At 41.1% G+C, this 553612-nt stretch overlaps 15 protein-coding genes and 1 long non-coding RNA gene across 25 annotated transcripts in view; 8 read left to right on the top strand and 8 right to left on the bottom strand.

Moving 5' to 3' along the window:
• Positions 1 to 32294: 32294 nt before the first annotated feature.
• LOC137867365 (Golgi-associated plant pathogenesis-related protein 1-like) lies at positions 32295 to 34330 on the top strand. The gene is made up of 6 exons (XM_068703926.1): positions 32295 to 32409; positions 32581 to 32607; positions 32791 to 33000; positions 33187 to 33264; positions 33551 to 33700; positions 34145 to 34330. Exons 2-6 carry the CDS (start codon positions 32601 to 32603, stop codon positions 34147 to 34149), a joined length of 450 nt encoding a protein of 149 aa, XP_068560027.1. The 5' UTR covers positions 32295 to 32409; positions 32581 to 32600; the 3' UTR covers positions 34150 to 34330.
• A 13564-nt stretch (positions 34331 to 47894) lies between these two features.
• Positions 47895 to 50481, top strand: tubb2b (tubulin, beta 2b). The gene is made up of 4 exons (XM_068703277.1): positions 47895 to 48018; positions 48810 to 48918; positions 49082 to 49192; positions 49295 to 50481. Exons 1-4 carry the CDS (start codon positions 47962 to 47964, stop codon positions 50353 to 50355), a joined length of 1338 nt encoding a protein of 445 aa, XP_068559378.1. The 5' UTR covers positions 47895 to 47961; the 3' UTR covers positions 50356 to 50481.
• Positions 50482 to 50956: 475 nt separating this feature from the next.
• On the bottom strand, positions 50957 to 52844 carry bcl2l16 (BCL2 like 16). The gene is made up of 3 exons (XM_068703908.1): positions 52762 to 52844; positions 52081 to 52666; positions 50957 to 51216 (listed from the first exon to the last, which is right to left on the bottom strand). Exons 2-3 carry the CDS (start codon positions 52561 to 52563, stop codon positions 51088 to 51090), a joined length of 612 nt encoding a protein of 203 aa, XP_068560009.1. The 5' UTR covers positions 52564 to 52666; positions 52762 to 52844; the 3' UTR covers positions 50957 to 51087.
• Positions 52845 to 85773: 32929 nt separating this feature from the next.
• On the bottom strand, positions 85774 to 89117 carry si:dkey-90l8.3 (LIM domain transcription factor LMO4-B). Of its 2 annotated transcripts, none has more exons than XM_068704175.1 (5): positions 88787 to 89117; positions 87952 to 88190; positions 87770 to 87866; positions 87265 to 87423; positions 85774 to 86902 (listed from the first exon to the last, which is right to left on the bottom strand). In XM_068704175.1, exons 2-5 carry the CDS (start codon positions 88164 to 88166, stop codon positions 86894 to 86896), a joined length of 480 nt encoding a protein of 159 aa, XP_068560276.1. In that variant the 5' UTR covers positions 88167 to 88190; positions 88787 to 89117; the 3' UTR covers positions 85774 to 86893. The 2 variants fall into 2 exon arrangements, with proteins under 2 accessions (XP_068560276.1, XP_068560277.1); XM_068704176.1 differs by having other exon boundaries at positions 88990 to 89117.
• Positions 89118 to 106319: 17202 nt separating this feature from the next.
• Positions 106320 to 111014, bottom strand: ccn1l2 (cellular communication network factor 1, like 2). The gene is made up of 5 exons (XM_068704015.1): positions 110281 to 111014; positions 109917 to 110130; positions 109059 to 109388; positions 107840 to 108042; positions 106320 to 107531 (listed from the first exon to the last, which is right to left on the bottom strand). Exons 1-5 carry the CDS (start codon positions 110350 to 110352, stop codon positions 107229 to 107231), a joined length of 1122 nt encoding a protein of 373 aa, XP_068560116.1. The 5' UTR covers positions 110353 to 111014; the 3' UTR covers positions 106320 to 107228.
• A 10257-nt stretch (positions 111015 to 121271) lies between these two features.
• Positions 121272 to 140835, bottom strand: fkbp15b (FKBP prolyl isomerase family member 15b). 2 transcript variants are annotated; one of them, XM_068703211.1, is made up of 30 exons: positions 140687 to 140835; positions 138914 to 139017; positions 138746 to 138824; positions 138476 to 138545; positions 138312 to 138386; positions 137138 to 137236; positions 136864 to 137013; positions 136687 to 136755; positions 134793 to 134936; positions 134477 to 134631; positions 134343 to 134391; positions 134118 to 134234; positions 132305 to 132389; positions 132135 to 132208; positions 131955 to 132042; positions 131649 to 131758; positions 131389 to 131487; positions 131157 to 131251; positions 130617 to 130719; positions 129471 to 129503; positions 128706 to 128877; positions 128244 to 128380; positions 127097 to 127252; positions 126142 to 126285; positions 125864 to 125956; positions 125522 to 125635; positions 124609 to 124716; positions 123466 to 124025; positions 121859 to 121967; positions 121272 to 121729 (listed from the first exon to the last, which is right to left on the bottom strand). In XM_068703211.1, exons 1-30 carry the CDS (start codon positions 140734 to 140736, stop codon positions 121652 to 121654), a joined length of 3519 nt encoding a protein of 1172 aa, XP_068559312.1. In that variant the 5' UTR covers positions 140737 to 140835; the 3' UTR covers positions 121272 to 121651. The 2 variants fall into 2 exon arrangements, with proteins under 2 accessions (XP_068559312.1, XP_068559313.1); XM_068703212.1 differs by lacking the exon at positions 129471 to 129503.
• Positions 140836 to 141901: 1066 nt separating this feature from the next.
• fgf17 (fibroblast growth factor 17) lies at positions 141902 to 148949 on the bottom strand. 2 transcript variants are annotated; one of them, XM_068703462.1, is made up of 5 exons: positions 148573 to 148949; positions 148452 to 148488; positions 148057 to 148234; positions 146495 to 146601; positions 141902 to 143145 (listed from the first exon to the last, which is right to left on the bottom strand). In XM_068703462.1, exons 1-5 carry the CDS (start codon positions 148602 to 148604, stop codon positions 142855 to 142857), a joined length of 645 nt encoding a protein of 214 aa, XP_068559563.1. In that variant the 5' UTR covers positions 148605 to 148949; the 3' UTR covers positions 141902 to 142854. The 2 variants fall into 2 exon arrangements, with proteins under 2 accessions (XP_068559563.1, XP_068559564.1); XM_068703463.1 differs by having other exon boundaries at positions 148057 to 148201.
• A 26146-nt stretch (positions 148950 to 175095) lies between these two features.
• Positions 175096 to 182469, top strand: LOC137867440 (ectonucleoside triphosphate diphosphohydrolase 2-like). Its single transcript, XM_068704036.1, has 9 exons — positions 175096 to 175262; positions 176264 to 176381; positions 177058 to 177208; positions 177361 to 177520; positions 178457 to 178684; positions 179776 to 180048; positions 181399 to 181518; positions 181717 to 181851; positions 182016 to 182469. The coding sequence occupies exons 1-9, from the start codon at positions 175146 to 175148 to the stop codon at positions 182220 to 182222; spliced, it is 1509 nt and encodes a 502-aa protein (XP_068560137.1). The 5' UTR covers positions 175096 to 175145; the 3' UTR covers positions 182223 to 182469.
• Positions 182470 to 183265: 796 nt separating this feature from the next.
• On the top strand, positions 183266 to 191913 carry nelfb (negative elongation factor complex member B). The gene is made up of 13 exons (XM_068704151.1): positions 183266 to 183503; positions 184993 to 185153; positions 185231 to 185330; positions 186087 to 186317; positions 186424 to 186609; positions 186719 to 186831; positions 186912 to 187014; positions 187340 to 187435; positions 187521 to 187663; positions 188217 to 188323; positions 188482 to 188623; positions 188721 to 188829; positions 191485 to 191913. The coding sequence occupies exons 1-13, from the start codon at positions 183402 to 183404 to the stop codon at positions 191641 to 191643; spliced, it is 1752 nt and encodes a 583-aa protein (XP_068560252.1). The 5' UTR covers positions 183266 to 183401; the 3' UTR covers positions 191644 to 191913.
• A 5671-nt stretch (positions 191914 to 197584) lies between these two features.
• Positions 197585 to 213139, top strand: arrdc1a (arrestin domain containing 1a). 3 transcript variants are annotated; one of them, XR_011102179.1, is made up of 9 exons: positions 197585 to 197752; positions 200354 to 200464; positions 200900 to 200950; positions 205219 to 205373; positions 207415 to 207597; positions 207932 to 208108; positions 209853 to 210375; positions 211531 to 211651; positions 212066 to 213139. XR_011102179.1 is itself a non-coding variant. In XM_068704125.1 (8 exons), the coding sequence occupies exons 1-8, from the start codon at positions 197635 to 197637 to the stop codon at positions 212101 to 212103; spliced, it is 1356 nt and encodes a 451-aa protein (XP_068560226.1). In that variant the 5' UTR covers positions 197586 to 197634; the 3' UTR covers positions 212104 to 213139. The 3 variants fall into 3 exon arrangements, 1 of the variants encoding a protein (XP_068560226.1); XR_011102178.1 differs by having other exon boundaries at positions 211531 to 211655; XM_068704125.1 differs by lacking the exon at positions 211531 to 211651 and having other exon boundaries at positions 197586 to 197752.
• Positions 213140 to 221274: 8135 nt separating this feature from the next.
• On the top strand, positions 221275 to 248242 carry ehmt1a (euchromatic histone-lysine N-methyltransferase 1a). 2 transcript variants are annotated; one of them, XM_068703082.1, is made up of 23 exons: positions 221275 to 221357; positions 221664 to 222084; positions 222234 to 222312; positions 222715 to 222797; positions 225340 to 225562; positions 225661 to 225806; positions 226089 to 226232; positions 228927 to 229234; positions 231221 to 231304; positions 231390 to 231478; positions 231595 to 231701; positions 232436 to 232558; positions 236471 to 236572; positions 236674 to 236778; positions 239344 to 239498; positions 240155 to 240322; positions 241502 to 241646; positions 243539 to 243616; positions 244128 to 244243; positions 245002 to 245088; positions 245196 to 245274; positions 247464 to 247639; positions 247714 to 248242. In XM_068703082.1, exons 2-23 carry the CDS (start codon positions 221731 to 221733, stop codon positions 247808 to 247810), a joined length of 3048 nt encoding a protein of 1015 aa, XP_068559183.1. In that variant the 5' UTR covers positions 221275 to 221357; positions 221664 to 221730; the 3' UTR covers positions 247811 to 248242. The 2 variants fall into 2 exon arrangements, with proteins under 2 accessions (XP_068559183.1, XP_068559184.1); XM_068703083.1 differs by lacking the exon at positions 221275 to 221357 and adding an exon at positions 221412 to 221529.
• A 1541-nt stretch (positions 248243 to 249783) lies between these two features.
• Positions 249784 to 441418, top strand: cacna1ba (calcium channel, voltage-dependent, N type, alpha 1B subunit, a). Its single transcript, XM_068703672.1, has 49 exons — positions 249784 to 250681; positions 254015 to 254120; positions 255778 to 255917; positions 308180 to 308271; positions 310961 to 311113; positions 311674 to 311861; positions 322535 to 322638; positions 334511 to 334626; positions 334736 to 334822; positions 342972 to 343055; positions 344830 to 345036; positions 346921 to 347033; positions 347194 to 347306; positions 347391 to 347522; positions 348778 to 348850; positions 348937 to 349054; positions 349195 to 349262; positions 351067 to 351173; positions 352430 to 352495; positions 353633 to 353668; positions 354493 to 355281; positions 356136 to 356329; positions 359279 to 359375; positions 361203 to 361332; positions 364205 to 364264; positions 364803 to 364909; positions 380239 to 380335; positions 381505 to 381665; positions 381793 to 381930; positions 382481 to 382682; positions 384280 to 384444; positions 384821 to 384931; positions 385011 to 385094; positions 389989 to 390105; positions 391420 to 391485; positions 391636 to 391727; positions 394144 to 394294; positions 396912 to 397039; positions 398282 to 398378; positions 401336 to 401441; positions 404100 to 404207; positions 410802 to 410917; positions 411456 to 411637; positions 421027 to 421162; positions 422959 to 423078; positions 427810 to 427848; positions 428457 to 428700; positions 434529 to 434743; positions 436428 to 441418. The coding sequence occupies exons 1-49, from the start codon at positions 250422 to 250424 to the stop codon at positions 436977 to 436979; spliced, it is 7167 nt and encodes a 2388-aa protein (XP_068559773.1). The 5' UTR covers positions 249784 to 250421; the 3' UTR covers positions 436980 to 441418.
• Positions 441419 to 447647: 6229 nt separating this feature from the next.
• On the bottom strand, positions 447648 to 449064 carry LOC137867563 (uncharacterized). Its single transcript, XR_011102181.1, has 4 exons — positions 449005 to 449064; positions 448046 to 448111; positions 447901 to 447934; positions 447648 to 447811 (listed from the first exon to the last, which is right to left on the bottom strand). It is a non-coding gene; the product is annotated as an uncharacterized lncRNA (long non-coding RNA).
• Positions 449065 to 454548: 5484 nt separating this feature from the next.
• Positions 454549 to 462738, top strand: fam219ab (family with sequence similarity 219 member Ab). Its single transcript, XM_068703184.1, has 6 exons — positions 454549 to 454792; positions 455987 to 456086; positions 457500 to 457608; positions 458294 to 458374; positions 458475 to 458529; positions 460904 to 462738. The coding sequence occupies exons 1-6, from the start codon at positions 454715 to 454717 to the stop codon at positions 461060 to 461062; spliced, it is 582 nt and encodes a 193-aa protein (XP_068559285.1). The 5' UTR covers positions 454549 to 454714; the 3' UTR covers positions 461063 to 462738.
• A 139-nt stretch (positions 462739 to 462877) lies between these two features.
• klf9 (Kruppel like factor 9) lies at positions 462878 to 467361 on the bottom strand. The gene is made up of 2 exons (XM_068703183.1): positions 466293 to 467361; positions 462878 to 464918 (listed from the first exon to the last, which is right to left on the bottom strand). The coding sequence occupies exons 1-2, from the start codon at positions 466669 to 466671 to the stop codon at positions 464638 to 464640; spliced, it is 660 nt and encodes a 219-aa protein (XP_068559284.1). The 5' UTR covers positions 466672 to 467361; the 3' UTR covers positions 462878 to 464637.
• Positions 467362 to 471292: 3931 nt separating this feature from the next.
• Positions 471293 to 553612, bottom strand: part of trpm3 (transient receptor potential cation channel, subfamily M, member 3) — a 132260-nt gene continuing 49940 nt past the window's right edge. For 2 of the 4 annotated variants that reach the window (XM_068703380.1, XM_068703379.1), the window contains exons 2-25: positions 537740 to 537819; positions 534472 to 534673; positions 533048 to 533268; positions 531089 to 531212; positions 529881 to 530052; positions 517913 to 518087; positions 517215 to 517338; positions 507631 to 507703; positions 501161 to 501261; positions 500381 to 500515; positions 500081 to 500131; positions 496547 to 496687; positions 494814 to 494843; positions 492976 to 493268; positions 491133 to 491361; positions 488530 to 488697; positions 485218 to 485358; positions 483490 to 483618; positions 482610 to 482861; positions 481453 to 481627; positions 479044 to 479194; positions 478076 to 478269; positions 477776 to 477908; positions 471293 to 477459 (exon numbers count right to left, since the gene is read on the bottom strand). In XM_068703380.1, coding sequence (XP_068559481.1) covers positions 475845 to 477459; positions 477776 to 477908; positions 478076 to 478269; positions 479044 to 479194; positions 481453 to 481627; positions 482610 to 482861; positions 483490 to 483618; positions 485218 to 485358; positions 488530 to 488697; positions 491133 to 491361; positions 492976 to 493268; positions 494814 to 494843; positions 496547 to 496687; positions 500081 to 500131; positions 500381 to 500515; positions 501161 to 501261; positions 507631 to 507703; positions 517215 to 517338; positions 517913 to 518087; positions 529881 to 530052; positions 531089 to 531212; positions 533048 to 533268; positions 534472 to 534673; positions 537740 to 537819 — 5109 coding nt within the window. In that variant the 3' untranslated portion in view covers positions 471293 to 475844. Of the gene's footprint in view, positions 477460 to 477775; positions 477909 to 478075; positions 478270 to 479043; positions 479195 to 480795; positions 480925 to 481452; positions 481628 to 482609; positions 482862 to 483489; positions 483619 to 485217; positions 485359 to 488493; positions 488698 to 491132; positions 491362 to 492975; positions 493269 to 494813; positions 494844 to 496546; positions 496688 to 500080; positions 500132 to 500380; positions 500516 to 501160; positions 501262 to 507630; positions 507704 to 517214; positions 517339 to 517912; positions 518088 to 529880; positions 530053 to 531088; positions 531213 to 533047; positions 533269 to 534471; positions 534674 to 537739; positions 537820 to 553612 lie in introns of all 4 variants that reach the window. The other 2 variants (XM_068703377.1, XM_068703378.1) reach the window with 2 other exon arrangements.

Below are 553612 nucleotides of genomic sequence, written 5' to 3'. Positions count from 1 at the left end.
GATTACATATGAATTGACTTCGTGGGATATCTACAAATTACAGCGCATTCATTTTTGTGGGTATAGCTAACGCTGAGTGAGAACAGACTGATTTTGCTATATTTGCAACGTCTTTTTTAAAGCTGTGTATGAATTGTCAAATTGGTGAAGATCTTTTCTTAATTTGCAAGGGTCTATTTGCACGTGTGAGCTTTTCAGGGCTACGGTATAAAGCCTTGGTTAAACTCTCAAACACAGGCATGGACAGCCGCAGACATCTGCAGACATCGCGGACATGTTTTATGTTGAACTCGTTCAACTTCTTGATAGACAACAAATTTGATTGCTAAATATTCTGCTGCTGTCAGGTGGTTGTTGTTTCAAAATGTTGACAATTTCTGATTCCCCACTGTTCAGAAGAAAATATTACAGAAACTGGAAAATGAATCAATGGACCTGCAACAGCGATAATGTTCCAGAGCATTTCACATGGAAATAACGTAAAATAACCAAACAATGCATCAACAACCAGAGGACGAGCACGTGAAATATTTTTCAGATCCTCATAAAACAGGGTGTGTCCACAGCAAAAATAAAATATCGCAGCATCTTAGTGCAGCTAAGTACTAAATACCAAATGCAAAATAAATAAACAAATAAAACGTACAGTTATCCTTCTGGCCTGGTCAAGTTTCTGCTCCAGTCTGCTGAAATTGTGTATGAAAAATATGTGTGATCGCTCTCTTCTGATCAGAGACGGACAGCTCAGCAGGTTGATGGTGCACATACTTGCTCCTTGGATGGCCCCGTTTCCAGAGTTGGGATGTCGTTTTGACTTCGATGAAATTATGAGCTTAAAATCTGTTTCTAGGATTCAAAGAAAGGGGGGGCTTAGCCCCAAGGGGAGGGGCATGTTTGTGCGCACAACGCATGGCAATTGGTTCAATCAGAAAGAGTGATTTTGCTCTGTAGTTTTGCTTGCATTCAGTATATGATAACACATGAGACAGAATTTCAGGGTCATAGTGAAATTTGACAACACAAATATAAACTTTTCTCAAATAGAGAGGGAGAAATAATTGTCCTGCTTTTAAAGGAAAGACAGATAAACTAGCTTTCATATCCGCGTCACTCCCAAATCCGAATTCTTAAAGGGACCGCACACAATGGATGGAGAATGGACCTGACAGGGTCAACTTTTGAGTTGTTTACTTGTTTTATTATGAGCAGAAGGGAATACGATTTTGATCAACATTTACATCTATTTTGTTGTCCATGTAGTTTTTACATACCAGTGATATTTTATGCTCATTTGGACACTATCACTGAGATAAAGATGAACTAGTTCAGTGTCAAATATACCATTAACTGATTATAAACAACAACATTATATAGGGACTGATATTATTGTTTCGAAATACTAGAGAGATATATTAATGCAAAGAATAGAGAGACGTCGATAGTTAGTTCTTGTATTTTGAATTTGTTCATTCACTCTTGTTCACTGGAGAGTTTCTAACAAAATAGCTAGCTAGCTAGCTTAGTGTTAACATAGCCCACTACAATATTCCCTTTCATTTGCCTCAAGTAAACCTAAATTTAAGCAGGTAACAATCGTTAACAACTACAGATAGCCACATTCTGTAACTACCTGTACTTAGAATTTCACTCTGTGCATCATTTACTTTGAGCTAAACTCTTTGGCTATAATCCTGGCTGTCGTTGACGAGAGACGTTACTTGACAGAGTGAGAAAGCCAGCGCAGCAGCCTCCCCAAGGTCCTAGTGCCCGGGATTAATAGTTCAGTATGATGATAGGCTATTGGATTGTACTTTGAAGAGAAAACATACAAACCAGAAGCACGCACATATGTAGCATGTTAGAGTTATAAATAACTTGTCCATGTGAGAAACAATAGTTTAATTTATTGACATCACCAATATATATATTTATATATATATATTTATATATACATATATATTTATATATGTATATATATCTATATATATATATATATATATATATATATATATATTTATTTTTTTTTTTTTTATTTTTTTTTTTTTTTTAAAGCCAATAATGCCAAATTATTTGGGGGGGCTGAAGAACATTTTAGGGGGGCTTCAGCCTAAAATAGGCCTAACGACGCCCCTGTCAAGAACTGTGTATCAGAAGTAGACCTAGTTGTCACAACGTCACCCATTTTTTCATACACTTCCATGCAATAAGACATCTTTTACAACCAGAGGAGTCGTCTCCTGTGGCCAGTAGATATATTTCAAGTTAAAGACACTTCAGCATTGGTTTCACTTTACGGAACTGAAGGTTGTCGCCAGGTTAACATGCATCAACTCAAAGGAATGTATTCTGTGAAAGAAACTGTCTTTGAGATTCTGAAATAGTCTTTTGTCCAGTTGCTACGCTGGCTGTCTTCCACCATGCACAGTACATGAGATACAGTAAAACAAGTAATTGTCACATTTTCATTCCACACTTCCCATATCTGCTGAGTCAGCCCATTATCAGGCTGATATTATGTAGTCTGATTCCAACATAATTAACGGTAACAGAGAAATAAAATCTTTTTTACTTTGGAGGAATTAAAAAATGTGGTATATATAGATGCCTTATACTAGAAGAATCCAGAAAATGTTTTGCTTCTCTGCCTTCCAATTTAAGAATTGTCGACTCTAGAAATTGCACATAACTACAGTATATATAAAGCATGGTCAGCTAGCATATCAGCAAGTAGAAGGCTTGATTCTCCACCAAATTCACTTTCTTAGTGTTTTTTCAAATCAGATAAATAAATGACATTGCTCAGTGGTAACATCACTGATGAGAATACAGTGAATGTGGGGGTGGTGTGGATTAGGCTTGCTTTCATCTTAGCAGGGCACAACTAATAATGCGGCCTGTGGATGACACCTGCCTAGAGTGATCTAGCCTTGATTTAAACTGCACTAGGCTGATTGATAATATACGTTTTTCATCCAATAAATTTAAAAGAAGAACAGAACACCGTAATGGATATATCTGCTGTACTTGCTTTACAAAAGTAGTTCCGAAATGATTCTGGGTTCATCGGTTGTATTGAAAAACTTTAACATTGCCTATAGATTTGTAAATGTCAAAAATGACTTAAATAAGCCATATCCAGAGTAGCTCATTTATATTCAGTACTATTTTAGACGAATATGCTGAAAAGGTAATTCCAGTTTAAACCAATCCGGGTTTTATTGTCTTTGTTTTGTCCACCTATTTAGTTGTGATAATATTGTACTTACCAAAGTAATGACATTGTATTTATTTAGGTACACAGTGACATTAAAGGGATTGTTCTGGTGTTGTGATGTGGCCTACTTTAGTCAGTTTTTTACCTATAGTAGCAGGAACACCAGCGCAGAAGAAAAGCAATGTACAGTGCTGGTACGGACAGGGGCAGCGGAAACATTTATTTTAGCCACCTAAAACGAAGGCTCCCCTAACATCCGTTGATGCTCATAATGTAATGATGCTGGTCGTGAAACTTTAGTGGAACTAAGAACTGTGTTACATGAATTTTCAAAGGAAGGTGCTGCCTTGTATACTGAAGACAAATCTTGGGTATGGCTGCCATTTTTGCCAAAGACGAGATGGCTATGCAGAAATTCACACACATATCCAAATATGTGTGCTTGAACTTCTGCCATCAACGTCCACATGTCCAAATAGCCTTCGCATGTTAACTACTGATGGTGTTATAAAATATGAATAAAGCTCATCTTGGTTTAATGTCGTCTGCCATCAGTGTTGTTGACGAAGTACGTAACCTATGGTAACAGTAATAACCAACAGCCAGAACCTGCTGTGCATTGCAAACGTAGAGAAGAAGTTCTTATACCCCACGAGCTAATCAAAGCAGATGACGTTCCTGTTCTCATTTTGCAACATGATACATCAATGATAAACTCAAATGGATATTTAAATCAGACAGTTTGTATAATACTATTATTATGTCAGCTGATTGAATTGGTGCTATCAGCCTCATAGTTAGGGGTTTGAAAGGGCCTGCTACACCAACACACTCTCATTCCCAACTTGTTGAATACCAATGTTTGGTCAGTGGCCCTAAGCTTTAAACTACGACACTGTAGGTTCCCCTCAAGTCAGTTTTGGACGTGGTATGGAAGGTGTGTCAGTTTCCACTTTTTACATTCATAGTGTCTTTTCAAAATAATTTTCCATCTTCACAAGAAGGTTTAGGAAATGTTTTCCGAAAAAAGCCAGCAGCAAGTGTCTGGTGTGATGCATACAGTTGCTAAAGGGTCCACGGGACAATTTCCGATGCCGAGGGGCACTGACCAAGTTGACCAACAAATCAGTGTCAGTAAAACATGAGGCATTCCTTTAATTATTTATAGGTGATTATAATGGACTTACAATACTACCCGTATATCATTATACAGAAAAGTGATCGTACATCGTCTTGTTTCTTTCAGGATCAAGTGAAATCTTCACCCTTTCTCGCCTTCTAAAAGCCCTCAAAGATTGAAGAAAGAGACCATCAGACCAGTTAAGACGTTCCAGAGCTCCTTCCTCAACCCTCAGCACTAACAACTCTCTAGAACTTCTCCATTCCTCCCCATGGCACGACACATCAAATATATGCTTGTTAACTCATAAACCAAACTATGTTTTGAGTGTATTGATGTTGATACAATGTTATTGGACGAGATTGGATTTGTGTTGAATGTTGTCTATTGTGGGATATTTATTTCTTTGGAAAAGTAATGTGAATTAGTTTAGTTGATTGAATGAGATTCTGAGATTGTGGGCTATAAATAGACTGGAACAATTATTACACTGCTTCAGTTATAACAGAACAAAATGTGTTTTCATGGAGACTCGTGGATTAGACATATTATCTGTGTATTATCTTTGTAACTTGTACTTATACACAACCTTCTGTTATTGAGTTAGAGCATGTCATAGTGCTTTCCTTACAGTAGCAGTCATCAGATTATTCTGACCCTGGAAATGCCAATGTAACAACTCTGGTAGTATATTTAGCTTCAAATTCAGCGTTTGAAAGATAAATATACAGTCGAGTTGTATTGTCTTTCGCTTTTTTTGTCTCAGTACACAGCTGTTTTTTGGCACTTTTTTTTTCCTGTAGAGATCAATTTTCCTTTTGGTTCCCTGTGTTTGACTATAATGGTGTCATTAGTTATTGTTGTGTAGTGATACTCTGTAACTAGTAATCTGCTCTTTATGAGGAGAACAATCAGTATTATGATAAGTATGTGCTTGTACATCCACATCCAGGAACACTTCTGCTGCGGGATGTGTGATAGCTAATAAAATTGCTTCCATTCAACTATTCATTTCGTGGTTTTTAAACTCTGCTCTCTCCCTTATAAGGACCTTTTAATCTTTACAACATACAACCTTTCTGTCGTTAGACCACATATGTATCAAAAGGAAAAATTGATAATTGTGGAGTATTCAGGTCAGTGCTTTTAACAAGCAAAAACCTTGTCAAATAAATGACATGATACAATGTGATCATCACATTTATTTATCCTGTGTATGTAAACCTGCATACAAATACAACAAGACGCCCAACTAGGCTAACAATTCATGGAACAAATCAAGGTAATACAAGATCAAATTTAAAGGCTCAAGTCAGGCTTATTAAAACAAAAATAACTAATAATTAGGTTTTACTACAGAAAAAAAGGAGGGACTCTCAAAAAAACTGAGAAAAAAAATGGAAATTTGATAAATATGTGGTAATAAAATACATTAAAAATAAAAAGTTTCAAATTAAATAAACTGTAAATACAATTGAAATAAAGTGCAAATGAAAATATAGCCTTATAATATGCGAATTATATGCTTCAGCAGTCTTCATTTTTGCATGGCGGAACCAGAAGTTGTTCTTCATATCTGTGACAAATGAACAATAACAACAGTCACAACAGTCCACACACTGGGCTCTCGGCTCTGCCTCGTTACCTCCGTTCACAAAGCCGTACTTAATGAAGTCAGGATTGTAAATTTAGGCTTTTCGGGGGGTTTGGCACCACTTTCGTCTTAATTTTTTTGTTTCAAATTAGTGCTGGGCAACGATTCCCATTTTTAATCGGGATTAATCACATGACTTTCTGCGACTAAACGCATTGTTATGCGCAATGTTCAATAATGAATTCAAAAGTAGTGTATTGTCCACTTTTATTTAAAAATACTGCTATATGAATAAAAGTGCAATAACATTTGGTTTGCAAACACTTTAAACAAATCAGGTTATTTTTAACAGCAGTATTCCTTTACACAGTAGCAGTTAAAATTATTCTGATCATAGATATTCAGCCGGTGTTCACAACTTTATTTTCATGTGTGTAATAGATGTAATTTGAAATACACACCTTGAAAACTGCAAACCTATCTGTCATGTTTTTTATGTGTGTTAAATTCTCAGTAGGATAACTATACATTATATGCTTATTATACATATTCCAAACAAAACAACTTTAAAAAATCAAAAAAAATAATTTAAATGAATCATTTCTTTCTTGCTTTTTTTGGTCAGACACATATGCAACGCTGAGTACCGTGTAATATGTGTGGTATTTGTTATTGGAATGCTGATTCAGCATTCCAAGTATTGTTATCCTATTCTTTATTCCGACTATTTCTTCCGTACGAATTTTGGCCCTTAATACCTTCCACATTTCTTAAGCTACAGAAACTGTACTGGCAAAACTGTTAAATGTGGTGGTTCCTTTTACCCCTATATGTTTGGACCTATGGTTTTGCCACTATGTGGAGTTCGGGTTCCTGACGTTCGACTCGCAGCCTTTCCTGAAATAAACTCCAGAGCATCTGATGGTTCAGTATTGCTTGTATTTATTGCAACGTAAAAGAAAAAGGGGAACATAAGATGCTATTATTTGTTTGTCTTTTGGGTCTTGTTCTTCAGCGTTTCTGATTGCCTTTAATCAGCTGCTTGCCGTCACAAGCTGAGGCCGAGGTCAAAAATGATATTTGCCAACCCGCTTTCTCCACCTCCCTATGCGCCATGGCTCCCCTCTTATAGGGTGCCCTCCTCTGACCGTTGTTGTTGCTAAATGAATCTATTTTGACTTCGTCCGTTGGCTTGTTCTGCTCTGCAGATTCTGCTTTCTTGATTTCCTTCTCTGGCTTATTCTGACTGTATTTATTTTTACATTTCCTCTTGTTCTTCATTTTGGTTTTCCTCTGTTGTCTGCTCAGTCTCTCCGTGTCCTCTGGTTTGGATTTGATCATGTGGTTATCCGTTGTTTTCGCCCATTGTTGTGGTTTTTAACTTCAGGGCTGCTTAAGGGAGAAAAACATTTGGATATAATCTCATATTTAAGTACTGTGAACATCAACATTGCTGTTTATCAATCCAATGAATACTTCTCCACACTAAAATGTTTTTAAATTGATGAAATGTAAGCCTTTAACCAGTTAATTACTCACCAAATTTGTTGTCTTTCTTCCTCTTTTTTGTTGCAAGTGTCTCCTCATTAACCGTCTGATCCAAGTCTCCATTGTCTTGCTGCTCTCCTGTTGTCTCCGCTTGCTTTCGCTTCTTCCTCCTCTTCTTCTTTTTCTTGCCAGGTGATGGGACCACGTCTGCCTCACTGTCGCTGTCCTGCTGATGGTCGTTGTTCTGCAGGGTCCGCAGCAGGTTCTACTTTCCAACCAGCTTGGGCTGATCTGGGGATACATTCAGATAATGTAATTAGTCTGTGGACTGAAACGTGCAGCCTGATGTTGAAAACTGTCCAATGCAGAAAGTGCAAATTCTCGCTCTCTCGCTCTCTTTCTGTGTGCGTGTGTGTGCTTATTTTTTATTCAATTATTGATCTATTTCTTAAAATCCAATTCAACATCAGCAAATGTTTCCCTGCTTGACTGTCTCCCAGAACAGGAAACATTAAAAACTAAAACAAAACAACCTACAGAAAACCAGCTGTTACATTTCCTGTCATCTGTCCTTTTTAAAGGTTTCACCATCTTCTGCTATGTATGTTGGACTTGCACAACTCAGAATACTTAATAAAGCCATACATAATACTGGTTACCCCTTATTGTAGTACAGCTTGCACATTTACCTCGACATCCGTGCTGCTGGTTGCCTTCTGGGTGTTCCTGAGGACCGTTTTGCTCAGGACCTGAGCAAAACGGTCGTCACTCCAGTCTTCATCTTCATTAAACATGTTTCCTGGAGGACTGTAAGAAACACTCATACGAATGTAAAGCACTGCTGAAGAGGAGAAAACAACTGTGGTTCTTAGATAGAGCTTACATTCTCTGCTGTTATTCAGGATTTGTAGAGTTCAAAATGTAACTAGGCTATTTGTATCACTAATAATATTTATCATAAGCACTCTGAACTTGAATACATGTTTATAAAGTCTTGTTTCACATTTATGCTCTTTACTGTACTATATGTATTTTACTTAAACATGCTTAGATCTGTTACTGACAGGTTTGTTGACATGTTTACACATGCAAGAACTTTGTATTAGTAATTTAGTGCATAACGGTCATAATAAATATAGTAATATATAGTGTATATATATATATATATATATATATATATATATATATTATATACATATATAATGGCTGTTCCACAAACACATTGATGTTCTGCTTGTTGGTTACATGTTGTGATAAACTGCTGCTGCTTCCTCTTACTTGTGAAGTTTTTATTGTGAAAACAGATTCATGAAAAACATGCAGACCTTATAACATGTCCTGTGATGTGAAGGGATCCTTTTTATTCTACTTATCAACACCATCTGTCAGCTTCTAGTAAAATAAATATCTTCAAAAACACAAATATATAGTTTCATTCTTTTAAAAAAGGCTCAGTAGTTGCTTAAAAAAAGCTGGTGGATTTAGTTTTTATCAAACACACTTTATGTTTCATACTGATGAGTTTCATACAGATCCAAATGTTAAAGTGCTTCAACATTGTCTATGAGATCCTGTAGCTGCCAACTCATACATGTAGCCACAGGTGTCCTCAGTGTTAGCCAATTCATAAAGAAACAAACCAAAACACCACATAAACAGCAACATCATTACACTAAACAAATAACGGAAAAAAAGCTATCTAGGTGTATCATAAATCTAAACTGTAGCCAGGAAGCCTCTGTCTCTGATACTGACTGATGGGCCAGTAAATATATACTTATGCTGAGTATCATCTCCTGTGACACTAACTAGACAGCCTTCAGTCAGATGAGGTCCAACAATGTAGATTACAGTTGGAGGTTGCCGAGAAAACACTCACACAGGTGATTTAAATGACTTTTTAAATCCCTGGATCGGCCTCTTCTCAGGCTTGTGTCTGTGTGCACAAACCGGTAGTTTGAAACTGAGCTTGATTAACAGCTCTAGTGCATCTGTTAAGGTAGGACAAATTACACTTTGATCATTCTTATTAGTACATGGAGGCACATTATTTTACATCGTAGCTCTGCCCATTTTTAACCTGAGCAGAGGTCTAATCAGAACAACTGTGTGAAAAGCAAGAGAACATAAAACACATGACATGATTTTAAAGGAATCAGAGTATTTATAAAATCAAATTACTTTGATATATCTACATATAATCTGCTCTTTTTTTGGACAAAATGTGCCTGGTCGTTTCAGAGGGCACTTTCAGCATGTTATGAAAAGCTGGTAAAAAAACAAACAAAACAATTGTTAACGTTTGTCGGTGATTATGTAGAATTGCAGCAATTGCAATAAGGGTAAAATATATATCTGTCCCTATGGTCCCCTGTAATTTGAACTTTACCCAAAATGTGCAATTTGACTTGATGTACCTCATGTCAAACATGACCTTTTGAGTTCATTATTCACAAGCCTAAGTTTTATTTTGACGGCAAGTCCTTTTTAAAAAAGATTCATAGTGTAGCAACAAGTGAGTGCAGGTGCACTATAAACATATATCCCTTAATGTGAAAGGTTTGTGACTTCCCTGTTTAATTGAAATGACAAGTATGGCCGATTTTTGTATCTAGGCCTCTGTAATTACCCTAATGTATTTAAAATAATTGAAGAAAAAAAATTTATATCATCAAAGGCATCTTGACTGAGGACTTGAATTTGAAACAAATATGGGCAACAGGAGGACAACATTCTCCAACAGGCATGTTGACTCTTCATACTTCAGCTTTTATTTGGTTACACAAACAATCATAACGTCATCAAAGCCTTTACCTGGGAAGAAAAAAACAAACTGGATCACGTCGCGTACATACTTCAAAATGTATTTGAAGCATGCACGCGACATGATCCATTTCTTTTACCCAGGCAAAGTTGCCTAGAGACCCTGATTTCACTGCTGTTTATCAAGGTCCAAGTCGTAGTGGAATAGGCAATGTGGGGAAGGTCAGACATTCCTCTCATCAGCTATGTCCTCATGACCAGATGCATAGAATCTCTCCAGTGTGTTCTGGGTCTACCGTGCAGGTTGATCATGCCTCCAGAGGGATGCATCCTAATCACATGCCAAAACCACCTCAAATGGCTTCTTTCATTGAGAAGGGGTTCAACACCAAACTCTCTCCAGATATCTAGGCTCCACACGTTGTCCCTTAGAATTGCGTACCAGAAATCTGTGTGGGAAAATGCAGCACTAAAGCACAACATCAATTTAAACTGATAAGGTCTTCAAGGTAGGTCCTGAATTTGTCGCCCTGGCTTGTGTCAAAATCTAGTTTTATAACCCTTATCATTTCAATACATAAGCTTACATGGTATGCATTCTGTAATAAATGTTTGTTTAGTTAGATTGTTCCAAGTATAGATCTAAATTATAAGGAGATATGGCCTTCGCAGTTAGGGCTCCTCGACTTTGGGATGAGATCAGGCCTGCAAACTCAGTTTCTTCATACAACTCACATCTATCTATCTATCTATCTATCTATCTATCTATCTATCTATCTATCTATCTATCTATCTATCTATCTATCTATCTATCTATCTATCTGTCTGTCTGTCTGTCTGTCTGTCTAAAAACATGCTTTTCAGATTGTTATTTCAGGGTGTTTTATTTACTTTGAATTTGTGTTTTGCCAATGAAGTTAATTATTATTATTATTATTATTATTATAAACTAAATTAAGGAGCAACAGGATACGCACTCAATGCCCCCCTGACTGATTAATGAGGCTCTGACAGCAAGTAGTAACTATGTCATTAAGTGCAGTACAGGATTGTTCTATGATATGTAGTCGAGTACAAGTATGAAGTAGTTGAAAATAGACACGCTCAAGTAAAGTACTAGTACCTCAAACCTGAACTGAACTTGTTTACTCTTCACCTCTGGTGTCTTTTGAATATCTATCTGCTTCTGCATAATAATGTAGTCACTTGTGCTTTGCTTTATTTTCATTTGTTTATTTTGCTGACACATGATCAGACTTCCCTTGAGTTTTAACGGGATTAAAAATACATTCCTACCGTACAGCTGTAATTACTCATGAAGCCACTAGGTGGAGCCTGTGCCAAACGCTGATTAAAGCTGTTGAAATCGTGGGACAGATGAAGCTCTTTCATTATGAAAACTTTTGAAGCATGTGAACTCAGCCATGATGGAAAGACCATTTCTCGAGTCATTGTTTTGAACAACATTTTTCTGGTACATGGAAAAAGTAAGAGAGAGAAGTCAGTGTTCATCAGAATCCTGTATACCAGCCCAGTGAACACTATCCTGCCTGAAGATTAAGCAGACATTTCCTTTCAGAAATCTTGTGGGGAAAATACTCTGCAATATATCTGGAACAAAGCTCTATTTATGCAATGCTGTAGTCCACTCAAAACCACAAGCAAAGAGGCAGTATACAATGTTGTGAGTCATTTTAACTCAATTGAAACCAGTATTTTCTAGAGACAACGCTGAGAACAGCTGAACACATGTCCACCTCTGCTAAGGGAGCACAAGCGTATACAACCAGAACATCTTGTCAAGTATATACAGAAGAAATTCCACAATGCTTGAGTTTCAATCTTGCTCCTTAAATTAGTGACCATGAAAATACGTATCTGGACGCTGCTGTCCTTCTTCTGGGGGATTTCCATCATTGTAATCTCAAGAAAACAATGCCTCGACCAGTTTTAGAATTTTCAAGGTTGCCTGGGGGCAAGAGACATGAACATCTTTAAAGAGACCACTGAAAACATCCATGTGTACATAGAGACTGTTAACTCTACGTTGAATGGTGATCCTCCATCAGACCACAGGTGGTGAGGATGGGAGATAAGACCTCTGCCAAACTCACAGTCAGCACAGGAACTCCTCAGGACTGTTGCCTCAACTCTAAACTGTATGCAGTGTACAGCCATGACTGTGTTTCCACTGAAAATTACAACATCATTTTTAAGTATGCAGATGACACGACCGTCCTTGACCTGATCAAGGGTGGGGATGAACCAGCATACAGGGAACAAGTTGACAAAATCATCACCTATGGAGAAGACAATGACGTTGTTCTAAACATAGACACAAAAAGGGAATTTATTCTGGACTTCAAAAAGTGACTCTTTTGAGGTAACAAATGGACCAACTTGATGCATCACTTGTGCTGTGAATGTACTTATTTGACACACGGTCAACTCCACATATTGAATGAGTGTGGCTGTTGTTTGCTCCATTGAACTTCTAACTCAAGTGATCACGAGATGAGACGCGTCAGGACCGGGGCGGCTCACCACCTCAGCCAAACTATTTCCTGGTGACCTTGCTAGAGCCTAGATCTTCAGGCCTTTGCTGACAGCGATAAGCGGAAATCAGACTCGTTGCTCTCCAGCACACACTTCCTCTCCACACTTCTCATCACGCAACCGCTCCCACGGGTCTCCGAGCTCAGCGGCGACACATCAAACTTACAATCACAATATTAGTTACTTTGCAAAGTAACTAATACATTTAGTGGAGTAAAATGTACAATATTTGCCTCTGAATTGTAGCAGAAGTATAAAGGGGCAGAAAATGGAAATACTAAAGTAAAGTTGAAGTACCTCAACATAGCGAAGGGGACATATCACGACCAACTGACTCTCCTCTCCTCTCTTTTCCAGGTGTGTGGTGAACGTGTGAGTGGTGGATAAGAGAGTGGCGCGGAGTTTTGATTGTATTTTTGCTGCTTTGGGGTTTTTCCTCTGTTCTTCTGTCTATGCACATAATCAGGTAAGATACAAAGCAGTTTATTTATCGGGAGAAGAACGTGTGATTAGTGGTTTTGTTTGCCGTTGTTCAGGAGGATGGCGTCCTCTGAGACTCCACCCCTGTCAATCCGGCAGGGAATCTGGTTAGTTCCACCGAATAGCAGCGTTTCAGTAGAGGAGGTCCTGCTGGCTGTCGGAGAACAGGTGGGACATGACAAACTTTTCTTTGCATCTCGGATGAATAAAGCTGTGGTTGTGTTCGTGACGAGCGAGGCTTATGTCCACAACCTGATAGAGAGTGGCGTATTTATCAGGGACTGGTAGGAAGAACGTGGGCAGACTTGAGCTGCAGAGAAGTTAGCAGGCAAACGAGCAGGCAGACATGCTGACGAGGGATAAACCTGAGCACAAGGAAAAAACAGTTGGTACAATCCAGGAATGAAACAGGAAGGATAAATGACTACCAGAGAGGCCTGAAGCGCGTCTCTACCTCAGTGACAGAAGCAACCATCTGAACGTGATGAGTGAAGAGCTGGGGCTGAAAACAAGCGAGGCTGATGAACTGATGAGGAAAGTGAACAGGAGAGGGAGCTGTAGGAAAGAATCAATACACACACTCACACTCTCACACAAACAAATAGAGAGGGAGAGAGAGAGGAACACAAGGGCACAATATTACGAAACGGCCGTGACGGGGACACGTGGAGCTTAATACATGTTTTACTTTCTGTTTAAAAGCTCCTTTACTGCTGCTGTTGTTTATGCAACTACCACAGTATTATTAAAGCTGATACAAATACTACTATTACTGCTAATCATGAATGAATGGAACGTACCATCTTTTGTTGTGGTTGTCATAAGTTTGTCTGTGTTGAACTCTTTAAAAAAAGGAAAGGTCTTTAAGAGGGTCTAACCCTCCATAACTCTAACAATGTTCCATTATAGAGAATAGTTTTTAGTCTCCTAAAGTGTGTGACGTCTGCACTACAGCAACAAAACTAAACTATTTAAATGGAACATTGTCTATAGACCCTCGTAAAGCTCTTTCCTTCTTCCACTAGGTCAAAATCAAGAAAAACAGAGAAATCAAGTAAGAAAAGGTACGAAAGTATTAAAAATGTGAAATTAAAAATATTAAACATTTAAAACTTATCTATAAACTAAACAAAAAATTAACGTATTAACGTGCTATAAAATGAAAGAAATAAAACTTATCAGCCTACGAGAAGAAGAAGTAAATGTTTTGTTTTGTCTTTTGTTTATTGTGAAGAAGGAAGTGGAATAGGAAAGTTGGAAGGAAAAGTTGTGTGTGTGTGTGTGTGTGTGTGTGTGTGTGTGTGTGTGTGTGTGTGTGTGTGTGTGTGCGTGCGTGCGTGTGTGTGTGTGTGTGCGTGTGCGTGTGTGTGTGTGTGTGTGTGTGTGTGTGTGTGTGTGTGTGTGCGTGCATCACTAAATTGTAAAGAAAATGACCTGACGACAAAACAAATAAGACAATTGACAGTTTATCCGCTCCTCTTCTTCAAAGGACTTTTTGAGGGTTCAGACTAAAGATGCAGGTCACAGTTAAGTTCAGGTTCAATGAGTAGTTTGAACAACAGTAATGGGAAGTAACAAAGTACATTTACTCAAGTACTGTATTATGAGTACAATCTTGATAGCCCACTTTACTTGAGTATTTGCATTTTCTGCTACTGTATACTTCTACTCTACATCTCAGAAGGAAATATTGTATATTTCTTAACAGCCTTACATGTATGTGATCATTTTATTTACTTTGCAAATTCAACAAATAAATAGATTAACATCAAATTCACAAGTACAGTATAAAATCAATACATTTAAATGAGCTCCGCCTTGACAAGCTGCACACAATGTATCAATAATTATAATACAATAATATAGCATATTCTGAAATGTGCCATTCTGCATAAAGAGTTATTTTATTTTTTGGCATTTTAGATAGATAGATAGGTACTTTATTAATCCCGCAAGGGGACTTTTTTTTTTTGCTACAGCTGCATTTATAGGTACAGGGAAAATTTAAAATAACAGAGTAAAAATATTAAATATAAAAATGCACAATATATACAATGAAATGGAATAATATTAAAATTAACTAACTAAACAATAGTGCAAAGATTTAACAAAACAAACAAACAACAACAACAGTGTAACAGTGTTATAGTCTTGTGATTTGTCATAGAGTCTTATTGCAGGAATGTTCTCCTGTATCTGTCCTTGTGACAGTGGAGCTGGATCAGTCTGTCCCTGCAGTAGGTGGTGGAGAGGGTGGTCCGGGTTATCCAATATGGATAATAGTTTCTTCAGTGTCCTCCTCTCCACCACCTGTTGTCTTGTTTGTAGCCGATGATGGAGCCGGCCTTCTTAACCAGTTTGTTGAGTCTGTTGGTGTCTCCGGGCACAGCATTGAGTCCAGTTCAGTCTGTTGTTGATGGAGACACCCAGGAGCTTGTACTCCTCCACCATGTCCACATCCTCTCCCAGAACTCTCAGCGGTTGTGGAGCCGTCGTCTTCCTCCTGAAGTCGACCACCATCTCTCTGGTCTTGGCCACGTTCAGAAGCAGGTGATTTCTACCGGCCCACTCCACAAAGTCCTTCACTACTGCCCTGTACTCCTCCTCCCGTCCATCCCTTATACACCCGACCACTGCAGTGCAAAGTCATCAGAGAACTTCTGCAGATGGCATGACCCCGAGTTGTACTGGAAGTCAGTGGTGTACAAGGTGAACAGGAAGGGAGACAGAACAGTTCCCTGTGGAGCTCCAGTATCACTGACCACCATATCAGACAGCACACGGCCCAGTCGGACAAACTGTGGTCTGCCTGTGAGGTAGTCAGTGATCCAGGAGACGGTGGACGCGTTAACCCCCACCACCCGCAGCTTCTCACTGTTGTATTCTATGAAGAACTTCCGGAGGAACAAAGGACGTCTTGGTTCAAAAGTTATAATAAAGCGTATTTAATAAAGTAAAAAACGTTGTGAATACAGAGTACAAATCTCAGCTGAGGATTTGCAGTTAGCTGTCTCTTGCTCCATCCACGAATCCCGAGCAGAGAATGAACAAAGGTATATATGCAAACAGAAAAGGGGTGATTTCATCCCATTGGCCTAAAAAATAAGCAATATCTATTGGCGCGTTGTTTTTCCATAAGCGGAGCTCTTCTTGATGATAGGATTATAGTTGGTGCGAAAGGCAGTGTCCATGCCCCTAGGCACGTGAAGTCTTCGGTGCATTCAATGCAACTGGATATTTTGAGTTTTCCCTTAAACCATATGGCGGTGCCATGAGGTATTACACTGAATGGTGCGTTCAACGTAACTCATCATTTTGAATGTCTCTTCGGCAATGAACGTTGCGGTACCATCAAGTATTACTTGAAGTATAACTGCGTGCATTTCTTTATTAATAACAGTTTCAAAATCATAGCGGTACACTGGTATAACACTGAATGCATTTTATTAATAGTGAGATTAATGAGCTGGGTTATAAGTTTGTTTATAATATTCTTCATCACTCAGCAGCAGTGGTTGGGTGGTGTTGAATGCACTGGAGAAATCAAAGAAAGTGATTCTCACAGAGCCACTGGTTCCATCCAGGTGAGACTGAGCTCACTGCAGCAGGTAGATGATGGCGTCGTCCACTCCCACATGAGACTGGTATGCAAATTGCAGAGGGTCAGTGAGGTGGGCCAAGACCAGCACCTTCATCACATGAGATGTGAGGTCAACTGGTCGGTAGTTGTTGAGGCCAGATGGAGTCGTCTTCTTTGGTACAGGGACCAGGCACGACATCTTCCACAGCACCGGGACTTCCTCCTGCTTCAGGCTCAGGTTGTAGAGGTGTTGCAGGACATCTGACAGCTGGATGGCGCAGGTCTTCAGGACCCTGGGGCTGATGCTGTCAGGTCCTGCAGCCATGCATTGGTGGAGTCTCTCCAGCTGTCTCCTAACCTGGCCAGTCGTCACAGAGCGGGGGGAGGGGTCATGGCATCAGTGGTGGAAGAACCCTTTGATGTTGAGGGCGCTGTGTCCATGCAGCTCACCAGGGGGGGCAGAGGGGGGAGGCAGCAGAGGTGTTTGTGAGGTGTGACAGACAAACTATACAAAGCACCAAACTGAGGATAAATGTACAGCCAGAGTTGCCACTTAACACATGATACCCATGTTGTCTGAAGGTCTCGCTGTCGTTCAGGGGAGAAACAACAGGTGGCCCTGTATACCAGCTCTACTCCAGGACATGATTACTGGTCTTTGTCATGCATCTGCTGCTGCATCTTATTAGGCATATCCTGCATCCTCTTCAGCTGCTTCAACTCCTGAAAACATCCTGAATCTGATGCTGTTGTGTGTTTAATCCTAAAATAGATTAAAGATCATAAAGACTCTGACTTAAAGGGTAAAAATCACTGCTGTGGATGTAAATATGTGGAGGGAAAACATATATTATATGGAACTGACTAATAATTCAGAAATACTGGAACTAAATACACAAATTATTATTGTATATATTATTGATGAAAAGTTGGAAATGGGGAAAGTTGTGTGTAAATGAACTGTATACAAATGTGTACATATACATGCAGGTTGTAGTAAGAAACTGACATGATGACTTAGTGTATTTCTTTCATTCTTGTTGAACAATAAATCTTTGATTTGATCATATTTAGAGCCCGAGCAACTGACGTTGGGCCGTGAAGGCCCTATTGAAATTTGAAAACACATAGTACATCGGGCGCATATTTGGGGAACTTGCCATACTCGAAAAACTCACCAAATTTTGCACACTTGTCAGGTCTGGTGAATATAGCAATCTGATGTAGGTTGCATATTTGTGTGTAAAAAAATTGCTCTCTATCGCCCCCTAGAAGTTGGACTGGCGACGCCCCTCAGCCAGTATGTCCGATTTACTTGAAAATTGACACACATGTCCAGCTCCCAACCGTTAGTCCTAAAATCACTAAATTTGCAGCATATGTGCACATCGCATCCTGTAACATACCCTGACATTTTCATTTCATTCAACCACTAGGGGGCGCTACAGTAAACCCGCCATGTTGTGCTTTTTTATCACTTTTCGCAGTTTTCAGCCTTTGTACTTGAACAAACTCCTCCTACAGAATTAATGGGATCAACCTCAAATTTGGACAGGATGGTCTTCAGACCTTTGTGATCAAAAGTTATCAAATTCTTGAGTTTTCATGGAAGAACCTTGACGTGGTGTGGCGGCCATTTTGCCTCATTCGGCATGAATAATAAAGTTGTTATAACTCCAAGGTACTTTATTCAATCTGCAAAAAAATTACATATGATGCTATTTCAAGTCTGAGCATATATCAATGCCAACATTTTCAATAACTCATAGCGTCACCTATTGGCAAAAGGAAATGTCAGATTTTATACTTGTATTTACTCCTCCCAGCCAGTTGACCAGATCAGTCTCAAATTTAGTAAGGAAAGCCTTAAGACATTGAAGATGTTTCATCATGAATATTGTGAGTTTTTGTTGAACGCTGTTGCAGAGGCAATGCATCATTCGCCATGAAAAAGAAGCTGATGGTTCAGTTCACTTTGTACATTTGTCATGGGAAGACATATTTTATATAGGAATTTGGCTTAGCCGTTTTAAATTGCCTCCATAGCGCCCCCTACAAATTTTCAAAAGAGCAGGCTCATCGCTACGTTTCACCTACATGTTTGTAATTTGGTATACACATGTATCCCATAAAGACTTAAAAGAAAGTCTCCTGGGACCATGTTCTAAACCATACCGGGAGTCGGACATTTTGATTTTTGTGTCATTTTTTGATAGATTTTTGCACATTTGTTGTCGCTATACTTTAACGAACTCCTCCTAGGGAATTTGTCTGATCCCCTTCAAATTTGGACAGTATAATCTCAAGACCTTTGTGATTAGAAAATATTAAAAGCTTTACGTTTGGTTCAATGGCGTAGCGGTAACGGGCGTCTACTTTACGTGATTCCCCATCAAAAAAGCTGATGTAACTCAGCTGGACTTGTTTCAAACGGTCCCAAACTTCACATGGTTGATAACATTCATGGCCTGAGGATGTCTACAAGCTAATTTTCACTAATACTCACAGCGCCACCTGCTGGTGAAAGGAAATCTGCATTTTCTGACAAACAGCATCCAATTTACATGACTTATGCACAATGTGGTTTACACTTGATATAGAGCAACATAATGCATGTATGCGCATGTTCTGTAGCGCCACACAGCGGATACAGGTAAAAAAGAGGTAAAAAATAAACAAACTACACCAAGCAAAACCCTAAAAATGTCATAATTTCTTCCATATCTTTCAATTTGAACTCTGACTACTCCAACTAACTTCTGCCAGCTTCCTTAAATTTCACATTAGTCACAATCACAGCACACGCTACACCTTACTGCAGAGCTGACCTTAATGCTGAGCTGCACGTTAATGATGAGATACTTGTAGACCAGCTAGAAGGCTCTGGCACGTCAAAGAATATGCCCAACATGTCAAACTAAAGATCTGATTGGTTGAAGATGATGACATTCAACAATATCGTCCCCATTTACTTAAACTGCAAAGGGATTCACTTGTGAGTCTGAAGGCCTCGGGCCTCTCTTCTTACCTAGAGACATAGAGGTGAAATCTGATTGGATAAAAGCTCTCCTTAAAACAAGCTGCGCTGGAAGTAGAGCAACAGAGGAAGACAGTAGCTGTGCAATGAGAAAATAAGATAATGGGAAAAATATTTTGATAAATTATAATACATGTAGTGTATTTATGAAAAATTATTAAATTATAAAATAGCTATAACTTTGTGATTCTGTTTAGGCCAGCAGACGGCCTACCACTGGTTAAATGGGTACTTGTAGGGTATCTGTGAGTCTATAAGTGAACTGTGACTTCATCATTATAATTATTGGCATTCATATAACATTTTATTCTAGAGAATGTGTTAATGCATTAAACAAAAAACATACTAATATACTTTGGGATACATGTAAAATCCAGTCCAAAAGCCATAACTCCGGATACTCTTTCAGTAAAAGCTCATATTGATCCCTGAGAAAAAGAAAGTAGCATTCTATCAGTCGTAGTGGTGTTTCATTGTTTGAGTACAGCAGACACACATCTCCTTTGGTCCCAGTAACACGGATGAATTTGAGTTTGTCCAGTTGACCCCGTAAGAAATGTACAATTAACAATTAGAAGTAGAAACGGTGAAAACATGTCCTGTCTGTTCTTATTATATGGCTTGTATTTTTTAAAAACAGCCCTTGTGTTTTGCCCCATTGTTGCTCATCCTTATCACTGCATTATTGCAAATGAGGTTACGAGATTATGGTTTTTCATTTTGTAGACAGAGCTGGTCTGGAGAAATAATCTCAAAAACTGATGGTCTCTTTGACACTGAAGCCCAGTGAAATGATGAAAGCCACAAGGAGGATGAAGATGCCCACTGTGAATCACTGGTTTGCAGGTGTTTCAGGTTACTCTATTCTTCACTATGTTTCAGAGGGAGATATTGTACTTTTTATTCCATAACATTATATCATTTCACAGCTAATGTCTGTTTATTTGAATCCCCACAGATACTGTATTGCAACAGTAGCTATTGGGGACAACAGCAACCAACACCAACTCAAAGCCTTGTCTATATACTTAACATAGCTATATTTAATAATGTTGTCTTTTACATAATTGAGTGAAGAAATCACTTATCAATTTATCCACTAACCCATTTAATCCCAATTTTTCCCAGACATGAAATTATCCAAATCATGTGTCATTAGTAATTCTTTGAAATACACATCACTATTCTTTTTAATTTTACCGGAAAGGTAGGAACAACACTGTTCCTGTAAAGCCGGGTAGGTCTTTATTTACCGTTACAATCATTAAAAAGCTAAAGTGTGAAGACAACATTCAGTATACCTAATGTATGTGGCGTACCAAACAAGTGCTAACACTAGTTGATAATGGGCTAACGCACAAAAACGTAAATCTCCTCCAACCTCTCTGGTTAACAAGTATCACTAAAACAGGGTCAATTCAACAGACTGCCCCCAAATGTTATTACAAACAAAGATTACGGTAGGTGCACAATTTCCAACATATATTGCTATAAATTTTCCTTTCTGATCCCACTCCAAGTCATTGCCAACTCTACTCAAGAACTCCTAACTGAATGAGATGCGAGCATCAACAACAAAATAAGTTTGATTGCATTGTTTTCTATTGAAACGTCCTAACTTGCAGTGAGGGATGTAGCACTGTGCATCGTCTTTTAGAGCTAAACTTTTGTCAGATCTGTTTCTATTTATTCCTGGTACTTGCTTTGAAAGCGCCGCAATGGATGAAGGCTACACAATACACCTGGACCCGTACTCTCAGATTTGTCTCCTCTACTCCATCTGCTGTAACTTGTGTCACTCCATCAGACCATCCGATCCCCCCGCTCACACACACACACACACACACACACACACACACACACACACACACACACACACACACACACTGACCTGCATTTATTTTGACAGGCTTATGTGACAGATATACTATGACACATTCACACATATTAAGCTTTTTGTCGAGCTTCACATTAAAAAGTGACCAGTCAGACAAAAAACAGACAGTTGTGTTGGCCAAAAGGCATGGGGTAAATGGTCAGTGCGCCAGATGGCCAGTCCACCCCTGTACGTGGTTGCATGACATAACAGAAGTGCATAGAAATGGATTCAGTGTGGACAGAGAGCGTCCGATGTTACAGCCGGATGTTGTTATTTTTGGGGCCCTCACAGCTTCTGGGTTCCTGTCAGGGACATGCTGTCAGGGGAGGCAGGGGAGGCAGAGCCTCACCTGTCATCATGAAAAGTAAAAAATAATGCTAAAATAAAATAAATATTAATATTTCTCTACTGATCTGTGCTATAAATGTAATTTCTGTATGATTCCAATCATTTCAAGCATTTGTATAATCAAAATCTCTGGATTAGTGCTTATGCTTGTTCTGTCATTGCTCTTCTTCTACACTTCTCTTCTTCTTCTTATATTTTGCTTTGACTACAAAAATGTAAGATTATATATCCAAGCTTAAAAATGTCTCAAAAAACAAGGAAATATGACCAAATCAACAGCAATTCAACATCGGACAGGTAAAGTAACCTTGTATGTGTTTGTTGTTCTCTTTATACATCCGTGGTTGTTACACAGATTATCGCGGAATCTCACGATTTTCGCGGGTGGTGCCCGCGAGCGCTCCGCTTCTGAAACGCTCCCGGTGGGACAGATCGTGGGGCAGATCGCGGCACACACACTCCTGGTGCAATCAAATATGTATCTTACCTATGTGTGTGTAAATAATGCTGATATGAAAAACAACCAGTAGTCAATGTGCAAGCTGCCAATTGAATGGTGATTTAAGCTACTCTATGGGGTTCATATATTTGTAAATCTGACTTATGTAGTGTCAGTGCCTAACCAGCCACGAACCTCACCGCACGTCACTGATCCCTGTGCAGCTGCAGTGGTTGCACCTTCGATATTTAGATTACTTTTTGACTTCATAGTATGTGTCTGTTGATGCTAAAGAAAATCTAATGCTCCTGAACATTACAACTAAATTACAGAGTAGCCTCTATCTTGTAAATAGCAGGGTGTCTTTACTAGAGTCTGAGAATGCTTTTAAGTGTCTGAACGGAGAGCTGAGGCACTCTGCCAAAAGCTGCAAACTAGTATTTATTTTTTCCTCACATGTAGAGCATGTGATATTCAACAGGTCCAGCTATTTCTGTTTCCTGTTTTCAACAGTTTATCATGCAATTTCAGCTTTGATCATTGAAATGTGATTTATCAGGTCAGCTGTATTCTACTAATGTCAAAGGTATAATGTATTCACTGCATTCGATCCAATCTAAGACACAAACAGAGGCCAGCGCTTTGCTCCAGGGCAACAGCAGCAGTACTCCTAATTTCAGATAGCACATTTTAAAGATGAAAAGGAGCAACAGAGCTCAATGATTTTAGATTGATGGGGGTCATAGTGAATCATCTCTCAGTGAATCCTTTGACCCACTTCAGTTTGCATACATGTTCAGGATACATTTTTGAAAAAGCAATGCAGCCCTTGTCCAGAAATTGGATTTGTACGCTATAAGCAATAACATTTTAGAGACTGTTTACGGAGTCTTATTGAAAGTCTTTTAACTTTTAATATGTGTATGGTATGGACACACGGGGGCTAAGGAAATAAACAGACCCTCCAGAACGGCTGTGGTAGAGGTAGAGCGGGTCATCCTCTAATCAGAAGATTGGTAATCGAGAAAATGTCATTTTTGGTCTCCTGAACGAAAGTCCCGTGTTTGTTGTTCAAGCCATACGCGTCCCTCCTGTCTGCACTGCCTCTTCATACTACATCAGTTACTCTGCCTGTAACGTTGCAGGTGAACGTCTCAGAGGGTCACTAATCAATCGTTACTTGAAGCGTCAGGAATGAGAACAGGTTGGATCAATGTGCATTGCTCCCTATAAATAAGCAATTAAATAAACATGAATTCTTTGTATGATACCTTACGAAAAGTGACTACTCATTTTTCGTTTGTTGTTGAACGAAAGCCAGCAACACAAGTCAATTCCCACTTGTTACATGCATACAGTCTTTTTTTCAAAATAAACTTCCATAGAAAAAAAAAATCTTCAAAAATAAACTACTGTTACAACACTTACGACACTGAGCCTCTTTTAATATTTGTATTATTTTTATAAGTAACTGGGCTTGAGGCTGAGAGCCACAGACACAATAGAAAAGTAAGAAGGTTTTGAACTATACCCATTGTTGGTTTTGGTGTTTTTGTGAGATTTATTGATATAGAGATTAAATATGGGAACATCACATAAATTAAGAATTTAGACTTTAGTTGGGTTGGGCTGGTGTAAACCTGTCAACCAAACCCTGCTCCGGATCAAACAATCGAATGGACCACCTGAAAAGGTGGGTCTCTGATCCTCTTCCAAGTGGACTCTGGTGCGGGTCGTTTGAGGTGTGAAGCAAACAAACTAACCACAGGATTTGATGAGAGCAGATATGTGATTTTACTTTCATTAAATAATGTGTGGCAGCGATCTACAACAATAAGCCGTAAACTGTACAAGACTACTCATGCACGTGCCTGTGCACTCCCCGGTGTTATCACCAGTCAACTGGGAGCTTTTGTTCACTCCTGTCTCTAGTTATCAACATGCGATTGATTTGCAGTCTAACATTACTAATAATGCTTATTATCAGTTTCCTGTCAGTCTGTATAATGTCATGTTCAAAAGTCAGTGTGACCAGGGAACCGGACCAGAACTTGAATGCAGCGATACATCACAACTTCTTAGAGTCATTTTCACTCAACTACAGGCGTGAAAGCACCCCAAGAAGAAGCTAGGAGTGCCTGAGAGCTCTTTTGTGATACAGCGTTTTTCTCAGCTCAGACATTTTGGTTGTGTCTGGTTGCTATATGATAAGAAATATATAATTTACCACGGAAGTAAAAATGTCAACACAAGGAAAAGTAGGCTACTTGTTCTGGGTGAAGCACGTAGGGAGAGCCTGCCGGTCTATGTGGCTACCATCGTTTTGTTTAGATTCTGATCAACTTTATTTTCTCACACAAGAAACTAATTTTGTCCAGTGCTCCAGACATGAGGACACCATAAAGTCCACAGTAAAATCAATAAAAACAATAGCACACACGGTACACTACATGCTCACAAAATAAACGTCTTTGTGGTAGGCTTTCCGTCCCGCCCCTCCTCCACTGGGATTGGACGGCTGGGTGAAAGGTGACAGTGACGAGCACAGCGTTTTAACCAAAGTTGAAAATGTTTTGACTCAAGATGACCTGAAAAAAATACTGAACGTGCAGCGCTCAGTGCAGATAGAGCGCCTCATTGGGCTGCTGGTGTTTGAAGCATCATGTAAACACACAGCGCTCCCATTGGCAATAATTTTCAAAATACCTCTGGAAAATACGATTTGGGGGTTAACAGCCCCTTGGTCTCAAACTTGTGATATCATCAAGTCTAAAGTCTGGAGCTGCTCCACAGAAAATGACTGGCAGAGTGATTTTGTGGACCCACAGAATGTTTGCTGTTTTATTTTACTGAATATGTTTCACTGGGAAGATGCAAGTCCAGACTGCTCCCTGTCTCCTGTGGTGTTCCGCAAGGGTCGGTCCTCGGCCCCATCCTCTTCATTACTTACATGCTCCCCCTCGGTCGTGTCATCAGTAGACATAGTATGTCTTTCCACTGTTATGCTGACAACACACAACTCTACATCAAAGCTGCCCCAAGCCCCTCTGCAGCCATGTCATGTCTCACCGCCTGTCTTGGGGAGATAAAGGCATGGATGAGCAACAACTTTCTCCAGTTAAACAGTAGCAAAACCAAAGCCCTCCTTGTTGGCACTCCACACCAGGTTCAGTCATCCTCCATAACTCATCTCACCTTCGACGGTCAGGTCATCCCCCTCTCCTCCACAGTCACTAATCTGGGAGTTAGGTTTGACCCTCACCTGACCTTTAATCACCATATAAAACACCTGTGCAAAACCTCCTTTTATCATCTCAAAAACATCTCCAAACTCTGCCCCACTTTAACCCTGTCAGATGCAGAGAAGCTCGTCCACGCCTTTATCTCTTCAAGACTGGACTACTGTAACTCACTCTTCACTGGGATCACTGGCAAGAATACATTCAAAACAGTGCTGCCAGGATCCTGATGAGAGTCGGGAAATATGAGCACATAACACCCATTCTACACTCAATACACTGACTCCCTGTCTCATTCCAGATTGACTACAAAGTCCTACAACTCACACATAAATGCATAAATGGACATGCACCTCCCTACCTACAAGAACTCATTACTCCCCAAACCTCCACCCGCACCCTCAGATCTTCAAACAGCTCATCCTCCAGGTCCCCAACACCAAGCTCCACACCATGGGCGAACGGGCCTTTGGCTCGGCAGCGCTGCGCATATGGAACAGTCTCCCTGACCACCTAAGGGCAACGCAGACACTGGACTCTTTTAAGACTGGCCTAAAAACCTTTTTATTCAGGAAGGCGTTTCTGACCTTGTGCTAAATCACTGTCAGCTATTTATTTTGTGTTTCTGTTCGTTCACTGTTTTCTATTATGTCTACTAGTTTTTTATTATAGTTTGTTTTAACCATGTTTTAACTCTGTCTTTACTACAGTACTGTCTGTACTGGGTCTGTGGCACTCTGAGACTCTGAGTCTGTGGCACTTCATGAGACTATGAAAAGTGCGTTACAAATAAAATACATTATTATTATTATTATTATTATTATTTATCCTTTTGTAGTGTTGTCAGTTGTGAAACAGAAAATGTACCATAAACCCAGAACAGTCCGCTGGTGATTTCAGCGTCATCTCTCTTTCCATTTCCAGTTCATTGTCTGTGGAGCAGTTCCACACTTTATACTTGAGTTTGAGCACTCTACTTTTTGGATTTGGGAGAGGGTTGTTCATGTTTAGTAATATTTTTGGACTATTGTTGACCATTTTTAAAATTAAATGAATTTTCAAAATTGCCGTAGTTCCTCTTTAATGTCAATCTTATCCTTTGAGAACGAGTAAACTGCCAAAAGAAACTGTAGGTGATGTCAGTTCAGTTGGTAATTGATAAAACTAAGTGGGTTTTTTTCTTCTCATCAGTTTTAATTGTTGCAATAGCATTAATTGCCAAATCTCCAAATAAGTGGTGACTACATCAACATGTTTATTGATGGCAGCTTCCTCCCTCCCAGGCTCTGTTATTCTTGCTTTCTATAGTTACTACAGCATTACAGCCTTATGCTGCAACATGCACAACATAAGTCTTTGAAGTGGCTGTAACCTCAGGCTTCATTTCAGAGTCCTGCAAAGGTTTGTAGGCCCCTCTAATCTATACAGCAAAGGTTAGCTAGCAAGGGGTTATTAACTCTATCTCAACAAAGTTAGAAGATGCAAACACACAAGTCAAATATGGACCAGATGTTTGACTGCTTTTCAGGTTCGTCTTTAAATACGCCTCCAACTCCTCAACACGGTTAACACCTCCTTTCCCTGTTTCCTCGCTCAGTGTGCAGCATGGAATCAGATTGGGGTTGCTCATCGCATGATGTAAAGCTAACTTTTGCACAGCTGTAGGTCAACAGGTTCCCATGGTCCACAATATAGAACAAAATACTCCCACACACTGTCTCACTCACTTGCATTCAGAGCTGTTTATTTCTTTAAGTAACCCGATGAAGGTGTATGGGCCAAGACTTAGTTAACATATATCTCTGAATGCAAGTGAAGATGTGGGAACAGACACAGCTGAATTCTGGGACCTGTAGTATTTACCACTGATAACCGCTGTGGCCAAATCCACATAGGACTGATACAAAGGTCCTTTCATTGTCAGCGAGAAATTCTGGTGGGCTGGTCCCCGCTTGAGCAGCCCAGTATACAAAAACAACAGACTCTGCTGAGTATTTGACAGAATGCTTTTATGAGGCTGTAAACTGTTCGAGATACTGTGCAAATAAAAAAATGACTGGAACCTGATCACACCAATTCCATCAATATCTCTTAAGCTCAGTCGGTTATGGTGTTTATTAAAAATGGTAAATGGACTTGTGCTTGTATAGTGCATTTTTAGTCTTCCGAGCACCCAAAGCGCTTTAACTACATGTTCAATTATCCATTCACACCCATTCAAACATGGCCCATCAGGACTAACTAATCATTTCACCCATTCATAGCAACATAGAAATGGAATGGAGGAGCCGGGGATCGGGATGCCGATCTTTTGATTGAACCGCTCTAACTCTGAGTCACAGCCTTATATAGATAATCTAGTTTAATGGCAGTTGGTAACACAAACTTTTTGTGAGTCTCAAGTAGGTTTGAGATGCCAGAAGAGCTGCCGTAAAGTTAAAAGAATAAAGAACGGACTAAGAAGATCAGGCCAAAGAACACAGAGCATAAAATAAAACGTATAATCTTGCAGTCGATTTATGCATTTATGTATTGTGTATTAATATGAAGTGATTTAGAACTCAGCCATTGAGACTTCAACACCGGGGGAAGCGTTAGCCCCAGGCTCCCGGGTCCATCCCTCTTCAATTCTGAAATTAAACTTGTGGTACTTGTATTTGCAGCAGATGGATCTGCATAAAGCCACAGATATGATGCAGTTTGAAGTTGTAAATTTCAATTCCACGCAGTCCAAACGATGCTAAAAGACAATACTCACCCCAACAACAACCTGTTAACCCTGTTTCCAATGTGCTAGCGGTAGCACCGGACTACAAAGCTGTTTCTTTCCTTTTGTCCCTCTCCCAGGGTGGACAAAGTTCATCCTCATCCTCCACACTCCATCATATATGACATGAACGGGGCTACAGCATCTTAAAACAAGCTAAAGGCACTCTGAGCCATTGTTTTGTTTGTCCGTTCTGAGCTACTATAGAAACATGGTGGACTCTGTGATATGAAAGGTTCTCAACTAACCCTATCCAACAATAGTCTCAGGTCAATATACACAAACGAATACATAGTAAATATTATATTCTAGTTCTGCAAATAAATTCCCCTTAATCCTACTAATTGATACATATTGTCCCAAATCATGAGCCTCAATCACTTACACAAACATCAGTATCAGCTTTTAAAAATGTATAACATTCTGAATATTCTAAATCCAGGCTGTATATGTGTCCAACTTCAGATGTTTGTTTGAGGGCAGTGTCTAAACTGTTTCAAATGTGATGTCTTAGAAATACATATCAGTGTGACAAGACTGGGTTTGGGAAACTTTGAACAAAGGCTGATAGGCACACAGTTATTTAGGACATTTTTTACAGAATTAGGGCAAAACTCTTTGATTCTCTGTGGCGGTGGCGGTGACACTGGCTGGATGTATTGGTTCTCACATGGTGGCAGTGTACATATTACTTTGTATCAACTCTAAACATTGTGATTGAGAGTGGAAGAGTAGAGAAGTGGTAGTGACACGTCAGACACAGGAGAGTCTCCAGTCACTCCTACACAACCAATCAAGAACCATAATAAGAGTAAAGCAGACCTGTTCAATCAGTAATTAATGTAATTACCCTACTGCCACAACAAGCATCAGAACAAGCAGTGACATTATGTTGCCCTGTCTTGAAGAAATTCTGTTTATGCATGTTTGTCTGACACTTATCCAAAGAAAACATATTTGCTGGTGGGATTATGTTGCTATGCTATGTTTATGTTTCTTAAGGGAAGGATATGCTATATTTTGGGATTGGGGTGGTTATGTTAAAACAATGAAAGCACTTTGGTGAAAGTGGATATAATGAAAATTTTTGCCGGTATGGCAATATTAGATTGGATCAACATGGAATGTTTTACAGACATTCATATTTCCCAGAGGATGAAACCTAATGACTTTGGTGACCCCGAAAATGTGTCCAATAAATTAGTGATCAAATACTTACATTTATGACCAAATGCCTGCAAACTAATAGCTTTCAGCCTCGTCTGTATTTTGTGTTTATTGCTAATCTTAGTGTTAGCATGCTAACAATAAGACTGCAAACATGGCATTAACATTATACCTGCTTGACATCAGCTTGTTAACGTTGTCTTTTGACTGCAAACTTTTAGTCTTGTTATTTCAACATTTTTCACAAGCATTTTTTTACCACCAATGAAAAATGACAGGTTAACTTCTTACCCTTGATTTTTTTGGGAAAAATACTCGTGACACTAATTTCTCCTCTTCTCTGCCTGCTGTAATGTAGTGTTGTGTCACTCAGGGCTCATCAGACTCTGTCTGCTCAGCACTAAACAGACAAAGAGACAAAGAGACTAGCTGAGACTCAACATCAAGTTGTTTGTATGATTGTTGGCAATGAGATCAAGATGAGTCAAATAGATCAGCTCTCTACATTACATTTGGCATTATAGTAAAACATGCAAACCACAACAATGGATCTGTTTCACGGCCTACTGTATGAGTGTGTATGTTGGTGTGCTCCTATGTGTATCTTTGTGAGAATCTGAATCTCAAAAAGATCAGTGTTCAGATTCTGGCTCAGGAACTGAGTTAAGCATGTAGCACTAGAGGCGCCAAAGTTAGGGTCTGATGAAGAGAGAGAGAGAGACAGTATTGCACAATGCCACTCACACAGCTATCATTACAACAGACATAAAGGAACATTTTACTGCTCCCTCAGGGCAGCTGCCTTCAAGGTCTTTACAACTTGTTACATCCCTTAAGATGAATGGTTCCATCTTTGCACAACAGAGACATGTATACATGCTATACTTAGGTATGTGTGACATTTAAAGTAATCTCTCTTAGACACATCAGAACAGGTTCCTGTCAGTCGTCTATATGCAAATAAAGTCTTCCAACTAGTTGACTAGCAAATCAGATCCAAGACAAAACTGAATTTTGAGTACAGATTGTGTAGTGTCCTTGTTAGGCATGTGTTTGCACATGTATCATATGGTTAACAGAAACGTCCAAGTTTAAAGTACTCCAATAGAGTGCTGTAGGAACGAGTCCTAAATCCCATTAAGAGTCGGTCTTTGTGCACTTCCGGCTCCCTTGTCTCAAAGTCAATGTGTAATTTGAATGTGTTTGTGGTGAGACGTCTGAAATAAGGTCTGTGGCTAACACAAGCAAAGATTTTTTAACATTTGGTTCTATAGAACACAAAACTCCAGCACACTGTTCTTCACTTGCGTTCAGAGATATTTAGTGACAACATTTCAGGGCATAGACCTTCATCAGGTAGCATCCTGATGTCATCACCAACACACTAGTCCATCTTTAGCTTTGTGGTGAAGTCACGTCATGACTGTTGTTATTTCTGCCGATTGTAGACACGTTTCAAAAATCATGTCGTGGTGTTCATTTGTGAAGATTATTTTGCTGAACAAGACACATACGTAATATGAACATTTGGTCACCACAGAGCTTATTTTCTGCAACAACCCAAAATCCAATGGTTGTCGAGTGAACCAGGGAGATGCTAACTTCCTGTTAAAGAGGGGTTTTTTTTAAATTGTTTACACACATTTTCTGAAAGCATACCTCATATTCTCAGAACTCTATACACAAATCCCTAAACACAGTTAACAATGATCATCGTGCAAAATTTACTCAATAAATATGTTTGTAATGCTAGTATCCACAATTATAAGGAGCTCATATAAACTGTTAACATGTTTCTAACAAGGTTCGGTTGGTGAACTGTATAGTTCTTTTCTAGTCTCCCGACCACTCAAACTACATGGCATCATTCACCCATATCAGGATACCATATGTGCCACCTGCCCGTCTTAACTATCCAACATTCATACCCATTCAAACAGCAGAGCCGGGGATCGAACTGCCCATTCTCTGATTGAAGGACGACCCGCTCTAACACTGAGCCACAGTCACAAAGCTTATAACTTATGATCTAAGAATAAACGTTATGGTGTTTGCATTTGTTGGATTTGTCTTAAACATAACCATGGAGTCTATAGGAGTATGTTTTTAATAGTGAACTAATGAATCCATGTGTGTTTGAAGTCCTCCGTTTGTCTGTGTTTAATTCAGGCCTCGACCTGTTAACTGTAGACAACAGGAAGCAATCCGTGCTTTACTAGAGGACGGCTTACCACAACCTGTTTGACAGCAGCTTAACAAGCCTTCACTCATCTGCACTCTGTTTACTTCTTCGGCAAAACAAATACCTGCTGCTCTTTTATTGCCTTATTAATTGCTTGTTAAAAGACAGCTACCTATAGGTCCAGGATGATAACCCAGACTGAGCAATGCATCTGGTTATTATCTGTGGATTAAGACGAAAACTTCTACTTATTATCACATTGTATATCTGGAAAACCCTTGATTAGGGAGAAAACACAGACAAAAAACGTTCTGTATCTTATCAAGTATCTTGGAATTTAGATCTGCATGTAGAGAATGTGGACTATCCTGCAAAACGACACGGCCATCTAAAGTCATTTTCAACAAGGATAAGTGGCACAGTGAAATAAGTCCAGCAAGGGCTGTGTGTCTGTCTCCTCCTACATAGAAGAGGAGGGAGAAGACCGGCTCACATAAATACCGACTTCAAGACAGCAGAAGGACTTTGCAGGACATCCCTCCAGACCCTGAACCAGGTGAGTGCCAGAGACCACTGCTTTTACACAAGGTTATTTACTGTTGGTAGGTAATACCTGCTTTATAAAATATTTGTAACTAAATTTGTAATCATTTAATAGAATGTATTGATTATTTTAGTGTGTTGAGTGTATTTAATCATGTATAACTGTGTTCTTATGTCATTTCAGAATTCATAACCCCAGACACAATGGCAGGTTAGTGCATGGTTTGCTCAGGAATTATTTTCCTCAACAAGAACACACAAGACATGACCATTGAGGAATCATCCCGTCTACACCCACAATGTTGAGAAATGCCAGCCTCAGCGATTGCACAAGACGCGTTTCCTCTAAGCACTTAAAGCTCATCAATTAATAATGTATTGTTTTTATTTATAGATAAAAGCTTTCAGAGGGAATTCCTGGAAACCCACAACGTCTACAGGGCAAAACACAACACGCCACAGATGACCCTCAGCGGTGAGCTGACTGCTTCAGCTCAGAAATGGGCCGATCACCTGCTGGCAATCAGCGCCCTGCAGCACAGCGTCACTAATGACGGAGAGAACATCTTCAATATGAGCAGCTCAGCACCCATTAATCTGACAGGTGGATATAGACCCATCCTTTTACCATGTCATTTATTCAATCTAAATGTGCAAATTATTGCTGATTGATATATTTGTTCCCCTGCTATGGTAAGACTGTAACTTAAAAAAAGAACCATTCTCCACTTGTAAATAAAAGATGAATTATTATGAGGAACTCAAATGTTTTCTATTTCTCACATTTTAGGGAAAGAAGCTGTAGATTTGTGGTATGGTGAGATTAAGGACTACAATTGGAGCATCCCTGGATTCAGTGGTGTTACTGGTAAATTCATAAACAGAGATAACTGAAATGTCATGTTCATGTTACATGCCTATCTGCATCCCTAAAATATGTATCATGTAAAAATCAAGCCATAGGAATAGGAAAAAATGAAGTTACTACTTAGTGATGTTGCTCTGTTATAGTTTGTTAAGTTAAATGGGGAAACAGTCAAGGCCTATCAACCTTATGTTGTAGTTTCTATGAATTATGCATTTAATACAACATTGACAGACAGCATCTAGCACCACGCTTTGACCTCACTGCTCTGCTGTGGTTCCTCCTGCAGGTCATTTTACTCAGGTGGTGTGGAAAGACAGCACCGAACTGGGCGTTGGTATGGCCACCGATGGCAAGAAGGTCTTCGTGGTTGGGCAGTACCGGCCAGCTGGCAACATGAACATGGCGGGATATTTTGACAAAAACGTCCTCCCACTAGGTAACATATTACCACTAATTTGTATGTAATATTGTCTGAATAGGTTAAGCCCATTACCTCACAAGGCAGCTCCATCTGGTTAGGACTACACTAAAGACCACTGGTGGAAAGTAACAGTATTTACTCCAGCACTGTTCTTTTGAGGTAATTGTATCTTACTTAAGAACAAAACATGAGGAGCTTTTTTGAATAAAGCTAAAGCCACAACAAAGTCAAATGTGTTCTGCTAACTGTGTGTAAAGCGTGAGCTTTGGTCTCAATCACCAGCAACAGACAATTTCTTCTCATGCAGCCTATTTTCAGTCAGCTAGCAGCGGCTACTCTTTGTTTATGGTGCAGGTGTTAAGAATATTCACATTTTCCTGCAGCAATGGCTCGTTAAGCTTTAGCTTTGTCAGTGGAACACTTGCATGCCTCATCACCAGTATTTGTTGTCATTTCCAGCATAAAGGCTGTGCATTTTACAGCTGGCAGAGAGGTGGGTGGAGCAGAAAACTCCTCCAGTAAGGGAGGTGGAGTGAGCCCAAGGACATCTTGCACACTCCTGTAGATGACCATGACCATCCCTGCAGCCCCCAACACACTGTAGCTAAAGGTTCCATGTTGTAAATAAAGTCAAATAAAACATGATGTTGTATGAAATTGTCTTGATTCATTTAATGATTCTAGAGGTTCCATGTAAAGTAAATTCATTCTAAGGATGATGAAATGTTACCGTTATTCGTAGAATTAGGAACAAGTGCCATGCCCTCTTGAGACTTGGTCTCAGCTCCAAAACGATTTCATGATGTCAGCTGGAGATGTTGTAGACAGCTTGCTTCAGTGGGCTGTGATGAGTGTGTGGGTGCAGGTAAAGAAGGGGGGTGTGATGTTCACGGTAAAACCACGCCACCTGGCAGCGGTACAATAGATATACATTCAGCCAGCAAGACCGCGTTAACTGTGTGTGTGCGAGCCTCAGAATAAACTACACTACAGGAAACATGACAGGTCCTGATGCACAAACTCACAGCCTTCTCTGTGTTGTGAGCCAGAGGGGCTGCTAACTGGTGGCTTTTTGTGAGGTTAACGGAGCTAAATGAGCAGGGATGACAGCTGGACTATTGAGTGGGCTGTGGCAATCAGATACCACTGCCTATCAAGCCGGAGGGGCGAGTCAGTGCGCAGACGAGCAGATAAAATGTGGACATAAGTCGGGCCACGTTATCTGCTCTTTGCTTGGATTCAAAGGCAGCTTAAAGGTCGCCTGTCAAATGGCTCAGTACTGAGCAACATCTAGTGGCTGAATGTCAGCATAGCACCTTTAGGGGTCCAGTGTGTCGGATTCGATGGTGTCTAATAATGAGGAGAATTATGGTGACCAACGCAAAGGCATGAATGGTCCTCTCTAGAGCCAGTGTTTGGTTTGTCCGTGCTGGAGCTACTGTAGAAACATGGCGGTGCAACATGGTGGACTCCAGGAAGAGGACCTGCTCCCTATGGAGATATCAAAGGCTCATTCTAAAGGCCTTTATGCCCAGGTTTTTTTTTTCGTGCAAATCATTTGCATTTCACTATATTTTTTCAAACTGATGTTTTTTGTCATGAGTACTTTCACACAGAACACAATTTAATGCAGCAAAAAGGTTGTTTTTTTATCAGAAGAAGCACGATTTTTCTGAATTTTTGCACCGCAAATAACGGCATTTAAAAACAATCACGTTCTGAGGAATGAACATATTCAATATGTATACAGTATAGTGTACTAACCCTAGACTGTATATAAGAAGTGGACGTCACCCATTGGTTTGTGGACTGCTGTTATGAAGCCTATAGTTTCTTTTCGCAACCGGAGGAGAGAATGCACATTTTAACATTGGCTTCACTCGGCAGAACTGGAGGTTGCCACCTGTTACAAGCACACAGACGCTCTGTGGCCCAAAACCAAGACAGCTAACTTTATTACTCCTGTCAACCTTGACAAAGGGAGCACAGATTAGATCCATTCCTTCCCTGACCTTTACAATAAAAGCCCTAGACATATACACTGTGTGTCTGTTTACCAGAGGGAACAGAAAATCAAAATAAAATCAAAAACTCAATCAAATATACAATGAATGCTGGGTAGTCTTACTCTTTACAAGGTGTGCATGAAGCTGTGATGATGACTTATGATGCAGCTCTGACAACCCTGATAACACTTCAAGGCATTGTCGGTTGACATGGTTTAAATCTTTAGTTTGCAACTCTTAGGAGTCACTGCAGTCAGCACTTAAGAATTAGACTTTGATAAAAGTTGCTTTGAGTTCAGCTCAAAACCCAAAGAGCTTTTTTGAATTATCAGTAATAGTCAAATGTAATTCGATCAATAGCTCACAAGTCTGTAAATTGGAGCAGTAAAGCATTTCTACTCTTATTTTTCACTTACCTCAAAGAATTCACTTTTGGCAGTTTGGAAACTACAGAGTCTTGTTGGTGTATAATCCCTCCGAGACGTTTGATATGAGATGGAGCAGTTAGATGTTTCATTCCTCAGGGGTGTAAATAACAAGAATAAAGCCACACTGATGACTTCACATGGAGCATTTGCTGCACTTGTGATTATGGTGATGAATATTCCTTACAATGAGTTTGCTCTGATCTTACCTCGTCTAATAGCAGCAGAATGTGGTTTTGGTTTTGTTTCCATTAGTCTGTTTCATGTGTGCTAGTGGACATTTACAAGATTTCACAAATATAAAGTAAACGTTGTCTAAACTGTCATTTGCAGAAGAATGGAACCGGGTCAGGTGTCAGGTAGTTCCTTGTGTCTGATTGGCTGCTCCTTTTCTGAGTATACTTAATTAAACATGTGATCAGATGAGAGCTGCTCTGAAAGTCACTTGATGAATGTAACTAAAACAAGTTGTCTCTGAAGAGTATTCTTCTGTGATGTATTCTTGGTAGTTTGATAAATACAAGCCCAGATCTCAAGTGAACACCTGTGGTAGATGTGTTAGACAGTGCTCCCATCCACCATCATCTTATGTTCTCAACACAGTCTCACTGACGTTCGTGAAATATTTACAAAAAGCAATCTATTGTTTTGTGAATGTGCTAGTGATTGTAAATCACTAGCTCTGACCGTTGCATAGTCACATGGATGCGTTTAGTTTGTGTGTCCACCATGAAGAAGGAATCTACTTGACTTTTCATTGACTTTGTTTTCCTTCCTGAACAACACACAAACAACACAAATACACAGACAATTCATGTCCATGTACACCAAACCAACAGATGGCACGATTTCCCGACCTGCTATGATACTGGGCTGATTTCTACACTCCTGAAGACTATATGAAAAGCTGTTCTGGTGGCTCATGTTGGAACAACTTACTAACAAACTTTGACTTGGATAGTCCTTTCATGTGTTCTTCTTTAAAACTGATGTGGAGGATGCTAAATTGCTTATCACCTCTCCACGATGTGAAACCACTCATCCTTTAGTCCGTGAGCCAGTAGGGTCGGTTGGTGCCATCAGAGGGGAATAATGCTCGTAGGGATTTTTGGTATACATCCCTTGAGTTAAAAATTAGTCATTAGACTTTAGTGCTAGCTTTATGTGCTGTCATGTATTTTATAACACTACCCTAAAATAAACTTCTCTGAAAAGTGGACAAAATGAAGTACAACATATTCAACCTAGTGGTATTTTGTCATCAGTGATCACTCAACATTGAATTTTGTCACAATAATAGTTGAGTTTAAGCACTTTTCATCGAATGTAATAAAAGTCTACATTGGAAACTGCATCATATGTGGCTCTCGCAGTACAGTGAACGAATCATTGCACTTGTAGATCCAATATGCTCCATAACTCCAGCAGATACCATGAAAGATTCAAGTTTTTGTTGGGTATACAGAAATACGTAGGCCTGTGCTGTCCATGTGAAAAGAATTCCAAAAGGTACCACTAAGTGGCAGCATCATACAACAGAACACGCTTCTTTGCTTCACATGTTGCTTTTTTAAAACAGGACCTGCACAAACACTAGAAATGTAAGGCTTACAAACTTTAGTGTCCATTAATCTTTGTTATCTGTGATTGTAAAATATTTGAAAACATTTACTTGTTGATTTCATATTAGAACAGGAACAAATTCTGTGTTTAACATTAGATATGAAATACTGAACTGTACACATGTGTGAGCGCTGACTAATTAACAACTTTCTATGGTGCATGCTGTGGAGCCGTAGCCCATCATCATCACTCTTTCTATCATAAGGGCTGCAGTGGTGCTGGTAGTGAACTGGCAGTAATGCAGACAGAGAATCAGGAGGAAGTCGTATGAATACCTGTTTAATAATATCTGTTGTATTGTTTTCCGAGTCAAGGCTCTAAATATAACTTCTGCATGTCCTTCTTGTTGGGAGTTTTTTTTAAATATATAAATACACAGTTGATAATATTAGATCATTCTTATAATATTGCCTGGTTCCTGTACCTAAGAAGACGACTCTATCTGGCTTCAACAACTACCGACCAGTTGCTCTCACATTTCATGTGATGAAGGTGCTGAAGAGGCTGGTCTTGTCGGGTGTATAAGGGACGGACGGGAGGAGGAGTACAGGGCAGTAGTGGAGGACTTTGTGGAGTGGGCCGGTAGAAATCACCTGCTTCTGAACGTGGCCAAGACCAGAGAGACGGTGGTCGACTTCAGAAGGAAGACGACGGCTCCACAACCGCTGAGAGTTAGGGTTAGGGTTAGGGTTACTGGGTGTCTCCATCGACAACAGACTGAACTGGAAGACCAACATCAACGCTGTGTACAAGGGGGGGATGAGTCAACTCTTTTTCTTGAGGAAACTTCGATCCTTCAATGTGTGCAGCAAGATGTTGGAGATGTTCTATCAGTCTGTTGTGGCCAGTGCACTTTACTTCTCTGTAGTCTGCTGGGGGAGCAGCATTGGAGCCGGAGACACCAACAGACTTAACAAACTGGTTAAGAAGGCCGGCTCCATCATTGGCTGCAAACAAGACAACAGGTGGTGGAGAGGAGGACACTGAAGAAACTATTATCCATATTGGATAACCCGGACCACCCTCTCCACCACCTACTGCAGGGACAGACTGATCCAGCTCCGCTGTCACAAGGACAGATACAGGAGAACATTCCTGCAAAAAGACTCTATAACAAATCACCTCTGGCCAAATCTTCATCCTTAAAATGACTACAACAGCGCTACATGGTTGTTGCTTGTTGTTGGTGATCCTTGCACTACTGTTTAGTTTAGTTTAGTTTATCTAGTTGTTAATTTAATGCCATTCTAAATCATTGTATATACATGCATTCTTTGCATTTCTTTTTTAATTCTATCTTATCTTCTTTTTTATTATTCTATTTTTTCAAATTCAATATCTGCTCTGTTATATTATTGTACTGTATATATTGTGCATTTCCATACCTAATATTTTATATTTTATTTACTTTGTAAATTGCTGCTGCTACAAACTAATTTCCCCCTGGGGATGAATAAAGTTTATATCTATCTATCTATATCTATATTGGAGATTATATGTTAATATGTCTAATTAGGCAGGATTGTGGTGCAGCTGTAGAATGTAATTTGAAAGTGAGTCATTTAAAAAGGCTGCATATAGTGAACGTGTTTTAACAGCGTTTCAGAGACTCCTGGTGTTTAACTTCACTACAAATAAAACCACTGAATGCTGTTTAGTAAAGATCCAAATAGAATGCATAACGTTTAAAATCCACTGTATTTGAACCTTTAAATCACCCAAAGCGTTATTACTTTGTCAGATTGTGAGCTTACAGTCATGTCCCTTATCTCTATTGCTCTATGTATTCTTCATTTTCAGTTGGCCCCTGTGTTTTTTAAACTCTTAGGGTTATTAATAAAAATAATACATTTTATTTGTATTAAAGTGTACTCAAAGGCACTTTACATGGTAAAAACAGAAACAATAAAAGCAATTACAATATAACAAAAAAGATGACATAACAATATGGACAACACAAAAACATACATTACTAACTTCACAGGTCAAAAGCAGATTTAAATAGGTGAGTTTTAAGTGACGGAGAATGTCTGAGGTGTTGGGGGAGGGAGTTCCAGATGGAGGGGGCAGCAATAGAGAAGGCCCTGTCCCCCCTGGTCTGATGCTTGGACAGAGTAGGGGGGGTAAGGAGATTGGTGTCTGTGGATCTGAGGTTACAGGTGGGAGCGTGTCGATGCAGGAGGTCTGAAGGGGTTTAGGGTTATGAAGGGCTTTGAGTGTGATGAGAAGAATCCTGAACTGGATTCTTTGCTGTATGGGGAGCCAGTGGAGGTTTTGAAGGACTGGGGTGATGTGGTCTCTGGTGGAGTGGGAGAGGAGACGGGCAGCTGAGTTCTGGATGTGTTGTAGTTTGTTGATGATTTTGGTGGATGAGCCATACAGGATGCTGTTGCAGTAGTCCATTCGAGAGGTGATGAAGGTGGAGGAGAGGGAGGGACGGAGACGGGCGATGAAAGAGTAATACAGGTGGTTCCTCTGCACCAGCTCAGGATTTTGGACGTATGCATTCCTTGGCAGAACGAATGTGTCGGTAAAATACAACCTCTATCTCACACCAGATGTAAATTATAAATGGACTTGTACTTGCGTAGCGCCTTTCTAGTCTTCCGAACACTACGTGTCATTCATCCGTTCACACCCATTCATACACTGATGGTTCTACTTGAGCAGTTTGGGGTTAAGTGGTTTGCCCATTGACTTGAGGATCCGGGGATCGATCCACCGATCCTCTGACTGGAAGACGACCCGCTTAAAGAACATATCGTAACATTAAATAATAAATGTAACTAATACAATACAAGAAAATTCATCTGTTACATTTTAGTTCATTAGTTTTGCTGATATTTGGTCATAAGCCAGTGTATTAAGTGTTCTTTAATCAATTCACATTTTCACCAGGTGATGGCGCTACACAGAAAGTCAAGGGATCACCAAATTCATCAACTAGCTGATGAGATATTTCAGTCCGGACTGACCAACCAACCAACTGACAAACATTGCCGTCTCTAGACAACAACCAAAAGACAAGCCTGAGGGCATTTGACTCAAAGTATGAATTCATTTCCTCTCTCTGACTCTTCTGTCTAATTAAAACCACATTTCCCATAAACCCTGTTACTTCCTCATCCCGCCCCCTTTTGCTGGCATTTTATAATGACGGAAGCCACCGCCTGCCGGGAACTGCAATGCAGTTTTAAGGCCATTAGAGGCAGCGGTGTCTATGCTGTGAACATTTTGGGTGATGAACATGTTATGATAATGTCATCATGCTATGCAGCACACGTTAGTTCCACACAACATGTTATGTTAGTACCTGTAAAAGCCCCAGAGATGTAGACACAACAGTATATGCCTGCAGCATTGTGACACTGCTGTATTTCTGTAACACGATATCCTGTGTGTTATCCTGGGAGGGTGGACTTCCCCTGGACCACGCTGACCATCATGCCCTACACTGCGGGGCTGTGGCTGTGCATAGCCTGCTGGTGACTGTCTGGCTGAATTAGCATCAAATGGACTTCCTGGCTCAACTCTCTAGAGAGGAGCCCATCAGACACAGCTCTCTTAAAGACACAGAACACATAAAATGATAGGGAGCAATCAATGCAGGGATGCATTTCTCCTTCTGTATTATTCAAAAGCAGGGCACATATGCATTATATTAACACTCCAAATATGTATTTATCTGATGTGGCCTTATAGAAATATGGCATATGCTCTTGGTCCAGGAGTCCAGTGCAGTTAGTTTGACCCAGGTTTGTCATATTCACCTACATCTCCTGTCGTCAGTGTGAGGCTCTCATTTCTCATTCATATATTCCACCCTACAAAGATGTATGTCTACAGAAAACAGTGACGTTCAAGGGCGGAAAAAAACCACCCAATCACCCAGCTGCATGAAAAAGGGGTTAAAAGTGTTTTGTAACAGATAGACTGTTGCCACGCCTTAATCTTGTTATTTTAGTCTGATCATTTCACCCAAGGCCTGCATGATATCAATGCAGATACCCACTGTGCCTTTGGATTCCCTTTAGGAAACGGGGAAGTTCAGTAACTACACATAAAATATATTATTTCTGTTTTCTCTTCCATATTAGCTTGTTTGATTAAGATAATTGAATTCATATTGACAGCCAGGAAGTAGCTGGTTTTCTGTGTGTGTCTAGTAGTATTTATTTGCAGAACTCAAATCAATATGATAAATAATCTACATTATAATGTATTAAGCATTTTAAGTTTACATTTTTACGTTGACTTGGTTTATTTTTATTTTTTCATCTTTATTAAAAAAGTAAGTACAAAGATAGACTTCACATATTGTCAAGAAAAGCAAAAGACAAACTAAAATAAACTGAATTGATAATGCTTTTGAAATAAACAATAACATCGTTAAGACTCATTTTAGTTCACCAGTTTTCCTTAAAATGTACATTTCCATATCCGTCCATATCTGAACAGAATGTGAACAACTATAAAACAAACATGTCAGCATTCCCGGTTCACTAATGCAAAATAACATTGTCCATCAGTGAAACTTGACACCAATATATTAGAGAGAAACAAATTGTGTTTTGTTTTCAAATGAACCTCTATGGTTTCATGTATGTCTAAATGTTCCTTTAAAAAAATCCAGTTCCAATTCAAGCTTCTGCTTCAATTATAAAAACCTTTTCAAGCGGCTGCTTCCTCAGCTGAGCCATTGTATTTTCCAGCATCTGTGACAAAGCCTGCTCAGGGTGTAACCTGCAGTCAAACAATCCCAGTTTTCCCTGACACACTTTGATCCAGCCTAATGTGTCTATGGCCTGAACATGTTGTGGTTTGCAGCAGAATGTGAGACTGGCCGAATGCTGCGGCAGTGAGGAGTCAGTAACCTGATCTGAGAGTGAATCAGTGGTTCTCTCAGCAGACATGCTGTACATGAGCCCAGCTGTTCCTGTCTAACACCTGTCCACCCCGATAACCCATTCCCCACAATATCTATAGAACAGGACCAGCCGCACACTGGAGGACCATTCACCCAGCTGGTGCATTATTGTCCTCAAAATGCATTGAAGTGTTTGGGTGTGATTTTCTGCATAGTTCGGAACATTTGGAAACCACTGGTTTACAATTTCACAATTATTGTAGTGCATACCATTGTTTTGTTAAACTGTATATTGCACCATCTTTTTTTTTTATAAAACCAGAAGTGACAGGAGAGGGTGGAGCTAAGCAAAACCAAATGTTACAATTAACTACCATGAAGTGAAAACACACTGTGAAAGGTTAAAGTTGTACGATGAAAACACGAACATCTCCAAGACCAGACCACGCTCTGGTAGCAACCTATCAATCACAGGGTAGCCCCGCCCTAAAGCATACCCTGCTTGATGGTGTATTTGACTCTAAACAGGAGCAAAACGTACTAAATGAACATCATGCTGTATTGAAGAAGACTGAATCTCTGAACCCATCTGCTCTCTGTGTGATGACAGATAAGCCTCTGAGACAAGGGGCTTTGTGGGTTCCAGTGTAGCCAACAGAACAGGGCCAAGACTTCATTTTCTGTGTGCTGCTCGTGGTTTACAGTCCAATGAGCAACTAGAGACGCTAGACTGGAGTGGAGAGGCAACATGTACGACCGGATTATCGTAGTAGCCAGTTTACAAGCTCATTTCAAACCAATAAAAAGCGAAATCATCATCAGAAGATGATGATTTGGGTACCCAGATTGTATTTGCTCCATCGTGATTGGTCATTACTATTCTGACTGCAAACCAGAATGCAAAAAATCAGAATCAGAATCTAGTTAAAGCATTATAACCTCTGACATGGTGTCTATCAGCAGCATCTGTTTCCATTTGTAACATTGATCTAGCTGCTGGAGGCTGAGTGCTGAATGCTGCAGTGTTCTGAGAGATGCTGAGTCATGGGACTCAGCTCTGATTCAACGGGGCTTCACAGAGACACACTGCATGCTAGCGTATTGTGAGCACACTGTAGGAAGTGCTTCATCAGGAGGTACTGTACTCATACAACGCATCAAACAGCAAAATCTCCTTCCAGTGCACTGAAAGGTTTTTCATGCATTAAGCGCTGAGCTGTCACCACAAACCACTCAATGCATTGCATGGTCCCAGAGAAAGAGATGAATGAATAATAGATTGTTAAAAGCTCAAAAGCAACAGACTGAAGGGAAACCCAACTGACTGAGATCAAAGACAGTATCCACATTGTCCCGAGGCTGTCTGTAACACATTGTCTGCAGTATTAGTATCTAATATGCTAACATGTTACACAGCATAGTCAAGTCATCTATGCACAGCTGCAACTAGGACTTCATGAGTACAGCATTAATTCCCCCAACAGAAACCTCACCCAAAAATGTTTTAAACCTAAATTCTGTTAAATCACAAAATGTTCCATTTGATTTATACATTTAGCATTTAGCTTACTTTTTTATCTCAAGAAAAAGACTGCTAACCTAATTTCATTTATTTAGCTCTTTGCCTAAAACAGTCAAATGTATTCTCAACAAGACTAAGAGTCATGCAGTCATAAGCCACACAAGCAGCTCTGTGAGGCTCTGCGCTTTGAGCTAAATGCTAACAGCATGCTAATATCAAGCCCCCAGGAAGTGCACTGGGCTCTGAAGCAGAAGAATTTGACATTGAAACCCCAAAAATACGTTTTCCCATAGACTTACATTGGGATAGGTAAGTCTGTAAATAAGCATATTTTTTTAGGTAAATCACCTTAGGGACACCTATACAGCCTTTGCTTAAATCATTAGGCCCTGAAAGTTGTAAAATGCACTTAATAACCAAATTCCGAGTTGGCTACTTGGCTAATACGCCCACAGTGACAATGCTTATGTTTAGCGGCCATAGTGTTCACCATGTTCACCATCTTAGCTGTTTAACATACAAACATTTGCTTAAATTTGCAGTAGGCCTATACACAAAAAGCACAGCTTATGCTGGTGATATTTTGTTTGTTTTGCAGGTATTCAGTCATAAAACAAACTAGACAAATTGCATTTTTGACTTGATGATGATACTCAGTGGACCAACCAACAGACTGACACTTCGTAGAGCATCCTTAGAGCAACCTTGTAGTTAAAATGATCAGAATCAGGTTTGAAAGTCCAAAATGTGTATTGTGTGTTTAATTTTAGAACGTATTGTTGAGGTGTCCACCAAGAATGTCCAAGACACACTACACCCTAAAAACATATCTCTCTATTTTGCTGTTAAAATAATTGATACACAAATTGATTAATCGATTTATTGAAATTATGGATTAAAAAAAATACGTGCAACAAGGTGAAACTGTAGTTTTGGCATACTGCAGATGAACTTTGATGCTATTTAACGCCTCTACGCCTGAGGAGACCCTAAAAAGTGTTAAGGCATCATCTTGTGGTTTGAGCATCTGGCTGACTCTCAGGTCATGTCCACACTACTCCATTTCCATTTTAAAACTCATATGTTTTGCTATGTTTACACTGAGCATCCACACTACGCCAGAGTTTTCGAGCACTGAAAACGGAGGAGTTTAAAAACGCTCCCGAGGACGGAAAAGTTTGAAAACTCCGGGGTTGCGTCTTCATGTAGACGGTCGAAAACGGATAAGTTTGGAAACGATGACGCCCTCACCTCTGTTCACTACATGATTGCTTCTTAGCAGTCATGACGTGTCCTTCCCTGATTCGTCACGCCCATATCACGTGACCCTTTCCCGGAAGATCAAAAGCAAGAACATTGATTATCGATCGACTACCAGGTTAATTCAACATGGACAACTGATTACAGGAGTTGCTGACCTTGTTGTCTTTAGTAGCAGCTGTTGTTCAGTTAAAGTGCACAACTTTTGTGAAATCCACACACATAAACTATAATGGAAGAAAACATGAACTGCTCTCCAGTAAGAGAGAGACTTCAGTCACCAGTAGGGTGGGTGGGTGGGGGGCTTTTGACATTGTTTAGATATGAGCAGATCTTCCAAGAAAAGAAGAAAAACAAGAATTTTGTACCTAACAAATATAAACAGGAACAGTTTTAACCAATGTGCTAATAATGTGCTAACATTATCTAACAACATTGATAATGCTGATAGCGGATGTTCCCTTTCAGCCTTTGTTTAAGGCCTCCATGGCTACATTACAAGGAAACGGTTCTATCGAATGGATATGCAAAATATTCACTGAACTTGTATTTCTTTTTGTTTAAAGCTGCGATGATTTAAGGAATTACTTGGTAGAGGATCGTTGCACTGTGTGAACTCCAGTGGCAGAGCAGCACCCTTTGAGCCTGTGGGCAATGTAGTTTGGGGCTGTGAGCATCCTGACCCACGACATCTCAGTACATCTCAGGGTTCTAACTTGTAACCCTACTGTTGCACCGTAGTTTTGTCAAATTGCCCAAAGGCACGAGGATGAGCACCTCGAAGTCAGTCTGCCCAAATGTCTGCATGTTTCCAAAAGCAAGCACTTGAGAACACTATGGCCCGGTAGAGAGGGGCACAGCGCTATACAGCACAAAGTAGCTGGTAGCTGCTTGTATCCTGACTCATCCTCTCTGTGACACAGCACTGTCATGGAGCAAACAGAGGAGGCCTTTGTGTCTCAGATTACAATGCACGCACAGAAGAGACTATGAGCGCGACCTACATACTGTATGATATGATAAGCACAGCAGTGTTTCTGTAAAAACATCTAGGCCCACGCTTCAATTCATAATAATACTATTTGTATTTAATGAGACCCACTCAATGAAGTACTATTAATACGCCTCCAGAAAGTCTTAAATATTCTGCAGTCTGCGCTAAACTGTACAATAAATTGCACAATAATTCAACTGTGCAATTCTCTGTCATTAAAACTGCATCTACACTGTTCCTTTTTGTTATTTAATAGTCATTATTTATATTTTCTTATGCTTCTATGTAAGAACAATGATGTACCAACTTCCCCTGTGGATCAATAAAGTATTTCTGATTCTTAAGAACTAATCTACATAACAATGTATGGTATGCATACTGTGCTAGGCTGGGTAGGTCCATGAAAAGCTTATATAAAGCCTGTACTAAGGCACAGAGGTCCATAATACTTGGGGGGAAAGCTTTGTCTGAGCTGCAGCCTATAACGGGGAGTCTGACAGGTTAAAAGACTGCATTGAGACGGGAGGAGAGCTCTTCTGGTCTATAGAGGTGTGGTGTAAAGCACATCCACAGTAAAATAATTCATCAGTTCATCAAATCCGTCTACTGCATTGGCACGTCATTATCACACCAGATCAATACCATTATATCTATCAGGGCACTGCAGGGCTCTTTTTGGGCGCCCGCCTTGGAAATCGTCTTAAAGACATCGGCCTACTATTCGCTGTGTTCAATGTTCCTCAGTGTGTCTATGATTTTCTTGACTTTGACATACCTCCACAGAAATTTGTAACCGTCTCTATAAAAAAATGTTACCGCCCGGGGGATTCAATCATGCACAATCGAGGCCAAGAATGCAGCCTTTCATTCCAAACAAACTGTACATCACCTCATTACCACAAATCCAGGCAGAGAGAGGTGAACGAACACGTGAAGTGAGCTGCTGTTGTGCTTAGCTAGAATGAGAAACTGTAGACTCGTTGGCTTAGAGGCACATGACAGAAAATCATGGTCGTAGCCACGCCAGTCACGTCCAGCTGTGTTGCGACAGTTTCCGTTAGCGAAGCGTCTGCTATACTGGACCATTGTATTCACTTAGTCAGCCACGTGGACTGTGGCTAACTAGCAGTCAGATTATAGTAACGCTACTGTTTTAGAATTGATCACATCTAAATATGTTCCGTTTATTGACAGAAGTAAATGTTTCACTCTGCTCCTCAGACGCCACCGCTAGGCTGTGAATCGCGGAATAAAATCTGTCGTCAGTGCCGCATTTCTCTTCCGCCATCATGAGGGAAGTAGGCCAACGTCTACAGATTAGACGATAGTCACACGTTCCAGATGAATGTGATTGACAGGCAGATTAGACCAATGGTGGACAAGTATTTGACTATTTGATTGGTTTAAATTTGTGTCTGTAAATGACGCTTGTGCAAACCAGCCAATAGACGTTCGAGTTGAGACGTAATGGGCGGGTCTTGCGTTTCTATAAAGACGAGAGTCGAGCCGTTGAGCACGCACATAAAGAAAGGCGAAGTCGTTCATTGAAAGAGCCAGAACTCTACCTCCGGAAAGAAAAATGAGGGAAATTGTACATCTTCAAGCCGGCCAATGCGGAAACCAGATTGGTGCAAAGGTTAGTAAAACCGTATTTACCGTGTGAGTTCAGAATTGAGTGGTTTTGTTTAAAAACGCCGTGTTCCTTGTTCTAGGAGCCCTTGCTTTGTGTTTATCGCGTCCCAGAAACCACACCCTGGGAATATCGATGTGTCCTACTCCTGAAGATTGCCATTGAAAGTTAATTTTAAACCAATTTCTCGCTGGGTCTTCTTTAGGGCCGCAATCTGTCGAAGTATATACGAATAAAAACAATTTGAACTCATTTTTGGCTTTTCTAAACAATTTCCTGTTATGCCATTTTTAGTAGCAAATACGTAAACCATCGAGCTAAATTCAGATAATACTAACGTGATTTACGTTGACGAATTAACTTAAGCGTAAAATCACAATTTTTCGGTCGGTTAAGGTAATCTACTGCAGTGCGAAAAAAGGAAGCGAGCTTTTCCGATGAAAAGAGAACTGCATCGAACCGTAAAGTTTTATTACAGAAATGTACAATTGTGTAAATGAAACGTCGGGTCCCACCTTTTGTTCGAGGATGATTTAGTAACGGTTGCCGGCTCATTGAGGCCTTCTTGGCGATGTCGTTTTGACTGCGCCCGGCTTTTTTGCCTCAAGTAGGCGGTCTTGGCGGTTAGTGACGTAGTAGGCATTTTCAAATTCATAAACGTTGAGTCGCAGCCAATAGGGGGCCGGGCTGCGCGCGCCGAAGCCAGCACGGCGGGAAATGCAGCTTTCACTTAAAATGGCTGTACGTCGCTCAGTGACGGGTTAACGGCTAACAAAGGTTTACGTTCTTTCTTACAGTTTTGGGAGGTGATCAGTGATGAGCACGGCATTGACCCAACTGGAACATACCATGGTGACAGTGACCTGCAGCTGGACAGGATCAATGTCTACTACAATGAAGCATCAGGTATGTTTTAAAGCTGCCCTCATTTTGAATAGCATTATCTAGACTTTTTGTGTGTATTCCCTTACCTCTGACTGCTTTTCTTTTAAAGCTGCCCTCATTTTGAATAGCATTATCTAGACTTTTTGTGTGTATTCCCTCACCTCTGACTGCTTTTCTTTTTAAGGTGGTAAATATGTGCCCCGTGCTGTGCTGGTTGATCTGGAGCCAGGCACCATGGACTCCGTGAGGTCTGGACCGTTCGGCCAGATCTTTAGACCAGACAACTTTGTCTTCGGTAAAAAAAAAAAAATTGTCTTAAAAGTTTAATGCTTATGACCCAGAGTGTTTGGTGCTTAACCTTTTTCTTTTTCTCTTTTTTTTTTAAATTATCTTACAGGCCAGAGTGGTGCTGGCAACAACTGGGCCAAGGGTCACTACACAGAGGGTGCAGAGCTGGTGGACTCTGTCCTGGATGTGGTGAGGAAGGAGGCAGAGAGCTGTGACTGCCTTCAGGGCTTCCAGCTCACGCACTCCTTGGGTGGCGGTACTGGCTCTGGTATGGGCACCCTGCTCATCAGCAAAATCCGCGAAGAGTACCCCGACCGCATCATGAACACCTTCAGCGTGGTGCCTTCCCCCAAAGTATCAGACACAGTTGTTGAGCCCTACAACGCAACATTATCAGTCCACCAGCTTGTAGAAAACACAGACGAGACCTATTGCATTGACAACGAGGCCCTGTATGACATCTGTTTCCGTACCCTCAAACTTACAACCCCCTCATATGGAGACCTCAACCACTTGGTCTCTGCCACCATGAGCGGCGTCACCACCTGCCTCCGGTTCCCTGGGCAGCTCAACGCTGACCTGCGAAAGCTCGCTGTCAACATGGTGCCATTCCCCCGCCTGCACTTCTTCATGCCAGGCTTTGCTCCCCTCACAAGCCGAGGTAGCCAGCAGTACAGGTCTCTCACCGTGCCAGAGCTCACCCAGCAGATGTTTGACGCCAAGAACATGATGGCTGCCTGCGATCCACGTCACGGCCGCTACCTGACAGTGGCTGCCATCTTCCGTGGCCGAATGTCCATGAAGGAGGTTGATGAGCAGATGCTGAATGTGCAGAACAAGAACAGCAGCTACTTTGTTGAATGGATCCCCAACAACGTCAAGACTGCAGTCTGTGACATTCCTCCCCGTGGCCTCAAGATGGCTGCCACCTTCATCGGCAACAGCACAGCCATCCAGGAGCTGTTCAAGCGCATCTCTGAGCAGTTCACAGCCATGTTCAGGCGCAAGGCTTTCCTCCACTGGTACACCGGCGAGGGCATGGATGAGATGGAGTTCACCGAGGCAGAGAGCAACATGAACGACCTGGTGTCTGAATACCAGCAGTACCAGGACGCCACTGCTGAGGAGGAGGGAGAGTTTGATGAGGAGGGTGAGGAGGAGCTGGCCTAAATGTATCTCTTCCAAAGCTCTGCTGTCAGAACATTACATCTCACTGCAATGATCTGACAAGTTCTTTCCAGTTTTCAGTGTTCTGTCTGCTGTCAATGTTAATAAAAGTTCTTCTGCTTATTTGAATCTGCCTTCCTGGTTATTAATGACTTGGTGTATGATCTTTACTGACTGGATGGTAAACCGGTTTAGATGATGGTAGTTGAGGGTTAGTCTTAGCAGATGCACCACAGTGTAGCTATTTTAAATTTTTCATAAAACAAATGAGTGCAAATTAATCATTTGACCCATACAATAAATCAGCCTAACATGTCAATGAGGATCATCTATTCTAAATGTTTTTGCCATGAATGGTCTGGAGTTAAAGCTGGCCAAATAAATATGTTAAGTGGCTCTCAAGTGTATTGCTTCATACATGCAGTATGTTCCAGTCTGCTCTGTAAATGAACTGACTTCATGTGTACTTGGTCCTGAACAGATTAGTTCATAACACCAGATCAAAGTTCATATACTGCATCACAAACATTCAGTGTGTGCCATAACATGCTGTTGATCAGCAGCCACCACAGGTTTGTACATGAACATAAGTATGCTGTCAATGTGAATTATACAGATTTTAATCATCTGTCATTTACTGATACATTTCTACAGAATTCAGATGCACTGCAGACATTTTCATGTCAGAAAGCTCTCTGAGGTGTTCTGATTGTGGTCCCTAGGTGGCAGTGTTGGCTAAGCCATTCTTTTCCACAGGCAGTAGGTGAGGATGCTTATGGCCAAAGCCAGCAGTGTCCAACAGCACACCTTCTTCACCTGGCCTTCCAAGCCCTGCTTCTCTCCAAAGCGTAACACAAAACCACTCTGTTGAGAACAAATGAGATGATTAGATGACACGTTTCAGTTCAAAGGACACACCAGTAGATTTTGGGGAGGTCGGTTCCTCACTACAGCTAGAGAGTTCTCATATCCTTTAGGGAAGAAAAGTCTAACCCTACTTTTATTGCATGCGTTGTCCCTGATGGATACTCTGGGGATCAAAGGTAATCCAGCTCTGGCAACGTTACAAACTACTAATGTCCAAATGTGGGGGGATGTGACCAGAACAAACCTGCTATAACCACTGATCCTAAGAGGGCCGTGGACAAATATGGAAAGAGGAATTGTTTGTGTGCAATCCTGAACTTCACAAACTGGATTTGTCAAAATGAACAGAGCGGAAATGGTGTTTAAGGAAGCACGAGGAGGTGAATTTACTAGTCAGCAGAAATACACACAGCGCAGCCTGTGGAAACAGTTGTATCATGTCCTTTGACACGTTGGTGGAGTTTTGCCAATTCTGATAAAATGTCTTCAGTGAGACTTGAGTTTCCTCTGCTTGGCATGCAGACAACAATTAGCAGATGGTCTGCTTTACAACTAGGGCCATGGGAAGCACAAAGAAGTGGGCTTTCACCAGGCTCTGATGAAAGATGCTACCAAGTTGCATTATGGGAAGTGTAGGAGACAAAATGAAAAAAAAAAAAAAAAAGTATTCTGTCACATGCCTCTGACATTTTTGGCAGTGCAACCTAAATCTCTGCCCCCTTAAAAGAACTGTGTTTCACTGTTTGACATGATGGAGCAGGGTTGCAGGGTTTTCGGTTACTTACCTAAAAATCTATAAAGTAAAATGGCATAATGGTTGCACATGGTTAAGTTCTGTGGGTGCTATATGAAGTATCTCACCCATCCTCCCTTGTCTCGTATCTCAGGGCAGATGACGCTCTCCACATAGGCCCCCACGCGGTCCTTCAGCTGTGGCAGGACCACCAACATGTCCCTCTCATGGCAATGCAGAGCCATCTGGCCGGCAAGCACATACACCGATAACACCGCGCTCCAGGCCAGGTCCCTGCGCCGCCCCCCAGGGACAGGGGCGAAGAAGTGCTCGTCCAGGATGCTCACGAGCGTGGGGCAGGCCGTGTCCTCCGTCACGTCCTGGAAGACACGCGGCCAGCGCCTGAAGAAGATGGGGAAGCGGGTGAGGAGCTCGTCTCCGGCGTGGCGCAGGGCTGCGGTGCAGGCTGTAGGGGCGGGACCCATGGAGCCATCCGCCCCCCCCGAGGTTACATAGTCTATGTAGTCATGGGCCATCAGAAAAGCCTCTCTCACCAGCAGGTCAGGACTGTTCAGGCCCAGTCTGGCCCCCGGATCCTCTGACTGACACATGGTCGCTTCAATAGCCACCGAGATGGATTGTCAGTAGGACACAGACAACAGCACCATTGCCAAGCAGCATAACTCTTCAGCCTCTGACGCTGGTGTGGGGATGCTGTAAATGTGAAATAAATACAAACAATCACAGTATAGAGAAGAGGGGAATAAACATGCATACTGCAACAAGGAAATCAATTATTCATAACTCACCTCGTCCTCAACATACACCGGTAAAAAAGAAGGTGAAAGAGTGTTGAGGTCCAGAGAAGTGTGTCTGTATGTGTTGCAGTCAGAGTGGTCACCCAGTCCCCTGGCTAAATATAGAGCCTCGTTGGAAACTGACACTGATCTCCAACCTCGTATGCACAATCATGGCCACCCTGACACACAGCCCCATTCCAGCACAAGAGGAATGGCTGAACAGCACACAGAAGAAACAGGTTAGCTCCATTACACTCCAGTGTATGATGTTGATCTGTTACAGCTTCCTGTGAGGTATTAATATCATGTACGTGAAGAATGCACAGGAATATGACTGTGACTTCTTTTCTGTTTCATTTGATTCATTGTGTTTGTTTTTTCATCATTCAGCTGATGCCGCACTTCTAATCTGATCTTGTGAGCTGGAAACAAAAATCATCATTTTGCTGACACGGCACCTGATGAGTTTATTCTCTGGAATAATTTCACTGGGAGTCTTTTAAACAACTTGGGATGTAAATGAGGTTTTAAAGGAGCAGCCCACCCGTAGTAAAAACTTTCTCTCACTTCCTGTTAGGCAGAAATGTTTGGGTTTTATTTGTCCTGCTAGAGATGTCTGTTTAAGTTTTTGTTGGACATTTTTTTGTGTATTTAAGGGCTGTAGTCAACTACCACCTCTATTTATACTAGTGGAAATGATCATACAGACAATTTACAGCAATATGAATCATAGAATAATAAGACAATATTACAAAAATGAAATTAGGAGGCCAAGTCAGCAGAGTAATTACAACTTAGTTGCGCACAGGACATAAAGCTTTGCGTGCTTTCCCTGGTAATGACATTTTGGGGTAGCCCAACCGGAGAGAGGGCAACAATAACTACTGGTAAATAAGTCACGGCATCACACGCATGCATGCTTGCATGCATGTGTGTGATGGTTATTTACTGTTAGCTATTGTCAGGAATGTCACACTGACATGACTTATATTGCGCTCCAGACAACTCGGAACTGGAACATTTCCGACCTACTAGGAAAATCCATTTCCCCATCACACAGCAATGGATGCTCCAAGTAAACGGTAGTCTATGCCTTTTCTACTTACACTGAACTTCCCTTCAATCCTGTACATTTTCAAATAAAATATCATTTTTCAATGCTGTGTGTGCTACAAACAAAATCCCCTTGTATGTGTGTGGAGGCAGGAATCTAGAGACAGGTCTTCAAAGAGTGAACAAAAAAAAAAATACGTTCTTTCTCTTATTAACCGATCCTTTAAAAGTGCAGCCAGACTTGTCTTTCACCACAAGGGAGCAGTAATGTATTACTGGAGACACACTACCTCTGTGTGTGTGTGTGTGTGTGTGTGTGTGTGTGTGTGTGTGTGTGTGTGTGTGTGTGTGTGTGTGTGTCTCATAACCACTTGTTTACAATGAACCACATGCTCACCAGTAATCTTACCTCTATAAACTATAGATGAGGAACCGTTGTAATCTACTAAAACTGTGAGAACTGTGCCATGGACTGACACTCAGGCACACATGACCAAACCTTCACTGTCCTTTAAGTGTTTACTCTCCCTTTATGAAATGGCTTCATGCGTCATATAGGGATTAATCAGCTGCTCTGCGTATGGCATTTATGTACGTTGTTAATATATTGATTTATAGCGGAGCGAAGACATGATCAAGTGGTACCATTAGCAGCTCTGTGTTCTCTGGCCATCTGGTGCAGCATACATTGTGAATGTGCATGGGAGGGAAGATAACCCTAACCATCCAGAGAGATCCCTACCCACCCATCCCTGCACACACACACACACACACACACACACACACCTTTCCATGTACTATCAGTGTGTGTGTGTATGTGCGTGTGCGTGTGTGTGTGTGTGTGTGTGTGTGTGTGTGTGTGTGTGTGTGCGTGTAAGATGGCTACCTACTTGTGTGTCATTGCTGAGCCAGGGAGCAGGGGAAGTGACATGTTGATCGAGGCTCCTATCAGGCCTCTCACATGTTCATGTGGCAACATCTGCAATCGGGGGGGACTTCCTGTCTCCTGCAGAGAGGTTCTTGATGTGTAGATGGTTGCATCGCAGAGCAAGGTGCAAGAATAATAGGAAACATGTTGTAATGCATGTTTGCCTCTACAATCCATGGAGAATTTTCATGATTTAACTTTGAATAATGTCGCACCAAACTTAAAACTAGCTTAAAATGAAGAAAGTTTTCATTTTTAAAGCTCTCGTTGAACTTCCGTTTAGTTGTTACTCTAAATAAATTTAGTTCTGTTGTTCCAAAACTTTAAACTCCAATTTGAAATGTGTCCCAGAAATTCAACTTTAAACTTACCATTGAGGAGGTTGACCTTTTAAAATGGTTGCCTTTTTGAGATGGATTGAGCAAAAGTGTAAAGTTCCTTGAAGAAAGTTGATAGACAAACTCATGAAACCAAACAGGGTTTTATGATGCTGCTGGATTTCTCTCTATATATCTCTTCAGAACAGGAACATTGGACCAACAGGCAGTCTCCTTTGTCCGTGCTGTGAAAAAGTTCTTTGTCCATCTTGCTTCATTTGGCCAACAAGGAGGACAAATTAGAGCTTCCTCGCTGACTTCTTCTGCTAACATGGTGATGTTTAGCAGGTGCAATGTTTACCATGTTCATCATGTTCTTAGTTTGGCATGTTAGCATGAAGATAAATATTTTGGAATTTTGGAAGGATTGTAATTTTGACCTAATGATTATTTGGGAGACATACATGTGTGTCCCTAATTTAATGACAACCTATTCAATGGTCGTTAAGGCATTTGAATAAAACCCCAAAATGTCCACCTCGTGGATGCCCTAGAGGACAATTCAGGGTGTCTACAAATTCAGTAGGATTAATCATCTGGGGACCATGAATGTCTGCACAAAGCCGACTGAACGCTTGCTGTGCCCATGTTGACCCCCATGGCAGCGCCATTATTTCTGATTACTGATTAATCATTGAAATGCTTTTAAAAACAAAAAGGCTCAGCTTTAAGCTTCTCACTATGAATATTATCATTTTATTTTTCTCATATAACTAAACTAAAGAAAAAGCTTTGTGTTGTGGACCATTGGCTGGACAAGCTGTTTGAATGTTTCAAAAACTGACATTGTATTAAATGATTCATGGATTAATAAAGTACGATTAGTCAACGAACATAGCTGTATTTCTATTCTGGAATAATGATAGCTTGTCCAAACAACAACTTTACAATTATTTCATTTGGGGTGTTGTCTGGTTGGTCATCCAGCACTGCCTGACATGGTCCTGAGTTGATTCAAGTACTTCAGGTCAGGATGTTTCTCACAACAAAGAATGAGTTGAGGGCCAGACAGGACGCTATCATTACGGTTCACACCCACTCCCTTCTAATGAACACAGTGGTTCCTTTTCTGTCATTTTCATGCCTGCTGAGGTGTTTTAGGCAGACACCACACACACACACACATACACACACACACACACACACACACACACACACGCACACACAAGTATCTGCAATAATCAAAAAATCTACATCACTACATCACTTTGCATCACTACAGAGCAAACTCAACTACAGTACAGCACGGTCTTATTCTGAATGGAACAATGCAGTGAGTGTGTGTGAGTGAGTGAGTGTGTGTGTGTGTGTTTGTCTGTTATCTTTAAGCAGCACAAGAGTATCTCTCGCTCTAAGGAAGTGGCTTATCAACATTTACACAAAAGTTGAAATGCACTTTGAAGTTCCTACCCTTTGCAAAAAAAAGAAGGCTCCAATAAAAGCTGCAAGGTGACAGAGAAAGGTTGAACAAAGCAGACGGATGAAAACCGACCTCCTACTGCTCCTCCCCACCAACGCGCAGTCAAACAATCGCGATCTCCACGCCTCTTGTTCAGGGCTCCCATCAGCCTCGCAGTGGGAGGTGTGGTCAGAAAGAGGAGGAAATTGCTCTGAATTTGTGGGTAATTGAAAACAGCTATATCCCCCTGTGTGTCCATCTCTACCTGCTCTAAAACCTCCACACCCCTTCTTGTCCGGCGCCCACCTTCTATACCAATACACTCCTAATGGCACCCCTTCCCCACCCTGTCCTCCATCTCCCACTGGACTGAATTGATGCAAACGATTGCGCACCCATTTGCTGTCTGGAGGAGAGGTGACCCGCTTGTATGGTTTGCTCGCTGTCTCCTGCCCCACCTTCTCCCAATTGCAGGTATTGATGCCCTGCCGTTGTTTCCGCCTGCCCAGGGGGTGGAGTGGTTTGTGGGAAAATTGGGGGACCCCTCAGGTGTTTGATGGCTTTTATTGATTCACACCAGACTCTCCAGCTCCCATTTACCCTCTGCTATGGCATACAAGCTTTTTAGATTGCGCCTCTGCAGAGACATCTATTGTTGAGAGGTATTATTCTGTTCTACCAAAGCATACGCACACATTTTCTTCTCATGAATGGATGATCAATGCAGACAGAAGGAAATGTTCTTTCTGCGTCTCAGATCAAAGCTGCTCTACTCAAATGTCTCTCATTAATTGCAGCGTCTGTTATAATAAGAGATAAACAGCCTCCATCTTTCTTTATAACACAACAATGTTCACAACCATCCAGCAATTACAGGAACATTTTAAAGAAACCAAAACTTTTACCCTCGACTTCCTTCATTTTGTTTGTGTGCAAAGTAATGTTAAAAATATCATTTAAAAGCTTTCAATACTTGAGTTCGTATCATAATCATTGTTACAGTTCAGCCCAGGCTATACTACAACTAACCCGACCTATGAGGTCGGCTTAGTAATAAATTTCTGCTTGTTACATACATGCAGTCTTTTCAAAATAAACTTCCGTTTACTAGGTGTAGACAACAAAACTGCTTTGTTAGGTTTTGTCTTAAAATAATTATAGAAGTGCTGTTACTGAAGTACTCAAGTTAAATCAACATGGACTTCTTGTTTAACATGAGGAACGAACCATGGCTGAACAATTGCTGGTTGTTCTTGTTGTTGTTAAAAGAGTTTTAAAATAGAGACAGAAATGTCAAAACTGTTCTAACCATCAGTCTCCCTACTGAGTAATGTAAATGAATATAATTCTGAATAGATGCATGACAGATAAATCCTTGGTTTCTGTTATATAATATTATTCTGCAATTCAAGGTGAGTTACTGGACAGTTTAAAATGGTATTTAATTGTCCACGGCTTGAGAGGCTGCTTCGTGAGGACGAACCCACACTCCCAATGTTCCCTGAGTGAAGGAAAACCACAGAAGTTATGCCCAAAGCTTTTGGCAATGACAGCAGATGTGGGGCTGATGTGGGTTGGCCCACTGCAGCTTGAGGGGATGGTACCTGGTCAAGAACAGGCTTTCAGGATCTCAAGTTTCTGAGCAGATTACAAAACACGAAAGCAGCAGAGCACACCGTAGCAGAGCAAACCGACAGCTCATTCAAACAGGGAATGGAGCAGTATAACAGCAGATTGAGGATAACATGTGTGGATTATCACCTGTTTGATACCACCTGTGTGAAATAGCATTATGTCAAATTGTGAAATTGTATAATTTTCTGGTTCTGCATTTGCCCAAAGTAGTTGCCCCACACTTTGCCACTGGTTGTAATTCTGCCAGGAAGCCAACTCAGAAATTAAAAGTCATAAAGAATATGACTAAACTGTTTGTTTGAGACATACAAAAAAAAGATGTCGCTGATAATTTCAGGTTACCTAAAGATTTGATGAGAACTGAAAATGAAAGGTGCAATAAGTAATGTTTTACTTGTTTTTTGCTCAAATTGATCAGGAGGGTGCTCACTTCTTTTTTCATCACATTGGTAGTAGAGATTCCAAGCTTTCCTAAAAGCCTTTACATGTTACAACACTGATCCAAATCCAAAGACGGGTGTGGTCCAATCAAGGGAGTAGGAAGTGAGGAATTTGGCATCGCGGATGGTGTGAACTCATCGCAAGATGGTCTAGTTTTGCTTTTTACTTTATTCAAAAGTGGTATTTAGAGGGAAATGCTGGCTGGCCTCCGGAGCTTTTTGACATCAGTGCAGAATTTGCGTGTTGAAGTTTCTGAAAAATGCTTCAGTTGAGCAGAAAGAATCCTGTTTGGATTACGTAGTAATTAGCATTGAATGTTTTTAGAGCACCTCTGCATTTAGACATTTATGTTTTATCTTATGAAACAGCTAGCTTACCACACAGTTAAAATATGTAATGATAAAAGTACTACTGTTTAGCATTTAAATATATTTCAACAAAATATTTCAACTGCGAGCATGACTGGCTGCCGTTGCTAACAATTTGGGAGTGTTGGGCTTAACACCCCCACCCCACCGCCTCAGACTGACATGCTGGACCGTAGCCAAAATGAATAATCTGATTCAGGGAGTTGCAACAGCCGTGGGCCATTGTAGGTTCTCGCCATGTGTGGCTGGGACTCCCATGAAAGGACCGGCATGATCTCCCAGGAGCCCCCATCGCAAAGGAAAGGCTCTTTGGATTTAATTTGTCACTCAGCGCTTTAAACGTCTAGATGAGGAGAAATCACAGTTAAGCCGCCATTTGCTGCTCGCTCACGCTCAGAGGGAAGAGACAAAGCATAACAACGCAACGGGGAGAAGAAAGGAGCGCTGGCAGGGTAGGACACCCATGCCTCCGGCCATATCCACTTCTCAAGCCACCTCAGCAGGGGCACGGGAGCATCGCCCACCTTGAGTTTGAGGTGAACAGGTGCAACTGAGCAGATAGAGAGCTCTGTGTCAACAGAAGGTTCCTGCTTGAAACGGATCGACATCGCAGAAATGACTCTGGGTATCGATGGGAGGGAGCGTCCCGATGGATCAGTTACAGAATAAGGCTGTGTATATTGTCTCCACTCCTGACAGACAGAAAGGGTTTTACGATAATTCAATTTATTTTACTGTGCTTACTTAATAAAGACAGGAAAGTTCAGATCCATTTTTGATCCCCTCGACAGGGACAGGCTGAGGAAGGCTTGGCTGTCTGTACAGGTTCTCCAGGCCATCCAGGCAGAAAGAGCAGGATCCACCATTGCCTGTTACTGGGCAAAGTGATCAGGGTTCCAACACTGGTGCGAGGAAAAGAGGCTAAATCACTTGTCCTATGTAGTTATGTCTATACTTCCTAGTATACACTGAGCTCCTCTCTCCTCTTCTCTCTCTCCTTCTGTATGAATTCATGTTCCATTAATGCACATTACTAACTTTGCTTCTTCCCCGGAGTCTTTGTGCTTTCTCTCCTCACAGGTTTCATGGATCATAGTTACATCTGGACCATGGTCCCGCATCCTGCCATGGCCCTGACACTCACATAATTTTTATTATTAGTCACATTACTATTCTTATTACCGATACCATTAACGCACATTACTGACTTTGCTTCTTCACTGGAGTCTTTGTGCTTTCTTCTTTTTTTTCTCCCTGTTAAAGGTTTCTTTGGGGGAGTTGTTCCTGTTCCAATGTGAGGGTCCTGGGACAGAGGATGTCACATGTGTACAGAAATTAAAGCGCTCTGATACAAATTTGTGATTTGTGATTTTGGCCTATACAAAATTAATTGAATTGAATTCTCTAATTTTTCCAGTGCTTGGTGGACTGTCTCATGCCACTGTTTAACTGTATGCAGCATCCATTTCTTCCTGCTGCAGGGGTTTAGGCGACAGACCAGTGTTTGGCCACCTCTTGCATGGGCAAAAACCGCTTCATGCGTGATGCGTGTCATTATAGCACACTGTCTCAGCTAAGAGAGTGTGAACTTACTGCCATGCTATTGCACCCCAGATGCTTGCTGCTCTGTTGTGGCTTTGTGGCTACCCTCAGACCAAATAGCAGGTAGCATTTGTTGTCCTCCATCCGCAGTGCCCACAGAGTCCAGTAGAAAGCAAAGCCTGTATGAGTTAAAACAAAGATTACAATTATGTAACCATAGTTCTTTATGCACAGCCCTTTACCAGCTCTTACGCCGCTTGCTGAAGAGGGTGTGGGATGGCTGACGGCAGTGTGTGCTGCTTTGTATATGGTGGGGTCCGCAAATATTTGGGTAGGCGTGTCTTGATTGGCCAGCTACGCTAATGCATATTGTTTTGTGATTGGTGGAGAGTATTATACATAGAGTCCAGAGGAGAGCTCCGTCTGTGCTCAGAGAACTAGTGTTACAATATGGTGGGCCGTGTATTTTATACCTGGGCCTTCAGTGCTGTCCTGCTACAGTTGAGTCACCTCACCAGAGAACATTGTTCTCTGGTGAGGCGTGTGTGTTCTGGGAGGTGCACTATGCTAAACTAGCATAGCGCAAAAAAATGCTCAACACCTACAAATACACTAACTGCAGAGTGCAGATACATGATTACATGACGGGATGCTTCGTCATTAACGGACAATGCAAAATCAACGTAAATAACACAATGACAAGAACCAGTCACATATTTTATATGACAACAAAGCATGACAAATCAATCCAGCAACACTGCAGCACTAAAACACTGAAGAGCACGAGCTATTCAAATATGATTCACATCAGAGGAACAATATTAACCATATCATAAAAATGACACCATAGACAAATTAACACAGTAATAACGCTACTGCAGATGTAAAAACACAAAAGCAGTTCACTTACCAAAGCTGCTGTTCACTTAAAGACAAAGTCCATCCTCCTTTCTTTGTTAACAAAGAGCTCAATGACGCGGTTGTACAGAACATCGGTGCGGTTCAGTTCCAGTAAGAGGTCCTCCTGCGAACGTGTTCGTTGAGTTGTAGAAGTTTTCAAAAGTACCGTAGCTTGTAAGTGTCCTGTCGTGCTATGGTGTCTTGTTGCTGCCATGGTTAGCCACCTCACGTTAGCAAATCCAGCGTAGCTCCAAACAGCAATATGCTCAGTCACAAATAAAACGCATTCCCAGCCATAAAATGTACAACACTTCTCCGACGCTGTCAGCCAGGAATACCGTTCGTAGTTGCTGGACTGAAAGTGGTGCACAAGGGCTGATGTGCAGCTTTTCTTGAAATCTGTTTCTCCTCCTTCAGCCATTGAGTGTTAAAAAAACAAAGCTAGGTAAAAAAAAGAATCTACACCAAGCAAAACACTAAACATGTCATAACTTCTTACATATCTTTCAACTTGAACTCTTACTACTAATACTAATTAGTTCTGCTAGCTGCTTCAGTTTCACAACAGTGACGCTGGCCCACTGACCAATCACGCTGCACCTTAATGCTGAGCCAGCTGTATGTTAATGCTGACGTACTTGTTGGCTACCTAGAACGCTCTGACACGTCAAAGAATACGGCCAACATGTCAAACTGAAGATCTCATTGGTTGAACACTATGACAATCAACAATATCGTCCCCATTTACTTTAATCTGCAAAGGCTTCCTAGCAGGCCTCGGGCCTCTCTTCTTACCTAGAGACATAGAGGTGAAATCTGATTGGATAAAAGGGCATCGTCGCTGCATTCTGTGCACCGCCAAAGACGATTGTGATTGGTTTAATTAAGCCCGAGGGCCCCCCAATTGGGGGACGTAGTACATAAAAACTTAGAGTTTTGTGTTAAAAGTAACTGGCAGAGAACCCACGAAGAACGAATATAATGATGTTATAGTTCTGCCAAAACCTCAGCGTCCTGGGAACAACATGAACTCGGTCACTTCTACATGAGACAAACACATCTCCCATCAGCCAAGCAAACAAATAACAAAATATCATAAATCATACTCGATATGACTGGAAAAGACCGGAGAAAACAGCTGCTACACTCCGTTAGCAACGTGCTACTTACAAACATGCAGCATGAAAAAGCATGTCCGCTTGACGGAGATTACGGACATATCTTCCATTTCTCTCTCCGGTAAACCATCGCAGAGATATTCAGCTTCGAACACAAAAAGTCACACAGCTTTCATCGAATATTGTACTCACTTTTGGTCGAATCTCAGCGAAAAAATGAAATATCTCCGTACTTCCACTGCTTGGTATGTCCAGCTGCATGTGCTCCGTGTGAATCCGTTCGATTCGTGTCTCTCCGACACTCCTCGGCTTCTTGGGAGGGTTGGAAGCTCAGCAAATTAGATTTCAGATCTGCCATCAGATGGGACGTTTATCATTCCCATTGGCTAATAGTCAATCATCTAGCTTTTAATTCCAGGCAATTCTATTGGCTTCTACGGTTCGAAGGAGGTCTCAATGGTGAAAATTGGAGAAAGGGGGGCTGAGATACAGCCCTAAACAGAGAGAGCGGGCTGAATCTGAAGCGGTATGTGACCATTAAATTACCATAAAAAGGGCTTAGAAAGAGCTTAAAACACTCAAAAAAAGCCCAATCTTCTGTCTTTTGATTCATTGAACATCAGGAGTGATAAACAGAAGTGATATAGAGTGTTTTTTAATTTAAAAAATATTTTTTTATTCAAATATTGGAATATTTCATCAGTTTTACAATTTTATATGCTCTATATTTTATGAATGTTTCACTGTATCTATGTATAAATGTGTATAGAGAGCCTTTATCAGTTGTTATAAGAGCTGGGAATATTTTAAATCTTGGATTTCCATAATTTCCAAAAAACAATATCCTGAAATTGCTGTTTTTCCAGGGCGAGCTTTAGAATTTTCCAAGTTGTGCTGTGTTCTATCTTAATCTTATGTTAACCTGTAACATATATACTGATATTTCCATGACTTTTCACATCTCAAATATATATATATTTATTTTATTTTTTTTATTTAACGTTACACTCACTTAGGTATTTCTTATCTTTTTTCGAGCTGAGGCCTGAAAATAGGCCTCGTTTTTAAAAGGGGTTTAAAGTAGTTCTCAACACTGAGACTTTAACAGTACATTTGTAATATGGTCTTGCATTCATATAGCATTTTTCCTTTTGACTTCCGATCACTCAAAGCTCTTTACACTACGTCATCATTACATCATCATACATTATTGGCAGAGCCCCAGCAAATGTTTTTCAGTTTGGTCCCATTATGATGAGGATTTACTGCAATGATCCAGAAACACTGCTTATTAATGTTTTAATCTCCATCTTTGAGCAAAACACAAGAAGTGGCCATCAACTTCGTAGCGCTCACAAAGGTCAGTGCAGCTGACAATAACAGTCCCAATGAAACATCTCATTTTGTGTGACACATCAAACCAACTTTTTAAGAGCTTTCAGCCACATCTGTCAAAATTCATCACCAAATTGAACTGGCTCAGGCGTTATTATTGACCTGAGATAGCGAGAGAGAGCTATACTGCCAAACAAACTACTAAGGTCTAGATTGAACCTCCATGCTCAAATCTCATTTTAGGGTATATTTAAATCATTTATTTTAAAGCCTGATAGAGGGAAAGTTTCAGCATTATATAATCTTACCTTTACAATTTAGTTTGCTCATCCTCACTACTTTGAATTCTGACTTGTTGCACTTTCCATTACATGAAGTCAGACTCTTTCAGCTGCCATCTCTGAAACACAAATTAGCATGAGCAGCAATAGCCAAGACACAAAAGTGTGCTACTTACAGAAACTCAAACTTCAAAAATCCAAGACACGCTGATTGATCTCTGGGGTATGCAGAGCAAAACTGCAGTAATGAGCGCTTAGCACCAAACATGGAGACAAAGGAAAAAAGAAAAATGACAAGGTTACCACTTTAACAGCCTATTGAGATGCAGAACAATCATCAGCAGCAGAAATAGAGCTATGTTGTGTTCATTGTTGTGAAGAAGAGGCGAGGTGACAATTGATTCTATAGTGCAGGGAGCAGGCTCTCCGTGCCAATAACCACCTCTCATCAGCTCCCCTTTGACACCAGTGTTCACCCACTGAAATATATATCACTTTCAAAAGCATGACGCCTGCTCTCCAAATATTTAATTTTCAACTTGAGGTGTACCTCTTGTTTATATAACAAAGGCCTCCTCTCAATTAGAGCACCTGGGTGGGAGGAAGCGAGGGTGCATATCTGTACACCCATACCCCCTTCAGGCTCTCCCTCTCAAACACACTCATTTATAAAGAGTCACACTCTGTCTCTCTCTCTCTCTCTCTCTCTCTCTCTCTCTCTCTCTCTCTCTCTCTCTCTCTCTCTCTGGCTCTCTGTGACTCTCTCTCTCTTTTCCCTTTCTCTCTTTGTCTCTCTGTCTCTCTCTCTCTCTCTCTCTCTCTCTCTCTGTCTGTCTCTCTCTCTCTCTCTCTCTCTCTCTCTCTCTCTCTCTCTCTCTCTGTCTCTCTCTCTCTCTCTCTTTTCCCTTTCTCTCTCTCTCTCTCTCTCTCTCTCTCTCTCTCTCTCTCTCTCTCTCTCTCTCTCTCTCTGCATAGCTGTTTTGGAGATAATGAGATTAAAAATCTATTTTTGTCAGTCAGTAACCTGCAAGTGATGCATTAGGGGAAACATTCCACAATACTTCAGCTATTACTAAAATGAATGGGAATGAAACGCCGGTTGTTAGCGGAGGGTTGTCTCACTCACCTGGCCTTCTTTGTTTTTACATTATTCCAGCATGAGTCTCAAACTCGGGACTTGGAGGGTAATGGTGTGTCACTCGTGGTTGGGTTACATAAATTAGAGTTATTGTAACATTACAATTCTGCAACGTTCACAAGTATGTATTTAGACATAAAGAAGGGAAACAACACACTACTGTGGTGTACACTCATTCCATGCATCCACATTGGTAGATTGCTACTGAACCCAGTCTCTTTTTGTACAAACATAACATTAGTTGGACTGGAACGCTAAAAGAATATATGTATTTAAATAATACAATAACTGGCAGCAAAACAGTATATTGCAGTTAAACATATTTGTCAGTTATGTAGTTTTGTTATTTATTGCGTCCCACTGATGCAGAATTACAGTGGTAAAATCGACAAGAATCATCAGACAGAAACAGTACAGTAAACACAACTATTTCATAATCCGACCAGATGAAGTCATCAGAAATCAACGTCAGTGAATTTTACAAAAAGTAAAGTATTGATATATCATACAAAGTCTTTCCTCTTTAGGCAAATGATTAAACCTGTTTCTATAACTGATGGCAGTGGACTTGACTGTAACTATGCACACAGGTTATATTGTGCTTCACATATGGCTCTTTGCTGTGTTTGTGTTTATCAACTGACCACTTTTCCTTATACACATGGAACAATCAGTGCTGAGCATCATGAATATTACACTGTAATCTGGTCAGAAGAGGGAAAACACAGGAAAGGGCCATTTTAGGCAAAGTCTCCTGCTGGCATCAAACTGAGGCCATTGTAATCACAATATATGGTGTGCGTCTTAACTACAGGACACCGAACGTCTCATACACTAACAAAATAAAGACTTCACCTCACTAGCTCATGCAAATAGTCCCAGTTAAAGATTTCACTAGTGAGCTCTTCATCATACACTTATATTGTATTGACTATTGGTAACACTTTTGGGCTGTTTGTATTGGTGTAGCTCTCCAGAAGTCCTGTCCTCAGAGTATAGTGGTAGGGTTCACACACCCTCCAACTTTGAAGACAATTAAGTTGGTTCCTGGATATTCACGTACCAGTGGTTAGCTAGCTGTCTGAAAAGACACAAATGTAAGCCCCTGTGTCAGGCTAACATGGACTGAACCAGTGGAGATTGATAACCAGGTATTCAAGGTGAAGGGGCCCTGAGAGCTTCAGACTAGCTGAAGTACAACTGGGCCCTGCTTTAACACCTGATATTGAGATCTTGTCTTAAAGTGATTCATTTGGCCTAAATCTAGTTTCAGAACCTCCCTTATTTCAGTATTGTTGGGTGCATTTCGCATTATCATGAATTAATTTGTTTTCAATCATTTTGATCTCTCAGCCAACCTTGACTTGGATAGTATACCAACATAAAAAACCTGTACAGACTGCAGAGACTGGGAGGAACGGGTTATTAAAAACAGACTGTTTTCAAGTCAATGTGGCCATGCTCAACAGACTGATATCAATAGAACCCAAATAAATATTTGTAGTGCTGATAACGTAATGATGGCAGGTACACAACTATACTGTAGACTTTTAGCATTCATTAGTCAGTTAACTTTACTAACATCAGACTTCAAAGTCGCTTCAAATCCAGTCATGAGCATCACAGAGCCAGCAGGTTCACCTATTTGATGATCCAGCTGCAGCCGCTTCACATTATGACAGGTTGTGATAGTTTGTTCTGCTTTGAGGTGATGTATTGTATTAGTATGAGCACTGAGCAGCAAGCTGTGCAAACAGAGCAGGCAGGATGTGCAGGGATTGATCTGAGGCTAAAGGTGGGGAAGTGGTGCCAACAGGTCTGGACCCCACAGAGTGGAACCAGTCAAATTTGCCAGTATTTGAGTTTAAACTAAACAAAGGTTAATGGAGTTTATGACTTTGGAGATGTAACTTTATTGTTGTTATGTCAGATGGTAAAATGATAATCTATTGCAGTAATTGCTGCATTCTGCCTGTAGCAACTGTAGCTGTTTTTAAGCCATAATGCTGCATTCACATGGACATTCAAGCAGACGGACGCCTACTGGTCAACACAAGAAAAACAAAGGAACCGTCCAAAGAAGTGTCAGGATGGCAAAGCAAAAACACCCATGACAATAAGCTTTGGTTATAGAAAAAAATATATAACTTTTTTGTACTTTTTTTGATTTTGTATCATCTATTTTATGTAATTATTTTAGTAATGCTTGTAGCTATAAAATGCAGTTTTCTCTTAATATTCTACTGCAAATCTTTCCGGTTAAAACATTTTAACTTTGGACAGCAAATCATTGTCAATATTCCCAGTCCCTTCTCAGTGTTCTAATTTCATTTGACGTTTGGAAGTTTGTTGGCCAGTTAGTACCATCATCATGTATCATTTATGTCCAAACCAACAACTAAGTTAGTCTACTTTAGCATCTGTAACTGTCACTATATCACTGCATACCAAACTGATAGTAACAATGGCATTTTTTAGACAAGAGATGATAACAAAACCTATGTATCTAGTTCCTGGCTCAAGCAAAGACTACAACCATAGACCCCTTTTCTGTCTTTTCTGCAAACATGATGACAGATTGAGGCAGAATAATTCTCTGAACACCGTACGCTGGCTAGCAAATCCTGTTGGCTTGTTGTTTACAATGGCTGAAGATAACTTGTGGTTCTCTCGGTGTACAGTCACTCACTCTCCGGGACCGCGGGTGTTTTTTGAGAAAGTTAACATTAACCAACAGGACCATAGACATTTTCACAGTCGACGGCAAGGTTACATCACAGTGTTAGCTGGAGGCAAAACAAAGGAAATAACACAAATCACCTCAGTGTGTGGATGAATTAGTAAATTGTTGTTAAATTCTACTTATTTAGCAGCTGGCTAGATAGCTAGCTACCGTGCTAATTCCACCATGCTTTTATGCTACACTGGTTACAGAAAATGAACCCGCTGGTAGCCAGCGGCACACTGGGTCTAACTTTCCCTCTGCCCTACTCCTTGATACTAGGAGACTACCTACTGTACTTCTAGGAGAGAAGGCGAAGACTAAAATGGTAGAATTGGAAAGGTAGCCAGCTAACTAGGCAGTCGCTAAATGAGTAAAATATAAAATGTTATTGCTTGATACACACAATGTTGTTCCAGAGAAGGAAAGTACATTGCTATCACCAGATAAGTGACAACTTTGTTCGGATCATTATCTGTAACATGTTGCATGAAAGCGTGGCAGAATCAGCAAACAAGCTAAGTAGCCAGCCACCTCTTAAATGCATCACATTGTGGCTCGCTAGAGCCTAGAGTTATCTAGCTTATCATCTCAAATGTATGGCAGAAAATATTGCAGCTGGTGGAAGAACATTTTGCATTCAGCGAAGACTACAAAAATATGAAAAACTATCACTGATAAAAATGCAGTGTTAACCGTTCTTGGGGATGGTTATTAGCATATATTAAATATAATTATTGAGCATTACAAATCAACAAAATGTATATTAATACAATTATCAATAAATATGGATAATAATGAGAACTGTCAAAAGTAATCAAGTTTGTCTGTCGAGTGTGTGCTGTAAAGGGTGTGTGTATGTTCTCTCATGCGTTCAGTGGACGCAGCAGGTTTTGTTGAACTGCTGAAGATGATGTCAAAGTTCACAGAATCCTGTAGTAACTGTAAATGTTGAGTGCATGAGCGGGGTTTAAGGCTCAAGCATCCTTGGAAACTGAAAGTCCCAACAGCTTGTTAGCCGCGCTAAAGTTTTAAGCTTAAAATAAGTCAGCCTTCATTTTTTGTGAAACTGTCAAACATACATTTAACTATCTTAGAGTAAAATTAAGACTGGCCTAAAACTACAGACCAATCGAATTACCCAATGGCTAATGAATCAATTAAATTTTTTTTATTTTTTTTTATATAGCCCAAAATCATAAATCACAAATTTGTTTCAGAAGGCTTTACAGTCTGGACACATGCGACATCATCTGTCCCAGGACCCCCACATCGGAACAAGAAGAACTCCAAACCCCCAGAATGAACAACATCACAGAGTTACAACACATTCAATGCATATGACATAAATGATTCATGAGAGTAGTAAGTACACTAATGATGGAAGCATTGTGATTACTAATAATAACAGCAGCAGTGGATATACTAGAATAATAAAGATAATAAAAGACATAATGGTATCAGTAATAGTAATGTGATTAATAATAATAATAAAGATAGTAGCAGTAGGTGTCAGCAGGACTAGGGTCCAGATAAAACCACGATCCATGAAACCTGTGAGGAGAGAAAGCACAAAGACTCCGGGGAAGAAGCAAAGTTAGTAATGTGTATTAATGGGACATGAATTCATACAGAAGGAGAGAGAGAAGAGGAGAGAGGAGCTCAGTGTATCCTAGGAAGTCCCCCAACAGTCTAGGCCTATAGCAGCTTCTCTAGGGGCTGGTCCAAGAAGAACCTGAGCCAGCCCTAACTATAAACCTGAGCCGGCCCTAACTATAAACCTGAGTCGGCCCTAACTATAAACCTGAACCATCCCTAACTATAAACCTGAGCCAGCTCTAACTAGAAATCTGAGCCAGTCATAACAATAAACCTGAGCCAGCCCTAACTATAAACCTGAGCGGCCCCAACTATAAACCTGAGCCAGCCCTAACTATAAACCTGAGCCAGCCCTAACTATAAACCTGAGTGGCCCTAACTATAAACCTGAGCCAGCCCTAACTATAAACCTGAGCTAGCCCTAAGTATAAACCTGAGCCAGCCCTAACTATAAGCTTTATCAAAGAGGAAAGTCTTAAGCCTACTCTTAAATGTGGTGAGTGTCTCTGCCCCCCGGACTGAAACTGGAAGCTGGTTCCACAGAAGAGGATCTTGATAACTGAAGGCTATGACTCCCATCATATTTTTTAAGACTCTAGAAACCACAAGTCACCCTGAATTCTGGGAGTGCAGCTCTCTAGTAATATGGTACTATAAGCTCCTTAAGCTATGATGGTGTCTGACCAATCAGGGCTTTATAGGTGAGGAAAAGAATTTTAAATTCTATTCTAGATTGTACAGGGAGCCAGTGCAGAGAAGCTAATACAGGAGTATGTTCTGTAGCATTCTGAATCAACTGGAGAGATTTATGAGACTTATTAGAGCAGCCTGATAATAAGGAATTGCACTAATCTAGTCTAGAAGTAACAAATGCATGAACTATTAACTCTTCTGAATCGCTTTGAGACAGGATGTGCCTGATTTTTAAAATGTTAATGAATCATTTTGCGTGCTATCACAATTCCATTCTTGCTGTTGGGGAGTCATTTCAGGCCACGTAGTCATTACATTACATTATGGTCATTTAGCAGACGCTTTTATCCAAAGCGACTTACAATTCAATATCTATCTACACACCATGGATGCAGCTACGGGAGCAATTTTGGGGTTAAGTGTCTTGCTCAAGGACACATTGACATGAGCAGGAGCCGGGGATCAAACCTCCAACCCTCTGATTGAAAGGCAGCCCTACTCTCCACTTATCCACGGCCACCAGTCGGTACTGACTGCAAAGTAAACGGCCAAAGCAAGTTACGTAGAATAATGAGTGATGCTCAGAACGAGAGAAGAAGAGCAAATTATGTAATATCAAAAGTGGGACAAGGGGGAGGGTCAAACAGATACAGGACTTTCAGCCAGGAGACCGCCGTTCATGTCCTGTGTGAAACAAAAAATGTTGATGATGTTCATCACACGAAATGTCCTTAAAAGTGATGTGTTATTTATACACCTTCCTATGAGATCACTTTAGTCTTTCAGTTGATTGTTTCGGCTTTACAGCCTGCAACTTTACTGCATTTATTTACTGATTCCAGCAGCAGCTGGTTTTAGTGAAAAAGCTCTGATAAACAGCATGCAGGCAGACAAAGTTAGTAGCTGGTGAACATAGTGAAGCTTTCAGCAGCTAAAGAACCAGATATTTAGAGTTTAGTAGTAAGTTAACGCACGTGATGCTGGTTTAAATGTAATTTTTCAACACTGTGAGTACCTAAAACTAAATTCTGTTCACTTAAAAATGTATTGGAGTGGGAACTAAAATGTCAGACGGATATCTTGAGACCTGAACAATTAAAACCCAAACTATATCCGCATGGCTAGACTCCACAAAAGGAAATGATTTGGGTAATATTGGCCTTTAATTGCCATGTATCAGTACTTAATAGTTACAATACAGTTCTAACTTGTCCTGTATGAGTCTCTGATTCAGCCTCCACCCACAATGTTCAGCTACAAGCCAAGGTTCAACACCCGGCTGAGAGTCTTTCATACTGATCAACAACCCCGTCATCCTCTTCCCATCAAGTTTCACCTCACTATTTCATTTCCCTAAGCTCAGGCATGAGTGTTGCATACAACTTCTCAAATTAGAGTTTAACTAAAATGCAGCCATTATGGGAAGGCTTAGGAATAAGCCATACCCACAGTTTTATATGTGTTGGTGTAGAGAGGTGTAGTTTAGGTTTGAAGTTATGAGTTCAGCTTAGGTGGTCTCGGGTGTCAGTGGGGCCGTGGGCTGAGCAGGCAGCTAGGGGAGCTTAGCTGGGAGGGAACTGCTCTCCTGCTGCCTCACCGGACAGCAAATCAAACCAGATGGGCTCATTTATAGCCAATTAGCAGTGTGCTGTGAATGGAGTGCCACTGACTCACCTAGTGTTGTTATTATTACAGCTTTTATCTGAGCTCAAGAAAAACCTGGCGGCTACTAAGTTGGGGTTTTGATGCGTGTTTGACCCCAGATGCGTGAGGAAATTGGAGACTTGGTCTCGAGAATTGGAAGAGAGGCAGATCGTGATAAATAGCTCCAGGAATGTTGACGATTATCTGTGCTTTGCTGTAGGACTGAATCTTTAGAAAGGGATTGAAAACTACACACACTTGTAACAAATGTGAAAACTCAGCATTTCCAGCTTTACCACTGAGCAGGAAAACATAGGAGAAGAGGAAGCAGGGCTGCTTCGACTTGCTCTGGACTGTTCTCATACGACGCCCCCACTGCAGAGACAAGAGTGTCCTGTTACTGAAAGGGGGGGTCAAGTCCTATGCAGGAATGTTGCTCTCGCCTCCCCCCCTTTCATTCCAACTCTCACTCTCCTCTAATCGTTGCCTCCATCACTTATTTGGCCTTTGCTTGACTCCCTCTGTGATGGTCCACTTCACTTAGCTCATAAACAATGCCCCAGCCCCTTCCACACCTTCATATTTCTGCCTGCCTACCAGCTCCAGCCTCTCACTGCCTTCCTACCTCCGAGTCATATCAGACCTTTTAACAGTAATTAGTTGAGGGACTGCAGCGCAGCAAGATATTTCCCTAAATTATCACCATCTCTGCAGGAGACAGGTAAGGTAAAGCCTGCTGAGATAATGACAGGCTCATCATACACATCCAAACAAAGACAAAGCTTTTTGCTGTCTTTATTGTGTGCAACCTGCGTCACAAGTGAACAACGCGAAAAGGAACAAAAAGGAATAAAACCAGCTGCTGCACACATCTATTGTCTGTGTATATACTGAGGGGGAACGCTGTTCAGATCAATGCAATTACAAGATGTTTCTTTGAGAAGGTTGTGGCTGCACCCGAACACTGGACTTTAACTCTGAGCAGGGGTGTTCCCTCTCTGAGGAGGAGGTCGTGTTCAGCGCATTGGTAGGTCCCCAGGGATATCAGCCGCCAATGACAGCTCAGCGTTGTTTGAAAGCCTCTCAATGAAAACTCAGACATCTAATTGTCCCTGCAATGCTTATCAACGCTGCCAATCCCAACTAGAGCGGAAAGACAGAGCAATTTTCCCATTACAGCGGGAGCAGAAAATGGAGGAGAGACGAGGAGACGAGGGAGCGGGGTGTCTCCAGAGTGCAGTGCAGATGGCTTCATCTCCAAGTTCAAAAACACAGACAGGAGGGATGGGGGCGAGGGACGGCGTGCATGCACTCTCACAGGCACTTGTTATGTCCTTGTGCACAGAGTACGTTCACACACACGCAGGGACGCGATTCATGCACTCTGACAACATGCAATCAATTATCTTTTAACCTATTTTGTGCAGCCATGTTCTTTCAAGGCCACAGTGGCACAGAGTGAGGATTCATTTCAATGAGCACTGAGATCATAGCTGTTTTAAGCTTGCTGACCCCCTGCCACAGTGGTTAGATAAGCCCACTTCAACCTCGCCAGTCCCGTGCTTTGATCTCCCACAACCAGAGCAGAGGCTCCGCAGACCTGCACGTGTTTGGATTTCCTCTCCCAATATGGAGAGTTACATTCAACTTGAAGGAAGAGCCAGAGTTCCTCTTCAGACTGCTGTCGTTGGAGCACAAGAATGCAGCGCCACTGTGCTCAGATGGTTATGATAACGTCACACAGGCCGGGATTCATCCTGAGCTCTAACAGTGAAGAGATCAATCTGTGTACCTGCTTTCTTGAAGGAATGTTTACTCAGGCACGTGCAACTGTGTATACAGTTCACCACCGGAGCCCAGGTTCAAAATGATACAGTGAGTGTTGTGTGTGTGTGTGTGTGTGTGTGTGTGTGTGTGTGTGTGTGTGTGTGTGTGTGTGCGCGTGTGTGATTGGAGGAGAGGTTGCCTTTACTAAACTCTCTGTTCATTATCAGCGCAGACATCTTTAAGTGTCTGCCGTCTGGCTCCACTAGGCTTATCAGTTCCTCATTGGCTTACACAATTAAAGAAAACACACACAGTGTAGCCATGCATACACTCAAAGCTATGCCTGTGTGTGTGCATACACACATATGCAAAGAGGCATTTAGCAGCCCACCTAAATCTAAAATAGATCAGCTTAACCTCCTCGAGGCAGCAGAGTGGTTGCACAGACAGCAACAACGATACGCTTGTTTTTTTAGTTCCATCAGAGCGTTGACCTTCCATCCCAGAAGGCAGACGTTGTAAACATTCTAGGCTTGGCCCAAAACTCAGCTATATGCAATATCTGCAATATAAGTCATGAAAGTTGCCAATAAAACCAGTCATCCTCTATGCCTCCATCCTTTTTTGTATCTGAGTGTTCTCCACATGTCTTCATCGTTCTGAAACCATAACACAACAAATGTTGACGATGACTCATTTTCACTTCTGACACCAAAAAGGAGGCAAAAATAATGTGATACTATCGTATCTCTCTTTATGCTACTATTTTTAAGTTACATAACATAGGAAGGAATTTGGAATGAATGGTATTACCAATCTTGAAACCTATTTTTGTTTAACAGTGCCGGAGTAGAGTTTACACAATGAATGTTTAGCTGACAAATGTGGGCCAACAGAAGAAAATGTACTCAATTATATTAGCTTTAGGGAGTAGTAGTAGTGGTAGTAGTAATAGTTGTAGTAGTGGTAGTAGTAGTAGTGGCAGTAGTAGTAGGGTAGTAGTAGTAGTCGTAGTAGTAGTAGTAGTAGTAGTAGTGGTAGTGGTAGTAGTGGTAGTAGTAGTGGTGGCAGTGGTAGTAGTGGTAGTAATAGTAATTGTAGTGGTAGTGGTAGTAGTGGTAGTGGTAGAAGTAGTAGTAGGAGTGGTAGTAGTAGTAGTAGTAGTAGTAGTAGTAGTAGCAGTGGTTGTTGGAGCTATTTATTTGATATTAGTATTTTGTTATTTAATTAATAAGTTATTAAGTAATATTGTTTAATTATTTTATTAAATTGATTGTTTGATATATTAAGATTGCTTTTTCTCTTCAATAGTAATTTGTTTAGTTATATTATGTTTTGTTGTTTAAGTATACTTAGTTTGGGGTTATTTAGTTTGTTAGTTCTTTGGGTAAACACTGTGGGCACCTTTGGCTATATATAGGAGTAGGTAGATAGGACCAGCACAGCACAGCACAGCACAGGAGAGATGTGTTTGTTTGCTTGTTTTGTTTGCTTTACCAAATAAATAAGAAAATCGGAATCCTGCATGGACAACCTACTCTTACCAACCGCGGTTCATCAGTGGCGTTTGATTATTATTTGTTTTATTTTTGTTTTATACGACAAATGGCCACTACATAAAGTAAAAAACTATAGACCCACCTTGGTGCATGCTGTGAAGGTCACAGCAAAAGTATTGGATTATTAATGCAAACTCTGCTGCCAGGAAAGTCATATCTGACTGTGTTGTTTGTAGACGTAACAGAGGAAAGCTTGGTGAACAGAAGATGGCAGACTTGCCGGAGGAGAGAGTGTTGCCTGATAAAGCTCCTTTTACAAATGTTGGAGTTGACTATTTTGGGCCCATCAATGCTAAAAGAGGAAGAAGTCTTCTTAAGAGATATGGAGTGCTTTTCACCTGTCTTACCAGTCGTGCTGTGCACTTGGAAGTGGCATATACACTGGACACAGACTCCTGTATAAATGCAGTAAGGAGGTTCATTTGTAGAAGAGGTGCAGTTTCCACTATCAGGTCTGATAATGGCGCAAACTTTGTTGGAGCTAACCGAGAGCTGAAGGAAAGTCTGGTTCTTCTGAATCATGGCAAAATTCAAAGGGCTTTGGTCCAGGATGGCATAAAATGGAACTTTAACACACCAGCAGCTTCTCATCAAGGCGGCATCTGGGAGCGCCTGATTCGTTCAGTGAAAGGTGTTCTCATCTCAGTTTTTCAACAGCAAATTCTGGATGATGAAGGGCTCCAGATCATTTTCTGTGAGGTTGAAGCAATTCTGAATGACAGACCCATCACAAAAGTCTCAGATGACCCAGATGACCTCGAAGCTCTCACACCAAACCACATTCTAATGTTAAAGTGCAAACCAATCATGCCACCAGGACTATTTGATCAAAGTGATCTATACATCAGGAACAGGTGGAAGCAAATACAGGACATGGGTGAACTCTTCTGGAAGAGATGGATCTCTGAATACCTACCTCTGATACAAGAGAGACAAAAATGGACAAGGCCAAGAAGAAGCCTCGCTATTGGAGACATTGTCCTTGTTGCAGACGCCACAGCTACAAGAGGATCTTGGATGATGGGCAAAGTTTTGGATGCAAGACCAGATGAAAAGGGGCTGGTGCGCTCTGTGTGACTTCAAACCAGGACCAGCATTCTGGAGAGGCCGGTGATGAAGCTCTGTCTGCTATTGGAAGCAGCAGTCTAGCATCATGGACTGATGTTTTCTCCACCTCTATCTTTCCCTACGACAAATGGCCACTACAGTGGTAGAAGTGGCAGTGGTAGCATCGAACTTTTGGTCCATTCATTTGAAGGTCCAGTCAGAGAGTGATGGGAGATAACACAAAGATTCTGGACTTTTTGAGAAAGTAAATGCCAGAAATGGTGTTGTTTCACTCTCTCATATTTCTGAAAAAAATATGGAGAAAAGATGGAGCCAGAGATTGGTGGAGGGCTGTTGATCTCTTATCTAACTGCACCATTACTAACCTTCACTGTGAAAAGAAAGCTCAACAGCAGTTACAGTCAGAGACACAGTGACTAGTTTTTTGTGTTAAAGATGTGTTCCTTCAGACATCCAAGAGTTCAACAGACCAGTAAGAGGCCTCCTTGTCTTCCAGGCTTTTCTCTGTCTGTCCATCTGTAGCACCACATATCCATGGCCCCCTATTGTAGTAGCTGTGCAGGTGTGTGGGTGCTGATAAGAAGTAGAGGTGCCCCATGGTTCATCACGGTGAGGTTGCGTTGGGCGAACTCTGCCCTCGGCCCTGTGCTGGCATTTCCAAATGGGGGAGAATCTACCGAGGAGGGCAGAAGCGATGCTGCTTATCAAGCCAGCTGACTGAGGACCAGGTGCCCGGCAGAGCCACGGGGACATGAACCCCCAGCCTGCAACACAGCATCTCACCTAACGTCTGGCAGCAGGGCCCTGCTTGACTGAGGAATACCACAATCCGCCATTCTCAGGGTGAGACTGATTTCTGAATCAGGGCTGACACCTCTCACCCTGTTCTGCAATGATATCTCTGACTAAAATGCCAAACCTCTACACACACACATACACACACATACATGCACACACACTGACATTTCAGCTGCACCTCTTCGCACTTGGCTCTTCAGAATTGTTTAGGTGGTTGAGTGTTAAGTCATCCCTCCATCAAATGTAATCAAACGAATGGGGCCGTCAACAAAGGGACATTTTCTAAGCTGTATTTATTTTATAAAGGCTGAACAGTGTCTACTGATTCCTCATAATCACACTTCTATTTTTAGCCCATACACTATCAAACTGATTTGTAATATAATGAAGCACATTTCTAAACATGATACCCTGCTTGTCAATCATACAACACCAGCGAGAGTCAGCTTACTAACTGTACCCCAGTTGATGAAATGGTGTAAAGTTATGAAATTCATTGTGAACTTTAAAGCTGCTGGGTTACACTTTCATCTGCATGCTCATTGTCTGAGAATTCATGTCCAGATTTCAAAATGACTGCCTAATCATAACAAGGAAGTAATTTCCAAGGCTGAACTTGCTCTAGTGTTTTCAGGCTGAATAGGGAATATGTAATCAAGGTTGATTCTATGCAGAGGAAGGTTGTTTTATTCAAAATGACTCATCTGTGAACGCATTAGCTTGGATAATAATATGAACTGGTCTAATAAAGCAGGTGCGTAGTCTCTGACACAAATTCATTTTTCTGATACGGGTTCTGCATGTTTTAAAGTTTGCAATGCTTGCATCTCATACATTATTTTTCCTGTGTTGATGCTTCAGCTTGCTTAGCTCAGGGGGTGCTGAGTCTAAACCCAACGTGGCAGTCTGAACCCCACCTGCTCCCCCAGTTCAGAGGCCTCAATTAGGGAACAAGGCTTGGGATGTTGTGAGTTAACTTTAATGGGCAATAAGGGGATTGTGGCTTTAAAGCCTGGCCCTCTGGTAGAAAGCAGTCAGGGTTGGAAAACTCACGAGGCGGGGATTCTAGACAAAACAACTGACTAGTTTAGAAAACAGATGTGTTTAAAGAAGGTTCATGTTCGTAACAGTGTGGTGACTGCATCTTGCCGTGTATTAGTACTGATTTCCATGTACACAAGCTGATCTATGAGATACCTGTCTGCCATGAACCTCTTTCTGAAGTTGAGCGGTTGGATAACCTCTGAAATGCATTAGCATTTGGAGATGGAAGACTTTCACTGGAGAGAGAATAGCTAAATAAAATAAATATAAATATAATATTGACTTAGAAGTCAAATCTATAGTTCAGGACCAGTGTTACCTTCAAAGAAATAATTCAGCATTTGAGAAGTGTGATTATTTGCTTTAGGAGTGAAGGAGAAGATTCATTTCACAGCTGGAGCCAGGACATGGTTAGCCTAGTTTATCATAAAGATTGGAAACAGAAAAAGCTCACAAATGAACATGCATCTCATTGGATTCAAGTATTTCAGGATAATTTTCTGTCATCATGCAAGGTTTGCATCAGTAGGAATGTATTTCTATGACCAACAACAGTTCATCTATCCACCCAGTACGTCTGTGCAGCATCTTTGACTTCAGCGATGGTTGCCAGATATATATTTGGTTTTGGATTTGGTCTTGTGACAATCTCACTGAAACAACAAGTAAAGTATTAAAGTATCATTATCTTAATCAACGAGCGTCCACCTAGTTATGTCTAATAATAAATCAGATTATAATAATTATAATTTAGAGATTGCATGAATTTACCCTTGATGAAAAGATGCTGCTCTTACGCAAAGTGGAAACAAGAACTGCCATTATGTCCATCAGCATTTTTTGTGCGTGTTTCCATCCCATCTGCTTCTGTTGTCAATGGTGAGAAGTTCAGCCTCTAAAAGCTCAACCCAGATCCACAGATGGGGCATTTTTCTGACTTCCTCCAAGATAAAAATAGTCTGACATAAGGGGAATGATATATGATCTCAGTCATTCATCTAAATTGGACAAATGAGGCCCACACGTCTGAGCTGTGAAAGAGCCACCCCCACCTCAATAGAACTGAATGAATGGGCCAATGTATGGGAGGTGGTGTGTGTGGTGTACATGCACACACATATTTAATATGGATTTTCATTTGTGAGAATCTTTCTTTGTGAATACCTACCAGTGTGTGTGCATGAATATAAATACACATTATCATTGCTTCCATGACCTTCCATAGCATTAACAGGAGTATCTGTATTTTCAGGATGTGTGTGTTATGCACAGCTCTTTGTGTGTGAGAGCGAGGGAGTGAGAGGCAGCATTGTTGCATCTGCTCCTCATTAAAGGGCGCTAATGAACGCACGTGTGTTCCACCTGGTTTGTGGAGTGGGGGGGTTGATGAGGGCCTGGCCTTTCCCAGCGCTGCTATCGTAAAAACTGTCTCAAGACAAACAGGCGAGCTCGATCCCCAGACGCTCATCTGACAACAGTTTGGCAGTTCCTCCTCTAATGATGAAGGTGATGCTCGGCGGCGGCCCTGCTAGGCAGGGCTGTGACTCTACCTGGAAAAAAACAAGACTCCCCTTCCACAGGAGGACCTGAAGAGAGCCAGGGAAAGGTCTACGGGAACTACACTTCACATTTCTTTCTGGCTTCTACTGGCATATGAGCTTTTCACACTAACACTGATGTTTCTGCACAGACTGTTAGAATCAATAGCTAACCTTTGCCACACATTATCGGATGAACAAGCTTTTTTTTTAAAGGGTGATTGCATGCAAATTAAAAAAGAAATGATCTTTTCTCACTTGTGGTCTCTAGACATGTGGATAGTTCTGTTTTTACAATAGAGGTTTGAGTAAGTGAACAATCGTGGCCATGGTTAAAAGAAACTAAGTGAATATAGATAGGAAATAGGAAACAAACAGCAGTCTTGTGACAAAGTCCGACTTTGTCGACACATCTACTCACCTCAACAACCGTCCTACTAACATTTCATAATGACAGACAAAGAATCATAAATAACACAGCTGCTAGAAGTCATTGACAGGAAACTTTAAAATATTTATTTTATTTAACTAATGACCTATGTTTGTTCTGTTTGTTTTTTTGTCAAAATGCTAACCAAAGTTCTGTGATAGGTGGCTCATCTGGTTGTCAATGGATGCTTCTCAGACTTTAATCTCATGGCATGTTTACAATGTGTTTTTTGGATGTGGAAAGTCCAGAACCCTGTCAGTCTGATCAATCAGACTACTTCCTGTCTCTTTCCTCCTGAAGAACAATCTGTTCATTAGAATTTTTAACACGTCCTGCATTTCAATTCTTCTCTTTTCTTTGACTGTCCCGACTCTAAAACGGTTAGGTTTCTCAACCGGCTCCTTGAGATGAATGTGTGTCTTCTTGAAGAAAGAAACAGCAGGAATACAACACTTAATGGTGGAAATGTGTTCTGTAGGTTCAGCTTCCCACCACATCAGAGTGAAAAATAAAACACTGTTTGACACAAAGTTACAATATGCCATGAGAGTAAAAGCAATAAACCAAAAATGAAAAAGTGATACAACTGCATGATAACATGACCAGTTTATAAATCACAGAGAACAGCAATAAAATGAACACACAATAGAATGACAAACAGAAAGAGGATGGCAATCAATCAAAACAAAGTAGAGGCAAGCTTCTATAAATTTCTAAAAGGAGCGATTTGCAGGAAGTGACTGAGGAAGTTTGGCAGCTTCTTCACAAAACCGGTGCCCTGCTGAGGAGGCCCGCTCTATTAAGCTCTTGTTTCCATCATAAACAAAGTTGTTGCAAGTTTTTTTTTTCTAATTAAGTTACGATGGTCTGCTTTATTGCAATATTCATCTGCTCTGTTTCAAGAAAAGTCTCAAAACAGCTGACATTGAAATGAAAACACATAATGAACCCAACTCTTTCCATTGCTGTAAATCCTCAGGAGGATGAAGCTAATGTGCCCTGCATAGAGGCTGAGCTAACGGTGTTTGTTCAGGGTAAAGGATGTGAACTGGTGTTTCAATCACATCAAACAGCCTTCTACTGTCTGAGTCTCCGTAAGGCTGCTATGGACACCTGCTAGGTGGAGGTGTAACCTTCTTCTGACAGAAATGGTTTTGTGATGACCAAAATAAAGATATATATTTGTATGCTATTGATACTGAGCATGTTTAAAGTGGTGATTCTTCAGATTGCTGCTATGTGGTCATCACTGTCACATCCAAAGAAAGAGCTACACACCAGGACCCTGATTGATCAGCACGGCCTTCAAGGCTCCAGGAAGTGGTTTCTGACTTTTAGAGACTGGATTGAGCGTAATTCTTGCAGCCCTTTAAAGGACCAGTGTACTGTAAGTGTAAGTTTGAGTTCTTTCTACACTTAACATTGTTGCTTTCTATTTTTGAACACTTGCCATATCGTTTTAGATTTTCTTGTTTGCATTTCCTACTGTTTCAGGTTTTCATTCACTTAGTGCATTTCTTTGTGATTAGACTTGAAGTGAACATCAAGACTGTATTATTTGTTGCCAATGATACCATTATTGGGATGTGATAATGCAGTTTAATCACAGATCGATTTGATAGGTCTTCCCTGCATTATTATACAATCATAAAGTCATATTGACAATTATGAATGCAAATCTGATCTGGTTCATTATTTATACAATTCAAGTTTAAGTTTCAAGTTATTTGTTGGCATATGCACAACCATTACAGAGAAGCAGTCACTGGCAATGAAAATCTTAGGTCTCTCTTAGAATTTGCTGTGCTGGTTTTAAAGTGATCATTTTATCTTTCAAGGCAGTTGATTTTCAATTGTGCTTGATGCTATTGTCCTATCTAATTACATATCTCTTGGACTTAAACATAAACATTAAAAATTGTATTTGTAGATCAGGGCTCAGGTGTTTAGAACAGCAACATCAACTTCAAGAGATGACTACTACTACCAGTATCAGCTGCTAATAGAACACCCTCATCCAGACATGATCTAAATGGCTCATTATAGGGTCTTTCCACAGACTACCAGTGAAGCACCGATCATTTTATAATAACTCCATCATATGGACGACACTGACTGATTGTAATGAAAAACCAGTATCAGCCTTATTATCATCAAACCGATGCATCATTCTGACCATAGTTGGGACAGTGGAGGTGATCTGTCTGTGTGTCTCTCTATCTCTGTATACACCATTCCTCAACCGTGTCCACCGGTGACAGCCGTTGGTAATGACAGTCGAACGCTTGCTCGCTTCTCATTTACTCCGAGCTGGCGGTGTAACTGTTCACTCAGAACTCTTAAGTGCTTGTTAATTTAATATGCAAATAAGTCTCTTGACAATCTGAATGCATTTTAATGAAAAGGCTGCTGCCTCCACGGGCTGGGCTCCTGCAGGTCGACTCTGGCTGTGAGTGGTGGGGGGGTGCAGAAGAAGGCCAAGGGCAGGTTGAACAGACAGCACGGGGGACGTGTGGCTGAAGGATAGCAGTAAGACACTGAGGTACGCAGTATTAGGGGCAGAGAATGGAAGCCCAGATGGCACCTATTGAACATGCATGGCGGCCGGTTGCAGCCTGAACATGTGTAACACATGGAGGTGATGCCGCCGTCACCTCGGCTTTGGCTTCCTCTGATCTGTGTCAGCCAGTGTTCCCAGCAGATAGAGCTTCAGAACAAAATGCGGGGTTATGAAAGGGAGCAAACACAAGCATCAACCTGCACAAACATGATAGAGTAAAACACACAGAGACACACACACACACACACACACACACACACACACATCCCTCTGTTAATGACAGCCCTTAGCTCAACCTTTGCCTACATATGGGTGGCGCAGCGTGCTGAAAGTAAGGTGAGCGTGTTATTGGGAAGGTGGGGGGTGGATTGCAGGCGGTGTTAAGTCAAGCAGGAACCCTCAATGTTGCTAATTTATTTACAGATTTAATTAGATGGATAGAGCCCTCACAGATATAAGAAAGAGAGGAGAGATGTTGCCAGCGTTACAGCACTTTAATTATGGTAGCAGGCTCCTGATCCCTGCGCTCCACTGTCTGGGGAGCCAGTTAATTAAAATCCTCATTATTTTACTTTTAATTAGTTCCCCCCTCTTTTGTTTCCTTTCACCATATGGCCGTGTTCCGTGGTCAAATTAACGTAATTGAGCTAATTAAGCCGATCACTTTAATTATTCAAAGCGTTGCGATTGGCCAGGAGAACTTTTCTCCCTCTCCCCTCCCTGACATTCCTGTATGAGGTTCAGAGCTGTAAAGTCGCTCTCGTTGTCATTATGCTCTACTCCCATGCTGAAGGCGGAGAGTTATGTCTGCAACATGCCTCACTTCCTACATGTTCCAGCAGTGTCTCATGTTTCACTCCCATACCATGCAGGGAATGTAGCGCAGCACTGGAGACCTCAGTGGATTCAAAGAGGATTCAGAACCCGTCAGAACATTTAACACACTATGGTTAAGACAAATTCGGTGCATGCTAGTAGTTGTAGTAGCTGCATGTGGTGCTCAGGGATTGGAGCTACCGTGAATAGCTTTGGCAGGCAGAGCAGGTTTCAGAAGGATTGTCAGCCAAGCTAAATGCCACAGACTTCTTTCAACACTATCACTGCATTGAAATGCGTGAATTTTGAAAAACAACCAGATGTCAGTTTTACAGCAAACGTATACTTATATTGAGCGCAATGCCTATGGGTGGACAAGACCTGTCTATCAGCATTCACCTGCAGCACACACTGCCTCTCTGGCATCCTTCACTGTCAGTCATTTACATCAATCATCTATTTAAAAACTAGGAAAGTGATGATGTTTTTATATTCATTATTTGATGATGTTTATTACACTACTACACTACTATTACATTAAGGGTTGCCAGGATGCCGTTACATACTCTCATTGTTCATACATATCTGCTATGTAATGTATTCATGTATTGTGTTGTATTGTGTTGTACTGTGCAGTACAGTGTTGTACTTTAGTGTTTGCTTTAGCATTATACTGATAATATTAGGGCACTAAATTGGAATAACCTGCCCAGGGACTACAGATGACAATTAGCTCTCCAGCTAACTCTGGCACATTCACATTGAGCTGGAAACTGAAATGTTGATTGATTGCACTGTCCCTGGTAAAGAAATAAAGTAAGGATATTTAAATATTGGTGCCAGAACCAAACAACGCTACATGTGCATTGTTGCGTTTACTCATGTGCGCACAGGTATCTGCTTTAGAGGCAATGACCAACCAAATAAAGTGTCTGACTAAAGTTGTACTAAACCGTCAACATTGCAAACAAATGTGCAAATTGATTCAACTGACAAAGAAGTAGATGAACCTGAACAACAACAAAAAGGAACATTGTGAAGTCTTTGGAGAAGTATCCTGCCCTGTTATAAAAGTGGCAACCATATTTTCAGTTTCAGCAGCCATAAATGGATGCCTGGTTGAGCCGTGCCCAGTGTGAGCCTTTCCTGGAAAACAGACAGGAAGTAAGCGATGTACTTTACGTTTCTAGTTTGTTTGGAGCATGAGTAATAGTGGGCAACATAGCTTAACAGACAGAAAGTCAAACTTGATCAACACAATACAGAACCAAGATCCACTACAGTAACAGTAATTCACCAATATGAGACCTGTGTTCTCCTGCTGCTCAGACTTTACTAGTTTACATTTGGTGACGCAGAGCAGACTGGACCACCACAGACGCGTAAGCTAACGCCAACATGTCGTCCCATTCCAACAATTCAAAAGCTCTTCTGGCTGTCAGACCGGCGGATCAGCATCAGGAGGGAACCGGGCTAAAGGAGGGCAGCCATCTTGGATCAATATTGCAGGAGTGTCTGGAAGAAGGAGGTTTCATCGGTCCTCTTCATCATGAGCATGTAAAAATACCCTGGCATCATCTTGTGTCTTCACACAGTGTGAGGTGAAGGCGCTTGGGCAATTACACCCATCTGCATGTGTTAATATGATTAATTAGCAGGAATAAACACTTTCCTATGTCACAGGCTACACGGTGAGCAACACACCTGCAGAAGCTCTGATAAAAGACAACGCCTCATGGCAAAGAGCCTTTTCATGAGACCTGCTAATTGGCATCTGAGAACGTTCCGGCTAATTAGGAAAAGGCAGATGAGGCTTGATTAGTTTGAATGCAAAGTGTAACTTGTGGTGCAGTGGGACTCGGGAATGTGCCGAGGTTTTATTTCTTCACCATCACGATACAAAGATAATTGTAATTGTGATCATTTGCATACGTTAATGAATTTGCGTGACGCTTCTTGATCAGACGTGGAATAAATAATTGATGCAGTATCAGCACCTACCATGACAAGTGGGATGTTTTGAAATAGCTAAGCGCATTAAGGTGTGAGTTTGATGGCTGCGTTGCTCTGAGGAAAGGTGTGAAAGTGGAGCAGATCCTATCTTCTGCTTCCTACCGCTGCTATCACACTAAGATGGAATCACAACTTCCAATGCTACATGAGACTAGGAGTTTTTACCTATAGCATTAACAAGGCACACAGAGTTGGAGCGAATTAGATGCAGCTCAGGAACCATGCAGAGAGGCAGAGAACAAAGAGCCAAACCAGTCTGTGTTTGGAGCTTTAATTGGAACATGGTAAACAGTAAATACATCAGATTGTTTCAAATGCCCTGGATGTAGAGGGGGGCCACTCCCCTTTAATTAGGCTGCTTTCAGATTAGCCTTTATTAGAGGCAGGCAGCCATGGAGCCAGGCAGCCACGGGATATGCCCCGAGTTCAGCCTCCCAGGAGTTCCAGCAGCACAGATACAGGGCTCATGTTTAATTGCTTCTGTAAATGGTCAGAGCTCAAGCCCCCTAATTCCATTCCTCGGGGTAATCAGGCATGTTTTCACCATACAGGGCTAAAGAGAGTGAGAGAGACCGTCACATCCACCATGCAACACAACGCCACTCTAAAGCCTCTGAGGGGCTTCAAAATGACCGCAGCCCGCTTCGTGACATGTTACAGGAAAATCATTTTAATAGGATTTTTGATTTGAACGCCACAATTTGTTTTTCCACACATTGAAAAGGTATGTGATAAAGGAACAAAACCTTCACTTGATCATTTTAGTTCTGAAAAAGCAGCAATCATACAGCAAACATTACATTTTGTTTAAAAAGTCTCTGCTCTGGGTTTGAAGCTCACTTTAAGGTTTCCCAAGACTGAACATTTTCAGACACCAAACCATTTTAAAACTCTTCCTCAGTGTGAAGATCTCAGATTAACATATACAAGAGAGAGATCCAGAGTTCATTAACAACACTGACGCTCGGGGGAAATAATGCTGCACGGGATAAGAGCTCTGTCCATCAAACGCTCATTCAAGCATCTTTTATTCCCTCTTCCAGTCGGCGCAGGCTTTCATCCTCATTGTTCAACCACAGCTTCCTCTTGGTCCCGAAGAAGCCTTTTGCCAGTGAAGTCCACACATGCTGCAAATCTTTGATGATGCACAGACCACTTTAACATTGAACACAACATGAATGTGAATTTGTATATTGCATATAGTCTCTGATATGCTGACGGACGGGGATCTTGGTGAGAAACTGCAGAGAGGCCGGGCGGTGATGAGAATCCACGACAACAAGGACAGAAGCTGGAGAAGAAGAGTTCACCGAGGAGAAGTGAAGCTCGGGGGGGGGGGGGGGGGGGGGGGAGTAAGGCGCAGGGCTTCTGCCGCTCAGCATACCTGCAGACGACAGAGAGGGAGAAGGGTCAGCATGGTCTCTATGTGGGAATACACAAGCCCACAGCTGGTGTCTGCTCCTCAGTGCACCCACATGAACAAAGAGAATGAAAGCTACTATCATCAATATAGTATCTCAATGTAGCTGGTTAAGGTGGCTGTTTTTAGACTCCTACAATAGTCATATACAGTGTGTTTTTCATTCATGAAAATATCACCTCTGATATTATGTATTTCACTGGTTTCATCCACAGAGTGGATCAACATGTTCTGCTCTTCATGTTACAGTGACGTGAAGGATAATGTGTGCTGCACTGTAAATACAGATGCTTCTGCAGCATCACACCAACAACCCCTGTATTCACCTTCTGGTCCGTCAGCACTGAGTTGCTCTGAAGTGGAGGCAGGTGGCCGTTGAGCAAGACAGCGCCGGGTCTGTCGTGCTCACAGAAGATTGTACCGTTGATGTAATGGAAGCGATCGCCTGGCATCAGTCTGTTTCTACAGGTGGCACAGCTGAAACACTGCAGAGGACAGAAAAAACACAGAAATGGATCAAATTCAGGCCACTACAGCACATTTATATATATTATGAGCATGATATCAAGAGCTGAAATGAAATCTTGTGAGCACTTGATGTGAGAAACTGAAAGTGAATGGATAAATATTAATTCAAATACGAAACAATCAAATATGTCGTAAAAACACCTTTAAACAGTGTCTTCACCAGAGTCTAAAAGTGAGTGCATGAGGTAAGAAGATGGAGGACTCCTTCTTCCCGTCTCATTGTCTGTCTCCACCCAATCCCAGATGTTTCTGTCAAAAGAGCAGTGGGAGACAAAGTGCGGTGATGTGAGAGCTGGGATTTACCTTGAGGTGGTAAACATTTCCCTGCGCCCTCATCACCATTTCGTTGGCTGGGATCGACTGTCCGCAGGCGCTGCACGCCCCGCTGTGCCCGAACAGCCTGCAAACACAGAAACACAGATTGCTCCGTCTGCACAGGCTCCAAAATCTCAAACCAGCAGCTTCCTCTCCTTCTTTACTCTCACCTGATGTAGTCGCTCCGACACAGAATCATGCCCCCTTTGCTGTAGCAGGTGGTGCCAATGTCCCCCAGCTGGGCTTGGCAGCAGGAGCACTTGAGGCAACGAGTGTGCCAGTAGCGTTCCATGGAGAAGAGAAGGAAGCGGTCGGCGATCTTGCCTCCGCACCCTGCACACGACCTGGGGGCCGGCGTCCCGCCTGACGCCTGGCTGTTCACCATGCTGATGTGGGCCCTCACAGGCTCCTGGACGCACAGAATAAAGGTTCCACGATTGAGACTGGAGTAACGATGGGTACGGTTCACCTTCTTAACGTGACATAAATACTCAGATTCCTTGTAAAATGTCTGAAATAATAAACTGGATTTATTACTGTTTCCATTGGGGGATATTTACGTTGCAATAATTACAAGCAGGAGCTTTTAGTAAAGCTCTGTTTGTATTTCCACTACTCTGACGAAGCTAGACAAAGGTAGACAGGTTAACATAGGTACCACACAAGAGAGATCACATTATTATTATTCATATGTCCTTCTGTGCACACATCGAGCAGCACATGACACGTAATTCTTATTTATGAACTATATTACAGATGTGTTTACTGTAGCTCTATAACGTCAGTATAGCACAAGTAATATCTTATTTTTGATTTTGAAGTATTTGCAGGATTAACATATCAACGTGTAACACTAGAAGTACTGTAGACGTGCTTCATCCTGCATTACTAGTTGTAACTTTGTGAAGTATCTCCATCATTTCAGCTCCATTGACATGTTAACAACAAGGAGAAGCTGAGCTCATGAGAAAGCGCTCAGAGAGAACGAGAGAACACACACGTTACCTTCACGAGCTTTCCTGCCGCGGTGAACTTTGACAAGGTGGACTCAAAAGAAGATCGTCACACACCGCTTTACAATACTCAGACGTGACATATTCTGCTTTTCAACGAGTTCCGCGTGACAATAAAAAGGCAAAAACAGTACAAAATTGAGCGCTGTGACGGACGGCACGGTGACGGTAAGAGTTGGACAAAAACTCTCTCACCGACAATCCAAGCTCCAAAGATGAAGAAGCAGCGTTACACGTAACCGTGAGGAGGACACATGACGCAGCTCCTCTTCCTCAGCCGACCATCGATCAACATTCCTTCATCTGTTTCCAACGCTTTTGACAGCGGCTCTATTCATCAAATTGCGCAAAGGAGCTATTTAAATTACCGAGAGGGGACGTAACCGACGAGAAGCGCGCAGCAGCCAATAGGAGAGCAGGGGGCGTGTCCGCAGTCAGAATGATTTATGAGTTTATAGTGTCTTATTAGTACGTACAGTCACTGTCTAAAGGATGGCACTGAGTGTGTATGCAGTGTTGACATGAGCTATAAAACAAATAATTGTGCAATATTAATAGTTTATAGTTTGCATGGATGTAAATCATACCTTCTCTTTGATACTCTAATAACAGTTTGAGAAGGCAATGTGTTCAAAAAACATTGTTTTATCAAGAAATCTGAAAATTTTGATTCATTTATGATTAATTTGAAGAGGCACAATTTAAAAAGTCAATACTTCCATTTACCATGTTTCAGTAGATGAATGTAAAAATAATTCCTCAGTCACAGGTTGTGCTCATGACGTGAAGGAATTATTTGATGAAAAATGATACGCAAAAAAAAATAAATTTATGGTTATCGACAACCTGCCACACATTCTTAGAGTAGTAAATGTTGTGTGTTTGCAACTGCAACTTCCTGATGTTGAACTCAGACAAAACTGAAGTTATTCGATTTGGCCCTGAACACCTCAGAAATCATTTATCTAACGATATAGTTTCTCTAGATGGCATTGCGCTGGCATCCAGTAAATAAAACAGTAAATAAATGCAGTAAAGTTGCAGGCTGTAAAGCCGAAACAATCAACTGAAAGACTAAAGTGATCTCATAGGAAGGTGTATAACACTCCACTTTTAAGGACATTTCGTGTGATGAACGTCATCAACATTTTTTGTTTCACACAGGACATGAACGGCGGTCTCCTGGCTGAAAGTCCTGTGTCTGTTTGACCCTGCCCCTCATCCCACTTTTGATATTACATCATTTACTCTTCTTCTCTCGTTCTGAGCATCACTCATTATTCTACGTAACTTGCTTTGGACGTTTACTTTGCAGTCAGTACCGACTACGTGGCCTGAAATGACTCGGCAAAAAAAAATGGAGTTGTGATAGCAAATGACTTAAGAAATTCATTCATTAACATTTCAAAAATCAAACATCCTCTTTTAAAGCAATGCAGAAGAATTAGTTCATACATTTGTTACCTCTAGACTAAATTAGTGCAATTCCTTATTATCAGGCTGCTTTAATAAGTCTCTTAAATCTCTCCAGTTGATTCAGAATGCTGCAGAACGTTTACAAAAACTAAGAAAAGAGATCATATTACTCCAATATTAGCTTCTCTGCACTGGCTCCCTGTAAAATCTAGAATATGATTTAAAATCATTCTCCTCACCTACAAAGCCTTAAATGGTCAAGCACCATCATATCTTAAAGAGCTTATAGTACCATATCACTAGAGAGCTGCACTCCCTAAATTCAGGTTTACTTGTGGTTCCTAGAGTCTTAAAAAGTATGATGGGAGTCATAGCCTTCAGTTATCAAGATCCTCTTCTGTGGAACCAGCTTCCAGTTTCAGTCCGGGGGGCAGAGACACTCACCACATTTAAGAGTAGGCTTAAGACTTTCCTCTTTGATGACGCTTTAAGGTTTATAGTTAGGGCTGGTTCAGGTTTATAGTTAGGGCTGGTTCAGGTTTATAGTTAGGGCCGGCTCAGGTTTATAGTTAGGGCCGGTTCAGGTTTATAGTTAGGGCCGGTTCAGGTTTATAGTTAGGGCCGGCTCAGGTTTATAGTTAGGGCCGGCTCAGGTTTATAGTTGTCGTGTTTCGAAATAAATGTGAGAACAAACTGCTCTTAACGCAACTCTTTATTTGCATACCTCCCAATGTACGTTACACTCACGATACAGAACTCCCTTCCAGGTTGCCCTGCTTCCCCCACATTCTCCTGGGTCCTAAGTCCCTACCTGTACGGCTTCCCATAACATCCATGTATCAACATACATTTATAATAAATACCACATCTCCTCTTTCTAGAGAGCAAAGGGTAGACTGCCTTTGTCGCCTCAGACCTTAGAGGATTATTCTGCCTCTTTTGTTGGACGGTCTGTTCCTATCTAATTCCTGAAAGAAGAACATTGTTAACATAGCCTCCGTGATTATTCAAACAAACATACTTAGGCATTTACAATACTTTATATTTAAAATATCCTCAACACTACACTTTTAGAAAATTAACATACGCTGGATCTCTTTTCTTTAAACAGTAACCCGTAACAACCACATAACTTTTCTTTTTCATTTACAAGTTCACAGGTTAAGCCTACTAGGTTTAACTGGCTCTCCCAGACCTAGATCTGAGTGTAGGAGTCTCCACAGGTGTGACTTGGGGTATCACAGCAGGTGACACAGGAGTCTGCTCAGGAGTAGTCTCTAGAGTTCGTTGCTGTGATGGAGAACCTCTGTCTCGTACAGATGTGTGTAGCGGTATCAGATGCTGGCGGTTGCGTCTCACCACCCCCAGGGGTAGATCCACCAAGTAGGACCTTGGAGTGGAGTGGTTCTGAAGCATAGTTCCAGCTAACTTTGCATCAGTTACCCAAACCTGTTCTCCTGGTGACAAAACACTGAGAGTTTTGACACGGTGACGCCTATTGTAGTTCTCAGCATCTGATATCCCCTATCTGATATACGCTGTGAGGCAGTGCAGGGCCCAGCTGAGAAGGAAGGGTTGGCACTGTGGTGCGTAGACGTCTCCCCATGAGTAGCTGAGCTGGGCTATAACCATTCTGAAGTGGTGTGTCTCTATAGGCCAGCAGTGCCAGGTAGGGGTCTCCTGCCTTTTTCAGTAGATTCTTTACGGTCTGAACTGCTCGTTCCGCCTCCCTGTTACTCTGCGGAAAACTTTGGCTGCTGTAACATGCCTAAACCCATACAAAGCTGCAAAGGTAGTGAAGGCTTGTCCAGAAAACTGTGGTCCATTATCCGACATCAGGACCTCTGGAATGCCATGGCGGGCAAAGACTGATTTTAAAGGGTCAACGACGTCGGTGGACCTGGTGTGAGACAATGGTGCAATCTCTACAAACCTTGAGAAATAATCAACGACAAGGAGATGAGATTTGCCTCCCAGAACAAACAGGTCCGCCCCCAACTTTTGCCATGGTCTTTCAGGGCGTTCTGATGACATGAGTGGCTCTTTGTGATTTTGTCGCTCCTTTATGCATGTCCTGCAGTTGAGCACCATTTCATTCACTTGCTGGCTAAGTCTAGGCCACCACACAGACTGACGAGCACGCTCCTTGCACTCCACCACTCCTTGGTGTCCTTCGTGTATTTTGGCTAGCACATCGTTCCGCATCACTGAAGGTATTACGAGCAGTGTGTCCTTTAGCAGTAAGCCATCTTTCACTGTGAGTGTAGCTCGCTCTTGCCAGTAGCTTTTTAGCACAGATTCCTGTCTTGCGTGTACGGGTCATACTTCTGTGCACAGCGTCATGACAAGTGAGCAGACACTGTCAGCTTTTAGCTGGTCTCTCAGATTTTCCATGTATGTGGAACTGACAGGTAAACTTTGCATGACACAGTCCACGTAAATGTTGGTGCTCTTCATTAGCTCCTGTTCTTCTGTGGACATATATGATTTCACAGGTGAGCGTGACAGTTTGTCCGCTGTCCAAAGTGACTTTCCAGGCACATGCTCGAAGGAGTATGTGTAGCGCATCAGCCTCATCCTGAAACGCTGGATTCTCGGCGGGAGAAGATCCAGTGCTTGTGATCCCAGTGGGTTGACAAGGGGTTTATGGTCAGTCTCCAGGCAGAAATGTTTCCCTATCAGGAAATCCCAGAACCATTCACAAGCTCATGTGAGACCCAGAGCCTCCTTTTCCACCTGCGCATATCGCTGTTCTGTTTGAGTAAGCGACCGCGATGCATATACAATAGGCTTCCATTCCTCCTCCCACCTCTGGAGAAGAACACCTCCCAAGCCATACGATGATGCGTCCGCTGATACTTTAGTGTCTCTGTTTGGGTCATACATGCCCTGCACAGGAGGAGAAGCGTTTCAAATGCCGTGGCCTGGTCCACATCCCAGACCCAGCAATTTTTCTTTGAAAGAAGGTCGCGAAGTGCCTTGTCTTTATCCGCCAAGTGAGGAATGAACTTTCCCAGCTGATTGACCATCCCGAGAAAACTCCTCAACTCACTGATATTTGCGGGCGCCTTCATCTCCATGATGGCCTGTTTTCCTTGGATCAGGGCAGATGCCTGTGGCTGTGATGATGTGACCCAAGAAGACCACCTTGCTCTTTGAGAGTTCGCACTTGTCCACATTCAGGGTGATGCCTGCCTTTTCCAGTCTTTGTAGCACAGCATGGAGCCAAGCGTCATGCTCTTCTTGATCCCGCCCCCACACCAATATATCATCGATGTGGCAGACCAAGCCTTCTAGCCCCTTTGTGACCTCAGCCATCATACACTGGAAATGCTCAGGTGCTGAGGCAATGCCAAATGGAAGACGGTTAAAGTGAAACCGCCCAAAGGGTGTAATAAATGTTGTGTACTTGGCTGATTCCTCAGTGGCATACAGTTTGCTGAATATTGTTGCTCCGGCAAGCGTACCAAGGCTCTGTTCCACTGACGGCAGAATGTACTTTTCCCGACACACATACTCATTCAAACCGGTCAGGTCTACACACAAACTCACCTTTTCACCATCTTTCTTGGGCATGACCACTATGCCAGCGCACCAATCAGTAGGCCCCTCCACACGGCTGATGACGCCCAGACTTTCCATGCACTGGAGCTCCTCTTTGACGTTCCTCACCAATGGCAGCGGAATTCTCCTGGGTGTTTTCAAAGAAAATGGCATGGCCCCCTGTTTAAGCTTGATGGCATATGGTTGTTGTACCTCACCTAGGCCACTGCATAGCTTGGGGTAGCTTGACTTGAGGGTCGCCATGTCTATGCTGTCGACACAAATGAGTAACCCAAAGGCCACAATGGCTGGCAACCCGAGCAACGGCATGCTCAAGTTTTTGACCACATAGTCCTTTACCATGGTTTGCTTGGCTCCTACCCTCAGCAGCAGTCTGATGAATCCCAACACATCTAGAGGAATCCGTCCTGGACCAAGCAAAGGCTTCTCTGCCTTCTGGAGGACAAGCTGCTGTGCATTGGAAAAAATGCTGTTAAAAACAGACTGTGACACAACAGTGACATCCGCTCCGGTGTCAAGTTTGAAAGTGAAAATTTTGTCCATAACATCTATATCAACTGTCCATGGATCAGCATCAGATGTCACAGAGGTAAGAAAGAAACTCTCCTCCTCTTCCTCAATACCAAACACGGCTTTACCAGCAAGGCACACACGCTGGTAGTGACCTTTTTTTCCGCAGGACCGGCACTCTGCATCCTTAGCAGGGCACTCATGCTTAGGGTGGGGCATACCACCACACCTGTAACACCGGGAGCTATTTGGACTTGCACTCTGAGAGCTGTATGGCTTTACAACATTACTTTTGAATTTACCGAATTTAAGCTTTTCCTTTAGTTGTCTGCCTTTAAACACTCTGTCTACCGAGCAGATATCCATCTGTTTTACACCACTGGCATCACTCCTCAGTGTGTTTTGCTGCTTTTTGATCTCTTCTGATTGTATTGCCATGTTAATGGCTTTTTCCAGGTCAAGATCTTTTTCCATTTGTATGTGTTCTGAGAGCCACGTGTCCGCCAGCCCTACTACAATCCAGTCTCTGTTAAGCTCGTCATGCAACGTCCCATAATTGCAGTGCTCAGCTAATGCATACAGGGCAGTGACAAATGTATCGACAATCTCGTTTGCACATATTAAAACGTGTACATTCGTAAACGATAATCTTTTTCACCACAAAGAACGACTGAAAACCATCCCTTACGTTAGCGTAATGTAATGGTGCTGGTCTGCATCACTGAGCTTCAAGCCTCTCAGGACATCATCAACTTCGTCTCCCATACAAGATACCAAAGTATTCACCTGGTTCTCTTCAGAGCTTGCTGTTAGGTTGCTTGCTTGGCGGAACCTTTCGAATCTACGGATCCATTTTGTCCACTCATGCGGCTTGGAAAAGTCAAAGGGCTCCGGCGGCTGTATGCTAAACCTAGCGCCGCATGTGTTAGCCATTCTGCTAGCGCTAGCTCCGCCCCCGCTCTGCTCGTCGTCAATGTCACTCATTGAACCTGCTCACCGATCTTTGTCCTTCCCTTCGAACCGTCTTTCCTTCCTGAGTTAGTTTAACAGCACTTCTGACATCATTTCGTGTTTCGAAATAAACGTGAGAACAAACTGCTCTTAACTCAACTCTTTATTCGCATACCTCCCCATGTACGTTACACTCACGATACAGAAGTCCCTGCCAGGTTGCCCTGCTTCCCCCACATTCTCCTGGGTCCTAAGTCCCTACCTGTACGGCTTCCCATAACATCCATGTATCAACATACATTTATAATAAATACCACAATAGTTAGGGCTGGTTTAGGTTCTCCTTGGACCAGCCCCTGGATAAGCTGCTATAGGCCTAGACCAGGGTCGGCAACCCAGGTTCTGGAGCCGCATGCGGCTCTTCAGCCCCTCTATTGCGGCTCCCGGAGGTTACATCCACACTAACGAAAACAATCGCCATCCACACAGCGTCTCAGCATCGTTTTCAAAATGATCTTCATCCAGACTAAAACGCCTGAAAATGAACATCACGTGATTATTCACGTACACTGGGCATGCGGGTGGGTGCCGGTGTAAACAGGAAGTCTATTCGGTAGGGCTGGTAACGCCGCTGGACACGCCGCCAAAATAAACAATGTTTTAATAGTTTGTCAACTAAAATGTGCGTCACATCATTATGTCGCTGTTAAGCTAATTATGATTTGCAGACCTCCGCTCTCGGTAAACTATTGTAAGCTATTATGTTGAGCACGTTAAGAGCTCTCCAGGAAGCAGTGTTCCTGTGGATGTGTTTGGTGCTTTTATTGTGGAGGATGAGACGGAAAAAGAAAAAGAGGTTCTGGTGAAGTGTGGGAAAAGTGAATAAAGTTGCTGCCGTCTTGGCGCAGATTACGGAGCCCCGTGTTTATTATTTTATTATTATCATAAAGTATCGGCAACATTAACCCTCAGTAAACTATCAATGGATAAATCCCCAAAAATAAAAGTTACGGAGGAAAATAGAGAGTTTAATTCTGCGTGGACGTATTCATTTGCTTTCACTGCCAACGATGCTGGCTTACCTGTATGCTTGAAACGTGTCGAGAAATTAACAAACAACAAAGAATGTAATGTAGAAAGACACTTCCAGAACAAGCACACAGTATTTGCTGAACAGTATCACGCTAGAGATGAGCGAACAAGAGCGATTTCTCAACTGCTGCAGCAAACTGAGCAAGTTTTTTTCTCCTCTTCATAAAAGTTTGTTATAACAGGTGAAATAGCAATAAAATGTCAAGAATTGTCTATATTCTTGTTCTATAATTTCATAAATACAACAAACTATAGTTTTTGTATACATAATATAAAACTTTATAAGCTGTGATATCAAATAGCTTTTGCGGCTCCAGACAAATTTTATTTGGTGAAAAATAGGGCAAAATGACTCTTTGGATAGTAAAGGTTGCAGACCCCTGGCCTAGACTGTCGGGGGACTTCCTAGGATACACTGAGCTCCTCTCTCCTCTTCTCTCTCTCCTTCTGTATGAATTCATGTCCCGTTAATGCACATTACTAACTTTGCTTCTTCCCCGGAGTCTTTGTGCTTTCTCTCCTCACAGGTTTCATGGATCGTGGTTTTATCTGGACCCTGGTCTCGCCTCCTGCCGTGGCCCTGCCTGACACCCACTGCTAGTAGAGTTTTTTGGGGGGAGTTTTTCCCTGTTCCGATGTGAGGGTCCCGGGACAGAGAATGTTGCATGTTTATAGATTGTAAAGCCCTCTATGGCAAATTTGTGATTTTGGGCTATACAAAATAAATTTAATTGAACTGAATCCTTAGGGGTGTTGCGATAAACCGGTATTGATGATTTTCTATAGACATTGCAATAATTAAGAAAATTAATTTGTTTTGGCCACGATGATCGTATAGTGAAAATCTGATTTTGTGACAGCTTTACTTCCTTCCATCCATCATTCTTTAGATTGATGAAATATTAGGTATCTATGGCAAAATAAAGCAATAAAGCCCTGCATTGTTAAAAGTATAATGTATTGAATATGATAAGGATACATTGTTTTCGAATCACTTCCACCCATCTCACAGGAAGGTCAAAATAGCACCGCTGATGTTGATGAGATAGCGATTCATTGTTGCTCAAGGACACTACAGCAGCCAGGTTAGATCTCAGTAGGTCCTCGGTCTTAGTTCGGAGCAAGCCTGACACCCTGCTGTACTTCCAGCTGAGAGCCAGTAGAGGACAGCATCTTATAATGTTGCAACAAGCAGACATTGGCAGGTTTGTACATTGTACGTCCTGATATTTGAGATTAGATATGATGGAATGACATATGGAAGGAGTGACTGTCACTGTGAATAGTTTGTCTCAAATGATTAGGAATCCACTTTATTTTCATGATCTAAACTGGGCTTTCCAACTCTGTTACATATTAGACTCAAACTTATTATATTATATATTATATTATATTGGTGTTAATGTAAAAGACACGGACAAATGTTTTCAATAAATTAATATATGTTTACTCTCTATTGAAGTTGCTCACTCAATTACTTACACTTTGTAATGAACTGACAGGTCAGACTGGTCTGCAGACACATAACATATTCAAATGACTGTTATTGTCGCAGTAGCACTACACTGCAGCCAGACGTTAAACGTAGAGGTGCACTTCCCCAATGGGACCACTGGAGGGAAGTGAACACTCATGATTCTAAATACACTCATGTTAACCATAAACTCCGCCAGCAGGCAACACTGTACTAACATTTTTTGTGTCAAGATAAAACAAAAAGACATTTTACAATAACAAGAATTTGTAGAAAATAATTCTATGAAAATCAGAGTCATCCATGGGTTGCTCAAAGCTCATTTATGCCCTTTCACTACAGGGCAGTGAGCCCACAGATTTGATTTAGTTGTAGGAACAGCAGTGCCAGTACTACAGTACTAGTGGTAGTAATAGTATCTTTTAAAGCAGTTACAGTTACAAATTGCTTTTCAAAAGAGACACATACAGATACATATGCTTAAAATATAAAACTGTTATTTTAGAAATATGATAATGAAAACAAGTTTTTACAGTTTGGTTTGAGGATGGTTATTCAAAAGTAAATGCAGAGAGACCTGACGAGATAAAGACTGCAGGGAGCAGATGAAGAGAAGAACCCGTTTGATGTGTGAACCGTGTCAGACCTTAAGAGGTTTATGCTCTTTGAGCCCCATGTGTTTCCAGCCACCACTGTGTCAGTGTCTCCACTAACCTGTGGAAGTCAAGCAGTGACAGGCTCAAGACCTTTGCTGGCTCGAAAACAGGGGTTGTCTATGTCTGACTATATTGATCCAATTATGTTTCCTTTAGTGCCACTGTGAGATTGGCATTTGTGGATTTGAGTGAAATGTCTCCATAACTATTGGCTGGCAGGCATTTATAGTGCCTGGATGATCTAGTAGAATTTTAATGTGTCCAATACTTTAGTTTATGACCTAATATCTGCAAAATTAACATAATTCCCATCACCTTTAACTGTGTTTAGTACTAATTATCAAATGTTACCACGTTAATACACTAAATTATATCTGCACCAGCATATCAGCATTGTCAATGAGCTGCTATAGCATGGCTATAGACTTACTTTTTAACACAGTGTGGCAGAACTGTATAGTCTACTTTTCTAAATTGAGTGTTGTCAAAGGCATACCATTAGTAAGGCATATCACGATGCCATATTATGTGGAGCAGTGGAGCAAGGTTGAAAACTGATCCCATAGTTGCAGTAGTAGTAGTATCAGAAGCAGCAACAGTAGTAATAGTAGCAGTAACACAATGACAGTAGTCCTTTCAATCAGTGTTGATGTCACAGTGTTTGCTCTACTCAGCCTAAACTGGACCCTTTGTGGAAATGTTGACCTGAGTTCCATAAAAGATGTTAGCTGTGACACTCTTAAAATGAAATGAGTCATGTTCCACACATTTGTTTTCAGCACAACAAGCCAATAACAATTCATGTGTGTGACGTGTGTTATTGTCCCACATTGTGTTGAAAAGGAACCACTTCGATACATTCTTCTTCAGAGGGCATGCCGGGGGTGGGTGGTTTCCTCTGCTGTGGTCAGTGTGGCAGCCGACTTCCACCGCTCCCTGAGGCCCCACTGATTTCCGTCACATTTCCTGTTCCTCTGTCAAGGCCGTGCTGAAAGTCACACCTCTCTGTGAGGCTGGACAACACTTGTAACTTCCAGTCGGGGTTCCCAGCCAATACAAACCGCTGTAGGGTATCACAGACACATTTATGAAGTTCCTTCACTGTCATGTGGAGAGATCCTTCCATCTGAGGCTCTATTCTCTCTCTCTTGAAGGAAGCACCTCAGTGTCATCTGAGTTTTGTGGTATTAACTTAGAAATTAGTCATCCTAAATGCTAACTCCTAAGTCCACAGGTAATGGATTGTTATCTCTCTATGGAAATCAATGAATATCATTCAGATTCTTTAAAGTAATGGTAGTTAAAGAATATTTTTTTCATTTGACTGCATCAAATAATCAGTTAAGGAATGTGCAACTTCAGTCTTTATTAAAACAAAAATGTTCTACTGCTGAGCGGACTCCATCCCTTTATTATAGCACCTGTCTGCTGTGACCCTCCAGCCACACATCCGCTTACCAGCACCTCTAAAGCTAATTACGTTGTCTCATGCTCGCTTAATGTGTTCAAAAACCAAAGTATAATTGAAAAAAAAAAATACATCATTATTTTGTGGAAGGCTGGGAGAAACAGAAACCTCCTGGAATCCTGCAGCTTGCCTTGGTCATGTGCTGGTGCTGGTAAGTAGGTGTTTTACCTTTGGACCGAGCCAGGCTAACCGTTTCCAGTCTTTATGCGAAGGTAAAGTTATTTGGATGCTGGCAGTAGCTTGATATTTAGCAGACAAACATTAGAGCAGCATATCAGCATATCCCAAAATGTCAAACTTTTCCTAAGATAGCGAGAATCAGAGGGTTGATGTCGACGTATGACCACACTTAATATTGAAAGAAAACATCCACAGAGCTTTTAGAAACGTGCCGAATAAAAGCAGCGTATTGCTCTTCCTAAAAAACATGATTGTAAATGAATCTTTTAAAACATTTTCATGGCTCTAAAATGAATGTTTGATTATCTGACATTTGGTTGCCACTTCTTAACAAGGGCGGTGAGCCAATAGTATAATGACGTTGGTATCACTTGGTATCTCGGTGTCGTCATTGATCATGTGGCCAGTTAGTGTGGAGCAAACGGATAATGGGCTCAGTCTGACGGTAACGTTACCAATCAAGTGCTCAGCTGCCTGTGCCTCCCCTGGCCTGACTGACACTGTCTGACTCTCTGTTGTGACTCGCCTCTTCTTGATGGAGAAAGGGCAAGCTCAAATCGTGGCAGCGGCAGCTAGTAGAGGCACTTCCTGTGGCAAGCTCAGCTGCCGCAGCAAGTTGCAGCAGCTGCCACGACTTTGTGGCATCAGCCACTGTTTGCCACTGTTCGTGGCAGCTGCCACAACTTTTGCGACAGTTTCCACTGTTTGTTGGAGCTGCCACAACTTGCCGCGGCAGCTGAGCTTGCCACAGGAAGTGCCTCTACTAGCTGCCACTGCCATGATTTGAGCCAGCTCCTACTGTCTTGATGTGTACACCCTGTACGTCACTTAAGCTTTCACAGTTCTTATGCTTGAACACCTCACTCGCAGACTTGATAGCGAATGGGAGTCTTGGCCTGTGTCCACAAAGCGCCTTTTTCTTAGCGCCAGCGTCTTTGTTCAACTGTTCCCAATGAGGAGAGAGCGTATGTAGACAAAGTGCTGCATCCAGTGTCTTTTTTCTCAGCGCTCCACCTTTTTTGTGTGGCTGCTTCAAAGCGCTTCTAGTTGAAAAGCTCTCAACTTCTCCAAAAAGCGCTTGTGACGTCACTATAGTAAATGGAGAAGCTTGTTTTGACGCTGTCGCTCTGTCCTGAACTTTATATTTCGGACAGAGCTGTCATAACGTCCTTTTTTTAAGGTCCTGTTGTGTGTCTTTAAGTTTGTCAATGACAGAGAGAGAATTGCACAGCGGTTGGATCAAAATGTATGTGATGGACACCTGGGAAATCACCTAGCCCTGTGAAGACTGCTGGATGCATCTCGACCAGCTCCTCTTTGGTGGCTGGAGACGTTGTGGTCAGTGCCTCGAACCCTCTTTACCAACTGCAGGTCTTATAATGCTTCTCTGCCCGTGATCAGCTTGTTTGCCTGATTTACATCATAAAACACTGTGGATGTATACAGGCTGTAGCTGAACGGGACCTGCCATTTGCTGGACAATGCACAGAGGTAGCTCATTTGCCTCAGCAAATGTGTCAAGCTTGAATTCCACTGTTAGACCTCTTATACTGGCTGTTGCACTCCACGTTTGTCTGTAGTTTGGCCTACTGCACTCTCTTCAGCACTGTCAAGTGTATATGGACTCCACTTCACTGTCTATGTTGTTTATAATCGTTTTATAATTACTGTTGGTATTGCTGGCTGCCTGATACAGCTTGAAAAAATGGTTGCTTTTCACAGGTGTGAAACACTGCTCCATAAGCTGGAAACTAGCACAGCTCATGTCCCCTTCCGCACTGTTGCCGTCAGCCGTTGCTATGATTAGATAATGAATGATTAGATAATCCTGATGGGCAGGTGGCACCTTGCATGGTAGCTCCTGACATCAGTGTATGAATGGGTGTGAATGGATGAATGATGACATGTAGTGTTGAAGTGCTTTGAGTGGTCGGAAGACTAGAAAAGCATTATACAAGCACAGTTCACTTACCATTTACTGTTTAAAATAACTATGGTGCCATTACTGAAGTAACCAAATCTACGTGACAAATAAATCAACATTGACTTCTGGTTTCATGCAGGGAATGAACAGCGGCCTTCTGGGTGGAAGATCGTTTTTTTGTTTGAAAACAAAAAACGATCCATCCACAGCTTTTGCGCTCTGGTTCATGATTACATGGATTGCGTTCAAATTGATCTTGTGGGATATCCACAAATACAACAAATAATTTTTAGTAGGTATCTCTCTATGCTGGATGAGAACAGCATGAGCATCCTAATCTTTGTCACAGGCTTCCAAAAGGACTGTGTACAGCTGAAAAATGCTATTCCCATATGCACCAGTTTTCTGCTAGGCTGCCAGTAAGATGATGAACTGCTCCATCATCCGCTAGCTGTAAAGTTGACCGTTAGCTACACCGTCCTCACTTCAAAATCCCAACTTTGACACCATGGTAAGACTTGCTTGTTGTTGTTATAATAATGCAGTATAATATAACACCAGAGTGAAGGGTAAGTATTGAAATAACTTATAGTACTATTGACAGTAATGGCACTGATTCAAGGCTGAAGATAGCTGTGTACTCTTTTACTTAGACTATCACAGAATAGCCAGGCATGAGCAAGAGTCACATAAACAGTCAAACTTAATGGAACACCGAGTGCTTATTCTAATACACCACACTCTCCATCAGGCTGCAGAATACGTGAATATTTACCAAGGTAACAAGCGACAACTTACGTTGGCACATATTAGCTATCTGAGCTTAATCGTCCTAACAACAAATACCATAAATTTAGAATTTGGCATATTTAAACAAAACCAATAACTACTACCAACAGCCATAGTCCTACAACCTTAAATAATGTGTTGTCAACGCTTAGATTGTCAAAATGAGAAAAATAACAACTTCAGTCCTTGAGGAGCAACGTAATTTTATAGTTCCCTCAAACAATCACAACGAAGATTTGCATTATGGGGGATTCAGAAGTGTATACACAATGCCAACTGAGAGATAAGCAGTTATATGCTGTATACCTGCGTATACCCTGCAATACAACACTGCTTAGATGACAAGCTAAACGTTAGCCTAAAATTAGCGAGCCATATCCTAAGAATACTATAGATTACGTTACATGAATCTTGAACAAATCTTTTTTTAGATGGAACGAAAACACACAGTTTTGCGAAAAAAGCTTGACGAAAAAAGTTAAGATCAGCTCAATTTTGATTCGTAACAAGTCACGCCCTATACACCACGACAAGTTGTAGCTTCTTGTCAACGGCTTCCATCACAAATGACTTGTAGAATGTTGCACATGAACACGGCATACTAGTCTCTTTTCAGGTCTCCCCATAAACGTTTTCAGAGATGCTGCTGCTGATGTCCTAACTACGCTGAGAAACCTGAACACACAAATCTTAGGTTTCAGGATCAAAATACTGTAAATCTCTGACTGTCTTTAAACAAATGAACCCTCACTGCCTCGTAGGTCATCTGGTACATTATTCCTAATTACACTTCATGCTTACTTCTCCTGATCTTCACCTCCTAACAAGGTCGAGGGGCATCTCAATAAATAAAATAAATAATCATGTTCTATTATATGTGTGTGTGTGTGTGTGTGTGTGTGTGTGTGTGTGTGTGTGTGTGTATATTATACTGAATATTATTATATGATATATATATATATATATATATATATATATATATATATATATATATATATATATTATTATATTATACTGAATTGCCTGGGAGAGTGACACAAAAAAGATGTCCTGATGTGTTTGTCAAAGTGTTATTTACTGCTTTTTTTCATTTTGAAATAAATGTTAAATATTTAACTGCAAAGTAGTAATGCGTGTTTGATACCTTAATTTGTTGCATTAAATCATACTGGGATGTTTGCTGAAATTGATTGGATGTGGCACAGCCCTACCTAGAATATGTTCCACCACTGTCCAAAAGATAAACTCCAGAAGATATAAGCATTGTCCAAACTTTGGTAAACTTCCTGGAAAAGGCTGATGTCTTGTTTGAGCTTAAGAAAGCTTTACTCATTGCACTTTGAGTAAAGCTTAGACAGACGGACATATGACAATATCTGTCCTAAGTGCTTTTACTTTCACTGAAATGCCACGATGACTCCTAAACAAATGAGCAGTCAAGCGTTGTCATGGGACACCAGGTTTTGTGGACAACAACTCTGTTGGAGGGATCATTTCCTTGAACTTACACCAACCAAACAATTGAAACAGACAAACATCGTCATCGAGGGTATTGTTGACCGGTCTGAGTAAAATGGGAACCCTTGGCACCCTCGGTGACGACAGCAGATGGTAAGGAAGTCTCCATGGTGAGATGGTATGCCATGTGTGCTTTTTGGTTCCTGCCTGTCGGACGGCCGGTGAAAGAATTTAGCCTTGTTTGAAGTATGAGGAAGCAGAAAGGGCTGCTAATACTTGATCAGATGAATTTATGATAGGTGTTAATATTACCAACATACTATTCAGCCCAAGTTAGAACACCCATGATGAAAGGTAATCAAAGCACTGGACGTGTGGGAGATGTACTGACAAACGCCTTTGTATAAACCGAATCATCTGAAAACTGCTCTCCTTCTGGAAATATGTCGTTGTGCTATTGGATAGAGAGACCAGTTGATCTAGACAGCTGATATCATGATTGACAGCCCCAAACAATAACAGCAAGGAAATAATGAGGGTGCATGCGTGAGGAGTGAATGGCAGATGTATGAGAAATAAACTACTGGCTTAGGCATGCAAGAGAATAGTCTTCCTATCTGAACTTCATTTCTAGTGCCCCATACTGAAAAAGTGACACTTGAATACTAAGTATCAATGGGTACGTTGACTTTACATCTACTGAACACCTTCACACTTCCTGAAGAATGAACCCTTTCTGTATGTAGTAGCCATCAAGCAGTTAAGATACTGCCTCAAGTATCGTCCCACCAAACTTAATATCTCAGGTCCAGTAACTGGAGCCTGGAGAGTTGGTAGAGATGAGGTCCACTGCATTAATAGTACTGACTGGGGCAGTCAGGAGTGTTCCTCCCTCCTTTCAGAAGGAGGCAGAGGCCAGGGTGAGGAATTTAGTAGTCCACCGTCATGTTTGTGCTCCAAAGCCAACTCAATGCAGCTGAGTTCGAAGCTGCATTGTGTAAGGCCACGATGCCTCAAGAAGGCAGAGCTGAAAAGGTTTGTGGAGGTCTGAGAAGCTCTATGGTAAAAGCAAGATGCTAATGAATAAAGGGTTAAGAGTTCCAGAGATCATTGAGTCAAAAAGATGAATCACTGCTGAATGGTTCCTCTCCTTGGTACATGCTGGCTTTTGCAGTCTGATGAAATCCCTGCCTGTGTGTGGATGGTTTTACTCTTGTGAGTCTGTGTGTGTGTCATCATGACAACATGTGGTCCTGGAGACACCGACTGAAGCAGAACTACCACAGTGGAGTTTACACTTCTGTCTGTCTGTGGACAGATTTTCAGATCAACCTAAAAGCTGCATCCACGAAACTTCACAGGTGTGTAGTTGAGCTCAAAATGAAGGATGAGTTCGAAGCTGGGTTGATATGAGCAAGGTGCTGATAGTAAGGGGGTAGGAAGCGGGAAGGGGCTTTACGTCCCTGGTATGATTTTGTGTCGGGACTGGTTTCCTCCCATCCCAAGATGGTCATAGTTTAAGTAACTTTTGGGTAGAGAAGCAGGTTTTGTAAACAAGTATCATATCTTATAGCTTAGAGTTGTTGTTTAACCTGACTTACTAGATGGTTTGTGAACAGAATCTGAGAAGCCATCCTTGGAAACTAGAAAAGGGCAGGTACTTTCTTACCAAAGCGAGTCAGGAGAAGAGCGAACATGGAGAAAAGCCTTCAGTGTCATCTTGATCTTCTTTCAATGAAGAAATCCTCTTTAGATCTGATAGAACTTACTTCTATTGCAGCATCTAAGCTAAGCTGTTCAAGAGCCGCCATTGTAGTTTAGAATGAACAGCCGCCTCTCTGTGCCGTTGCACACACACCTAAACCAGTGGCTCCTCACAGGATGCTGATTGGTTCAGACACACTATGAAGCCTGACGACATGGTTTTTCATGAGAATCAAGTGAGTTACCCACAACACTAAAACAGATACAGTAGTTAAAGTGCAACATCTGCAATGCCTCTCGATAGATTTATTCAAACATTAACCAAAAAAATAAGATGGATTACAGGTTGATACATTTTTATTTGATGTGCAGGAAATTACAGACAAAATATTCGATGAACATGCGTAACATGTCTTAAATACATAGTATCATTTCACTTCTTAAAATAAAACATTGTATTTACACAGTGAAGGACACACACACAAAAATAAAATATAAAATCACACCCCGAAAAATGAGGTGATCCTAGTATTTGCCACTCCACAACTAAGAGTGAAGTCCATATACATTATATTATTTGATCAATATACTGTAGGAGCATAATGAGCACATTCTCTGTAAACTCTCACTTGTGAAAGTTTCTCATCCTTCAAACAAACACTTTCAACTACACACACCCACACACACATACACACACACACACACACACACACACACACACACACACACACACACACACACACACACACACACTCAATGCCACAATCAGTACAGGTGTATCACAAAAGACAGGTAATAAAGAACCCCTATAGTCACTAATGAATATGTCATCTAGTTCTTCCTCATTATTTAAAATGCATGTCCATAAGTTTCATCACTTGTCATAAATGTTCCCTTTTACTGGTTTAACAAACTTCTTTCTGTATGACAGACTGTCACATGGCTGTCTGTGGAGAGGACACAACATTACAATTAAATAAAAGAAGTCTCAGGAAAAGCTTCTGCCGACAGTCTAACACAGCATGCTGCTGTGTGTTGTCCTCAGTCTTGCCTTGCACAAGAGAAGTAACACTAGTGTGGACAGACTGATGTCACTGCAGCAGGACGCTTAAAGTGCAAGCGAGTGTATGGAGGGGGATAGGCAGGGGCTCACCCAGCTGACAGACAGGGGGGTGGTGGGCTTAGGCAGGGGGAGGTGCAGGTCTTTGCCCAGTGTGTCAGGCCGCGGCTGGGCGTGAAGAGTCAGCCTCAGTGACTGAAGGTGTGGATGTCATTGTGGAGGCTGACTGAGGGGCTGGAGGGCCTGCTGTGAATACGACAGCTTGTATTGCAGCTGCAGCGCTGGATCCACATGACTTTCCTGTAGAAGCCCTCTCCATCGGGGCAGTGGAAGCGGAGCATCACAGTGCGTGAGAGGGAGGGTGTGCAGCAGCGGTCGTCGGTGCAAGTCCCACAGGTACGAGGGCGGTACCGCTGTGAAGTCGAGCATCCGGCGAAGGTGATTCTGAGCGGTTCCTGGGGGCGGATGGTTCGCTGACACTTCTTCCACTTCTGGATGACAGAGACAGAGCCACCGCCAAATTGTTATTACATTTTATCAAGGAAAAATGCAGTAGTTATTGATTAAATATTTTGTTTTGCTAACTATTTGAAAATCACATTTACTCAGAGGATTTTTACTGACAAATAGGCTACAGTAGGCAATAATCATCTCAGAGCCAGCTCACTACCAGTATTGGACCTTTCAAAGAAATTGAGATGAGTTTGTAATATCGCCTAATATCCCTTCCATCCCACTAATACATTATGTTTATCTTCAATAGTCTTTAATTTCCTAGCAGGTGTGTATGTTAGCGTACCTTGCCAGCTACAGGAAGCTGCAGCTCACATTGGCGGATCTGGCACAGTCTGGTTTCTCTGAGCAGCCGACAGTCTGGGTTGTCATTGCTCACTCGACTTGAAATGCCCATCCCACACGTAGTGGAACACTCGGTCCACTCTGTGGTTTGTGGGAAACAGCTGGATTTGAGTAACACCTCAGACATGGGGAAGGACACCATCTCTGTGAGAAAGCCAAAAAACAAAGGCAATAAGTCATAATCAAACAATGTATTCCAGCAAACACTCAAGTAAAATACATCCATCCATATAATCATGATCTTTGGATTAAATTCTAATGTGATGCTATCTCTTACCCAGAATGGAAGAACCTGAGCGTACAGTCAGCCATTTGAGCACAATGTCTCAATAACAGGACACATTTTCATGACATTAGCTGTGGACATATGGTCCCCAAAGACACATCATAACCTGAACTGTAGTATCAATGTCAGGTCAAAATCTTTACTTTAACAAAAGAGATATCCAAGTCTGATGTGAAAGTTGTCATTATATTAACTGAGCACATCCATGCTCCCCTGAGGATAAACCCTTTCCTTTTTTTCTTTTTCATTTTCCATCCTCAGGATAAAATATCAGCTTTGCTCGCAAGACATAATGGTTTAGGACCAGATCTCAAAATAACAAACATATTTAGGTTAAATATATATTCATATATTCATAAAATCTCTGACTGGAATATGAAATGTATACATTTCTAATGAAAAATTGTGGCCAGCTTTATCACAGAATTACACCAAAAGTCAAGTTATTGTTTTGTTAAGTCAGAATTATCTGAAACCAGTTCAATATGGATTCCAAAGCAGTTTTTCACATGATTTGTTTAATCATTAATGCAACAGTATATTGTGGAAAATGTTGTCTTTAGTGATTCTGACGCTGAGCTTGGCTCAACTCCTGCACACCAACAATAATACATCTCCTTCAGACCACATGTACATTACGGTCATTTAGCAGACACTTTTATCCAAAGCGACTTACAATTCAGTAAGTACCAGTAGACGCAGCTACGGGAGCAATTTTGGGGTTAAGTGTCTTGCTCAAGGACACATTGACATGAGACTAGCGGAGCAGGAGCTGGGGACCGAACCGCTGACCCTCTGATTGAAAGGCGGCCCTGCTCTCCACTTAGCCACGGTCACCATGTAGTGCTGGTGGTGGGCCTCAGGAGAAGCTCACCTCTGAGTGTGGCCCCGGCCTGCAGCAGGGCACTGATGTGGTTGGGAAGGGCCCGGCTGTCTGGCAGGGAAGTGTGTGACAGCTTGTCTGGCTCCTCACTGATGTGGTTGTTGTCGTCACACACCCATTCCTCGCAGCAGCCGCCCTCGGGCCTCGCCAGCCGGGGCCGCGAGCAGCGCCAGTCGGGCAGTGGCACTTGGCGAGGACAAAGGGGCATGCAGCCCACCACCCTGTCCATACAGGTGCACTGGTGCTGGCAGTTGGGCTGGAAGTCCTCGCCGTGCTGGTACACCCGTCCGCTGAACTCACAGGGCAAACCCTGGGCCTCAGCTGTCAACAACACACACACACGCAGACACACAGCTGTGAAGGGAAACCTTTGAACTTCATAGGACGCAGTGGAAAACCTGCGTTTATACACAAACACAATCACAAATAAAGTATAGTCAGGATCAAACTGCATAAAGAATTGTATTGTCTACAAAGGAATATTTCATGATTTTTGAACAATTAAGTTTCTATAGTAAAAAAGAATGTGAACATTTGTGCAATAGAGGCAGAAATATATATTTCTGTCACCCCAATCTCCAAAAACTCTGGATCCTAAAGTTCCCATGATGCAAATTCATTCCTACATTTCCTGTTATTAGACCCAAACACACACATCCTTAAAACTAAACACCTCCAGTCCATGACACAGATTTTCTGGTTAAGCTTTGTATTCTCCAAAACCGAGGTGGGGAAAAAAAGTCAGAAAAGGATAAATAAAATGTTTGCTGTTGTGTCATAACATCTATATGTGGACATAAAGTTAATAGCTGTTTTTTTATTCAAGTTTAACAATGTGCCTTCACTCACCTCGACACAGTCCTCTCTCAGGGTCTCCTCCGGCCCCCAGATGGCAGCGTAGCCCCTTAATGTGATCGCAGGGCTCAGTGGCACCGCAGTCCTCATTAAACTGCCTGGCACAAAGTTTACAGCAGCCACAGCGGTCCGTCACCCAGCTGACGCCCGGCGGGCACGGTTGGGGTGAAGGGGGGCAGGAGCACTCAGCCGGGCACTCGCTGTCTGCCTGAGGACCAGGGTCAGAGGTCAGGGCAGGATGGGTGTGAGTGTACAGATGAAAAATCAAAAGAATAAGATGACGGTTCATCTAATGTTACATATAATGACGAGATAATGGGACATTTCAGAAACAGAAAGTAACAGAGAAGCAACTCACCATCGCTGCAGCGCTGCCGAGCACAAACAGGGTGGAAATAATCTGCTGCATAGTAACAGGGGTAAGCATCATGGTTACAGCACATGAACAAAAAGATCAAATGGATAGAAAAAATGTATTCCAAAGGAATAAAGATTGCAGAAGTAAGAAGTTTTAGATCGACCCTCAGAAGTCCCTAGAGGAAAGAAGTCTGGTTTGTTGGTTCCAGGGTAAAAATGTATCCACAGTTCAAAGTCTGTGCACAGAGAGGTGCACCCGTCCACTCTCCTACAGTAACTTGTTGTTAGCACAGCTCAGCTCCACTTCATAGAGAGGTGTCCCGGTGCGGGGCCTGTTCTTATAGACACACATGGCCCCGCCCCCTCCGCCATATATCATTACCTCTCCTCTTAAGACGGCTGGACAGCGTCCAGAGGGAGGTGGTGTGAAATACTGACAGAGACAGCTTCAAATCACTGTGTTATTGTGGACACGTGACCTCAGGGAGAAACGTCAAAGTGTCCGAATGCATGCAAATGTTTTTTTAAACATTTTTTAAGAGTGCCCAAGGCAACCAAATAATGATTCAAATATATTGAGCTTTCGGGCTCAAGAGTAATCTTAAGCCTTACACATACCGGCAGGAAAAAGAAAGGAAATGATTAGGGGACAGGTATAATGGAAAGCCTGAGTGGGGAATCCCACACCATCACGGCTGTGTCCTCGACAGGGGAAGCAGGGATGTGGAGAAAATCCCTGTTCTGGTTGGCCAGAACTCTTCCAACAGCTCTAGCCAACCAGCTGGGCTCAGTCCTCTCCACTGCAGAGTGCTGTGGGACACTGTGCTCAGGACATCCTGTGTTTCCTCCATCTCTTTCCGATTGGGCCGCATTCCAGGAAATACAGGCCTGTCCTCAGGTTCCCATGATTGGTAGGAAAAACTCTGCATTCCCATTGTCATCCCTGAGCACGTAAAAAGTGTTTTGTTGGAGAGCAGGAAGGTCCTCACATTAAGCGCTGGCTCACGCTGTCATGAAACACGGGATCATTTGATAACACTGCTGAAGGTCTCTCCTTCCTCCCTGAAAAACTTGGGAGTAATTATTTATTACATAATTTCAGAAGAACTGACCAGCTGTGGGACTAGGATGAACTGTAGTAAAACAGTGTGTAGCAGGGGTTCCCAGCCCAGGCTTAGAGACATCTAGAAGGGGACCAGTTGATTAAAAAATTAAGAAGATTTATTACACAAAATTGTGCTTTTCTCAAAAAGTTCTGACGTCCACACAGTGGCTGTTGTGGAGCTTTTGATCATATCACATGGTCTTCCTCAGCAGATGGAGTTGCCCTGTTGTCAAGGGAATGTCAATGATTTAAGGACGTCTTGTCCATGTTGGATCAGCAGCTGTTCTGGAGATGGACAGCTGAGACATTTGAAAAGAAGTCCTTCAAATTTCCAGAAGAAAATGGAGATTTAAAACTACATTATCGTGACACCTGTGGCATTGAGGAAGAACATGTGATGAGATGGAAAAAAAGGTCCTACAGGGTGAACTTTGTGGCAAGATGGTCAAGGTCAAGAATGAATTTTCAATTGCAAAATTATATAGATTATTGTGTGACTGGATACTCCCTAAAGTCTGTAATAACCCATCGAATGAAACAAGCCCAAGCAAGGGTAATTTCCTCCTTGGTTGAACTGCTCACAACTCTGAGGTAGCCATGAAGTAGCTAAACAATCAAACTGAATTCACAATATATTTTAGTTCACCAAGTGACATGTCTGTCCCACCAATTCCATTTCCAGTCATCATAGAAGCTGCAACATAGAACATGCAGATGCAGAACCTGTACAGCTGCATCAATCATTTGTCATTTGTCCCTGTTTATTGTGGATGTAGCCCACTAGCTGTTTAGGAAGATGACCTTACATATTCACATGTTGGCATGTGTATCTTTATTAGCCTACATTCTGAATTTCTATAGTAGAACATTGTTCACAAATAATAAGTTGGGACAAACAGTATAATAATTATTTCACAAAAAGGACGCAAACACATTTTTTATGTTCATATGGCTTGTGAGGCCCTGCGCAAAAATACTGGCGCTGCACGTATGATTATAAATCACCCACAGAACCTGATATGGAGAGACAGAAAGGACTAGCACTGATGCAGTCTACAAAGCTCTGATCGGTCAGTTGCTCCTCTGACGTGGAGGTCTGAAACCAGCCTATGAGGAGTCACACAGAGACATCATGAAATTAGCACCAGGCTGTTCTTAAAGCTCCAAGTCATCCATGCTGGGTGAGGTCAAAGTGTGCTCTGATGTACCAGTGACCACACCCAACAGTGATGTCACAGTGTACTGACACACCTTTGAGTACACATCTACATCAGTGCAGCTTTCATTTGCTGTTAAGTTGCTCTTTAAACCTGAAATCAGTTTTTTTTGGGCTGCTTCGTGGCAGCGAAAGACTGACATATTATCACTTTTTAAGTTGCAGGTAGTAATATCTTTGAGTATTTCAATAAAGAATTTGAATGCCCTATATGTCACAAGCATTGCCACACTCTCTGGCATTAAAGAGGTCACATTTAGAGATGAAGGAGGACTGGCCTCAGACCCCAAGGCACACCCTGAAAACTTCATCAAAGCTGTGTATGGCCTTGAGGTTGACAGTTGGTACAACTACACACAGCTCACTTCCTGAGAGCAGGTGTTGTAGCTCCAGACTGTAACTCTGATGTTACTGTGTGCAGCAAAAACACAACATCAAACCACATGCAGGCAGCCAGACACCAGGCCGGCTCGGCTGTAAAACCACTGGGACGCTGGGGTGAGATGGGGGATGAGAGGGAGGTGAGGGGAGAGCACCTTGTTGGGCAGCAGTCTGGATTCTTAGAATTCCTGGCCCACAAAGGCAGGATGTGTGTACTGGCCACGCTGCGTCGGACACTGATGGAGGAGCGGGAGGAGGAGGGAGTCGCAGAGGGGTTGCCAGTTAGGCAGCCTCCTGCCTGGCCATGTGCCAACCATTGTTTGTCAGCCGGGCAAACATTTCCAAAACACATGGAGGTCAGGAGTCGGCGGCGATTCATCACGCAGCTCTCAGCTATCTGACACCATCCACCAGTCGGTCTGATAAACATTTTTCAGACAAAACACTAACAAGGAAACTTGTTTTTGCAGGAACCAATCTGCATTGAATTTGTACCCACAGACGTGACGAGACTCCTTTCACTGTCAGGTTTCCTTGAAATGTAAGAACGGAAATGTCAAATCCTGCTGAACTACTCGGATTCAAACTTTCATAGCACTCCAAAAGATAAACAACAAGTGTTTGCAGCATGCAGGAAGAGGTGCTAACGCTATAAAGAGCTCACAGAAGTCCAGGCCAGTGTTTTATCAGTTTAACACTGAACACTTCATTTTGTTAAAGGATTTTAAAAGTTTAAGGAAGTTTAGATCTTTTTTCACATCCCCTATTTACTATATAAATATATAAATATAAATATTTACCTATATACTTTTTAATTAAATCATGGATCGTTCACTGATTATTGAGTGACTGCAGTTTCAAGATAGTGTCATAATCAATATTGCATGATCAGTAGCAGATAAACACTATCTTTCTACTGTATTGCTTTCCGGAAAAAAAAGAAATGTCTTAAAAAGCCTGGCATCAAGTCTTATTTAGTTAATTATTTATACTGAACCCTAACTAGTTGTCTGAACATGGGTCAGTTTGTAATCTTACTTCCGTTTTAGAGTGGAAGTGCCATTACTCTGCTCCTCATACAGCCTGAGTCCGCCACTGTGCAATTAGGTAAATGTACATGTGTTCAGTGTGGAATCAGCTGTGTGAGAGCATGTGTGTGTGTGTGAGTGTGTGCCTGTGTGCCTGTGCATGTGTGTGTGTGTGCATGTGTGTGTGTGTGTGTGTGTGTGTGTGTGTGTGTGTGTGTGTGTGTGTGTGTGTGTGTGTGTGTGCCTGTGCCTCCACCCGTTACATATCCGCCACATTCCTCATGCTGGTGTCCTTAAAAAGCTCCTGGTACACTGCAGTCATCACTCATCCCACTTATCCCGAATGGGTTCCATTTTCCTTCAAACACATACTGACCACAGTGTACACACTGATCACCAGCTGAGTATGAGAATTCATAGATGAGTGTGAGCAGATTTTGTCATGAGCTGTGGTGCGTTTGGATGCCCGTGACTGTCAGCAGCCCTCTGATATAAAGCTCTAAGATTGCTGATATTCATTTCTTTTCTTTTTTCACATGACAGTTTCACACTAAATTTTCTTTTGATTGCATTTTCCACTATCTTCTGTAAATCAGTGCAATCTCTCCTTAAGCATCACTTTGCATTTGTCATTTTTACAACAAATACAGTAACCAGTAACCAGTGGACGCACTGAGACTGCTCTGGGCAAGTTCAGCAATGAATGTACATTTTGATTCTCCATGACCTCAGCCCAGCAACCTTTGACACAGTGGAGCACAATGTCTCAAAAAACCATGTTGGCATCAAACATGTGGCTCTGAACTGAACACCTTTCCTCTCCCAGCTCATCTAATCAAATGGTCAGTGGCCCTACGCTCCGTGTCAGTTTCAACTCGTCACATGCATAGTGTCTTTTCAAGATAAACTTCCATCTTCACAGGAAGTTAGATCTTGGCAACCCATCCACCTGCCCTGTGTGGACTATCGCCTTCTTTCTACCACATCAGCTGTTCTGATCGTTTAATAATGATGCGGGTGGGTTTACATTGGAGTTAGACGAAAGCCAGGCGCATCAGACGCTGAAAGAGACTGACCAGCCAAGGTATTCGACAAGATGGAAGTGAGAGCGGGTTGGACTGGTTCATCTCCTATCTGACCGACAGGATCTTCTCTGTCATACTTGGAGATCTCTCCTCCTCTTGTGATTTTTCTCTATTGTGGTGTCCCCCAAGGTCTATTCTGGGCTCCCTCTTATTTACATGCTACCCCAGGGTAAATCGTGGTGTCCCCCAAGGTCTATTCTGGGCTCCCTCTTATTTACATGCTACCCCAGGGTAAATCGTGCGTGGACATAACATTGTTTTTATCCTTCATAACAAACAGCAGTAGTTAATCTACAGCAATGCATCATATTCTATAAGATCATCGTATGTTTGTAGGGTCAGTGCAGTACATTATTTACCTCGGAGATGTAGTGGATTGTAACCAATAAAATGTAGAGATACAATGGTGACTGGGTACGCCCACTTATTGCAAAAAGAAAAACAACTTGCTAGTGAGCAGGTTAAAGTTTCACGAGCAGAAGAGCAGTGATAGTAGTCGCGCTAGGGGACGCCCCTCACGCTCAAAGCATGCTTTTCTCCTCGCAGGCTTCAATTTTGCCGCCTGAGCAGAGATACTCTGCGCGGAGTGATGTAAAAGCGCTCGCAAAAGTAATTTACGTGCTGTTTGATTTGCACGTGCGGGACCTCTTTATACGTGCCCACGTGGATCTCATTTGTGCTATCTCATAGGGTATATCCACAATGTTTGCTAAGGTACCATGCAGTGGAAATGTAGTGGCATTAGAACCAGTTCAAAGCCTGGCAGCAGCGTCTTAAACCGGTCTTTGGATGTTTGGCTCCGCTGATAACACGATAGAGTGTTAAGTTTCTTTATCTGCGGATGAAAGGAATGATCTGGTCTTGGATAGATGTCTCTTAATTCTAGTCTCATTAGCATTAATCAACAACTCAAAAAGTACACAGAGGTTAGATTTTAGAGTCATTTAAACTAACAGTATGTAAAGGAGTACATTATTTACCTCTGAGACTTTCTTGCTTACCACCAACTCCCAGTTTAGAACTCAATCCTTCGCAGAATGTGTGGCAGGACTGTAGCTCTTCATTCAGCATCCCTGCTTGATATGAGGTATTATTGTAGCAATATTACTATATAATATAATGTATTTATAATATGATTTAATTTATTTTTCACAACTCAAGCATTAGGGACCACGCTTTTATTAAACAATTGCAGTAGTAGTTGAATATTTGAGCTTCTGTCCTTCCTGTTTGTTGAGAACGCTCTTTAGATAACATGTTAGTATTAGTTTGTGCATCTCTTAGGATGTAGAAGCTGTTTGACCAGAATAATATTCTACAACTGTAATGTGTAAGATACTTGCTCAAATATAAAAGCACCCATTTGGATGAATTTGTTCCAAAGAACTATTCCATTGATCTTGAACAAGGGCTTGGTTGGCTGGGTTTTCATTAGCAGGATAAGACAGCCCCACAAACGTCTGGTGAATAAAAGCAAACGATGAAGTAGGCTGGTCTTGCGTGTGGTGGCCGCAGGTGTGGCCGTCCTGCAGCCGCATACAAAAGGGAGCCGTGATGTGAGCTGGCAGCAGGCAGAGGGAAGCTGTGGCCTGCACATTCCTCCGCAGCAGCTAATAGGAGCGATGACAGCAGGGAGCACCGAGCAGCAATAACCTGGCCATTGCGTGTCTGGCATGAGCAGGTGTGCTGCAGCTACTGATGGACACATCCCTTCCACAGAGACACTGAGCTGTGCGTCAAGTGGGTTTAAAAGGTGCCCTGTTGAGCTTTCTAGTAAACAAACTAACCAAAACCCATCGTGTGTATCCTTGAGGTCCTTCCTTAGTAGTATAGTAGTAGAAAATTATGAGGCCAGCATTATGCTGTCAGCTCACAACCTAAATAATCAACTAATGGATCCTCCACAGGTGTGCTCTCAGCAGGAGTCCACTGACGACATATCACACAGGTGTGCAACTGAAGCTGTCACCTAAAGAGAGAGAGAGAGAGAGAGAGAGAGAGAGAGAGAGAGAGAGAAAGAAACCAGGCACACAGTATTCATTCTATAAGGAGACTTAAAAAGTGAATAAAACACAGTGACGTAGGGCTATCGGGGGTTGGGGAACCGTGACTGATACATTGAATGTGGAATGTTTCTGAACTCAGAATAGGTTTCATGAATACATTTCATATCAGCCTCGTATCAAGTATTTCACAAGGTTACCGTTGTGAATCGATTGGTTAGGTTTAGGCAACACGACACAAAAGAAGAGCATCGTTTGCGTTCAAATAACAACGTAAAAATGGAACAGCTTAACTATAGTGTAGATAACCAAAAACGCCCGACAAGACTAACAACGTTAAAGCGTGAACTCAACGTGTATTTTTGGTCCTGTGTGTGTTTGACCCATCCACTGAAGCTTTGGGACATAAAGTGGAATCTGTGTTAAGACTTTCACACTCATTGTACAACAATACATGTCATCATTTCATCACTATATTGTACAGACAACTGAGGACTGTATGGTCACGTACACCTTACATAGACCACAGTGGAATGCAGACCATGTGGACTTTGACAGTTGGGCAGAAATTGTAAAAGCTCTTCTAGTTGAGTAGGATAGTTTGTTACTGAGGTCATCTGAGTTAAAAAGGTGGCCAATGAGTGGAGTCACCCTCCATAATAACATCCCACTGGATGGAAATGAAGAAACAGAAAGACTAAAAAGAGAATGGAAAACAGTGTTAGGAGATACAGAACCAATGTATGAAAATACAACAGAAAGCACAGCAAGAATGAGCTGGAAGTGACAGAGGCCAGAGCCATCAACACAGACGCCGCCTGTCCCTCCAGTCAATCTGAGGTTTCTTAAACGGCACACTGCATATTTAGTACACAAAAATAAACAAACTGCTATTTCAAAGAGACTTTAGTGTGGGAGCTGGCGGTGTAGCCGCCTGACAGAGAGTGTCCTGTTAGTGGACAGGGGAGAGGTGGCACCGCTACACAGCGCTGCCTGTGATTCAGAGGGGGAAATGTTATCGCAGCGAGGCCGTAAACAGAAAACGTTCCAGGGCTCCCCGACGGGAACGGGGACACAAACACATAAAGCTCACTGAGTCTGAGTCTGCTGGAAAAGCAATATACAGTAAATGGAAATGAAGTCACTCTTGAAATGACAGCACAGAAGGGATTGTATGTGTGAGTAAGAAACTCAACCTTGATGTTGCTCACTGCTAAATTTGGCGCCTTCAGCAAACTAGCAAAATCATTAGTTTGCTCAGCAGCTAGCGGCCTGCGCTAACACCCAACAGCAACTATCCTGTGTTACTGGAGTCTAAAAGTAGTGTTTGTGCTAATATTCAGCTGGGAATGAGGTCATTGATTCAAAGAGCTCTTTCTTGAATCATCTTCAGGTGAACAAAACAAACCAACCTGGGCAGACAACATGCTTCAATGCTACTTTTGAACTCTCAACTTCTCCAGCATCTAAATACCACAAATAATATATATATTTATATACCACTTGTTCTGATTAGTGAGAAGTCCCAGGCATTTAAACCTGTTGGTCCTTCGCCTCTTGATGTAACATGACTTGTTAAGATGGTATAAGTCATTGCAGCTACCTTATTACCACACAGGACATTGCTTTTTAACAACAAAAACCCAAATGACACTCTCTGACAACGTTGTAATGTATTACTATGGTATATATATATAAACACACTATGGCAGATTTTCCAAAGTTTTCAATGCCAGCGCCCCACAAATAGCATTAGTTTATGGCTGCCCCCCCCCCTTACAAACCCATTGAGCTGATACTTACTGGTAAATTCAACAATATCACTGACTAAAATAACTACAGAAGTGTCGTTATTGAAGTACGCAAGTCACATGAGGAATAAATCAAAGTTGACTTCTTTCACACAGGGAACAGCGAACAGCGGCCTCCTGGCTGAGAGGACCGAACCAGACAGGATTGGACTACAATGGACAGCCAGGACTGCAGAGAACATCATTGGTGCCAGCCTGCCCTCCATCCAGGACTTAAACATCACTGCAGACCTTCACACCCTGAACAACCTGTTTCAGTTCCTCCCCTCTGGGAGACAATGTACGCCAAAACTACCAGACCCAAGATCAGTGTGTTCCTGCCGGACGTCCCTCTGATCAACACTAACATCAGTCAAACACTGTCAATAACCCTCGAACACCAAAACATCCACTGCTGCCATGACAGATTATGATTGTTCAGTCTTTAAAGTGTTTTTTTATATGAACATATACAGTTTGTTTGTTTTTCTTTACAGCTTACAGAACACTTACTTGTTTTTAGACCTTTTATTCTGAGTTAATGTTGATCATTGGTGATTTTCATATATACTGTATATTTATATATTATTTGTTCACATACTTGTGTAAATAAGAATGCTGTCTGTTCTGTACCTGTATCTGTCCAGCTCTATGTTGTTATTTTATTTCTACGTCCGTGTCAGAATATCAAAAGAGTTAAATTAAAGTTGATTCTGATGTCATGAGTGCACAGAACTTGTCACTCTTTGTCAATCGGTCAAGGATGAACTCCTTACTGTCTTTGTTCATGGACTTACAGTCTGCCTTCTTCACAAATATCAGAGGTGAGACTGGATGGACTTAAAGGCCAAACATCTCTGATGTTTCACAAAAAAAGAGATACATCACAGAAATATGTTGTATTTTAAAAGAAAAAAACAATTATGAGAATGCTCTTGGCACACAAAGTGATTTGATTTAGTTATGTGCATTCCATTTAGGATTGATTTAGTCAGCCGTACTTTCTGAACTGTCTCTTAACCCATCCTAAAGAGTTTCACATTCATTTTTCAGCAGTGTCTGTTCTAAAGAGGAACGTTTTTGAATGCAGTTTCTACTGTCAGCTAAATCCACTAGCTCAGTGATTCTCAACTGGTTGGTTCACGGACCTTTGCCTTTGCCTTTATTTTGAAGGGGATTTTTTATGCAGCGGAGTTATTCACACTCCTTAACAGTATTTGGCGTCAATGCCTTGTAATGCTAATAGACACCCAGTTCACAGTATAGAAGAACACCCACAAAGTTTGTTTTCATATGCTAATTGGGCGAAACGCAAGTACGACACCGACTACATGAGATATGGATTTACTTACATTGAGGACAAAAACCTCAGTGTGTTTTGTGCAGCGAGGTTCTGGCACAAGAAAGCATGAAGCCGTCAAAACTGAAGTGGCGTTTGTTGGATCAATCCGCAGCGGATAAACTGAAAACTATACCTCTGTCAAATGACACTATGAGTAGGAGTACTGAAGACATGTCGGGTGATATCAAACAACAGACCACAGCTCGAATTAATGCAAGTGGCCATTTTGCATTACAAATGGTCGAATCTACAGACGTAACGAACAAATCAGTTTTACTTGTTTACGTGAAACATGTGGGACGAGGACTGACAGGAACAATTCCTCTGCACAAGAGAGCTCCCTACTACTACGACTGCAGAGGACATTTTCAGCTCAGGTTCAGACTGCACCATCTTTTCATTAAATACATTTGGGAAGTTGAACATTTGGGTCACAGCTTGTCATTAAGGGGTCATGGTGGGTCCCGCAGCCAAACCAGTTGAGAACCACTGCACTAGCTAATAGAAAACCCTTCCCTTATGTCTGTAGTTAAACATGCCCCTTTAGGCTGTCAGTCAGCTTTATGCAAACTGGTACAGTTCATGGTTGGCGCTTCTGTTGCTTAGCAACAGTGGTTTCATTAGGATTTGGAACACCCCCTGCTGGTCTGTGGCTGTCATCCCCAACATAAAAAAACTAATTAATAACTAACGAACGAACACATTTAACTTGATAATAAGAAGACCCTCATCAAATTATATCCTGTATTTAATGATACTTTAATAATATATATTATATTAATAGTATATTATAATATAGGATTTCAGGTTTCTGAAATGCTAACCTTGATACAAATTTAAAATTACTGCAGACAAAAAAAAAAAAAAATCACACACACACACACACACACACACACACACACACACACACACACACACACACACACACACACACACACACACACACACACACACACACACACACACACACACACACACACACACACACACACACACACACACACACACACACACACACACACACACACACACACCAAAGAGAAACGAGCACAATTTCATTTATTTTATGGAAGGAATTTCAGGTTAGCAAAATTGTGTAAAAGTTCTATTCTTAAAGCAGCAAGCTAATAATTAAAATAAGAGGATTCCTGCTGATTCAACAGACTAATCTGCTACAGTGCAATGTAAAAAATTGGGATTGAAGTACATCACCAAGAGATATGACATAATTAATGAAACAATTGTTCTGATTCCTCTGTGAATTACAGGCTTGTCATTTCAAAGTAAATCAGAGTGTGGACTGTCAGTCAGCAGGGCAGCACACACAGTCTCTCTGCTCCGTCCAATCAGGTTCCTCCTCTCATCTGGTCCTGACTGCTCCACCACACACAGACCTCGTGTTGGAGGCAGACTTGTATTATGTCAGTTTAGCCAGTCCAGGTCATTATCCTCCTCATCATCACCAAAGAGAGGGGCAGGGGGGGGGCGCCCCTTCAAGCTCTAGACACAAACAAAAGAGACGATGACATTAATGCTGTCATACAGAACAGGATGATGTTGTGATGAAACATCCCTGACTGACTTAACACTGAAACTAAACACGAGGAAAGGGAGGAGATCCTTCCTCACCATCTCATCCTCCTCTTCCTCCTCGCTGGGTGCTGCAGGGGGTTTGGCAGGAGTTGTGATCTGGAAAAATGTCTCCTCTCCATTTTCCTCACCCATTCTCCCAGTCAGACTGAGAGAATAGCCGAAAAAGGGAAAAAGGGAAAAAGGGTGGGTTGTACAAAAAGACAGCAAAGAGGAAAATGGGGATGAAGCAAGCAAGAAAGAAGAGTAGAGACAGGCAGTTAGTTTGCAGGAACCCCTGTATGCTTTAGTAGAGATGGGCGGCACAGACATGTCACAATGAAACCTGGTCACATAAAATTAACTTCTATTTTTAACTTTTTCTGACTGTTTGTGGTTTGCTGTCTCTATCTGTATGCCTGTGGACTGGTGATGGCCGTGGCCTCTTTGTTTTCACGTTGTCTGTCCATCCAATCATTCATTCATTCTTGTGAACGTCCACAACAACCACTTCAACTCAAGGATTAACTGAGTAGAGTTTGATGGTCAAAGGTCAAAAATCAGGGTCACTGTGACCTCACAAAACTCAAGAATTGATATGCTAATTATGTCCATTTTTACACAAATGTATAATATGATAGAATATGTTATAGGTTAGAAGTGGTTGGTAGCAACCGTTACCGTCGAGCCCTGGGCCTTAACCTTTCTGATGCTGCTGCTGCTGCTTCTGATCATTCCTTTGAGGTGTTTTCTCTGTGGAGCCTCAGTCAATGATCATGATGATTGTTTCAGTTGTAACAAATGTTGAGGACATTGCCCCCAGAGGTAAAGTTAGTCTTTAGTAAGAAACAAGCATCACTGGTACAACATTAAAGAAAGAGAACACATCTCCAGGTGCATTTTGACATTTAGAACTAGGACCGGAGTAATGCAAGGCAGCGCTTCTTCTCAGTATTAATGCACGTGCCTTATTTCCTACTGTTGACTGTTGATCACACAAAAATCCATCTTGTAAAGCTTCAAGTAATGCATGTGTGTCTGGACCAATCAGCTTCCTGTGAGGAGCTACTGGCAGCTAGGGGCGTGGCTTAGGTGTGAGACCGCAGAGAGGCGGCTGTTCATTGAAGAGGTTACCGTAGATGCTGCAATAGAAGTAAGTTCTATCACATCTAGAGAGGATTTCTTCATTGAAAGAAGAGCAAGACGACACTAAAGGCTTTTCTCCATGTTCGCTCTTCTCCTGACTCGCTTTGGTAAGAGTTTGATTGACAGATGTTTTATCAAATCACCTGCAAAGTATTCTTTAAAAGCACCTGTTGTTTTCCAAACAGTTTCAAATGACAGCTTCTCAGATGGTTCTGTGAAACAAACCATCTAGCGGGTCAGGCTAGCCATTTCCCACAAGCCCTAAAAACTGCTGCTATTCAGCCACTCTTTAAAAAGAATATAGACCCCTCCTCAATGAACAACTTCAAACCTCCTATGTCGAAGTGGGGCCATTAATACGGCCGTAGACTGTAGGAGATGGAGCACACTGCAGCACTGAGACTGCTCCTGTTGGTCAGGAGGCCAGACGTTGGTCAGACTGAGCCTTTATAAGACTTCACCGACAGACCCTTTTGTTGGCCAGGTATAATGACATCGTAACCGGTGATGCCAGGACTCACCTCGTGTCCTCTCTTGAGCTGCTTGGTGGTGGAGGTGGGTTGGCTGGGGGTCCGAAGGCTTTCTGAGAAGCCCCATGCATTTCTTCTTCATGCGCTCCACTTCTTTCTGACACAGCTCCCTGTCCGTCCTCAGGTGGTGGACTCTCACCAGGTTCCTCATGGAGATCCACAGACTGATCGCTGTGTTTCTCCTCTGGAGAGATCTCAGGAACAGAGGGTCCTGCCGTCTCCTGCTGTACTTCACAATCTGCCGTCTCTGGCGGTTTCGGTTCAGTGGCCTCTACTGCTTCTGTCTGACTTTGTGTCTTTGACTCCGTTACTGTCTCCGTCTCCTCATCCGCTGCTACTTCCTGATCCATCTGGGTCTCACTGACTTTGTGAGAGTCTGAATCAGCCTCATAAGCTTTTTCCTCTCTGACTTCTCCGTCACCATTCACATGTACATTCTGTACAGGCTCCTGTCTTTGTTTCACATCGTCACTTCCTTCCTCCTCCTCTTCATCCTTACTCGGTCTCAGTGAAGCTCTGTCTGTGCCCCCCAGAAGCTGCAGGGTTACATTCTGGAATAGAAACATCCAGGTGATTGAGGAAAGGTCTAAAACACATATGAATGGCACTAGTTTTTTATATAAATATCGGACAGTGAGTATTAGCCACCTCCATTATAGTGAATACAATGACGCGTGTGTGTGTGTGTGTGTGTGTGTGTGTGTGTGTGTGTGTGTGTGTGTGTGTGTGTGTGTGTGTGTGTGTGTGTGTGTGTGTGTATACAGTAGCTGGGTATTACTGCTGCCAGGCTTCTACACATTGTGAGAAGTGACCACAGCATCTCTTCACTGGTTACCTGTGCCCTTTAGGTAGGTAGGTGGTTGTTAAAGCTTGGAGGAGTCAGGTCCTGCCTGTATCAGTGATCCTCTCAGGACAACTCTTCTATGTCTCTCCCTAAAACTCACTTGTCCTATGTCTTTTTCTTAATGTAATCATCTGGAAGATTTTCATTGAAATCAATAAGTCACTATGTGGTGATGGTCCACTGATGAAAGCCCTTGAGATGGATAGATAAGAGTATTATGAGCTACATTCCCTGTTTGGATCTGTGGGAAGTGCGATCCAAAAACGTGTTTCTGTGTAAAAGACACTTACCTTAATAGTCGTGACAATCACCCCAAGCACAGCCTGGCCGCTGTAAGAGTCCCCGAGGTCAAACTCCCCTCGCAGGGAGTGAAACACTCCGTTCATCACACGCTTCACCTGCAGGTACACACACACACGATGAGTAATATCACACGCTTCACCTGCAGGTACACACACACATGATGAGTAATATCACACGCATGCACAGACCTTGAACTTTAGACAGCAACACACTAGATTTATTACATTATCACATCCGTAACATTATAATCCTATTCAGATTTAGTTCTGATTGTATAAAAAAGGTGCTGGTCCAACTTGTACTGGTTTATGTGTGTGTGTGTGTGTGTGTGTGTGTGTGTGTGTGTGTGTGTGTGTGTGTCATTTGAACCCTAAATACCGTTTTGAGAAGACATTGTTTTGAATGCAGACTTTCATTTTGCTCAAATAATTTTTGAGATTTGTGAGTATAGAGTATGAGAATATGAGGTATGCTGTCAGAACACATTTCAAGTTTGCCCTTTATACTGTACATACTCCCAAGCAAAGATCAAAGTCCTGCCCGCTACTGACCACGTGAGATATTCTACGCTGTAATGTAAGTGTAGCGAGAGAGTTATCAGGAAAAAACGTAATTCTATACAACAACAACAACTCAAATTACCAATGAGTTTAGTCAGAATCCAAAAAGGCAGACTTTTCTGCAGGACAGTAAGAACTAGAATGTCGTGTAGCTTGTACTTCCTGTTTGTGGGCAAGGCTATAGCAGACAGCTGGGGTGGAGCTATGGGTTGTGACATAGGGTTACAGGGTGTGTGTGTGTGTGTGTGTGTGTGTGTGTGTGTGTGTGTGTGTGTGTGTGTGTGTGTGTGTGTGTGTGTGTGTGTGTGTGTGTGTGTGTGTGTCATGGATGACTCCTCACCTCTGCTGAAGTGTCTCCTGAGCTCTCCTCCTCTGCCAGCTTCTTCTCCAGTTCAGCCACTCTTCTTTCCAGTTTCTCCCTTACAGATAGTCCTTGCTGCTCCAAGGCTGTGTACTTAAAGAGAACAACATGCAAAGACGGTGTGTGTGTGTGTGTGTGTGTGTGTGTGTGTGTGTGTGTGTGTGTGTGTGTGTGTGTGTGTGTGTGTGTGTGTGGAGGGAGGTGATAGTAATGAACAAATAGCAGTTAGTTGTGGACGTCAACGAATGCATTCCCTCCCAATGACGACCATTTGATGTAATTAGAAGCACAGGCTGACTGATGACTAGTCATCCATCTTACTTGTTCCTGAAGGACTTGCAGCTCTTCAGTCTCCCCACGGTGTTGTAGCAAAGTCTGTTCTTCTAAATCTCTTGACTGCTTCAGAACCGTAAACTGTTGAGAGTGAGAGAGAGATTTTAGTACGGGGCTATATTTCCCAAAATTTCATCTGTAGTCTAATAAAGTGACCATAATGTGCAAAATTGGACTTCCTCATTAAGTCAACAGTCAATGAGACAAACGCTCTGATATTGCTCATGTTTGTGTTTTAACATGGCTAGCTTGTCCTTCCTCTTTACCTTGTCCTGTAGCTGTGTTAGCTTGTCCTGCAGAGCATCTCTGTGCTCCGTTAGCTCAGCCAGCTCTCGACTGTGCTGCTCTTTAGCAGAGGCCAACATCTGCTCACACTTCCCCTTCCACTCCTCCTCCAGCTCCGCCTGCAGCTGAGACAACCGTGACACATACATGGTATACGTTAGTAAAGCCATGTCCACAATGTAGCCACTTGAGGTAAACACTTCCATAAAACGGGTTTTATTAAAGCTTTTAGAAAGAACTTTTATTTTGTGTTGATTTTGGCGGTCCCTGTGTACGAAAGTCAAAGTGTTTCCTAACACAGTCCCTTTAGAAAACCTCTCATTTTACTGCAGCAGGGTCTGAGTCTGCTGCTCTCAGTCCTGGTTCTGGTTCTTCCGTGACTTCCTCCCTCCAGCAGCCTGGGTCTTCAGCAGCGTGGAGTCGGTTTTGGTTCTCAGCGGGGACCGGAAGAGCAGAGAGGAGAAGCTCTGCTCCTGGAGGAGGCGACGCTGCTGATGGCAGCTGAGCTCTCCTCCTCCCTCCGGAGCTCAGACTGCAGGTCGAATGCTGCAGACAAACCGGATCTGGGTCTGTCCACGGTGGACCTGTCTCTGCTAGAGGATCTGGGTCTGTCCGCGGTGGACCGGTCTCTGCTGGAGTCTGAGCTGAAGGAGCTTCTGGTTAACCTGCATGATTTCATCTGGTTTCACCAGAATCCGACCCGGTGGCCCCGATGACATCATTAAGAATAACTCTATAGAAACAGACCATCTTCTCTCTGATGGTCTCTGTACTGACGGAGGTCTGATAGAGGCATTGGTTTTATACTGAGACTGTTAAAAGTTCCTCACTATAACTTTACCTGATCCAGAACTAATTGAGGGGATTCAGAGAGATGTTATTAAACCCTCCCGTTATCCTTCATGATACTACAGTAGAGCCGTCATTGGACGCAACCTGTTCAGATGCAGCGTTGTCAGTGCTGGTCCTGGCGTTGCGGAGTTGAGCTCGAAGGTTGTCCACCTCCTGCTGGCTGCTCTTACGGAGCTCCTCCACCTCCTCATCCCGACGCTGACGCTCAGCCTGCCACTTGTTCTTCCTCTCTGAAAATGTCTTAAAAAGGAAGGGGAACCATCTATTACATAACAAGTCTTTCACATTTCAAAAACTCCTGCATGAATTCTTTCTCAATCTGAACAGTTGTTAAACGTACTATCCTTGTCACCATGTGGTCTTCTGTGCACTGATATGAAGTGGCTACCTTCTGTGGCAGGGGTCAGCAACCTTTACTATCCAAAGAGCCATTTTGCCCTATTTTCCACCAAATCAATTTTGTCTGGAGCTGCAAAAGCTATTTGATATTACAGCTTATAAAGTTTTAAATATAGTTATATTATATATACAAAAATTATAGTTAGTTGTATTTATGAAAATAGACAAAAAAGACAATTCTTAACATTTTATTGCTATTTTACCTGTTATAACAATATCAAACTCTCATGAAGAGGAGAGTTTTTTCGCTCATCTCCAGCGTGAAACTTTTCAGCAAATGCGGTGTGTTTGTTCTGAAAGTGTCTTTCTACATTACATTTTTTGCACATATCAAGCATCCAGGTAAGCCGGCATCGTTGGCAGTGAAAGCAAATGAATACGCCCACGCAGAATTAAACTCTCTATTTTCCTTGATGACTTTTCTTTTTTTGGATTTATCCATTGATAGTTTACCGAGGGGGGGGGTCTGCAAATCATGATTCTGAAGTCAGGTTAGCTGCTTTGAGCAACCAATCTACTTCCTGTTTACACCGGCCCCACCCGCGTGCCCAGTGTACTTGAATAGTCACGTGATATTCGTTTTCAGGCGTTGTAGTCTGGACGGAGATCATCTCGAAAACGATGCTGAAACGCCGCGTGGACGGAGATTGTTTTTGTTTGTTAAAACTTTTTTTTGTTGTATTAGTGTGGATGTAGACTCAGGGAGCCGCAACAGAGGAGCTGAAGAGCCGCATGCGGCTCTGGAGCCGCGGGTTGCCGACCCGTGCTCTGTGGAGAACCAAATTCAGCCCCTTTTCACTGACAGAAGGACCAAAATATGAAGCACACTCACTCGTTCTAGGCTCTCTTTATCAGTCTTTAGGTCCTGCAGTTCCTCCTCCATGTTGTTGACTCTCAGCTCCATCTCTTTGCGTCTTTGCTTCTCTGAGCGGTACTGAGCCTGAGTCCTTTCTGCTGCCTCCTTCAGCTCTGGAACACATAAAGCAGCATTCTTTAAAGCTATCATGGACCAACATGGCCTCTGCTCAGTTAGTGAGTAACTGTATTTTCAGCATTTCTTTTGTCTTTTATGGATTTGTTAGTTCTTCAAAATGTATCTGGAGCTGCTAACAAAGCAACATGAATGACGACATCTAGTGTTATAGAGCTGCGAGTGGTCGGAAGACTAGAAAAGAACTATACAAGTACATTCCATTTAACGTGTGTTGTTATGACCAAACAAATTAGAACTTTCATGAAGACAAGACATGCTGCAGGACTCTTGTATTAAACTAATAACACCATCAACACTGACCTCCCAGCTGGGTGTCCAGGGCAGTGATGTGTTGGCAGTGCCTCTCGCCGTCATGCAGCGCTGAGCTCAGTTTACTCTGCAGCACCGAGGCCTTCTGCTGGTGAGCTGTAGCTTCTAGCTGCAGCTGAGACAGCTGGGCCGTGGACGAAGCCAAATCCTCCGTCAGACGAACCTGATGGAGAAGCAGGAGGACAGGGGGAGGGGTGATGTACCAGTGGCTGTCTGCAGTAAAGGAAAACCTCGGCCACACAGAGACAGTGGAACAACATAACGACGGCCTAGATGAATGGCTACTGGTGCTAGTGGTGTGAGCAGCGTGATCCTGTGGGAGAAGAATGGTGAGTGATGGCCGATGGAAAAAGAAGAAAGAAAGTTAGTTCAAATGTCTTTGAAGTATGACATGAGACGATGTCAGATCTGGGTCAAACAGTAGATCCACATGATGCGTCATATTTTGAGCATGTTTGGAAGAGGACTGTCAGATATGTTGCAGTATTGCATCCAGAGTGAATTTGAAATAATTTTCAGAGATTGTGTAACGTCACTACTGTCCTGTGCCGTGGACACGTTTCTGTTGTGCTCTCTACATGGAATCATTGCAGGCCAAAACAGAAGGTCAATGACAAACTGAGGAGACGGCTTTGCTTTCTTAAAACAACCGCTGATTTGGAGCACTTACGCAACTGAACTTTGTTGTTTCTTTCTTCTCTTGCAGATACTGTTTGACCCCAGTCTGGTAGCGGTACACAGAGAAAACAGGCTCACCTGGCCGGAGCCCAGGTCCTGAGGCAGAGCATGCTGAGAAGAGAGAGCAGTAAATGCTGGATTGTTCTCAGAGCAGCACTGCAGCGCAAACAAGCAGGCAGAGAGCAGCTGGCAAAGAGTGAACACCTTCTATTTAGCATCAGATGTGTAACAGGAAACAGATTTAATACATATTAAGTGTATTACTCAAGTGAAATTCACATGGCGTAGAACAAACGATGTATGTACTCTTTAAGTTACTATTCAAAATGTACCACTTGTCTCTACAACAGTACAAAGCACATTACTGATCACAAATGTCACTGTCCTGAAAGAACCATGTAATGTTGTATGAGCTGAGGAAACCATCTGCTTTCAGCTTTGAGACGATATCGGTTTATGATTGTCCAATGGGTATGAAGAGTTTACTCAAGAGAATGGTCTCAATCCAGAGGAGCTTCTGATCCTTCAGTCTATCTGACAAATTCACACACACATTTGAGAGTCACAGTTTTCACCAAGAACATGTGAAAATGAAATTTAAAAGCAGTTATAGACATATGTAGTGTAAAGATTGTAGCACCTTTTCCTGTTTGATTTGCTTCTTTTTTTTGTCATTTGAGTCCCGTATATGCAATAGTGAATAAATGTGGTTTCTGTTACAAGACAATATACACCTTTAAAAAAGCTCTATATAAATAAATCTATAGAGATTTTTTTCCATAAATGTGTATCAAACCTTTTTGTCTTTATAAATGTAGTTATTCAAGAGGAAAAGTACTGAGCAGGACATTTTACACTTTTACACTTCAGTGCTCTCTGGTGGACAAATGTCACACTACAGACTAACAGACTGAGGGGTTTCTCTACATTTCTTGTCTCTCATCATCCCACATATACATCTGGTCCCACCAATGCATCAGTTGGGCTCTCACTGACAGTCTGAGGGTACGTTCACACATTGCTACTTGGTTAATGTGACACTGTATCCAGGCCAGCTGTGCTGCATTTCAGGCTCAGATCACAAAGGTATGTCATTGTGATGGTTTAGCTCCATAATAAACCACCATCTACTGACTAACAGTGTAGTCTGTCAGCATAGCACGAGAGTAAACTGTGAGCAGTGTGAGCGCACAGTCTACAGTCTCAGATGTTCCACGTCCTCACCTTGTCCTGCTCAGCCTGCAGTAATCTGGCCTGGTGCTGTTCACTGGATGAATTGAGGGAGTCGTTCCTCTGTTCCAGTAGCAGGTTACTCTGCTCCACGTACCTAGACCACCACAGTACAGTCACATTACATGCACCTCAAATACAGGAACAACACTTTCCTGATACTTCCTTTAGGCTACATCAGTCAGACTGGAGGAGATATGGACAACTCAGGCATTAGAGATCAGATAGAGGCCCATACAAATCTACAAGTTCATGCATTTTTTATTATTCTTACCAGTTACATTTTAATTCACTAATTTTACTTTCACACTGAAGTATGACATTGTATGAGACACTGTCTCAAAAAGATCATATAAAACTTGATCCGTATTCTATCCTTACAGCTATGTGAAACAAAACTAAATAATAACCCAAGTCACACAACTGAGCTTTAAACAGAAGAGCTCCACGTGATGGTACGTACATCTCTAGATGAACTAGTGGGAGGACATGATCGTCTGTCAGACGGACACTATTGGACACTTTCTGACTCACCTCTGGTTCTGGTTGATGAGCTCCCCAATCTTATGGTTTTGCTCCTCAATGCGAGAGCTTTTCTCAAAGACTTCCTTTTTTAAACATTCATTTTCCTAAAAATAAAATGAGAGTTTTCAGAACACAATATATGATCCCAGGACACCGACAGATGTACTAGGAGAAAAAGTATTTGTGTTATAAATGGAGCTGAGGAAAAAACACAAAGAGGCTCCAAAAACATGCCCCGTACCTGGATGATTCTTTGGATGTTGTGCATGATCATGGAGGTTTCCATTGACATACTAGGAACACCCATGGAAAGACTCCCCTGCCTCTGAAGGTCCTCTATCTGTTCAAGTAAAACAAAAGACAAGAACCACATGTTTCTCCCTTCCATTAAAGGACCAGTTTGGAGGATCTATTAGCAAGCGGAGGTTGATGCCACTAAATCCTACACACTGGTCCTTTAAAGCCTCTCAGTCAACACATTCTCGTACAGAGAGTTTGTACCTTTGAGGCTAGTTGATCAACTTTATCTGCTGCTTTTCCGACAGCTAACCGAATCTCTGTGTTGTGTTGTCGGGCCTCGGTCATCAAGAAGGACGTCACATCACTGGAGCCTGAGAGCAACACAATCAAAGTGTTTGTTGATTGTAACACTTTCAGCATTTAAATTACAGCTGAATCATGTATTGCTTAAGTGCACAGGTTTACTAACAAACTGCACTACATTTTAAATTTCACTCCGTACAGCCCTCTACATCAACTCCACTGATCATAATGGCTTCTTGTAACCGAGTTGGACATTGTTCTTACCCATGTATGGGATCGTTTGTGCAGGGTAGACCTGGCCAACAGGCTGCAGCTGAGATGGAGCCACAGAGCTCTGTGTGTACGAGTAAGGCTGTGAAACAACACCATGCACTGCTGTTAACACATTCGTCCATGATGTACTTACTGATGATGAGTCAGCACAAAATGTGGATATAATCTCACCTGAAAGGCATGGCTGCTGGTGGTCATAACAGGAAGTAAGGCAGCAGGCGGAGCAGTGTGAGGGTGAGGATGTACTGCAGGAAAAAAGAACTAATAAAACATACTGTGTTCTTTGTAATCTAGAGCTGCTGGAGGAGCAATGCACATACGAACGAGTGGAAGAAGTTTACCGTGTGCTGAAGCTGGAGCAGCAGTGGAGATCTGCACTGGAGATGGAGCTGCAGGCCGGTCCTTTGCTCTGCTGCCACTGGTGTCCTGGAGATCAACCCAACAGTGGCCCGGAGTCAGTAATGACACCAGATCTGGCATCTTATATCTTAGATACTTTGTATTGCATTCCCATGAAATTAGGGGATTTGCGAGACAGATTGAAAAAAAGAACAGGCTTGATGTAATTTTACACCTGACAGGTCTGTACCGCATATCATTTCAAAAGCTTCTATTAAGGGTTTTTAATCAAACTTTATTTGATTAATTTAATTAATTATCAAATAATAGGAAAACTAAATAAAAATATGATATCAAACATTTACTAGTTAAAGCTTAACAAGCTGCTATCATTGTAAGTTGAACACCTAACTTGTGAAGCGCATTCATCATTCTAATATTGTATTATACATCATAGCTAACTGAGTCATTGAGAAATAATCAACACATCTTAGTTGCCCTATTATACGCAGGTTTTGCTTTTCTGGTTTTCATTTCAGACAATTTAAACTCTTCTTTGGCCCTGAATTAACTAAAATTCAAACAAAAGACCTTAATTGGCTATATTCAGACATTCTGTTGGTCAAGGGCCAAATGTGATTGGATGATTTATGGATATAGATTTGTGACAAGTGATGCAAATGTCTCAGGGCCAAGATGATTGTACTCCATACTGAATGATTAAATATTGTAATATTATTTTTTGTGCAGATGGATGCAGCTGGCTTTCATATTTCTATTTATTATATTTCTTATCATCAAAGCGGTAATGTTCCCTTTAGAAAACCTCTTATTTTACTACAGCAGGTGTCTTGACAGTCTGCTCCAGTCAGTCCTGGTTCTCCCGTGCCTCCCTTCCCCCTCCAGCGAGCTCACCAACACGGCCCGGGTCTCCAGCAGCGTGGTGCCAGCGTGGAGGCACCGATGACGAGCATTAAGAAGAACTAGATGTAGAAATAGACCATCTTCTCTCTGATGCTCTCGTTAACTGATGACGGTCATATAGAGGCATTAGTATTCATTTGAGACCGTTTCATAACCGGTTAAAAGTTCCTCAAAACCAACAACGTTAGTCTCTTAGTCTTTGTGACTTCTCTACCCTGCCTGAGGTCCTTCATTTTCTAACAGATTTATAACTTATTTTTCAAAAACAGGTTACAATAATCCTAAAACAGCTGCTCACTGTAGTTTTTAATCAAATGTTACTCAAAGACCAGGAAAGAGTGCATTTGTTCGGGACTATTTTCAGCGACAGATTAATCCACAAATGGTGCTTTAGTGAGTATTTGAGGCAGCAGGACGGTGTGTGTGGGACTGAGTCAAAATAAACTAGTGTGTGTGTTCATGGTGATGAAGGAACATGTCAACCAGTGAGGCTCACTGAGGAAGAAGAGATATCAGGCTGTCTTGGTCTATTTATGGAATCTGTTGACAATAACAACTAGAAGTACCACCTTGAGGTTGTGGTGGTTCCTCCACCAACCAGTTTACATCCATGTCTTTCCAAAATGCCATCACCTGATAATGTTATCCTATTAGTCATTTGTGTAAAACTGTTATAATTAGCATATGAATGCTTGAGTTACGGCCAAAAGCATTTTGTGAGGTCACAGAAACCTTAAAATTTGACCACCAATATCTAATCACTTAATCCTTGAGTCCAAGGAGACATTTGTGCCAAATCTGAAGATAATCCCTCAGGGCGTTCCTCAATTCACAAGAATAAGACAGACAACCCGAAAACATAATATAGAATAGTAAAACCTGCAGACCCACCTCGAGCTCAGAATCACTGGATTCGGGCTGGCTGGACCCTCCTGTCAGAAAGGGCAACATGGGCTGGCCCATCTTTGCCATGCGAGAGATCAGCTTGGCCTTTGTGGCGTCTGGATTCTGAAGTTTGAAAGAAAAAAGCTTCCATTAATACAGCTGCAAAATCATTGAACAGAATGAATATCATATTACGTTGTTAATAAGAAAAGGAGCCGTGCGGGTGCTTACTGCCAACTGTTCACTGAGCGAGTTTGACTTTGCACGAAGTGGTGGTTCGCTGCAAGAAACACAAAAGGATCATCTTAAGTGACAAAAGAGTTCAAGATGATGCTGTCAACCGTTTGCTGAGGTTTAAATCTCACCCTGGTCTGCCGGGACCAGAGGCGGTTGTCTGTACTGGGGGCTCCAAGGCCAGATTCTCCACACTGGGGGCTGGGGAAGGAATGGGGGAGGGAGCGGCAGAGTCTCTGGAGCCAGCACTGCCACTGACAGAGCCGTTGTCTTTGGAAAATTTCACCTAAGGCACAAAAAGAAAAATCAGAAAAGGCTTCAGCTTACTTCACAAACATTACATGTAACTAAAGAGGTCCTACCAGAAGTTGCAATGACATATTTGTGTGACATTAGAAGGAGCAGGTATATTAGAAAAGGCCAAATACGAGAGCAGATGGATGTTACCCGTCGAAGCTCCGTTTCAAAAACTAGAGTGCTGTTAGCGGGGACGCGGTTGGGGACTCCCTTGGACCCGTAGGCTTGGTTGGGCGGGATGACGATGAGACGACGGCCGGCCTTCTTCAACCCAAGCATCCCGTCCTCCCAGCCCTGCTCACACAGAGACAATGTAATAGTAATGTATGGACAGTAAAATAGATTGACAATATGATGATGATGATGATGATGATGATGAACGTGATGCAGTCAGTTTAGCTAGTTCTTGTTACAATAACTACTAATCTTATAAAGACAGCCTTCAGATATTTTTGTTGATAATTTGTCTGGAATACTTTACAGAGTAGACACACTCGAGCAATGCAAAAACTCAGTAGAGCTTCTATTCATTTTAGGTGAGACTGTTTTTCATAATTGCATTTATTTATCATTTGTCATGCTGTTGTCTATATGCATGTATATTTAAATCTCAATGGGACTTCCTGATTCAATAAAGTAAATATCAAAACATCAATCATTAGTAGAAGAGCACTAGATGCACTACAGACCCAATAAGAAAGCAAATAGACTGCAAATGAAGTCAGGAAGGAAAAAGTTAAAGAACAGATAAATAAAAAAGGCCAAAAGAAAAGAAAGAAATGTCCGATAAGGCCCGTTAAAACCAGGAGTGGACACACAGCTGTGCACGATGATCACGGTAAAGAGACCGCTCATCTATAAGAACTAGAGGTGGAACGGACCACGGTTGATCCGCACGCATGTGAACCTCGGATCAATTACACAGTTTAACGTTAATCATGTTAACCACATGACGATCGCTATCCGCCAATATTCAGTAAAATATCAATCAGGAGTCAGCATTCATGCTTTTTCTAGTCGCTGATCTCTGATAATGTTACATTGTAAACTTATAAAAACAACATAAATAGATATTAGAGATGAATTATGAGCTCTAACAATACATCATTAAAACTACTAATGACTAGAGTTATTTTAATCAAACATACAATCTTTTGTTCCTTATTTGAATTGTGTTTCTATGAAGAAAAGAACATTATAAATGACTATAACAAAGTGAAAGGATAATATTTAGAATGATAGTCTGGAGCCTTGAAGATCAGCTGCTATAATGAAATAAATAAAAGTTAGATTTGCTCTCTTGTTCTTGTGCTGATCCGATCCGTGATGCAATCCCAACCGTGACTTTTATGATCCGTTGCATCACTAATAAAAAGTCTCTAATACTTTATGTTGACTCTATACTTTTGCAGTGATCTGATTGGTCAGTAGGCCGTTTGTTCTGGTCCTCTAAAGTGAACCTGCTCGGGGCAGGTTAGCTGTGCAGCATAGGCTACCATGGTGATCTAATCAGTGAGCTTTATGACAGTAAAAATAGAGAGCTGGCTGGACCACCAATGTGGCTTTGTGACGATGGGTCCATATAATGTTCATATCCTAAAATGAGACCGTCATGTACCGAGCTCAAATGGTTTTCAGATGAACTACAGTTTATGTTCTGATCAATCATCATATCTACATTATCAATCATTTATCAAATTGTCTTTCTTGCTTGCACACACACAGACTGATGAACATGTGATATCCAAACATCTTGACAGTGTTAGACTTCAGCATCACTCAGTCCCAATGAAGCATGTGGGATACTGTACCAGATGATGTTCGGATGGGAAACATCTAAAAATAATCTGTACAAATAGTTTCATATACAAACATCATATAAAGGAATCCACACTAAACCAAGAGCATATCACTAGATACAAAGATCAAATAGACTGAAATACAGTAATAACAAGGAGCAGAAGAAGATGAAGGAGTCATTAAGAACATGTGACAGCAGGAGAAGGTTCTGTATCATGGGGACTGAAAGTACATTTGGACTCACTTTAATCACTTTTCCAGCTCCAACCTTCAGTCGTAGAAACTTGTCCTTGTTCTGGTTGGAGTCAAACATCTGCAATGATTTTAGTACTAATGAGTCATGTGCCATCAAAGGAGTCAAACCCACAGGAATTGGAGACAAAATGACTAAAGGCATTCAATGACGGGGAAAGTGTGCGACCTGGCCGATGGCGTGGTTCTGCAGGAGCCAGCCCGTGTACACCACCTCCAATGAGTCTCCATTCTCCACTGCCTGGCCCTCACCGAGACTCAGATCCTGAACCAGCACAGCATCTAAGGAGACTTCGCTGTTCACTTTCGCCAGACACACCTGATGCACATAAAAGAAGTCAATATCTAATAAACAACATGACTCGTGGGGTTAGGCCAAAGCATGTATGTAAGAATAATAGAAGGGTGTTGAAGCTCCATCCTCATCAACACACCCGACTCACCTCTCTGCAGAAGTCCCATAAAGCCTTGTCTGATTCAAACATCAGGGACCAGTTCTGTCTCTGCTCATCATAGAAGGTGCAGTAATTGTTTGGCTGTACCTGCAGGAGACAAACAACATGGGATCATTGTTCATTTCTCATCAGCAATCTGCTCCTTTAAGCAGCAACTTGCTCCATCGTCTCCTCGTGACACTCTGGATGAGCTGAGATACTTTGTTCTTGTTTGCAGATATTCATCTCCACAGTGACAGACGGAGAGTGTGCTGCCCAACTTTGTAAACGTTTGTCAGTTGATATATTTCGGAAGAGAGTTATAAATTTGACTCAAAACTATTTTCACATTTAATGCAGAAGATTTCATTCATATTTGTATAATAGCTTGCAGAGCTGTACTCAACATAATATTGAAATACTTTTCAAGCAATGGGAAGAGGACCTTCATAATGTTTACATATATACATAAAGAACATCATATCATGAGCACAATTGATGCCAGTAATCTCCTCAGAAGCTTCGGCTCATGTCTACCCAAAGATATTAGAACAATTTAAAGCACAATATTTGCAAAGATGCAGACCAGTTTGTACTGGTCAAATGGATAAAAAAAAGATTTATTAACCAAAGATTGTATGTTCAGCACACCGTTGGGTCAATGATCATTTCCATTCACACAACACAAAACTGCATTCGTTTGCATTCATAAATGTGAAAAAAATTGAAGCAGACATCTAAAATATACAAAACAATCAAAAATACAAGAATGTCTATGTAGACGTCTGTAATTTATCTTTATAAATTATTGTTCTGGTGGTCAAAAATGCAGTTTATTAATACATTTCTGATGTCTGAGACGTTTCTGCTTGGAGGACTGAAGATGCAGTGCAGCAAGTTTGAAATTAATTGAGCAAAAGATGTGATTAGGTTTAATAAGATTTACAGTTTTTGAGAAAAACAGAGTGATGCATTACATAATTCCTGCCAACTGTACATACGACTGTTTTATTATGAATTTTCATAGTTTTTAACTTTTGACACTGTGCCAGCTTTGGACTTTTTATCAGTGAGGAAACATTTTCAAAAGTTTTTCCACACGTTGTTGGAAGTGTGATATTGCTCTAATGCATCACATCATCCGTCCACACATGTATTCAACGTTCTTTACGTCTCCACTCACCGTGAAAACAAAGCCCACGTGAATCTTGGCGGCGGTCACTGGTTTCTGTTGGCTCAAGTACAGAAGCAGCTTGTACTGTAGAAAAAAAAAGAGCTGCATTATTCATACGAATCAAAAGTCACACCAATAATCTCAAACAAGTGACCAATTAGCAAACCTCCGACCTCTTTTGTGGTGTGGTTGCCCAGTACGGCTGCTCCCAGCTTCCCCTGCTTCACATACTGTCCGTTAATACTGCACATGGGACAAAGGTGGCAGAAAGGCTTACGAGATGATCTAGAGAGTTGTCATTAATTACGCAGTTTATATGGAACGTTTTTAAGTTTTGCAAATTAATTCTTGTAGGGATTGAACATTTTTACATTTACAAAACACATGAAAAGCTTTCAAGCTACATTGAAATGCTTCAACAATAAGAACATGAGGCTCCTCACTATCTGAAGGCTTGGACTGCTGTGGCAAACAGCACTGCAGGAGCTGCAGGTGGTGCAGCTGGTTTCTGGGTGGCCAGTGCTGCAACCAAACAAAAGACACGTTTCAGTTGAGCCTCCACGTCACGGCTGAATCTGGAGTCACCGACGTCTCCGCTCTGATGCTCTCACCTGAATTGGAGCTCTTTCTGGGCTGTTTGGGTGCCGTGTACTGGAAGGACTCGTTCCCCTGACTGCCTTCCTGGTCTAGTCCAAACAGGGAGGCCAACTTGGCCCTGCAAGGAGAACAAGTGTGAAAATCATCTTTATATGGTTATTGCCAGGAAATGACCGACCCGCTCTATGGTTACAGACGGCCTCAGATACAACATACGGCGTGTGACGCAGCCCTGCAAGCCTCTCATCTCCACCTCACCTCAACAGCTCTGAACATCGAGTCATTAAAGCTCCATTCGCTGTGGACAATAGTGTGAACGTTCGTTCTTGGCCTGAACCCAATGTCCACATGCTGTCTTTTTCCCTCAGCAAATGAAGTTTGCTCTGCATTGTGGAGCTATATTTATGGTCAAACTACGGATTCCCACGTCCTCCTCAATGCTTTCAGTTTGCTCCAACATAAAACAGAGAGAAGCAGTTAATCCTTACGTCTGACCAACCGGAACCAGTAAACATTTGACATTTGAGGTTTAAAAGTGTCAAACACTTGATGAAACATTAAAAAAAACAAAAAAACACTGTAGTAAGGAAACCACTATACCTGGACTACATAATTACATACTGCAACATAGATATCGCTACTACCTCAATCATAGGCATAGATCTCAGTATTTGCAACAGTCGGGACCGAACCGGGGAGCCTGGATCAAAACCTCTGCAAAATTTCTGTGCTATTGCACCAAGACAAACGTTGGAAAACTGCCCAGCTGACTTGTACTGACCCCTGGAACTCCTTCCACTGGTAATCACTGGTATCTTCCAAAGCCGACATCTCATCTTCCACGGTAAGAACTGGGATGAGAGGAGGCCAGTCCGTTTGCATGGGAGTCAAACTCCTTCTAGTGTATGCTCCAACCCTCCCGGGTCCCGGGCTACCCCTGATCTCTCACCCCCCCTGGCACTCACACCTTTGTGGTAGATTCAACAGCACAGCAGAGGAAGACAGCGAGGAGCAGACTCAGTGCTGGGTCCCCGCTGAGCAGAGCCGGGCTTCGCCTCGCTCCTCTAACAGGCAGCATGTGATAGGAATTAGCCGCCATAAGCACTCCTCCCCCTGGAGCATGCCCTACACTGTGCTGCTTGTTCCACCGGCTAATGCACGCCGTGCTGCTGTCACACAACGCTGCTGTCAGCAAAGCTGGAACTGAATGTGTCATAATTGAGAGGAAAGGTATATTTATAGGAAGTTGGTACAAATACATAACCTGCAGACATAAACACATTATCTTCATTCTTTCTCATCGACTATGGTGTATGCGTACTTTGAGCGAGATCTAAAACAACAAGGTTAGATTCATCAGACCCGGATGTAAAGCCTTCACAGACCACAGAGAGAACATCCAGTCACAGCAGGAGAAGCTTCTGTCTACACACCAGAGCACAGTGGCCATGTGGAGGCATCAGGTCATCAGCAGACAAGGTGCATGTGTCCAAAATAACTCGCCACTGTATGAGTGTTTGTTACAGATGTCATCTTTACAATTCTCCGTATTATTGAAATGTGTGCTTCCTGGTGCAACATGCAAACCGAATAAAGTAACAACTTTTTTTATTAATCGCCTGGGCTTCCGGTTATTCTCTCAAAACTAATACTATGTCACAACAATTTGCCAGATGTCAAATTGAGATTTGGCTCATACACGAGAACAGCTAGCCATGGCTAAGTGGTGCTAAGCTAGTTAGCTCACCGGCTAAGAGCGTTAGCTTGCTGGAAACAAACAAACTCACCCTCCTGTGGGAGACAAGAAGTCCCCCTCTTCATCGTCTCCACCGAACATCTTTAGAGTCGGGAGCCTTTTCTTGATAAGTAAACCCAGGGCACAAATGAGTTAGCTATTTTCACATGACTAGTTTGTTGAAATATCACTTCCTCTTCCTGTTTGTGCTGGAGTCAGCTGACTTTCCACCTGACCCGAATTCAGTTAGGTCCAGCTACCACTGGAGGGCGCCAGAGACCACTACAGAATGACCAATGACATTCTGTGGTATAAATGACACGAAAAAAGTAATAAATATTAACTGAACGAATAACTAACAAGCAGATTCTATTGAAACTTACATGTGGAAGAAGAGCCTGGATTGTGCCTCATAAGCTGTGAATTAATAAGGTGAGAGAGGTGGAATCCACTTCTGCTCGTTTAGTGGAAATGTTGCTAAAACATAATTTATTGTTTTCAGGGTAGAATAATTAAAACGTGTTTAATGCCACTATATGTTGTGGCATATAGAATACTTTAGAAGATGTTATTATTGTATTGATTAATCCTTTTAAAAAATGCTTTCATGTGGTGGTGAAAATCTTATCAGCTCATATACCTACTGTATGTGATAAGTGCAGTTTATTTTCTGAAGTTCTAAAAGAAGCCAATCAAAAGCCAAATGAAAGTATTTCCCAGTGAGTGTGTGGAATGTAATACTTTGTATAACTGTGGAATAAAGAACAGAAAGTGTTGGTGTACTCCCATCAACCTGCTATAAAATTTCTGATCATCATCACTGTAACAACAGATCTCATTACGTCCATAAACACAGCCACATTTCCTACTCGGTGTTAACTCAGTCTAAGGCTCAGGCCTTCCCTCTTTGCCGAGTTCATTAAAAGAGCCTCATTGTTTGGCTGAACTCCAGATAGCATTTAGATGTGTCAGAACATTGTGTGGGTCCTGGCACCTCGTAGATCTAGTGCTTTAATCTGATGTGTGATGGGAGCGCTGTCGTTGGACCTTGGACTCGGACTCACCCCTCCTGCCCTCATTCTTCTCATTCTATCTTCTGATTTTCAAGTCGCTCCTCTAGCACCACCATGAGGTTCACGTGAGTCCCAAAATCCCAAGTTCTCCATCCAATTTTCTGGTGATATTTTGACACTGAAGTAAATAAAATAGAAAATAAAAGAATAAAATCCATATTTGCCTTTTGCAACTTCCTTAAGGTCCCTTTTAGAAGATTTTATGCCTTTTTAACATTGGACAAATATCACATTTCATTCATAAAATATAAGGTGAACACTTAACTTGATAATCATGAACATATTAGAGCACTCAAAGTTGATCATTGTAATCAGTGCTGTACTGTACAGGGGATAGACACATTAACATCATTATGAAAACAACTGATGATCAAAGGTGGGCTTATTACAACAAGTTGTGTGTGTGTGTGTGTGTGTGTGTGTGTGTGTGTGTGTGTGTGTGTGTGTGTGTGTGTGTGTGTGTGTGTGTGTGTGTGTGTGTGTGTTGGACATAACATTATTTTCTTAACTGTTGCCTTTCACAAATTCACTAATGTAGACTTCTTTGACGTATGCTGAGCTGTTCCATGTTATAAATCACACATTGAAGAACCGATTGGCAGGTTGCAGTTATGGCTGTAGACCAACCAGCTTCTAAGCAAACCTTGCAACTGCTTTTAATTCACTTCTTAGATTTTCCAAAAGGGTTGAGCATCGCTTTGTCCCCCGTTGCATTCAACAGTGTGAAATAATAACGGAGTAATGGGAACCCTGTGCAGCACATTGCATGATGTGAAGCTCAACGTTGAAAAGGCTTCTTACTTGTGTCTTCAGTGTATTTTGGTTCACTGTTAGTGCAGCATGTTAAATCCGTTGAGCAGTTTTTTAACCTCAGCACAGAAAGGATGCGATAGTTAAGTCTCACTAACCACTCGAGTCCTAATGTCCCTCGAGCCTGTCCCCCAGTCAACACAGAGACACTGGACGATTAAATATAATCCATCTTCTTTACGCTCTTTCAGTATTTACACATCATCATTTTACAGCAATATTACTTTAGATTTATGGAACTGTAACCATCTTTTGCCTATCAAAAATATACAAAAATAAAATGGCATCTGGTTCTTCCTATATCACAACTGTCGTCAGTCCATTTTTTTGCTGCATGTTAGGAAGAGGTACGTGATTTCCTGTTCCGCTTTGCTCGACGTGTGGCCGGAAATCGGATGAACTCAAAGTGTTTGCTTTGGTCGGTGTTGGGGAAGGGGGGCGGGCCCGTGTGTAGCCTCTTGATGAAATGGACCTCCCTCTGGTTCTCCCTCGTCCTGGAGGCTTTGATGGGCCTCCCTTTCCTGGTAAAAGCCACATACCAGCCCTCATACTTGGCATTCTGGAAGGCCGTGTAATTGTTCTCCAGTACGATCTCTGTGAAGATACAATCCCTGCTCCGGCCGTTGGGCTGCGTGAGAAGACAGGAAAAGTTTCTTTTATTAAAACTGGACAGACTGCTTAACGCACCGATAGAACCATTCATACAGTCTTCATGTCATAACCCATCTTGAAGTGAGACTATGTAAAATGACACATCCTTTCTGTTACAAATGACAAGTGGAAGTTGAAGGCAATGCACACGGGTTTTTGGAGGAAGTTCTCATGGGAAATATCCAAAAGATTCTTTATCACACCAAAAACACAATCAATATGTACAATATCCATTAAACAAGAGAATAATGTAAATCATTCACATGTATTCTTGTTCTGCCCGTCACTAAAAACGAATGAATGAATTAAAATCACTACCGTGAATATTTTCTAAATTGCACAGACACTGGAACCATAATGTAGTATTCTAGGTGTATCACAGCCTGAACTCACAATAAAAATAGACATCTATGCTGGACAGGAAGTGGTTGAAACCTCCTCCACCTCCATTTAACACCCGAAGGAAAATTCTAGAAACCGATTTGTTTTTGGTGGAATAAATGGATTAAACACAAAGTACCATAATTAAACAAACAACAATATATATATATATATATATATATATATATATATAAAGTGTAGTACTAATTATGAACATCTAATGTGTGTAAATGTAGTTTGTGATAACTCTGCATAAGGTGCTACAGTCTAAAGGTCTGGGCTCTGTGTAAGCGCAGGTCTCAGGTCCTTTTAGCTGCGACTTAAAGCGTTAATTTAGGTTTAGATTTTATCGACAATACATGTGTAAATGTGAAGTTGATGATGCAGACGCAGAGCAGAGCAGAGCAGACGCAGATGCAGAGCGACGGATCTTCAGTCAGCTATGTGGGAAGTTCTGTTAGCTGTTAGCACTTTCAAGTGTTGAAATGTTTTTTGAGAAAGTGAGTCACCCAACCACCAGAGGTCCTTGAGCATGCAGCCGAACTGGACACCGAAAATACGATGCAGTTTTCTGCAGTAGAATTTGAGATTTGCCGAGGACAGACACAGAGGTGCACACTCACTTCACACACTTGCATGATTCACCTGGCTGAGATAAAAATTAAAGGTTTGAATAGATTAGTGCAGGTAGAGGAACAACTACGAGGATCCTACTGACCCAGAGCAGCATCTGACAGGCACAGGACTGACTACCAGGTTCCTTCTGACCCAGAGCAGCGTCTGACAGGCACAGGACTGACTACCAGGATCCTTCTGACCCAGAGCAGCGTCTGACAGGCACAGGACTGACTACCAGGATCCGTCTGACCCAGACCAGCGTCTGACAGGCACAGGACTGACTACCAGGATCCTTCTGACCCAGAGCAGCGTCTGACAGGCACAGGACTGACTACCAGGATCCTTCTGACCCAGAGCAGCATCTGACAGGTAGAGGGCCAACTACCAGGATCCTACTGAATTAGAAAGCGTCTGACAGTCACAGGACTGACTACCAGGATCCCGTGAACAAGAGCAGCGTCTGATAGTAGAGGGCCAACCACCAGGTTCCTTCTGACTCAGAGCAGCGTCTGACAGGTATCGGACATTCTACCAGGATCCTTCTGACCCAGAGCAGCATCTGACATGCACAGGACTGACTGCCAGGATCCTACTGACCCAGTGCAGCGTCTTAAAGGTACATGATCAACTACAGGATCCAAATGACCCAGAGTAGCATCTGACAGAGGACAGGCAGAGGACTTTTTGTGAGATATCATATGAATCGTTGAATGAGGATACATTTAATGACCAGTAGCTCATAGTAGCTAATGTTAGCTAATGTTAGCAAACTTTAAATAGATATTGCAGCGTAACGGACTCTTTAAGTTATTGTTCTTTATTTGTGTCTGGACATTTTTATTGCAACGCAAACAAAAAAAAATGTCTGTTTCTTGAGTTAGATTCTGTTTAAGAAATAGTTTGACATATTTGGAGTCACTTATTTGCTTTGTAGAAGATACGATAACACTATTATTTTGGTCCATGAAATATGAAGCTACAGCTAGCTAGCAGTCGGTTGACTTGGTAGCCTGGCTCTGTCCAAAGGTAACAACATATGTCGACGAGCATCTCTAAAACTCACGAGCTAACACATTCTATCTCAATTTTGAAATTATTTTCATGTAGCTGACATTGTTTTTCCAAAGCGACTTACAAAGACTTACAAATATGCTGAACTGCTTCAAATGCTACGTTTAGAATCATTAATTTAACATAAAGAGTTTGACTTATAATTTTCCTGTAAAACCACAAGCTGTGCTGTTTTTTAACACAATTTGTTAGATGAATATTGTTACATTCTGACAGAACCAGGCTAGTTGTTTCCCCCCATTAAAAATGATTTATGCTAAGCTAACCACCTGCTGATGGTAGCTTATTATTTCCCCTACACTATATAGTGGTATCTATCGATCTTCTCATCCAGCTCTTGGCAAAACGCAAATAAGGCCCAAAAAATACATGCATAAATGAATCATATCATTATAAACATATCACAGAGACGTAAAAAGCTATCGCAGGCTCATCTCTCTTCTTGAAATCTCTTATCTGCTGTACATGATATCTGGTGTGTGATTGGCAGCTCAAACCTGAATCTAAAGGAAACTATCACAGACAATGTCACAGCTACAAAATTCAGCATTGTGAAGTTGTCAACTTTGAAGTGAACTTTAATAGGCTCGTCAGTTCTTGTAAAAAATAAATGTTTTTCTGTTCATATGAACTCATGTACTGTCCCTCAGGAGTGTGTACTTGTTATATTTATTAACAGACATTACAGCAGCCAGTTTCTACAACTCTGAACCATGATGAGACTAGTATGACAAGACATTTCAGCCAAATATGTGAATCCATCGTTCCCATTTCCATGAAGGAAGTGGAGAGTTTAAGACCAAACAAGACTGAGCAACTTTCACTCAGCCCTCTGACAATTCCTTTTTCCCAGCACACCATGACCCAGGGTGACTGACACGTTATGAGGCTATGACAGTGGATTGAAGCTTCAGTAGAAGCTACATTGTGGGCTTCTATGTGAGATCTGATATGCTCAAACATGGATTCAGATCTTAGATGTTTACACCCTAAAAGTACATTTTATCTGTTGGGCAAATAGTGCAATTTTAAATTAAATGCTACCTTGTGAATTACATGTTTGCCATACCATGCAAAGATTACTTGATATAAATCCTGCTTCAAACTAGCATTTGGCAGCATAATAGTGCCATACTATAAGTTCAATTAGCTTTTTATTTTATTTTGTCCTAGCACTGATTCCATGCCATCTAAAATCAATACAAGGCCAATAGTCATCTTTAAAAATAGAAGGAATCCAGAAATGTATATCGTACCTTTCCAACAAGTTTACCCTTCCGGTTCATGCAGAGGAAGCGCCCACTTTCTGCACCTCTGATTCTCACTCGACTGCCGAAGGTATCCGTCTCAACAAAAAGACGAGCTGACAGAAAAAAGAGAGGAAAAAGTCAAAGAGCTGAGGGGAAAAAAACAACCGCTGACTCATTTCTTTGTCTTCATTTTTAATGATGTTTTTGTGTTTTCAAAGCTTCTTTGTAACATCCCATACAAAACATACAGCCAGACAGGCAGGCCCCTTGATAATAGCAAATATCCTTCTGACCAGGCATTACCTGAAATATAGACAATGCAGTCGGTGTTACATGCATGTCAACTGGGTTATTATGTTACCAGTTACTAGAAGAATTTGATTTCACATTGTAATAGTCATAATTTAGTAAGTGAATTGTCTTTTTTCAGTGGATGATATCTCTGTTGAGTTGAAACTAGACTGACCAGAGACTGTTGAGTCAATAAGAGCTCAGGTAGCCTCTTACAAACTATTGAACAAATGTTATCACGGAACAGTAAAGGGCAGAATATACATTGTCAATTGAATTTGTCCTGCAGTCAATTATGGCTATTGGGCGTTGCAACAGCCTTGTGTATTGGGGCTGTAGAGACAAAGGACTTGTCCTAATCAGCCACTTATTCGCCAGACGACAGCTTCATGGATACAGCAGGGAGGCTGAATTAACATAGAAGCCTGAACACAGCTCACAGAGGGAGGGACGAGCAGGCCGGAGAAACTGTTGCTTGTGCCTGAGGACGTGGTTCCCAGCAGGGGCTCTCGAGGCTCTACTGTCAGGGGCCATATACTGTCTTCCATCCAAGATTTTCCTGTGATTCCTCTAAAGAATCTCTTAAATATGTTGCCATTTATAGCAGGACAATCTCTGTTCTCCAAGAGCTAGTGTTTGTGTGAAAAGCACATCAACATAAACAGGAAAGAATGACAACAGGTTGTCCTACAGATGTTACATACTGACAGTGAGATTTGTCGTACTGGGGGTGCTGACTGCCAGGTTAGAAAACAATGTTTGGACCTCTACCGTTACATACACATCGAAGCGCTAAGCAACGCATTTTCTGAAAAATGATTACCCAGCGATATTGGTCAGTAGTCCAACTATCAGGATGAAATAACAGTATGTCCACTGCATGATAAACTTGTCATTTATATTGGTACATGTTGATTTTACTGGCCAATATGTTGTACTTTCATGAAAGTAATGAGTTATGTGATTGGGAGATTGCGTTGTGTCATTTCCAGCTCACTGGATTATGATCAGTTGAAACAGGTTAAACATCTATAATATCTTTTTGAGGTGTTTTGAGCTCTCTGGGTTTTTCAAAGATCAAGGGTAGGCCTTTTCATTTTTCACAAAGTATGACACTTGGCAGTGTGACTGCAGTTCAATGAGGCACAATCTGGGGTCATAGTCCCAAATAGAAATAAAATAAAATAAGGAAACCCTTCTCTGGATGTACAACTCATAGAAGAAGACAAAGCCAAACGTGTTACATGGTGAACAGCGGGTCTCGGGTCAGCACTTACCGAACATATTTCCATCCTCAGCTGTGGCGGTGACCCTTTTGCCCTGAATCTGGACGTGTTTCCCGCTGGTGCGGCTGTAGAGCTGGTAAACCCTGACCTGCCTGCGGCTGAGCTGGTCCGTCACTGCGCCCTGCGTCCTCACATACTGGTTAAAATTAGGAGACGGGTGATTCTCCCCCTTTTTTATGTAAAGGGAAAAATGAAATACATAATGTTTTTCTTTCTAATCTGATAATCTGGGATAAAGAAAAGTATAGCCAATCTTATAACCACCATAATTTGGAGAAACCCAATGTTCTCTATAATTAGATTTGAGTCATATCCGTAATATTCAAAATTTAGTTATTACTTTTATTAACTTTTTTCTGATATTGGAAAGTCTGAAGTGCGCTTACCTGAGCATGGCACCACAGCACGAAGAAATGAAATGATCTGTAACAGTAATGAAGAGTTGTTATTATGAAGAAGTCACGATGTGGCAATCATACAAACACACTAGCTATTCGATCGTCTTACATGTAAATACAGCGCTGGTTTATTCCATACATTCTCCTTTTTATTTCATCCGATGGAGAAACGGGTTCTTGAGGACCATAAATCCCAGGAGGATGCGGTGAATAGATCCCACGGAGCTCCCACAGTGTTGCATACGCACTCCTGACCTGTCCATCCACACCAACAGAGGCTCGGAAACAACCACCTCGGACTTATTTCACCTCACATCTAACAAAAACCTGACCCGGCGGTCTGAGTGGTGAAGAGCTCTCCAGAAGATCCGCGCAACGCACCACGAGCAGATCCATCCATCACACGAAACTCGTCGGAGTGTTCATCAATGCGGTGGCGGAGCGATCCTCGGCTCGGTGCAGGTCTGCTTGGGTTTCTTCTGGGTTTTGAAAAGCCCTCTGTCTCACCGGGATCAGACTGCTCACTGGTTAAACGTTGAAAGGCAAAGTCCCTCCCTGAAGTCTTTCTATTGTGGGTGGGCACAGCAACAGGACCCTACGAGGACTTACTGTAACGGGGAGACGCAGATGTGCAGAAAAGGATATCTGAACATATCTGTAGGACGAGCACAAGAAACTCCACATCCAAAGCATAAAGTTACAAAAACAACGACACTGAGACTGAAAGAGTTTGATCTCATTTTCCATCCCAAACTATCCCTCTGTCTGCTTGCTTTCATGTAGAGCGTTACTATAGCATTGTATTTAAAAGTGAGTAGCCTGATGGCACCTTATGGGTGTGGCAATTACGTGTTAAAGAGACCCCCCCCCCCCCCCACACACACACACACACACACACACACACACAAACACACCACCACCACACTTTCCTTTTATCTTATGTTAACTGGTCACACTTTCAGCTCATGTTAAAGGGGGCCACAACAAATCATGTAGACAAAAGGCCTGTTTCATCTCTACATAATACACAACCAACATCCAAAGATGAGCAGGATACTGTCCTTCAGAACATTCTATTCACAGAGAAGAGAGGAAAGGAAGAGGAACAAAAGACAAGCAAACAGAGAAAAGAAGAACATAGAAGTAGGGAGGAGAAATAGTCCATATGATAACACAAATCTGTCTACATTGTGGGAGCTTCTGAGTCCAGGTGAGACTTAGTTTGTATCCATGAACAGCAGTGTAACCTGAAGCTTCAAGCGCCTCCTTATCATCCCCTTCTCACGTTCTCTTGACCCGTCGCCCCCGTCCGGGCAGTAAAGTGGTGAATGCAGCAGTTAGGCATCTCTGACATGTTGATTTGCTTTAGACTGGCTCAGGCAGCAGCTACTGACTCCACGTGTTGACGTCACTTACTGTAAGATACAGTCAGCTCATCATCAAGAGGTTCTCCTCTTCTTCTGTACAGAGGAAGCCAGGCACGCTTCGAGAGCATGACGGTGCATACGGCTGACCGCCACATGTCATAATATGATGCAGCAGATAGGCTTCACATCTTCTGGATAACATCAGGTACCTGCTGACCAAAGAGAATGTGACAGGCATGGTCATATCCGATTGAGTGTGATCTATCAGTACTGTTAAAGATACATTGACAAAACACTTTGCAATAGTTAATGTAACAACTTAATGTTCTTCTAATGTGTCTTTATGCTCAGTTAAGAAATAATGAAAATGGAGAAATTAAAAGGAAATATAGCAATGCTGAAATTCAAAGATATAGTTATAATTTCCAAATTGTAAAATTTGGCTATTTTGACAACCTGCCAAGAGCACATTATTTCTATATTTTTGTATATTATATATATAGTACAGGAAGTGCTGAAAGCTGTGCAGTAATGTATATCATACTGAGTTGCATCTTCAGAACGCCGCCACCAACAGGACTTTTTCACAGCAGACAACACAGACACAGTCCCAGCACAGTTAGTCATCATTACAGTGAACCAGAATGCACAACAGGTCTTGGAACAGGCTCACCCAAAAAGAGTACAGTTATGACTGATGTTATTAATTACACCTGCACTTTTCCTGCTCTGAAATCTAACATTAGAACATCATGATTAGTTTCACGTCCTCAGTTTATAGAAGTGTTTTAGTCTGCTCCTTGTTTCTTTTAAAATAAAGCTTCTTCGTACTTGGGACTGCAGTTTTTGAGAGGGAATTATGGTAATTATGAAATTACTAAAATTACAATACAATAACATATCAACTGGAAATAAACTTCCATTGCTTCTGCCATTTCTAAAAACGTCATGTCGCAACTCAGAGACTTGGAGCTTTCTGAAAATTTTCACTGCTGAGGTCAAGAATACCACACAAAGGGGGTATTAATATGCTAAAAACGGCCCCATTGAAGGCAGCATTACTATGTTGTGATTAGCAGCAGACGTGCTAGACTTCATGCTATCACCTAGATCCTTTGTTGCAACCAGCCTTTTCACTGGGGTTGAGGCCAACATGTGTTGGAAAGCTGTAAAGATCGATAGTCTTCCCTCTGGATGACATGTGTTACCATCAATTTGTTCTGGATTTCAACAAGTGGGAAACTTGGCTGTGCTTTTTCAGCTAATAATCAGTGATGTGACATCTAATTAACATGGTGACAACATTCTAAAAGGATTAAGCAGGATTTATAGTCTTCCTTGGATAGGTAGGCCTACCTACAGCCTAGCTTTTGATTTATATCTGAGGGTCTTGTGTTGTATTTGATCAGGCCATTTCGTGCTTTGTATTCAGCCTTGGCTGACGTTACTTCTGATAGTGACTTGTAACGTTAGGCCTACAGCGTTACCTACTGAGAAAAAGCTTGTAAGAATACTTTTGCGTGACAAAAAATTAAAACCTCTATGAGATTCCTTATGCATATTGGTGATATTGCTCGGAGGGTGCGTAGCCTATACTGTACATCAACTTTATTGACCCTCCCGTCTTTGGATGGCCTCGTCTACGGCATCCGTACGGCCCTATGATTTCTGTGAGGCGGAAAACACAGACGGAAACGAAGAATTTGATGCTTTAAATCTCTGCAGACAGAAATGACGGTCGCAATATCCCCTTAACAGCTCTGTGTTATATCAAGGTAGCAAATGTTTTTTTCCTGTCATGTTGTGCGTCAGAGGGATTTTATTAATGACATCATAGAAAGGTTGATATTTTGGCATCTCCTACAGCATGTAACCAGCTACAAGCTCGTTCATTTTCCTCAGTGTGACAGTCGAAAGCTGTTACGGACCTCAACACGCTCCAGTGTTGTGGAGCTGTGTGTTTCCACAGTTTGCATTTCATTGTGATGTTCTTGTAATGGACTGCTTATTTGAAAACGTGACTAAGCAACTGATTGTTGCAAATGCAAACTAACACGTTACGTTACTCGTTACAATTAAAAAGTAATCTGAGTTGCTCGCTTTAGCCCAAACACTCTTTGTATTCCCCACAGTAACTGTGCTTAGTGACGATGAGCTTCACACAGAGCTTAAATAGAACTGGACTTAAATTAAATCAACTTAAGTTAGTTGTCGTTGTATGTCGCTGTGTCTCGTTACTGAACAGGAGACTACTGCCATGTATCTGCTCCATTTAAAAGAGAACACTACAGAGTCTTTCTTTATCTTCCTGTCTTCACTCCCAACCAATTTAACCAGCATAAGAATCCCTAGTGCAGGGCCCGTTCTGATTGGGCCGATAGCCGGGCTTCTGGTATTGCTGCTTGCAACATTGTTAAGAACCGCACATCATTTGTGGCCTCCAGTATAGTGAAGATGAGTTTGGTTGAAATGTAAGTATATTTAGCATCCAGCAACAAAAGTGAACTGAGCAGGTCTCCACAAAGCCTTGAAGCCCCGCCTCCACTGCTGCACAGAGCGCTGCCGCTGGTCACCAGCCTGCTGTTCTGCTCATGCTAACGTTAACCAGTGTAACGTTAGCATGAAAACTTGGTGCGATTAACAAACTAACATTAGCTAGGTAACTAGCCAGCCGGTTGAGTTGTGCTGTGGTTGTAATGCTACACTTTGGTTACTGAAACAGTAAAAGCGATAGATACTGTGAGGAGGGAGTCTGATTACAGGGTGCTGACATTCTTTTATTTCATGACGCAGATTAGCCCCAAACTAGACTAGAATCTAGACTCTATCTCAGAATTGTCCTTGAAGATTAGAGCAGTTTTAAAAGAGCAGATTGCATTTTGAGTCAATTGCAATTTTTATAAATTTGTTGAGAAATGCCAATATTAACACTAAAGTTGATGTAAATGGTAAATTAACTTGTATACCTTTCTAGTCTTCCGACCACTCAAAGTAAGTAACTAACTTATTCACACAGTAGGCACATACTGGAGCAATTTGCGGTTAAGTGTTTTGCCCAAGAACAAATCGACATGGACTAGAGGACCTCCGATTGATGGACAATCTGCTCTGTCTCTGAGCCACAGTCGTCCCGACTGCTTGATGTGTTGCATCAAAGTACAGTCATATCTATTAGTTTATAGATTAAATACAGATTTAAGTGTGCAGTTACTCTTCATTTAGGATGTGTCACATATCCAAATTGCACCAAATCGGACACTGAGCGTCCTTGGGTCCCCAGTAATGCACCAATCAAGTAGATCAGCTAAATGGCTCCTAAGATGTGATACCCACAGACAGACAGAGATCTCTCGCTTAATTGATGTAGGGGAAACATAAGCAGCCGGTCACAGTTCCTTCAGTCCCCACATGGGATCCATTGACGATGTCGACATGTCGTTACAAACATCAGCTACGCTGTGGCCTACTGCACAACCTCAGACCCTGTAGACAAATAACTATGAATACAGCGTTACTTTCAACATTTTTATAATATTCCAACACCAGTATGACATGTACATAATATGATATGCATAGTATGATGGATATATTTGATCCAATTAACTGATGAAGCTGCTAGCATTAGCCGATACACAGTGAACATAGTTGTATGTTGAGCAAAGAAAATGTGAGTGCTGTCATTGCTTCTAACTGATATGAAATCTATAGTTTTCTACGGAGACGAGCTGTGGCACAGTGTCATATTCTGCTAGATGTAGAAACATAGCCAGGCAAGATGACATCTTCAGCCTGCTGTCACAGGAGCTATCAGTATATTTTTTGATTTCAGGGTAGGGTTGGCTGTGTCGAGTACTTTTTGCAGTGGCTGTGATCACCGTGGAGTTCACAGATCTCTGGCTGTGCTGTGTTGTCAGCAAGATGTTTAGGCAATGCAATATAGAAAGAAGAAAAACACGAGACAGGGCCTCGAGAAATGTTGCATATCTAGACCCCTACTGCCAACTTCAAGTATATAAATACACTGTGATCAGACACCTGTTAATAAGTACAAGAACAAAATACTGTTCCTCTACTGTGAGCAAACAAATCAAATCTCCTTCTGTAACATGTGAATATTTTTCTGTGGACCTTTAATGGTTGTCAAACAACTGCATTATGGTTCAAATGTAACTACATAAAAGACATACAATGCTAACAAGACATGTCTGATTGAACTCCCTGTTGGTACTTGTTGTCCAACATTAGAATATGGCTATCTTTTAACTAAACCCTACATGTACAGGGACCTAGACAAGTGCAGGTGGAAGCCACCCAACAGCGCAGGCCACTGAGGTCAGGCCAAGACATCCCAGCTGCAGAGGTTGGGCATGGGAACAGGGTTCAAACTCAGACCTGCAGGCCTGTCTTTCGGGTAAAGCCAAAAGCAGAAACATTAGGAGGGAACATGGGTTTGCTTACTGTGGGTTTTCTCCAAATGCTCCTGTTTTTTGACCACATTCCAAGGAGTCAGGTGAATTGGAAACTCTAAGTAGCCCCTTTATTGTTTTGCTTCCATCCATTTTCCAGTGAGAAGGTATCGGGCCAGATGAAATATGTAATCCCTCCAGTATATTCTCAGTCTTTCTCAGGGTGTCCTCCATGTGATCTCATCAAGGCATTGAGCATCCTGGTCAGATGCTTCTACGCTGCCAGATATGAAGATAGCTCATGTCAGCCACTTGTATCCATGATTGTGATGTCCGCAAAAGGTGTGCGAAAAAATATCAATGCACTTGAGTATTGCGATATTATGTTTTGTGATACTGTATTGATTCTCAAAAACAGTTTACATGCAAAGGTTGGTGGCAGACAGACTCAGATTGCACAAATGATGTTGGATGTTACGGGGACAGTGATAAATGTGTTGTTATTGCATAAAAAAGGCTTTTAATCAACTATGTGCAATTTATTTTTCTTCATAACAATGATCATTTTGGGGGCCATCCCAAGTTGTGATGGAAACAAATAGTTCAATACAGTAATTCCAAACTAATCATCACAATATATATAACTGTTTATGAAATTTAATAAATTAAATACATTACAGTTGTGTTAATAAATGCAGGAAAAAGCACGTTACAGACTTTTGAGCAATTGCCAATTTCCCAGAGAGCTAGGGCCTTCCTCGGGGCTACTTGAGCTCCAGTGACAAGTGAAAGGAGAACTGGTGGTCTCCAAACAGCTCTGACCACATCGTAAAAATCTCCGCCATAAAGACCAACTGGCCACTCTTTCTGACCCTGCAAAAATAGAGGCAAGGGTTCAGAAAGTGGGTGGTCCCCTTTATGAATGATCAAAAGAACAGAAAAGTAGAAAAAAGAAAAAAAGACTGAAGGATTCCCTTGGACGAGCAGCCTGCTCTTCATCAGCAGCAGCGGGGCTCTTCTTGTCCTGCATGCCACCCGAACCTCAAATCAGGTCAGTCTTCACCGCTCTCAGTTGACTGATTCAGCAGCCTGGGAATGTTACGCTCACAATGTGAACACAACAGTCATCTTTGAATGTACTTTTTTATGTAGATGAACACTCAACTCACACACTGAGAGGTGAAAATGGACAACTCTGTCTACAAAGTCTTATTACAAAGGCTGCTGACCCTTAGGTATCGGCCGGCCATTTGCAAGCTGACCATTTGAGCTTGCCAAATTTGACACAGCTGACGCAGGCAATAAATTTGAACTAGTTTCCCCACCCCCTTTATCCATAATGAGTGCTGCCCTGGAAAGCCTTTGAACAGACACACATGAACACACTCATGCACACATACCAGCAATGATGTGATAATCATGGGATAGAGTTGAATTATATGATGAAAGACTCAAACAATCTCCAAAATCATAAATCTGCAGAAGTGTGAAAATGCGTAGTGATGTCTAAAAGTGAACATTGCCAGTCAGACTGATGTGTGTATAACTAACAAGGATATGTAAGAGCGATTGGGTGACAGACAACACTGTCAGGGTGAGCAGACTGTGCAAATCCTCGAGTCCCTGAGCGCTGGGATGTCCAACAGGTGAAACCCAAGTTGCTGATCCGTGATTAACGCTCGCCAGTCGCAGACAGGCTCTGACGGCTTCATCTACGGGCCAAGAAGCTGAGAACATGTCAGACTTCAAAACTAATAAAGCGACTCACACAACTGCCCTTCTCAGAGCCGCAGACACCGAGGGAGAGAGGGAGGGGTAGTGGTAATGAAAATAGCCGGACATACAGATACACCGAGGCTACGGGGACAGAGTCAGACAGGGCCTAGCATCTGTGTTATTTTTAAGGAGCAAAATGTCACTGAGCAATGAACATGCTCAAGGCGCATATCTAACAGGGTTAGATGCAAGGTCACGCAAAGCCAGATCGCTTTCTGAAGACAGACGCTGTTGTAAATGGTAGTGACACACATGCTACTGCTTTGAAGGGGTAACCGAAGCTTTTGAAAAATTCATTGTTAGCTTTTAATCAATTGTACTGGTATGTGCCCTCTCTCAGTTGTTTGCAGAATAAAGGAGTTGTAATTATCATTCAGAGCATTAATATAGCAGTAAACAACTACTGTATGTAAAGATATAGAGGAGTAATGTCTACCTGAGCAGAGATTGAAGTCTCTCTCCTTCTGTGTGTGTTTATATTACAGCTTCTCCTCTCTTTGTTCACATAGCCGGCAGTCCGCATGCCTTCAGTGCATGTTAGCGTGCCCCCCTGGTTAGCTTACGGCTGCCGCTCTGCATTGCTCTCATATGACAGTAACAGCTGATAACGCCGTCCTGATCGTCAGCTTTGTCTGGGAAGCGTAGCACCCATCCTCCAGTTCCCCCTCAGGTAAAGAGCTCTGTGTAGTTTGCACTGTTAGCACTGTTAGCACTGTTAGCACCGTTAGCTGCCTTGCCGTCGCCATGTTGAGAGCCGTTGAGAAGCAATTGAAATGCTCCCAATGTCAGATCTTGCACCTTTATAGATCAATTGTGGTATTTGTCAACCTGAACGTTCATGAGAGAACATTCTAGGCTACAGTAGGATGTAGTGTACAACAGAGGATGATGATGATGATGAATAAAGACCTGCATAAAGATCCAGAGGCAGTTGCTAGAGTGAGATAATTTTCCAACTACTGCTCAACTGTATAAAAATAATAATAATAAAGTATAAAAACCTCTCAATAAACTGACAAGCCATGATTATTATCTGCTGAACAGATTACTAATTCTGATCATTTCAAGTCAGAGTGAGAGAGGCAGATTGTCTGTGTGATTCATACGACATGTGAATTTGGTTCAAATCTAGGTGATTTGAGGATGTACAGGTAGCTGGTTCTTTAGCTACAGTTATGAAACTGGAGGCTAGCTTTTAGGCTATTCCCATCATTTTGAAACCAACTCTTTGTGCTAAGATAGGTAAACAATACCAGGACCAATCTCCATCATCTCATCTAAGTACTCGGTAGAAAGTAAACAAGTGTATTTCTCAAATGGATCAGATACATTTATCATGATACATTTTGAGGAGCTGACTATGAAGTGTCTTGAAGGAGATCATTTTGTTCCACCTTTTATTTGGTTAAACAACGTTTCTACAATAAAATCAAAGTTCATTTTGAACAAATTACATGATGTTATAACCTATTTTAAAGGTGAATGTATCTTTGAATGGCTTTCTGTGTAATTAAATTGTTAATATGTTCTTATGTTATAGAGCACTAATGTAATATTTGCTGCATAAATAAACAATAATATATCAGAGTAACCGTATACATGTCAAATATCTAAACATGTTTTTACTCTGTTGAATATGACATACTAGTTACAACCTAAAACATCCTCCCACAGCCAAAAAGTACTCTTGAGAATCTGTGGCCAGCAAAAAAGCATGCAAACAATTTGACCTCTGAACACTAGCATTGGAAAACCGGCCATCTATTAGAAATTAGTTATGGATGGAAAAACACGTGACCTCCCACTCCCAAAGGACACATCAGCCCATTATACTTGACTGGTTTGGGATTTCAAGGACTCATTGATGGCCATTTTCAAGATATATTCTGTCATCAGTTGACGGCAGGACAACAGACATATGTTGATGATGTCACTGGGTCTTGCAGTCAAAAACGGCAAAACAATTCTTCAGAGAAATCCTTTCAAGTAAGAAAAAGTTACAATCCAACTCAAGCTTTAGTTTAGGAGTAAACAGCACGGTAATATATAGAGTCCTATAGAGTTAGACATAAAAGGGCACCAAACAGACATTTTAACAGTTGTGAAAGATCAGAAATGTGCAGATCTTTTATCAACCTTGTGTGGCTTTACCTCGCCCTATAGGCTAACATTCATGCCTTGGGGTTGAAGTTACCATTTACAATCTCTTTTTGACTATTACTGTGGTGAAAACTTTTTCTTACCTAATATTATTCTTGTCATTGTGGAAATCTCACTAATAGTAAAATTGCAAAAATAATTTAGAAATAATCTGATCAAAATGTGTCACATTCAATTTATGTCCCAGTCATTTCGTAGCGTAATTTTGCTCAATCACCCCTAAACTAAGCTTAGTTTAGGGGCGAATACATACTAATCTGTGATTTATCTACCAACCAGTACATACAGTTACTACAAGAAACCACGGACACATTGGGGTTAAAGTCAACAGTTAACATGGACACTGGTTAAACTGAAACACCTGTTGCTCTGAAACGGTCATGATCCTGTCAGCATTCTGTAGCAACATTGAGACATGTTGGTGCTGGTAACAGTTTTAATTCAGTATTTAAAGCCTCCAACTTGCCTGCATGGCTGGGGCAAAACACCACTTCCACTGCCAAACATGCGCTCCCATATTTCTGAGGATGTTGGCTGTATAAGAGTCTATGAGAATGGTAATTGATTTCCAACATCAATGCAATGTCTGCAGAATGACAAGTAGAGCCATCGACACTTGTGTGATGTGTGTCTGAGCAAAAAGAAGATGTATTCCTCTTATCACAGCCTGGCATGGGGTGAGGTGTCAAGTATTCCACTGCTGGGTGCAGATTAACACACTGTCAGTCATCTTGTTAGAGGTTGTATACGACTTTATACCAGTGTTAGACATACTGCACATTTACATATACATGTGTTTTTATTTTCATCTGATATACCACATTTCGGGGTGGATTTAAAGTTGCTGACAGTGTTTTTTGGATTGACATCCTCTGAATACAAAAGCCCCCTAAGCTTCAAAGCTACTTTGATATTAGTATTTATTGTCCCCATAACTGGTTTTCATGCAAAGATATCAATCATTTTGTACAGTATAATGCTTACAATTGCCATCATGGATATTCCTCTCTGCACGTGTGTAACTAAGTGTTACATTCACAGAATGTGGAATTCAATTTTCGCACTGTTTGGTTGCTTTATGCTATTACAGAGCTGCAATACAACAATAATGATTGTCATTATCTTTTAATGTGCAGATTATTCTGACGAATCATTGCTCGGGTCAAATATGATGCATGTTTCTTTGACCGACAGTCCAAAACCCACAGATACTTTATTACAGTTTACTTTCACTTAACTGCACATTCTTCCAATTTAGAGGCTTGAAATAGCAAAAGAATCAAAATAGTTGATAAGGGTCTTCTGTGGAGTGACGAATGAATTAATGAGCCATTACTTTCAGCTCCAATTACAATACAATCAGATGGATCTGTAATGAGATCTGTGTAACAGCACTATTGCAGGAGCAAACAGAAATACAACATAGCAAAGACAAATATGATAAAAAAGTATTCAAGAATACAAATTACTGCATGCCATCTAATATCATGAAAATGTGTGATTTAACAGCATATATAATATGATTTTGTATGACATACGTCCAAGTGGAGGAGAATTGCCGTAGTTCCCCTGCCTTGCATTTCTCCCCTCCCCCCCAGCGCGGCTGCCCTGGCTGGTGTGGTGAGAGCCGGGGCCTCAGTCCCAGCTGGTGTGCTGTAGTGGAAGGGCTTGATGTGGGGCTGCAGCAGCTGTCTGCTCCCTCCGCCCCTTCCCGCTCTGATCTCTGCTCTGCAGTTCACACCTGATCAACAATGACTGCACTTCACACAGGAATTTTCCATTTTCTATTTTCTGTTGCCCTCCACGGCTCACCCCCGCCACACAACGGCCCCAGACCAACGGCAAGACAAGTGGTGCCCTACAACTTGGTGGCGACAGGGACGCCCACACCGGCCAGTGACACAACAGCACGCCCGGTATTTAAGGACCGCTTCCATGACTCGGTTGCTGTGGTGGGAATGGAGAGTGACAGGTCCTCTATCTGCTTCTACAGCCACCAATGTTAAGATTTGACATGAAATCTACTGGAAACAACCAAGATTCAATTGCACGTTAACTTAGCTGTTAGCAAGGGCTTTTCTTTGCTAAAACAAACACTAGATTAAAATGTAAAGATGTTAGAATAACCTTAACCTTTCTAACTTTTAGGTAAAGAGAATACTGTTATGTCCAAATGTTTCCTTACTCAGTGTTCTATGACACCAGAAAACAACAGCATTGATCATTTGTTTGAAAGCCTAAAATGACCTATGTTTATGTTTTCCTGACAAGCAACCTGTTGTAGTTGCACAAATAAAGACGCCCTTATTCTGACATAAAGGTGGCTGTAGTGTGATGTTGGATGGTGGATGGCTGGACTCCTGAGGCATCTCACACAAGCCTGTTTAAAACATGCACTGCAACCCTGAACTTATCTAGACATTATCTTATCAAGGAATTGTATGTGAGAACGCAAATGTCTGAATGATTCAGACAGGACATTAAACAGACTTTACAGTCAGCTGACTAGTGTCATGTCCAATTGAGCCCATGTGTGAATAGTGCCACTCATTGTCTGAAGAATTCAAAGCGAGCCAGTGGGCATGTTGATGACGTTTCTATCAAGACACCGGAAGACAACAAACTACCGAGGGTGAAGAAGAGGGGTCATTTACACTGACACAAAAACTGTCTAACTGGAGAGAGACGAGATTTGGTAAGTGTGCCCACGCCGCAATCATCTGACATTCAAGGAACAGCACGAGACTCTATAACAAAGATGATAGATTACAGACTCCACCACTGGTTTGAAATGATACTTCCTGTCTCCTAAGTGGGCGTGGTCATGATGTGTGCACCCACCTCGTTTAGAAGTGTTATGAACGTTTTGTGGATGGATGGGAGCAGATTGAGCAATTTTTGCATAATGTTTTCATATTTTCTGTTGCTAACATTAGCAAATTATAATATTTAGCATTAGGACAATTTTTTAGATAGTGTGTTTGGAAACGTTAGTTGTCAGATCTTGCAAGAGTGTGTTTCTGAGACAAGGAAAGGCTCATTTTGTCTGGATTTCTCGATCTAAAAAAATATTTTCAGTGGCAGAATGTTGAAAGATTAGTGGTTTGTGAAAAATGGGTCCAATATTTAATTTGGTGACTATGAAGCAAAAGAATCAGTCATAATCTTTGTTCACTTTCACTTCTCCCATTAGAGTTAATAGACTCAGGACCTGCCCTTGGTCTCCTAAAGTGGCAGGGCAGGGGTGAAACCCATGTGACACAGAAACAGTTTGTTTATGACACAATTACGAATCGACTACAAGGCTGATCAGTACAATATGTACAAAACACAATGCAGCGACTGTTGCATTGTGTTTTGTGCGTATTGTTTACAATATGATGAGGAATTAGCTTACAGTTGTTGCTCGGTGAGTCAAGTGTTGTAGATGAACACAAGGCTGCCCTCTTACCTGGCTGTGACCTCAGCAAGGGCTGCCATCAACCCCTGTCAATCTCTCCTCGCTTCTTGTCTCTACCGGCCCCTTGTTCCTCTAAAAGGCCCCTTCACAGCTAATGGGGGCCTGGGCTCAGTGGCCCAGCTAACTCTGGTTCTGGGCACAAATGCATAGAGCCTCTCAGAAAGCCATCAGTCACATGTTCCACAGACATAATGACATAAACAAACAGGGCCTGGTGTTACTTCAACAAAGAGGAGGGAAAACTGCCATCACATGGTGGTAGCGGTGATGTGGGGATCAAGACCAGCAAATGTCTATTGTCATTGTGCTCCCTGTCTGTCTGTAGTCTTTAGAATAAAAGCAGAATTCTGAGCTACATGAGACGCTTACATTTAGATAACTTTTGGTGAAAAATATTGATTTATTGTTGCAATACTGCAACCTATAGAACTACTATTACATAGAGTAAAGGGAATAGGTTTCTTACCTGTGCAGGAGGGGGGGTCGGGTCAGGTGGTCATGGAGGGAGCAACGTAACAGGACACTTTCATTGACAGCACTTAAACACTTAAAAAAACACAAGTGCGTCTCCTGTTTCTGCTCACCTGCAAAGCCGGCATCAGACCGAGCAAGTCGCTACAGAGCCCATCACCGCGGCTGCAAGCACAGAAGTGGCTTAAACGCACCAGCGTTGGCCTCCCATATCATCCCTGATGGTCTCCATTAGGCCTTAACAGGACGGCATTAATGCTCTTAGAAGGTTGGATCTCACTTCTGCAGTTTGTGGCGGTCGAGTGCCCTCTATCTATGGGTGCTCTGATAACGGCATTTGATCTTGTTTGGTTGAGTAGAAAGCAAACACTGGTGGGGGTCAAAGGCGTTTCATTAATGCCATTAGCCCATTCTGGTGGGTCACAAGTGCATGAACTAATGCGGTGATGACAGTGGAACTTCAAACAGGCTTTAGCACACTATTATGCAGCGAATAATTGCTATTTAATTATACTCTAATTGGGTAAAGCTGTTTTTCATGATAAACATGTCGCCTATAGGGGGATGATTAAGTACCATGTATCTGCCAAGAGAAAAGAGGCAGTTAAGGTGACATGCTTTGTCAGAAGAGAACAAAGGTTTCATTTTAGATTTTAAGTGCTGACACAACTAGTCCATTGACATAAATTGTATCAACAGTTTTGATGATTAAGTGCTAATGTGTTAGCAATGTGTTAGCATGCCGTTAACACATCATAATTTATTCATAAACCAAACTAAAATGTTGACCTGATGATCCTATACATCCTCTGGGAAGCAAGAAGGTCTGTACAGGATTTCATGTCAATCCATGTCGAGATATTATAGTCTGGTGCTGGTGGCATAGCCATTTTTATTTACTTTCATATTAAAGACCCATTTTTTCCATCTCTGATATTTTTTAAGACCAAAAAATTGGAAGATAGTTGACAGATTAATTGATAATGAAAATAAATATGAATTTAGAAACATTTCTGTTTTTTAATGGGACCCCCTGAAAGCCTCTAATAGCCGGTTCACACTACACAACTTTGAAAGTGATCAGATTCCTGTACTGTTCACACTCCACAACTTGCTGTCTTGTTATCAGGAGTGTTGAAGTCGTGGTTTTCACACGACATGACGAAACAGAGACCCTCAATTACGTCTAACTTTAAGCCTTAATATCATTTAAATAGGATATTAACTTTAGAGACCAAACCCGTTTTTTGTACCAGGCTGTAAACATGTTGGTTTCTGCTGTAAAGCATTTTAACATAGAGGTCTACGGGGATTGACTCGCTTTTGGAGCCAGCCTCAAGTGGCCACGTGATGAACTGCAGTTTTGGGCACTTCTATGTTGGCCACTTGGTTTTAAAGAAGTCGTCGGCACATGTGTTCACATTGTAGGCTGTTTCCTCACGTTCCCCTACTCAGATCAGTCACTGTGTTATGTGTTGCGTTTGTTCATGCATACATCCAACATCCTACAAGCAACAACAACAACTGCAAATGCAACACATAGCACACACAGGTAGGCTACAGGCGATGCAACCCCTCTGCCACGTTTCCCTTCAACCCTTGTCTAGCGCTCTCATTGGCTGTAGCTCCACAACAGTTCCAGATATTTAGCACGCTAGATATCTGGAATACGTCTGTGTGAGGCACTGGAGAGACACTAGGCTCGCATCTTTGGACAATCCACACATCACAGAGCCAGCGCGGAAATGGCTCTGATCTGGGGATTTTGTTGGGTAGTTTCAAGACTGTCAGGGAACAGAAAATCAGGTCTAAAGTTGTGTGAAGAAGCCATAAAGTAGCCCTGAATATCCCCAGACCCTTAAGAGCTGCTGGAGCAGTCAATTGTACTGAAGCCACAGGGGTTCTTACAAATGTTTATTCATCCAAATGTCCTTATCAAAATGTTCCTAAAGAGGATGAGCTCCAGGCAAGGCTCTCAGGTTCAGACAGGCGGCATCAGCAGACTGAGGGAGCAGTCAACAGCGGAGCAGAGATAAAGCCTGAGATCTGACAGCGGATACGGTTACATGTCACTCTGATAGCTCCCAGCATTCCTGAGAAAATGTCTGCCTATACCTCACTTCAGCACTCCAGCCCCCTCTCCCTCCTTCTCTCTCAGGTTGACAGGCTGAGCAGCAGACACAGGGGTCCACAGCAGGGTGTGTATGCGTGTGTGTGTGTGTGTGTGTGTGTGTGTGTGTGTGTGGGAGGGGGGTGATGGACAAGCATCACCCCCCTCCCCATAACTCCCAGTATAGATCCAGTCACACTCCAGTTGAAACAGAAGCAGCTCCCTGCTCTCAGAGCTGGCTGGGTGCAGACAGCAGGTCAGTCACTGACACCCAGCCCAACAGTGTTTGTCTTTTACACCAAAGAAGAAGAAGATGTACGAGGAGAATCTCCAATGCATCATGGCTGTCTGAGGTTGCTGGAGGAAAGATGTTTCAAAATAGAGAATGGCTATTCTGGCAGCAATCATAGAACTTAAAAAAAATATTTTATTGTATGATTACAGGTTTACCTGTGCTGCAGATTGTTTTATTTCATGAAATATGTATTGTTTATGATAATAGAAGAGGTGGTCTCTATTTCAGAAGAGAAAACTACAAGACACTACAAAAGGATTGACATTTCCAATTCCATCAAGATGGATAAGTGATCATATTTGCATCAACACCCACAGAAATCTTAAATAGTGACTATGTGGTCTTAATGCATCAACAGTGGTGAGCTCCGGAAAGCTTAACGACCGCTGTGTTTATCCTGCAGAGCAGCGTGGGAGCACAGGTTATGGCTGAATGGCATCTTTGGCAGCAGTAGGTTTGATCATTTTAATATCTTAGCTCTGACGACATTTTTTCTACTGATGTTTGATTTATAATTATAACCAAAACTACCAGACCCAAGTTCAGTGTGTTCCTGCAGGACGTCCCTCTGATCAACACTAACATCAGTCAAACACCAACACATCCACTGCTGTCTTTAATGCATTATCTTTTTTAAATGTACATATACAGTTTATATATGTGTTTTTCTTTACAACTTGTTTATAGACCTTTTATTCTTATCTTAATGTTGATCATTGGTGATTTTTATATATAATTATATAGTATTTTTTCACTCACTTTATCTGTCCAGCTTTGTTTCCTTGTTTCTGTTATTTCTATGTTCTACTTCTCCCCTGAAATCCTGATGAAATATTTTCAGAATCACAAAGTCTTCAAAGAGTAAGACAGACCCATCCATTGTCTTCCACTCAGTTAACAGCACTAAGGCCAACATGCAAGCTTCGCCCTCCACTGCTGCTCGTATGTCAGTGCAACAGGTCCTGTTGCAGAGGGCGGAAGCTAAACTCACAGTCTGGACATCTGGACACTTGCTGCACTCTCCGATAAGAATTCTTGCATTCCAGATGGAGCACCTGGTGGCAGGTATTGTACCAAAGATACTCAGTTTGGGGAGCTGTTGAATTGGTTTAGTTTAGCTCTATTTATTTTGTCCACCCCATTTATATCAATGAGGGTAGGCTAAAAAAGAGAAACACCTCTCAATACAGTTCAACAGCACCACAAACTACATCTTCCAAAATGATCAGATATGCTTGAAGCAACACCTCTCTAAAGCAGCTTTCCTGAAGACATTTACATATCACAATCAATGGATGATGTCATAGCCTTTGAGTGAAAAAGAAACAGTTGCAATGACCAAACAACAATATATTTTATATTATGGAGGAATCTTCATAATATTGGCAGTTAGCGTTGTCTGGCTTGCTTTAATCTAGTGTTTACTAAATGGTTAACACCACCTGCAAAACCAGAAAACTGTTTCGGTTCAGCCCTAGACCAGAAGACCAGAATATTTGCGAGAATAAAACGAAAGTGAATGTTGCCGCTCCGTCATTACACACATCTGACAGGCACACCGTCTTTAGAAAAGTCATGCATTTCATGTCTTGACAGAGCCCCCAAAAGAGTGCAGAGAAGGAGAAAAATGCAGGACAGTGGTGAAATCCCCACACATGCATACACACCCTTTTTAACACATTCCGGAAGCCTCCGATGAATGACATCCTGTGAGGTACTGTATCCGTCAGGCCAACCCACCCACTGGAAATTCTGACCGCCTCAATACACAAGCGCACCTGAACCGTGAAAGGAAGGTGAAAATTAAGTCTACTTTGGGGCATTAAAAAAAAAGCCTGTGGCTTATCTCCCGGCTGGAACGATGCCTTCCCCTATCTGACACACAAGGAGGCAGGGAAGCTGCCCTGAATGGGAAACAACATGGCCCTTTACAAAGGCCTGTTAGAAACAATTAGTCCTGAGTGCCAGGGTTTTGATTTGACCGTCTAATTGCCGGTTCAGGGTTGAGAGAGTGTGTGAGGTGGCTGGGAAGGCCGGGGAGCTGTGAGGGCCCTGGGGGAGAGCCGCTGTCACACAATAGCAGCCTTTATTTCACATTCAGCTTCCACAAAGTGGGTGTGCTCAAAAGATTTAATCCCACATTCAGCTCTGACAAGAAAAGTCATTCATATTGAAAAGGTGGGTACAACACAGTTTCAGGTACCTCCCGTCTACTTCCTACTCTTACCCCACCCTCCATAAAAAGGGGAAAAAAATAACTCTAGTGTAATATTCATGAGTTCTTTCTTCTGAAATGAACAAGGTGGAGAGGGAACCTGATCCTTGTCAGGATCACCTCCGAATCCTTCACTGGCACTCCTCTCAATGGGCTTGCTTTTTCACAGAGGCCAAATTGACCAGGATACCATTCCTGACTGCAGTATGTGTGAGTGATGAGTGGCTGACACAAATAACAGTAGGCCATGCATGTAAAAGGATGGCACTGTGCTACAGGATTACAGGAGCCCCATCCACAGCGATGTGAGCCTCATACTTTCACCTCTTAACACGGCTGGGACCCCCCCCCCCCCCCCCGTTTCAAGAAGTCCGTCCTCACATACCAAATCCCCCCTACTCTTAAATATCACCTGCCTTCTGCTCCTTTAATCACCTCAACAGGCATTCCTTCATGCACTTTACAGCAGTCTGTGGTGCAGGTAAAAGGGAAAAACAAAGGTGAAGCCATCATGCAAGCTGTAACTGCAACCACTTCTGGACTGGAAGAACACTTTACTTTGAAAACATGCATGATATAGATGCATTAGTATGGAAACCAAACTGATTCACTGATCTTGATGTAAAATGCATGCTTTCATATTCAGACAAGTTAAAGTTTTGTACAATTTGGGTCTTATTTTTGTAATTTTGTCCAATAATAATAATAATACAATTTTACTCACCAGACAGTTGCCAAGGTCTGTGATGGGGCAAGAAATGATTAGTCTGGTCTTAAACAAGAATCTTCTTTAGAAGAGAAAAACAACAACGGTAGAATTATAACCACACTGTTACAAACAGACTTCCTTCTTTAAATTGGACCCAGATGTCCCTGTGAGGGATTTTAATCCACATTTTGAGTGCTTACTGTTTTACCATTACCGAAAAACAACCGAAAAAGTTGTTTAAAACCAAAAGTGCCCCAGCACCCACCTTTTAAGACCAGGACAAAATTCCCCAAAATGAGTTCATTTAAAGGAGTTCCCTTGTAAACAAACTCTGTTATGTGATTACATTCAGTTGTGTGTATCCTTGAGGATTTAATTAATTAATTAATTAATTAATAATTTCTTTTTAATTGTCACAGTGACATCACACATTGGTTTGTGGACTGCCATTCTGTAGCCTTTAGGTTGGGAATTTTAGCTGTCGCCATCTTGTTTTTTGGGAATCAGAAGTGACACAAGTGAATTGAGCTTGTACAACAAACACTTAATAAGACATTTTTAGATGACCAAAATGTTACAATTAACTTCCATTAAGTGAAAACACACTGTGAAGGGTTAAAGTTGTAAGAAGTTGCTGGATGTCCGTTAGTTTGCAATAAAACACAATTTTGTTTACAAAATATGCAAAATGTAACACATAATATCAACTGAAATGTTAAAGCTTATAAAGGGGCAATCCTGATATTTTGTATTGACATAAAATAGAATAGGAACTTCTGAGTGACCGATGAAAAAAAAAAACTTGTACAGGTCCAGCTCCAAAAACAATGCATCCTACATTTCCCACAATGCAACTCAATAGCATCTACAGTTAGACCCTCCCTCCTGATAAACATCCATGTTCTCAGACAAGTTTTCTCTTAACTTTTCAAAACTGGAGGTTGCTGCCTGCTTCCAAGTCTGCTAGCTGGAAACCTTCTCTCCTTGTCTTTTCTCCAGCACATTGCTACGCTTCTCTGCACCTGTACATGAAACAAACAAATCATAAGGGCCAAACTTATAAAAACATTGTTCCATAGGTCAAAGACTCCACAGGGTACCTTCAATTTCATCTCTCACCACATAAAAAACATGAGGCAACATATACATCAACCTACCCTGTTATTGAGGTGCTCAGTACAAACAAATTGTTGTAACTGACTATACTGAATCACCATTGTCATTGACTGAATCAGTAACTTCTACCAGCGGAGCTCCTCACAGCTCAGCTGTAGATTACTTCCTTGTTTAAAGCTTATTAAAAGACAGATAAAGCCTATCATAGTCTGACGTAATAGGATGCTGACCTTATGTACATTGCTTGTATAGGCTCGTTGTGTAAATCACCGTGCCATGAAAAACAATCCCTTTAATCCATATGAAGTGGTGTCATAGTTACAAAAGGTTTGGGAATCACTGCATTAGTTTGTTTATAACCCACCTAATCTGATTGCTCATGCTTCTTGTCCCATCTGACCATGTTCCCAGATATCATCAATTACTGTAGTGTTACCACTGATAGAAATAATGAAATAATATGACCCGTGAATTATCCTTTAATTTACAGTCCAATAACAAGCTCCTTACTAATTACGAGACCTGTTATTTGACTGTTCATTAATGTAATCAAATGAATATCACATTAACCCTTACCTCTCTTTAGATAATTTCATTTAGGTTTACACTCTGTTTCCTTGCAGGCCATATGTAGCCCAAGGTGTGCTGCATTCACATTCACAGAGAAATCCTGACATTTCTTCATCACCTCAATGGACAGAAAAGGTCACTTCAAAGCAGGGCATGAGTCACAGGAGCAATAGAAGCCTGGGACGACAAATGCACCAGCTGTAAAACTTAACAAGGTGTGAATGCCCTCTGTGTGCCCTGATTCTTCAGTATGCAGGGCAGTCTGTGGAAGTTCTTAGGCCTTGTGGTACACTGCAAAAAATGTTGATTCTGACTAGATGTCGTGTTTTCAGTCGTAATGAACTACTTGATGCACTCCAATTCACATTTGGATTCACACAATTTACATCCATCAAGCCAAGCTTTTGATCAACTCATATGCTCTGATGAAGGTCTTGTATTTTGAAAGCTTGGCTAAATGGATGTTTCCTGATCAGATGGAATGCTCAAAGGATGTCAACTAATCACATTTAATCATCAATTCACACCTTGAGCAACACAATTAACAAGTGCTTGAGGTCAATTGTTATCTTACCGGGATGATCGACTGGTGAAAACCATAAATGTGTGAAAACCATGAATGTGTGAACCAAATTGTTTTCAACAGCTGTCGAGATATTTCAACTACAATTATCAACCTCATGGTGGCACTAGAGGAAACGTCAAGGGAACACCAAAGTAAGTGGGGTTCATCCTCTGGGGAACCTGAATATCTGTACAAACTTTAATGGCATCCACCTCATAATTGTTGAGATATTTCAGTTTGGACCACGGTGTTTACCACACTGACTAACATTGTCATCCCTGGAAAGTAAATATAAAAAGAAGTATGAATTGGTGCATGGTAAGTGTCATCAATAAAAACAGGTTCAGGGTTGGTGTCATAAATACAAAATGGTTAATAGTAAGTGTCATAAATACAAACTGGTTAACGGTGAGTGTCATCAATATAAACTGGTTAACGGTGAATGTCATAAATACAAACTGGCTAATAGTGTCATAAATAAAAACTGGTTAACGGTGAGTGTCATAAATACAAACTGGTTAACAGTGAGTGTCATGAATATAAACTGGTTAACGGTGAGTGTCATAAATACAAACTGGTTAACGGTGAGTGTCATAAATACAAACTGGTTAACAGTGAGTGTCATGAATATAAACTGGTTAACGGTGAGTGTCATAAATACAAACTGGTTAACGGTGAGTGTCATAAATACAAACTGGTTAATGGTGAGTGTCATAAATACAAACTGGTTAACGGTGAGTATCATAAATAAAAACTGGTTAACGGTGGGTGTCTTAAATAAAAACTGGTTAACGGTGAGTGTCATAAATACGAACTGGCTAATAGTAAGTGTCATAAATATAAACTGGTTAACAATGAGTGTCATAGATACAAACTGGTTAACGGTGAGTGTCATAAATATAAACTGGTTAACGATGAGTGTCATAGATACAAACTGGTTAACGATGAGTGTCATAGATATAAACTGGTTAACGATGAGTGTCATAGATACAAACTGGTTAACGATGAGTGTCATAGATACAAACTGGTTAACAATGAGTGTCATAGATACAAACTGGTTAATGGTGAGTGTCATAAATATAAACTGGTGAACGATGAGTGTCATAGATACAAACTGGTTAATGGTGAGTGTCATAAATAAAAACTGGTTAATGGTGAGTGTCATAAATATAAACTGGTTAACGATGAGTGTCATAAATAAAAACTGGTTAATGGTGAGTGTCATAAATATAAACTGGTTAACGATGAGTGTCATAAATAAAAACTGGTTAATGGTGAGTGTCATAAATATAAACTGGTTAACGGTGAGTGTCATAAATATAAACTGGTTAACGATGAGTGTCATAAATACAAAATGGTTAACGGTGAGTGTCATAAATAAAAACTGGTTAACGGTGAGTGTCATAAATAAAAACTGATTAACGGCGAGTGTCATAAATACAAAATGGTTAACGGTGAGTGTCATAAATAAAAACTGGTTAACGGTGAGTGTCATAAATAAAAACTGGTTAATAGTAAGTGTCATAAATATAAACTGATTAATGGTGAGTGTCATAAATACAAACTGGTTGACATGAACTGCCATGAACTATAAACTGGCCAACGGTATTGTCATAAATGTAAACACGTTAAGAGCAAGTGTCAGAAATGTAAACTGAATGATGGTAAGTGTAACATAATACAAATTGGTTAAACGGTAAGTACCATAAATATAAACAGTCTAACGGTAATTGTCATGAATATAATCTAGTTAATGTTAAGTGTCACAAATATAAACTGATTTATATTAAGTAAATAAATATAAACAGATTAACGGTGTCATGAATACTGCTTAACTGTAAGTGTCATGAATATAAATTGGGGGCGCCCCGGTAGCTCAACTCATAGAGAGGGTGCCCGAAGTACCAAGGCGGCGTCCCGTAGTGTAGCAATATCTACATTATGTCACTAATAGCTAACATTAACCACCTTAAGCTACTCGGCATCAAGACAGGTTGTGTCAATAAATAAATAAATAAAATAACTCCTCATTGAGCAAATGCTTGTTTTATTGTTCATGTATACAATTTCTTCATTTGTAAGAGGATGCATGTGTTATTTCCTCTTTCAAAAGTCTTCTAGCTTTAACAAAAGTAGCTTGATATGTAATGTCACAATAGTTGAGGTGGAGCTTTTTTTTTTTACAGTGTAGCAGCTCCTGGGGGGAGGAGCGAGTGTTTGGAGAGGAAACATCAGGTGGCTGGTTGGACCACTGGGCCTGGACACTTCTGATTTATCTGTGTATTTCAGAATTATGTTGCTGACCTCTTCACCTCACTGCCATTTGTGTCACCCCCCAAGTTCTGTTCAGGCAATCACCCCCACCCCCCAAACCCTACCGACCACAGAGAATACCGCCCACTACAAGCAGCAGTGTCATCTACAATTCAGTAAACACAAACACACACACACACACACACACACACACACACACACACACACACACTTGGTCAAAGATAAATACTAGTCATGCTAATTCTAGTCACACAGAGAGTCAGGCTTTGATTCACCTCCATTCACATCTTAGCCAGCTGAGGAAAGTGCAACACGTTTTCTCTCTTTTGTATTGTCTTGGGCTGTATAACGCCAACCATTGAAACACAAAACTCAGCAAAAAATGTTACTGAAACAGCTTCCAGCATATGTATTATATATGATGATGAAATGCCTTTCAATCACAGATTCAGTATAATTTCTCCTTTTCAGTCTTCAGTGTAGTGGGAGTGTGTGTTCTTCTGTTATGTTATGTTGAATAAAGGAACAGTTGTGACATTCTTTAATATGGAGTTTATGGAGTTATATATCAGTAAACTCATGCCAAAATATTTTAGGAGAACTAGAAATCAATTCTATCTCCTATTGTAACAGCTTTTCAGAAATGAGACTATAGCACTCTCTAGTGGATGTAAATGGTTAGGACCACAAGGTCTCAGAAAGGAGATACTACCAATGACATTATAAACCGCCACCAATACTTGTTTTCATCTTAGAAAGAATGTAATCATACTGTAATTAATTTGCATATATGTTGCTTTGCAAAGTTGCAGAGCTGCATCACATGGTGTGAGCCGGTGGTAAGAGAGAAGAGCAGAAAGACACCAGCCACATCCTGTTTACCCTGCTGCAGTCTGAAAACCGATAGAGAAGCATGAGCTGATGAACCATCACACTTCAGAGACTCCTTAATTCATCCTCCACCTCCACATATAATGTAGCTTTTTTTTGTTGTTTGTTGTTTGTGGCAAAATGGGACTGTAATCTGCATTTTGTTGTGAAACCCTGTTGTACAATGACAATAATATGATTTTTTAACCATATAGAAAGAAAGCCACGTTTGGTTGGAGTAAAGAAAAGGGGAAGAAATAGAAGACATGATTAAATAAAAGGGATACAAATAGTGGAAGTTGTAGCCGACTAATCACTTAACTATCAATTTTGGAGGCAGCTAGGAATCGACCTCAGCACACCATCATCAAACAAACAAAAATCTAGAAGGAAAATAACTCAAGATCATCAAGACACAAGACAGATCCTCACAATGGATTTCTGGCAATATTTCTCCAAAAAATGGCAAATAAATAATGAAGAAACAAAAAAAGCCCCTGGCATTTACAGCATAAACATACATGTACACATGCAGGTAAAAATCTTTTTTTCAAAATATAGGTAAAAGTAAAAATGTATTAGCATCAAAATGTACTTAAGTAGGTAAGTAAAATAACTCATTATGCAGAATGGCCCATTTCAGAATAATATGTATTACGTGACTGAATTCATTATTATTGATGTCACCATGGGAAGGTTTGAAAAGTGGAAAATAAATAAGGTTTGAAAACAAAAATGAAAAGCGTAATAGAGTTCTGGGACTGAAATTTGAAACGTGTTTTCTCGTTCTCGGTTCTTTGGTGAACATTATTATTCTGTCTGAAATTATGTGATTTCTCTTGTACTGGTGTGTCCTTTACCACTTTCTTGTGACTAAAATGACCTGGAGTCAAACAAGACCTTTGTAACCAGCTGATCTGCTGCCATGCTTATACCTCTATACTGCAGACAACGGCGCGTGACACTGAGCTGGTTTAGGAGGGATCGCTTTAAACTACAACAGAAAAGTAGACAGTGAAAGAGATACCAATAATCCTTGAGTAAAAGATTTACTTCAAGCTGTTCATTTTTTGTAGTGGAGACTGTATATAAGAGCACAGCGAAAGAAAGTGAGTGGGAAATATGTGGACAGGATGAAATGTGGTCTTTATTACAGTGAACTAAATGTTTAATGCAACATAAAGAACAACCACTTTGACTTAACCTATCCTCTGTTTTTCTCTGAAACTACAGTATGTCGACAACAGCCTCTTGAGTGATCGAAGCAGTCAGTTTAAGAACAAAGAAACAGCACATATCAGTTCTGTTATTGTTACAGTCGCAAAGTACATGTTAGCTTGAAACAGGGAGGTATACAACCAGAGGAAATATTGAGCTGTTCTAATAAGTCTCTAAATGTCAATAAGACAAAATAAATCATTGTTGACTTCAGGAAGATCAGACTCACACTGTCATCAGTGGGTCATCTGTTGAAATTGTCAATATCCTTACATTTCTTGGTGTACATATCTCAGACATCTACAGATGGTCTGACAGCACCAACTCCATCCATCCTCAAGGGAGATGAACATTATTGGGTGTTGCAGGAACACCGACACTATGAACATCAGCATTAAATCTAGTGGTTGCCAGCTGTTTAATGAGCTATTGTTCTCTTTTATATTTCTGTAGCAACTACATACAATCGACAAATGTTTGCTGAAGTATTGTTTGTCCAGCAGCTGAAACATGAAATATGATGTTGGTGGCACAAATCAGTCTTAAGTCTATGTGAGGTGGTCTGAAGAGTTACACTGTGACTTTAACATGGCTGCAAAGAGTCAATGAGCTGTTATTATGAAACGTCATATTATTATCCGTAATGTATGTTGTATTGGATATCTCATTGATTTTAGTATAGAAATACTGAATAATACTGAAAGTTTAGAGAGGATTGAATATGTCATTAGCAAATATTATATGCCATTATGAATTACAAAAAGACTTAAAAAAATGTTTGAAAACTGAAAATGATAATTATTATAGATTATAAATAAATGAAGAAAGTATTGTTTCATTCACAGAATGTATTCATGTGGTTATTCATGTATAAATCACTGGTTGAATTTCAAACATATCCATTAGACTCTCGTATGTGCATGCAAGAGGGTGCGTGCAGGGGTGACAGGAAGTGGTACATCTTACCAAACAATTTGAAACAACTAGCCGTCAATTTGTCAGTGCCCGCCCTTTATTTCTGTGGGTTGCCTTACTGGCATTAAGCACTCACGCACTTTTACACAGAGCTGTCAGGGGCATCTGAGGAAACGGTCTCCAGTATGGCTCTCCGCTGCTGCCAAACCCTCCCTGCCCTGGGGCTGCTTATACTGGCAATAGTTGGGATTCTGCTGGTGGTCCTTCCAGCTAGAGAGATGGAGACACCAGCTGAAAACACGGTAATGAAAGAATGATTAAAGTTATTCACTCATATCATAATCTCTACTGAATTATGGACTGAACAAAAATTGTAATTTTCTTTGGCTGAAGGAGACTTTCTGACATCCTATATTTATTTTCAAGCCTTCCTTTGCAGTATACTCACCATGATTTACACCCGTGGTTCATAAAAGTGTGCTTTGTCATATGCAGAGGTTCTGTCTCTGTATCTGGCTTTTTATTCATGTATACACAGAGTTATTCACAAGTTACAGTAAGATAAGAAAGTATAGATTGGGGTCCACGGTTTAAAAAGTTCCAATATAATAGTGTTATACTATACTATTTTAAAATGGTGTGTGTGTGTGTGTGTGTGTGTGTGAGTATGTGTGTGTGTGTGTGTGTGTGTGTGTGTGTGCGTGTGCGTGGGAGGGGGGGGGGGATTCTTTCTGAGAACATTATTCATGTGCTCTTCCTTTTGTTCATAGACTCATTTATGCTGCTTTTATCCTTTGCCTGCAGAACAATGCTTGAATAGAACTTGATGCTTTGAAGTTGACATTCAAAAAGAGCAGACAAAGGAAGACAAAAATGCTGAATGAATTAAGACACCACAATACATAACATCACCCATTTCATCACAGCAAATCAGTAAACCTGTACTCTTTAGTCTCATGACAGGAAATGTGTTTGCAAAAGGAATGACTGGATGTCTAGACTAGAGTCACATCCTCTCAATCCCACAGTTACTGAAGGTTGAAACTTAATAGAACACATTGGTTACAACTGCAAATACAAATACCTTAATAAATAAAATGCACACAGAAAATTTAACATTTCACACATTTCTACTTGTGAAGTAGAGATGCTTCACAAGAGATGCACTGAGATATTCCAGATGTCATATCAATATGACACATGAGCAAAGCAATGGTTACTTTTGAGCAGCATTGCCAATAGCTAAAATGAGATATGGAGGCATGCTGTACTTTTCTGACATGTAATGCTTTATCTGTTTCAGTATGGAATTGTTCTGGATGCCGGCTCATCCCGCACCACCATGTACATCTACAAATGGCCGAATGACAAGCAAAATGGCACTGGTATCGTCACCCAGCACAGCGAGTGTCCTGTAAAAGGTGAGCTCCTCCCAGTGGGTGTGAGAAGGCCGGCATCACTGACTCTGCATCGCTGCTTTGAATCAAGGTTTGCCTGCAGGCTTTAACCTGTTAAACACGAATTTGGGTCTGTCGGGTTTAACAGGTCAAAGGCTGACACTGACAACAAGATGTTGGTGGTCAAAGCAGCATTTGATTGGCAGGGCTAGCTGTGGTTAGCTCGTCTTGTTCAGGGCAAAAATAAGTATGCCGTATTGCAGGGAAACTTGTAGTGTTCACAACGTTTACATTTTCAAATTAAATAATCAAAAATTACATTCACCTCCAAAACAAATCTCAGGACATCTTGTATTTATTGGAAGGTGTTCAAAAACCTGGTCCAGTTAAGTGAAAATTATCTGCTTAGCTTGAGGTACCTGAACAGACTGTCCTGGTGGTGAAGTCAGTCCCACTTTCACTTCCACATAATTCTACAGAAACTCGTCCAATGACCTTTTCGTGCTCCCCTTCCTCACCATAGCGTTTGAGCCTTCTTAGTTACTTCCTCAGTTGTTTTTGTTTGTTTTCAGAGTTTCCTTAGAAACACCATCCAGAGCCTGTATCTCAGAAGCTCACTCATCCTTTAAGACAGGGAAGTTCAGTTTTTGAGGTCAGGCTGAGTTCTTTGTAAGCCAAACTAACTTCTCTTTCTGTCAAGGTCGAGGCATATCCAGCTATGCAGGTCTTCCTGGTGGTGCAGCCAAAAGTCTGGAGTTCTGCCTGGAACGAGCTGTGAAGGATATCCCCAAATCCAAGCACCAGCAAACTTCACTCTGTCTGGGAGCTACTGCAGGCATGAGACTCTTGAAGTAAGTAGAAATTTCTATTAAGACTTTGAAGATATTGCACTTATATTTCTACCACACTCCTCATTAATGATGCATGAATGCATTGAAATGGATCTTGGTTGGAATAATTTGATATACATTTCATTCCCCATTCAACTCACTACTTCGTAAAGAAAAGTCAATGCCACAGAGTCTCAGCGGCTACTGCAGGAAGTGGAGAACAAACTGCGGTCTTACCCTTTCAAATTCATGAATGCAACCATCCTGAGTGGACAGGAGGAGGGGGCATATGGCTGGGTCACAGTCAACTACTTACTTGAAAACTTTGTGAAGGTGAGCTTTGACTTTTCAGTTCAACACATAGAATGTCACAAACACTGTTACATTAAAACCTCATTGTGGAGGAAGTAAAAGTGTTTGACTTGTGCGACACACGCGTCACAACAACAGAAGAAGTTGCCACGGTACATTAAGCCAGATCTGCTGATCAGGGGAGCAAAGGGGTACACAATTTCTGTCAAGGCTTTTGAGTTCCAACAGGGCCCCAATTCAGAACACCAGGCTGGCAGGTTGAATCAAACAAAAAGTGAGCTTTAACAGCAAAAGTTAGTTCCAAAAACAAAACTGACAGGCAACAAACTGAGGGAGCAGACTGAGGCATAGAAAGTACAAAGGAAAAAACACCAAAAAAACAGAAGAACAAACCAGTATGGCAGGAGGAACTCAGGCAGGAAATCCGACAAAGAACACAAGCAGCAAATGCAGATAGCCTGCCAACTGAAAGAGGGAACGCACACAGACGAAATACACAATAACAACACAAGTAGAGTTGCTCTTAAAACTGGTGATATGCTCAGTGAATAGTTCAAATGACTTGTCGTCCAATCTCATCAAAAGTTATTATAGCTGTCCCAAACACCAACGCTAAGCCTCGGATATACTCCCAAGCAGATGTGTACCCGGGCAGCGGCGGACACCATGGACGCGTATAGTTCTGTTTATACTGTCACTTGGTTCAACGCATGCGGAATAGATCAAGACAACTGGTAGCCTTGCGTGGCTGCAGACAATTGCAAACAGTCTGTCAATTGACATTGCCATAGATTCAAGTTGGTTGTGCGGTTAAAGGGCTCCACACACAGGGGCTTTAGAAGTTGTTTTTGGCTGTATGTTCTCCTCGGATTGAACTCTTTTCAGTAATGAAATATTTCTATTTTCCTACATTGATTCAAATTGTTATGCCTTGACCTTCCTTTTCTTGCCATTCAGTACGGCTTTGTAGGGCGATGGCTGAATCCAGGCAGAGAAAGAGTTGGAGCTTTGGATTTAGGGGGAGCTTCCACACAGATTGCTTTTGAAACCTCGGAAAAGGTGGAGAACAAGGATAACGTGATGGAGCTGAAGCTTTACGGACAAACCTACAGACTATACACCCAGAGCTTCCTGTGCTACGGCCAAGACCAGTTCCTGAAAAAACTGCTGGCTCATCTTATCACGGTACTGTTAAAAAAGTCTAACGCCTAACAGTTACATATGGCTGTTGTTTCTGCCTTAAGGATTGTGTTTCCTCTTAGACAACTGTGAGGTCAGAGGTCAAGATCAGCTCAATACAATTATTTCTGGATAATTCATAAAAAATTCACTGTCTGTCTGTCAGTACACTTGCCAACAAGGGTGTTTGATACAGAGTGCGCAGGGTGTGTACTCTACACTGACTCCACCAACCTGCCGCCTCAAACTTGCTCAAAGGAGTGGTATGAGATTGTGTTGCTTTCTTTCAGAGAGGCAGATGAGAGGATCAATACAACTCTCTAATGTCTGTCCTTTGAATATGAAGCTGGAGCTAGCAGCCGTTTAGCTTAGCATAAAGACAGGACACAGGGCAACGGTTAGCCTGGCCCTGAAGGAAAACAAATACACCTACCAACCCCTGTGCCTTTCTGGAGTCTCACAGTGATGACTTAACTCCAGGAAGTAGTAGAAATAGTCTGGTAACACACATTCTTATATTACACTTTGGGTTGTGTATGAATTAGGCAAACAATTAATAATGTGTCAATTAGTGAGCTTTACTTTTGCCGGTTGGCAGATTTTGCCACAGTGGGGCAAAGACAGACGAGCCCGTGTTCAGTCTTTATGGTAAGGTAAGCTAACCCGATGCTGGCAGCTTCATACTCTATACAAAAAGATTAAAAATAATAATAATTATACATATACTAATTATAAAACAACAACCTGATACTGTATAAGTTGACATGTTGAAAAAATCTGTATTGTTATATGTTAAGTGGACTTCATTATTTGGAACTGGTTGGTGGTCAATCCAAAGGTAACCCTGTTTATTAGTAATTCTCAAAAAGGTTGTAGATAAGGCTGGCAATGTAAACAAAAGAAATGCATAATAGAAATACATAATTTTTGATTGCACATAGGGAGTATAAATACTGCCGGGCACTCTGAAGTGCTGGTACATTGTGAATATTTATCTATTCTATCAGTTTACTTGGAATTATACTTGTCATATGCTGCACTTGCCCATCATATTTAGCAGAAACATGTTTAACTTTTATCTATTTTGGCTCTTTCAGACTGCAGGTGTGACGCCCCAGGTGGCTCATCCCTGCTATCCACAGCAGTTCAACATATCTATCCAGCTGGGGAAGAATGTCTTTGATTCTCCATGTACGGAGGGCTACAGACCAGCCAAGTTTGACCGTCAGATGAATGTATCAGTCGTGGGCACAGGAGATTACCAGAGCTGCCTGGACAACATCAAAAAGTTGTTCTCCTTCGACAACTGCACTTACTCAAAGTGCTCCTTTGACGGAGTCTTCCAACCCAACGTGAGCGGAAGCTTTATGGTGAGGCAGACTTTTAAACAGTAGTTTTTACTCTTAGACTAAACATTTGACGTCTACCTTTGTGGTATTCTTTGCTTTTTGGATTTCTCAGTTTTACATCATTGAACATTTTTGCTGATCTGAGTGTTGTTAAAGTGTCAATGTTTGTTCATTCTCCCTAGCATACTGTATACCTATTTAACAGTACATTTCAGTATGTAACATGTATCATAACACACTACAAAAAAAAGTTTCAAAATGAAATACAAGTAGGCTGTTGAAGATCATATACAATATAACATGCAACAATAACTGTCCTGTCACAAACTCTATTTTAATAGTCAGTGGTGTAGTGGCGGGTACGCCGTGGCTTCCATCCATACCCCACCACCAGACCTGTGGGTCATGGAATGAAAGGAATGGAGGGGACTGTTCTCTGAGATTATCTGTTATTAGGACAGTGCTCTCCACAGGCATGGTGTCTGGGAGGAGGCACAGCCTTATGGGATACGGTCAGGGAGCAGAAGTCTGTACACTGGAAATGCTGGGCAAAATGTTATCAGTTATATATTGCTATAGCCATGCTTGTTAGCCATGCTAGAAGCGTGACTGTAGGGATGTCAATCTGAATGCCCTCCATTTTGGTCCAAACTGAAATATTTCAACAATTATTGGATGTATTGCCATCAACTTTGGTGCAGACGTCCACATTTCCCTCATGAGAATTACCATAACTTTGGTGACCCAAACTTGTAATTTAACCCAATTAAAAGGTTACAATTATTAGTTGTTCAATACATTTATTTATGACCAAATGTGTACAAAACTACTGAGGATTTTAGCATTGCATTTACCTCTGAAATATCAGCATGGTTGCATTGTCTTTGTGAGTATATTAGCATGCTGACAGTAGCATTTAGCTCGAAGCACCGATGTGCAAATGTACAGCCTCTCAGAGTTGCTAGCTTAGTCTCGGTAGGTAGCTCTACTGTGAACCCTGCCATTGACCGTACTCGAACATGAACCTGGGAGTGACCCTGGATGGTGAATTATCTTTCTCACCAAACACAGCAGTATCTCCTGTAGAGTCCGACTGTCATCTCCCACCTGGACTACTGCAACCCCCTCCTCTCTGGAGCCCCTGGAAGCAGAATTCTAAGGGATTTTATAAATGTGCCCTTTATAGATGGCAGTATTTTGTACCCCATCCAGTAGTTGCGGTCAATTATTTTGTTATTATATTATATGGTTCATTATTTGAATGACTTTCAATCCGAACGGGATGTTTTCCAAGATGCTTGTATGAAAACTAATCTTCCCTCAGGAATAATGGGAGTCTCTGATTGACTCAGTTTCCCATCATCTCCACAGGCATTCTCTGCCTTCTTCCTCAATCATAACTACATCAACCTCCTCACCAAAATCCCCATGACGTCCCCTAGTCGACTGAACGAGGCAATTCGACTCATCTGCAACATGACCATGTCTGAGGTACTCATGAGAGCACAGAATGAAGAATTCTCAAACATGTTCATGTTTAAAACCACCTAATAGGCCAGTAGACTCATTTCAAAGGGAAAAAAAACATAATGTATCCACAATGTATCATTCTAGAAATGTCTACAGTGATGGGAGTTAAGATCTCACTAACTAAATACAAATCCTAACCCAATGTATTTCCACTCATAGCTGACTCAAAAGACAAAGCAGGAGGTGAAACACATGAAGAATACCTGTGCCGTCTCCAATTTCGTCCAGGTCCTCTTACTGCAGGGCTACAGTTTCGATGAGCACTCCCTTCCCTCCATCTCTTTCCAGAAAACGGTCAGGAGTAAAGGAAATCAATTAAACATTTGTATTCATCATTTGCTGGGATTCTGGGTTCTAACTATGGACTACTGTCAACACCACTGTCTGTTGGACCTAAATCAGAAGGCTTGTCCATGGTGGGTTGTGGTTTCAGTGGGTCCCCTTGTGTGTTTTTGCAGGCAGGAGGAGCAGCTGTAGGCTGGGCTTTGGGGTACATGCTGACTCTGAGCGGTATGGTACCAGCAGAGAGACTCGGACTGATGAAGGCTCTGCCCCCGGGGCCCTGGGCTGGCATTCTCTTCCTATTCATCACCCTCCTCCTCGTTGCAATGGTATACCTACTGATGATCTACCGAAACACAAGAACTCAAGAAGGCATGGTGTAAGAGCAAGGGTGACACACTTCCATATTCCTCTTAGAGAATGCATATGTCCGTCCAAAACTTTCAATATGTTTTGGAAAAATTTAAATATCTGCACCACAGTATGTATGTATGCAAGTGAAATCAGCAAAGCAGTAACATATGGCCTCCACTCTTTCCTTTGCAAATCCACTAAACCGTCTGCTTGTTTGTGGACACTCACGTCAAAGTGTGTAACTTGAAACTACAGAATAAACCAAGTTTTTTGTAATTGTTTTGGATTAATTGAGTAATATTATGCCCACTCACAACATCCACATTAGGGCAGTGCTTTTTTGTGTTCTCTGGGGGGACGGCTGTGACTCAGGGGTGATCTTTCAACGGGAAGATCGGCGGTTCGATGCCCCGTGTGTTAAAAAAGTGTCCATGGGCAAGGCACTGAACCCCAAATTGCTTTCAATATGTATGGGTGTGAATGTGAATTAGTTTAGTCCTGATGGGTCCCATGGTCCCCTGTCATCAGTGTGTGAATGGGTAGATGGTGACGTGATGTAGTGTAACAGTGCTTCTTGGTCTTCTAATGAGTTCTCAGCTGTGGTCATAGCAAGCTAAAAATATGTTTTAGTTAAGTTATTGAAATAAATCGGTCACATTTGTTTCATGTATGGCTCGTGGTATAAGTTATAACTAGGACTAGTTAGCCGCAGATACATGTTTCTGGGCTCTCACTGTATTATATCTCTATCCACTGGGGCTGTGTGGTGATTTTTGTTCCTCTGCGACAAATGGCTTATTGGTCACCAATTAGGCTACTATAATGTCCTTAAAGTCATTTGAAGCCGCCAAAGAACAATTAAAACATTTCTGTGGATTCCCGTTTGTGATCATTATTATTTCTCAGCGTGTTAATAATTATCATTGATAAACACAAATACTCCTAATAAGGGACACATTCAATGTTCAGCATTCAGCCAATACAACAAACTCAGTGAATTATGTCCTTTTTTCCGCAGAGCATGAATGAAGTACGGAACCATATCCGTCGCTGGTGTTTCTGACGGACTGTTTATACAGTTACAACACCGGAAGTTTCCTATGCCCGCATAGAGAGCGTGATGTGTTGGAGTGTTGTGTAGCTAATAGTCAACAGGGTAGAACATTTGAGTTCCACGTAACGCGTGAAGTGGATGACAAAGGAGCAGAATGTTCGCGGGGCTTCCTGAGTTGGGGATCTCCAACGGAGAGGACCTGAAAGAGACGCTCACCAACTGCACGGAGCCGCTGAAAGCCATCGACCAGTTCCAGGTAACGGTCACAGGGTTCTCGGGGACCACGGTCATGTCGTAACGTTACATTTCGAATAACGTTACCAGTTAGATGTCTGAGAGGACTAACGCTAACTCTATATCTTGAAATAGTCGTGCTTTTATCTTGTAGAAAGCCTCTTCATTCACAGGTGTTCTTTAGTTTAGAGGATGGAGAACAAACTGCTGCACAACGGTTCAACCAGACTGACAGAGACAGAGATCCTCTGAGCAACAGTCGATTAAGAAGAAAAGAAGTCATTGGTTAAAGAAACGAGATGCTTAGATTTAAACAGGAACTGCTTTCTGTTTCCTTGTTAAGAGTTTCACAATAAAAGCAGGCTGGATTTAATTTGAGAAAAGCTCTTCTTCAGACTTAATACAAACAGAAGGTTAGTCTAGGGTTAGCACTGTTGGAACCAATCCCAGTTTAAACCTCAATCAAGACTCACTCGATATTTACATATGCAGTGCAGAGCTGTATCAGTAGTAGAGATGGCGCAGTGGCCGATGGGACGGATATGCAAATGATCGTTTCACGATCAGTGTGTATTGTCTTTATTGACACGGCGTATTAAATAAAGGCATGCATCTATCTTCTCTTCCGTTCCCTTGTTAGGATACATAGCAAGGCTTTAGCAATGGCGATTATGTGATTTCCTATTTGTTGATGGTCCCTGAAACTGATATTAGAGCTAACATTAGCCTAAACTGAAAAGGCGTTTGTTAGCTTAGCCACCATAGCCAGTCTGACTAATCGATAACCAACCAACCCATACACAGATGTGCACACGTGACTGAACACAGGTGGAGATCAGACACTATAATAACCTTCTCCTACACACAGGTGTGTCATCACTTTTGTCTTCTCTTCCTCTTTGCGTATTAAATATGCTAATATGACACCACGTGAAGACATACAACCACCAATAATTCACTCTGCACAGAACACGTAGTCTCTGGACAGGCTTCTGATAGTTAATAAAAAGGATTGACATGTTACCAAAGAGAGTGTATTATTCATGAGAAGTGGTTTCATGATCCTGTACTACTGATGTATACCATCACTGTTGTATACACTATCAGTGGTAGAGCAGGGTGCTCCTTCAGTCAGAGGATCAGTGGTTCGATCCCCGGCTCCGCTCGTCCATGTAGACGTGTCTGCAGGCTGTTCCTGCTGTGTATGAATAGTTAGATAGTTCTGATGGGACCTTGCATGGTAGCCCCTGTCATCAGTGTGTGAATGGGTGAATGATGACATGTAGTGCTAAAGCGGTTTGAGTGGTCAGAAGACTAGAAGCCATATGGTACCTTTTTCATATGCCAAATTATTGTAAGCCATTTCCACGGTGTGTCAAATGTCTTAAGTTGTGTTGTCTAGTTGATATCAGCCATTGCAAATAAGCAAGGAAACATGTATTCAGCTGGCTCTGACCAGCCACAGTTACAACTGATCCCTGATGAGTCTGTGATGCGTTACATGACTGCAGATGGAAAATGGCATCCTGCTGCCGACCCTCCAGTCTGCTCTTCCCTTCCTCGATCTACATGGAACCCCTCGGCTGGAGTTCCACCAGTCCGTCTTTGATGAGCTTCGAGAAAAGCTGATGGAGCGAGTCGCCACCATCGCAGAGGGCAAGGAGGAGGACAGGTGTGTCACTGAACTCTGGACTCTGAGTAATGTTTTGAGTTTCAGCTTAGATGCTATTATGCTCTGTTTTCCTACAGATATGGGAAGCTTGAGGAGCTGCTGGAGAAGAGCTTTCCTCTTGTCAAAATGCCGTCCATTCAGCCAGTGGTAATGCAGGTGCTGAAGCATCTACCCAAGGTAAGTTTCTTCAGGGCCGTTGCTTTTCTGTTAAAGACTAAAAACAGCAATATATCACACGATGTGAGCAGTATTGACATTTCATCAGCAGTGCTGGGGCCACGCACTCTGTGTATTGAAGCATGGTAACGTGTATTACAGTCACAGAGTACAGTACGTTTAGAATATATGATACCCTATTCAGACCCACATCGGGATCAGGTCTAACCTGGAGCGGGTTGCACCAACTGGTCTTCACTAAGCCTGGTCCTAACTGCTTGTTTACAACGTCGGTTGCACTAGCCTCACTACTCCCGGTTTTAGCCGTACACTTTCATGTGAATGCCCACGAAGCGATGGCTGTTGCCTAGCTTGTTGAATATTTGATTATTGCACATTTTGTAGCTGTCGTCAATTCAATATAAAGCAAAATCTCTAAAGTTTTAGTCCTCATCTCTCATTAGACAACAATAGTAAAGTACAGTTTAAGTAAATAATGAGCACAAGTTTGAGTCATTGTGATACAGTGCTCTTCACCACATCACCAAACAACATGAGTGCTGTCCGTCCCTCCAGTAGAGCTCCACACACCTGGAGAATGTGGAGCTGTTTTAGAGGCCCGTCATGGAACAGCACACGTACATTGATTTGTAACCCATCTGTATCTTATCATGACCATCCAATTTGATTAGGTATAAAACAAATTGTTGAGCCAAAATCTTCAAATTGGCTTTGCAGAAGTGCCTCTTAATCTTCATCACATGCTCCCTCCTGCAGGTGCCAGAGAAGAAACTGAAGATGGTGATGGCTGACAAGGAGCTGTACAAGGTGTGTGCGGTGGAGGTGAAGAGGCAGATCTGGCAGGACAACCAGGCTCTGTTTGGGGATGAAGTGTCACCTCTCCTAAAGCAGTACATTGTGGAGAAGGAAGCCGCTCTGTTCAGCAGCGACCTCTCCATCCTGCACAATTTCTTCAGCCCCTCTCCCAAAACGCGGCGCCAAGGCGAGGTGAGTCGGTCATCAGATGAGATGTCTCTTAAACCTGAACCAAAGTCTTTGAGACATGAATCTCTGTGTGAAGAGACGGTGCTGTTAAGCTTTTCCGATGTTCTAGGTGGTCCTAAAACTGACACAGATGATCGGAAAGAACGTGAAGCTGTACGACATGGTGCTGCAGTTTTTAAGGACGCTCTTCCTGCGAACGCGAAATGTCCACTACTGCACGCTGAGAGCAGAGCTGCTGATGTCTCTTCACGACCTGGACATCAGTGAGATCTGCTCTGTGGACCCCTGCCATAAGGTGAGGATCACTTTAGGACACCATCGGACCACTGCAGAGCCCCAAACCCTGTGTTTTCTGTGTTCTAGCATCTCTTTCTCCTCTGTGTCTCTGTTGTGTGCCGTGACAGTTCACTTGGTGTTTAGACGCCTGCATCCGTGAGAAGTTTGTGGACGGCAAGCGAGCCAGAGAGCTGCAAGGTTTCCTGGATGGAGTGAAGAAGGGACAAGAGCAAGTCCTCGGGTAACGGATGAGGGGAAGGGTTATAAACAGAGCTGTTCATCTCTGATGAATGGGTGAATTTATCTTTCCGTGTGTTCCAGGGACCTGTCCATGATCCTGTGTGACCCGTTTGCGTGCAACACCCTGGTTCTGAGTATCATGAGGAACCTGCAAGAACTGCTGAGTCAGGACGCTTTACCCAGGGTGAGCATACTGCGCACGAGGACACAGGCGACATGATGCACAACCATGCCGATGGTGTCATGGTCTTCTACTGACTGACTGGTGACAGGGATGCAGCTAGAAACGCAACCTAGCCCCTGTCTTCCTTTAGCTTCATCCAGCCTGATAGTTATTGCCCCTGTCCCTCCCTCTCTAATATGCATGTTTCTGGAGTATTAGTTCTTTAAATGACAGCCACTGTGAATTCTAAAAGGAAGAGTTTCTCCACCAGTTATTTGTGTTTTCACTGTCGAGTTCCCTCACACAGCCCATTGTAAGTTGTTCTGTTGTATCTGTTTTTGAACAGGACAGTCCAGACCTGATGCTGCTGCTGAGGATGCTGTCTCTGGGTCAAGGGGCGTGGGACATGATTGACAGCCAGGTCTTTAAAGAGCCTCGTTTGGTACGTAGAGTGTTCACCTCCAGCGTACGTGTGCTGCATCGCTTCATACGCTCATAAATGGATCTTCCTGTGTGCCTGCTGTTAGGACTTGGAGGTGGTGACCCGCTTCCTGCCTGCCATGATGTCAGTGGTTGTTGATGATCACACCTTCACTGCAGAACACAAGCTCCCCAGTGAGGAGAAGAGCTCGTTGTCATACCCCACCACCCTGCCGGATGCCTTCAGCAGGTAAAGAGCTGGACCATAGTGTGCAACCTGTGATGTGCTTCAGTACATGTTTGTCTATTATCATTACTGCTATACAGCTATACCATAGGACACTATGTCATGTGTGCAGCGTTTGAGTCCAAGACAAATGTCCCAACTGGGACAATAAAGTACATTGTCTCATATTATAAGTATCAGTATGTGATCTAAGTATCACAGGTGGAAATTGAAAAAAGGGAGCAACAACAGATGACTTTTATTCATCTGTAACTCAAGTCCAACAAAGTCACTCATCTGTCTGACTTGACGGGGTTCAAGTTCTTTATGAAAGCATCCTAACCAAGCAAAGACTGTTCCGGGGATCAGCTGTAACGTGAACATGCTCACAGCCAGAGTGGACCAGTGTAGAACAGCAGGTTTCATGGGACGACTTATCTGTATCATAGCATGACACTGAGACAACACAAGAATAAAACTACCACAAACTGGAAAGTCAAGGCACTCTTTGTAGTAATTTCATTCTGTTTTCCCTGTTCTTTTGTGATGAATGATGAGAAGTGTTGCTGTCCCTCAGGTACCTGCAGGAGAACAGAGTGGCCTGTGAAATGGGTCTCTACTACATCCTCCACATTGCCAAGCTGAGGAACAAGAACGCCTTACAGAGGTTACTACCTGCCCTTGGTGAGTGTTGCGCATCACCTGAAAGGCTCTGACACTGTTAGCAGTTTGACCCTTTGAGCAGGCAGTAAATGACACGACTACGGTCAGTCGTAAAAAGACTGTGTAGGATCTACATGACTTGTCAGAATAAGAGTTGTGCGTCTGCTGTTCCCCCACAGTGGAGACCTACAATGACATGGCCTTTGGTGACATCTTTCTGCACCTGCTGACTGGACACCTCACCCTGCTGTCTGATGAGTTTGGATCAGAAGACTTTTGTTCAGTAGTTTTCGACGGCTTCCTTCTTACTTCTTTTTCCAGGTGAGCTGATTCGAGCAGAGCCGATAGTGTGACTGACTGTGGGCGTGCAGTCCGCCGTGTCTCGTGACCGATTTTGTTTGTCTTAAATATTTTCCAGTAAAGAGAACGTCCACAGACACGCCCTCCGGATGATGCTGCATCTACATCACAAAGTGCTGCCGTCGTGCATGGAAACCTTGATGAAAACTCTGGAACCCCCGAAACAGGTTGGCTTCATCTCTACATTCAGCTTGTGCTTGAATCATGATGTGATGGGGAGAGTGTTTTAACATAGCTCAAATACAGCAAACAACCGTGAGTCCTGATAGAGCCTACAATGAAGGAAAAAGTTCAAGTAGTTTGAAATGGTGTGTATAATAATTTGATGACAGCTAAATATGTAGTGGTAAATGATACTAATATTAAAAGTCATACTAAGCCAGCGTTTTCCACAGCATATTCTTGTCCATAACAGAACTTCCCAGCGGCTCAAATAACCGCCACTAAACGAGCGTCATTGTAACGTTCCGTCCAGTAGAAACGCTTGTTGTTGCCACTGACAGGTTCTGAGTGTCAATATTAGTCCCTCCCCCTCTCTCTGTCTCTCTCCCTCCCCCCTCAATAGCAGACACTGATAACACTCTGAGCATGGCAGTGGTAAAAGCAAAGCTTTTTACTGGACCTAACCGTACGATGACGGTGGACTATTGCCGCTGCAGCGCTCTCGATCAATGCTGGAACAATTTAAAAAGCTGTTGTCCCCACTAGTCCCAAAAACATTGAAGTAGGATTCAGGTTGAGAAATACCAAAGTTCCCTTTTAAGTAAGAGTGCCCACAACTGAACCTGTCCATCAACATCAGAGATGGAGAATCACAGCCATCAGCATCATTATTGAACTGAACTTATCGCAGATTATGTTTCTACTCTTTCATTTTTCTCTATATGATGAAGGTTTCTACGCTTTCATTCTTCTCTATATGAAGGTTTCTACTCTTTCATTCCTCTCGATATGATGAAGGTTTCTACTCTTTCATTCTTCTCTATATGAAGATTTCTACTCTTTCATTCCTCTCTATACTCTGAAGGTTTCTACTCTTTCATTCTTCTCTATATGAAGGTTTCTACTCTTTCATTCCTCTCTATACTCTGAAGGTTTCTACTCTTTCATTCTTCTCTATATTCTGAAGGTTTCTACTCTTTCTTTCTTCTCTATATGAAGGTTTCTACTCTTTCATTTTTCTCTATATGATGAAGGTTTCTACTCTTTCATTCCTCTCTATATGATGAAGGTTTCTACTCTTTCATTCTTCTCTATATGATGAAGGTTTCTACTCTTTCATTCTTCTCTATATTCTGAAGGTTTCTACTTTTTCATTCTTCTCTATATGATGGTTTCTACTCTTTCATTCTTCTCTATATGATGAAGGTTTCTACTCTTTCATTCTTCTCTGTATTCTGAAGGTTTCTACTCTTTCATTCCTCTCTATATGATGAAGGTTTCTACTCTTTCATTCTTCTCTGTATTCTGAAGGTTTCTACTCTTTCATTCTTCTCTATATGATGAAGGTTTCTACTCTTTCATTCTTCTCTATATTCTGAAGGTTTCTGCTCTTTCATTCTTCTCTATATGAAGGTTTCTACTCTTTCATTCTTCTATATTCTGAAGGTTTCTACTCTTTCATTCTTCTCTATATTCTGAAGGTTTCTACTCTTTCATTCTTCTCTATATGATGAAGGTTTCTACTCTTTCATTCTTCTATATTCTGAAGGTTTCTACTCTTTCATTCTTCTATATTCTGAAGGTTTCTACTCTTTCATTCTTTTATATTCTGAAGGTTTCTACTCTTTCATTCTTCTCTATATGATGAAGGTTTCTACTCTTTCATTCTTCTCTGTATTCTGAAGGTTTCTACTCTTTCATTCTTCTCTATATTCTGAAGGTTTCTGCTCTTTCATTCTTCTCTATATGAAGGTTTCTACTCTTTCATTCTTCTCTACATAATGAAGGTTTCTACTCTTTCATTCTTCTATATTCTGAAGGTTTCTACTCTTTCATTCTTCTATATTCTGAAGGTTTCTACTCTTTCATTCTTCTCTATATTCTGAAGGTTTCTACTCTTTCATTCTTCTCTATATGATGAAGGTTTCTACTCTTTCATTCTTCTCTATATGATGAAGGTTTCTACTCTTTCATTCTTCTCTATATTCTGAAGATTTCTGCTCTTTCATTCTTCTATATTCTGAAGGTTTCTACTCTTTCATTCTTCTATATTCTGAAGGTTTCTACTCTTTCATTCTTCTATATTCTGAAGGTTTCTACTCTTTCATTCTTCTCTATATGATGAAGGTTTCTACTCTTTCATTCTTTATATTCTGAAGGTTTCTGCTCTTTCATTCTTCTATATTCTGAAGGTTTCTACTCTTTCATTCTTCTATATTCTGAAGGTTCTCTAAGGTTTCTACAGAGAGGTTTGTTCACGCATCATTCAAAGACTCATTTATACAACATTTTATTACTAAAAACATGTCATTGTTTTTCTGTTTATGGAGTGACACAAAGACATAAACTCCCTCTGTAAAAACCTTTGACTCTACTGTCCACAGAAGGAAACAAGAATTTTGAACTTGGCAATGTTCACATGTCTGTTATGTATACAAATACGTACACATTGAATAAGATCTCATCTATATATTCAAACATAAAATCTCAGAAAACTTAAAAATATATATCTCATTCTCTATTACTTTACATTTTTACCAGCTCTCTTTTGCAGCTCTAAAACAGTTGTGTGAATGAGAGCAAGCCCTTGGGACACATGTCAGCATTTAATGTATTGTATGAACTGACACTTTGTGTGATGCTGTGTCTGGTGACCACAGGTCAGCGAGCCAGTGAAGGAGCTTTACACTCAGCTAACGGAGAAGCTGGACGCCCAGAAGAAGAGTCCTCCACCACCAGATGAAGCTCCATCCCTGGACCTGGGGCTGAACCCAGTGACTGTCCCCACTACTGCCTCCACCCCAACCACGCCTCTCTGAGGCTCAGTGACTGACTGTAAATACAGCCACCAGTTGGCTCATATTTTTCAAAAAGACGAGACATTTTACATTATGCTTTGATCTGTGATTTTTCATGGAGGTTTATTATCTTTAGATGTTTGTCTCTGAGAGGCTCTTCCAGCTCTGACATGTGTTTTTCTAAACTTTGTTCTTGCATTATTGGCAGAATATACATTCTCTTCATATGTAAATCAGTGTGTGAATTGTCAGTTGTGCAACAAACCTGTAAATAAATGATTTAGAAATAAAGTGGTGTCATTGTGTTCCAGCCAAAGTGACAAGATGCATTACATGTTACTGCAACACCTCTGTACACATTTAGTCACTTGATGAGAAACACTTGACTATAATGTCCGGTGTCTATGGACCTCAATGAGCAACTCCCCCGTGTGCGTGCGTGCGTGCGTGTGTGCGTGCGTGCGTGCGTGCGACTGGGTTCTACATACTAAAGACAACTAACACTGCTAAGTTCTCATATTTAAGTGAATATAATACAACCATAGATGAGGTTTTAAAACCTGCCACATTAAGTTCTGGTCTGTATAAACAGTATATATAGAAAATAAATGGTAATAAATAATCAAAACATGGAACAAGTCAACAGGATGAACATTTATTTTTAATGAAAACTGCTCATTTGAACCAGAACTCTGTAGTTGCAGAAGACTCCTCAAACTACACACAGACTCCCTCTTACTGAAATGTCCGTCTACTGCAGTCTTCTGACCATTCAAAGCACTTCAACACTAGATGTTCAGAGAGAGAGGTCAGTGCTTAAGACATTTATTGGAGCTGGGCCAAACTGAAAAGGTTTACTGCTTATTTTGCAACACCTGCGTTTAAATCCAGTGACTTAAACCTTAAAGTCCGGTGTCTGTAGTCCATTAGGTAATATATGGCAGCTATAGTGTGAACAAGAAACAGTTACTGGCTCTCCACCATCATGAAATAACAATTGAGGACATCTTTTGGAAGAATCCTGCTCATCCTCCACACTTCTAGAATCTATGACAATCACTCAATAAAATATTTGAATTACACCTTTCATGTAGTTCATTGCTTTACAGATGACTGACTGACTGACTCTTAATTGACTGAAGTTTTACTTATTTTTTGTTGATTTTTAAGGACATTCCCATTCATATTAATGTAGCAGGATAGTCAGAGCAGGGGCCATTTTTATGTGTATATTGGGGCCGTTGCAGCGGTCTAACTTTCATATAAACGACAAGTAGCAGCAAAAAATTGCAGTAACGACCAAGCAACATGGGTCGTTATGGCCGGCACAGGACACACACATCCAAAGAGATGGGGACCAAGGATGATGGGGTACAGGCAGAGGTTGCAGGAGGCCAGCAGGAGCCTAGGGGGATGGCTTGTGCTGGTTGCAGACGGGACAGGTGTTCTCAAACTTCCAGCTGTCTCCCTACAGGGCAGCCCACCAGAACCTCTGCTGCAGGACCTCCTTGGTATGCTGGATCCCGAGGTGGCAAGTGAGCCTGGAGCCCACAGGAGAACAACCAACTCAAAGTCGAAGGGAATCAACGCCAGTAGCTGGGACTGGGCTGGTCCCCCAGGTAGGCCTTGACTCTCTCGTCAACCTCCCAGGTGAGCGAGGAAACCAGGTGGGAAATATTTAATTTTGACATGTCCTTGTTGTATTCACTTAAAACTTAAATTAAAAGTTGACATTGGCTTTTGTCTGCTCCTTCGTGCGGTAAGGAGCAGACAGGAGATGTGGTCAAGAAAGCAGCAGGTCTGGAACCAGGGAAGCAATTAGTAGAAGCAGACAGACCAGTAGGGAGAAGGTGGAAACTAAGTCAGGGCCAGGCAAAGGTTCAAGAAGCAGATAAATGTTCTCAGGACACACAGACACAGTAAGGATTGTGGCGAAATGGTGAAAGTCTCTGAGCCACAGAAACCACAGGTAAGTAGCCTGGAAAACTGACACTGTGGCGACATTGCAGCGAAAGGGGAGAAGCAGACAGAAACCAGGAACGCTGAGGTGGAAATCATGATCGGGGACAGAAGTCTGAGGCGAATTCCACGATCACTACGAAGCAGGAAGGTCGGAGGCAGGTGGGGTTACCAACAGGAAATCAGTCCAAGGATGACTGTTGGAGAGAGATGGCAAATAACAATCTGGCAACGAGTGACTGAGCAGGAGAGGCTTAAGTACTGGCTTGATTGGAGATGGGTTGCAGTTGTGAGCACAGGTGAGTGGGGTGAACTGATGAGGTGGGATTGGCTGGCAGGCAGAGTGAAGTAGAGGTTAGAAAACTAGTGGTAAGCAGTGGAGCAGACTGTGAGAATCAGAGCATCAGCTTGAAATAAAGATCATATTGTGGCTTTCTGTAATGAATATGAACTCATGCATGCTCATACACCTGATACACTTCTAAATTTAGTTATAAGAATGTACAATTAATCTACCATACATCTCATGCTTGTCATTGAATTAGTTGCTCAAACCCAAGTCCTCCAGAAAATATATTGTACTGGTTTCCTTTTAGAGAACAGGTCCTCTTTCATGGACAGTCCAGAAGGTATGACAGGGTTAGTTTTGAGTAGAAGCAGATGATAAGGTGTTAAAGGTTCCACATCATTCAAGTCATTTGTTTTTGTTGTGATAGGTCTATCATTTATTAGAGCTTCCAACTCACATAAGGCTGTTTCCCAGGCATCATCATTCAGAACTTGTTCTCTTTCCACAGAGTTCAGAGTCTCTCCTATATGGTTCTGTGGTGAGCGCCTGCTCCCGGGTTAAATAGCCACCCAAATTCTTATTGGATAAGATTCCTTTTGATTTTATCATCAATAATCGTTTCATCTCCTTTTGTGCAGCAATATAATTTTTGCCTTGATCAGATGTGATGGTTTTTACAGTACCTCTACGACATAGAAATATGCGTATTGCATTGATGCAGGAGTTAGTGTCCAAACTACTAGCCACCTAACGATGGATTTGGGGTTAGTAAGGCATGTGGAAATTTGACCCTTCTTACATTGGTCCAACCTTGCTTTATTTCAAAAGGTACAAAATAGTCAAATCTGGCATCACACAGTCCTGTTGAAGATTCTTGCTCTCCTACTTTAGACTGCATTCGTCTGCAGAAAACAGTTTCTGATGTTCTTTAGTGCTAAAGAGTTTACATCTTTCATGAAAACGAAAGTAAAGCCGCACTTTACACCAGCTGCATGAAATCCCGTTCTTCAGCTGACATTTGTGGTTTTCCTTCATAGTCTCTTTCTGGGAAATCGTGATGGTGGTTTACAATATGGCTTTCCAGTTAATTAATTCAATTGTGGTTTACTTATGCCACTGGCTTTTTTGTGGTTTACTTATGTATGCCACATTTAATAACCACAGCTGAAGATGGGTTGAGTGGTCCATTTACCATCATCCTAAGAGGGTTCTTACAGGGTAGAGCCATTGCCTTGGCTCCATTGCCAGTAAGGCCACCTGCTGAGGTCATTTTGAGAGAAAATGTTTCCCTTTGTCATCGGTATCTTTGTTTGAATGTATGTTTTTTGTAGATCAATATAGATATTGCCATCCAAATCACCCACTTGTAGTCCAAGTACTCACTGGTTTCTTTGGACTCATTGTTTGCAGGAGAACTATAGCACAGGTTAGTACTGTTTTGCTGCCTTTGTAAGCTTTTATTTGTACTGGTACTATTGACTGCTTGCATTTTCTTCCAGCCCCGATATCCTCCTCTTTTTCCACTGACCGATCTTATTGTCTGATTGGTCATTTTATCGTATGCATACATGGCCAATGAAGCTGATTCTGATTCTGATTCTGAAAGAGTGAAAAAAGAGTAAAAATTAAAACACACAGGGAGCTGCTGCAACGGGCTGCCGCTGGCACAGCTCCATCTTAAGCTGTGAGCCATATCACCCCACTAGAGAGCTGCGCTCCCTATGCGCTCCCTATTCAGGGTGGTTCCAGTCTCCAAAAGTAAAACGTAAGCCAGAGCCTTCAGTTATCAAGATCCTCTTCTGTGGAACCAGCTTCCACTTTCAGTCCGTGGGGCAGACACACTCACCACATTTAAGAGCAGGCTGAAGACTTTCCTCTTTGATAATATATATATATATATATATATATATATATATATATATATATATATATATATATATATATATATATATATATATATATATATATAGTTAAGGCCGGCTCAGGTTTATAGTTAGGGCTGGCTCAGGTTTGCCTTGGATCAGCCCCTGGATGTGAGGGGGAAAAAATCAATACAGCATAGTATTGGATTATTATGCGTTTAAATTTTGTATGTATAAATGAATGCCAAGTATCAGTTTTTAATTATATAAGCTATTCATATTGCACAGTGGTACAAGTCAAGGTTTCATAACCATAAGAACTAAAGAAAGAACGATATCTATGGTGTGAGGATTCCCTGTGAAAACAAGTCTTGCGAGACGTGTGTGTGTGTGTGTGTGTGTGTGTGTGTGTGTGTGTATGTGTGTGTGTGTGTGTGTGTGTGTGTGTGTGTGTGTGTGTGTGTGTGTGTGTGCAGGGAAGTCTCCTCTCATGTGTGTGTGTGTGGAAATCAGCAGGAGGAGAGCTGACGTTGGGAGCAGCACGTATGGAGCAGAGCTGTACTGGTACGGAGGTTCCATTTAGTTCCATCATGGTAATGAGTATTGGACGATGGTAAATAATAACGTTATCATGATGTGTTCAAATGTTATCCTGTAAAAAGTAGTTTTTGTTGAGAAACTTGAATCCAGTTTAAGGAAATGTTTTCACAGCAACATTAAATAGATATTAGGGAATTATGACGTGTTTAACTTCCTAACACTAGCTCTAAGCAGCTTACAATACATGGTCACATGTCACAATTATTAATGTGACATGTGACCAATACAAATATTATCTTTTATTTCCTAATCATTTGAATTTAATTTGAATTTGTTGGCTATACGCCATAATCGTGAATACCATGAAACAGTGATGTTCCCTCTGACAATAATGGTGATTTCATATTGTGACATTGCTAATTGCAAATACAAATGAAACCTTTTGGTAACAATCATGTTTTGGTCCACTAGAGGGTGCTGAGTTAAAGTCAGCAGGATTGGACTGGAGACTGTAGTCTGTCAGGTGCATGATGCAACAAGAAGAAGGTTTTATGACAGTATTGGTCAGTCTGTGTGCTTGACTGACAATAAAAATGACTGAAGTGAGATGACTGTAGTGAAAACTTTATCTTAGAGAAAGCAGGTGTTAATATACGGCATCATTTGCAGTTGAAGGTAATACAACGCAATATGTTATTTCAGATATATCCCAAGATGTTTTAAATCATAATAAGATCATATTGTGACTTAGGTATTGTGAAAATATTTTATGGTGGGGACTCTGGTGATTCCCACCCCTACTATAAATCCAGACTAGGGCACTTCTCAGGATACACTGAGCTCCTCTTCCTCTCCCTCTCTATATATTCATGTCCCATTAATGCTCGTTAATAACTTTGCTTCTTTCAGTCTTGTGCTTCCTCTCCTCACAGGTTTCATGGATCGTGGTTCAACCTGGACTGTGGTTGTGCCTGCTGCCTGACACCCACTACTACTATCATTATCATTAGTATTAGACACACTTCTATTACTACTATTCTATTGAATACACTGTTGTTATTAGTAGTAATCATTTTTCTGTTTGTATTCTGTTGTGTGATTATGTGTGCAATTATTAAAATATTAAAGATTGTGAAATTTGCCACCTAGTTTGTCATGTAACTCAAAGGCTTATTATTACATTTGTATGTATGTCCAGTGTTGTTCTAAACAAGCGTCATGTCTCTTCATAACAATAATAACAATCGTCTTGGACACGTCAGTGACGTCAGGTGAGAGGGCGGGGTCACAGAGTGGTAAATGCGCAGGTTGTTTGTGCGCTCAGGTGTTCTTCAGTGACTTTTTGCGGTGACCAGGGAAGACATGGGGAAGGTTCAGGAGTTTGAGATCACGTTCAACAAAAACAAAACGGTGTACACTCCGGGCCACTCGATCTCTGGAACCGTGACGTTCAAGCTGAGCCAGCCGCTGCAGTGTAAAGGTGAGAGAGTCCGCTAACGTTGCTGTTATGCACACATTTGCGCACCTGGTGGGAAAACGCTGCTGTCGCTAAACAAGGAAGTAAATGTGTTGAACCACAATGGGGTGTAACTCAGGCCTCCCGCACTAACTCCATTGTGTTAATAGCCTTTCCTGTTTGAAAGTCCCATTGGTGTTGAAATGAACGTGTGTGGTGGTCTGTACCTGCAGTAGTGATGGGTGGAAAAGTGTGCTTTTTATGGCATTGTGAGTCATTTCCTCCAGCACTCCTCCACTATAACGTCCGTGTGATGGTAGACTGGTTCTGGGTTGCAATGAGAGGTCAGTGAGACCTGCTGGGCTACTGGTTGGTATTTCCCTCCTAATACTAGAGACGGGACTTAGACTGTGAATCACAGGTCTCACTCCCACACAAATATCTGACCACACATCAAAAATACATTTCTATTTTTTTCGGAATTTGATTTTTTAAATGCTATAGGCATTCAATAAACTAGTTAGTCTGTTAGAAAAACAAGTCCCGACATGAAAACATACCTCTTCAGAACATAATGCTGTCATGTCTTTGTCTTTTATCTTTCAGATAATTCAATGTGTTTTTAAATGGTTATTATTATTATTATTATAATTATGAACTAAAATGTTAGACATTTCTCAGCCCAAAACACTTAATCTTAAAGTAAAAAATGAATAAATAATTGGATACACATCCTGTCCGAAATTAAAACATTTTGAGCCCATTTTGCCCTAATTATTAAGTGACACTTTCTTCTTCAGATCATTCTCTCTTGTTGTCATTTGTTGACTTGCTGAGAGCAGCTTTTGTGTGTGTGTGTGTGTGTGTGTGTGTGTGTGTGTGTGTGTGTGTGTGTGTGTGTGTGTGTGTGTGTGTGTGTGTGTGTGTGTGTGTGAGTTTCTGTGAGTTTCTGTGAGTTTCTGTTTGACTGGTTACATTCCTCTTCAGGTAGAGCTAGTCTGACTGTTGTCACAAATGAAACACACTCACTCCCCAAACAAGACTTTGAATAACCAATGGTTATGAATTGGGTTGGGCCCCGAGACATAACTGGGCAAATATTGACATTGCATTACAAATCAAATACGTTTCAGTCATCGTGGTTCATTTCAAATACAATGGATATGATGAGGTTACTAGAGGACTGTTTCAGCATTCGTTTTAATATTGTTTTTAGACTTAATAGAGTTACCTTTTAATTAGGGCTGTGCAAAAATATCGATATAGCTTACTCTCAAACATTTCTTTCAACAATGATGTATCGATACTTTCGCAAATAGTATCCATATATATATTTGTGTGTATATATATATATATATATATATATATATATATATATATATATATATACATTACATATATATATATATATACATTACATATATATATTTACATTACATATACATTTTTGGGTCAGTGCGTTCTCTGCTGAGTGACTAGTGCAATGCAAATACCTTTTGAAGTAGTTTTGATGGAATTATCAATATGTGATATTAGACTATAATATACAGCAAGTTGTATTTTCAGCTCTATTTTTTGCTCTAGTATTGCAATATATTGCAATATGTATTATATCGTATCATATTGTACCGTATAGCAGTAATTTCTGTTTTTAAACTCCATGCACAAAGCCACCTCTAGATAGAAAGGGTTTTCTGTCTGGGAACCGGAGGGTTGATGGTTCGATCCTTGGCTGGGACGTGTTCTGAGTCGAAGTGTCCTTGAACAAGACACTGTCCCCCTAGCGGCTCCCCGGGCGCCTGTCATGGGCAGCCCACTGCTCCCTGATACAGGAATGGGTCAAATACAGAGACAAATGTCCCCCTTAACAGGATAAATATAATATAGTTAATAAAAATTAAATAAAATATGGAGCCAGAGTGTGAAACACTTTCCTGCTTTCAAGTCAGCTCCCAGTGATCAGCACCTGATCACAACCCTTTATGTGCGATACTTATCAAGTATTTTATATTCTTGTATGTCATTTTGCCTATATGGCAGAGACGACACTGTAGGCACTATAGAGGCCCAACGCTCTTGTTACACAGTTTCAGGGGAAAAAGTAGAGAAAAATAAATACAAAGAACATTGAAATGCATGGTGGATCAAAGTAGCGTACACATTTTGGCCATATTTAAAAGACTATGCAGAGTTATGTATTGAGTCATGATCACATTGCAGTGTCTTGTTGATAAACCTGATCCAAAATCCAAAGGTGAATTAAGTCAAGTTGCTGGATTTATGCAATAAGTTCTTCCTCCTCCCCTAAGACCAGCACTAGTGGGGCTGCAACAGACTTTGAAGCTCAAAGACGATTGGATGCTTCATAATGCAATGCTCTCTGGGACAGGAAGTGTATGTCTGTCTTTAAACATAACATTGTACGTGATAATTTTTTCCACTGATGATAGTGTCTTCTCTTCTCTTCCCTCCCTCTTGCTCTGGGCTTTGGGTTAACACACTGCCCAGAGAGGAGTTGACTGTCTGCCTCATGACACTGTTTGCTTTTGAGAAGTGTTTCATGGTGCAGCTGCTTAGAAATGGCTCTGTGGCTAACATAAAAAATCTGTGTATTCTTGTTTGCAGCCATCAAAGTGAATTGCAACGGTTTCTGTGGCATCACCAGTAAGGTAAATGACACTGCATGGACTGTGGAGGAACAGTACTTCAACAGTACCGTCTCTGTTGCAGATCAAGGTACGTTGCCGAACAATTTAAATGCTTGCTACAAAACTGATCCATCTATCCATCCAAGATTTTGATCCATCCTGCTGTTAGTATTCGATAAGTGCAATGTACCACATCATAACTGTTCATATAGAGGCAAGTGTCCAGTCACAGATTAGATCTCAGTTGGCCTTAAATATTTGCTCGTGAGTTGGTTAACTACAGGAAAAACTATCCACTCAAAGATTTTAGACACATTTTATGGCAACGAAACAATAGTTTAAAGGTTAAAAAGTAAGTGTGGGGAAAATATGTGAAGTATGAGGACTATAGTAGGGAAGGTTCCCATTTCCCACTGTGTACGCTGCATGCAGCCCGGAGGCATATTTGCCTGGTGGGAAACAGCAGGGTGATTGTTACTGCTTCAACTGACGGATCTATCTGTGCTCTCTTTGTCTCGTACAGGAACCATGAAACAGGGAGAACACACGTTTCCCTTCAAGTTTCTCATACCAGGTAGGAGCGTGGAGTGATGGGATGAACACTTGTGTGTGTGTGTGTGTGTGTGTGTGTGTGTGTGTGTGTGTGTGTGTGTGTGTGTGTGTGTGTGTGTGTGTGTGTGTGTGTGTGTGTGTGTGTGTGTGTGTGTGTGTGTGTGTGTGGACAGACAGACAGACAGACAGACAGACAGACAGACATGTCCTGGCATGTTGATATTTACTCTACTTCTCTTGTGGTTCAGCAGCCGTGTGAGGATGGGGCTCTTATTGTATCATTCACTGGGGATTATGAGTGTTGAGCTGCTCTAATCAATATAACAGTGGATCCAATGACCATGTGTAATATAAATGAAGTCACTTATTTTAAATAACCGACTCTGCAGTTGCTCTCAGCTGTGCGGAACATTTGGGTCTTTTTTAGCTCATTGTTTTGGTTTAAGGAGCCACAATTGAATGGTTTTGTTTCACTCTACCTGCTCTCATTAGCAGCAGTAGGCAGCTGTATTCAGGGAAAAAGCTTTGATCAACCCATTGTACACTACGTGTTCCACATCAAACTGCAGACAGACAAAGTTAGATACTAGCTGGGGAAACATAGTGGAGTATCTTGTAGCTAAAAAGTATTTTTTTTTCTCAGGAGTTGGAGACCAAAACGGCTCCTAATGAATGCTTATGTTAATCTGTGTCTGCTGGATGTAAATGGATTGTACACGTATAGTGCATTTTTAGTCCTACAACCACTCAAGTGCTGGGTCATTCACCCATTCACACCATTTATACACTGATGACAGGAGCTACCATGCAAGGTGCCACCTGCCCATCAGGACTATATAACATTCACACACCGCAGGCTCAGCCTACGGGAGCTATTTTGGGTTAAGTGTCTTGCCCAAAGACACATTGACAAAGCCATCCCTCTGGGTGTTTTTTGGATGCCATCCCTGAAGTACACAAACGTCTGTTCAGCGTGGCTGATGGGGGCCGTACGTTCAACATAACATGCTAACGCACAAACTGGGAATAGCAGATTTATCTTTGCCTCCCTGTACCCCACATGGGGTGGAAGACAAAAAGCATCCAGCTGTAGAACCTTCAGCCTGAAAGGACTCCTCAAGTTCTTGGGTAGAAAGTAGGGATTTAATCTGAGGGTAGCCCTACAAGCAGCAAGCAATTGGCCGACTAAACCAACTCCAGTAACTTCATGGTTGATGGTTAACAATCAGAATGTCTTGCGGACAATGCCAGTTCAGGATGCAGCCATCCTACACAGGTAAAACCCTCTCTTTCTGTCGTGAATGGGGATGAAAGATACAGCTTTCTTCTGTAACAGGTCCTGGATTTCTGCTGGATAAGTGGAGGATGAATACTGTAGAACAGGAGAAAATAAACCAGTCTCAGTGGCCTATCCATCCGCTCTGTTAACACGCAGTTGCATTGCCACTACTCGTAAAACTGTATTAGAGGACGAGCGACTATCTGTGGGACGTCCCGCCTTAGTTTTCATCACTAGTGGGAAGTCCTCACGGAGAGATATTGGCAGTGGACTTGAGATGCTGGGATGCTGATGTTGTGGATACTGATGAAATGGTGTCGTCATCATTATCTGCAGACGAAGCCGATGTCTTGGCAGGGATGAGCAGAGGCAGTGGCCAAGCGTTGTGGTTGAGGTGAGGATCTCTACCTCTCGGGCTCTGGCTCGCTCTCATCACAGCATAGCGTCTGAATTGATCCTTCTGCTTCTGGTATCGAATCTTGGGCAACGCTCTTCAGACTTGGCAGGTTGGTGGCTGCTGAACACTCGGTGTGGTCTATGCTATGGCACCTGAAGCAGGCATGAAGATCTGTCTAGAGATGAGGCCGCGACATGACGGGCACTGATGAGGTTTTGGCGGTGACTCCATTTGCAGAGATGAGCAGTCAGTGGGCAAATTGCCTTTCACTGAAGAGAAAAATAGAGTTAAGCGGAGGGGTGTGTTGATTTATATACTGTGGAGTCCGCATGTGATCACGTAGACGCGTCCTGATTGGCCGGTTTGGCTTATGCAGATTTTCAGTGGGCAAATGCATGCTTGTGATTGGAGGAGAGTAACATAGAGGTGCCGACGACTTTGCCTCCTGTGCGTCTGTGGTTATAGTTCTCATGTGTTTTTATTGTTTTCGATGCCTTCTGATTCATGATCATCAGCGTGATCAAACTTTGACAACGAGACCAGGGCTGCACTTAACAATCGCACTTTTGCCTTCTGTGGCTTTGTTTTATCATTGTTTTGAGCCGCTCAAACACTTCAAGTCGGGAGCGAACCAGCTCCACTTTTTATTACCTTGGCAAGACCTTCTTCAGCTGCGGCCTCCTGCATCAGGTGGACAGGATCTCGACTTTGATTTGTCGGATACCAAGCCCAGGACCAGAAAGAGAGGCCGTAGAGCTGGGGTCCAGGTCAGGAACAGTCGGCGGGGGTACAAACCTGTGCTACACTCCACTATAATGGGGAATGTCCGCTCCTTGGCTAATAAGGAGTGTTCAGCCTACTTGAGGTACGATTGCCAGTTCCCACAGAGCAGCCTACTGTGTTTTACGGAGACCTGGCTGTCTGACAGGATACCAGAGTCCCATGTGACAATAGAGAAGTTTCATTCCCTGTAAACAAATAAAAATGTCCCCTAATAATATAGCTTGGGTGACAAGGGAGGTTATAAAGCTGCTATTAACAGGGGAAAAAAACTGCTTTTTTGTAACAGACTTGACCTTTACTATTTTAGAGACACAAAATAGGATAAATTATTAAAAATTATTTGAATAAAAGGTGAGGGGTGTGTCCCTTATGCCAACATTTCTCCTCAAGATTTCCATCAACCACCACGACCTGTCACCTGATGCCTATGTGTGATGTCAGCAACAGTTTGTGTGAGAGCACTCCCTGTTGACATCAGCAAACGTTTGACTCTTAAACAACAGTGAGATCATTTTGATTGTGGTGAAACAAACGATGTCATTAATGATAATGACATCGTTAAATGGGATCATGAGAAAGCATTTCTGTGTCTTTCGGTAATACGATTTGTACCTTGTGATGTCTAACTTCCATAAATATGCTTGTACAAATCTATCCACTTTGAGTTTCTTATCATAAACCATTTCAGAATTTTATTATTTTGTATAAATTTTGTGTCATTTTTTGTCACATCATGATCATTGGTGAACATCATGATTCTTGCATAACGGTACACCGTGTCCCTCACTTCCTGTCTACACATTGTTGCCGTGGTTAACTCTGTGTGTTTGGACTTCGTTAGGTCACTCGTCTGCTGGAGTTAATTTTTCCAGGTAAAGCCTTGTTAGTGTGACAAGTAACACAACAGAAACTCAAAAGCAACCTGACCGGTTATTCCACTGTTGTGAATCTGAATGTGTGCTTTCACTATGCAGCTGTATCCGGACACTCTCTACACTCGTGTTTTTTTTAAAGATTATTTGTTTGACAGTGTGGATACAGAGACTGGAGAGAGAGGGGTACGTCATAAAACAATGGCCACAAGGCTGGAACTGATCCATGGGTGTTGGGCTTATATGACATGTGCTGTTCATGTTCACATGAAATAACTGGTCATTTGTCAGGTTTTGAAAGTGTATGTGTTACAGGGGAGTCTGGAAAAAGTACCTGTATAGTATTTTGTCATCTACTTGTGTGTGTGTGTGTGTGTGTGTGTGTGTGTGTGTGTGTGAGAGAGAAGAAAACGTAATGTTTCTGTAAGTTGTCAATAAGATCTTTGTGATTAACACACACACACACACACACACACACACACACACACACACACCGTGAGTGTGAAAATTCCCATCATGTTTTTATGAACAAAATATTCACCTTCATTCCATATTTGTTGGCCTTTAGCTTTTCAAAAACTGTCTAACCTCACACACCCACCTGTATTAACAGGGCGCTTTACAAGCAATCTAACAGCACCACAAATTACATTTATATAACCACAATAAGACATATATTTCTGATATTCTTTAGAGTGATCGTGTCATAAAATATGAAGACATTAAAAGCGTCATTCAAAGATCTCAATAGAGCTTTCAAATGTAAAAAAATGTCTGCATGCTGTGCATTGAGAATGTGTGTCTCCTGAGTTTGCACCCAAAATGCTTATGATTAAGAAAACGCTGCCTCTCGACTGTGAAAGAGGCAGAATAAACCTTGCAAATATACTCCAAAACATGCCAAATCTCTGAGACAGTGATGTGACAACACTAATACATATTTGACTTCTTTCCCACAGAATCTGCTCCAACATCTTTTGAAGGCAACTATGGTAGGATCATTTACAGAGTGAGAGCTTTTATTGAAACACCGCGATTTGCCAAGGACTACAACACAGAGAAAGCTTTCTACCTTCTGAGCCTTCTCAACCTGAATGAAGTGCCAGACATATGGGTGAGACCAGCTTAGGTGTGTGTGTGTGTGTGTGTGTGTGTGTGTGTGTGTGTGTGTGTGTGTGTGTGTGTGTGTGTGTGTGTGTGTGTGTGTGTGTGTGTGTGTGTGTGTGTGTGTGTGTGTGTGTGTGGTCAATATGTGACTGGTTAGACTGATGCACAAGACTGATCTTGGTCTTCAGAGTTCAACAACACGCCACCAACATTGTTTCTTCTTGTTCATTTAGTCCCTACATCGAGACGAATGTAAAACGACAATTCATGGTTTTAGGGGTAGTTTTGAGTTGGAACTATTTCTACACAAAAGACCGTTTATCAGCCAGAACTTCTGTGGGCCTCTGCCTGGAGTCTGGGTTGTTGGATACGTTTGAGCCCTGACAATGTGGGATGGATTTTAGGTTTTCTGGTGAAGAGAACCCAGTGTGTTACTGGGACAGATGCACATCTGACAGATCTGTGTGTTGATAATACACCGACATTCATTGACAACTCAGTGGAAATTTTATAAAACTGCACTTCCTCTGGATTGGTTTCGGGTGTGTAGTCAAGGCAATATTAATATCACGAATTTCAAATTTACCTCAAAGAGCTTCATAATGTGTCTTCTACAGCTCCATTGTCCATTGTCAGTCTTCAGCTTCTGCATTAAAGCCTAGTTAGGTAATCACCAAATTACAAGAACAGATTCTAACGTATAGCTAAAGTGGCCAGTAAAATCACATTAACCTTAAGAGAGCAATTTTAAGTCTCAAGCTATTTTACACTTTTAGCTTCCACCCTGTGGACACAGGTTAGATTACCAAACGCTGAATAAGTATTTCATCTCTCAGGCCACCAAAGTGTTAAAAACTTACGATGACTCAGCTGATAAATAGATTCCCATATAAATACTGGGGGCTGATGATGTTTTTGAGATTTAGTTTTCTGTACGGATACAATAGTACCCAACTTGGCAAAGAAACTCCCGACTCAACTCCCAAGTCAAGACCAACCAACAAGTCTCAAGTCAAGTCCTAGATTCTGTTTTCCGAGTCCTAAATAAGCATTTATGCACTCTTTATCAAATTGAATACATATTAAACAGAGCAACAGTTACTAGTCAGTAGATTTACACAAAATAATAAATGGTTTTAAAGTGAGTATTCATCAATTTTAAATAGATGTTAAAGCATTTAATATCAAAATCATCAGGTGTGTCTTGATATGTTATTGTATAATATAAATGTTTTTTATGCAATCTGAATCTAGTTTTCAATCCATCTGTCGTCAATTTTGAATATATGAACAAATGTTAACCAAAAACAAAGGTTTAATTGAGGACTTTTTGTTGGCAAAGAAGGCATAATGAAATAACAGTACTGATTTGAAATGCTTCTTTTTCTTTTTCATAACTATTATGTTGCTCAGCTTGTTGTATTGATTTGACATGAATGAGAGTTAAACTGGTAGTTCTTGTTTTTTGGAGAGGAGTCATGACTCTGTTGGTCTTGTTGAACTATAAACACACAGTTCAGTGATGTTTGTGCTTTGGCCGAGTACAAACAGCAGCTCATTAACCAGATAGCCAAAAGTTTCATTCTGGCCCTTTGGGCAAGTAAAGTGTGCCATTATATCATTTAGCTACAGCTGTTGAGATGTGTTGCCTAAGAATTTCGCTATTTAAACTGGTGAAGGATAAAAAATTATAACTCTGCATAGTTGAATGTTTTAATGTCCAGTTGTGGTGTGCACTGTCAAACGCACCTTTCTCCACATGCACAGCTGCTACTGTCAGTGATTCAAAAATCATCCATTGACACGAGTGTCACTGCAAAATAACATAAAAATTATAGTTTTTATTCTAAGCTATAACCAGCTCTCGTCTCCAGCTCTGTACTTAACACACACTCATGAGACTGATCTCTATCTATCTTGTCATCCACCTCGTAATATTTCTAGCAAAGAAAACAACTAAGCCAACGTGAATGTTCCTTTAGCAGACGTGTATCGATGTCGGTCTCGTTAAAAGGCGTGGCGTTGTTTCGCTGCCCTTCTCCATGCAGGGAACCTGTTCATCTGAAGTGAAGCAGCAGTTCACCTACATGCTGGTGAAAACTGGCACAGTGGTCCTGAAGGCCCAGTCCAACATGAAGGGTTACACACCAGGCCAGGTCATCCAGGTGTTGGTCAACATCCACAACCAGTCTGGGAAGACCACAGGCAACATGGCAGCCAGCCTCATGCAGGTAAACCCTTTTGTTCTTGAAACGTATACAAGCTACTGTGAGATATCGAGATTAAAGCTGCACTAATCAATATTTTTATATTACCAATGGATCAATAGACCATGTTTAATATGAATGAAACCCAGAGAGAATTAATGCCAACTTTATAAGGTGATTATATTCCAAATCTTTTAATAGATTGAAATGAAAAGTTTTAGTACAAATGCAGAAACCGTTGAATAATTGAGGCTTCAGATAGCAGCTGGTACCCTGTCTGTACCTTGTGTTTCTTTTCTTTGTATTCAGTCACCATGTACTCCAGTTTAGGAATCTTCATGTCCACCTGTGCTTTCAGAGAGTTGCCTATGAGATGAAGAGGCCCACCTATGATGTGAGGACTATAGCAGAGGTGGAGGGCGGTGTGGTAAAGGCTGGCAAGGAGTTGGAGTGGAAGGAGCAGATCATCGTTCCTCCTCTTCCTCAGTCCTCCCTGGCTGGCTGTGATCTTATAAAGATTGAATATTATGTCAAAGTAAGATATGTTCAACCTCTGTTACACTTTCAGCACTATTTTCTTGAGAAGTGGTCACAGTTAGCATATTTCAGCCTGATACTGACGCACAAAGCACCCTTTAGTGCCTGTATGAGACACACCAGACTTTCAAATAACTACAATGTGAACCCATTTGTGTCATTATTAGACATTCAGAGAAAATACTCCGGGAGTTTAGTGACATAGTAAATGTAGTTTACTGCAACCGTGTGCTGGGCTACCCAATGCGTTAGAAATTGACGTAAAAAAATCTGACAAATCATCAAAATGGGACGAGTTGGGATGAGAAGGTGTTGCAGGTTTTTTTTGACTGTTAGACAAACAGTAGATCATTTGAATACAACTTTTGAGGGACACCTATCATTGTCACATGGAAAAACAAAAAAACTACTGCAAAAATAGTCAAACAACGAAACTGAAAAGGGACTCCAGAATTGCAGAAACGCAGATGGCGAAAAACTAAATTAGTAATCCATCAACATTTAATTTTTTTTTAACTACAACAAGGCAATTTGAACTTCACGGAAGCATGTTTTATAAACACCAACACTCACAATCCCAGACGGACGTTTAGTACAATAGATTCTCTCGTAAACCCTAATGAACCACAGTATCAAGCGTCCAGGTTCTAAATTGTTAAACTGCTGTGAAAGAAAGGAAACTTTAAACACCCATCCATTTAGACAGATTTCAAATCTCCCATTTTTAAGCAACATTTTAGAGAAACTGTTTTTTAATTAGCATAGTACTTAAACAGAAAATTTGAAATGTTGAAACCAGGCTTGAGGACTCATCACAGCACAGAGATGGCCTTACTAAAAGTAGTGAATGATATCAAGTCTGGATCGAAACAAGCCTTCAGATTGGTGCTTCTTGACCCGAGTGCTACATCTGATACGGTGGACCACCAAATTCTTTTAAATTGATTATGTGAGCGTGTTGGCCTGTCCCACTTGTTTTTAGTTTGTTAACCACATAACTTAGTCAATCCCTTTTTTTTTATATAGTCACAATGGAAATCTGACTATTCCAGGCCTATATTATTTCTGTAATACTTCCAACAGTCTGAAGTGAATGCATTACATTTCATAACCGCAGCACAAGATTATCTATACCTAGACCGATTGATTTCACTTATTGTTTTCTCTTAATTAAAGTAAGTAATACATTTGTACTTGTAAGTATTTGTTCTACATGTATGTGAGGATTCATTTACATGAGGGCTAATGAAGCCTGTGACAGAACAGAAAACAACCTTCTTCCTTGATGTCATTAACTTTTCAACCGCTCTATCTAAGCTGCCAAATATCAGCAACAGTTGTGGTTCTCTTTGAAACAATCAAGTCTGAATCAGAAAAAGAAAGCTGATGGAAGACGCCAGCAATGAGTCCATGTCTGAGAAGGGCTTAAGTTTGACATTCTATCTACAGAATCTATAGAATATAGGACGAGTATCAAGTCAATACAATATTTGTTAGATATCTGTTGCCGCTCCTTGGTGAAACATTCATATTGCTTTTTTGGTGATGAACATACAATAAACAAAGGGAACATTAGTTTTCACAAACTCCGTGAAACTGGTCCAGGAGAATTTCTTGTAGATATTTGTGCATTTTGAGTTTTGGTTTCTAAAAAATGAGAATCAAACACAAGAGTATGTTGTGGGTACACATTCTGTATTCCTCCAGGAAATGTAACATTCTCTTATCCTGTCATTAATCAGGTCAGTCTGAAGTCTCCAGACGTCATGTTGACGTTACCCATCCACATCGGGAACGTCTCACTAGATAAAAAACTGCACCCGTCCAAAAGAGCAGCTCCTCCCTCCTCTGCTGCAGCTGAAGATGCACTAGCATCTGCCTCTACCCCGAGCACCTCCACCGCCTCCCGCACTCTGCCCCCTCGCCATGCCCCAAAACCTGCTCCTCGTCCCGTCCCTCGCTCCAGGACGTCCTCCCATCATTCCCCCAGCGCTCCTCCAGCTGACTACCTCCAGGGAGCAGAGGGCGGGAATCAAACGGACGACGGCCTCCCCAACAAGCGCCAGTCTCAGCTGGTGTCACCCAATGCTTTCAGCTATGCTCCCGGCCTCTTTTTCTCCCAGAACCAGCAGCACAATGGGCCCGGCCCTGCACCCAGTGGGCCGCCAGGAGCCACACCACCTTACCCCACTGAGAACAGTGCTAACTCAATGCCAACACCACTCATCCTGCCTCCAGACTACGGCACCTCTGCTTACCCACAAGGTCAGTTGGCAGCTGTCGCTCTGCACCGTCCAGGCTGCTCAGTGTACACTGGATATGGTTGTTTGTAAAGAAAAACAACGCTGTAACTTAGGACTGATTTTAACACTTACTCATCATCTTTAAGGCACATGGTGCTACTGGTAAACAGCTTTGTAGCAGCTTCAGTTCAGCTGTGTAAAAGAAAACATAAAAAGCCAAAAAACAAATTCAGTTATTGGGGAAAAAAGTGTGTCATTGTTCCTACAAGATTCAACTAGTACAAGTTCTACATTTACGGTAAAATGACAAGTAATATGGAACACAGAGTGACGTGTTTACAGATCATTATGTCCCAGGCCAGACTCAGTGGCCGATTTCTACATTAAAACCTGGACCGTCTATACGATCCACTACAGCAGCTTTGCCATAAACCCAACCTCAACGAAGCTACAATGTCCAGTCAATGGGGTTGACAAAACAATACACCTGTCGACATAATGTAGAGGTAGAATTTAAGTACGGTTGTATTGGATTCCATTAGGTTCTTTGGCTTACCTTATAAAGTGTAACTCTTTGTCCACCACTGCAGTTCTAAGGAATATGTGGCAGCTTTGCTGTTATAGATTCAATGGTATTATGATATAATGATTGGAGAGGCCCGTTGTGAAGTGCTTTGGATAAAAGCACTACAGTATATAAATGCAGTGGCCATGGCTCATGAGGTAGGGGGAGTGGTCCGGTAACCACAAGATTGGCGGTTTGATCTCCGGCCGCTATTCAGTCCCACTGCGCCTAATATGCTTAGGATGGGTAAAGTGCAGAGGTACTGTAAAATGACGATTGGAATAAAGTCAAAGTTGAATCCATTTCATTCTCAGCTGCAGTAGACTACTGAAGCCAAATAGTCTTAAGGCCATATAGTTTTCACTGGGGATGGCAGTCCAGATATAAGTAAAGAGTTGATCAAAATGCTGACATATGAGGAATTAATTTGCTCTGGGTTTCGCGTCTCAGGCTACATACAGGTTGCCCTTCCAGATTGATGAAGTCATACATCAAGTGCTGAACATAATGAGTAAAACATTTAAATGAGTAATAAAAAGTGTAATATAACTCGTCCCTAGATAACAGCCAGACTAAAAGGGTGTTTTTAAGTTGTCTCTCTGCTCCCCTCAGGTCCTCCAGCAGATCGTTGTACAGGCTGGGGCCATAGTGGCTAAAAGCGGCCTTGCTGTGGGTCTTAGACCAGACCCTAGGAACAACTAAGAGGCAACTACCAGAGGACCTGAGGGATCTAGTGGGTACATATCTTAAAACCATGTCAGACAAGTAGTCGAGGTCCAGACCATTTAGTGATTTGTAGACCAATAAAAAAATCTTAAAATCTATTCTAAGACTAACATTAATATTACTCGGTGTTGGGGGGGAACAAATGGCAATTTAGTTTTTTTGGAGAAAGGAAAAAAAACATTTAATATTTCTATTTCCAATTAATGTTCTCCTAAAAGCATTCTACAAATGACCATCAGCTAAAGACAGGATAGTAAAGCACAGAGGTAGGTGCTTGTAGTAAAGACACATATAACATCATCAGTCGGTCGCTCATACGGCTGTGCTCATCTGGTGTACTTCTTGATTACATCACATGTGGAAAATGTGATATGTAACGGTGTTTGTGTAATAACCAGCTGATGACGACTGTCTGTTACAGAGGCTCCTCCTACTTATGATGAGAGCTGCAACACATGAAGTGGATGAAGAACCAGCAACCCCCCACCAGGATGACATCACGTCACTCTGATATCCAACAAAGTGCTGTCCTGACATTTTAAGAGGTTGTAACTTACTTTGACAAAACTATTGCAATACATGAATGTTAATGTAACCTGGTATGATGAGGTTAATTTAGGTTTCAGTGTGTTGACCTGGACCTCTGCTGCCCTGTGAACAATTCCTTCACTTATCTACAGAGGTTACTCTCTCCTTCAAACCTGCCGCAGCCAATCAACTGTCTGTCTATTGTTGGTATACTTTTAGCACTTTGAGTGAAAGGAAATACAAGGGGAATATGCTGATTATAATTCTTAATTTAATTCAGTTCTTTGTACAGCAACAGGACTCGTGTTTTTAGCTGTGGGTTATTTAGTAATCACTTAGATGGCATCTGTGATGTCAAGTTTGAATGTTTTATGTATGAAAACTTGTGTAAGACAAACCGGTCTCGTCTTAAGTCTAATATACTTTTTTTTTTAGAAGCCAAATAACAAATGAAGCCATATTGCTTTCTGGAAGCAGGTGAAATCATCTCTATTCTTCTGGCATATTTTTCATTTATTTTAAGTTTGAATGAGTTTGAATATAAAGACTGGATTAAAGGGTTTGTTTTGGAAATACCTTTTTGATATGGCTTTGATCCAGAGTTCTTAATGTTATGGTGATAATGAACAATTCAGATGTTGTGACATATATTTTTTTGTAAGGATATAGTAAAGACTGTTGTCGTGTGTTCTTCTTCCCCTGCTGAATGTATGTTGGCTCTGTATATACCACACATTCCCTCTCTGTCTGCTTTCTTTTTAATAGTCAACAGAAGTGCTACATCACTGATTTGAGGTTTTCTTTGGCAATTCTTGATGTCATTTGCATCATGTATTTTATGTTTTAATATTTCTTGATCAAGTTAAATCCATCAAACAGGCAGAAAGACAACATTTTAATTATTTATTATTGTTTTGAGTGTTTTCCAACTGCTATCTTGAATACAATAAATTAAATAACTTGTCAACCAGTGTGTTGTATTTCTGACTCTGGCAGTAAGAGGTTGTTTCATTAACACACAATTCTGCCTTCTGATGCCATTTCAGTTGACACTTGTGTTTTTAAAGGGATGTAACTTAAGTAATTACAACTGTGCATATTAGTAGCATATCTGTACATGTTAAAGTACTTGTTTGCAATAATAGTGGTTGTGTTGTGCCTGGAATGTGTTCAAAAATGGACATGCTAGTCCTAGTCTAAACATCTGAGTTTATAAAGGTTGGGCATAGTTCGGGATAACAAACTGTCTGCCTACAACTGTGATAGAATCCACATCTCTGACCAACAGACGGGAGTCTTAATTCTGTAAAGTAAGGTTAAATGAAATAATCAAGATGGGAGTGGTTTGGCTGTTCCCGTCATAAAACTGCACCCCCTTTCTCAAGAAGAGGAAGCAAGAAGACGTCAGCTCTCCGCTCTCTTCTACTCTGGACTTCAACGCCGGTCTTTGATGCTGAAGGGTGATCTCTGAACCCCCTCGTCATCAGGCCCAGGAGGAGGGGGGAAGGCCCACTGTGAGCAGAAACATCTCCACTGGCTGAGAAGTCCACCTGAAGAAGTATCTTCTGTGTCTAAAATACTGCAAATATGATTAATAACTTTGAATCATGCACGCCAGATCTTTCCCTCGTGGCTCTGCCAGATCCGCCTCTTCTCTGGTCTTGGGTTTCTGAACCGTCCATATTGGAAAACTATGCTATGCAGCTCTGACCTGCGATGCACCAACCTGCTGAAGATTTATTCCAGCATCTATTTAGAGCAAGAGACTCTAAAAGAAAAGACTCTGAGGTGAAAGACTCTTTAAACTCATGTAATCATTTCCCCTGTGTTGTATTGTTATTCATTGTACTCTTCATCCTATTCATTTATTCTTGACTTTGTTCATTTTATCATTTTTTTTTCTGTTTAGTAGTTTAGTTATGTAGTTGGTCAAATAAATATTTAATTTATAAAGAACTTGATCATTTGATTTGTATGTGTATGAAATTATAGCAACCCTGAGATTAAAAAAAATCCTAAATTGGGTGGCATCCAAAATGTAATCTTCTGTTAAATCCTGTTAGTTAAACTAATGGTGGCTTATGGTGTATCATCCTTTTGTAGTGATTTATGGGTTCATAAGTCATAATTGAATTAGTTATAATCGTTACATATCTTGGTATTAATTCATTGTTATTTATTAAATCTGCTACCAGCAACAACGCTACAGTAGCCTACAGTGTTCCACACATTATACTTAAAGGGAATTCCCAAATCTGCATTTTGCTTTCTAGTTTTGGGATTTGGTAGAGAGTGTTTTTTTTTTTCTCCAATCAGTTGATTCAATCCACAGATCTGTAAAACTGAGTTCCTCCACAAAGAATCACACAAAAGCACCACTTTAAATAACAATTTAATAAGCTGTGCTAATGCGTTTTTTTGATTAAAAGGCATTAAAACATGACTAACGACGAAAGAACTCCTAGTTGAGTATGATCGAAACGACCAATTACCGTATTTTCCGCACTATAAGGCGCACCAGATTATAAGGCGCACCTTCAATGAATAGCCTATTTTAGAACTGTTTTTATATATAGGGCGCACCGGATTATAAGGCGCATAGAATAGAGTAGGAGTAAGCACAGTACCGGTGTTTACCGCTATTACTTCGGCGACGCCCCTGACTACGGTAGCCGTAATGCTGCAAGCGGCTTTGTAGTTTACCAGTCGTACTGAAACATTTTGACAGAGCGCCGTGTACAACCAGTATGGATCAACCAATTAACCAATTGATCCATATATAAGGCGCTCCGGATTACAAGGCGCACTGTCGTTTTTTGAGAAAATTAAAGGCTTTTAAGTGCGCCTTATAGTGCGGAAAATACGGTAGTTGACTAAGAGGAGACAGCCCTAACAGGGACAACAGTAAATGAGAGAAGTTGATCTACAGGAGAATACATATTTAAAAGCATTACAGAATGCCTGAGAGCCTTTCTGCATTATGTTGCTGTTATATTTTTAGATTTTGAAATGTTTTTCTCCTCATCTGGTCCAGTGGTCCTCCATCCTCCTCATCTGGTCCTGTGGTCCTCCATCCTTCTCATCTGTTCCTGTGGTCCTCCATCCTTCTCATCTGGTCCTGTGCCTGTGGTCCTCCATCCTCTCCATCTGGTCTTGTGGTCCTCCATCCTCCTCATCTGGTCCTGTGGTCCTCCATCCTCCTCATCTGGTCCTGTGGTCCTCCATCCTTCTCATCTGGTCCTGTGGTCCTCCATCCTTCTCATCTGGTCCTGTGGTCCTCCATCCTTCTCATCTGGTCCTGTGGTCCTCCATCTTTCTCATCTGGTCCTGTGGTAAACACTTCTCCATTGACACCTGAGTAAAAGAGACTTGAAGACTTTTTCTTAATGTTAGTAATTATTACTTTTCCTCCGTCTGGTTCAGCCACCTTTACCCAACTATAAAAAATAGATCGAGAGAGTAAAATGAACAATCTTTGAATAACTGTTAAGTGAGACTTTCAGGGGACATGTGTTCATGTTGTTAAGTGTTGACATACCTTTGTCTGGTAAATACATCTAGACTTTATAAAAAAAACACACACAACAGAATATCAACCATTCACTGTTAACTTACCTCTGGTTTCTGCATCTAGCATCATCAACTATTACTCAAAAAGGAAAATCCATAAAAAAGACATATTTGCTGCAAGATGCTACCTATCGCCAACCTGAGCGTCAGTCTCATTCCAGTCCGGAGCGTCAGTCTCATTCCGAGTCGCCGTCTTCAGCCGACTGCCGGTATCTTCTGTCTGTGTGTGGGGAAGCTGAAGCCTGATGTGGAGGATGGAGACCATCTGTAGTCCTCTTCTCTGGTCCTCTTCATGGAGGATCCGAGGCCTGAAGTGGAGGGCGCTGCATCCTTATGGTCGTCCTCACCGTTCCTCTGCCTCTTCACACTGACCTCCTCCGTGCGGTCCTCTTCCCTGCTCCTCTTGGTGGACTCTTCTGACCTCTGGGGGACTGGGGGCGGAGCAGAAGAGAAGGCCAGTGTGAACGCGAGTAGAATATCTTTCTGTCTTTTGTCTCATCTCAAGGCAGGCACTCAGAAGTCGGCCATGTTCATCTTCATCATATTCATGTACTTCCTCCTCTTCGTTGTAGAACATGGAGTCGTACCCGGAATCTTCGCTCTCCCAGTCGGACTTGTCCTCTTCGTCGTCAGAGAAGAGCCAGGGAGGCAACTCACCTGACATCCACCCACAACAGCAATCTCAACCTCACCTTCCTCTTCCTCATCAGAAGAGATGTAGATCGGGAGATTACCTTCGTCGTCGTCGAGGATCCCGATGACTTCTGGGAGGCCGTCTTGTGCAGGACGTTCACCAGCTGAGAGGAAACATTTAAACTATCAGGATTCCTCATGACATCAAATATTTCTGGATTACATGAAGCAATAATCAAAGTTTAAATTATTAAAGATGACAGCAGATCCATAAAGTAACTAGGACTGTACCACACGACTCACAAAGTCCCCAACACACAGGAGGGTTCACCTTAAAACATTTATATCAAACATAGTGCAGCTCTGCCTGTTAGTTTGAACAGAGACCACATAACAAAACAACAATAATGATGATACAAATCAATAGGTATTATTATTGTCTTTATATATATTATCTTTATTACTGTTATTATTATTATTATATGTCCGAAACAACAGAGTAGGGTTCATAATAAGAAAAAAGGTTTTAATCATGAGGTGCATACTTGACTAGAAAGGTTCTGCAAAAGGAGACTGACCATCAACAGTTAAGTGTAAGCATGAAGCCAAATTGGTGTTTTAGCCAATTATTAATATTACCGATTAAAAAAAATTAACTCACACACTCATTAAAAGCCTTCGTTGCCCTTTGCCACCCCAGTTAAAGATTACTTGAGACACACTGCCACAGGTGTCGCCTGCATCTATTAAAAGTATGTTTTTCTTTAGATGTGTATTTCAGGTACAGCCCCCCCCCCTTCAATTTACAGGACAACTTTTTTTCTTAATTTGATTGAATTCATGCCTGTTCCAACTTTAGTATACAGTAAAGGAAGCACATCAAAAGATAAAAAACAGGGTTCATACACATTTTGACCAATGGATTTCCATGACTTTTCAATAACTTTAAACCAAATTTCCATGACCAAACATTTTGTGAAATCTCGGTGTATACATGAAAAAGTGAGAAAATGTAGTATTTAAACTAACAATGAGAATTCCAAAGCATACAGTATACCTTAAATGACACAAATGAATGCGAGACAATAGTTTGAGTAAAAGAATAAACATTTATAAATATACTCTGGTTGACAGGCATTCATAACACTGACACATCAATAAGAGCTTTAGTAGGTAGTAGCATCCAGCTAGTGCACACATTGCTTTCCCTTTTGTAGTGCAAATTTTAACAAAACGTTGAGTTGGCAACTAACTCTTTAACCATAAATCAACAAAAACAATTTCACATTTAAACAGGTTTATAAAACATTCACATAACAAGTGCTTTCTTTTTGTGTCACATGCACGCACAGGACCTTACCTGAACAGTCACCTGCCAGATTAGCGTTTAATTTCTGCAAGCTTCGCATCTATCTGCTTTTCAATCTCCAGCAGAGATTCCTTCTTCTCTTTTGCAGTTCGGCGGAAGCTGTTAGATTTGGTGATGAAGGTCAGTTTGCTTGTGGCTTCTGCTTTGTCAGCATATTCATCTGCTGATTTCTGAAGTGCGCTAATATCAGTCTCCATTCTTGCCCTCTTCTTTTTCCAAGTCATCCAGCTCATCTGTGAGGGCCTTTCTCTTCAGGTCAATGCCTTGCCTCTCCTTCTTTCTCTTCTCTTCATCCAAGTACCCATGGTACTTCTGCCTGGCTCTTGCAGCTGAAAGCAACAGCTCTTTGGTGATCTCTACCTTGTTTACGCCCCCAACAGACCTGACATGGTCGACGATGAGCCTCTGAGCCACCAGGGACTTCTCCTTCTGATTCTCTACGATCATTTCCTCGTTAATTGAGGAAATCGCTCAACACTGGCCTGTCCATGAGACAGGACAAGCAGTACCTTCACCACATCCCACACTCTGGAAAATGATGGTCTCAACCCCATTGTCTCATACAGGAGGGTGTCCACCCGGTCTGTCTTGGAGTCAACCTCCCTGAAGTTGGCTTGAAGAGCAGCTGAGTCACAAAACTCACTGAACTCTCGGAGGATGTCATCGCACACTGACTCGTCTACATGTTTGGCCTCAACAAGTGTGTGCAAAATTCTTCTCATTTGAGGCACGCACAGCTCTTTGGACACGGCCATGCGTCTTGGGTCAAGGCACTGCATGCTTCTCACCAGTTGGTGATGCACTGGACCCTTTTTCAGCAGCTTTTCAGTCAGGGTGATCAAGAGTTTCTTACAGTCCATCTTGATCTCCAACACCTGCCTCTCTGAAATCTTCTTGGAAGACTTGAGTTGGTTTAGGGTGGTTTCTGCTGCAAATCCAATGTGCAGACTGCTGTCCTGAAAAGCTTCAGTGTTGAGGTGGCCTCCCTCAGGGGTTTTTCCTTCAGAAATCGTCCCATGGGCCCTGAAAATATTGATATGAAAATAATAATTAATTTCAAATATTTCACATTTTCATTTTGATCACTCTTAATTAGCAAATTCAAAAAATAGGTCATGTGTGAGTATGATACACTATCTGATCAGACACGCCAAACAAGTGAATAGTACCCAGTTCATAAATTAATTTTCTAGATGCAGATTAACTAAAATTAACCCTGATTACACTAGAAGAGGGAGGGTCCCTCCCAACCCACCTTCTACATTTGAATAGGTACAGTACAGAGACAGTTTTAAAGTTGTTCAAATGCTCTACAAAGAAATATATTTTTATCATCATTTTTTATCATCAAGTTATGCGGCAGTGTTCTATTAACCTATTACATTTATCCAACATATTACTCCAAGACTAATTGAAATTGTCAAAATGTTACAAGACATATTTAAAAGCCAAAATTGAATGCTGTTTTAATGCAATGCTTAAAACAAATATGAAGATGTATGCCTTCAAAATATGTTTATGCTTACCTTTTATCAGTTTGAACATGTCCTCACTGAGGAAGGGAAGCATAAATGCTGGAGAGTGCGTGTTCAACTTCCCAACCTGTAGATTTGCATCCATCTCTGAATGCGTTGTGGAGTATATGCAACCCACACGAACCAATGTTGACAAGCGACTTTCCCACATCCTTTTGCACACTCTTCTGGAGTATTTCGAACACTTTCCAGTCCACATTCGGGCCGTCCATAGAGATTTGGATAAGGTTGTTGACTCCAATCTCTGACAGCAGGTTGGTCATTTTCCCAACGACATCAAGGGCAGATGAATGGCCCATGAACTCAGAGCCGATGTATTTGGTCTTCACATCGGCGCCATCCCATAGCCTTACGTGCAAATCCATCTGTTTGGACTGTAAATAGTGGTTCAGGCTTTCGTCAAATAGCATTACATAGGCCCTTTGCTTCAACACGTTGGACAACGTGAGGCTCTTGAAGTGGGGAGCGAGCCCGAACGAGCAGAGATATGCGCATTTGCTTTCGCCACATGCAAATTGTGTTGCAATCTGGCTATCGGGAAACATTCGTCGAAAGAGCAGGCTGGCATCTTCGGATGATTAAAAAGAATAATGCGAATTGGCCACCTTCAGTGCCCACATTACCTCCGCAGTTAGGACTTCATTTTTCGTTACAGCATCGGTTATCGACGCCTGCTGGGTAGCCGAAGAGAGAGACGTGCTGCTCGGCGTAGCAGTTGCCCTCGCTGTGGTGAGAAAGCCGGTGATGGAGGTTGCTGTAGCTTCGCAAGCAACAGCTGTTTGCTTCCTTTGGCATGGCTCGTTAATGCCGCCTCTCCCATGTTTGAAATGTCGAATGTTTTGCCACCACGCAACCTACATTTTGCTCGTGCCGGATCTTTGTCTGTTGTAACCCATGACATGTACTTTTCCATTTGTAGCCAAGCATGGTTAAATCTACACTTCCCTGGCATAGTGCATTATCCCGCCCGCTTCCCTGAGTTACTGATGCGATGGCCACCGAACTTTTCAGTTAGTATGAGAGCGTATGCCTGCTTACATTTTGAGCGTATTTATTTTAAAAGCATATGAAATTATTTAAAACTCAGCGTAAATGAACGACATGAAAATATGAAGATAACAAATTTCCATGAGTTCTCCAAAACTTTTGGGATTTTATTTTTTTCAAGCACTTTTCCAGGCCTGGAAATAACCATTTTAAAATTCCATGACTTTTCCAGGTTTTTCATGACAGTAAGAACCCTGAAAAAAGGATACATCACAAGTATATATGCACCACTGCTTTATTCAAGACGTTTACAAGTTTATAGTTTTTTAAAAGCAATATATTTATTTTAGATTCCAATGATTGTATAACAATATTGTACAGTCTACTATAACTTGCTAGCAAAGAGTGGAAGATGGAGACCTCAAACATATACATTTTCAATGTTAATTTAATGTTTTGATAGTAGTCTTTTCATGTATGCCCAAAATGAATACTGTGGCCGAGGGTTTGTGTTGCGCCTGTACTTTAGGATAATAATAAAATAATAAACAACTTTATTCACTTCTCACACACTTCACCAGAACCTTTTTCCTCTTCAACTTTTTCCGTCTCATCCTCCACAATAAAAGCACCATATACATACACAGGAACACTGCTACATAGAGCTCTTAACGTACTCAAAATAGCTTACAATACCATAGACTTTAAATTAAGTTGTGCCAAATAATCAACTGGCGACTAGAGCTCTCACTTTTCCTACTCAGTTTCCTACTTCCGGGTTCGCTTTGATCCCATTTTTTTAACCCGCGAAAAAAACTTTGATCATATCGTCCATCACAATAAGTTCAAGATATTAAAAACGAAGCTGGTCAGCGGTGTCCTTATTGTAGACAGTGGCGTTTGCAACAGGCAGCTTTCTGGTGAAGTCTTTCAGAATCCACGAGGAACATGAACGCGGAGCACACGGCGCGTCACGTGCTTGAGCGGGTATGCGGGCGGAAGTGAAAGCTGGTGTCTTCCTGTCCCGTCCCACGGTCCCGTCCCTCGCTCTCTACACCTTCGCTCGGATATTGCTGCACCGACCGGAGCTGGTAGGATGAAACTGCTGCTTTAACGTTTTTTCACTGCGGCCTCGTTGAAGCTCTCGGTGATGTTTGTCAGCTGTTTACGCCTCACACGAGTCCCCGCTTCCGCTGGTCCACCGGGCTGAGCTCTTCCATAGTTAAGCCAGTGCCGTGCAGATATGTGATAACTTTGTTCTTGGTGCGCTTTTCATTGCTACATGTTGAATGTTTCAAAGATACACGTACTGTGTACACTTCATGGTAACGACAGAGCTTTTAACTGTGAGCGTGTTTGTTTTAGAGAATGTCGTGAAACTTGTTGAAACTTCTCAGGTGCTGCTGTGCAGAGGCCCCCGCAGTCTGACCCGGCTTCAACAAGCAGCCCCCCCCCAGAACGGCGATGGATCCCAGTGGAGCCGGTGAGCCGCCTGGACGAGGCAGAAGACCCTCCAGTCACTCATCCGGGACACCCGTTGCTGCCAAGGCGCAGGCAGTGCAGAGTGGCCAGAGGCCCCAAGTAAAGATCACCCCCTTCCACAGCTCAGCCATACTCCACAGGGACGATGCTCTCAGCAGCAGACGACCAGGAGCCGCTTCTGGGAGGCTGATGGCGACTCCTGGCAGCCGCTTTCTAGACGCACTCGGACGGATGACTGGCCCACATGTCAGAGGGAGACTCTCTGCTGCTGGGAGCTCAGAGGAACCAGCTCCCAGTCCAGGCTCTGTACTGGCCTCAACAGGGGAAAAAGCACAAGTAAATGGTCAAGGCTTTCCTTCTGTTTTCTCATCTATTAAATAGATGATAAGTATACACAAAAATCACAATTCTGATCAATAAACATGCCTTTATTGTCGTGGCATAGTCATGTTAGTGACTATGTTGTCTTCATTTTGCCTCCAAAGCTTCCTGCCAGGAAGGCACCAAAGTCAAGTACAGAGCTCCGTCACCGAGCCGTCTCCACCTCCATCAAGCCTCAGTCCGGTCAGTCGCTCATTTCTTTGCAAACTTTATTGATTTGAATCTAACTGGAAGGTAGACTACTTGATCCAAATGTGATGTTTTTTACAATGTTCATATGATATTTCATCAGTGAAGGGCTGCAGTTATCAAAACATCTCAGCGTCATCAATAATTACCAATGTTTCAATACATCATCCTCCCATTTGATAATGTAAGAGGAGTAAAAAAAGTGCTCTTCTTTAAACGTCCATTGTTTTTATTATAATGATGATGATAATAATAATAATAATAATAATAATAATAATAATAATAATAATAATACTACTACTACTACTACAGGGGATTGTTTTTTTTCTATTAGGCATTTTTTCCCAATGATGACTTCTGGTCACCACCTAACCCCAGTCTGTATGCTTTTCCCAGCTGTGAAGAGAAGGAAGCGGAAGATGGGAATGTACAACCTGGTCCCCAAGAAGAAGGCCAGGGCCCTGAAACATCAGGAGAAGGTCCTTTTCTTTATTCCTTCCTGTTCATCACACCTCCCACAACCCCCCCCTCCTCAATAGTCTATTAAAATGTGGTCGACACCATACAGACACCACTACACCTCACAGGTACATATAGTACTTTTACTACACCTCACAGGTACATATAGTACTTTTACTCCACTACACCTCACAGGTACATATAATACTTTTACTCCACTACACCTCACAGGTAAATATAGTACTTTTACTACACTTCACATGTAAATATAGGACTTTTACTATACTTCACCTCACAGGTAAATATAGTACTTTTACTCCAGTACATCTCACAGGTAAATATAGTACTTTCACTCCACTTCAATATAGTACTTTTACTACACTTCACCTCACAGGTAAATATAGTACTTTTACTCCACTTCAATATAGTACTTTTACTACACTTCACCTCACAGGTAAATATAGTACTTTTACTACACTTCAATATAGTACTTTTACTACACTTCACATGTAAATATAGTACTTTTACTATACTTCACCTCACAGGTAAATATAGTACTTTTACTCCACTTCAATATAGTACTTTTACTACACTTCACATCACAGGTAAATATAGTACTTTTATTACACTTCACATGTAAATATAGTACTTTTACTCCACTTCAATATAGTACTTTTACTACACTTCACCTCACAGGTAAATATAGTACTTTTACTACACTTCACATGTAAATATAGTACTTTTACTCCAGTACATCTCACATGTAAATATAGTACTTTTACTACACTTCACATGTAAATATAGTACTTTTACTACACCTCACAGGTAAATAAAGTACTTTTACTACACTTCACATGTAAATATAGTACTTTTACCCCAGTACATCTCACAGGTAAATATAGTACTTTTACTACACTTCACATGTAAATATAGTACTTTTACTACACTTCACATGTAAATATAGTACTTTTACTCCAGTACATCTCACATGTAAATATAGTACTTTTACTACACTTCACATGTAAATATAGTACTTTTACTACACTTCACATGTAAATATAGTAATTTTACTCCAGTACATCTCACATGTAAATATAGTACTTTTACTACACTTCACATGTAAATATAGTACTTTTACTCCAGTACATCTCACATGTAAATATAGTACTTTTACTACACCTCACATGTAAATATAGTACTTTTACTACACTTCACATGTAAATATAGTACTTTTACTACACTTCACATGTAAATATAGTACTTTTACTACACTTCACATTTAAATATAGTACTTTTACTACACTTCACAGGTAAATATAGTACTTTTACTACACTTTACATGTAAATATAGTACTTTTACTACACTTCACATGTAAATATAGTACTTTTACTACACCTCACATGTAAATATAGTACTTTTACTACACTTTACATGTAAACATAGTACTTTTACTCCAGTACATCTCGCAGGTAAATATAGTACTTTTACTCCAGTACACCTCAGAGTTAAAGATAGTACTTTTACTCCAGTACATCTCAGAGTTAAACCTAGTACTTTTACTCTACTACACCTCATAGATAAATATAGTACTTTTACTCCACTACACCTCACATGTAAATATAGTACTTTTACTCCACTACACCTCACATGTAAATATAGTACTTTTACTCTACTACACCTCACAGGTAAATACTTTTACTCCACTACATTTCACATGTAAATATAGTACTTTTACTGCAGTACACCTCACAGGTAAATAGTTTTACTCCACTACATTTACACCACGTCTCAGAGGTAAATATAGTACTTTTACTCCACTACACCTCAGAGGTAAATAGATTTACTTGAATACCTCTGAGATGTAGTGGAGTAGAAGTACATTATTTAACCCTGAGATGTTTAGTGGTGGATAAAAACACCTTCATACTACCACCTAGTGTCTGTGTCAGGAGTGACATCCGGCCAATCCAAAGACAAGGATTTTAACCAATAACGTTTAGTTATACAATGGTGACGGGCTCCGCCCACTTACTGTCAAATAGAAAACCCACTGGCGAGCGAGCAGAAGGGCAATGATAGAACGCTCCTCGCACTCAAATCATAGTTTTCTCCTCGCAAGCTTCAGTTAGTTTGGATCTCATTTGTTCTTGTGGATATTGACAGTAATTTGAGCCCATGCTAATACAGGAGTAATAACATCTGTTTTTATTAGTTTTTGTTGGTACAATCCACATGTTTACATAAAAGTATGAATGTGAGGTTAAGCTATAGGAAGAGAGTGACTGCGTTTATTTCTGATCACAAACACATATAAGGGAAACAATGAGTTAACGAGCAACATCAGTGAAAATGTAATTCATTTTAAATAATTACTTCTGTGTTTAGAGGTTGGCTCATAGTGAGTGTGGGATGAAACACTGCTTCATATTTTGGAACATGAGAGCGCTTATATCAAGTAGTACTGAGTCTATACATGGACTGGAGTCTTAAAATATGACAAATAGCTGAATAAATATCACCAGCTGTCACTGATACAAATGTTTTTTCCTTTTCTTGATCAGAAAGAGGAACCGGGACCCAGTGTGGAGAAGAACGGCGCTGCAGCAGACGAGAAAGCAGGCATTCTACCAGAGACTCAGAAGAACAGAGAACCGACAGCCATCAAGACTGAATCGTTGATGGAGGTGGAACCTGGAGAAGGCTGCCATGTTGAATACACAGAGCTGGCCTTGGACTGTCTAGATCTGAAGGCCCAGGAAGAGCTGCTCTCACCTCCCTCGTCAGGTGACAACAGCATTTTCTCCTAAATAATCCATTTTTATAGGTCACATGTGAATTTCCTGGTGTGATTTGTGGTGGAATGATGGGATGTATGTGTGCAGGAGTAGCAGCAGATGCTGAGGTGACAGAAACAGACCTGGCTGAGGAGTTACCGCTGTGCTGCTGTCGCATGGAGACTCCTCACAGCGGAGGCAACGTGTCCACACTGGATCAGAGCTGCATGGCCATGGAGAGCACGGATGGAATGGTAAAATCATCTGAAGTAATGGTGTGTGTGTGTGTGTGTGTGTGTGTGTGTGTGTGTGTGTGTGTGTGTGTGTGTGTGTGTGTGTGTGTGTGTGTGTGTGTGTGTGTGTGGATATCTATCTATCTATCTATCTATCTATCTATCTATCTATATATATATATATATATATATATATATATATATATATATATATATATATATATAGGGTCCAAATACGCCAACAGTACTGGAACCCTATTGGTTTTAATGTTGTACAGTATGATGATTATCTCCTCTCCTCAGCTGATCCGGTGCCAGAAGCGAGTAATGAAGCAGGAAATGATGCGACCCTCTAACACGGTCCATCTGCTGGTTCTGTGCGAGGACCACCGGGCCGGTATGGTCAAGCACCACTGCTGCCCCGGCTGTGGACTCTTCTGCCGAGCGGTGAGTGGAACGGAGCACACTGATACTGTAAACGCGTGGATGTCTGACAGCAGTGCCATACTGTTTGTTATTGCTGTTTGTTTGCCACGGCTCAAAGGTTACTAGCCTGGTATGAATCAGTGGTGGAAAGTAACTCAGTAAATGTACTCAAGTACTGTACTTAAGTACAATTTTGATGCTACTTTCTACTCCACTACATTTCAGAGGGAAATATTCTTTTTACATCACTACATTTATTCATGAGGAAATGAAATAGAATGCATTGTCTTACTGTAAATGAAACCACCCAACAGTATTAACGAATGAATATAATTTGCTCCATTGCAGATGCAAAATGTATCTTACATGTTAGTGCATCAATAATAATATTCTAATATATAATAACGGCTAAAGAGCACATGTGGCTGCACAGTGACTCAGTGACTCTGTCCATTTTCTTGATTATATACTTACTAGGAATTATGACATGTAGTGTTAAAGTGCTTTGACTGTCGGAATACTAGAAAAGCGTTGTACAAGTTCAATCCACTTTGTAGTCCCACTGTCGGTCCAGCCTGGACAGCTAAAGCAGCGTCGAGCTCCCCGCCGCTGTTCTGCCTCTACTATTCCACTGGTTAATTGATTGCGGATGGGCCCGTCAAAGTATAGTCTATGTGGGAAACACTGCTTATGTTTCCAATGGCTTTTACATTACATTTGATTAATGTCACAAAAAACAAATATTTCTGCTGTGCTGTGTACTGAATGTATGAGCAGGTAGTTGTAGAGACCATAAAAGGACTTTCGAAGCATTTTTTAAAAGCAGAATCTTATTCATGTGACGGGTTATATCAAAAGTTGTGACTCACATATGTATTTTTGAATTTGTTCCCGTACAAAGACAAAGTGTATGACTCTGAAACAGCTGTTCTTTTTTTATTTGTTTCCCTAACACAAAAGGGGAATAAATATCAGCACAAACACCGCCCACATTTTTATTTGAACATTGGTGTCAGCATGGACCCCAAATTTTGAATTGTGGTATTAGTACTTTTACTTAAGTAAAGATCTTAGTTCTTAATTTTCCTGGTATTCATCTGTGACACTGGCTCAGTCTCTGTCTTGAGTGGTCTCACAGTATCAGTCAGAGCAGAGTAACGGTTAAATGGATGTTTTTGTTAAGTTTTCCCCTGCTGCGTTTGAGTATGAGGCGTGAAAGCATTCAGCACACCAACATCAAACACCTCGCTAGCGCCTTCTGAAGACGTGTGATATCCACCAAACCGCTTAACGCACGCAACATGTTACAGACACTCACAATGGAGACTCACACGTGACGTAGGCGTAGCTCTGGCGAGGGTTGTATCCTTTAGATGTGGCGTTCACATGAATTGACAAATCGCATTTGCGTAATGTACGCTACACCTGATTTAGTGCGACATACGCCTCACCTGCCTGTACGTGCAATACACTGCAGCGGACGCTCTGATGCTAGGCCTGTGTGTAGGTAGGAGTGCTGCAGCAAACGACTACACGCCTAAGTGAAGAAGCCGCTTTTGAAAAGCTAAACGACAACAAATATGTATCGAAGCTGAATATTTCGTTAGATAAAATGACGTCGTGAATTTTGGAAGTTATTATAAATCTATCTTTGTTCACTAAATGTTGACTTTTGAGACGAGTACAGAGAGGACTGAGTGTGTTTGAGAGAGGGGGGAAGAGAAGGTGGACTGTTGAGCGTAATGTGTCTGTTGATTATTAATGATACTAATTCTAATATCAATGTTATGAATGAATCTTCCAAATATTCAGTGCAGCCCTACAAGAAGCCACACAACGCTATTTTAAATGAGACAAACACGGAATTCAGACCAATAACCTTATTTTATTTTTCAGGCCACTTCCTCATCTAACTTATCTATACTTCATCATGTATTTACATACACACACACACATATATATACATATGCACGCATCGGCTACATAGTCATGCGCGAAACAGTTTCCAGCTGTAGCTCCTAGCAGCAGTTTCAGCACCTTGGAGAGCACCGCTCACTACTACACTAACATACTCCGACTCGCAGTAAAGCCAGATCTACACAATACAACGCGACCATCGACACTGCTATTTATATCTAATAGCAAGCACACACAAACGTATAACAGCAGCTCTTGTAGATGAAATAAAGACATTAACCAACATTAAATGTAGACTAATAGTCAATTTCTTTATTTAATTAACAATAGCAAGGCTATTTGTCTTACTGTTGTACAGTAGCTTACATACTTAGTTCATTCTGCTGACTTTTAATAAAATACATTTATGGAACTTGGATCTAGCTTGTTGTTCTTTGGCTATTTAAAACATATGTTCTATATGGCTCCAGAATTATTATTATTATTATTATTATTATTATTATTATTAAAAAGAACAGTTTAGCATAAACCCTGCTGTAGCAGGCCAAGTGGAGGTAGTGCCAATGCAAAGTTGACAAAAAACCTGACTTTGATAAATGATGGCGTTGAATAACATCAGGGGTGACATCAATTCAAATGGACACATTTGGAACCTGACAAGTGGTGTAGGGGCGCTCGGCTCTAAATGTTTCTGATGTTGTTTTCACTTTTGATTACTACAGATTCATTATATGGTGTATATATTGAGGTACTGCACTTCTAAACTTTAATACAGTGTTCTCCTGGTCCGTCCCACAGGGCACCTTCATGGAGTGCAGGCCGTACGGCAGCATCTCCCACCGCTTTCACCGCGACTGTGCTTCCATCTTGAGGGATCTCAGGTTTTGCCCTCACTGCGGAGAGGACGCCAGCGGTGCGAAGGAGGTCACGGTGTCCAAGGCTGATCCGTCTCCCTCTGTACCCAGATCAAACCCTGGGCCGGTCCTCCCAGTCGCAGCCCCTGTGGCCACCCTGCCTTCAGTACCAACCACGCCTGCTGTTCCACAGATCCTCAGAGCTAAGAAGACCAGCGAGCCCCAGAGGAGAAGGAATGAAAGCCCGGCCAGGTAACATGTTGTCACAGAGAAAACATCACTGATGTCACAAACACAGTTTTACAGACTGGCTTTTATGGGATGTCGCCGCTTTCCTGTTCTAATTCAGTTTTATTTTTAGTTGATCATTTTACTAAATTATTTTAATAGATGCAGTTGCACTCGATTGTTCTCTATTGTGGGCGGGTTGGATTGTTGACGGGAGCAGTTTGAGTGGCTGGGCACGGCTGGTGTTGCAGGTGGTTTCTGCGGGTTCGGCGCAGAAACCAAAAACGCCCTTTCGCTGTTGTGGCCTGGTGTGGGCGTGGTCGGGCGCCGGGTTCTAGCAGCGTTCCTGGGGGATCTTAGCCCATTAGCCCCGGGGTGGGCTGAGATTCCTCGGGGGCGGTGTTCATTGGTGGTGGCACTTTGTGTTGGATTTAGGGAGACCGCTTGTGGCATTGGTTGTGTTGAGCTATTTGGGTTGTCCTTGTTTGGGTTGTTTATTGGGAGCGGCTGGGGGTTTGTAGATTTTGCGGATGGACCTGATATGTGGTGGGGGTTGAAGCATTTTGAGTGTACAGTGATGTGAAAAAATATTAGCCCCCTTCCTGATTTTTTTATTGTTTTGATTACTACCAGACCTGTTGATTCAAGAAATCACTTAAATAGAACCTGTCTGACAAAGTGAAGTCTGCTAAAGTCTCTCAAAAAGCAACACATCATGCCGCGATCTAAAGAAATTCAAGAACAGATGAGAAACAAAGTAATTGACATGTATCAGTCTGGAAAGGGTTTCAAAACCATTTCTAAGGCTTTGGGACTTCAACGAACCACGGTGAGAGCCATTATCCACAGATGGAGAATACTTGGAACAGTGGTGAACCTTCCCAGGAGGGGCTAGCCGACCAAAATGACTCCAAGAGCGCATCGACGACTCATCCAGGAGGTCATAAAAGACCCCAGAACAACATCTAAAGAACTGCAGGCCTCACTTGCCTCAGTTAAGGTCAGTGTTCATGGTTCAACAATAAGAAAGAGACTAGGCAGAAATAGTATCCATGGGAGAGTTCCAAGGCAGAAGCCACTGCTGAGCAAAAAGAACACAAAGGCTTGTCTGATCCCCGAGACTTTTAGGCAAATATTCTGTGGACTGATGAGACAAAAGTTGAACTTTTTGGAAGGTGTGCGTCCTGTCACATCTGGCGTAAAACTGACACATAATATAAAAACAACATCATACCAACAGTCAAACATGGTGGTGGTAGTGTGATGGACCTGGACGACTTGCCATAATTGATGGAACCATGAATTCTGCTCTCTACCAGAACATCCTGAAAGAGAATGTCGAGCCATCAGTTCATGACCTCAAGCTCAAGCGCACTTGTGTTGTGCAGCAGGACAATGATCCGAAACACACCAGCAAGTCCATCTCTGAATGGCTCAAAAAAAGCAAAATGAAGTTTCTGGAGTGGTCTAGTCAAAGTCTGGACTTAAATCTGATTGAGATGCTGTGGCTTGACCTCAAACAAGCTGTTTTATGCTCAAAAACCATCCAATGTGGCTGAATTAGAACAATACTGCAGAGAAGAGTGGGCCAAAATTCCTCCACAGCGACATGAAAGACTCATTGAGAGTTATCACAAACGCTTAATTGCAATTGTTGCTGCCCAAGGGGGGCAAAACCAGTTATTGGGTTTAGGGGGCAATTACTGCTTCACAGGACCAGGTAGGTTTGGACAGCTTTCGTCCTTAATAAATGAAATCATCATTTAAAAACTGCATTTTGTATTTACTCGGATTATCTTTGTCTAATATCAAAATTAGTTTGATGATCTGAAACATTTAATACTTTTTCACATATGTACATATTTTAATGTATGTTCTGTTGTTATTACTATTGTCTTGTTTTAGCTGCTTTGTGAACTCTTGTTTTTAAAGGTGCTATATAATAAAGTTATTATTATTATCATCACAGCTATTGAAAGGATAATTTCAGTTGGCATTCTCTCTCTCCAGTGTAAATAGCGAGGCTGTGTGTGTTGCGGACCGACAACCTAAAGAGTCACTAGAGAGCATCCTGATGGCACTGGATGATGACAAGTAAGGTTCACAATGGACTGTTTTGCTTCGGTTTTCTAGAAAGTACAGTGTGGGACCACAGTTTGCATCTTTTTATCCTTTGTAGCCTGAAACCAAAGAAGTTGAAGTACCCCCCCCGACAGCTGTACGTCTCTGCAAAAGAAGGAGAGCTCCAGAAGGTGGTTCATCTCCTGGGTAACTCAAGATGTTCCTGGACACAAAGCACTTGATGTAGTGACTTACAATCACTCAATGTGTATTTTCTAGCATTGTTGTTATCACACTGATAGACCAAACTTTGTACATTGAAGTTGATGGGAAGGACCCCAACTTTTTGATGGAGGGCCCAAACAAAGGCACCCCTCTTCATGCAGCAGCTGCTGAGGGCCACCAGGAGATCTGCCACATGCTGGTCCAGGTGAGGAGACCCACTTGAGTGCAGGCTGCACCTCAGGGCCTGTATGTATTTATCACGTGTGTCATAGTAGGAAGTCATGTCTTCACTGGCCAGAACATCTCAGAGACACATTTTAGTTTTGTCATTCAACATGTTGCCAGTGTTTATTTACAGCTGAATACAAAATAGCTTCTTGGTCAATATTATTATGAGACTTAAGTCATTTTTATTTTGCATAAGTAACCTAGACAGGGTAGTCAGTAATTGCCTATACACATGCAGTGTATATCTGTGTCTATCTCTACTAGTAATCCAACAGGAACTGCAATGCTTCATCATTATTTCTCCTTTGCTAGTGAGAAGGGTGCAGAACATGTATGCACTTTCTTTATTAAGTTATTTTTAAAGTTACCCCATTAATAACATAACGATGTTTCCTGTTGAAAAATAAATACATTTGTAAATGGAGCAGGCCGGGCGAGTCCCACAAAAACCACATGACTGCAGTGAAGTTCACACACGAAAAGCAGGTTCAGCAATTTGTATATAAATGTAACAAAATCCATTATGTTTCAAATCCTTTAAAACACATTCATTTGTGGATTTCTATTACAACAAGAAAATTAGTTGTGTGAATCTGTGGGTTTTGTTTACACTCTTGTGTGTGTGTGTGTGTGTGTGTGTGTGTGTGTGTGTGTGTGTGTGTGTGTGTGTGTGTGTGTGTGTGTGTGTGTGTGTGTGTGTGTATCCTGTAGGCTGGAGCCAACCTGGACATGTTTGATGAGCAGCAGAGGACACCGCTGATGGCGGCCTGTGAAAACGGCCATCTGGACACAGTGAAGTACCTGCTGAGAGCCGGAGCAGCCGTCGGCCACAAGGTGGGTCACGTGTCTTCACTCTCATTCACTCTATCAACCTGCTGTACTACTCAACATCAATAGTGTTGTTTTTACCTCCTGAAAAACACATTGTTTGTGTTGATGCTGATGTAGCAGCACATACTAAAAGAACCAAAACCAGTTTACATCACCAGTTTTACTCAGAAGAGTAAAAAAGTTTTATTTGTGATATCTGAAATTGAAAAAAGAAACAAATGATATAATCAAGCTATGCACAAATTGAAAAGAAACAACATATAAAGCAAAGCTTGTATGACATTCAGGACCATAAATGAAGACAAATCAACTGAAAATAGACAATAAGACATTCATCTTTTGGATGTGTGGTTCTCACATGTTCCTCATTTGGTGAGACTCCTGCAGCAGAAGGCAGTGTCTCTGAGGTAATACGGTCGTTGACTGTGGCTTGTAGGTTGTTGTCCCGATGCTGTTCAATGGCTGCGCAAAGTTGTTGGAGTTGTTTGGAACGAGCTTTGTGCAGCACGACTTTGGAGGCAGGTTATAGTGGAGACATCTTATACTCGGCCAACAGCTCTAGTGGGCATTCCTGCAATGAGCGTGATAAATGCAAGACATCCCAAAATGCGTTTCCTCTGGGGCATGATGTACGGCTGCTAGCGGCTTCACTTTGTATCAAGTCAAAGTCGTCTGGTCACCATATAAAGTACTACAACGACAGTAAACGGTTGCTCTCACTCATCGAGGTAGATCACATCTACTTCTGGGTCGTTTAGCAGAAGTTGAACTATAAATAAATGAACAGATTGGTTCTGAAGTGATTCTACAACAGCATCCGATGAAAAAAAAAATCAAGTCTGTAAAAATGCATCTCATAGTGTGCAGAAAGAACAATATGCTAATTGAATAGAAACAAAAGTGTTTCTTTAAAAGTTTATTGAACTTTAATGCACATCACACTCTTCTTTCTATCTCGCCATGTTGCCTGGTTTTCTACCCTGATGATTAGAGGAACAGTATGGTAACGTATTATGGGAGAGCAACAGAAATCTAACCAGTGTGTCCACAGAAACCAGTGCAGCAACTACAGCCACTTCAGCTCAGCTTGGTTCCACACGCACCTGACGCACACATTTACCAACCATTCAGTTCCACTTTGGTTTAGACTGGTCTGTAAAAGCGTCTCCGGTTTGATTTGCTAAGTGTTAAAGGGACCTTCTAAACAAATACGACCCCCTCCTGTAGGTGTGTGTATCAAACATTGAGACATGCTACATTCCATTTTTAGCTGAAATCATATGGTTGAACTATAAATAAATGAACAGACTGGTTCTGAAGTGGCTCATAGAAGTGATTCTAGTAAGTGTGTGCAGTTGTAGTCATGTCATGTACAGACGGGGTGCCCTTTGACCTGAAGTCATGGTGCCTTAATCTGAACCAGTTAAATGACAATAACTCAAATAAAATCTATAACTAAGTCTGTTAACCAGATCCTCTACATGGCATTAGATTGTATTATTTGTATTGGTACATTTCTTCATACAGCTCAGGGTCTTTATGCAGGTCTGAAGAGTCCCGACAGTGTGACGTCACCTATTGCAGGCTAGAATACTCTATTGTCAAATATCTCTGAGACCGCCTCACATCCAAGTCGTGGACCACTTTGCTTTAGAAAGATGTTTTGTGCTGACGTGGCGCTCTCGTCTCTCTTCAGTGGGGAGTCACAGTCCAACGCTGCTCTGACGATACTTCACCCTCTCTCAGCGCAATGCTATGTGGTACAAATATATTTAATGAAATCACCAGGGACTTGGACAATGATTATAATGTATTAACATACAATTAATATGCTGTCCTTTTAAAGTCACAGACTCCATTCAGACAACACTCCTTTGAGCTCGCCAATCATTGTAAAACACTTCATTCAAAATGGAACTCATCAAAACCTTTGTTAGTCTTTACTCCATCAATCACCAACTCTGAGTTGAGACTTCATTTTAATTCATTAAGTCAACAAATATTTGATTGGATGTGGTTCAGTTATTATAGTCATTATGGAAGCGTCTAGGTTATTCTGTTTTGATTGGGGCGTTATAGCGGCTTTCTACAGGGACTTATTAAGGAATGTATGAAAACACAATTACAAATGTGAGCATGGAAGAGAAACTAGGATGCAGTTAACAGTCATTGTTTACAGTACAAAGTTGGCTATGAATATAATGTAGTGGGGGAATAAACTAACGCTTCACTCTGATCGTCTTCTGAAATGTACAACAGCCTGACCTGGGCTCTAGAGGGCTGGAGGTGATCAGGTATCTCTTGAACTCATGGACTGTAGCACAGTGTTGTGGAGTGAACGTCGAGGGAGAGATCATGAAAACTGAAATGAGATGACAAAATCTTAACTAATAAACTGCTGTCAGGACCCCTAGGTCATTAAGTGGTTGGACCCTCAATTTACCAGACCCAACAAGTGGGAAGTGATTTAGGAACTGTAAGGACTGAGCCGACAAGGCTTTGTGACACCGCCTTTCCTGTTTAACAAGCTTCTACTTTCCTGAGGAGACAGACAGACACACATGCAGTTGTGAATACACAACTTAAAGAAACTGAGTTGATGCAATGAACATCAATTGATATGTGCTGCTGAGCTAACGTAGACTGCTTTGACATGTTGGTTTTGGACCTTCTGTTGACCCCTCTCAAATACTGATTCCTTGAGATCTAATCCCCATCTGTGAGTAGGTTAGTGTCTATTTATTCAACTTAAATCATATTAATCATTTGCTAAGATCCTGCCTCATAGGTATGTTCATATAAGCATCTTCTAACCCTAATTCTGTAGTCATGCAACACTCTCACATTACTGACTCACTCTATATAGTGTGTCTTTATACATTAATAGTGCAAGCTTGAAGTTTACCGACTGTGGAACAGTGAAAACATCAGAGTTTATAAATGCTATGTGTAGTACAGTACAGTGCAGTTATAGTTATTTTGGTTTATAAACTGCATGGTTACTCTCAACCAAAGCTCAGACCACCAGCCTGATTGTCACTGAATTTGTGCTAAAATGTTGAGTTAAATCTTATCCATGTATTATGCATGTAGGTACACAAGATACATATACACACATAAGGTGATCCAAACCAAGAGGAACAGCCGCCGCTTCATACAGCGTCACCTTCTTCTGCCCATCAGAACAATATGAAATACCGGATGTGAATGAGTTTGATGTTTCTAGGCCAAACAATAATCTTAGTTAATAAGATAACCTCAGATAGAGATGATAAGCTTTAGACCTAAAGTAGGATATATCTAAAACTTGAACTAATATGAAATTGCTTCACAAACTTCCAGGTGCTTCTCAAACTCACATCTTTTGAACCAAATTCATTATTTATATTTATATTTTTTGATGACATTATGAACGTCAAACAAATTGAATAGATAGACATCAAAGATGTGAGTCATATTCTTTATTCAGTTCATTCATTTTATTGTTCTTTATCATCTATTTTCTGTTTAGTAGTGTAGTTATGTAGTTAGTCTAATAAATATTCCATTTATAAAGAACTTGATCATTTGATTTGTGTATATATATGAAATAATAGGTCCCTGTACACCTTGAGAAGAACTCCGTAGCTACCCTGAGATTAAGATTTAATTGATGAATATTAAATTTTTAAATTTTCCCTATTTTCCAAAATTGGGTGGTCTCCTGAATTTAATCTAGTGTTAAAATCTAGTGTTAGTGAATTGTATGGTGTCTTATAGCAGAAGCTGCATGCCATCATATTTTTTGTACTACTTGATGGGTTGATGATTCATAATGGAGTTATTGATAATGTTACATATTTTGATATTATTGAATAAATCTGCTACGAGCGATACTGCTTCAGTTGTTGAATGTCAATCGTGTTGTCATCCCAGGATATCATTGGGTTCACCTGTCTGCATCTGGCAGCTAAACTGGGACATTGTGATATTGTTCATCATCTGCTCTCCAAAGCATCCAAACACATCAACTGTCAGGTAGAGTCACACACCGCTAACAGCTCATGTTGTGCTATGTCATTAATATTCATACGTTAGTGTACGTCTTTGCATGGGAGTAACGGCCTGTGTCTGTGCAGGACGACGGGGGGTGGACTCCCATCACATGGGCCATTGAGTACAAGCACAAGGAGCTGGTCCACCTGCTGCTGTCCAGAGGGGCCGACGTGAACATCAGGGACAAGGTCAGTGCCCACGGTACGCTGTTCACTGTAACACATGTACCACACACACACAACATAGTACTGTTCCCATACAGCGTCGCAGCTCGGTGTGATCTCATGGAGGCATGATGTTTCATACCTGTTGCCGGCTGTCACTCGGAGGTAGAGCGGGTTGTCCTCCGAATCGGCTCCTTCAGTCCACATGTCAAAGCGCCGTTGGGCAAGATACTCAACCCCAAATGTCTCCGGAAGGCTGTGCCATCGGAGTGTGAGTGTGTGAATGATTGGATTAGATCCTGATGGGCTCCTTGTATGGCAGCCTCTGTCATCAGTGTGTGAATGGGTGAATGATGACATGTAGTGTTAAAGAGCTTTGAGTGGTCAGAAGAGAAATAAATAAATTCAGTCCATTTACTAATGTAGTCAAAGGTCACTGTCACCTGGCCTTAACTCATATGGTTATTATGACAATTTCATACAAATGTCTAATGTGATAAAACAAAATGGATGTAAAGTGCAACATGACTAAACTGAGTGACATTACAGTGCACTGGGTCAGCTTCTGTGTCGGCTTCTTTTATGTGATAAAAAGATTTCTACTTTAGTCAGGAAGGTATCACAGCATTCATAACCCGATCATTGTGCTGTATACCTATATATCATTACACTACATTTGATTTAAGTAAATGCTACTCTAAGTGATCAAATAAAAGATTGTGTCTCATCCAAGCATCACTGATACAGACCACAGAGCGTTGTTTTTCGCGACAGTCACGGCTATAGACCATAGGGACAGCTACTGTGAACGACTAGGGGTGCATCCCAAGTCTCTTAATTGCATCCCCGTTTCCCGAGGAAAGGACACAGGAAATGATGCAAGGAAACGAGGAAATATGTTTTAAGAGACATGAGACGTCCTTTCCTGTGAAGCGACGTTTGTTTCTGATGACGGAGGATCAGCTAATCCAGCTGTGATCAGCTGTCAGTCGCTTTAACAGCTGGAGAGACTTTTGAGAAGTTTGTCTAAACACATGATCACTGTACTTAATAATAGTAACTAATACTAATAAAGACACACAGTAATCATCACTGCCAGATGTTTTCTCTCTGTAGCCAGTTACCTCTTTAACAAACTGCTTTGAGTATTTATACACAGTCTTTGGTAGTTATACTGTGTTCTGTGGTAGTTGTACTGTGTTCTGTGTCCTCCATATAAGTACAAGACTGATGGAATGCATTTGTCTTATTTATGAATTATTTGAGTCTGTACGTTTTGAAATGCATATTGTGACGTCATTATTAATTAACCCAGAATATGATTATGGTTTCTCTTGAACACTGAATTAATTTATTAGGCTCAATGTTTCAGGTTAAATTTAAATGATAAAACTCATCAAACCCTCAGGAATGATCAGCCTCACGTGACTGAATGAAATGATGATCAATGATGTAAAAAGCTCTCTCTCACTTTAATTGTTTCCATAATAAAAGTTATTGAGAGAAATATCAGATCATGAAAAGACAAATCTTTCTAATAAATGAAGAAAGTTGTTTGTGGTCCTTTTGTTGTTAAGTCTACAATGAACATATTTAAACCAGATGGTGAATCATAAAACATATCAAGTATAAACTAGAGTTTAATCTGATCTGTCTTCACTCTGGTGTTTAAGTCAGTCAGTCAGTCTGATCAACTGCAGCGCTGTTCTTGTGCATTCTCTCTTTTCTCTCCTCAGAGCTAAATAAGAGCTTTGGGACGGCCGTCAATATGGCGGAGCAGAACAACTTCCGGTTCAATCGAGGAGCGAGGAAATGACAAATAAGAGACTTAGGATGTACCCTCTCTCTCCATTCAAGCCAAGATTCAAACTATTGGCTTGACAGTCACATGACTATTTCTCTCTCTAGGACAGGAAGTAGAAAACAAGTTAAAAACATAAAATACATAAAGAGAAATAAAAGGGAATGCTCAGAGCCCTGACATACTATTTATTTATTTATTTATTTATTTCAGAAGATGCTGTCCTGTACTTGTCGGACAGCATCTTCATTGTTCTGGGACTCATTTCATTCATGGTTAAGATAGTTGTTCTAAAAGTGTCATACAAGTATCCCACAGTACAGTACTTTAAACATTGAAGATTACTGTTATTGAAATGATATGGATATATACATTGTCGATTGTATTTGATAGATGGACATTCAGACATGATGAGGTTCGGACCCTTACTTTCAACACATTTTAATGACTGGACCTCTTCATTTTAATTGAAAACCTATTTTACACCAATATTGAGATTAAGTGTGCAATTTCTATCTTCTGGATTATTATGTTCAAAACGTTCTGCACATTCAAAGCGTTTCCCCCATATCTTGAAGAAGTATGTTTTACAGTTACAAGGTTACCAAAGTTTAGAGAAGCTGCTAACCACCTATCAAAGTAACATGATATCCAGGGCAGTGGATAGCAGCTATTGTCGCGGTCATTTTGGAAGCTTTGAACGTGTGGATCCTACGCACTGTTGTATAAATGAGACTCCTGGCCTGTTGTCAGACCCTGTGCTGACCTCTTCTCTGCTCCCTGTTCAGGAGGAGAACGTCTGCCTGCACTGGGCGGCGCTTTCGGGCTGTGATGACATCGCCCTGGCTCTGCTGGAGGCTCGATGTGACCTCAACGCCGTCAACGTTCACGGTGACTCGGTGCTTCATGTTGCTGCCAGAGAGAACCACCTGGAGTGTGTGATGTGAGTGTGGGATCTGGGATCTCAAATTCAGATCAGTTACTGTTAATAAGGGATAAATACTATGTATTCATTTGAAATACTTGTTAGTCACATTCAATTAGTCATGTGCACATGAATATGCTTTCTCCTGCACTGTTAATGATTGCATGTAAGCAGCAAAGCTGAAAACATTGTGTGACAAAAAGAGTGAACAGTCCTGAAAGTTTAGAAAATGTTTCGAAGTGTAGGAATATGCTTGAATTCAAATATACTCTGAATTGACACGAGTCATGTAAACCAGATATAGAAATGAAACGTTCAGGTATTCATATACGTTTTTCTTCTGGCGTCCCATACCTGATGCAGACCGGACAGACCCGGGTCTAGATATACTGACAGGCAATGAAAGGGGCCGACAGTTCTCCCAGAATGCACAGGCGTCTGACTTTTGACATTGCGTGTACATGCACAATAAAGACATTACCTTTAGTCCCGCCATACTGTGCTACATTTGCCTAGTGCTGGTGATATTGGTATAGCTTCAATGCCCCCATGTTGGTGGATCCATTCAAGATTTGAAAACAGTTTTTCCTACTGTGTTATACTGTTGTTGAGTTACGTTACACAAAAAGCTCTTGTGACCCGAATCACCAGACTTTGAACTGTTCCATCTGCAGGTTGTTACTGTCTCGTGGAGCTGACATCACTCAGAAGAACAAGGAGGGAGAGAATGCTTTGGACTGCTGCGTCTACGGCTCCAAGGTGTGGACGGCCCTGAACACCAACAAGAAGCTGACTGATGCCCGGCGAGGCAGGGACAGTCATGGAGACAGAGTGCTCAGCAGGTGTGTGTGTGTGTCATACATATTGCTGCTGTTTGCTCTCATCTCTGTTCGGGTGTCTTCCTGTCTTGCTTATGAAACACTTTCATAACCCACAGGTACAAACAAAAACAAGCTAAAGAAAGAAAGCTGGTTTTAGGTTCCTATTATGGAATGTGTTATTATAAAGTGTGGCATTGTAAAAGATGTATTCTAGACAGGGATTGCCAGAGAGTGTGAGGAGGCAACGAAAGATCAAAGTGAAAGTCAATGGTGGCGGTACCGGACTAGGGCAGTTGATATAAAACGCATAAAATAGAGCTTAAAGCATAAACATTGTTGCCACGTTGTGGCCTCTTACGGGTTCATATGCATTTCCAGTCATACATATTCATATCTATGTTTGTATCTATCATTTTTGGATGTTTTTCTTACAGCAACGTTGTAAGTTGGGGAATGTCGATATCGCCCAATCCTGGTTAATATGGCTGAGGTGTTTGCAAATGATTGCCTGTGTACAGATCCAGCACACACAGAGCACCTTTCATTTGGGGTCCTGATTGTGTCCATCTACTGGATTCAAGTCCAACGTTCACTATCCTTCTGGTTCTGGTTTTGTCTCCACCAACTCCTGAGGAAGATATCTGCTAACATGCTCACAATGACAATGCTAACGTGTGGTTCAAAGCAGGTATACTGTTTACAATGGTCACCCTCTATGTTCAGCTCACTTTCAGTTTCAAATCTGATCTAATGATGGCGCTAGATTAAGACTTAAGGGATCACCAATGTGATTACAATTCATCCTCTGGGAACATGAATGTGGACCAGATATTCCAGTCTGGACCAAAGTGGTGGACAGACTGTCCAACAGACTGAGGACAGTCAGTTAGTGGAAATGAGGCTGATGAGAGATGTGGGAGTGAGCTGGAAAGTGAAATGGAGACTAACGAGCTGCGTAGCACTGAGGGAACTGCTGACTTGATAATGATGTGTGATAATTCTCTGAGTGATCCCTGTCACATTATACATAATCATTTAATTGATTGCTCACATACAAATATTATAGGTGCTGCTTTAAGTTATAGTTGTCTAGTTTTAGTTCAACACACATTTGTCCTTGATACAGAACTATTATGCATTTATTCGTTTGTTCTGTTCATATTTGAATCAGATTTTTAAAACAAATGTTCCTTCTCCTAGGGACATTTCTCGGGGGTACGAGGCAGTTCCTATTACCTGTGTTAATGGTGTCGACAGCGAGCCGAGCCCTGAAAACTTTAAATACATTCCTGACAGCTGTGTCACCTCCCCGCTGCACATGGACCGGGACATCACTCATTTACAGGTGAGTCTCTACGTGTGTCACAGTGCTCTAAAGAAAGCAAAGGTGTGTGTGTGTGTGTGTGTGTGTGTGTGTGTGTGTGTGTGTGTGTGTGTGTGTGTGTGTGTGTGTGTGTGTGTGTGTGTGTGTGTGTGTGTGTGTGTGTGTGTGTGTTAAGAAGAAGTCTGGTGATGAAGTGAGGACTGAAGTCTATTCAGTCCTCAACCAACAATGAATGTATCTACTAACACGTGTTGCACTATGCCCTCCTGTTTGAGTAACACATGATGAAACTACAGTGACCAGCTGTTTTAGGAAACTACTGAACTAATGAAAGTTAATATTGAGCAGCAGTTTTTAAAGATGAATGTCTTCAGTAGGAACCGATGGTTGGCGTGCTACACGCAAGGTAAGAAAGTATTGAAAGAAAGACCGAGGCCGTGGGTACACTTGTCTTTTCAATGCCAGGACGCATGAACTGTCAAGTCTGTTCCTTCCACACAACGCTGAGTTCCGATGTCTCACATTGAAAAGACAAGTGCACTTGCAGCCTAAGACACAGCTCTGTGCTTTAGCCTGCTGCAAGCTTCACGTTACCGTGAGACATTCACATCAGACCTGTGCTGTGTAACAGAAGGCTCACCATAATACCAGGTCTATAATACCAGGTCTATAATACCAGGTCTATAATACCAGGTCTATAATACCTGGTCTATAATACCTGGCCTATAATACCAGGTCTATAATACCAGGTCTATAATACCAGGTCTATAATACCTGGTCTATAATACCTGGCCTATAATACCTGGCCTATAATACCTGGCCTATAATACCTGGTCTATAATACCTGGTCTATAATACCAGGTCTATAATACCAGGTCTATAATACCTGGTCTATAATACCAGGTCTATAATACCTGGCCTGTAATACCAGGTCTATAATACCTGGTCTTTAATACCTGGTCTATAATACCTGGCCTATAATACCTGGCCTGTAATACCAGGTCTGTAATACCAGGTCTGTAATACCTGGCCTGTAATACCTGGCCTGTAATACCTGGCCTGTAATACCTGGTCTGTAATACCTGGTCTATAATACCTGGTCTGTAATACCAGGTCTGTAATACCTGGCCTGTAATACCTGGCCTATAATACCTGGTCTATAATACCAGGCCTATAATACCTGGCCTATAATACCTGGTCTATAATACCAGCTCTATAATACCAGCTCTATAATACCTGGCCTATAATACCAGGTCTATAATACCAGGTCTATAATACCTGGTCTATAATACCAGGTCTATAATACCTGGCCTATATTACCAGGTCTATAATACCAGGGCTATAATACCAGGGCTATAATACCTGGCCTATAATACCTGGCCTATAATACCAGGTCTATAATACCAGGTCTATAATACCTGGCCTATAATACCTGGTCTATAATACCTGATCTATAATACCTGGCCTATAATACCTGGTCTGTAATACCAGGTCTGTAATACCTGGACTATAATACCAGGTCTATAATACCAGGCCTATAATACCTGGCCTATAATACCAGGTCTATAATACCAGGTATATAACACCTAGTCTATAATACCAGGTCTATAATACCAGGTATATAACACCTAGTCTATAATACCAGGTCTATAATACCTGGCCTATAATACCTGGCCTATAATACCTGGACTATAATACCAGGTCTATAAAGCTGGTCTATAATACCTGGACTATACTACCTGGTCTATAATACCAGGTTTATAATACCAGGTTTATAATACCTGGTCTATAATACCTGGACTATAATACCTGGTCTATAATACCAGGTTTATAATACCAGGTCTATAATACCTGGCCTATAATACCTGGTCTATAATACCTGACTCATATCAGCCCCTCATTGTGTCACTCAGCACTGCAGCTGTAAAGACGACTGCTCATCCAGTACATGCATATGTGGTCAGCTCAGCCTGAGATGTTGGTATGACGGTGTAAGTACACACACACACACACACACACACACACACACACACACACACACACACACACACACACACACACACACACACACACACACAGGTTTAGACTCAGCTATAGCTCTGTGGGGTTATTTCAATGTCCATTGCTTTTACCAATAATAAAATAACTTATTCAGAGTCTTTTTAACTATCATGTATTTTTTTTGTTTTACTGTCACATACTTAGTCACATGAGTGTTTACTTTTGAATAACATACTACAGTTATTCCAAATGGAAACAAGGTTTTCATTAGTTTAACACATTTTATTGGAGCTAGTTGTGGATATTAAAACATTTAGTTTTGTGTGCAGTGCTGGTCTCACAGAGCAGAGGTCCAGGTCTACCTGCTTCATTATGTTGTCCGTATATGAAAATATGTTTCCAGCTCTGAATACAAAATCAAACAGCTGGTTTTGTGAAAGCACAGATAACTAGTCTCAACAGTAATCAGTGTTTGTAACATGTCTCTTGGTGTGTATGTAGGAGGGTCGCCTACCTCTGGACTTCTGTCAGAGGGAGCCCCCAGTGCTGTTTGAGTGTAACCACGCCTGCTCCTGTTGGAGGACCTGCAGGAACCGAGTGGTCCAGAACGGACTGAGGTGACCTGTTCCTGCAGCTCTTCATCCAACAGCTCACCGTGGCTGTTTCTTTTTCCACCTCTCCTTCCTTGCGAATACTTCATTCAAACATTCAAAAGCCTTCTGGTTTCCTGGGGGAAGGTTTTATATGAAGCAGCAGCAGTGTAAACTAGCAGCGACTTAAATCAGCAAATATATAGCTCCAATGTGGCTACACTGGAAGTCAGCAGGGTTTCCTTTCAGTCATGGAAAATGAGAGAAAAGGTCTGATGTCCTATTTTCCTTTAGCTGAGAATGAACTACTATCAGAGCTCCTAACACGGATTACATCTGACAGGACTAAGCTTGGTCCAGGATCATAATAACACTATCTGATCAGTTCTATGGTTGAAACACTGTGACAATAATATCTTAAAAAGCAATCATTTATTCATGAAAAAGAAACAATAAAGATATTGATAAAGACCAGAACAGTAGTATGGATAGAATCCTGACGACACCCATCCCTACACACAGTAACACAAACCGTGGGCTCAGGACTGGTTGGTGTGCACTGTGCTCGATGAGATCACAGTGTGCATGCTAACAACATGGCTGGCAGGCCTTTACACCAGGCCAGAGGAAACGGGAGTCAGCTTCCTCTTCCAGTAAAGAATAGGCTCTCTGAGTAGTTTTTCTTTCTTGAAACTGTTTTCTTGAATCAAATCATTGTTTGTCTTGATGTTCCTGTGCTGCTGCTGCTGCTGCAGAGATAATTGCCTTGTTGATGTTTGCTTCAGAGCCCGGCTGCAGCTCTTCAGGACTCAGAAGATGGGCTGGGGAGTGAGGGCCATGCAGGATATCCCTCAGGGAACATTCATATGCGAGTAAGGAGAGACTGTCACAAGAGAAACGACTGAATTCAGTGTTTTACAGCATGAAATATTGAAGAGAAGCTGCACTCTGAGCTCCTTTCCCTTTAATGTTTCCACAGGTATGTTGGGGAGATCATCACTGATGCAGAGGCCGATAAAAGGGAGAACGACTCTTTCCTCTTCACCCTCGACAATAAGGTGTTTCAATTGGTTTACATGAATCTGGAAAGGTGTGCTCGGTGAAGGTGCATGTTGGTTCTGAGGTGAGAGGACAAAATGACGGCTTGCTGCAGGTTGGATGCTCAGTTAGGACTCTGATGACTTCTACAACTAGTAACCTTTCTGATGCATCAGTAGAAATAATCAGAACAAATATGATCACGTGTGTCAATCGGCCCGCCACGTCACTTTATGTGGCCTGCAAATCCAACAGCAAAAAAAAAAGTTAGACTTGAAAAAAAAATATCCCCATGGTCTAAATTATGAGATAGAAAGTCTAAAATATGAGATAGAAAGTCTAAAATATGAGAGAGAAAGTCTAAAATATGAGAGAGAAAGTCTGAAATATGAGATAGAAAGTCTAAAATATGAGAGAGAAAGTCTGAAATATGAGATAGAAAGTCTGAAATATGAGATAGAAAGTCTAAATCATAAGATACTTTAACACAACAGTCATAGAAGCAGCTCTTCTTAGGTTACTCTACATGTGACATAGAAATGTATTGTGAGTACACTGAAGACTACTTTAAATGTTAAACACATGAAATACTTCACGTGGATTGTACTGAGCAAACGCACCCTTGAAAGGATTTTAAGCAAGAAGCAGCTCTGGTGTAGAAAGAATAAAACCGATGTGGCTGAGGTTATATAACTGCATGTACAATATTGTTACACTTGAATAAACAATAATCAAATGCAGAGACCGTTATTTAACAATATGTTATAGAGTAGTTACATTTATACAGTCTTACAGTTGCAACCTTTGAGGGCAGCCATGATGCTGATGTGGCCCAGAGTGAAGAGGAGTTTGACACCCCTGAATTAGATGTTCTCACAGTTGCAGTTTGTAGAATTAGACGAGTGAAAATGGATCCCTGTTGGGGATTTAAATGTGGCTCAGTTAGTAGCCAGTCAAACCATATGATGGTGTAATGTCAGTGCTGACGTATGTGTTCTTTTATTCAGGTGTCACACACCTAAAGGGGGCCAGCCCACTTGGTCTCACCTCGTCTTCAGAGACGAGAAGACACGAGCCACTGCATGCTTCTGTATACATGTGTCCACTACATTACATCAAGTCACACTTAAGACCATCAACATACAACACTCTCACATGTTGACACAACCTGAGCTATGTCAAACGTGTGTAGATGTGTCCGCAGTCTCCATTCTACTGTCGGATCAGACACGCATGTGCTCTGATAGTTGGTCAGGAGGGGGCACTGCAGACCCGCTCATCCATACACCGTGTTGATGTTAGCAGGGTGGACTAGTCTCTTTGTTCTTTTAAAGTATCTTAAAGAAACCCAACCTGTTTGATTTATTCGTGTGGCCTCTGTGAGGCTACATGCATTAATTAGTGCAGTGATCCTCAAACACTGGAGGTTTTATCAGAGTCAACAAATACATTAGCAGAATTTGAATCGTCTTTTGTTAAACATTTCTATCTGCAGTACACTTTTGAGCCACATGGTGGAGCCTGAATGTTCGTATTGTTGTAATGACCATAGCCTACTAACCCCACACTCGTTTGTTTTACTGATGAGAGGAGATGAAAAGAATGAGTCTGTTAGCCTCAAAGGTATTTGGTCTCATAAAGTATACAACATGTATTTTCAGTAACGCATACATAAAACAAATAGTGATTTATCAAATGTATGTATTTTCTAAATGGCTGCTTTACCTATTCAGGATAGTATACGGCTCAAGTTCCCTCTCATGATTTATAGATGAGGGTTATTGTGAATTGGGTTGGTTTGTCATTTTTTAAAAGTGTGTCCCCGGAAAAACAAAGTTGGGTGAACACTGTATTAGTGCTGTGGTTCCTAAACTGTGGGAGCCAGAGCAGGAGGAAGCAATCAGGAGTAGATTCAGGACAGAAGCTGGGAACGCGGTGACATGGACCAGAACAGAACACACGTAGTCACATGATCAGAGAGGTTGGAAACAAACCAACAGGTTAACAAAACGTATTGGAAGAGAAAGTGAAGGTGAGCTGTCTCTTACAGACAGTTCACAGACCCACTTCCTGCACAACAGTAAGTTCAGCAGGTGAAGGTTTTGCTGTTCTCGTGGATTATTAATGACGTTTCTGGTGCTCTCACTCTGTTGGACCTCCAGATGAAGAACATGTGACCGTGACTCTTGTTGTTCATCGTCTTGTGCAGGTGGGAGACGTACATTGTATTGATGCGAGACTCTTTGGCAACATCGGCCGCTTCATCAACCACCTGTGTGAGCCCAACCTGTTGGCTGTGAGGGTGTTCACCATGCACCAGGATCTACGCTTCCCAAGGATAGCCTTCTTCTCCAGCAGGCCTGTCAAAGCTGGAGACCAGATAGGGTGAGTGGTGGAAAATGTCAAGTAAATAGTTGAAGCAAAGATAATATGATGGACGGGTGCCTCTTCCTCACCAGGTTTGACTATGGCGATCACTACTGGAGGGTGAAGAGCAAGTACTTCAGCTGCCAGTGTGGCTCTCTCAAGTGTCGCCAATCCTCCGGTAGCCGATAGAAGCTCACTGATCCTCTCTCTGCCTGGACACGTTCTTCACCGTCACAAACACTGTCTTCTGAAGCGGATGCCACGTAACAGTGATGCTTTGGTTACGTGAACACCATTGGGATTTTTTTTAATTCACAGTTTTAAAGCAACTTTCACAAACATTGTGAAACTCCCTAACCTCAGAGCACAGGATCAAACTTATTTATACACCTGATGAGGTCACTTTTCTATATGAAGGACCCTGTAGCTCGCCACCAGCCCCAAATACTGTATGTCAGAGTGGTACAATCATATCTACATTCATGCACTCTTGCTTTAATACTGCAAATTGTAATATTTGTGTATTAATGAAGTGAAGTAATGTTCTTGTAGTCTGATATCTTCTATGAACACACTTTTTACTACATGTCTAATTAGCCATTAAACACATTTTAAAGCTTTTTTCATCTTGTTTTTTTATTAATGAACTTTAGTTGTCATGAGACAGTAGAGACGCAGCTTCAGGAGTGTCTGTGAGGTCCAACACCATGCTGGGTCTATATCAGGTCTTGCTCACGGTTGGTGTTCCAGTTCAGCCCAAAGGTGTTGGATGGGCTTGAGGTTGGTCCTTCCACACCAGACTGGGAGATGATTTCTGTATGGAGCTGACGTTGTCATGTTGAAACAGAACGGGGACAAACATACTGTTGACACAAAATATTTTTGTATTCTGGAGCATTAACATTTATTTTTATTGGAACTAAAGGACTCAAACCAGGCAAAAGTGGCGTAGACCGAAGGTACACAGCAGTATACTGTATGTTCACATACATTTAGCCATATAGTATAACTACATGTAACTATATTACTCTATTCTAGACCAGGACTTGACCAAAGCAGGAAAAACTAACCCAGACCACAAGTACACAAAAGTATGTGGACAGGTGGCGTCCACTTACTTTTGACCATATTGTGCGGTTGGCACATTGAAGTGAAGATGTCAGAACGACAGACTGTCGAATAACAGACGAGTCAAATGTGAAATGAGTCATTCCTCAAGGGTTTCCATCAGTAATCATTTCTAGTGAAATATAATGATTTGTGATTTTACTGGGAACTGCTGGAATCCTCTGAAGGTTCCTGAGCTCTGCCTGGGCGTCAGTGGACAGCAGAGTACTGGTCACGATTGCTGCCAAATTGTTAGCTTAGCAAATCCAAATGCAGGTCTGTATTTGTTTGAAATTATAGTGACGTAGACGAAAACTTCCAGATCATTTCATGTCAAGTGAATTCACAGATTCACTTCAACTCATCCACACGCTTGTCTAATCATCATCATCATCATCATCATCATCATCATCATCATCATCATCAACAACAAGACAAAGCTCTGAACTAATGGAACTGTAATTTGAACCAATTTCTCTTGTAGTTAAAATTACATTTTTGCTTTGAGTCCTACAGCGGTTTTTAATAAAGTACTTTCATTCTTGTTTTATAATTGTTTTTTTTAATGTCATAACATAGGATATGTAGTCTGTTAGTTTGAAATTATTTCCATTGTTATTTAGCTACATGCCATTTGTTTGATTTTAACCTGTGCAAAGTAATGCATAACTTGAACATGTCAAATGGTTCCCCGTCAGTTATAATTGTATGTTCATTATAGTCATCTTGAAGCATAAATTGACTTATTTTCATCAATAAATCCTTTTTATAAATTTGAATGTCTTTTTTTACTTTGAAAAGCGTGATATACACTAGTATTACACTAGGCAGGTATTGTACATTATCATGTATTAGTAAACGTTAGTCGATTGTGTTCACTCTCGTGCTCTTATTTTGAAGGTTATCACGGAAGTCCTTTCTGCTCCGTGTAACTTGACCGCGGTGTGGCTCGCTCTCCTCCCTGTTGCTGTGGAAACAGGGCCGGTCCAGGTGGAGCCACTGACTGGCGTCCTGTCGGTCACGTGGGGTCTGGATCGGGAGCAGTGGAGAAAAGTAGTCTGCGTTCTCATCGGCGGGGAGTTGACGTAAAACAAGTTGCTCCGCCGGGGTTAGTGCTCCGGTACCGACACAAAGAGAGTGACGGCGGCGTGTCGTTGACCTGGACCGAGCAGCAAGGCGGTTCTAAGAAGACTCGTCCAGTTTGTGTGGGAATAGAGACGAGTCTTTAGGGAACAGAGATGTTGGTGGACGCTTTCTAGAGGACAACATCTCGACTCGGTTCGCGGTATTTCCTCCGCTGTAGTCTTTACTGTGAAACTGACATTTTCTTTCCTGGATATCGTGGACTTTGAACCGTCGACGCCCTCAGAGGACCGGGGCCGCCGCGCGGTGGAGGAACACCCGTGAAAAACGATGCATCATGGGACCTGATAGTGTAAACTTTGGTGTGGGGGCCAGTGACAGCATGGGGAGCAGCAGAGACGGAGAGATGAGAGACTGACGTTGAGGAAAAAGAGCCTCCTCTCCGTGTTTCCTCGTGGATGTTTGACTCTTCTGCTCGTGGACGTTGCACGCGCCTCAAGGACCTAAAGGACCTGGGGGACCTGGGGGACGGGGCGGCGTGTGCTGGGATGCTCCCTCTCTTTTCAGCTGTCACTTTTGGTTTCTCCAGCAAGACCTGTGCTCTCCCACAATGGCCCGCTTTGAAGACGAACCGTCCGGCCGCTATGGAGGCAGCTGTCCCGCGGGCCCGCCCAGAGGGGCCGTCCGGCCGCCGGGGCCTCCGGGGGTCCAGAGGGTGTACAAGCAGACGATGGCCCAGAGAGCCCGGACCATGGCCATCTACAACCCCATCCCGGTCAAACAGAACTGCCTCACCGTCAACCGCTCTCTGTTCAGCTTCAGTGAGGATAATGTCATCCGGAAATATGCCAAACGGATCACCGAATGGCCATATCCTTCAAGTCCTGTGTCCCCGTCCCGCAGAACGCGAGGTCATTACGCAGAACTGCGCGACAGAATATGTCCATTTAAGGTCCGTGCTAACTGGCAGAATAGTTATGTGTCTCGGTCATGATACACTATCTTAACTTACCTGTTCATTTGGCATAAATACAATATGAACAGAAGTGTGTGTGTGTGTGTGTGTGTGTGTGTGTCACTATGATGTCACACTTCTACAGTTGGTCCTCCTGTTGTTCCTTCATTCTAGACAATATAAATGCTTCCAATTCATTCAGTTTATGTCGACTTTAACAAGAGAAACATTGTGTTCTTATTTTCAGCTTCTGTTGATGAGTGCTCTTTGTTTATAGCTACGTGTCAAGTTCATAAATGAGTTTCTTGTGAAGGTATCTCATATTGTTTAGACTGAGGTCTGCTGATGGAGTGAAAGCTTTGGTCAGAACGTTGCTCATGCTAAGTTCATGAACTGGGTTATAGAGCACATCCAGGGTTAACGGAGGTCTACTTGGTCGACCGTGTCTGTGACACATGGCCGCTGTGGTGTGCAGCTGGTGCTGTCCGTGGTGCTGAACTCCCAGCAGACTGCATGGGTGTGACAGCACACACGGGGCACAGCAGCACGATGCTGCAGGAGGCAGGCTTCAGATGAGCACACACCGTCTCTCAGTGGTGCAGATGTGGGTACTTTGTGAGGACACAGTAAGTTGTGTAATGAGCTCCATTACTTAAGTCACTGGTTGGTTACCCCTGTTGCTTAGCACACATTCATCACTGAATGATGGTGCAGTGGATTACTGAGCCCTCTATCCTGATGCAGAGCATCGGGGATCTGACTGGAGTCCATTGGCCAGCTTCCTCTCCTGAGGGTGTCCTTCTCCTGGCAGACCTGAGCCGTCCTGATGGGGGGCAGAAATACCCAACATCTGCTCAAATCACTGTTTAATATCTTGAAATAAGAAACTGCAGAAATGTGTTTCTATCTCAAAAGAGAAGATGTGAGTGTTTCTATGGAGGACTGTGTCGGAGTATAGGTACAACTAGTTAGCGGCCATTGAGATAAAACACTCCACATTTACACATCCAATTCAGTTTACTTGCACTAGTACTAGTCAGCTGGTGACAGCTGTTTTGTGATGTCTTCTGTGGAGCTTTCTAAAGTCTGAAGAATTAACCCTGGTGACATCATCAGGGTTGTCTCAGCCTGGGCTCAGGACTTGGAGGAGCTGCATTTACCATTCTGAACATCAATATATCATCAAACAACTCTCATCTATGTAAACATGTGGAGCAGTAATGTCTACCTGAGCAGAGGATGCAGTGTGTGTTCTCACAGCTTCACCTCAGGTTAGTGCACGTGAGCGTGCCCCTCTGCTCTGCTCTCATACGGCGGTTACAGCCCATAACGCCATCCAGACAGACAGCCACACAGCGTTGTCATGGAAGCGTAGCACCCACCCTGTAGTTCCCCCTTTAGCTCCGTCAGCACTTGTGATGTAGTTAGCGCTGTTAGCACCGTTAGCTGAGAGCTGCTTGCCGTCAACATACTGAGAGCCGTTGAGAGGCAATAGATATGCTCCCTCTCTCGTATCAGGATGGGGCCTGATGGGATATGTAGCACCCAGTGTTTTGGAGTCAGGATATCTGCTGGTGCATTACTCCATTCTTTTAAAAACCTGTCTCTTTGTGAATGGAAGTAAATGATCTGCTGCTTTCAGTATCAAACTGTATACCACAATTACTATATACTAATCTTTACTGTCTGCTGTTTAAGCAGTTATTATACAAGAAATGAACATACTTTACCATTTAATACTAAGTTGTACAATATGTGTTCTATTGGATGTCAATCAAACTAAGACTTTAGATTGCTAAAGCCAATTGCAGTTAACAATCTTAACAATGAAAAATAATAATAATAATAATAATGAATCTAAGGTGTTCCTCGCTGTGAGCAGCCATAGCTATTTATAATGTGAACACTGAATACTACAGAGCTGCTATGAACTGCTATGTGCAGTATGAACTGTGTGTAGTATGAACTGTGTGTAGTATGAACTGTATGTAGTATGAACTGTGTAGTATGAACTGTGTGTAGTATGAACTGTGTAGTATGAACTGGTGTGTAGTATGAACTGTGTAGTATGAACTGGTGTGTAGTATGAACTGTGTAGTATGAACTGTGTAGTATGAACTGATGTGTAGTATGAACTGTGTAGTATGAACTGATGTGTAGTATGAACTGTGTAGTATGAACTGGTGTGTAGTATGAACTGTGTAGTATGAACTGATGTGTAGTATGAACTGTGTAGTATGAACTGTGTAGTATGAACTGATGTGTAGTATGAACTGTGTAGTATGAACTGGTGTGTAGTATGAACTGTGTAGTATGAACTGTGTAGTATGAACTGATGAGTAGTATGAACTGTGTAGTATGAACTGGTGTGTAGTATGAACTGTGTAGTATGAACTGGTGTGTAGTATGAACTGTGTAGTATGAACTGTGTAGTATGAACTGGTGTGTAGTATGAACTGTGTAGTATGAACTGTGTAGTATGAACTGGTGTGTAGTATGAACTGGTGTGTAGTATGAACTGTATGTAGTATGAACTGTGTGTAGTATGAACTGGTGTGTAGTATGAACTGTGTAGTATGAACTGATGTGTAGTATGAACTGTGTAGTATGAACTGGTGTGTAGTATGAACTGTGTAGTATGAACTGTGTAGTATGAACTGGTGTGTAGTATGAACTGGTGTGTAGTATGAACTGTATGTAGTATGAACTGTGTGTAGTATGAACTGGTGTGTAGTATGAACTGGTGTGTAGTATGAACTGGTGTGTAGTATGAACTGTATGTAGTATGAACTGTGTGTAGTATGAACTGGTGTGTAGTATGAACTGTATGTAGTATGAACTGTGTGTAGTATGAACTGGTGTGTAGTATGAACTGTATGTAGTATGAACTGTGTGTAGTATGAACTTTATATAGTATGAACTGGGAGCTACAGTATGTTGAGGGATTCTCCTGTTTGACAGACAGTCACTCTTCTCTTCTCCTTTGATTTCATCTGACAGTAAAGCTGACATTTATCATTGATGCATGAGCTAGCCAAAGCGTATCTGGTGTACAGTTGAATTGTAGCTGCTTTAAAAATGTGTGTATGTTATAGTGTATGTTGGAAACAGTGTACGTCCAAGAAGTGTGTTCCTGTAGTGGAGAGGACCTTTCTTTGGACATCAGTATGTATATGTATTGTTTTAATGTTGTGCTTTGTGTTTGCATGTGTAGCAACCTGTGGATGTATTGTCCTTAACACTTTCACTCCATTCGAGTATATGATCCTGGCCACCATCATAGCCAACTGCATAGTGCTGGCCCTGGAGCAGCACCTACCGGCCTCAGACAAAACACCCATGTCAGAGCGTTTGGTGAGTAGCCACTGACTGCTTTCTATGTCCTACTGTGCAGCTCTTCATGTGATACAGAAGAACAGATAGAACACTGTGATGCTGCACCCCTGCTTCTCCTGTGTTCATGAGCTACAACATGCTGCTGCCTAAATACATTGAGTGCTTTCATGAATCCCTCAGCATTAGATTTCTTCACAGATAGTTTTGACTACACCTGATCTTGTTCTCTCACTACATTCACTCTTGGACCACAGGACTGTCATCATTCTGGATACTAATGAGTATTTCTTGACCCGTCAGGGAGCTGTGGCCTTCTGTGTGGTCAGGCTGCAACTAACAATTATTTTCATCAATTCATTCTTTAATCTCGTAAATGTCCCAAAACTTGGCAATTTCTCCAAACCCAAGGTCATTGTTCACATTGCAACAGTCCAGACCCCATAGGTACCGGGATCACTACTGCAGCTCACATGACAAAGAAGAGCCGCACGTCCTCTTCTTGGAGAAGCTGGAACCAACACATGTTTGGCCCTCTTGCTTGAAAATTGACATCAAATTGACATCAAAATAGTTGCCGATTTGCTGAGTACCATCTACTGGGCCAGCGATCAAGATTCAAGACGTATTGAGTGACAATCATGACAAATAGTAAATATATAGAGACATACAGAATATAATACCATAAAATAGAATAACATATAAGAAGCAATGAAATGATCCATTGAATAAAAAAGATAAAGAGGTTGCATACAGAGGGTTAGTACCGATCCTTGAGTCTGAAGGCTTATCGGTTCCACAACACTTCCAGAGGTTTACAATGGTCGGAGGAAGGATTTTACAAATGTGGAAAGTACACTTAGTACACAAGTACATATCATCTTATCCTTCATCAGAAGGACCGCAATGTGAACGGTTGAATTAGCCTGTTCTTGTTACATGGTAGCCAGGAATATATGCTCGCATGGATCTGATTGGCCAACACAGAGTCTTGCCAGAAGACGTTGCATTGCATTGTGGTAAAAGTAGATCCAGGTCCAACAGTTTGCTTTGCCTTAGCCCTCTGCATCAGTAGAGCCACTGCAGTGGAGTCTGAACACATTAACACCCTCATCTTCATTTAGCTAGTGAAATAGTTCCTCAACAAGACATTTGCGTAGAGCAGTCTAACATTGTCAAATGATTTAAATCAGAGAGAATGTGATCAAAGAATCCGAGGGAGGAAGTGAACAATCTGATTCAAAGTCAGCTTTCACATCTAAAAGCCAAACATGATCAAATCACAAATTCTCACCAAAAAGAAAGTTTATTTCTGTAATGCCTTATCTATCCATGTTGTTGGTTTATAAAGGATACAAACTGAAATATGCCCGTTTAAATACGCAGCATGTCATATTTTTAACTTGAGGAGACCTTCAGGTCAGCGTTCATGACTTCAGTGTCTTTGAAAGTTGTTCCTGAGAGATCTTCAGGGTGTTGAGCATTAGATAGAGCACTGGAGAGGCTCATGGGACAGTGACTGTGATGGACGTGAAGCTGCTGAAGAAAATCCTATGGACCTTCATTGTATTGGAGTGCAGTGACATTGACTGGCCAATATCAGATTTCATTGACTCGGCCAGATGGAAGAGTGTATTTTCATGAAACCTCCTCACTCTACTCTGCTTTTTCTTGACAGGACGACACAGAGCCCTACTTTATTGGAATATTTTGTTTTGAGGCTGGCATCAAGATCATCGCCCTGGGCTTTGCCTTTCACAAAGGCTCCTACCTGCGTAATGGCTGGAATGTAATGGACTTTGTGGTGGTCCTAACAGGGTAAGTAGCACTGGCCTAATGGCTTCCACAGCTGCTAACTGACAGAGCTGATGGGCAGCAGCGATTAATGAGGGGAGGGGAGAGCTCTGATGTGTGTGTGTGTGTGTGTGTGTGTGTGTGTGTTGCATTTCTAATGATCAGTAGAGCCGAGCCATTCCAGATGTCTGCGTGTTTCCTTCCTGTCTGCATAAACGGATTCTTGAGAAGGGGGTACTGTAAACCACAGAGAACTAGTATGAGGGCAGAAATTACTGCAACATCAAATTCTAGCAACATATTGTTTGTGGTGTCCCATCACACATTTACAAATGATGAAAACCATAGACATTTTCCAACTTTAAGTCATTATGATTTGCTGTCTCATCAGTGCTCCATTAGTGTGACAGTGTGCAGCTGAACTCCATGCTCAGCTGATACTACAACACTGCAGGACTACAAATATGTTGGTGTTCTCTAGAACGGCATTATCAGATACATGCAGACATTTGAACCTGATACAAAGTATGAGTCATATTTTAATGTATGGAAAGTGCATGAGCTCACTGGTTCCCAGCCTGCTTCTGTCAGATGCAGCGCTACAATCCTGCCAGATTAATTCAAGTACAACAAAAAAGTATACATTTTCATACAATGTTCACTTAGGTTAAGTTTACGTTTGTACTTCTACCTCTCAAAAACTATTTACAAATGACTTTCAGCTTCTTACATGTTTCCATTACTTTTATTCAGAGAATTAATGTAACTAAGTACACTAATGTACTTAAGTACAGATTCAAGGTACTTGAATACCGCAATTTATGTTTTTCCATTTTATGCAACTTTGTACTTCTACTCAAGTACATCTTAGAGCTAAATAAAGTGTTTGAAAAACTTCTTGGACCATCTGGAAAATGCATCGTCACAAAGCTGAAAACAGGCTGCTGTTGTTTTTAGAGATACAAGGTTCTAACGGGAAAGAGAGCTACAAATATTATGATGATCTTATAGATTATGATGCATTGCTGTAGATCGAAGTAGCCAACAGGATACAGACGTTGTACTGCACTAGCAATACGTTTTCTGTAAGTACTTTAACTACATTTAGCTGATGACACTCACATACTTTTACTTTAGTAAGGTTTTGAATGCACCACCACTATACTATACCACATTATACTATACTGAGTCCAAACCTTTAAATCCGCCCACTCCACCGAATTAGAGTGTAAAGAGTTGACAATTTAGTCTGATTTCACAACTACTATTCTTCCACCACTGCTCTTAGCTATTTCAGCCACTAATGCATTACATGAAGCTATCGTTGTCTTTTGTTCATTATTGTCTATATACATATATATATACATACACATATACAGTATGTATATATATATATGTATACACCATAGATGAGTTCTCTGTACAACTTATTTTAGGGGGTTCTGAGTGGACCCTTTCACAGATGGTTCTTGATAGAACCCTTTACGTTGGGTTCGAGGTAGAACCCTCTGAATGGGTTCCAAGTGGAACCTTTATAAAAACTAATTGTTTAGTCTATGAAATGGTAGATGTAATATAAAATACAAGTGGCCAAAGTAATATTTTCTAATTGATTATTTTGTCAAACCAACAGTCAAGATCATTGACATTTCTAACAAATCCCAATTTTTGCATAACCATAATCAGCAAAAGTTTAGTAATTGAAATGATAGACCCTTCAGGCTGTTATCACAGTTATTGTAGGTTTAACAAACTGATGAAGTGAACTATTGTTTCAGCACTTTGTAAAGCTGACACGGCTCGTTTATGATGGGTGTGGACTAATGGAACCGGGGTATTGTTGACTGTGATACTCAGCAGCTGGTTGTACTGTCTACAGCCTACACCTCCTGAACAATACTGCCACATGGGGACTGATGTTTGCTGTATGCCAAGCAGACTTTTAAATAGAACTACACCAGTTGTAAGCTCTTCTTTCATTGGTCCATCTCAGACTGTCTGTTGAGTAAACAGACAGAGGATCCCTTGGTATTGGTATTGAGAAAGCTGGTATGGGAATTGGGCTGTTGGTGTGTGTGTGTGTTGTGTGCATGGGGGGGTGGGGTCTCTTGGTGCTTGCTGGTTCCTTCAGGAGACGGCCTGGCCCCTCTTACATAAAGATACAGAGATTTATTTGGAGCTTGTATCAGGAACCTCTTTGCAATATATAGCTCCTCCACCAATTCCCAAACCACTCATCATCGTGTCGGCCCTCCCACTGGGATTCACTGGGATTCACTGGGAGTCACTGGGATTCACTGGGATTCACTGGGAGTCACTGGGATTCACTGGGAGTCACTGGGATTCACTGGGATTCACTGGGAGTCACTGGGATTCACTGGGAGCCACTGGGAGTCACTGGGATTCACTGGGAGTCACTGGGAGTCACTGGGATTCACTGGGATTCACTGGGAGTCACTGGGAGTCACTGGGATTCACTGGGAGTCACTGGGATTCACTGAGCCTTTGTTCTTGTTGGCTGAAATAAAGGGGAAGCAGTCAGTGGAAAGCATGATGTTCTCTTTTCTCATAAATGTTTTATCACGGGTGTTTCAGAAGTCTTTTTTTCAAAATGTTAAGACTGGACAATTTGGAACTAACTCATAAACTCTTTGAATTAGCATAACACACGCCCCTCCCTGCAACGTCAACCCGTCTGTGGTCAGAGAGCGTCTTCCCTGAAAGCCTTCTGACAGAAGACAGTGAGAAGAGGTTGTACAGTTGACGTTGCGACCGTGACCGAGTGTGTGAAGTGAGTGTGCACCTCTGTGTCCGTCCACGGCAAATCTCACATTCTCCTGTAACAAACGGCATCATATGTTTGGTGTCCAGTTCTGGCTGCATGCTCAAGGACCTCTGGTGGTTGCAGTGACTCTTTTGTGTGTTTGATACTACCACTGCCTGCCTGCTGACTCCTCACTCACTCCTGCAGACGCTTCTCTGTGGCCATCAGCAGCAGGAGGAAAACAGTTACACACTCTTATTGTTTTTTGACAGGTGTTTGACTCACGGCTAACAGAGCTACACACATAGCTGACTGCATCCCCGCTGCTCTAGTGGCTGCTCTGCTTTAAGGTTTCTCCTTTTCTTCTTCAATGTTTGTGCAAGTATGTATGAGCTGTGTGAGTGCACGTGTGTGTGTGTGTATGTGAATATGAGCACGTATGCAACGTGTTCATGCTGCTGAGTTTAGAGATGAGGGCTAGTGAGAGTTCTCCTGTGGGTAGACGGAGCCTCCGTCTGTCTGTCTGTCTGTCTGTGTGTGTGTGTGTGTGTGTGTGTGTGTGTGTGTGTGTGTGTGTGTGTGTGTGTGTGTGTCTGTCTGTCTGTCTGTCTGTCTGTGGGGATGGGAGTGGCCCAAGCAGGCCTGATTGAATTGGAGCTGAGCAGGCTGACTTGATAACTGTAATTGAGGCCATTACAGCAGGAGTCTGGACTTCCTATCAGTGCCTCGCTACACTGCCTGCTGCAGCCACATTTTCAGGGCTGATACTCATACTCATATGAAGTGTATGCAGCTGAATGCACTTAAACACACATGCACACACATGCACACATATATCAACAAATCACTTCTTTGTGATGATGTCCATTTCCTGCAGGATGTGCTGTGTAGAAACCCATAGCTATTAGGCATCAGCAATGACTCACTGCATTCAGCTCATTGACAGGATTTAGAAAATGTCAGCTCAGCTACTTGTTTGTAATATCAGTGTGACGTTTTCTTTGATGTTAATGAAAAGATCGGGCGGTTCTGCAACCACTGCGGCGAGTACAAGAGAGTCCAACATTACACTGGGTGGGTTTCTTCTAGCAGCCACTGGGTATGGGGATTCAACCCTACAGGGAATTTCCAAAAACAGTGAGCCCCATGAAGCTGCAGAGATGAAAGCATCCCCTTTTAAAATAATAGTCCAATATCTTTCTGACAGAGTGAAGAGCTGGAGGCAAGAAGTGGTTAACCATTGTTTCATTCATACACAAACAGAGTTACTTTAGCTAGCTGTTTCTTGGTGTACAACAACACTACCAGAGACAGTTTATTCTCAGAAAAGAGCAAATAAGTGTATTTCACCAAATATCAAATTGTTTTATATACAAGGCTCTATCTGTGTTTTATCAGCCATATTCTTATTTGATTCATTATACTCTACAGGAGTGATTCTGCTAGGTGTGGTCACTGGGCCTTTACAGTAGCCCACTAATGCCTCACTGATACCTCTGTTGGTCACATGACTCTCACTGTCCACTCTGTAGGGCTCCTTTAGGAGCCTTCTGGGACTTGTTACATCATGTATTGCTGGTATGTAATGATATATTCCTTATTAGGGCCCGAGCCACCGACAACGTCGGGCCAGCGAATGCCCTATTGAAATTCTATGGGGTATTATTATTATTATTAGGGCCCGAGCACCGACGAAGTTGGGCGAAGGCCCTATTGTAATTCAAAGAATTATTATTATTATTTCTCCTCTAAAATCGCATTTTTCAGGGCTTTATCATACTCAAAAACTCCCCAAATTTGGCAGGCGGATCAGGACTGCGTGAAAATTTGACATTTTATGGGTCGCATGCTCATGTATGACAAAATGGCTCACTAGCGCCCCCTACAGTTTCACAGGCCACGGCCTTCACCCAACATGTCTGATTAACATGAACTTTGACACACATATTCAGCTCCATCTGCTCTACAATCATTACACTCAAATTTTTTAGCTCCGCCCATTCAGATTTCCACCATTTTCATTTTTGTGAAAAACACATTTTTGCAAACTGCTGCTAAACGCTGTGTCAGATTGCTACCAAATTTGCTGTGGATCATTATTCATTCAATTTCATCAAAACCCCCCCAAAAGTTTTTTGATAACTTATCGCGTTATCAAGTTATGGGCCAATGAATTTATCAGGGGCTTTGTATTTTCACGAACTCCTCCTACAGTATTTATGCGATCGGCTTCAAATTTGGTCAGCACGATCTTAAGACTTTTATAATGAAAAGTTATCAAAATCATGAGTTTTCATGCAACAACCTTGGCGTGGCGTGGCATCCATTTTGGTCAATTTTTCATGAAAATTGAAGTTGTTGTAACTCCAAGGTACATTGTCAAATCTGCCCAAAATTTCTTATGCAGGATGCTAGTCCAGGCCTAAAAACATTCCCATGCCTCAATTTTCACATAATCATAGCGCCACCTACTGGCAAAGGGAAATGACAAGTTTTACACTTTGATGTACTCTGCCTAGCCATTTCACCAGATCAACCTCACATTCTAGAAAGAAAGCCTTTAGACATTGACGATAGTTCATCATGAATATTGTGAGGTTTCGTATAACTCTGTTGCCGTGGCAACGCTTTGTTCGCCATGAAAAAGCAAGCTGATTTTTCTGTGATTTGGGATACTCAAAAACTCATGAAACTTTGTACATATGTCGTAGGTGATGAAATTAAAGATCTCATGTGGATTTTTGGCTTGGTCGTTATAAATTGTCTCGATAGCGCCCCCTGCAGATTTTCAACAAAGCAGCCCCAGCGCCTCGTTTAACCTACATGTATGAAATTTGGTTGGCACATGTATCCTATGGAGACTTACAAAAAAGTCTCTTGGGACCATGCTCTAAAATCAACCAAAAGTCGTCCATTTAGATTTTTATGTGAATTTTCCCTCGATTTCTAGTTGCTATACTTTAACAAACTCCTCCTAGGGACTTTGTCAGACCCACTTCACATTTGGACTGTACAATCCAAAGACCTTTGTGATTAAAAGTTATCAAAAGCTTTATGTTTGATGGAATGGCGTAGCTGTGGCGTGGCGTTCATTTTATGCGACTCCCATTAAACTACGTTTTCAGGCTTTGTATTTTGACAAACTCCTCCTACAGAGTTTATGCGATCAACATCAAATTTGGTCAGGACAATTTAAAGACCTTTGTGATGAAAATGTATCAAAATGGTGAGTTTTCATTGAACGACCTTGACATGGCGTGCGCCCACTTCGCTCACATTTTGTGCCATTCGCTATGAAAGAGGGAGTTGTTGTAACTCAGAGGTACAATGTCCAATCTGCCCAAAATTTGTTATGCATAATGCTATTTCAGGCTTGAGCACATTTCCATGCCAAAATGTTCTCAAAGTCATAGCGCCACCTACTGGCAAAAGGAAATGACACGTTTTATACTTTGATGTACTCCTCCTAGCCAGTTGATCTGATGGACCTCACATTTTCTGAGGAAAGCCTTGAGACATTGATGATACTTCATCATGAATTTTGTGAGTTTTCATTAAAATATGTTGCTATGGCAACGCATTATTCATCGTGAAATGGAAGCTCAGTTTTCTGTGGCTTAGGATGAACAAATAGTCATGGAACTTTGCACATGTGTCAAAGGTGATGAACATAAATAACTAATATGGGGTTTTGCCTTTTCTTTTAGAAATTGCCTTGACAGTGCCCCCTACCAATATTCAAAAGAGCAGCCCCAGCGGTACATTTCACCTAGCTGTATGAAATTTAGTAGACACATGTAACACATTGAGACTTTAAAAAAAGTCTCTTGAGACTATGCTCTAAATTATACTGGAAGTCTGCTATTTTGATTTTTGTTTGAATTTTCCATTCATTTTTGACCATTTCTAGGCGCTATACTTTAACGAACTCCTCCTAGGGAATTTTGCGGATCCAATTCAAATTTGGTCAGTACTATCTAAAGACCTTTGTGATTAAAAGTTATCAAATTATTTACGTTTGATTGAATGGTGTAGCCGTGGCGTGGCGGCCATTTTATGTGACTCCCCATGAAACAGCAAGCTGATGTATCTCCACTGGACTTGTTCAAATCTGTCCCAAACTTGCCATGCTTGATACCAGTTATGGCCTGAGGATGTCTACAAGCCAATTTTCCATATAAGTCAAAGCGCCACCTAATGGCGAAAGGAAATCAGCGTTATTTGACAAACAATATCCGATTCACATGTAATTTACATAGATAGATAGATAGATAGATAGATACTAACTTTATTGATCCCGCGAGGGGAAATTATTTTGTTACAAGCAGCAATAGGTTACAGAGCAGCAATAGGTCACAGGTAAAAAAATCTTAATATTATATAAAAAGAAAAATACAAGAAAGATACACGTCACACTATATACAGATATAATATAGTAAAGATGTTATATAAAAAATGCACACTATATACACAGTGAATAGAACAGAATAATATTAAATCAACTAAATAAACAGTAGTGCAGAGGTTTAATGATTTGATTTGGCCCGAGGTGATTTATTGTACAGTCTTATAGCAGTAGGCAGGAATGTTCTCCCGTACCTGTCCTTATGACAGCGGAGCTGGATCATTCTGTTGGAGAAAGTGCTCCGCTGTCCCTGCAGTAGGTGGTGGAGAGGGTGGTCCTGGTTATCCAATATGGATGATAGTTTCTTCAGTGTCCTCCTCTCCACCACCTGTTCCAGACTGTCCAGTTTACAGCCGATGATGGAGCCGGCCTTCTTAACCAGTTTGTTAAGTCTGTTGGTGTCTCCGGCTCCAATGCTGCTCCCCCAGCAGACTACGGCGAAGTACAGTGCACTGGCCACAACAGACTGGTAGAACATCTCCAACATCTTGCTGCACACGTTGAAGGATCGAAGTTTCCTCAAGAAAAAGAGTCGACTCATCCCCTTCTTGTACACAGCGTTGATGTTGGCCTTCCAGCTCAGTCTGCTGTCGATGGAGACACCCAGGTACTTGTACTCCATCACCATGTCCACGTCCTCTCCCAGAACTCTCAGTGGCTGTGGAGCCGTCGTCCTCCTCCTGAAGTCGACCACCATCTCTCTGGTCTTGGCCACGTTCAGAAGCAGGTGATTTCTACCGGCCCACTCCACAAAGTCATCCACTACTGCCCTGTACTCCTCCTCCCATCCGTCCCTTATACACCCGACCACTGCAGAGTCATCAGAGAACTTCTGCAGATGGCATGACCCTGAGTTGTACTGGAAGTCAGTGGTGTACAGGGTGAACAGGAAGGGAGACAGAACAGTTCCCTGTGGGGCTCCAGTATCACTGACCACCGTATCAGACAGCACACGGCCCAGTCGGACAAACTGTGGTCTGCCTGTGAGGTAGTCAGTGATCCAGGAGACAGTGGACGCGTTAACCCCCACCTCCCGCAGCTTCTCACTCAGTAGCACTGGTTGGATGGTGTTAAATGCACTGGAGAAGTCAAAGAAAGTGATTCTCACAGAGCCACCGGTTCCATCCAGGTGCGACTGAGCTCGTTGCAGCAGGTAGATGATGGCGTCGTCCACTCCCACATGAGGCTGGTATGCAAATTGCAGAGGGTCCAGTGATGATTTCACCTGCGGTCGGAGGTGGGCCAAGACCAGCCTCTCCAGCACCTTCATCACATGAGATGTGAGGGCAACTGGTCGGTAGTCATTGAGGCCAGATGGTGTCGTCTTCTTAGGAACAGGAACCAGGCACGACGTCTTCCACAGCACCGGGACTTCCTCCTGCTTCAGGCTCAGGTTGTAGAGGTGTTGTAGGACATCAGACAGCTGGATGGCGCAGGTCTTCAGGACCCTGGGGCTGATGCCATCAGGTCCCTCAGCCATGCATTGGTGGAGTCTCTCCAGCTGTCTTCTAACCTGGCCAGTCGTCACAGAGAGGGGGGGGAGGGTGGTCATGGTGTCGGTGGTGGAAGAGCCCTTTGAAGTAGAGGGCTCATTGTCCGTGCCGCTCACCAGGGGGGACAGAGGGGGGAGGGGAGGAGGCAGCCGAGGTGTTTGTGAGGTGAGGTGTGTTGAGGAGACAGATGAGGGCTGTGAGCTAAATCTATTGAAGAAAGAGTTTAGCTCGTTGGCCCTCTCCAGGGAGCCCCCTGGTTGTCTCCCTCCCACCTTGAAGCCAGTAATCAGCTTCATCCCGGTCCACACCTCCCTCACATTGTTCTGCTGGAGTTTGGCCTCCAGCTTCCTCCTGTAGGTGTCCTTGCACTCCCTGATCTTCAGCTTCAGGTCACGCTGGACTCTCCTGAGCTCGTCCCTGTCCCCAGACCTGAAAGCAGCTTTCTTCTTATTAAGAAGTGCTTTCAGGTCGCTGGTGATCCATGGCTTGTTGTTAGGGAAGCAGTGTACAGTCCGGGATGGAATGGTAGTGTGTTCACAGAATTTTATGTATTCTGTGATACAGTCCGTCATGCTGTTGATGTCCTCCCCATGTGGTCCACACAGCATACATGATGTTGTCTACACTTGATATAGACCCTAAAAGAGCACTTGTTGTAGAGCAACATAATGCATGTTTGCATGTGTTCTCTAGCGCCACATAGTGGATTCAGGAACTAGTAGAATATTGGTGTAGCCCTTGTTAAAAATTAATTCAGACATCAGGATATAAATAGTTTTCTAAAACCAAGTTAAAACTGTACAAGTATGGGTAAAAATAGATATGGGTGGATAAAATGTATTTCAATAAGAGACTCATAAGCTTTACAGTTCAAAAGTTGCAGTTCATGCAAATGAGCATAGTTTGTTTGTTCGTGTGTTCTCCCTAACAGCCTAACTTGTGTAGCAGTATATGTCAATCTTTGTTTTGATTTTGTTTAATTGGCTTGTCCTGAAACTAACAGCCAATCCAAGCCCATTCTCATGTAGAGGGGTGGGGCTTAGTCGTATGCGGCCAGGTTCAGTGTGTTGGAGAAATGGAGAAGCGAATTATCACTATCAAGTGAATAGTGACTATTGTGAGAGTGCAATAATGTTCATAACTTAATGGCTGACGACCAGTTATCCTATGGTTGGACTGTTGTGATGTACAAGAGGTAAATACGAGTTTGTGAATTGTTTTCTATACTGTGACTAAATGTTATAGTGTAAAACAAGTTGTGTTACTAATCGCGATTAGCCGTTAGCATTATCATAATAACCGTTAGCTTTGCTTTCATACTGTTAGCTGTGCTTTTATACTGTTAGCTGTGCATTTGAAACCAGTTGTTAAGCCCCAGCCTATTTTTAGGCCTCAGCTCGAAAATAGCATACCCATACTACAATGAGTGTAGTGTTGCAACTGTAAGGGCTATTTTAATACGTTTGGTAATAAAATAACCCTAACACTTGTGAGATGTGTTTATATGTGTAAATATTAGTAGATATGTTACTGGTTAAGAGTAAATTAAGATGGCACACAGCACAAATTGAAAATTCTAACTTTCGCCTGAAAAAAAAAGCTATTTCAGGATTTTTTTTTTTAGAAATCATGTAGATCCAAGCTTTCAAGCTGTCCCAGATCATAGAACTATATGTCTCTATTCACATTTTCACTTAGATAAAATGAAGCATTCATAAGCTAGAGAGGATACAGTACAGAAATTTCAGGCGAGGATTCCAATATTTACACATGTTGCACAATGTGTGTTATTTTAACTTTATGATGTACCAAACTATATATTTCACTTGTATATATCACTAATGGTGTTCACTACATCTAAATAGAGCAGTTTGGGCTTTATTTGAAGGCCCTAAGCACTTTCTAAGCTCTTTCTAAGTCTCTGTGTTCATTCAACTTTTTTCAGATCCAGCCCTCTCTCTCTGTTCAGGGCTGCAGCTCAGCCCCCCTTTCTCCGATTTTCGCCATTGAGCCCTCCTATAAGCCAATAGAATTGCAGGGAATTGAAAGTTAGATGATTGACAGCATTAATAGCCAATCAGAATAAAAAACGTCCCATCTGATGTCAGATCTGAAATCCAATTTGCTGAGACTACATCCCTCCCCAGAAGCCGACCAGTATCGGAGAGACACGAATCGAACGGATTCACACGGAGCACATGCAGCTGGGCATACAGAGACGTGGAAGTACGGAAATATTTATTTTTTTCGCTGTGATTCGACCAAAAGTGAGTACAATATTCGATAAAGCTGTGTGACTTTTTTTGTGCTTGATGCTGAATATCTCTGCGATGGTTTACCGGGGAGAGAAATGGAGGATATCTCCGTAATCTGCGTCAAGCGGACATGCTTTTTCATGCAGCATTTTCGTAGCTAGCACGTAGCAGCTGTTTTCTCTGGTCAGGTCCAGTGATATTGAGTTATGATTTATGATATTTTGTTATTTGTTTGCTTGGCTGATGGGAGTTGTGGCTTGGTTCATGTTGTTCCCAAGTTTCTGATGTTTTTCCAGAACTATAACATCATTATATTCGTTCTTCGTGGGTTCTTTGGCAGTCACTTTGTACACTAAACTCTGTACGTTTTATGTACACTTGCGTCCAAATGGGGGACCTCGGGGCTTAAGCTATTGATAGATCACCATGAAGTAGTGTATGGACTTGTTGCTTAGATGATTTATTTGATTCAGGAGACGGACGTTGGACTGTGACTAAATGTTACAGTGTAAAACAAGTTGTGTTGCTAATCGCGATTAGCCGTTAGCATTAGCATACTAACCGTTAGCTTTGCTTTCATACTGTTAGCTGTGCATTTGAAACCAGTTGTTAAGACAAGCTATTGCTAGATCACCATGAAGTAGTGTATGGACTTGTTGCTTAGATGATTTATTTGATTCAGGAGACGGACGTTTGACTGTACGAGAGAATCGGGAATGCTCATTTGGATAGATTTATTTGTAACTTGGGATACTCAACTCATGGAACTTTGTACATATGTCATAGGTGATGCAAATACAGATTTCATGTGGATTTTTGGCTTGGCCGTTATAAATTGCCTCGATAGTGCCCCCTGCAAATTTTCAACAAAGCAGCCCCAGCCCCATATATGAAATTTAGTAGGCACATGTACCACATGTAGATTTAAAAAAAGTCTCTTAAGACTATGCTGTAAACCATACTGGAAGTCTGGTCTGATCTTTGTGTGCATTTTCCATTCATTTTTGACCATTTCTAGGTGCTATACTTTAACAAACTCCTCCTAGGGAGTTTTTCAGATCCACTACAATCTAAAGACCTTTGTGATTAAAAGTTATCAAAAGCTTTACGTTTGATTGAATGGTGTAGCCGTGGCGTGGCGGCCATTTTACGTGACTCCCCATGAAACAGCAAGCTGATGTATCTTCACTGGACTTGTTCAAATCTGTCCCAAACTTGCCATGCTTCATAACAGTCATGGTTTGAGGATGTCTACAAGCCAATTTTCCATCTAAGTCAAAGCGCCACCTAATGGCGAAAGGAAATCAGCGTTATTTGACAAACAATATCCGATTCACATGAAAGTTACATGATGTTGTCTACACTTGATATAGAGCAACATAAATTATGTTGACGCACGTTGTTTAGCGCCACACAGTGGTTGCAGGAAGTGGTGGACTATTTGCAAAGCACAATTTCCAGGGTCAAATACTCCAAGCAGGAAAAAAACGTCTAACTCGTGGTCGCGTTATCTGATGGTCGCAGACATTCTTGGCCGCGTAAGCTGAGGTCTCGTAAGTACCCTCGACATACGCAAAGATGCGAGGGCCCGCTCATCACTGCTTGCAGCTTTAATTATTATTATTATTATTATTAGGGCCCGAGCCACCGACAACGTCGGGCCAGCGAAGGCCCTATTGAAATTCTATGGGGTATTATTATTATTATTATTATTATGATTTTTATTTTTGTACTTTGGGCGCATATTTGGGATACTTGCCATACATGAAAACTCACCAAATTTTGCAGACTTGTCAGGCCTGGTGAAAATAGAGGTATGATATAGGTTTCATATATGTGTGAAAAGAAATGTCTCTCTAGCGCCCCCTACAAGTTGGACCGGCGACGCCCCTCGGCCAGTATGTCCGATTTACTCGAAATTCGACACACATGTCCAGATCCACTAGCTCTACAAAAAAGCCTCTCAGACCCCTAATCTCCGCCTGGAAAAATTTTCCGCCATCTTGAATATTGTGAAAAACACATTTTTGAGAACTCCTCCTACACACTTGGTCCAATTGCTACCAAATTTTCTGTGGATCATTATTGGATCAAGACCACATGAAGTTATCAAAAGCTTGTTGATATCTTAAAGCGTTAAGAAGATACGGACCAATGAACTTCTTGGGGCGTGGCTTGTTTTTCAATACACATAACTTCTCAACCGTTTATCCTAAAATCACCAAATTTGCAGTATTTGTGCATATTGCATGGTGGAACATACGCTGCAATTTTCATTCCATTCAACCCATAGGGGGCGCTACAGTAATTCACTCAATTTCAGTTTTTTGGTGATTTTTCGCGTTTTCAGTATCTCAGAGAGACTTACAAATAAGTCTTTTGGGACCATGCTCTAAACCGTACCGGAAGTCGGCCATTTTGATTTTTGTGTCATTTCTCAATGGATTTAGGCTCATTTCTAGTCGCTATACTTTAACGAACTCCTCCTAGGCACTTTGTCGGATCCACTTCAAATTTGGTCGGTACAGTCTCAAGACCTTTGTGATTAAAAGTTATCAAAAGCTTTACGTTTGACGGAATGGCTTAGCCGTAGCGGGCGGCTACTTTACGTGACTCCCCATGAAAAAGGCTGATGTAACTCAGCCGGACTTGTTCCAAACGCTCCTAAACTTCCCCTGCTTGATAACACTCATGGCCTGAGGATGTCTACAAGCTCATTTTCACAAATACTCACAGCGCCACCTGCTGGCCAAAGTAATTCTGCGTTTTCCGATTTACATGACTTTTACACAATGTCGTCTACAGTTGTTATAGAGCAACATAAAACATGTTTTTGCATGCTCTGTAGCACCACACAGCGGATACAGGATGCTGTGGACTATTTGCATAGCATCATTTCCTGCGTCACGCGGTCCAAGCAGAAAAACATCATCGGACTCCGACGCGCGTTGTCCGACTGTCGCAGACGATCTCGGCTGCATACGTTGGAGTCCCGCCGGCACCCCCGACGTGCGGGAGGAGGCGAGGGCCCGTTCATCGCTGCTTGCAGCTTTAATTGCATTTGATTTCAGTCAATGTTTCCATGGGTTTCCCCACAATGCCTTTTCATAAACACCAAGAAAGGGAGGTGAACTCTTCTGGGCATTCAACTGTTATTTGTACACATCAGGAGTCATGGCACTGTACCAGGAGGACCAGAGAGAGTCAAGCTGGACAAACTGGTGCTCTGCCTTTTCTATGTCACTAAATCTGTCCCTGGATGTACATGACTCTGCCTGCAGTCAATTAGCAATGGGCAACAAAGGGGAAAAACAACTCAGTAGTCCATAAATGCAAGGAGTGTTGTCATTATCTGTCATCTGCAGTATTTCAGGGTGGGGGTTCCTTTAAGTGGTAATTCAGTTTCATTACAACTTGGCTCTTAGCTGGGCTCTCATATTATTAATAATAACATTGTACTTTGTATCACCATTGTATCAAGTCATCAGCTGAGATCTGGGCACATGGCAACTTTGATTAGACAATAATGTGAATTGTGATTCTTTTCTGTAAATGAAACGACAGGCCTGTGTAAGTTTTCTCCATAATATTAAACAAGATATAAAAGTGGGGTCATATTTGTTGATTACCTCTGATTAGTGTGGTGGGCTGCATGAACACAAGAGCCTTGATTCAGGTCCCAGAGGCCAGGCTGGAGCTCTCCTATGTTCCAATTAGATGTGCCCCCACCCAGATCAATAGTGTATTGAGCTTCACGCACAGGGAATAGATTCACTTCAGCACTTCTCTGTATAGCTGGCTGGATCAAAGCTACTGCTGTTGGGTCTCTGCAGTGGTTCGTTCCTACAGTGCAGCCAGGCCTCCATACTGCCACACACAGCTTAGCATAGCACTGCTCGGTTATACGTCTCACGACAGGAATGAGGTGGCTCCGTTAAGACATTTCAATCTTCTTGTGTGTTTTTACATGCAGTATGAAAGATGCCTGAGGTCTGGGGAGGAAGTGAAACATACAACTATCACATTTTAAAAAATCCTACCCTTTTTAATGGAAATAGTTTCATATAAATCCAATTAATAGGCTGTTGTGACTGGCTTGCCCCCATAATCTCTTCATAAAATTCACTCCATTCAGGTCACGTTTGAACCTAAAGCCACAAGTCAACATATTGGCCTCATTTGAATTTGTTCTGCTTGTGAAGCCCTAAGACCCTCTGAGTCATAGTGGTGCAGACTTTGCACCGATGAGGTGGTAATCTAATTGGGTGTTAGTGGATATTTTACGGCTCGCTATGACATAACTTAAAAATGACATTTTAATACATGCTTGGTATTCTTTCAAACAAGGCAGATCTACTTGGATTGATTCAAGTTTGACTCGTGCTAACATGTTTCTTCCATAAGTGCTTGAAGGATGTGTAGTAGTAGTCGTCGTCGTAGTAGTAGTAGTAGTAGTAGTAGTAGTAGTAGTAGTAGTGCAGTATTCCTATTTAAGCTTTTTAAATGCTCATAACATCTGGAGGCAGTGTTCCTCCTGCAGTGTCTAACTTCAGCTGGAGTTGGTGTTTCATGTGTGCATGTGGAGTCATTGTCCGCTCACCTTCCACACAGAGTAGACCACCACGAGTACAGCAGAGAGACCATCATGTCTTGGTATCCACTGGATCCAGTCAGTAATTCAACTTATCCAAATAAAGCCTATTGGAAATGCTTTTGGAGACAAGAGGTCCTACAGTGTGGTGTGAAGAGGTGGGCTAGTCCCCAGGATGAGCAGCTGGTCAGCATCCGTGGTCATTGTGGTGAGAAGACTTCTGGTCACTAGTGACACCAACATGTTTTTATCATATGGTTCCTTTTGGATGATAATTGATCTTATTATTCAACTTTTATTTCTAGATGCATGAGTCCATATAGCAACAAAAAACAACAACTAAATACAATACGCCAAAGTCACTCGTGGTTAAAAAACATACAGACATTTTTTCCAATGTTTCCAGAAACAAGAAGGATACCGTGTGTCACTCTGTTAAGGCCTTTATGATTACAGTTTCTGAGTTATTCAATCAACATTTAAATTTGTAGATAAAATTCCTCAACACAGTATGGAAGGTGGGAATATTACTTATTCATCTCTTGAGTCAAAATTTGATATTTCTTATTGGGCAGCAAATACAAAAGTAGAATTGTACTGCCTCTGTGTACTTTTGGCTCTTTGTACAGATCTTGCCACACAATAATAAAAAAATGGTCTCCATAAATAAAAAGATCAAAGGCAGTGAGGTTTAGTTTCATTGTAGATACACAGTCGATTGCAGTGAGGATAAGAATGCTGCAGTCTGTGCTGTGTATTCAACTTACCAACTTTGAACTGCTGGAACATAAGTTTGAACTTGTTATCATTTCTATTGATGAAGGCCTTGGTTTTGCTTTGACTAGGAGCTTCTGGAGACTGATGGCTGCTTCAGACAGATACTGCTGTGTATGCAACATGAATCTGCTAGTGTGTGACTGTACGCTATAAGTTACATGTTACAGTGGTTTTATAGTTGTAGTAATGGCACTGTAACATGTTACATGTCAGCTGAGCTCTCATGTAGCATTCAGTTCAGTGGATATGGTTTGTTGAACATGTGAGTATTCTAGATCTGCTGCTGTTTGAATCTCTTCTCTTCTACATACTTTCTGTTCTAATAGCCTCGCTCTACTCTTCTGACAAAAAGAACCAAGGCCCGATATTCATGTTCTGCTGGTATTTCTTCTAGCTTGTTGTCCTTCTTTTATTTTCTACACCTGAGCAAGACGTCTTATTTTAGCTGCACCCGCTTTACATGGCTGCTAGTTCTAGTTCTGTGGTTGGAGTAGTTCCATCAGTGAGATGTTAGAAGTAATTCCAGCTACGCCTCAGATTCCACAGCCATGCTTTCTAATATCTGGTAAAAAAACAAATAGTGTTAAAAGAAATGGTGTCTGTACTCCTGTAAGCCCCTCGTCTGTTTCCTTTGATCACCGTAGCCTCAGCACAGTCACTCAGTCACTGGCACAGCCTTAGCAACAGGCATATTGATATGATTATGATAAGAGCCAGTTTCTGTATTTGCTGTGTGAAAGCCTTGTGATCAACAGAGGATCCTGGCTCTCTCTCAGCAGCATCCACAGCTCCCCCTGAACCAACACAGTGCCAATGGTAGTAACAGTGTGACACGCACAGCTTTGTAAATACGCACCGAGAGGAAAACATGATCCTAATGGAAGCACAGTAAAACACGAGGGATGGATACTGTAGATGAAATCAATATGTTTTCTTCCTTTTCTTGAAAATAGAGATCTAGAGTGACCAAATCTTAATCTGGGATTTTAGGAAATGAGACATTGATTGCGATGTGCTCATATTTAGTTTGAAATCATCATGTGTCTATCTCCTGCACCCTTTGAAGGTGCTGGTACGTCGTGTGTGATCCTGATCTGCATTTTAACCTCGAAGATTCCAACCTGAGGTCTGAATGCGTGCTGACTTGAATATGAGGCTATACTTTGCTCCCGTAATTAATGCTATGCTGCTTGACACACAAAAAGAAACATTTCATTTATTTTGAGCTTTATTCATACAGATTATCTCATTGAGACACTAGGCCTCATTCTCAAGAGAGTCTTAGTTACAGACAGACAGGACATTCATACGACACATAATTAAGCTGTGGAATGGAGTTATTAATGATGTTTGTATTGAACCCGATAATAACTGATATTCTCCACTGAGACAGTTTCAAATTTAGTTAATAAAGTTTGTGTCAAATTATACTTTCACCACAAAAATCATAAATTACTAATAGATAAATTATTGTAACCTACAAGAGAAATCAAAGTAAAGACAAGTTGAATAGTCCATCGTGCCCTTTTTCATCTTAATTGAATTGTGCTCACTTGGGGGCAGCGCAACAAGCTGTAAACATACATTGATAACTTTTAACACTGATATAGATAACTTGTTGCCAAAAGTTGCCTGTGTACAGTCACTGTCCACCAATATTCACTCTGCTTTTAGCTCTGGTTTGGTCTCCACCAACCCTTAAAGAAGACATATCTGGCTCTTTAGCTGCTAAATGCTCAAGTAAGTAGAGTTCAACATGTATGAGTTGTTTCACTCGCCTGGTGGGTCAGAAATCTAGTTGCCCAAAGTACATTTTTACTTTTAAAAATTTACTTTTTTTAACTGTTTTATTTTGTTGTTGTTATCAAATATAAACAGACTATAGTTATTTGTCCTGTTTAATCTTTATTTAAGTCAATGATTGTGGAGAACAGAGATGACGATGATGTCGCTACTTGAGTTGCTAGATCTAGTAGCCCGAAGTTGCATTTCAATTGCCCGGGCAAGCAGGCAATCTTTATTGTTGATAAAGATCCACTAAACCAGCCTGAACATGAAGAACATCTGAAACCATTGATGAGAGTCTGTGGAGCAGAGCTGGCCGATGCTATGCTGTGATTGGCCAGGGCGGGACTTAGCAAAGGGTCAATTGTTGATTTAAAATATTGATTTGTGCAGCTTTGAGTATTTCTGTGTTCCCATATATTTCAATTATGTAATTAGCAACACATTAAAAAAAACTTCCATCAGTTTGACCATCATGGAACACTGACATGTTGCTGCAGCCTATGCAATGATTGAGGAAGACGTTGAAACCTTTAGACCTGCAATAAGAGATGTTTTGCTTGCGAGCAGTAGAAACTGACAAATGATCACCTTTAAAGTGAACTTGTTAGCACATTTGACACATCCAGCAGATGTGCAGTCCAATATTCGCTCTCTTTTTGAGAAGAAACCTGGCTCTTTAGCTGCTTAATGCTCCAGAATCACTGACTGTGACTGTCTGCTGCTTGGTGCGGAGCAGGTAGTGCACAGGGGCTTCATCAGAGCTTCTACTGAGAGCTGCTGCTGCTGGAACTGAGGCTGAGGAAAATGAAAACAATGAGCTTAAAGATGTTGAAAAGCCCCGCGCACTGATGAGGAACAGCACTATGGCTGATAGTTGTCTGTGGGTTTGTTAAATGAACACAGTGAAAAGCAACAACATTTAGATGCCCATATTAAAATTATTTGATGGTAGAGGAAATATTGCCATACATTTTACTTTTATATGAAAAATGTATTAATTTCAAACATCATTGATTTATCAAATAAAAAGCAGGAATGTGCTTGTTGAACCTTCTTTGTATTAGCAGCAAATGCCATGGACCGGCAGACAGTCAGCGAGTCCAGTGTATTTTCAGATCACCTGTGAATGAAACAGTGTTATTCATGGTCTCATCTTTCTTGTATCGTCAGTTGGGTGAACTCCGAACGCTGATATCAGCTAATCAGGTGTTGTGGCTCCAGAGAGATACAGAGGCTCATCAGAATCTACTACTGTCCTCTGTGACGATGGCTCAGTGGTCAGAGCTAATGCACACAGCCCACCACAAACCTCTGGAGAACAGCAGAGAGAGCTCCTCTCTGAGCAGAGAGACTGGAGCAAATAAATAAATATTTGATTAGGTTTCACTGTGGATGAATTAGCCCAGAGTGCATTTCACCCTCTTCACTAAGCGCTGTGCACAGTATGACTGCAGAATATTATACATTCAGCTTTACAGTCTTGTGATATGTCCAGTCTTATCCCACGTCATGTACCGGAATGCTAAAAATAAATGGATGTCCTCTCTGATCTGTCTCTGGATGTCCACTCTGATCTGTCTCTGGATGTTTTCTCTGATCTGTCTCTGGATGTCCTTTCTGATCTGTCTCTGAATGTCCTCTCTGATCTGTCTCTGAATGTCCTCTCTGATCTGTCCTTTCTGATCTGTCTCTGAATGTCCTCTCTGATCTGTCTCTGGATGCCCTCTCTGATCTGTCTCTGAATGTCCTCTCTGATCTGTCTCTGGATGCCCTCTCTGATCTGTCTCTGAATGTCTTCTCTGATCTGTCTCTGGATGTCCTCTCTGATCTGTCTCTGAATGTCTTCTCTGATCTGTCTCTGGATGTCTTCTCTGATCTGTCTCTGGATGTCCTCTCTGATCTGTCCTTTCTGATCTGTCTCTGGATGTCCTCTCTGATCTTCTCTGGATGTCTTCTTTGATCTGTCTCTGGATGTCCTCTTTGATCTGTCTCTAGATGTCCTCTCTGATCTGTCTCTGGATGTCTTCTTTGATCTGTCTCTGGATGTCCTCTCTGATCTGTCTCTGGATGTCCTCTTTGATCTGTCTCTAGATGTCCTCTCTGATCTGTCTCTGGATGTCTTCTCTGATCTGTCTCTGGATGTCTTCTCTGATCTGTCTCTGGATGTCCTATTTGATCTGTCTCTGGATGTCCTCTCTGATCTGTCTCTGATCTGTCCTCTTTGATCTGTTTGTGGATGTCCTCTCTGATCTGTCTCTGAATGTCTTCTCTGATCTGTCTCTGGATGTCCTCTCTGATCTGTCTCTGGATGTCCTCTCTGATCTGTCTCTGGGTGTCCTCTTTGATCTGTCTCTGGATGTCCTCTTTACATGTACTTTTAAATGTTAGATGAGTTTGTTGCACAGTTTTCTTGCTGTAGTGTCCCCTGGAGAAAGATCAAGGAGGACATTACCATCCTTTAACAGAGACAGGAGTTACAATGTCTCCCACATATAAAACCACTTCTTATTATGTGATCTGAGTTCACCACTTAAGTGATGGGATAGCAGCTGAGCCAGGTCCATTCACTAAAGAAGTCCTAGTGCTCAAATATCAAGCCAACGTGTAGTGTGGAGACAATCTCACAGTGACGAGCCTCAGGGCTTCAGTATGCTTCAAACAAACAGCTATTTTCTCCTTTTTGACAAAGCTCCAGAGCCACAGAAGGTATCGTACAGCTGTTTTTACAAATAGTACTTCCCCTGACGGTCAATCTGTGGAGTACCCTTTAAATATGACCCTGGGTTACAACCAGATAGAAACCTCCAGGTCTGAAAAGTGAAGCCAATCCTGAAGTCCTGAAATTCTGTATATAGGTTTTCACACTGCATGCTGGACTAGCCTGGTCAAGGAGCATTTGAATATTTATTGAGAAAATGAATGAAACATTCACAAATTCACGGTAATGTTCTCACCTTAATGAATGAATGAAGCCCATCATGAACAGGGCTTATGTAGAAATAGTGATGACGCTTTTTGTGAGGTTTCAGAAGGACAATCGCTGAACTTTGTCATTTGTTTTGGAATTTTGGTGTATGTATGTATGTATGGAAAAGGTCAAAGGACATGGAGGTGACTGTGGCTAAGTGGAGAGCAGGGCTGCCTTTGGAGAGCAGGGCCGCCTTTCAATCAGAGGGTTGGTGGTTCGATCCCTGGCTCCTGCTCTGCTAGTCTCATGTCAATGTGTCCTTGAGCAAGACACTTAACCCCAAAATTGCTCCCGTAGCTGCAACTTACTGAATTGTAAGTCGCTTTGGATAAAAGCGTCTGCTAAATGACTGTAATGTAATGTAATGTAAAACATCAAAGTAACTGTCAGCTGTTTGAGGGCTCAATAATAAATACTGGTAACCACTTCCTAAAACCTAGATCAGTCAAATTCTAGTGTACTTAAACTCTGATGGGAGTCAAGGTGCTTGACTGCCATCGACGTACGTGACTTTCCAGGCCATTTGTTTAATTGGACTTAATTCTCGGGAAGTGGAGGATCGTGCTGGGAAGCGTGAGCCGTGCCTCTCACTCCCTTCATCCCCATCTACCAATACAGATCAGCTGTGGGGAGAGATGTGACTGCAACAGAACAGAAACCACCTCAGGACATTTCCCTTTAGTGCCAGCTCTAGTTTCTGTTCTCTGAAAATGAGGCTTATTTTGAGAATAATTGTAGAATCTCTCAGTTGTTTTTATTTGTGAGTCAAATCAACAGAAAGAGAAAGCTGCCAGCAACAGCACAGGTATGACCATGTTCATATTATTTCTTCTACTATCCACTGTGCATGGGAGCTACTGTGTTGACACAAAATGATGACACTGAAGTATATCCAAAAGAAATAACTTTAGATATGTTTGTATTGTTGGTAAATGGACTTTATACTATGTCAACATTCATCCGTTCACACACGCTGATGCGCTGATGTGTTTCTTCTTCAGACGAATGTGTCTGAGGTTGCCCCCCCCCATCAGCACCCTCTCCAGGGAGCTGATGGATCTGATAGTTGGTTGTCAGGCAGGGCCAGGACAGCAGGCAGCCAGGCACCGCTCAGCTACTAGCCGGGTTTCTCTGCATGCTGCCTTGCTTACACTTTCGTCTGCAAGGGAGGCAGCCAGAGAGCATGCTGGGAGAATCAGCTTGTGGCTACAAAGCTTGAATGAGTGTTTGTGTGTCTACAGAATGATCAAATGAACCCATGCAGCTCATGTATTCTGGCTGTATTTCAGTGGCACACCTTTCCAGAATTGGTTAGTTTGCCCATTCAGCCATGTTCTGTTTTTGTCTAGATGCCAGACAGTGATGAGTGTATTTTATTGAGTGTTGTCGGTCATTATGTTAAGCTGATGTCCATTACATACTGGCTTTGGCTCCAACCTCAGACTGAACTCAAAACATTGATTACTGTCATTCAAAGAGATGGCCCAGTCTCAGTGTTCTGCACCAGCACAAAATGAATAGTATGACATGTTTGAGGTAAGAAGTACTGTGTTCCTGTGTGCCTTAAGGGTTCGAGGGTTGCTCTGGAGACACCCATTGATAACTGAATTGTGCACATGATGAATGAAGAAGCATTTGAAACATCCCACCAAACATTTTATTAAATAGGATTAAATAAAATGAGGTTGTTAAAATGTATTGGCCAAGATAGTACAATCTTGTACTGAGCAGTATATTTTACAACAAAAAATAAACTAATCCACCAGATTTGTGCCCTTGCATGTATGGGATTGGTGACACCAGATTACTTAGCATTGCGTTTTGGAAAAAAGATGATCTAGGTTCAACTTTTTTGAACCATGCTGCACATTCACTGGAGAGAGAGGGCTATGCTTTTTTGTATTGTCCTCACAATACACAATTCCTCTCCAGGTCCACCCCTCTACAGTAATGCTATGTCAGTGTCAGTTAGTTTTCACAAGCATTTTGTCTCAGTTGAGCTTCTCTTAAAACACCTCATCTTTCAGTTTAGCTCATGATTTAGATTAGTTGTTATTTTTTCTCAGAACAAGTGAGCACAGTATTCTTCAGTATGTCCCATGTGATCTATCCACTGTTGAGCTACCAAGCATAAAAAGAAGCTGTTCTGTTGTTGAAAAACCTCACAAACCTCTCAATCAGAGAGTTTAACTCTCCTATTAAAGCAGCTTTAGGGTGCAACACTGCCGGCAGTTTAGTCTTACACCAGAAGCAATTTGCGCTTGCAATTGCTAACTGTTAGCTGACACTAGCAGCCAGAAAACCAACCAGGAGCTACGAGGAAGCAAGGACCAGCCAGAAACAAACATCTATGATTCATTGTCTGTTTGATGAACAACGCTAGCTAACGCTAACAATATTATGTTCTGTTATATCCGCACCAACAATAATACCACTTGGAGACTTTAAGGGGGGAGAGCTTTGTGTGGTGCCACTTAAAAACCTTTGCTGAAGCAGCTGAGGTGCAGGAACATGTGCAGACTTCTAGCTGCTAGCAAAGAGATCGATGGTTTGACACAAATAGCTCACTATAGTCCAACCTATCCAACCACAGTGACCTGGGTTACATTTAGTTTTATAAAGATCAAAACTGGGGAATTAGAAGAATATTACTTTAACTACAAGACCGTCTGCTGTTATATTTTATTAAATGGGACGTTATTTTCATCATCTGTGAAACAGTGTGTCGCTCGGCACCATTTCTGATTCATTTGTTGCCATGGAGATGGGCAGGAAAGTTATGTTCTCAATTATTGTACATTTTACATCTTCTGTGTGCGTAAATACACATTTTCACCGTTATGTCGACTGCTCTTCCCACGTGGAATAGTGTTTCCCTCCTTAAATTGAGTGTGCTCCCCTCTGTGGCTCGGGTTAGGGTAGGGGGAAACACATATCAACCGGGAAATAGTGGGAACTTTCCTTTTCCTACAGAAGGAGCACAATCTGGCGAGAAGTGATGATGAGTGGCAAGAGAGGAGCATATCTCTTAAATGGAGCAGAGTTGCCAGCAGGAGAAAAACCTCTAACAAAGCAATGATCTGTCAGATCAGGGTTTATTGTCATTAATGGTTGACGAGATAGCGATGCCAAAGAGAACATGTTACCAGTATCCCTTGCTGACTCCACTGTCTGTTAAGTATATTTTATTGTACTTGCTCTTTCAGTTGCAATAGCACAATGTATTGTACTTCGCTATTGAGGGATAAGACTTAACCTCTTCCACTCCCCCCCTATTTTGGAGCAAAAACGCCTAAAATGACATACCCAAATTAAAATGGCTGTAGCTTCTGAACCACTCTGACTATATCCATCAATTAGGCCTTGCCAGAAAGAAAACCCCCTAAAGTTCCTTGTGAAAGTGTCAGAAAACCTGTAGGTCATACAGAAACAGAGCAGTGGGCCTTTGAAGTCAGTAAAAATGTAAGATTTTTGTCCGCCTAAAATAAAAAAGTATCTTTCAGTATAAATAACTGCCTGTGGCTGTATCTGTATCTGTACAGGTAAAGGACAGTATAGGGCTGTAACTACACTATCAGTGAACAACTGCCTCAAATTTGAAGAAGATAGGACAAAGTATGACCATTCTATAGTGTTTTTTTTCAAGATCCAGGCGGAGCTCTAAAAAGGACATTTGGAGACACAAATGGACACATGGTAACCAAATGATATTCTGACACACTAAAGGTGTTTTGTCCTTTACATTTTGACATTATATTATTTTCCTTTAATTTTTAGCCATTGCAAATTGCAAAAACTAAGTATATACGGTCAAAGACATGGTATCTGTAATAGCAGACTTGCCGTGCGTAATAGCCACGACCGAGTATGCGGGTAGCTCAGTTACGCATGACTTTATATGCCCCCAGGAAAGCTCAATTTGCACATGCAATACATCGTTAGAAAGTCTGAAGTCTCCTCTAGACGAGGGGCTTGACAAGCCTAAACGTATCGCTAGCTGTTACTAATGAAATGCAGTCAAACAATAACTGAGAAAATCCACGTTTTCAGGGCACGGTAAAGATAGCTCGGTCTCCTGGCTTCAATACATTACTGCCAGTGAACACACAAGGCTTAGCCAGATGCTAACATTGTACAATATTGAAAACCGGTGTCATTATGATTGCCAAAGTCATTTTTAGACACAAACGCACCATAATGAATCATCAGAAAAAAAACGCACGTGAAAAGTGAAAATTATGACCACGTTGGTTGACGGCTTATAAAAGAGCACAATTAGGTTTGTACTATAAGTACTTGCCTTTTCTGAAGCCGCTAGCTCCATGGTAACATCTGCTAGCACATTCACTAGTAAAGTCGGGTCTGTCCTGTATCTTTTGCCGTCAAAATGCTGCAAGACCCGACTTGCAGCGGTTATGGCGACTTTGGACAGTGTGTGTTTGGGCTCCTCTTGTAAAAAATCCATAAGAAATAAAAGAAAATCAATGTTTTCTTTGCAAAGATGAGGATTTCATGCATGCTGGGATACCTAACATGGTCATGTTTATTGACGTAGTTTGTGTGAGCAAGCGGTCAGAACGGAAGGGGACATCGCGTCCTCGAGGAGTTGAAGAGGTTTTAAGTCCTATTACACCAAAATCCCCTGTTGTGTTTGTCTCACCCTTGTGGTTGAGGTAGACGTGCACGCCACTGTGGCTCAGTGATAGATTAGGGTCATCCTTCAATCAGAGGATCGGTGGTTCGAACCCCGGCTCCACTAGTCCATGTCGATGTGTCCTTGAGGACTAGTGGCAGCGGTGTATGAATGTTGTATGAATGTTAGTTAGTCCTGATGAGCAGGTGGCACCTTACATGGTAGCCCCAGTCATCAGTGTGTGAATGGGTGAATGATGACATGTAGTGTTAAAGCTCTTTGAGTGATCGGAAGACTAGAAAATAACTATACAAGTACTGTCTACTTACCATTTAATTTCACTGCTTGAGTTGAGTGGTGAATGCCGTGTATGGGCCGGCTGAGACGCCTTTAAAATAATAATCAGACTCTGCTGACTCAGCGCACCACAGGCGTACGACGGTGTGCTAATGGTGCAGACCCACTATTCAACACAACACCAACTTGGTTTTTGACTTTTCCAGCTCTTCAGTTTCTCCCTCAGTAATTTCAGTGTCTCTCCTTTCTTTTTTATCTTCCTCTCATCTCCTCCAACCACTTATCCACACTTAGTCCACTTAGTAAATCAAAATTCACAACGAAATCTTGACATTTTAAAACAATTATATTATTGTAATAACGTCAAAGTATTTTACAACAGGTTTGAACTCAAGGTTTGGCTCAACCAATCATAATCACAGAACACCCATTACATGATGAGATTAAAAAGCAGTTTTCCTCTCCACTCAGGTCGGCTGAGTTTGACAAAGCTCAATAATAAGACTTCAGATTGACTGCAGTCATTCCAGTTCCACCATTTCTTTTTGCTTGACTGTTTCTGGGACAATCGCAGCCAAAGCTGCCTCAAGGTAAATTAATACATTCATCATAGTCTTCTCTCAAACCACATTTGGGATCAATTTGAGTTTTCTTTATGAAATTTCATGATTTCATTTAGTCATCTCCCATTTGGGCTGGCTTTATTTTGTATTTTATCCATGGAATGTGTCACAATATCTGTCAATTTATTCAATTTTGCAATACAATATTTTGTACAAGAATCCATTTCATGTTGAGGAGACCTAAGAGAATATGAAACATATCCAGTAGGCTATCCAAAGATTTTGGATGCCTTCCACTGGCCTATCACTCATGCTAAGAGAAATAATATTATAATAATATATTAAGTCGTATTCAAACGAAAGAGAATTTAGCAGTCTAATGTGCAGTTTTGCTGAAAGAGACTAGGCCTAAACAAGGATAAATAAACAAGTATGCTAATCGGTCACACTCCTGTTCTTAAAGAAATACCTTGGCATCGCATTTCATTATTCTTTTGTCATTGACTTGAAGTATTAAATATCTTTACTGTCTGTTACGGTGCATTGTGTCTCGAGATGTCTGCAGCATTAAACAGTTTTTCCATTACGCTGTGGAGAAGGCTAGCTTCTCCTCTCTACCAAATCTTGTTTCTAAAACAGTACAACGAGTATATCTAATAATAGTCCAGATCATTTTCCAAGTATTAACAGAGATATTTTATTACATAGCACAAGAACACGGCACTCTCTCAGTGGCTGGATAGTTTAGTTTGATCCTAATCTGCTCCCTGACCGTACTGTAGTACAGTAAATGTATAGATATGGATATGTGTGTGTAAGGAATCACACAGCCTGTTACCTTTCTGAGCCAGTGTTGGTCTCTCAGCTGTTTGTCTCTAATGAGATCAGTGGAGCCTCCTTTGTTTCTATGGCGACACCTTCATTCGTCTCCACTGTGGCTTCTTCATCCCTCTCTCCCTCCTCCTCTGTTTGTGTCTCATCATCTGCCGGCTATGCATCCTTCTTATCCCGTTCTTCTTATCTCTGATCCACAGTGCTTCATCAGCCTCATCAGGCTACTGTTCTATATATATATCTATAACTTTATATAAATGTGTGACGATCAGCCTGTGTTACAGTAGTAAAGACAAAGCCAGAGAGGTCCCAGTGTAGTAAACAGTGTTGTGGGACCATCATGTGGTAAGAACCACAGTAATGAACAAATATCAGTTGTATGTTTAGATTGGAATAAAAAAGGTTTTACTGCCACCCAAAGGACAAAATAGCCATAGTGTGGGTAATTGATACATTTATTAAACTGTAGTTCTGTAGTTACTTTTAGATTAAGATTTTGTATACAAAATATACTGTATAATAAACATTAAGAACGTTACGTTAAGAAAAATGATGCAAGATGCACAGGTTAATATAGATTATCTCCACTTTTAATATCTTCACCATTGATATGATGTTTACACATTCATCTTTATAGTATCACAATGGTATAATATGTAATATAATAAGGAGCCATACTTTATTCTGACTACTTTTACTTTTAATACTTTTGGTTAGGAATAGTGGATTATCCAACCATTGGCTCGAAGGAGCCTGATTTGACTGACAATCTCACAGTGGAATCATCTCAGTGGTTGAATAATGTGGCTCTGAAACAAAGACATTCTGGATATATGTGGTTACTGAATATCTGACTTTATTGAGTGGTTTCTCCCAATAAATTATGATATTTAGCTTATTTTGGTATACATATTAGCCTTTTAGTAATACTGCTAATAAAGAATTGAAAAATAACTCTTCTGATTATATTTTGAAATGACGAACAATTCTCTGATGAGTTAGCAGAGAGAATCTCATAAAACCAGCTCTCTGTCTCTGGTTGACTGTTCCTTCTCTGTCATTCGTCCCCTCGTGGCAAAGAGAAAATAGATAGAACGTGATATTAAAGGCTAAATTAAATTCAGAAGCCACGTCAAGACACATTGTTTATTTGGATGTTTCGGCTCTTTTGTCTGGTGTGAAAAACGATGGAAACCAATGTCACAAGTGAAAAAATTATTGGCCGATCAGACGACGATAGTCCAGACCTGACCAATGGGATGGTTTAACTATGTAACTACATTGTACACCCCAACTTTTTGAGAACATTTTAGATTGTATGAGTCCCATTCTCCTGGTTTGACAAAATGGCTCACTAGAGCCTCCTACTGCTTGATGGGCCAGATCCTCCACCCGACATGTCCGATCGACTTGAAATTTGACGCACATACAGTGGAGGAAATAAGTATTTGATCCCTTCCCTCGATTTTGTAAGTTTGCCCACTTACAAAGAAATGAACGGTCTATAATTGTAATGGTAGATTCATTATAACAGTGAGAAACAGAATATCAAAAAAAAATCCAGAAAATCACATCATATAAAAGTTATAACTTGATTTGCATTTGATTGTGTGAAATAAGTATTTGATCCCCTAGCAAAACATGACTCAGTGTTTGGTGGAGAAACCGTTGTTGGCAAGCAAATAGGTCAGATGTTTCTTGTAGTTGGTCACCAGGTTTGCGCACATCTCAGGAGGGATTTTGGTCCACTCCTCTTTGCAGATTCTCTCCAAATCCTTAAGGTTTCAAGGCTGTCGCTTGGGCAACACCAAAGAGCTGCCTAAGGATGTCAGGGACCAGATTGTAGACCTGCACAAGGCTGGAATGGGCTACAAGACCATCGGCAAGCAGCTTGGTGAGAAGGAGACAACTGTTGGTGCGATTATTCGGAAATGGATGAAACACAAAATGACCATCAATTGCTCTCGGCCTGAGGCCCCAAGCAAGATCTCACCTCGTGGGGTATCGATGATCAAGAGAAAGGTGAGGGATCAGCCCAGAACTACACGGGAGGAACTTGTTTATGATCTCAAGACAGCTGGGACCACAGTCACCAAGAAAACCATTGGTAACACACTACGCCGTAATGGATTAAAATCCTGCAGCGCTCGTAAGGTCCCCCTGCTCAAGAAGGCACATGTACAGGCCCAATGAACACCTGAATGATTCAGAGAAGGCTTGGGAGAAGGTTATGTGATCAGATGAGAACCAAAATCAAGCTCTTTGGCATCAACTCGACTCGCTGTGTTTAGAGGAAGAGAAATGTTGACTATAACCCCAAGAACACCATCCCCACGGTCAAGCATGGAGGTGGAAACTTTATGCTTTGAGGGTGTTTCTCTGCTCAGGGGACAGGACGACTACACCGCATCGAGGGCAGGATGGACGGGGCCATGTACCGTGAAATCTTGGGCGACAACCTCCTTCCCTCAGCCAGGAAAGTGAAAATGGGTCGTGGATGGGTTCTCCAGCACGACAATGACCCAAAACATATGGCCAAGGCAACAAAGGAGTGGCTCAAGAAGAAGCACATTAAGGTCATGGAGTGGCCTGGCTCGTTTCTGAACCTTAATACCAGAGAAAATCTGTGGAGGGAGCTGAAGCTTAGAGTTGCCAAGCGACAGCCTTGAAACCTTTAGGATTTGGAGAGAATCTGCAAAGAGGAGTGGACCAAAATCCCTCCTGAGATGTGCGCAAACCTGGTGACCAACTACAAGAAACATCTGACCTTCTTGCTTGCCAACAACGGTTTCTCCACCAAGTACTGAGTCATGTTTTGCTAGGGGATCAAATACTTATTTCACACAATCAAATGCAAATCAATTTATAACTTGTATATGATGTGATTTTTCTGGATTTGTTTTTGATATTCTGTCTCTCATGGTTATAATAAATCTACCATTACAATTATAGACCGTTCATTTCTTTGTAAGTGGGCAAACTTACAAAATCAGCAAGGGATCAAATACTTATTTCCTCCACTGTATTCAGTTCCATCTGCTCTACATGTCACGATAAGGCTTTGCCTCATGTGTCTGCCTGTGTGTGTCTCCTGATTGCTTTCATTGACTTCACCTGTGCTCAATCACCTGCCCCTGGCTTTTCCCTCTGCCAACCCCACACATATATACTCCCCAGCTTTCCCTGTTCTGGTTGTCAGATTGTATTTGTCCTACCCCGTGTATCTTCGCCTTTCAGCAACATTCTCTCTGGTTAGTTTCTTTGGTTTGTGACTTTGCCTTGTTTTCGAACGATTCCTCGTTCCCCTGTACCCGGCCGCTGCCACCTCCGAGCCGCCGTGACTTGGGATACTAAAAGGCTCATGGAACTTTGTACATATGTCATAGGTGATGAAAATACAGATTTTATGTGGATTTTTGTCTTGGCTGTTATAAATTGCCTCAATAGTCCTCCCTACAAATATAAAAAAATGCAGCCCCAGCGCTACGTTTGACCTACATGTTTGAAATTTAGTAGCCACATGTATCACATAGAAACTTAAAAAAAAGTATTGAGACTATGCTCTAAAATTAACATGAAGTCGGACATTTTGATTTTTGTGTTGATTTTCTCTTGATTTCTATTCGCTATACTTTAACAAACTCCTCCTAGGGACTTTGTCAGATCCACTTTAAATTTGGTTGGTACAATCTAAAGACCTTTGCAACTAAAAGTTCCTAAAAGCTTTACGTTTGATGGAATGGCGTAGCCGTGCCGTGGCGGACATTTTACGTGTTTCATCATTAAACAACAAGCTGATGTAACTCCACTGGACTTGCTCAAATCTGTCCTAAACTTACCATACTTGATAACAGTCATGGCCTGAGGCTGTCTACAAGCCACTTTTCACTCATAGTCACAGCGCCACCTACTGGCTATACTTGATATAGAGCAACATAATGCATGTTTGTGCGTGTTATTTAGCGCCACATACTGGTGGAATATTTGCACTACATAATTTTCAGCGTCACACTATTCACGTGGGAAAAATATGTTGAACTCCGGGATGCGTTGTCTGATGGTCGAAGACATTCGCTCCCACCAGTACCACCGAGACGCGGGATGGTGCGAGGGCCCGTACATTGCTGCTTGCAGCTTTAATTCATATTATTATTCATTATAAATATCATCCGATCCAGTTCTTGTTTTGGGATTCTGTCTGTCCCTCCTAACCTTCATCATTTCTCGTATCCACCTTGTCCCTTCTTATCTCCTCTCTGGGGATAAAAGACAAGTGCAGTCAGAGCAAAGCAACTAATGCACTTTTACTCTGATTTGTCACCAAGTCTGCACCCTAGAAACCCCCCCTCTTCTCCTCCATGCAGCTCCGGGATGATATCTCCTTGGCACCAGGCCAAATCCACGTATGGTGCTGTTATGAATATTCAATTGAATATGACATTTTGGGGTCAGTCAGAACACGGCGTGCAGCATTGAGCGTTTAGCTCTGCTGGAATCACAACACTACATCCGGTTTCAGCTGAAAGGGGATCTGTTTGACTATAAAACTCAGGGTTCAGTGATGGAACCTAAAGGTCAAACTGTTCAGTCCACAGCTAGACACCATTCTTTATGCTGTGACAATGAGGAACATGACCTGAGTGTTATCACAGAGCTATACATCTAGTCAATGAATATATTCATGTTTATCACTTAAGAACTGCATTTCCTGTAATTATCCTACAGGTCGTCTGCTGTTGAATTGATTTGAAACCAACATCTTAGTTTGGACTCCAGGGGTCAGAATGTATTCTGAGGACAAAACACTCCTCTCTGCATTCACACTGCACTGCAATCACACTGCACTGCAATCATATGCAGGAAAATAACAGTGATTCACTGTGTTATTCTCTTTGTTTACAGATGATATATCTACCAAACATATGCACATTCAAGTTGGCGGTCACATACCCCACCAGGGTTTTGATATCTGGATTGTTTATATTTAGATTTTATTCCATATTTTATTTTATGTCTATCATTTTCTATGATCATTTTAATTGATGAGTCCAAAGTATTCTTCTAATTATGTCATACCCTGTAAAAAGCCACCCCTCAATGCCTCGCTAACTAGTCGTGACTAGCACAGTATCTTATTTAGTATTGGTAAAGGAGAGCTGAGTGAATCGTATCTCACTGAGCTGATGTTGAAATTGGAAAGATGAGTGTGGTGGCAGACTGGAATGTGGATCAGAGAGAGAGGTATGACATGCAACATAGGTTCCACTGGTGGAATCGAACCGAGGACGTGGCAGAATAACCTGTCAGCCACCAAGGTGCTCTAGAGCTCATTTCTTTTTTGGAGTTTGGAGGAAAAAAGCTTACTCTTGCTCAATGTGAGCTTTAATTGGCTATGAAGCAGACACACCTATGTGACGTCAGCACGGTCCCATCTGTACTCGTGTACGCTGCTAGAATACAGTTATTTCCATGTTGGCAGCTTGCTTTCATCGATGGCTTTATTACCTCCATCAAGGAGGTTATCTTTTCACTTTGTCAGCAGGACTGGTTTGTCAGATTACACAAAAACTACTGGCCCGGTTCTGATGAAACTTGGTGGAAGGGTGCAGTATGGACCAAGGAAGAACTCAATACATTTCTGAATCATGGACAAATCATACATTTATTTTCACTTATGGAAATGGTCTTGGCAGAGGTCTGCGCCTTCTGAGTCATCTTCTTGTTCTCTATTTTCTTGTTGGGTGAAGCAGACAACATATAGCTCTTTTCTAGAAAAGTGGCTGCAGCCTAGAAGATAGTGTAGAAGTGTGTGAATAAGTGAGTATCCTTTTCAATGATATAGATAGACAGTATTTACCTTAATATACTGTAAAGTGGGAGATTACTTAGAGTGAAGTTTTAAAATAATCACCCCAAAGTCTTTGAAAATGGTGTCATATTTTTTTCAGTTTTGGCACACTGAACAGGATAGTATTGTAAGCAGGTGATAAGTGGCGTCTCAGACCTCACAGATGGTCCACTTTGACATGTGGAGATGGTCTTCCCTGTGTCTCTTTCAAACATCCGTCTCATCTGTGTAATGCATTGCTCTTTCCTGTATGTCCCTTGTACTTTAGATGGAGGCAGATCACAGAGTCTTGACCTGAAGTCTTTCCTTTTATATGTGGAGCTATTTGCCTAATCAGCAGTTTTTTCTTGACCACCATTTATAGGACTGTTCACTCCCAGTTGCATTAGGCTGCTATTGTGTATATCAGATTGCGCTGCTTGTGCCTGGGTGTTTTAGGGCAATGATTTTCAACCGGTGTGCCGTGAGAGATCGTCAGGTGTGCCGTGGGAAAATGTCCAATTTCACTTAATCAGTCAAAATTTAGTTGCTGCAAATAATTTGCCATTGTTGAGCGTCGGAGCCCGCAATGTAGTGGCTGGCTAAGTAATAAATACTCCATGACAGTGGGTGGCAGTAGGTAGCGCAATAATGACCGTGTTCATTATTCACAGTAGAATTAAATGACGCGCGGGAGAGGTAGCGGTGACAAGACGAACAGCGATGAGCCCTGGACAACATTGTAACCCAGATGAAAACTATCAATAAATTGAGAGACTTGTCAAATTGTCAGCATATATCAGACATGTCAAACTTGAATATTCCGACCCTCGGTACAATTATATCCGGCCCGCGAGAATCATATGTCTATCATAACTGGCCCGCCACACCACAGAGCTCCGGGACGAAACGTGGCGATGTGAGCTGGCCTTTTTGTGTGACATAACGAAGCATCTCACTGCGCTAAACCTCCAGCTTCAGGGAAGGGGACGTGTGATCACAGACATGTATGATGCACTGAGAGCTTTCCAAGCCAAGCTGCTCCTGTGGGAGACTCGGATGCAGCAAGGAAACTTGGGTCACTTTCCGTGTTGCCAAACCGTGTCTCCACCGCTCCCGACTGCGCATTTTGCTGATAAACTGGTCTCACACTTGGCACAGAGTTCAGTCTGCGATTTGCTGACTTTGCAGCTCAGAAATTTAAATTTGAACTGCTCAGTGATCCGTTTGCAGTTGATGTGGAAAGACCACCTGTGCACATCCAAATGGAGCCAATAGACCTCCAGTGTAATGACACTCTCAAGGCAAAGTTTGACTCTGTGGGCGCTGCACAGTCTCCAAGCTTCATCCCCAAAACGATGCTTCAACTCCGCCTACATGCTGCTCAAATGCTCTGCATGTTTGGAAGCACATACCTGTGTGAGCAACTTTTCTCTTTGATAAAGATGAACAAAAACCCACATGGGAGTCGTCTCACTGATGCACACCTTCACTCCATCTTGAGGGTTTCCACAACACAGAACTTAACCCCAGATATTAATGAACTGGCAGCCAAGAGAAGATGCCAGACATCTGGCTCTGGTAGTATGCATAAAAGAATGTAGCGTACCTAAACATGTATTCTTCTTGCACTTATTGTCTTAAGTATTTCATGTACATCTTCTTGTTCAATATCCCTTCTATCCTGTTTATTAAATGTTGACCCTATTTGGCCCTCAACGTAGTCCCAATTTTTAATTTTGGCCCTCTCTGTGATTGAGTTTGACACGCCTGGCATACGCCTGCTGTATTATGCTTAAAGGTGTCATTTTACAATTGTTTTGGTTGTTGGTGTGCCGCGGGATCTTTTTTATGTAAAAAATGTGCTGCGGCGCAGAAGAGGTTGAAAAACACTGTCTTAGGGTGAATAGGTTTCTGTAAGCCTTTCACACTAAATGAACATACAGTAGGTAGTACAATGTGAAGGACAGGATGAAGCACATCCCATCAAGCATTGCCCCTACATCGCAAACTGCTACATCCAAATGTACACTAACAATATTGATTTTTAAACTTGGTGCCTTTATCTTCTGTAATATTTTGTGCGGTGCTTGAGAGTTTTTTAGATTGTAGAAGAGTAGATTTACTTAAGTCCAGGAACTCCAAGACTTCTAAAATCCCATCACCTTTTGGCAATGCTTTAGGCCATTGGTCATGGGGGTCAGCATATTTGAAGTCAAAGTTCAGTTTAGTATACTTGAGTTTCACTGATTTGCTTTTTGTCTGAGAATGAGATGAAAATTGAGATGAAGTACAGAGCTGGAGTCAGACTGACAGTGGGGGAAAACAGTTAGCCTGGTTCTTTACAAAGAGAAAACAAACACCTCTAAAGCTCATTCATTAACATGTAGCAGCCTGTGTTTTGTATGCAGAACATTTAAAACAACTGACGTTCTTTATACTACAAATTTTTGGAGTTTTGACCTCTTCAAGTGTCTTCAGACTTGTGATCTTCTCCATGCACCTTGGAAGCAGATGAAGTTTTGCTAAAAAACCCTACTCTGCCTCTACCCTTGTGCCTGAACGGAGACCTTAACCTGTGCTCACCAACCGTGTGTTGGCAACCCACACTGTAGCTGGAGATTCTGTACTAAGGTGGTGCCAGGTGGATCAACTGTCCCAGAATGTAATCTGTGTTTGACGATTCACGGAGAATGTTTAAGGACACCTTCATACAATCATACTACAATGATGAACGAGTAGCCAAGCCTGCAGGGCCAGCACCACAACATGCCACCATGCACAGGAGGACAGGGGTTTGGATGGTGTTGTGAAGTGTGTGTGTGTGTCTGAATAATGAGTAACAAATAAAGATAATTATTAATAATAATAATAATAATATATCAAAATACTGATGTGTGAAAGAAATAAGATACTACCATATGAAACAAGTTAAAGGAAGAAAAGAAAAAAGAAAAAGAAGGTTCAACAGTTTTGTTTAAAAGTGGTTAATATCTGGGTTCATGACGACAATGTTTTTACTACTAATAATGGTAATGATAACAGCAATGGAGATAATAGGGACATTACAATAGTAGTGAGGTTTTAAACAAAAGATAAATAACAGTAATAAACTGTAGTAGTGGGAATGACTATTATTATTGTAGTAATAGTAACAATAATCATAACTAAAACAATAGCATTAAATATAATTTTGAAAAAAGAAAAGGAAAATAAACATCTTGAAAGAAAAATGGTTAGAAAATAATAATAATAATGACAACCAAAACAGTTAAAGGCAATATTTGATAAGTAATAAATATATAGTATGTACCAGTGGCGGGCGGTGTATTTTATACCTGGGCCTTCAGTGCTGTCCTTCTACAGTTGAACCATCTCCTAATAACCTCATTATGATGCCACAGCTACGGTTATTATTTGTTTCTAGGGGTGTAACAATACACGTATTCATTACATTACATTACAGTCATTTAGCAGACGCTTTTATCCAAAGCGACTTACAATAAGTGCATTCAACATAGGTATTCAAAAGAACTATTAGTCACCAGAAGTCATAAGTACATTTCCTTTTCCAAACAAGCATCTAAGAGCATGAAGCAGAGCATAACTCAGAGCCAAAATACAGTGCAGAAACAAGAAAAACAGTTAGTGCTATAAGTAATACGAGTACAATAAGTTCAACAAGCTAGTATGAATACAATAAGTGCTAAGTAGAAGGCTCAGGGTAGCACTTCCTGAAGAGGTGGGTTTTCAGCCTGCACCGAAAGATGGGCAGCGACTCTGCTGTCCTGACGTCAGTGGGAAGTTCATTCCACCACTGTGGGGCCAGGACAGAAAACAGCCGTGACCGGGTCGATCGGCCGCAGGGACCTCTGAGCGACGAGGCAACCAATCGCCTCGAGGCAGCAGAGCGAAGTGGTCGGGCGGGGGTGTAGACCTTGACCATGGCCTGGAGATACGAAGGAGCTGTTCCTTTCACTGCCCTGTAGGCTAGCACCAGAGTCTTAAACTGGATGTGAGCTCTTACAGGTAGCCAGTGTAGAGAACGGAGAAAGGAAGTTATGTGGGAGAACTTGGGGCGATTGAACACCAGGCGAGCTGTGGCTTTCTGGACAAGCTCCAGAGGTCTGATGGCCGGGGCTCCGGCGAGTAGAGAGTTGCAGTAGTCCAGGCGGGAGATGACAAGAGCCTGGATGAGAACCTGCGCCGTCTCGTCAGTGAGGAAAGGGCGAATCCTCCTGATGTTGTAGAGCAGGAATCTGCAGGAGCGTGTAACGGATGAAATGTTTGCTGAAAATCACAGTTGGTCATCCAGGGTCACACCCAGGTTCCTCGCAGTCCGAGTCGGCGTCACCACGGTATCATCAATGGTGATGGACAGGTCCTGGTGCGGGCAACCCTTCCCCGGGAGGAACAGTAGCTCGATTTAATTTGTAATTAACACTGTTTTGTCGTATTAAACCGTTCAGTACGAGGCTAACGAACTGAACAATACGTTTGAATAATACTAGTGCATTTGGAAAATGCAGAAGCTTAAATTGTGGGAAATATAATGTTTTCGGTGGAGCCACTGCGCTCAAACTGGCAACCCACACGACGTCACCGACAGCTGTCTGACACTCCGACACCAGAAGAAAAACATTCTACCCGCAATGCTAAACTAGCTTAGCAGGAAAACAACAGCAGCACACAAGCTACAAACTCTCCCCGCAGCGTTTAGCTGTTCCCTACTGATTCAAACACCACACAATACCTATTTCTCTAGACCATAATTCATGATGTGTAAAAGAAAACAAAAACCCAAACAGAGAATCAAATGTCCAACCCTAACCCTGCGCATGACGGGATCATTCGTCATTAACGGACAATGCAGTCAAAATCAATGTAATTAACACAATGACAAGAACCAGTCACATATTTTATATGACAACAAAGCATGACAAATCAATCCAGCAACACTGCAGCACTAAAACACGTATTCATCCACACACTGAAGAGCACGAGCCATTCAAATATGATTCACATCAGAGGAACAATATTAACCGCATCATAAAAACGACAACATAGACAAATTAACACAGTAGTAACACTACTGCAGATGTAAAAACACAAAAGCAGTTCACTTACCAAAGCTGCTGTTCACTTAAAGACAAAGTCTATCCTCCTTTCTTTGTTAACAAAGAGTTCAATGACGCGGTTGTACAGAACATCGGTGCGGTTCAGTTCCAGTAAGAGGTCCTCCTGCGAACGTGTTTGTTGAGTTGTAGATCCACTTGGGTGTCAGCAAAAGTTTTCAAAAGCATCGTAGCTTGTAAGTGTCCTGCCGTGTTATGGTGTTGTTTTGCTGCCTTGCTTAGCCACCTCAGGTTAGGGTAGCGCCAAACAGCTCCAAACACCAAGACGCTCAGTTGCAAATGAAACGCATTCCCAGCCATAAAATGTGCAACGCTTCTCTGACGCTGTTAGCTGTTCAAACAAATCCTTTTCCATGCTGGGTCAGGGCTGCTAGCTGTGGGGTTGGCTGACCATAATGTCCATTTTTTCCTGAACTGTCCTTCTCCAGAAAGGCGTTGTCAGTAACTCCGCCACCAAATCCGTTTCTCCTCCTTCAGCCATTGAGTGTTAAAAAAACAAAGCTAGTTAAAAAAAAAGAATCTACACCAAGCAAAACACTAAACATGTCATAACGTCTTACATATCTTTCAACTTGAACTCTTACTACTAATACTAATAAGTTCTGCTAGCTGCTTCAGTTTCACAACAGTGACGCTGGCCCACTGACCAATCACGCTGCACGTTAATGCTGACGTAGTTGTAGGCTACCTAGAAGGCTCTGACACTTCAAAGAATACGCCCAACATGTCAAACTAAAGATCTAATTGGTTGAACACTATGACAATCAACAATATCGTCTCCATATACTTTAATCTGCAAAGGCTTCCTAGCAGGCCTCGGGCCTCTCTTCTTACCTAGAGACATAGAGGTGAAATCTGATTGGATAAAAGCTCTACTTAAAAGAAGCTGTGCTGGAAGCAGAGCATCTGAGGAAGACAGTAGATGTGCAATGAGAAAATAAACTAATGGTAAAAATAATTATAATACATGTAGTATATTTATGAAAAAATATTAAATTATAAAATAGCTATAACTTTGTGATTCTGTTTAGGCCAGCAGAGAAGGCTTTGCTAGCTCTGACATATAACTCCAAAGCAGTATAGAGGGAGAGAAAGTAAATAAATAAAACAATAACAATGATAATACTAGTCATCATTATAATACAAATTACTCTAATCATGATAGAAAAAAGAGATGAAAAGAATCATACTTAGAAATAAATTAATAAAATAAAAAGACAGGAGTTAGGGATAGATTAGAGAGGGGGGGTCTGAATGTGTGTATGTTTGTTGGTTATATGTTTGTTAAATCACAGACAGCAGTTTTTTTTTTAATGGAGACAGATCATTTTTTCATTGATATGTATTCAATAAGTAGATTTTTCCAGTGTAAGGCTGATTCTGTGTCTCTATTTTCAGTTCATGAGGATAGTTTTCTTGGCCGATGAGGGATATTGGTAGATTCATCTAACGTTGAAGGTTGTCCTCTACTGTTTTGAGAAGTGGATTCAAGTTCAGATGGACTAACTCTGACAGCCTGGGGGAAATGTTGATTCCTAAATATGTGATATTACCAGTGTGCAGAGTAATGGGTGGTGTTTGGACTGCCACATCCCAGCTAGAGTTGTGTGGGAGAATGGTGGAGTTAGACCAGTTGATTGTGTAGTGTGAGATTTTGGTGAAGGTGTTTATGAGGGTTAGCGTTTCGGTAATGAAGAGGAAGGATTTTGTTGGTATAGTAGAATATCATCTGCATAAAGGCTAATCTTGTAGTGCATATATTTTTTGTTTGCATTCCTGTGATATTTGTTGTTTGATGGATGGCTGCTGCAAGGGGTTCAATGAATATGGCAAATAAAGATGGAGAGAGTGGGCATCCTTGCCTAGTGCCCCTGTGCAAAGTGAAGCGTTGAGATATCAATCTATTGGTGGTGATCGTGGCCATTGGTGATGTGTACAAAATCCTCCCCCAGTGGATAAATGATTCACCGAAACTAAATGTTTTTAGTGTGGAAAATAAAAATTCCCAGTTTCCCTTATGAAATGTCTTTTCTGCATCTAATGAGACCATGGCTGTTGACGAGTTAGTATGAGATGTGTAATGGATTAAGTTAAATAGTCTGTGTAGGTTATTAGATCAGTGTCTTCCTTTAATAAAGCCAGTTTGATCTGAGTGGATGATGGACTGAGTTACTGTTTCTATACGTGATGCGAGGGCTTTGCTAATTTTTAATCCATTATGTGGTTGGTTCGTTCTGTCAGGATTTAAAGACCAAAACGGTAATAGGGGATGGACCCAAATGCAGGGAGACACAGTGGAACAGAGGATTGCATTATAATGGCTTTAATTACCATAAAAAACTGTTCAACACCAAAAACTGTAGAGCAGAGAAGTCCAAAAAGTGTATAACAAAAAAAAGTCCAAGAAAACCCAGACAGGAACTACCAAACAGGAAACATGGCAGAGAAGGGCAGGGATCAAAACAGGGACATACCAGGAATCATTGTAAAATGTAGTGTTGGTGAGATACTCAAATAAATCCAGTTGTTTGAAGGACATGTTTTCACAACAACATAAATAGATATTAGAGATGAATTATGAGCTGTTTGCACTAGCTCTAATAATACATCAGTAAAACTACTAATGCCAAGATTTATTTTAATCAATTCAAATACAAACGTTTATTTCCTAATCATTTGAATTGTGTGCCTTTATGAAAATACACTATAAATGACTATAACATAGTAAAAGGATAACATTTAGAATTTTTGATGGTTTACACTGACTTCAGAGGGAAATGATGTTTAGGACGGTGGCAAAAAAGCCTGGAGTCCTGTAGACCAGCTGTATAATCAAACAACAACAAAGGGATCTGTATCTGCCAATATGGATCATCAATGATCTGCAATTAGTATCGGCAGCAAAAAAAAACATGATCAGAGGATCACTAAAGGTTATATTTGCTCCCTTTTTCCTTTTGTGCTGATCCGATCTGTGATACAATCCGAACCGTGAGTTTTTTGATCTGGTGCACCACCGATGTGTTTCCTGATTCACACCAGACCTGTAGAGGAGTCACAAAGAAGCTGTATGCCCACGCTGGGTGTCTTTGTTCTGTGAGATCATGAATTAAACAAATGAAGATCTTTGCTCAGTTGCACTCATCCTTCACATCGCTCGACTGACTTCATGACACAGGACGTTTCCATGGGTGCTGCTGCCTTGCCTAGTCATCTTTCCCAGATCTTGATCTCTGGTGAAGCTTTTAGGGAAATTTGAAGGACTGAGATGCTTTGCTAGGACTCAGGGGGAGATAGGGGAGTAGTACAGATTAATATGTAAGGTGCCTTGGTGCATCATTGCTACCCAAATCTACTTACACCAAAGTATCCTTGAATGGCTGTTGATTCAGGCCTTTCAAAGGAAATGACTATGTAAAACAAAAACCTGCAGAGTGTAGCATATGTAAACATGTGTCATGTGTTTGTGCAGAAGTGCATGCCTGTATATGCTTCGTCTGCCTATTAATGTGTCAGACTGTGAGTTTTATCTGGCTGAACTTAATGTCTCATCTCGACATAACTGGCTGTTTTCCACTTCACCTGCTGCAGCCTGCTGCTAATGGAGCTCCCAGGTTGGGTTTGTGCAGGAGGACGCCGGCAGAGTGTGTGATGTTCTTTAGCACAGGCAGAGTGAAGCAGTTATCTAAATCAGCCTGACTGCGTCACAGGGTCGGTGAGGTGTTTGTGTTAACCGTCCATGGAGGGTTTTCCCTCACAGCAGTATATTATAAAGTCTGTGAACCTCTGGAATGCAAATCAACAATGAGCCGCATATTAGACGCTTGTATGCCAGGACAACACTGTTACATGTATAAAATGATTCAGCAGGTAAGGCCCACTAAAAAACATCTTTAATTGAATGTGAAGGTTGCACTTGTTTACTATAAGTGGTGTAATAAACGGTAAACAGTGTTGGTGATGAAGCAGCTCAGCATCCCATAAAAAGCAACTAAAGTCTCTTAACCCTTTGTAATGAAGATCCTCTCCATTACAACACCTGGTTGGTTTGCACATAATCTCTGTGTCAGTCCCCCTGCTTCTAAAGTCCAACAAGTGGTGTCAGAAGTGGGATTTGCATCGCAGTGGGGAGTTTGGAATGACTAGTGGTACGAAGAAGAATGACCAGAAGGAAGAGCCTGATGAGGGCGCATGTGCATCAGCTGACCAGGAGGCCGTGGCAGCCAGCAACCAAGAAGGCAAGATGGAGGAACTGTCAAGTCTGATCAAAAATCTCACCCGGTCTCAAGCAGCCAGAGACCAGCAGATGTAAAAAGACTTTTCCCGTCAAGAACAAAGATGGAAGAGTATGCAGTATCAGTTTCAGCAGATACAGTTGCAGGTGAATGAAATGAAGGAAGATGATAAACGTGAGCGGGTGGAGCTGGAAGAGCAGCAATCTCTGAGCGGAAGTGATGACGTTGATGAGGGAACAGGTCAGACGAACAACGCACAGACTTCAGAGGGAACCACCAGTCCGCAGAGGACCGAAGCTGCTCCCACTGTCGTCAGACGATGACATTGAACACTTTTTGACTACATTTGAAAGAATGGCACAAGTATGTCGATGGCCAAAAGATGAGTGGGCTGTTCCCCTGGTCCCTTTGCTGACAGGGAAGACAAGGAGTGCCTATGTGTTCATGGACATTGCAGACGCTGAAGATTATGAAAAAGTTAAAGCAGCAATATTGGCAAAATATGAAATCACAGCAGATACGTACCGCCGAAGGTTTCGGTCTATGAATATTTTTCAAGGAGAGAACCCCCGTGAGCTATATGTTCGCCTTAAAGACTTGTTTTCGAAATGGGTCAAACCATAAAAGTCAACAGTGAAAAAGATATCTGAGATGTTGATTCTTGAACAGTCCCTGAGGACCCAAGAGGTGAGGGTCCATGAGGAGGACCCTCGTACTGCTGAGGAAGCACCTCAGCTGGCTGAAGTATTCACAGCAGCCAGAAGAGGGACCAGACATACCATCTTCGGCAGAGACACCAATTATGCCCAGAGAAGCACGTCCACTAGGGGTGAATAGGGCTCTGGTCAGGCTCAAAGTATTTTTTCCAGCGGTAGGCAGTTTCCATCTAGTAACACCAGCAAGTCAGACCCTGATAAAAATACTCCTTTCAGAGCCTCTAAACGAGATGTGCGATGTTACCTGTTTAATGGGGTAGGACATACTCAGTACTCTTGTCCACTTACAAACCACACAAAACCATCTCTTTTTTGTTCACTCCCTAGGCCTACTACACAACAGGTAGTTAAAGAGACAGCCCGTACTGCACCAGTTCTTGTGAATGGTCAAAGAGAGATAGCTCTTTTAGACACAGGGGGTTTCAGACAGTGGTACTATCCAGCCTGGTGCCAAGGGACAAGTGGAGGGAGGATAAGACCTGCATTAGTTGTATTCATGGGGATGAGCATGGGTATCCTACTGCTGAGGTATATCTGACAGTGGGTGGGCAGACCATTCTTTTGCCAGTAGCTTTGGCTCCCAAGTTACCATATGCTGTCATTGTTGGCAATGATGTCCCCACCCTCTTTGATCTTGTGCAACAGGCAGTAACTACGAAGGTTCAGAGCACAGAGCAAGAATGCAGGGAAGCCCCATTGGTAGAAGCTACTGTGGTTCCAGTTACAGGGATATCTAAAGCTTGTGTTACGGTGACCACAAGAGCTCAGAGTTCAAAGGAAGTTCTCAAGGAGTTGCCATTATTTGGGGTAGAGTGGGAGACAAGTAAAGTGAGGCCTTCTAAGACTAAAGCAGAAAGGAGCAGAGAGAAATGGAAGGGTACAGCTAAAGTGACGGAAGAGATTTCTAAACCAAGTCATCCGTTAGATGTAGACCTTCCACTAGATGTAGGTGCACTACAGAAGGAAGACCCTACTTTAAAACTTTGGTTTGACAAGGTGACAGAGGTTGAGGGGATCAAGCAGGGTCGCCCAAACTGTCTGGAGGAAGTTACCTATGTTGTAAAACAGGGGATTCCCTAGGCTTTAGCATTACCACAGCAGTTCAGACAAAGGGTGATGGATCTTGGGCACACAGTACCATGGGCAGGACATATGGCATTTCAAAAAACTTTGCGTAGGATTGCCAGTCGTTTTGTGTTGCCAGGTATGTACAGTCAGGTTTTGCAGTTCTGTAGTTCTTGTGAGAAGTGTCAGCTGACTTCACAGAGTAAGGGTGCACGGGCCCAGCTACAGCCATTGCCAATTATTGAGACACCTTTTGAAAGAATAGGCATGGATTTAGTGGGACCGTTAGAGAGGAGGAGTTCTTCTGGTAACAGGTACATTTTGGTAATCTGTGATTATGCAACCCGCTATCCTGAAGCTTTCCCCCTAAAGTCTGTGAAAGCCAGACATGTTGCTAATTGCCTTTTACAGCTGTTTTCCAGGGTCCATTCACATGAAGGGGACACAATACAATCCCCTCCTCTTTCATTTGATACAAATAACTTGAACTTTCTTTTCCTTGCCAACCAGTTTACCAATCATTTGAATAACAAGCATATATGATTTGCAGTGAACACAGTATAAACATATGTGTGCTATGTAGGTCTGTCAACATTGGCTAACAATGAAAATTCTAAAATAAATACACAAAAATATTGGAATTTCTGTTTGATGTTCAATGAACATGTGGCGGAGATAAGTCATCGCTAGGTAATTGCTGAAGTAGCAAACACTATTACTGTTTGCCACCTAAGAAACTAGTTTAGTTCAGCTAATCAAATCATAACAGAATATGTAGCATAGTAAAACCCCACACCATCTAGGTATGAAACACCTGCTATGTAAATGACGATTGAAATAACGTTTGAGTTTAAGTTATCAGTGGTTATCAGCCTCATAGACATGGGTTAGAAGGGGATTTCTACACCCACGAGTAGGTTAAGAAGACTCTTATCATTTATTCATGTTTAATCACCGAACAAGAGCAAAGGTGGAAGTCAGGTGATGTTGTATAAAGAGCGTCAACGTCTGTATGGGATGGTGTTCGGTGCCGATGGATGAGTCAAACATACACAGGACTTTAACCCAGGAGACCGCTGCTGTGTACGGTGTGAAATCAAAAGTGGTCCTTGCCTTATTTTACCAAACTTTTGTTGTGAAACTTGCCTACTTATTTAAATGCAAAGCATGATAATTTCCTAAACTTCAATGTAATAGCTAGGTCTTAAGATTGGCAGATAAGCCTTCATTGCCGTCAACTGTGCATTTGAATAACCTATAACAGACTGTTAGACTATAGAAAGTGGAGATAGCAAGGTTTATGGTCTTCTGGGAATGCAGAAGTCACCACTGGACTTTAGCATTTAATCAGATCCAGCATGTCACCCAACATCATGGGTGTGATTAACATTGGTCACTTAGCATGCTCACCTGTTGGTGCATTAAATCAGTAATTGATTAACTGGGGAACTTTTGTATTTGTCAACCTGGATCCTATTTGGTCCATAACCCAATGTAACCAGTAGGCTCTAAACGAGCTGTCAATTGTGCAGCGTCATTGTAACATTTCACTCACTAAAAGTGCTTGTTTTTGCCACTGACAGACTCAGATTGTTGTTGTCTGACAACATGATGGAAAGAACCCTACAAAAAAAACTAGAAAATGCTTTTCCTGCAGAAGATGTGTGTGAATGCTGACATGAATGACAAAGCAATGCTAAAAATACAGAAATCTTAAAGTTCTGTCACGGGGTGTAAGCCGAACAGAGGTGGACTCAATTGTATGAAAATAAGATTTATTTTTCTCTTTTAGAGAAGTGGAACGAGATAGGAACACTGGATCATGAATCGGTGAAACCAGGAGAACGCAGGGGTCCGAACGGCAGGTGCAATTGGATATAGAGAGATTGGTTAGTGTGGGCGTCCAAGTAGAGGAATGTTCCAAAGAGGGGAAACTGAGATTGCCTTACTGTGAGCTGGTGAAAACACAGCTGGAGGGTGAGGCAGAGACTGACTGGCTGGAGGGTGTTTTCCAGTGTGGCGGCGGGTGAGCAGGCAGGTCCAGGTAATGCAGAGATGTGGGAGAGATGCGAAAGGAAGCCAGGGAATCCGTGAGACTTGGGAGGAATGAGACTGGAACGAGGAGACGGGTTAAGCGCACAACAACTTCTTTAGTCAAAGAAAACTCGAGAGACAAGAGCTGGCTTGATTACCACGGGAATGGTAAAAAGATCTGGCGAAGACTGGTGCTCCTGCTGCTCCTTAAGTAGGGTTCTTGATGATGGTGGATGAAGAACAGGTGTGACAGCAGGCAGCAACCAGACTCCGCCCTGGTCTCCATGGAAACCTGCTCACCCAGCCTGAAAGTCAGAAAACACACCTCCCAGCCAAGTCAGATCATGACACTACCCCCCCCTCAACGGCTGCCCCCAGGCAAGCCGGAAGACTCACCCTGCCGAGAACGGAGAAAGTCGGTGATCAGCGAGGGATCCAGGATCTGCGACCGAGGGACCCAGGAACGTTCCTCCGGGCCATATCCCTCCCAGTCAACCAGGTATTGCTGGCCCCTCCCACGACGACGGACATCGAGGATCCGGCGGACTGTGTAAGCCGGGAAGTTGTCAACCAGCCGGGGGGGTGGAGGGGGTTGAGCCGGAGGGCACAGAGGACTGGTGGAAACGGGTTTGATTTGGGAGACATGGAAAGTGGGATGGATCCGGAGGGAAGCAGGTAAGTTCAATCGAACGGCCGTAGGACTGATGATGGACTGGATCTCAAACGGACCGATGAAGCAAGGTGAGAGTTTTCTGGTGGAAGCCTTTAATAGCACGTCCTTGGTATTGAGCCAAACCCTCTGGCCAGGAATGTATTGAGGGGCTGGTGACCTATGACGATCTGCCTGGCGGCGGTTCCGATCAGCGGTACGTAGAAGGGCTTCCCGGACAGTAACCCATGTCTGCTGTGCCCGTTGTAGATGATGTTGGACCGAAGGTACATCCAAATCTCTTTCCAACTCGGGGAACAAGGGGGGTTAGTAACCAAGGGAACACTCGAAAGGAGAAAGACCGGTAGCTGCAGGTTGCGTATTCCACCCAGGGTAACTGTTGGCTCCAAGTAGAGGGGTCCTTGGTGGTGACGCACCTGATGGTTGCTTCTAGCTCCTGATTGAGGCGCTCAGTCTGCCCGTTGGTTTGTGGATGGTAACCTGAGCTCAAAGAGACCTTGGCCCCAAGGGAAGAGCAGAACGTCTTCCAGACGCTGGAAATGAATTGAGGCCCATGATCTGAGACCACTTCGGTGGGAATACCATGGAGTCTGAAGACATGTTTAATTAAGAGGTCAACAGTCTCCAACGCAGAGGGAAGCTTCATCAAAGGGACGAAATGAGCTGCTTTGGAAAAACGATCGACAATGGAGAGAACAGTTGTGTGACCTTGGGATGGTGGAAGTCCCGTAACGAAATCCAGGGCGATGTGAGACCAGGGTCTCATGGGGATGGCTAATGGTTGGAGTAAGCCAGCGGTGGGACGGTTACCACTCTTGCTGCGTGCACAAATGGAACAGGCGGAAACGTATTCCCGAACGTCGCTATCCATGGACGGCCACCAGAAGTACCTCTTAAGGAAAGACAGGGTGCGTTGGACGACAGGTGAATTTGGCCGTGTGAGCCCAGTGGATAACAGATGACCTCGCAGGGGACGGAACGTATCGACGATTAAGAGGCCCGGTACCGGGATCAGGATCGTTGTTAAGACCACGTTGGATTTGGTCTTCCACGGCCCAGGTAACACCTAAAACACAGGTACGTGGCAGGATATTGTCGAGGGTATCCGGAGAGCTAGCGGAGAACTGACGAGAGAGGGCATCAGGTTTCACGTTGCGGGTGCCTGGTCGGTAAGTGATGGAAAAGTTAAACCGTCCGAAAAATAGCGCCCAGCGTGCCTGCCTGGAGTTTAACCTCTTGGCATCTCGGAGGTAAATGAGGTTCTTGTGGTCGGTTCAGACCACAAACGGATGTTTGGCACCCTCCAGCCAGTGTCTCCATTCCTCTAGAGCTAGTTTGACAGCCAGGAGCTCTCTGTTGCCCACATCGTAGTTACACTCGGCTGGTGACAGTTTGCGTGAGAAATAGGCACATGGGTGCATCTTCCCTTCTGTCTCTGATCTTTGAGATAAGACGGCCCCAACTCCAGAATCGGATGCATCCACTTCAACAACAAACTGTCGCTCGGGGTCCGGCTAGATAAGGATAGGTGCTGAAGTAAAACGGTCTTTAAGGGTAGCAAACGCCGCTTCAGCCTTGGGAGACCACTGGAATGGCAGTTTTGTGGAAGTCAAGCGGGTAAGAGATGCAGCAACCTGACTGTAGTTGTGAATAAATCGGCGATAGAAATTAGCGAACCCTAAAAACCGTTGCAGGTCTTTGCGAGAGGATGGAACCGGCCACTCAGCTACCGCTGCGATCTTGTGCAGATCTGTCCTGACCTGCCCACCCTCAAAAATATATCCCAAGAAAGACACGGAAGTGGTATGAAATTCACATTTCTCAGCCTTAACGTAAAGGCGATTCTCAAGTAATCTCTGCAGCACAGCACGCACGTGACGCTTGTGATCCTCCAGGGAACGAGAAAAATAAGAATGTCGTCCAGATAAACGAAAACAAACTTATGGAGAAAATCCCTCAGAACGTCGTTGACCAAGGCTTGAAAGACTGCTGGGGTGTTGGTTAGGCCGAAAAGCATCACCAGGTACTCAAAGTGACCTAATGGAGTGTTGAAGGCGGTCTTCCATTCATCGCCCTGATGAATACGATTTATTTTTCTCTTTTAGAGAAGTGGAACGAGATAGGAACGCTGGATCATGAATCGGAGAAACGTTAGTGAAACCAGGAGAACGCAGGGGTCCGAACGGCAGGTGCAACTGGATATAGAGAGATTGGTTAGTGTGGGCGTCCAAGTAGAGGAATGTTCCAAAGAGGGGAAACTGAGATTGCCTTACTGTGAGCTGGTGAAAACACAACTGGAGGGTGAGGCAGAGACTGACTGGCTGGAGGGTGTTTTTCAGTGTGGCGGCGGGTGAGCAGGCAGGTGAGCAGGCAGGTCCAGGTAATGCAGAGATGTGGGAGAGATACGAAAGGAAGCCAGGGAATCCGTGAGACTTGGGAGGAATGAGACTGGAACGAGGAGACGGGTTAAGCGCACAACAACTTCTTTAGTCAAAGAAAACTCGAGAGACAAGAGCTGGCCTGATTACCACGGGAATGGTAAAATGATCTGGCGAAGACTGGTGCTCCTGCTGCTCCTTAAGTAGGGTTCTTGATGATGGTGGATGAAGAACAGGTGTGACAGCAGGCAGCAACCAGACTCCGCCCTGGTCTCCACGGAAACCTGCTCACCCAGCCTGAAAGTCAGAAAACACACCTCCCAGCCAAGTCAGATCATGACAAGTTCATGCATTGCATGGCACACCTGAAAAGCTGAATTGTAAAAATGTCAGAGTTGAAAGCTGACCCTGACCTGTACTGAACTGTCAAAAGTGGAAGTTGAATTGAATCAACTTGTTAGATAAAAAAAAAAAAATTCCTACTTATTCCAAGTAGGAATTAGGGGTGAGGGAAAAAATCAATACATCATAGTATGGCAATATTTTGCCTGGCAATATTGTATCGATACATGAATCCCAAGTATCGATCTATTATTATATAAACTACTAATATTACAATTAGGGATGTCAGGGTTTAACCTTTTCGCCATAACTGCACTTATATAAATCATGGTTTCATAACAATAACAATTGAAAAAGCTACGATATCTATGATGTCTCGTACAACGTGTGTGTGCGTTTGTTTTGTGTGTTCCAGAGAGTCGTGCCTCTCACCTGAAGCGTTGCTGCAAAATGTTCAGAGGGAACCGGCATGACGAGAGCTTGTAACATTATTCAGGTTAACAGCAACAACTGTTCTCATAATGGACAAGAGCCATACAGCGCTGGTATGGAGGTTCCATTTAGTCACATTATGGTGCGTTCAAGCTCCATTTAGCAAAAATTAGTATTACACGAAAGTAAATTATATTGTTATCATGATGTGTTCAAATATAAACTTGTAAAATCTAGTTTTGGTGAGAAACTTAAATTATTCCAGTTGTTTGAAGGATATGATTTATAATAAGCATAAAGCTTATAATTTATAATTAAAATTACTAAGTCGTCAGAGACAAGGTAGTATTTGGGGGGAATGAACCTTTAAAACTGTAAGTCCTTTAGATCCAGGTCCAGGTTTTGATCATTTGAAAAAATTATTTAAACCTGACAGTTCAAGTTATGGTCTTGAACATTGAAAAATACAGCAATGTATTTAAAATAAAAATAAGTGAATGAAAAGTTTTTTTGGGTTGAATATAATTTTGATTCAGTTCTGGAATTTTTTTGAATACATTTATTTTTTTTCATTTTTCACTTTCATATATATTTTGATATTTGAGGTCTTGTGGTCAGTGGCAAATGATCAAAACTTTTGACCTGGATTTAGCTCCATACTATGACAGGGCACAGATACTTGTTGAGACAACATGATCCTCTTTAACATTAGTTTTACACTGACTAAATCTAATACTCTCTCTAAATTGTTTAAGGATAGCCTTCCACTGTTTTGTTGGTTATTGCAAATAGTTTTTTTAGTTAAGACCCTCTAATTCTGCTTTATGCTCCTCTGGGAAGTGAGGCAAAAAGTTGAATAAATAGATCAATAAGTAAGTAAATAGTTATATACTATGCAAATGTATAATATTGTAAATTGTCAAACATAGACCATTTCTATAGAGACATTGAATATTTTACAATAGAAAAGAATGTTTTTAGTTTTACCTCTGTATGGCATGTTGTAGGCAGATGTTTTACTTTCAGTTCTAAATGGCGTCAGCTGCTGCGCTCTGCTGCTGCGCTCTGATGATGCCGTGAATTGACAAATCAGCTTTCACTGCTTTCACTTATCGATATAAGTTCTTTGATAGTACGTCTGTGACCAAGATTTCCCACTGCATCTAACATGGATGTTAACTCTTTCTTCCACTCTTCCTGCTAAAAAACTGGAAAAATTAGATTTTTGGATGCTGTGGTTGTATAGGATGCTAGACCACCCTGTGTGCAACAGTTTCATAACCGCAGTGAAAATGTTGTTTTTGAAAGTCTAATTGTTGGATAAAAATATGATGTGAATCTGTCTTTTTTCAATACATTTTTGACTTTTGGAGGACTGAGCACGGCGTTGCTCGCTGTATGTTTGCATAGGATCATGCCACCAGGAAGAGAGCCAGGTTTCGAAGCAGGTAGAGGCCAAACAGTGATTACAACTTCCGGGTCCGTCATGTGATGCCATCGGGCCAAAAATACTCATGGACTTACATTGGGAAAGAGACATGTGTAACTCAGACGCAGATCTTTTCTTTCCCATTATGAACACTTAGCTCTGATTTATCAATAGGTTGTAAAATACACTGGTAGCTGAGTCCAGAGGTATTTCCTTCCTCTGTTCATGTGAATGAGCCTGAGAGAGGAAGCTCTATTGTGTTTGCTCTTTGGGCCCACTGATATGGAAAATTGCTGGAAATTTGGGGTAATTTTTTATTTGGAAGTCAAATTTGTTTGCTTCATGCACCACTGAGAGACTTTCACGTAGGAGTGAATGGGGCGACCGCTTCCAGCGCTGTATCTTCATACATACCTGCATAGTACCAGTTAGTTATGTCGGGTTCTAACGGTGAGCATCACTGGTACATCAGATTATCAACTGTCACTACCATTGTCTCATGTGTTTGTTTACCAAGCTCATGAATGATCTGATCACTGATGTTTAAAACGAAGCCCCTACAATGATCTTTCTCTGCACATATGTTTCAGTCAAACAGCTGCTGACTATGAACCCTTCCTGTATTCTTGATCCTACTCTGTTGTTGTGTGTGCAGGATGCTGGCCACTGTGGGGGCTGACTTTGATCTGACAACACTGAGGGCGGTGAGAGTGTTGCGGCCGCTCAAACTGGTCTCCGGCATTCCAAGTAAGTTAGCTTCACATTGTAACACATTTTTATTGCAATGAGTGAAACTGCTAGCAGTGTAACGGGTTGTATATGGACCCAAATACAGCACACAAGATTCCAGGAACCATTGACTTTATTATAAACTTAGCAGGTACAGAATGATACACAAAGTCCTTGGCAGAGCAGCAGATACAGAATTAATCCAAGTCAGGAACAGAAAGCTGGTGGGTTTACCGGGAGTCAGGCGAGATGGGTAGATCTGGGGTAGTTGACAACAAGAATTCAGTCCGTGATAGAGCACTGGAAAGTCTGGCATTGAAGAGCGAAGAACAATCTGGCAATGTGTGTCTGAGAGGCAGGAGTCTATATAGTGGTTTGATTAGTGATCAAAGACAGGTGAAGGGAGTTTAGACTGATGAGGAAGGAGTGGCTGACAAGTAGAGTGAGGAGACTGTGGAGCTGAACTTTGACAAGCAGAGCTCATTCCAGAGAGGGACATCGGACTCCTGCAGGGCTGGACTGGCCATATGGCATACCGGGCATTATCCTGGTGGGCTGTGGAATTTTGGGCCGAAACAATGGCCCATTATTTTTTTGTTCTCAATTGGTACTGGCCTGGCCTAGCTTCAATGACTGCTATTCACTTGATGATTCAGCAAAAAGGAAGCCCTCTGATTGCAAAGTGGATAGACCAAACTAGGCCCACTCAAAGCTACGCGGCGCGGCACAACACAACCGACACACTCCCACCCTCTTCACCAGTCCCCTGTCTCCAGTGAGCACAGACCCTGAGAAGGAGCCTGACATGTCCAAGAAAACAAAACGCATGAACAGAAGAAGCATCTACCACGACAACTCATTTCTGCATTCCACGGTGCTGATATTTTTGCACAGCCCGAGGGAGCATTGAAACGCTTTGGCTCTGCCTGTGTTCATAGAACTTTAATTATAATATGTAACCTCTGTTTTAATTGTGCAGTTGATATTTTTAGAAGTGAACAATTGTTGCTGCTATATTAGCTATGAAAACAGATGTAAGCAGCTATGGTAAATCCATCCATCCATCCATCCATCCATTCAGGATTGCAGGGGGGCTGGAGCTGATCCCAGCTGACATTGGGCAAAGGCAGGGAAAACCCTATACAGGACGCCAGGCTATCACAGGGCATGGTAAACACAAAACAACAATTTTACAACCAGGTACTGCAATAGGTCAAAATCCACCCCCCCACAGCCTTTCCTGCAACAGCTGACAGGCACACAGACAAACCTGGTAGAACCAAATGTGTTAAACGCTCAGGAACATGTGGACTGTCCTCCTGCATGTGGTGTCATTTGTCACAGGTGATGCAGATACGAGCAGCAAGCCTTCTAGTCTGAGTAAGAGAGCCATGTTTCTATGTACGGCGTACTGTAGATATATCAGTGGTGTTGAATAGAGCAAAGATCTCACATCCCACATTCCTCTATATTGCAGATGAACATGCCATCGCAATATGTTTTTGACAAGTCAGCCCCATAATAAACTGAAATCTCAGTGTTGGACAGCCTCTGCCACAGTCGTAATCAAGGTCCACTTCATTGCATTGACACCTCAGCAGATTAGATGAAGAAGGCTGTGGGATATGGTAAAAAGCTGCCTGTGATATAGTGAACCAAAATCTTGTTTACAGATAACTAATCTGCAAATAAAAACATTTTGATTAAAGGCTTGGTTTGAAATATTGTCCAGTTACTATGTATTTACAGGCCTCTCACTAATTTCCAAAAGTATTTACAAGAAAACAGTTAAAATTCCTTTAGTTTGTATGCAATTTGAAATACAATTAAGTATATCCAGTTAATCTGACATTCTATTGTTATGTTCAGAAGTTTCTCAAACAGAGGGGAAGAAGGCCATAGAGGAGAAGAAGGCCACGGAGGAGAAGAAGCTTTTAAACTTAAATTCCTCACACTATGTTTTTAATTAGTGTTGTGTTGCGCACATTGATGGACAACAACGATAGCTTTGTAGGCGGGATTGAGAATGGAAACCATACTTGACTTGCTGTCATGAAAACATTAAGTCAACAGCTCCAAGACCCTCCGCTTCTATGTTGACTAAAAAGGACGTTGGCAGGATACATCATATGCTACCGATTATTTAGAACAAAAGAAAATAACACCGCTATTGAAATGAAAAAGTAGTTCAGTTTGGACATATTACCTGACTTGTGGTGCTTTGATCCCCAGCTCCTCCAGTCCATATCGATGTGCCCATCCCTCCCTGGGGTTCCCTACCTTCGGTGTGTGTGTGTGTATACCTTGCATGTCAGCAACCTGCCATCAGTGTGTGAATGTGGCGTTAAAGCGCTTTGAGTGGTCCGAACACTGGAAAGGCACTCTACAAGTCTTTTACAGAGGTGCAAGTAGTGACAGAAGTATATTTACCTGTACTTCTGTCATTTATATTTGTGAGAAGTAAATTGGGCTTTTGAGGTATTGTGATTTATAAATGACTTACGGTTAAGAATTGTCAAAGAGCTCCTTTAAAAATCTCTGCCTGTGTGATTAGACAATACTTCGAGGTAGATGACCATGTCTACCCTTCTCACTCTCTCCCCATGTTTGACTGTCTGTTCTCACACTGCCATTCTCCGATAAAGACAAGCAACAAAACAATAATAATAAAATAACATTTTTAAAATTCATGTTTCTCTCGTTTCAGGTCTTCAGGTGGTATTGAAGTCCATTATGAAAGCCATGGTGCCTCTGCTGCAGATCGGCTTGCTGCTCTTCTTCGCCATCCTCATGTTCGCCATCATCGGCCTCGACTTCTACATGGGCAAGTTCCATCGCACCTGCTTCAGAATCGACACAGGTATGCAAGAGGAAAGCGAGGGATGATGGTGTTACTTGATGTTAACATAGGCATAAGTTGATAGAACCTTAATCATATTTATCTTATAAAGGCATACAACTGATTGAGGTCTGCTTTAATGAAATGTATGGCACAAGGTACATACACACTTTGAAAAGGCTCCAACTCCTATTCCTGACAGATTTTCAGACTAACCCCACTTCTATGATATGTTCCAATTATTTCCCCTAAATATTATATAATCAAAAACAGCTTCACAGCTTGTTTGTTTCTTCATTAGAAAGCTCATAAGCCATTTCAATTTCATATATAGCATCTGTGAAAGTCACTCTGGATAAAAACTTGAAATTATGTCAGATGTACTTGCTTAAATGTTGCCATTCTGGGTATCATTGTAGTAGAACCCATATATTATGCATCTGATATTTAGCATGTTTTCTTCTTTTTCATCTAAGAAAGAGTACTTTTACATAATACATCCACAGTCTTCTCTAGAAATATCTCGGCGTAATGTATTTTTGAGTATGTGATGGTGTGTGGATGTGTGTTTGTGGCTGTAGATGAGCAAGCAGCAGATTTCCCCTGTGGGCTGGAGGCTCCGGCGAGGACTTGCGCCAACGGCACCGCCTGCAAGGAGTACTGGACCGGACCCAACTTTGGCATCACCAACTTTGACAATATCCTCTTCGCGGTTCTCACTGTTTTCCAGTGCATCACAATGGAGGGATGGGTGGACATTCTCTATAATGTGAGTCCACTTCTGAATGCTGTTTCTTAAGCATCATGGGGGCACAGCCAAGGTTTGTGGGCAGGATCAACTGGAGTCCGTCTTCCTATATAGGCAAGCTAGCTACATTCCTCATCCTACGTGCAGATTGTAGGCTGCTCACAAAGGTTGACTTAACTTCCAGAAATAACAACTCAACCTGTTAAGCCCAACGGCCCCAAATTCAGGGGCACTCGGGCTCAGATTAGTAGCATATACCGTCGAAAAAAGTCCATTTATGCATGTGTACAATTAATGAATGTGTACATGTTATATACCAAAACAAATAAAGAATTCTGGGCAATACAAACAATCTAAGCCATTTTTACAAACTCCAAACACAATTCTACACAACTAATATAAGCAACTAGAAGATTTACCACAATTTCACATATTTTTAGCCATGACTCGGCAAGCTACGCACTCCTCTCCGAGATACCATCACAAAGCTAACGGTTAGCACGGACAACCGAGATAGCAAAAAGCAAGAGAATTCGACACAGATTCCAGAGATACCTTCAGAATTTCTCTCCATGAAACCATTACAAAGCTGTGAGCAAACAACCACCAGAAGCACAAACCGCAATATCCATCATAATCATAAAAGCTCCTTACTTTTTCGTTGTTCTCCGGTAAATCCCCGCTTAATTCCTTCAAACATATTTTCTACGTGTATCCGGGGCGTCTCTGAAATGTTCCCGTGTAGAAACAAGGGTCTGTCTAACTGTGCTATGATCTGGGAGAGGTTTAAAGCTTGCAGCTACAACATTCAAAAAAAATATTATATATATATTTTTATAGGCAAAAATTTAAATTTTCAATTTGTGCTGTGTTCCATCTTAATTTACTCTTAACCAGTAACATATATACTGATATTTACAAATCTGAACAAATTTCACAAGTGTTACCTTTATTATAACACCAAAACTATTTTAAATGCACCTTATAGTTAGAGAAATACACTCTTTTTAGTATGGGTATGCAATTTTCGAGCAGAGGCCTAAAAATAGGGCTAGGGCTTAACAGGTTTTAATCAGCATATTATTTGAACATCATGAAAAACAATGTCAGCTGCTCCTATCAATCACAGCTTCCGTATCAACAGAAACTCAGCACTGGCGCCTGCAAGACAAATTCGTTACTCGCTGCTTATTGGTTAGGACAAAACAAAATTATCCTAATTATATCATCTAACATGAACAGTCAGGCCACGATATACCTTCTGCTATTAATGATAGCTACGATTGAGCAGGTAATCAAACACACAGGGACAGGAAGTGGAGACGTGAGTAACAAAATAAAGCATTAAACCAAAAAGGACAAAATGCAAAAACAAGACAGACTTAATCTGTGAAGCTTGACGAGATGTGACAATTCACAATACATTCCATTACTGTTGTGCTTTAACTGCACAGTCTAGTAGCTATTGCCAGGAAACACATTTTTGACACACAGGCAGTAAATTAGTTCATAGATCATTAAGGTGACTGGTGAGGGAGCGTTATTCAGTACAATGTAAATTATGTATTGGCTCTTGTGCTAGCATTGGGTTGAATTATTTTCCTCACAGTGACTGTAGTTTTATATCTGTAGAGGTCTGATAACATTTAGTGTGCTTCCCAGCAAAATAAGTTAAAAACCAGTCTAGAAAGTGTGTCAGTGAGCATGAACTAGTATGCCTCCTTTCCCTCTCAGCCTTCCTCTGGGATGATTAGAGGCAGACATAAGGAGGAGGACTCACACACAGCCACAGCTCCCATCAGGAGCACAGCGCAGCAGCGTTACTGCTAGCATGACACAAATCACAGCTCTCTGCCATTTGCATAAAGTCAAGATTATATCATGCCAAGGAAACAATTATGCAATAGGTACAATTATTAAACAGCTGTAGTGGGAAATGAATGTGTGTTTAGCAGTGTGAGTTTGTCCTAGTGGGGTTGAAAGAGGGCAACAGAAACACAGAGAGAGAGAGGAGGGAGGTAGAAAGCAAACAATGGTAGATAGAGGAGGCTGCTCGGATGTCTAACACTTACACATATATTGGACAGCAGGACAGAGCTACAAATGAACTCTTTGAAGCTCAGCAGTGACCTGAGGATTAGCAATGCAATGGATCTGACACCATCAGATACATGATGTACATGACGTTACTTACAGAATACAATGATTGTGAGCAATTACAGAAGCAATGACAATGTAGCAGATGACGACATTTATGAGAATACAAGAATATGAACCACTTATCAAAAATAGAATGGATAGGACTACCATACTGACCAGATACTGTACAATGATATAACACCACCTACCCAAAATTATTGATATGACATCACATATCAGAAAACAATTAATAAGGCCAATTAGTAGAATATGATGAGAATGGAACAATTGCAGAATGCACAAAAGTAGTTATTAGAAAATACAATGGATTTAAGTAATTGGCAAAATAAATGAATATAATATTAGAATACTTGGAAGTGAAGAATTAGCTGAATACATGAATATTAGTAATTAGCTGAATTATATATTAATCAGATCTGATGAGTTATCTATGAATGCAATAACAGATAAAAAGGAAACAGTGAACAGCAAAATAGACATTAAGTCAACATGCCACCACCAGTTTTATGCATTTATCAAGAATGAAAGCAGTAGCAGTAGCAAAAGCTCCAACACCAGTTATAACATGAGTTACGAGGGATTTAGGGAGAACTTAAAGAGTTATGGGCAGAGCCTGAACAATCAATTCATCTATACTTATTGTATAGAGCAGGTCAAGACAGGACTCTATATGAACCAACATGAGATTTCTCCACAATGCTGCTGCTACAATAAATGCAATTCCACTTAACAGATCACCTAATGCTGCTCTGCTGCAATAAATGTAATACCACATGACCAGCATGTGAGGTCATGAAGACTATAATACAATAAATGGGGTTACAATACATCAAAATCCAATATATGTTAATAACCTTTATTTAACCAGGAAGACACACACTGAGATTAAACCTCTTTTTCGGTTGGACCTAGCCAAGACAGGGTCAAATAGCAGCATCCAACACATCATGAGGACACATTGGACCATGATACATCGACAGTGACCCACTGAACAGAGGAATTGGAGGGCTGGGCTGATGACCCATTCCCCACTTCTTACAGACCTACTCCTGACAGCCGTGCTCGGACTGCACACATCTTTGAATTCTGCCTTTTTTTGTGATCCTACTAAACACATTACATTACATTACAGTCATTTAGCAGGCGCTTTTATCCAAAGCGACTTACAATAAGTGCATTCAACATTGGTAATCAAAAGAACTACTAGTCACCAGAAGTCATAAGTACATCTCCTTTTCCAAACAAGCATCTAAGAGCGTGAAGCAGAGCCAAAGTACAGTGCAGAAACAAAGAAAAACTCTAAGTGCAGAAAAGTAATATGGGTGTGGTGGTGTTTTCTGGTGTGATCCAGGTCTCAGTTAGAGCAAGAAAGTTAAGGGAGAGCAAGGAAGCATAACCTGAGATGAACTCAGCTTTCAGCACTGCCGACTGGCAATTCCAGAGCCACCCTGCCACCACTTGCTCGCCCCGAGCTGAGAGACTAGGATAGATGAGGTTAGTGGGGTCACGGCTCCTGAAAGCGGCCCAATGTCTACGTGACCACCGGGCAGAGGAACGGACAGAAATAGGATGCAAACACATGGTAGTACACGTTCGAGAAGTCTTAGCTTGACGAAGTCGGGCTTGAAAAAGTCGCCCTGTTGCCTTCGTTTGTCAGACGCTTGAAAGCTGACGCTTCCAGCAGTGGTTAAGTACAGCTATCTACTGATTGCTCATTGTCTGCCAGGAGTGGAAGCTCCGCCCTTGCAATCAGCAATCAGGGCTTGCTCAAACAACACCTCAAAATATTTGTGACTGTATGGTGACACTATTACTGTGACAGATCTGACCACAGACAGACATCCAGACAGACAACCAACTGGGAAAGTAATCGTAACTGCTTCTGTGGTAGTTCTGCTACAGAAGTTGCCTTCCATGATGACGCACAAGGTGAAAACAATACAAGCCACACACTAAGGCGGCTGGTAAGGAGTACTTAGCCAAAATATAACAGAATATAATATATTTTTTTAAAAGCTTTCGATGATCTGAATGATTATTGTTAACAGAAAGACGTGAATATAATGTTGAGGTCCACTATGACCAGATAAAAAAGGTCATAAAGTAGCTGTGAAGCAAAAACACCCCAGAGTTAGTTGTATATGTACATAGAATCTAAGCAAGGAACATTTGCAGAGCAAGCATTTCCGGCTAACTGTGTGAAGCTATCGCATGAATCTTGAAGAGGAATGCTTACATTTAGGCGTTTGTGTTTCTGTTGCTGGCCCCAGACATGAGAGCTTCAGCGGTCAGATGTCTCACATGATGCAGATTACATCAAATCTGGAGTAGAGGGAGACTAAAGTCTGAGAACCACTGACCGTGATATCCTTCACAAACCCACGGATAGTCATATCGTCACAACTTCATTGACAGAAGAAAAACAATGGTACACAATGGAAGAGAGTTGCTTTCATGCCATCTGAGCATGCTTATTGTGGTTTGTGAGGAGGTCAGCAATGACCAGGGCACTGTGCTTGAATGAGGCCGACGTGATCTTTCTTACAGACTTTATGATCTGCACTGATGTGGATGTGGATAACTTCTGAGCATGTCATGAATGACCGTGTCTTTTGGCATCAAGCACTGCCCTTTGCTTGATTGGAAATTAAAACATAAAACGTCACAGTGTAGATGATAGGCTAACCATGTAATTGTGTCGCTGTGCTATTGGACAAAGGAGACCAGCTGATCAGAACAGCTGATATCATGATCAACAGCCCCAAACAATAACAGCAAATGTATGAGAAATAAACTACGGGCTTAGGCATGCAAGAGTATAGTCTTCCTGACTGAACTTACGCTAGAGCTTCATTTGTCACTTCGATGTCCATTAGATTTCATTATGAGTTACAAACACAGACCATATTAGCTGAAAATAGAGGCACAATATTACAGTCACTTGTTGCTGAACAACAATAACAATAACATTTCAGCGTGTTCCTGGCTGGGAGAGTGAAGTCATGAAAAGCTGTCTAACCAAAATGAAATACTCTGCACTACGCTTTGTACTTCACACAGGAGAGGACTCATAGGAACACTGTCATGTTTCTTTTTTCCTTGCTTCGCTCTCTGGCTGTTGGAATGAAAGTGGCCCTCAAAGGTTTCTACCCCTGAGTTGCAACATCGCAGACACATTATAAGCAGTAATGCCATTAAAACAAAATGAGGTATGGTTCACAGAGTTATTTCCTTGAAACTTTACCAAAAAAACACACAACATATGTAAAGAATGTCGGTATGTCGAAATGAAAGAGAATGGCCCCACGTTTGTATCAAGGTAACCACTTAATACATATTTGAAAATGAATTAAGTTTTCTGATCTGTTTGGCAGCTTTTTCATTATGAGACTCTATTATATATTAAATGTATTGTTTATTTATATTTACTTAAACTTTTATTTAAAGTTATGAGCTGCCAGTTTGATGCAGAGTAACTTAAACTGAGCCATGTCTGTTCAGACAGTACAGAGGATGGATGTGTTTCAGTCTGCTGTTTGCTGATTTGGCTAACATGATGAGTAATCCCCACTAGACAGAGGTGTTCATCCAGAATTAGTCCATATGAGGTGTTAGGGTTGTGTGGTTAAGATCACTCCTTCATCCATCCTTAGCTCCTCTCCTGTCTTCTGGGTGCCTGACAGACAGGTAATGCTCTCTGACCACTCGGGCCTGTTTTGGCTGAATATGATTGGTGGATTCTCTGATTCAATTGTCAAGGGAGGAGTGACGGCTGTCTCATTTCCTGCCGCCGTGGGACTGGGCTGTGTCCTCTTCATCAGAGTGTCCATCCATCATAGCTGGACGGGCCCTCGTCTGTCTCCCAAAGCTGAGACTCTCTAATGGGGATGGAGGGCAAAACTCAGACTTAGTTTCTCATGAGCCCTTATAGCCCTTTATGGCCCTTTTACACTTTTTCACATCTGTGTGTAGACAACCTTTAAAATAACACTTAGACACGAGATAGACCTACTATGGTAAATGGACTGTACTTGTATAGTTCTTTTCTAGTCTCCCGACCACTCAAAGAGCTTTAACACTACATGTCATCATTCATACACTAATGGCAGAGACTACCATGCAAGGGGACACCTGCCCATTAGGGCTCTAACTAACCATTCATACACCGCAGGCACTGCGGGAGCAATTTGGGGTTAAGTGTCAAGGACACAACGACATGGACTAGAGGAGCCGGGGATAGAACCGCCGATCCTCTGATTGAAGGACGACCCTGCAGTGTTCATTCATCCAAATTATATGATTTTCACATTCATAATAACCAACAGTTAACTGTAGTTTTGATTTAGCCATCACACCTGATTTCTTTGCTTCTCTGTGGTGATTGTACCCATGATTTCATAGATTTACGTTAACAAGGAATCTGTATCTGGGTTAAAAGATGGATCATTTTTTTCAAGTCTGTCTTTAAACAATACTTACTCTCCAATTATTTGTTCTTTTAATTGGTCTTCTCTCCATACTGACCTTGGAAAAATCCTTTTCTAATGCAAATTCAATGTAGATGATGGGGGCAATATCCACATTCTGTGTAGAATCATTCAACCAAAGTTAATATGAGGATTAGGCAGTCTGCATTTCAAATCAAGTGGATAGTCAGTACACGTGACGTTCCAGCAGTCGGGGTAAGACAAGTGAACATCTTGTGTTACTATCTCTCTGAAGCAGCCTTCTTACAGTGTGGTTACACTGGGAAGGGATCATCACTTGCATGTGAATATTATATGAAAACTAAGGCTACATCCACACTACTACGTTTCCATTTTAAAACGCATATGCTTTGCTACGTTTATGTCCCTATGACTACACCCACTTCTTATATACAGTCTATGGTCAGGGCTAGTTAGAGTCACACACAGATACAGTGTAGAGCATACACTCCCACTTGTACCGCTACAACCCCTGTCTCACCCTGTTTCCTCAGCGTGCTTACTCATTGAGTCGAGGAAATCTCCATTTCTTGCAATACCGTAATTCCTTAAAATGAAAAAGATCAAAGATATAGTTTATTCCAAGTATCAGCAGTCTCAGATCAAGTCCAAACACAGCTGCTTCAGAGTGTGATTTCCTGCTCTGTGTCTAGTCTCCCAGGGAGTATGGGTGTGTTATTACAGCTGAATTGATGGCTGTTGTTGGGCTTACACTTTTAGGGGCAGAACAGGGCTACTAATGGCTTTTCTATTGCCTTGTGTGCTCTCTGCAGCCTCACCCCGACACCAGATAATGCGCTACCATGCCCAGCCCTCTGCAGCCACTTCCAGCTCAGAGCTACATTATGACAGATGATTCCACCTTTCTAATACAGCGCCTTCTTCACTATCAGCAGGTCAACATAGAGCACACAACCCCTTGCCCTGTTACTGCCTGTGCCATTATCTCTTTGTAGTGAAGTAGACTGATGACCCTTAACCCCAAATTGCTCACGCAGGCTGTTCCGGCAGTGAATGAATGTTAGTTAGAGTCCTGACCAGCAGGTGGCACCTTGCATGATAGCCCCTGTCATCAGTGTATGAATGGGAGAATGATGACATGTAGTGTTAAAGAGCTTTGAGTGGTCGGAAGACTAGAAAAGAGAAATACAAGTATAGTCCACTTACCATTTTAGACCCAACACCTGTCTCTGATCTGATCTGTCTCCACGTTCATTTTTTTATGTTTAGTGTTAACAAACAAGCCTAATGCCGTGTTCACACCAAACGCGGCGCTAATTATTCGCGCGGGTAGATTACATACAAAATCTATGCACAGACACAATGAGATTGGAGTAACGCAAATTGGCGATGATGGCACGGTGCGATTGGCGCGGATGGCGCGGCGCAATTTTGTGAGTTGAAATCTTTCAACTTAGCCCAAAAAATTGCGTGACGCTGTGGCGTGACAGCCTGTCAACGTTGAGATGCTCCTCCTGTCACCAGTGATGTCCTGCCGTTGTTGAATCAGGAAACAAATACTGTAGCCATCTGTGTTCACCCAGAGCTATACGATACCTCATATTAGTAGAGACCGGACCAAACTGTGTATATGTACAAACAATGAATAGACGCTGCCGTATTTACGCCGAGATGACGTTATTTTGAGTGTTGATGGAGGTGCTACAATGTTAGCATAGGATAGCACCAATCGATTTGAGCTCCATTGGGAAAACAAGTTTTTTTTAAGTTATTCATCTTGCGGAGAGAACAAACAAAACATTAACTCAAACTTTTTACAAATTGGCATCATTACGTAGTTATTTCGGCATCCCTTTTTGTCCATTTATTGCAGTTAAATCACAGCAAAATCTGTTTATTTGGGGTTCATACAGCTGTAGTAAACCAGCCGACGTGTGGCTTGCTAGACACAGTGAATACAGCTCGGTAAAATCCACGGAGCTCCTCCGGACTATGTTATGAACCCAGACATGACGACGTTTAGTTTCCTGGGATATCTGGGACTTCCACAACAAATACTAAGCAAAAATAGAGGTTATTTCTTCCATGGTAGGATGGCGGAAATAAATGGCTTACGTTAATAACGGCTTCCAGGGTGATGAGCCACGCCCCCTCACCGCTGCGTCTAGCACGAATGGTGCGATTCACGTGAATGACCACAAATGGTCCCCGGCAATTAACGCTGCGTGAATGGCGCGATTAACGCTGCATTTGGTGTGAATGCACCTTAAGAGTCTACAGCTTTTAGCTAAACGCTAACGTCAGCATGCTAACATGCATGCAAACAACAATGACAATGCAGATTTTTTTTTTACCTTGTTTAACATCTTACTTTATTGTGTTAGCATACTAACATTTGCTAATTCAATGAAATTGTATTTGTATAGCCCAAAATTACGAATTACAAATTTGGTCATAAACTTAAGTACTGGACAAACTGAAATGTTTACCTGATGATGGCGCCAGACAAAACATGAAGGGAAAACCAAAGCCTATCACCCGGCCCTAGTTTGCAAAACACGGTAGGTCCATCCACCAAAACCAACCAGCATCAACATCACCAGCACTCAATCAGTAGCGTGGGAATGACCATTTTCCAGAATTATTAATCAGATTGTCCGGTTACAAAGAATAGTAGGTGGCGGAGTGGGCAGACCAGTAATCATGTCCATGTGTCAAAGTGTCTATAAGTTACTCCCAATGTGTGTGGGTGTGAGTTTACTACACACCCACACACACAAGTTCCTGTAATTTAATATAGCTTATCCAGTTCAAGCTGTTCCTGGTACTCGAAACATCTTCACATTCTTTTTGTAGACGCTGAGCCAGCACACACAATCGAATGTACCTATTGTTTGGCTATTGAACAACATTTGCAGAAGTCTGGTTTAAATGTGTTGATGTAAATGTGTGTTACTTACTTTAATGATCCCGGTTGACTGCACGGTGGTTTTTGCAGTGACGTCTTAAAACACTGTCAGCCTGAGATGAGCTCCAGTGGTCTCATTGCACTAGTGACAGGAGAGGTTCAGTGTTTAAAAATAGCTCTTTAAGGAGCAGAGACGGATGATGAGGCTTCATGGGAATTTATATGAACTGTGTTTGTGTGAAAAACTAGCAATGTGTTAGTTTGGGAAAACATGGATTTCACCTTTCCAACAAGAAAATAACAGTAATCTATAGATGTGAAATAGCACATGCATGAATGATGGGAAGGCATCACAATGGAAGTAATAACCAAATGTGAGTGACCGTTGTAAACAGTTATGTAAACATTAGTAGAGTAGAAGGCCCTCAGGCTGGGTGGACGTCACAAAGAGCCTCAGACTGTGACTGCTGCTTCTCTCATTACTGCCTCAACAGCAAACAAGCTCATCTCTCCTCCACACCAACGCCAAAACCTTTTTCATACCCACCGTCAACCTATTTTACAGGATATGGCCAATGTGGCCCCTCCTGTCTACATGTCTGTTCTTGTACAGGGACTGCTTCATGGGCTGTATTCACTCCAGTTAAGGGTAATCTCAATAATACAGTGCTATCACATTTAAATTAACAGTGTTCTCTCCAACAATAGAAGAGTATAGGCTACTCATAAAGCAGCATATCACTGCCCATGGTTTGGAATCACATATAGGGATAATGTTGGCTTTCAGCTATCTAGCATATATTGTCTTACTCTTACTCTCTGGATGACAATACCAACTGTGTATTAATTAACTGTGTATTAATACGCCACCCATGCACTATTTCCTCCTGTTTGAGACACGGAGTAACTGTGTAAAGTACAGTGTCCAGCGGTTTTAGGAAATGACTGAGCCCATATTTGTGAGCCGTTTTTATGGTACATTGGATTTACGTCTGCAGCAGGAACCAGTGTGTTTGGGGCTGAGAGCCACAGGCAGAATAAGAATCTCAGAGAGTACTGAGAGAATGAACAACACATTGTTGTCTTTTGTCTAAGAAGAATATAGAAATGCACCAGTCCTTTAATTGCAAAAACACAACACTGTTAACAGTCTTATTCTTTGTCTCTGTGTTGTTTAGGCCAACGATGCTGCAGGGAACACGTGGAACTGGCTGTACTTCATCCCCCTCATCATCATCGGTTCCTTCTTCATGCTTAACCTGGTGTTAGGTGTGCTGTCAGGGTGAGTACAGATGTGAGGATGACCTTAGCGGAGCATTTCAAGAGATGTTCTTTACATTTGACCAACATTTACCCTTCTCTTAACCGGACCTTTTGGGCCATGTGATGGCTACATTTGCTCAAGAAAAACAAAATGAGAATGTGAATAAATGAGAATGTGCTACACTACCACAACGATGCTGTCTGTCTAGACAGCGTTATTAGATGTAACCGCCCATATGAGAGCAGAGCAGAGCAGTGTGAATTAACCAGTGTGGGCACGCTCACATGCACTAACATGGCACTAACATGCACTAAAAGAACATGGCCATCCGGCTATGTGAACACAGGAAGGAGAAGCTCTGATATCAACACTCACAGAGGGAGAGAGACTGCATCCTCTGCTCAGGTAGACATTACTCCTCTAAGTCTTTACATAGATGATAGTTGTTTGATGATATATTCATGTTCAGAATGTTAAATACAGCTCCTTCAAAAATGGTAAGAGGACACAGACTCCATCATTTTGGACCACAAGTGTTGTGTTTGAATTCATATTCGTAAATCAGCATCGAGACTAACAAAGGTTTAGTGAGTGTTTGTGCAAATATAATGTTAATAAGCTTTTCTTTCGATATCAAGCTAATGTGCTGCTGCATCACACAGTAAGCTAGCTGTAACACACTTTAAAAATCTGATACCTGCATTGGAAGTGGCAGTGTCATGTCATATGAGCTCTTCAGAAATGTGGAAATTTATAGCAGGCTGTGTGAACCGATCAGGACCAAATTGGCTAAAGCTGGCAATAGCGACTGGACATTAAACAACAAAATCCAAAACAGGTCATTAAGCCTCATTTTTATAGTTACCATTGTTGTGCCTTTTTGTATAGAGATCTTTGGCATATTTGAGTATCATTAGGACTTAATATAGAGTTGAGTCTGCTAAAGAAATGTTGCCTTATGAATAAAGAATTTTGTGAAAATTAGTAAAACATTCATCATTAGGTCAACTTTTTTTGTCTTTAAATAAAACAACAAAAATGATATCATTGTGATCAATAGTAAGCATTGCTGTGTACCTGCTACTTAACCACTGGTATGGGAGCAGGAACCACTGTTATACCTGTCAAGCTTTCCATCCTCACACGGCACAAACAGTATGCTGTTTGCAGTAATGGTGGCAGCAACATTACAACATTTTATTTAAACTGGCTGTAAGAGACTTATTCGACTTAATAAGATGTGTTAAGTGATTTAGTAACAAACATGTTGAAATGCTCCTTTAGTTACGCTACTGACTACGTCATAGCCAATAGCCCTCAGTTGAGGTTAATCAGTCTGAAGAGCAAATCGTTTTTTGACTGTTGTGCCAAGTTGAGCACAGAATGAATCTTGTAACTTTATTTTTCATTGAGTAAACTTTTTAAATGGAGTTACTGCCTCTGAAGACTTATTTTGCGTCAAGCTTATTGCCAATATACAGACTGTAACAGTAGTGGTAATGTGGATTACAAAACAGAGAGAAGATTGCCGCTACACTGGCCCTCGATTTCTCCCCAAAAATGATCATTAGGAACGTAAACAACCAACATGGCTACTGTGCAGTAGTAACATGCAGTAGAGAGACAGGTAGACAGGCAGGTAGGTAAACATGCAGTAGAGAGACAGGTAGACAGACAGTTACAGGCAAACACTTATCATAGATCAAGACTCGAAGGAAATCCCTCAGCACCTTCAACATACCTTCCTTTAAATTCTTCTTCCTTAACCATGTGAGTTGCTTTTGGTCAAAACACAAAGTACTTTGTGTTTGTCTTGTAAAGAAACACACTTCTGTTTATACATGTCTCATACAAAAGCACTGAGGGCTCTGACATAACTGTTGTTCCAGTATTACAGTGTTCCCATCAGCGGGTAGTCCTCTTCTCTTGTTTCTTTGGTGTATTGCTCCCTTTATGGTGAACTGCTGCCATCAACTGATATGTGGAATTGCATTAAGACAAGGACGTGATGCTCTTGTCCGTACAAGACACGCCTCTGTATGTATGAGTGAATTTTTACAAACCCATAGAGGTTGATGGTTTAGGTTTTACGTTATTATCAGGCTTTTGTCAAGTCACAAAGACGTACTCTGATGGAGTCTATTTCTTCCACTGCTTCATCACCTTTGTGTTTGACTCAACACGGGGGTGTTTTTGAACCACTTTTAAATCAATCAGTTGTCTACGGTGGAACAACCGGAGTAACTGTGGAAAACAAAATGCAGTGTTGACAACTCTTTTCCAATGAAACTAGCTACCACTAGCTCCAAAAGTCACTAATATTCACCAGATGACATCATCCACTGGTTTGTGACGTTACCACACATCATTTGAATAAAGCTAGTGGTTGTGTTGTGGCAGTGAGGGAGACTGCCAAGAGGAGAAGGAGAGACCGCATGCTATTGACTGAGATCTCTCCATGTACTTTTGGGAATGAATTACAAGTCAGATATTTGAAAATATATCTTTCTTTTTCCCTGACGGTCAGATTAAGTCGTTAAATTGGTTGCTAGTAGGGCTACATTTAGACATAGAGGATATGGACTTTGCTGTACCGTCTGCACCACTCGTGTTGAAACTGTCTCGTCTCTCACCTGAACATTCCTCTGCCGTGTTACTCCTATGGCCTTTCTGTGAGACTGCTGTTATCCCTGCATTTTCTTCATCTATCTGAGCGGATTCAAATGGATCAAAGTAATTCATTTTTGAAAGAAGAATGCTCCTGCAGATATAGTAATGTTTCTCCTTGCTGGTATTTGAGAGACTGACTGTCTCTCAAAGATTGAGTCATTTTTGGAACATCTTTTTTTCTTCTTTTCTCCTTAGTTTCTGCAGCTACTTGCCGGATGGCAATCAATTTATGCCGTCTTGAGAGGAGTTTAATGACTAGAGTGAACAAACTACAAACTGCCTGCTTCACAGAGCCATCAATAATTTTCTTTCACCTTGCAGTCAATTTTACTCCCATCATTAATGGGTAGTAAATGTATGCTCCTATCAGCTTGTCAAAAGCTAAACCAAGAGAGCAGTTTGACTTATATGGATCATTAAAGGCAGCCATGTACAGATGTTACCTTCAAGCTTTGTCATTAAATGTGATTATTTAAGTACAAAAATGACATTTTAGTTTTTAATGCCAGATTCAACCCTTCACGTTTTCTGTGTCCTGTCATTGGTCCAAATCTTGACCATCTGTTTCGTTGCCATGAGGTTGATCATTTTGGTATTAAATGACATTAACCACATTTTAGTACATTTTGTACAACTTGGATATTACATTATTTATCTTTAAAGAGATACATAAATAATGTGCATTATAAATTAACTATGAAAGAAGACAAGAATGAAATGCAGTGCATAGCCACAGCAAAACACAGCACAGAACTGAAGTGAAAAATATTTGTTACAAAGACCAGCTAGTTTTACTTGTCACTCTGTCTGTTACAACACTCAACTGATTCTGTCTCAAAATTACGTCTTCAGCATGTTTTTGTCTTTTTTATTTTACACTTGTCAGTGCCACTAGAAGCTGGGTTTTCATGGTGAAATTGTGTTGGACGCTTCTTTGCCTATGCTGCAAGGTGACAATAACAACAGGGATTTCAAGATCATTTCATTGGACAAGATACAACTTTATTTATCCTGAGGGGAACTGCTGTGCAGCAGTTGTAATACGAAGCCTGAAGCCCACCACCCATGAGTGACTTACGCCTAGCAACAACCTGAATGAGTTGTACTGTCAAGCTCCAAACCACCAGCTCCCCCTCCCCCACCCAAGCAGGGGTCTGTGCCTCACAACCATCCAAACCAAGAGAATGGGTGAATGATGACAGGTAGTGTGAAAGCGCTTTGAGTGGTCGCAAAGACTGGAAAAGCGCTATACAAGTACAGTCCATTTACCATGTACTCTGCTGAGAAGGTTATTGGTTGCAATCTGCCATCCCTCCAGGACCTTTAGTCATCCAGGACCGTGAGGCGGGCAGGAAAGATTATGGCTGACCCCTCTCAACCTGGATACAGACTGTTTGAGCCACTTCCCTCTGGCAGGAGCCTGGAACCTTACACCACATACAGTTTCTTCACAAATACAGCCGGCCTCATCAACAAGGCCTGGGACCCCCCACTGACTCAGACTCTTACATCACATCAACAGGACAATGATTTAACTGTACACTTTAAATACAGACAGCAGAAATATTTGATCATGTCTTGTATATTTGTTTGTTTTGTATTCTATTTGAAACGTTCATATTTGTATCTTTAATTATGACTTCATACTATTATACTGTGTTTATTGTTTGTTGTCACCAAGTCCAATTCCTCGTTTGTGGAAACTACTGTTTGTGATTCTGAAGTGGGAGGAGTGCAGATATATATGTCTAATATAGTAACAATAAGGTGCAAATTCAAAATATACACAATAATACAATGCCAGAAACAGGTTAACAGAATGGATCATAAGAATATATGCAAGTTTTCAAAATCAATGCTTTCCTCCAGATTAAGTCACAGTGAAGCCTGCGGATCAGGAGAAAAAAAGACCCTGTAATCAGATTGACTTTTATATTTATAAGCTCATTTTCCTGCCTAGGCCGTGAAATGGCCCACAATGCAGCACCACAGATCTTTCAAGGAAGCATGACCTTATCACCCCTATCTACTGATTTATTATTATCAATTTTGAAATGCAAGTCATCACATTCAGTGAAACATGAATGTGAACAATGTACATGTCTGAATTGCTGAGCCCTTATTAACAAGTTAACAACCTGAGGTCCTGCCAACGGTCTCCTGGCTGTTCCTCTCAGCTGTGTTCGAGCCTTTGTGGTCGCGGCTCTAGAGCTGTACAATGAATGAGCCATTCTGCTTCCCTGTCAACTTTAAAGTCCCTTTTTTAAACATGTTTCTATGGGCAGGTGTCTTCATTTCAATGTTTACTCGCTCCAGCTGGCCATTAGCCACTGTCACACATGTATATACTGTAGATCCACACGGAGAGAAAGACATGACCAACGTTTAAAGGGCAGGTAGCATTTAGCCAGCCCCTCTGTGGTTTTCTTGTCCTCTCTGTTTACTGCTCTCTTCACAGGAGTTGTCCGATGGCTTTACAGTTATTGGAGAGGTGTAAGGTCACTGATGCTGTCTGGCAGGGGTGTGCTGGGGCCATGTCTTTGTTTAAAGGCCATGATCTGAGCTTCAGCACAGGCAGGAGAGCAGATACATGCAGGGTTGAGAGGCTGCAGATCTCCATGGGAGGTCAGGGCCATTCACTCAGCTTTCGTCCCATCAGTGTGGGCAGGCCGGGAGAAGATGTGGCATCATTGTAAGGTGGCTACTTTAGCATTATCTTGTTGGTTTATTTTATGTTTTTAGTTTTTGTAAGCACATCACAATATATAATACATCATTATCCAGCTCCATGCAGAGGAAGAAAATAAGATACAATAAAACTGTATTTACCCCGAGGGAAGAGTTGGAACGAGTGCAAATAACAAAATATAAACAATAAAGATTATCAATTAAATGCAAAAAAATCCACATATTGTCAGAAATGCCAACAGCTTAACAGTAAGTATAATCAATATAAACTGGGACTTGAATATATTTCCAATAAATGGCACTTACATCGCAATTCTTGTCATTACATTCGATGTCATTTCAAACAACTACTTGACCTCCATTGATAAGTCGACGACAGCATTTGCTTCAGTCGACTAGGTAATCATGGCAAAACCCAAATGACGGGAGATAGAGGGGCAGTGCTGAAAATGTCAGAAATGTTGGTAAAATTACTACTTTTTGTGTTTGTAACTGTATAATGTTAGAAGACACTATGGACCTAAACATCAGTCCTACACTTTGTACACTGTGTGTTTTCTGTAGTGTAACTGGTAGAAAAGGTTGATCAACCTCCAGATTGACAGTAAGGACCACAGATATAAATAACAAGTTGCATATGTATAATATTCAATTTAGTACAGGTATATTAATACAAGTGTATATTGGTAATTCCAAATGTTCAGTGATGTTCAATTTTTTTTTTCATCACTTTACTACTTAAGTGTTAAAAAGCCCACACCATCTGCCTCTGGCTACAAATGTGGTGCTGTGTGTTCCCACATGCCACTCAGCTCCATCCAGACAGCATCATTTCCTGATTCTACATTTGTTGAGCTGTGATTGTTTCAGCGGTTTCATCTCATCTATATTCACCTTCACCCAGACCTTTTGCACTTTGTCCTGATGCACATGCATAAACCAAAATAGCTGGTGAGCTTGTAGATGCACGCAATGTCCGTGCTCCCAAAACCCTCACTGTGTGTTTGCCATTGCACAGTTGAAACAGGACCCATAGTATACATATAGTTTAAATATGCTGTCTACACAGTATAAATATACACTGTGTTGTACGTATGCAATTCAGTTTGGTTTGATGATGATAATGTGTCATCCAACAGGAATGCAGTAAAGCAGCTTTTTGAGGAGAATTGGGGTGTTTCTGTACACGTGCACATCTGGATTGGTGTGACTGTGCTTCAATTATCTCATTTAGTGTTGATCTGAGTCCGTGCAATGTTTGTTTGTGCTCAAGGTAGCTGATGTATCAGTATGTATGTGTGTGACGCAGTGTGAAAGTGTGGCTGTAAGCTGCTACAACGCTGGGAAATCACACTCACACCACACACAAACACAAACACACACACACACACACGCCACACACATCACACGCCATATACACACACACACACACACACACACACACAAACACACATCACACCCCACACACACACAAAAACAAACACACACACACACGCCACACACACAAACGCCACACACATCACATGCCACACACGCACACACACACTCACATTACACATACACATACACACACTACACACACACACGCACGTACCACACACAAACACACACGTACCACACACACACACACACACACACACACACACACACACACCACACACATGCCTACAACACATGCACTTCATACACCACACACCACACACATGCACAAGACACACACAACACACACCACACGCACGCACACACACACACACACACACACACACACACACACACACACACACACACACACACACACTGTACACCAATCCAGCAAACACATGGATGCACTGCACACACATTAAAGTGAGAAAGATATGTAGATATCTATGAAATGAGATTTAGATACACTGGCACTTCTACAAAAACACACACACACACACACACCCTCAGGAAGGCAGACAGCCACTGCAATGCAGAAAAGAGCTTCCCCCTCCGCTGTGTGGGAGACACAGCCATCACTGTTCACTGCTCTGTTGTTTCAGTCTGTCTTCCTCTCTCTGTCTCTTTGGCTTCATTTCTTACATGTCTTATTTCCCATCTCATTTAAATTGACAACTGTCTTATTTGCATGACATAACCGTAACCCATATGTTATCAAAGCAACACAGTGGCAATGGAGATTATTTTATCAGCTTTAACAATTGAGAAACAGAAATAATGTGTTGGGAACGAAAACAAGCGTGTTTGAGTTATCAGCATATAAGAAAACTAAATTATTGACATCAATAGAATTATTAATGTCAGTAAAATGATTAACGATTATTAATAATAACGGGGCACCACCCTGTGAAACAGGGACCAATAACCAAACTATAATTTAAGTCTCATAATTAGTGTTCACTCATAATGTCAATAATCAAAGTACTGTTACACATTCAGAGTGAACAGTGAAGGTTTAAGTTCGAGCAACAGACCACATATCAGCTATCATCACAATACACATGCAGAAAGTAATCACAGACAGCTGATCTTTAAAGTATAATAGAGTTCATTAAGTTCCACTAATAATGATTTAATCAACTAATATCTAAAACTAACAACAACTATACATTTATGAGCACGCTATCGAAACAACAAACTATAGTAAGGGGTGTGTGTGTGTGTGTGTGTGTGTGTGTGTGTGTGTGTGTGTGTGTGTGTGTGTGTGTGTGTGTGTGTGTGTGTGTGTGTGTGTGTGTGTAGGGGGAACGGGCGAGAGAACAGCTCAGACAATGTATGACGTAATCTGAAATGTGGCGACGTCTCTCGCGTGTAATACTCACAATCAGTGTGTCATTTAAATAATATTTTTTTATCTCTTAGTGTATCATTAGCTGTTGGGTTCCGTATACTCTGTAGCTGTGTGACTTAAACAGGGGACATTAAAAACACAGCCAGGCCTCGGGTTTCTCTACAACACACAGACACTGCAGTTAGAAGATGATCCATGCACCTCTGTCAAACCTCGGCCCGTTGAAAGGATCATTATGGTTATTTACAACTTGGCTTTTATTTTCATGCTTTGGTCCCAAAGCTCATCAGTAATAAAATATTCATATTTACATTGATTTAAAGTTTCTACCAGAACTGATAGAAATTATTGCAGAAACTAGAATCAGACTCTCATCTTGAGTCACAAGTAAATCTCAAGTCACAAAATAGCTTAAAAATGTTATTGATGCCATTGCACCCACTAAAGTGAAGGTTGTCTCGGGTAACCAAAGATCTCCTTGGAGAAATGCTACGCTGGTCTGAATAGAGAAAAGAGAGTGTCAGAAAGCTAAGCGCAGGTGGCGAGAAACAAATCTCCAGGTTCACTGTGACATCTATAAAGACAGACTTCGCAATTATAATTTGGAACTTAGAAATGCAAGGCAGTCCTTCTTCTCTGACATCATAACCAAAAATAATAACAATACACATGCCTTATTTGCTACCGTCGACAGGCTAACAAACCTTCCAGTGTCAGTAGCTGCTGAACTCCAATCCACCTGGGCATGCAATCAATTTGCCTCCTTTTTAATTCAGAAAATTAGACAAGTAGTCAACCACAGAATATGTGTTGTCCCCATCTCTAAATAACATCAATTCAAATATCACGACACAATTGCATTCAATCGACCTTAGAAGCCTAGAAGACATTATTCAACATCTGATGTCATCCTCCTGCTGCTTGGATATTCTACCAATACACTTTTTCAAAAATATTTCAAACTGCATGACCACTGATCTTTTACAAAATGTAAACACATCCCTTCTTTCAGGTGTCTTCCCACAAGCCCTAAAAACTGCAGTTATTAAACCACTCCTAAAGAAGTTTAACTTAGACTCCGCAACAATGAAAAATTATAGGCCAACAAACCTCCCATTTTTAAGTAAAATAATTGAAAAAGCGTTTTTTCAACAGCTGAACAACTTCTTGGCCGTAAATAACGACATAATGATGTCTTCCAGTCAGGCTTTCGACAGCACCACAGTACTGAAACTGCTCTTGTTAAGGTTTTCAACAACATCTACTTGAACACAGACAATGGCAGAATTTCAGTCTTAGTATTACTGGATCTCAGTGCTGCCTTCAACACGGTCGACCATGACATACTACTAGAAAGACTAAAAATCTAGGTGGGACTCTCTGGCACAGCACTTAACTGGTTAAAATCCTACCTGAAGGACCAAGAATACTTTGTGTCTGTAGCTAATTACACATCAGAGCTGACTAAAATGACGTGGTGTTCCCCAAGGTTCAATACTGGGGCCTCTTCTGTTCAACATCTACATGCTTCCACTAGCTCAGATTATGGAAAACACGGGGTGTGGAGGGGCTGTCTTGGATGACACGTCTCTTCAACATTGTGTGGAGGTCTGGGACGGTGCCTAGGGAGTGGCAGACCAGGGTGGTGGTTCCCCTGTTCAAAAAGGGGGACCAAAGGGTGTGTGCCAATTACCACGGTATCACACTACTCAGCCTTCCTGGTGCTGGAAAGGAGGGTTCGGCCGATAGTCGAACCTCGGATTGAAGAGGAACAATGCGGATTCCGTCCTGGCCGTGGAACAACGGACCAGCTCTTCACTCTCGCAAGGATCCTGGAGGGGGCTTGGGAATACGCCCATCCGGTCTACATGTGTTTTGTGGACCTGGAGAAGGTGTATGACTGGGTCCCCCGGGAGATGCTGTGGGAGGTGCTGCGGGAGTATGGGGTGAGGGGGCCACTTCTGGGGGCCATCCAATCCCTGTACGCCCAAAGCGAGAGCTGTGTCCGGGTTCTCGGCAGTAAGTCGGACTCATTTCCGGTGAGGGTTGGCCTCCGCCAGGGCTGCGCTTTGTCATCAATCCTGTTTGTGGTATTCATGGACAGGATATCGAGGCATAGTCTTGGGGAGGAGTGTTTACAGTTCGGTGGGCTGAGGATTGCATTGCTGCTGATTGCAGATGATGTGGTCCTGATGTCTTCATCGGGCTGTGACCTCCAGCACTCACTGGATCGGTTCGCAGCCGAGTGTGAAGCGGTTGGGATGAGCACCTCTAAATCTGAGGCCATGGTTCTCAGCAGGAAACCGGTGGATTGCCCACTCCGGGTAGGGAATGAGTCCTTACCCCAAGTGAAGGAGTTCAAATACCTTGGGGTCTTGTTCTTGTGAGGGAACAATGGAACGTGAGATTGGCCGGAGAATCGGAGCAGCTGGGGCGGTATTGCAGTCGCTCTACCGCACCGTTGTGACGAAAAGAGAGCTGAGCCACAAGGCAAAGCTCTCTATCTACCAGGCAATTTTCGTTCCTACCCTCACCTATGGTCGTGTGGACTGGGTCATGACCGAAAGAATTAGATCGCGGGTACAAGCGGCCGAAATGGGTTTCCTCAGGAGGGTGGCTGGCATCTCCCTTAGAGATAGGGTGAGAAGTTCGGTCAACCGTGAGGGACTCGGAGTAGAGCCGCTGCTCCTTTGCGTGGAAAGGAGCCAGTTTAGGTGGTTCGGGCATCTGGTGAGGATGCCACCTGGGCGCCTCCAGGCACGACCAGCTGGGAGGAGACCCCGAGGGAGGCCCAGGACCAGGTGGAGGGACTATATCTCCAAACTGGCCTGGGAGCGCCTCGGGATCCCCCAGTCAGAGCTGGCTGATGTGGCCCGGGAAAGGGAAGTTTGGGGTCCCCTGCTGGAGCTGTTGCCCCGCGACCCGATCCCAGATAAGTGGTCAAAGATGAGATGAGTGAGATGATTTAGAGCATTTAGAGATGCTAACTTAGCAGCTTTCTCATAGATTCTATTAAAAAGACCATGGCGACTGATTGTTGCCTTCATCAGTAATAGTAGAAAGAGGACAGAAAATGAAGGAAGACACACCCTGGTGGTATAAGCTCCACCTCTTGGGGGTTGTAGTTTTTATGTACTAAATGGAGTGCTGTGGTGAAATCCATACTAGCTATGAAATACAAAAATGACAGTGAATATAAAAAGACGTACAAAATGAGAATGTTTCCTCACATAGCAAATGGGGCTTTGAGAAGCTTGAGCCATAATAATCAGAGATCTCTAGACCTATCAGAAAAACCACCAGCTCACAACAAAAATAGAACAAAGGGCTCAAAATAAAGTGTGCTAATACCTCTTTAATCAATAATTGTTCAGTTTAATTGTTCAGAAAATCTCGTCAATTTATTGTTGACTTATAAATATATGCAAAAAAGCATGTGACGATATTAGCGTTTCTGAAAGGCTTTTTTATGGGGAAGAATTGATGTTATACAGTTGCAATTATGTATGATTCCTGAGCCAAATGTTTTACATGTTGCTGTAGTTTTTTTGTTGAGTCGTAACATCTGACAGCATCCTGCTGTTGATTTATATTCCACAATAACGTTGATGAGGACATTGACTCTGTCTTACCTGCCAGACTGCTCCAGGGTCTGTGTTGGCTTGTCAGATCCAATAAACATTTCTGTGTGTGTGTGTGTGTGTGTGTGTGTGTGTGTGTGTGTGTGTGTGTGTGTGTGTGTGTGTTCGTGTTCTACAGGGAGTTTGCCAAGGAGAGAGAGCGGGTGGAGAAGAGGCAAGAATTCCTGAAGCTCCGCAGACAACAGCAGATAGAAAGAGAGTTAACTGGGTACCTGGAATGGATCTGCAAAGCAGGTCAGAAATAAAAACACACATTTGAATCAAAAGTCTTTGCTTTAATTGATATTGACACAAATATGATCAGATTATGACTGTGAATTCAGGTGCGGTATTTGTGTTGCAGAGGAGGTGATGCTGGCTGAGGAAGACAAGAACGCAGAGGAGAAATCTCTGGATGGAGCATGGTACAAGAAGAAACACAATAACTCTGGTGAGAACTGCCATCTTCAGAATCAATCGTTGCGATAGAAAACAATGTGCCAGGTTAAGTGCCATGTTAGAAGTCAGGCATTCATCCTAAATACACCAGAACTAAACCGACATACGTCTATAGAAGGCAAGACCAATAATGTAAGACTAACAGGGTTTGTGTCACTTTGCTTTGAGCTGATAATGTGACGGATAGATGCTCTGTTAAGGTACTTTTGTTTTCTACTGCGTCACATGTTCTATGGTACATTACTGCCACAAGCTGCTTATGCTTTACTGTTGTCTTTAGTCAGCAGACGTTTTCACTCTACAGTACCAGTAGTGGGTACTTTTAGGGGGCTTTCAGAACTTATACATACATGGAATTTGGCTAGGTGAATGGTGCATAACAATAAACACAGTGCAATAGTATGAGACATAATTGAATAATAGAAAAATATGAAATAAATGTACATTCAAATATTGTTAACAAACAAATAACAGTACGTTAAATATAATATAATATCAAATATAATATGGATGTGTCAAGTGTATATTAATAGAGAAAAAATGTGCAAGGGTGTGTAAGAAGTTGTCCTGGGGATGTACTGTAAGTGTCTGAGTCAGTGGGGGTCCCGGGCTTTATTGATGAACCCAAGTACAGATAGGAAGAAAGATAGGATTTTGTGGCATGAGGTCTTGGTCCTGATGGATCTAAGCCTTCTGCCAGATGGAAGGGACTCAAAGAGTTTGTGTCCAGGGTGAGAGGGGTTGGCTAGAATCTTTCTTGCGTGCCTCAGGGTCCTGGAGGCGAACAAGTCATGGAGGTGGATTGCAGCCAATCACCCTCTCAGCAGAGCGAATGATGCGCTGCAGTCTGCCCTTGTCCTTGGCAGTGTCTGCAGCGTACCAGACAGTGATGGAAGAGCAGAGGATGGACTCAATGATGGTTGTGTAGAAGTACACCATCATTGTCTTTGGCAGGTTGAACTTGTTCCTGCCTCATGAAATAAAGCCTCTGCTGAGCCTTCTCAGTGATGGAGCTGATGTTCAGCTCCCACTTGAGGTCCTGAGTTTTGGTGGAGCCCAGGAAGAGGAAGGACTCCACAGCGTCGACGGGGGAGTCACACAGGGTGATGGGGGCAGGTGGGGTTACGTTCTTCCTGAAATCCACAACCATCTCCACTCTCTTTAGAGCGTTGAGCTCTAAGTTGTTCAGACCGCACCAGGTCACCAGATGGTCAGTCTCCCACCTGTAGGCGGACTCATCCCCACCAGAGAGTCCAATGAGGGTGGTGTCATCCGCAAACTTCAGGAGCTTGACGGACTGGTGACTGGTGGTGCAGCCGTTTGTGTACAGGGAGAAGAGCAGAGGGGAAAGAACTTGGGGGGGGAACCGGTGCTTATGGTTCGGGAGACTGAGGCTACATCCACACTACTCCGTTTCTATTTGAAAACGCATATGTTTTGCTACGTTTACACTGAGCGTCTACACTATGCCAGCGTTTTCGAGCACCGAAAACGGAGGACTTTAGAAACGCTCCCGAAGACGGATACATTTGGAAACTCCGGGTAGCGTATTCGTCTGGACGGACGTAAACACATAAGTTTGGAAACGATGACTTAGACACCCGCGATCGACTACCAGGTTAAATTAACGTGGACAACTGATTACAGGCGTTGCTGACCTTATTGTCTTCACCAGCAGCTGCATGTCTGCGGAGGAAACAGCTGTTATTGAAGCGATCAGTGAGCGGCGTGAGAGAGAGAGACCCGCAGCGCTGTAACTAACATTAAGTCTGAAAAATAAAACTTATAAAACTCTCCACGAACTGTGTCTGTTTAAGTTCATAGAGGAAGATTTTAGAGAAAATCTTAAGTATCAAACATGTACTTAAGATCATTAAAGACTACTTTATTACTCTGGTTGCTCAGTTACAAAATACGACAATCTACTTCCTGTTTACATTGGCGCATGCCCAGTGTACGTGAAGAGTCACGTGATATTCGTTTTCAGGCGTGTAGTATGGACGGAGATCATTTCGAAAACGATGGCTGAAACGCTGTGTGGATATAAAAAACGGAGTAGTATGGATGTAGCCTGAGCCATGTTTTTCCAGCTTCATGTTCTGCTTCCCACTGGGATGGGTGGTTGAAAGGTATGGGCCCCTGCTGGGCTGGGGGAAGGGGACCGGTGGTCTGGAGCTGGTGAATGGGGTCATGGGGGATGGGGTCAGGACTGCTTCATTGTCTTTCAAAGCGACAGTAAAACTCTTTCAGCTTGTTTGCCATGCAGAGGTCATTCATGGAGTGGGGACCTTTAGGCTTGTAGTTGGTTATCTGTCTGAGACCTCTCCAGACAGAAGCAGAGTCACTTGCTGAGAGCTGTGTTGCAGTTTCTGAGTACAGTTGTTTAGCATCTCTCACCGCCTTACTAAACCTGTATTTTGCCTCTTTGTACAAGTCCTTGTCCCCACTGCTAAATGCCTGATGCTTGTGCAGCCTTAGCTGTCTGAGTTCTGCTGTAAACCAAGATTTGTTGTTGTTGTAACTCACCTTGGTGCTTATTGGAAAACAGCTGATGTATGAAGTTACAGCCTCTGTGTACTCATCCAGACTGTTGGTAGCAGTCCTGAAAACATCCCAGTCTGTAGAGTCTAAACACGCCCATAGATCCTCCATAGCTTCAATGGTCCACTGCTTCGATTTCTCATCATTTGTGCCTGTATGCATGAATCAGATGAACCATGACGTGGTCAGAGAGTCCCAGTGCAGCACGAGGGACGGTGTGATAGGCCTCACTGATTGTGCTGTAACAGTGATCTAAAGTGTTCTCTTCTCTGGTTGAGCATTTAATAAATTGTCTGAATTTGGGGAGTTGCTGGCTAAAAGATTGCTGGTTGTTGGACTCATCCATAATCCTCCCTCCCGCCCTGTCTGTTTTTTTTTTCTTTATGTGTCCTCGTTCATGTTTACATGGATAACATACAAAATGATTTTTGTGATATCTACCAATAACTGCACAGTATAGCTACTGGATGCTGGATGAGACCAGTCTCCACAAAGTGCTCACAGATATACATATATATATCATTATTAGTATCATTAGTATTACAAGACTGCAGATGAACAACATGTTATGAATCATGACAAACAGTTAGAGACAGGACAGTAGAGGTGTCCTTACTGCAGCAGTATTACTGTGGGCTCACTGTGTCTCACACTTTCTAATAGACTTAATAAACGGCCAAAAACCAGGGAGAAGGATACAAACACAATGCACTGCAGATTTTGAAACCATGGACGTTATTATTGACAAGCCCTCATGCAACTCTGCTTCTTGGTCCTCTCAAGTTGGACTGAGGACAGACTGGAAGCTACAGTGACTCACTATCGCCTCTCCAGGTACAAGTGGTATTACAGGACAGGACGGGCCGGGGCTAGCTGATTAGTATGCTCATTTAACTAGATATCTCTGTCTTTGATGTAACGTTAATTAACACTGTCACCTCTTCACATTCTGGGGATGATGTCAGTTCATTTTTTAAATGTTTAAACTAAAACTTGGCTACATCTTACACATTGCAGCCTTACGTGTCCCAGTAATGTGTGTGTCCATGTCACATGAACAATACTCAAACCCTGGAACTGCACTTCCTAAATGAATCGCAGCCATCACTATTGTTGATAATTCCATCTGCGATTATCCTGCTTTGACAAGAAAAAATGTCTGCTGTGAATCATTTAGCTCCCACTAGTCTAGTCACTCCAGTGCTCGTCCAGGGGTGGCCAAAACTCTTTGATCGTGGGCTATATACACAAAAATGTAAGGAGTCAAATATTCAACCAGTTAACACAGCAGAAAATCTGCTGAAAACACCACTAAACAGTTTGACGTTATAGTCATTTATTGGTGTTCCCACAAAGGTAATTTTGTATTTGCTGCTGTAACATTGGATTTAAATTTATTCAATACAATACTCAAACTCTAATACAGTGCATGGCCTAAGCACCCAGTTCAAATATTACAAGATACATGTAAATGTAAGATGTAAATCTGAAATTAAGATTTAACAAACAGAACAGGGAAGATGGTAAGCTATTGCCTTCTGTGCCAATACGTTAAGTCAGTAAAGTCAGTTTCAACCATGTGTATTGAACATACAGTGCAATGTTATTCAAAATATGTTCAAGCTACTTTCTAGATTATTAAAACGGGCAGCAGGCCGCAGTTGCCTCATGGACCGTAGTTTGGCCACCCACAGTCCTTTTACAGTTTTTCTTGATTGCTTTGACCTGCTTAAAGAAACTGGGATCCACTCGGTTTTCATCGTCACTGTCTCAGCAGAGCTCAAGACACCTCTTGCAAATGTGTTAACCCTTTCTCATTGGATTGACACATTTTCCCCACCCTTTTGCAGAACAGTTAACACGGATGTCATTCAAGCAGTCCAAACTCCATTGTTTTAGCTATGGTAACCAAAAAGAAACCATCTGTTCCTAACTATTAGAAACTACCTACATCAGTATGAAATCATTGAAGCACCTGTTTAACACTCCTTCACACAAATCTTCAATTAGCAATCAGTCTGCAGGCCTTAAAAGGTGCAGCGTCTGGGTTGTTCTTTGCCAACATGGATGGAAGAGGTTTAAGGCAGATGAGAGTGAGAGTAAGAGGTAGAGGGGTCCGAGGAAGAGGAGTCCGAGTGCGAGGTGGAGGTATCGTTGGAAGGGCTCAGGTTTCTGATAAAATTTGGGCAACTGTTATTGATCACGTTATCAATCATGGTCTTTCACTGAGAGAGGCTGGACAAAGAGTCCAACCTGTGCTAAACAGAAACACTGTTGCATCCATTGTCAGAATTTTTCGACAGGAAAACAGGTAATGTTGCTGTACAGTATATACAGAAATATCCTCAGTGATATACTTTATGTAATTGTTTCCTCACTCCCATTACATGTATTCTTTGTAGAATCCAAAGGCTACCATTCTCTGGTGGTAGAGGGAGAACTTTTAGTGCTGAGCAGGAGGCAGCTGTTGTGAACATGGTTGTGGCAAACAATGCCATAAGGCTGCGTGAAATCAGGGCAGCAGTGATCGCAGATCAGGGCATGTTTAGGAACATCAACAACGTGAGTGTGACCACCATTGACCGCATCCTAAGAAGGAACCATATGGCCATGAAGCAGCTCTATACAGTTCCATTTCAAAGGAACTCTGCCGTTGTGAAGGAGGCCAGATGCCAATATGTGGAGGTAAGGAAACATTACTACAGTATACTGTAATGCCTTGTCATATCATGCAGTTAGAGTCAACTGGAGTCACTTTTCATTGTCATTTTGCCTTTTTTTACTTAGAGAATAATGGAGCTTGAAGCTGAGGGGCCACATCATGTCTTCATTTATGTTGATGAAGCCGGCTTCAATCTCTGTAAAGTGAGGAGACATGGAAGGAACCTCATTGGGTACAGGGCCACTATCACAGTTCCAGGACAGAGGGGCGCCAACATAACCATGTGTGCTGCCATCTCCAATGATGGTGTCCTATGCCATATCCCCACTATTGGCCCATGCAACACCGAGCGCCTCATAATATTCCTGAATGCACTTCATGACAGGCTGATCCCACCTGAGGAGAGAGGGCTGTTGAGGCCTGGCATGCCACTCTTCGTCATTATCTGGGACAATGTGGCGTTCCACCACTCTCGCCTTGTCAATGAGTGGTTTGCAGTACACCCTCGAATGATGATGCGGTTCCTTCCAGCATATTCCCCATTTTTGAATCCCATGGAGGAGTTCTTCAGTGCTTGGAGGTGGAAGGTTTATGATCACCGCCCCTATGAGCAGATGCCCTTGCTGAATGCAATGACTGCTGCTGCCCAAGAAATAGGTGCAGAGGAATGTCAAGGTTGGATAAGGCATGCAAGAAGATTTTTCCCTCGGTGCATTGCAAGAGAGGATATTGAATGTGATGTGGATGAGGCCATGTGGCCCCATCGTCAAGACAGAAGAGACTGAGTATCAATAGTGGCTATTTCTTATACTTTAATGTAATAGATTTTATTTTGGTTTACATGTATTTTGTGTAATATTTAAAGTATTTCAGTTTTCAGCCAGAGTTTGAAAAAAAGAATCAATGGAATCAATAAAATTTGCATCAAAGCATTTTTGATTCTGGATCCAATTCTTTGCAAGAAGGCAAATTTGACAACAAATGGCACTGGCATGAAAGCTACGTACAGTAATTGGCTACAATGACAAGCAATGGTGCACTGATTCGCACGTGCTGTATTTTGTATTTTGTTGTCCACTGTGTAATGGTTGATTGGAAGAGCTCATACACTTGTTTGCAAGTTGTGTTGTTTGAAGGCAAAATTTGCTTTTGTTGCATATTTTAAATGTTTTGGCACGGTTAGAGCCTTTTGCAAACAAAATGTGTCATTTCGACCATGAGTGCCACTGTTTCGGCCTGTGTGTTAACTGTTTTGAAAATGTGGAGTTTGAGTTGACTGCTGCATCAAAGCAATCAAGAAAAACTGTAAGCCCAGGCTTCTTTTCATGCACTTCACTAGTATTTTATTAGTATACTATATGGATATATCCACATTTGAAATTCTACTTAAACAGTATTTCTTAAAATATGCACCTATACTGTATGTTCATTGTAACCACATTTGATACTACAGTAAATTATATATAATCTAATATATTCAGAATGTATAACCATAAATTATATATATAATCTAATATATTCTGAATGTATAACCATACATTATATATAATCTAATATATTCTGAATGTATAACCATTAAAAAGCTCCAATGTTTGAAATATTATTAAATTTGTTTAAACTCCATGTCTGTATGGGTAACTGTTAGACCTTTCAGTATGAAGGCGAATCACTGTAAAAATCCGAGAGCGCAAATGAGATCCACGCGCACGCACAAATCAAACAGCCTCGCGCGTATTTTACTTTGACGAGCGCTTTTATATCACTCCGCGAGCGAAATTCCCTCTCGCGCGAGCGAAATTCCGCTCGCGGGAGAGGGAATTTCGCTAACCCTAACACCTCAAGGCGTTCTCTCTGAGTGACGCCTTGAGGAGGTCTGCTATTGACCTGAGGTGAAATTATTTTGTAACTAGAATTTCGCTTGCGGAGTGATGTAAAAGCGCTCGTCAAAGTAAAATACGCGCGGCTGTTTGATTTGTGCGCACGCGTGGATCTCATTTGCGCTCTCGGATTTTGACAGTGATTTGCCTTCATATTTCAGCAGCTTCTACTGAGTTACCAGTATGTGTCTGATACAGATCATTTCCGCTGGCATTCCCCAGTGTGTGTGTGTGTGTGTGTGTGTGTGTGTGTGTGTGTGTGTGTGTGTGTGTGTGTGTGTGTGTGTGCGCGCACATTCTCCTCTTGAGCACACATTGCATCTAATCAGAAGCCTCAGTGATTGTGGTACACATATGTAAGCTGCATTGGATGTCTCTATTTGCTGCACCAGGACAATATATGTATGATTGCAACTAATAACAAACAAAAAAAGTCAGTAGTATCAAATACTGTATCTATTACAGTTCTCAGAGCCTAAGTTGACATATTCAGTTGTCTTGTTTTGCCCATCAGTCCAAAATCTAAAGATCGTTGCAGCCGTAATTATAGGAATAAAAAGCTCCATATATACATATACACCAGGTTCCTTGTTGTTTTATGGTCCATACAATACATACAGTATAACTACATCAGATGATACAGAGATGCAGTCTTACTCATTAGACCTTTGCTTTATTTTGAAAATCTTCCCTTTTATGACTTAAGACTTTACCTCACTGGAGCTTCATTTTACATTAGCATATTAGAAACTAACAAGAAGGATTAATTCAACATGAATATTGTTACAATTAAATAAACAAAACGTTTTTATATGTGTAGGATAAATGAAGGAGTCTCACAGACTGATGAAGGACTAATAAATGAATGGATAACGAGTGAACTGGTCAGATATGGAACTTGACTGCCACAGTGGGAAACAATTTATTACAAATGCGCTACATGCAGAATAAAAGAGGAATTGTGAGAGAAAGAGTCCTTATTGAACTTCAAGAAAAAGAGTTGAATCAGAATTGCTGCCTTATGACTTGTGTGATTGATTTCTTCTATGTTGTACTCACAGTGCTGAAAAGGGCCAAGAAGAGTAAGAATGACCTCATCAATGCAGAGGAAGGCGAGGACCACTTCACTGACATCTCATCTGTTGGTGAGGACGATACCTGAGACACAACCTTCCAAATGTCTTGGCACTGTTGAAGTTCACACTGCAGGCAGCTCGGTGGATGTGTTGCTCTATTGCAGGGGTATTCAATTAAAATTCCAAAAGGTCCAGATTGAGAAAATCTCCTCGTGCAAAGGTCCGGAACATTATAATAATATCTAACTTGCGCCATTTAGTGCCATATAGTAGCCTAGTAGTAGTAACAACGTCTCTGTGTAGTCAACAACTGTCAAATTTAAATAAAGACATCACACACATCAATTATATTTTAACATCTAAAATCCATCTAAAAATAAAATACACAAAAAATAACTTTTGAAAAACTTACATCTTATTAAAAAAAAGTGCTTGATTTTAGAAAAATTTATGAAAATTAAAGTGTGTGGCTGGAGTTAACTTTTTTTCTTCTCTTTTTGTTAACATCATAATGATCTGTCAACTTTATAATAAACAATCTCTTAACAATTGAACAGCTTTAACACCTCCTTTTCTCTTTCTTTCCCTCTTACATCCCACTCCATCTCTTTTTCTTGTTTAGTGAGAGAAGTGAGTTGTAGCTTGTCCTGCCAGGATTTTAAATCTGGGCTGGAATCGTGTCAGGGCTAGTCTCATGCACATATGAAGGTGCTCATTGGATATCCTGGAACGATATTTGTTTTTAATAATGTTCATAGTGGAAAAAACTGCCTCGGTCGAAAGATTTGTGTTTGGTCTCATAGTGGCGTTTCACATTGGCGCTTAATGGCCACGGTCTCTGAACATATGAGACAGAGTGGTTTTGTATCACCAGCAGGAAGAATGAACAAATACAAGTCCGTCCATTCTTTATTAAAAGCTCGGTTTTCGAGGTCCACTTTTCTCTTTTTAGAGCACGCCATGTTAACTTGCTTCTCCGACTTACTTCTCCCACTGCTCTCTCTCAACATTAAGAATATCTTAAGACAATACATTCAGAGTTTTCTATCAACTTCATCCATGGATGCACTTATTCTCCGAACACACTTTTCACTGTGTTCATGAAGCAACATCAGTTCTAAGTGATTTCTTCTTGTTCTATTGAAATGTTTTCAGAGGCCTGAAGAGATCACATTATCCAGCATTTCCTAAATAATACCAACGATTCTCTCTCTTTCTTACCCCTCAGCCCTACCTAACTTAGAATGAATAAGAATCTTCATTTTAATGTTGATTATAAAACTGATAAGGAAACCATGGGTAATACGATATTTTGAACATTGAGTGAGTTTGTATGGATCTTCAGGTGAGTCAGTATGAGTCAGATGTCTGAAAATAGATCAGGAGATGAGGAGCCCACTAGTCTTCCTGTGCTAGTAATGAAATTCTAATAGAACTTTTTTTTTTCTCTTTCTCTTTTGTATCCAGTCCCACTTGACATTTGGGCTTAATTTAAGTTACAGAAGGTTTAATATAGTTTAGGCTAAAGGGTCCTGGTAAAGACAGAGCACTGTGATCTAAAAAGCTTCACTTTGCTACTCGGCAAATAAAGCTCATGAGAATATGAAAAAGTTATTTTATATTTTCATTTCAGTCATAATTTAGTTTTTTTTAGTGGAGCTCACCGCTATAATAGACAGGCTGGACTGTAGTGGAATGCCAAGTTCAAACTGACGAGCACATTGCTCTGCAGTTAGTCCTCATGTTGAAAGCAGCCACGCTCTTGATCTTGTAAGACCACCTTAGTTTAAGACTTGGTAACTTTATTGCATCGTGTATGTTTTTGCTCCAACTGCCCCCCCAGGGTCGCCGTTTGCCCGGGCCAGCTTGAAGAGCAAGAACGAGAGCTCGTCTTACTTCAGGAGGAAAGAGAAGAGGATGCGCTTCACAATCCGCCGTCTGGTCAAGTCCCAGAGCTTCTACTGGACCGTGCTGTGTCTGGTTGGCCTCAACACGTTGTGTGTAGCCATAGTACACTATGACCAGCCTGAGTGGCTCACCTTTGCACTCTGTGAGTTCCAGCAGTTTATTCATAGTGAATAACCCAATATATAAATATATATAATATAAATAGCATTCTGTTTCAGGGTGTGGCTCGTATTGCTTGTTGGGGGGGGGGGGGGGGCTTGCAGCATAGTCATGGAACACTCAGCGCTCCTTGCCTCCAGGGTAGTGAAGAAGAGTTCAGTTGTATTGTTAGTATATTCAGCATCAGCAGCAAAAGTGAACTGCAGTCCTGGAGCCCCGCCCCCGCTGCTGCACGGAGCGATATCGCTGGTTTAATCATAATTTATTCATTTTGAACATGTCACGTGTCAAAATTTGACCAGCTTCAACACTGCATGTCTTTGGGTCCACAGCAATACACCTGTCAAGTGTGAAGTAGATCAGATGAACGGCTCTCGAGATATGGGAAGGACACTCACACACGCACACACGCACACGCACACACACATACAGAGGTTCCTGCTTTATATTTAGGTAGAGATTTTAAATACAAAAGTTAAATTAGTAATCAATGAAACACAACATTGCTCAATTCAATACACTTGGGTGTTTTGCACTACAGCCTTACTTGACCTGGTTTGACCAATAGCTTTTTGTGGCTAATGTAAACAAAGTCACTTTGCTGAGTCATTCCGCTGCTGATAACTAACATTTCAGCATTACTGCCAACTGTAATTGCAACCATATAATTTTAGAATGGCACTGTGTGACAGTAGTAGGAGACTATGACAGCTAATTAGTGCTTGCCAGAGGGCATAATTCACATTATATACAAAACACAGTAAATAGGTGTTTTGTAAACAAAATATCACGGCAGAATGACGGGTAGACCGTGGCTAAGTGGAGTGCAGGGCAGTCCTTCAGTCAGAAGGTCGGTAGTTCGATCCTAGATCCCGCTAGTTGCCTGTCGATGTGTCCTTGAGCAAGACACTTAACCCCAAAAAATTGCTCTTGTAGCTGTGCCTACAGTATCATAGAATCTGAATTTTAAGTCACTTTGGATGAGAGTGTCTGCTAAATGACTGTAATGTAATTAGATTACAGAATTTGTAAGATTTATAAGCTTGTTTAAGTTATAGCATTTTATTGTGTTTACATTATATTTAAATTCAGAATGCTTTTCTTCAAACTATGCCAGAAAACCGTGTCTTGTTTATTTAAGTCACGCACAAAATCAGACTACCAACAAACCAACACAGTTAATATCTATATCATCATCATAAAAATAAAGCTATTCACACATATACATTTTAACACATACAACATGCTTACGAATTTCATATTTGTCATAATTGCAAGCTTCTTCTAAAAATGTGGTGGTTACCTATTGTTTGATCATGCACAGGTAAGGTATTCCTGACACCACAGAATGTAAAAGAACAGATACTCGGGTTGGTTTGAAACCAAGTCTCTGGTGGGCATGAGTTCCCCTAACAGTACCAAGGCAGTGCTGGAGGTTTGAGGTTCCAAACAACTGGATCAAGCGCATGCAGTCCCTCATCTCACCATTCACTTGTTGAAACGTTTAGATTTCCTAACTGCCGGCATACTATACTGAGTGCACCTGCATTCTCTAATTCCTGTTCATTTTCTAATCTGCTCAGGCATATAAAAACACGTTGGTATCCTGCTTTAGATAGGGACAGCAAAGACAGATGTGCAAACATATATCACACAAGTACTATTGTACATTTCACCACATGAACCTCACACACGCCATCATGGCAGTGTACAGCATTATTTTGTCAAACAATAGACTCTTTCTATGTCTTATTTGCTGTGGGCACAGCTGAACAGGCACCAGTAGGTGCTCTATTGAATTGTAGAAGTGAGCAGGGAGGCTCTCTTAAACCATTGATCTGTGTGTGTCCTTATTGTCCCTGCACAGACCTAGCAGAGTTTGTCTTCCTGGGCCTGTTTCTGGCAGAGATGTCCATGAAAATGTATGGCCTCGGACCCCAGAACTACTTCCACTCATCATTCAACTGTTTTGACTTTGGGGTGAGTCGTCCTGTTGAGCTGGGAGTTCAATCAATCCCCAGTGGATTTTAGAGTGTAAGCATGCGTAGAGTAATTTAAATGTTTTAGAAAAAAATGCCTGTGATTATGGCCAGAGTAGTACTATATTTGGAGCCTTTGGAAATGAAAACTGTGTTTGCAGGTGATCATTGGCAGTATTTTTGAGGTGATTTGGGCTGCCATCAAACCCGGGGCCTCATTTGGGATCAGTGTCCTGCGGGCTCTGAGGCTGCTCAGGATCTTCAAAGTCACAAAGTGAGTCATCACAATTGTCTGCCTGTGTGGGACACTGGTTATGCCAGAATATTGCTGCGTATATTCACATGTCTGTGTGTGTAGGTACTGGAACTCTTTGAGGAACCTGGTCGTATCCCTTCTCAACTCCATGAAGTCTATCATCAGCCTGCTGTTCCTCCTCTTCCTCTTCATCGTGGTCTTCGCTCTGCTGGGCATGCAGCTGTTTGGTGGCCAGTGAGTAAATTGTTTCTCCTGCTGCTGCTCATAAGTTCTACCATTTGTTTAAGTAAGCCCTTGAACCCGATTGACGCAATTTGCAAAACAATTCTCAAAGTTTAAACTCTGATGTGAACGCCACTGTTGTGAGAGAAAAGAGGTAATGTTCTGTCCCAGGTCATCCTCCACTGAACATCTGTTTCCCCCTACTGCAATGCTGCTGCAGTACTCAGCAATGGCAGACAGTCCATTACCTTCTGCACCTTATGTTACGCAAAATTATTAATCTGTCAGAAGATTTTTGTATGCCCGAATACACTGAACCCATGAATATTTGGAAGATTTTAATATTTTTATTTACTTACTACTTTCATTATTGTTTTATTGGTTTTAGTATTGTTTACTCAGCTAGTTATTATTGTTATCATTATGTATAAGAAATAATAATAAAAATGACACCTCTAATGTACAGTAAGATCTTGTCTCGTAATATTCAGCTATTTGTCTTCACATCCATGGTTACAGCGAAAATAGGAACAGCCAGTTGCCAAAAAAAGTTGAAAAGTTGAAAAAACTGGGCAAAATGATACTTCCAGTTTACATCACCCAAAGCATGATTGAGACCCGGATAGCAAAATCTAAAAATATATCCATTTGATAAGAAAAAGACAGTCAAGAAAATCAGTGAAAATTTTAGACATTTTTGACATTACTAACTAAGACTGTCCCAATGTTTTTGTATCCCTGGAACACTGATGCTCTCCTCTATCCAATCATATACAGATAGAAAACCTGTGGATACGCAGGCAAAAACTAATTCAAATTGCATAAAACATTTTAGAAATCCAAACTGTATCAGAGTTATCACTGACAGGCTAATTTCTAAGTAGACTCCAACCTATTTTGAAAAGTATTCATGAAAGGTGTGAAAATTGAGCAAAAGCAGTCAAGAGTTTAGAGATGAGATGAGATAGATGATAACTACTGCTACCATTTCAACCGCCTCCATCTGCATTCCTTACATCTGGGGTGTGTACTCTGATTAGGTCCCGGTAGATAGAGGTACAAAATGTCAGCAATAGCACAGCTCATCTATTTGAGAAGAATAAACACTCAGAGATCAGCCATGAGGTCACACAGACGACTCAGACGAATAGTAATTGACATATATTGTACTGCAGACAATGAGCTTCTCCATCTTCCAGAAGGTGGAGGAGGGACTGGGACTGTGTTGTGACTTTAAAGCTTGATTACATGCAATTCCTCCCTGCAGATTTAATTTTGAAGATGAAACGCCGACAACCAACTTTGACACATTCCCAGCAGCGATCCTCACCGTGTTCCAGGTAAAGGTCAACTCCATCATGCTATTTGCCTGCTCTGCTTGTACTGTACCACTGAACTGGACTCAGAGACTGTGTCTCCCCTGCAGATCCTAACTGGGGAGGACTGGAATGCAGTCATGTACCATGGGATCGAATCACAGGGGGGCGTTCGCAGGGGAATGTTCTCCTCCATTTATTTCATCGTTCTCACTCTCTTTGGAAACTGTATCCTGCTATCCCTATCACCTTTGTGCTTGACTGGCAGCCTTGAAAGGAAGTATCACTGATTTGAAGAACAGCTGCAATTGTAAAAGTTGATTCTGTCTTTATCAATCTGATCTTCTCCTTACACCACAAATAACCAGACACGCTTCTCAACGTATTCTTGGCCATCGCTGTCGATAACCTCGCAAATGCCCAGGAGCTCACTAAGGTGCAGTATTAATTTATAGCTTGAGACACTCTGGCTTTATAGCTGATTACAGGAGGAGAAAGAGCCAGAAACACCGTCTTACCCACCGCATCCTTCAGTAAAAGTACTTTACCTTGCCACTTTTGCGATTGCTTACAGACTTGTTGTGGAATTTGGCTAATTGGGTCAAAACTCTACACACAAGCCAAAAGGGACACAAGACTTGAAGAGAAATATTTCACTTCTTTGTCAAAATGAGACTCTGCAATCCAATCCTAACAACCCTTTTTCAAATTGGCTTTTTTGCAACAAAATGAAACACACATGCATCATTTAAATTTTTCTGTCAAAGCAACAACACACTGCTGTCATTGGTACTTTGTTTTTCATTTCCTTCTTCGTTCCAGTACAAAGGCTTCAGAAAAAGAAAATGTACCATTGCAGTTTTTAGAAAGAAAAGTAGAATTAAAGTAGAGTAATCAATACAATATGTTACTGTAAACTCACCAAAGCAGAAATAATGACAGTAACAACACAGTATTATTGTACGGGGTGAAGGAGGGGTTAGGGTCTGGCCACATCTCCTCATCCACATGTTTGATGATTGCAAGAGATTCCATTCTTGAAGGTGTGTGTGTCTAATGTCAGCAACAGTGTGAAGTATTTTGTAAGAAGTGTGTTTCAGAATTGCAAACAAAGTGCAAAGCACTTTTGTTCATACTTTTGGTGCCTTTGTGTATGGCATGGTTAAAAAAGGTAAAGTGTTGATGCGTTTGTCTAAGCATTCACTTTCAGTGTGTAAGCACTCGCAAAAAACCCAAATCAAATCAGACATGCAGGTGGCCTTTATCCCCTTTTTCACAAGAGAGTGGAAAAGCATAGGCTATGAGGGTACCATGGCTAACTGGTTTGGCAATACTGTCAACTTTGGAAGATGGGGCTGTATGCTGTATGACTCATGTGATGCTGTGTCAGTAACTCTCATAATGAACTGGTAAGATAATTTGCAGTTCTTAACTCACCAGTGAAGCCTTGTCTTGTCCAGTTACAAATCATTGTGAGTAGTAGTCAATAAAATGATCTCTAAAAGTACTCTTTAAACAATGACAAAGTCTCAGCACAAACAAATACCGGCTGGTTGCTAGTAAAGGCTGAGCAAACACCTCTGAATTACCTGTACTATGATAGCTCACAATAATTCAGGATAATGTATATTTCCACACCAATTGCATCAGTTTGTCGTCTTTATTAGAAATAATGTTTTCATTCGCTGATTATTTTCAGTTCCTTTCACTTTCACTTAAAAGACTACCAGGAAGGGAGGAGAACATGCTCATTTAGTTGCTGTAAGACTTAATGTGACACATCTTTGCAGGACGGGTTGAGTTTCACTGACTAATACAAGCCTGTTTCAAAATAAGGTGTGGTTCTCTCTGCCATGTGGATAAATATGAGGTCTGAGGAGAATATATGTGAATCTGATTGACTGGTGGATCAAAGAAACAAGTTCAGTCGTGTTCACTTTTTGGTAGTCTACATGCTTGTTAAGTGTCCACGCAACAGTTGAACTCTCCTTCTTGCTCATATTGATGGTGTTACTGACAAGCTGGATGAAGGCAACCAACTCTGCTGCACAGATAAAGGTCTTCATGGTCTTCATCCTATGTATGTACGTATGTCTGTCTGTCTGTATGTGTTTATGTATGTGTGTATGTACTTCATGTATGTGTGTATGTATGTGTGTGTGTATGTATGTTTGTGTGTATGTGTGTATGTATGTGTGCATGTGTGTGTTTGTGTGTTTTTTTTTCCACATGCTGTTCAGGATGAAGAAGAGCAAGAGGAGGCCATTAATAAGAAGCTTGCGCTCCAGAAGGCCAAGGAGGTAAAGGAGGTCAGCCCCATGTCAGCCACTAATATTTCCATCACAGCGTAAGTCAACCTCTTCTAATGTTAGTTCTGTCTCTCTCACTCAGCACATATCCACACAGAAGACAGGATTCCAGGCATTTTGTTGTATAGCTATGTTGTACTGCCCATGCTAAAGACCATTTCTGTGTAATGCCAATACACACACTGCGGGACGCACATATACAACATTTCTATATGTAAATCCTTCCATCCTACCCTGTTATTCAGTGCCCAAATATTTTTTTGGTTTGGATTAGTAACCTTTAACTCTAGCCTAAATAATGTGAACAACAAATATAGTATGGCAAAATACAAAACAACTCTGCACATAATAATTCAGTACTTCAGTATTGCAACACACACAAGGAGCAATCCATGGCTATAAATGGAGAGTGAATATTGAATTTGTATACTTTAGATGGACACGAACCCTTTTCAAAATGAATGTTAATGCTCACATTGTTTGCTGAATGTGTCAATAGGAAACTGCTAACATGTTCGCTATAACAATTTTAATATAATATGTCAGTGTTGTGATTTTGACTTATTTAGATACCTATAAGGGGCTAAAGAAAAATATGAATGCAGCTTTAAGTCCTGCAAGTTCTTCATCAACGTCTGTTTTTACCTAATCCAAACATACTGCAAGAGCTACTAGACAACTGTTTTTTAAAGTTGAAGTTGTGGTTAAATTAACTCTAATCTAAACATTCTCACACGCAGTAAAACGGCAGGCCATTTTGCCATCAGTTAAACTATAAAGTAATTACATACAAAAGTTTTATATCAGAACATGCCAAGTACACCGGATCAAATCAGTAATCTTGACCATATACATGGATTTGACAGGATTGGCCATATCACCACACAAACATTACTAGCTGCTGCAACTATGTTTTTTTGGTACTGACCTCAATATTTAGCCAAATATTTTTCAGCTTCCTCCAAGACTTTATTGTTGTGTCCAGAAATTGTATTTCTGCATTACTTGTTAAGTGAAATGTTGCTTGTGCAGAGATGTCAGTATTACCTTGCTCTATCATATCTTACATTGAATGGTATATCTACTAACTGTAAGCAGTCAAAGTTTCGCTGATGGTCCGTTTGCGTGACATTTCCTCTCTGGTTCAGTCTCAGTCTTGTGTTTCTTTGACTGTCCATTGCATTGAATTGTGAAGGGAGCCTAAAAGACACAGAGAAGATGGTGTCTGGCTGTTTTTCTGACTTCATCCTATATGATGTTCCCTCTCCCCCATTTTTGTTCTGTGCATGTGCAGTTTTCTAACACGCAGTCGAGGTAACGCGCACTCTAGCAGCTCATCCATCTGCAGCGTTAACTCACTGTGAGTTATTACCTCTCTGTTACAATTTTTTAATCCTCCCATCATCTCCTCTCCTCTTCTTCTGCTGTCCAACCCTGTCTTCCTCTGGTGTCATCATGTCATTCTTCTGTATAAATTGTCCAAAATAACTTGATGTGATCACACCTCCTGTTAGAGTTGCGTCCGTTTCAATATTTCCATTCCTGTGTTCTGTTTTTATTGTTTCCACGAATGTCTGTGTCAGTGATTGTGGTATTTCACTGTTTCTGAGAATGCATTGCATGTTGTTACTGTCATGTCAGCTTTGGGCTTGTCTTATGCAGATGAAGACCACGACTGCTTAGTGGAAGCAAAGATAGATGCTGAGTGACTTCATAGTTAAATACAGCAGTTGTTGAGTTACCAGCCTTCTTCACCGTCATGCAAGAAAAACACTCAAAGAAGCTTTACTAACTTAATAACCATGAAGAAGAGGTAGTAACAATAATGAGAGCACCAGATACTTTACACTTTACCACACTACATCCAAAATGGATTATTAAATGACTTTAAGACTACTAAGAGACTGCTATAATTTCTGTAATGTGCACGACTTTGTTGCCTTCAAGCAAGAGAGGGTTAACCACCCAAGTCTTAGATCAGATCACACATTACCGCTCTCTTATTATAAAGCATTTGGGCACATTGTTGTGATTTCATTTGGAGAAATCACATTTACACAGGTAAAAAGCTCTGTAGCTCAAACAACTGAGAGGAACAGATTGGGTAGATGGATGCTCTGGAGTGCAGATTTCAGGTACATACAGACACCAGTACATTTACACTGTAAATAGGTAAATGGATACACACTGTTTCTTTAGTTACATGTAGTGAGATATCAAAAGTAAAGCTGTGAAAAATTGGTTTAGGTTACTTGAATAACAGCAGTTCTCTGAGAAGCATCAGTCCCACGATGCGTAGTAGTGAAACATTGAAACAAATGCTATGAAAACCTGTTTGTCTCCTGTCCCCAATTATTTCCCTGCTTCCTCTCAGCAACATTTTCCTTTTGAGTTTTTGTATATTTCTTTTTCTGAAGCTTATTATTCCCCTCTGTGTTTTTGTCGGGAACCTGTTTCTGTCCATTTGAAGTTCCTTCTCCCCTTTTTGTGTTTGTAGGAGTTATGTCTGCACCCCAGTCCATCACTACCTGAGGTAAACCCAACCGCCTGCTAGCAAGGTGGTCCATGATGATGATCACATGCATAAAAACATACTTAATCATTATCTCATTATTTTCCATTCATCAAAGCAAGACCATGTGAATAAAACACTGCCACCCTTCATTCTTGTCATGCACACATTTGTAGGAGCTTTTCTGTTCATTCAGTAAGTCCAGTCCCATAATGTCCATCTATCTCTTAGCAGGAGTTCTTATAGAGGGTAGGGCAGTGCTCTGGCTCTCTAAGTTTACACATGAACATGGTGAGTACCAAGTATGCTTCTGTGGGGAAAGTTTAGTGAACTGACTTCTCTCTTAAAGAGATGGCCTTGTGAGATGAAATCTCCCACTGTGAAGAGATAGCACTGTTTTTTTCACACACTATCAAAAGAGCATGCATTCAACCATTTCAAAGTACTGTAATACACACAGACCATGCGGTCAAAGCATGGTAATGTAGCCGTGCTTAGCCATGGACGAGCTCTCTCCACAGTAGACCATGGACCCAATGGACCCAGGGGTTTGCTGTGTTGGAAGCTCCATTGCACCTTGTTCATACCGTAAATCATTCAGCATGTAGGGACTGTGTGTGCCATCCTGAGATGTGAAATGAAATATACTACTGGTATTATGTGTCATGAAGTATAAAGTACATACATACTGAATGTGTCATGCCTGCCAGTGTATCCATTGGAAATGTTTATTCCCTTTGTAGAAATGACAAACGCTGACATCAGTGAGTGTGTAAAAATTATTTTATATGGTAATATGAATCTCAGTAGTTTTGGTTTGTCTGGTTCTTCTGCCCCTCTTCTAGTAAGGAGCAGCAGAAGTCGATAAAGACAATGTCGGTGTGGGAGCAGAGGGCCAACCAGCTGAGGAGGCAGAACCAGGCAAGCTGCGAGGCCCTCTACAGTGAGCTGGATCTTGAGGAGCGTCTTCGCCTGACCTCGACCCTCCACATCCGGCCCGACATGAAAACCCACCTTGACCGGCCGCTAGTTGTTGAGCCTTGCGAGGGGCCTTTGCTTGCTGGCCACCAGCACCACCATCACGAGCCCTGCATGCCAGAGGCAGCGGTGACTGCCACTGACCCTCTTCCTCCTGTGCCTCACCTGCCTCGGCACCACCACCGCCACAGAGACAGGGACCGGGCCAGAGCGAGACAGGAGACGAATGAGAACAGTGGCACCAGTAAGGACGGGGGCCATCATGTCCATCACAGCCACTCCAAAGACCACGAAGGCAGCCGGGGCAAAGAGGGGAAAAGCGAGAGGTCCCGCAGCCGAGAGGGAGGCAGGAGACATAACAATCAGAGCTCAGTGGATGACAACGGAGGTGGAGGAGTCACAAGGGAGAGAGAGCATCGGCATCATCATTCACACCGGCAGTCCAGAGGGGGCAACGGGACAGTAAACGGTGGAGGCAGGGCAGAGCGAAGATCCCGCCACAAAGATGGACTCTCGTCTAACAGGAATGGGGATCGACATTCCAGAGGAGACAGTGGAGCAACTGGAGAGAAGAGGAGACATCGGACTCATGGATCCAGGGGCCAATCAGTAGAAGGAGAGGAGTCCAACGAAAGAGAGAAGACCCACAGTAACAGGTAAAAAAATCTAAACTGCTGCATTCATTCTCTCATTGTCTGACTATGCATGTGTGTATGTCCCATAAAAAAATAGAAACGATGTTATGTACTGCTATGTATAAGGAATATGTTGTTTTTGTCACATATTTTGGTGTGTATTTTGGTTTCAGTGAACACAGCAAACTTAATAAAGTAATCACAATCCCTACGTATTGCAGCTGCCAGAAATCTCCTTCAAAAGTCACAGTATAATTGGGACATTGTCCTTGAAGATGGAAATCAGCACTTAAACCTCATAGTCACTGTTTGGCTTGAGAACAGAGCCAAAACAATGACAGCACGTCACTGTCCTCATCATTTTGGAGTCCACTTGCCTTTTCTAGGATATAAATAGAGTAGAAATTGTTACTGAAAGAGCTCATCAAATAATTCAGTGACCCTGCAGTATTAAATAGTTGTTCTACTGGTCTGTAAATGTCAAACCATATCCATCAGCCTTAGTGAAGTCAAATTGAATGCAAGTAACAATTTCGTTGTTTATCCCCCAGGCCATCACTATGAGATATTGTTTGAGAATGTACAGTATATTAGATAGATAGATAGATAGATAGATAGATAGATAGATAGATAGATAGATAGATAGATAGATAGATAGATAGTAACTTTATTGATCCCGCGAGGGAGCTTACAGTAAAATCTTATTATATGAAAAAATGCACATTTCAATACACAATATATACAATTATAATAACAGAGTAAAGATATTATATACAAAATGCACACTATATACACAATGAATAGAATAACAGAATAATATTAAATCAACTAAATAAACAGTAGTGCAAAGGTTTAACCAATTAATATCTGTTCAGGGACAGGTTTGGTGAAACAGAGGGGGAGTCCCTCGCCTTCTCCCCCCAGCAGGGCTCTGGGGGGGCCAGCTGGCCTCCTGACCAACCAGAGGACTCAGACAACCAGAGGAACGTCAGAAGAACTGGCCAAACCTCCATCCAAATTCCTCCTGTGACTATCACCTCCTCACCTGGAGACACCGCCTTCATACAAAGTCAGTACCAACAGAGGCCTACAGAATGCAGTCATAATTTAACTTCCATAGCAGACATTTTATTGAATGGTCTTTTTTTTTCATAGCCACATAAAGTTAAACCAAGAATGGAGGAGGTATCAATTTTTGTGATGAAACTTCATAAATAGATGAGTGTGTCCAGCGTGTGACCTTTGCACATGCAGTTCATTTTTGTAAAAAAGGCCCATGTGTGGTGAAATCTGATTATCAGGTTATCATGTTACTAAGACATAAAGCTGAAAAGGAAAGAAATATAAAATCAAATAAAGCTGCGAGCAGCGATGAACGGGCCCTCGCATCCTCTTGCACGTCGGGGGTGCCGGCTGGACTCCGGCTCGCGCCCGCAAACATGCATTATGTTTCTCTATATGAAGTGTAAACCATATTGTGTAAAAGTCATGTAAATCGGATGCTGTTTGTCGCAAAACACAGATTTCCTTTGGCCAGCAGTTGGCGCTGTGAGTATTAGTGAAAATTAACTTGTAGACATCCTCAGGCCATGAGTGTTATCAAGCATGGGAAGTTTTGTACAGTTTGGACCAAGTCCAGTGGAGTTACTGTATATCAGCTTTTTTGATGGGGAATCTCGTAAAGTAGCCACTCGCTACGGCTAAGGCATTCAATCAAACGTAAAGCTTTCAATATTTTTTAATCACAAAGGTCTTGAGATTGTACTAACAACATTTGAAGAGGATCAGACAAATTCCCTAGGAGGAGTTCGTTAAAGTATAGCGACTACAAATGGGCAGAAATGATGACACAAAAATGAAAATGGTCGATTTCCAGTATGGTTTAGAGCATGGTCCTAAGAAACATATTTGTAAGTCTCCATGTGTTACATATGCCTACCAGATTTCATACATATAGGTGAAACGTAGCGATGGGGCTGCTCTTTTGAAAATTTGTAGGGGGCGCTATGGAGACAATTTTAAACGGCTAAGCCACAAACCCAGATAAAATCTGTCTTCCCATCACCTATGACACATGTAAAAAGTTCCATGAGTTTTGAGCATCTCAAGTCACAGAAAAATAAGGTCCCTTTTGATGGCAAATGATGCGTTGCCATGGCAACAGCGTGGCAACAATATTCATGGTGAAGCATCTTCAATGTCTTATGGCTATCATTACCAAATTTGAGCCTTGTCAACTGGCTAGGAGGAATATGTCAAAGTATAAAACTTGTCATTTCCTTTTGCCAGTAGGTGGTGCTATGACTTTGTGAAGATTTTGGCATTTTGGAAATGTGCTCAAGCCTGAAATATCATTATGCATAAGACATTTTGTGCAGATTGGATATTGTTCCTTGGAGTTACAACAACTTCCTGTTTCATGGCGAAAGGCGCAAAATGGCTGCCACGCCACATCAAGGTCCTTTGGTGAAAACTCACAAATTTGATAATTTTTCATCACAAAGGTCTTAAGAGCATCCTGAACAAATTTGAGTTTGATCCCATTAAATCTCTAGGAGGAGATCATTAAAGTACAAAGGCTGAAAACGGGGAAAATCATAAAAAAACTGAAAATGGGTGAATTACTGTAGCGCCCCCTAGAGGTTGAATGAAAATTGCATGGTATATGATATATAATGATATATGTTTTTAATAATTCCTGATGATATCACTCCAATAATGATCCACAGCAAATTTGGTAGCAATCAGACGCAGCGTGTATTTTGAATTTTTACAATATTCAAAATGGCGGAAGATTTTCAGGGTCCAAGAAGCTTTTTTGTAGAGCTAGCGAAGCAGGACATGTCAGTCAAATTTCAAGTAAATCGGACATACTCGCCAAGCGGCGTCGCCGGTCAAACTTGTAGGGGACGCTAGAGAGCCATTTTTAAACCACAAATATGCAACCTATATCAGATGGCTATTTTTACCAGACCTGACATGTCTGCAAAATTTGGTGAGTTTTCGAGCATGGCAAGTTTCCCAAAAATGTGCCCGATGTACTATGTGTATTCGAATTTTAATAGGACCTTCGCGGCCTGATGTTGTCGGTTGCACGGGCCCTAAAAATCAAATCAAAACTAAATACACCTGCAAGCAGAGATACGGGGGAACAGGGGTACAGGAGTACAGGGGTACAGGAATAAAGGACTATAGGGATACAGGCAAAACATTTACAAAAAAAGATAAAGTAACTAATAGTGATGCGTTATGATGTTAGAATAAAGTCTATATGTAAATTTAAAAAGTTGAAAAAAAATGGTAGGTCACTAACTAAATAAGAAACCACAGAGTTAATTAAAGATGTCTGAGATGACTAGAAATTTGAAATTCTCAACTTATGGGAAACATTGTCCCATATGTCAACTTAAAAGTAGTAGATGATCCTCTTTTGAACTCATTTTTGGCCACTGTTTTCCTTTATTGTAACCGTCAGTAGAGAGATGACAGGAGACCAGACTGTACATGAATGTTGCTGTTCATGGTTGGCGCCTTAACCCCTAAGCCACTGTGATGCCCCACAATAATTTTTTTAAAAGTATACAAAATAAAGAAATGTCTTGAATCCATTACTGGAGAAGAACAGGAAGACTGTCCAGCCAAAAGGTCTATCATTGTGATTACAGAGTATGAGATTGTATCAAATACTTCACGGTTTGCAGCAGGAGATAGACAACAAGACAGCCAGACCTCGGTTAAATGGTAACGAGGAAGATTCTTTCATGGTATCATACTTTGCCATTCAGGTGGAAGAAGATATCTAATTTATTCTCCAATGGTGTTTCAAGGACAATAAATTAGATGTGACGATTGTTGCGAGTTGCGATTCAATGCCACTCTGCAATGTCGATAATTAAGTTAGGTCCCAATTTAATTACCTACTGTATGTGGGGAAGAAAGATTCCGCTTAGAGAGAGTTAACTGTGAATGTCCCGAGTCTTGCCTGTTTTGCTTTAATTCAACTATCTTATCTCCTCAGTGAAAAGTATTGATTGTGAGACAATACCCATGCATGAGAGTGGACCCAAACCCATCCTGCCTTACAGCTCTATGTTCATCTTTGGACAAACCAATCCGTAAGTCACCTCAACCTCCTTTGTCCACTCCTTCACCTGAAGGACCACCCACATGCTATGGGAGACAGACAATGCAAAGTGATATTTGCTCTTTCATTTCATATCTATGGACTATCATATCATCACATAGATACAAGGAATCTACCAATCCTACACCACAGTCCTAAACCTTCACATAAACACACTGTCAATCAGTAATACCAACACACTCACAGTAGACAGTAGTAACTGATCTCTATGTCGGACATTAACAGGAATATTTATCATTTCAACTTAAGCTTCTCCACTGACTTGTGTGCTGATGAGAATAACTTGATTTATGAGGTCAGAGTATGTTTATGTCTACATATCTACATAGATTCCATACATAGCTGCGGCCTCTAGCAAGCCTGTATATTTACCTTTGTTATATAATGCATTACAAACTTATGATGGACTATTAACTACTTATAACACTGTAAGAATATAGTTGCAACCACTCAAAAATTTTCATAATGCATTATAATTGCTTTACACTCACTGACTGATTTTTTCAAGGATCATAGTCTATTGTAATTGGCCTAGTTGTAATACATGGTTTTATAATGCATTATAATATGCAGTATGCATTATACGTATATTTAAAATATAAAATATATATAATAATATATAAATTATAGATGTGGGCTTGCAAAAAAATATCAGTGGCCAGCAATTATAAATTATTATGGCACTTGTCTTTACAAGTCATTATAAATTATTTTTATAAAGAATGTTTCTACCTATAATTATTCAGTACTATAAGCAAATTCTAACACATTATGAGTATGTTTATAATGAGTTTTAGACATGGGTGTCATAGGATGTGTGAACATGGGAAATGCACTTCACAGAGTTCCTAAGCTCCGAATACATAAAGCTCCAAAGATCCACCTAATCACAATCACTGAAAATATATCAATACAGAAAGCAATCAGGATGTACACGTTAAGCTATCTGCATCATATGGGCATCATGTTTTGATATGGGCATTATTCTTGGAATTTACAGATGACTGAGGGTTGTAGGTACTGCTTCGTGACAACTTTCCCTAAATTAGTGCAACATTTCTTGCCTGTTTGATGTGTATTTCTATTATTTGGATTCCCTGACTGCTTTCTGTGTGGATTGTTGGGGTGAGGCCCCACGATACCACACATTTTGCAATATGCTGATTATTTTGATAACATATATTGTGATTCATTACCTTTTTCAACTGCAAATGATGCAGTGAGTCAACATCTGTTTTCACTATATTCATCTCACTTCAGTCATTTTTATTGCAGCAAAACAGTTTTGTCAGTCAAGCACACAGACTGATCAACACTGTCATAAAAACTTGTCTTCATGTTGCATCATGCACCTGACAAATTGAACTGTTTGTATTACAGTCCACAGAGTCCTATCCTGCTGGATTTACCCATGACCGCACCAGAACAACCTCTAGTGGACTGAAAAAGCATTTTTTACCAATAGGTTTAATTTGTATTAGCAATATTAATAGTTTCAATAATAAGAGATCAATACTTTGTATGTATGCATACAATCTTGCCAAGCAAACTACTACGACACTCTGCTCTATTTATTTTTTTTCCCATCCCTATTGGATTCCTCCTCAGTTTCTGTGATGCAGTATGTTGCTGTGTGCAGTATGCAGTATGCTTCCTGTGCATTGGAGCATTAGTAAATGAACGTGTGAACTCGTATGACGACCACAGGTGTATTCTCTCCACTGCTGCTACAGCCTACTCTCTGTTGTACATCTGTGTCCACTGCTTGCTGTTTCTCTACCTGCCTGTCTCTCCGCAGGGTGAGACGGTTATGTCACTACATTGTGACTCTGCGTTATTTTGAGATGTCCATCCTGGTTGTCATTGCTATGAGCAGTATTGCTTTGGCAGCAGAGGACCCTGTCTGGACGAATGCCCCTCGCAACAATGTGAGTCACACAGTGTAGTTGAACTTCATGCACATTAAAATTAATATTCATTAATAGTCAAATATTATGATATTCACAACAAGAGTGTTTTATGCTGATTTCTTTTCTTGTTTGGAGTTATTATGGAGTTACTTAGTTAAATAAATTAATTAAAGTATTGAGAACATGGTAACACTTTATAATAACTACACGCTATGAAGCATTAGTTAAGTTGAGTAAACACTTAATTCATCATTTATAAAGCATTGTTCCTACATTAAAGCTCATTAGTATACAATTTATACATAACGGTTATACATGTTTTATTCTTGATTAATAAGCTTGTCTATTATCTGTTTCATGATTGTGTTTTCATACTTTATAAATTATGGATTCCCCATTTGTAAATTTAGTGTTATATTAAAAATCAATTATTAAGGAGTTGTAGATGATTAATAACATCCTTTATAAAGTGTTAGTAAATGTTTATGAACTTATTTAGATGTGCATTATTCATGCATTTATACATATAATGATTTAGATATGCATCAATGGTTAGGGACTATGTTAATATATGCTTTATAAATGCGTATTAATACTGCAATTCATGATTAATTCAGGTAGTTACTAGTCGTTATATAAGTATTTTGTGTGACCTCATCTAAAGTGAGGACTATCTATGCTTTACAAAGCATTTATTAATAACATTGAAAGGCTATCACTGCCTCAAAACCCACAAAAGTTTCAGTTATCTTAATAGAAAACAGAAAAGACAAAACACAAAGTGATCAAGAACATATCAATATTCATTACAAGATGCAAACAATGTACTCGTAAATACAAACCTCTCAGCCATTCATTTGTGTAAAAACCAAAACAAACTGGCTGGATATAAAACATGTGGAAATGTACAACTGGAGCTAACCAGGAGCTTTCCATATTAGTTTACATTTACTTATTTAGTTATTCATTTTAGCCAAGCATATCGATCTCCACTGCAGTTTTCTTCACTTGCATCTGCTCATTGTTTACAAAAAAGAATGCTTTAGACCAGTGATTCTCAACTGGTGGGTCCCGTTTTCAGTGGGTCGCGGACCTTTGCCTGAAAAAAAAAAAAAAAGAAAGAAAGAAAGCAGCCTTCAGGATTGGAGACACGGAGCAGAGAAAAATATGCAGATTGAACTGAGGTAAAAAATTGCAGAGGGCAAGGAGTGTTACAGAAGGAAGTTTGAGAGGAAATTCCAGCTAAAGAACATCAGGGAGGTGTGGATTGGCATGAGAACCATCACTTGCTATGGAAAAAAGACAGATTGGGGGATGGAAGGAGACCTGGATGAGGCCAATGAGTTAAATCTGTTCTTTAACAGGTCTGAAAATATGGCCTCTGCCCACCCTCCACTAATGGCCTTGATAACCAACCACCTCACAGGTCAGCTACACCCGTTTTCAATGGGTCGCGGGCTTTTGCCTGAAAAAGAAAAAAAAAAAATCCTGTGCTTTTATTTTGAAGGGGGATTTTTATTCACACTCCTTAACAGTATTTGGCGTCAATGCCTTGTAATGCTAATAGACACCCATTTCACAGTATAGAACACCCACAAAGTTTGTTTTCATATGCTAATTGGGCGAAACGCAAGTACGACACCGACTACATGAGATATGGATTTACTTACATTGAGGACAAAAACCTCAGTGTGTTTTGTGCAGCGAGGTTCTGGCACAAGAAAGCATGAAGCCGTCAAAACTGAAGTGGCGTTTGTTGGATCAATCCGCAGCGGATAAACTGAAAACTATACCTCTGTCAAATGACACTATGAGTAGGAGTACTGAAGACATGTCGGGTGATATCAAACAACAGACCACAGCTCGAATTAAGGCAAGTGGTCATTTTGCATTACAAATGGGCGAATCTACAGACGTAACGAACAAATCAGTTTTACTTGTTTACGTGAAACATGTGGAACGAGGACTGACAGGAACAATTCCTCTGCACAAGAGAGCTCCCTACTACTACGACTGCAGAGGACATTTTCAGCTCAGGTTCAAACTGCACCATCTTTTCATTAAATACATTTGAGAAGTTGAAAATGTGGGTCGCGGCTTGTCATGCCAGTCTATCCACAACTATACTATATAATATATATTTTCACCTATCTGTCTTTTCACTCATCACTTCGCTTGTTTTGGTGATGGTGGGTCCCGCAGCCAGACCATTTGAGAACCACTGTTTTAGACGGTGGTGGTTTTAGGAAGACATCCCTGAGATTATGATGTGATCCACGAAATTTAGATGAGATCACACAAAATACTAATGACTAGTAACTACCTGAATTAATCATGAATTGCAGTATTAATAATACGCATTTATAAAGCATATATTAACATAGTCCCTAACCATTAGTGCATATCTAAATCATTATATACATATAAATACATGCATAATGTACATCTAATAAATTATGTTATTAATCATCTACAACTCCTTAATAATTGTTTTTTAATATATATAATAATTTACAACATATTTATAAAATATGAAAACACAATCACGAAACACATAATAGACAAGCTTATTAATCAAGAATAAAACATTTATAACTGTTGTTGTGAATTGCATACCAGTGAGTGTTAATGTAGGAACAATGCTTTATAAATGATGAATTAAGTGTTTGCACAAACTTAACTAATGCTTCATAGCGTGTAGTTATTATAAAGTGTTACCAGAACATGGATACTACATATTCCCTTAGTAAGTTATTGACTCTATTCAATGCAAACACATCATCATGCAGTGCCTAAAACCTACAGACTGGTATGATATCAATGATGATATTTCAGGATAACTGTTTCTCCATGTGTCTGTTTCAGTGCTGACTGAGTCTCTCTTTTGCAGGTGCTCAAATATCTGGACTACGCCTTCACTGGTGTCTTCACGTTTGAAATGGTGATCAAGGTAAGCATGTAGGAAAACACACATTCAAAACATGAATGACTTCATTTTCTTTGCTGTACTTTTCTTGCTCAGTTAAACTGTGATGGCAATGTATTTGACTACAATATATCAGAATTAAGTTGCTGACTCATTACAACGTCGACCTACTGAAAGACTTCAGTGATGAATGTGTAAAGACATTCAGGCAGCAGTGCCAGCTGTTGTCATTCTCATGTTGTGTACTCAGGATACCAGGCTGCACTGATCTCCCTTTGTATTTACTATCCACTTAATTTTTAGATAAATCAATGGTGATTAGATGTAAAATTATTTCCTGAAATAATGTACATATTCATTATTACATAATTAACCATATAGGTACTTTAGGGGCAACAATAATAATCACAAAATATATTATATAATAGACTCACACAGTACAGGCCTAATAACATAGTTATATATCCAAAGGAAGTTAATTAGAAATAGCACAGAATTAAACAGCATAAAGTACCATGAAGAAAATACCAAATAGAAAGACATAATGGTGTCTTTGGTTTAGATGGTGGACCTTGGCCTGTTGCTTCATCCTGGAGCCTACTTCAGAGACCTGTGGAACATTCTGGACTTCATAGTGGTCAGTGGGGCGCTGGTGGCTTTTGCATTTTCGTAAGTTCAAAAACTCATACCTTTTTATCATAACTGTGTTAAGAGTTAATCCTGATCAGCAGCTTTGATGGTTAGTGGTGGTCAAATCTGGTGTGTCGGGTGTAATATACCAAACTTCAATTAGGAACAACATGTAATGTGGACTGTGGTGGCAGAAACACATCTTGCAGCATCTAGTCTGCCAAAAGTTCACTAGAAAAAAAAGCAACAGTGTATGGAGCTTTTGTTTATATCTTTTTTCTAGAGCGTGTTTTTTCAGTTTGAGAGAATGACTTATTGATTTCACTTCAGATTTTGTAAAGCTCTCCCTCAAAACCCTGTCCTCACACTCTATAGCCCTTGCTTGCTCTTGGATTTGCTCTTCTTCTGCTCAAACTGTATGCTTGCGCTCAGATATATTGTTTCTTGCACAGATGTCCTGAGCTCCAGCTTCAGCTCTCCTCCTCACATTCAGGCTGCTTCTGTGTGCTCATGAAACATCAGCTCTCAGTTTTCTGCCCTTGGATTTTTATTGTGCAACAACCCTGTCACAATTCCCCAACCAATAGAATGCCAGGTGTTGAACAATGGTATTGTCCCTGCCTTGTTGCAGGTTCGTTCGTTTTACTTCTGAGAGTGTCTCTGATGGGCGGTTACCATTTAACCTGGTCCTCCAAGGCTTTATTATGTACCCTGGCTTTTTCAATGAAATACATTTTCTTATACCATAATAACAAAATCTGAAGTGTTGCTCTCAAATAGAAAGATGACGCTCTTGAATCAAGATCGGAAAATGAACAGTATGTTTAAATCAAGAAACAGAAGATGGTTCAACATTAGATGAAGATATTTTGGTAAAGATTGTCACACTGTTACGGGGCAAATCCCACAGGATTTTGAGAAACCGTGGTGGATAGACCTACCCTCTTGGGGGGCCCGGGAGCATGCTCTGTGCTAGATCTATGAAGAACGTTGTGCTCTAGTAAATCATTTAATCATTACATTACATTACATTACATTACAGTCATTTAGCAGACGCTTTTATCCAAAGCGACTTACAATAAGTGCATTCAACATTGGTAATCAAAAGAACTACTAGTCACCAGAAGTCATTAGTACATTTCCTTTTCCAAACAAGCATCTAAGAGCATGAAGCAGAGCATAACTCAGAGCCAAAGTACAGTGCAGAAACAAGAAAAACAGTTAGTGCTATAAGTAATACGAATACAATAAGTGCAACAAGCTAGTATGAAAACAATAAGTGCTAAGTAGAAGGCTCAGGGTAGCACTTCCTGAAGAGGTGGGTTTTCAGCCTGCGCCGATAGATGGGCAGCGACTCCGCTGTCCTGACGTCAGTGGGAAGTTCATTCCACCACCGTGGGGCCAGGACAGAAAACAGCCGTGACCGGGTCGATCGGCCGCCAGGACCTCTGAGCGACGGGGCAACCAATCGCCCCGAGGCAGCAGAGCGAAGTGGTCGGGCGGGGGTGTAGACCTTGACCATGGCCTGGAGATACGAAGGAGCTGTTCCTTTCACTGCCCTGTAGGCTAGCACCAGAGTCTTAAACTGGATGCGAGCTCTTACAGGTAGCCAGTGTAGAGAACGGAGAAAGGAAGTTATGTGGGAGAACTTGGGGCGATTGAACACCAGGCGAGCTGTGGCTTTCTGGACAAGCTCCAGAGGTCTGATGGCCGACGCCGGGGCTCCGGCGAGTAGAGAGTTGCAGTAGTCCAGGCGGGAGATGACAAGAGATGACAAGTTTATGATTGTTAATCATAAACAATATGAATGGCGTTGACACGGCAAAAAAGTCTCACCCACAATGCATGGTTAACGAGACGGGATGCGTGTTTAAAGACTGGTTGGGGGGTCGCCGACATGACTGTAGAGGCAGTTGTTTAAACAGTCTCATAAGAATTCACAAACAAATGTCAATGCACAAATAAATGCAGAGTGATTTGTGTCTGTAAATCTGTATCTGTGCCTCTAATTTACGCAAACACCTGGAAGGACAAAAGGTTGCGTTATCCCCTTTATCCCGACGCCAGTGGTGAATGCTGCCTTTCTTATGGAACTCATGCACTCATCCCAGGTTGGAAGTGTGGGTCCACTAGGATGAAAGTGTTGGAAGGCCCTGCCTGTGTTCTTAGAGCTAGAATCATAGTACATGGTCATCAACACGGTATTTTTATGCGACACTTCAGTTGTTGCATTATATTTGGAATTCAGCAAATTAACTATTTTTAACCATTATATCTAACATTTTTAACACTTGTATACATATTATTATTTGATTTTTTTTTTCTTGGACTCTGTTGTTTCAGATGTGTATAAATGTGATGAAATCCTTTGTTACTGTTATAAGTTATGTTACGGATGAAGGCTGTCATATACATTGTGTAAGCTAATAACTCGACAGTGCAGTTTTACTTTTACTGCCACAGCTTTCTCCTCTTAGTTTGCACAAATGAGCGGGAAAATGGCAGCAGACACAAATCTTGTAACAGAAGCAGACGAGAGTCGGAACGAGAACGCTGATGAAATCCTGAAAGAGCAATAAGTGTGTTTGTTTATTGACATGATCCTCTCTCTGTTTTTGTGCTTTGTTCGAATTGAAGGAGCTTCATGGGGTAATGCCTCCTCTACCTCCCTCATCTTGCCTGTCTGTGTCATTATATATGTGTATGTATGTGAGAGAAAACATACGTACTAACACCTACGTTGCCTTGACAAGTCATTTCTTCCCATATTCTTACTTCTTGAAATGTATCCAGGCTTTCTTTAAAGGCATGTCATAGGATGAGGACTACAGCTTTGCAATTGGACATTTAAAGCATTCATGTGACATCTTTGCACATGCAGAGAAATTACAGACAAAGAAAAATGCAAGCAAAAAAATCATGCCTTCTGTGCTCAAGATATAATTTATTGGGATGAACAAAGTGAGACAGAAATATACTTGCTTCTTACATTCAACTCAACCATGGAATGTTTTCCCAAAACACAACACACACACCGCATTCACTGGATTTCTTCACCACATCATTTATTATGATTATTAATGCAAAATAATAATTGTAACAGAAAATTCAGTTCAAAAGTACAAGATGCATCACCTTCAGCTGTTAAGGTGTATGTTTCCTTTAACAGCCTGTAAGACATTCAGAATATGAAGTAAGATTGCTTGTTTGTCACGGTGTGCACTGTTGTGTCTGGAACACACTCCCATCCCGTCGAGATCTTCCTGTACTTGATCATGTGCTTGGCTAAAGGTCTCCTCTGCTATAGAGGGGCACGTCACCTGTGTATTCATCACCTTTAACTTCCCCTAGCCTCTGATGGGAGGTGTTTACAGCAGCACTTTGCCCCGCCACAGCTCTGCTTGGACTGTAATGATACCATCAATTTCACATTGTCTATCATGACTTCACCAGAAGCTCCCTAAAGCAACAAGTCATCTGCTGCCGGAGGCCATGAGTAGGTCTCCGGGGTATCCGTCTTCTCTGTGTTCAAAGCATGCACATTAGTTAAACTGTTAGCTAGAGCTGTGTAACGACTGCCAGATGACCTACTGTCACATAATTTCCATTCACATGCAGTTTGCTTTACATTGCCCTACTTAATCTACTCAACCTTTATCTGTCAGACTCAGCATCATACTGTTGATGGGGATAAATACTGAATTCATGGTTTGGTTAAACACATCAGCAGAGAAACTCATATAATATGGAGACACAATGTCCAATATCAAATAGATAGATATTATGAAGTAATGCTAACTAGCTTACTATGTAGTCACCTATCATATCATTAACTTACTACATTAGTTTGTGGATTTACAGGTTACATTTAAAACAGGGCCATCCACTGTGTAGTATATTCCCAATGTGTGGAGGCTGGACCTGGTCCTGGGTCTGAAAGTTTACACTTCAGCAACCCCAGCCAATATTAGCCGAGATAGTACTACTTTGCCAAATAAGTGCCCTGTCACTTTTAATGTTAAAAGTGAAAACGTGCTATTTAAATATTCCAAACACAGTATATGACTTACAGATGAATAGACACAACAAAAAAAAAATACATCAATTGCCTGGAACATGTAGCTTTATAGCATATAGACCCTTTTACAATATGTTGATTTTAAAATGAATTAGTGTGAAACATTAAAAAGTTTAAACATTAAACTTTTAAACATTAATCAGCATTTCAACCGACTCATAGAGCAAATTTAGCATGATTAGCTAGCTAGGTACAGGCTGAGGAAATTAAAAAATGTAATTTCAGCTGGAATCAATTAATATTCTTACTAAGAATTGAGTGTTAATTCTACAGCCGTCATCACTGTAAACTACATTTTTGCCACACAATAACTTACAGCCATAGCAGTAACAGTAATTAAGGAAGGTTGGGGCTTAGCAAACACTGTATTTCCTTCTTTATTCAGCCTTTATTTAACCAGGCAAGTCATTAAGAACTCTTGTTATTTACAATGTCTGCCTGGCGAAGGCAAAGCCTCCTAAGAGGAGGGGGGAGGGGACACCCACAGCTCCAACGACCATTTAATATCATAACTACACTTTTCATGACAAAGTCTTTGTTCGTCAGCATGACAGAAAGGGCAGAGTTATGATGATTGGCTGTTGACTCATTCAGAAAGCAACAGCCAGTCACAGAACTTGTTCTGCCCTCTGTCTTTATTGGCAGACAGTGACTTTGTGATGAAAAGTTGTGTTTTAAAATAATGGCATTTATATAACTTGACCTGCAGTAATCTCTGTGACTGTGAAAAGAAGCAGGATGAAATACAGTGTCACAATGTCATGAGTTGAGTTTTGAAAATGCATGTTTTCAATTTCATGATTATCTTAAATATGTTTCTGTATTTACCTGTGAATATTTATTTCATAAGGTCTGATTAATTTATTTTATATTGAACACTTTGGATCTCCATAGCTTTGATTATATCTTGTTCTACATATGTGACACTTCAGCAGATTAAATCAAAAGCAAACAAAGGATTTGCAAAGGCTGTCATGACAGATAGAAAGTCCGTTTGATGTACAGCGGTCACTCACTCACGCATGTCTCCGGAGCTCGTTCTGCCTGCATTTGCCTGTGGCAAGGACAACCAATCGCAGCTTCCCATCAAAGCCAAATCTGTCATCTCACCAAGTGTTAAGCTCAGTCTGAAGCTTTAAGGTGCATTTCACATTTGATGCTGCAAACTGCAATACTGCTTCTTAATTTTGGTTTTAGGTTTTCAAAGTTTGGATGAAATTTGTATTTGTTTTATTATGATTATAGTACTATTATTTATAAAATCTCCCAAGAGACCTATTTTGTTGGCATTTGCTCTTTTAATTTGATGCTTTGGTTGAGACTGATAAGTTGTACCTGTGTGTAAAGAACAGAACAAGAACTGACTCCCGTCAGTGATAGGCTACTTCCAATAATAACAGGCACATTCACATCTGCTGAATTGAATTGAATCCATTGTGGAACCTATTCTTTACTGGGATTTACCCATCCAGTTGTCTTCTACCAACCAAAGTACATCAAATCTTACATCTCTTAGACAGTAGAATATATGTTTTTTTTCATTTGATGCAAACATATGCTTTATTGTGTTTGTGTGTGAAACATCCATAAATGTGCTGTATCTTGTTTTATCACTGTTTTCCCCCAAGTAGATCGCAGCAAGGTGTGACCAGGTGGGGAACCTCCCTATGCCACCCTATTCCCATACCTCACCCTAACTCCTTTCCCCAAATCCAACCCTCTCTAACTACCATTCTCCTCCATGCTTAGATCAGCCTCATGTAGAAAACAAGTAAACCCATGATCCAGTGACTCACATGCCTTTGTAACACAACAGCAACCTTTGTCTGACAGCTTTCAACTGAAACCTGCCACCTCCTACCAAAACCACTACTGGTTCTAGCAGTGTCATTCCATAATGCTATATGAACCTTGTGGCTGGAAATGAAACTTAGTACTTTCTGTTTTCGAGGTCATAACTTCAAAGAGTTCTTTAACTACTGAGGTCATTATTTTGATAATAGTTTAATATATTTCAGTAATAACCAATAGTAACCTATAGTTGGTTTTAAAAAGATATATAATGTGATAGTACATATTCTTTATTTTGCATTTTGGAATGAAACCTGAAATTTTGAGCTCGGTCTCTTAAAAAAGTATTTTTCCTCTTGTTTTAGTCAATCTATTTTCCCTCACAACTACAATCTCAGGCCAGTTTACACTAAATATCTCTGCCTTGTACCGGAGTACCATTAAGTACAGTAGCAGTACCGCCTTCCAGCCCTCACTGTACACACATCCAGGGTTTCTCAGCATGAGGGACAGGAAGCTAATATCAAATTATTGGGGGGAAATGGATTACTCAAAGCAACTTATGAAAACACATTTTTCTGCACAAATTGATTTTTGTATGTATAATTAATAACATGATAAGCCTTCACTACTCGCTGTGCTGCGACCACAATCAGTAACTATGTGTAGTTGACGCCTAAATTAAGTGCATACGTTTAAGATAGTTCTCCATAACGAGAGTTTGGAACATGAACATCAGTTTGGTATTTCTGACACCCCTGATAATGTAAACAAATTATAAAATAAATGTCATAGATGTTGATTGTATGTGTTTGAAGTAGAAATAAACCATCAGTGTTTGTAGAATGCAACCTGAAAATGTTACAAGGATAGGATTGTTTTTCTCTCATACCTCCACGATGAATGGAGAATCCCAGAACGGATTAGATCCTTGATGAATTGAAGGAAACGGAGGCCAAGTCTTACTATTTGTAACACTTCCTCCACTACCTCACAGCTCATACCCTACGAGAGAAAGAGACAACAAGAAGTGTAATGGAGGTAAAAATAGAGCAGAGTTGGAAGAAGGATTTGTTTTCCAGGCCCAGCTCTCTGTTGTCGTTGTAGGACGATGAGCCAGATGTTCTCATTATCATTTGAACCTTCACATCCCTCTGAAAGACTATTGTCGCATTTTAGCCCCCACAACAAGTCTAATCTCATATTCTCTCTTACGTCCTCAGTATATATATATTTATATGGTGTTGAGGGGTATTTTTTGAAAGCTATCAGAATATCATTATATGGCTGTTCTCTTAGCCCACATTGTAACTGTGTGAGTGTCTGGTCTAAAACCCACTGGTTCTATATCACTATGAATGCATGCTAGGCTAATGTTCATCAGAGCATGGATGCTGTTGCATGTGGTTGTGATTGGAGTAAAGGGATTTCTTAAGGGCACATGGAAAGACAAAAGCTCCATCTTTATATCAGATGCCATGCTGTTTGTCACCCCAAAACCAATTTCAGTGGTTCTCAAAGGGGAGTCCAGGGTTCTTTAGGGGCTTTTAGAGAGCCACAGTCCTCTTTAGCTCCGTATCACACTGCATTCTAAGCCCACCCACTCTTAAGTGGTCTAATCAAATGTGAATGGTTTGATTTATATCCCTCTTGTAACTCTAAACCACAGAAAAATCTCTGTTTCACTGAGGAATACTTAGTACAGAAGATAAAGACGCTCTGACCTGGGACTTTAAAGTTCAGGCCAAGCACAATTAACTACAGTATAGCCATGATACGCTTTGCTCGTTCTGGATATGAGGTTTGCCATCCGTCAGCACCCTCTGACATAAGCTTCACCGAGTCCCTTTGTAAAAAGAAAAGGGAACCACCACTTCTAGTCTGCCACCTCAAGACAGCCCAACAATGTCCATAGCCCTCAGCATCTCAGGGCAAATCTCATCCACACAGGGCACCTTGCTGCTAAAGAGCTTCTTAACTACCTCAGAGCCCCCTGTCAGAGATATGAGGAGGGTTTCTCCAGAGTCTTCCAACTCTGCATCCTCCACTTAGATGCAGAGTGCAGGTTGGTTTCAAGAGCCCCTCAATGTGCTCCTTCAATTGCGTTGTAAGATGTGCTGCACTGTTGTGCTGAAGAGGGAGGTGTGAAGCTCACCATTAGAGATAGGGCGAAGAGCTCAGAGTAGAGCCGTCGAAAGGAGCAGGCTCGTCTCATCCAGCATTCTTATTCTTAAGATGAGTCCAAACAGCAGTCTTTGAGTTAGGAGACCGCTGTCAGGAGTCCACGCTGATTTGTCATGTAACTTGCATACTTCAGTAATGGCACTTCTGTAGTTATTTTAACCCTAAATCACAATATTGTCCTCAACCTAACTAAGTAGTTTTGTTGTCCAAACCTAACTGAGTTGTTTCCTGTGAAGACGGAAGTTTATTTTGAAAAGACTGTATGCATGTAAGGAATGGAACAGCCTATTTTAGTGCTGCTGAGCATAAACAGCCTGATATTCACCGGTGAAAGCCTTAAAGCAGGAACAGTTCACTGATAGGTGCTGTGCAGCAGTTTTCAGTGTTCATCTTGTTGGCTTCGTATTCATCCAATTTTATGACATGGTGAAATGCTTACAAAATGGTACAGTAGCCAGGATACACTGACCACAGAATGTGGAGCTAACTGGGATAGGTACACACAATGTGAGTCTCTGTATGGAATCTTTAGTTCAATCAATGCACGGGATCATTTTGTATTTTTTATAACCGCTTTTATTTGCTTTTGGTTTTAAAGTAACAGGCTTTTGCACTTTTAATGCAAGAAAGCAAGATATTACCTGTGACATTTGCACATTCTGTTTTAATTCATCTTCAGAAATGTGTTTTTATCATGATTTTCTGTACTATTGGAGGCTATAGGCCCACATTATTGACTTTCTGAGACATTTGGAAGAACTCTCAATATGGCAGACGATTTTAAGCTTATTCCTCTGGGGTTAGGACTCACTTCTGCCATTTTCAACATGTCTCTTTTGAGGCATTCTGCACTCTATCCCACCTCTTTTCCATCTTCTCTGTAGCTGAACTTAGAAGAGAACACCACTCTGTTTATGAATTCATGGTATTCCTATACTCTGTAGAAGTGTTTTTTAATTTCATTCTGGATTGGCATATATGTAGAACTTAATACAACGCAATTGATTTTGTTACATCAGGATATCCACTCAGTATCACTTTACTGCTCTCTCAAGGGAGTCCTGGGACAGCACATTAAAAACAAACCGTATAACAACTGTATAATATCAAACAGTGTTAACGGTCAGTCAGTGTAGTGTACTGGCGGTCAGATTCAGATAGTAGCAGCACAGGTGGGTAACTGACAAACCGACAATCCGACCACGTCCACTTTACACAGGGATTGGTAAAATGTGTGGGTTGATAAAGTAGGCGGGGTCACGTCTTTTTGTGAGGACATCGTGAGGTGTTACAGATGCTGTGTCTGTGTCCACCAGCATGACTCACTGCACAGGATAAATCTGTAAATTCATGACCAAAGCAACAATTAGTTAAAGTTGATAAAAAGTTGATTCAAAGTTTAACTGGGCTAATCTGCTTCCTCAGGACTTTGGAGTGTGGTTTTATCAGACTCACTAAAAGTAAGAAGCTAATAGAAACAATAAGTATCACAAGAATACTTATATGTCAGGCCGGTTAACTATTAAATAAAAACAGACTTCGATACAAATAAGCTGTTCCTATTGTTAGCACTTTGGAAAGACACTGTGTTAGCATGGCCTAGTGAACATTAGACACAATCAGTCTAGCTAGTATTAAAATATTAGACTTATACAGCAGGAGAAGAAACTGTTCTTCCTTACTGCACAGTGGTAAGTTCACCATTTTGTAGCAAACTGTCTCCTTGTCATTTGTCATGGGAGCAGAAACACTAACTGTACAGATGAAACAGTGTGACTCTACTTTATTCAAACATCAAGACATCTTAATGATTAAGATAACAAATGCACAGTCTTAATTGTGACCATATTTGCATGGAAAACAATGGAGTTAAAATGGATTTTCCTTTACAAAAGGACAAAGGAAACATTTATGTGAATTAATTGATTGATTGGATGAGATTTCACACTGACTTGTTTAAGCATACCAGGATTACATGATACACACAGCTGTATGAGATTGTTAGGAGATGAATGTCCCTGTGAAGTGTGTACTGCTCAGGAATAACATGACAACAAATGCCACATACCTCAAGTAGTGTCATTGACATGTTTTCTTCCACCCCTGTACAGCCATACACATACATATAGGAAAGTACATGTATACCTACTTTACAGCTTACATACTTCTAAAAATGCATGTTGCTCTTGATGTTTTGTTTCTGATGAATCTGCTGTTCTGTTCTGCATTTGTTTTTACAAGAGACTTTAATAGTGGGTAAAGTCAAGGACTGTTCTCTGGCTTGCTGTGTGAATATTCCTCTGAACATACTCATTTTTGTTTGCCTGAATTCAATTTAAGTGATAGATGGATAACAATGAAAAAATATTAAGAAAAAGTAATGATGTTTTGGCTGGGCACTGTAATAAATGTGGCTATTGCTATACTAAAATATAAAAGGAATAGTTTTTGGAAACAGGTATATTCCCCCTGAGTGAGACGAGAAGCTCAGTCTTATATCTCTGTGTTAACCATGAAGTTGCAGTCCAGCCATAGCTTAGCTTAGCATGAAGACTGGAAGCATGTTGACTGCAGCAATACCAGGCTTCAACCAACCAAAAAACAGCCCACATCACTCCACTCATTACTTTCCACTGGCCCCCTGTAAATCACTAATGCTCGTTTGAGTGTGGCCACTAGCCAGGCACACACCCTTCTGAACTCCCTCATTCAGGTGGATGAGTCTTCTCATTCACTACAATCTGCAAATCAATAATGACTAGCCTTACTGTCACTGTGATGTATGAGTTCAATCGAGTTAAAGTTTGACATTGAGTATAGAATTCAGATGATAATACCTTGATCTTCCGGCGTTCTTCGGAATCCATGGCCCCATAGAGCAAGCACACTAGTGTTTCTGTAAACCCCGCCTCCCAGCCCTCGGTTCAATTGCTGTCTCATTTATTTCTCATTCCTTCAGGAAGTCCTCGCTGTAGAGATTTTCATTTTAAAATGGTAAATTAAATAATTAATGCTGTATTCAATCATATCAATGATGACCCAATGGTGCTTTACCATCCAGGAGACTAGCAGTGCTCAATAAATATTTTCCCCGGGGCCGCCATTTTCTTTTCCACTGTGCATGTAACTCTTGCGCCAAACAGCTTTTCACTACTGTCTTAGTCAAGTTTCATGTTTGTGAAAAAAGTTTCACATAATATCTGACTCAATTCAATTAATTATATTATATTTTATATTATTATGGTAAAGGTAAGGTCTATGGGGAATTAGCTATGCATCGCACATAAAGAGCGAGAGCGTGTTTCGTGAGGTCTATGTAATGTGCTTCACTGAGACATGGCTGTTTGACAACATGCCGGACTCTATCATGAGTTGGGCCGGCTTCCCGTTGGTGCAGGCAGACAGGAGTTGCAAGAGCAGTAAGAAGAAAGGAGGGGGAGTCGCTATTTACCTGAACAACAGCTGGTGCAACCCTGGACACATTACAGTGAAAGAAAGTGTGACTGTTAGCAGTAAGTCTTCGTTCATATTATGATTGCTGTTTACATTCCTCCCATGGCTAGTCCATTGCGAGCTACTGACATCAACTCTGTGACCGAGAGACTACAGACTCTGCACCCAAGTGTCCTTAATGCAATCTCTGGGGATTTTAACCACGTCCTCTTGGCAACAACGCTGCCGAATTTTAAAGTTTGTGGACTGCAAGAAAAAAACCATTGGGCCTCATGTTAGGGAAGCATACAGCTCCATAGCTCTGCCTCCCCCTGGACAATTCAGATCACAACTCTGTCTACTTGTAGCCTCTCTATAAACCTGCATTCCAGCGGCAACCAGTGACTACCAGAACTGTCCGGAGGTGGTCACTGGGATGTTCTCTGTAATGCACATGTTTCCCCAACAATAAACCCTGCAGATAAAAAGATGCAGATTGAACTGAGGGAAAAAATTGCAGAGGGCAAGGAGTGTTGCAGAAGGAAGTTTGAGAGGAAATTCCAGCTAAAGAACATCAGGGAGGTGTGGATTGGCATGAGAACCATCACTTGCCATGGAAAAAAGACAGATTGGGGGATGGAAGGAGACCTGGATGAGGCCAATGAGTTAAATCTGTTCTTTAACAGGTCTGACACTGACAACATTACATTACAGTCATTTAGCAGACGCTTTTATCCAAAGCGACTTACAATAAGTGTATTCAACATACGTATTCAAGAGAACTACTAGTCACCAGAAGTCATAAGTGCATCTCCTTGTTTACACAAGCATCTAAGAGCATGAAGCAGAGCAAAAGTACAGTGCAGAAACAAACAAACACAATAAGTGCAACAAACTAGTATGAATACAATACGTGCTGAGTGGAAGGATCAGGGTAGCACTTCTTGAAGAATAATAACCACATCTTGTGCCATATTACGTCTTTCAACATCATGCAATATTACATTTCAATTTCACTTGCAATATTGCTTTCAATATGCTTTGTGCAATATTACTTTTTATTACTTTTCAATATCATTAACAAATCACTCTCAATATTATGCTCAATATTACTTTTATTTTACTTTCTATTAGGCACTGGTGCTAGTATTACTAGCACCATTATTTTTTTACTTTATTTTTTACTGTATTTATTTACCTTACTTGTATTGATATTCTATTCTTGCACTGCTGTCAGTATTACTTCTTTTAGACTTAATAGTTATTGTTCTATTGTTAATATATGTTTATTTTTTATTCTATTTTGATTTCCTTTGGGATTCATGAAATTCTTTCTTATCTTATATTTGATTTGTATAATGTTTTGTAAATGACATTTTCAGATTCGAGAGGTAATTTGTTTAATTGTGAGATTCATTTTTAAGATGTATGTAACCATAATTACCCCTGTATAACATCAAACAGCCGTTTAACACTACAACCAAACACTACTACTTAAATGACACCTATTGGTCCTGGGGACTAACTAAATTGTAATACCCATGGCATCAATGTACAACTAATATAACAGCACTGTACATCTAATTTAAAACCACTGTACAACTTACATAACAACCCTGTACAAGTCAAATAAAATCACTGCACAGCTCATTTGACATCACTGTCCAACTAATATAACATCAGTGTAAAACTGAAATAACATCACTGTAGAACTACTGTAACATCTGTTGGGAACGAAAAGGAGCGTGTTTGAGTTATCAGAATTTAAGAAAACTAAATTATTGACATCAATAGAATTATTAATGTCAGTAAAATGATTAACAATTATTAATAATAACGGGGCACCACCCTGAGAACAGGGACCAATAACCAAACTATACACTAAGTCTCATAATTAGTGTTCACTCATAATGTCAATAGTCAAAGAACTATTACACATTCCGAGTGAAGGTGAAGGTTTAAGTACGAGCACAGACCACTTATCAGCTATCATCACAATACACATGCACAAAGTAATCACAGACAGCTGATCTTTAAAGTATAACAGTTTATTAAGTTGAAATGATAATGATCTAATCAACTAATATCTTAAACTAACAACAAAAACGATACATTCATGAGCACGTTATCTAGAATCAACAAACAATCTGTGGTAGGAGAGTGTGTGTGTGTGTGTGTGTGTGTGTGTGTGTGTGTGTGTGTGTGTGTGTGTGTGTGTGTGTGTGTGTGTGTGTGTGTGTGTGTGTGTGTGTGTGTGTGTGTGTGTGTGTGTGAACAAGGAAAACTGTTAACTTACCACGCAGAACCCGGGGGTTCTGGTCTTTTCAATGATAGTCACAGTTCTAACAATGCAGTAACTTAAGCAAAACACAAACAAGATAATAAATACAATGACCTAAATCTAAGCCCAGACACCCTAAATAAGCCTTACGATAAGATGACTTCTAGTGGTGATTCTTTTAGTGGCCGACGGTCCTTTGAGTTCCTCGGTTGAACCCAGTTTTATTGCTTTTGCATCTAAACATTCCTTGGAGCTTGCTCTTATCAACAACTGTAATCAGGCTGCAGATTTCTCTGCAAAATAGGCAGGCCAGATCCCTTTGTTTCAAAGCACATGGTCAGAAGCACATGGTCAGATCCCAACACATCACTGTGCAACAAAAATAAAATCACTGTACAACTAATATGAACATCACTTTAAAATGAATATGACATCGCTGTACAGCTAATATAAAATCACTGTATAACTAATATAGGGGCGACTGTGGCTGTTCGATCCCCGGCTCCTCTAGCCATGTCCATGTGTCCTTGGGCAAGACACTTAACCCCAAGATGCTCCCATAGCTGTGCCTGCGGTGTGTATGTATGAATGTTAGTTAGTCCTACCTTACATGGTAGCCCCTGCCATCAGTGTATGAATGGGTGTGAATGGGTGAATGATGACATGTAGTGTTAAAGAGCTTTGAGTGGTCAGAAGTACAGTCCATTGACCATTTACCATATAACCTCTCTAAACAACTGATGTAATATCAATGTGTATAGACACATATGCATGGAAATGGGAAAATATTTATTTCAATGTTAAATATGAAATAAAAATAAAAAGGCCAGGATTAAAACAGAATTTAATCTAAAAAGGCCATACGACATGTCCACAAACAATATAAATGAAAACAAATGATCGCAACTATCAAGTTCCAGTAACATGTATTTTGATAAAATGCTAAGACCATATTCAACATAAATTTTACTAATGGAAAATGTGCATTCCATAATCCACTGACAGCATAGTTTATTTATTTTCAACCAAAATATTTGATCTACAATATCCGCTTGTAGAGAGAGTACTGCATTAATAAACTGTTTTATTGTTATGTTTGGGCATTAACTGTACTTGGTTAAGGTTAGATGAAGATAACGGTCTTGGTTTGATACAGTAAAAGTCTGCAGTGATTTGAAGAACAAGACACAACTTTACAACATTTTGTATTTATATTTAACCAAAACTGTTAGTACAAATGTATAAAAACATTACATGATTCGGCATTTTCGGCAGCTGTAGAGGTGTTGATGGGCTTCTTAACTTCAAACAGAGCCAGGCTACCGTTGTTTTGCTGCTTCTAGTCTTTATGCTAAGCTAGGCTAGGCTGCTAACCACGTCCTGACTCCAGCTCTGTACTTAAAATGGACTTCTCATGGATGTGTTGTTATTGCTATCGAGACAGCCTTTTCTTAGTGTGCCTCACTAACACAAGTGTGTCAAAATGACAAACATCATGTTAAAGTAAGGTCTGGGAACCAATTCATCCTATGTGTGCTGTTTATTATTATTATTGGTGAACTAAATATTTCTGTGTGCTCTAACTGTGTTTGCTTTCCACAGGGGGACCAAAGGCAAAGACATCAGCACAATCAAGTCACTGAGGGTTCTCAGAGTGCTGAGGCCTCTCAAAACCATCAAACGTCTGCCAAAACTCAAGGTTTTTTGCTTTATTTGTATTCATTAAGCCAGGGATGCAGGCTTAGATTAAGGCAGGAATTATTGTTGTAACAGCTAGTTTTCTGCCCTATGATATGCAGTAGTACTGCTTGAGTATGATAGTAATAAAAAGTAAAACTGTCAATTAATAATTTTTGACTGTGGCACTAAGCCCCAAGCTCACTAATTATTACAGAAGATGCCTCAAAAACAACTCTATAAATATACTGTCATTTTGTAAAAGGCTCATTCATTTCCTAAAACAGCTGAACAGTTAGTTTTTAGCAAATAGGAGGACATTGTGCCATTTAGGAGACTTTTTTTGCGGCAGATTAAAGCAGAAATATAAAAACAAGGACATTAAATACAACGAAGTAGAACAGAGAAACCAAGCATAAACATTTAACATTGAACTACTATGTACAATATAAATATATATCGAAGAATATATGTGAGCATAAAGAGCATAAGGAACAACAACAATGACAATGGACAATGGATTTGGGATATTAGTGCGGAAAGGTGGTAATAGTGCAAATAGAGCAAATGAAGATGCAATAAGTCTGATTAATTGTTCATCAGAGTGACGAAGCTGTTACTGGATACTTACAGTATCTCTCAATGATACTCAGTGTCCTGATGATGTTTCATTCTCTTAAAGCAATTGAGTCACATTGGAGCAATTTAGTGTTTACATTGTTTTGCTTTTAATAATGTATCGCTCTAAGTTTTTGTGACTACATGGAGCTTACTTTTTCCCCCTGACAGACCTGATCTCATGGTGAACATAGTGTATCAGTAGTTTACAGTGTTAGGGACCATTTGACTCTTTACTTCCTTCCTCTCAGCTCCATGTTATTTGAGTTTACAGTCCATCTTGTGTTTGAATTGTTGTAAAGTGATTTTACACAGGCATATTAAGTGTCATCTGTTATTAATTACATGCTGATGCTAATGCATCTTTACTGAGCTGGACCCACCAGCAGGCCAAGCCAGGCTGGGCCTGTAGGTTAATCCAGCTCAAATTATTATAAAATCACATTCAGATTCCGACCATGAGTACAATTTCAGCATCCTGTCAAACAATAGATGATATTGTTGAACTGTATTCAAAATGATTTTCCACTTCAAACCTAAATCCAATGTGTGTGTGTTTCTCTGTGTCCTCAGGCGGTGTTCGACTGTGTGGTCAATTCTTTGAAGAATGTGCTGAACATCCTCATTGTTTACATCCTCTTCATGTTCATCTTTGCTGTTATCGCAGTTCAGCTCTTCAAGGGAAAATTCTTCTACTGCACAGACGAGTCCAAGGGCCTAGAAAAGGACTGCAAGTTGGTCTAAAGTCCCACACTTCCTTAGGACTTATTTCAGAAACCTTTAAGACATTGGTGTGGTCAAATCCAAACCCTGTACCTGTCTAACACAACTCAGCTTTGTTCATGCCTTCATGTCTTCCAGAGGGCAGTTCCTCGACTACGACCAAGACGAGGTGGCCGCCATGCCCAGAGAATGGAAGAAGTATGATTTCCATTATGACAATGTGCTGTGGGCCTTCCTGACCCTCTTCACGGTCTCCACTGGGGAGGGCTGGCCAACGTAAGTGCAGCTGACTTGATTCCCTCTTCAAGTTACAGTATATACATGTGTGAGGCTTTCATAGTTGAAACTATGCCTATCCATGGTGGATTTGACACCTGGAGCAGGTGTTCCCAACATTTGTTTGGTATTCATAAATGTAAGTCAAGTATTGGTGAAGGGGTTTGTGTGCCCCGGTGACCCTGGGAGCTGTGTTGTCGGGGGCAATAGCTCCTGGTAGGGTCTCCCAAGGCCTCGGGGGAGGAGCCACACCAAGACAGTTTAACTGACCCTTTATGAATCGGCCAAAAATGAGTTGTTGACTCAAAAAGCATTTGAATCTCACCTTCTCTTTTAGCTGAGGCCAGAGACTAGATCTAGCTGTTTATAAAGCCACCTGTTCCACTGGTCCGGTGGTGCTTTTAGGCGGATATACTTTTGCTGTGTGCATCTTTTTCATGAGTTTGGGTTTATCTGTGGCACTGGCACCTTGGAGAATAACATTACAGGCTGGATATGTTACTGTGTCTCACCTCCTGGCTGTTGTGTTCTGCTCTCCTCTCCTCTGCAGTGTCTTGAAGCACTCTGTGGATGCTACCTTTGAAGACACGGGTCCCAGTCCAGGCTACCGGATAGAAATGTCCATCTTCTATGTGGTCTACTTTGTGGTCTTCCCTTTCTTTTTTGTTAACATCTTCGTTGCTCTCATCATCATCACCTTCCAGGAGCAGGGAGACAAGGCCCTGTCTGAGTGCAGCTTGGAAAAGAATGAGGTAAAGCAGAGACATGACAAACAACTCTGAGCTTCATGTTGACAGTCAGTATTGCTTACACGATGCTGTTATTTCCATCTCCATTAACCCTTTTACCTAATTTCTCCATTTTGTTCCTAAATGTTTCAACAGATTAGCATGAAACATTTAGGGAAGGGTTGTCCTGTCATAGGAGAACTTTTAATGGTCGGAGATGAAAGAGACTAAGGAGCTCATATCCTTTGAGATATAACCAAACACATGTTGTGCTGATTGATAATGTGGCAGTGTGATAATTTGTTCAAATGTTTAAATATGGCTACAGTTTGAGTGAATGATTCTCCACCTGCGTGCACCTCGTTTCATACCAGCCAGCTTTTGTTAGTCCAGCAAACACATCACATAGCAAAAAAACAAATAAAAACATTTGTAAAATAGGATTGCCTGCTATACAATATCTTGAATGAGACTAGTTTCTTGATGCTTTGGTCAAAGGACCTTTGTCAGAACAGTCAAACAGGTCTCACAGGTACTGTGAATATACGGGTTGGTGGACAACCCTCATAAATTAGAGGAGAACCATAACAAGTTGTTAACAAAGCTTTTTTTTTATTATTGTTGCTAGTTGCAACCACCTTGAATGTGTGCTCACATTAGTTTAACACAAATCATGAAGGTTACAGTGACATGATCAGCATTTTCAGAGAGTTGGTAAGAACTGAAGTGCATAAGGAGCGTTTGCTCAAACTCATTTATTTTGGGATGCAGTGACAGTTGTGTCATGAACAATAAATGAATAAAGCTCCCCTACATGACATTTCTGAAAATACATACAAAAAGTGATTCAAATAATCAATGAAGTTACACTGCTCTGCCTCTTGCATAAATGTGCTCGTCTCTCACATAATTTCTGCTGCGGTGGGATCGCTGCAGGTGTTTGATGAACGCTACAAATGTCTCCATTCTCTCCAAAATAATCTAATTTCAACCAGCAGCATATGTATGCCCAATGAAAGCGATTTGTGGCCCGACAGATCCGGACAGGCTTCTGGCTCAGGCTGACCATCACCAACCGACACATTGGCCTCAAGCGCAGTTCTTTATGGGCGTGTTTGTGCTGTAATATCATCAGTGCAATATCTTTAGTGAGTCCCACCTAGCAGTTTCAAATGATGAACAATTCATGGTGATATCAGCAGTCAATCTTTTTGAATTTGCCCCAAGATTTGTCAATAAACACACACATAAAGGCAGTTTTGACTGACATATGCAGATTTTTATTTTGTGTTGGAAGCCAAAAGTGCAGCATATGCTGAACAACAGAGATAAGAAATTAACAACCATCAAAACCCTGGGAACACATGACATTTTGTTTTGAGGTTTTTAAGGTTTCAATAATCTTTCAGTCTGTTCTTGGCCGATCAACTTTCACAGCTGCATGTTCATTTAATACTTATCAACGATCCATAATACCCATAATAGCACCTGGGACCAAAATGTTGGGTTATCCAAAGCCAGTGCACATTTTGAATGATCACTAGCAAAAGACTGAGGTTTGAGAGCAGTGCCTGTCAAATAATGAAGACAGTGAAGCAGAGATGTGGTTTCTCTCTTACAGAGGGCTTGTATTGACTTTGCCATAAACGCCAGACCTCTGACACGCTACATGCCTCAGAACACGCAGTCCTTCCAGTACAGGATGTGGAAGTTTGTGGTCTCTCCTCCATTTGAGTACTCCATCATGATCATGATCGCTCTCAATACTATAGTACTCATGATGAAGGTAAGAACTTTTAAATAGGATATTAATTATACAATGCAGAGTTTTGTTGACTGCCATTTGAAGTCAGTCCTGGATTCATTAGCTCAGGAAAGAAATTGTTTAACATGTTGAGCTATATGTTCAGATTGATATGGTACTGTTGTGTCTGTACAGTAAATATAAAGCTCCCACCAGCAGCATGTTAGCTTAGAAAAAAGATTGTTGTAAGTCAACAAGTTGCTTGCTGTAGCTTTGTTTTAGAGAGTGGTATTGATCTTATCAAATAACTCTCAGCAAGAAAGCAAGTAAGCATTATTTCCCATACCCTATATATATACAGTATACAGTATATCTTCCCAAATACACCCAAACTTGTTTATTTGCCCCTGCCCTTCAGTTCCATGGAGCTCCAGACTTCTATGAAGCGATGCTGAAGAACCTCAACATAGTCTTCACCACTCTCTTCTCTCTGGAGTGTATTCTCAAGATCATTGCTTTTGGTCCATTGGTGAGTAACATTTATGAAAGAACTTTAAATATTCTGACTAATAAAGAACAGCTCATGATTTTCAACTGTTGTTTCTCAGAACTACTTAAAGGATGCCTGGAACGTGTTTGACTTTGTCACAGTGTTGGGCAGCATCACCGACATCCTGGTGACTGAAATCAATGTAAGAGCATCTGTCCCCACACTATCCATACCACACATCTGCCATGGTAATGAGCTGTGCTAACATCAGCAAAGACAATCACATGGCAGCAGTCCAGACAGCGAAGAGCGTCTCTTGCCGTCCTCCATTAAGCTTTGTTTCTACTCGCGCGTGGCATCGTAGCCTCCATGGATTGCGAATGCTACGAGCACGCACAGAGGCGTTTTTGTTCAACATAGAGTTTGTTACATTATTCTCCAAAATGCCAGAAGGATGCCATATCTCATATTCATGGACTACTTAATGGCCTTTATACAAGCCCTGTGAAGAAAGAAGTATTAAATGAATTAAATGCATTAAATTAAACAATGGTTGAATATCCTGTAAATAATTTGATCTGACTGGAAAAATATTTACCCAAATGTAGATTTTTAAAAAACCTTCTGTTACTAAAGCATTTTAAAGGACTTGGCCTTCTTTGTAAACCCCTCAGACATGTTAATAGTGCTTTATCAGTAAACTATTTGAAACCATCACGTCTGAAAAGCTCTGAGCGCACACAGCGAGCAGAATTGCAAAATTCAGAGGTGCACGAACGAAACTACGCTTTTGGGATTGTTATTTTCATGCTAATCTGTGATTGGCCAAAACACAATAAGAAAGCTTGTTGTAGCAACCCTGAAGGACCAGTGCAGGACTGCTGCAGTTAGCTGACAGTGAACCACTGATACATTACACACACACGATTCATTGTCACCCAGAGCCTGTAATCATTGTGTTAAGAAATTGTGTGCGTCACTGTTTTATGCTTCATTTTTTTATTGAACATAAGAAAATAAAAATAAGTACCAACTAGTGAAGTAAAACATATAATTTAAAAGCTTTTTAAATGCTTTCCTGATTAAGAGATTTACAGAATAAACACAAATAAAAAATCAGAAACCCATGTATGCATGCATGACGCCTCGCAGTGTGGTTTTCATCCTGTCAGCGGCCGCCACTGATGTGTGTATTTGTTGAACTGTATCAGTTAATGTCGTGCAATATGACTGTTCCTGTTCTCCTGCCTCTCCATCCTTTCTCCTCATCTTCCTCTGCTATCTATCTCTCTCTCCCTCTACATTTCCATCTTGTTGATTGTCATCACCGGTGTTGCCATGCCCTGGTCCCAAACATCACTAGACTACGGTGAGTGGCTTTCTGTTGCCATTTTCTGCTCTCAACGTGTTAATATATAAGATGTTATGGTCTTTTTAATGTGCTTTAAAACTGTACTCCATCAAGTTAGTATTTCCCTGTCATAAAGTTGGGAAACTTATGAGAGACAAACTCAAAAACGGATGGTTGAAGTGTCCAGATCTCTTGACTTTTCAAACACACACCTACAGTACAGTAAATGTGATGGAAGTAGTACCTCTGTCTGAAATCCCCAAATCACTTTTATATAAAAGTCTCAATCTGTAACATTTCTGTAACGTGTTCAATGCAGTCTGTACTTAATACTGTATCTATCATTTGTACAAAGAAAATAACAGACAAAATGAGCTGTATGAGCCAATTGTAATGTGTTGAGGATATTCATCAATCATTTGTCAGATATGTCTATAAAAACACATTACCCCCTTGGGTAATGTGTGTAATGGGGGGAAATAATGATACCAATACAACTACAATAACCGGACCAGGACTCCCTCCCTATCTGTCATCCATGCCAGCTGCATGAATGAAGATCAAGATGGCGCAGTGGATGGCAGCCTCGGTACTGCGCTCTTTGGTACTTTTTCTGTTTCCAGCTCTCCTTCTCTGACCACATTCAGCAGGGAGGAACGTTTAAACATCTGACAATCCACTGGCCAAACTTGTTCGCTGTTTTTGATTGAACTGGAAAGTTTTACAGAGCTTTTAGTTGGAGGAGCAGCGGCTCTGCTGACGAGGGAAGCGAGTAGGAGCGCTCGTTAAACTGCGTCAGTTTGAACTGCACTTCCATCAATCCATCTTGTGAACATCCGCTCTCTGGCCAACGAGATGGATGAACTGCTGCTCCTCAACAGAGCAAACACGGACTTTAGCAGATCCGCCGCCCTGTGCTTCACTGAAACCTGGCTTGGTGCGCACATCCCGGACAGCGCACTACATCTGCCGGGCTTCCACCTCCTCCGAACAACAATAAACCCTGATTTACTGAAAAACTCAGGCAGCTTCGTCGGGCTAAGGAGGAGGCCTACAGAGGTGGGGACAGGATCCTGTACAACCAAGCCAGAAATACTCTGACAAAGGAGATCAGGGTAGCAAAGATGAGCTACAATGAAAAGCTGGAACTTAATATTTATGCAATTAATGACAACAGATAGATGTTTTGGTTGGGCTAAGTCTGAAAATGAAGGCTCGCCCCTACTCGGGCAGCTGTGGCTCAGAGCAGGTCGTCTTTCTATCAGAAGATCGTCAGATTGATCCACGTGTGGATGTGTCCTTGGGCAAGACACTTACCTCAAAGTGATTCAGACAGTGTCTGAATTACCCGGTGGCAATCGGGCACATTGTTTTACAATTTCCTTATGCTTTTACATCATTAAACCATCATCCATTAGCCAGTCAGGCTCACACACCACGCTGTGAGCTCACTGGAGCTCTCTGAGGCCCCACACAACCGCCAGTGGATCTATGGCCGAGGAGCTGAGCACAGTGGGGCTTTCTGGAGCCTGTTTAGGGGCTGTGGGAGAGAGCCAGGCAGCTAAGATTCAAGCATGCACCCGCAGAGTGAGTTGGAGAACCAGAGGGACGGCAGGAGATGTGAAGCCTCCAACATGCTCTGTGGGCCCTGGCTCTCCTCTTACCCAGTCACTTCCTCACTTCCATTACAATAATAATTATCATTATTATCAATAATATATTTTTTTGTAAAACTGCCAGTATTTGAAACTACACAGTTGATTTCTTGTCTAAAAAAGTGATCAGAAGTGAATTGAATGATAATGTAGCCAATCAGAGGCAGTGTAGGGGCAGATCTTCCTGTAAGGCATCCTGGGTAGGGGCTCATGCGCAGAACGGACCGGACAACCGGGACGGATCGGGTAATGATATTCCCTATTGTGGGTCAAGCTTTCTAAAGTCGTGTAAAGTTCCTATGGGAACTCATGTACATGCTGCGGCCCGCAGCTCCCATGAATGTATTACTTTTTTGTCTTAATTTGTTGCTTCTTCGTTTTCATTGCTGGAGTGCTTATGGCATATGACAGAAGAATATACTCATTAATATTGGAGAAGGAAGTGTGGGAATTGGAATAATTCATGAGGAGCGGACCTTGAGGCGATGACCACTCACGGCTTCTTCCAACCACCCAGCCAGACCTGCTGGACCAGATGCCACTGAAGGCGGACCAAGATGGAAGCTAAGCTAACCCAGACGGGACCTAAAGCTATTCCAGCACCCAATATGCTTCTGGCTAATGTACGGTCACAAGGAATTAGACTAACCCAGCAATGGGAGGTCGGTGACTGTTGAACCCACATCTTTACAGAGACCTGGCTCCATCATGGCATCCCGGATCAAGCTGCACTTGACGGCTGTTCACAGGACAGAGAGCAGGACTTCAGTGGGACGAGAGGAGGTGGATTCTGTTAACGCCAATGATGCTTGGTGACACAGCTCCTTCACAGCCAAAGACAACTGTTTTCTGATGTTGAAATGTTTAATCAATGGAGTGCTCCTTTGAGGCCAACAGCATGAGCTGGGTTGGTGTCATGTGGGTCAGCATGTTTTAATGAGCTTAGTACATAACATGAGAATGTACTTCTTCTTGGGTGTGTACAATGAGCCAGACCAGGGACTGGCTCTCATATTTAGTGGTGGGCTAACAGTCTGCAGGCTTTCTTTCTAATTAGGCCATTCTTTTTAGGATGATGCCTTTAACCAGAGTGGATGAACCACTTGGATCACGTTGTGTGTGTGTGTGTGTGTGTGTGTGTGTGTGTGTGTGTGTGTGTGTGTGTGTGTGTGTGTGTGTGTGTGTGTGTGTGTGTGTGTGTGTGTGTGTGTGTGTGTGTGTGCGCGCGTGTAACTATGTGTCTGTTAGATGCATTGCAAGCAGCAAATGTGCCTTATGTGTGCTGTAGTTTCAAAGCATGATGATCAGTGACTGTTTGTTTCAGATTAAAAGATAGTATAATAAAATCCCCATTTTGAGTTTCCACAAACAGTATTTCTTTGCTGAGCTTCAGCGGAGGGGTAGTGAGGCCAAGCAGACATTTAATACTAAAAGACTTTATGCAGAATGTGGACTGGGGATTCTTATCCCCCATCACATAAATGGCTTTATGAAAGCGACTCCTTTGCAGGCAGTGTGCATGAGCAGAAAAAACTCTGTCAATGTACACATGGGCATGTCAGTATAGTTTTAGGATAGACTCAAAACAAATTGCAAACCTAAATATCAGAGATTTACGCATGAATCTCTGATGCACAATTCAGCTGCAGATACAATTAATTTCAGTGTAACACAAGATTTGATTTATCTGTTGGAAACTTGTATCCCTGCTAAGCATATGGTTGAACATCCCTGATGAATGCCTTCTTTACATCTCAACCTTGGACCCAGATTACTGGAGAATCGTAGTTGTGATGTATATAACTAAATTCACAAATGCAGAAACAAACTGTGGATTAATGCAATACATGATTAACACACATAAGTAACCACATGACTGAAACATCAACACAATAAGATGTTTTATTTGGTTAACTTTGTTATTAATGTGCCAAAATTCATCTGAGGTGTGTGATTGGATCGTTAATGTCTCTTAAACGTCTTGACAGCTGGGCCTTGTATGTTTTTACTCAATCACACTTTTGAAAGGAATCCAGCCCTGATCAGGCTGTGTTCATCAGTGACTTTGATGCCCCGTCTGTGTCTAACAGGATAGGCTGCTGAACCTGAGCTTCCTGAGGCTTTTCAGAGCCGCTCGGCTCATCAAGCTGCTGAGACAGGGCTACACCATCCGCATCCTGCTGTGGACCTTCGTCCAGTCCTTCAAGGTCCTCACGTACATTATCACATAAACACTGACATGTGCACTTTCACAAACACACACCCATATTCAGTAACTTGTGTGGCGGTGGCTGGACCAATCAGTACAGAGTTTGGACTGGTAACTGGAGACTTGCCAGCACTGCAGAGGTGAAAGTCAGAGATGTTCTTGCTTTTAACTACACGTTTACACGATGGCTGCCTCGCAAATCCTGTGTCCATTTGGTGGAGCATTGGTTGTGCACATCCTCAAGGTGGAGATACACTGGATCCGTTGGGAAGTCCTATTTATTTTCTATGGAGAGCAGGAGATCCAGCCGGGCGTAGCAAGATGGATACATTTGCTGACCATTTGTCATATCTAAATTTGCACAATCATGACTCAACCTCAACTTTATGCAATTGAGGTCTGTCCATCGCAACCATGGATATATAAATTCTATTCAATTCAATTTATTTTTGTGTAGCCCAAAATCACAAATCACAAATTTGCCTCAGAGGGCTTTACAATCTGTACACATGTGACATCCTCTGTCCTAGGACCCTCACATCTGAACAGGAAGAACTCTCCTAAAAACCCTTTAAAGGGAGAAAAGAGGAAGAGACCTTAGAAAGTAACAGAGGAGGATCCTCTATCAGGATGAAGTGTGATAGATGTCATGTGTACAGAATGAACAACACAACTGAGTTACAACACATTCAATACATATGACTTATAATGAGAGTCGTAAGCATAATAATGATGAGAAAATTACAACTACTAATAACAACAGCAGAAGTGGATACAGTAGAATAACAATGATAACAAAAGCAGTAATGGTACCGGCAATGGCAAGCAATGCGACTACTAATGTTGGGAACGAAAAGTAGCGTGTTTGAGTTATCAGCATATAAGAAAACTAAATTATTGACATCAATAGAATTATTAAAGTTTGTGACAATCAAGCTAAAATATGCAAATGATTAGTAAGCAGTGTCGAAGGCGGTGTGATCTCAGATTTAACAACTGAGCAATCTCCTCGAGTCTCGCCATGTTTATTGTTGAAAATCCAGAATCTCTGTGTGGTTCTCTGGTGTGCCCTCTAGTGGAATCCTTCAGTAACACGTGGAGTATATAGGCAAGTGTGTGAAGGATCGTCTACGTCAAAGCGTGGTTAAAAAGCAAGTACATCTCCAACTGTTTGGAATGCCTAACCAAGGGCAGTCCCATCACACTAACATCTCTCCACAACAACATGCGTGTGTATGGGTCCTGTGACTTCAGTCAAGGAGTGATTTATGATGATTATTGTTATTAATTAAATGTGTTTCCTTTCCTTTAGGCCCTGCCTTATGTTTGCCTTCTGATTGCTATGCTGTTCTTCATTTATGCCATCATTGGGATGCAGGTGAGTGATGCCGCTCTGCTGTGCTCACAGAGGTCATGATATTCATATCGTAGTTCACCGTTAATATGTTTTGGCCTGAACGTGAAAAACTTAATTTGCACATTGCTAAGACGGTACGAATCCATTTTCCTCATTGTTTCTCTGCTGTAGGTGTTTGGCAACATTGAGATGAATGAGGACACAGCTATCAATCACCACAACAACTTCCGTACTTTCCTCCAAGCGCTCATGCTGCTGTTCAGGTATAAGAAACTTTATTAAGATGGGCAGATAGCCCATTAAGGAATGAGCAACTGCATCAAAACCATAGTGCTATTTAAAGATGACGTTGGACCAAAACTTTTAAAAAAGAACAAGAAACACTCCAACTCAACTGTTCAACTCTGATGCAGCAGCAGAGGAAGATTGCAGATTGCATCTTCCCACAAAAATGTACGAGAATTATCAACAAAATATGCTAATATCACAGGTATATTACTGGGTATGAAGAGTGTTACCTTACTATTTATTTATTTATTTTATTGCAAGACAAGAGACAATACATAAACATAACAACAAGAGGACGACAAGAACAGTCAGATACAAGCCAGCAAACATCGTATAGTCAGTGTATGGGAGAACGGTGTGTGTGTGTGTGTGTGTGTGTGTGTGTGTGTGTGTGTGTGTGTGTGTGTGTGTGTGTGTACCTGAGCCTTTTGAAATGAAAGAAAAGACCATAAGAAAGAAAGTACATAAATGAAAGGGCAATTTACAAAAATTACAAGATAATGTCCGTAAAAAAACAAACAAAGTCAGGGTCAGTATTGCCCCGTCTACTGGCAGCAAACCATGACCAGAACAGGACAGTAGGATCAGTCAGGCCGGGTGAAATATTATTTAATTAATTTATTTATTGTTTTTGTTTTGTATTGTTATAACTGTAATTTTTATATTGATTGTATTTTATTATATTCATTATTATTATCCCAATGTTTTTTAGATAGATCCAGCTTTGGGTCGCCCCCAGATTGCTTGAGGAGAGGGGCTAGTGCGGGTTTGAGCCCTTTAAACCCTAGGGAGGGAACATTACAGCCATTACATTACAGCCATTACATTACAGACGCTTTTATCCAAAGCAATTACAATTCAGTATCTTTACACCATCTAGCGGAGCAAGAAATGAGGATTGAACCGATGACACTCTGATTGAAAGGCGGCCCTGCTCTCCACTTAGCCACAGTCACCCCTGTTCTTTAGTGGGGGCTTATCAGTATATATATATATATATATATATATATATGTGATATATTAATGGTGACCCAGCCTTCCATTCCCATACCACCCGCTCCAGAGGTGGTGCCTTATTACATGTATTATGAGATCATTACTACTGTTACATTCATGTGTAAGCAATATTTTAATGTTGGCTAAACCAGACAAAGCCCATTTTATTATTTTATTTTATTTTACTGATGGGTAGTTCATCTTTAACAGTGAACATATTTTGCAAAATGGTTGTATGTTTTGTGTGCAATATTTTAATCAAGGGCTGCAACTAACGATTATTTTAATAATCGATTAATCTGTCGATTATTTTTTCGATTAATCGATGAATCGGCGGGGAAAAGGCGAGTGAATAAAAACGTGCCTTTAGTCTTGCAAACTATTCCACCCCTGCTTTACTACTGTTATTAACGAGCTAACGCTGTCATGCTTGTCAAGCTGCATAACGAGTAAACAGCAGCACCAGGAGAGCTACTGGAGGGACGTTACGTTCCTCACTTCAAAATGGAACAACAGTAGGATTCTGTAGTGACCAACCTGCTGTTGAACTCCCTTCCTCCTAATCAAGGACTCCAACATGTTTACGTTTTAGGTGCTGAATCATCACCGTGGTGCTCCCGTGCCGTGCCATGTCGCTTTTGCATATCTTGCAATTAACACACTTTTTCGATTTATTTAGTGTGAAAATGCTCCCACACCTTGGATGACTTGGGTCGTACTGATTTCTCTGCCTCCCCCATGTGTTTCAGAACAACGTTACGGGTCTCTCCGATGGTCTTTCCTCTACCTCTGCTCTGCGCTCAACTTTTTTTTTATACTTAAACATCTCCGCGACTTATTGAGTGGCGTAATAATCGCGCAACACAACGAGTCAATAATGAAATTCGTTGCCAACGCTTTTAATAATCGATTTTATCGATTGGTTGTTGCAGCCCTATATCTGCTAACTAGTATGTGTAGCTGCTTTAAGCAACTTTATATCTAAATATTTTTTTAGTTGGTGGATTATTGCTTATTTTGCCATGCTGCTGTCAATCAAATGTCACCACACCCTCAACATGCTGCTGAAGCAGATTAGCTGAGTCTTTGAGTGTTAAACTCTTATAAATAAATAATTTCTAATATTTTTTTATTGTTGCTTATTTAATCATGAATATTTAATAAATACATATTTAAGCTTTGAGTAAGACATTAAGAAAGAAACATAAAACAACGTTTAACAACCAAAATTTTGCTACAATCACACTTTGCACATTTTCAATTCAACTTCTGTTGAGTCTACATTATCGGACATTTTCTTTTTCACAAAATGCAACCTTGTCTGTGTAGAGTTGTTGAGGCTGGGCTTTATGTCTCTTGTTTCTCTCTTCTTGCCTGTGTTTTTATGTGCATCAGGAGTGCGACTGGCGAGGCTTGGCACGAGATCATGTTATCCTGTTTGAGTCACCGAGCCTGTGATGAGCGGTCAGGGACCCATGGGAAAGAGTGTGGCAGTGATTTTGCCTACTTCTACTTTGTCTCCTTCATCTTCCTCTGCTCCTTCCTGGTTAGTACTGAAAGTAAATGTGTCCACTGTAACTGTTGACCTCATGTATGCTGTCGGATGTGACGTTCTTGTAGGAGTGTCAATAAATGTAATGTTTGACTCAGTGTTTACTCACTTTTAGTTTATTTCTATAAACGTGATCAAAAGAAAACCTTTTTAAAAATTCTTGTTAAGTTCACTTTTTCAACACATGAGACTTTAATGCATTTGAAGGAATAATGTTTGATATAATTTTTATACATCAGGTAATTTTCATACAGTGAGTAGCAATAAATATCATGGCAATATCATAGTAATCAAGGTTGGGGGGGTTACTTAAAAATATATTCCACTACAAATACTAATTAAGTCAGTAACCTAACCCAAGTATCACAAGTAACTTAACTTGATTACTTTCTGTTTCTTTTGGATTACCTAATACTAAATATGTAAATGAAGACAAGAAAAAAGAACAATGCTGAATTTTCACTGTTATTTAGCAGCTGTGGAAATGATGTCATCATCCATTATCCATTAGTGTTGCTAGGTGTTGACTTATAGCAGCAGCAGATTTGAATGAAGCCATTTGTCTTGTTTTTTACGTTAGCTAGACCTGAAATTAGAAGCGGTTCCCTCAGCAAAAAGAGAAATTTGATGAAATAAAAAGTATGAAGGCAAATCCGAGAGCGCAAATCAGATCCACGCGCGCACACAAATCAAACAGCCGCGCGCGTATTTTACTTTGTCGAGCGTTTTTACATCACTCCGTGAGCGAAATTCCCTCCCGCGCGAGCGAGAGGGAGGGACTTTCGCTCGCTCGCGAAACTTTACTCTGCTCGCTCGCTCGCAGTTTTTCTTTTTGACAGTAAGTGGGCGGACCCAGTCCCCGTTGTATCTCTACATCTAATTGGTTACAATTCTCGTCTTTGGATAGACCGGATATCACTGTGGCACTGTCTGTTAGAAGTGGTTTTCAATCCGCCACTACTCCACTACTCAGAATGTTCTACATTTGTCTGACAGGTTTTGTAAACTTTTCAGACTGTAGAGGCTGATGAAATACAAATTATGTTAATAGTGTTTTGAAATACAATAATTAAAAATGTGTTTCTCTTGTAAATGGAGTCAAGTTGCTCAGATTGATTTAAATTCACTCATCATTCTATTACAGACAATGTGTGTTTGATAGTCAAACCTCTTGTAACAAACAGATCAAAGAAGCTCTTTGATCTTAATTGATTAAAACATGATGTGATCATATTTAATCATACTGTTGTGTTTACAGAAGAGATATAATGTAGTTGTGTATAATATGAGCAACAATTTGGACCCACTCAAGGATCTGTAGCCAAGATTAGGGACCACTGTTTCTATAACTGTTTGCCCAACTTAAATCACTGACAAGTAATTAGTGGATGAAAAAATCCATTACGGGTAAATACCTGCATTCAAAACCTTAGTCAAGTATGTTATTATCAGCAAAATGTACTTTAAGTGCAGAAAGTAAAAGTACCCGTGCAGTAAGATGTACATTATTACTGCACAGGTAGTGCAATCTGAAAATCTCTGAAAATCTGAGTCTGTGTCAGAGTGATATCCGGTCTATCCAAAGACGAGGATTGTAACCAATTAGATGTAGAGACTGGGGCCGCCCACTTACTGTCAAAGAGAAAATCTACGACCGAGCGAGGAGAGTAAAGTTTCGCGACCGAGCGAAAGTCCTTCTCGCGCAAGCGAGGAAGAGGGACTTTCGCTCGCGCGGGAGGGAATTTTGATCGCGGAGTGATGTAAAAGCGCTCGACAAAGTAAAATATGCTCGCGGTTGTTTGATTTTAAATTTGATTTTAAAATTGTTCTCCTGCTAGTCTGTAATCTGATTACATCTTTACTTTCTGTTAAGGAATAGTTACCTTTTTTTATCCGAATACATAACTATGTTCCATGTATTCCATTCCTCCCAAAGCCTGGCTGTACGTAAATATGGCCTGCAACACTTTAGGAGAAGTAAGAAGTAAGCTGACAGTCCGGAGCGTCGTAATGTGAAGTCCTTCATTCTACTTCTGTAATATAATGATATTAACAATAATATAATGATCATGATTACAAAGCTCCAGTAACACCAGAAAGTATTACAGCTCAGTTCATCCAGATGTCCTCAGAAGGAGCTTAGACACACAGTGACTTCTTGCAAGGCTAATTAGTGAACTACTGTAGATGGCCAGCTAACCGCTAACAAGCTAGCCAGCCAGGACCATGCTCGCGCTAGTGATTCACAATAGCTTTTTAAGCTAGCTGGCTCAATAGGCCAGCCCAAAGAGCTAGCTGGCTTACTAAAGCTTGATTGGTAGTTAATTCAAGTGACATTTTATTTTAAGCCATGCCTCTTTTGTGAAGCAGCTTATACTCCGACAGAGCAGCGTTATATACAAGTGGATGGTTCAACACAGCTAAAATGCTAAAATATAATGCTATAAGGCTCTTTGTTCCCTCAAAGACTGTCGGAGATTTGATTTTATCCACTAGTGGCTCAGCTGCTCATGTTGATGTCATTGAGATCAGTTAAATTAAATTAACTCTTTATTGTTTTATTGCTGCGACCAGGTCAAGGCGTAAACTCTACTTTATGGTTGTGTTCCAGATGCTGAACCTGTTTGTGGCTGTCATAATGGATAACTTTGAGTACCTAACCAGAGACTCCTCCATCCTTGGACCTCATCACCTCGATGAGTTCATCCGGGTTTGGGCTGAGTACGACCCGGCTGCATGGTACGTTCACACCTCCCTCTGGGCCCCAGACAGTGGCATACAAAGTAAAGTGGGGTGAACAGATAGCCTAACTTTACTCCTCTCTTTCCCATTCCCGTGTGTCTAAGGTGACTAAATGAGGCGTCATACACAAGCCTTGTTCCTGTACCTTGTTGTATGCAGTCAGCCCACTGATGATTATTGATTCATTTTAAGCTGTCTTGAACGTTTGTGTATTTATGTGCTTGTTCTTTTCCACAGCGGGCGGATTTCCTATAAGGATATGTACAATTTGTTACGCATTATCTCACCCCCCCTTGGCTTAGGGAAGAACTGCCCTAATAGGGTAGCATACAAGGTTTGCAAATACCAGACATTTCCGTTACTAGGGTGCTTTGTGTACTTCTATGCCAAAAGACTTAACTGAATGGCTGTGCACCAATGAAATCGTCTTTACACAAGCACCCGCCCCTCAAACTGACTGGCTTTGGTTGATGATGCCGGAGTGGAAACAAAGCTTTCAAAGCCACAACATTGTCCTACATGCTGTCTGCTATGCCGACTTTCTCCTGTCTGTGATGTTTCCACAGCAGACATGCTTTAAACCTCCAAAGCCTTGATCACTACGTTGGAGGTCTAAGAACAGAGGCGGTTGTATTCTGTGCAGATTGTAAAGCCTTGAGGCATGTTTGTGTTATGTGGAATTGGGCTAGACAAATACAAATTTATTTGACTTGAATTGAAAATCTGAATCAGATCAAAAGCCTAATGAAAAATATCATATGATATTTTCATGAAGCTAGGCTATGCCCCCAACCAAAGCTTGGGCTGGCATTGAAACCTTTGTCTCCGTGCACCCTGGTTGAAGTACCAGTGGGATGTCTGCTAGCATGCTGAGGCAGACATCCCCGTTACAATGCTGTCATTTCTCTTCCCTCCCATCAGCATTCTGTGTGTTGGGTCAACCCATCCTCCCTTCTTCTCTGCCCTCCTCCCCTCTCTTACCAAACTCACTCTTTACCATTCCATATTTCCTGTCAGGGATCCTGAGCTCCACATTGATGCATCCCTGTGCCCCGACACTGAGGCCAAGGATGGCATCCACCTGTCATCTCACTCTGGGAAATCTATTAACAGATTTCTGTTTTTCCCTTCCATTATTCTCTTTTTTTGTTGTTGGTTTCTGCCCTTTGTTCCTCTCCTCCTTCTCTAACTCCCCATCCTCCTCTGTTTGCATTCTTTTTAATTTCCTACCCTGTGAAGTGGCCGTATCAAGTACCTCGATATGTATCAGATGCTGCTCCACATGTCCCCACCCTTAGGTTTGGGAAAGAAATGTCCGCCAAGAGTCGCCTACAAGGTAGACCCTCCTCTTCCTCCACCTTCTTCCCTTTGCTCAACAATCTCTCTCCTACTGGCGTGAACTCAAGCCAATGTGTGCTCTGCAGTGTTCCCGCGTTTCTTCACTTTGTTTTGCTAGTGCTCTGATATTTTATATAAGTCCCTACCTCAACTTTACGGCTTTACTGTTCCTTTGTGTGGGCTAATACCCATCACTAACGATAATAACCATGGAGCTTAACTAAGAAGACTTAAAGTTATGTTAATTAGCATATCGTATTATGTTTATGGCGGAAATCTGCTCCCTTGTGTCATATGATTATTATCATTTCATTTAAATGGTATGCCCTAGTTTGGATTTTTTTTTTGTGGAGCAGTCTGTGTGTGTGTGTGTGTGTGTGTGTGTGTGTGTGTGTGTGTGTGTGTGTGTGTGTGTGTGTGTGTGTGTGTGTGTGTGTTATATGTAGCTTCTGTTGCTTTTCTGTGGGAGCAATACTTTCTCTGTGTGCTTTTCACTTTGTGGTTCTGTCTTTGCTGCCCATTCCCTCTCATTCTCTCTCTCATCTCATCACAGTCCATCCACTGTTAGAAATATTTCTGTGAGTGTGTACTATTGCGTGCATTTGTTTTTGTATTAGAATATTCATGCTGCACAGCATTAATACAAATATGTCAATGTAATTCTTTTTATTTTACATATTTATTTATTTTTGGCTAAATATTGATTGAGATAACTGAGAAAAAGACAGCATTTTCACCTGATAATAACAAGTGGTCTGAATCAGGAAAACTGTCCGTCAATATGATCACAATCATCAACATCTCGCAATGGTCTGGCTACATTGCGATCCGATCTCAGTAGAAGTAAATTACATTTGTACTCTGTGATCACATTCTTAAGATTTGTTCAACAAGTTGAAATGTGTTGACAGTTCAGATAAGCCTTAATTGATCCCCAGCAAGAAAATGTTGGTTTTCTTGGAACAGCACGAGGACAGAATAAGTACATACAAATAGATAAAACAGCAGGGCTATAGGAACAGTAGCCACACCTTCCATGGATTTTTTTAAAAGTATATGCCCGTTTCTTTCTAATTAAAGCTCACTTTTTGGAACGTGCCAAAAAACATTTCCAGGCTTCCACTTTTCTGGGGCCATAGATTATGGCCAATAGACTAATATGGAAATGATATACAGATGAAGTTTTTTGAGACTTTGTAAATTGGATTCGACCCAAATGATGAAATTCTATTATTACAAAACAATCATTTGTTATTGACATTAAAAAAAAAATATTCTGATGGTGTTGTGCACTGTTCTGGGGGGATTTAATGCCTTCAGCTGTCTCCGTCTGCCATGTGCCTTGCACATTTTTGTTGAGATTCACCATATTAGTTGACTAAGTCAGCAGGCTCCGCCTACCTAATGATGCATGTTGAGATCACAATGTAAGCAGAATGGAGATATGATAATACCAGGTGTAAATGGGGTCGTATAAAGTCCATGTGGACACAATGTGGCTGTAAAGATTGAATTTAAGTAAAATATTTTATATATATATATATATATATATATGTATAAAGATTTCATGCCCTCTGTTTTAGCAATTGGTCTAAAACACTTATCTTTTGAATCAGCCTGTTCTCACAGAAATACATGAAATGACGACGACCAGCACATGACGTTTTTGTGGCACATACTGTTTAAAATGACATGCAAAAACCACAGAAGCATTGTCAATCTAAAGTCAATTAGGTTTCCTTTTTTGTGGTGGACACACAAATTCCCAGAGTCTACAAAAATAAGTTAGCGTAGGGAGGAGGGTGGGTCAAACATGGGACTTTCACCCATTAGACCAGTGTTGGTGTCCTCGGTGAAACAACAAGTCAAAGTGAGTTATTTGAAATGAAACAGACTACGGAAGAAGTATCATAACCAAGGTATTTGTTTGAACCCAAACCATGATGTTTTATTTCCATGACTTAAAATGTTGTTTTGTTGCCTAGTTCTAACAATTAATTGTTTCCATGGTGGCAGCATGCCATTTTACACATTACTCGCCACCATCATGTAATGTGCTGTTAAGAGACTGGAGTCATTTCACATATTTCTGTGAGATCACGTTGGTCTATACTGCTGTCTTTCTAATTGGGCAGTCTGCAGTTGTGTGTGTATGTATGTGTTGGTGAATGTGGGACCACATGCAAATTAGTGTGGTTGTATAAGTGTGTTTGAGTTTGTCCCTCAGCTCTCCATCCCTGTCTCATTCTGACTCTTGTCTTTCTTACTTTCTGCACTGCCACTGATAGCACATGTAGGTGAATGCTTTTTGTGTTCAGGGGAGCTCAACTCTTACAACAACAATCTCACAGCATTCTATATGCTTCTACTGGTGCCATTAGTTCTATGTGAACCAAGTCTTCCTGCTAAGGCTGCCCAGGCTTGGTGGAATGGACACTCTTTATTGCTAGCTGCCACTTTTCATGTAGCGCATAGTCAACCCCCTCAACTGCAAGTTGATGATTATTAGGATGGCAACCACAGAGTCGAGCTCCTGCGATTGTCGATGCACCTTCATGGTTATGCGTTACATGCCTACTCTCCACCTTTTTTTCGATCAATGTCAGTCTTGCACCAGTGCACTTTGACTTGCAGCGTAGTGCATACTGTAGCCAATAGCAGTGAATGTAAATGTCTAGTTTGTCTCCTCTGTACGTGCTAGTAGAGAAGGCTTTTTGTGTGCTGAACCGAGTCTCAGTAACATTTGATCAATATGGCCAAACTTGCATATTTTCAACTAAATTTAGCAAAGAACCTTTAATGTACATTATGCTTAGAGAGTGAAGCCGTGGGGGGTATTGGATCACTGCAGCACACAGATGGATTTCTCTGGGTGAATTGTCTGTTGTGATGGGGCTGAGTGCTATCACTGAGTGATCTAAAGTCTCTCTGTCACCACTCATCTCCTCTCCTCAGCGCCTCGTCAAAATGAACATGCCCATCGCTGATGACAACAGCGTCCATTTCACCTCCACCCTGATGGCCCTAATTCGCACTGCCCTGGAGATCAAACTGGCCTCAGGTCAGTGAAACACACCACACATCATTAAAATAGAAGAGATAATAATGACTAGAATAGAGTAATGTAATGACCTGCTCTCTGGTTTGACATCTTAAGAAAACACAACATATGAATAATGTTGGTTTGAGAAAAAACAAACTATAGATATACCAGAACAAGCCAATCAGAGTTGTGTTGAGTTGTTTTTTCAAGCTGACATTTAAAAGAACATGCAGGAGTAACAATGACAGGAAATACATAGTAACACTTGTTTACAAAAACTACGAAGAGCATTTTCTGCTGAACTCTGCTTGTGCCTTTGTACATAAGGGCTTGTAGTGAATCTATTTAACATCTCACAAGTGGTCACAAGATGAATGTGAAGCTGACAATATATCGTCACGTTAGAGGCTAAGAAACCACATGCACAGTTCTCACTTAATAGCCAATATTGCAAATACCAGTGAAATATGTTTGTTTAATCATCGTCTTCAAATAGTCGTAAAAAAAACTCACAGTAAAATATGTAGCAATTAAATAGTCATACTAACACATCAACAGTTACCATTACATTACAGTCATTTAGCAGACGCTTTTATCCAAAGCAACTTACAATAAGTGTATTCAACATAGGTATTCATTAGGTACAACATTTCCTTTTCCAAACAAGCATCTAAGAGCATGAAGCAGAGCATAACTCAGAGCCAAAGTACAGTGCAGAAACAAACAAAAACAGTAAGTGCAAAAAGTAATACGAATACAATAAGTGAAACAAGCTACCACTTAAAGGACTAAAAAAAAAACATGTGACACAAGTAGCAATTAATTTGTATTTATTAAGCAACAATTACATTTATCACGAACAATGTTCTGTAACTACAACTACAATGAAATATAAAATACATGTTTCTTGACAGTGCAAACAATAACACAATCTCAGTTTCCTTCTTTAAATGTTGTTGTCAAAGCCAACCAGGAGCCGGTTTCAGGTGGTCTGCCATATTTAAGTTTGACATCCATATAACAAGTATTAAAAAGGAATATTTACTTTTACTAGTTTTAAATGTTTTCTCCTCGTTGACCATAGCGGTTTTCTAAATGTCTCTTCAACGGAAAAATGATCACTGAAATATTACACAGTATCATACTGTAAATTGTTTTTATGTTGCTGTTAGACAAACCACAATGTTTTGACCCTCTAATTGTTTGTACATCACTTTGTTTTACTCACTTCCTCCCCATTTAAACTGTGTACAGCCCCATTCACTTTTTGTAGTGTATTTTAGATGTGAAATGGCCTTCAAATTCAATTTTACAATGTTGAGCTACAGCGACAGCCCATAAAGACAGTCACCAACATTAACTTATACATATCTTTATGTTTACTGTTGGTCCATGCTGCAGTACGCTACAAGCTAACATGCTAAAGCTACAAGCTAGCAGCCTAGCCCGCATCTTGAGCAGCATAAAATAACACTAATGGTGCTGATTTCGGTTTGCATTATTGGAATTCAAAAGTTCAAATACTTACAAAGTATTTAGTTAGCATGAAGCCTCACGTTTATTCCGTCAGCTCGTTCACTTCGCTCTGCTAGTCCGGTGCCAAGTCTCCAGACCAGTGCTGCATTCAAAGTAGTAGAAGCAGTCTGAGCCAAAGTATCTGCGCATGCGTGTTACAGCAGTAAGCACTCTTATTTTACATGAATGTAAAGAACTGCTCCCATTACGATGTCCTGGAAGCTTCTTGTTGGCAGCACACAGTCTATCTACAGTATATAGTTCCATATTTATGACATTTTATATGAAACATTAAAAGCGTTCAAATTACGTCTCTATGTTGACCACAGTTTGCCGAACAGCGTAATATGACTTTAAACAGGAGAAATACATTCAACCTACAACTGAACAAATCATCAACAATTTCAAACTAATTTGTATTTTGTGACACAATATCACCAGTTTTCAACTACAAATCAATGTTGAAATCCCGGTTGATATTCACTGGGAACCTAGATAAAGGTGACGTGCAATTGATGGTAGATTGGGGGGTGAATATGTAGCTAAAAATATCTTTTATCATAGTATTAATAGGTTTTTTATAAATAGGTTTATAATCTGCAGCTTTTTGCCATTTATGTCAAAATGTAGGCTTAAAGCATCAGGAGAAAAACTAAGGTAATGCTTCCCTGACCAAACTGAAGCATACACAATGTGATTGACAGCATATGGAAAACTAAAAAGGTATTAAAGGTTTAGACAGGTTGTTTAACATTGTAACTATAACAATTAAGGCCAGTTTTTGTAGTGCATTTCAATTGTTACCACATAACTGATGAACTGAAGCAAATGAATGTCAAATGATTGACAGATATCTTGAAATGTTATGTTTTGTAAAATGGTACCTTTAGCAGCCAGCCAGTCCCAGCCAGGGTGACAGAAAGCCATCTGCTATTTATTGTTCTCAGAGCTGGAAATAAGCAGAGCTTGCTTCCATTTGAACTCATTAGAAGGCTTTGTGCTGGGCTGCTGGATTTCTTCTCCTGGCTTCACAGCTTCTATCTGCACTTTTAATAAGGATTTGTCATTGCGCCTCACCTCAGAAACAACTCATTTACTGCTTTGCTTGCTTTGTGTCGTAATAAACTAGTCGGTTTAAAGTGTCTCTCTGTGGATTTCCAGGCATGGTAGCCCAGCGCTTATCTGATGCTGAGTTAAAGAAGGAGTTGTCTACAGTGTGGCCCAGTCTCTCTCAAAAGACCATGGATCTGTTGGTGACACCACATAAACGTAAGCATGTCACCATGTCCACATGTTGAACTCTCTGGTCTTATCTCAACCTGACTTTCACGCACCGTTTCAAAGATTATGCAAAGGGATCTTTTTAACAAAAGTAAATTAAATGTATGCACAACACAAAATGAAAAGGTATGTGATGTGTACATCAGTAAAGTGTAGAGTGTACATGGAAAGTATTTAGGTATTTCCCATCAGTTCTGACAAGATGCTTTTGTTTTAAGTAATCATTAAGGAGACAAGCAGGTAAATAGAGATGAATCAAGAAGGAAGGAATGAGTCAGCAGAATTTCCTCTCTCCTCTCCTCTTTTCTCCTCTAGCCTCCTCTTCTTTCTGTCCTCCGATAGTGTCCTCCAACAGTGTCCAACTCCCTCTATCCGACAGGCAGATTTTTGTCTCTATCAGCTGATAGAGAGCGGCGTGTTTATCAGGGACACATTTGTTTCCCCGTTGTCAGCTCACTCCACACGGACCACCATGTCTGGTGTTCTGCCATTTAAATTATATTGAGTCGTTAGAGGACGAGCTCTGTAGGTTTGGTAAATTTGCCAGTGCATTTAAAACAGTGAGTTTGGGATGTAAAGATCCCAAAATGAAGCATATTCAGTCTCTGAGGCAGCAGGTCTTGATGGCGGTGATGGCTCTTACATGGTGAAGTGCAACAACACCCGGCAGAAAACGCTGAGGAAGCAGCTTCCACAAGTGTTGCAGGCAGAGATCTCACTGTGATCACACACGGAGAACAGGGTGTGTCTAATAGCCAGCTGTCATGTGAAGAAGACATAAACTATGACTCTGAGTCAGATGCAGTATCTGTTTGTGAAACGTCCAACAGAAAGACACATCTCTGCTTGTTTCATCTTGTTTGTTCCGTTTCTCTTCTCTGACCTTTCCATGCGAAGCCTTAAAATAAGGTCGTTAAACATCAATGGTTGGAGAGAGATGTGTGGTTTATGCAAGACACACTGCTGTTCTGTTTAGAACAACTGCAAATGCAAATCTCTTTTCCTCTACTGAGGTGGTTAAGGATCGGCTGCTGATTGTCAGGGAAGAAATAGAAAGTTCTGTGTTTTGCTTCATTAACATATACGTATGTCCCGAACCAGGGAACAGAAAGAGTAGATTTTTTCATCATGCTAAAAAATGAAGGAATTACCATCAGTATCAATTAGTTATTGATGGTGATTCTAACTGCACTCTAGACTCTAGAACCTTAACAGTGTCATTGCACACCTGTTAGACGATTGGAGAGTAAAACATCCACAATCCAGACAATAGTGAGGGTCAGCAGTAACAGGGTGAGTGCAGCCAGCTTAAACAGGATCTACATTTCTCAAAGTCTTAGCTCCAGATTAGTTTACAGCAGTATAAGTCCAGTTGGCTTTTAGTGACCACCACTGTGTCACTATTGATCTGATCATTTCATCAGGTGAAAAGGTCAAGTCCTACTGGCTCTTTAACAACAAGCGCCTTCAAGACAGCGTTTTCTGCAAGACAGCGTTTTCTGCAAGAGCTTTGAGCGTTTTTTGGCAGCAGTGGAAAATCCAAAAAGCTGATTTTAGTTCTTTGAAGCTGTGGTGGGAGGTAGGTAAAGCACAAATTCTTGTTTTGTCAGCAGTACACCTCCCATTCCACTGCTCAGATCAAGGCAACAGTCCAGGAGCTGGAAGCCAACATCAGGGATATTGAGGAGGGACAGAGACTCAGATCCTGCTACGGGTCAACTGCTCCAGGAGAAGAGGTTGGAATTGAGCTTCCTGCAGGAAAGGGTGAAGGGAGCTCTTGTTAGGACTCACTTCCTCCAGCTTAAGGATATAGATGCCCCAAGCATTTTCTTCTTCAATCCGGAGAGATCGGTGTCAAAGAAAAAGCAGATGACCTGCCTTAGGCTTCCGGGAGGCAGGGTGACCACCAGTCTCGGCGAGATGAGGAACCATGCCGTGGATTTCTACGCCGACCTTTTTGGGGCGGAGCAGTGCAGCATAGAGTGTCGACGGGAGCCCTTGGAGGGGCTTCCTCAGCTCAGCCCAGAGGAGAAAGCTGTCTGGACTGTGAGCTGACTCTGGAATATTTGACAGTTGCTGTCAATCAGATAGCACTGGGACGGGCACCAGGAATTGATGGTCTCTCCACTGACTTTTATAATTTTATAAATGTTTCTGGAATACCCTTGGACCTGATTTACAGAGCGTAATCAGAACAGGATCTGTTTCTCCTGTGAGCGAGCGGTGCATTGCTTTCTGTCAAAGAAAGGAGACCTGGCTTTACTCAGGAACTGGTGGCCAGTTGCCCTCCTCTGTACTGACTATAAGGTGCTTTAAAAAGCCTTATCAAACAGACTTAAGGACATCCTGGACTTAAATTTCACATACGGACCAAATATATTGTGTACCTGACAGGACAACCATGGACAACATTTTCCTCGTGTGAGATTTTGTTGGTTTTGGTGATAGTCACTGGCTTGGGTTGGTTTATCGTACAGTGGTGCTCAATGCGATCAAGATGGCGCCGCAGATGGCAGCCTCGGTACTGCACTCTCTTGTACTTTTTCTAGTTTTGTTTGTTTGTCTCATTTCCAGCTCTCCCTCTCTGATCACATTCAACATGGAGGAACTTTTAAACATCCGTCAATCCACTGGTCAAACTTTTTCGCCATTTTTCATTGAACTGGAAAGCTTTACAGAGCTTTTAGTTGGAGGAGCAGCGGCTCTCCTCGGAATTTACCAGAGACGGCGACAGAGGACGACAGGGGATTTTATTCATGGTTTTCTGAATAGTTTTTCTCATTTATTCTGGTCGGTGTTTACATCCCACCTCAGGCCTGTGTGAGTGAGGCACTCCAACACCTGGCTGAGCAGATCACCAACATGGGGCACAAACATCCAGACTCGCTGCTCATTGTTCTTGGGGACTTTAACAGAGCAAACCTCAGCAAAGAACTGCCAAAATACAGACAACATATTAAGTGTAGCACCAGAGACAAAAACACACTGGACCACTGCTACACTGTAATAAAGGATGCATATCACTCAGTCCCCCGTAGAGCTTTGGGACTCTTTGATCATCGTCTGATGCATCTTCTTCGGACCTACAGGCAGAAGCAAAAATCTGCAAAGCCTGTGGTGAAGACTGTGAGGAGATAGATCAATGAGGAAAAGCTGGAGTCACAGTCTTGCTTTGTCTGCACTGATTGGAGTGTTTCTGAGGCTGCTGCTACAGATCTGGATGAGCTCACTGACACTGTGACATCGTACATCAGTTTTTCTGCACATATAACAACAATAAACCTGGTTTACTGCAAGACTCAGGCAGCTTCGTCGGGCTAGGGAGGAGGCCTACAGAAGTGGGGACAGGACACTCCCCAACTGACCCGTCATCAAACAAACACCTACACCCCCTGCCTCCTTCTCGCCTCTCCCAAACGACCCCTCACCAGCACTGAGGATCTGCGAAGAGGATGTGAGTCGGCTCTTTCACAGACAGAAGATCAGGAAGGCGCCGGGCCCAGACGGTGTGTCACCCTCCTGCCTGAAAGTCGGTACTGACCAGCTGGCCCCCATCTTCACGCAGATCTTCAACTGATCACTGGAGCTGTGTGAAGTCCCCTCCTGCTTCAAACGCTCCACAATCATCCCGGTCCCCAAGAAATCCTCCATCACAGGATTAAATGCCCTGTTGCCCTGACGTCTGTGGTCATGAAATTCTTTGAGAGACTGGTGTTGACCCATCTGAAGAACATCACAGGGCCCCTGCTGGACCCCCTGCAGTTTGCCTACCGTGCAAACAGGTCGGTGGATGATGCAGTCAACATGGGACTGCACCACATGCTGCAACACCTCAACTCCCCAGGGACATATGCAAGGGTTCTGTTTGTGGACTTCAGCTCAGCATTCAACACCATCATCCCGGAAATACTCAAACCCAAACTCTCCCAGCTCACTGTACCAGCCTCCACCTGTCAGTGGATCACAAACTTCCTGACAGACAAGACGCAGCAGGTGAGGCTGGGAAAAATCACATCCAGCACCCGGACTATCAGCACTGGCGCCCCCCAGGGATGTGTGCTCTCCCCACTGCTCTTCTCCCTCTACACCAACGACTGCACCTCAGAGGACCCGTCTGCTAAACTCCTGAAGTTCGCAGACGACACAACAGTCATCGGCCTCATCAGAGACGGTGATGAGTCTGCGTACAGACGGGAGGTTGAACAGCTGGTCCTCTGGTGTGGTCAGAACAACCTGGAGCTAAACAAGCTCAAAACTGTGGAGATGACAGTGGACTTCAGGAGAAGCCCTCCAACACTGCCCCCCCTCACCATACTCAACAGCACTGTGTCTGCTGTGGAGACCTTCAGGTTTCTGGGATCCACAATCTCCCAGGACCTGAAGTGGGCCCCAAACATTGACACCATCCGGAAAAAGGCCCAGCAGAGGTTCTTCCTGCGCCAGCTCAGGAACTTCAACCTGCCTCAGGAGCTGCTGATTCTTTTCTACTCCACCATCATCCAGTCTGTTCTCTGCTGAACAGACAGAAACAGACTACAACAGACTGCCAGGTCTGCAGAGAGAATCATTGGTTCCAGCCTGCCCTCCATCCTGGACTTGTACACCTCAAGAGTCAGGAAACGGGCTGGAAAGATCACTGCAGACCCATCCCACCCTGGACACAAGCTGTTCCAACTCCTCCCCTCCGGTAGGCGCTACAGAGCACTGTATGCCAAAACCACCAGACACAGGATCAGCTTCTGTCCACTGGCCGTCACTATCATGAACAATTAGTCAGACATACTGCACTATTACCTCTGTTTGCACTATCACCTCAATTCCATTTTCATTGTTGTTTATAGGTTTATGGTCATATATACATATATATATATATACTTTTTTTGGCTCAGTGGTTTCTTACTGCCTGGGTCCTCAAGTCTTGTTCATACTCCTGCTGTATCTGTTTATAATGCAGACGATGTTTGCATCTTTGTCTCCAGCCAGGAGGACGTTGTATGTTTGCAGGATACCATGTCCCTGTATGAAAAGACACAGGTGTACTGGGCTAAGAGTGAAGCCTTGTTGGTGGGACAGTGGAGAGATCAGGCCATTCCCAGTCTGCATAGTGGACTAAAGAAAGGAGGTCGAAAGTTCTGGGAGTTTTTTGAGTCACTGAGAGGTTTCAAACTGAGAATTGGGAGGGAGTGAAGGAGAAAGTGTGCGCTCGGTTGTCTAAATGGAAATGGTTGTTACCCCAGTTGTCATATAGGGGAAGAGTTCTGGTTGCCAATAACTTAGTCGCCTCGATTCATCACCAATAGGCTTGACAGAGGACAACCAAAGAGCCATCCTGGACTTTTTCCGGTCTAGCCGGCACTTGGTCCGGGCAGCAGCTCTATATCTGCTAGTTGATGATGATCAACATCCGGTCCAAAATAGCTTCTTTTAGACGTCTTCTCAAAGACTGCTCTACAACTGTGGCCAAAGCTGGCTCGACACAGCTCGACTGCTGCTGAGGAGAGCTGGGCAGTTGGGTTACGCCAAACAGTTTTTCCTCTCGTAACCAGAGAACATGGACATTATCATCTTATTACAGCTCTGTACTGCAGGCATGGCAGATTTTCGAGATCACACAAGTCACAAACGACTTTCCTGGAATGTGGTTGTTTGAGGAACCTTTGTTTTTCCAAACTTTTTACAGACTCAAACACTGCAATCTGTCAACCTGCAAGACAATCTCAGAGAGACTGGCTGCACCAAACTGGGCCATCTTAGGAAGGTCACGGCAACATCTGCAGAAGCCCTGAGAGAGAACAGCAACAGCACCTCTATCAGAGTGATCAACAGAGTGGTGGAGGAAGTCTGTGCTGCCCTGTCGCAATCACAGAGAGCGTTTGCAGTACAACGTACCCTGTGTGACCAATGAAGTGAATGTTTTAAATACCGTTTCTCCTCTCTGTCCATCACCCCCGCTGTGAGGGAGTGGCAGGAAGGAGGAAGTCAGCTGCTAACTTTCACAACCCTACACCTGGAAAATATTTCAGGCTGCGCTCTTTCGCAGGGATGAAGAAGTCGAGATGGACTGAGTTATTTGGTCCAGATGTTTGCCCGAAAGGCAGTGGTCTCTGTACAAGCTGTCCGTTAGAAATCGGACAGCAGACCTCAAGTGGAGGGTTGTACATGGAGCAATAGCTACAAACAGATACAGAGCACACCTTGATCCTGATCTGGGGGAAGGGTTAATTTATTTTTGGTCCAAAATACTGTGCTAAGAAGAAGAAGACTCTACACACATTAGTGAACTTTTTGTCTGGTACTGCTAAGTTGGCCATTTGGCTGACATGTAGGAACCAGGCTCAGAGGACTGGCAGTGTGCAGCCAGCATATGGGCTTTTGAGGGATTACGCTCTGTAGGGGAGGATGGAGAACTGATGGTTCATTTTTGATTAGGTAAACTAAAGTGATGATGTGACAGTGATCTGGTGGCTCCCTGCAATGGTTTAATAAAGGGACTTTGAAAACCAAACCTCTCCTCTCTTCTCCTGTCCTTTCCCTGTACCTTCGTTTTACTTCACATAATTCCTTCTCTCCTCACCTCCTCAGCCAATGAACTGACCATAGGGAAGGTTTATGCGGCCCTGATGATCTTCGACTACTATAAGCAGAATCGAGCAAGGAGGCTGCAGCAGCAGCAGCAACAGGGCGCGTCAGGCTCCCAGGTACAACATACACACTACGATTGCCTGCACACTGCACACATATTGAAGTACACACACATTGGACGTACTAGTGCAAACCTTTATGCATGTGCCCACATATATTATGCTTGCACAGACACTTTGACTGTATGCCTGCATGCATACACACATGCAGAATATGCTTTTGTATCCACTAGCCATTCATTGGTAGACAAAATCCATCAACAGCTTTGCTAATTTATTGTTTTCAGTGTAAAGGTGCACAGTAATTGGTTATTAAAGGCACACTTAGCAGCCACAGCCAAAGATCGACCTGCATTTGGCTACTGGCTGGTGTCTACTACTGTACAGGTGCATGCTTGTTTCAGCACACACAAACACTTGCACAGATGCACACAGATGTACCTCTTACAAGCATGACTGCGAAAAATGAATATGTTGGCCCGAGTCTCTACATCTGGGTGGCACAGAGATCCTGCTGTCAGACCTGGGTGCAACAATATTCTGCCTGCTGCCTCTGAATGTCTTCAGCATGTTGCCATACGTCTCTCCTCCACAGTGCAAGGTCGGGGCTCTGTTTAAGCCATTGCTGCCTCTGACTCACATGCAGGAGAAAGATCTGCCTATGATGTTAAACAGTGTGGAGCCTCCCAGCATGCTTCAGCCCCAGCCCAAATCCCATGCCAAGTCCCAGCCACAGACCAGACCTAGCTCCAACTCCCTCAACAATGGAGGCACGCTGTAAGTTCAACGCTTCAGGAATTAAAAGTTATGGTACCATATCAAGAGTAAAACTACATCCAGGGTAAAAATACTGTCACGGTTGGTTTAGGTGTAGTTTTTTGCCAACTAGGGCAAAAAAATGAAGTCCCGACTTAACCTAAGAAAAACTGAAGACTAACATAATGATGTTGTGTAAATGTGTGCTGAAGTTTTCATTGCGTTTGCGTTTGCAATCTGCATATCGTCAATTCCTGATTTACTAAAAGAGCAGCAGATTATTACGCAGTCACCAAACTCGGAAAGGGGGGGTCAGCAGGTGGAGAGGGTGTGAGATGAATGCTGATACTGAGGTAAATAAAGCCAAAGTTCAATCAGGAGAGACTTCATTAGAATTTAACAGTAATTTATTACACATGCATAAAAAGTGAATAGTGTAAAGTCTTTGGCGATTTGACTCCATCCTGAAGTAGGATAATCGAGAAGTAGGGATGCTGAGGTCAGATAAGGCCTAATCCCCCTGGAATCAGAATCAGAATCAGAAACCGTTTATTGCCAATGTATGTTGCACATACAAGGAATTTGTCATGGAGGGTGTATGAAGGCAAATCACTGTCAAAATCCGAGAGTGCAAATGAGATCCACGCACGCGCAAATCAAACAGCCGCGCGCGTATGGTACTTTGACGAGCGTTTTTACATCACTCCGCAAGCAAAATTCACTCTCGAGCGAGTGAAAGTCGCTCGCAAAACTTTACCCTGCTCGCTCATGTTGGTTAAAGTGTTGATGTAAACAAACACAACAGGCAACATCGAGGTCAACAAAAATGATCGAGGTCAGGTCAAAGGAAGAAGTACCGCAAAAAAAAAACTCAGGGAGAGCCACAGAGAAGGGATCCCTCTCTCAGCATGGACAGAAGAGCAATAGACATCATGTGTACAGAATGAACAACATAAGGAAATTACAACATTGTCAATCTTTTTGACAGAAATGATACATATAATGAGAATAGTAATAGCAGTAGTAGCACTAATAATAGCAGAAATAGAGAATGATACCACTGATAATGATAAATGGTAAATGGACTGTACTTGAATATTTCTTTTCTAGTCATCCAACCACTCAAAGAGCTTTAACACTACATGTTATCATTCACCCATTCACACACTGATGGTATCCATCCGGACTATCTAACATTCATACAACATTCACACACCACAGCTACGGTAGCAACTCGGGGTTAAGTGTCTTACCCAAGGACACATCGACATGGACTAATAATAGTAACAGCAGCAGTGGATATAATAGAATGATAATGATAATAATAGCAGAAATAATAATTGAAATGTGACTAATAATAATAATATTAGTTGCAGTTGGTGTTAGGCAGAGCCATGGCAGCAGGCACGACCCGGTCCAGGTAGAACCACCATCCATGGAAACCTGCGAGGCAAAAAAAAGCCCCAAAAAACTGTGGAAATGCTTCACGAATTTGCATGTCATATCGCAAGATAAGACAGCTAAGTGTATGGACATTGTTATGAGTGAAAATGGATCGTTTTGTAACCAAAAAACATGAATCTGTCCATTATTTTTATAGTTCAGTATTGTATGCAAGATAACAGGTATGTTTATGCATGGCAGTGGCACTAATAAGCCATCACTCATTTTTCATTTACACATTTATGTTTAAAATAAAAACGTCAATTTGAATAGCTTGTATGAGTGTGCACTGTCAGAGTGCACTGACCCTTTAATAATGGCTGAAACCAACTAAAAGCCCACAGATCCTCTATTGCAGGGGTGCCCACACTTTTCCGGCTTGCGAGCTACTTTTAAAATGACCAAGTCAAAATGATCTACCTACATTCAAAATGCTAAATATCTATTTTTATATATATATACACACACACACACACACACACACACACACACACACACTCACACTCTAAGCGGAATCAACCAGGGTTGCATGGTTCGGACAGTAGCTGCTGTTAGCCAGCCTCAAGCAGACTTCAAATGATCATCAGTCATGGTGGAACAGTATTTGGACTTAATATTCATTATGTGGGAAAAGGCTGACTCAGATAAATAAGTAGAGCCGAATAATGCAGTCAAGAAGGTAGCACATTTCCTCATGTTTGGGTACTTTTCCTCTGTGAGTAAGTTCCAAAACTGTCCATGAGCCCTGGACTTCAGTTGAATGTCAGCCAGTAGTGTCAAAATCTCATCCTCCACTCCAGACGAGTTCAGCAACAGCGTTGTAATTTTTGAATCACCTCAATATCTTGTCACGAAATGTGCAGCACATAAATGTAGCGACTGGCTCGAGCAAAGTCTTGAAAGCGTTTGTCAAACTCTGACAGACGCTTGTCAATCTGCTCTGTGTAGCGCGCACTGTCAAGTTGCGCACACGGCTTCCGTTGCGTCTCCAGCTCTGACGCGAGGTTTTGGAAGTTCCCCAAATCACGGCGCTGCAGCTTTAGCTTCTGTAGTAGAAATAAATTGGGAGGCTAACTAATTAGCTTGCCGGAGTTGTGAGGTTGACCGCGCATACGTGGTGACCCATGTGTTAGAAAAGACGTGATCTCAGACTGGCTGCCCTGTACGTCAATCAAGTGGCAAATGCCATGAGGACATCTAATTTTTTTTGAATGGCATGCGATCTACCCGCACTACCTCCGATCGACCAGTCGTTCTCGATCGACGTATTGGGCACCCCTGCTCTATTGGTACATGTGGCGGTGAATAATGGACTGAGACAGGATTCCCCCAAGAAGTTTATTACATCACACACTTTAAACAGGGTATTAAAAACACAGGAAATCCTTTCCATCTAATATATACAAGACAGTAAAAGTTATATGTCCAATATACTTCATGCCACAAATTACAGTAAAAGAAGGGAGTGCTACTGGACGAATGGTCGTAGCCGCAGACAGAGAGGGGAAAGTAATACTGGGACAGAGTGCTCACCACGCTCCGGTGCCTTACACACACACACACACACACACACACACACACACACTGCAAAGCAAAAAAGGGTAAAGAAACAAGTCGTGGAGGGAGTGCAAAGAAAACTACCACCAAACACACGATTATGGGGGTGTGAAGCACAGGTGAGGAACTCAAAACAAGTGTTCAACAAACAATGTTAGCACCACATGGCAGCTACAAGAATCTACTATTTAATTTCTTGGGGCAAAGCAATGAGCGCCACGAGGGCTAGCAGAGGGTAACAAAATGAACAACAAAGACCAACTAATAAATAAAGACTAAACAAAGCAAACCTAAACAAAACGGCCTCTCTCCTGCCCGATCACCACGCAACCCCCATCCGGAAAGCGAGGGTCGCTATCGAGCCGGACCCAAGCACCGCACGCGACGGGCACCACCTGTCACACCAGGGATCAGTTAGAGACACACAGTTCATCAATACAGCTTATATAATGACAAACAAATGGAGAACCAGGAAGTAAGAGGGGCCAAGGCCTACCCAGCCCTAGCCAAGGCGGGACAGTTCAGTACCGGTGTTACGGTTTAACTAGGGACCCTGTTAACTGGCGACCTTCAGCCGAATGCGTCTGTTGTTGTCGTAGTTACGGCAGCTGTTGTAAATAGGCAGATAACACGTAGCTGTCCTCGTGAATGCCGCATTGATTAGTTTTGCATTATAGTGTCAAACCTTCTCATTTACAGTCTTTGGTCAAAACATACCGGATTCCACGTTGGAGAGTCTTTTGAGAAAACGAGTCCACTCGAGTTTGAAACGTCGCGTGTTGTTTGTGTTGAAACAGGAAGAGAGCACGTTGCTCTTCCTTTGAAATAATAAAGTTGGTAAAAAAAAACACATAAACGTCTTTGGAGCCTGTTTTGTTCAAACATGTGTCACGTAGAAGAACTATGTAGCACAGTTAAAATAAGACAAATATATATATATATATATATATACAAAATTTAAATAAATCATATTTTCGGGATTCGAACACATATTGTGTGAGGGGAAAAAAGTCTGTAGTCAGAAGCACTACCACTACGCCACCATCAACTTAATTTGTCGTCTTGGAGACTAAATTTAAACAACGTACAACACAGTCAGCGGTCGCTCTTCAGAGCAAAGGACACCAGATCAACTTGTGACCACACTGCGTGTTTACCATGGAGCACTCTGTCGTGTACTTCAGTGCAGAGCCACATAGCATCACACTATGTAATATGTTGGGCACAGAAGAAGAAACCGAACCAAGGTTTAGAGAGAGGCCATCAGCTTTCCACACAATATACAGTTATAAGGACAACCATTCAACCTGGTCAATAAGTTGGACACAAATAGTCCCATCATGTATTACATAGTGTGATGCTATGTGAGTCAAATTAAATTTGATTATGTATTTAACTTATTAAATTCAAATTAACTCAACTGTTTGACATATCTGTGTTATTGGCTGGTTAAATTCTTCATTTTATGACTTTTCTTGTTTGCTCTGATGCGTTATGTCCACATTGTGTATTTTCACCTCATGACAACATCACAAACATTTGTCTCATTAATTTGCAGCGACACAAAGACGTTTTGAATTGTCTGATTTTAATAAGGCGCCCATTTGTTTCGGAAACCAGCTATATTCTTAACATGCTTCTGAAGTACACGACAGAGTGCTCCATGGTAAACACGCAGTGTGGTCACAAGTTGATCTGGTGTCCTTTGCTCTGAAGAGCGACCGCTGACTGTGTTGTACGTTGTTTAACTTTAGTCTCCAAGATTACACATTACGTTGATGGTGGCGTAGTGGTATCGCTTCTGACTACCAACTTTTTTTCCCCTCACACAATATGAGTTCGAATCCCGTAAATATGATTTATTTATATTTATATATATATTTGTCTTATTTTAACTGTGCTACATAGTTCTTCTACGTGACACATGTTTGAACAAAACAGGCTCCAAAGACGTTTATGTGTTTTTTTTTACCAACTTTATTATTTCAAAGGAAGAGCAACGTGCTCTCTTCCTGTTTCAACACAAACAACACGCGACGTTTCAAACTCGAGTGGACTCGTTTTCTCAAAAGACTCTCCAACGTGGAATCCGGTATGTTTTGACCAAAGACTGTAAATGAGAAGGTTTGACACTATAATGCAAAACTAATCAATGCGGCATTCACGAGGACAGCTACGTGTTATCTGCCTATTTACAACAGCTGCCGTAACTACGACAACAACAGACGCATTCGGCTGAAGGTCGCCAGTTAACAGGGTCCCTAGTTAAACCGTAACACCGGCCACATACAGTGGGTACGGAAAGTATTCAGACCCCTTTAAATTTTTCACTCTTTGTTTCATTGCAGCCATTTGCTAAAATCGAAAAAGTTGATTTCATTTCTCATTAATGTACACTCAGCACCCCATCTTGACAGAAAAAACAGAAATGTAGAAATTTTTGCAAATTTATTCAAAAAGAAAAACTGAAATATCACATGGTCATAAGTATTCAGACCCTTTGCTGTGACACTCATATTTAACTCACATGCTGTCCATTTCTTCTGATCCTCCTTGAGATGGTTCTACTCCTTCATTGGAGTCCAGCTGTGTTTAAATAAACTGATTGGACTTGATTAGGAAAGGCACACACCTGTCTATATAAGACCTTACAGCTCACAGTGCATGTCAGAGCAAATGAGAATCATGAGGTCGAAGGAACTGCCCAAGGAGCTCAGAGACAGAATTGTGGCAAGGCACAGATCTGGCCAAGGTTACAAAAGAATTTCTGCAGCACTCAAGGTTCCTAAGAGCACAGTGGCCTCCATAATCCTTAAATGGAAGAAGTTTGGGACGACCAGAACTCTTCCTAGACCTGGCCGTCCAGCCAAACTGAGCAATTGTGGGAGAAGAGCCTTGGTGAGAGAGGTAAAGAAGAACCCAAAGATCACTGTGGCTGAGCTCCAGAGATGCAGTAGGGAAATGGGAGAAAGTTCCACAAAGTCAACTATCACTGCAGCCCTCCACCAGTCGGGGCTTTATGACAGAGTGGCCCGACGGAAGCCTCTCTTCAGTGCAAGACATATGAAAGCCCGCATAGAGTTTGCCAAAAAACACATGAAGGACTCCCAGACTATGAGAAATAAGATTCTCTGGTCTGATGAGACGAAGATTGAACTTTTTGGCGTTAATTCTAAGCGGTATGTGTGGAGAAAACCAGGCACTGCTCATCACCTGCCCAATACAATCCCAACAGTGAAACATGGTGGTGGCAGCATAATGCTATGGGGGTGTTTTTCAGCTGCAGGGACAGGACGACTGGTTGCAATTGAAGGAAAGATGAATGCGGCCAAGTACAGAGATATCCTGGAAGAAAACCTCTTCCAGAGTGCTCAGGACCTCAGACTGGGCCGAAGGTTCACCTTCCAACAAGACAATGACCCTAAGCACACAGCTAAAATAACAAAGGAGTGGCTTCGGAACAACTCTGTGACCATTCTTGACTGGCCCAGCCAGAGCCCTGACCTAAACCCAATTGAGCATCTCTGGAGAGACCTGAAAATGGCTGTCCACCAACGTTCACCATCCAACCTGACGGAACTGGAGAGGATCTGCAAGGAAGAATGGCAGAGGATCCCCAAATCCAGGTGTGAAAAACTTGTTGCATCATTCCCAAGAAGACTCATGGCTGTACTAGCTCAAAAGGGTGCTTCTACTCAATACTGAGCAAAGGGTCTGAATACTTATGACCATGTGATATTTCAGTTTTTCTTTTTTAATAAATTTGCAAAAATGTCTACATTTCTGATTTTTTCTGTCAAGATGGGGTGCTGAGTGTATATTAATGAGAAATAAAATCAACTTTTTCGATTTTAGCAAATGGCTGCAATGAAACAGAGAGTGAAAAATTTAAAGGGGTCTGAATACTTTCCGTACCCACTGTATGCATGATTATCATGCAATTGACAGACAATGTTGATATTGGCATTGGTATCAGTTGACAAGGTGTGTTTATAAATGGCAGTGTCATGGCCATCCTACTCACTGTACCTTGCACATGTTTAAAATAAAAACATGAATATATAAACCTGTGTATTATTTTAATAGCTTAGTATTGAATGCACAATAACAAGGTATGTTTATACATGGCACTAGGCCCAGTTTAACACAAAAACACAATTTGATACAATATACTGTATATAATAGGGGGTCCCTGCTCCATCTCTCTATCAGTTTGTGGGTCCTTGGCCTAAAAAACGTTGAAGACCCCTGATGTATATCATATAAGTTAATAGCGTAAAAATGATTGAGGTAATGTATATCATATAAGTTAATGGCGTATATATGATCGAGGTAATGTATATCATATAAGTTGATAATGTAAAAATGTCCGTTAGTGGTGGGAATGGCACATCACGATTCAGAGGGCAACGATGCGTTATGGATTCATCTTGATGCATTAAAATGTTTGCTTTCTAAACACTTATTTATTTTTTCTCACTGTGTCTGCTATAGCACATCATATTTGTAATGATTCATAATTAAGAAACAGATGAATTTACTTACATTATAATAATAATATTAATACATTTTATTTGTATAGCGCTTTAAAAGGTACTCAAAGGCACTTTACATGGTAAAAACAGAAACAATAAAAGCAATTACAATATAACAAAAAAGATGACATAACAATATGGAACAACACAAAAACATACATTACTAACTTCACAGGTCAAAAGCAGATTTAAATAGGTGAGTTTTAAGTGACGGAGAATGTCTGAGGTGTTGGGGGAGGGAGTTCCAGAGGGAGGGGGCAGCAATGGAGAAGGCCCTGTCCCCCCTGGTCTGATGCTTGGACAGAGTAGGGGGGGTAAGAAGATTGGCGTCTGTGGATCTGAGGTTACAGGTGAGAGCGTGTCGATGCAGGAGGTCTGAAGGGGTTTAGGGTTATGAAGGGCTTTGAGTGTGATGAGAAGAATCCTGAACTGGATTCTTTGCTGTATGGGGAGCCAGTGGAGGTTTTGAAGAACTGGGGTGATGTGGTCTCTGGTGGAGTGGGAGAGCAGACGGGCTCTGGATGTGTTGTAGTTTGTTGATGATTTTGGTGGATGAGCCATACAGGATGCTGTTGCAGTAGTCCATTCGAAGGTGGACTACTCCCTCTCCTCGAAGATGGAGGAGAGGGAGGGGTGGAGACGGGCGATTTTTTTGAGATGAAAGAAGGCGTTTTTTGTGATGTGATTGACGTTCAAAGGAGAGGGTTTGATCAGAAATGATACCATGGTTACGGACATGTGTGGAGGCAGGAACAGTGATGCGTGCCATCGATGCAGAGGGAGAAGTTGTGGTGGGATTTGTTTAGTGATTTTTGGCCGATGATGAGGATTTCAGATTTGTCCCTGTTGAGTTTGAGAAAGTTGGCTTGCATCCAGGTTTTCATATCTGTGAGGCAGTTGGTGATGGTGGAGTGGGTGGTGGGGGCAATGGATTTGGTGGAGATGTAGAGCTGGATGTCGTCAGCATAGCAGTGGAAATGGAGACCATAATGTATGATGTTATCTTTTATTTTTACAATATTAGTAACAAATAGAAGAACAGTGTCAACTGGTGGGTTACTTTCCCAGAATTGCAAAAAGAACCGACAATGGCAGAAAACATTCTGTACTAACTCTAATACAAAAATAACGATGTTTCTGGAACATGTGGTAAAACTATAATGTGATAGAGTGCACGGTTACAGTGACACAAGATTCTGCAGAAACAGATATCATGCATAGCGTGCTACTACCATCCTACCCGCTTGCCTCAGTGATTCCATGACTTTAGCTTTGGTTATTCTCAATGACAAGGGGTGCAAATCCTTGCCTCATAAAGTTGCAATCTACTTCGAATTGCTTCCATACATTAGCTTTTAAGCCAGGGGGTGCCGTCGGATTGTATCCATATTCAGCTGCTCAGACTCAGCCGCCCTCAAAACTCTGCTAGTATGTAGCCTAATTGAGAACGTAAACAAGTCACACATATTTTACTTCTCTTGTGTTCAGGAGCAGCCCTAAGGAACTGTCACAGAATTGTAACCGGCAATGATATTGTTGGTAATTGAGTTTAAAATTTCAGATTATTCAGTTTTCTGCATCAAGACTCTTGAAATCTTTTAATAGAAAATCGCGATGCATCTGAGAATACAATTTTTTCCCCACCCCTAATGTCCATATATTTAAAGATAATTCGTTACGTAAAAAAATGATCACGGTCATGTCCATGTATCCTACGATAAGATGATAATATTATAATATATTGTGACAGGCTTGGTAACAATGTAACACAGTCACAAAAGTAAGTTCCATTTTGGCAAATGAAAATATAAACCTCTGACCTAAATTTACACTGTTATTATTATAATGCTGAACTGTGACTGCTACAACACACAGGCCAGGACATGACCACAACATCAAGCCATCATCTTCCTGGGTGATGGAGAAGTCCAAGGACGTGCCCCGAGCTAAGACTAAGAGGACCATGTCCAGGGGCCAATCAGAGGACACACCGGACACTGTCGCCATTCAGGTACTGTAGACAGCCACATTTCCTACATTGCTGTGAATGTCAAAATCTATTTAACTCATTGTTGTACAGACGGACAGCTGTGTATATACAAACTATTTCATGTGTCTCTAAATACTGCAGATTTTGTCTGGCTGAGTCATGGGAAGTGACAAAATGTTTGTTAAAAATGTAATTAATTAACTGTTATTGTAACTGCTGAGTAAAAGTACTTTTTAAGAATGATCACAAACTGCAGTGCCTTGAGCAAATACCTCATCAAGCGAAGTGTGACGCTCAGTCTATACTCGACGTAGTGAAGCTGCGTGAGCTGGAGGTTGCAGCGCCTGGTTGTGCACCTCTGAATTTTTGTCTGCAATAGTCTGGCGAGCCGTGTGGACCCTGCCTTCGCCTTTGCTCCAGCCGTACATATATATATATATATATATATATATATATATATATATATATATATATATATATATATATATATATATATATATATATATTATTGTTGGGCAACGATTAACATTTAATTTCATTGTTATGTGCAAAATTCAATAATTAATTCTAAAGTAGAGTATTGCGCACTTTTATTTTAAAAGTACTGTTATATGAACAAAAGTGCAATAACATTTGGTTTGCAAACACTTTAAACAATGAAGGTGTTGTGTTTAAAGTGGCCCACAACTTTTCTGCATTTGGCCAGGACATTGTGAAATACACTGCTCTGCAGAGATACTGTGACAGAACGCTGGAGACTGTGCGGATGTAGGGACGTGTTCAAAAGGCAGATGTCTCGCAGCAGCGATCATATTTCTTCACTATTTGTGCTCAGTGTGCTGACTTTATTTGAAACGTTCCACTGCTGTGCAACATGAATAAAATGTTCCGCGCACGTTTCAGCAAAATGTCTGTCTTCTGTTTTCATGACAGTCAGAGCATGTGAATGCAGCTCCCACTGTTCATCAATATAATGCACCGTAACTCTGAGGTGATGGCGGTTACTCAGCGATGTCCGGTAGTCTCCGGTGAGAGCAACAGCTGGTGCACGTTGTAATGCCGTCGCTTTTGTAGTCCTCTCCTTTTCATACAACTCGTGTATTCTTCTTGTGATGGTGCGTCTCAAGGGAGGCTCATACATGCCGCCATTCGTTACGATCCTAAGAACGTTCCTCAGACTGGCATCTTCCACAATACTAGTCGTCCTGCAGTTTGTATCTATCCACTTCACTGTGGCATTTGTTAGCTTGTCTTGCTTTTGTTTCGCTATACTTCTCCCACACGCCATACTTCTCCCACACGCTGCATCAACGTAGTCTGAAGCCTCCCTCCACTGTTTGTTTGGGTGATTTGCTGGCATCAACGGTGTGTATTTTTTAAAAACTGCGTTAATTTGCGATAAAATAATTGTTGGCGTTAATTAATGAATGCGTTAACTCGATAATAATGCGTTAACTTGCCCAGCCCTAATATATATATAATACTGATTTAAATATAGAATAAAAATATTCTTCATAATAGTAATCCTAATAATCATAACTTAATCATAATAATAACTAACTTTCTCTGTTTACCACAAATACTGCTTTTATTCACTAAATGTATTCACTGCCTTGTGTGTCTGGGAGTCTGATCAAACAGTCCGCCCAAATTTGCTTAATGCAGTGTTGTCCTAAGTGTTGTCCTAGGGTTCAAGCTGTTAAACATCTGCTGAAGAATACTGTTGCTTAAGGTGAAATAAAGAAACAATTAGTCTACTCCACCACCACACACCTAATGATGCTAATGGGAGTGGGTTTGTGTGAGTGTATGTCCAGGAATCGGTGGAGATGAGGAAGATGGAGACCAGTGCCAGCAGCACGATCCCGGTCCCTGACTCAGGCCTGGAGAACCAGGGCAGAGCAGCTTCTATGCCTCGACTTAATGTTGAGCTGCAGGTAACACCTCTTCTTCACCACGTTCTTTTTGATTAAGTTTCAGCCAATGCAAATAGTATTTAGTCACATTTTAGTCATCATTCAATATCATGTTAGTTGTAGTAGTTGTAGTAGTTAATATAGTTTCCATTGGTCAAATTTGAGTCATGTTTTGTTTTGATGTTGTGTTGTTGTCTATTGTGAGGGGGGGGGGGGGTTGAAAGGTTTATACATCTTTCTTATCTGTAATCATAAATATTACAATATATTTCCCATGCCAGGACGAGCCTTGTAAATTCCGGAATAAAAATCATGGCCAAATCTTTTCTGCGGTCTGCTCGCCAAGTGCTGCTTGATCTGTATGGGGTCAGATCAGTCTCAATAATTGCAAATGCACACAAAAAGAACCACAAATGCAAACAGAAAGATTCACAAATATATTGGATTTACAAATGCACCAGAACAATTCACAAATACATTCCAATGCACACATAAATAAATTCTGATTCATATAAATGTAAAAAAAAATGTGTGTTGAAAATGAGGCTGACATCTGATTGGCTACAGATAGGTCCATGTTGAAAAAAACGCATTTGCGAATCCAGCCACCTCAGGAGAGTCAAAAAACCCAAACACAAATGTGGAGCGATCCACAAACAAATACATACAAATCCACAAACAAATAGAAAAATCCACACACAAATGCAGAAATATATTTGTGATTTTTTTTTTACATTCATATAAATCGAAATTTATTTATGTGTGCATTGGAATGTATTTGTGAATCATTCTGGTGCATTTGTAAATCCAATATATTTGTGAATCTTTTCTGTTTGCATTTGTGAATCTAATATATTTGTGAATTGTTCTGTGCACATTTGTGAGTCTTTCTGTGTGCATTTGCAATTATTGAGACTGATCTGACCCCATAGATCTGGGATGTCACGATGTAGCCAGGTCTCTGTGAAGATGTGGGCTCAACAGTCAACAACCTCCCGTTAATGACCCACACACAGTGCCCATGTCCTTCTGAGTATTACAACAGATGGACTGTCCTCAGTAAAGCCAGTTGTCATTCAAAAACTCAGTTACTCTTGTTTTTGCTCACTATTATAAAATAGAATAGTATATTATAGTTTAGTATATTATAATATAGTATAGAATAGTGTAGTGTAGTATAGTATAGAATAGTGTAGTATAGCATAGAATAGTATAGAATAGTGTAGCATAGTATAGCATAGAATAAAGGTCAGTGCAGTCTCGGATGTGTTTGGGGAGAGAGTTCCAGAGGGAGGGGACAGCTATGGAGAAGGCTCTGTCACCCCATGTCCGGTGCTTGGTCCTGAGTGGAAGGGACAGGAGGTTGGCATCAGAGGAGCGGAGCCGACGAGATGGAGTGTGGTGGTGGAGCAGGTCGGTGAGGTAGGAGGGGGCCTGATTATGGAGGGCTTTGTGAGTGAGGAGAAGGACTTTGTAATCGATCTGTTGTGGGATGGGGAGCCAGTGGAGGTTCTGGAGAGCAGGGGTGATGTGGTTGTGGGAGTGGGTGAGCAGGCAAGCAGCAGAGTTCTGGATGTACTGGAGTTTATTTAGGATTTTGGATGATGTGCCATGAAGAATGCTGTTGCAGTAGTCGATTCTGGAGGTGATGAAGGCGTGGATCAGAAATTCAGCAGTATAGTATAGTATAGCATACATAGTATAGTATAGCATACATAGTATAGCCTCATACACAGCAGTTTATCTATGCTATGCATAGCATAGCATAGCATAGTATAGTATAGTATAGCATACATAGTATAGCATAGCATAGCATAGTATAGCATACATAGTATAGTATAGTATAGTATAGCATACATAGCATAGTATAGTATAGCATACATAGTATAGTATAGTATAGTATAGCATAGTATAGTATAGCATACATAGTATAGTATAGTATAGCATAGCATAGCATAGTATAGTATAGCATACATAGTATAGTATAGTATAGTATAGCATACATAGCATAGCATAGTATAGCATACATAGTATAGTATAGTATAGTATAGCATACATAGCATAGTATAGTATAGCATACATAGTATAGTATAGTATAGCATGTATAGTATAGTATAGCATAGCATAGTATAGTATAGCATACATAGTATAGTATAGTATAGCATAGCATAGCATAGTATAGTATAGCATACATAGTATAGTATAGTATAGTATAGCATACATAGCATAGCATAGTATAGCATACATAGTATAGTATAGTATAGCATACATAGCATAGTATAGTATAGCATACATAGTATAGTATAGTATAGTATAGCATACATAGTATAGTATAGTATAGCATAGCATAGTATAGTATAGCATACATAGTATAGTATAGTATAGCATAGTATAGCATAGTATAGTATAGCATACATAGTATAGTATAGCTTACATAGTATAGTATAGTATAGCATACATAGTATAGTATAGTATAGTATAGCATACATAGTATAGCATAGCATAGCATAGTATAGTATAGCATACATAGTATAGTATAGTATAGCATAGCATAGCATAGCATAGCATAGCATAGTATAGTATAGCATACATAGTATAGTATAGTATAGCATAGCATAGCATAGTATAGTATAGAGTAGTGTAGTATAGTATAGAATAGTATAGTATAGCATAGTATAGAATATTATAGTATAGCTTGGGGAAAAAGTAAGCATAAAATATATGAATTCACAGCTACATGCAGGTTGCTGAATAAGACTGCATTAAATCAGTCAATAGTTCATTTGTAAATTCATCCATACTCACATTCTTATTTTTTTGTTGTCCGTTGACAGAAATTGTAATACAGCATAGCTTTTGTAGTCAAATGTTATTTTTTCTATTTTTTTGTCTTGTCTGAACAGGATTGTTCGACGGATTATTTGACAGTGCACCACAGCTACACTTCTGATTTCACTGCTGTGTTTTGAACTTTCTTTAACATGAGAGATGTTGAACGTAGCTTAACATCTACGTTGAGCTACGTAGATGTTGCATGGCTAACATGGCTCGAGGAAAAAGTTTACTGTGCTTATATTACTGAGAACAAAACAAAACACACCGTCATCAAAGATTTCTACATGTGGGAGCTGGGACTAACTATTCATCCCGTTAAGGCTGAAACACTCTAAATTAATATTTCACTAAATCCTAGAAAACATAATAACTCCTCATTTCCTGAGAGATGTTGATCGATTCATGCATTCAAGGTGCATTCCTTTCACAACCCAATTGTAAGGTCTGTTGTTGATCCTACTCTCACTGGAGCACACTGAAGTAATCTGATTAGATCCTGGCAGGCTGTCAGTTTTGTCCAGTATCCTTTTTCTCTTGCTGCCAACTGAAAAGATAATAATGGCTCCAAATGGCTTTGGGTCCAAGATTCAGTGGTAGGGGTAGAGGATAATTGGGTTACTGTAGAGGGGAGAGAATGTGAACTGATGGATTAATAAAAGGATATAAGGAATGAGGGCAGAAGGTTCCCTTGTTGACTTGCTGTCTTATTTTTCTTACCTTTGTAGAACAGAGGGCAGGAAATCCTCTAGCACGTTCAATTAATGCTGGCCTTCCTCTTGCTGGAGTATGATGATGATGGGAACTGTACTATGCAGTCTGAACTCTGGGGCTCCAGCCTCATACACAGCAATTTATCTGTCACTCTTGCTAGATTACTTCCCTTTTGCTTAATTTGAACTCAGCCTTTCCAGGATCAGGACATGACATCTGTTCTAACCTGTTCTCCTCTTTAAAATCGGTCTTTGTGCTGTGGTGACATGAGAAACCTCAGTGAGGCAGTCAGTCTGGCCTCCTGCTCCCACACTGGATTTCTTTAACCCAGCTGATATGGGACGTTTGATCCTAATTTTTTGCTAATACAGTATGTGCAGAGCCCCGTTTTAATTTGCAAGCCTGGCAGGCAAGAACAGTAGGAATTAGGGCTGATATGGTTTTCAAGATATCTGTGAGAGAAGCAGAGGTAGTGAGTTCTGTCCAGAAATACAAACATGTCTTCATTGTATCATGCAGTGCATCATTTTGTCTTTTTGGCAGCTGATGAACCATGCAATAAATATCAGAGAAAAGTACAGGATTCAATGAAGATTATTTGTAATACTTTATGCAGAGGTAACAAAGGGACTCTACCAGGAGCTATTTCCCTGAAAACACAGCTCCCAGGATCACAGGGATGCACCCCCCTCCACCCAAATGTGTATTCTGCTCACTTACTACTTGTTTACTTGACCTATAATGTAACACTCTGAAATGAATGGGGTATTCACAATACATTCACAGTACATTTACTGTTGATACTTAGGTACATTCTGCTGTTAATGCTTGTGTACTCTTATTTTCATTTGCAATAATTTTGAATACTGGACTTGTTGTGAAATTAACTGTTTTTAGATATACACTATGTGTAAGATATGAAAATATCTTACTTTGGTGCCCACCAGTGGTGGTATCAAAAATGACATTATGGCAGACAACAATGCTCATGACTACCCCTTCTGTACTAAATACAGATAGGGCATCAATTTTTAACAGGATTATATCATTTTCTGCAAACAAAAAGGCCATAATTATTAAAGAATTATAAGCAAATTGTCTTTCAGTAGAAGATTTGATGACAACAACAAACTGTAGCTGCTGATCTCTTTTTCTTCTGTTCTTTCTTTCTATTCGTTTGGCCGTTATACTTACCCTGCATGTCAGCGGAGCCACTCTCGCCACTCTCCAGGGATCCATCTGGCTGTATGTACATGCCGTCACACAACATGTCACAAACTTGTTTGAGGTTTGACATTGTGCGGATTTATCTGGTCCAGCTAGCTAAACTGTTAGATCCACAATGCTATTGTTATTGTAAGACGAGTGGGTAGTGTCAGATGATCACATGGTGCAGTGTTATTGTGGATAATGAGCCTGATTTGTGTATGACGCCACATCTTAAAGCCCCTCCCATGTAGCATTTGAATTTTTAAATATATTGTGTAAAAATATATATCAAAATCAACGTTTAAAAAATGCTGATGAGAAACAAATCCAGGACGGGCGCTTCAGGAACAGGTTTAGGTGTCTGGAAAGCAAAGGCATAAGCATCATTGACCATATGGTAGGGAGTTAGTAAATATACACTGCGGGGCTGTTGAAGGAAAAGTGGAAACAGGTGAGTAGGGAAATGAGAGTCATGACAGGATGGGGAGTAGAAATGCATGGGGCTGGGCGAGAGAACTGTGTTTATTGTCAGTGAGTAAACAAGGAGGGGCTTAACGTGCAAGGAGCAGTTGTAGTCATTGTATGAAGCTGGGTCTAGATGATTGCTGGATGAAAAGTGAGCGTCTCATGTCTCTCTACCTCAGACTGTTCCCGATGCCAGTCCAATGAAGCGCTCGGCCTCCACTGTGGCCTCACAGCGACCCCAGGAGGTCAACCTGAGGGACTACACCCTGGAGAAACCCAGCCAGGACCGGCGCCACCATCACCACCACCACCACCACCACCACCACTGCCACCATCGCCGAGATAGAGACAGAGATAAAGACAGGGAGAGGCGGCAGAGGTCTTTGGATACACCTTTGGGTGGACAACCACCTAACTCTGCTGGTTAGTCAGCACTTACACACACACCCAGTATACTCACACACACTGAAGTCCCATTTGTTGGATATGGACTGCTTCATCATCTCCCATGCAAAGCTTAAGACCTTTAAAATATTATTTTGATATATTTACCAACAAGCACAGTCTGGTAAACCAGTAGAGGCAGACGGAGGTATATTCAGACAGAAAGTATGCTATCTAAATATAATGTGTTTTTTAACATTAAAGCATTTAAACATTTTCTAGTAGAAACCCAAAATACAAAGATGAACCTGAAAATGAGCAGGATATGTAAATTTACAAAAGAGAATTATCTTATCACATCCTCCTCATGTCAGTACTGAAGCTCTGTATCCTTGAGTCTGAGGTTAACCAGGAATTTATGGCATTCTGGACTGACCCATGAGCATTTATTTTGCTCGACGGAATAGTTAACCATTAACCATAACCATTAGCTTCTTATTCTCATCTTGATGGAGAGTTGGAGTAGTAACTTCCTGGACCATCCGCTGGTTACCTGGCAACTGGTAACCAGTACCAATAATGAGTCCAGCAAACTGAGGTTTTTAAAAATTGATTTATAGTGCCTTTTGGGTATGAAATAAAGAAAATCTACATTTATGAAGTACATATGCTGTTATAAAGTACTTTGCAAATGAGCAGAAACTAACTGGATGAGCTACGAACGCAGGTAATATGTATTAAGGTAAGAATTTAAAAAGATGAACTACATAATCCCTCTTGATATTAATGTTAAGTGTACAATAACAGGTCCAAAGTACTTCACACCCATAATTTCATCCACTTCATGGAACAATATAACTTCCATTCTGTTGAATGGATTGCTGTGAACATTGGTGCAGTCATTCATGTCTGCCTGAGGAGGAGTTGTACTAAAGTTGGTAATCCTCTGACCTCACGCCACCTCCAGTGGACAGCGGCTCACTAACCTGCCTTCACCAGGCTGACTGACAGCAGACATTTACTGAACTGGAAGAGTTTTCATGTCGGCTCCATGGAAAGAAATCAATGTATGTATTGATTCATTGATTTTATTCCCTTCACTCACCATTATTCCCTTCACTTACCATAGTGAGTGAAGGGAATCTGCTTGTAGTGAAACACACAAGCTCAGAGACGGACTGCAAGACTTGATCAATCAATTTAAAGACGGTAAATGAATTCAAAACACTAATAATATTATAGATACATATATACAGTTGCAGATAATATGTGCGATGATGCAATAATATAATGGAACCCTATCTGCTGAGACACCCGAGTGTCGGAAATCAAAAATGCTTTTAAAAATGCTTTCAGTGGGGATTAGCAAGCTGTCTGACAGGAAGCAGCACGTGAAGCTGGGAAAACACATCTCAGCCTCCCGGACCATAAGCACCGGTTCCCCCAAGGCTGCATTCTTTCCCCTCTGCTCTTCTCCCTGTACACGAACGGCTGTACCACCAGTCACCAGTCCGTCAAGCTACTGAAGTTTGCGGATGACACCACCCTAATTGGACTCATCTCTGGTGGGGATGAGTCCGCCTACAGGTGGGAGACTGACCATCTGGTGACCTAGTGCGGTCTGAATAACTTAGAGCTCAACGCTCTAAAGAGAGTGGAGATGGTTGTGGATTTCAGGAAGAGCGCAGCCCCACCTGCCCCCATCACCCTGTGTGACTCCCCGGTCAACGCTGTGGAGTCCTTTCGCTTCCTGGGCTCCATCATAACCCAGGACCTCAAGTGGGAGCTGAACATCAGCTCCATCACCAATAAGGCTCAGCAGAGGATGTACTTCCTGCTGCAGCTGAAGAAATTCAACCTGCCAAAGACAATGATGGTGCACTTCTACACAGCCATCATTGAGTCCATCCTCTGCTCTTCCATCACGGCCTGGTACGCTGCAGACACTGCCAAGGACAAGGGCAGACTGCAGCGCATCATTCACTCTGCTGAGAGGATGATCGGCTGCAAGGGTTGGCTTTTATATTCTATTGTAAATTTAATATGTTTTTTTTTCTTGCACTGTGTTGATTGTTGTTGATTGTTTAATGTTATACACCACCCACCATGACAAATTCCTTGTATGTGCAACATACATTGGCAATAAACAGTTTCTGATTCTGATTCTGAACAACTGTAATGATGGCAGAGGACTCGGCCACAAAGAGAGAGTAACAGCAAGCATTAAACAAACCACGTACCAATCACCTTAAGATTCAATTTAAATTCAATTTAATTTTATTTGTGGAGCCCAATATCTCAAATCTCAAATTACCCAGAGGGCTTTACAATCTGTACAAAATACAACATCCTCTGTCCCAGGACCCTCACATCGGAAAAGGAACAAATCCCCCTAAATAACTTTTTTTTGAATTAGGAAAAAACCTCAGGGAGAGCAACAGAGGAGGGATCCTTCTCCTTGGATGGTCAGAACTACAATAGATGTCATCTGTACAGAATTAACAACATAATAGAATTACAACATAGTTGATCCATAGGACAGAAATGATAAATATAATGTGAGAAGTAATAGCAGTAGTAGCACTAATAATAGCATAAATAATAGGTAATATCTTATAATACAGCCCGTGACTTTTAATGTAATCACTCTGCACTTACCGTGTAAGTCCCCTTAACTTAATGTGTGCTATCTTTGTATGAATCAATACATATACACACTTACAGGTTCCTACTGGTACATACAGCAGAACATGGGAGTGACAATTGGGAATTTTAGAGGAAAGAACAAATAAGTTATACTGAAAGTACTTTAGTAAGTACTGGATACTGTAGCGTAAACGGGTCCTACCCAACGGAAAGAAGGGCAGTATTGCACCTAACACGGTGGTAACTCTGTCAGTAGTCCGAACAATCTTAGGGGATTAGCGTCCCTCTGAGGAGTCGGAAAAATACCTTCGGCCTTTTATCTCACCCCGTAGCTGAAATGTTAGGATTTCGGAATTATTGTCTTCTACGGCTACGCCCAGGCGCTCTGGGAAGAGGGTGAAATTATTCTAAAGAACCAGAGTACTTCGTTTGGATCCCAGTCCTTACAAATGGTAAGGCTGTGTTTTTATTAAAGTTTTCTCAAAACAGTTACAGATATTTTTTTCTCAAAACAGTCACATAAAACAATTTCAACTCAATGAAACAGTCTAAGTGGTGCAAAAGATATCAGTCACTGTAAGCTGTCTTCTGATAGCAGAAACGTCTCAGAGGGTCTTCTATAAAAGAAGAGTAGTGTAGTCTCTAAGCTGGAGAAAAAGCTCTTCCAGTCACTGCTCTCAGGGTGAAGACCCTAGTCACCTCTAAGGGTGAAGACTCTAGTCACCTCTAAGGGTGAAGACCCTAGTCACCTCTAAGGGTGAAGACTCTAGTCACCTCTCAGGGTGAAGACCCTAGTCACCTCTAAGGGTGAAGACTCTAGTCACCTCTCAGGGTGAAGACCCTAGTCACCTCTAAGGGTGAAGACTCTAGACTCTAGTCACCTCTAAGGGTGAAGACCCTAGTCACCTCTCAGAGTGAAGACCCTAGTCACCTCTCAGGGTGAAGACTCTAGTCACCTCTCAGGGTGAAGACCCTAGTCACCTCTAAGGGTGAAGACCCTAGTCACCTCTCAGGGTGAAGACCCTAGTCACCTCTAAGGGTGAAGACTCTAGTCACCTCTCAGGGTGAAGACTCTAGTCACCTCTAAGGGTGAAGACCCTAGTCACCTCTCAGGGTGAAGACCCTAGTCACCTCTAAGGGTGAAGACTCTAGTCACCTCTAAGGGTGAAGACCCTAGTCACCTCTAAGGGTGAAGACTCTAGTCACCTCTCAGGGTGAAGACCCTAGTCACCTCTAAGGGTGAAGACTCTAGTCACCTCTAAGGGTGAAGACCCTAGTCACCTCTCAGGGTGAAGACCCTAGTCACCTCTAAGGGTGAAGACTCTAGTCACCTCTAAGGGTGAAGACCCTAGTCACCTCTAAGGGTGAAGACTCTAGTCACCTCTAAGGGTGAAGACCCTAGTCACCTCTCAGAGTGAAGACCCTAGTCACCTCTCAGGGTGAAGACTCTAGTCACCTCTCAGGGTGAAGACCCTAGTCACCTCTCAGGGTGAAGACCCTAGTCACCTCTCAGGGTGAAGACTCTAGTCAACTCTCAGGGTGAAGACTCTAGTCACCTCTCAGGGTGAAGACCCTAGTCACCTCTCAGGGTGAAGACTCTAGTCACTGCTCTCAGGGTGAAGACCCTAGTCACCTCTAAGGGTGAAGACTCTAGTCACCTCTCAGGGTGAAGACCCTAGTCACCTCTAAGGGTGAAGACTCTAGTCACCTCTAAGGGTGAAGACCCTAGTCACCTCTAAGGGTGAAGACTCTAGTCACCTCTCAGGGTGAAGACCCTAGTCACCTCTAAGGGTGAAGACCCTAGTCACCTCTCAGAGTGAAGACCCTAGTCACCTCTCAGGGTGAAGACTCTAGTCACCTCTCAGGGTGAAGACCCTAGTCACCTCTCAGGGTGAAGACTCTAGTCACTGCTCTCAGGGTGAAGACCCTAGTCACCTCTAAGGGTGAAGACTCTAGTCACCTCTCAGGGTGAAGACCCTAGTCACCTCTAAGGGTGAAGACTCTAGACCCTAGTCACCTCTAAGGGTGAAGACTCTAGACTCTAGTTACCTCTAAGGGTGAAGACTCTAGTCACCTTTCAGGGTGAAAACTCTAGTCACCTCTAAGGGTGAAGCCCGCTAAAGGCCACTAAAGGGTGAAGCCCCATAAATGTGGTCAACACACATCTCTCACTCGTTTCCTCTCTGTTTCGTTGTTGTCTGTTTTCACTCGTAGCTCTGCTGGTGACTGTCGTACTGGAGAGCATTTACTGCTTTTTTTCCTTTACAGTTTCTATGTGGACTTCACAATAGTTGTGCAGAACAAAATAAGCATTAATAACAAAAGGAAAGTCCTCAGTTTTGTGTCCATCGTCCTCCTCGAAGCCACAAACAGTGACTTCAAACGTCCGCTCTGTATAGCTGATAACGCCGCTGGAGACGTCGCTCCCTAACCGCTCCATTAACCGCTGCTTCCGCTACATGTTGGCATTAGTAGAATTATAAAATGCATGATTTAACTGCACAACAGCTGCTAGTAAAGACAACAAGTTCAGCAACGCCTGTAATCAGTTGTCCATGTTGAATTAACTTGGTAGTAGATCAATAATCAAGGCTGTTTTTGTTTGTTTTCTTCAGGAAATGGGTGTGATAGAGGCTTGACCAATCAGGGAAGGACTATGTTGTGACTGCTAAGAACCAATTAAGTAGCGAACGTGGGAACTACGTCATGGTTTCAAACTTCTCAGGTTATACCGTCCACACTAAGAAGTATCCTCGGCGTTTTTAAATTTATCCATCCTCCGGAGCATTTCGAAACTTACACGTTTTCAGTGCTCGAAAACTCCGGCCTAGTGTGGACACTCAGTGTAAACGTAGCAAAAGATGTGCTTTTAAAATGGAAACATAGTACTGTGGACATGGCCTAAGTGAAGAAAGGGTTCTTACATTGATACATCAATCTGCAGTAGGAGATATTTTGACACAAGTGTAAATAATAAACTAAATTATGGCTGAATTCCATTAAGCTGCTTCAGTTTCAGGTTCCTGTCGCTCACTGAACCCTAACCCAGAACGCAGCCATGATATCTCATTTTATTAGTAACACCTGTGCTTTTCCTATTATGACAGAAGTCAGAATGTCTGCTTGACAAGATTACTGGCACTCAAAGCGGTATTAAACCAAAGTCAGCCAGGTTTCTAATATTATCTTGAACAGAAACATCATATGGTCGCCCTCTACAGGTGCAGCAGGAGAGCCAGAGTCTGACCCGGCCGACTCCAGAGATCGAGGCCATGACCGCGGACGCTCCCACGAAAGGAAACACCACTCCTCTGCGGATAAGCAGCGCTACTACTCCTGCGACCGCTACTGCAGCCGGGAACACTGCCACACTAAATCTGCCACCGCCAGCTGTGCCGCCTCCCCCAGTGAAGGGCAGGAAACCAGCAACAAGCAGGTGGGAGGGCACGGGCATGTAGAGTAGGGACAGACGAGGTAATATACCAGGTGAAGGGGATTTGCAAAGGGTTTGTAATGAGTTTGGAGTTCATCTGACAGTGTTTACTATCTTTGAATACTATTTTCCATCAGATAGAAAACTCCTTTTAGATCAAAGAACTCTAAAACTAGTAATGAGATAAATATTAATTTACACCTGTGGAACCTGATCAATCCTTTGAGGTTGAGGCCTCTAGTGTCATAGCGGCATGGTAGGGTGACATGTGTTGGTAGAAGAACAGTATGTGCAAAGCCAGTGGTAATTAGACTAAAGATGTGGAGACAATTCAAGATAGCTTATAGCTGATGTGATGAACCTCATCACAGTTTAACAGTAACACTTCATTTCACCACTCACATCCATGAGCCTCCAGACAAACTAAAGATCTGAGGACAAATACCTGAATCATCTTACAAATGTGTAGTTTGTTAAAGTGTTATTGATTATTCAGTAATGTCTTTGTCCAACTGAGCTAAATGTATTTTCATTGAATAATCAATAACAGTTAAGTCATTAAAACAAAAGAAATGTATCATATTATTCAGCAACACTGCAAGAAACATAATCATTATTCGTCCGTACCATAGAGCTCCATTAAAAACAGACATGAACACACATACTGTAGATTATTTTGAACACTAATACTAACTGCAGCACCATATTTCGATTAATCCACCGCTCAAAATAGTCTACATTTGATAAAAACTAAATCACTTGTACGAGCCACATAACAACAAGTGGCTCCTGTATGAGGCCTGTTGTTGGTTTGGGTCTTTTCATGGGATTTGTTAACATTAACAAAACAGTACAGTATAACATGGGGGGGGGGGGGTCATTAGTTCACTTCGCTCGTAATTTCAACATTTCTTTAATATTCTGATAATATTCCTACAGGAATTTAAAAGCAAAGTACTTCATACTTTACACAACTTTACCGTTCGTTCAACATTCTCCACATGTCTATTTCTTTATCTTCTGATTCTTATCTGTCTTCTGTATTGTATTTATACCCTTTAATCAGTTTGAAATGATCACATCATACAGTAACATACATACATTCATTGTAATATGATCCTTCTCTCATATGATAGCAGTAAAACACTGTGTCCAGAGATTCTCCACAGATAACTGTGACGGGATTAGTCTGTCACAGAAGGTCAAAGGTGAAATATCAGGATCACCACAGGCAGCAGACAAGAGACAGATCTCTACCATGTCTCTACTATATGAAATTAGAGGCCTCAGGGTTCCATTAACATGTTTAGAAATCCAGCATGGTAGAGATAGTGCTCTCGTAGGGATAGTACTCTGTGCTGCGATCCCTCTGCATGCTCTTACTACTATCTCCTCTGTCTGCCTTTCGTGCAGCTTCTCATGGCCTTTCACTTCTTTTTCCACTTTCTCTTTTCATCATTCTCCATCTATTTTGTCTATCTGTCATTATCTTTCCATTAGTGCTTGTTCTTTCATTCTCTCTTCTCTGTCTTATTTGTTCTCTGTCATCTTTCATGTCATCACATATTACATTTTGGTATCTTTCCTTTCCTTTCCTACCTCCGGTGGCCCTGTCTCCTTCCCTTTTCCTTTCCTTTCTTACATAATTTCCTCATCGTTTCAAATTACTTGTCCAATTTTCATCTAGGGCAGTGGTTGGGTTAAAGGCAGCCCAGTGGCACCGAGTTCCACTTCTAGCACGCCAAGCCGAGGACGTCGGCAGCTCCCCCAGACCCCCCTCACCCCGCGGCCTGGGGTGGCCTACAAGACTGCCAATTCATCCCCTGTGCACTTTGTATCCAGCCAGGCCTCTCTGAGTCCTGGCCGACTGAGCCGCGGCCTGTCGGAGCACGACGCCCTCCGGCACAGTACCCACTACTTTCCCTGCCCCGTCACTCGTATCAGCTCCGAGCCCTTCCTGGGCCGGGGCCACGGCGAGGCTCTGGGCAGCCTCTACGGCAGCCTCCGGGACCAGCTGGATGTCTTTCAGGATGCGTTGTCACTGACGCCCAGCCCCCGTGCCGGGTGCTCATCTCGGACCGCACTGCCTCGCATGATGGAAGCCCTGCTTCCTGCTCCGCAGCAAAACCTTGGGGTGCCCAACGGGTACCACTTAGGCTTCGAGGGAAGCACCAGCCCAGACTCTGGTCTCAGGGCACACAGGTATTACCAGGAGGCAGAGGAGGACGAATGGTGCTAGCATGGCTTTAAACCAACCTTTTTAATGCATTTTGAGGAATTGTGATGAGTTTTATCATCTTCTTTAAAGGCTTTAGTTTACATCATCAGTGTGTGTGTTTAATGCTGTATTTTCAATCCTAACTTGGAGAGCTAAGGTTAGGAAGAACATCTAAACAGGGAGAAAGCTTGAAGTGGGTAATATTTGAACGTGAAAAAAAAAATGCCATTTTTATCAAGGGTCACGTAGCATTATGACACAGAACAGTAGACTTTTTGCCAATATCCAATTTCTTACAGTAGTTTCCTCAATTTGCTTTGACTTCAGTGTTTGGTTGACGCCACCATATTAACCCATTAACAGCATTATATCACATAAGACTACACATTAATATGACAATATCTCCTGATGTTGGTAGAAAAGGGAAGATCTGCCAGACCTGCTGTGTGTCTGTGTTCCAGAGAAACCATTCAGATCATACATCCCAGTTTCTCTTCAGGGTCATTTGTTCCTGACTATAGACCAGTGAAGCTTTATTCACATTAAAGCAAACAATGAGGCTCTTGCACTGCACATGCTGATTTGGTCTAAACATTCTTCAGGGGCGTCAGTGCATCTAACCATTTGGCCAAATTTGACTAATAACAATTTTCAAAAAATTAAAGCTGCATTAATCCTTTTTTCTGCCATTCAGGGTAGCACACCAACCTGTTAATACAACATTGACATATTATCACCTTATGCAGTTGATCAGCTGAAGGCCCAGATCACACCCTGATACCCGCATGAAAGTTAAAATATTATCAACTTTTCAGCGCCAGACGCCGAGTCACACCGCTAGTCAATGGCCCAGGCAGCCAATCAAATCAAGCAAAAGGTGGGCTTTACTACTGACAGTCTCTGACTGTGTCTGTCTGCTGTTTGCAAAGCTTTTTCACTGAAAACAGCTGCCTGCTGCTGCTGGGAACCAGGTTGATGAGAGTGGTTACTTAATCTAAACTGTGAAATTTTGTGTTGTCAAACCAAAGCATTCAACTGAAAGTTGCTAAAACACTCCTTAGGCTAAGGTCAACTGCAAAGCTGATGATGGTTCTCAGTAGGTTTGTCACACCTGTCAAATTACACATATCTAATTTCTCCATTGTACATATAGAAATGATGATTAGTGCAGCTTTAACTCATTATAATCTATATATATATATATTTCCTATCTATTTATAGTTCTGTTTAGCTACATGCTACAGTGGGAACACAGCATTTGCACACCACATACACAATAATGGAGGAGGCACAAGCAAAAGACCTTTTTTCATACGGCTAAAGACAACACCACACTCAATGTGAGTTGTGCTCGGTCAGCTGGTTACAATTTCACCTTCTTTCACGTTATTACGGCCAAGAGCACAACATACTGTATAACAGGCCTATTTAAGCTGTAAGTGAAGTTAGTTACTGGTGGTTAAAAGAGAGTTTGAGAGTCAGTATGGTAGTTTCAACAGAAAGTGAAGGGAAATAGTTCAATAGTTCAGTGAAAAGATGTATTACAATTTTGGAAAGCCTCTAAGACATAACGCTGTACGAACAGCTGTGTTGTCCTTCAGTTTAGGACTCTACCATTCCATGATGATGCTTACTTCTTTATGACATTCCCTTTGTGTCAGTGGAACAGATGAAGTGCTGTCACACAAGCAGCGTTGATTGTTTTGCCTCTTAAATGTTTTTTGCAAGCTTCAAGAGAGAAGCAGCGCATAGTAGGAAAAAGTACCTTACTCATTTGATTTCTATAAAAATGTCCTTGTAGATGTTCTCTTTTCATTGTGTGCATTTTTTATATGAAGTAAAAGCAAAGATATGTTTTTTTGTGAATTGCTTCCGGGTTTGCCATCGTTTCAGGTCTAATGTTTCTTACAGACTTTTTGGGGGATGTTTTAAGACGAAGTGCCTATCCTTTTAGATATACTGTAGAAAAGGTGCAACGTCAACTGTTTTCTAATGCATCCACACTTGAGTAGATGTTTGGATCATTCCTTATGTAGCTCTGCAGGAAACCATGCTGCACAGAAAGTCTCATTAGTATGCAGAGACCTCTGCAGGTTTAAAAGACAGGAATGGAAAAAGGATCTTATGAAAGTTCATTATTTTTTTCTTGTTTTTGATAAACCATAAAATCATGTGTGGGTGGATGAGCAAGAATCGACATTATGAAAACACTATGCGAGCATTTAACAACTATGTAAACTGCATAAATATATCGATCCAGTTACGTTAATGCCAGTAACACATTGTGCATGTTCAGATAGACCTGGGTTTCTGTCACAATGTGATGATGTGAGTCTTCCAAACTCCTGTATTGTTTGGACTGCAGATTGTGTGTTGCTCAGCGGTGGTCTGAAGGAGTCAAAGCGTGTGTTCACTGTGATTTAAGTAGCAAAGGGGGGTTCAGTCTGACTTTATGGTCATCGTCCTGTATGTGTCATGGAGTGGCATTTTTTTTTATACTCATGGATAACTGGCAAAAAATAGATGTTGTAATATCATTCAAAGCTATTTCCAGCAGCTACTGTAGCATGGAGTTTGGCAGCAGAGAGAGACTAACTGCTCCACCTACAGTAGCAGAAAACAAACCACAGCACAGTAGCATTATTAGCTTTGTCCATATTCTGTGAATTTGAATTCACAATAATTGGCAATTTGGTTCATCATTTCTAATTAGTACAAAATGATAAAGTACATTGTTTTCTATTAAATTATCTGCAAAAAACAATATACTGCCGGATACTGAGGTAAGGGCTTGGTAAATGTAGTTGTTAAAGAATTGTGACGTGGACTGAAAAGGGTATTCTACAGTGTAAAGTCAACATGTCAGTGCTCTCTGGTGGACAGACTGGGAATGAGTTGAAATGTTCCTCGGCAGTTCTGTACTGACATTTCTTGTGGTTTCTTGAACAAGATGCTGATACTGTTTTATATCGGTCAATGTGTCTCCAGTACATGCTGTATGTTGTAACGACACAGCTAACATGTCCACGTACACTTTTGATTGAAAACAAGAAGTTCATGCCTTTTTGATGGGGCTCGTTGGTAAATGTAGGATATCCCTTTAGAACTGAAGTACTGCAGCAGAAGGAGATGCTGGAGATGGAGGGAATGTGGTCTAGTGGGCTCAGCTGTATGAACACTCCACTCCAAAAGATAAATTAAAACACAAATCAAAAAACACCACCTGGAATGTGATCGATATCTAACAATGGTCAGAAGTGGATCTGACGGTACTGGAGAGTGGATTTTTCCTTCAAGTGGTCCGACTGACCAAAACCGGCCTTTGCTTCCAATTTGTAGGAGGAAATCCTGCAGCTGTCTCAGAGCTCAGGCGGACGGTTGATGCCTGAAACTGTACTATGCTGTAGGATTTAATGACAAACAATATTTGGTACATTCAACTTGCTTGAGACACATGACTGGCATCAACACCAGATTGTCTTTTGTGATATGTTGATCTATTGCTGTTCTTTTACATCACAGCAGTCTGCAACACGAGGGAAAAACTTGAAGCTAGCAGCAGCTGATTGGCACGAAGGTAGTGGAGGAAGACGAGAGAGTAGGGCTATGCAACCTGACAAACCCATATCTCCATTCATTCTGTAGCTTTACATGCCGGTCTCTGTAGATTCAGGCTTCAGCATGATTGTGACCAAATGTTTTATAGAAAATGCAATGAAAAAACATGCAAACAAAAAAAACACTTAAAATGTGCAATGGCACATAGTGCAAACAAGAAACAGATCGGATATTTAGGATCACAGCAACTTTTCACATATATTTGCATGCATAACATGACAATATCAAATGGAGATTCCTTGGCTCAAAGTGGGAGGGGGTGGGTCCTGTTAGGTTACAATAAAAGGCTTTTTATAGATCAACCTTGTAAACTGTCAAAGTGATTATTTCTCTCAAAGACAGGAACATATTCTTCTGCAGATGTATTTATCATTTAAAAAATGTAACTATGTCAAAAAATAAAAATCTAAATATTTGCACCTTCTTTAACTATGCGGTCAAAGGAAACGTACCTGCGCCCAAGTCTGGACCAATCGGCCACCAAACATTAGGAGCAATCCAGTTGCTTTAGTTCTGCATACCATAGGCAGTGCAGATGTGGCTTTTACAAAAAAAATACAAATGTTTGCATGTTCTGACAATGTATGTGCATGTAGAAAACTTTTAGATACCATGTGTTATTTTGTTGTTGATTTTTAATATTTGATATAAACTGTGGGATTACAAACAGTATTGAACATTGTAGACAGTTCCACCCCATGCAGCTGGAACATTCCTTTATTAGACTCTTGGGATTCAGTGAATTGTTTGTTTGCTTGATTTTATGTTTCTTGGCCAGACTTTGAATTCTGAAGTTGTTTCTACATTAAACATTTTGTATGCAGCAAAGTTCCTTGAAATAAATAAGAATGAAATAAATCTGCCTCTGATTAGCTGGATGGTTTGAGTGTTGCAGCTGTGGTACACTGTGTACATTTAACCTGCTGTTCTGAGCCTTGTTTAAACCATTGAAGACATGTTGGAAAGCTCCAGAAAAAGAAGCTAGTAAGTAGCCCTTGAGGTAAGATTATTTTCTCAAACTGTTGTTTGAATGCGCATTTTATGTATTGTCCTTTGTTTAACAGACATGTTAAAGCAGCAAACAAACCTATACATTCAGCAGACTTTCATTTGGAGCTCAGTGCGTGTCCACCTGCTGAATCTCAGTCCAGGTTTCACTCTTCTTTTTAGCTCTGTTTTGGTCACCAGCCACTTCTGAGTGACAAAGCTGCTAAATGATTCTCTATGTTCACCAGCTATTCTCCAACATCTACCATGCTGGGGGGCATGATGAGTCAAATTGTCTATGGGAACCAATATCTGTTGGGGTTTATTTGTCTCCAAACTGGGTTATTTGCCTTTTTTAAATGTCAACTTTATGCATAGAATTAGGCTTATAGTAACTGAGTGGTAGTTACAGACCTCAGGGCATTTTACATCATCACTGACAGTTGTAGATTTTGATTTTTGACATTTACTTAGAAATCAGACTCTCAATGAAATGGCCGACAGTAAATGCAGTGTGCTATATAGACCTGGTAAATACAGAGTGAATTGGGACAGTCTGTAGGAGTCTCATTGCTTCAAGTCACATACTGTATATGTATGAATATCCTGATTACTAAAAATGAACAAGAGTTTATTTGCCATTTTCTCTTTTAACTTTATTGGGGTTTGATGAAGTAAACAGACTGTAAATAAAGTCCAACGGTTGCATTTCATTCAGGGTATTTTGCATGCTGGCAAGCCAAGATGTTTGCTGTGATAACGCTCTTTAGGATGGGTGTCCTGTGATCAGTAGGTTAGCATTAATAGTTGGAAGAATAGGAATAATAAAAGAAGAAATAGTTTATACAAAAAACTAGCCAGCTTCTTCTCAAAACCAATCAGTGAGCGGGTCACCAGGTGAGAATCCTTCAAATGATTCACATTTTACTGTTCAACTCTGAACATAAGCACCACATTAATTGACTTTGGAATGTAAACTACTGATTTTGATAAAATGGTGCTGTTATAAATGCAGGTATGACTAAGCACTTAAAGGAACAGTGTGTAACATTTAGGGGATTTATTGGCAGAAATGGCATATAATATTCATAGTATGTTTTTATTAGAGTATATTGACATGAAAATAAGAATCGTTATGTTTTCGTTAGCTTAGAAAAAAACATTTATATCTCCATAGGGAGCGGATCCTCTTCACAGAGTCCACCATGTTGCACCGCCAGGGAGAACCTTTCGTGTTTCCAGAGATGGGCAGTATTTCTATTACTTGTATTTGAAATACGTTTTTCAATTACTTTTGAGTATTTTGTAATTTGTATTTGATACGGCTGATAAAAAATCTATCGTAATTTGTAACAAAATACTTTAGAGTGGAGTAATTTTGTATTTAAAATACTCAAAATACTTTCTCCACGAATCAAAAAACAGTTCACAAGTTCATTCTTCAGATCTTCAAGTTCAACGGATTGTCTGTCAAGGTCAATATTTTATCTGAGTGTGACAGATGTCAACTAGCTTGATGTATAATTTATGTCTGGGTCTGGCTACATAGCCTATTGTATATACATGGTGATGGTTATAATATCAAGCTAGTGATCGATGCTAACGTGCTAATGACGCTAGCATGCTGTCTAGGCTAGTGCATAGCCAGTGTTTAGCAAGTTAGCTTATCAGTGGAGTAGCTATAGGAAGAGGGAGATTGGGAGCTTGTATGTTCATGATAACCTTATCAAGAGACGTCTGACCATCTAATCTTGTACTGTATTACAAGTGATGCTGTATCTTCTCAATGTGAATGTCATAATGCCATATCAATTACTGGCAGATACTATAGTTCACAGTTAGTCAGGCTATGCCAGTAGATGTCCATTTGTTAAAAATAACTAAAAAGCATTAAATATCCAATTCATTTTATTTAAAAGGCATATTATGAAAGTACTCTTAGTTTTATTATTTTATACATTCTACAGTTGGCCAGGTGGACAACATGTCTCAGTACAGTAATTTATTTAGGCTCTTTACCTGTGTACAACTGGTTTTAATTCTATATTTTGATTTTATAGTATACATAGGCCTAATGTGTGATGCTATTCATATGTGATGAATATTTTCTTGTTGATACAAAGCCAAGGTTTATGGGCTATTAAGTCCCATTAATAAATATATACATAATCAATCAAGTTGTTGTCTTTTAACAGGTTTGTTTATTTACACTGACATTCTGTGACTGTTCTTCCTGTTTGTGGGGTTCACCAGAGCTTTGTGTACATTCTATAGCCCAAACCTGAATGCTCTGCTATACCAAATTGTGAGAAAACGGAAAATCCAGAAAAAAGTATTTCCTATATTTTAAATACAAAATACATGTATTGTATATTGTTACATTTTCTGGCACCAGTATTTTGTATTTTATTTGAATACATTTATTTGAGGGGTATTTTGTATCAAAATACATTTTGATGCATTTTTGCCCATCTCTGCGTGTTTCTACGTTACCTGAAGGTAGGCATGGGTACCGAAACACAGTAATATACGGGCCCAAAAGCTAAATTAATAAAGACCGGAGTATTGAAAAGTTCCAACATTACTGGTGTTTTTTATTGTACTTTTAATCTTGTGGTGTTATGTATTATCACACTGCAGCATCTCCTCTGCTCTCTGTGTCAGGCTGAGCTCATCCAACTACACACACAAACACACCCACACACATAGACACAAACACACACAGAAAGAAGTCTGTATACAGAGCAGAGATGCAGTGGAGAAAGAAAAGTGAACCAGGTGAAGTGAAAATTACTACAACAACTACGCTCCTTACTGTTAGTGCAATAAAATATTCACAAGTAAAAAGCCAATACTTTATCAATACATCTGTTCAACAAACATGAACATAGAAACCTATTTCAATCAAACACAACTCAAACACAGCACCAAAGATCGGCTGATAGCGAATTACAAACAAGCTAAAACAAAAGCTGTCTGTCTGTAGTCTGACTGTTCATCTTAGTTTGTTATAAACTTCTCTGCTGGCTGAGACAAAGCAGACAGGAGGACAGAGGAAGTGATGCTGGTACTGACTGTCTGTGTTCTTCATTCTTTGTAAACTTTACTCAGAAATGTTATTTATTTTATTGACATTTTAGATGTGTTTCCACTGAGGTATTAATAAATGTATTTAGGGACATTGCTGTCTAGAAACAATATTTACATATATTTAAATTATAAATAAATCCTAATCCTGTTCTAAATTCTGATTCTATATATGTTTTTAAGAGCAAGTATTTAGTCATTAAAAAAAGAACACAGCGTATTGATAAAACTCCTCGTAGTAATCCAGAATACTCTCCTTACTTGAAGACCACTGTAGTTCTCTGACACGCTTAGAAAGGGAGGGGTGAGCAGAGGAGTACTTAGTTTGTTGCAATCTGCAAATTCACCACTAGATGCCACTAAATCTCACACACTGTTCCTTTAACTCTTGGGTGTCAGGTACTAAAAAAAAATGTAAAGTGCGATACAAATAAAATGTATTATTATTATTATTATTATTATTATTATTATTACTTTTGGAATCAGAATGACAGTATTAACTGCTGCGTAACTCTAGCGCCAGTACAATCAGAATACTATGTCTTGGAGTACAACAAATAATTGGATTAACATCTATCAACCAATCATATTAGTGCTAATCTTTATTTCAAAACAAGAGTAGATTTGTTCAAGATCACCTCACCCAAGACTACCAAATACAGCCCATAAAACAAAGTATATCAGTATCGGCAACAGTATCTGTTGGTTGATAATATGGTAAAGGTGTATGAAGGCAAATCACTGTCAAAATGCGAGAGCGCAAATGAGATTGATGCGCACGCACTAATCAAACAGCCGCGTATTTTTCTTTTCTTTTACATCACTCCGCGAGCGAAATTCACTCTCGCGCAAGCAAAAATCCGCGAGCGAGACTTTAACCTGCGAGCGAACAAGTCTTTTAGTTTTTCTTGTTGACAGTAAGGGGGCGGACCCAGTCTCCATTGTATCTCTACATCTATTGGTTACAATCCTCGTTTTTGGACTGGCTGGATATCACTCTGACACAGACGCCAGGTCTGTTAGAGGTGGTTTTCAATCCGCCACTAAACACTACTCCACTACATCGTAGAATGTTCTACATTTGTCTGACAGGTTTTGTAAACTTTTCAGACTGTAGAGACTGATGAAATACAAATTATGTTAATAGCGTTTTGAAATATAATAATTAAAAATGTGTTTCTCCTGGAAATGGAGTCAAGTTCCTCAGATTGATTTAAATTCACTCATCATTATTTTACAGACAATGTGTTTGATAGTCAAACCTCTTCCGACAAACAGCTCAAAGAAGCTCTTTGATCTTAATTGATTAAAACATGATGTTATCATATTTAATCATACTGTTGTGTTTACAGAAAAGATACCATGTAGTTGTATATAATATGAGCAACAATTTGGATCTAGGATCTGTAGCCAAGATTAGGGACCACTGTTCCCAGGTGAAAGATAAATATGCTAAACATATTTAATCTTAGCATACTTGAGTATACTTGAAGCCCTACTAATCATCAGTATACTTAAAGAGTGCTATTTTGGAACAACTTATTTTGTACTTAGTAGATTTTAGTTGTGATTAAATACTAGTTATGGACAATTTGAAGTGTATTTAGTATATTTTTTTGTGCTAAATTGGAACAACTTAAAGTATACTTGGTACAATTTAAGTACATGACTGTATGTATTAATATACATGCTGATAGCCAACTTAAATTATACTTTTTTTGTGTTTTAAGTATATTTGAAATATATTAGGAGTATTTAACAAATATGTAAATATTACAAAATTAATATATTTATATTGTGGTAATAGTATACCAAAATTTATACTTTTGGCTTATTCCAATTACTAAGAAAGCACACTCTTATTACTATGCTATATTACTTTGTACACTACATACTTATACATCACAATATTATAAATGTATTACCAAATGCTGAATGAACTTCCCAGATAGTAATCAAACACTTTATTGAAATTCAAATATATTATATTTATAATAGTACATTGCAAATACACTGCCAAGAATTGTACTATTTGCAAATATATAAAATGTACCAACATCGTAAATCTAACAATTTGCAAATTAAAACTTTAAACACTTTCAAATAATTGTAATATAGTGCATTTTTGAGAAATATAACAAAAATATACTTAAGAGAGCAAAACATGTTCTGATTTAAGTTTACATGGTGCATGTATTACAAAACAAAACAGAAGGACCATGTTTCAGATTAAAACACAGAAGAACACTGAACCATCAAAAAGAATTGCACCGCTGCAGACTCTCGCTCACTAAATAGAAACACAAACATGATCCACGTTATGTTCCCTAAATAGAAATACAAACATGATCCACATTATGTTCCTTTCTTTTAGTTGAACTGCTCGTTCACTTCCGTCTGATGGCTGCTCGCACGGCCGAGGCACTCGTCTGCGGAGACTCTTGAATAACAGCGTCTGTTAAGAGAAGATACAAGAGATGATGTCACAGCATATTCATACAACATTTCCTTTATATTTTGACTACACAGGAAATCCTGTTAAACCAATATTATTTTTTGAACAGTAAATCAGGATTAACTTGAGGAAATATATCAATATGATGCTAATATTCATACCAGTGCAGGTCAAACATATTTCATCACTGGTGGTGTGTTTACCACGAACATGTGATCCTGCTGCTTTATAAATCACAGAAGCCTTAAATTGTCTACATACGACTCGACTTACCTACCCGTTTTGGCCTCCACTTTGGCAACGTCCAGTGGTCTTTTAGGAGGTCCCACTTTCCCAGACTTCCCAGTCAGGGTGGACAGTGGAAGGACCTCCTTTGAGAACACCAGGACAGCCAGCTCCTGGCAAAAAAGGGTCATGCGTGATCAATGAAGCCGCAGGAAGGCTCTCTTTGAAACTGTTACTGTGCTGCCAGCCAAGGTGTGCTGTATATGAGAGAACCAATGGAACACAATATACAGTTGGAAGATCTCTACCTACCTATTATGAATTGATAGACATTATTCACATATGAATACGACGAGCCGGATCTTCCTTCCAGCTCCTCCTCTATTGCTGACGACCATCATTATGTTGCCTGTGTATTTGTCCAGCTGTGCCAGGAACGTGGCTTGACCAAAGTGGTTATACGCATGAATTCTGCATTTACCTGAAAAAAACAGTGAAAGAAATGTTTTATTGTTTTAGCTTGCAATCTTTAAGCAATTCATACCTACTTCCACCTGATTTTCCACACACCTTACATTCCCATACGCCCATTCACATATTCTACCTAAAGGAGAAAAAACAACAACAAGGTCAAGATAGAGCCAACATTTCTGCAGAAAACTATGGCTTAGTTCATATAGAACGTATCAATGCCATCATATGTCATGTTACTCACCTGCATTGAGAAGTTGCCTGGACAAGACGTGATCTACTTTGTTGATTCGGCCCCGTAGTGTTGCACCTGAAAGTGATGGAAAATATTACACGGTTAGTTTTCAACCAGAATGACAAATAACCAGCTGCAGAGGTGCATCTACCTGATCTTGCATTGTACATATTTTAATGTATATTATTCCATATTTAGTTGTCAATACACCAAATCACATTCCCTGCATATGAAACCATAACATTAATTGGCAATAAATCGGATGTATTTTATTTATTTTTTCAGGCCACCGCAGTATTACGAGACACTTATACTGTAATGTCAACCAACTGTGTAAACCTCTCTGCAGTTTAGCTCGTGCCGAGCTCGAGCAGCAGGTGCTAGCCGGTTAAGATGTAGGTAGCCTGTGTTAGCAAATGACGCAGCCTGAGCGGCATTAGCATAACCGGCTATAGTCTAGATAACCATTAGCAGCAGAAGGGCGTTCCGCCTCGGGGCATCGTGAAACGAAGCTTAGCATCAGGCGCGGGTTGCGACAAGCCCCGCAGTGCACTACAACCAGCGTTGTTACCTTTCACGCGGTGTTTCTAGCTAGTGCTGAGCCAGATAGCAAATGCTAGCGAACCACGGTGTGACTATAGCCACATGGTGGAAGTTAACTGTTGACGCACACAGCCTGAGAGGCAGCAGCTTGGTGAGCAGAGTGTTCTCTACCGAAGGTCCTCTGCTTTGGAAGCAACGTCGCGACGAAGCCAGAGTATTTCACAATCAGCGCAACTATGCTAACCGGCGCCAAAGCCGCTAGCTCTTGCTAACTCACGTAGCAGGCCATTCTACATCCTCGGACACGTGCTAACCTAAATTCACCAACCTCTCAAATATAATTGTCAAAAGAACCATATCCGTCTTCGTAAAACAAATACTTCTAAAATAACATGTTACTTAAGATGGCAGATGATTGGACTTACCTTATAACTTGGTCCTGCTCAGTCGGTCAGAATCTGATCAGAATGCCAAGTCCACGCTCAGAGTCACGTGTCACGTTGGTGAAGTGACGTTTTCTTACGCAGAGCGTCACATGATGATTCAGTCACGTAAAGTTTACTTGATTTGCCTACATTCAGGTTATACATATTTTCAGGTTATTGCATATTTACGTAATGTTTAAGTGTTTGAATGATTCAACTTTTGATTTCATACATTTCAGCTACATTTTACTTAAAAATATTATTGAATGATTATGAGTGTAGCTATTTGTGTACTTTATACAATTTTGATAATTTAAACAATTGTAAAGGTTATAAAGGGGCTTTCGGTGCATCATTCTTCTAATACACATAATCAATAATAATTAACATTTTTCTCTAGAAATATACACATAATGTACTGAAATATAAGCATGAATAAGATGTACTAAAACGGCAAGATATCAAAATAGTTTAAAAATGTGCATCCGGTGCATTTGTTTCAATGGTAATTTAGAGCATACATTTTGAAATATAAAAAAAATATGTTTGAAAACAAAAGTACATTTAAGTAATTGCACAGAACTTTCACTTAAAGTATATTTTTTTAATAATATATTTCTTCAAAGTATACTACAGTACAATTATTTTAAAGTGTGTTAAAAGTTGAATTTTGAAAATAGGTGAAAGCGTAACTTTTGTATACTTTTTATATATTTACAGAAAGTACAATTCTTTGATAGTATATTTGCAGTGTACTATTGAAAATGTCAGTATATTTTAAATACAAAAAAGTACTTTTTTTTTTTCGCCTGGGTTTCTATATTAACTGTTTGCCCAACTTAAATCACTGACAAGTAATTAATGGATGAAAAAGTATTCAGATCCTTCACTGTAGTAAACGTACTAATACTGATGAAACAATCCATTACGGGTAAATACCTGCATTCAAAACCTTAGTCAAGTATGTTATTATCAGCAAAATGTACTTTAAGTGCAGAAAGTAAAAGTACAGTAGTGCAATCTGAAAATCTCTGAAAATCTGAGTCTGTGTCAGAGTGATATCCGGTCTATCCAAAAACGAGGATTGTAACCAATTAGATGTAGAGATACAATGGAGACTGGGTCCGCCCACTTACTGTCAAAAAGAAAAACTGCGAGCGAGCGAGCAGCTATAAGAGTGAGAGCGAGAGTGAATTTCGCTCGCGGAGTGATGTAAAAGCACTCGTCAAAGTAGAATACACTGTTTGATTTGTGTGCGCGCATGAATCACATTTGCGCTCTCGGATTTTGACAGGGATTTGCCTTCATACATCAAACATGTTAATGTTAAAAGATGAACATCAATCTATCGTCATGGATGTTTGAAGGTCTCAAATATTGACATCTGTATCAGTCATTGTGGGGCACCTGTTTTACCAGTCATGTACCCAGGCTCAGTTCTATCCGAAGAGGCCAGGGTCCCCTCTCTTCTCCTCTTCCCAGTCTCAACCTGTCTTGTCTATAAAAGGAAAATAATAATAATCTTGAAATAATCCAGGCAGCCATAGTTTGATGATCCAAATTAACTGGATGAGAATGAACAGAATAATTTTAGGTGGATCAGTTAAAGGGTGACTTTGCTGCTTTTCAACCTGGACCCTATTTTCCATGTTTTTGTGTCTATAAGTGTCTAATGCAGAGGTCTTCAACAAGGGGTCCACGACCCGTTGGGGGTCCGCGGAGGTACTAAAGGGGGTCCGCAAAATTTTTGGTTGATTAGACAATTTTGAATTTTGAATTTAAATGTCTTTAAATACACATTAACATGAATCCAATATATTGTAGAGAATGGATACATTGAGGCAGAAGATGTTATCTTTCAGTCAGAAATGCACACATTCAGCGACACACAGGAGCTGGGCACCGATTCACTCACAGCACGAGACTAACTTGGACCCGTCCATTCAGGCAGTGATGCCAACTCCTCAGTAAGGAAAGTAGCTATTGGCTGTCCTAAAAGTCGCTAGAAGTTAACTTCAAATCACATTCATGAGACAATTTGTCTAACTTCAGATTAGATTTGAGAGGAAATGGTGCATAGTTACAAAATCATTTCACCTCAGGTTCATAGCAGACCATCTCAAGGTGTCACTCAGAGACAACCAGGACATTCTAATGTAGCATTTCAAAATTAAAGCCCTTCAAAATCGCATGCATGAGTTAACTTCAAATCACATTCATGAGACAATTTGTCTAACTTCATATAAAAGACTAAGAGTGACTAACCGTGACGAAGAGGAACTAACTGACTAACAGAGACTAACAGTGACTAACAGTGACTAACAGAGACTAACAGTGACTAACAGTGACTAACAGAGACTACAGTGACTAGCGGGAACTAACAATGACTAACAGTGACGAACAGGAACTAACAGTGACGAACAGTGACGAACAGTGACGAACAGTGACGGACAGTGACTGACAGTGACTGACAGTGACGAAGAGGAACTAACAGTGACTATCAGAAACTAACAGTCTCTAACAATGACAAACAGTAACTGAGAGTGACTAACAGTGACGAAGAGGAACTAACGGTGACTAACAGTGACTAACCGTGATGAGGAGAAACTAACAGTGACTGGCAGTGACTAACAGTAACATTTTCTACCAGTGACGAATGGGACTAGCAGTGACTAATAGTGACGAACAGTGACGAAGAGGAACTAACAGTGACTAACAGAGACTAACAGTGACTAACAGTGACAAAGAGGAACTAACAGTGACGAACAGTGACGAACAGTGACGAACAGTGACGATGAGGAACTAACAGTGACTAACAGTGACGAAGAGGAACTAACAGTGACTAAGAGGAACTAACAGTAATTGCATTGTGTCCCAGAGATATATTGAAATGAGCATGCTATTATCACTTGTACCTTGAGGGGCGTCACCGTAGCGTCAGTCTGGCTCAGTCCAGAAAATTAAGACGTAGCGCTGCAAAAACATTGGTGACTTGAATATTTCAAAATATTTCCTTTTACTGAGCAAACCCTTTGATGTGATTCATAACCACATGCATTTTATTCTGTATTCAATGTATTATTTTACTTTAGCTCAGAGACACAGACAGAGGTCTAACTTTGCATCAGTGAGTGTTCTATCCCAACAAATAATTGGTTGAAATTGGTTCAAATTGAAATAATTGATTGCTATTAGTGTAAAACAACAAGTCCTGCCTATTTTACCCAAACTAAGAGGACGGTCCCGGTGTATATGGGTGTAACCTGGTGGGACTTATGATCCTTTGCGGACGCCAGCGGAATGAAGCGAGAGAATAGCAGAGCCACTGAAACAAAGGGGTGACAATACATATTACTTGAAACTTGTACTTAAAAGCACCTGCCGCAAAAGGCACGTTAGCCAAATTGTAATGTAAAGTTATTATATTTTTGTATTTATCAAATGATAGAGGCGAATGGAAATATTGGTCTGTAATATGAGTAATATGTAATATGGTCTGTGTTATTTGCTGAACTTCATGGGCTATAAAACAAGCTTGATTCTGTACAATGCTGTGCTGCTGTTGTGCTGTAAGCACAAGGTGTCAGTATTGTGGCAAGGAAATGTATGTTCACATTGCATTTCTTAACATTATTCAAATGTAGTGGACGTTAAATGATTAAACTAAGTGGTTTTCATAATCTACAATTGAAAGTGTTTCACAATTTAATACGAATTTAATAGTTATATTAATCTCTCATTTTATAGATTAACAATATAGTGCAACAAATACCCCACATTCATTGGTTAAGCATTGAAAAGTTGTATGTTTATTGACAAAATGAAATTTGTTTAATTTAATTATAGCTGTGTTGTGTTATGCAGGCTTGGTTTTCAAATACCCTTGGATTCTGGATCTTGATTTGATTCTCTCCATGACAAGGGTTTCTTTTTCTTTTCTTTTCTTTAGGAGGGGTGTATTTTATTTTATAAAAAGTCACTGTGAGGAACTTTTAACTGGTTATGAAACAGTCTCAAATTAGTACCTTGATAAGTTACGAGACCATCAGATAAAAGATTGTCTCTTTCTATATAGTTTATTTTTTATTTTTATGCTTGTTATCAGTGCCACCGGGTTGGATTTAAAGCTAAATCAGATGAAATCATGCAGGTTCACAAGAAACTCCTTCAGTCCAGACTCCAGCTTTGATCTTCAGTTACTCCAGCAAGAGGATGAGAGCTCAACGCACGGTAGCAGCATTTCCTCCTCTGGCAAAAAACTGAGCTTTGCCTCACCCTCGCTGCTTTGCTGGGAGCCAACACTGACACCATACTGCTGGAGACCCAGGACATATTGCTGGGCCCACTGGAGGGAAAGGATGCACAAGATAATCACAATCAGGACTTATTGGAGCAGACTGTTAGACAACTGCTGCACTAAAATGAAAGGTTTTGTAAATGGAATTTGGTGCTCAGAAACACAACTGCTTTCATTCACAGGAACCGACAAAATCAACACAAAATTAAAGTTTCTTGCAGTAACTTAATAGATGTACCCAGTTCAAAAGACATTTCAAGAGAGAATAGCATTAATTAAAGGCTGACAGTTGAAAAAAATCCACTGAATGTGTCTATACAATGATTTTGCTTTAAACTTGAGGTTTTAGGTGTTCTGTTTACTCATTGTGGATAAATGTTCATTCCCCCTCCCTACGAATCTAGATTATGTAGTGTTCACTTACCTCTCAGGTGTGTTACACAACCATTGTCTGTATGTGCTTAGATAGTTTGTCTATTGACAAGTGGCAGAAAAGAAAAAAATATTTTAGTCCATTAAACTATCAAAGTGTACACAAAACATACAGTCCCCGGTTAGTGGCACAAACACACAGATGGCTAACGTAAACTATAGGCTTTATAAGATAGCAATGCTATTTTGACTAGTTCTCAGAGTTTCAGCAGTGTGGTTGAAATCTGCATATTCTTGCTCTGCTGTGAGTTAGTAGTTGGCTTTTTTCCCTCTTAAAACGTCTGACTGTAAATTTAGATTGTATGACTCCCATATCTTTGGAGTATGTGGCCAGATCTAACACATTGGACCTTTTTTATAGAAGTAAAAGTAGTCATTATGTAGAATGGTCCAATTCAGAATAACAATTGATTTTGTTATTTGATTATAATTGTTGATGTACTAATAAGTAAAATAGTAGTAAAATTGGGGATCATTTTGATTATTTACTTAGTAGCTTATGAATTTTCCCCAGAGGTTCGATAAAATATCTTAATACATTATCATTTATTTAATTACATTTGTTATCATTAATCAGAATCTGCAAAGTACTAGCCTAACTTCAACTAATGTCATTCATTTAATATATTAAATACAATTTTTGCCTCTCAAATATATTGAAGTACTCTAAGTAAAGTAAAAGTATCTCTAAATGTACTTTCCACCACTGTGTCATTTTCCCGAAGAACGCGTTGGTCCTCTTTCAAAGGCCGCTTCTGGATCAACGGACCCTATCTTGTGATACTCTACCCGGAAGTGGGTGGTACAGTCACCGTCACCCAACTGGTCACACCACCGTCGACATAGCCTGCTGGGATGAAGCTCGCCACCGAGGAACTAAAGAGATTGTTACAAATCTGAGATCACTGAACTCACAATCTCGGCGACAACTCGTCGAAACGACCAGTTACCAATAAATAGTGTTTAGAAGAAGGGAGGAAAATGATGGAAGAAATAGATAGATTTCAAGTGCCGAGTGCCGTGCAGGAGGCGGAGATGCAGGCTGAGATGCAGCCGCTGGTAAGTTATATTTGTAGACTGTTGTTGGAGACAATCAATCAATGCTTTGGTCTTGTATTCTAATTCACTGTCACTGTTATTCTCGGATGTTTAGGGTATGAGGCCTTCTATTCATAATGTTGTGCTTTGGGATCCCGACAGATCCATCACCTGCCATGTGTAATACTGGCTGTTGTACCGTTTGACAATTTTCATCAAGTTTTTAAAAATAAAATGTAAAAATGCCAGTGTAACGTGTCAGAGGATGATTGATTTGCTCATAGACAGACGTTTTTGTTTCACTGTGTAATGCAAGCAGCGCCCGGTCTGCTGCGTAGTCGGCTGCATCCGTCATGTCTGGCGAAAACAAGACATCCCAACGCTGCTGCTACATCATCAGCATCCATGCAGCAAGTTGTTTCGGCTAAACGCTGCTTGTGACGCCTTGACGAGGTTTACTGAGCGGTCTTTAATCGCAAATATGTGCGTGCGTGGAACGTTGAAGCGCTGTATTTTGATTCAAAATCAGTGTAAATGATTTGGCGGTGCGCTCCCTGGCCGTAGCGGGGCCCTGGGTTACTGCAGCCTGCAGGGCGGCCTCTTCTGCCCACGGCCGGGGCCGCTAGAGAGCCAGACTACAACCCGAAGTAGTCTGACCTGAAGTCCCCTGAGGCCCCTCATTGATAGTATTTTTTATCCTTACCTTTGCCATGTGGATATAAGGTGTGACTGTTTAGGAACGTTTCCAAAACTTGGATTTAGGGACTTATAGGAGTCATCCAAACGGACCTAGAGCAACCTGAACAAATCAATGATCACTTTTTAAGTTCAGTATTTTGCATTCACTTTAAATAAGTTCAAATGAGATAGTGTAATATATATTTTGAATCGTCGTTTCAATCTCCACCTTATCAGTTGGAGGTAGCTATGACAAAATCTATTTTGCCTACAACAGTTAACAGTATCTATTTCTTGAGAAGTGTGTGTATGTAGGACCTAATAGATTTGAAACAAGCTGTCTATATAACGCTATATATCTTAGATAGAGAGACTCTTGCTTATGTTTTATCTATTCATGAACTGTTATATTCACATTGTCTGTGCATAGTAGGGTGTATTATGCATTACAAAAATACATAAATTATTCATCAATGCATCAGTAATGCACATTTCTGCTCATATTTCTGTCCATGACATTGTCTCGTTTGTCTCCAGGACCCGGCCTCTTCCACAGCCTCAGAGGCGGACTCTGACACCAGAGAGGGGGAACCTGTCACTATCAACTACAAGCCCTCACCCCTGCAGATGAAAATTGGTGAGTAAGAGCTACAGTATTTGTCGGTTTAGTGTCTGCCTGTGGGAATAACCATATCCTGTAATCAACTGTATATATATATATATCCTGGATATATCTGGATATATCCTATAACCTACTGTTATGTGCAGATGTGGCATCATCATCATCATCATCATCATCATCATCATCATCATCATCTCTAGACAAGAAAGAGACAAAATAAATCTTCACATTTTCTAACTGGACCTAGCAAAGGTTTGGTTTTCAGGTTTGCCAGAAAAGTAACTTTAACATTGACTAGATTAGCACTGTTTTCTAAACCATTAATAATATAAATGTTTCAGCTCTCATCCATTTTATTGTTTGGCATATAAATAGATACCGATGGCAAAAAAATATTAACTACTCTGGCCTGTTTTATGTTTCAAGAATTTGAGTCTCTCTAGTGCCACAGTCCTTAACGGCTCTTTTCAGCACCTTGGACAGAGTCCAGTGGTGCGCAGCAGTGCCTCTTATTTTTACTTCTATTGTAATACTTTCTTAGATAAAGCCTTGAAGAAACAAGAATATTAAGGAGTAAACTATTCAGTGACACAAATGTTCGAAAAAGGATCCTTTTTGAGAACCCTGGCATCTACATGTGATGGCTACAGTCGTGTTTTTATGTTATTCTGCTTAAACTCATTTGAGTGTTTTGAGTCTTTTTATGACATGTAAACACCGTCGTAAAATATCCAGTCTATGAAATACAAAGTCACTTTGCCTTTGAGACCTTGAGATGAAAAATCATCTGTTTTACATTTGATGGACTTTCAAAACTATTCTGGATTAAAAGTGTAATGCTATTAACTGATGGCACAGTATGAATTGGATAGAACATTTTCTAGTGTCACTGATGTATTATACTTTAGTTCATCGCCGTCTCAGAGTAGACTAATAGCATTAGTTTAGTTATTTGTCATCTGGTCTGTGACATGGATCACAAAAGGGAGAAAAGGGGAGTCAGTTGTTTCTGAATGTATTGTTTCATGCTTTGTGAATTTTGTATTGTACTACATAAATTAAACAACCCCCTCTGCCATAACAGCAGTGATCGTTACTTCCTGGTCAGCTGATCACTGAAGAAAATCCCTCCAGTGAACAGAAACCGATTTGCCATGATGTCACGTCTTGTACTGTGCCACAAAGCCTATAGTTTGTCATCATGTTCAGGAAGAAGAGATTTCACAGTCAAGAAGAATTCAAGCCAATTAATGTTCCTGATAATCAGACTTCCTGATGAGTGTGTGTTTAAATTATACAGATTTCTTCTTGTCTAATCTGGGCACCTTTTTTTAAAGTAAATTTCACAACCTGATCAGACTTCCAGAGTTATTTAATGCCAAGATTGAGATTAATGCCGGTGCGTGTTTTTTTTTTTTTGTTGTGCAGAGAAACAGAGAGAGCTGGCTCGGAAGGGATCATTGAAGAACGGCAACACTGTAGGTAGTCCAGTAAACCAGCAGCCCAAGAAGAACAACAACGTCATGGCCAGAACACGGTAAGAAGTGAGCACTGTAATTTTATGGAGAAAATAAGATGGTAGCTGGTGTCTTTCTTAGCTAATACAGTCATTAACATTTATTTTGTTTTAGCGATAAACTCAAGTTAAGTCCTTATTCTAGTGTAGTATCACACTGTTTTGTTTTTCTACCAACAGCTGACCACATACAAGTTAATTTACTAAAATAAGGTATTAATGAAGTTGTTGGCCCACTCTGTACTAGATGTAAGTGTACAAATACTGTAGAGAATGTAATGATGTACTTTGAGAAACATGTTCTCCTGGGCTAGACCAGATAGATTTTATTCTCATGTCCATTATCTCTGTCTGTCAGTGGGGATGACAAGAGCATAGTTTTATTGATTTAAGGTGTGTAAGATGTCAGAGTTACAAATTAGACCTCTTTCATGCTTCTGTTGTTACTGTGGTAACAGCTGTAACTGTAGTTCAATTGTGATGTCGTCTCCGGGCCCACCTTCATTTTCTTTCACCATCTTACTCGGTTCTTCCTGTTCGTGAATTCATGTTTACCTCTTCCACTCTTTCCTGTCATATTCTGTTACACCCTATTTCTGCTCCTCTGATCATGTATCCTCTCCCTCTCCCTCTCCCTCTCCCTCTCCCTCTCCCTCTCCCTCTCCCCCTCTCTCACTCTCGCTCTTTCTCTGTTCCCTCCCTGCAGGTTGGTAGTGCCCAATAAAGGCTATTCCTCTTTAGACCAGAGCCCAGATGAGAAGCCCTTGGTGGCCCTAGACACAGACAGGTAAACACATGCACAAACACACACATTAATACAGTTATTGTCACATTAACACCGTAAACACAGACATTTTAAGCTAATTTGTGTTGTTTGTTTGTTTCAGTGATGACGATTTTGACATGTCTAGATACTCATCGTCGGGATACTCCTCTGCTGAGGTGAGACATGTGATACAGCAAATATCTGGTTCTATACCTCACAGTCACTCTCCAATTCACTCCCTCCCCCGCTTTCTTCCTTCTATTTCCCATGTTGGTCAAGAGGCCAAGAGCCAGGCCTTAATAAGCCAGTCTCAAAGCAAAACCCATTTATATCCATCCTGCTCTTCCATGTTAATTCTGTAGGCATGTCGCTTGCTACAAGCGCATCATTATATTGTAGACGGACCTGCACATAAATGTGAATGAGACACAAAGCGGGAAACAAATGAAATGTCCTCTATGGGTGTCTGCTCCTGAAAATCCTGTTTTCAATGCTAGTGCCAATTAAAGTGCAAAACACAGACACATCATATTTATTGTCCAGGAATCCTCGTTCCCACTCTGTACATTCTGTCTCTGACACTTTCAGGCTTGTGGGTATATTGTATGCTATATGAAAAAGCCCAGAAGTGTTCAGATTGTTAAGTCCACCATGTTGTCTGAAATAATAAGCTAATATTTAGTAAATGTACAAACCCAATTTAGCCATTGTTTCCTCTATCTTAGTATTGGCTAACAACAGTAAGTTCTGAGCAAGCAATACACCGTGGCTACAGTATGATTGTACTGTAGCTAACAAAGTAAATCATTATGGTTGCTGTTTATGCAGTATAGTAGGCCTCAGTGTAGTAGTGCTGGAAATTGGTCTTACTTTTTGAAGGTCTTATTTTTGTCTCCGCATTGACCGCATTTTTACTTAGTTTGTGTCGGTCTCACACAAAGAAAATTGATTTATGTGTTAGCATCATTACTGTAGTTGCTCATAGACAACAAAGGAAAATCTCACACATAAAAATCACCCATTGCCTACATTGCCTTTTGATTACTTTATCAAAACATTTCTCATGGTACACATATACATATACAGTATAATACATGGGAATAAAAGAGGTGAATGAGGAGAAATCTTCTCTCTAGGTGTTTTTATGGGAATGTGGATCTTTCAAATCAATGTTAGGAGTGCCTATGGTTTGCATGTTCTACATTTTATCACATGTCATGCAGTGTGTGACTCGCTCTGGTCTGGTCTTCGTCTTGACTTGGTCTCTAACCCTCAAAGTTGTAATGTTGTCTTGGTCTCGATACACTGGTCTTGGTCATGACTTTGTCTTGGTTTAGGTGGTCTTGAATACAACACTGGTAGGCCTACACTATACAGGTTATCTAGTAGACTAGACCGTTAATACATAAAAAAGTAAATGTACATTTTGATTAAAGACATTGCTTCAGTTTTGCATGCAAACAATAGCATTATTTTTCTAAATAAAAAATCCCAGCAGGACAGTAGTAGTCATCACATTCATGACAAAGCTCCAAGTGATGATCCTTACAGCCATCTGTGAAAGTGCCCTAAATCAGTTTGCCATGGTTACCACTGTACATTTTACCCAGGCCTACTTCACAAGCTCAAAAAAACTTGAGATTTTTAAATTGTGTATTGTCAAAATCTGATAAAGCCAGACGAAGATGTGTTTTGTTGGTGCAAACCCCTCTAAAATGTTGAAATATCGTTTATACACAAGATACAACTGACGATTAGTGAGTTTGAGGTGTTTGTAGCCAGGTTTTGTTACATTTGAACAGAACCAGACCATTTCCAGTCTTTGTGCTAAGCTAACCATCTGCTGGATGTAACTTCTGAGACCTGAATTTGAGCCGAAACCCAAAGTTTTATTTTTGATATTTTTCATCCCTAATTGACTGCTAGCTAACCTTAGCTACACTCTGTCTCCTCCTTTGCTCTTCCCACTGGGCATTGTGTATCTTCTTGCAACGCTCCGCTAGTCCATGTCAAAATTGCTCCCGAATGCTGTGCGTTTGGGTATGAATGGTTAGATAGCTCTGATGGGCAGGTGGCACCTTGCCTGCTAGCCCCTGCCATCAGTGTAGGAATGGGTGTGAATGGGTTAATGACCTGTAGTGAAAACGCTAAGAAAGATAAACGCTATAGAAGCACAAGTCCATTTCACATTTAGCAACAATTTAACATTTACTTGACAGACATGGAAGCAGACAATCAGAATAGAGACATTTTATTTAGAAAATGTATTTGAAAATAATCAAGTCTGAACCCACACTGAGCCCAAAGCTTCATGCAACAAAATGTCTGGTCCAGTCGGATTAGAATCTGGCAGAAGAAATCTACACACCACATGCAGATAGAGTAGCTAATGATGGACTGATTCACATACTGATATCCTGCTTTAGTTTAAAATCAGTTGTTGTGTGAGTAACAGGGCGTGGCTTGCTAGCAAAGTGTGCTCTGTCACTTTGTGGTTGGGAAACATTGCTCAAACCCATCAACCTCCTCTGTCTATCTTCCCTTCTTCAGCAAATCAATCAGGATCTGAACATACAGCTGCTGAAAGATGGTTACCGTCTAGACGAGATCCCGGACGACGAGGACCTGGATCTGATCCCGCCCAAATCAGTCAACCCCACCTGCATGTGCTGCCAGGCAACCTCCTCCACCACCTGTCAAATACAGTAACCTCACCCCTCTGACCTTCTTCCCCTTTCCACACAATATAACCCCCAATCTTCATCTGCTGTGAGTTTACTTTGCCGCCACAGTGGTGACAGTGAAGCATTGGTAGAGTATTGTAATGACAGTTAAGTGCTATGATGATAATGGCAATGACAAATAATCAAATTAACATATAGAGTATTTGGTTTCTAATCTAGTACAAGGAACACATTTCAAAATATTAAATATGTATTTAGAATGTGGCGGTTTCCTCCTATGGTAGGACGTGCACTTGTGTTTGAGAGCTCTTCTTCTGGTGAACATGATGTAACACACTGATATTAGAGGAAACAGAAGGTCAATTGATGCTATAAAGTGAACTCCATTTCCCTGAAGAATAAGAACCATCATAACTGCGGACTCAACTGTTCTGCTTACCTTACTGCATTCTGGGTTGCATTTTTCTAGTTTTTTTTATTTGTTCATTTTTATTTAAATGCGTACTTTTTTAGGCTTGAGGGATACGTATGATTGTGTGTTGACGTGGAGATATTTTAGAAGTGTGGACTGCGGTCTTGGTATCCCTAAATAGAGAATATCTAGTACCGTATTCATTGTACTGTACAGGGTTGTTAAGTTGCACTGGCCAGGTTGTTGCACTCCTCCACACCACCCTCAATACTTTTGCATTTTCTCCAATACAGAGTTTAGTGATGAATGTATGAACATGAATGGCTGAGGAACAAATTGCATGAGAGCACTGGACTGAATATAAGAAAGGAAAATAGTAACGAATTGGCTCGTTGCACATTAGATTTTTGCCCCTTTTCTATTGTGCAATCACATGCTACTGTTGCACTACAAGTGGCACGGTTTGGATGGATTTGTATTGTTTTGAATTTGCACATTTTAGTTTTTTTATTTGGGCCCATATCTGTTTACTCTTTCCTGCATAGCAATGACAGTGTCTTATCTGATATGAACTGTGTCAAAAAGGGAAGATTATATATTGTTGCAACAAGCCTCTAACACATGATGCCCACACGATTGATATATTATCAAGGCCAAAGGGATGGTGGGGGCCTCTAGATTGATTTTTCAGCTCACTCTGCTGTGATCCCCCTAAATCTTTTCTTGATCACTGGACACTCCTTCCTTCTCATTTCTGTTGTGACGCCACAAATCATCAAGCAAGCACACGTTTCAGACAGTAGAAAGATTTACCCTTTCTCATCTTTCACACAAATACACACGCATATATGCATATGCATGCATACAGACGTACAATGCCAACATAAAGAGTGAGATACCATCTTGTATTCTCTTTTGACTAATGGGTTGGAAATAGTTGTGTTATTGTAACATCGAGGATCATTGACTTGGAGCACTAATATCTTTCATTTACGACCAATCCCTCCCTTAAACCAGCTGATGATTTGCAATTAGATTATGCCTTAAGTACAGAGAAATTTAAAATATGTGTGTATTTATTGACATCTTGATCATTTAGTTTACTTGAAGAGCGTTTGCTGTCTATGAAGTTATTCTTCTTTTTTTTTTACGTAGACACGGGTGACACTTGTTTTTCTTTGGTTTTCCTTTTTTTAAATGAATTTCTTGTAATGTAAACACTTCCATTACAGTATTTAACAATGTTATTAAGTGCGGTGTATGAAAACAATAAATAAACACAAAGCTAATGGAGCACTCCTGGTTCTAACTTAATAGGTTGATATACCTTTTTTGCAATATTTCATCAGCATTAAAGAAGAGCACCTATTTATTAACAAACAGTGTGAAGTACAGTGTGGGATGAGAGATGGAAATAATGAGGAAATGTTTTGAAAGAAAAACTATTTTAATGTTAAAACTTTTGAGCAGTAATCATTACACATCATTAACGTGGGGTCTGCGTTGACAGTCCCTGATTACAGTGCAGTAGCATCAGGAGTGAGGGCTCAACCTGAAAGGCACCAACATCTAATCACAGTTGTCATACTGCCAGAAAAGAAATACAGCTTTTCACTTTATAAATGTATGTCGTTTGTGTTCTACGAGCTTACTCTATGTGGATGTTTTAATGCATCATGTGGCAAGTATAAAAAGAAAATGAATGACATCACCAATATTTATAGCTCCTATAGTGGATGAATAAGACCTCTCATACCATTATTAATATTCTAAAAGATTAACAGTCAAATAAAAAAATACATTGTATTAAACAAATACATACAAACATGCTACATGGAATTAATTGATTCACCATCAAACTAATCAACATAGCCTGCCTCAAAATGCGAGGACATAAAATAAAATATGTTTTTTTTTACTATTTGTGAGAAATGTTGTGCTTCCATATTACCACTAGGGGGTGTAGCATTGACTGAAGTTACCATGCATCACATTATTCCCTGATAAAATGCAGTCCAGATACAGAGTAAACAGAAGTAAGTTTCAATGTACAGCAACTGGCACTGTTGGCATAAAAGACATTGATATCAATCAATTGTCGTTGATATTCAAAAGAATCTGTCGATGTTCATTCAGGTAGTATTTCCAAAGGTTGAAAATGTAGAAATTCCTCTCTGCTGCAAAACCCTTCAAAAGGCACAGAGGTCCTTGTCAACAGTTTACAAACTTTAACTAAACATGAGTCGTCATGGTCTTGTCATCGAAAAGTCTTTCCAATTCAAGTAAAAGGTTATCTTTTAAAGGATTTACCCTGTTTTGTTTACCCCTGCACTATTGACATAGTTTAAGCCTGATAAAGCATTGATGGCAGGGGTAAATGTATTAAACTGCAATTTGCTAATGGCTTATGGTCAATTATTTGCAACTATACCATGATGTGACACCGTTTCAACACAGGAAACAACTGTACAAATTATACCTACAAGCTCACTGTATACCTCATTTACTAAGTCCATAGCCAAATATACAAAATTAAATACTTGTAAGTCTCTATAATATAACTTTGTCTTATAACTCTCCAATAACTACAGCATATCATCCATTTGAAAGTTAATCTATTTACATGATAACACTGCTATACTGTACATTTGCTTTGTCCTGGAGTGGTGAGTAACTGTTCATAGTATGTGTACGTGAAATACTATTTCCTAAAAGACTATTCCCAAAACATCTTAACCCACTAGGAATATCTAAGTAATGATTTGTTTTATTGTTGTTTCTTCACCTGCAAATGAAGTCTGTGATGGAAAGCGAACTCATGAAGTGTTAATGAAAACTATATATGTACAGAAATGCCTCCTGGATTTCAGATTATTCTAGTGGAAAAAAAGCGCACAACACAAAGTTAAATAATCACAAATTGGTAAGCAACTAGAACCTGTGTGTCAGATGAAGTAAACCCTTAATAAATTCCAATCACGTTAGGGAAGAGAGCTCTAGTTCTAGTTTGATTACATTCAGGTTCAAGTGTGTTTCTGTTTGCTGTTGCACATTGTTACATGCATAGAAAACCTGATTAAATAGTGGTCTGGCTGGTTGAGTTGATAAAGGTGCAGACACCACATGTATCATGGTGTGTCTATGTTTATGTATATCCTGTATGTATAGTTGGTGTGAGTGGGTGTGTCTCACACCCCAACAGGGCTTTGGTCTCCAGAGTCAGATGAGGACAGGGACACAGAGTAGCGGCATCTTTTGGCCACACTGGAGCCCTGAAGCATGCTGGGATGGAAGCCTGCGTGTCGCCGGGCATGTTTAGTCAGATGGTCGCTCCTGATGAAGCACTTGTCACACATCGGACAATTGAAGCGCTTCTCACCGGTGTGTGTGCGGTAGTGACGCGTCAGCTCGTCTGATCTGGAGAACTTCTTGCCACATGCTGACCAGGTACACTCGAAGGGGCGCTCACCTGGGGAAACACACACACACACACACACACACACACACACACACACACACACACACACACACACACACACACACACACACACACACACACACACACACACTTATTGTGGATTACCGCTTTTAAATGCATATATTTCCAACTTTAAGCCCTGTGGTTTGCTGATTTTGCCTTTTCTCTCTCATTGTTTGGGGACCCATTAACCCCATTGCTGTGTGTAAAAAATCCATTGTATTTACAAATGTTTAAAGCAGGTTCTCTAAGACCCAAAACTGACATAATGTTTTTTCCCCTGGAAATCTGTATGAAACATTTTCGGAATCATCTCATTTCAAAAGTATCAAGGTGATAAAACAAAATGTTGGAAAGAGGAGAGGAGAGGAAGAATTACAAGCTTTACAAAAGCTTTTTGTCCTAACATTTAGGACAGAAAGACCTGAATAAAGAATATTTTCTAGCAACAATATACTCAACACAAATATTAATTTAGAAATGTTGCGTCATGATAAGAGCCTCGCAAATAAAGAAATAAAAAAATAAAGATTGTTGCCCCCTCCTCCGCCTCCAACATGTGCTCCGTTGAACCACATGTCTACCCTTGTTTACAACCCGACATGAGGGGAGTGGAGGAGGATGACGTATGAGGAAATGCTGGTGCAGGGAGGGTTATCTCCGGACAAGAACATGAGGAGGCAACAGTGTCGCAGTGACCTGCATGTGAATCAAAAACCAAGCTAAAGACAAACATTACGCGCTACTATTACATCAAATGTGATGCCCAAAAACATATGTAATTAACGCGATTCATATAAGACACATTTGAGGCATTATTTTGAAAACATAATCATTGTGTACCAGAATGATTTAACACACTTGAACAATCTGTCATGCATCACAAATATGGGCGGCAGCACGTGGTGTTCCCAGATCGCATTCGTGTGTGACACACAAGCCTCCTACCACCCCCCTTCAGACCGTTATGGGTCGGTCAGTCACATTTCCAGCGGTGGCAAATTCATTGGACCACCTTCCCTATAGTGGGTTATTTATTTGCATGAGCATGTGGTCTCTCACACTCCTCATGTCACACTACACAGACACAGCATGGCCTGCGGGCTCAGTCTATAATACTACATACCATTCGTTGTTCAATGATATTATATTTGATCTTGCAGTACTTTTCTAAATTGTCCACACTGTTCTATAACTTGTTTTCCTGCAAACTTGGCGTACTAGAAATTGCATCACGGATTTAACAGTGATGTCAAAGTTGCGTCTGAAAAAAAGAAATCACGGCAGAAGTGACGCAGAGCGGTTTCGCTGTCGTCAACAGAATCGAGCCCATAATTGTCAGCCTCCAGTATAGCGTCCACTTACCGGTATGCACCCTTAGGTGGGCTTTGAGGTGGGACGACTTGCCGTACATCTTCCCACAGCCAGTAAAAGGACAGCAGTGTCTCTTCTCAGGGAACTCCTGTCTCGCCACCGCCTTCTTGCTCCGGGACTGTTTGGATGCATCGGCAGCGGTAGACCGGCAGCTTCCCCGCTCCACCTTCTCCAGCGCACCCGCGTCGCTGCCCCCGAGACATATGCTGTCTCCAGGGCTGACAGCGTTTGGGTTGCATTTGTTCAAGTCCAATAAAATCATTGCCACCATCATTAAAGTCCTGTTCTCCTGGTTCTCTTTCAACATGTCCTCTGCCCGCCCCGGTGGTCGGCTGAGGTCACAGTCTGCAGAGACATCAACCTCTGACATCACTATACAGCAGGTCCGGGTGGAGAAAAAGAACAATGTAGGCTGAATACAGTAGCTATATTCAAAAACAATCGGACAATGTGGGTGCCATTAAGTAATCAGACCGCAGTCATCCAAGGGTAAATGTGGTTAAGCATCCACACGTGTCGTCTTCAATGTGACTATTCCGCAAAGGCTGCGTTTTCTTGTTGAGGTTGCAGGGCGGATAAATAAACACCCCTACATCAAATATATCAGTTTGAATTTCTTCCTCTCTCCTTCTCCATCTAGATCCTCTTTTTCCAAAAGCCAGATCAATAAAACACACCGTTAATCGATTGAGCTACAGTGCCTGCGTTTATTCCGTCCTTCTGAGCGCTCAGACACATGCGTCAAGTTGTCCTATTATACTGTCGGCTGCAACTCCAAGAAACAATTTCGCGGAATCCCACGGTGTCATAATAACACGGGGCTGCGATTGGCTGAGAGGAAACATGACTCGTGTTAAGGAGTTGTCCATTCACAGGAGTGAGTGATGAAACACTGGATCAATCACAGGCTGAGATTGCTGAAAAGAGGGCAGGACCGGACTGAAGTTGCGTTCAGGTACTGCAGGTTTCCAATACAACTCATACGTAAGACTTGCTTTGAAGAGGCACTCGAATGCAACATCACAATGGAGTAGCTGAGTTCAGAACTTCCTCATGGCACGCCCCCAGTGAGCATGTTATTGCAAAACTCCTGAGTTTGTTATATTTTTTACAAGTACGCCACTGTCATATTTGTAAAGCTACTTGCTGGGGGAATAATTAATAGATTCACATTCATTTTGTATGCAATAATATCACGGTGATTTGCTCGAATAGTAGATGCATTGTATGCAAGAAAACGAGAAAAGACACAGACTTTCAGATTGAAAGTCTGTGTCGGTCAAAGTATGAAGCCACTATTTACATTTTTCAGGAGGAGAAATTAGATGCACTGCAACATATCACGGGCTGCACCGACTTTTGGAAGAAGCTAACTGTTGATTTGTATTTGGAGACTGCAGTTCGATGTTTGGCTGTTTCTGAGGAAGCCAGTGGTGGTTGGTGTTGTTGGATGCCCCGCCTACAGCTGCAAAGCGAATTGCTCTGCCGTTATCAATCAGTGAAGGTCAAACCATGTAAGCAGTTTAGATACGAGGCATATATTAATGCAATGTCTATTTGTAAGTAATTGTGTAAGATTATCTGTGATCCACAAATTCATACTGACTTCGTCGTGATTTCTCACTTGTTTCTAGCACTTGTATGAATCCTTATGTATAGTCTGGCCGTCATAACATTCCCAGGTCTATTGTTACCATAGGCTATTGTGTAGTGAAATAAATAAGTAGAAGTTATGTTTATGCCTGTCTATTTGGAAAAAAAGGAACAGCGTGGTAAATGTTGATGACTGATTTCGCGTGGGTTACATCTACATATTAGCATCTGCACTGACATCCAACCAGAGCTCAGTATATAAACGTGTGTAACAAAGAGAGATGTTTTTCGTTTTCTTGGATGTAATGCGACCCAGCCACTGTGGTTATCAGGTTTTATAAGCAGAGTAGATTATGTACTGCTTGCCATAGTGCCCTTGTAACTACTCTGTGTCTGCGTCACAGTCTGCACTTTCCTCTGTTCCTCAGCACTTCTAGTCTGTGTTGTTGCATCCATCCATCCATCCACACATCCATACATAATATATACTCTGCAAGAGAGTAATGTACAAAGTCCAGTCGAATGTGTAACACGACTCAGCTTCAAAAGAAAAAAAAATAGTGCATCCAGTGCAGTGGGTGGTCCATTCATGAGTAAAGTTCCTAGAAAATCACACTGAGCCTTGGGCTTGCTGGCATTGAGAAACACTGCCTCTGAACAGTTTTTCCCTGGCATGATCTGCTATTTGGATACAGGCTATTCCCTGGGGCTGTTTACATCAGAATGGAGTAACTCAGACTAAGTCATGACACCCCAACACTGAGGTGTTTTCCTTCACTTCTGTCCTATGCCTGTGCTTCTCTCAAAGATAAATCAAGATGTTTGTTGATGTGGCCTCGATACTGTTACACATGTCACAACAAGCAGACAACAGTGCCACACCTCCCTTAAATGGAAAAAATAGGCTACCCCCTTCAGCTGAGGCTAAATCTAGTCTGTAATGCAGCAGTGACTCATTGCTTAAAAACTAGTTTATCGTGAATACTTAATTCATATTATGTCCAATGATCGCATGATATCGCACTATATGAGAAACATATATATATTCTACATAATGTGCAGAAGGAAAAGTTCAAGAAAACTGCAGGAGTAATAACGCAAAGTCAATTTTTGAGCACAACAGATGCTATATAAGCCCAAACACTGCAGGAAGGTTTTGCCCTCTTCCCAGATCGCCCCGCAATGGAACTCCGCCTCCACTTTGCTCGATTCGTTGGCAGAACATCCACATTTCCAGGAAAAAAAACCCGTTGAAAAAAGCAACTTGGCCGGACACGTTTAGCCTGCTGCCGCCCTCCAGCTCCTCCTACAGCCGAGCTGTAAACAAGTCCATAGAAGAGGAGGTGCCTCTGCGGCTGCTGCTTCCCTTCTCAGTGTTAGAGTTCAAGAGTGCACGGCGTTTGTGGGTCATGTTGATATGTTGACATGATATGGTGATTGTGTCAAAACTGAAGTTGTTGTTTTTTTCCCTCTGTGCCTGCGTGTGATGTAACAGAGAGAAGGAGGGGGCGTGTGCATTATCTTAGTACAGAATGTTCCCTTCCACGTGCGGAGTATGAAATGAGTCTGACGCACCACCATTGACCTGCTCCATTATATTTATATCTCCACCCTCTTTGTATGGCTTTGCCCCCACGAGCTCACGGCCAGAATGGAAGTCCTAGTTTCCTCCTCTGTCAGGGGTCTGTCGATTTACACATATACATATATTACATACATATATAATGTATACAGGAAGTTCTAGTTTAGTTTCCCCCTATGTCAGGGGTTTTGGTGAGGTTCTTTTTAGCTTCTCACCTTTGTGTAAAACTATTTTCGGGACTCAAAAGTAGCCCTTGATTTGTTCCGGATTTGTTCGGTTGGAACAGCAGTAAACAGCGTAAACCATAAGCATTATTGCTGCAGTATTAAACCTGTATCCAGTTGCTTGCCCTCCATCTGGAAAGCACGCCGACGTCATCTGCAAAAAATCTAGTCTATGCTACGAATTGGACAACATTACGTAAACAGGGTAGTCACGTCACCCAAAACAGACAGGAAGCGATCCACAAATGCGTATGTATCACTTTACCTGTTAACCACCAATATTGTTATGTATAATTTAAATATTTATTTACAGAGTAAATTATGCATATTTTCAAGTCGCTCTGTATTTTTATGGATATAACTTTACGCAAATAAAAAAAACACATTTATGGATATTTAAATCTTTTTTGATCATAGTACATATTTGTGGATTTTTTTTCTGTGCTACAAATATTACAGTCCAATTAGAAATAATATATTTGTATATATTTTTCTATTTGTTTAAGGCTGTTCTGACCTGACATTGTTGAGATTGAGATCTCTGCTGTTTGGGCCACTCTACTGGACATTTAAGTCAAAACCTTTCAAATTTTCTTTTTTTACATGTTTATAAACAATCATTTCCAAACGATTTATAAAAAAGTGTCAATTGTTTAGATAAAATGTTATAAAAATTATAGAAATTACACATTTTACAATACATCACATTAAGAGTTTCTTTCTCATGGGACTTATTCAAAGCAGTGGTTGTGCCTCATGGCAGGGGGACAGGTTTTAAACTACAGTTACTAGTTTGCGGATATATGCCTCAGCCAACCACTCATGTTGGCGTTTACATCCATGTCTGTCTAAAATGTCATCACTTCGTTGTTTTATTCTTTTAGACATCTGAGAGAAATTATCATAATTAGCAAATCAATTTCTGAGTAATTGCCATTAACATGTTTTATAGGGTCACAGTGAACTTTGATCACCACATTCTGATTAGTTCATCCTTGAATCCAGATAGACATTTGTGCCAAATTTGAAGAAATTCCGTCCAGACGTTCACGAGAATGGGCCGGACAACAACACAAAAACACAAAGCCTCGGGCCATGGCTGGTGCCGCCGCAGAGGCAGCATACAAATGACAGACCATATGCCAGCACATGACACACTCATCTCACCAACAGTCAGGGGGGAGCCTGGTGTTCTGCCTTAACTGCAGAACAACTTATGTGATGTGCCTCATTACTCGATGGTTGGGACACTGTGTGCTTTTGATGTGTTATAAATTCTACAATGATGAGGTTGATAGCCCTCGGAGTCAAATAAATGCAGATATTTCTGTTCCATTAAGAAGCATAATTACACTTTTTCTATCTACTTCTTCCTGTAAGTGAGGTTATGTGTATGAGAAACACCTCTCTGCTTGTCTTTTTGTCAATGCTGTAACCTGCTAAAACTGACATGACTGCACTAGACATGTGACCTACACATGATAAGCATTAGTCTTGTTGTCATCTGAGTGGTTAAAGATCATGGTGAAGTAAAAACAGGCAAGACACGGAGTACCAATCTATTTAATTTTTTATTTAACAATGCATGCCAGACATGATCCTATTCACATTGAAGAATACAGATTTGTATTTGCATCCAAATACTCACTACTTTGATTTCATATTATAATCTCTCTCTCTAGCGTTCTTTCGATCATCTTTACAGGTCGTCTCTGTACACTCTGAGTGGAAGAACTGCATGCATTTGAAGGACATTAAATAAAGTGTGACCAGTAGGGGGATAAGTCCCTTTCAATTGTAGAAGCACATCAGCAATTATTGCAGAAAAAACGTGCGTGAAACTCTCTTTAGGTTACGAGTCATAATGATTAACCTTCTAACTTAACACCAGGCCTTGGCATGTAGTTGACGGGTAAGGGATTGGACAGTCTTTTACCAATGTAAAGGTAAAGGAATGTCCAATCATAGTCATAGGAGGGAAGCAGATCTGTTGATTACCATCATATGCTCATGAGATACAGTATAGGAAAATATTTAAAAAATACTGTACCCTGAGATTATGTTGGGTTGTGTTGGGATGCCTCCTTGTTACTGGTGTCATTTATATCTCCGGGTTCAAGCACAGTTAATGTACAAGCACGCAAGCATCAACACATGCACACACCTCCTATCAACCTCCCAGCCATGTCAACATACCATAAAACGAATAATAGTATCATGTGCACACAAGTTTAGTAGTGCCATGGAAGAATATGTTGTCTCGTATTACTTACTGCAAGGATAAAGAAATTTAAAAATAATATTTTGATTCTGTATCACAGTAGGTCAAATAGGAGGGCCTGTACTTTTCAGTCTGACGCAGTCTGTTTTCATCGTTAGCCATGTATAACTGAGTTGAGCTGTACGACTGTCTGCCACAGCTGTGTAGACAACAGGTCAGTGGAGCGCGACTCAGCTCGTTTCCATTTGGTTTGGCAAAGTTTGGTTTGGTTCAGCTTGTGAGGGACCAAAGCCCTCTCTAACGATACACAATTCTAGTTGTTTGGATTTTTAGGAACTTAAACTCCTGTGAGTGAACAAAGTTAGTCGATATAGTATGAAGGCATTCCTTCATGTTGTATTGCCATTTCTGAAGACATAAGACACAAAAAATATTGATGTCCCGAAGACGTAAAGCACAGTGATTATATAAGAAGCTTTCTGCTGCAGACAAATCCAAATCTCTCTATTTCTCTTTTCCATCTTTCATTCCAGCATGATAATCTTACTACCTTGCATCACTGGGGTAATGTTGTCCCTGAGCATTGACTTGGGGTCAACCTTTCACCTCTTAAACATACTGCATACAATGTATTTGTTGAGGAAATTGCTAATCTTATCCTTTGTATGTACCGATGGACTACAACATCCCATTTGCCATCTTATATGTATTTCAAGTGTGTTACTCCCCGATCTGTCCAACCCACATGAATGTAATGTATGTGGGTGTTGTAATTGCTGGGTTAAACAGGCACTCCACCAATTTTACAAATAAAGGTCAGTTTACTGGTCATGGAGGTTTACCGTTCAGCCTATGAACACAGTGTGTATGTCGTTTGTAGCTCTAAAGGGAGCTTTCTGAAGTCTAAGAAAATAACTCTGACGATGTCATCGGGGTTATGTTCAGTCAAGCTTGACACATACCAAATATTTCACAGACAACTTGTGTTATTAACTGGGAGCAAGGGGTTTGAAAGATGAGATGATTTAACAGTCACGGAAGGTCTGTCAAAAGATGCTTTTGAGTTGCACCATGGGAATTGTAGTATTCAGTGTTTTTGAAACTTGATCCATACTGGTGATTAAACGTCTGTTTCTAGAAAGTCCCCCAACTGTGAGCAGGTGCAGTGCCAAATCACTGGAGTACCCCTTTTAAGGTTTAGGGTTTGGTTCAGGGTTAGTAGGGGTATGAACAGTGTGGATCATCAAACAGATTGGGTTATAATACAGAGATAAGTCAAATTATATTCAATTCAATATATTCAAACCCTTATGTCTCAGATTTATGTGCAAATAGACTTTTTTCTTCGGCTATGAAACTATAATTCTAAACGATATCTTTTTATGTTTTTCAGTGGATTTAAATGTCCACACAAGCAATGATACAATCTACCAATATCAACATTCCCCCCAATCTGCAACAAAGGTCTACGAGTGGATTTAAAAGTCACATGTTGAAAATAATCACAGATATTAGGGGCTCCATGATTAGGGAAAAAAACAAAAAAATGAGAACTTTCACAGATTTCTGATTCACTTCAGTCCCCACATACTCCATCCATGCCCAAAAGGCACCCTAAGTTTGGTATACTGGCAACTGTGTATTGCCATGTCAACTTTACATTAGAAAATTCTCATAAGCTGCTTGATAAAACATACAATAAAACTACTTTAAATACTTTAAATATGATTAAAATTTACAGTATATCTGACAATTCTATATTTAATAAATAATATAATACATCAGCATTTAGTGCATGTCGATGGTCATCTTTTTATTAAATTTAAAAGCTTAATTAGAAAATACTTAAAATTTGACAAAAATATCACTGAGAAGATATAAATATTGATTTTGTAATTCAAACAGGCATTTACTGTAATCATCATTAATGAGCAAGAAAATGTCAATAAATAGAATCAATCTCAAAATATATTCAACATGATTAAACTGAATTGTAATAGTGAGGAAATATAAAACAAACATAAAAAAAATCTGTAAGAATTCTATTCATTTCACTTATCTTAAAAAGCCAACAGAGAAGGGCATCTTCCTCCTCTGAGACTTTTTCCATTACAATAAAAAAAATTCTAACTTTCTAAAACACTGATCTGGCTTTCATATTTTAATAATAGTATACCCATGTTTCCTCCTCCATGTCACTTAAAATGCACATCTTTCTTATATTTCAACTAGAATGCATATACTTAACCGCTTATTTCAAGCTTCTTTTTTTTTTTAAAGATAAATTCATAAATTAGCTCTTTCTTTAGGAACTCTTCTCGACCGGTATATGATTATAATGGGCTTAATCATCGAGATTTCTATTACAGTCTCCTTTTGCAGTGTCTGGATTCGAATGCAATTAGTAAAATAAAGGAGAAAAGCAAATTAATGACAGTTATGGAGAACATAAAGGACGGATCCATTAGGTGTAGGTGGATGTAAAACCATTGCAACATAATGCCACTGTCAAAACCTGAAGGAGAAGGGCTGGGCTACAATAGAGCAATGATTTGTTGAGTGTAAGGATTTTTGGTGTCAGGTGCAGGCAAAGAAGGATCTTATCAGGTTCACCCAGCAAGCATTGCTTCTGAAATAGGCTCATAGCGCCCTCTTGTCCCCATTTTCTTTTTTGCAATTGCACTTATTAAAGCTCTCAGGGATCAGGACTGAACTAGAGTATATTTTCTAGTGTCATGTAAGATTTCACTGACAGTGTGTGTATGTGTCAACGTGTAAATATAATTGTTGCTGCCCGGAACATCAGCTGTAAAACTGATGGACGCTGTCACCGGCTAATCTCAGTCGTGTCACATTCTTTTTCACTTTTTTCTGATACTTTTACCGTTTCACTCTTATCACATGGCTAATAAAACCCAGTTTTTACTGCAGGTATAGACTGCTGACACTTGACAGCCATAGCTGAAGACTTGTGATTAAGGTTAATGACCTTCTGACTGGAGTATGTTCAAACACTACTTTCTTTTTCTAGCTAGACTGACAAAAGAAACAGTTTGGTAGATACATTATGCTACAAAACGCAAAACAATGAAAGGCAATTTTGATATACCTTTGAAAAAAGAGATACATATATTGATTATTTGAAAGGTGTATTTGTGTATCTAGAGGTAAGTTGTTGCCATGTTACAGCAATCATTTCCAGTGCAACCCAGAGAAGAAATAGTTCTCGATGGTTCCAAAACACATCACTTATTCTTTTATGAAGCAGCCAAAAATGGTAGCTAGTTTGCTTGTGCTGGGGTCGTACAGAGTGGAGTTAGGATAATATGAAGAGAGGATAATGTATTTAAAGCAAAGGTTTTGCGACTCCGTGCCAAGACAAAACAACAAACTGAGGTGGCTTTTTTTTCTTTTTTTTTCTGCTCTCTCTTTGTCTCTCACACTTGACAGTTGCTACCATATAATGCAGCTAGGAGTAACAGTATACTTTCTCTGATTACGTGATTGATATGTGATGTAACACAGTGATGTGATGTCTACGTGACGTAAAGGTGGTGGTGGGTTGAAGACATACAGTACAAATACACCCTCCATTGCCATAACACCCCACTGAGAGTTACTTAGCTACAAGAGGAGGTAAAAACTACTCTAGGTTCATAGCTCTTTGTTTTTGACTGGTGTACAGGAGGACGCCTACATCTTCCATCCTGTTCCACCTGACACCTAATCCAGGGTAAAGTTGCCCTCCAGCACTGACTATGATTAAACTTTTACCACCTTTTCTAACCTAAAACGTAAGTGAAAAAACAGTAGATCTGGTCCAGATCAGCATCTATGGGCAACTTCACCCTGCTTTCACTTTTGCCCTTTCAGCTTTCTTCCCTGGTCCTATCAGTGTGTGAGTGTGCTGACCAGTGTTCTTGTCACGTGTAGTTTTGTCTATCAAAGCTGCGGAAAGCTGACGGAGTGGCCAGCTTTCTCATTGAGAGGCTGTCAGTCTTGGCTGTGTCAGGCCGGGCGCCAGACTTGCTCCTGAGGAAGGGGTTTCTGGTTCCTGCCAGACCCCGGCCCCCTGGCCCAGGCCCCCTGTCTGCCCCCAGACCCGGTCCCCTCTCCATCCTTTCACTCACCGACAGGCTCTTCCGGTGCGGAGGGGCCAGTGTGAGAGACGGATGGGAGTCATCTGAGGAGCAGCTGTTTGCTCGCTCCAGCCTGGAGAAGGGAGAGCAGAAAGGGGCCCCACTGGGCCCACCTAGGCCTCCCAGGCGAGGGGTATCAGGGGCTGGAATCAGGTCATCGGGGTCCTCTGGATCAGACTCTGTGTGGCTAAGCTCTGCCTCTCTCTCTGGATGAGAGGAAGCAATGTCTGACGGCTTATCAAAAGGGAATGAGGTGGATCCTCCGGGGGAGTGTGAGCGTTCTGCTGGAGTGTACGGAGCTGAGACACAGCGTGTATCGATGCAGTCAGTGATGCTGGTGTACTCTGCAGCTTTTACCTGGACTCCTGCCCCCAGTCCACTGTAGCAGCCTCTTGGTGTGAACATGAGGCTGTGTGACTTAACCAGAGGTGGCTCATCCAGGAATGCTGTGCCTGTCGTAGAGAGGTAGCGGCTGCTCTTAGAGCGCTCGAGCAGCCCTGCTGAGGGAGGTGGGGATGGATCCATGTCCCAAGGAGGTAAAGTGGTGTCTGGTAAGAGCTGGCCCGAGCACAAGGACAAATCAGCAGCTGCACTGTCGTCAAACATGGCTCCAGCTGTTCCGCTGCTGCCTAAACCGCCCTCCGAGTGCCTATCGCCCATACCGCTGGTGGCAGCGCTGCCGAAGTCCCGGCCTCCCGGCAGCACCGTCTCCATGATATCTGACTGCAGCGAGCAGTCTCTGTTGAGCGGCGGGACCATTCGGAGAGGATTCAGAAAGACCTCCGCAGGCCCTACCTCCTCAGAAGTTGAGACATAGATATCAATGCATGATGATGGACGGTGTTGCTGGGAGACCGACAGCGTCGCCAGGGGGAGGGGCTTAGACTCCTTGGTGGCGGCACCTGAGGACACTGATTGTGAGCTGTTGGCTCGATGGAGACTGAGTGAGCGTTCTTTGAAGAAGCTCTCAGCTCGTTCAGCTCCACTTGCACGTTCACTACCTCGACCGACATAAAATGAGTGACTCCTTGTCCGTGCAGCCGTGCCTGTAGGAGAAGGAGGGGACATGGAGCCCTCAGCTGCTCCCTCCAGCGCCTCCTGCAGACGGTAGGTATTCCCTTCTGTGCTGTTAAAGCTGCTTTGACGGAGGATGTATGCTGCTTCGGGGCACTCACCCTGGCGGAGAATATATGCAGAGTCTGTGCAGTCAGATGAAGTCCGTGAACGTACTTTGTTGACCTCCCCACGCTCAACACCTGTCACACGCTCCAGTGCTACAGCAATTCGTCCAATCAGCTCCTCCATTTGGGCCAAACGAATGTCAACGGTCTGCAGCGAGGCCTTCATGAAGTGTTCCCTTTCATTGACTTCCTCCAGACGCATTGCCATATTTTCCACCCTGATGGAGTAGAGCAGAAAGAAAATAAAAGACATTAAAAGCACTGGAGGGAGCGGAGTAAACAGGGAGAATGGTGGAGAAAAAAGGTGTCCCTAAAAGCATTTTTTTTTGTATCTTAGTTCCATTGTGCTGTGTGCATATTGCAGGATGTATTTTTGCTTTGAGCACTATAACATCTATAGGTCAGGTTTATGTTCCTTCACATCCTCTATCAACTGTCAGACAGCACATTAGACTTATTTGTAAACCAATTTGCCATAGGCTGGAGGTTTAAGGTAGAATGCAGAGAGAGGTTTTCTGTGCAGCCATGTCCGACCTTTCAGAAGTGACTCTGATCCTCTCATCGTTAGAGGAGTGGAATCGGTCATCTTTCTCTCTGAAGTACTCTTCTATGCATTGCTCCTCAAAGTCGTGGACTTTCTTCAGCTCATCCTCTGTGATGAAAAGTTCTGCGGATGAAAGAGTTTGAGGAAGTGATAATGCTTCAGTATCATATATAATTTTTTGATTCACAGTATAATAATATATAAAGTTCAATCCAAAATATATATAGTTGCTAGCGTTGCAGCGCTAAATGTCTATTGATAATGCTTGCTAATGTTTATTTGCCACTCACTCAGTCCATAGTCCCTCTCGTCGTCGTCATGCTTGCGCCAGCGACAACACAGATGCTTAAGGACCATAGTTATGTGACTGAAGATGATGAGGGGTGGAGGAAGGACTGGGCGCTCATGGAAGGTCATAATGAGCTGGTAGCGCTGGAATTTCCAAACCTGGTTGGAGATGGACTTCACCTCGAAGAATGTATTGCTATGATGATGGACAACGACACACAGAAATGCCACACCAACCAAGAAATATCACATCCACTGAAAGCTAATATTAACTAAATCAAGTCATCAGTGGCACAACAAAGATCACAACCAGTACAGATAGTATACAGCTTGATTGGTCGACTCCTTCACTTAGCATGCTGCTGGACTGCAGAGCCAAGTTTGGACACAGAGAATATTTGGAGATAGAAAAAAATTCAACAGCCAACACAATAAATGGCTGCCTAATGTGTAATGTGATAAAACCTTCAATTTAACAATTGTTTTTTCCCCATTGTGCACTTTTTGGTAATTACCCTGACAAATGTGTAGAAAAGGATGATCATTCTTTCAACATGGATTATTCAGAGGCACAATAACAGATCATTAACATGATAATGTCTCTGCAAACGAAGCACCATCCCATTCTGTTAATATAATTTGCTACCAGCCGTTTAATTAAACAGCAGCTCAAACACAAATTACTGTCAATTTTTTTTCTCTCTCTCTCTCACACACGCACACACACACACACACACACACACACACACACACACACACACACACACACACACACACACACACACACACACACACTCAAATGAAGTCTAAAAGACACTTCGCCCATGTCTATTTTGTTTAAAAACAGTATTAGTTTGATACTTCTATGAGTAAAATCCATGTCTCAGTGATACTGTTTTTGCATTGATGTTATTTCTATCATCATGCAGGCAAAGTAGGTGTGGAAAAGCTAAAATTATTGTTTACGTACTTGAACACAGCTATGAGTAGGTTGACGAGCAGTATGTTGGCCACCAGCAGGTAGCAGGCCATGATGGCTGGGACAATCCAGGCACCGGTTTTACAGGGAGGCAGGGCCACCACCCCCCCATCCTCTGTAGTGATGTTCTGCCCACAGGGGGCTGCACAACGCCACAAAACAAATACACACACACATAAGTTAATGCAAGGTAAACTAGGACATAGAGACTTGAAGCCATCATGAAAATGTCTGTAGAAATTTGTATATGCACAACAAATTAGAAAGACATGCAGACACACAACATAAACTAAAGACAAATTATATAGTAAAAAACTTACTTTAGCAAATTAAAATAAAGAAAACATAATACATTCAAGCACATACTGCACAATACCTTACAAGACAACAATAAAAAAACAAAGAGACAAGCAGACCTAAAATACCAAATAAAATGCATAATATTTTGCAAAAAAAAAACAAGAAGCATAATTTGTCTTTATGCTTCTAATAGAGGGGACTGGAAAGAGTGGACACTATAATGGTAGAGGCTCATGTTTGAAAATGTGCATCTGAAAACAAAATACACACCAAAACAATGCATTAATCATGTCTCATCACAAGTTGTGTTCCCAATATATTCAAACATTCAGGAGATGTTTAAAATATATTGTCACATATGTGTGCCATAGCTTCATTCAGTAATGATTGATTGTTTTGAATCGATGTATTTAAGGTACACAGTATGTTTTTTCCATCTGTGATGGTTCAGTTGCTGTGGCTTATCTGGGGAACATTCAGCATTTGTTCTTGGTTTGTTTGCCTTTGAGATTCATTCTAGTCATGCTCATCATTGCTTGATGTTCAATTGTTTCACACAATGCAGCCCAAAGACAGAGAACTGAAGTAATTTTTTTCTATAATTCAAATTTTCATCCTTAAAAATTTGGATAAAAAACTCTGACAACTGAACCACGTGAAAAAACAGATTACAGATGATGAAAGGTGGCTGATAGACATATTATGGTGTATGTGTGTATGCACTGTATGTGTTTTATATGTTCATGGTGTGATATTCATATGTAAATGTCAATGTTAGTATTAAATGTTGCCTATATTAGTATAAATATTTTTGCAATGTTGTAATTGCTCCAGTGAGAAGCTGAGCAAGTGTAAAAAAAGGGGCGGGTGATATGGTTTATGTGACAGACGGCGTTAACATGGCAGGGTCACTTCTTCAAATGAAACTAATTGAATGTCAAGGAACAAAATGAGTGGAAGAAAGATCAAGGGAATATCATACTTTCCTCTTGATGTAATAACTGACCAAAAACAAAGAGTATAAAATATTATAACACATTTGAAAAGTGCTATTGCCACGAAACAGTGCCATTTGTCAGCCAGTGCCAAAATTAGTAAGGGTAAAGTTGCTTACAAAGCATAGCCTTAGGTCAAGCTACTAGTTGGTCAATCCAAGATTTGGAGAAGAAAGGCAGCCTCATTCAACCTGTCATTCACTTTAAATTGTCTTAAACAAGCTTCTGGTATTTAAATAATATGCTGTTTAGATTTAGTAGCTGACCCAAGATACCAAACACATGAGGGCAACTTCAACCTCAGAGCATGTGGAGCCGCATGCACACTTTTGTCTCAAGTGGCCTCTAGTGGTAGGAGTGGGCATGACATGGTGGTAACGTGAGGATGATGAAGGAGAGGTGGGTTAGGTAGATGCGATTAAATTGAGGTCTATATCAATTGATTTACTGGGGGTTTGACTGCACTGGGCATTGTGGGATGGAGCACTACTACGCCAGGTTCCGTAAGTTCGTAAGTAATTGTCGGCCAGCCAGAGTTTTTCATTCAGCCTTTGCCTTAACTTCCTACTATGCATATCTGAAACAAAGAATGAAAACATTATTTCAGATCTCTTCTCTTTGGGCCACTCCTCACATTCTGTACACATCATCATATATACAACCATACAAAAAGACAACAGAACAGCACGCAAACGCACTCTCACTCTCAAGACATTTTCTCACAGACACTTTATTGAGTCAAATGTCACTTTGTCTACATGATATAAAATAATGTAGAGACATAAAAGATCAGGACAAACTCACAATAAAAAGTAATGCCCTCATGTAAGAAGTTCAGCAACTTGACAAAAAATTCTGCCGATATGGCGTTGTAGAAGCAAAATTTGTCAAGTATTTCCCAGTCATCAATTTGTTGTTATTTGTCATGTAGTACAGTATTTTAATATTTATGTGTTATAAAAGGAAAACGTCTGGTAATATGCTAACGATGGTGTGTATATGGTGACATTGCTTACATCTCTCTTCAGAGTCAGCAACTATTTTCCCCTGAATTAACAAAAATGAAGTTTATTGAAAAGCTCTGACACTCTGGCCCTAAACTTACGGTCAATCTGGTCGGCAAACACCTCTCCGTAGATCATCCAGTAAGGCATGAAGAAGATGTTCCTAGCTAGCATCCAGGATGGGTCTTCATTAGGGTTGAGGATGGCCTGACGCGCCACCCCAAAACTCATCAGCACCACCAACATGATGATCACAAAATACATCATGTCGATCATCTGACAGAGGGAGGGGGGGGGTAGAGGAGGACCGTCAAAGAGAGAAGGGAAAGAGTGAGTGGTATAAGAAGAGAAACACATGGGGAGCAGTTGGTAAGAATGCTCATAGAAAGAAAGAATGATGAAAAAAGAAGGAATGGATAAAGTGAAGAGAGCAGTCCACTAGCCTCTGTAACATTATCCTTAATATATTTTTTGATTAAATGTGATATGCATTGTCTTTCAAAAAGATGATACACATCTAATAAATAGTCACACTCGCAGGCCAAATTATCCCTTTATTCAAATAACGAGGTGCACATGAATTTGGCAGAATAACAGCATTGTGATATGTCAGACTTTGAAAAGTATGGCGGTATTTCATTTTTCTTTTACATTTACATTGTTCTCTGAACTGCTCCGACTTCAAATCTGTTTTTGGTGCCAAATATCTGGCTAAGTCATTGAATCCAAAACCACCCACCTCCATTAACCATCCACCCCAGCCCAACCCCCTCATCTTTAGCTGATTTTCATATCAAAAAGGCATTTGTGTTCTGTAGCGCACAGCCAATGTCAAAGACAGTTGATCATCAGACAAATTTGAGCCTTTGATGCCTACTCTAGTTTTGTCCTCATGTATGCATCAGAGGCTCTGATCTTGTGCTCTTTGAGATCAGACAATGAGGTTTAGAGGCACAGAAGCTCTATTAGGACCAAGCCTGTACACCACATACAAATTAAACCCTTGCAATCATGGGACTCAGTGAACTCTTATAATTAGTATGGATCATGCAGAGTAGTGGTCAGAAAGTAGAAAAATCTGACATAAATGAAGAACACATAATGGGGAAAATAAAAATGAGAAATGCTGGAGATAGAAAAGACAGACAGACAGACAGACAGACAGACACACACACACACACACACACACACACACACACACACACACACACACACACACACACACACACACAATACGCCTTCCCCTGCCTCCTCTCACCATCTTGCCAATCATCATCACATAGGGACCCAGGTACTTGTTGACCCCAAAGATGTCCAGCAGCCGGATGTACCAATAGATGATGTTGACGCAATAGATGACCCGTCCGTAGCTCATAAGCGGCGGCTCCTGGAGACGCAGAACCATGCCGATGGAGAATATGAGAATGGCCATGAGGTCTGTGATGTTCCAGTACTCCTGAAGCCACACCTTCACCTTCTGTAACAACTTCCCCGGCTCTGACATCAGGATCTAGAAGAGGGTTGGAGGGAAATTATTTGAGAACAGAGAGCAAGATGAGGATGCTCACATACAGGAACGATGAAAGGTGTGTTCATAAATCCAGAAATTGAAGTGAGCCCCAAAAGTGATTGAAATCGAAGCATAGAAATACAATACATCATGTCCACCATAGGAGGGCAGTATAAGTTCAACTATCAGGGCATCTAGCAGATGTCTGAGGAGGCATTGTTGTGCAGCTGAGAATGATGTGCCATAATGATTAATGCGTTTCATACACTTACAGTACAAACACAGCCACAGAGTGAGGCTGAACTGCTCCCATATGGCCACATACCTGTATTTTCTATTTACTGTTTTTCTGTTTTGGTTTTCCCATCTTTGTGTCTTGCCTTCATTTCGATCCCCCTTCCTTCTCTCTCCCCGTGACTCTTTCTTTTGCTTCCTTTTCAATGATTGCAACACAGTTTTACCTATTCATTTTGAGCTGGTTGATGGCATGGACATGATGCTTAGCCTCTCCACCACAAAACTCAGTGAATTTAAGCGTAGGCGACATTATGGTGACAAGCTTTGTGTCTATAGTTCACTAGGTAGTTAGTGGTGAAGAACTGATTAGTGTGTTATGGTACTGTTGTACCTCTCTCATTTTCTCAATGCCGTTGGTGAAGATGTAAGCGATGACAATCCACTCTTGAGGACAGGGCCACAGGTCCATCTTTACCAGGACAATGTAGTTGAACAACATCAGGTAGCCCACGTAGGCCAACTATGTAAAAACAACACAGCAGAGGAAAATCAGCAGGGACACATTTATGGCTATGCGCTAGTTGTTTCTGGCTTTTCCCACAATGGCAAACTGTACATCAATAAAGTTCAGACAAATAAACTGACTTGAAGGGTTTTTGTGTGCAACTGCTCAAATTAAATGGTTATTTAGTAAATGATTGACCCTCATTATACCTCTCTTTAATGCGTTTTTTCAGATTTGATGTCAAGACGCCTGATTGCTATACCTCCAAACTTGGCCTGAAAATGTCCATTATGTGTCTCCTGCGGCTGTATCTATTTAAATCCATGTCAGCTGTTCACTTTTAATATGTCCTGCACTTATTTGCGCACTGTGGCTTATCATGAGACTAGTTAAAAAAATTCTGATCACAATGCAAACCAAACCATCTAAAAAAAACAGGCCTGGACGACCTGACACAAATGTATTCAAAATCCATTTTATATGTTTTCCTCATTCAAAGGTCCTGACGTTACTAGATTTCAATCAGATATTTGACATTTTTGATTCAGCGACTGCTCTAGTATCCTCCAAGATCATTTCAACTGCATGAACAGCTGAGATGATACAGAGTTTAACAGCCATGCAAAACTGTTACTACTTTTAAATTTGTTAGCAAAACAAGAAGGTTTGACATATTTAAATGATAAAGTAACTACAAACAAACTGGGGATGGTGCATTCTTCAGTCCATGCCTAAATCAAGTTTTCCAGTGAAGTTTGAAGGTAAAGTGGTTTTAATAATTTGTGACTGGGACTGTCAATCCCTCCAACATGCACAGCGTGATAAGTTTGACTAATTTTACTTTAAATGGGGCAGACATTTACAGTCCAATATTATTCTTTAACCTGAAGGGCAGGAGGGAGAAGTGAGGGGAGAGAAGAAGAGGGGCGTAAATAGCCAGGGAAGAGAAAATGGGATGAAACAAAACACAGTCAAAATATTTTCTCTGCATAAATAAACAGTGAAATCCCTGCTGGTGATGTTAAGAGCCGTTTTCACTGGGCGAGCAAATTGAAGGAGCCCAAGATGGGGTATGAGAGACAAAAGATCAGCTTACATCAAACATTACACATGCGCTCACAGGCAGATTCTGTACAAAACACAAGCTATACACAGACTTCAAAGACATCTTACAGAATCCAGGAAAAACAGTGTTGTACAGAAAGATGTTAAGACCATGCAAACCCTCTAAATCTCAACTTCAAATTAAGCAATATTTACTTATTTGTAAAACTTAATTCAAAGGCAATATGCCATGACTCAAGAGATTTCAGTGTGTTTACACTGTTAATACAAAACCTCTTTGTTTGATCTTCAATCCCTTTCACTGGCCTGTACTTTTTCACTGTGTTGCTTCCATCAGTCTCCCCATCTCTTTCATACTAAACCATCTAACCCCAGTAAAGCTGTGTAATGACAGGGAGGAAGAGGAGGATAATAAAGATACAGGCACTGTGGCAGGAGAAGCTAACAGCAGGGAACCAGGAATTGATGCGGTTGCAGAATTACAGTGAGCACTGACACTGCCAACAGGAAGCTGAGCATGTAGGTGGTGTTGCAGAAGCCGACACTGACCGTATGGAACCAGAACTTGACAATTGGAGCGTTGTAGAACTCGTATATCTTGCGTCCCAAGGGGATGAGGCGGTGGCGTTTCTGAACCTCCTCAACATCCTTCTTTCTGGATGTCTCTGTGGCTACCTTACCCAGCATTGCCTGGGGGAACGCAAACCCCACATGGAGCGAGGCAGGAAGGAGTGAAAGGTGTGAGGGATAAAGGGAATCAAAGAGTGGGAAGAGGGACGTGTGATGGATTGGAAAGACGGAGTAGGATGAGCGGGGGTAGATGCAGAGAGAGGACGGAGATGAAGACAAGTATGTGGAAGGTGGGATGGGAAGAGTCGAATAACAAAGAAAAAAGGAGAAAGGGGAGAGGGTTACATTATGGCTACTGCACAGTTTTAATATCATAATCAAAAAAGCAAGCACAGGCAATGTCATCATTCCAAAATGTGAAATGTGTGTTTGAGGTGGAGTGTTGGGTGAAGGCTGGTAACACAGTATGACGCAGACACAGACACTCATGGATTGTGTCTCAGACAACAATTAAGAGACAGAAGAGAGACAAGATAATGACAGAAAGAAGACAGAAAAAGAAAAAAGATAAGACATAGATATTTCAATCTGTGACACATTTCCTTATCCATGAGAGAGGGTTCGAAGCCCACTGTTTTTATGGGTCATGGTCTTAATGTCAAAGCAACACCAGACCTCTGAGGGAGTTCATTCAGGGAATTGTATTGTATGTCAGGGGGTGGATCTATATATATACACGTATATACTGCTCTAAAAAGGCAGAATGCAGTAATTACCTATTACCTAACTTCAAAGCGGATCTAAACCAAACACACAATATCTGAACTTTGGCTGTGTAGCTCCTGCACTCTGGATTGGTAATCTGTGTGCTGGTAGGACTTGTTGCAGCATTTACTGCACTCTCTGCCATGGAAAGAGTGCTAACTAGACAGTGAAAGCTAGCTTGCGGGGCAGCTAGCAAAGCAAAAACAAAGTTTAGTTATGGATTTTCTCCCAAGTGGCTATCTGTAAATTAAAAATATAGATTTTGATGAAATTACATTTTGGTTACTTAGTATGCTATTCCACATAATTAAGACTGCAGCATAAAAAACAGCCTAAACTCCTACTAAAGCTAGCTAGCATAGCAGATCTCTGTAGCTGCCATGTAATGTTTGACTAGTGAATATTATGTGATTTAGTGTAGTTAAGCTATCTTTAAATCACATATTTATATCTAATAAATAAATGTATTATATTGATTTAAACATATCATATACATAATATAAGTCTTAAAAGTACTAAGACAGATAGAAACTTGGCCAAACACTGAAATATTTGATTATATTCTCTATATAATAGAATGCTGCAGTGATGACATGTTTTGTAAGTCAACCCCGGAAGTTAGCGTCTCACAAAAAAATTGCTCATTCCAGCAGCACTCTACAATCTAAAATTAAAGGTAATTTTCTCAAATACTAGTTAAAATGGATAAGAAAGCTAAGAGAACATATTTTATTAGTAGATAGTTTTTAGGTATTGAATAGTTTCTAGGCAATGTTTTTTGGGGAAAATTAATCAACCCAAAAAGCGTAAAATTAAAGCATTACAAATCTTTTATCTGTTTTACAGTTTGCCATCCAGTCTGAAAACTTTTAACCCTTTCTCAACTTCCCTGTGTTGTTACTGCACTCTGCCTTTGTAGGGCAGTAGCAGACCTGGGCAAAGATAAAATGTTTGAAACTCTGTCGACATATTTGAAATATATGATCAGGAGTTGGTTGAAGTTCCCAGGCTACTGAATAGGTACAATAGTGATAAAACCATCACTAAGAAATCAAAGAAGAAATCACCATCGGTAAGGAATTAATGGATTTCTATTTTTTCCAAATAAGAAAAACATATCCAGCTTCAAGTTTTGTCTAAGGCACACACAGACAGGGCCTTCAGGGTGAAAAGATTCAGATGCCAGTGTGTGAATCACACCATGCCTTTACTGTATCGAACATGCACATTATCCAATCAGCAAGTGGACAAAAGCTATCACACAAGCTATAGTATTCATCACAGTGTGGTTTATCTAAAGCATCTGAGGATAAAACAATACAATCTCCCTCTGTGGTGTAGCAGTCTGTGTATATCTGTATGAATCTTTGTGTGATTCATAAGTATCTGAAGGTGCATTTGTACAGTCAGAAGCCAGGGCTATAGGAAGGGGCTCATTGCAAATGCATTCTCTGGCAGCAAGGTCTTTTGTTTAACACCATGTGCCTCAAAGACTGCATGTGTAAAATCACCCATTTGCGCTGGCTTGCTGGCTGTGCTCAATGCAGATGGAGAGTATGTACAGGGGTGCTGAGGGGCGTTCAACTTCAGTTCAATCATTTAATGGAACAACCTTAGATCCAGTTTATGTCTTAAAATTGTGTTTAAATTCCAGTCTTCCTTTAACACACAAATTGGATCTTGGTATCATCTCCAGAATTGATTGGATTGAAATGAAACACGTCCTAATCCTACTGTACATCCATGTCTATGCAGATGGACCAACTCTTCCACTGTGAGCCGGGAGAAGGTGCTCAGACTCTGCATGATTTAAGCTCTGCAGCAGCAGGCGGACATGGTTACATAATGCAAAAGCCTGGGCCTCCCATGCTCAGCAGCCAACATGCTGAGTGGTATGCTGCAGCAAGCCATCATCATGATGGGAGAGAGTGAGGGGCAGCAATCGGCTAGCATACAGTACTGTACCTCAATCAGAACTGAGCTTGGAGAGAGGGAGAAAGAGAGAAAGAACTAGAGAGAGAGAGAGGGAGCTGAAAGCTAAAGAAATAAAGGAGCAAAGAGAGCGCTGGGCAGAGAACAAGAGGGACCATAGGAAAGGCAGAGAGAAATAGAGGAGATAGATGGAAGAAGAAACATACACGAGGGAACCCACAAGCGGCGACAGACTGAGACGCTACAACTCCACGACCATGTCTTTGCTGAGACGACGAGAAACAGGAAAGGTCTATTTGGCTGGAATGGGTCCAGCTGGCCCGAATAGAGAAACAAGTATGTGTGTGTAGAGAACTGTGTGCGTATTTGTGTGCGTATCGACATGTCATTGTGGACGAAAAAAACATAAAACTGGTCCACGAGAGATATTTACAAAGGACACAGTATCTGGGCTATGTATTCAATGATTTTATAGTCTCAACAAAGCAAGTGTGTATTGTCTAAAGTTTGAATATGTGTATAAATTCTGAGATGCAGGGCTGAGGTGGGTTCTCTCACCACGGAGTTGTACTGCGCCTCACAGTAAGATCTTACTGTGAACTCCATGTCTTCCTCCTCCTTCTCCTTGACTGGTTTCTCAGGCTCCTCCTCCTCCTTCTCCTGCAGGTAGGCCTCCTGATCCTGGGGCATGTAGGACATCTCATCCTTGTTCTTGAACTCCAGACTCAGGATGGATGGTGGCAGAAGCAGCCCTAAGATTACCTGGGTGATGAGAAAGACAGAAAGTGAAGGAGGAGGAGGATGGAAAGTTAGGGAGAGGAGCTGGAAGCAACAAATCACAGATGAGACAAAAGTGTACAGTTTTCTGAGTTCTGCTGTGGAAATTAGGACACACGGAGTCTCGAACAAACCAACCTTCATTATTGGTCTGCGACACACACTTTTCAAACTCACATAATGACAATGTACCCACATGAACACCCATCATGCCCCGGCTGAAAGCTTTGGTATTTAAGACAACCAAGCAAGTGCTCTCATTGCTGAAGTCAATTACAAAAGCATTAGTCCAGACAGGAAGCAAGGTTGCTTTGCTGCCACGATGTATGAGAGGGACACACACTTCAGACACAAACCAGGCAACCATGAAATGCAATAGAGAGGCTTTTAACGCAGAGGGAAGGTGAAGAACAAGGGAAAGAGAAGTAGATGTATAGCTGTGTAATCGAGTGACTTCTTATCACTGGAAGCAGCTGTCTTAGAATAATTTAAGAGTGAAATTCAGCTGTTTTCATTCCATCGTCTACTGGTTCAAACTTGAACGGAAATGTAAGCAATTTAAGTTTACATGGATTTCTGAGGTATGCAAATTAAGACAGTTTATTTCATAATTTAATAACAAAGCTCTCAGTAAAGTCAGATGGCAAAATTACTAAATATATGAAAAGGATAGTTTTGGGGTGAAGGAACAGGATTAGTGACAAATACAATTACAACCACAGCACAGAAACTGATGTCTCAGCTTCTCTTGTCAACAGTAGTGTCAAGGAGTCAAAAGCAAAGATGTCAGTAATTTGTCATACTTATTGATGTGAGAAGTAATCAATATACTCATCTTTGCAATTCATAGTCCATCTGTAGCCTTCAGTTACCATGTTCTGATATGAGTTAGCGTGTTGGAGGGTAGTACATGGCTGCCCTCACAACTATAGCAACTCAGAAATGTGCACACATATTATCTTGACAACATTTTGACAACGTTATTTGCTGTATATCATGAACTCCTGGGGGCACCGAATCTTGTTTGTTCCACTCGTGGTTTCCTTTCTGTCTTTCTGCTTCAATGAGCTTGCTTTAGCAGCGCCCTCTCTCCCTCCCTCCTGCAAAGGCCAAACCACACTTAAAGCACTGTATCTGCCCTGCTCCATGAAGTTAGCCAGCCAGACCCATCATCCTGTCTCACCCTATGTATGAATGAGTGTGAACCCAGGCTTCCCTTCAGCAACTCCCAGGGCAACTCTTCATTATAAATAACTCTAACCTCCCTGATCTGAGCAGCTGCCTCCTATCAACCTCCTGCCAGACGTCTGGAAGACCCACATGAGCAAAAATTGCTCAAAAGTCAACCACCAGTCTTCACCGAAACCTCTCCCCTTGTCTCAAAGGGATGTTTACCACACAAGCCTCCATATGAAATATGTGGGAATTATTTTGAGTAATTAAGGTCAGTTCTTCTGTCCCCTTTGGCTTAAGAGAATACTTTTTAGGATTATAAATGAAGTTGTGGTGGAAGTTCAACCAGGAGGGCAACCGCGCCCGACATACTCCTAAAGTTTCTCTTTCCTCTGGCAAATTTTCCTCCTCTTCTCTGTCGTCTCAAGATAACTATACTGTATCACAAGACACTTGAGATTTCACAGTTGACTATTAAAACTATTAAAACACCTGCATTTATCTGTTATCAACATTACTCTGTTGGTCTCTTTGATTGAACTGAACTGCGTACAATGTACTGGTTGAAAATTCTGCTGCCAGGCTTTTAATGGGCAACAAAAGCATCACAGTTAATTTCAATGTTGTACTATTCACTCTTAAACTCTATGTTTGGTATAATATCATCTCAAACAGACTTACTCTGGTTACCTGTCCAGTCCAGTGTGCACAACATGTGGAGAACATTCTTGGGAATGAGTCATCTTGGTCAAACCACAGTTATAACCAGACAGATTAGTATACTGTCATTTTTCCACCTGTACGGTTTGGATCGTACATGGCATAATAGGTATTTCATACTGCAATTTCTCTATACTATCAGCCAACATATGTATTTATACATTTGTAGTAAGCTGATACTGGGCGGCCTCTGCTTTTAATATAGGCACATTATGTCCAAAGCAATATACAGTTTTTCATAAATGTTCAACAGAAAGGTAAACATCAACTCTCTCCTCTAGCTTCACATCCGCACATTTCCACACATCACACCTGGTAGTTGTCATGTACAACCACTCTCCACTTTTCTGTGAGCCAATCAGCAGATCCACAGCAGTGATTTAGGCTGCCTCTATGGTAGTTTCTCAACTCTGCCTCTCTAACGTCGAAGCCTGAAATCACTGTGAAGTGCACAGACCATTTATATAATGTAAGTATGTGTTTCTTTACCCAGAGGTTATCCCAAACATCTGGCTCACTTCTATTACCTTCAAGCCTGAGTTCTTGCGCATGCGCAGGCGTCCCATCCACATGTCGGTCAGAAGCATCTGACTGCAGGTGTGAGCGATGAAATCTCTGTGTTTGGCCGCTACCGCCAGCTGCAGGCAGGTGGCGTTGCTCCAGTTCTTCAGCTCGTACGTCAGAAGCTTCATGGCCATCTGCTCATCCTGTTTATAGGACTGGTCTAGGAGTTCCACTGCCAGCTGGCCAAACTCTCTGGGAAATTATATGCAGAACATATACAGGCACACTAAGACATGAACAGAGACAATGACACACTTTGTCTAAACATGTAAAAATGTAATGAATCTGGTCAAGGAATCAGTGACCATCTGGCCAAATTTTTAAGGAGATTAGATTATTTGCATGCAAATACTTGCACACACACACACACACACACACACACACACACACACACACACACACACACACACACACACACACACACCAATACAACACTTTGCATATTAACACAGCACATGAGCATGGTCAAGGCCTTACATGACAAGCATATCTAATTCTTTTAGTCAATGCAGACACATGTTTACAGCAAAGACAGACAAAATTCTCCCTGGTAATTATGTCTGTATCTTGTCCAAGGTGAATGGGGTTGTTCAAGTTTATAATGTGTGTATACTGCATGCTGAACAGAGGAAGCTGTGCGCAGATTTCAAAGTTACGATGACAGAACTACAGAGATAATATGACATAGTTATTTGGGAAAAATCTGAATATGGGACTGTAATGTGGCCATCACACACATACATATACACAAATTTGCACTATCAAATTTTCAAAATTGCAAAGCACCACCCCACCAGCATTTTAATACATCCCCTTCCAGACAATAAAAACATAAATCAATGCTCTGAGATCAAGTTTCACCCTAATTTCAGCCTCTGAAAAACACACAGCACAATATCGCACACTACACTGGAAAGCAATCTGTCCTGTGTAGTATAATGTGTAAAACAAGTCACTAACATGGCTGGGGTTTGGGAGAGTTACAAAACAAGGGCTCACAATGTCTTGATGCATAGCACATAACACAGTTTAGCAGAGTTGTATGAACAACTGAATATGTTTCTGTTTTTGTGAGAGGCTTTTCAAATGACTTATATGATATATCAAGAAATATAAAAGGGGAATATTCCAAACTTATTTACAGCTTGTTTGCAAGTGCCTCGGAAAGTAAAACCAACTCCCTACAGCATGTAGGAATTACTGTATGAACTTCCACACATTTTACTTTTCACACGTTCACACAAATATCCCTCGAGTTTATCCAAACACACACAGAAATGCGTTTACAAACACTATGTAAAGATTACATGAAGATATAAAAATGTATGTAGATAAATGAGCTCTGCTAAGGAAGCCAGGCAAATTATCTGTGGAAAGTAAACTCAAAATATGCTGCTGTTCTTCGAAAATGTGTGTGCGTGTGCGTAGGGAGTTTTGGTTGGTGTGGCTGTGCTTCATTTCCAGTATCTAAAAGATTTCCCCCTAATTAACAGAGCCATAATTCTTATCTCTAGGTGATTACCTTCGTCTCAAATGCATATCCTAAACTTACGAAAATACATGTTACAAGATTTTTGTATTTATGACACTTACATCCCATAGGAGTTGAAGGCATGTTAGTGTGTTTGTGTGTCTGCACATAGGTGATGGAGTGTGAAGGTATATGTTGCCGTCTAGACTCACCACTCAACTTCGCATTAATCATTTAGTGCAGAAATGTTTCTGTGAGAGAATTCGTGCTCAGGACTACAAAATCACACGTAACTGAAATATCGCGACAGATGGCACATATTTCGTTTCACCCACCTGGAGTTGTGGTTTAGTTCCTGGGAGATGTCATCCACCATGTCATTCTCTGAGGCTTCATGTGCCATGGCTTTACAAAGCTTACATGCTACTAAGGCCTTGGCCATGGCCTCTTCCCCATGCTGCCAAAAGAACAGCGCCATCTTCTGACGTTTCATTAGCACAGCCCACACCATAAGCTCATGGAAGGGGAAAGGGAAGTGGTTTATTTCGGGGTCGTCCAAATCGATGTCTACTTCCTCCTCTCGTTTGCGTGTCGTCTTCTGGCGGCCTCTGCGGATGGGCATGTCATCCTGCAGATCCAGAGCAAGTTAGTTGGGTGGGAAAGGTTAGGAGACGGCTATGTTGATATACATATTTTGGAGTGACTTGTTACGGATTATGTTTATTACCAGAACAAGATTAGAAGTGTTTTAAATTGATGCTGAACTATTTATGTATGTATTTATGTAGCTTTGGGTTTTGAATTCGAAAAGAAACCCAAGAATGTGTTTCGAACCGTTGACTTTATCTCTGAAGGACTAGCCCTGTGTTTGGCCACATAAGTCTAATGTCTAGAGGGGTCATGTCACCTGCGAACATTTTCATCTTGTATTTTTGAAAATTGCTCGCACTTCACATGGTGAAAGTTAGTTGAATCCAGAAGCAAAATCAGACTTTGGTGGACTAAGGTGGAAGGACAAAATGCTACACAGAAAATATACATAACAGGCATAGTCTTATACACTTTTCAATAAAATCTTCTCGTAGGATTTTACTTTTTATGTCTCCAGGTTAACTCCCTGTCTCTGGAGAGATTGACACTGCCAGTTAGTGTCTTAATGGCGTGTCAGCAGGGCGACATTGACCTCCAATAATTTCACATTTTAACAGTTGAGGACTACTGACAGGTAATCAATTACAGAGATCTAAGAAATGACCTTCAGTGGTTTTTACAATTGCTACTTGCTTTCAGACAGATTACCTGGATATGATAACAGTGTAGTAAATTACACAGTAATACTAGAAAGTGACACTCAGTTTATAGTAGTTTGTGATTTTATGGATATTTAGAAATGATTGCAGAGCCATATATTTATGGCTACTATGTCCAGATTGCCATACTGATTAAATGATAAACTGGAATACAAAAAGAGAGCAAGGCATTGAGGTAATGACTTCGACAGACACGAACAAAGAGACAACACACACTAACAGGGAGACGGATTTCAAAAAGGCAGACATACAAAGGAATGGACAGCCATGCACATTAGATATATGTACCTCTGAGAAAACTGTAGACACATACTGTGATAAAAGCTTTATGATTTAGATACTTCATGGTTTGTACACCATGGATACACGGTAGTACACAAACAATGTATTATGTAAACCCTTTTAGGTCAGCCATTATCAATTCAGTTCAATGTAACTGGGCTGCTCTGACATGTGTTATAAGAGTTATATACATGTATACTGTCTGGAACCATGAAGCAGTTATGTAGTCATATATTTTTGTTTAGTTTTTTTTCATATCATAAATCTGTGAAAAAAGGAAATTGAAAAAATATTTGTACAAGGTAGTGGGAAATGTATGAATAATGTTATCTGACGACGAGCCTTCAACTGGCTCAAACGTGTATACAGATTGCCAGCAAAATAAATTAAATATGCCTCAAGGTCTTCCTTTCAAAGACAGTAAGGCACACAGCACACACTTGACGACTACTTTTGCTGAAAAGGTCCTGCAGAATGACTATACAATCAACACGTTATGAGGGAAAAGAGTGTGTTTTCAACGAGGGAGAGGAATAGTGAGGAAATGACTGAATAAAAATCTTGATGAGATCAACACTCACCTCCATCCCCAGCAGTTTCAGGGCTTTAGGCTAGAAAAGCAACAAAAACATAAACAAGCAGAACAAGACTTTGTCTAATGTATTTTATAGAGTAATTTACTCTATAAACACAACATAGCACAGATTGACAGACAGACTCACTCACATGAGACCAGAAATCTTCTACGGTAAGTCACTCACTTTAAGTTTAATGATGTTCGTTAAAAATGGCAGTTTGGTTCTGTTGTGATTCACAGTATGCTGTACAGCATCAATCTCTTACGGTTGCATGTTTGCATGTATTAAAAGCAGAGTGTATTTGTGCATTTGGTACAGTACTGTGTAGCTGTATTAAAACAGGGCATGTCTGAATTATGCATTCATGAGCCATCATCTGAGTTGGTAAAAATAGCTCAGGTCTCCTGTGGGGATTTTGATATCTGCATTTATTTCAAGGCTTTGTTCTTAGTTAACATGTTTGTGTGTGTGCGTGTGTATGTGCGCGCACACACGTGACTATGTGATCGCATGTTTATTTCATCTACAAAATCACAGTAAATCTCTCTCTCTCTCTCTCTCTCTCTCTCTCTCTCTCTCTCTCTCTCTCTCTCTTTCACTTTATCTGCGTCTGTCCAGCTGCTTTGTTGCCTCCATGGCAGACATACAAAGTGATAAACAGGCACATGAATACTCACATACACACACTCACAAACACATACTCAAACATACAAACACAGAGGTACACAATCAAGCAGAATTATGGTGTTTCTGACACAGCTGTGTATACTTCTATTTTCATCACACCTGTGGCGTTGTGTGAGGTATTGAGGCAGAATGAGAGAATTATACATCAGAACATGAACATAGAGTAAATAATGTGCAGTTTGTGTGGTGTAAAACACACAACCTCCAAATACTACAGCATATGATTTCAGTGATCAGTTGTGCTAATCAGTGAGATGAATACTGTAGTAATTGATATGAAGTGTGTATATTATTGGGATTATGATGGCACACGATGAAGAGCCACTACTATAGATGAATGGTTTGTTGCATCGTGTGTCTACTTGATGACGAAATGGAGAATAACAGGAGGACGACTTTTATGTTCGACCTCTGCTGATGAACAGCACCTTGATTGGAGGTGATCAGAATTTGTGTGGATTTAGTGACAATGAATTCCCTAAAGCAACGTTTTCAATGCAATATTTTTTAATGGTATAATTTTGGGCTGTCAGGCTGAGATATATAGATGTATATTCCATCCTAATGCTCCATTAGCTAACAGATGCACCTTGAAGATAAGCTAACCAAAATAGTAGTGGTCAGTTGATTTTTTCCTGCCATTTCAGTCAAAGAGTTTCCTGATATTAATAAAAACCTAAACTTTTAAACAAAACAAAGCTCAGAATCCACTTGCAGTAAAAAATTACAGTACATAGTTACTCACTTTTGCCATCCCTCCTCCAAAACATCAAGTATCACACTTGCTCAGGTTTCCCGCTCATTCGGTCATGTCACAACTAACGTGCACATGCTAATTTACTACTCGCATCAGCAAGGTCTGTCCTTGAGTACACGGTCCCTGATTAGTATTTCATTCATTCATTATAAAACATAATGTGGCCATATTATTCATCTTGCTCTTATCAGGGCTAATTTGATCATGAGGCTCATTTCACTGATATTGGTCCTTTGAATAATGACATTAAAAAAATGTGAAATGCATTAAATGATGAGAATCATTCACTCACCCTCTTGGGTCCAAAGAGGTTGTGGTACAGAGTTCTGAATCTCTTCCTGGTGTAGTTACACCGATATGCCCCGCCCATGAGGTATTCTATGACCAGTCCAATGTCGATGAGGCTGATGCGGTAGTCCGGGGGCAGATTTCCCTAGAAAACCATATAGTGTTAACCAGCAACAACCCAAGCCACTTGATTAATAAAGGAGGATAAACAAGAGGGATAAAGTGTACAAAACATACACACTCACTTCACAAAATCCATATCAAAGTGTTTTTGGCTATGAAAGAAAAACATGATTATCTGATTCACCTTGAAGTAGATCCAACTGAACCCTGGATATTCTCGCTTGGAAAGAACACACAATGTCAGTGAGCAAGAGCAGGGGAAATGAGACACACAGAAACTCTCAGGCAAGATCTCTCTTCCAGCCTCTTTAATAAATTGTCATCTCAACCAGACTGTGGTTCAGTTTATGTTTTTGCACTTTGCATTTTTAAAACCATTTGTATCTTGGTTTGAATCTAGAAATCTGGAGCTATTCCTCCAGTCTTGTGAATGGTTTAACCAAAAACTGGTTACAGTCTCAGGTGTGGTATTATTCCTGAAAGCTCTCTTGAACATGAATCAGTAATGCACCAAGTTGTAACTTGTTCTCTTACAGGGGAGTAGAAAGTGAGAAGAGAATCAAAACTCAGGTGCAATTTGATTCAAAGAGAAAATATAAAGACAATTGAAAAGGGCGTACATTTTTTTTTAAAAATGATTTGTTATAATTGTATTTAGGGAAATAATGAGATCTTCTCAGTGAGGTTCAATGCAGTCTTGAAGAAAGGAAAAGAAAGAGAGAGTGGTTATGTTTCATTAGCCTGGAAGAGAGGGGCAATAGCATGGAAAGACAGACAGACAGACAGCTATCAACGCTGCAGGCTAGAATCATTATTGAAATAGAAGCTCTTTCACGTCAGAACGATGACTATGTCAACTCTCGCGGCTTCTCCTCGTGCCCTCAACATCAACCCCAGATGCTGCTGTCATTATTCTGACCCCCACTGTTCCTTTGAGATACACCAATTACCTTACATATCTTTACACCTCTCTCGCTACCTCCACTACTCTCCAATCAGATGTGAGATCCCAGAAAACTGTCCTACTCATCCCTATCCTGTCGTCACATCCAAAGACTTATCATTTCATTCGTGGTAAAGCCTGGCAAAGCCCTATAGGCCATCTGATAAACTTTGAAGTAAAGAGAGTCCCAGATACTGTTTGTCTTCTAATACATCCGTGGTTCAAAGTGAACACAAAGCTTCACCTCTTCACACTCATATATATAGTTCAAAAGCACTAGTCTGCAGTCAGCCAAGCCCTCTTTAATTCCCTGTGGTAGTGAAGCTCAAGCTAATAACTGTTTGTTTACACCTTGTGTGAGTAGACACTGAGAGCTTAGAGCGCTGCTGTTTTGAATTCTGCAGTGCAGTTAAGTTCAAGTTGCTCTGCTGAAAAGTTCTCTACAACATACACTGCATTAACAGCCAGTACTTAAAGGGGCTCAATACAGAATTCTGACAATATAATTGCCTCCACATGTCACAGCTAGCAGCTAGCAGTGCAAACAACTGCAACAGTGCTGACAGAGCTAAAAGTGTTTACCTGAGCCGGACGCTACGCTTCCGTGACCACGCTGTGGGTTGTGACTGTGTCATCAGCGGTAACCGCCTTAGGCAGGGCAGAGCGACAGCCATTAGCTAACCAGTGGGATACAACAGAAAGTCTCACATGCACTAAAGCACACACAAGCATGGCCTGTCTATGAAACTCAGATTACAACACACAGAGGGAGAGTGACTTCATTCTTTCCTCAGGTAGACAATAATTTAACACTGTTTATGTTTTTTGCCAAAGGTACCGAAGCTCACCAGATTATCACAAGAATGTTCCAATACCATGTGTAATGCAATATAAATTAAGTTAGTGTTCCCATGCATCAATCGTTCAGGCCCATTTCTACTTTCAATTAGCAAAGAAAGCTAAGAAGAAAAACCACCTGTTACATTCAGAGTTTCCCCTAATATCCTGAGACACAAAGTGTATTGCTACCAACCTTTGTCCACAAAACTGCATTGTTCATTTACTCTGTAGGAAAACCAATTTCTGCTTTGGCAGCTTTAGTCTACAAGCCAATCTCTGTGATTTTCTGTTTTCTGACTCAGCTTTCACACAATCTAATGAATGAACTAGATTAAACCTGAGAGCAGCCTTCACTGGACCTTACAGCTGTTATTAGCACAACATCTGCATTTGAATCAAAACACTACCTGTGAAGAGTATGACAAAACAATCCACAGAGAAGAATGAAAATGAAAACAGCAGTGACATGGTGACTCAATCTGAGAGATGGCAGTTCAATCTAATTAGCATCATACTATGAAACAACAACGAGACACAAACACTCAGCTACACTATGGCAATTACACACAGCTCTGCAAAAAGATGAGGATGTTATGCCATGCACTACGTGGTGTATGTGTATGTGAATGTTTTGCATATGAGCAAAGTGCCGTTGTGGGAGAATATTAACTGCATATTTTCTCTGCACCAACGTGAGATCAGAATTGTGTTTAAAGACAGAAAAGAGGTAAAGAAGGAGTGATTACAACATCAAGCCTCTTCAGCGACTCTCAGAGGAGCATGCGGCGTTACTGTAATCACTAACATTTTAATTAATGAACATATTTCAATGCTAATGGTGGTGTTGCTGACCTCTCAATCATCTCTCAACAGTGGGATCAATCCTAATTGGCATGCAGACATGTGCTGAATTTAAAGTTCTTGGTTTCTGCATTTTATTGCAGTAATCATCAAGATTATATGGGAGATGTGCAGCAAAAAACACTTTTGGCTTTGGCTTAAGTGCAGCCAAAACCTATACAAAGAGAGAGGATTCCACCATGTCAGCGTCTTAAACATGTAAAATACACAGCCCTGATGAAAAATAAAATCTATGTTATGTAAGGGAATGTGCAATATCACTATTCAAAGAATCAGATGATACTGCATGCTAAAGGATCACACTTAATACTGTTTTTTATTAAAACAAATAAAAACAGATTGTGTCTACTGAGTTCTTCCTTCTCAGCCTCACAGCTGTTCCACTGCGGCTTCAGTTTGCTCAAACTTAAGTTCTGTGGATAAAGCAGTTTTAATACATGTAGTGTTTGTGTACCATGGTAGTGTGTGCCTTAGAGAAAGCACAGAGTAAATTGCTGAAAAGTCATGAGAGGGATGAGAGTCGTGCATAGCTCTACACAGCCACTGCAGCCCGCAACTCCAGCTGAAAGAGAAATCCCAGCCTCTATTTGCAGTATCAGCAACTAGGGCTACCAAAATGTAGACACACTAATTGATGCAACACACAATGCAAAAAAGCAACTGAAACTATGTAGTAAAATGTGTCTTCTTTAATATACACATTCAAGCCAACATTCCCATACAGTGTGCCTGAACAGCCACAGAGCTAAAGGGACGGCGTGATGGTCTTACCTTTTTGACATCTCTGACGAGGTGGTACAGCGTGTTGGACGGTCCATGTCTCTGTTGAAAAACAAACAAACACAACATATAAGTATATTATTACCATCACCGACAGAATCTACAGTTCCTTAGGACAAAACGGACCCTGCCAGCTATTTTGTTCAAAACCAGCACCATGGTTTTTTTTTTTTTTTTTTTTGCATAAGTAACCTTTAAGTCAATATTTTCATTTGACACGGTTCCCTGGTGTGTTGCTAAAAGATAACACAACTAGTATTTACAAACCATTTAATGTGCATTTTTTATTACCGTGTTGTAGAGCTCCTCCAGTCTGGAAAGTGTGAGGAAACGGTGCATACTGACTCCATTTTCAATCAGCAGCTTGACAAAGTCCACTCTGTCCAGAACTAAGGCATCCAGCATCGCCTGCTCCAGGGAACCAACCTAAGGCACATGGGATGGAGAATACGTATGCTGACAACACCATACACAGCACGTACATTGCATACCACTGATACAAGAGCACTGCATTGAAATACATAAAGATTGATCACCATCACTTACTTAAACTACAAAATGATTATTACAACTCTTTTCCATAGACCAAACATCCAAAATAGAGTTGAAATAAACTTAGACTCAAATTATACATGAAAACGGCAAGGAAAACATACTTCTCAATTATGATCACAAATAACTAGAGCAATCCTTGATTATTATTTGCAAACATTTGTCCGGTGCTGAACCTTTAACTCAGAACTGATCCTGAGCTGCTTTCTGCATCAAAATCACTTGTTAATGCTGACAGTATCCTTATATTTGACATTTCAGTCATCATCTTTCTCTTTCTAATCACATTTCAAGTTATTTTGTGTGAATGTTAAGCATTCTGAAGCGCATTTCTTGAATGCATACAATATCAATTGTTATTAATACTATCAGCTGTTGAGGACAGTTTCTGGAAACAAATCTGAGGTATGGTACATTTCGAAACTGAGATACATTGCCAAAGACCTTTTTAGGCAAACAAACAACATTGCTGCTACAGTATGTTTATTGTCATTTATATTGTTTATGGTTCTTTCTTACAGGCCACTGCTGTCCGTAGATGAAGATTTGACTGCGGGCGATGTCTACTCTGTTCCAAGCCAGAGCCAAACTCAGCTGGTCAGGGGCTGAAGCGTTGGCACCTAAGAGAGGATACAAGTGTGTTGAGAAACAATGTCATGTTTTTGGTAAACAAGGTTGCTTAAACACTGATACAAATTCAGAGATCCAAGTTTAGAACAATGTACAGTACTAGTATTCATTAGCTGCTGTACTTTGTTATTTTAATGTTGATAAAGACCGTAAGTCACTACTCATCTTATATTCTCTTTGCGTGCTTGTATACTCATTTTCCCCAGCTGAATGCTATTTCATATTGTTCAATGTTCATCTGGTAGACAGAATCAATATAAATTCCATGTTCACGATGGAATACATTATTGCCACTTTAACATACAATAGCTGGTAGGAATTTGGTTTGGTTAGCTCACACAAAACAAAATCCTCACATGACATACAGTAACTGCCTTAGGGCATAAAACCAGCAGCAGCACCACATAAAACAAATGTTTCCATGGAGATGCTATCAGCACCACAAACCAGCTGTGACGTATACCCTTGTATGCATACCCTTACTGTGTCTTATACACAGGAATAATTACAGCACATCGGTTATTTAGGAGTTAAGGGCATATACTGCCTCTGGGTAAGTGCTGTTACAAAACCTGGCTGCACTGGTTATAATACTTTTCAGTCTTTAAAAGGTTGGGATAAGGTTAAAAAAAGATCATTTGGAAGGGGGACAAAAAGTCTTGGAGAATTTTTAGTCCCTTTTTTCATAGTCTAATGGTGTAGGTTTCAGCAAGGAGAGGTAGATCCTTGTCTATGACTTTTGATGGTGTGAGTACCATTTTGTCCTGAAGTTTCCTGTCTTATGCTGAAATGTTTCCATACCACGCAGTTATTCTAAAGGTGAAGATATGTGGATATATGGACAACATTTTCAGCTCAGTCTCTGCTGAGCATTAGTCAGTACTGCTGTAGAGTTGTCTTATCACTCTAAAGAAGAGGAGATTGTTACACTCCAAAATGTGTAGAACTCTACTTTGAATGAATGAATTTACTTATGACTAAAGGTTGATGGCCGCTATGGCTATAATGGGAGTCCACTAAATACTTTTGTTTTGAAATATACTTCTGGGTGTGAGATATCTGATGGTGGTTGAGCTGCAGCTTCTTCACTTATGTAGAATGACTTCAGACTTTGACCATACGTCACTCTAAATCACAGAGCAGAATAACTGCAACCAAACACAAGAGGATCCTACAATCACTTTTAATTAACAACTGTGAGTATCTAACTCAAGAGATCTCACCCAGAAAATGTGTAAATGCATCTTGCATGCCCATAACAACATCACTCCATGACTAACTTAATCAACACTTTTAACGGCAGAACATAATATACAGTCACACTATCATTTATCTCCATTTGGTTTTGTGAATCTTATGTCTTGATAGATACAAATAAAATACTGTGGTGAGTAATCTAGCTTGCACTCTGTAGGTATTATAGCTAACGTCTAACACATGCTGAGTGCTGCAGGAATGAGTCCTAAGAATCGTAAAATGAGAACACCCGGTTCCTTTGTCTCAAAGTCTAAAATAATTTTTGGTTAGATGCCTGAAATTCGGCCTGTGGTTAACTCAAGAAATATTAAAGTTTTGTTCTGCAACATAAAATATGTCAGAAAATGTTCCTGAATTTGAAGCTTTTGCGTCTAACAAAGACAAGTAGCTAAATGAGACCACACAACGTCATCACGCCGACTAGTCTGCCTTTAAAGCCTCATTATGTTTACACACGCATATGCGACCGTAGTGTAGATTGTTTACAGCCTAACGTTAGCTTTTTACTTTAGCCGATTGCCTTTACGTTTAAAAAATGATAGGCGTTCATTTGTAAACAAAACGTGTAAATATCATAAACTTGTGTTTGCAACAAAGCTTATTTTCTCCAATAATCTGAAATCCAATGGAAAAATCCCATTGGCTTTTTGTTGATAACTTTTGGGATTGGCCTATAAAAATAAGTCATCCCTGCAGCACTCTATAGCTACATGACTCACAGTAGATTCATCACACTTTTCCCAAGCAGCTAAAAACATCAACAAAACATCTTCAGTTTCAAAACTGGAACAAATCTTCAGCTGGTAATCTAACAATAATTCAGCATGGTAAGAAATATACTCCTAAATCGTTATCCAAACACAGTTCTCAGCAGTGGTGCTCTGGAAGTCTCTATTTCTCTCTCTCAGTAGTGGAAGTCCCTATGGGCATCCCTTGGCTAGGCGTCCATGCTCGCCAAGGTAGCAATAACCCAATTTGTTCAGGTCCTATGCCCTGACAAATGAGCTATCCTGACCCTAACTACTTAAGGTCAATGCTTTACCTTAACCAATACTCTCTGCCTTAACCAGCTACGCAGGGTGGGTCTTGCTAAGAAATGCAGCGGGATTCATAATAACACATCTCTCACCTATTCTTCTTCTGCAGTTGTGCCATGGCTACAATTTTAGATGGCCCTCTACTGACCATGACAAAAAACTTAATTAGATGTTAATCTAATGTTGGTCACATTTGCATTTATCCATTTACATTAACTAACGAGCAGGCTGGCTAGCAAGGCATTTATGCCTTATTTCTAATTCTGTGGAAAAGCTTGCGCAGAGCTTCTGCAGAGCTGCAGACATTGGTTTGCTGAGCTCGCAGAGAGCTGCAGGGACGCGCCATGGACCTCCTGAAAACTGTGACTAACGCGGCAGGAACACGCAGAGCGCATAGGCAGACAGCCGCAGGAGTATGAACCAGACATGCAGACCATGATGCAGACTCATTGCCTGATCTAAATGTGTAGAGGGGAGGATGGGAATACCAGAAATTCTCACAGTGACGTGACTAAGAACATTTAATCTGAATTTAAGACAATTTCATACTTTTTAAGGCCTTTTATTAGTAGATGTGTATTCAAGTAATTTAAGCCATTTTAAGGACCTGCTTACCAGCCTGATAAACACAGACAAAAAAAGACTTTCTGGACAGATCTGATTTGCTTAATGTAATACTGGATAAAGTAAAGGCAAGAAAAAAGGGGTCACTGACAAATAAGGATAAGACAAAAGTGTTGGATGGCATTGCTGAAAGAAGGCATTCTTCATCTTGTTCTCTCATCTTCCCTTTTCTCATCACTGTAATAGCTTTGCTGCATGTTTGCTGTTTGGTAAAGGACATATTGTCGGATGTACATTTGCTTACATTCTCACAATGCATGGCTGGTTTGTTTGTTAACTGTTTTTCTTTCAAATTATACTTGTTAACCTGCAATTATTTATTTATTCTTTAGTTTTATTTAAACACCCTGCAAAATGTAAGAAAATTATTATGATGGGGTTTATGATCAGCCTAAAAACACTTGTGAGATACGGCCCTAGTATGTACAGAAATACCTCCTACTTTAGCTATGTCTTAAAGGAGCATATACAACAGTGATACAGTATTTATTGTATGTGATATGTCTCAAACACTTCATCCAATAGACAAAAATCTAAGAGGCAATATAAAATGAAATGGGGACAGAGGAGGACAGTAAACATAAAACCAAACATCTCTTTTCAGAACTGATTAGCGTTGTATGCTCCAATGTGAAATAGCTTCTCTGTAAAATGCTATTGAATATGCTGCAATAAAGTACTGTTTTCTCTCTTTGTGGCACTTGACCAATTAGATCGAACAGAAGCGCAGTCTGCTGTTCACATTAATAATTTACCTGCACACTGGGAGGAGTTAACCAAAATGAGAAAGATGAGGCAACAATTCATCCAGGCCTTTAGAGAAATCCCCTGTTATTTAAAATATAATAATAATCCCTTGTGTTTAGACAAGACTGTGTCATTTTTAATAAGCACAGAAGTATCATGACTTTACACCATGCTCTCTCCATCTTAAAGCACTGCACAGCATTACTGGAGCTTAATTGTGTGAGTTCAGACAGAGCCCTGCTAATAAGATCCAGAGCCTACTAATAAGAGCTTTAGTGGAGATATCTGTATGTGTAAAGGCAGGGTGGCCTTGCTTTATTAAAGGCTCGTGGTTTCACTGCCTACAGGGAGGTTGAATTGTAGCCAACTGACTTTATGGACCCAATCGTCAAGATATTGATTACTTCAGACAGCGGACCATCAAATACTCTTAACTCCCCTCTGTCACACCATGTGTCTTTTGCTGCCACTTCTCTAAATCTCTCTCTCTCACACACACAGGCTCACACACTCACTCCTTTTCTTTTTTTTTCTTTTGCTCCTGCTCTGTTCTCCCCTCACCGTGTATTCCTGACAGTGCTGTGCCTTGTTGAGCTGCAGGCAGTAGCTTAGTTCTTCAGCGAAGGAGTCTAATCCAGTGTTTTAAAAAGCTCTTGGGCAGGATGTGACTGATTTCATTTTACACTAAAAGCCTTAACGCGTCTCATTCACTCACTCAGATGCAGAATGAGACTTGCATGTAAAATGACCCTCATGTTGTTTACCATAAAGGACCCCCCCAGCGTCTCTCTCTCATCCTTTCACTTCTATGATCTCCTCCTTTTCATTTCATTTTTCCTATTTTGTCTTTTCCACCTTTGATTTCAATTCCTCCCTTCACTCATTCATCTACATGCCATTCCTATCACAATGTGAAATTAAATGAATAGAAAGGGGATAAAAAAAAGTGAAAAGAAATGAAAGACGGAGACAGATGGAGTCAATAAAATACAAGAGTGAATCATGTGTACATAGAGGAAGTAATAGGGCAAGTGTCTGAGATGAAGATCAGGGAGTGATGCATGGGCCACAGAAATAATACATCTTGACTGCTACACATAAATTATGTAAAACATGTTTCTCTATCACACTCTCCCTCTCCAAACTTGTTAAGTCTCTGTGGAATGAAATGTTCCCCTGATAGTTAATCAAATACATGTGCATGTGTACCTCATGTGTTCACATGTATAGGTGTGTATTTGAGAGAAGGCATGCCTGCAAACTCCAGTGGGCGGTGTGAGCGTCATATTCCTTGAAGAGGGAGGAGCGACTGTGATCAATATAGGCTACTGCAAAATCAATCAAAAGCATGGATCTATGAATCCTGTGTGTGTGTGTAGAGGGGTTGGGGCATGGGAAACATTGAAGTGGGAAATAGGGTAGAGGATGAGGTGGTTGGGTTTAATTGCTATGTTTGCATTTGAGGAATTTTCAATTTTGTAACTCAATTTGGTCCAATTCCTTGCCTTTATTACGTAACAATTAGTTGCAGTGTAAGAATTGCAGCCACTGCTAGCTGTCTAGCTCTCTCTATGTCTTACTATGTCATACTTTAGTGCTGTGCAGCTGTTACTTTGCTGATTAATAATTTTATGTGTTGCAGTGTGATATGTAGAGGGGGAAACCAAGCTAGATATATGGCTATAAATCACTATTTGCTTGTCTGCAACTATTGTAATGCCCCTTGACGGCTGTGTATAACATTACTTGTCCACTGCGTGTATAGATAATAAACTTGAACTTTGGGATGCTGGCCACACTGGAAGCATTAATGCAGTTCTGAGAAATGAGAAGCTGATGTGGTATAATAGCATATAGTTAAGTCATGTGTCTCATTCAAAAGTGATTGTTGACCTCAAGGGAAATTAATTTGATAAATGCAAATTAAATTGAAAGATATACTTCAAAAGAGATTAAAAGAGACAATACATTTCATTAATTCATTGGCGATGGTAAGTGTCTTCCTGTAATTATTTGTCTCTGGCCACACAGTTAATGAGCAGCTGTGTTCATACTCATTGATTATTCTGCAGGTGTTGTATTGTATTATATATTATATATTCGGCATATATTAGCATACAATGTAGGAGATCTGAACTCATTGCAAGCTTGTCTGCAATAGCTTTAATTGCTGCAGAGCCACAACCTCCTCACATTTAAAGGAATATGTTGATATTTTGTGAAATACACTTCTTGCTAAGAGTTAGATGAGAAGATGGCTGTACAATAAATATGTAGCTAAAACCAGCAAAATCATCCAAAAAGGCATTGATAAGAGGACTCCATACTCTGTTTCTCCTAAAACTGTAAGAAAGCAATTGTTTGATAAGCTAATGTAACATAAAGACTTAATGCTGCAAGTTTGCTTTCGAGTCTTCCTGCCATGCTTAATGGAGCTTTAAAAGGGAAAAAATAAGGATAGATGTTTATGTTTTATTCCTAATCTTTGAACTGCAAAAGTAAAAACACACTTGTGTGCTTCGAACATGCACCCAAATTGTGACAGTGAGAGGAATGCTTTCTGAAACGAGATCCTCCATTTATGTACAGAAGCTTCCAAACAACAACATCACTGGAGGGAGACAGTGAAATGGAAGCCATTTACAGTACTGTCCATTCTTGCTCCAGCACACGCACATGAATGCACACACCCACCTTTTAGTAATGCTGTGAGGATGGCAAGGTCAATGTCCTGATGACCCTCCGACCCCATCCGGAAAACTGTTATCTGAGAGACAACGAGAGAAAGAGACAGACGCAGAGAGAACGAGTGAGAAAAAGGGTGCATTAATTCTACACCAAGCCAAATTGTTTGAAAGCTAACTATTACTTCTAGTGATGTTTAATTGAATGCATCAAGGCTTATTGCATAAAAAAATTGAGTCACTTCTTGAGAAAGAGTGCTCTTATTTGCTGGATTAAACGTCTTCACTAAAGGTGAAGGAGATAGGTATTGTATAGCTCTGATGTAATGTACTGTATCTCCTCTCCAGCCTCTCTTCTTGTCGGGAGGGAATGAAGGGATTCACTGAGAAGGCAACCAAGGGGAACGAGAGTAAAAACATAACAAAGACAGAGCTCAAATAAAATGTAACCTAGTAATGCTCTCCATTACCAAAGATCATTTAGCTTTTTTTCTTTTGCTGTGTCAAACATTTTTTGGATAAGGCTTTCAGGAAAATATTTTACACTATGGCCACTTTAAGCTTTCGTCTGTTTAGTCTGACATGTCTTTTAGCTGCATTTTTTTATATCCTGCATGAGATGAACTAATGGCGCGATGGATGAAAGCCAAAGTCTGCTGTGAGGGAAATCTCAGAAATGGGGCAGCTTTTCTGGATTTTTTGTTTCTGTAAAATATAGCATGTGCGTGTACAACCGTGTTAACATGTTTGTGGGCATACATGCTCGTATGTGTGCATGCGTGAAGGGCACCTTGTGGATGTCGTCAACGAGAAGATGCGTGTTCTGAATGCCTGATGAGCTATTCCTCTAATCCCTCCCTCCACCCATCCATCTCCTCCCACCTCCCTCTCTTCCCTGCAGCCCATCTCCCTTCCCATCTCCCCCCTCTAAATGGCTTCATTTCGTGGAGCTCTGGGAATCTGCGGGCTTTGCTGCTGCTTTCCCTTGGGCAATGCTGCAATGTTGTGGGCTAACCCTCTTTCTCCCTCTATCTCCCTCTCTAGTTACACAATCTAAATGCACAACAGTAATTCAATTTACATTGATGATTTACAGTATCTTTTACGTTAGCTCATTCATCATTTGTACACCATATGCTGATGACATTTTGGCTCCTCCCTGAGAGAGAAATGAGTGTGGCATCATGAAACTCAAGGGTAGATAACCTTTGGCACAAGCTAGCTTGACCAATGGCACACTTCAAAATGTTGAAGTGCCCTCTCATCTGCATGCCAAATTACTTCTTACACAGCCTTTGGCCATTGTACTGCCAAACGGCAGTTTGGTTGATTTTTTCCTCCCACCTGCAGTCTGCAAAAGCCCGCCCCACTCTGCCTCTGATTGGCTAGTACTCTTCACAGAATTTGTTAAGCTTATTGTTGATGAACAAGATTGGTGGAAGTTTCAATCACTAATAAGGGGAGCATCTAAGTGTGTGTGCACGTATGTGTGTGTGACGGTCACTATCAGCCTGTGTAATCAAAGGGTCTTTCTCCAGGCGAAATAGGAGTGCAATGGGATGTGAAGGTATCGATTGAGGACTTCATGAGCGTGGACACCAATGAGTCACTGGTGCAGTGTGTAATGTGTTCACGTGCTTCTTTGAGTTAAGATATAGTGTGTGTGTGTGTGTGTGTGTGTGTGTGTGTGTGTAGTTGTGTCTGAATGCTTGCAGCCAGTGGCTGGATTATTATTTGCTAGAATGCATCTTTCGCCTTCACTCTAATGGATGTTAACAACACATTTAGGGAGCCATCTGCTGAACACACATGCAATACTGTGATCTCACCAAGTGTGTGTGTTTGTGTGTTTAAAACAGTGTGTTTAAGACAGTGTGATTTGTTCTGTGTGTGTTCTTACATAGTGAGTGTAAATTGATTTTAAAGCTGTGACTTTCTAACAATATCAGAGTAAGAAATAACCATCTATCATTTTTAAGGGTGTGCTCAGGAGTGAGCCTAATTTCACCTAATCAGTACAGAATCCTGTCCTGGCCACTTGTTCATTATACCCTGTAGTTATCGTTATAGCAGATTGGAGAGTTCCCTCACACACACACACACACACACACACACACACACACACACACACACACACACACACACACACACACACACACACACGGCTCGTGGCTGCCTTCAGTACAAAAGATGGATCACAGTGTGATAGAAGAAAGATGATGATTATAGAAGACATTTGGCATTGTTTCTATTCTACCCTCTCTCTCCAGGCTTTATCTCCACTCCCTTTCTTCCACCTATTCTCTTTCTGCCCCCGACCTACTACAACTAGTCTAACATCATCCTCCCACTGGCATGCCTACCACCCCAACTCCCCCCCTCCCATCTTTGCTTGCTTCCTCCTTACTTCTTCCTCCCTCTTCCCTTCCTCCAATCACCACTCCAAGGTGACCCTGTGGATATATTCTACCTGTTATCACAAAGGCTCTACAATACAGAGGCTGAGCAACACAGCCGCTATGACAACGCAAGGTTGCGAATTTAATCTCAACGATCACACAGGGTCAATAAGTGTGTGCACAAGGTAAACAGTCGGCCTCCCCCTCATCTGTTTTCATCCTCTTGCACAAGCAAAGGAGCTCTCGAGTACTTACTGTGAGCAAACAAGTTTATTGAAAGGGTAGACACAGCTTCGTCGTATTTTTGTACTAACGGCGTAAACTCACCCATCCATTGTATATTACATTTTCCATGTGTTTGGTCAAAACGGTATTCTAACGTAACTTAACATTCTGAATGTATTTTGGCCTCAACATTGACAATCATCACCTCAGGGGTCAACATGCAAGGGACAGGGCACTGACTTGTGTCTGTCGCACTCCATCTCACTATTGACAAGAATAGAGGAAAGAGGAAAAGAACGGGAACGATAAGTAGAGGGAGAAAAGTGGAGGCAGGGATCAGGAAGAAAGACGTGAGGCAGCAGGAAAGAGAAAGCATGTGTAACGCAAAGGACACAGAAGGAAGGAGATTCGGAGTTGATAAATTCAAACGGATATAAGAAATGAAAAAGGAAGAGGCAGTGCAATCTTTCTCAGTGTGACTGGGATCTGTTGGAGGATTCCCACATCTTCAGAGACGCTAAGCTACGAGCTTAGAAGAGGATCAGAAAGTTGCTCTTCACGCTGCAGTGAGCCAAGCTGATTGGAAAACATTCATCTTCATTTAACAGGCAAAGACCCTGCTCGTGCTGCTACATGTACATACTGTACAACCCCCCCCCCCCCCACACACACACACACACACACACACACACACACTCATATAGTCCACAAATGTCTCCAAAGCATCCTCTGCAGTCCATACATTTACAATGGTTAGCAGTTCAGATCTGTCAAAGCTCTGTTAATGGTTTCATCTGTGTGAATTTGAGCATAAAATATTAAGATGAATATTTATTACCTTCTGGAATAAACCATAAACCAACAGGGTTAAGCAGCAGAGGAAAGACAGACATACGTTTCTCTATTTATGACATTTGAAACTGATAACTGCCCTGCTGATAATCATCCAAGGCATTGTCTTTCTTCAAGAATATATCTCTGTTTGTGGCTCGAACTCTCTAATGTGCCTCATTTTCACATGTGCTCTCCACCCAAACTATTTGTTTCCCTTCCCTTCTTGTGTCATTTCCTGCCCACTTTCCCCTCTCTCCCTAAATCTGTCCCTCCATCTCTCTCATGGTCCATTGAAGTCACTTTTTCCCTCTCCTCATCATCCTCCCACTCGTTTCTCTTGTCAGAAAGGAGGAGGAACATTGCGGGTGGGTGGTTCCTCCTCAATATTTAATCTGAATTAAACATATAAGGACTATTCTACACTCAATTATTCATATCAAGCGATCATCTTGCCCCCCTCCCATCACAGATGAAGTGCGAAGGGCTGAGAGTGAGAGATGGGGAGGTAGAATGAGGTACTTCTCTCTTAATTAGACCTAGAATTGGATTAACACATTTCTAGCAAAAACAGGCCTTGCTGATATTTAAAGGCACTGGTTCACACGCAGCCTGTAGTCTTTTCAGTGTGCTGATTTGACATTTATAAGAAATGGTTTCATCTTTATGTTGAAGGGATAAAAGAAACAAGATAAGTGATGTGAATACATGAGGAAGATAATTACCCTTATCTTCCAGACAAGTTGATACAAATGTGACCTATGCTTTCTTTTAGTATTCTCTTTCAATGCAATTTTATAACACACCATCTATAAATCTTACATCTGTTACTCTCAAGTAAAACTAAAGAGCTTGCACATCATTCATTGATTAGCTTAACAATTATTGCCCATACCTTCCCCCTCCGACTGGGAACCTAGAATTCTATCATCTATCAGAACCGATTTTTTTCTTTGGTAGATGATCCAACACACTTCTAGATTAGACCAAATGAAAACATAAAGCAGGTAATTGGTACTATTGTTTGTAGCTGCAAAGAGCCCTTCCCAGTTTTATCATTTACTGCCTAACTGATTTCACAGCAACATATTAATTATAAAATGCATCATCTGGCATCTTGAAATGACAATATTAAGGCAAAAAATGTCTATGAGGCTTGAATAAAACTGCCGGTTCCACTTTTGGTAAAACAAGGATAAAAACATAAAACACAGAGGTACACACGTACATATACATTTCAGTGTGTACTTACAATGGATCACAAGTTTACCGCCTCTTGATACAAAACATAAACAGCCCTCAGTACGATAAACAAAGCAGAGGCAACAGGGAAATAACTGAAGCACAAAATGTCTACATGAATAAACCAGCATGCTGAAAGACACATCCACTCTTTAATCATCCTACTTCTCTTTGCTGCTTCCTGTTTAGTGCAGGAGAAATTATTATAAAACTGTTGGTTGGACTAAGTTTTATGACCACCTTACAACAAACGATCTAGATACCTGGAGCGTGCCACAACTCTAGCAAAACTTTCAAAATGTGTCTGCGACAGTAAAATCTCATGAAAAGTAAATTGTTGTAAGGCCGGCATTAAGTAGACACACTCTCCCTCTCACAGCCAGTCACCTTTAGTCTTTCTCTTTTCCTCCTATTCTTTGGTTTTCCTGCTGCAGAGCCAGAAAAATGAAACCGCAGGCGAGCTGGCACACAGACAAACACACAGTCTCATTGTCTCTCTCCCTCTCACACACTTACCCCTTTCGGCCCGCAGCACTGACCCAGGATAAACCCACATTTGCTGCTGCCAGTGTAAATGAGTCAACGCAACGTTTTTGTGACTCTGCTCTTGATCTGGGTTTGACATTACTTGGCTTTGGTATACAAGGTAAACACAGGTGTCTACAATTGTTATTGTTATGGGATTGTAGTACTATAGAACTAATATGATTTCACTGCATCCTAATAGTAGGTATTGACTGCAAAGTCTAGACATCTCAAGTCTTACGTTGCACTCTTACACACATACTCATACACTCACACTCTGCTGAGTAGGTTATTAAGTGATTAGCTGCAAACTGCTGTCCCTCCAGGACCCTGAGGCGGAGCAAGAAAGATTATAGCCGACCCCTCTCACACTGGACACAAACTCTTCACGCCACAAAAACTGACCCCCATTGACTCAGACTCCTACATCCCCAGGACAGTTACTTGCAGTTACACACCCTTGTACAACTCTTCTCTTTAAATATAAACATGACACTTTAATAACATATTTGTTTGAACGTATACTTAATTTGTTTATCATATTCTCTATTTTTAAATTGTAGCGTTTAATGTTGCACTATGTATATTGTCACGCACCAATCACCAAGCCAATAGCAATGAACCGTTTCTGATTCTGATGTCATCTGCAGAGACTCTTGAACATGAATGTGGAGTGAGTGTGTTGAATAACTTTTAAAAGTAAAAATAAATAAACATTATCCTGCAATGTCTGTCATTTTAGTCTCCAGATTAAATATTGCAAACTCATCAATCCTGCGCAGTTACTGCCAGTACAAGAGGGCATACCACGACAGTACAACACAGAAGACCATGTACATAGCAGTTAGTATACTGGTAGACATGAACAGTTTGATCACCATGCAGGAGCATTTGAATGCTGTCAAGCTTCTTTTTATTTTGTGCATGTCTATCCATTCTGTTTAAACACAGTATTTCTGCACAGCTGCAGAAAGGCAGTGTAATATTATGGGTATTATACTAGAATGAGATTCCAATGGTTGCTGCATAGGATTGTTTCCGACTAGTGTGATCCAAACATTACCAATAACTCCAGAGCAAGTAAAAAACAGACATTCAAAGCTTCATTCAAAAATCTCGAAGGAAGCTGACATTCAGTACAGCCTTACTACTTTTATTAAGTTGTCCTGTAGTATTATAATATCTGAGAATTGAAAAGTGGTTTAGTCTGATCAGGAATCAAGTGGGTGACTTTAACACAGGTTATATGAGTATGGTGACCCAGCAGATTGGAAGCTCCCCAATGCAAAATGAAACACGTTTCACCATGAAATATGAAATAGGCCAAGCCATACATGTTTTGGTTTCACTAAAAAAATCAGTTGACCACACAGGGAAACATGTTTATTCCATTTTAATTGGGTCTACAGCAAAACCATGACAAGAGTGTTTCCGGTTTTGCATGAGACAATGGGAACCCTCTCTTTTGCTCATTCTCATGTTATTCCTTCCTCCCTTACAGTTATTCCCCTCCAATCACACATGCATAAACACTTCAATCAGTGGCTTTCTGAGTGTGATCAGGGGGAACCCTGATCAGTCTAATAAATAGCAGGCTGGTGAAATTACTTCAGTGAGACAGAGAGAGAGAGAGAGAGAGAGAGAGAGAGAGAGGTGCCAGACAGCAGAGAGTTTCATCTCTCTCTCTCTCTCTCTCTCTCTCTCTCTCTCTCTCTCTCTCTCTCTCTCTCTCTCTCTCTTTCTCCAACCATTACCAAAGTTGGCTTTTTGAGACTGTGCATGGTGTATGGGCACTAATGATTGCAATATGTGCTCACTGAGAAAAGCCTGAGTTATTATGGAAGACATACAAGGAAGAGGATTGCTTCCACTGAATACATTTCCATAGAGTATGCTGTCAAAGTTTTATCCATGAATCTTGTTTAATTCCTGCTCTTGCGCTCTTCTATCTGATCATACAGATCTATTAATTAGACAAAGTTACACACTGACAAGTAGTGTAACCCCAAATGTCTGCATTTTAACTGTGGTTAGCATGTTAAAGAACACTACCTTTCTGTCAGTAAATGGATTATCAGACAAATACCTAATTGTCCTGTAAAACAGAGGAATATGAATACAAGGGTGAAACAGTTGGTGGACATATAATATTGCCAAAATCCACTTTCAGTGTTCGGTTGCAGCATGGCAGCGGTAACAGTTTTTTAAGTTCAGAGAGAGGCAGAATCAGATTATCTGGCCTGTACAGCTGCTCCTGCTAAATGATTCACACATTGTTCTGCTCTGGTGTATTGTATTCAGACGAAGCATCAGTGTGAGCATCAGACAGCCACTGGAACCCCACTGGCAACACAATCAATCCACTTACATGCTGCACAACCATGACCAATGCAGGGCTGCCTGCAAAATACTCTGTGCATGTTTTTGTGAGTGCACTTTGTGTATGCAAATACCTTTTGATTTTTTTGTGTGTTACTCGTTTTCCTGCAATTGCTATATTAACTGAAACACAGAATAAAATGATTAATCTACAGTATTTTTTAGGGCTGCACAATATTGGAATGTATATATCTGCAACATATATATATTGTGATATTAAAAAATACAGGAATATTTACCCTAAATTTTGTACACCTTAAATTTAAATGCATCAATATGTTGCACTTAGAGAACAAAATGAAGAGGCTTGATAAAGGATGTTGTGCTCTTTCAAACATGTTTGTGCTCTAGCAAACAATTTTGTATAGATGTGAGTGGGGATGACACAGCAAAAAAGTAACACCCACAAAGCATGTTTAACAAGTGTTTCAAGACGGGTCAGGTGGGTTGGCGACGTCACCACAGAGCGCACAGAGAGGACATTCTGCCCCGGTTGACAGTCACACCGCAGGGAGAGGGCACAACACTAAAAGTCTATGGCCGAGTGGCGAGGTCAGAGCGAGGGACGCTGTAAAGTTGAAGCAGACTGCACCGACCCAACTTATTGAGAAGTTTGAAAATACATACGGTGCATTATGAAACTGTGGCAGGTCTAACTAGACTGTCGGTAATTAATTGAAACACGTGGAGTTTTCCTTTTGTATCAAGCAGCAAAAAAGTTGTTTTACGCAAATCGCAATGTTGATGCTTAAACGATATATGGTGCAGCAGAGTATTTTTACAAACTGGGAAGATTATTGCATGGTAAATACCTGTCATTTAAAACATCCCAGTCATTGTGTTTCTAGATGTTAAACTGAATTCTACACTTTTACTTCTAAGTCAAAAAAATAAGGCTTAGGTGTGTGTATGATACTAATTACAAATGTACTAGCAAAATGCTACTGGCAGCCAGCAGTACCAACAGTCACTGATCTGGCAAATATTCCCTCCCCTTACAAAGGCATTGTGCACTACGTTCAAAGTGAGTTGAGGCGAGAGCAACCAAGTGGTAAATAAGTTAGTGATGCTGCACAACTAAGATACAGTAAAAGCTGCTAGCTGTTTGTTTTGTGGGTTGCGTGTGGGTGTTTGCGTGCACTGCTGTGGTGCACACTTTCAATCGCAATGTGTGTGTCATATAGAGCAATGTGGCAAGAAAGCCACATGCCCACTGCTACTGTGATCAAATGTACCATGATGAAAACGTATACACACACAGACATAATTGTCACCCCTGCACTTACAGCAGTCAACAGCACTATCAAGAGGTCGCTTTTATGTGACTGACAGTGCTCTAAAGGGACTGGGAATTAAACACTGCCAAAGGGGAAAAACTCTCAAGGTGGAGGCCATTTGGTCCCAAACGTCATCTGAATATATTTACATCCACTTAACATTACATGTCATGCATAAAAGATGGGTTAATACTTGCTTCAATATTAGCTTCATGATGAGCAAGCTTCAATTCACAAATCCATTTGTTCCTCCTTCACATATTTTTCATTTTTGGGCTTCTTTATACAGCATAGACATCAAAGCTTGAATGATCGGTGATATTACTGCTATTGGTGGTTTAATGGTGTGTGTGTGGGTGTGTTTAACCCATTTTTTGGGGACATAATTCTGTTAACACAGTCACATTGTGGGCACTCGCCTTCCTTATGGGGACAAAATGCACGTCCCCATAACATAAATCATAAAATTTTAGGGTGAAGACTCCAGGAAATTAATGTAAGTCAAGGTAATGTTCTCAAAAGTCATGAAAACACAACTGTGTGCGTGTGTGTGTGTGTGTGTGTGTGTGAGTCTGTCAGCTCTTCAGTTTTCTGTATACTGCTCATATGATTGCTTTATCTGCATCAGAAAATATAGTCATGCACATGCAAATATGTGCATGTCCATGTGTGTCTGCTGGCATGTGTATGTGAACATTTATTAAAGTGACACTCACCAGCTCCTTCTTCTTCATGCACTCCATGAGAATGATGAACAGATGTTGGGCCTGTGTGCGGCTGTAGGTGAAAGTCTTCTGGATGGTCACCAGCAACTGGTCTCTTAGAGACTCGTTAATTATGCTGCAGAGGTGCAGAGAAAAAAAAAAAGAGTGTGTCAGGAAAGGGGTCGGATAGAGGAAGGAGAATAAAACAGTGAGGGGGAGGCAGGCAAATTAGATTTGCTTGTCAGTAAGTGAAACCAAGGTTGACTGGAGCTCTCAGTCCTACTGTCTCAGAGTCCTTGGTGAGATGTGATTCTGCAAGTTTACCTTAACTTGATATATGAAGCTATAAAATCTAATTCTCACAAAAATCTATTCTAAATTCATGGTGTGTTTTATGATGAATACAACCAAAAAAGTCTGCTGTGTTTTTTTTAAAGTGACACATTAGCCCATTTCACAAAATGTATACATTTTTGCAAGTTGTTGCATCAGTTTTAACATCTGGAAAATAACACTGTTGCTGTCATGTACAGTATACATGAAATTGTATACTTGTTATGTTTGATCTAAGGCACTTTGTTTGTAAAGACTAATCAACTAAAAATATCAGAAATTCAGATTATCAACAACCTTTTCCACATTGGATAAACATTGTATTAGTAAGTGTTTGCCCTTGGATTGTAGAATAATGTGGACATGTGAGTGCATACCCTCCCTCCTCAGAGTATTTGTGTCCGAAGGCCAAGATGTCTGAGGCCCTGCCGCTGCCATCACACACAACCACAGGGACGGGAGGTGTGTCCCTGAGGTACTCCAGCACAATGGAGATCACATTAGGGCCTCCCTCTACGATTAGAGCCACCACCGGCACACCTTGACCAATACCTGCACATGAAAACAAGTGGGTGGTTTTAGAAAGGATGAAACAGGGATGAACAACACAGAAAAGGGGACAGAAATGTGAGGAAAGAAGAGGGAAGTTAAGAATAGAAACAAAAACAGAACAAATAAGTTTCATTACATCAGCAAGACTTGATCTCTAAATAGAAAAAAATATGTCCAAATGTGTTGCCAAGGTCCAAATTTGACACCTGTGATGTCTCATAACTGTATTGTCAAGACACTATGCTTTCTAATTATAGTAGAGAGGTTTTTAAAAAAGCATCGGTACCAAAAATAACCAGCCCACTTTGTGCTTTGTTTTGTGGTTCTGTGGCATGGATGTGTATGTGTGTGTGTGTGTGTGTGTGTGTGTGTGTGTGTGTGTGTGTGAGAGAGATTCAGAGATAAACCCCACGCTGTTCTACACAAAAAAGGCTCCTTGCCTGCTAATCATTGTCTATTTACGGTAACTATGCATGTTTAGCAGGTTGGTTTTTCTGCACATGGTGAGACTATGTACAGGAGAAGGTACTGTAGATATGAAATGTATTGCCAAACTCTCAAACAAACGTCCTGCTTGTGTTGCTCCTTTTCCTGCTTCTTGTTTCCTTTCCATATTGTATTTCTCATCATATCACTGAACGTTGCCTTTAAGCCACAATAAACCCCAGAGTCCAATTCTTTCTTACCCCCCTATGTTCTTTCCCTTTTTAGTGGTCTCTCAGTTCAATCCATTTCCTAAACCCTCCTTCCCTCATCCTGTCCTTTCCTGATCTCTGTCTCACTTCCTGTCTTTCCAGCTGATCTTTCTATAGACACTCCGTTCTCCTCTTCTCCCTCCCGTTGTGCATCATGAGGTTGTTTTCAGACGGCTGTTTTGACTCTTCTAATTCAAAAGCTGTGTAACTGCTGGATCTTCCCCGCCCTGCACCCTCATCCTGGTCTGCATAATTCACACGGGAGAAAGCGTCTCTTAAACACGCAGGCAGACGAGCGCATACAGATGTGTGCTTACATACTGTATGCGCATACACACACACAAACATAAGCACACGCACACATTCAGAAGCATGCCCACCACCATTACGCTTTGCCTCACACAGCCTCGTGCGGCCTTGCAACAGGGACAGTTACATAAGGAGAATATTTTAAGGGCCTTGCACTTCAAAGAGGTAAAACGTCAGTGTGCCACAACACATCACACGACCATACATCAACAGAGCTGAATGTGAGAGAAGCAGACTAATAACTTGCATTTTGTATCTGATTCTTCCATTTCTTTTGAATGTCTATTTCTGCTGTTACCTGCATGTGTGTGAGCCTGCACTTGTGTCAGATCAAGCATTGATATTGATGACTAGTGAGCTTTGGAGGCAGCGCGGCAGTATCCAAAGCAGATTATTGTTCAACTAAAGAGCAGATGAGGAGGGGAAAGCACAGCTGTGTCATGGCTATAATTGGTAGCACGAAAACACACACACACACACACACACACACACACACACACACACACACACACACACACACACTCACACAAATACAGATAGAGGCACACACAAGTAAACAAACCACAGATGAAATATAATTCTCTTCTGCCCGACTACCCTACCAAAAAAACTAACACATTTCCTGATGGCTTTTGACCTCCCGTTCACAGTTCTTTTTTTTTTTTTATTAAGAGCTTTGACTACTGTATTTATTACTGAAGGAACTCCGATGTATCAATATCGCAGCCCGTTAATTCAAAGCTGTCCACCCAGCGCAAATGCAGACAAATGTTCTCCTGTTTACTCCTATGAGTGCCCTTTAACTTTAAATAATATTTTGACGCTAAATGCGTTTACATTTTACTGGACCTAATGATTATAATTGTGATAATTCAATGAGTAATGTCTCTGTGAGACACTCTTTTTAATTTTGCAGAAATATGTAGTGTAATGTATTTATTAAAAGTTTTCTGGATTCATGGACATGATGTGACCTGAATTTCAATTGGGACTGCCACTAAAAAACTGCCACAGTCCAGTAATGTTCCTGGGAGCTTGACTGGGAACTGAATCCCTAAACATAGAAGTGTTAACACTCTGCCAACCGCTGCTTCTACGGGATTTTCCATTTCATACTTTTTTAAGTTAAATCCCATGATTGTTGGAAAGCTGAGAGTCCTTTGAATAATTGTCTGTGGAGGCGGATTTTGTGGTCTGAATTTTCCCTTCATATCAAATAAAACACTAAGTAGATGAACACAGGGTGGTTGAATAAGTCTGCACTTTCAGAAGAATACCTATTGTTCTAGATGAAAATGTGAACCCAAAGCTGGAGAGCTAATCTGTTTTTAGAGTATTTAGTGAAGATGCAATCCTTCTTACTGGAGTTCACCAAGTGTTTCCTGCCAAAGTACAACACTGTGTTGCAGTGAACTGGTAAAAGTATGTATCTGTGTTTTATTCTCCTCATTACTCTACTTCTACATTCCATCAACTTTTCTTTATGTTTGCTAATCCAGAAGTGAGGTGGGACAGGAAAATGTACTCTAGTGATCAATTAAACTTTAATAAATGAATTAGAGTGGAAACAATGTTGTATCTTTTACAAACAGTTGCAGAGCTGTACTCCAGGGTGTGTCAGTACACAAAGACATCACTGTTTGGTGTAGGCACAGATGTAACTGAGACCACATCCAACTACACCAAGCTGTGATGCCGACAGAATATTTTAAACAGACACATATAAAATATATATACCTAGTGGACAGTTAAGAGAAGGATGAAATATAATATATATCCTGTTCTTTTAACCAATGTATTTTAAGGCTCTCTTATAAGGGTGGAAGTCGGGGTGCTATACAAAATGTAAATATACACCATGTACACTTGGCGGCTAGTGTTACTATCTGAAAGGTATTTAATAATAAAACAAAATAATTCAAACTAAATCACTGTTGCAAGCTGCGCTCCAACCGTTTCCTGACCTTGAAATTGTCCTTTCCCGTCTGTGTTATTTTGGTGCACAAAGCACACCGTGAGAGCAGACAGGTGGCAGGTTCGTTCAAATGAGGCAGTGCAAAAGGAGTTGTATATATTTTGTTGGAAATGAATATTAGACCTGGAGTTGAGAATAAAAGGCTGTCAATCTGTTGTAACTTGGGTGATTATCTTTTATATTATTATGTTTTTAATAAGATCTTTAACTGTTTTTGTTTTTAAATATCAAACAATGACCACATCTTATATATGTGGGATATATATTCTGAGGAAACTTGATTTCATAAAATACACACTCTACACAATATACCCTATACAATCTGTACTGTCTCCCTCAACACATTCAGCCTTTCCACCCACTATTCTTGTAATGCCTGTATCCATGGACCATTCACACACTCCAACGCATCAGATAACACAATCGGCAAACCCCTACTCTCTCCCTTGTCTCTGGATCTCATACATAGTTTTAACCCAGTGCCGCAGCCCACACCTTATCTCTCAGGAGGGAAATTACTGTGAAACTGTGTGAAAAAGCAGAGGCAGTAAAAAAGGAGAGAGGTAGTCGATGAGACTCCGTGGCCACAACTTTCTATATTAACCAGTCTGGGAGACGAGGAAGTAACGAGGAAAAGAAGGAAATAGGGAGGGAAAGAGGAGCTTGTAAGCAAGACACACATAACATGCTTAAATGGTCCTAATTAAGGATCCAGCAATGACTCATCCTCTGCGTGTGTGTCTCTGTGTGCGTGGGTGTGTGTGAGTGTCTGCAAGTTTGTCCTTGTATGTGTCAAATTTGTATCAGCATGACTGGAGGAGGTGTGTTACAGTATGTGGGTCGTTATCTTCGCACCTCCCCCCCACCCTTGCCAACACACACACGCCAAAAATTAAAAAAGTAAAACACTCTCCCTCACACAAACATCATTATCCTAGCAAGGACCAAAGCAGACAGGACACATCAAATCTGTGAAGGGGACATGACTCGACAGGCAACAGAACAAAAGCTTAGGGGGTACATTAAAAGGGCAACGTTTCGCTCAAACTTTACTTTTTCAGTCGTATTGTGACATCAACATATGTTGTCTTTTTTTTCATACTCAGAGGAATTCCGATTAAATCAGATGGTCTGTGCCACCTTTTTACCAGTCATTTTAGTCAAGCTATAGCGTTACCAAGACTAAGAGATAATAAATCATGAATGATGTTATTGATCAGGGAAATACATTTACAACTGGGGAATTGGGTTTAAAGTATTGATTTGTGTGTTGGCGCGCGTGTGAGTCTGTGTGTATCTGCTTTTGTGAGAGCTATGTAAAAATGAAGCCTTGATTTGTTAGTTAGCTGCTGTAAATATGTTTGTGGGTTAAACAATTATACTTAAGGCAATGCATCATCCCACAAAGTCAAAAAAAGTGTAAATAAATTGAAAGTGTATAAAATGCCATCTGGATAAATGGGGTCTTAGTTTACTTGACTTGTCCTTGCCAAAACCCTTTTGGATTCAGCTCATACGACTTTGTATCAGCAACAACATACAGTATATTATCTCTAGTCTGCACTGACTTCAAATGATCCTAAAAGGTACAATAAACATGTCATCACGTCACAAGCGCTACAGTCAGCCTCTGAGTAGTCCTAAAAACTCTGTGAACCATTGGAAATGCTGGAATGCAGAAAGTCAGGTTTATTGTATAGCCCATAATCACAGTTAAAAATGGTGTTTGTCACAAATATGAAGAAACAATTGGTCAAAAAATAACTGTATATGACTGTATATGTTTAATTGTTAAATAGAGTGCATAAGGGACATCTCTGACCTTCTCACCACTAAGGGTTCTGTTAAGAGCCCTTTTCATCCAAAGTACCGTTTAGAAAGAGTTCTTCAAGGGTGTTAAAAGGAACGCCCACAATCCAGCCCACCCCCTCAAACACTGTGATTAGGAACCATGATTGTTGCAGGTTACGCTAAACCACATTAGCCCCAGCCCTTTAGGGTTCTAGATAAAATCCTTGGAATATAAATGGTGGAACTATTACACCAAAGAAGTGTTCTCTGTAGAACTGCTCATGGGGTTTCCTGGGTGGAACCCTTTTACAGATGTTTCTAAGCAAAACCCTTTATGTTGGGGTCTGGGTAGAACCCTCTGAAAGAGTTTCAGGTGGAACCTTTATAAATTAATTTACCAGGAAGGAAAAGGGGTTCTCATATGAGGACAAGCCGAAGAACCCTATATGGTTCTATAGTTAGCACCTTTATATCTAAGGGTGTACCTGGAGAAGAGGTTGTGTATCCAACCTGGCTCTGTTATCTCTCCACCAAAAGGGCTGAACACTGGCGGTTCTTGTTTGTCTTTTTTTGTGTCCATTTGTGCATAAACACACTTTATCCCTAATGACTTTTACTGTCCCCATGCTGTCTCTCTACGCTTGTTCTCAAATGCCTGAAAATATTTTATTGACTGAGCCACTCCCAGTGGTCACTCCCAGAGTCAGTTCAGCCCCATTGATTTAAACAGTCATCGGTGCAGTACCACAACTGAGACCAAAACCACTAACCAGGGGACTCTATATACATTTTTATGACTCATGGTATGGATTGTCTAGAGATCTGAATTAAAAATAAAAATTCACAGCACAATTTATAAGCTTTACTAAGCTTTTCCTGCTATTTGTGCTTTTTTGGATATACTGTATCTCTGAGCCAGATTCAAACTGAAAATGCAGTTATTTGATATGTGTCAAAGAACAAGAGCCACCAAGTAATCCAGTTGGTCACGCAGTTGGACAGAGCAAAAAAGGGGAGATATTATAAGCTATATCTGAAAATCGTGCGTTTGTTCAGGCATTTATAGTGGTTGAAAGAATAGTATTACTACCCTATTGACTTCCCATGTACCAATAATAATAATATAATCTCTTCTGTATCGGCTGCTCTACGGTGGAGGTCACAATGTCATGGCTAATCTGCAACGCAAGGCCTTATGGCTTCTGGATTCAATTACTAGAGCTACTTCATCTTTTTCCTCTGCTGTGACTAATGAAAACACTGCTATAGCAGGGTCAGTGAAGGTTACCCAGCAGACACAGAGTTTAAATGCACACACATTCAATATACAAAGCACTTATGCGCCCATTTCAATAGTCCATGCAATTTAAGTGAAATGGACGAGGGCACACTCAAGGTGCCTCATTCATTCTTGCAGACTTTATCTAAACTTGCACAAATGAATAACTTGATTTCCTCTTTGGGCATGGCATGTACAGCCAATTTAAGATTTGCACATTTGCAAAAAATACAGCAATGTGTGAGTGAATAAGATGCAGAGAATTCTATTTATTTCTTGTTCAATTTTAAGAGGAAAATAAAATAGACACACCTCGAGGTAATGTCGACTCACTGCCTGTATCCTCCACAGCTGCATCACACTTTCTTTGCGCTTTATATTATTCTCTTCCCCCTCGGCTCACACTCAATCCCTTTTCTGTGTCTTCATTTTCTCACTCTCCTTTCTTCTTCTTTTACTTGTCATCTCTCTGAGGCAGGTGTGTGATTAAAAAGCATTGTAGCCACATGGAGACATGTCAAAAGAGCAGTGCAGTGGCTGAGTGAGCTGTGCTGAATGGTGCCAATCATTTTATTGATTTTCTTCGTCTTTGACTTTGAAAATATCTGCTAGCTTCAAGACATGATAAGTAGAGGTTAAATAGGAAACATGTCTCTGTGTGTATGTGCCCTCACACTATAAAAGAGTGTGTTGGAATGAGCAACCATATTTTAAATGAACAATTTGTATATGATTATGCAATGCTCTGTCCCTCTGTTTACATGTGAAGCGTGCTGTGCTGCCTAAGCTGAATCCTTGTCACGGTTATCCAGGCTCATTTGCATCTGCATCTCTGACCACGTCTGGCTGAACAAGTCACGAGAGAGCCATGCATGTACGGCAGGGCAAAGCACTGAGCATTTACTCTAGCATGTGAATGTGCTGGCTCCAGTCCATCCACCACATTTATAGCCTCCCAACCCCAGTTTCCTGTCTGAAGCCATTTATTTTGTTTACCACCAACCAGCCAACCAGCTGTGCCTTCAATAGTCTTGTCCACTTTCCACTGAAGAGGGCACAAAACCCATGAGGCGACACCTTACACAACATCAAATTTACAGTCGAGACTGGAGGTATGCAGAGGGAATACACAGGTCTTGTCAGCAAAGGTGGTGTTAAGATGTTTAGGAACTGTCCAACTGTGCTCCAATGATGAGATTTGACAGGTGCCAATGGTGCTACCATAATTTGAAATGGCAATGCGCAATGTGCAAAATGACCACAAATATCTTATGGCAAAAGGAAATCAAAATGTAGCAAGGGATCAGTAAAAGTATCATGACCTAGAAGATTTGTTAAAACATTGTTTGCAATATCAAAGCTATATCTAGAGCGTAGTCAGACCAAAACACAATCACATTTGATATTTACAATTGACTCCCACATTTAAAAACTGTGTTGTATTGTGGAGCCAATTTGATTGCTACAGCATTTCCAGCACTCACATGGTGATAGCCGTTGCATGGAAAATTGCACACAGGCACAGTAGGATTAGCTACAGGATTGCCCAGACATCACAAAAATACCACAGGGGGAGATTACACATATCTATCCACCACACTTCTTTCATCTTGTGTTTGTGTGCAGTGTGTGTGTGACTGTGTGTTCAAATAAAAAAAGAGAAGAAAAAAAAAAAAGCTTGTGGTTACGTGTGGTCCACAACCCACATGTTAGGCCATTCAAACTAAACTGCTTTTTTCCTCTTCACTTTCTTTATCTTTCTTTCCTTGACAGGACCTCAGGCTACTCTTGGATCCCACGGTAGCCCTGCTGTGAGGAAAATTGATGCACTCTTTGATTGACCGTGGACAGGTAATCGAATTAAGAAATGCTCCTTGTCTGCCAACCCTTCAGAGGTGAATGAGTAAGTGAAAAATACTTGTGTGTACGCACAACAAGGTACAGTACAATAAACAGACACATACAGTAATCCCACACTGGGGCTGCACATTTGCATGAAAATCGGTACAACAAAAATTGTTGCAACATTCATACTACAACAAAATGGATACGTGGCTGGTTTGTCAATAGTGTATCCTTCTTGTGTATGTTATACGGTGAGTTGCAGCTGTGCTAGTGGATTTTTTTCCCAGGTTAAGATGCTTCAAATTAGCCTCAAATTTCACAGCCATGCAAAAATGAATAGTTATTACATTTCTTTCATTTCAATACCCCCTCTTATTAATCAGTGTATATGTGCAGCTGCCACACCTGTATGTTTTATTGGTCTATGCAACAGACATTGCGTAGACATTTTACACACTTCTCAAACTATTTGCTTTGGTCTTATACAACAAGTGGTGTGGTGTTCTTTAAATCAGCTTCAAAATAGTGTTTAGATAAATCTACCAACTGCAAAATGTATGAAGTTCCTAAAAACCAATAGCTAGATTCATCACATGCTCAATATAATATTAAAACAGTTCCAAGAAAAAAGTTAGTAAACTTGCTTTGATTCAGGTCACAGATACAAAATCACGTCACATTATATAAGAAAAGTTAATAGTACTATTCTGATTAATACTATGGATCCATTTTGGCTGATAGAGCATTTCACCTCAAGAGGCAACTGTTGTCAACCTGACTGGCAGGTTATAAAGTCGAAGCTTGTTCTCAGCTGAGGCTAAGGTTAGTGTCAGAGTGAAAGCTCTGTGCTATGGTAGTCAACAGTAGATAAACAGCACACACAGTCACCTATCAGCTTGTTTCATTAACAGATCCCGGGCAGTATTAGTGCTGGATCTAGGTATATGTTCAGATGATGGATAAAGCAGGGATGGCGGAGTACATTCCCATCATATGGATGGTTAGATGCTTGTATGACGACTGGGCGTCCCTTTGCCTTCCCAGCCCCTTTTGTATGAGTCCAGGCATAGGATGACAAAGGGAAGTCCATAGGTCACATGACTGGATGATGAACAAGGAGGAAGTACATTTGTGTATCCTAACAACCCCAGGGAGATTTCCTAAATACCTAGAGACAATGGGTCAGGAGGAATACAGTTGTGGTTGGTAAAGAAAAGAAAACCCAGTTTCATCCTGAGTGACAGTCTGTATCAGTGAACATCAGTTATAGGTCTGACAGTGAAAAAAAATGGTGTTTACAAAGGTAAGATTTGCTTCATGATATTGCTCTTGACACTTGTAACCATGTATCCATTCCAAATATCTATCTCCTGACACCCTCAGTTTTCAAATAAGCATTGATGTTGAAATGTGTGCATTCATGTCACCCAAACCCTGAGGAAATTATTATAAAATGTCTTTATGTTGACAACAAAAGACGGTAATAACAAATCATGGCCCCAAACAAAATTTCTCTGACTCAGGTTTGTTCCCAGCACGTTCTACACAATGAGAGGCTATTGAGAAATATATTTAAAGGGCTTCAGCGAGGTTCGTGTGAGCTTGTGTCGTAGTTTGTGACCGTGTGTGAGAGAGAGAGAATGAGAGAGAAAAAGACAGAGAAATGCATTTGTATTCATGCAAATCCATTTGGTTTGTAGCTAAGGTATAATGTGGAAATTGAAAACGGAGAAATACAATGTGACAAGGACTCAACGGTGCATGAACACTCCACACAAAGGCCAGTATGTGCATGTGCAGACACAAATAAACATAAATATACAGTACACGCAATACATAAAAACCTGCGTCTCGCACAAACTAGAATTCAAATATACTCTTGCCGCCTTTTTATGAGCATAATATGCCTTTGATGCAATAATTCTTAAAATAAAGACATGGAGAGGTGCACAAAAATACATCATAGAGTGAGATTCTTTTGAATTTCAACAGTAGTGTGTAACAATACCGTGTCTGTCAAAATATACAAAATACATAAAAAATTAGGCCACTTCGGCATATGTGATGTAGACCAAGTGGTTTTAAAATCCTCCAGTGTACCATGTTCTGATTTGTATTATCAAGTATCAAATAAAGATAAAAATACCATTTAAAATACAAACATCTGATGCACCTTTCATTCCTTTAGGTGTGTTTACATAATACAACTTAATGTAGTTGTTGTTTCTGCAGTACAGTATATTTGTAAATGTACATGTGCAGTTGTCGACCGTGTGCTGATCGGTATGTCTGTGTTTGTTACATTTGTTAGCTTTGTGCAGCACCCCAGAACAAGGAGACAAGGATTATCAAGCAGGTTCATTTGAGGAAAGAGTTCATCTGAGCTGTCAGGGAGCTTTGAAAGAAAAAATAAACCCCTCCTGAAGGGAGGGACGGTTTCAAAGGCTGATCGAGTTATATCACAGCTGGCTAAAAATACACTGTCTGACAGCATGTGTTCAGTATAAAGCAGGTAACGATAATTTTAGTCCGGTTGCAGCTATAAAATAGAGTTTGAACCCAATTAACCCACAGTGGTGCCATCAATAAAAACAAGGATTACAGTTTCATGTTGTTATTATCACGCACCGTGACTAAAAAAACCTTCCTTTAATTTAGGGTAAGTAGGGCAGTAGCCATTACAGATTGGTACCGAATCCTGATATTAAAGCACCGGTGCTACATTTTTAAAGACCGGAGTATTGATAAGCTTCAATGTTATTGGTTCTTATATTGGTACTTTTTAACGTTTTGGTGTAATTTATTAGCACACTGCAGCATCTCTTCTGCTGTGTCAGGGCTGAGTTTCTTCAACTACACACAAACACAATAAAACACATCCAAGCACACACATGGAGTGAAGTCAGCAAACAGCAGATTGGTTCAAAGTAAACCAGTTGGCTGGAAGATAACTCAAAGTCTACATGAGTTGATGCCAACTACAATCGTTATCGTAAGTGTAAAACCTTTGTGAGTAAGAAGCCAACAGTTTATCACTACATGCTCAACAAGCATAAACATGTAAATAAAAGCAATACCTATTTCAATCAACTATGTCCGCAGTCTCATCCTCCGCCGCTGTTTTACACAACCACAGTGCACTAGCTTGGTTAATAGTGAATTGTTACAAACAAGCTCTATCATAAGCTGTCTGTATGTAGTGTAACTGTTTGCCACAGATCTTAAAATTCCTGAAAGATTTTCTGCTTTCTGAGACAAAGCAGCCCCTTTTCTTTACTAACGGTATACCTGCCGGCAGTAAATCAAATCAGCAGATGGACGAGGACAGAGGACATGAGGAATGACTGATACTGAAGTCTGCGTTTTTCCTTCTTTATGAACTTCACTCAGTATTGTGATGTCTGGGATATTGTTTATTTTGTTGAGGCTATATGATTAGTTGTGTGTTTGGCTAATCTCGCATTCAGCTGCAGCAAACTGCATACTTTCTTGGCTGACTAGTTGTGGCTTCATGCTTAAGGACCTCTTGTGGTTGCTGTGACTCACAGTTTCTCAAAACACCTTCTTTTAACTGTTTTATACTGGCATTGACTGCCTCCTAACTCCTCTCTCACTACTCCTAACCGGCACCCCGGCCAGCAGGGGCCGCTAGCGATAACACAGCTGAGGGCACAGTGGGGTGGAAACAGTTTGCACCTTGTTAATGTTTTTGACGGTGTGTTTGGCTAACAGCTAATGGAACTACCAGTACATACACTGCTGTACTTAGCCGCAACTCAACAACTGCTAAGTGGGCAGACAGCTTGGTGAGTTTACCTTTGTGTTTTGGCACTATTGTATGAAGTGCATTATACATCAACTTCAAGCCCATTGCTTGTAAAATGGTAAATTCCACTCACGTGTGTTGATCTTCTGCAGGGAGATGTGTTTCTCAAGCTGACGTCGCAGTTTGACCTCAGCGCCGTACTTTCCCGTGGTGCCATTGTCTGCCAGGATGAAGTGGGAGTGGAGACTGTTTAGAACCGTCAACTTGCTCATGGGGTTGGACATGGTCTGGTATGGACGCACCACCTGTCCGGGAAATTATGAAATTTAACAGCTACACAAACATCTGGGAAGGGGTATGTGACAACTTGACAAAGGAAAATGTTTGGTTTACTGATAACAAAGGCATGTTTTCTTAGCATCATTTATGTTACCCAAGTATAGACAGAAGGTCATATGGGAAAAATTATAGAATGTTCTCATTTTCAAGAGTTTTAACTAAAGAAGCACATTTTAATCGTGAGCTTATTTCCAAACTAAGCCACAGTTTGAAAGGCATAAGCATCTACCAAGCAGAGAGAAACTAACAAAGAGACGGTACTGGTTGAACAATGGGAAATATTGGATTCGCCGTTTCGGTGCTTGACCCATTCTTCGGACCAAAAGTCAGGATAATGCAGCCTCTTGTTTTTAAAATCAGACATCAACATTTAAGGAGAGATATTTTGTCAGGGTGATGAAAGATGTGTGTTTGGTACTTAACAAATAATAAAAAAATAAATAAGAGACCAATGTATTTTCAATAGCAACTGCACATTTATTTTACTGTTTCACTAAAAACTGGATTACCATTTATACGACATTAATTCATCAGTTTCTCAGAAGCTTGAATTTGGTCAAATAGAGAAACCCCAGACAATCTGAGGTAAACTCATCTGGTCATTAGGCGTACAGTTGAGACCAACCAAGCATGGAAAAAGAGCTTCAGTACTTAATTATCTCATTTCAGCTACCAACATTAATCTGCTCTGCTTGACTTGTTCAGTAGAACATTCAGATTTTTTTTTAAACTATAACATAATATTGATTCCAGATATTTCAATGAGTCAGCATGTGTTCTGCAGTGTTCCGCCAGCTGTGTCCAACTCACTTTGAAGGAGTGTTTATCACAGATTGGATTGGCTTACTCAGCATCTCAGTTAATAAACCGTTAACTGCAATTCACAGGCTGTGGCAACTGTGGGCTGTATGTAATGTTTTTTCACATCACACAAAAAAGCATGCAACCACCCGCTCTCAAACTGTTTCATATTGTTCAGTTTATATATTCTTGGAGACTTACATCTTTGCCAACAAGATCCTCTTGATTTTCTACGATGCCCCACGGAGCAATGCCAATGGTGCAGATCTTCCCCCTTGACTTGGAGGCGTGGTCTTTCAATGCATCACCAACATGGCGTATATCACTCCTGTGTGTGTGCAAAAATGTTTAAGAGTGTTCGTGAGAAGGACGGAGACACAGATAACAAAATCTGTTTTTGTCACTACCAATACACAGTGTAAACTTTGATAATGTTACAATCTGCTGTTAAAAGATAAACAAGATCTATGAGGTGCAGGGTAAGGGCAGCAGGGGTTGGTATGGAAGCCAATTTGAATATACTCACACACACAGACACACACACACACACACACACACACACACACACACACACACACACACACACACACACACACACACACACACACACACACACACAGCTTCAAACACAGACGGGTCGTAGCTTCAGGCCTCTAGTTGTTGTCCTCAGGGAAGCAGCAGTCAGACCTGGAGGCCATCTCGTACCATCTCTTCTGCTGACATTCATTCTTTCTCTACCTCCATTATTCAGGCCTTCCTCTCCCTCTTTCTTGCCTTTGAACCCATTGTGTCACTAAATCTTACTTTTTATTTATTTATTTATTTATTTATTCAAGTGTGAGCCCTCTACTGCATCCAACGGTGTATCATTTATTTCCATCTGTCTCATCTCGCCTCCCATCTTTGTACTTATTTAAAGCCTGCTATATTTAATTTATACAACTAAAAATGCTTTTCTTTTTGTAAACCTGGAAACAATACAAGAACAATACAAACAGCGAACAAACAAAGTGACACAGCATTGAAAAGAAGTCCAAAGGTAAAACTAAGAAACAAATATGTGGTCCATTCCATTCCCAGTAATATAAAAACATATACATTTTGCAACATGGTCGTTCATTTTAATTTCCATGTATAGTAATCATTGATATCATTGATACCATTCAATATACTACACTTCCACTGATATGTGAAACAGGAGCAGCAAATTTACCAATTTTGTGACTTCCCGCAACTATCCATAGTTTACCAAGCTCAGAAACATAGTATCACTCAGGGAGACTCTCCATATGCATGATAAAGCCATATCTATGCATAAGCCATGTGCTCTCAATCTGTCAGCTGACTTGCCACTATATTCATTTCTACCAATCTTATTTTTTTGTCTCAAACACTGTTACCCAATCATCTTGTTGCTGTCAGACGCTGACACTGTTTCTTTCTGGACTTTACACTTACAACCCTTCACCTAATATGCTCAAAATCCAGTCCACTGAGCTCCTCATACAGTAAATCCTGCTCCAGGACAAACTCATCCAGCTACTCAGTATCTCTGAAAAGAGTGTTAAGGTGATCTTCTCCACAACCTTGATGCTTCAATACTCCTAACAGAGAAAATCCTATGTTTCTTTAAATGGAATACCACTCATTGAAAAGTATATATTCATGATAGGCTCTTATTGTGTCATTTATGTCACACAACAAATTAAAATATAACTCTTTTAGCTTTTTGTTCAGTCTTCCCTGATATAAAGACAGTTTGTGAAATAAGATACATGTTGTTGTCTAAATGTGATCTTTTTCATTGGCTTTAAGCAATAAAATAAGCAGTCTAGACTCCCTGAGAGTTATTCTTCACCTGTCTGCTCTAACTATAAGTGTCTGTAAGTATAAGTGAGTGCTCTTAATATCCTTAAAATAACCCCTTGGCAGTGATCCAGTGGTTCGACATCTTAACAGCCCTGAGGGGCTTTACAAATGGATATTTAATAGTTGATAACTTATGAAGAATATTTTAATACACTCATCATACTTCTCGCACAAGTGCATTAATAAAATATTTTTTACGGGGCACAGAAATATTGACACAAACATGCAATCAAATGGAGCACAATTTTTCACTATAGTACAGATTGTTTCCCAGCTGCATGTAAGTCCTGCACTTCACCTGTGTTGACTCCACCGGTGAAGATCCAGGCTCCTGTTGTCATGGCAGCCTTAATGAGCCCTTTCCCAAAGACCTGTTTGAGTTTGGGCTGTAATTCAAAGTTCTGCAGGCCCCCGTGGACTGAGATGAGCAGCTTGGGCAGATCCAGCTGCCACTCCTTGGTCATCAGGTGTAGCAGCAGGTCAGGCTTGGTGTCATAAGACACTCGCACGTACTGAAAACAGTGAGGCATGTGTGAGTGATGAACAGAGTAGCGCACCGGCATCACCCTCAGGCAGATGGTGACTTGAAGTCTGCATGTGCCTTAGACACAAACAGGAGCACATACACTACATGTTATAAAAGCATTCAATGTGAGACGAATCTGTCAAGGCTAAATTATGAAATGGAAAAATATCACCTGAATCAGCAAACCTGCCCTAAGTGTATGGTTTTCATTTTTGAGGCTACAACAGTATTGAACAGATGTTTGCTGTGATTGGAGAACCACATGCATTATAGAGCATCTGTTTATCTATCTAATCCACCCTCAGACACCCAACCTGACATGTGTCTGGATGAATTATTTAACACTAGGAATAAATCAGACATAATTCAGCAGCCGCATTCATCTGAATTCCCTGAAAGCTATAGCGTGTGTGATGTGATTCTGTCACTGTGGTTATCATAGCTGGTGTAAGTATGAATAACATGCACAATCAGACTAAAGTACTTTTGGAATGGATCAATTAATCAGGAACAATTTTATCTGCTGCAGTCTTAGACGCAATAATTACATTATAATTATATGTAATTACTTAATAATTACACTGATTAGATTGATTTTGTTCTGTCATGATATGATGCATTTTATTGCACATGTGTGATGGCTTTAAATTTGAGTGTTACAGTGTAATAGAAGCTTGATCAGAACGCTATACAAATACTCAAGAGGAGTCTTCATTACAAGTCATTTGCATTTGCATTTGGACGTATGAAATGTTTTAATTGCCGGAAAACCGTGCCAATCATAAATATATTCAACCATTTTTTTCAACGCTGGTATAACTGTGCCATCCAGACCAAGAGCTGAAGTCATCTCAGTCAGCCAAGCGTCTTAACACTTATCTTCTCTAAACCTGTGTGCTGTCAAACTACATCAGTTTACTGCAGCTGAGGAAAATTCTACAATCCTACTCTTACAGAATACTCAGCGAGGACCACTCGGCCTACTCTATCTTTGATCACTGATACATTTCACTAAAACCACACCTTAACATTAACAAAAGGGAGCACTTCCATCTGAGGTCAAAACCTCAGACATTTACAGAGAAAACTGGTTATTTGGATGTGTATTTTTGTGTAAAACTGTCAGGTTGTTCTGTTCTTGTTTGCCTTGGGACAAAATACAACACAGTAGATTTGTTATGAGAGTCACCATGGCTTTGTTGGAGTGTCCTCCTCCCTGGAACTCAATGGTGCCGAATGCATCAGTGGGGCTGAGCTGTGTGTGTTTGCAGATCGACCACTTCTCCGACAGGCTGTCATTCTTCGCCAAACGCTCTGCCTTATCATTCTGACTAGTTGATATGCCCGGGGGCAAGCCCACATGCTGACCAATCAGACGACCACAACAGCACCTGAGAGGAGAAAGTAGAAGTGCATGTAAGGCTACGTTCAAATTACAAGCCAATGTGGCAAAATACAATGTATTTGCTCTCATGTGACACATTCTTTTTGTGATTTTGTGATTTTGTAGATTGGACACTGAAATAATTTTTTCCCCAATCACGTGCCTAAGAAATTGACACAAACAGGAACACACGCATACACATACACTACATGTTATAAAAGTATTAAATGTGAGTTATCCTTAATTGGTAACATGTCTGATCACTGGCCATGCGACTGCTGTGAGAAGGTTCATATCGTGATTCACATCTTCAGTTGACCGTGGCTAAGTGGAGAGCAAGGCCGCCTTTCAATCAGAAGGGCGGCGGCTCGATCCCCGGCTCCAGCTAGTCTCATGTCCTTGAGCAAGACACTTAACCCCAAAATTGCTCCCGTAGCTGCGTCTACGGTGTGTAGATAGATACTGAATTGTAAGTCGCTTTGGATAAAAGCGTCTGCTAAATGAATGTAATGTAATGTGTGTTTTTCCACGTTATACTTCACTGCGCAGACCTGCAGAAGAAGAACCTCTCTCCCACAAAACTATATGGCAGTACATCATTGGTTATCAGACACTAATTATGTTTGTTACCCGGCAGGAAATACTTTTTCTATATTACTGAGTACTGCTGATGAATTGGCCGTCATGTTTCACTCAGTCTAACTGGGATTCAATAAATTTGCAAAAATTTAAATGAATAAAATTCAAATTAAAAATGTCTTAACCTTGTTGGTAATTGCAGATGAGCATTATCTGTAAAACATTATGTTTATTTACTTTACATGACTCAAATTAATACTGAATTATGTTAAATTATGTTCGCCGAATTAGTTAGTGTCTGTTTATGAGTCGTAAGAAATCATAAATTATCTTTTAGACGGAGTTGATGTTTAGCGAACAGTTGCCTTGTCATCAGTCATTTAAAATGTAAATCTAACTTCTCAAACAGACTTTTCACAGTTCACTCAGTTCATCTGATAAATTAAATCTTTCCCAAAGCACAATTTTTTGATTTAATGAAAATCATGTGTTACAAAAATGACATGGACGTGCTGAATGGCGGTGTTTTGTGATGTCAATTAGTAACTTCACAAATTTTATTTAGCTTAGTTCACAGAAGATCTGTCAAAGTTAAATATCAATGAAAAGTCTGCTTTAAGAGTCATACAAAGTCATCAACCCAGATCTGTTAAATTGAGAAACATGTTAACAGAGTCTGGCAGTCACTGGACACCAATAAGTCCGATGTGTATTTTTGGATCAATGGGCAGTCCCTCCATGTGTGTGATATTAATTGGCTGCATGTAAGGCGTTTCAGGGAAGAGATCCGTTCACACTGATATCAGATATGGGTCACTTCAAACATTACTGTGAACAGTTTAGGCAGAAAGATCAGATCTGGGAGGGAAAAAATGAAGTGAGCATTAATAAGACCTATCATGTGAACGTAATGTAAGATTGGTATAAAAACATAATCCTTCACGGAAAATAGTTGAAATCTTGAGAAGCCAGAGCCCCAAGAGAAGCTACTGTAGTGTCAAGAAAGAAAGAAAGAGAGAGAGAGAGAGAGAGAGAGAGAGAGAGAGAGAGAGAGAGAGAGAGAGAGCGAGAGAGAGAGAGAGAGAGAGGTTGCGTGTGACCGAGAGATGGTGAGAAAAAGCTTGAGAGCTGCCATAGTCGTGTGCTTAACAGTAAGAGGTGGGCAAGGACGAAATGACAGCTTGTCATCTGACTTTCATCTCCTGATTGGGAGGAGAGGAGGAGAAAGATCTGAAGGCCCCTGCAATCTTTTATTGGCTCTCTTTTTGTTTTCTGCTCCCTGATGTTCTCCTCTCCTTCTCCCTTTCAGCAACTGGAGAAGTTAGCAGAATGACAGTTATATGAATTGTAGTATTCCTACCCGAGTACATGCTTATTCAGATGTACTGAATGCAGCTTTCATATTCTGTGTTTTAACCTTAGAGGATGGAGTGGGAGCCCTGGGAGGAAAGGAAGTCAGGAGGCTTTGATCGTCACTTCATGTTACCGTCATTTCTTACCAAAGGTACTTTGCCTCCCTCCGCCTAATGCGTCAACACAAGTGTTTATGACTAAAAAGAGAAAAGTTGATTTGATCTTGAGGAACATCTCTTTCCTCTCCTTCTGGCTTCCACCCGCTTTCCTCAAGTTATGTTAATTCTGTTTACCTAACAAACAGTGCCATTTCCTGTGTGTGTGTGTGTGTGTGTGTGTGTGTGTGTGTGTGTGTGTGTGTGTGTGTGTGTGTGTGTGTGTGTGTGTGAGGGCCGGTACTGCAGGAATTAGACTTGTCTCTGTGAGTTTGTCACCCAAAGCAATAACATCAGCTGTGGTAAAGATTTTGATAACGTCAGTGTGACAGTAGATTTTGTGGAGCAGAGTGAGAGGAGATGTTTGAGATAATGAGCGCTGAAGTGTCTCTCTCAAAACGAAATCACATTTTGTTGAAGTGCTCTTATCCTTACAATCATGTTAAAGTATTATTATATATCCTCACTACATCACAGTTACACATTGCTGTACTGCTAAGCAGCATACACCGGTGGGCTCGATCTTCAGTGTTGCTTGAATTAATAACCTTTTAAAATGATGAAAGAATGAACTGGCCTGGCCCTGAGTTTCACATTTGTGGTTTAAAAATGTGTAATGTCAGTATTTCAGCTCATTAGTGTAGAGCATCTAACTGTGATGCAAATAGAGGCCAGCGTGATATTACTCTGAGGCATGTTTTAAAAGGTCAGTAGTGAAACAGGGCTCCTAATATGCTATCTGTGAGGTCACATTGGCTAACTCACTCATTAAGGTCTTGTAGCTTTTATAGCAAATAATGAAGCAGCTTAATCCTAAATACATATACTTCTTTTAGCTAAAAAAGACTTTCTTTATCCTTTGCTTCTTCCACAATTCAAAACAAAAATAACTATCTGGAACTAAGAAGAATGGAATTTTTACAGGTAAACACACCAAGTAATGCATTCATATTTTTTCCATTTCCTTCACACACATTATTACTTACCTATGGGGGTCTTTGGCGCTCACTATGATATGAACACATTCTCTCTTGCTGAATGCTCTTTCTATCCACGATTTCTGTGCCTGCAGAAATGAAGACAGAAGAAATCAGTGAGTCTTTGACAAATAATGGAGCTGTGACCTGAGCCTGCAGGAGTGGCATCAGATAGACAGAAAGAAACAGGCTGAAATCATGAGCAGGCTTGTGTTTGACTCAGGAGTTCACCTGTAAAAGAAAGTGGGTTTTTTGTTTTGTTTATCCTTCTGTCATGGTCTGAGGTTTGCTATAGAAAGACTTTTCTCCCGTGGTCTCTTTCTCTGCAAGCAGCAGTCCCGTTTTGGGGGGGATGGCAAACCAAGCATGTACTATGAAATGTTGGACCTGATGTCTTTTTTTTTAAGTACTTATTAAAAATGCAAAGAAAAACAGCAATTTTACATCCAAGCCTGGTTTAAGAAAAGAAATCACAGCACTGCAATGGCATACATACACAAACACACATACTCAGCAAAGGCACAGTCCCTCACGTATAATTCAAACGCTGAAGACACTCTGACAGAAATGTTTTATGTTATTCAGTGACTCCAGCTCAAACTGGATGAGATGAAGAGCTGGGAAGGAGAAAGCGGATGTTAAATGCAGTCAGGCAGTAAATTATGTCAGAGTTCCAGTCCTTAGTTACTCTTACGTGCAGCCATCTGAGTATATGTGTGTGTATATGAGCAAATATGTGCATGTGTTTCTAAACTGTATACATACATTTTGGTTCGTATATTCTATACAGTACTGAGACTTTCAAGAAATAATGTAGATAGGCAAATGGTGTATTTGTGAAACCGTGACGCTCTGCAGTCGCAGCTGCTGCAGGTCTGAGTGACAGAGAGACAATTATCCTGCATCAGACACGTCAACAAAGACACAGAGCGAGCCTGAGCTACACCACAGGATTTAACATTAATACACATCTGCATAGGTGTCTCCACAGATACATGCATGAACACTTGTTACATATCAACAAGGATCAATATTTGCCAAGAGGCAATACGTTGCATGTACCATAGGAAGAGCCAATAAGAAAGGAAACTATCCAGAGCTTTATGATAAATGTCTGCTTGTTGTATTTAAAGGGGCACTATACTACAAATGGCAGGAGACTTGGTAGCCTAAGTGTCCCTTCTTTGGTTCGTTTGATATATTTTAGTTGTAGCTGCTTGCTCAGACTTTTCCTTTATTGGGCAGTTAAAAATAGCAGTAAACTAAAGGGCAGGAATGGGCATAGGTTTTTTGCTTCCAAGAAAAAAAAGTACTGTGCAGCAAAGTCAGTTTTAAAAAGTCACCTACTGTACTGTTAAGAAACGGTTTCTTTAGGTCTGACAAGAGAAAATACATCAACTACAGTTATTTCTACATACCATTTGAAGATCACAAATATTTATGGTACTGGTATAATAAAGTGAACGGCCAGAAAATACCACATACTAAACGACTAAGTAAATGAAAAGACAGCACACTGAGGACTGGTAGACTATTATTAAATTTACTTAGATAGAAAACCACCAAAATCCGGGAGAACACAAACTCTAACATGTTAATTTGGCAAAATAAAAACTGATTAATCAAAAAGACTTTTTTTTCCCACTCTGTATTACATGCCTTTTCCTGTTGTATGTTGTATTACCTGTGGAAATAAAATTAAGTTCATCCAAAACAGCTGTGTGTTACATGATGTACATTTTCTGTTTCTGTGATTAGGAGAATGTTACTCTCTGCCATTTACAACTTTCTGGTCAGTGCTTTGTGGTTCAAAGGTTACACTTCCTGGGACGACACCACCATTCCAGGAAGTGGACTATGCCTGTGTCAGATTTTGTAGCGACGGAGCACCACACAAGGGTCCAGAATAGGACCGAATGTTACAACGGGACAGTCACAGACAACAAGGAGGACACACAGACCGGACTCCCAAACCCACAGCAGAGGGAACACAACAGACATGACAACAAAAGGACAGAGCTTTTTTTTTTGCTTTTGATTATGGGAGAGCTGCCCCGGCTCTTCTCCCAGCCAGCAGAGCTGAGAGCTGCTTATACTAGGCTTTCCCCACCGCCACGGCTACAACAACACACGCCGCATCCGCCTGACTGGCCCTGTCACACCACGGCACGCCAAAACCCACTGCAACTGGCCACAAACAGGCTCGACCTACACACAGGCACACTTACCCTAACACCAGACTTCCCACGATTAACCATTACTCTGGGGGGCTGGGGGGCTGCTTTTAGAGCTCACCCTGGCCACTATGACTCAGCGGGCCACAGAAACGCCCCCAGCACCATTCTTTCCCTCGACATGCTAGAACTGTGTATTCATCCGCCAGCTCATCCTTTGACAAAATTAGATCCATTCAATGGTAGCAACTGCAGTTTTTTAGTATTGACAGGGCTTATGGCAAAAAAAACAAAAACACAAAAAGTCTTTTATGTTCTCTAATCGAACCCTTAAAAGAGGGGTCACAGTAGTTTCACCCAAGAAAAAATATTTACTTCACTTTACAACCAATCTTTTGTGCTGCCTCAATTCTGCTTTTCATTCTTTTCTGTATAGATATGGCGTGCACATGTTTTCACTCACTCTCTCACCCTTCCTCTCACGCTCTCTAGTGCTGCTTATGAGATTTGTCATGGTATGATGAGATGGCACATGGCCTGCACTCCATTGTATAATTAAGATTTATCACTGGGACACACACACACACACACACACACACACACACACACACACACACACACACACACACACACACACACACACGCACACACACCAGCCGTGGGTTTGTGTGCGTGTAAAGAGACTGTGCAGCAAGTGAGCAGCATCTGACAGCCTGTTCGGGGTCTTGACTCCATAACAATCTAATTCCTCCACCTCCACCTTGTCCTCTCTTCCCCCTTCTTTACTGTTGTATCTCCTCCTTCTTATTGGCACTGGCAGGGAGCTGAATTGGGAACCATATCCAATCAACAGCCTAATCCCTTTTTCCTCTCCTTTTTCCTCTCCCTTTTTTTCACTTTTCCTTTTGACAAATATGATTGACTCATCTTTTATAAAGACATATAGGTAGCTTGTAGCACTTTTATATGAGAATGTATTTTAAATATTTGTTATTTTATTAGTTATTATAAAAGTTATTATTAGTTTTCTTGACAATAATTTATTCAAAACTGACATTTAACATGGCGATATACTGTACTTACTGTCAAGATACCCGGACAATCTCCATTTTATGTTCCGGTACATCTATTCCAAAAAGGGATGAAATCTAAATCATCACCTTTCCTCTTGTGCTTTATCTTCCCCTCTTTGTACAATTCTTCAAGTGTATTACATTGCATTTTGTTTTATTACCATCTCAGTGATAAAACTGCTTCCCTTTCTATAGTGCATCTTGATTTCCTCTTTTGGTTCACTTTGATTATTATCATCAAGAATGACATTGTAACTCAGAATCAATCAAATCTTTTAACAATCAATGTCAGTAGACAGTGAATACATTCAAGATGAATTGGGATGGTCCAGGATGAGGACACTTTTTTGGGTGATTTGAATGTATCTTTTTGTAATACTTATCCAAATATGACAAATTTGAAATTTAAAAACAAACAACCTTTCATTTGTGGTACAATTATTGCATTTTTGCTGTACTTTCAATCATTCATCTTAAAATAAACAGATGAAATAAGACAACCATAAAGACCAGATGTTAGATTAGATTATGTTAGATGCAGTACTCGCATACGTACATGAGTCAGAGTGTACTACCACTGACACTAACACTCTGAATAAACTTCTTTATCTTAAACACAAAACACTGCATGACATAAAAAAGTAGTAGCAAATGAAAAGTGGTAAAAACAAAGATTGATTTCAACAAATGGAGAAATATTGAGTAAAATTCAAATACAAATTAAACAACTACCAAAAATCTGCTGTGGTGAAAAATCTTGAAGTCGTTAAAAGGTTTATCAAACCAAAACTGTGACACAAGTCTGGTTTTCATGTCTCACCTGTATTATGTGATGGGCTGCATTGTTGTGGCATTCCCTTCAAAAGCATGGTTGAATGTAGTGCTAGCAGCTTAAAATTAAGATCACTTAACAAAACCGATCAGAGCTACCTTGATCAGGCCACCTCTCAGTCAACTGGCAACTGGTCTTCTCTGGGACTATTAGCACTGCTGGTATGTGTGTGCTAGAGGGTGTGCGTGTGCATAAGTATGTGTGTGTGTGTGTGTGTGTGTGTGTGTGTGTGTGTGTGTGTGTGTGTGTTCATGGTGCTGAATGTACACAGCAAGAGAGCCCTGAAACACCAACGAATTGTCTTTACCTATGTCTGTGCGTACAAGCTAAGAAATTATTTTAAAAAATCTCATATCATGACACTGCTGGTTAACTATCTTTAGGTAGTGTAACAATAACGTCTGTCCTCTCCAAAATACTGAAAGGTCATTAGCCTCTTCCAGAAACAGTGTGCCTAGAGAATTACCCGCCATGCTCCACTTTTCACAAGCACCTCACCTGATTTAGATTCAAATTAAAGGTGGACTGTCAGGCTCTGAGTTGGCCTGTGTGTGTGTGTGTGTGTGTGTGTGTGTGTGTGTGTGTGTGTGTGTGTGTGTGTGTGTGTGTGTGTGTGTGTGATTGTGTGAGAAAGAGAGAAAGAAAGAGATGGAGCGAGGGAAGGAGGCAGAGAGAGAGAGCTTCATCTCCTTCAGCCACATTTCTGTCAGAGATCAAAACGAAAGAGGGAGTCTGAATGGCAAGAGAGCCTATTAGGTGGAGCAACATGTCATTCACATAGCCTGCTCACCGTCCTTAGTTTGTCCTACATGACACACACACACACAACACACACACACACACACACACACACACACACACACACACACACACACACACACACACACACACACACACACACACGTACGTGAGTTTTTGCTGTTGCAGTTGCAGTTTTCCTGCTGTTTTTTTTTATAGCACAAGGGCACTTTCCTATCTGTTTTCATCAAAGGGATTAACGGACCTGTTCATAATACAGACCAGGTTTAATTAGCTGAAGCAGTGGGGGAAACTGGAACATAAGACTGTAATCTGAACTAAATGAAGTCTAACAACACAAAAGCTGGAAAACCACAGAAAGTTAAGAGAATGTACTTTCCAAAAACTGTAATCCTTTTTAATTTAAAACACACATACACCAACAATAAAATGTGAATGAAAGCGAATGCCCCAGATTCGGCGTGAATGAAAGCAAATTTATTAAAAGTATGAAAGACTCAGAGTGCTTAAAGGACTGCACCTGAGTCAAGGCAGTCCAGATGCTACAAGGCACCAGAGCCAGGTGTGTGTGTGTGTATGCACACATTATAAACTACACACAGACAAACAAATAAATGCATAAATATGAGCAAGCAGTGAGGATGGTAAGGTCTTAAATTTCTACTTATTCCCTAGATTGTTGCCTGGGAGGTACACACAAAAATGCACACTAACAGACTTTGTTGCACTTGTGGTGAAATGCATATATATTTTAGAGGAAACGAAAAGGAGGACACCTTTGTTTTGATGATTTTACACTATATTTGCCCTATAAATACCCTCTTCTATGTCTGCTAAAACTGTACTATCATGTTAATAGTGTCAGCAAATTCAGTTCATGGAAGCAGATTATGGTAACAGGACAACATTAGCAAATAAAATGTATTGTTTAGCAATTCAGAAAGTGTGGACACTACTGCTGCAAGCCTTTATTTGTCTTGCTAATGATAGCAAGCATTTCTAACAATATGTTAATGACCAAAGCAGATCAGATCAGTCCCTTGTGACCAACTGAATCTACTGTTTATTCAGAACTACTAAGCAACATATCTGTTATGTCTACAAAAGTGCAATCAGACACAGCAGAGTGGAAGGATATTGTTTAACACATGGCCCGCCAATGCATAAACACTGGTAGGAGAAAATTTCTGCTGCCACATGCAAGCAAACAATTAGCACTGAAATGCAGCTTCTTTATGATATTGATATGTAGTAAAGTATGTCCTTTTTTCGCCAGTGAAGTTAAAACTTAAAAGCGTAACCTCCAAAGCAGGCTTTACTGTAACAATGGAGCCCCACTGTATGCGACCAATTTACATAAACTCACGTCTGTCCTGCCCAGACGTCCGCTTGTCCTACAATCAACGCTCCCACTGCTCTACCAAAAACTCTACTTGGTCTGTATCGCAGACCAAGTGCAACGAGTCAGTTGCTTCCCAAACACATTGGGAGACAATTTTGTTGCCAGTCTGGTTGTGTACAGTGGGGTTACAACGTTAAAGTTTGCATTAAGAAAGAAACATCTGTTACGGGTAAGAGACAAGTTAATTATTATCATAATAGCATTTGGATGAGCGACAGAAAAACACAATATATTGAGGTACAGGTTTCAGTGTAAAAGCGTCACTTTTCTGGTACATGCTGAAAATTGTACACACAAAGATGCCGTCTGTCTTGATGCGCGTGTTCTCTCCTTTACAACAGGATTATTAGACATCAGCGGGTTAATTGCTGTGAACTGCTGCAATTTGTAAAATGAGTATGAACTCTGACGCGTATTACATTTTGTGTAAGTGATGTTCCCTGACACAAATAAACACATGTACCCCCTAATGGATGAGATGAGCATCTCAGCAGAGGTCATCTGGTCTGTCCTCTCCCATCGTCGAGGAAGTGATCGTGATGCTTTTATGCAATGAAGAAATCCAGATGTAATAGTTTGGGATGTGTGAGCTGGTTAAAATATGGAAATGGAAAATGAAGAAGCAGATGCAGAACTGTTAAACAGAGAACACATGGTACTCTATCAGTTCAGACTTGAGCAAATCTGAAGCCCTACAAATGGCATTTCTGACAGTCTGCAACCCAAGAGGCACTCTTGGACTCAGGTTGGCGAGAGCAGACTTGACCTGAATTGCACTTAAGTTAAAATACCTTCAGCACAGTCATTTCACCTTCCATCTCTATTACACTCATCTTCTCTTATTGTCACACTGAGTGCCTCAGTCCATCTCTGTTTATCCCTTCTCTCTTATTTGTCGTTCTCCTTTATTAAGTCCATTTGTAACCCCATACAACAGCAGCCAGGAGCAAACCATGCACACCATGTAACCCAAGAGAGGGGCAATATTATAAACAATGACCTTCACAAGGTAGCCATCTTGGGTAAGTCAATGCATTGGTAAACAACACAAGATTGTAACTCAGTGCTTATTCCAGACCTGCAAAGGCCAATGCCCGCACCATGTAGTTACTGCTTGCATTAAGGATGAGGTCATTGCCTTTAAATGCAATCTTGTCAAGGAGAAGAACCACTTATGCAAGTGAAATAGCACTCACTGACTTGAACACACGCAAACACTGAGTTTATCTTCCTGGAGGATAGCTGGCAGGCCTGAGTATGGGCCACACACACACACACACACACACACACACACACACACACACACACACACACACACACACACACACATTCATGCTCTCTCTTTGTCTCTGTCTCTGTCTGTGTCTCTGTGTCTGTCTATGTCTCTCTCTCTCTCTCTGACACACACATAAACACACAACATTAAGCTTCCTCTTGTTTCAGATTACCTGCGTGTCGCAAGTGCCCCTACTCGGGAGGTGAAGGGTCACAGGGCAGTAGTTGATAGCAGTGCTAACGTTAGCAACAGTTGACAACGAGCTACCGTTATTATGTTCACAAACTCTCAAAGTTATCTTTATTGTGCTAGATGCAACTAAACTGATTCTGAATGAGTCGGTTTTGTCATCCGTCGCTATGACAGCAAGTGGACTTGCAAGCTGAAGTAACAAGTAGATTAGCCATGCTGTTTCAATCCTCTCCTTTAGAGAGGAATAACAGTACACCTGGGTGTATTTTCCAACTTTCTTGGCAAGGAGGATGGATTATTTGCACCACAGCCATGCACAGGCTATTTTTTACAGCTGTGAAATCTGTGCTGATCGGGTCTGTGTCTACCTGTGACGGGTCTGGTTTGGTTACAGGTAGTATATTTCCCGATCTTTTTGGGTAAAGTCTTTGGACCGATGAAGACCTCTAGTCCAAACCAACATCTCCAACCTCTACTCAGCAGCTCTTCTGTGGTCTTATAGACTGTAGGAAAGTTTCACAGACAAGTACTAACTACTAAACAGATCTTTTCCACTGCTCTATTGTGCAAAATTGCAAAATGGCCAATACACAAGATAATCCGATGCAGAATGTGGGTTCTTTTTTGGTGTTTTACACTGGAGAAAAGCCTCAATCCAAAACAACCTTTTCCTCTTCTATTCTGGTAGACTGGAGGACAGCAGCAGATTGGTCAACACACAAGACAAACCCTGTGCAGCCCAAACCAATCTGTCTCACCTCTCTATTCTCCATGAAGTGTAACATACATTCAAGGTAAGCAGCACTTCTGAAACAAGTTCTAAGAATGTTTATACTTTTAATATTACCAGTGACAGAAAGATAATTAAGAGTGAAGACTTCTAAGGCAATTGCCCACAATTTCATCATGCTCGCTATGTCGTCCGATTAGAACCACGTAACAAACACATTTTAACAATTTTACAGCTCAGTTAAATTCAAAACATTAATAAGCTCTAAAGATATTCAAGGAGAATTTATTCAAATCCTTTAACTTGTTAAGTGCCACTGGGATTTTATGTTTTAAACACAATACAAAATGCACCCCATGTAAACTTAAGCTGCTGAATAACAAGCCTGTCAATGTGTTTCTTTAGTGCTTAGCAGCAGGTATTGTGTCATCCACCTGCCAAAAAATTGTAAACATAGCATCTCAGCAAATTGGATTTTCTCTCCTCCATAGTGGTTACTTTCAAAGAAATTTATGTAGCAGATTTAAGGGACAGTTTACATAAATATTTAAAAAAAGATATACAACAATTTTAGGTTTAACAGATGAAGACTTGATAACATAAGATGCTATAAATCTGCTCCTCAATTGTAAATAGGCTTTTCAGGTTGGTGAATACACTCACTTATGTTTGGGTTTAGACAATCTAACTCAATGATTACTAATCATTCTCAACATCATTGACCAGATCAGCGACTAGTTATCTGTGTCTGACCCTTCAACTTAATGGCTTTGAGGAGACCTTCACTGAAATGATCTGGAATGAGATTTCTGTTAATCTGCGTTTGTCTTCAGGGCAGTTTGGACTCAGGTTTATGGAGTGACTTGTATATAATTTATGGATTCGACTACAGCCATATATTGTCCTATAAAATAAAAAGCGTGGAGTAAAATCCTTGAGGTAGCAGTTTTATTTCATTCAGCTCTGTATGTTGTATGCTTGATTTATATGAAGTGTAATTGAAATAGTATAGTCCCCTGAAAAAAAAAAAAATCAGCCACTTCAACATTTCATATATTGATGGCTTTCTATGAAATAGACCTAAGTGCACTTTGTCACACAAGTCACGTCCTCGGCAAGTAATTGTAAATCAGAGCCCAATATAAAAAGGATAAATAGAGACTGACATAAATCCTGTGGTGAAGTTATGTGAGAATGGGGAATAGAAACTGTGAGAGGGGGAGAAAAGGAACAGCATGGCTGTGTGTGGGAGTCGAACACTCAAAGAAATGGAAATGTGTTTTTTTTTTTTTTAAACAGCAACACAAAGGCATTTAATGTTGCTTTAATCAGCTGTGTTACTGACCTTATTAAGCAGATTGGGCCAGACTTGACCGATCCACAAAAAATGTCTTTGTCAAAGTCATTATAAAATTCTGAGTTTCAACTCTCAGCTCGATTCATCATAGCAGGCCACCACCTGACTTTAGTGCTAGTGTGATCTCCGGCCTCGATTTACCTAATTCAAATCATCCCAATAAGTTCAATGCAGTGGGCTATACAGACATACAATTTTGGAAAATGAGAGCACTGGTATCAGGAACTGTTTTGCTCAGAAAGGGTAAACAAGACATTGAAGTTAATTGCATCACAGTAAACATATTATATTCATGCATGTGCTGTTTTGTTCTTCAAGCAAAATCAATGCTCTTCAATAGAGGGTGAGTATCCCACCGCCTTATAATTCAGCACACAACATCAAATGCAAAATGCATGAAGACAAGAATTGTTTAAGTGTCTCTTTTTACAGTGTGCTTGGGCATTTTCTCTTCATATGCGATTACTAGTGTACTAGTGCGCATGTGCGGGTGTGTTCAATGTTTGAGTGTAATGAGTGAATGCTTGCTTGTTTTAGCTCCCGTCGTTTTCAATCCATCTCCTGAGGCTAGAATAAGCAGCTCTCTTTCCCACAGGCCTCCGCTAAGCCTAGCTGAGCATCTGGCCATGCGGGCTCTAATCAACACTGGCATGGCCATTCTGTCTGTGACAGAGGGGGGAAAAGGGGGGAGGTAGGTTCCCACTTTGGGGGGTTGGAAGTGAGGGGCTGATGTCAGTATGAAAGGAGATGAGGAGGAGGGAAGGGGTTAGGTAGAGAGTGGAGAAGATAGAGGCAGAGGTAGAAGGTGGGAGAGATAACATGTGAGGGAGAGGTGAAGTGGGGTGAGGTGGTGGTGAAAAGAAAGACAAAAGGGGGACAGACAGAGAGAAGGGGAGAAAGTGGGAAGATGTATGTTGTATCAGTGAATTTGTGTGAGAGGCATGAGGGTGAAAATGCCTGGTGAGACAGAGAAAGCGTTAAGGTGAGTAAGGCAAAGAAGGCAGGAGAGAGTACAAGGAACAGACAGTAATTCTGAAGTCAAGATGAAGTAGAAACAGCTGAAGAGAGAAGAAAAAGAAGAAAAGGGAGACGAACCTATCTGTTGTAAATCAAGGACCAATCAGGAACCAGTAATAGAAAAGCAGTGGATGTACAGAGAGAGACAGGGAGGAGAGAGGAAGGGAAAAAATAGACTGACAGCGAGGAGAGATAAGCTGTATCCATTTTGTCTGTGTCAAGATGAGGGCAGAGAAGTGACAAACCTTACATCAGAAGAAACGAGAAGCCAGCAGAGAAGAGAAGTGATGAAAGAGAGAGTGAGAGGCAACTAGCCACAGTGAATGACAAGGGGAGCGACCAGCCAGTGAACCGCAGTCAGTAATGATCACACAGTGTTTTAGTTAACCTCGGTTTGATTGACACCTGTCGAGTAGCCCATAGGACATGAAGTCAGGGGTCAGAGGAAGAAAAGAAACAGGAAGAAGAACTAGTGAGGTTGTGTTTCGAATGATAGTGTTGTGAGGTGTGTTAGCATTAAGATGTGCTGTGCAGATTTGGTGTTGTTAGGTTGGCTTGTCATGGTGTGTTTCTTTTGAGTCATGTTGATATCCACTGTGTTTGGTAATGTTCATATTGTCTTGGGACATGTTGTTTTGTTGAGTTGAATTTCATTATCTGAATAAATTGCAGCCTGCAGCTTTACAATCAAAACTATAGTTGACATTTCATTTGGCTTTTGTTTTATATTTCCTGTACCAACATCAACCAACATTATTTCCAGTCGACATGGAAACTGTGATAGTTGGTCGGAGCAGTAAACAAAAACACCAAAAAAATATGTCGGTTTAGGAGTCATTTACGTCATTTACAGTTATGTTTTGTTTTTATGTCACATTGTTCGTAGAGGTAGCTTGCTAGCTATGAAGGAAGATGACATCACCGTTCTTAATCCCGCCTGCAAAGCTGTGGTTTGTCGATTGTTTCTCCATCCGGAGGAAACAGACATCAGTGGGCACAACAGACCTATTTAAAATCGCAAAAAAAAAAAGATGTGGGCAACAATTCAGAAGGCTAGAACAAGGCTCTGTAACCCATTGTGTTGGCTAAAATTTGTTTAGTAGTTTTCTTTGTGTGCTTTTTAGATTGAAACTGTATTTCCACCTGTACAGCACTGTTGCAGTCCTCATTATTCTGTTGCTTTGGCTGTTCCACAAAATGAGTTGCTGTTTACCAGAGCACTGGCAATATGACTTGGACACTGCATGTTACCACCATTATCATGAAGTGCCACATTCAAGGGCACAAAACGAGCTGTTGCACAACTGTGCTGAGTTGTATGTATGTGTGTGTGTGCAGCAGACCAGTGCCAGTGTACTGTAATGAAGTTGCAGGTGTTGAGGTAGTTCGGGCCAAGGGCTGTGAAATTGCCTCTTGTGCTTCCAGTATACTCTAGCTGATAGGGAGTCTGAATGAGTGTGTGTGTGTGTATATTGAAAAGACAGAAAGAGAAACAAAGGACATTTTGCAGATTCTGGCTGCGAGAATACGATCTGATCTGTGCCATAAAGGCTCATATTGACTGACTTTGACCCCGTCTGTTCTCCCCGTACCAGATCTCACTCAGTCATTCCAAGTTTTCACTCTTTCATCAATTTATGATGGATGTATTTCTCAGGTCAAGTGTACATGGCCAATGATTCATTTTTAATATCACACCCGGCACAGCGGTCACACAGTGATTCAGATGTGCTTTCATTAGCGCGACTCACACTCTCGCTGTGAGGAAGTCCAGTGCTCTTCAGGCAGCAGTCAGACATTGTCAAATGTTGTTTCTGACATCTCTAATACATATTGTGAAGCACAGGGGCCCTTTTTCTACTGTGACAGAGCAGTCGAGATCTAATGGTGCATATAGTCTCATGATCAATAGCTCTGATGAAAGAGTTGTAATGTAATTGGAATAAACGAAGGCACTGAAGAGAAAGATGCTCTGTTCTGAATTAAATGGAGGAGAAATTACTTCTTTTCAACATCTCAATTTGGCAAGATAAGTGAAATATGGATGCCAACATAACAGAACTCTTATTTATGGTTACTGAGCTGAAGCAGAAATGATCAATTAAATCCATTTATCACAATCACAGTGTGGTCAGACAAATATACAAGACCCAACCATGTATTATCTGTCTCTATTTCTCTCTCTATCTGTCTCCCTGTTGTTCCCATCACAGCGGGAACAGCTGGCAAGTTTCCTCTTCTGGCACACCTTCACTATCATCCCACCACAACACATACACAAAAACTAAACACATATATAAAAAAACTACAGTATCAAAACTATAGTATACTCAGACCTTCCCATTACACCAACACAAATACAACTCTCTGCTGTATTAGAATCAAAATATTAGGCCTGTATTGAATGGTAGATCCCCTCCTTCACCTGCCTCTCTCTGGGCCCTTTATTCAATTGATGAGCTGCTTGGCAGCTTGGTAAACTCAATTTGACTCCCACGATTGAGAGAGAAAGAGAGACAGAGATAGGTGGACAGGAAGAGAGGTGCAGAGAGGAAGGAAGTCACAGCTCTAGCCAAAATGCATAGTGCCAGTGTTGGCCCCGCTGCCACAGAAAGGGGTGTGTGTGTGTGTGTGTGTGTGTGTGTGTGTTAGGTGTGGGGGTCGGCGCATGTGGGTGGAAGACACAGGGGTGTAAGAGGCTTTACATTATTGTGAAATGAACTAGCAGGTACAACTCAAGCCACTGGACATTGTCTGTTTTGTACTTCAATAGCCCTCCCTCGCTCCCGCCTCTCTCTATGTATTTGTCCATTTATCCACTGCTGACATTCACACCAACTCCATAATCTACCCCGTGTCACTTTAACCTTCCACCATTGTTGTCTTTAAATTCTGCCCCCTTTCTTTTCTCTCCCTCCCTCCATCTCCTCTGCAGCCCATTTCAGCACTACTGACACACATCCTGGCAGGGCAGGATGGTGTTACCATGGATACTGAAACTAGGAGGAACCCCCCTCCTTGCTTCCTGTGGCCCCCTCCCGTGGCCCCTCAGGCATAGCTGAGAACTGGAGTGGTGATCTCTGGAGCATGCCCATTTGCGTCAGCGCACGCTGATACAACACTGAGTGCAGGAGGACACACACAGGAAAAAAAAAAGGTAACAAAGAATAATTACATATTTGCCTAACAATATTTCCCTGACAGGCTTTTGGAAACATATGAATCCTGAATATTAATGAAAGAAAATGAGAAACTGTGAAGATGGATCAGGTCTTTTCTGTTTATGTGTTCTTCTGTCCATCAAACATGATTCTGTATGTCAGGTGATATCTGACAAACCTGGGAGGGACAGCGACGCATCACACTGTGTCCCAGCATTTACAAAATGACACTGATTGCTATCAAGGGAGCTGGCACTAAAAGTAGAGGTTGAAACATGTAACTTGCACGTGATATCTCCAAAACCATGGTCTCTGATGACAGACAGACAGTTCATCTTGTTACTGACTATAGAAGCGTCTTACACATTTCTGGAAAACAACTTGGTACAAAAATAAAAAAGAGAAACTTTTGTCATAAAACTGTGTCACACAATTGGTTAAGTGTCTTTTGAGTCTCATGTTTCCAGTTTCTGTTCTTGTTTTTCTATTTATTTCAAAGATTTTCCTGGAGGCTAGACTTGCTGAAGTTGTGTGGGGATTTGTGAACCTACAAAGACGCTGAGCGTCTCCAACGATCCCATTTTTGTTTTTTGCTATACTACCACCCTAAAAGTGCAGAGTAACGCATGTCTTATGACTATGAAGATAACCTATATATGCTGGACAGATAAATACATTATTGTGACATTTCTGAGACAAGCTCTTTTTACAGAAGTGGCACAGTATAGTGATTTGCTATCAGCCTGTTGGTTGAGCTGTCTGACCATTAATGGGGTTGCCTGTCACAAGTGAACATTTCAGAGTAAAATATGGCTGTATCCAGAGATGGGCAAAAATACATCAAAATGTATTTTGATACAAAATACCCCTCAAATAAATGTATTCAAATAAAATACAAAATACTGGTGCCAGAAAATGTAACAAAATACAATACATGTATTTTGTATTTAAAATATAGGAAATACTTTTTTCTGGATTTTCCGTTTTCTCACAATTTGGTATAGGAGAGCATTCAGGTTTGGGCTATGTAATGTACACAAAGCTCTGGTGAACCCCACAAAAAGGAAGAACAGTCACAGAATGTCAGTGTAAATAAACAAAGCTGTTAAAAGACAACAACTTCATTGATTATGTATATATATATATACATATACACGTGTATATATATATATATATGTATATATATACATATATATATATATATATATATATATACATATATATATATATATATATATATATATATATATATAGAATAAATGACTGTTTTGAGACATGTTGTCCATCCGGCCAACTGTAGAATGTATGAAATAATAAAACTAAGAATACTTTCATAATATGCCTTTTAAATAAAATAAATTGGATATTTAATGTCTTTTTTAACAAATGGACATCTACTGTCATAGCCTGACTAACTGTGAACTATATTATCTGCCAGTAATTCTATGCTAGCGTCATTAGCATGTTAGCATCGATCACTAGCTTGATATTATAACCATCACCATGTATATACAATAGGCTATGTAGCCAGACCCAGACATAAATTATACATCAAGCTAGTTGACATCTGTCACACTCAGATAAAACATTGACATTGACAGACAATCTGTTGACCTTGAAGATCTGAAGACTGAACTCGTGAACTGTTTTTTGATTCGTGGAGAAAGTATTTTGAGTATTTTAAATACAAAATTACTCCACTCTAAAGTATTTTGTTACAAATTACGTTAGATGTTTTATTGGCCCTATCAAATACAAATTACAAAATACTCAAAAGTATTTGAAATACGTATTTCAAATACAAGTAATAGAAATCTCTTGCTGTATCACTGCTTTATCAACTGCCTGTCGTAAATTAGCTTTTTCTTTTGTGAACATTATGAAACAAATCTTTAAAATATATGAAAAA

Source organism: Cebidichthys violaceus, unplaced genomic scaffold (assembly GCF_023349555.1).
Source record: "Cebidichthys violaceus isolate CVI_PGR_0920_01 unplaced genomic scaffold, fCebVio1.0.p SCAF_9, whole genome shotgun sequence".
Lineage (NCBI taxonomy): Eukaryota > Metazoa > Chordata > Actinopteri > Perciformes > Stichaeidae > Cebidichthys > Cebidichthys violaceus.
This window is presented reverse-complemented; position numbering and strand designations above follow the sequence as displayed.

Bases quoted from the DNA above. Each gene is read 5' to 3' on its own strand.
- LOC137867365 (XM_068703926.1), top strand. The intron at 33,001-33,186 runs GTGGATATAGAC...CTCACATTTTAG, and splicing joins AGCACCCATTAATCTGACAG to GGAAAGAAGCTGTAGATTTG. The intron at 33,265-33,550 runs GTAAATTCATAA...TTCCTCCTGCAG, and splicing joins TGGATTCAGTGGTGTTACTG to GTCATTTTACTCAGGTGGTG.
- tubb2b (XM_068703277.1), top strand. From the start codon at position 47,962: ATGAGGGAAATTGTACATCTTCAAGCCGGCCAATGCGGAAACCAGATT. The intron at 48,019-48,809 runs GTTAGTAAAACC...TCTTTCTTACAG, and splicing joins GAAACCAGATTGGTGCAAAG to TTTTGGGAGGTGATCAGTGA. The intron at 48,919-49,081 runs GTATGTTTTAAA...TTTCTTTTTAAG, and splicing joins CTACTACAATGAAGCATCAG to GTGGTAAATATGTGCCCCGT.
- bcl2l16 (XM_068703908.1), bottom strand. From the start codon at position 52,563: ATGTGTCAGTCAGAGGATCCGGGGGCCAGACTGGGCCTGAACAGTCCT. The intron at 51,217-52,080 runs GTGAGATACTTC...TGTTCTCAACAG, and splicing joins TACGAGACAAGGGAGGATGG to AGTGGTTTTGTGTTACGCTT.
- si:dkey-90l8.3 (XM_068704175.1), bottom strand. From the start codon at position 88,166: ATGGTGAACAGCCAGGCGTCAGGCGGGACGCCGGCCCCCAGGTCGTGT. The intron at 87,867-87,951 runs GTGAGAGTAAAG...CTGTGTTTGCAG, and splicing joins TGTCGGAGCGACTACATCAG to GCTGTTCGGGCACAGCGGGG. The intron at 87,424-87,769 runs GTAAATCCCAGC...TGTCCTCTGCAG, and splicing joins GAAATGTTTACCACCTCAAG to TGTTTCAGCTGTGCCACCTG.
- ccn1l2 (XM_068704015.1), bottom strand. From the start codon at position 110,352: ATGATGCTTACCCCTGTTACTATGCAGCAGATTATTTCCACCCTGTTT. The intron at 110,131-110,280 runs GTGAGTTGCTTC...CCTGGTCCTCAG, and splicing joins TCGGCAGCGCTGCAGCGATG to GCAGACAGCGAGTGCCCGGC. The intron at 108,043-109,058 runs GTGAGCTTCTCC...GCTTTCTCACAG, and splicing joins GGCCGGGGCCACACTCAGAG to AGATGGTGTCCTTCCCCATG.
- fkbp15b (XM_068703211.1), bottom strand. From the start codon at position 140,736: ATGTTCGGTGGAGACGATGAAGAGGGGGACTTCTTGTCTCCCACAGGA. The intron at 134,392-134,476 runs GTGAGATTTAAA...TGTTTCTTGCAG, and splicing joins TCTGGTCCCGGCAGACCAGG to CGAACCACCACTTCGTGCAA. The intron at 131,488-131,648 runs GTACAAACTCTC...TTACTTGAACAG, and splicing joins TTGATCAACTAGCCTCAAAG to ATAGAGGACCTTCAGAGGCA.
- fgf17 (XM_068703462.1), bottom strand. From the start codon at position 148,604: ATGTATGGAATAAACCAGCGCTGTATTTACAT. The intron at 148,235-148,451 runs GTAAGCGCACTT...TACATAAAAAAG, and splicing joins TGCTGTGGTGCCATGCTCAG to GGGGAGAATCACCCGTCTCC. The intron at 143,146-146,494 runs GTACGATATACA...CTTCTCACGCAG, and splicing joins AGGGTAAACTTGTTGGAAAG to CCCAACGGCCGGAGCAGGGA.
- LOC137867440 (XM_068704036.1), top strand. From the start codon at position 175,146: ATGGCTCTCCGCTGCTGCCAAACCCTCCCTGCCCTGGGGCTGCTTATA. The intron at 175,263-176,263 runs GTAATGAAAGAA...TATCTGTTTCAG, and splicing joins AGACACCAGCTGAAAACACG to TATGGAATTGTTCTGGATGC. The intron at 180,049-181,398 runs GTGAGGCAGACT...TCATCTCCACAG, and splicing joins ACGTGAGCGGAAGCTTTATG to GCATTCTCTGCCTTCTTCCT.
- nelfb (XM_068704151.1), top strand. From the start codon at position 183,402: ATGTTCGCGGGGCTTCCTGAGTTGGGGATCTCCAACGGAGAGGACCTG. The intron at 183,504-184,992 runs GTAACGGTCACA...ACATGACTGCAG, and splicing joins AAGCCATCGACCAGTTCCAG to ATGGAAAATGGCATCCTGCT. The intron at 186,610-186,718 runs GTGAGGATCACT...GTGCCGTGACAG, and splicing joins CTGTGGACCCCTGCCATAAG to TTCACTTGGTGTTTAGACGC.
- arrdc1a (XM_068704125.1), top strand. From the start codon at position 197,635: ATGGGGAAGGTTCAGGAGTTTGAGATCACGTTCAACAAAAACAAAACG. The intron at 200,465-200,899 runs GTACGTTGCCGA...TGTCTCGTACAG, and splicing joins CGTCTCTGTTGCAGATCAAG to GAACCATGAAACAGGGAGAA. The intron at 207,598-207,931 runs GTAAACCCTTTT...CTGTGCTTTCAG, and splicing joins TGGCAGCCAGCCTCATGCAG to AGAGTTGCCTATGAGATGAA.
- ehmt1a (XM_068703082.1), top strand. From the start codon at position 221,731: ATGGATCCCAGTGGAGCCGGTGAGCCGCCTGGACGAGGCAGAAGACCC. The intron at 225,807-226,088 runs GTAAAATCATCT...TCCTCTCCTCAG, and splicing joins TGGAGAGCACGGATGGAATG to CTGATCCGGTGCCAGAAGCG. The intron at 232,559-236,470 runs GTGGGTCACGTG...TTGTCATCCCAG, and splicing joins GAGCAGCCGTCGGCCACAAG to GATATCATTGGGTTCACCTG.
- cacna1ba (XM_068703672.1), top strand. From the start codon at position 250,422: ATGGCCCGCTTTGAAGACGAACCGTCCGGCCGCTATGGAGGCAGCTGT. The intron at 351,174-352,429 runs GTAAGTCAACCT...GTGCATGTGCAG, and splicing joins ACTAATATTTCCATCACAGC to TTTTCTAACACGCAGTCGAG. The intron at 384,932-385,010 runs GTGAGTAACATT...GTTGTTTCTCAG, and splicing joins TCATTGCTTTTGGTCCATTG to AACTACTTAAAGGATGCCTG.
- fam219ab (XM_068703184.1), top strand. From the start codon at position 454,715: ATGATGGAAGAAATAGATAGATTTCAAGTGCCGAGTGCCGTGCAGGAG. The intron at 454,793-455,986 runs GTAAGTTATATT...GTTTGTCTCCAG, and splicing joins AGGCTGAGATGCAGCCGCTG to GACCCGGCCTCTTCCACAGC. The intron at 458,530-460,903 runs GTGAGACATGTG...TCCCTTCTTCAG, and splicing joins CGGGATACTCCTCTGCTGAG to CAAATCAATCAGGATCTGAA.
- klf9 (XM_068703183.1), bottom strand. From the start codon at position 466,671: ATGTCAGAGGTTGATGTCTCTGCAGACTGTGACCTCAGCCGACCACCG. The intron at 464,919-466,292 runs GTAAGTGGACGC...GTGTTTCCCCAG, and splicing joins CCACCTAAGGGTGCATACCG to GTGAGCGCCCCTTCGAGTGT.